Source organism: Vipera ursinii (assembly GCF_947247035.1).
Source record: "Vipera ursinii genome assembly, chromosome: 2".
Taxonomy (NCBI): domain Eukaryota; kingdom Metazoa; phylum Chordata; class Lepidosauria; order Squamata; family Viperidae; genus Vipera; species Vipera ursinii.
In genome coordinates, this window is record NC_139513.1 from 98,601,259 (window position 1) to 99,177,974 (window position 576,716).

A 576,716-nucleotide genomic window follows, 5' to 3' on the forward strand; every position below is an offset into this window, starting at 1 on the left:
TGGCATGCCCGACATACGGAGGGGCCGCGGAGCGGCCTGCCCGGGCCCGAAAATCACCGCCGGCGGCCACGGAGCGCCCCGCCAGGCCCCAGAGTCAAGCGCCAGTGCCCGCATCTTCCTAGAAGGCCGGGACAACGCTCGGCCTTCTCCGCGCCTCAGCAACCGCCCGCCCAACGTCCGGGGAAGCCAAAAAGCAACCTACCGGCTTCCAGGGACTCCCGGCGGCTTCTTCCTCGCTCTTCCTCCCTCGGTGGCGCCTGGAACGGAGAGCAGCGACCACGAGGCATCGGCTGCAGCCTCCCAGCCTGGGGCCCGCTTGCCAGCACATTCCACAGCGCCGCGCCGCTCTTGCCGACTCCCGGAAGTGATCAGCAAGTCGGGAGGGAGTGCGGTTGGCGTGCAAGGCCATGGAGCGGCCAGCTGACATTTGGGAGCTGGGGGGAAGGGCAAGAATGCCGTCGCAGAGCAAAAGACCAGAGGGCCAAGGAGCAACTCAAACGGCAGGACAAGGACGGGTGCCAGGAGGGTTCAAGGGGAGGTGGAGACTGCCGGCGAGTTAGGGAGGGGCTCGAGGCACAGCCCTCGTCGGACTGGAGAGACTGGAGAGATGAGGGGGAAAAGGAAAGTATGCGGAGCTCTGGGGGAAAGGAGGGTTTGGGCTGGGGGGTGGCTTACCGGCTGCAATGGTGGTGGGGCGGGTGCCAAAGGGTGGATACTGTAGGGGGTGGTAGTTAAGTTAGGTGTGGGCGTGGTGGAATAATTAAGGGTGTGGTGGAGGGTGTTGCCGTTACTGGCTATTTAGCAGCGTTGATTGTGCTGTAAAATCAACGCTGACTTCATCAATCTTCGGGCTCTTGTTTATGAAGCAATAAACGTGGCTTAGAAGAACCAGCTCCCGTTCCGGTTTCATTTGTTTGGGTGAATCGTCGGACGGGCCCTGAAAGTAAGTCAGCGTTCCTTTAACCTTTGTGGAGAGTTCTTCCTGGGTGTTTGCTATGGCAGAAGGTACAGAGGATTCTGCGCCGCTGGTTGGGGAGCAGGAGGAAGCTGGAGCTGCGGCTGGGCTCCTGGAGTCGGTAGAAGTGGGGGAGGAGGCGTTGCCCTCGGTGCGGCGGAAGGAAAGGCCTCCCCCACTCGACGGCCCTGGTCCGGGACCTCAGGAGGCTGGAGTGAGGGGTCGCAGCAGTGATCGGTGGCCACACTCTGATGGGGACTATAGAGGACTCGGCCAAGGCCAGGTGGCCCGGCCTAAAGGTGCGTCTACAGAGTGGAGGGAGCGGTGTTACATGGAGGACAGCAGTGAAGAATGGAGCTACTCCACCGCTCCGGGCAGCCGTACTATGGAGGTACTCAGAGAGCGGTTCGGGGAGGTGAGGGGCCGGGAGCCTGAGTTTTGGACTGTTCCAGAAGAGTCAGACCAGGGGCAGTGGTCCCTCCCAAGGGCCCCTGCCCGGCGGTCTAGTCCGCCCCGCTTCCGTATGGACAGCCCAAGGTATCAGGGGCCAGTCCGTCAGCCTGAGGTTCGTAGAGGTCCTGGGGTCCCGGCTCCCGCAACGGCAGTGCCGAGTGGCACGGCTCCTTGGGACAGCGTGACTGGAAGACCGAGACAACAACCGTCACGACCAGATGGGGGGCTCCAATCCAGGGGGTGCCGCTGGGTCCTTGGGGTCCAGGGCTGCAGTGGGGCCCTCCGACCCTGACTGCGGCGTATGATGGTCATCCAGACCGTTTGGCGATGTTTCTGGGCCAGGTGATTAATCATATGGACCAGTACGGACCAGCCTATACGTCCCAGTGAGCAATGGTAGTGGCCGTGACGGCGTGTCTTCAAGGAGAGGCCACGGTCTGGGCGGCCGACTTATACGGCGATCATGCCCGTGAGCTCGGGGACCTTGGTCTTTTCCTGGAGGCTCTACGGGCCCGTTTTGAAGATATCTCACGGGTGCTCCGCGCCGAGGCCGAAGTGTTGGATCTGCGCCAGCAAGGAAGACCAGCGGTGCGATATGTTGGGGAGTTCCGGAAAGTGGCCGGGAGGTTACGGTCATGGCCTGAACGCCTTCTTGTGCACCACTTCAAGGCAGGACTGGACAGTGCCCTGCGACGAGCTTGTGTGGTAAGGGGGGTGCCGGCCCGTCTGCAGGACTGGTACCGGGTGGCTGTTGAGTTGGACATTGGCTTGCAGGATATTCGAGGACGACCTGAGGGGGCAACCGGAGCCCGTAGGCCGGCCGAAAAGAAGGTGGAGGAGCGGCCTGGCTTGTTGGCGTCCAAAGCCCCCTCCGTACAGCCACCACGTTCTGGTATCAGGTGTTTCCGGTGTGACCAGCCAGGTCATCGGGCGGCTGAATGCCCGCTCCCGCCAGCCCGAATGGCTCCCCCTGCGACCTCGACACGGGCTTTGTCCACTAGGAAGACTTCGGAGCGGTCCCGGACTGCTTATCAGGCAGTCGATGACGACCGGCGGGTGACTACTCCCTTGGCGACCGGACCCGTAACCACCCAGCCCACACCACCAGAGGACCTTGAGGATCTGGAGCTGGAGGAGGATCCGATGGTAAGCGCCCCGGTGTGTCCCTTCGCGTTCCCGGTGGTGTTGGTGAGCCCAGTGTCTGGGCAAAGGCGGCCAGTTAGGGCTTTGGTCGATTCTGGGAGCACCCGGTGTCTTATCAACCGGAAAACAGCGGCTGCAGTGGGTATCCGGATGCAACGCCTGGTAACCCCCCTTCGCTTCCAGCAAGTGGATGGGTCGCTCCTGGGGGAAGCCCCTATCACCCATGTTACCGAACCAGTCCGGCTGGAGTTGGGGGCCCACTGGGAGACTTTGCGTTTCATTGTGGTGCCCTCTATGACTGAAGCTGTTATCCTGGGCCTTACGTGGCTTGATAAATGGGGTCCCACGATTTGGTGGGAGGGAGGTTGTCGCCATCTCCGGGTGGGTTTGGGCCCCGAGCCCCCTCTCCACCATTCTTTCCTGGGGCCGGAGGACATAGGGTCACGGGAGAAGGTTTGCGGGGTTGCGGATGACTCGATGGTGCATGTGCCCCGAGTTTATTCCGACTTAATGGACGTCTTCAATGAGCGGGAGTGCGATTCGTTACCACCCCACCGGCCGACGGATTGTGCCATCGAGTTTGAACCTGGTGCCAGACTGCCTAAACCCCGTATGTACGCCATGTCCCCGAAGGAGATGCAGGAGTTACGGCGGTACATAGATAAGAACTTGGAGAGGGGGTTTATCCAACCAGCCCGATCTCGGGTGGCGGCGCCAGTGCTCTTCCGCGAGAAGAAGGATGGGGGCTTGCGCTTGTGTGTGGACTACCGGGGGGTTAACGCGGTGTGCGTGGAGCACCTCTATCCCCTTCCTTTGATGAAGGACCTGCTGGCCCATTTGGCAACAGGCCGGGTGTTTACTAAATTGGACCTGAGAGAAGCCTACTACCGGGTGAGGGTCAAAGCAGGGGACGAGTGGAAGACTGCGTTTAATTGCCCCCTTGGTAGCTTCCAGTTCCGAGTGATGCCGTTTGGCCTACAGGGAGCTCCGGCTGTATTCATGCAATTGATCAATCAGGTCCTGCATGAGTTCCTGTATCGGGGAGTTCTGGTGTACTTAGACGACATCCTAATTTACTCGGACACATTGGAGGAGCATGTACTCCTAGTACGCCAGGTGTTGACTAGACTATTGGAAGCGCAGCTCTATGTTAAACTGTCCAAGTGTGAGTTCCATAGGGCCCAGCTGGACTACCTTGGGTATCGTATATCGGCGGCAGGAGTGGAGATGGATCCTAGAAAAGTACACGCCATTCAACAGTGGCAGCCTCCGCGAACTCGTCGACAGTTGCAAAGTTTCCGTGGCTTTGCCAACTTCTACAGACAGTTCATCCCACGTTTCGCGGCCATCGCCCTGCCGTTAACAGATCTTCTGCGCACACGACAATTAAAGACACGTCCACGTCCAGGGCTTAAGTTGGAGTGGTCCACAGCGTGCCAGCGGGCATTTGAGGAACTGAAGTCCCTCTTCGCTAAAGAGCCCGTTTTGCGACACCCCGACCACGAACTGGCCTATGTCGTACAGGCGGACGCGAGCGATGTTGCCCTTGGGGCCGTCCTTCTTCAGCGGAGTAGTGCCGGGGTCCTACAGCCGTGTGCTTACGCTTCCAAGAAACTGACTCCCACGGAACGGGCCTGGGCAGTGTGGGAGAAGGAGGCTTTTGCGGTCCGTTGGGCCTTAGAGACTTGGCGACACCTCCTGGAAGGGGCCTCCCGTCCATTTGAACTGTGGACGGACCATAAAAACCTGGAGGCCCTACAAACCCCTCGCCGCCTGTCGCCCAAGCATGTCAGGTGGGCTCTATACTTCCGTCGCTTCAGGTTTGTGCTGAAGTATGTGCCGGGGGGTCGAAACTTTCTGGCGGATGCCCTATCCCGCATGCCACAGTTTGACAGCAAGAGGGAGGAGGTGGTGCAGGCGCTTATCCCGACACTGGTGGAGGCGGGGGATGCTTCAGAGAGTGCTGGACGGGTGACGGAGGAGAATTTGAACCAGACCATCCAAAGGGCCTTACAGGAGGACGCTTGGTTACGGAGTAATCCGGGACTATTGTCTATGCGGGACGGTCTGGCGTGGCATGGTACACGATTGTATGTACCTGAATCTGTGCGGCCACGTGTTCTGCATGGTTGTCATGACACCAAACAGGCGGGACATTTCGGGTTTGTAAAGACCTTGCATCTGGCACGCCGTCAATTTTGGTGGCCCCGCATGAAGAGTGACATCGAGGAGTATGTGCGGCGTTGTCATGTCTGTGCTACTACAAAGCCCCAGGTCGGGAAGCCTTTGGGACTTTTGCAACAAGTAGCTGACCCGTCTCGGCCATGGCAAGATATCGCCATGGACTTCGTTGTGGACCTCCCAGAGAGCAAGGGTCACACCGTTATTTGGACAGTGGTCGACCTGTTTTCCAAACAGGCACACTTTGTTCCGTGTAAGGGGTTACCATCGGCTCGTCGACTAGCTTGGTTGTTCCTCACGCAGATATACAGACTACATGGAGTGCCGCGACGTGTAATTTCCGACAGAGGGGTGCAGTTCACGGCTCGATTTTGGAGAGACTTCCTGCGTCACATCGGCTCGTCGCAGGGTCTGAGTACGGCTTATCACCCCAGCACCAACGGGGCCGCAGAACGAGCCAACGCTGCCGTTGAACGTTATCTGCGAAGCTACGTCTCTTTTCGGCAGACGGATTGGGTAGACCTGTTAGCGCTAGCTGAGGTGGCGTACAATAACGCCGTCCATAGTAGCACTGGCTTCTCTCCTTTTCGGGTGGTCACGGGTCATGAATTCGTTCCCTTTGCTGAATGCCTTCAGGAGGAGGGGTCTTCGTGTTCACCGCAGGACTGGATGCGTCAGATCACGGCCGCCTGGGGGGCGGCAAAGGAAGCATTGGACCGGTCTGCTACGGCAGCCAAAACACAGGCGGACAAGAAGCGGAAACCTTTTGCTACGCCGCGGGTGGGGGATCTAGTTTACTTGTCCACCAAGTACTTACGGTTACAGGTTCCGTGCCGTAAGCTGGGGCCCAAATACCTCGGGCCGTTCCGGGTAGTGCAGGTGGTAAACCCGGTGACGGTGCGACTGCGGTTGCCTAAATTCTTGGGTAAGATCCACCCGGTGTTCCATAGCAGTCTGCTGAAACCCGCTCCAGCAGCTACTACGGCGGCAGGGGAGGGGGGCCCCGGACCGGTTCACGCTGACCAGTACGAGGTGCAAGAGGTGTTGGACTCCAGGGTACGGAGGGGCGGTATACAGTATCTCCTTCGGTGGAAGGGGTACCCGGTGGAGGAGGCTACGTGGGTGTCACGGGAAAATGTCCATGCTCCACGTTTGGTCCGAGCATTCCATCGAGCCCATCCTAGCAGGCCGGGGGGTAGGGGACATGGGAGAATTTGCGCAGTGAATGATTCTTTAACCGTGTTCTCTACATCTGCAGGTAGACCCTTGGTAGGGGGGGCGGCATGTCGGGCCTGGCATGCCCGACATACGGAGGGGCCGCGGAGCGGCCTGCCCGGGCCCGAAAATCACCGCCGGTGGCCGCGGAGCGCCCCGCCAGGCCCCAGAGTCAAGCGCCAGTGCCCGCATCTTCCTAGAAGGCCGGGACAACGCTCGGCCTTCTCCGCGCCTCAGCAACCGCCCGCCCAACGTCCGGGGAAGCCAAAAAGCAACCTACCGGCTTCCAGGGACTCCCGGCGGCTTCTTCCTCGCTCTTCCTCCCTCGGTGGCGCCTGGAACGGAGAGCAGCGACCACGAGGCATCGGCTGCAGCCTCCCAGCCTGGGGCCCGCTTGCCAGCACATTCCACAGCGCCGCGCCGCTCTTGCCGACTCCCGGAAGTGATCAGCAAGTCGGGAGGGAGTGCGGTTGGCGTGCAAGGCCATGGAGCGGCCAGCTGACATTTGGGAGCTGGGGGGAAGGGCAAGAATGCCGTCGCAGAGCAAAAGACCAGAGGGCCAAGGAGCAACTCAAACGGCAGGACAAGGACGGGTGCCAGGAGGGTTCAAGGGGAGGTGGAGACTGCCGGCGAGTTAGGGAGGGGCTCGAGGCACAGCCCTCGTCGGACTGGAGAGACTGGAGAGATGAGGGGGAAAAGGAAAGTATGCGGAGCTCTGGGGGAAAGGAGGGTTTGGGCTGGGGGGTGGCTTACCGGCTGCAATGGTGGTGGGGCGGGTGCCAAAGGGTGGATACTGTAGGGGGTGGTAGTTAAGTTAGGTGTGGGCGTGGTGGAATAATTAAGGGTGTGGTGGAGGGTGTTGCCGTTACTGGCTATTTAGCAGCGTTGATTGTGCTGTAAAATCAACGCTGACTTCATCAATCTTCGGGCTCTTGTTTATGAAGCAATAAACGTGGCTTAGAAGAACCAGCTCCCGTTCCGGTTTCATTTGTTTGGGTGAATCGTCGGACGGGCCCTGAAACCCAGACTTTTGGGAAAAATTCACCTGGTTTTCCATTGTAGCTTACTGAAAACTTTTCAGGCCTCCACTTTAAGACCTTCCCCTAAGAAGGCACCTGGACCCCTCGTAGTAGTGGGTCAGACCCATTATGAAGTGAAACATATTCTTGACTCTAGAATCTTTAAGGGAAAATTGCAGTACCTAGTACAATGGAAGGGATACCCATTGTCTTAAGCTAATTGGGTGAAAACTAGCGATGTGAAAGCTGACAGACTTATCAAAAAGTTTTATGAAAAACACCCCAACAAACCAAAAGCCAGCTCTTAACTTGTGTTTGTTTGCATTACAGGATCTGTTGTTTTTGTAAGGGGGGACGGATGTCAATGCTGCAAACATTGACATGTTTTTGCACTGACAATATAAGAAGCAGCCTTTTCATTTTCATTTCATTTATTGGATTTCTATACCGCCCTTCTCCCTAGGGACTCAGGGCGGTTCACAGGGCATATATAAATAGGTATACAAAAATTAAAAGAAAATTAAACCATGCCCAATTAAAATACAACAATAGTAAAATGATAAAACCAATTAAAAAACCCATATTCCCCTTCAGGCCAGACCAGATAACTCAAACAAGTGGGTCTTCAACCCGCGACGGAAGGATCGGAGGTCCGATGCCATCCGGAGCTCAACCGGCAGTTGGTTCTATAGTGCCGGGGCACCCACAGAGAAGGCCCTCCCCCTGGGGGCCACCAGTCGACATTCCCTGACTGGAGGCACCCTGAGGAGGCCCTCTCTGTGGGCACGCACAGGGCGGAGGGGAGTTGCTTTAACTGCTTCTCTCTGAAATTGAAGGGGTGGAAATGTCAACCGGATGTTTTCAGAAGATAAGAAATAACCCACACACAGGAAAGGAAGTGAAACTTCATATGTAAAACTGATTGGATAATGTGATTTATGACGTGTAAATAAAGGGTGGAATTGTTGGGTGGTGTAGTGGGCTTGGGGAAGGAGATTTCAGATTCTGGCATCTCTCCTTGAGTTCCAATGCTTCCTTTCATTGAGACTTATTAGATAAACAATGCCTGAATTTTGTTTGAACTGTCTCATTTATCGGAACTATGACACTTATTTCCACCAAGTTGCTCAAACACATTTAAACCTTCCTATATCCCTTAATATCCCTCCCAAAACTTTTTACCTTCGAGAGCCAATGCAGTCGCAGCCAATCCAGGCGCCGCCATCATAGAATCCAATATGATTCCATGACAATAGCAATAGCCTTCATTCTATGTATATGCCTGCTTATTAGGGCTTTCGGGGGGCCCCAGCGGCATTATTACAAAGACAGCTTATTGCCCCCAACAATCTGGGTCCTCATTTTACCTACCTCGGAAGGATGGAAGGCTGAGTTAATAGGAATAACTGGGGAGAGACAGTCCCCAAGATTCTTGCACAGAACTGGATGTTGGACTGAATGGCCTAAATAGCCCCTTATAACCTTGAGCCTGGTGGGACGCGAACCTGCACTAATTGCAGGCAGCTGGTGTTACTTAAGGAGGCATTAGCCCACTGCTCCACCAAGGCTCTTTTATCCCAGTATTGCTTTTCCTACTCTTTTATTTGTATGTCATTTATTGATGTACAACTTGGTCAGAGTCGCCTGGAGATGTTAGAAATTATGTTAAATAAATAAAGCAAAATCTCTGTAAATGCTTCTGTGTCATATTTGTAAGGACCTTGAGATTCAATTTGTTTGCATTTACTCTGAGTTGGATTCCCCATGGACAAAGTTGTTTAAGATAATTGGGACAGCATTTTTCAATAATATATGGCAGACATGTCAAACACAAGGCCTGGGGGGCGGATCTGGACCATGAAGTGGTTTCATGTGGCCCGCGAAGCCATCCTGGAAACAGTGAGGGAACAGCCCCCACTGCCTTGGCCCTGGCCCAGAGACCCTTCTTCTGCCAGAGACCCTCAGATCTGTCCCACTCCTGCCCAGGCCCCCATAGGCACCCTTGATGCGAATGATGTAGAGCTGGCCATGCCCACCCAGTAGGCCATATGCACTCTAGCCACGCCCACCCAGTAGGACATGCCCACCTTGGCCATACCCACCCAGCCCCCTGAGGGCAACCGCAATGTTGATGTGGCCCTCAATGAAATTGAGTTTGACACCCCTGATATATGGGATTACTTTGATCCTATGGAATATGAGGAAATGGACAAAGTCCTCAATACTATGAAAGCCATTTGTGAATTAGATCCCTTTACCTCCTGCCTTGTTTGAGCTGTCACCTCTAATACAGTGGTGGCCATGCCTTTTCTGAAAGAAGTTGTTGTACCCAACATCTTGAAGAAGGCAGGAGGAGTCTCCCTTTCTGAAAAAGTCCTCTCTTGATCCAGAGACTATGGATAATTTCTGTGTGATCCAAAACTTCTCCTTTTTCATAAAATAGATTTATGTACAGCTGATACTGTGATAATCTGGATTACTTTCAGTATCATTTGAGACCTGCTTATAATATTGAAATGGCATAGGTCATTCATGTGGATCACCCGTGAAAGGATATGGTCCTTCTCTTCCTGCATAACACTTAGCAAAACGTAATGGAAAATGCTGGATGTTATAAAATCAAGATCACGCAAAGTACTAGTACCACTTTATAAAACCCTAGTAAGACCACACCTGGAATACTGCAGCCAATTTTGGTCACCATACCACAAAAAAGATGTTGAAACCTTGGAAAAAGTTCAGAGAAGAGCTAAGATGATCAAAGGCCTGGAGACTAAAACATATGAAGAACGGCTATGGGACTTGGGTTTGGCTAGTCTAAAGAAGAGAAGAAATAGGGGAGACATGATAGCAGTATTCCAGTATCTGAGGGGCTGCCACAAGGAAGAGGGGATCACGTTATTCACCAAAGCACCAGAAGGATGGAAGAGAAACAATGGTTGGAAACTGATCAAAGATAGAAGCAACCTGGAATTAAGGAGAAATTTCCTGACAGTGAGGACAATAATAATAATAATAATAATAATAATAATAATAATAATAATAATAATAATAATAATAATAATAATAATAATAATAATAATAAAGTTGGAAGGGACCTTGGAGGTCATCTAGTCCAACCCCCTGCTCAGGCAGGAAACCTTATACCATTTCAGGCAAATGGCTGTCCAGTCTCTTCTTAAAAACCTCCAGTGTTGAACCATTAATTTAATTTAATTTAATAATTTGATTTCTATACCACCCTTCTCCCGAAGGACTCAGGGCGGTGAACAGGGCAATACATTAGAACAGCTCACCCCCAGAAATTGTGAGCACTCCATCTCTGGAGATTTTCAAGAAGAGATTGGACATTCACTTGTCTGGGACAGTATAAGTTCTCCTGCTTGAGCAGGGGGCTGGACTAGAAGACCTCCAAGGTCCCTTCCAGCTCTATTCTAGTCTATATTTTTTCATGTTACAGGTGATGACTTTGCTTTTATGCTTTTATTTTAATGCAGTTTTTATGATTTTATGCTTATGTTTTCGTGACAGTTTTACTGTTGTTGAATCTTGAAAAGTGGGTGGTACACCAATAAAATAAAAATAAGGATGTCTTCCAGGTTAGGCAAGCTTTAGTGACTTTAAACAAACTGAATACACACCCTGGCCAGGTTTAGTGAGTTCATATGAAGGATATGGACTATCGTGTAAAAGACTACAATAGAAGAAGCAAAAATCGAATTCCACTAGTGAACTATTCATCTAAATGAAACGTTTCAACATTATTTTTTAATTACTACTATTGTATCACCCCTCTTAGATGAAAACCAATGGAAAATGGTCCTTTTATGCAATATTATAAAACACAGAATTAATAGCAGTCTCCAACCTTGTGTTTAAAGATAATGTGTACTTCCAGCCCCCAAATAGTCCAGTCTCTGCCCTACTGCAAACTTCACCATAGGCATGTACTATCCCACTCCCCACCCCTCCCTGGGACCCCACCTCCCTCTGAGATATTTCTTTCTATAAGACCTGATGATTTAACATTCAAGAATATGCTAATGGGAAATGTGTAGTCTGCTTCTCCTTCTCCCTGTCCTCCTTCAGATATCTTCCATTATTTTCTAGCTGGAAGACAGCTTATCTCATAGACAGCTTAACTAGAAGTTCTCCAAGTCTGGTTGCCAAAGATTCCAAGCGAGATAAAAATCTTATGAACTCACTCCTGGGTTGATCCGGTCTTGGGTGAAGAAATTATATAACATAGACAGGTGTGTTAGGTTAAAACCCTTTGCTCTATATTTGTTTAAGGTATTGATTTATATAATACTGCTTATAGCATGCTAAAATAAGCTTTGACATTGCAAAAAGAACAATACTTTACCTATGGTTTATTTTTTTTAAAGAGTCTATGGGCAGAAAATCTTTATTCTGGAGGTTTTTAAGAAGAAATTGGATACCCATTTGTCTGAAATGGTATAGAGTTTCCTGCCTGAGCAGGGGGTTGGAGTAGAAGACCTCCAAGGTCCCTTCCAATTCTGTTATTCTATTCTGTTCTAATATTGCTTAGTAATACTAAAAAAAAATAACACAGCATATTTTGAAGTGTCTAGATTGGGAAAGGCCAGTAAAATTCTGTCATTATCAAGATCAGTCTTGTCTAGTACCTTCCAAATGCTCTGGATTATATTTTCATTGAGTCCCAACGGCTCAGCCAATGGTAAGAATGGTAGGAATGATGAGAGTTCTCCAAAATGCTTGGAAGGCACTGATTTGGCACTCCTTCTGGCACATAGTACATAAGCCATTTCTACTGATATGTTAAAGTTCTTTCCATCCAGCATAACATTTGCTGCCAAGTTGCATTCTGCATCCATTGCCTCTATTTTGGCTTAATCCTGAATGGTGCTGACATTATTAGCATATGTAGGCAATCAGTCCCACTTCTACCTTTAAATCTGCCTCCCTTGCTTAAATGTCACAGGCAACAGCTAATAAGGAATCAATCAGGATAGCATGAGGTAGGGTCTTGAGAAGATGGTAGGTTTTAACAGATGGCTGACCAACCTCTGCTGCTTTATCAGAAGATAATTAGATTGAAAAAGAACAGCATGTGTATTAGAACTTGCTAATTCCTACTGGTAGTTGCTGAGTAGGCAGGGACTGAGGGCAGGTCTATTGTTCCTTCAAAATTCTTCTCCCCCACTAATCATTTGGCTTGCAGAGGGACAGTATTTGGAAAAGAGTGCTAAATCTATACTTAAACCCCAACATCTCCTACATAAGCCTACCAGTTAACTGATTGATGGGTTTGGGTGATGTTGGATAAAGCAGAAACAGAAAAGATGGATATTTCAAAATCCAGCACCTTCCAAGCATGGTGAAGAACAGGTAAGCAAAGTGATGCTCTGGACAATTCATTCACCTTTAGGTTGGTAGCCTGGTGAACTGTCTTTCGTGAATCTTTGGAGATTCTCAGTCATCCAGATCATGGTTGCCCCAAAGGTGTTTTTTCAAGAGGCAACTGTACTTCCTTGTTTTTCTTTGAAGACGTTTCACTTCTTGTCCAAGAAGCTTCTTCAGCTCTGATTGGATGGTGGGCAATGGAAGGATTTATATTCCTTGTAGACAGCTGGTGATTTGCTTTCTTTTAGCGAGAGTCGTTGAGGCCACTTGGAGGTTTATCTGTGTCCTCAAGGTCACCTGACCGGTGCAAATGGGTATGGAGCCTTTTTGGAACTACTAAAAGGACTGTGTGGTAGACTGGAGATAGATGATGTCATATACTTCCCCCTCTGTTGAGAGAGGGCCATTTAATTTTGATGTAGATGACCCCTCTTTGAACCCTCTTTCACACCAGTCATCCTCTTTTTCCAAAATTTGGACTTTGCTGCCTTCAGATGGATTGCAGAATTTTGTCCTGAAGGGTTTGTTCTCCTATGTCCTACCATGCATTTATGAAGTGGTTGTTTTGTTTCCCCAATGTACAGAAATGTCTTTAGAGAGCTAGAGGTTTTGAGCAGCTATATCCAGCTCTTCCCTGGAAAGGAGGTGAAGCCCCCACCATGTTAACAGAGCAGAATGCCTAGGAACCCAATGGGAAGGCGATCCCTCTCATTAGAGGTCACTTGATTGTGATACCAATAGAATGAGTGAAAAAGTACATCAGATTGTATAGCCTTTGAAAATGCCATGGACTGCTGATAAAGGAGAAAACGTTGCTTTAACACTAGAACCTCATGTATTGGAGTTAAGAACCTGGCAGAAAAGTAGTTTCATAGTTTCACCTGAAAAAACCCCATTACTGCCTGATTCTGAGAAACTGTAAAAGGTAAAGGTAAAGGTTCCCTCGCACATGCGTGCTAGTTGTTTCTGACTCTAGGGGGCCGGTGTTCATCTCCGTTTCAAAGCCGAAGAGCCAGCGCTTGTCCGAGGACGACTCCGTGGTCATGTGGCTGGCATGACTAGATGCCAAAGGCGCACGGAACGCTATTACCTTCCCACCGTAGTGGTCCCTATTTCTCTACTTGCATTTTTATGTGCTTTTGAACTGCTAGGTTGGCAGAAGCTGGGATGAGTAACAGGTGCTCACTCTGTTACGCGGCACTCGGGATTCAGCCCGCCAAACTGCCGACCTTCTGATCAACAAGCTCAGCATCCTAACCCACTGAGCCACCACGTCCCACTCAGTCACCGTGTCCCACTGAGTCACCGCGTCCCACAAGAAACTGTAGCTCATGCTAAAAACACGATATTAAAGAAAACAGAACTTTATAGATGAAAGTCTACAATGACTACTAAACAGAATTGAAACCAGAAATAATGGCAAATATTTTCTCCAAGAGACCCGAGTGATAAAGTTCTAGTCAGCTGTTAATGCTCTGAAGAAGTTGCCATGGCCGATGTGCCTCCAGGTTTCCTCTAGAAAATTATATGTTTCAACAAAAGTTGAACAAGATGTTGAAGTAACAATAATTCAACAAACATTGTATGTATTCACAAATTTTCTTCTGATAATATACATTTGCTTTAAGTAGACTTTTAAAAAGTTTTGATGGGAAATTAAGGAAAGCTGCAATTCAAAATTCTGGGAGTCATGCTTGGAGAGTCGAGCGTGCAGCATTAAGAAAGCAGCATGATTCTCGTGATGTTTTTCAGTTCTTTCGGTCACTAATACATTCATTTCACCGCAGATTTATCAAATAAGTGGACTCCAGAGCGAGGATTTGATTTCCTAAATTAAATGTTTCACCAAATTTTCTGCTTACTCCCGGCATAATGATGAAACAGTATTTTTCTTCTGTGTGGGTTTGTCCTCGTAAACTTTATTTCCCAAAGACACCCCTGGAACAGCATTCTTTACCACTGGGACACTTGTAAACTCAGAAGGAGAATTAAGCATTGGATTGCACAGATTCAAGTTTCAGGAAACAAAGCTCAAGAAGAAAAGCAGGTTGCAGCTTGACATTTCATTTCTGCTGCTACAAAATGCTCTCTGAGCTGTTGCCCCAAAATAAGAAATACAAGTTGGAGGAAGTATTTCACATGATATAAAGAACGGTGGGTTGGGAAAAGGTTAAACATTTTTGCCTTCTCCTCTGCATATCTCATGTTTGGTTGCGTGCAAAATATACCTATATCTCAACAGGAGCTGATTTGTTTGCATGGGAAAGTATGACTTTCATGCAAGGGTATTTTAGAAGGCTTCAGCTTCCTTATGGCCATGGACTAATGGAAGGGAAACATCGAGAGCTTGTCCTTTATATTGTCCTTCAACAATTTTGACATTGCATATGTACATTATCTCTGCAAATCAAATCACATTTGGTTCTGAGAAGAATCTTGAACAGGATCTGAAGTGTAGAACCCTACACTCTAGGTACTTACTATCAGAAGAAGAGTTGGAAATCTAATGTGGCACAGAGTTTGTTCATTTTTAATAAGATTTTTAAAAAGGTACATTAAAAAGGTACACCGCTTTTTTGGGGGGTTCACCAGACCCGTTTCTCCTGTTTGTTAGAGCCCTGGTGACACAGTGGTAGAGTGCAGCATTGCAGGCAAACTGTGCCCACAGTTTGGAGTTTGATCCTGGCAGAGCTTGAAAGTGACCCCCTCCTTCCAACCTTCTGAGGTTGTTAAAATGAGGACCCATATTTTTGGAGGCAATAGGCTGACTCTGTAAACTGCTCAGCCAGAGCTCTACGGAGTGGTACGTAAGTCTAAGTGCTATTGCTATTGTTAAAAAAACTCACTTAATAAAATATCAGTGAAAGCATACAGTAAAGCACCTGCCTCTAATATGGCCTTGCTTTTAAAGAATGTCTGGGGATAACAGTGGATAGATTTATAAAATACAAACAGTGGGGTCTATAACTCTGTCCTTTATTTGGAAATGTGCTCAGATACCTGGGGTGAGGACAAAGGTGAGTTGCACTGCTAGGCTAGAAGGATTAATAAAGAATAATTCAACCGGTTAAAATATTTTAGTAACTGACCACTCCCACTGTGGCAAAGTTGCAAACATTCTCTGAAAGATTGTCATGCTCTCTCAAGAAGAAACAAAAGATGTGGGATTAAATTATCAATTTCCTTATCCATTTAACTACAATCGTGTGGATTTGGCTACTTTTGATTTAAGCTATTAGAATTTTCAGAGAACTTCCTCTAGATGTCCTCATAGACGCAGTAAAGCATTATGAAATATTATTTTCATCAGGCATGCTTGGTATCCAAATGCAAGGCTTTTAAATTAGGAAGCAAAAAACATATTTTTAGGCAGTTGTATACTCCTCTACTCTGGTGGAGTGGGTTACATATTCCCTGGGCTATTATTCTTTTTCTCTTTTAAGTAAACTTGTCCAGACAACTTGCAAAAGAAAATGGAAAAAAAGAAAGAAAGAAAGAAAGAAAGAAAGAAAGAAAGAAAGAAAGAAAGAAAGAGGAAGGAGGGAAGGAGGAAAGAAAGAAAGAAAGAAAGAAAGAAAGAAAGAAAGAAAGAAAGAAAGAAAGAAAGAAAGAAAGAGAGAGAGAAAGAAAGAAAGAATATCAGGTTCAAGGATTCACAAAATGTCTTGGAGCATAAATGGAGATTCTCAGTCATCCCGGTCATGGTTGTCTCAAAGGTACTTTTTCAAGAGGCATTAATGTCTGACCTTTCTTTGTTTTTCCTTGAAGATGCTTCACTTCTCATCCAAGACGCTTCTACAGTTCTAGGAGCATAATTTGGCATCTAATCCTGATTAATTTCACTGGTGATTTTTGTATCATGGATCCTTTCAAAACTGCAGCAAGCCACCAAAAGTTAACCATAAAGAAAAATTTAGATGGTGTGCCAACCTAGTAAAATTATGCTATGTAAATTATAACCTTTTGTACCGAAATTACGTGTATTAGTGATATTGCAAGTAAATTTATGCACCATCTTTTAAGACAATGTTTATTAATTTGTGGTAAAAATGTTTTCATAGAACTGGAAAAATCACTTTCATAATGAATCCTGCTGTTCATTTAATATCCATAAATCCTAATACCTAGAAATCAATGCAGCACAAGACATTAATCCAGATCCTGCCATAGCGTAATAGGTTTGTTATTGGAAAACATTGGAAAATTAACGTATTAGTCTGGATGAGTGCATTAATATTTGTAATTTCTTGGGCTGAAAAATTAATGCACCAAAGACCTCTGAAAAAACTCCATATGAAAAGCAAATTTATTTAAATCTAGTCACCATTTCAGTTTTTAATTTTTGGCCTTTTAGTGTAACTTTTTAATTTCTTTTTTCACTTATTCCCTTTGGCTCCTCATGTCACCCACACTGTTGTGTATTGATCAAATCACCTTCCTGTTTTCCCTTTTCCTAAAACAAGACTTGGGAAATTAAGAGGGTTCAAAAGAAAAATGTGCACTAGCAGCTCTTTTTGTTTTGCAAACAAAGTTCTGGAGATCCTGATGGGCGGATCATCCTCCCTATTATTGCTTAAATTTTTAAAAGAATCATTAAGGCTCGGGGAGAAGTTTCTGTAAAAATATTCCACTTAAATGATGTTTGTTTTCAAAATACAAGCAAATGTGGATGGGCAAATTAGTGGCAATTATATGGAGGTAGATAAAAAGCCTACTGAAGTGAACCCAAGACCATTCCTCTCTTCCTATCAATATGGGATTCAGTTCAAGGAAAGAAGAAGGCAAAGAGCACAGGTTTGAATCTTTATAGAGTTTGATTTCTTCTCCATTACTATCCAGCAAGATGCTTTGTGGGATGAACTGCCCCAGGCAATTTCAGCAGCTTTAATTTTGCTTTGAAGAAAGTTGTTGGTGATGATTGTTCTCTCTCTCTCTCTCTCTCTCTCTCTCTCTCTCTCTCTCTCTCTCTCTCTCTCTCTCTCTCTCTCTCTCTCTCTCTCCCTCTCTCTCTCTCTCTCTCCTCTCTCTCTCTCTCCCTCCCTCCCTCCCTCTCTCCCCCCTCTCTCTCTCACACACGCACACAGAAAGAAAGACTTTTAGAGAATGCAGCTTCTCCAAAGTCTCTGAAATTTAAATTTGAGAGGAGAAGGGTATTAATAATTATTGCTGGATGCCACCAAATAAGTACATAGATCAAGGTATACTTGAGCAAGAAAATGCTTCTGTTCCACTCTTGATCTAATTGATTATATGGGTAACACATATTGCAGAATGTGAATCACTATTCTCATTTTTTTAAGCTATACAAGCTGATTATTAATCATTCTTAAGCTGAGGATAAAGAAAACTCTTGCATGTAGCTTACTAACACGGATTTAGGATAGTTCCTGCAGTTGGTGAATAAATAAAGGCAACATAGGTAAAAATGGTTTCAATTAAAATGTGGATATGGAGGTAGTGAATTCTAGATTGGGAATAAAGGTTTCAGCAATATAAAGATTTACATGTTGTTATCATGTTCTAACTATGCATGGCCTAACCTGTGCATGATGATGAATAGAATAGAATAGAATAGAATAGAATAGAATAGAATAGAATAGAATAGAATAGAATAGAATAGAATAGAATTAGAATAACTTTATTGTCACTCTGAATGTACACTAATTGAAATTTCGTTGCATACAGCTCTCAAAGGGTCACCACCTCCAATATACACTACATAAATATGACATAAATAAATAAATAAATAAATAAATAAATAAATAAATACATACATACATACATACATACAGAATTATGCATATACCCACATATATTATATCACACAGAGAGACAACACAGTCTAGTTTGGATTATGTATACATGTGCATGATGAGAAAAATGAATCATGCAAGTTTACCAGATGGATGGCAGATTTCAGAAAGTAGTCTATGTTTTTTGGGGCAATGTTAAACTTTATACACATAGACATTCTGTGGGAAGTTTCTACCTTCTGCATTTCCACAGAACAATCAGTCAAAAATACTTCAGGCTTAGTACTCTCATGGAAGAATTCTTTCATGTCAACCCCCCCCCAAAAAAAATAAAAAAAATAAAAATGAAGATGTCTTACAATTTTTCTTCAAGTAAGGAAAATTACAAAGACTATTTCATCAGTACCGTACACAAAGTTTTTTTATAGCATTTTCAAGTGTTCAAATTGCATTATAAACATTATTGACTTGCAAACTTTATAACCATCCCAGAAGGTAAGTTACAATTATTGTCTTCTTCATTGCTGGGGTGAGAGAGGCAGGCAGAAATGAATAGCTTTTTCAAGGTTCATGGTAAAGTAAGAATTTCAGATTATACATCAATCTTCTTCCATACAGCGGATCCTCACTTAACAACAGTAATTGGGACAGGGAACTCTGTTACTAAGCCATGTGATCATGAAGTGCAATGTCACGTGATCATGCTGACTTATGATAGCAGTTGTGGCGGTTCCATTTCCTATAAAACGAATCCTGCATGATTATTAGGAGCAACATCGTAGGATCGCCACTGACCTTACTTGTTTTCCAAAGCACCAGACAGCAGGACAAGACACAATGGATGGAAACTAATCAAGAAAAGAAGCAACCTGGAATTAAGGCAGAACTTCCTAACTGTGAGGTCAATTAACCAATGGAACAGCTTTTGCTGTCAGAAGTTTGGGGTCTTCATCACTGGAGGTTTTTAAGAAGAGACTGGACAGTCACCTGTCTGAAATGGTATAGGGTCTCCTGCTTGAGCAGGGGGTTGACTAGAAGACTTTGAAGGTCCCTTCCAGCTCTATTCTGATTATCAGAAGCCAGCACTGAAAGTTGTGAAGGGTGATCACATGACTGCAGGATGTTATGGCCATTGTAAACGTAGGCCAGTTGTCAAGAGCCCAAATTGCAATCATGTAATTGGTGGACACTGCAATGGCTGCAACTACAAGGAGTGGTCATTTAGCTTAGAGCACAGGTCTGCAACCCGCGGCTACGGAGCCGCATGCAGCTCATTCAGCCATCTCCTGCGGCTCCCAGTCCTCTGCCATGTGCAGTCCCCCCCCCCAAAAAAGTGGGACTAAAAAAGTTCAATCAATCAATTCAAATATGCAGGGTAGGTGCATATCTCGCCTTGGCTCCACTCTTCAGTCAAACCCTGTTCTGCGCATGCGCGCATGTATGTGCATGTGAACACATTTTTTGCGGCTCCCAGTTTTTCCTTTTGTGAGGGAACCGGTTCCGAGTGGCTCTTTCACTGTTTCAAGTTGCTGACCCCTGGCTTAGAGATACATGAAGCTCTTTCAGAAATGAAATTGCTAGTGTACAGCAAGGTGTTTAAAGCTGTTATTTGATTTAGAGCTGGTTTAGAGTTCTGCCCCATTAGAGCAGACTGTATAAATAAAATGGAAGATCACCAGTGGAGATACAAAGAAGCCAAACAAAATTTTCTTTGTATTATTCTGAAAAGAAGAGCCACTTAATAGGCAACAGGTAACTTATCACTGGCCTGTATGATTATTCTCACATAGTCTTTAAAAGAAAACTGTAAAGATCTTATATAAATTCTGCTAAAAGTGACTGTAATAAGTATTGTTCCTCAATATATGCCTAAATTTAAACTATATAAAAAATTAAACTGTACAGAAAACATAGAAATTAGCACTGCTTAAAAGTTAAACAATTGATCTCAGATAATATGTTCATTCAATAAACATTTATACACATTTCAGAATATGATCCAGTTGTGTTATATTTCCTGCCATCCTGTGCTTTCAATAAATTCTTTGCATATTTTTTTCTGTGTATATGCATCCATATACAGTACTGAGGATTTTTTTAAAAAAAATAAATACACAGAGAATAGATAGGGAAAGACACTCATCTATTTTCAAACACCATTCAAACCATCATACAGGCTTTTTCAGAAAGCAAGCCCAACTTCAGGAAACTAAAAGGCAGAAGTGAAAAAAAATCAGCATTAAGGTCTAGATTAGAAAATACACATGCCCATTCCTGGGCTGCTGGAAGATTTACAGAGGTTGCAAAAGGAAAAATAGCATATTTCTCTAGATCAAGTTCTATAAATTATAGAATGTATAGATATTTTTTTCAGCACTGGGAGGAAAGAAAGAGCCTTAGAAGCAATATGTAATTGATTACTGAACACATAGCTTTTAAAATTACTTGTTCGACTTTTTAGTATAAGTTATTTATTGGAATTTTACATGGGGGATTCTTTTTCCCGAAGACCAGAAGACCCTACAGGTAATCCTTGACTTACAGTGGTTCACTTAGTGACCGTTTGAAGTTACAAAGTCATTGCAAAAAGCAACATATGATTTTTCACACTTAGGACCGTTGGCAGCATCCCCATGGTCACATGATCAAAATTCAGATCCTTGGCAACTGACGCGTATTTATGATGGTTGCAGTGTCCTGGTGTCATGTGATCACCTTTTGTGATTTTTCTGACCAGCAAAATCAATGGCGAAGCCACGTTCACTTAACAACCGTGTTACTAACTTAACAACTGCAGTAATTCACTTAACAACTGTGGCAAGAAAGCTTATAAAATGGGGCAAAACTCACTTAACGAATGTCTCACTTAGCGACAGAAATTTTGGGCTCTATTGTGGTCATACTATTTTTTCCTGCAGGAATTCTGCGCTGTTATTGTTACTCTTACGGTAACATGCATGAGAGTATCTATATCTGTGTGGACGCACACACATACCCACACATTATTTAGTCTTAAGATTTCTTAATATGGAGAAACAAGGCAAATGTTTAATGAACACATGCTATAGAAATGTAGTAACAGACTCTGAAGTTTTCTTGGTAAGGTTTTTTTGGAAGTGGTTTCTTCTTCCTAGGAGAGGGGGAGAGAGAGAGACAGAAAGACAGAGACACAGAGAGAGACAAAGACAGAGAGACACTGGCCCAGAGTTATCCAGCTGGCTTCATGCCTAAGGTGCATGGCTGGCTCCAGAAATTTGGCAATGTGGGCAAATTCATATCCAGGTGTCCACTACATCTTCCAATTTTTGTCAGGAATTTCAAAAAGGTGCCTCTCTCATTTTTTTTTCAGCCTCAGACATTTTTTCCCCTCAGACATTTAAACCTTATATACACAGGAATTTTAATTACCTCATCTCTCATTGTTGTTATATGGCCATAATTCTGCAATATTATATTTGATCTTTCAGTCAGCATGCTGGCTTATGGAGGACACTGCTACTGCTTCTCACTTTTTTGTGTTTTTCAAAAGTTGTTTCAATTTTGCCACCCACTAAAATTTGCTGTCCTTAGGCTGCTACCCATTCGGCCTCAGCCTAGAGCTAGCTCTGCTAAGGCAGGACTTGTCGTGGAAGAAGACCACAACAAACTACTTCCAAAAAACCTTACCAAGAAAACTTCAGAGTCTATTACTACATTTCTATGTTTTCCCAATTGTTAGCCTGGTGCATTAAATATTACACCAAACTGGTTCTCTTAGCAAATATTACTCTTAAAAAAAACATGTTGGACATTCGTGTTGAGTGGCAATAAAAGGAAATTCAACCCATCTGGGGCAAATACTCTCAAACCACCTAAACAGTTTGCTAAATAATCTTGCAGAAGGACAGATTTAGACTGTGATAAAAAAAATCTGATTCCTATCATGCTGGGACCACTTGGACCGGTATAAACTGAATATACATATTTAAACGTTCCTAATGTTTTTGTTTTATACTATTGCAAATGCTTTAAAAAGGTTTGGGATGTAGGAAAAAGGTTATCAACCTTTTTAATCTTGTACAATAGCTCAGGTGTTCTCAAACAATGATGATGGTAATAATACCATTAAAATTAAATGGTTTAAATCTCAGCATTGTTAAAACTAGTAGGGTGTCAAGCAATTTCTTTTGTATGTTTTTAAGAGATTGTAGAGTCATCTGAGAGATTGCTGAGAACAAAATCTCATGAAATTTGACAATCTTCTGAGATTTAAAATACCTTTGAAAAGGAAAAAAAAATAAAAAAAATTATTTGGGAGTTTAATGTATGCCCTCTGATGGTGCTGTGAGTACAGGATACTAGAGGTTTTGTTGACAACCAACACACATGATGAATACATCTAAGTTAACATGTAGAAGCAACCTTTATGTTCAAAATTTTAGTGCTGACTTTTTATGGTTGAATAGTTCCCTTTTTATTTTCAGACAGATATAACAATATAGCTTCTGTAATAACAGTGCAGCAATGCATCATCAGATTAATATTCAACTGCCCCTGTATCTAAGTCAGGCACTCTGCTTTACAAATATCTGTGCATCCTCTTTTCAGCTACTTTGGAGTCATGGAAGGTGGCACTGCCACTCAAAAGTCCGAGAACAGCAACGACACACCCAGTTTGCCTTCTTCACAGTCTTCACAATCGTCTTCCTATATACCTGTCAAACTCGAAGAATTCGAAAAATCAGGCTTCAGCATCAAGAAGCTTTTCACAAAATCCAAAGAGAACTGCAATTGCAACCAACAAAGTGTCCTCACCCTCTTTCATCAGTTGTTCCCAGTAACCAAGTGGCTTCCTCGTTACAACGTCAAGGAACATCTGCTGGGGGATGTCATCTCAGGCTTGTTGGTAGGAGTTGTTTCTATCCCTCAGTCAATCTCCTATGCCATCCTTGCAAGCCAGGATCCCATTTATGGGCTCTATACCAACTTCTTCTGTGCTATTATTTACTTTGCCATGGCTACCTCACGCCATAATTGTGTCGGTTCCTTTGGGGTCCTTTGCTTGATGATTGGAGAGTCAGTAAACCGGCAACTTACTCTAGCAGGATATGATTTGGACATGGATACAGATCTCATGGCCAATGCCACAATGAATGGTACGGTTACCTGTAACAGAGGCTGTTATGCAATCACAGTGGCAACCACTCTAACTTTTTTGGTTGGGCTTTATCAGGTAAGATAAATTAATCTTTCTTTTAAAAGAATTTCTTTCTATGTGTCTATCTACCTAGTATGAGCAAAAAAAAGCCTTTATATTTAGTGTTCTGAAGAGTCTTCAAAGCGAAAAAAATTAATGCTCCTTCTTGTACGAACAAGTGTATCTCTACATGAAATCCATAGGCTATCCAGGACTTTAATAGCATGCATTTAATTGTCCTGAGGATTGATTTTGGCAGCTTTTGCATTTATTTATTTCAAATACTTTAATATGATTTCAATCATTGTGAGCCCTATAGTATGTCTGAGTTTACAGACTGTTTTTGAAAATTTGTTCTTTCTAATATTTTATCAAACTCTTGTTTGTTCCAGATCTGACATCTAACTTGTCACAGTCAAATTCTATAACTAGTAATAACAGACAAAAAATGCAAGTTTAGATCTATCACCTTACTTTTCATTGCATTTATTTCTGAATCATGAATTCCATTTACTTTTCCTTTCAGATTATTCTAGGGGTCTTCCAGATGGGCTTCATATCAATATATCTCTCAGAACCTCTTCTGAGTGGGTTTGTGACAGGGTCCTCCCTTACCATTCTCACTTCCCAAATGAATCTTCTGTTTGGACTGAAGATCCCTCGGCATGATGGAATTGGCTCCCTTATTTTAACATGGATTGACATCTTTAGATACATTGGGAAGACCAACATCTGTGATTTGGTCACCAGCCTGGTGGCTTTAATTCTAATTGTGCCAGTAAAGGAAATCAACAATTTATTTAAGGACAAAATGAAGGCTCCATTTCCTATGGAACTCCTGGTGGTAATTGGAGCCACACTCCTGTCACATTTCCTTAACTTCAATAATAGATACAAATCTAAAATTTGTGGTACAATTCCCACCGGTTTCAAACCACCTGCTGTCCCAGATCTGAGCCTAGTGCCAAATCTGGCAGTTGATGCTCTACCTATTGCCATCATTGGTTTTGCTATGACAGTCTCACTGTCAGAAATATTCGGCAAGAAGCATGGTTATCCTGTCCAAGCCAACCAAGAGATGATTGCTCTTGGGATGGGAAATCTGATCCCATCTTTCTTCTACTGCTTTGCTTCCTGTGCAGCCTTATCAAAAACCCTGCTGAAAGAATCAACAGGATGCCATACTCAAATATCAAGCTTGATATCTTCAGCTGCATTGCTCCTGGTATTATTGTGGATTGCACCTCTCTTCTATTCACTGCAAACATGCATCTTGGGTGTGATTACAATTGTTAATCTCAGGGGAGGATTGCGGAAATTTGCTGATGTACCCAAGATGTGGCGGATCAGCAAAATAGACACCATAGTCTGGTGGGTAACCATGCTGTCCTCATCTCTGATCTCCACAGAACTGGGCCTTCTGATAGGAGTCTGCTTTGCCCTGCTGTGCATCATCTTCCGCACCCAGCGGCCCCGAGCCACCCTTCTAGGTAAGGTGAACGACTCTGAAATCTATGAGGATCAGTTCACTTACAAGAGGATCAGTAGCATTGCAAACATCAAGATCTTCCGCTTTGATACTTCTCTTTACTATGCAAACAAAGACTACTTCAAAAACTCACTTTTCCAGAAAACAGGCGTGAATCCCTGCCTAGTTGCTGCGCTACAACAAAAAGCTCAAGCTAAAGCAAACCTAACCAAAAATCAAAATTGTTTTTCCTCCAAGTTGAATTGCCTAAGGGGAACCAAGACTCCAAAGGCTTCAGCAGATGCTCTTGATGTCTCGATAGATATGCATACTTTGATCATTGATTGTGGAGCCATGCAATTTATAGACAGTGTAGGCCTTAGTTTGCTGAAGGAGATGCGTCAAGATTACAAGAAGATCGGTATACAGGTCCTGCTGGCCAATTGTAACCCATCCATACGGCGTTTGCTCCAGGCAGGAGGCTGGCTTACTGGGATGCAGGATCCAGAGTTGCTCTCATTCCATAGCATACATGCTGCTGTGCAGTTTGCAGAGAAACAGGGTCAAACTCAACAGACAGACAGTGTGGCGGTAACAAATGTCTTTGGACCAGAAACTGAGGATGTTCCAATAGCCTTGAGTCTGGAGGAACCCCTCTAGGCCTGCATGAAGCAGGATGTGAACTTTTGAGGAACTAGTTTAATAGTTATTTTATCAAGAAGAAAAAGGCCTGGCTGCCAATAACCTAAGATAACATGTGTTTCAGTTGTGACAAGCTAAGATGGTGGCCTTTTCATTCCAGAGAATAATTACACTCTGTTGTTACATTACCACATAATCTTTGTCCCTGCTATGAAGATAAAACGATGTGGGAAAAGCTGCTTAATTTCTTTACTTAAGCAACTATGAAAGGGCAAGAAAGGAAGACCTTCAAAGTAGGAGCTTAATTATATTTTAATCCTGCATGAAGCGGGGCCAGTATTTAATCAACAAAACAATAATGAATATATAGATAGGTTGGGAATCATGAAGTGGTGAGTCTGACCTACTGTACATATGCAACTCAAGAAAGTCAGGGTCTGAAACTGATAGTGCAGCTTTATAGTCTTTCAATGGCTCTGTCAATTTAAGAAGACACTCCCTACAAATAAAAATGTATACTGCTGAAAAAAATAAAGGGAACAGAAAATAAGATATCCTACTATTAAATACAGTACATTGTGTTGTTTAAGTGTTCCCTTTATTTTTTTGAGCAGTATATATCGCCATGAATGTTTCTAGACTTGCTTTGCTATGTTATAGATTATCTATAAAGAAAAACAAGTGGTAGGAGATAGAACATAAGCCTGATAGAGAATAGACAACTGGCACCTACAAGAATTAAGGACTACAAGTCCCATCAACCTTAGCCATTAAGATTGGTCAGGGATGATAGATCTCTGATCCAATGCATCTGGAGAATGACCAGTTGCCTACCCATGCTTTAAAAATGGCTGATTCTAGTGAAAGAAAGCCATTGTCCATGAGTAGCCTCATTCATTTTTATAAGCCTAAACATTGTTAGCACTATAGCTGTGCTCAGGAATGGAACATGTCTTTAGTTGTTGTATTATATCATAACAGTTCAGGCCATTGGTTTCCCTTGAGAGGCATTCTCTTATCTGACCAAACTGGCTTTGCTAAACTATCAAGCAAAGAGGAAACTCTACCAGAAATCCTTTTAACTGGCACCAACAGGCTGAACCTGTTCTTGAATAGAGAGAGTCAGAAGAGAAGGGGAAAGTTGGTATTTGTTCAGAAAGGAAATGTGAAGTAATATAGCTTTTACCCAAGGAAAAGAATCTTCTATTGGATAGTAGAGAGCATTATATAATCTTACAGATAAATTAAGATCTTAAGGTGATCCTAAAAACGCAACAGGCTTTAAATGGCTTTTGAAACTGACTTGCTGCTTGTTATCCAGAAAATTACTTTCCCTTTTTCTGGCACTTCTTTTAAAAAAGTTAACTGTGGTCATTTCTTCTGAAAGGAAAAAGGGGCTGCATGGAGGTGGTGGGAGCAATGTCACTCTCCCTCCTTGCTGCCCTCTGCAGATTCTCTGACCTCTTTGCTGGCCTGCAAGTCATGCAGACTATTACAAAAAAAAAAAAAGGTCTGGGAGGAACAGGAGAGGCCGCCGGAGGTCCTGCAGCTGATGTGCTAAACGACAACATTGAAAACTGAGCTTTAGGATTAGGAAAAATATGTGCAGAAACAGCACAGGAGCCGTTAACAATAAGATGAGGCTGTTTGCCAGGAAAGAGACCTGAAGAAATTAGTATTTCCAAAAGGGTTTAGTAATCCAGTGTATTTATCTCATAGGGATTTTTTTTTCCTGTAAAGAACTCCTAAATTATTGGTACGTTGTTCTCCCTTCTATGAAACGCTTTCTTCTTTCACTTTATTTTCTTGTATGCTAATAAAACAAATAAAAAAATCAAATATCTGAAGTGTTTTTTGTGTCATTTGTTTTGTATACTCTTGCTTCTATGACTCAACATTGCTCCAAATGATCTATGTGCTGCTCCACTTTATCCTCCCATCCCACACGATATGAGCCTTGGTGGAGCAGTGGGCTAATGCCTCCTTAAGTAACACCAGCTGCCTGCAATTAGTGCAGGTTCGCATCCCACCAGGCTCAAGGTTGACTCAGCCTTCCATCCTTCCCAGGTAGGTGAAATGAGGACCCAGATTGTTGGGGGCAATTAAGCTGACTTTGTAATAATGCCGCTTGGGGTGTGTGTGAAAGCCCTAATAAGCAGGCATATACATAGAATGAAGGCTACTGCTAAGCTTGTAAGCCGCCCTGAGTCTTCGGAGAAGGGCGGGATATAAATGGAATTAAAATAAATAAATAAATGTCACCTGAGCATAATTAATTATGTCGGTGACATGAACTTGAGGTGTGTGTGTGTGGGGGGGGGTTGTTTCTAAATTTCCACAAAAAACATCTTCTCCTTTCCAAGAATGCCTATTCGGCTGGTCTTACCATGAAGACACCATCTGAATTGTTTGAAGTTTGCTTCCCTGTAGTTTCCATTCTTTGGTTCTCCACCTGATTTTTGAAGCAGGGAAAGAACAAGTTTGCTTCATCCCTCAGATCAGAACCTCGTAGCTGAATATAAACATACTTTATCAAAATAAACTAAAGGCTCTGTGTATTGATAATATTACTTTTCATTGACCACCAGAGGGCGAGAGAATGACACAGGAAAAACAGAAGTCAGGTTTGTGGGTATTGAGAGAATTATAAATGAACAGAATTTATTACAATATTTATTTAGAATTTATTTATTACATTATAATAAATTCTCAGGCAATTAGAAAATGTACTGCACATGACCAGAAGGGCTTTGTTAAAAAACTGATTAAAAAGTAGGTATTTGTTTTCCTCTCAGTGTAAGCATGCGTAGGAAGAAACTCCTGTTGGAAGAAGAATTTCTAAGATTATTTGCCATTGCCATTTCTAAAGTGATATTTTTATCTGAAGTCTAGATTCTAAAGTGATATTTTGCATCAGCCCAGAATGGAATTAATAATACTAAGTCTGAATGTGTGAATATTATAAATAGACATTTTGGGCTTTGCTGGAATTAATGATGGAAGGCACATGAAAATAAAAGGTTACTTTGGATTTCCCCAAAATTATACATCCAGTGGTATCTTCATGGTACATATACCTTGAAGGCTCATTAATAGATATATTTTTTTTAAAAACCGTTAGGCAGACAAAGAATGTATTTTGTTAAGCACCTTGGATAATTTTGCAATGGTTTGTTTTGTAACTAGAAGCAACATATATAAATATTACTGTAGAACTGTACAAAAGCACCTGAGAAGGGTGCCTCCTCCTTCAAAAGAGCAATATCTTTGGAGGCTGTTTTCCTCAGTTGTCTGAAGACAGATTTGCAGAGCATTTGTACACCTGCATATGCTCACAGAAGCAGCCAAGGAAATTTTTTGAAGCAGATCAACAGGTTTTTCAAACACTTTCTTCCTTCACTTGCATGAACACACTTTGCAAAGTGTCCTTTCAAAAGCATTGCACCACCTCAGTAAATCCCAATTTGAATATCAAATCTGAAACTTTGCTTTCTAAGAAAAGCCACAATTGATCTTTAAGGTATCTTTTTTGGAAAAGCAAGCAAGTAGTCCTAAGAGGCAATTTCGAAAGTTCCCCCACCACTTCCGCGATCATTGGGAAGAGAAGATTTTCTTATAGATCAGCTTATGCTAATAGCTAGTTAATAGAAAACTCAGAGGAGAATCTTTCTGCGAAGGGATGTGAAATATTCCTTAAGGCTCTTTATTGAAAAGAGTGCTTTTCAACTTCCTTTAGTGATGAAGCAGTGAGGTGGCCAAATGTTTGATAAGACGAAACAAACAGAGATGATGGAAAGCCCAAAGAGATCTGTCTAAATTAGTATTGTATGTATGATTGAATGTATTAGACTGTCATATATAAAAAGAGTCAATTTTCTTAGTGGTGAATGCAGCAGGCTAGAAAGCAGGAGACAATTATTCAGCAATGACTCAATGACTCAAAGGCAAAAATGAAAGGTTAGTCTCCTTCAAGTAAGCTCAACTCCAAGTTTTGTTATGGACATTAGGACAAAAAGGAATTAATGATACACATGGTGTTAGAAATTGAATGGGTTGACCAGAGAAGAAATTTGTGTGGTTTGGTAATTCTGCAAAAATGCAAATTCCATAATGGATAGTATTAGGAAATAAATCAAGAATTGTGGTAGCCATATCTTTATACCAATCTATCGTACAATCAACCTCTTGCAGAGTTCTCATCAATATATTTCCAAAACAGCTTTGAAAAGTGTATAAATGAGCAACCAAAATAGCTAAGACATTACAACTACTATTATACTTCACTGTGACAAAAGGTTAAGGGATTTAACTAGAATGTGATCCATCTAATGAAGTAGAATAGTGAGAACTTCCTGAAAAGAAGAAAAAGAATTGTAACTGAAATTGAGACATATAATCACCACTGTTTGGAAGGCAACCAAAAAGGAGTGTAAAGGGGGATTACACTAACATTATGGCAATGAATGTTAATTGAGATGACTATATATTGTCGAAATCATATTCAGAAAGGTACTTGATTTGTGAGCTTTCTCTGGATTGTTACAAGAAAGGAGCTTCTAAAATAAAAAAATGGCAAAAGAAGAACAAATTGGGAAGTCTTTGCTTGTTCTTCAATTTATGCTCAATATTTTTTTTAAAAAAAGCAAAACTGAAAGAAGCATTGCAAAATTTCATGTAATTTGGGTTTAAAATTCTGGAGGCACATAATTAATCTCAGATCAATATATCAAGGGAGTGATGTAACTGCTTATGGGTAATAAATTCAACAGTTAGAAGGGAGAAGATACTGAAAGATTTCTTGAGATGATTCACTTGGGAATTGTCTAACTCAACAGTATCCATTCAAAGAAAGTGCAAATATAACTTACTGTGACCATTGACTACTAAAATATGAAATGAAACAAGGTATGTAGAAATTTCCCCTCAAAAGATTATAAAGAATGGACAAATTTAGATATCGTATACATTCCATATTGGTATCCACAATATAGAATTCGCTCTTCCATTCAAGACTTGATACTATAATGCCAACACTGCATAACATCAAAAAACTTTTGAGTTGTACTCAGAAAATTTACATTTTAAGACATCACAGAAGTTAAATTCAACTTCATATGAGCTGAGACTGTGCCCCTGTGGCAAGAGGCTATTGAAACTACAGCTCATATCTTACTATCCCTTACCTTCCATAAGAACTCACGGACTCATCTCCTAACACCTCACCTGATAAAATACCCAGGAAACACCAATCTTTTTAATGTACAATTGCTGTTATTGGATCAGTCTGTTGTAGTCTCTTTGGATGTAGCTATATTTTGTTAAACTGTCTGCAATTTTAGGCAGACTTTAACAGTCTACTGACAATCTACCATTAATTGTTAAATATTATCTTGCCTTTTTTATTTTATTTTATTTTTTAAATGCTTCTTATTTGTAATGCTGGATTGCAACTGTAATATAAATTACTGCACATAAATCAGAGTTGGAAGGAAACTGAGCTAAAAAAAGGGAGGAGGTGATGAAAGACCTGAAAATGTAACTAAGTGCTTTAGACAAGGAATGGAGATTAAAATGCAGAATTAAAACCCAAAATTACACTCATTGCTGTAGTGATCAGTTTATGGATGCTAAGATGAATCTGAACAAGGAACAAGACTTATACAGATTTCTTTTTGAATATACTGTACATATAACTGTACTGCACATGTACATGTACTGTACTGAATGTACTGTACCTGTTTTATATAAAACACATACCGGTACTTACATTAAAACTACATCAAAACAAATATTCTTAGGATGCTTAAAAATACCAAGTAAGAATGTGACCTGCATTCTTTGTAGGAGAAATCTGATCTGAAAATCCAGCCAGATTAGCCTGTAATCCTGCCCATATTCAGTTGGAAGTTAACCTCATTTATTTGCAGGGAAATGAACTACAATGTACATGGATTTAGATATAACGATAAGATGGATAATCTGGTGAAAAAGAAGCATATTCAGGAATTCCACAGTACAGATTCTACAGAATGTAAACAATCTTAGATGATTACTGTTAAGAAATTTATAGGGATAAAATAGTGTCAATTCATGTTAGACCGGTTGGAAATTCTGCCCCTGAAGCCAAAGGTATCAATGGCCATATCTAAATTGGCTTTGAGTATGAAATAACCAAGTGGCCCATCTACTCTTCCCCCAATCTTCTTAGAGTTCCTTTCCTATGTCTCCTTAGTCACCATTATGAACTCCAATGGCCTTGGTTCCAAGATTGGTACATACCTGCCTGCTCCCCATCCTTCCTATTCCTTTCCTTTCCTTGTCTCCCCTTGGCTGTCAGGCACCACTACTTTTCTGGCCCAGTTACTACCCACAACACACAAACTGCAGGTTTTAGACAAGGCCCAGACAACTACCTGGTTATTCTATGAACACAGCATTTGTCTGTGGGACATTTTGCCCATCTATACTACTATTCATACCCTTTCTCTAGGTTTTCATTATTTATGGATAAAACTTGAAATTGTTAAATTCATTTGCTTTGTCAGACACAGCTATTCTGACTTAAGATCTGAATCATACTGCATCATACGATCCTTGCTGCATCATATAGTCTATTAGACATTTGCTGCAAATTACTTGTGTTCTCAGCCTACAGAGTGCAGTACACAAATATTGATATTTGTAACCAGCTCATTTCTAACATCACCACACAAACATGCTCTTCAATCTACACTTGCAGTGTCAATATTTTTAGTATTATCAGAGCATTTATTATTTCCTCTCAGGTTCTTTCCAAAATGCTAACATTTGCAGCATTTGTTCAAGTTCTGCTCTTCAACATATTACTATCTTTCCCATTTGGATCTATAAAAATATTCATTTTGGCATATTCTTTCTCACTTCACTCGAATAACTTCATCACTTTTATTTTTAATTTGATTACTCTGCTGGAGACTATTTATCCCTTTCCACACAGTTCAAAAACAGTAGCTTTTTTAAAAAAATTCCTATAAATTCCACTCAGCATTTTCTTGGCTTCTTTGAAAATTAACCATTCATTCTGCAGTTTAACTATATGCCTTGCAACATCTTTATATTTTTCATCAATCACTTTTCACATGCATTTTTTTTCCTCACCCAGTCTGCCACATTTCACTTTTCAATCAAGCATCCTTTTTTCTCCTTTCAATTCTCCAGAATGCAGGAAAGAAATTATGGGAAGGGATTTGTGGCTCTCTCTGCTTGTCTCCCTGTCTATCTGTCCATCTGTCTGCGTATCCATCATCTGGCTCCTCTCCAAAACCAGAAGGAAATCAGACCAATCGCTTTGGGAGGGGCAGTGAGCACGGCAAAGAAAAGCTGGCAAAAGAAAATAATTCAAACCTTTCATTTTTTTTCAGTACAAAAAATAGTGAGATCCACCTGGGCTTTGAGGATAAAAACCAGGAAAATCTTCCCAATGCTTTTCTATGGGACAAGCAACAGAACAGCATTGTATCTTGGCATACTGCCAGCTCCTCCATTTTCAAGCCTTCTTGGTTCACACTGACAGGGCTCAGAGCTGGTCTGATATTCCAGAGACATTGTTTTAGGGTGCTTTCCCTCCCTTATTCATATGTCCCTTTCAGTTAACTGCACACATTTCTGTGATCCTTAGTAACACAATTCTTTTCACTCTGTTCCAAGCATCTTCCTTTTTTCCCCCCTCCTTACATCCATTTTCAATGAATTCGGTACTGGGAGATTAATTTATCATCTAATACTTTTTTCCAAGCAGGATGTGCACTGTCTCTTCCAGCAATTATTTTATGTTCATTTCTTTCCTTTCTTTCCATAAGCTTTCCCCCCACACACAGATCAACTCACGTAGTTATCAAATAATAGCCTGTCCCACATTCAGAACCTATCATCCATCTTTATATTCTTCACAAATTTTCTCCATCTTTCATCATAAACAATTGAATCAATTGTGGCTTCAGATTTATGTTCCTTCCTTTTCTGTTTGTTTGCATGAATGTAAATGTTTAAGCCATGCAATCAAAACAAGCAACCTTTGCCTAAGCAGATATCCACCAAAAACTTATTTCTGGGTTTCTGAATAGTCTACAACAGACATGTCAAACACAAGGCCCGGGGGCCGGATCCGGCCCGCGAAGTGGTTTCATGTGGCCCGCAAAGCCATCCTGGAAACAGTGAGGGAACGGCCCCCACTGCCTTGGCCCTGGCCCAGAGACCCTCCTTCTGCCAGAGACCCTCAGATCTGTCCCACTCCTGCCCAGGCTCCCCTTGATGCGAACGATGTAGAGCTGGCCATGCCCACCCAGTAGGCCATACGCACTCTAGCCACGCCCACCCAGTAGGCCACGCCCACCCAGGCCATACCCACCCAGCCCCCTGAGGGCAACTGCAATGCTGATGCGCCCTCAATGAAATTGAGTTTGATACCCCTGGTCTACAATAATCACCTTTTTGTGTTCTTTCATCTCTTTCCCACCAATCTGTCCTCTGCACCTAACAGAATAATTTTTCTATTATATTTATTTATATTTATTCAAAATGTACAAACACAGTACACACACACACACACACACACACACACACACACACATTCATTCTTGGTTTTTCCATTATGACCATCATTAGAACATAACAGCTACCTATTTCAATACTCACAACAACCGTGATGATCCTATTCGTACAATATGCCTTTATTCATCTACATAGAATTACACCATTTTTATTCAGATTTATAAAATACATGTTATTTTTCTTAGTTCCATAATGCACAGCGTATCTACTTTTTCTTTCATTTCATTTGTTAATGGTTATTCTTTACTATTTATATCTCTTCTATTTTTAAATGGAATTTTTCAAATACTATGGTACTCACTAGATAGGGCCATATATATTGACTTCTGCTGCTGTTATGGCTTTGGCAATCAAAGCTTTCACATTATGCAAAGAATATGTAGTTATGGTTAGCAACATTAGTCATATCTGAAAACACAAACAACCTGTTGCCAATGGTAAGGACAATATTATTCATCTTGGATATATTTGGTCCAATAGGCCACAAGGACAGCCAAAATCTTAATTTTATTTTAACCATGGAAGACTATTGCATATTTATTGGGAACCGTATCCATTTCTCCACAGCTGAAACTAAGAAAAGCAGGACTGCAGTCCTTTTGTGAGAATATCTATGATCTCAAAACCCCAAATATATCCAGTGGCCCAACACAATTGATTACTGCTGTGTGAAATGGTTAATTATATTATTTTAGGGTCTAGGACAAATTTAACTGAATCACAGATTGAAAGTTTTAAATGGTTTATTTTTAAGTACCTTTTAGTAAAGATACTACTAGAAACAAGCTACCACTTAAATAGCTTATTTCTTTGTTCTCTACCAAGGAGTTTATTAGCAGTTAATGCCACTTTTCTTGTATTTTTAAAAGAAAAGAAAAGAAAAGAAAAGAAATGCAATTCTAACAAGTGTAGCCTAAGGGTTGCTATCTAATTCAAGAGCAAACGGTGTGAAATAGAAAAGCAAGTGTTCTGTTCCACTCAACAAAAATAACAAAAATCAGGATTTTAGCAAAGCTAGTTCCACATTGAAAAGCTGGTGTGCTTCGTTCTTTTATTTTTAAACTCAGATGTAATCCATTTTATTTTTACCCAGAAGAAAGCATAGACACCTGAGAATTAGTCTGTCTAATTAGCAAAGTACAATTACTGTTCTATACTGTATAGCAGTGGTCCCCAACCTTTGCAACTTGGTGGCTCAGCTGAAGGGAGAGAGAAGCAGACCGTGTATGTGTGCACACACATGCATAGGGACAGCTCCACTCACACAAGACAGAAGCCTTTGAGGTGCGGTTTCACGCTCCTTTAGGCTTCTCTCTGCCAAAAGTTTTTTCAAAGGCCTGAAGCAGCATGATATGACTACCCCAAAGACTCCTTCACTCACCGAGGCTGCGTTCCAAAAGTGGATTGGGTGTCCTGCACAAGCAGCTTTGGTGAGTCAGCAAAGCTGAGCGGGGTACGCTCATCCCACTCAGACTTTGCTCTCACCACTCCACTTTTGGAGCATTAGGAGCAGGCAGCTTTGTGGCCTGGCTGGGAGGGGAGAGGAGAACCAAGCCATGCAAGCAGTGGGACAGCATGCATGAGTGCCTGTGCAACTCCACTCAAACAAGAGAGAAACCTTTGGGGCACCGTTCATGGGAGTGTGCACACTAGCCCGCCTCTCACGTGGCCAGATTCCAAATAGGCCATGACCGGGTAGTAGGCCGCAGCCTGAGTATGTTTTTTTTTCCTGAAGGAATAAGCAGGAAGATAGTGGTACTGATCCTCTATGGTCCTTTTGTCTTCACCAAATTTATCTGAATAAAAATGCTGCTCCTTCTGAGGGGTATTACTACAATAAAAGCTTAAAATGGTATTAAAACCTCAAGGGACCATCCAAAATTAAATATTTCTGGCCTCTGAAATAGTATTGCTTTGTAGTCTTTCACAAGGCTTTGGAGATGACAGGGCCTTTGTTTGAATGAGAAGATATGGCAGTGTCCTCTGGCCTTGAAAAGTGGACGTGAGAAACTTTTTCCAGAGAATCTCTGATCTGAGTTTCTGCTATGTGTCAAAAGATTTTAAAATATGTGAATCATACTTAGATAAAGAGCAAAACCTGGGGAACTAAAACATTATCCAGAGTGATATAGGGGTGGTAGGTTTTAATACAAGTAGTCATTGACTTAAAACAATTCATTTAGTGACCATTCAAAGTTACAATGGCACTGAAAAATATGACTTATGACCATTTTTCATGCTTATGACCATTGCAGCATTCCCATGGTCACATGAATTACATTTGGAAGCTTAACAACTGATTCACAGTCGGTTGCAGTGTCCTGGGGTCATGTGATCACCTTTTGTGACCTTCTGACAAGCAAAATCAACGGAGACGCCAGATTCACCTAAAAACCGTGTTACTAATTTAAGAATTGCAGTAATTCACTTAACGAATGTGGTGAGAAAAATCATAAATTGGGGCAAAACTCACTTAACAAATTTCTCACTTAACAACATAAATGTTGGGGGTCAATTGTGGTCATAAATTTAGAACTACCTGTAATTAACTCCAAGCCCTGGAATAACAAACAAAGTATCAACAATTAATGTCTATGGAGATTCTCAGTCATGCAGGTCATGGTTATCCCAAAGGTGTTTTTTCAAGAGGCAACTCTTGAAAAAGCATCTTTGGGACTATCAACAATTAACTGATGAATATTTCTTTGGTGATTCAAAGAATTCAGGCACAGGCTTAGTAAATATGACTGCCATATACATAACTGAGATTGAGATGTTTTCACCCTGGGTATTGATACAAGGGAGCATCTGTCTTAGATGGGAATAGCAGTCAACCACGGAAGCAACCTCACCTATTTCCCTTTGCCTTAGAAATTAAACATTTTCCTTGCATTGTTGAAATGTGGATTCAGTAGCACCATTTCTTCAGCACCTCAAGACCCTCTAACCACAAGAGGGCAGCTGGGTGTTGATAGAGAATTATGGATATATTCTATCTCATTTCTTATCTATGACTCTGCCTGGTCTTTGATTAGATTGCTGATCTTGGTTACTTCTTTCTGTTTTTGTTCCCAGGCAGATGCCCCGGTAGAATACAGTTAGCTAAATGCTGGAGTTTATGATAAGGATGCGCACACATATCCCCATGATAAGATAAGATAGAGATAGATAATCTCATCTTTTTCTGTGGGCACAATGGCACACATCAAAAATGAAATTTAGTTGCCTGCTCTCAAAGTGAAGACATACATGACACACACCTAAACATACTATATACAACATATGTATAGACCCACACCTCTACATATACATAACAAATAAATATTAAAAACTGTCCATCTTGAATATATGATGGAAGGAGGAAGCTTGAGAGTTCACATGGTTATTGCTGTATGGAATGAAACTATGGCTGAATCTGGATGTTCTGCTATGGATACCATGAAGCCTCCTCCCAGAAGGTAACAAGGAAAACAGGTCGTGAAGAGGATTTGTAGTGTCCCAGATAATTTTATGGACCCTGCTCAAGCAATGACCCTGCTCAATAATGTTTCAACTTCCAAGATATGTGAAGTATGATTGGCTCCAATGAGGCAATTGTAGGCATGCAATTGTTCCTCTAAATCAGGCATGTCAAACTGGCTGCTTCATAGCCACACATTTAAAAAGACCCTGAAACAATGATTCAATTCATAAAATAGTAAGATTACTACAATTTTTCCTTAATATGTGTTGCATGACTGCATCCATAAAGGAAATATAGGAAAGTGGAAGTGTGTAATGGGGTGCCCCAGGGCTCTGTTCTAGGCCCAGTGCTCTTCAACACCATCAACAATTTGGACGAGGGGATAGATGGGGAACTCATCAAATTTGCAGATAACACCAAGATGGCAGGAATAGCCAACACTCCAGAAGACAGGCTTAAGATCCAGGAGGATCTGGACAGACTTGAACACTGTGCTCTATCCAACAAAATAAAATTCAAGGGTGAAAAAAGTAAGGTTCTACACTTAGGCAAGAAAAACCAAATGCACAGGTATAGTATAGGTAGTACCTTGCTCAATAATAGTAACTGTGAGAGGAATCTCAGAGTCCTAGTGGACAATCACTTAAATATGAGCCAGCAATGTGCTACCAAAAAAGCCAACCAGTGCTAGGCTGCATTAACAGAGGGATAGAATCAAGATCATGTGAAGTATTAATGCCACTTTACAATGCCTTGGTAAGGCCACATTTGGAATACTGCATCCAGTTTTGGCCACCACGATGTAAAAAAAGATGTTGAGACTCTAAAAAGAGTACAGTGAAGAGCAACAAAGATGATTAGGGGACTGGAGGCTGTCATGTCACCCCTCACCCTTCTCTTCGTTAAACTAGACATACCAAATTCCAGCAACCGTTCCTTATATATTTTATATAAGGAACGGTTGCTGGAATTCGGTATGTCTAGTTTAACGAAGAGAAGGGTGAGGGGTGACATGATAGCAGTGTTCCAATATTTCAGGGGATGCCGCAAAGAAGAGGGAGTCAAGCTATTCTCCAAAGTGCCTGAAGGCAGGACAAGAAGCAATGGATGGAAACTAATTAAGGAGAGAAGCAACCTGGAACTAAGGAGAAACTTCCTGACAGTTAGAACAATTAACCAGTGGAACAACCTGCCTCCAGAAGTGGTGAATGCTGCAACACTGGAAGTTTTTAAGAAGAGACTGAACAGCCATTTGTCTGAAATGGTACAGGGTTTCATGCTAGAGCAGGGGGTTGGACTAGATGACCTCTAAGGTCCCTTCCAACTTTATATTATTATTATTATTATTATTATTATTATTATTATTATTATTATTATTATTATTATTATTATTATTATTATTATTTTATTCATTAAACATGAACCTCAATCAACTGAACATTCAAATTGACTGGCACTAATGGTTGACATGGGTTGCTGCCAGCATCCTAGGTATCAACAAGGTATCTCCTTCAAATGTAAAATAGCGCAGTTTTTTGTAGCTTTGCTAGAGTTATTGCAGGAATCTGCAATTTCTTGATGTATTTTGGAAAGTTTTTGGACATAGTTCCCAGTGCCCTGATGACCATGGGCATCACTGTTACATGTTTCATCCATAATCGCGCAGTTTTGATGGCCAGGTTGCAGTATTTCGTAATTTTTTCCAGTTCTTTTTCTTCAACTGTGCCATCTCCTGGTACAGCGATATCAATCAACTGTACGCTTCGGTTCTCTATGACTGCAATATCTGGCATGTTGTGTTCCAAATGGCGATCTGTCTGTATTCGGAAGTCGCACAAAATCTTCACCCTCTCATTCTCATCAACTTTTCCCACTTCTTGGCACAGACAAGTATTTTTTACACAATGCCCAGTGGATTAGTTTAGCAACTTGGTCATGTCTAGCTTTATTATTATTATAATTAAAGGTATATTTCTGTAATCCAGGATAGTCAGTAGACTGATTGAAAATTTTGAAAGTTTTGTTGTAAACCTATGGTGGGTCTTATCCAAGCATTCATTTACTAGATAGCAAAATAGTTAAGTTGTTTAAGTTCTGTAACTCTTCTAGTGGCCCTCACCCAATGCTCCGTCTAACCCCACTTTCCCTCTGCTATTTTTCCACAAAGCACAGGACTTCCATTTTCTAAAAATGACTATCTGGATGCCAGTTTCTTGGAAATAATGACAATGTGAGTGGCTGGGCCAGTCTTTTTTGGCAGTTTCTCACTGGTTTCTTTTTAATTAAAAGAATCTTGGGGGTTTAGCTAATGCAATGAACATGAAACATGCAAAGGAGTCTGTGGGCATACTGAACTCATGTCCCAGAGCCCATTAACTGTGGCTACAGAACACAAATATATTGTCACAGCCCACTTCATATATCTGTGCATCAAGTATTCATAAAAGTGTACATAAACAATATGTCTGCTTTGCATAGTCCAATTTTGTGCTCTCTAAAAGAAAGGAGATCCATGGTAGTCTCAGTCTACCAATCATCCCTAAGAATGAATTCGACCAAAGAATTGCTGCTATTTCTTCACATGAATAAGTTTCAGGGCTGTAGCACAGAAAAATATTTACATGCTCTTCAGCTGAAAGCTTTAATTTCTCAGGGACATATCTGGCTAATTAATTAAGTCCCCAAGGGGAATAATCAGGCATAAATTACTTGACAATTCTTTATGCATCTGGAGCTTCCTGATGAGTTTACAGGCTTCCAATGAACTGCATTTATCACTTCTGGTTTTTTTAAAAACCCTCCAGGTTTAAGTGAGCAAAAAAGCAATATCTTACTGTCAAAAATGTTGCAGTAGAAAATTTATCTGAGATCGATGTATAAAAGACAGTTGGTGTTCTGATAGTCAACTTTTGTACCATCCAGAAGACTTCATTTCTCATAATCCTGAGTAATTTAATTTTAATTTAATTTATTGAGATTTCTATACCGCCCTTCTCCCAAAGGGACTCAGGGCGGTTCACAGGGCATAAATATAAAATGACAATACAAAAATTAAAAGACAATTAAATCAATGCCCAAGTTAAAACAAGAATAATAAAACAAACCTATAAAAACCCATATACCCCCATCAGGCCAGACCCACTAGTTCAAATAAATGGGTCTTCAACCCGCGACGGAAGGAGTAGTGGGATGAAAAGCCAATAGATCTGGAATGTTCCTTGTTGGGGAAAGCTATATAAAACCATAATATATGCAAGACAAGTGGTTTCCTTTTACTAGATCATCCAATAGCTACCCAGAGATAGCGTACAAGTTTAATCAATTATCAGTATCATTATTAATAGTACAGTGAACTGAAATGAAGAGGAAGCCTCTTGGTAATTCTCATATACGCTTAATTTTGTTGTGAGTTACACAATAACAATAAAGATATTCTATTCTATTCTATTCTATTCTATTCTATTCTAGTCTAGTCTAGTCTAGTCTAGTCTAGTCTAGTCTAGTCTAGTCTAGTCTAGTCTAGTCTAGTCTAGTCTATTCCTTTTAACTCTCCCCACTGAGTAATCAAATATATTTCTCCTTCAGCTCTTTAGGGGAGATTTATCCCTAACTAGGCACACCATGGCTTTCCTAGGTGATTGAATAAGGGTGAGTTCAAGAGCCTCTCTTCCATCTTGAGCTATGTACCAGCAACCTGATTCCATCCAATCTGGTAGAGCCTTTTCCTGTTCCTCAAGTCAGTCTTGTTTCTGAAGGATTTTAGCAGCTAAGAAATCTGATTTTTTTTCTATCTAACTCAATGGTCTGATCCATGTTTTGAAATCCTTCAATTTTGCCTATGTAACTTTAGGAGGAAAAAGTACAGTATCTGATTAATTCTTGCTGTTAATCTCCTGAAGACCATCTAACTTTCCCAAGATCTTACAACTACAGTACATGTCACTTATCACCCCATGAACAAGATTTATGACCAGCACTGTTCCAGTACTATCTACTTATCTCCTTAGATCGGATTACCAACCTTTTTTTTCTTTTTTGTATTTTTGGAATAAAGCCACATTATCTCAGGAATAATGTCTCTGGGCTACATAGAGGGTAGGGCTAAAACAAGTTAGGGATAGGATCAGAATCAAAAGTTTGTTGTTTTTTATTTTCTGTCAGGCACTTTTTTCTGTCTTTATGACATGTTCTTCATGTTCTCTCTCAAACAATAGCACATTAGTAAGGGAAAATTAGCTATTACCTTGCTTGGATGTGTGTGGTTTAAAAATAGACTGAACTGCAGTTATCTCAGGATAAGAGCTGCATCCACCTGATTTATACAGTGCAACCTTTGCAACAGGCGGTGAAGTCATTGTGTAGACTACAGTACCTAAAAACAGCTGTCTCTAGCCCACTGTAGCCAAGACAAGACAGCAACATTATGCTTGCTTTAAGGGAGAATAGAGAGAAATGCCTTACATGCTCACTCACATGTATAGAGAGTAAAGGGCTGTTGCAAGCTTCATTTCTCCATGTAATTTAGGATCATGCTTTTTCAGTGCAGCTCTTCTACAGTCATTTTCTACAATAATGTTTTATAAATGGAGAGTGATATGACAAAATATATGTCCTTTTAAAAAATCACAGTTATTAAGTGCCCACAGAAGGCTATAACCTGAAAGCAAAATCCAGTGCCTTTCCCAAAGCAATACGATCAGTAGAGCATCAGGCTAGAAACCAGGAAACTGAGAGGTCTAGTCCCAGATTAGGCATAAAAGCCAGCTGGGTGACTTATAGGCCAGTCACCCTTTCAGCCCAATCTTCCTCACAGGTTGTTGTTCTGGGAAGAATAGAAGGAGGAAGGAATATTAGGCATGTTTGCCATCTTGGAGTTATTAATAAAAATGATAAAGGTGAGATTTTTTAAAAAATATTTTTTTAAAAAATGAGACAATATATCTTTGACTACCAAAGAATAGTCCCTTTTAAGGGATCATTTCCTTCTTTGTCTAAATGAAGCCTTCCTTACCCATAGGGTTACCAGATATATGGTTAGGCAAAGGAGGACATAGACAATTGGAAAGAGGACCAATGGTGAGAAAAGAAGGACACACTGTTTAATTTTCCTGGCATCTGCAACAAAAACTGCAATGAAAAACTACAAAAAAGTACTTTTGCCACATGCATTAAGGTAAAGGCAAAGGTTTCCCCTCTCCAGACATGTCCACCTTTAGCGGGTGAGTGCTCATCTTCGTTTCTTAGCCGAGGGAGCCAGTGTTTTCTGAAAACATTCTTTTAGTCATGTGGTCATTATGCAGCACAGAGAACATTGTTACCTCCTCACTAAAGTGGTGTGTATTTATCTACTCACATTTGCATGCTTTCGAACTGCTAGTTTGCGGGAGCTGGGGCGAGTAACAGGAGCTCAGCCATTGCATGGTGCACAGGTCTCAAACCTGGACTGTCAACTTTCCAACTGACAAGCTCAGCGAGAGCTGGTGAAGACACAAGAGCTTTCAACACATACCTGATTAACAACAACAACAGCAATAATAAAGTTGGAATGGACCTTGGAGGTACTCTAGTCCAACCCCCTGCTCAGGCAGGAAACCCTATACCATTTTGGACAAATGGCTGGCCAGTCTCTTCTTAAAAACTTCCAGTGTTGGAGCATTCACAGCTTCTGGAGACAGGTTGTTCCACTGGTTAATTGTTCTAACTGTCAGGAAGTTTCTCCTTAGTTCCAGGTTGCTTCTCTCCTTGATTAGTTTCCATCCGTTGCTTCTTGTCCTGCCTTCAGGTGCCTTGGAGAATAGCTGGACTCCCTCTTCCTTGTGGCAGCCCCTGAGATATTGGAACACTGCTATCATGTCCCCCCTCATCCTTCTCTTCATTAAACTAGACATACCCAGTTCCAGCAACCGTTCCTTATATATTTTAGCCTCCAGTCCCCTAATCATCTTTGTTGCTCTTCACTGTACTCTTTCTAGAGTCTCAACATCTTTTTTACATTGTGGTGACCAACTCTTGTTGATTTCAGCTCACAGCAGAAGCCAGCCAGAGGGTATAGAACAGTGCTTGTTAATTTTGAGTTAGCACCTAGTAGGGAATTGCCACTGTAGAGAAAAGCTGTTGAGGAAGAGATACTCAAAAAGCCAGACAATATTTGATTTTAAGGCTATGCCTGCTGGATGGAGGACAGAAGGACAAAAGGGAGGACTTGTCCTCCTTTGGTTGGAGGACCTACTTGCCCAAGATGTTTTGTAAAGAAGCTGCTACAGCTGGGAGAGTAATGCTGTCATGGAGTGGAGTGTTGAAGTCCAAGTTCTGAGGAAAATGATAATATATTTAGTAGATATCATTCACAAAATCATACTGCTGCTGTCCTCGCTTGGGCTTAAAGCCTTTACTTATTTCAGTAACCCCAGTAACCTTGGCTGTAAGATCAGCAGTCTTTGTATACAGCATACGTTCCTTACTTTGTCTCTCAGCATACTGTAGATAGAGATAACATTCTGTGCCACACATAGGATGGCCTTCATATTCTATCTTCCTAACTCTTATTTCTTTACAGGTAGTCTTCTGCTTATGACCACAACCGGGACCAGAATCTCCGTTGCTATGCAAGATGGTTGTTAAGTAAGTCTTGCCCAATTTTACGATCTTTTTTGCCCAATAGTTAAGCAATTCATTGCAGTGGATAAATGAATCACACTATCTAAGTAACTTTGAATGGCCAGTAAACAAATGATTGCAAGTCGAGGACTACCTGTTTTATGCTTATTTACCTATGAGCAGTGTGGGATTCAAATATGTGAACAACCGGTGGATGCCACTTCCAGAAGTCCATTCTGGGCCTGGGCAACAAAAAATTAGCTACTGGTTCTGCTGAACTGGTGGGAACCGGCTGAATCCCACCACTGCCTATGAGGCATATTATTTACTATAAGGAAGATGAAGTTTTGATCACTCTGCTCTAAGCCCTTTCCTCTGTTGACAAGAGAACCAGCTTATTATTCATTTAAATAGTAAAGATAAAGGTAAAGGTTCCCCCGCACATGCGTGCTAGTCGTTTCCAACTCTAGGGGCCGGTGCTCATCTCCATTTCAAAGCCGAAGAGCCAGCACTTGTCCGAGGACGTCTCCGTGGTCATGTGGCCGGCATGACTAGATGCCAAAGGCGCACGGAACGCTGTTACCTTCCCACCATAGTGGTCCCTATTTTTCTACTTGCATTTTTACGTGCTTTCGAACTGCTAGGTTGGCAGAAGCTGGGACGAGTAACAGGCGCTCACTCTGTTATGCGGCACTCGGTATTTGACCCACCAAACTGCCGACCTTCTGATCGACAAGCTCAGCGTCCTAACCCACTGAGCCACTGCGTCCCTATTTAAATACTTGTACACTTAAATACTTGTACTGAGCCACAAATAAGCCAACTTCAGTTTAACTTAGTATATTATACAAACTCTTTCAATATAATTATTGATGCTGTGGAAATACTGGGAAAAGAGTGGATTTTTATAAACCACAGTCAAGTTAATAATGGCACAAAGTGAAAGCTCCCCCTTGCTCTCATACAATCAGGCTCACCAAATTTCCTAATCTGGAGTGGCTTCAAATTTCTCAGGAAAATGCTTATCTCAATTCCAAATTTCAAAAAATTAGAAGACCTCTTAAAGAATATAAGGCTTCTTAGAGAGCTGTGTGGTTGCTGGACCTTCTTTTAACTAAATCAGTGATTCTCTTCAAGCAGCAATAGATCTTGCTACCAGAAACCATGTGTCAGAGCATGCAGGAAAACTACAGCAAGAAACAAACAGCAACAAAATGAATACACCCCCACAATTGATATCCAAACAGTTCCAAGCATACAAAGCCTCAACAGAAAATCACAATTCCAAGCTTCTTTCCATTACAAGTTTTCTCATTCTACTCTGTAAGATTTTGTGTAAGTTTGCTTTTAACTTATTATTTGGGGAGCAGGGGAGGGGAGGTTGGAACAGACTCCTTCTGAGGGTTGCCACACATGATCACTGCAAGTCTGCCATGTACTTGAAGTACCACTCAGGCAGGGCTTTTTTTCTCATAGAATGCTCAGAACGGAGATCCGGCACCTTTTTTGGATGGAACCTTGAAAGGTAGGCAAGGTGGGTTGCATGACATGTGTGAGTTCCGGCACCTTTTTCTTTTACAAAAAAGCACTGCACTCAGGAATGGAATTTGTTCATTAAGGACTGGGGATTCTCCCTTTCACTTTATCCTATACTCTACCTCAGGAATCTCCAACCCCCTTTTCGAAACCAGGCCAAGGGAGAAATGGGCAAGTGTGCATACGTGAAGCTGAGCAGAGGGCGCTTGCACTCGTCCATGAAGAGGACCCTCTGGTGAGAGCCCTCTGGTCGCACGAGTGGAGCAAGCGTCCTCTGCTCAAGCACCCTCCACTCGTTAAGGGCACCAGGATGTGTAATGTGGGAGGGTCCAAATGATAGTAAATTCATCTTTGTTGAATTTCCATCTTTGTTGGAAGTTGGTGTTCTTGGCTCCTTTTAAAGCGGCATTGGTTTCTCCCCTAGTCCAGAAGCCATTGATGGACCCTACCATTCTGGACACTTTTTGTCCAGTTTCGCACTTCCCCTTTTTGGGAAAGGTGGTTGAGAAGATGGTATTGTTGCAACTCCAGAGGATTCTGGAGGAAACTAATTATCTGGACCCTTTTCAGTCAGGTTTCATGCCCAGATAAAGGACTATAATGGCATTGGTCATACTCATGGATGATCTCACAGCTCCTGCTTGAAAAGTTATGTTTAGGAGTACCCTTTCTGAACTCTGAGTTGCGTGCCAGTTATGCTCTTTCCTGGATAGGAAGGCTCTCTGCTAGATCACTGATTCCCTGGTCATCTCCTGTTTGGACTAATCCAACATACTTTACATAGGGCTACCCTTAAAAAGTATCAGGAAGCTTCAGCTGGTGCAAAATGTGACTGTGTGAGCCCATGTAACACCTCTGCTCCATGAATGCATTGGGTGCTGGTTTGCTTCCAGGTCCAATTCAAGGTGTTGGTTCTGACTTACAAAGATCAACATGGCATGGGGCCAGGCTATCTAAGGAACTAGCTTCTTCCTATTACATTGGTTCATCCCATTGCCTCCTTTTAAAATTTAATTCAGATTTTTAATTCTAACCTTTTAATTTTTATATACTGTTTTTATATTTTATATTTTGACATTTTATTGTATACCGTTCAGATGGCACAATGCCTAGAGGTGAGGCGGCTCACCTCACACTTGGGAGGTTGAGAGTTCAATCCTAGGCAGTGACAAATGTTTCGCTATCAGGACACAAAGAGAAAATATCTGCTGTGAACTCTATTTAGGTATCAGGAAGGGGAACAGGTCAGTAAATACTCAGCTCCATTCAGTCACCCTGACTCCACCTCATTAAAAAGGGATTACAGAGTCATAAAAGCAAAATGATGTACACCGCTCAGTCCCTCTTTAGGCAGAGGAGCAGCTCAGAAATATTATAGTTAAATAAATAAATAAATGTAGCTTACAACAATCCATTAGATTAAGAAACCTGCATCCATAGAAATTATATAAAAAGGACAATATAATTCAATAGCATTTCCAGGCCATTTGTTCTTTTCATACTGTTGGATGCCCTGTTCTCTACTGACTAGTAATACTTACCTTCATTGTCCCTTCTGACCCTCTATGCCTCCACATATTATTGTTTTTCAGTATTTTTTTCTGTATAAGAGAGGAAGATTGATTAAATATGGTACATACTTTTAATGGATTAAAAAATATCTGACTTGGAGCCCAAAGAGCAGAAAATAGCTATAGAAGCACAGACAGTAAAATGGTTTTGTTGTTGTTAGTTGTGAAGTCATGTCCGACCCATCGCGACCCTATGGACAACGTTCCTCCAGGCCTTCCTGTCCTCTACCATCTTCTGGAGTCCATTTAAGCTCACGCCTACTGCTTCAGTGACTCCATCCAGCAACCTCATTCTCTGTCGTCCCCTTCTTCTATTGCCCTCAACCTTTCCCAGCATTAGGCTCTTCTCCAGTGAGTCCTTCCTTCTCATTAGGTGGCCAAAGTATTTGAGTTTTAGCTTCAGGATCTGGCCTTCTAAAGAGCAGTCAGGGTTGATCTCCTCTAGGACTGACCGGTTTGATCGCCTTGCAGTCCAAGGGACTCACAGGAGTCTTCTCCAGCACCATAGTTCAAAGGCTTCAATTCTTTGGTGCTCAGCCTTTCTTATGGTCTACCTTTCACTGCCATACATTGCAACTGGGAAGACCATAGCCTTGACTATACGCACTTTTGTTGACAGGGTGATGTCTCTGCTTTTTAGTGTGCTGTCTAGATTTGCCATTGCTTTCCTCCCGAGGAGCAAGCGTCTTTTAATTTCTTGGCTACAGTCCCCATCTGCAGTGATCTTGGAGCCCAGGAAAATAAAATCTGTCACTACCTCCATTTCTTCCCCATCTATTTGCCAGGAATTGAGAGGGCCGGATGCCATGATCTTGGTTTTCTTAATGTTTAGTTTCAACCCAGGTTTTGCACTCTCCTTCTTCACTCGCAACAAGAGGCTCTTTAGTTCCTCTTCACTTTCTGCCATTAGAGTGGTATCATCTGCATATCTTAGGTTGTTGATGTTTTCCGGCAATCTTAATTCCAACTTTTGATTCATCTAGCCCTGCCTTTCTCATGATGTGCTCTGCATATAAGTTAAATAGGCAAGGCGGCAGTATACAGCCTTGCCGGACTCCAATTTTGAACCAATCAGTGGTTCTGTGTCCAGTTCTCACTGTTGCTTCTTGGTCTGCATATAGGTTTCTCAAGAGACAAGTAAGATGGTCTGGTACGCCCATCTCTTTAAGAACTTGCCACAGTTTGTTATGATCCACACAATCAAAGGCTTTAGCATAGTCAATGAAGCAGAAGTAGATGTTTTTCTGGAACTCTCTAGCTTTCTCCATGAACCATATGCTAGCAATTTGATCTCTAGTTCCTCTGCCTCTTCAAAATCCTGCCTGTACTTCTGGTAGTTCTCGATCCACATACTGCTGAAGTCTAGCTTGTAGGATTTTAAGCATAACTTTACTAGCATGTGAAATGAGTGCAATGGTGCGATAGTTTGAACATTCTTTGGCACTGCCTTTCTTTGGAATTGGAATGTAAACTGATCTTTTCCAATCCTGTGGCCACTGTTGAGTTTTCCAAATTTGCTGGCAAATTGAGTGTAGCACTTTTACTGCATCGTCTTTTAAGATTTTGAATAGCTCAGCTGGAATACTGTCACCTCCACTAGCTTTGTTGTTGCTCAGCTTTCCTAAGGCCCAATTCACTTCACATTCTAGGATGTCTGGCTCAAGGTCAGTGACCACCTCATTGTGATTATCAGGGACGTTAAGCTCATTCTTGTATAGTTCTTCTGTGTAATTTTGCCACCTCTTCTTAATCTCTTCGGTCTCTGTTAGGTCCCTGCCATTTTGGTCCTTTATCATGCCCATTTTTGCATGAAATGTTCCTTTCATCTCTCCAATTTTCTTGAAAAGATCTCTGGTCCTCCCTATTCTATTGTTTTCTTCTATTTCTTTGCATTGTTCATTTAAGAAGGCATTCTTATCTCTTCTAGCTATTCTTTGGAATTCTGCATTTAATTGGGCATATCTTTCTTTTTCTCCCTTGCCTTTCGCTTCCCTCCTTTCCTCAGCTATTTGCAAAGCTTCCTCAGACAGCCATTTTGCTTTCTTGCATTTCTTTTTCTTTGGTATGATTTTGGTTGCTACCTGTTGTACAATGTTGCGAACCTCTGCCCATAGTTCTTCAGGCACTCTGTCTATCAGATCTAATTCCTTAAATTTATTTGTCACCTCTACTGTATATTGAACAGGGGTACGATTTAATTCATACCTGATGGCCTAGTGCTTTTCTTTAATTTAAGCCTAAACTTTGCAACAAGAAGCTCATGGTCTGAGCCACAGTCAGCTCCTGGTCTTGTTTTTACTGACTGTATAGAGCTTCTCCATCTTTGGCTGCAGAGCATGTAGTCAATCTGATTTCTGTGTTGACCGTCTGGTGATGTCCATGTGTAGAGCCATCTCTTGGGTTGTTGGAAAAGAGTGTTTGCTATGACCATCGTATTCTCTTGACAAAATTCTATCAGCCTGTGCCCTGCTTCATTTTGTACTCCAAGGCCAAACTTGCCTGTTATTCCAGTTATCTTTTGGCTTCCTACTTTAGGATTCCAATCCCCCATGATGATAAGGACATCATTTTTTGGCGTTAGTTCTATAAGGTGCTGTAGAGCTTCATAGAACTGGTCAATTTCATCCTCTTCAGCACTGGTGGTTGGGGCATAGACTTGGACTACTGTGATATTGAATGGTTTGCCTTGGATTCGAACTGAGATCATTCTGTCATTTTGAGGATTGTATCCCAGTATTGCTTTTCCTACTCTTTTATTGACTATGAAGGCTACTCCATTTCTTCTGAGGGATTCTTGCCCGCAGTTGTATACCTGATGGTCATCTGAATTAAATTCACCCATTCCTGTCCATTTTAGTTCGCTGATACCTAAGATGTCGATGTTTAGTCTTGTCATCTCTTGTTTGACCACGTCCAGCTTTCCTTGATTCATGGATCTTACATTCCAGGTTCCTATGGAGAAAAAATCTTTACAGCATCGGACTTTCCTTTCACCACCAGACACATCCACAGCTGAGCGTCCTTTCGGCTTTGGCCCAGTCGCTTCATTCTTTCTGGCGCTACTAGTACTAGCCCTCTGCTCTTCCCCAGTAGCATATTGGACGCCTTCCGACCTGAGGGGCTCATCTTCCAGCGTCATATCATTTTGCCTTTTCGTACTGTTTTCATGGCAAAGATACTGGAGTGGTTTGCCATTTCCTTCTCCAGTGGATCACGTTTTGTCAGAACTCTCTGCTATGACCTGTCTGTCTTGGGTGGCCCTGCACGGCATAGCTCATAGCTTCATTGAATTACGCAAGCCCCTTCGCCACGACAAGGCAGTAATTCATTAAGGGGAGTTAAATGGTAGATGTAGTTAAATGTCCAGAAATAATCTGTTTGGGGAATTTATGTATACTTTGTGGCTATTTGAAGCCAGCTTTCCTTTTCTGTATTGTGCTCCTGTTCCTCTATTTTAACATTTAGACCAATGGAAAATTATCTGAAAGTGAATGTTTAAATTGCTTGATGAGCTGCACATACACCATTTTTGAGTAATTTTTAAAGTAAAAAAAAATACAGTGCTATCAGGTATTTTCTGATCAGGATGGCATTAAATTTCCCCATATTATTACAGCAGAAGATAAATAGAACCCCACATTTTGGGGGGAAACGGAGGGAGGGAAGGAGGGAGGGAGGGAGGGCAGAAGGAAGGAAGGAAGGAAGGAGTAAGCTACAGTTGGAAGCTCAGGGGTTTTTTCACAAATGAAAATTCATTTTTCATTCTGATACAAAACAAAATGTAGAAACTGTAACTAAATATTAGTTTACTCAGCCACAGCCACACTTCTCTGTGCATTAATGATTCACCTGTAGAGATAGTTACCAGCATCAAATTCCTGGGTGTGCATTTAACGAGTAGGCTGGCTTGGTTGCTCAACAGTGAGAAACTGGTGAAACGGGCACAACAGCACCTGCATTTTCTGCGTCACATGAGAAAAGCTCATCTTCCTTCCCCTGTCCTGACCACTTTCTATGGGAGGATGATTGAGAGCATCCTGTCATACAGCATCACAGTCTGGTTTGGAAGCATCACTGCTTCAGACAGGAAGGCGGTGCAGAGAGTGGTGAGGATGGCCGAAAAGATCATTGGCAGTTCCCTCCCTCCCATCCAGGACACAGCACAGAAGCTCTGCTTGAACAGGGTCTGTAAGATTATCTGGGACACTACACATCCTCTTCACGACCTGTTTTCCTTGTTACCTTCTGGGAGGAGGCTTTGTGGTATCTGCAGCAGAACATCCAGATTCAATCACAGCTTCATTCCATACAGCATTAACCTTGTGAACTCTCAAGCTTCCTCTTTTCATTATTTATTCAAGATGGATTTAATATTTATTTATGTATATGTAGGAGTATGGGTCTATACATATGTGTATATAGTATGGTTAGGTGTGTGTCATGTATGTGTTCCACTTTGAGAGCGGGCAACTAAATTTCATTTTTGATGTGTGCTGTTGTGCCCACAGTAAAAAAAAAATGATAATAAAGGTTATCTTATCTAGTTTATATCGTTAGCTGTAAATCTAAAGCTGCTGAAACAGCTCATGAAAAGTTCAGTGTACAAATTGTAAATTCTTGTCTGAAGCTTATCTTATATTCTTTCTTTCTTTCTTTTTCTCTTTCTTTCTTTTTCTTTCTTTTGTTCCTTCTTTCTTTTTTCCTTCCTTCCTTTTCTTTCTTTCCTCTTTTCTTTCTTTCTTTCTTTTTCTCTTTCTTTCTTTCCTTTCTCTTTCTTTTTCTCTTTCTTTCTTTCTTTCTCTTTCCTTCCCTCCTTCTCCTTCCTTCCTTTTCTTTCTTTCCTTCCTTTTTCTTTCTTTCTCTTTCTTTCCTTTCATTTTCTTTCTTTCTTTTTCTTCTCTTTCCCTCCCTCCTTCTCCTTCCTTCCTTCCTTCCTTCCTTCCTTCCTTCCTTCCTTCCTTCCTTCCTTCCTTCCTCCCTCCCTCCCTTCCTTCCTTCCTTCCTTCCTTCCTTCCTTCCTTCCTTCCTTCCTTCCTTCCTTCCTCTCCCCCCCTCTCTCTGTCTCTCTCTCATTTTTTCTTATTTCTGTCAGTCCTCCATGCTGTTATCATTACTATCGTGTATAACAAATTGCAGAACTGTGTGTAACAAATTGTGTTTATCATCTATTTGCAGCATTGATTATTTCAGTAGTCATGACATGTGCTATGTCTGCTGTGAGCTATTAAAAAGTAGTGATAGAGGGAGACAGTCAGACTGAAACCATTGTTTCTAAATATATTTTAAAACAAACATTGCATTAAATTTAAATAAAAGCCACAGAAATAGTTTCCAGTAGAAGGATTAGAAACTTTTTCTTCAAAAGTTAAAGCTGAGGATGTCAGACTGAAGAAAAAAAGGCCATACTCTTAATGTTCCTAATGGTAGAAGAGGTTATCTCCCTTTTGTGCCTGCAGGTTTATAGATGCCAAGAGGCAAACTGCAACCTATTTCTAGAGAGTTTAGCATAAAGTTAACCTTTTCTCAGAGAAATATTTCCAAGAAATGAGAACAGAAGCAAAACAAGAATCTGACTTTTTTAAAAAAAGGCTATGGAACCCATAAAAATTTCAACTATATTGAAAACAGAACTAAATTTTTATCCTGTTATCTGAAGTGTCACTGAAGGGATATTTTTATTTACTGCGGCGTTTGTATAATTAAATATAATCTTCTGTACCCATCAACCATTTCTAGTAGGGTTAAATTCTTTAATTTTTTCCTATCATGTATGTGTTATTTGGAGTTTCTGCTAGAATGTTTCTTTGGTATTTTACAAACAAATTACTTATAAACCATGGAGTTGAAATATAGGCTCATTTGAATTAATTTGCAACCCTATACCTGAAAGTAAACCCTACTAGAAACAGGATTAATTTTGAATAGATCTATGAAAGAATTAGTTTGTCTCATGTAGTAACAGTAGACAACTTTATTCATGTATTTATCTATGTATATCTATAAATAACATTTATTTAATTTATTTTTATTTTTTATGAGGAGTTTACCCAGATATAAATCTGGGTATGAAAAACAGCTTATTGTTTGCATGATACCACCTTTCCCCAAAGTTTTGAGGTGAGGCACACACCTAAAAATCAAGTTAGGGTGGGGGTGGGGCGTGGAGCTTCCCCATGTGCCCTGCACCCACTTACCTTGCAGCCAGGCCTCTCCTCACCGGCCCACTTTTTCTGTGGCATCTTTATCAGCCAGGCCTTCATTTCTGTCACAGGCCTTTCCGGAAGGCCTCTGCAACTGAGAACTGAGCTATGGATTGAATCCATAGCTCAGTTCTCAGCTGCAGTGGCCTTCCGGAGAGGCCTGACTGCAAAATGCAGGCTGGATAATGAAGCTGCTCCTTCGGCCCCAGAAGAACTGCACTGGCTGGGTGGGGCTGTCGGTACCGGAGGTGAGTATAAAAGACATCCTCTGAAAATAAGACCTGGTGCCTCTTTTGAAGGCAAAATAAAAAATAAAATAAAAAATAAGACCCAGTCTTATTTTCAAGGAAACATGGTAGTTCGGTTTTTGACTTTATAAGACAACACTGGTAAATTAATTCAGATGAAATAAGTGCAAAATATACTCTGTGAGTAAACCTGGCTTGCTTATTTCATGTATCACTTAAAAAAAATAATTAGCCATACAAGAATACGACTATAGAAGGATGAAAATATCAATTGTTAGACACCTTATCCTTGCCCACTAAACTGTTTCATGGTACTGAGAGGAGGGATCACCTGGTGTCCTACTTTCCATCTCTTTGCTGCTGCTGTTCTATACCTAAAACAATTAAATCTGAAACAAAGACCAGTCCTTTGAAATTTACATGCTAATTAGCCAGAGTATTGTTTCCAGTGGCTCAGAAAAATTCTGTATCTTTGGATAGATAGAGATACATACGTAAATAATATAAATTGTTACCTGCTGTTCCTATCTTTCTCTGTCCTTGCTTTTTGCCTGCTCTTTGTTCTCTTTTACCAATTAACTGTTTCTGAGGTTTGCTGACTTTTAACACATAAACATCAAGTTGTATTTTGGCTTAGATGAACAGAGTAACCTATGTGCTTGTTCTGATCCCTGATAAAGGGACTGACGTCAAGTGTGCTGGAAGCAAATTAAACTTGGAAATTACAATAATTTTCCAACATCTAGTACCAGAGAATAAAAAGGTTTGTTATCTCCAACATCTAAATAACAATCACTTCATTTCTTCTGACTAATACCTAATACTATTGACATGGGCTTTTTTTTTTAATCTAATGCAATACCAAAAATAAATCTCTTTTAATTTGCTAATCATTGTACTTCTCTCAATTTTCTAAATTGAGACCGCCAAGGAATCTATAAGTTTGGTAACATTTGAGGACAAAAATGAGATAAAAATCAGCAACATTTTGAAAAGAGAAGGAATTAGGCACTACATATCTTTTTACTCCAGGAATCCTAGTAACAGCCTGACAGCCTCATGTAGTATGCTAGGAGCTCAACTATTTAAAATCACAGCCTTTCCACCATTCTGTTGTTGGACTTTTGATCATATACACTTTTTGACTTCAAAATCAAGTCAGCTTTAACTCCTCCTGAAGAAGAAAGATGAAAAGATCAGAGGATCTTCAAAGCTTGCCTATTGTTCAGTGTACATTTCTAATAAAACTATTACTTAGCATATCTTGAATGCTTTACTTATGCTGTGATTCAATCATAATAAAACTTGCATAGCAAAACCTCTCTTTGTACATAAACTGTAAATGCTCTATTTCCTTTTAATGAGTCATTCAGTTTAGTTGGTTTTATGGAGCTGATGTATCTCCCTTTTTATAGCAGCTTCCTCAGTACTGTACTGGATTTTTAAACTACTGATCAAACAGCTGCCCACACAATACATTATGTTTGTCTCTCTCTTTGTGTGTGCGAACATTACATATACCAACAAAGAACAGAACAAAAGCAGTAGCTTATTTTTACTGGATAATCCTAAGGATGAAATTAATCTACCTAACAGCCTTGCTTGTAGGTCATTTGTGAGATACCCTACATATTATTGATAGCATGTGTAATTTATTTTTGTTTCAAATCTGTTCAGTTCAGTAAAAAAATGAGCTGGATGAATTACAAGCTAGAAGAATGTAATGTTATGTCAACATTGGAGTGAAGGTTTTAATAAAAGGGAAGAGTTAAAGTCTAAAATGTCTAACAGAGGAGAAATGCCTGCTGATGGACAACTATCAGGGTGAGTACCAGGCAAGTCATTCCAGAAATGAGGAACCCAAAAGATCTGTATCTCTAATGCCGACTGGGCATCAGACCTATCTATACATATATCATACACATACACATGTATATGTTTTCAACCATAATTGTATATGTAGTTGTACATTCGTCCTTAGCCAGAATGAGAGATACAGGCAGTGGTGGGATTCAAATATGCGAACAACTGGTTCTCTGTGTGCATGCCACTTCTGGAAGTCCATTCTGGGTATGGGCAACAAAAAATAAGCTACTGGTTCTGCCGAGGTGGTACAAACTGGCTGAATCCCACCACTGAAAACAGGCCTTTGCCTACAAGTCAGCATCAGCTGAACTAAGGCCAAGAAGCCAAGAGGGTAGCCCACTAACATTGATAAATATACAAGTTGATATGGATGGTGGAAAACAGAGCAGCTTTAATCCCGATTAAGTGAAAGCATTTTAAACTCTGTTTGCTTCAAAGGGATTAGCAGTCCTTTTCCTCCCCAATGCTTATTCAGAGATAAATCCCTCTGATTTTAATAAGAGGATTGTAGCCCAAAGCATACATTCTAATATTTTGACCTAAGTGGTTTATGGATTCGGCTGTCATTTTTCATCTAAACAGAATGTCATCTTTTTTTACCCTCTGTGTGTCTTGTATATGTGATAGCTTAGATCTGGATGAAAATTTAGTCTGATGACGGACCAAATCAAACTGTGCTTTGTTTTGCAAAGTTCCTCATTGCTCTCTAGGTACCATAATAGCACCAGAATACATTGAACAGTTTTGGTACAGAATACAGAATAATAGACTCAGAAGGGGGCTTGGATGTCTTCTAGTCCAACCATCTGCTTAAGCAGGAAATCGTATATCATTTCAGACAAATGGTTGTCCAATCTCTTCTTAAAAGCCTCCAATGATGAGCTATCCACAATTTCTGAAGGCAAGCCATTCCACTGGTTAATTATTCTTATTAGTCCTACGTTGCTTCTCTCCATGATTAGTTTCCATCCATTGTTTTTTGGATCCATTGTTTCATTGATCCTGGATTTATATTACAGATTGTAAATGCAGGAAAGAAACACCATAGGGATTGAGGAATGCTTGTGAATACTTGTGAACTGTTCTGCTGCTTGATCTATGACCATCATCAGATCACAACCATCAATTGAACCAGAGGTGAGGAATGATGTTCAGCAGCTCATTGCCCCAACCCGATTATAAGAACTGGAAAGTGGAGTTTTTCATGACACAAATCCTATCATTTAGCAATCTCTTCCAAACCAGGGACAATTAAAGGTAGAGAAGAAGGAGGTATAGACTTTGTTTATCCCAAAAGCATACTGAATGGAAATTGTGGTTTCTGTGCAAGACCTGTGATGCCATCAGATGCACCCTTTCCTGAAAGGGTTTGTAAATACGGAGAATTCAAATTCCAAATTCAAACATTCACCAGGGAACTTTAAAAAAGTGATATCCCCAAAATACTTTTACAGCACAATCCTATGACTGAAACAGGTTCTATAGAATATGATAATGTCAAATTAATAAATGTTGAATTTCAACCTAAATGTCAAATACATGGGGATAGAGGGAGAGGTATTTAAAATGTTTTCTTTTACAAATGGCATATTGACTTTTAATTATATGGATTAATGTGAATATAAAAAGAATTGGATAGAAAATTTGTGGTCTTTCAAATAGCATAAGACATTAGAAATCTTTAACCTTGACATTGGTAGAAATTATTATCTAATTACTTGTCCTTGCACCTACCTTAGATGTTTTCACAACTGTAGGATTGGCCTAGTTTTCTCCTGACTTTGCAAACACAATCATACATATATATTTAACCAGTAAATTTGCTGCTGACTCAGTTACAAGTCTTGCTGTGTTTCAGGCTTATCGTTGTCCACATGATACTGCCTTCAGTGAATCTCCAGTCCATGAATGAATCAGTCTTAGCTATACCAGTGTTAAAGTAGCATTCTCCTTATAAATCTGATTGCTGTCCAAGAATAAGGTGTGCAAAATCTATTAGGCTTTGCCACCTAGTACCACAGAGAGAAATCAGGTTACAATACATGCAGTCTAGGCTTTAGCAATTAGGAGAGCAAATATTATGCTAATTTAGTTTCCTTCTGAATAAAATCTGATTGATTTAGTTGTTGAGGAACATGAGGTGCTATTCAGTTTTCAAGGCATACATGGAGGAGTATGGCTCAGGGACCGGGAGGAGAAATTGACATCATGTGAAATTGACATACATAATGTGAATTATATATAAAGGTCATTGGAGTTATGACATAAGATACATAATTTGCATCTTTTACATAAAAACATCGTGATATGTGTTACATCATTGTTGTCTCTACTGGATATCTGTGTCTTCAGCCAAAAGAATACTGTGGAGTATCCTTATTTATTGTATTAGACTTCCCTGAAGGAACCAGATGAGAATTTCCTAATAGGAAATATTATTAGCTATGCTGCAGAAGAAAAGAAAGCAATTTGTTAAGCAAGTTAACATCCATTCTGAAGATTCAAGTGATTCTAACTTTAGAGGGTACACTGTGCTTTTCAGCTAGACTTCAATCTAGTGACCATTTTCTTTCAGTATTAACATTATAGAGCCAAATTATTTTGGCTACTTATTGTATAAAAAATAATGATGTTGCTAGGCATATTACATAAAAATTGGTAATTTGAGAGCTAAGTATTTCTGAATAGGTAATACTTGTGCAAAAGAAAAATATAATTCTTATATGTTTTACTGCATTTATCAAAACTATGGGGTATACAATTCCCATCTCTTTGGCATATTAGAATCAATTGCAGGTGGAGCATGCTTAACAATCACTCATTCAGATTTATGATAACATTGAAAAATAGATTTATGACCAGCCATGAAAACTGTGCCATTGAAGTGTCCTTGTGTCATATAGTCACAATTCAGGTGCTTGGCAACCAGCACATATTTACAATAAATGTAACATCCTGGGGGCATATGATTGCCATTGCAAGCTTCATAGCTGGTTTCTGACAAAGTCAGTGGGGAAGTCATTAGGAAGTTGCAAGTCCTGGTCATGTGACATCCCACTTAGCAATCATGGGTGATTCACTTAATGGCCGCAGCCAGAGCTGATTTAAGTCGACACAGTCACATGATGTTTCACTTTATGACTTCATCATTTAATGACAGAGTTGCCAGTCGCAATTGCAGTTAGTTAGGGAGGACTACCTATAATGGCTACAGTAGCTGTTTAGTGCCTGCAAAACCTGTTTATGCTTTTTTGGCTCTTATATTATCTTCTACGTGCCTCTTCATTGTAAGATATTTTTCTTTTCTTGTGTATAGTGATCCTTTAGCTTTTAAACACATTTCTTATGCCATCTTATGAGTGGGAGAAGGAAGACAGAACAGTTTGTCCTCAGTAGATTTTGTTTTACCAACTGTGGCATACATGTGTTAAGAAACGTGCAGAGTTCCTCAGGTTCCAGAACTGAGTAGCGCAGCAAATGTTTGGTCGGTGATTACAACATGTGATTTTAAATCCAATTTTCAATAAAATCCAAATTAGTTACATTGGCTGAAGGTTGACAGGGTTGGTAGATGGTCTTCTAAGCTGGAAGAAGATTTTTTTTAAAAAAAAACCAATTCCATGAAAAGTACAAGTATCTCTGAAATACTGTACTAGCAAAATGAAAAGGTTTATCACCAGAATCATAATAAGAGGCAGTTATGTGAAAGGCGAAAATAAGATAGAAAAGGAGTAAATCATTTACTCCTTCAGGCCATGATCAAAGCCACACTCTTAACACAATGCATATTTGCCTAAGAACTGACATCCAGAACAAGGTACAATGATGCCAGGGAATTTCTAGAAGCCTGCCACTCTGACAAATTAGCCATCAATAGACACATACTGGAGACATTAATATCAGTAGACTGCAGAAGAGACAATCAAACAGCCAAAAAGGGAACAAAAAGACCCAAGCACCTCTCCACCAGCAATCAGTATTCAGATCAGCATAGATTAACTCCAAGGTTAACATCAGACCAACAATCAAATAAACAATACCCCAATCAAGAAACTGCCAAAGAAGCTAACAGTCCAACCAAAGAATCTCTAAGACTACCCCCCACTAACACTGACAGGAAATCCACTAGGACAGCAAACGACACTCTTTACCAATATTGATGATGTTACCTAGTTTGGGTAATGAAACATCTGCAAGAAAACAAGTAAGCTCAGAGATCATCAAGGACCCCTCATTTCAACGCTGAGCTACAAGTATTCTCCTTTATCGGTAATGGGTACTGTATATATATTGTAACAAAACAACTGTTTCTTTTGCGTTGTATGAATGCTATGCTCCATGTATATTTTTAATGCTTACTTTTGCTTCTTTCTTGTGTCCCAAAGGTGCTTTTTCAAGAGGCAACTGGACTTCTCGTCCAAGAAGCTTCTTCAGCTCTGAGTGGATGGTGGGGAATGGAAGGATTTATATTCCTTGCAGATAGGTGGTCATTTGCATTCTTTTAGAGAGTTGTTGAGGCCACTTGGAAGTTTAACTATGTCCTCAAGGTCACCTGAGTGATGCAAGTGGATGTGGAGCCTTCTTAGAACTGCTAAAAAGACTTTTAAATGCAGATGGACTGCATAAAAGACAAAGACCATGCTTTTGAAGACAGTAAAGTCCACATTTTGGACAGAGAAGACTACTGATTTGAAAGAGAGGCCAAAGAGGCCATAGATGTCAAAACTGAATGACCCTCTCTTAATAGAGAGGCAGGGATATGGCATCATGTATGTCCAGTCTACAACACAGTCCTTTTAGCAGTTCCAGGTTCCATGCCATGTACTTTATTCTTAAGCCTAGTTATCATCAATCCACAGTGTTGTTATCTTTTGGTGTCTTTCCACCCTCCTAACTGCAGCTTCCCAACGTGGGTGCAGCCTGATCATGACTTTACCAGACTCTATGTTCTTACGTACAGTAGGAGATGCCATTATAGAATACCATCATTACTTTAGGGAGGAAAGTCCTTATAAATTCAGAAGAAGGATACCACAATTGAGTTTTATATAGATTGGGGAATAGAAAAACTAAATACATAAAATACAGATGGACAGCTGATATGACCATTTGTACATTTCCTTTTTTTCAAAATTCATGTTTCTTTTCTGTGTTTTTCCCTTCTTCTCTTCTTCATACAGTAATTGCATTTTCTGTATCCTTAAAATGATGTCTTCTTATCCATATTTTTCCGCGTGATTAAGAAAGCTTTTCCCATTCAAGGGGTTGATATTTTTTTTGATACTCCTGTCATCTTTGACCCCTTCAGCTGATCATTTCTGACTTTTCTAACAAATTCCTCTTTCCCAAGTTTCCATCTGACTTTACAGTCATTCCTTTATTCATCTTTTGATTTTTCTTTTGCCCCCCTCTTTTGCTTTCTGCTATCTCTTTTGCTTTGTCTTGTTGGCCTAAAAGGTTGAAATCTTTGAGAACTTCCTTCAGAAGGGGAAGGAAGGAAGGAAGGAAGGAAGGAAGGAAGGAAGGAAGGAAGGAAGGAAGGAAGGAAGGAAGGTCAGAAGTTTCTTAATTATAATCTACCCCTGCTCAGAATAAAAGATTAATGGAAATTGTGCTGCTGGAAATAAATCTTGGTAGGTCTCTCTGATTGCCAGCTCTCTGCCTTATGCAACCAACTCATCTCCCAAACAAAGCCCTCGGTGCTGCTGTCTAGGAAGACACAGCCCAAACCAATTTTAGTTGCACAGCTTCAGTGGAAAGCTGTACAAGCAGAGCTTGCAAGACACCCCATTTGCTGGGCTGCAAACAAGCAAGTTAACAAGCCACCAGCAGCTAACAAAGAATAATGAGTATGAGCTCGGCAACCCCAAAGTCCTTTCCATTCCCGCTTTTTGCTCTTCATTTTTCTCCTTATTGTTTTCTTTAAGCATGATGGCAGTGCTGCCCAAGGAGGATTTATGATGTAGTGAAGCAATCAAGAAGTTTCAGAATGAGCAGCATGTTCTCAACCATCATTAGAAAGTCTGTATGAGTTTTTCAATAAAGATAAGAGGAAGGGAAACTTATCTTTTTCTGCACCCTTTAGCTAACCTCCCTTGCCTCTTTTTCCAGCCCGTGATAGTTAAATGCCAGGCAGCTGGACCAAAGATTGAAAAGATTTGGATTCTGTGCACGCACATGTGGTCCCTACTATTTGAAGTAACAGCACCTGCTCAGCTCTTCAGTTCTGCATAAGGAGAGCAAGGAGGAAAATCAAGATCTCTCTCCTTGCCCAGGGCTCAGATTCCATCAAATTATAGGTTGGATGTGTTTCTTAGAGCCATTTTTATTCTCTCTTTTCAATTATATTCTCTGGACAGTTTAACAAATAATAACAAATAATCGCACTATTAAAATATGGACATGAAAATAAATAACCCTTTGGTTACAAAGTCAGCATAGCAAGGCTAAAATTGTACCTTTCACCCTATTGTTAGCAATGTTGCTCTCTGTATCTTGTGCTATACATTTGTGTGAAGCTGTGAAGGGAGATACATATACAAGTGGGTAGGTATATTGCTTTATCTAAGAAGCAGGCGAGACAGCGAGTTAAACGGCTTAACTTTTATTCCGAACCAGGCAAACAACAGAAGAACATGGCATCTATTTATACTGGCAGCTGTCAACAGTTTAGCCAATCAGAGGTGAGCCAGTTCCCGCGCCGTTCGTTTCCGCCAATCGGAGCCGGCAGGTTTTGACAGCTCGGAGCTGTCAGCCGTAGTGCGTGTCGAGCTGTCAGTCGGTTGGCGCTTGCGCAGTTATGTCCGACAGCTTTTGACAGCTGTCAAAAGCTGCCGCGGCTTTTACCTCAGCCCTGTTAAATCTCTATTATAACACAATGTGTGAATATATAACAGTAATAAGTAAATACACAACATATATGAGTTCCATTCAAAACAGGCTACAGAAGCAAAAGCATTTGTTCTGGAAAACAGACTATCTGGTTAATGCAGAATGTTGAAAAATACCAGAAGACTGTTTAGAATACAGTATACAAGATGGTTCTCAAAAAACAAATCTGTTACTAAAACAAGCATGTTTCTCAAAGGCCTGAGAAAAACACTCAGTTGAGAATGGCCAAGCTTTGTCAGGAGTTAGAAAAATGGATGGCAATTGTAATTCCTCAGAGCCATCACACATTGTGAGGTACTAATTGTGTAGAGCCCTACAGATATAAGTACATCGCCTGCTATAGAATCAGGAAATTATTGTGGTACAAAATCTCAGTATATTTTATATCATAACCCAAGAACACTGAAGGAAAGAGATATTTCATTGAGTTGCAACAATATACAGAGCTAAGTAAGGGAAAGTAAAAATAAAAAAACAACTCGGCATGACTGATCAGGTAGAGTGATAGATGGAGAGAAGACTAAAGCTTTGGGCCTTTTTGAATATGAAAAAAATTATGTGATATTAGAAGGGCTTCACACACACACACACACACACACACACACACACACACAAATTTATGCTAAAGTCACTCAAAAGATTCCTAATTTTGCTCAAGCAGCAAAACTGTTATGAACATTATTGGAAAGAAAAAGGAATATCTTAGGAATAAAATTTCTAAAAGATGAAAACCCTAGCTAGTAACAGTTCTGCATTACAATGTCCTGATCTAACTCACATCTTTTGTATTATGACTATTTGTAGCATGGAAGTTTGGGGTACAAGTACTACTACCCAAAACAAACCAATAAATAAAATATAAAACAAAACTGATACTCCATATAGTGATTACGATGAGGGGTGTTTAGTTATCTTAGGAACATTGAGAGGCCCAGATTTGTAAAGCACCGCTCTATAGAACAAGGTACTAGATATAAACAGAAACAGAAACTTTGTAAGGAGGTATGACAATTAGAATAGGAAGTAAAAAGAAAAAGAAACAATGCAGTACAAAAGAACGGGGTTCCTATATTGGTAGGGGAAGCTATTAAAAAGAGGTTGTGAAGGTCATTTCTCCGGAAAGGAGGATATTTATTCTAAGATGCAGAAATATGAACAATTAAACAACTTTTTTTGGATTTAGAGGAAAGCATTAATGAGTGCACATAAATCAGATTATAACTGCATTAAGGATGGAAGATCTGTACTCTTTAAATCTTCCTAACTGGACATATTTTCAAAATAAACATACAGGGGGGAGGGGGGGGAAGGCATTAGATAATATTTCAGGAACTTGGATATGTACATCAAGTGTTATATTATCATTAGATGTTATAGTTTTAATCCTACCAGGTAAAAAGTAATGTCAGATACAAATAAATTGCAAGATAATGTTGCCATTGGAAGAAAGTTGAATTACTATTTACCAATCAAGAGGATGATCAGAGAAAACCTGGCTATTGATGGCCCAAACAAAATTGCCAATTTCTACTTACAAGAAATCTTGTATGCTTACAATTTTTTAAAATTATATGCATTAGATTAATGTAGACATTGAAAGAAAAGCTGTATTAACATTACCATATATTTTACATTTCTTTGAATCAGTCTTGACTTGTGGCGACTACATGGTCAATCTACCCAGTTTTTTTTCTAAGAAAAACAAAGATGGCTTTGAAGAAACTATTCAACAGCAATAATGTAATTAGGGGTGTAGTGCAGGAAGGGAGGAGAGAGAAATGCAGTGATGTCCCTGCCTTGATTCTCTTGGATACAAGAGTGGGGAGATGTCACATTTTCAAGACTAAGTGTTTTATACTCAATATTATTCCAGCAGTCCTTATGGAGTCTATTTCCTGACCTGATTTTCCTTGAAGAGAAACAGGCACTAGGCAATATTTTTTAAAATTTGTCCTTGGCTTCTTCATGGGGCAGGTAATTTTGAGCTGGTATTTCTCCCCCAGCCCTAAAAAGAAAACTGGCAATGTACCTTTCCTAGAAAAATGCATAGACTTCTCTACGATGTTGCTAAGACTCAAAACTGACTCAAAGGCTAAAACAAAAAACAAAAAGGACAGGCCCATCTAATAAAAACAGACTGGGAGAATTGTATTTGTGCTGAAAATACCTTGTTTCAAAAAGTGCATTGATAGTTGTTAGAACTGTATTATTTTTTTAATAAAGCAACAACAACAACAAAAGAAAAAAAAGAAAAAGTTATCATACCCAGAAACAAACTTGTAGGGGATCTTTTCTTCTGAGTATTTATAATTATTGTTAATATTTTGTATCACCATACAGTTAACAATCACACATTCAGCAACTGTTTGAACTTGCATCAGTACTGAACAAGTGGTACTTACAACTGGTCCTTGAAGTTCCAGCCATTGCAGCACCCTTGCAGTCATGTGATTGTGGTCCAGGTGCTCAGCAACTGGCCCAGACTGATTATAGCAGTATCCCTGGTCAAGTGCTTGCAACCTGCAAAGTTTCCTGCCAGTTTCCCACAAGCAAAGTCAATAGGGAAGCCAGCAGGAAGTCAAAAGTTGTGATCAGGTGAAGTTCTCATTTACAAATGGTAACCCCAGACTGATAGCTCGATCATGTGATGTTGCACTTTATGACAGTATCCCTTAGCACAGGAAATTCTGGAGCCAGTTACTGTATTTAGGTAAAAGGTAAAGGTTCCCCCGCATATGCGTGCTAGTTGTTTCCAACTCTAGGGGCAGGTGCTCGTCTCCGTTTCAAAGCCAAAGAGCCAGCGCTTGTCCAAGGATGTCTCCATGGTCATGTGGCCAGCATGACTAGACACCAAAGGTGCACGGAACGCTGTTACCTTCCCACCGGAGTGGTCCCTATTTTTCTACTTGCATTTTTACATGCTTTCGAACTGCTAGGTTGGCAGAAGCTGGGACGAGTAACAGGCACTCACTCTGTTACGCGGCACTCGGGATTCAACCTGCCAAACTGCTGACCTTCTGATCGACAAGCTCAGCGTCCTAACCCACTGAGCCACCGCGTCCCTTCTAGTTACTGTATTTAAGTGTATTCAAATCAAGGAGTTCTAAAAGTGATAAATCAAACAAAAGGAGACTTAGTCTGCCAAGCAGTTTCTGAACATCTTTGTACTTTTAGGCATCAGAACTACCAAAATAAAGGCTTGAATAGCTCTCATGTCAAATGCTGTTCAACTTTTTTTAAAAAAATGCTTCAAATGTGTAAAAATAATGTAGGTAGTCCTTGCCTTATGATAGCAATTAAGTCCAAAATTTCTGTCGCTGAGACAGTTAAGTGATTTTTGCCTATTTAATGACCATTCTTGTTGCAGTTGTGAAGTGAATCACTGTAGTTGTTAAGTTAGTAATATAGTTGCTAAGTGACTCTGGCTTTCCCATTGAGTTTGCTTGTCAGAAGATCACAACAGATGATCGTATGACCCCAGGACATGCAATGGTCATAAATATGAGTCAGTTGCCAAGCATCTGAATTTTGATCACACGACCACGAGGATGCTGCAACGGTCGTGTGAAAAATGATCATACATCACTTTTTCAGTGCCACTGTAACTTTAAATGGTCACTATATGAACTGTTATAAGTCAAGGACTACCTGTACATTGCCATGGCCTAACCAATGAAATCTTTAAAAAGTAAGGGTTTACCCAGCAAAGTAAGCAATAATGTTTTAAAATGGGAGATTGAGGAATCAATGGCAATATATGTGTCATTAAGAGTTGCTGAGGAACATGAATGGTGAGGTGTTATTTTCTTGTGCTTTTGAGGCATGAACATCAATTAGGGAACAAGCACATATTATCTGTGTGTGATATTAACATATAAAGCTATAAAGAAGGAACTTAGAGCACCATACTGTAATCAGAGATAATGTGTGGTTATTAGAGTTATTATCATATATTGGTTGAGAGAGCTATTACCTTGTACCATATATTAGTGTGAAAGGGTTTGAAAAGAATATAGAATATTGAATATATTAGATATATATTAGACCCACTCAAAATAAGCCATGGAGGAGAAGGTCATGTTCTGAAAGATTTTAGCTTCTGCAACCTGAAAAAAAATAAAAGAATACTGTAGTTCTCAAAACACAAAGAAGTATTCTGAATTAGAAATGGTTTCCATGTGAACAGCACCAGGTGATGATGCCACTCAATGAAAAAGTACCAGCAGATATAAGAAGAGTATTAACCTGAGATTGTCAAAAGTTATAAAAATGGATAGCACTTTGGTACTCATCCATCCATCCATCCATCCATCCATCCATCCATCCATCCATCCTCTTGCCTCTTTCTTCCCCCTTTGTGTGTGTGTGTGTGTGTGTGTGTGTATGTTTGTGTTTGAAAGATATTGAGGAAGAGAAAGAGAGGGACCCTAACTCTTTTATTCAGAAAGTGAATAGCAACATTGTAAGCTCAAATTTATTTTTATTTTTATGTCAGAGTCCGAGTCTCTAGATAAATAAGAACAATAGGCCGCACTAGTGGTGTTTTAAAGACACAAAGACACTCTGCTCCATTAAAATAAAACAAAACTACCACTGCCTTTTGTAGAAAGGTCAATAAAGCAGGTGTCAGACAAAGCCCTTTGGGAACAGTTTTCCATAACATAGACCTCACTTTGGTACCCACAAATAGCAGAACACACCCAGGAGGAACTTCAATGAAGATTTTAATTAAACACAATGAACTGTACATATGGCTTAACAAACATAAGTACAGAGATAACATGTTCCGCACAAGCCATGATGATATCATGACAGAATGTGATGGTTTATATAAGATACTAGGGAAATAGCTGTATTCCCACAAACTCTGAAGTAGAAATTACCCAATGCGATTTCAATCTAAACTAGTATGTTGTGGTGAACCTTGCTTATATACAGGTACACATGGAATAGGGTGGTCTTTAAACATTCTGGCTATTCCATTCCAAGTTGTGAGGCATTTTAGAGGTAAACTGAGCAATGTGCGGTAAGTTATCTTTGAGATTGTTGTTACTACATTGATAGATTTATGTGGTTTTCTTGACAATCTAGTAGGTTTGCAATTTACTAGGAAGTTTTTTTCAGTTTATCAGCATAATCTGCATAAAGGCTGTTTTAGTAGTAACCCACATGGCCTTGCTTTTTCAAACTCCATTAAAGTCAGTCAGGCATTGCCACATATTGTGATAAAAACCTATTCGGTACTTTGAAACACTCTAGCACGGGGTGTCAAACTTGCAACATCACGTGATGTGTCGCAATGTATTGCGACTTTTTTGCAATTGCCGGCAATGGGGTGGGCACGGTTTCACTATGATGCATCCGGCCTGTGGGCCGGCAGTTTGACACCCCTGCTCTAGCAGAAATAAGAGCTTTGTTGGGCTGCCTGCAGTGCATGTTTATCCTGAACAGATAGGTTGCAGATATAATGGAGTTACCTTGAGGTAAGATAGGCGGCCTATAAATTTGTATATATGTATGTGATGTATATATGTATGTATGTATGAATGAATGATTGTATGTATATGTGTGTGTGTGTGTATTTCATCATTTATTATTTACTTATAAAGCAAAAAGAGAATCCTGGGACTCTTGGGCACATCAACAGCACTAGATAATAATCCTCTCCCATTTCTTGCTTTAGTTTTTTTTTTTTGGCCCAGAAATACAAAATGTAATATTGTTATATAGCAATACCAACAGCACTTAGACTTAAATACTGCTCCGTAGTGCTGTTTGAGTGGTTTAGAAATGTCAGCATATTGCCCCTAGCAATCTGGGTCCTCATTTTACCAATCTCAGAAGTATGGAAGGCTGAGTCAACCTTGACCTGGTCAGGATCAAACTGGGCTGTGGCAGAGTTAGCCTGCAATATTGTATTCTAACCACTGCACCACCACAGCTATACAGTATATACAACATATATAGCAAACCAATCTATATTTAGCTGAACATTTCTTAGGATTAATGGGACAAAGGTCTTGGTGACAAATAGTTAAACATTTATCAGCCCAACACTGAATGAAATTACATGGATTATGCATTCTAAAAATATCAAACCAAGGAAGTAGATGGATTTGGTGGCAGCAGTTTGAGGTTTGTTCTCTTGTTTTTACGCCAGTATCTTTATAGGCCTTCCAGCCTCAGCTGTGAGTACATAATCTCTGGTCCTTTCTTCCACCTGACTAAGGCTTCCCACTATGAGGAACCTAGCTTTCTTTTCTGAGCAACCAGGAAACTTAAAAGGGTGGAGAAGTCTGTTTATACAGGCCAGATAAAGGAAATCCCCCAAGTGCTTCCTCCAACATCTGTCCTCAACTTTCTTCTCCAGCGCCCACATCTGCCCTCTTTTCAGTGCAGCTTTTATGCTTGGTGTTATGTACTGGGCTCTTGGAAACACCATGTGGGTTGCTGGAGCAGCTAACGGCTCTCCAGCAACCCAGACTACAAGTCTCCTGTGCTGTAATTGGCTATCTCCAGGAGGCAATGGTTGATTCAAACCTATTGGCTGCCGCCTAGGGGCTAGACTATATATTGCAGCTAGTTGCAGACATTTCCCCCAGTACAGTTCCAGCATGAAATAAACAATGAGTTATCCTGTACTCTGTTCAGCGTCTTCATTCCTGCACCAAAGAACCCGCTATTTAACACTTTGCAAGTATTGAATCTGCAGATATTTCCCTCAGTACAGTTCCAGCATGAAATAAACAATGAGTTATCCTGTACTCTGTTCAGTGTCTTCATTCCTGCACCAAAGAACCCACTATTTAACACTTTGCAAGTATTGAATCTGCAGACATTTCCAGGCAGGAGCTGTAGCTTACTCACAGGCTTACTTTTTACCACATAGTGTAATCAATGTACATGTATTTATTACTTGTGCATTATTCAGAGACACAATGCCGAATGACTTACTGTATTTTCTGAAGGCATGCATGAGCATACCTTACCTGCATGACTGTGTACATGCCTCTGCACACACAGACAGAGAAATGCTCAGGGTACACTAGAAAACAGCAGAGTGATTCCTTCCTACTGGCTCATCCATCATAAAGACAAACTTCACCATGTTAAGCATTTTCCCTTTGATGCAGCATGCCTCTTTTAAAAAGGAGTGAATGATAGAGGAGAAGCCTTACTGCAGTCTTGCTTTTCCTGGCACTTAGCTTTTCTTTTTAAAGAAAGAAAATTCTTGAGGCACTCTCAACAGCGGTTGTAGTTGTACTGCTGAACAATGAATTGGAAGAAGCAAACAAACATAAAAGTTTAGTCAGGTTTATTGCAGAGATTTGGTTCAGACTCTCACAGCAAAAAGGTACCGTATTTTTCTGGCGTATAAGACAACTGGGCGTATAAGACTACCCCCGACTTTCATGGGTTAAAAAGTCATCTTATACGCTGGAAAATATGGTATGTGGATGAGGAGAATTTGGATAAGGTCATATTTATTTATTTGTAGCCCCTCTTTATTTTTACAAATAATTCAAGGCATTGAACATATCAACACACCTTCCTCCTATTTTTCCTACAACAATGCTGTGAGATGGTTGTGCAGAGAGACAGAGAGAGAGAGAGAGAGAGAGAGAGAGAGAGAGAGAGAGAGAGAGAGAGAGAGAGAGAGAGAGAGAGAGAGAGAGAGAGAGAGGGAGGAAGTGACTGGCTCAAAGAGCACAATCATCTCTCTGAATTGGATCCAGTCCTCATTTAGTTTATTTAGGTTTAGGTTTTATTTAATTTATATACCGCCCTTCTCCCTGGGGACTCAGGGCGGTTCACAGGGCCGAACGAATTCTGTTCCAATGACAGTCTGTTAAGCAAAATGGTCACTAAGTAAACATCTGACACAGAGAGAAAGGATGAAAGATAGACAGAGATGCTGTGAAGATCACTGTAACTGCCATCACATTTAGATAAAGTTCTCTCGTACAGCTATGCCAGCTTTTACTCTCACTCTGATTTGAATTGTTTTTCTGGTACACAAAAATTGGTTGTAAATGCATGCATGGGTTAGAAATTGAGTTTTTTATTAACACTATAGTTGCAAATGGTCACTAGATAAGAAGTGAGTGTAGTAGAATGTAGCATTAAGAATCAGCAATTTCCCTGGTAACTTCTCCTCATTATCCCTACTGACTGGGATCTGGGAATTGCTGTAGATTAGAGATGATGTCTCTGAATTAAAAATGCCGATTGCCTGTAAAGGACAGTAGTTTGTTGAATATATAAGGGTATTATATATCTCCAGGTAAGTACAGAATTAAAATCTTACTTTCTTTCTATTTGTCAAATCCCTATAGACTAGGGGTGTTAAGTTGCTGGCCCGTGGGCCAGATGCGTCATGGTGAAACCGCGCCCACCCCATTGCCAGCAATGGGGGAAAAATTGCAATATGTTGCAACATGTCACGTGACATTGCAAGGCTGACACCTCTGCTATAGACATTCTTACACTTCTACTCTAGCTATAATAAATTATCGTAAGTTAAGATAGCATAACGTCTTCATTGTTTTGTATTAGTTTGCACTGCTGTGTACTAGAGACTGAGAAGACAGTTACAAAAATAAGCATTTAAAATAAAATATCCTGTGTTTGTAAGTTGTAAGAATGCAAATAATCTTTCTTGAATGTGATCCTAAATCAGAACAGCATTAATATGTTGCCAGGTCTTGCTGTAAGCATGGTACTTTCGTGGAAATGTAGTAGGAATTTATACAGCATTTACTTGGTGGTAATAATCATTTGTAATTGAGGGTGTTTAAGTGTAAATGGCATATCAATTTATGGTTTCTCCTGGTGGGGAAACAGAAGAGACTTCAGTGCTACTTCCCCTTCTTACATTAAACATATGAGTTGGAAGGGAAGAAGACAATGTGAGATCTTATTCTGTGTATATGATGTCTTTCACATTATAGGTACTAAAGAAATTAATAATTAACTACAGAATCAAAGTTCTGCATTACAATTCTAATGAATTCTAATAGCTAATAGCTATTATGGGTTTTTCTAAGTTAACTGCGACATCTGCTGAAAAGTTCTTCTAATTTAATGCTATAATTAATTGTTGTCTATATCACCTTTGACAAAACCGTCTGTCAGCATATTTTGATGAACAGCTATATAACTACGAATAGCCAAAACTGTTACAAGTTTTGAACATGAAGTAATTTTCTGGTTTCTCTAGTTATCTACCTGATTTCATTCAAAGTGCTATAGAATACATTTTTATTATGCTAATCAACAAAAGTCACATACAACAGCATTAAAGGATCAACACAATCTCAAAAGTGATAAACAACAATGAAAAGGAGAAAGTCATGGGAGACTGGGGATGAAAGTCTGGAACTAGTGCTATAAAGAAAAAAATTCCAAAAACCAACTACGTTGCTAAAAAACTTTATACCTTTACTTAAAAAAGATTGATTTAAATATTGACAAAGAACATATACCGTAATAATCCTTCAACAATTCAGCCATAGATTTTTCTGCCTACTGTCAAATTATTCTTTTAGCTAACCTCCTATCCCCTCAAAATCCATAATACTTGACCAAATACCTCACGATGAAATTAGATTCACACAGGATGGCACGGGGGAGTATTGGGTGAATTGGAAGAGTTACCGAGACACAGAATAACCAAGGGAAGCAGCAGATGATATACATATCCCTTGTCTGTTTCCACCCAGCTAGCCAAACATTTGGGCATTGGCAGTTGCCAGTAATTCTTCAGGGAAGGAGGGAGTTTTGGGAAGAGGTAGAGAGACATTGATAGGCCTAATGAAAGAATCAGCGACTGCCCAGCACAAAACTGAGTAGGAGAATTGGGTAGAATTGTTAAAATGCCTCCTTTATACTTATCAGGTGGAAGGGTGTAGAAGGAACTGAGAAGAAGAAAATCTCTCGGGTTTCAGTTATAGAGGGAAAATTCGGGTCTCCAGGGCACAGATGGAAGAGTTAAATATGCTGGAAAGGGAAGCACTCTCTCAGCTGCACGCATAAAGAAATAGGAAGGAGGAACCCAATACTGCATCTTTTAAACTCCCACAACTATAGGAGTGGGGAAGGAAATGCATCTGACACTCTGGGTCTGAAGGGGGAAGTGAAGAAGAAAGTGAGGGAGGTGGCATAAGAACTGAAGCTAGCAAGAAAGGTAATAAATGATTCTCAGGCCAATCAGAAGGGCTACATAAAGAATATATGTCTCTAACTCTCAAGGCCATGAAACTAATGTCCCAAAGTCCATAGATTCAAAAGGGCAGAAGGAAAAAGCCTAGGATTTATATTCTGGACTGAAATATGTATAAAGCTTGGTCCCTGTGTTTAGGAGGAGATAGATCTATAATTAATGCCTTTCTAGTCTAGAGCAAAACAAGTACTCAATTCACGTAAAGTCTATAAAGTTTCAGAAGGTTGGTATTCTAAAGTGCCTATATCAGTTACCAGCTTGAGATTAGTCTCATGTTTGCCACAATTACCATGAAACCCTTCGCTGGCATTTCCAAAATGGATGGGTCCTGAAGTTGCCCATCAACATTGGTCTAAAATGAAATGAAATACTGTTACTGAGTTAATAACCAGAAAAAAATAATTAAAGCAAAATCAAAGAGCCGAGATGAAATTCTAACAAAGATAAAAGAACATATACTACTATAATAGTCCATTAACTACCTGTGCAAATGTAAATCTAAAATATTGCAATCTATGAAGTAAAATATATATCATCTAAAAACAAGATAGCTAGTATACATTAAGTCTAAAGTGATAAAGAAAAGAGAAGTGGTTTTTTTCTGCAATTAGATATGCCTTATCTTCAACACAGAATTTGAGTACTGCACAAGTAATAACAAGTTTCAAAACGTCTAGAGCAGGTATGTCAAACTGTCATGTGCACAATGTATCTCAACTTTTTCCCCATTGCCAGCAATGGGGTGGGCGCAGTTTTGGCATGACGCATCTGGCCCACGGGCTGGCAGTTTGAAATGGCTGTTCTAGAGGATGGTTCACAGAGCAGTTGACTGGCCTTCCTAGAAATTTATCTTTTAAGAGTATAATGTAAGCAGAGCTGTTGTCCTTGTAGAGTTTACAATATACATGCAAAATGGTTTCAATCTTTTTGTTGCCACATGGCAGATATGCTTAATTAATGGAATTTTGGACTATCTGCCTTGTAGCAGTATGGATGGTAAGATGTTATGTCTGGCTTTGAAAAATACTATCCTCAGCTTTAGGATTTTGTAGCTATCTTGCTGGATTGCAAATGCTCTTATTTATACAGTTTCAGCCATATTGGAACAGCCTATTAACTTCAGATTGAAACTCTACATCCCTTATTCTTTGCTGAGCAATTGTTTGGCTTACTCATATCCTGAAGAAATTAGGAATGATCCTGAAAGGCCATATAATGTCACTTCCATTTCCAGGGAGAAGGAAAATTGTCTATTAAAGGTAAAAGGACATCATTGGTATAGAAGATTCCAACACTGCATTACACCACCTCTTGATACATCAAGTAGGAGTTACAAATCCTTATTCTGCTTGACCATCTAGACCACGGGTGTCAAACTTGCTGCGTCTCGTGACATGCCGCAATCTATCGTGACTTTTTTTGCATTGCTGAAACTGGGGTGGGTGCGGCCTCCGTATGATGCAACCGGCGCATGGGCCAGCAATTTGACACCCCTGATCTAGACATAAGAACTAAACTCAAAATATTTGAGATCTTGAAAAGAATCTGGGAATGAATTCCTATTATCAACATGCTGGAATAAGTTTGTTCTCTCAGGTGTTGAGTAGAAAACCTGGGACAATATACTCTACCTCTACCTTTCTAATCAAATCTGTGTAATATAACTTCTTCATCCATGATCGGATCTGCATTCTTCTTATTCACTGCCATTGTATTCTTTTATGTCACCTATAAATCATGAAGATTTGGCAAATAAATGTACTTGAAAACATTTAGACCACTTCCTAATAAAAGACCATGAGTTAGGGTGTATCAGTTAAGCCAAGGTGCTGATTTTAAAATGTCCTCTCTCAGTCTGGGAATGGAGAAGACCAATTCCAAATTTAAGCCTTATCAAAAGCTAAATATTTTCCTAGGAAGCTGGTTTTAGCCTTTTCTTTCTCTTGGTAATGGCATTTAAGAATTATACATGTTGCTCAGTGGGTGACTAGTGAATTTCAGCTAATTAAAAATGCATCCAAATCCATGACATCAAGCAGAACAATCTTTCCTGTTGGATTTTCAGCTTGTATTTAGATGAACTGGATGATTTGCTGTTTGGCCAAGAAGACTGAAGACTTGCTTGATGTTTATGGAGTCTTCATATTGAGAGGTGACATGCAAGGCATATACACAAATTTCAGTCTCAAGAGTCCCCTTTTAATGAGTCAGACGTAGCACAATAGTGCCAGAAGATTTGCAAGCTGATGGTAGATCTTCTGTTTACTTCTGAAAGCTAATGGTATAATTCTAGTACAGGGATTCCCAGTTTGGAAAACATGGATAGCATGTTCTCTTAAGAGGGGTTCATCATGACAGTTCCCAGGCTCATCTTACTATATAGTTTTGGGTATAAATTGCCAATTCTAACTAATGCAAAAATAATGTTCAGGAACAAATGATGGCTAAGAAATTGCAGTGTCAACTCACCGATCCACCCTCTCCTCAAGAATTCATCAAAAGACCAAACCAGACTGGACAATTGTCTGGAGTTCAGCCTTCCTGTTTTAGGGTAGATTGTTGAGAAAGTTGTTGCTTCAGAGGATCCTGCCTGAAGCAGATTACCTGGAACTGTTTCAGTGGGCTGGGGCCAGGTAATTGTTATTGTGGTTATTTGTTTTTAGTTCTTTTTGTATTGCTTTTTGTGTTTTTAATTTTGTAAGCTGCCCAGAGTAATGTATGTGAGATGGATGCCTATATAAATGGAACAAATAAATACATTGCTCAGCTTGCTCCTTTGCCTAAAATAGCCAGTTCTCATTTTAGGGAGATACAGACAATAACTGCTCCCATTGATTTTTTTTTATAATCAGAAACTTTTAGTATATTTGTTTCTTATTCCCATTGTTAATTCTTTTAAAAGAAACTGACATCAGCAGTCTCATTATTTTTATAATGCACTTCTTATATTGATTCATATGTGTCATCTCTTGGGTCTCAAAGTGGCTTACAAGATCAGCTATGAACACTACACCATAGTATTAAAAGCAACATAAACAAAAGTATAAACCAATCATGCAGGCCCGTTACCTATCCCACAATTTGACTGATTTCAGCTACAGTGTATCCTCTCTTCCCAAAGCTGCCTAGAGTAACCCCATGATGAAGTAGGCAGCAAATTTAACAAACAAAACCAAACAAGTGCCTTTAGAAGACATCAGAAAATGGGGCCATCCTCATCTTAGAAGGTGCTACTAAGAATTTCAACCTAACCTCTTGGACTGTACAGATTTGGGTCAGGCTGTCCTGAAGATAATGGGGACTCAAGCTGTAGAGGCCTTTAGTGGGAATAACCAGATCTTTGAAATGTATCTGGAATCATACTGCTATCTGCTGCAGCTCCTGCAAAATTAGTGGTATTCTGCTGCATTGATAATGACCAGTCACCAACTGCATTTTAAGCCAGATGAGGCATCTGAGTTGCCTTCAGGGGCATCCCCACATGGAACAAATTGCAGTAATCCAATTTGTGAGGTGACAAGGATATCAATTATTGTTGCCAGAGCCTCCCGCTCCAGAAAAGGCTGCAAGTGACACATCTACTAAAGTGGGGGGGGGAGTCTTCCTGATCACAGCCTCTTACCTACTGGAGATATGAGTACTGAAGGATCCAGAAATTGTGGACCATTTCTTTCATGAGTAATGACAAACATGAAGCAGTATGAAGGGTTCTGAACAAATAGCATCCATGATGTTCTGGAATTCATCCTACACTTATTACGTTTCATTAACTCCTCCTAGCCAATAGTCAAGATTTCTGTCACATTTGTTATTTGACCTTGGACAGAGACATCAAGATGGATATCATCAACATATTGACGATTACTTCTTCTTGAACTTTCCCAACCATTTCATGCAAACGTTACACAAAATGGGGACAGGACCAAGCTTTGAGGCTCCCTACGTATTATAAATGACTAAAGGTTCGATGTCATTTCACTTCTACCACCAGAACTGATTGGATATGCCCAATTAGGAGGGAGTGGAATCATTGGGTATAGCGTTCCTGACTTCCAAGCCCTGACAAAAGATTGTCACGGAAAATGGTATTGAACTCTTCCTGCCAAAAGATTAGGCAGGACAAACAGGGGCGAAAATCATATTGAACGCTTCCTGCCAAGAGATCAGGCAGGACTAACAGAGGCACATTTTTCCAATTTAAGTCCCACTGAAATTATTATCAACAATACCCAGTGCAATTTCTGTCCTATTCCCAGGCCTGAAACCAATCTGCTTCATCCAGTGCCCTTAGTAACTCCTGCCACACTTCTTTCCCGGCAATTTTCCCTACAGTGTTATCATTCCGTGAACTGAATTTAATATATTCAGCTCAGTGAGAGAAAGACAAAGAACAACTTTTTTAAAAAGGCAGAGGGAATAAGACCTTTTAGGAAGCTATTCGGCTTAATGAAACAAGCACCAAGAACAGGTATAGGCAGAGAAAGCAAAAAGCAAAAATAGAGGGCAGAAAGGAAAAAAATGTTTAAAGATGTACCATTCATACATACACAAATGTGCTAAATGAGTTGAAAGAAAGGCACCGGGCATAGTTTAGCTCAAGAATGGAGAATAAAGAAAGTATCATTTGAGGGAAGAAAAAAAGAAAGGGAATTTCTGGTTTGAGGAGAGGATGAAGAAAGAGAAAAAGAGATAATACCAACTTTCTTGGTAACAATGGGTTATGTGAGTGAAAGGGTTAGAGAGAAAATAAAAGTGACCAAATGATGACCACTTTTATCCTTTCCCAGAGGAATTAGCAAATAAAAAGAAAACTTTTACTTCAGGAAGTTGGGAAATCATTAATAAGCTGTGAAATGGAAGAGAAAAATGGCATTATCTTTTTCCTTTCTTGACTGAGAGGATGGGAATAAGAATATTTTTTTAGCAGAATGAGCAGTGATAGACAGGATCTCTTAATCATTATTTTAACAAAAGGCATTACTGTGATGATCAGACCTGGACACAGCCAAAGGATATAATAAATCATGAACACTGGCATTACAACTATTTCAATGGCTCAAAATTTAGTCCTTCAAATCAGTATCAGAAAGCTAATAAAAGTATACAATGTATACATATAGACACATACACACATTCCCAGTTTAGCCTACTCTTTCTTTCTGGTTTAAATGGGAATGTTCAAATCAAAATATGTTTTATCTTTTGATTGAAGGTATAGTTCTTTCCCTGGGACAATGCCTACAATTTTAACAAAAAAGGAGAAGCATTAAGAGAGTTCATTCTGTTGGATGTTTGCAGAAACTCATGTTCAGAGTTTGAAGAATTTTGTCTGAATTTTAATAATGGAGAGGCTTCTGCTATGTTTTTGCACAGCTTGAATGGAGTCTCTGTTTTCATTTGCAGGTGATCTTTGTAAAAAATATGGAGTTTCCTAAAATTTTTCATATTTTGGGCACACCGGCATCACATACTCTAGTTATGTCTGCTGCATATCAGTTATCCCACATTTTTACAGCAGTGCTTGCAAGAAGACAAATCACTTTTAAATTAAAATGATACATCTTGACTAGACTGGATGCTTTCCGCAAAGAGATACAGGAGAAACCATATTAGACACATTTTGAATGTTGTTAACAAGATTAAAGAGTTAAAAAGCACATGTGATTTCCCCCCCTCCCCTTGAGGCAGAAAAAAAGCATTTGACAATTTGGAACGGCCTTCACGCTTGTGGTTTTGAAAATGATGAGTTTATATAACTTGGATACAGAGCATTTATAAAGAGCAAAAAGCCTAAAAAATTAGTAAATGGCTGTTTATAACAGCAATGAACTGCACTGAGGGGGACAAAACAATGTTGGTTGCTTTCTACCAACAGCATTTTGGCTTTCTTTCTTGACCAAAGCTCTGAGCTGGTACAAGCAGTGAATGAAACTGAGGAGACAATTGAGAATGCAAGATAGGAAATTAGGTAGTATTTATTTTTATTTATTTTTTATTTATTTTAATTCCATTTATATCCCGCCCTTCTCCGAAGACTCAGGGCGGCTTACAAGCTTAGCAGTAGCCTTCATTCTATGTATATGCCTGCTTATTAGGGCTTTCACACACACCCCCAAGCGGCATTATTACAAAGTCAGCTTAATTGCCCCCAACAATATGGGTCCTCATTTTACCTACCTCGGAAGGATGGAAGGCTGAGGCAACCTTGAGCCTGGTGGGATGCGAACCTGCACTAATTGCAGGCAGCTGATGTTACTTAAGGAGGCATTAGCCCACTGCTCCACCAAGGCTCCTTAATTTAGTATTAATTTAATTTAATTAATTAATTTAGTATTAATGGGAGTCAGTTTAGTGACATATTTAAGGCACCAAGCTAGAATCCAGGAAACTCTTAAGTTTTAGTTCCACTTAAGATGATAACGACAACAACAACTATTGTCACTTTGAATGTACACCAATTGCCATACATCAAAATGAAATTTCATTGCATACAGCTCTCAAAGGGTCACCACCTCCAATATACACTCCTTGTTCGTGGCCAGCTCAAGTTTCAGATCGTCCATTTTAGTCTCTAGGGAGCAAACGATGGCAAACTAGACAGACGGAAATGGAGCTCCATGTGGACTAGCCCTCAAATTAGCTTTTATTCTTGCATGACAACCTCGCCTTCTTTCTTTTTTCTTTTTGATCCTGTCTCTTCCACCTTTTCTTTAAAGAGGCAGCTGGCAGTAGGAAGAGTGGCAGAACCTGGGGGTGGAGTTAAAAGAATCCCAACAGAGCCACAAGTGAACTAAGTTCAACTTCCATTGAATCCTTTTGATTCTTACTTAACTACAAGTTAAGAAGATTCCTGTGCAGAGGCCTGATCAGCAGTAAATCAGTTTAATGGACTTTCATATGTAGAACTGATTTTTCATGAATGTCAGATGCTCAGTTATTCTTTGATTCATTTTTTTTCTCTTTAGTTACAAGGCCTCATTCTTTTTTCAGGGTGGCCGGTTTGAGAATGAAAACAATTCAATAGTTATGCTGGTTTCTCCACTCCTGACTCCTTTTATTCTGCCTTCTAAGCTCATTCATTCATTCATTCATTCATTCAATTCTATAGCTGCCCATCTCAGTCAATGACTCTGGGCAGCTTATAGTTCAAAGTATATATTAAAATTAAGATGCAAAAACATTTAAAAAAAACAATAAAAACAATCTTTTAATACTTGTATTAGCTGTTTCATTGGAACAAACTTTGATGCAGGCATCCTATTCCATTGGTTTTCTGCTGTTTTGCATGATGTAGGAGAAGGAGCTTGGGGGCAGAGTTAAAAGAGGGATCAGCCTAGAATCCCTATACAGCCACAAGCAAACTAAGTCTAACCTCTCCTGAATTCTGTTGACCCTCATCTAAACAGGTATTAGCTATTACTTGAGAAGATTCTTGTGCATAGGAATAACTAGCAATAAATTAATTTAATTTAATTAGACCTTCTCATCATACTTTCGGGTGAGTCTTTTGCTGCTTAACCGGTTAGCCATAGCATCTCCTTTTCCTCGGGGTGAACACCTGTAGAGCAAAGAAAATATGCTGCCACAAAGCTCCCTGCCCAGAAAGGAAAGTTGTGTTAAGTGGTCTTGTGCATATCACAATGTCCCTCCTGTCAGACTGCCAGGCCCCACCCCAAATGACAACTCTCATTTTGAAGCAGCACCTACCACTTGTGCTGAATTATGACTTAGCTTTCCCTGGGATTTTTTTGCATGAGACTCCAGTCCAGCCTTTTACATGTAACCGAACCACGATTCCCAGTTAGGTTAGCTCAGAAGGCTGCAAGTGACGCTTCCACAACTTCTGGAAGGACACGGGTGTTTTTGGTTTTTTTTCCCTCTCTTCCCCACCTCACTTTCATATGTTATGAATTCAGGGCAGTTACTTTTAGAGCTGCCCGTTTTACTTTCACAGCGCCCTTGTTTTTAAGAGAGAGAGAGAGAGAGAGGGAGGGAGGGAGGGAGGGAGAGGGAGAGGGAGAGAGAGAGAGAGAGAGAGAGAGAGAGACAGAGAGAGAGAGAGAGAGAGAGGGAGGGAGGGAGGGAGGGAGGGAGGAAGGAACGAACTTTGGGGTTAAACCTGCCTGGCGAGCCAAAGAAGCCGCACCTGTTGCATTTCTTCCTGTAGTCTACACTTCAGCTCGGGAGCATTTGGGTAGCAGCTCGGGAGCATTTGGGAGCAGCGTTTGCGCGAAGGCAGCCGAAGAGCGCTTACCCCTTCTGCGCCAGCCCAGCCAGCCAAGCCGCCGGCTAAGAGTTGGCCGGAGACCCGGGACAAGGAGTCATTACAGACGCTCGGCTTCGGAGGCGTGAAAAAGCAGGGAGAGCGAGCGGGCGGGCGCGCTCGCCTCCAGGTGCTGAGAACAGGCGGGCGAGCAGAGCCTTTTGGCTCCCGCTGCTTCTTCGCCTTCTTTTTTTTCCTCCTCCTCCTCCTCCTCCTCCTCCTCCTCCTCCTCCTCCTCCTCCTCCTCCTCCTCCTCCTCCTCCTCCTCCTCCTCCTCCTCCTCCTCCTCCTCCTCCTCCTTCCTTCTGGAGCGGAGGAAGGCTCCCCCGGCATCGAGCGCGCTGTGATTGGGCGCGCGGGGTTTCCTCCCGGAGAGGAGCCGCTGCGCCGCGGGAGAGATCGGAGCCGGTACCCGGGAAAGCTGAGGGAACCTGGGGCTGGCTGACAGCTCGTGCTTTTGGAGCGGCTGCTCGGCCGGGGCTTCTTTCCCTTCTTTCCTCGCTCTTTCGCTCGCTTGCTCCCGGGACGGTAACTTCGCCGAGCCAGGCGCGAGACTTGCAAAGGAGCGGGGGCGCCGAAAAGGGCGCCAAAGCGGACGGTTGAAAGGTAGAGTGCGCCTTCCCAAGGGCGGTCGATTCTCTAGTTGCGGGGCGCCGCAGACAAGATGCAGCCGGCCCACCGCTGAGTGGTCAGCCGTAGCCTGGAATGGGGGCGCTGGGACTTTGCTTCCTGCAGTGGTAAGAGCGCAGATTCAGAATTCCTTCTCAGCTGATCAAAGGGAACATTGCTAGTCGGTTCGCTCCGGCTAATCTGTTGATTTACTAATAATCGCTATCCTCCATTATCTCTTCCCCGCCCCTCCCCTCCCCTCCCCCCCAAAAAAGAAAGTAGCTAGCGATTTGTCGCACCGCGGTGGGAATTTTTATTTATTTATTTATTATTTTTTATTATTTTTTTTATTTTAATTCTATTTATATCCGCCCTTCTCCGAAGACTCAGGGCGGCTTACAAGCTTAGCAGTAGCTTTCATTCTATGTATATGCCTGCTTATTAGGGCTTTCACACACACACCCCAAGCGGCATTATTACAAAGTCAATACTCTACGTGCGTTCAGAAATCCGTTTTTTTTTCTTTAGCGGTACCTGAATTTAAAAAAGAAGAAGAAAAAAGATCGAAATGAAGTCTTAAGGGCAGTCTGTTAGGCTACCTGATGGCCGACATCGAAACGCACCAAATAGCGGTAGAGAATTTAGACTTTTCTACGAATCTTCGTGGACAGTGAGGGGTATCTAGATTTTGGTAACCCTGTCATTCTGAGCCGTTCGTATTCAGAAGTGACTGAAGTCCCAGCCTCTTCAGACAGTCAGGAGTTGTAGGGCATCGTATTTGCAGGAGGCTTTAAGGTTCCAAAACTGGCTCTTTACAGCCCACCTCTAAATAAAGCTTTAATGTAGCTCATTGGAGTAGAGGAGCACTGTCATTCCCCTGGTCTTCTCTTTTCCAACCTGTTGAAAAAAATATGGCAGTAAAGGAATCCACTAAGGAAAGCAATCCATGCCAGATGAAAACCTGAATAGAAGATGCGGAAGGCAAGGAACGGAAATGAAAATAGGGTATATCTTCAGCTTTGCATTACCTGAGTGTTGCTGCAGTATCCTTCTGTTTTGTGTAAGCAGAAAGTCTGCAAAGAGGAACACAAAACAACTTGGAACTTTGCCTCATTTATGGTTTATGTCCTTCTGTGCAGTAGTCTTGGCAGCTCAGGGGACTGTTTTATTATTTCGTTTATCATTGCATTGACAAGGCGTGGCTCAGATGCTACCAAAAAAATAAAAAATCCCATTCCTCTGACGTAATTAGAGAACCCCTTAAGTGTCTTCCCGAGTTAATTCAGCACCATTGAGTAGTGTTCATTCACAGAGAAATATATATCACAGCAGCAGCGTTGAAATTCAAAAGATCTAATAGTAAATATTTTAATGTGGAAAGAAGTGTATTTAGAGGCTGTCCTGGAGAGGGAAAGGTTAGGCTGTATCACCTCTGGGGTGGAAAGAAGAGATCTGAAGATCACGAGAGCAGTATATATTTCCTGAGAGGTAAGGACTGATGAAAAGGTTGGAATAAAATTAAAGGACCCAAAATATTTAGCACTTGTAAAGCACAGTCATTAGAAAGTGCTTCTATATGTATTTCTCATCTTGCTCTTGGGATTCCCAGTGCAAAGAAAAATAATGGTGAGATATATTATTAAGGATAGACTGCTTTTGCAGAGCTATTCTGCCTTGTGTCAAGCACTAAAATGAGATATGGGAATGGGAGAGGGAATGCAGGAGCAGGTCTACGGAGATCTATTCAACTTGAGAGAGATCTATTGAACTTGAAAGTTCATTGTGCATACTTGTTTCATTGCCTTGTTTCATCAGCAGTTGTGGCTTGTGTTCGATATGCTGGCTTACCTAACATAATGAGCAGTTATTTCATTGGCAATACTGGGGAAGACTTTGCCAATCAGTATATTTCATACTTCATATTACAAAACTTAAGTAAATAAAAGGTCATCTCTTGAATGCATGACTACGTTTTGGTCATATAATTAAAAAAGGATAAATATTGCATGATTGCAGTAAAAACCCCCCACAAAAATTAACTTGGTTGTTGCTTTCTTATAGAAATGAACTGGCTAATATTGGTGACATTTTGATGATCCATGGAGAAACAAGAGGGACCGGTTCTCTAACAAGCTGCCAGTCCTCATTGGCAGAGGGTAATGGAATCAGAAAAAAACAAAGTTGGACATGTGCCGGTAAGGAATATTCAGTTCAATTTCTATCTTTCTATGGACTGGTAAATGCAGAAAGTTCTTTGTCACACTTCATTTTCTTTTGAGGTTGCTGTTAATAAAAGGACAAATTGTCTGTTAGATCGAAAGAAGTTTCTGCATGTCTCCTTCCTCCACTCTAAAAAAAAATGCAATTGGATGTTGTCAAGTCAGTAAACTGTTGACTTAGGAATAATTTTACTCTATATTGCCAGGCTGGGAAATCTTGTGGACCTCCAAAGTTGCTCAGTGGCAGCCCAGTCAGTGTGGGAAAGAGTGAGGGAGGGACGCTGGGAACCGTTGTTCAGCCTCATCTAGAAGGCTACTGGTTCTTCATTGCTCCTTGAAGAGCTGCTAAGTGAGACTCAAGTTCTGTCTTTTCATAACAGAAGCTCCACTGAAAGGGCTGGTTCCAGATTACTTCTTTTAGCTTCTCTCCTCTATGGTTCCAAACAAGTCTGGGGAAAAAAAAATATTTCTCTCATGGATAAAGGCCAATGAAAGCAAGGATTAACTAAAAAAAATGACAGTTTTGTATTCATGATATCACAGTAATGTGTAAATGTGATTGTTTTTCAACGGGAGGTCGTTATTTTCCCCATCTTATAGACAGGAACAATAAAAAGCCAACCATGGAAAAGCCTTACCCCAAGCTTTCTGTTACCTGTTAAAAATGAGTCATAGCAGTAAGGACCAGTCCGAGTATTTCTGAGTATGAATTCCCATTTGGTGTCAAACAAGATTGGAAGAAAGTCCACCTTTTGTGAGTCAGGTTTGGGTCAGATAACTACGGTATGTTCCTGGATTGCTGAGCAGCATCTAGTATTGTAGAACAGGAATGGGCATCTGTAGCCTTTCGGGGTCTGTTTTAAGGAGGGGGCATTTGCAGTGCTTTGTTAGAAGGAGCAGGGAGAAGGAGAGACTTAGCTTTTCCTCTTTGAATGATAATTGGAATCTATCTTAAAGAGGGAAGTTAAGAGGATGAGCCAAGCTCTTGGAATTCATAATGAACTTCCATCCTTCCCGTGTTTCCATTCCTGCATCCTTAGCAACAATCTGAAGCAACATCTGTTTGTAATACTGAGAACCAGCTGAGATTCTGCAGATGCAAAATCTCATTGCCCAAATCCAAAAGAAAGGGAGGAAATAAAAAAGGAATAAGATGTGCAGATGAATCAAGGTAGAACTGACAAACTCCTGTTTATAGCTGTGCTCATTTTGTTTGGGTTTCTGAAAGGGAGCTGCACAGCTGTCAAGTTAGCAATATCCTAACACAATAGGTAGCCTAATGCAGATCCTAATGCAAATGACCCATAGAAGGGATAAGGTGAGATTTTTCTTTTGTGGGAAGTACAGGCTACAGTATCATTAAAACCACCACGTGGATTTCCAGGAGAGCTAGAAATGAATGGGTTCACTTCTCCCACAGCACCGCCAACCCTGTTGGAATCCAGAGCTCAGGAGCTGCTTTCAGGCTGGCTGAAAGTAGATGTGCCTTTAGTGAGGAGGAGGTAACAAAGTAAAGGGAGGAGAAAATATTGCTTGAAATGCCTCTCATATAAGCTGCTTCAAAAACTGTTGCTCTTGCCGTTATAATCTACTGGGCAGGGAAGCTCCTTTCCTGCTCCCCCGTACACAGAATTATCATACTCCTAGTTGACTAAACAGTGATTTGGTAGAACTGAAGCACAGTCTTTCCTTTCTGGAATTAAGAGATCTTGCTCTGATAGTGTTACCTAGTAATGAAAGGTCTGCAAGAAAGCAACCAAGCACAGGGAACACCCGGGACCCTTCAGATCTTTCTCTCTGCAAAGAGATCTTTATGTTTTTGTGACCCTGGTTTATTATTTGACTTTACATCTGGGCACTTAGGAGTTTTTTTTTAAGACATTGTTCTAGATCAGGGGTAGGCAACCTCGGCTCTTTTATGACTCATGGACTTCAACTCCCAGAATTCCTGAGTCCATGAGTCATAAAAGAGCCGAGGTTGCCTACCCCTGTTTTAGATCATAGTACCTTTCTGGGATATTTGGCTGTATGAGTCTTGTGACACCATTTGTAATGCCTCTGATTAAAAGTCCTAGAAGATAATCTTATGAGATTATTGCTTAGCCTTATGTCCTTGTTTCATGGAGCTCCTCAGCATTTTGTGTTGTCTTTCCTCCCGGAGAGAGGAGATCCACAACTCTGCTGTGGCATCTTGTCCCTATGGCAATAATATTTAGTAGTTTTATTAATGATTTGGAATTGATAGAAAGAAAGACCGATTTTGGTCACAGTGAGGGATTAGAGAGAAACAGAGTTTCAGTTCAGATCACAGCTGAAGTTTGTAGAAGGAGCTGGCACCATATGAAGTTACAAGATCAGGTGTTACTTCAAAGAATCCTTTAGCTACTCAAACTTCCTGGTGGACGACAAATGGCTGCTGCAGTCAGGAGCACTTTTGGATAGCTTTCGCTAACTACTTATTCATAGCAATCGATGTCTTCAGTACCTCTCATTTAGATCATTCTAGCATGCTGTCCTTGAAAAGTGTAGAGTAACAAATGATGATCCTGTTCCTATTGGATATAAGGTTTAGAGAAAAATTACCACCAGTCTGGAACCAACTATGCTTGCTTCCCTTTAGGTCTCTATTCTTGTTTTGGAACAGGTTCTCCTCCTATCTCTTGGGACGTTCGCAGTCGGTGTTGGCAGGGGGGCAGAGGTCGACCGCGAGGTCTCTCATTTGTGGAGTTCCTCAGGGGTCGGTCCTCTCGCCTCTCCTGTTCAACATCTACATGAAGCCGCTGGGTGAGATCATTCGTGGCTTTGGAGTTGGGTACCATCAGTACGCTGATGATACCCAACTTTTCTTTTCGACCCCAAACCACCCCAGTGATGCCCTCAACGTGATGTCCCGTTGCCTGGAGGCGGTTCGGGTCTGGATGGGGAGGAACAGACTCCAGCTCAACCCCGACAAGACTGAGTGGCTTTGCATACCTTCGTCCCGGGTTTATTCGGACATTCCACCTCTAGTTATGGGGGGTGAACTATTACCCCCCGTAGATAGGGCTCGCAACTTGGGGGTCCTCCTAGATTCACGGCTCACTTTGGAAGACCATATAGGAGCCGTGACTAGGGGGGCCTTCGCACAGGTTCGCCTGGTGCGTCAGTTGCGGCCCTATCTTAGCCGGGACGATTTATGCACGGTCACTCATGCGCTCGTGTCCTCTCGTCTGGACTACTGCAACGCTCTCTACATGGGGCTGCCCTTGAGGACTACTCGGAAGCTCCAACTGGTACAGAATGCAGCCGCGAGAGTGGTGTTGGGAGTCTCCCGATACTCCCACGTTACGCCTCTGCTCCGTGAGCTGCATTGGTTGCCAGTTGTCTTCCGGGTGAGATTCAAGGTACTGGTAACGGTATTTAAAGCACTCCATGGCATGGGGCCGGAGTACCTCAGGGAACATCTGCTGCCGGCATCAAGCTCCCTGCGCCCTGTGCGTTCCCACAGAGAGGGCCTCCTCAGGGTGCCACCGATCAGAGAATGTCGATTGGTGGCCCCCAGGGGGAGATCCTTCTCTGTGGGCGCTCCGGAGCTGTGGAATCAGCTACCGGTTGAGCTCCGGATGGCGCCCGATCTTCGCTCCTTTCGTCGCGATCTTAAGACATTTCTGTTTGTACAAGCCGGCCTAGCCTGAGGGGGAGTGTTGGGGTTATTTTATTTTTGTTTTTTTTTAACTTTTCTGGGGGTTTTTAGTGTTGTATTTATACTGTTTTAATTAGGGCAATTTGTTTAATCTTTTTTAATGTTTGTATTCACTATTTTATTCTGCCCTGTGAACCGCCCTGAGTCCTCAGGGAGAAGGGCGGTATATAAATGTTATTAAATTAAAATTAAATTAAATTAAATTAGTGGTAGAATATCAGCAAAGATATTACCACGTATATAAATATGCTCTTATATGTCTTCTTTATCATGAATCCTGTGCTACAACCTATCATGAGATTAGGTCAGTCAGTATAAAAAAACTTTGCTGTGGCAACTGTGGACTCTTGACTGTTGCTGCAATCCTTACTGAATATTAGAAGTGCAGAAAAACATATTGGGATTTGATGTAGAATGATTAATGTTAATATTGTTTTGTTCTGCTTTTTATTTTTGTTATAAAGCTGTTGCCTTTCATTTTATGTAATTTGTAATAGGAGAAACTCTTGGTGGACAGTCAAGTGATTTATGGATACTCAATAATAAAGAACAGAAAAACAAACCTATTTGAATGAATCACCACTTTTTATATTATATGGAAAGGTCAGTTAAAAGGAGCAAGGCAAACGCTGAAAATGCAGATCATACTAAGCTATAATGTGGTTTGGTTAGCTTTGGTTAAAGCTGCCTGCAAGACATTTCAAGCATGAAATGTTTTGAGCATGAAACAGCTGTTTTGTGTGGTTTGTGCATTAGAAAATCATATATTGTGGATAAAACACAGAACAATTATTTCAGGTAGAAAGTATTTTAAGTGTTTTTTTTAAGTGATGTAACTGGAAGTTGTCTTGTCTCTTACAATTGGAGTGTTAGTTTATGAATTCTCCTGTGTGCCAGGACAGCAGAAACGTTGGGTAGTAATTCTGCTGCTCTTGGCTTAGGTCTGGTGGAGCTGCATGAAGTATTAGAGTAACGCAACAGGCAGTTCATAAGCATGTGGCATAATGAGGGGGGTGTTCTGAATCTAAGCGCCATTGAAGAACGGCTGTAGAAAAGTTGGAGGAAGAAATTGCTGTGAAAGACTCAGGGCTTGATTCTTGCTTCTGCCAGTCTTCTGCTGTTTTGTGGATATCTCTGGGGCCTTCCTGTTTCGGAAACAGTTTCCACAGCCTGAATGCCAGCATATATTTCTTTTAGTTTCAACTTTAGTTCAATGGGATGGGTGGTGATTTTACTCAGACAGAAACAGGGAAGGGGAAACTCCCCCTTCCCAATCTCTTGCTTTTGTAATCAGTTCCCTTCTGGTTTTAAATAAGATTTCCTCCACAGAACCCTCTTTTCTCTCAAATTAGGCCTGCTTGCTTCGTTAGGACGCTGAACTTGTTGATTGGAAGGTCGGCAGTTTGGCGGGTCGAATCCCGAGTGCCGCGTAACAGAGTGAGCGCCTGTTACTCGTCCCAGCTTCTGCCCACCTAGCAGTTCGAAAGCACATAAAAATGCAAGTAGAAAAATAGGGACCACTACGGTGGGAAGGTAACAGCGTTCCGTGCGCCTTTGGCGTCTAGTCATGCCGGCCACATGACCACGGAGACGTCCTCGGACAAGCGCTGGCTCTTCGGCTATGAAACGGAGATGAGCACCGGCCCCTAGAGTCGGAAACGACTAGCACGCATGTGCGGGGGAACCTTTACCTTTACCTAGATATATATGGACACATTAAATTGAATATAGTTAAGGTGCTGGACTGGAACTAGAGCAGGGGTAGGCAACCTTGGCTCTTTTATGACTCGTGGACTTCAACTCCCAGAATTCCTGAGACAGCTGGCTCAGGAATTCTGGGAGTTGAAGTCCACAAGTCATAAAAGAGCCAAGGTTGCCTACCCCTGACCTAGAGATATCTATGTTTCCATTTTGAACTATGGAAACTTACTGGGTGATTTTGGACCAGACACCCTCAGTCACAGGGCATGTTGTTGAGGGCAAATAATTGGAGAAGGCAGTACATGTACACTGGCTCAGGAATTCTGGGAGTTGAAGTCCATGAGTCATAAAAGAGCCAAGATTGCCTACCCCTGACCTAGATCAAGAGGAGGGGAAGGTCACCTTCTTCCAATAAATCAGAGTTCATGGCACTTAGGCAAGAATATTGTAGGCCTAGGTAAAGGTAAAGGTAAAGGTAAAGGTTCCCCCGCACATGCGTGCTAGGCGTTTCCGACTCTAGGGGCCAGTGCTCATCTCCTTTTCAAAGCCAAAGAGCCAGCGCTTGTCCGAGGACATCTCCGTGGTCATGTGGCCGGCATGACTAGACGCCAAAGGCGCATGGAACGCTGTTACCTTCCCACCGTAGTGGTCCCTATTTTTCTACTTGCATTTTTACATGCTTTCGAACTGCTAGGTTGGCAGAAGCTGGGACGAGTAACAGGTGCTCACTCTGTTATGCGGCACTCGGGATTCAACCCGCCAAACTGCCGACCTTCTGATCGACAAGCTCAGCGTCCTAACCCACTGAGCCACTGCGTCCCTATTGTAGGCCTAAGGGATGGCATATTAAGGGACTATCTTAAGCTACTTGAAGACCCATCCATGTTCTATCAAAGCACATGCCATCAGGGAGAAGGGCAACATGCATCTTTTTTACCTGGACATCCTTTATAGACATCATCCAAATGTTTTATCATCACTGATAGTGCTTAGTAGGTAGCCTAGGTTACTGATTAACAGTAGGGCACTTTCAGTAAAAGTAGATTACTAGTAAGGCATTTTCAAGCAAAGCAAGCTGCCTGCAGGATGGTTATCCAAAGGCATCAGATGTGATATGTAGTATCATGCAGATAATTGCTTTGGATGATCAGGCATTTGGCATGATGGAGGATGTGCAATTCCAACACTTTCATCTGATGGTTTGTGACTATCCCCTCAAACACAAAAGGTGTGTGATACCCTCCCTGTATCACCAGTGACGGGAGAGGGAAGGAAATGTTGGGTATGTTGTGAATAGAAGTCTGTGATGCTTACTGTATAGCTTCTTCATCTTGGCATTTGGAATATATGCTTATTGCCATCATCCCATGATACATTAGTTAGGGTGAGGCAAGAAGGAGGGGATGTCTGCTACTATAAGTTGCAGCACTACTCATGTTGTAGAGCAACAGTGTAGGTATTGTTTCACACCAACATGCTAGGCAAGATTCACATGGAATGAGGTGAATGTAGCCAGGAATTGCATGGCTGACATCCAGCTTTCTGCTCAGCAAAGTCTCAACCATAGCTTCATGGTTATGGACAATGGAACCCAGCATTAGAAGAGCAGTCCCTGAGGCACAAGTTGTTGACATTTACTGCAGTGCTCACAATCTATGTCTGTCTGTGCAGGATGGGCCAACATCATACTTATCCCAGCTGGCATCAAATTTGCCACGAAGGCTGTCATGAACACAGGATTTCTGTTACTTTTTACTGAGAATGTAAAGGGAAGCCAGTCTGCTGTAAGACTGAATCCCTACCTCAACATCTTATTACTTATGATGTCCCCATCTGGAGGGACATCACCAACTTAATGTTCAAGTGGCTGCTTAAGAAAAAGTGGTTGTACATAGCATGTGAAGCTACTTGACTGGGTGTCTCCTCAACCATGGAAAGAGCATGGAGACTCATGATTGAAGCCTCTTAAGTACAGCTATGCTGGGACATGTTGGTTAGTTATTTTCTTAGTTTGCTCTTAGTTGGCTGGTTCTTTTCTTAGAAGTTAAAAGTCTGGCTGAACTCCAGAAGCTGAACTCCAAGGATAGCAAAGTATGGTAGTCTAATTTCTTCCTGAATTATGCAATAGCTGAAGCCCTTTTTCTATCCTAGCATTTCTGCTTGCCAGCTTATCCCTAGAGATCCATCCTGACAATCTCATCTGCTAGGAAGGACTTTGGTTGTGGAAGTGGCCAGAATGGAGGACAGAAAATTAGACCGTATCTAGGAGGAAAGAATAAGGCTGCCCAGTGGTCATTTTTTTCTATCAGCCACAGAATCCAGAATCCTTGCTCTGATTCTCTCAGAGGGAAAAGAATTGCCGTCTTTAGGCAAGGCCAATAAACAGAGTGTTCTGCCTGTGCTATCTGAGTGGGCTAGAGGAAGATGGGAGATATACATGCCTCAGTTTTTGGCAACTAATGAGAAAGTTTGGCCCGATTTGGCAATTGATTGTCTGGCAGTATTTCTTTTGCTCATCAATCTAACATCCTGAGCAAGAAAGTATGCTCCAAAGCAGGTGATTGCGCATGTTTTAATGCTGGCTTGCATTAACTCATCTTCTGTAAGATGAAGCTTCTCTTGCTGAACTTCTACTGGAGGAGGAATTGAGGTCTAGATCCTTACCTCATTCTTCAGATTGATGGTAGCAGCCTGCCCACTGCCCAGATATGGTGACTGCTATTCTTAAACATACTTAAGCCACACTTTTGAGGTAGACTGTTTCTTAATGGAATACCTCATACTAGGATGAGAGGCTCACGTTGCCTGAGAAATCCATACAAGCCATTTCTTTCAATTATGAGCGAAGTGTGGCACACTTTGGAAGAGATTCCATGTGGATTTATTTAGTCCCTACATCATCTGTATTGCAATGGGGCTCATTCATTATCCCTCCTCCCATGGTTCCTCACTTTCCCTCAGTCCCACTGCCTTACCATTATCTGTGAATCTTCACTTATGGCCAATGATGACCCAGCTGAGTAATACAAGGTGTATTGGCTCTTAAGCCCCCTACACTGAGAGGGCACACACTTGTAACATGGAAGTGACCAGCAGTGAACACAGACCAGAAAAAAAAACTGTTCCTGATGGCCTGGAAAGTAAGCCGTTGTACTTTTGTAAACAGGAGTTTAATATACCCTCGAAAGAAAAGCCAGTGATGTGCTGGAGGTCATTTCATAGGTATGTTGTTTCCGTGTGCACAAATATAACTGTGCCTGAGTTGATGCCCAACTAATATATTTTCAAAACATACTAGTACAATGCAGGTGTGATTTGTCAGTTAGGTTTGTGTGTCTCTATTTGTGTAGTAATGCGTGAATTCTATGCATGATCTTAGTTCTGGTTGAAATCCAATAAGCCTATGCAATGAGTATGCAAAGTTTGTCCACAGAACAAAAGAGCATCAATAGAGCACACATGCGTGGATAGTTAACAATCTTCAACAAAATTGTTATTTCTCTCCTATTAAAATTTTTGTGCTGGTTTGGTCTGGTTTAGTAGGTTGTTTTGCAGATTTTTTTTTTACTTTGGTATTATTCATTCGGTTTGTAGCATTTTGTGTGTTGAATTCTCTTGTGCTGTTCTTGTTTATGGAAACTTTATGGGGCATTAAAAAATGCAGAAGGATAACTATGGCAAATCTGAAGTACATGTAAAGGGTGATATGCTCTTGCCTGCAAGGTTAGATTTAGGAATAGACAGCAATGATGAGGTTTATTTTTAAAAATTGTTAATATAGCTCTCATTTTGACTCAACATTAATTACACATAGGAGGTAATAAACTGAAAACGTTGTATCTTGTGTGAGACCAGAAACATAGAATTAGTCTAGCTGTCTTTCCATTAAAGTAATTAAGTTAGAATCCACATATGCCAGAAAGGCTAGGTCTAAGGATACCAGATCTGGGTTGCAGAAATCCAGGTGATCAGTAGATGACAGCAAAGATTTAACTTTTTATGTATTTTTTTTCCAAATATCTGAGCATTGAAACACTTGAAACTTTTTTAAAATTGGTTTTGTTGAAATACAGAATACCCAAACTTATTTAAGTTCAAACTTCAGCCAACGTTAAAAGTCTGATTTGAAAATTGATAGAATGTTTGGTGTACAACATTTGTTTCAAGCTCAGAACAAAGAACTTTTTCTATTTCATACATGTCTTTAGCATCTAGTCACTGTGATAAACTTGGATAATGATTTGGCATATTATGTAATCCAGTCAATTGTAGTCATCTATAATTCATAGTAATAAGGTATAAATCAATTCATGCTGATTTATAATAACCAATTTTGGAGCAAGTCAGCTTAAATAGGACTAACATTTATAAAATAAAATACTGACACATTTAATGCTAGCATTAAATTTTAAACATGAATTTTTCATTTACATTAATTAATAAAGAACCATCTGACCAACTAGCTTATCTCACCTCTGTAGCCTCCAGATGTGTTGAAGTAAAAGTGTCATTTATCTCCAACTATTTCCTCTATCTTTGAGTACTGGTGCACTTCAAAGTATCTTGAGTCGCATCTTGATTTCATTCCACTTTAAGAACATTTAAAATGACTGCAGAGTAAACATTTTACAATGAAGCTCCCTAAAAATCTGAGTCACTGAAATTTAGGAGCTGTATTTTTTTCTACTTTGTGGCCAATATTAGAGAAATTTTGATCTGTTTAAGCACTGATATCTCAAAAAATTCCAGTAGCTATTCAGAGTACATTTTTTTTAGATGTGTAGCTAAAACAATTCATTATATTATCCCTAATACTCATTATCAACTATCTCTCCAGGATCTGAACAATTCAAAGTGTATAGCCCATTGTTTGGAAATTCCTGATATGGTCAGTTACAATGATCCCTTGGAAATATGGAAGCTCTTTAATGACTTTGCTAAAGGTTTTGGAGCTGGTGAAGGTATTATGAAGCTGATGGCAAGCCTGTAGAATACCTTCATAAAATTGACTGCAGTTTTGTCTGAGCGCTTGTTTTTAATTTTTTTTAAAAAAACCCTGCTTTTTGCTGCAGGCTGCAAAAATGCCAAGAAATCCAGAATGAGTACAATTTGTGCAGTACCTATAAAGGAGAGTATTTGTAGCTCTGGGTCGAAATGAAATGCTAAAATTGATGATGTTACCGAGTTTGGGTAATGAAACCTCTGCAAGAAATAACTAAAAATTCCCCACCCCAATTTGTGCCATGCCACTAAGTTAGATTTAACATTTTTCAGCTAATATTCCTTGTACCATCTCTCAAAATGAAAACACTTAGATATCTTCCCCCCTCTGGTGTTCTTTTCAATCTGGATAACTACTTAAACTGTTTTTCTCTCTTTGGGTTTGGACTTTATAGCGAGTGTTGAGATGATGTTGGATAGATAAATGTCTGAAGAGACATTTGGGGATGCTTTACCTTCTGTGCTTTATATAAATCCATGCTCACCTTGTTGTTTATTTACCTAGGCTTCCAAGGTCTGCATGCTATATTTTGTGAGGATTATCTAAGACAATGTGAGTTCTCGAACATCAAAATGGGGAAACATAACATAACATATGGGTCTTTAAAGCCTGCTAAAAAACCAGATTTTAATTTTCAAAAGCTTGGAAAGCTCACTTTCCAGACTTCTCTTAATAACATTCCCTGAATGTAGGAACACAAAAGATTGTATTAGGAAGGCAATGGTGGAAGAAGGTGGTCCTAAAGAGACACAGATGCTGAGCCATGAAGGGCTTTAAAGACAATAAACTTCATCTTGAGCTAAAGTAAACTGGCAACCAGTGTGGCTCTCAAAGTAGTGGATGTACACAGAGATCATGTAACACCTATAGCTGCTGGACCAGCAAACAAGAAGAGGCCAGTTAGGCACCATCTCAGTTAAATCTGGAAGTGCCCTTTCATACCAGAAGGCAACTGCTCACCAAAGCTGTCATTATTACCAGAGACTTTTATCACATGATGCTGTATTTCTAATCATTCATTGTGCACAATCTGTCTTTAGAGGCTTTGCAGAATGTTTCTGGTATGTTTCAGGGTTGATTATCTTCCCCTTTAGAATAGCAGACACCCATTAGTTTTTTTAAAAAATGGAGGAATATTCTCATGCTTTTCTTTTTAGTGAAAAGGGCGATTCCAGTGAAATAAATTAACTTCAGAATTAATTGCTGATGGCTGTGATAGTCAGTTATAAGTCTTGGAGTTCATGCCTGGCAGCTTGTATGAAGGGAAGATTCCCCAGGTATTCTTCTTAGTTTACTGTGTTCAGGAAGATACTTATTGATCCCCTTTGGATGTAACACTTTGCAGTTTTGGGGGGAAAAAATCAAAGTAGGAGATCCTTCTGTCCCAAGATGCTTTGTAACCTGAGAAGGGGAAAAAAAGAAAGCAAAAGTGAAGAGATTGCTTTCTTTCAATGCAGCTGCCGCTAATCTGTTCACATAATCCATTACCCTTATTGTTATAATAAATAATTTCATTTAAATGAGAAAATAGTCCTAAATGAATAAGAGTGGCTGCAGTAGCATAGGGAGATGCATCTAGTAATAAGTAGTGGAAAGTAAATTAATCTGAGAGAAGACAAATTGAGCTTAGCCAGTTTATGTAATTAGGTGAACAATTATTGAAAATAATGGGAAATGTAATTACTACCCAGCTTGCACTATGATTAGGTGTTACAGTAGCAGAGCTATTCTTATTAAACAGTTCAGCAGTGCAGAATTTCAGTATGGGCTATGCTTCTGGTCATACCTCCACTGAGCTGTGATTTCTATGCATATTTACTCAGAGGTAAGTCCTATCATGGAAGTAAGACCTCAGAAAGGGCATGAGAAATTGAATTTTAGAAATGGAGATCAAGTTTGATTTACAGGTACCAGATTCAAGGTGTTACTATTGTAAAGAAAAGATGTCAGTTCTGAATGGACATATATTTCAAATTTTACGGTGGAACTATTTTGGAGGGTGTGCATGTGTAGAAAAGGACCAAAAATCTATTAATATATCATCCTCCATTCTTTCTAAACTTTACTTCTTCCTATTTTGGGGGGTGAGCAAGCAGGAAAAACCAGAGATCTATTGACATACCAGCCTTCATTGTTCCTTTATTAAAATATTAAGCTTACACGTTATCACTTTCCATGTTGTTCTCTCATCTTTAATTTCCCCCCACACACACACTTTTCCCTGAAGTAGGAGGAAAACAGATGTGATTGTTTGAAGGAGTTGCCAACTGATGCAATGCACCCAAGTGAAGCATCTTCTTCCCTTTAAATGCAGATATATCCCTCATGTATATTCATCACCAATGGAGAGATGCTTTAGAGAGAAAAATCAGTTTCTCTCAACTGGTGGAAAAGTTTATTTTCCTTTTTTAATGAGGGAAGAAGACATCAGTGTTCTGCCTTTTATCAAACAGCTCTTTTGTCTAGGAGTCTGCACTCTCTGAAAAATGTTTCCAACACTTTAGTAAAAACCTGAAGGGAAGACATTGTCAGGGTCTTTTTGAAATCAAATGAGAACATCCATGGTGGTTAAACAGTGATGGAGAATAGCAGGGCTTTTTTTGTCATAGAACGCTCAGAACGGAGTTCCGGCACCTTTTTTGGATGGAACCTTGTAGGGTAGGCAAGGCGGGTTGTATGACATGTGTGAGTTCCGGCACCTTTTTCTTTTACAAAAAAAGCACTGGAGAAAAGTATAACTAGTAATCAATAGTATTACAGGATTTTTCACTGCCTTGTAACAGTAAAAGAAGCACAAAACTATCTCCCCAAGAAGTCTGAAGGACCCTGAGAATGAGCTGGAAAAATAGAAAGAAGCTGTAAGGAGGATTTGTATTGCTGTAACGGAATGTGGTTTGTTTTGGGTTAATATACTGTGTGAGTTGAGGCATGAATTGTAACCCATGGTTGATAACTTAGCCTGATATGCAGGCAGTAATTATGTGTAATTTAATAAACCATGGCTAAACAAGCCATTACTTAGTACTGGGTGAAAATTCACTCTGTTTTTATTTGCTCTGTCTTAATTCTCATTCTTTGAAACTGGTATTCTACAATGATTGTCTGGTGGATGTGCAGAGACCACATTTCCCAGAATTCCCAGCCAGGATGACTGTAGCAAGGATATTTTGGTTTTACAATGTGATTGCAATCCACGTTACTAAGCTAGTGTATTCAAGGAGGCTTATTTATTAATAACAGAAGAGAAGTCTTTTTCTGATAACAGGCCACTCATAGATGGGAAATGACAGCAGGTCTTACTGTCAGGAATAGGTTGTACTCATATTTTAGTGGCTTGCATCCAGCAATATATTTCCTAGGACTTCTTAACAGATGGATTTTTGTTTCTTTTTGTTGTGGCTCCATGTTTAATGGTAAATCCTGTGCTCCTCCTACTTGCACTTACCCAGCTTGTTCTACACTTGGTTAGAATGAAGATATGCCCCACACAAGCAGCACAAAGTTAATGTAGCTGGTAAGAACAAAGATATTAGTATGATTGGTCAGGCTGGAGTAGCAGCATTTTCTACAGAGAAAGAGCTGAAGCTTGCTTTAATAAGGTACATATTTCATGTAAATTCAGATTAAGCAAGAAAAATAAAAGTATATCTCTTCATCCTAGTGGTTGGACCTGACTTCATTCATTTCTTTGCAAAATTTAACTCTTTCAGGTTTACATTTGTATAATGTTTAGGGATGGCTGTTTTCGTGGAAACAGTTTACAAAGTTTGATTTGATGAACACATAAGCTTCCAATTTGGTTATCTTATGTTCTCATTTTTACATTTATTTTTATAAGCTTACAATAGGTTTTATTGGAGAATAACAGGCTTTTGATTAAAAAAACCATACAAGAATAACATTTATGCTTTCGTAAGAAGTTTCTTCCTTTCTCTATATAGTAGAGTAAATGTAATGCAGGACAGATGGATTTGTTGAATTGCGTAATGTTTGTAAATGGTAAACACTGTTGTGTTAAATTGTGTTCCGCTTTTCATTATGTAATGAAAAATGGTTAATCTTTTATAAAAAATGTAGTTGAAAGTTAGTGATTTGCATGGTATTTTACATATACCGTAGTTTCAGTTACTATGGTATTCTGAAACAAAGCTACAAGATTGACCTGGTATCTCTAAATAAATATAAAACTTAATTATTGCACAGAAGTTAGAGTAAAATTGCAAGAAATATGCTCTTTCTACTATTAATAAACTCGGAGGTGGCTTCTGATGTATTTGATGTCATGAATCCACAGCATTTTTTTCTTATAGGTTTTTTTTAAATATGCTATGGTTTTATTGTAGGTTTCTTGTTTTTCCAACTTTGTCCAAATGCTAATCTCTGATTATTGTCTTTATACTTCAGTTGCTTTGACCTTTTCCAAGTACAACAATGACAAAATTCTTTTTGAAAGATAAAAATTCTCATAGATGAGTAACAGGAAAATTTAACCCTTTTCAAGTTTGCTTTAGTTCTCATTTATGTGATGGTGTAGAAACTGGAATAGGAAAAAGAAAAATCCTTGTGTGGGGATGGGAGTGAATAACTGGTGAGCTTAGAAAACAGGAATCTCAGCCCTTGGTATAAATAATTTTCTTTCTTACATTGCTGTCGTAAATGAAATACAATACTAATGTTCATGTTCCTCTTTTACATTATGGTTCCACTATGGGCATCTTGAGTAAACACTGATATATATCACTGTATGTCACTATATATGTCACTAAGGAGACAGGTCAAGGTAGTTGTGATGATGATAACTCAAATAAGCAGGGGATTGTGGTCCGAGACAGGGGAAAGTATGGATCAGTTATTACACACCAATCATGCAAGAAGAGCAAGGCATCCAAAAAGAGACACCACAGTGAGCTAATTGATAGAGAACATTCCTGTCCCCGGCAATATAAAAATTATAGGGTTATCAGTGCATGTAACACAGAGGTGTGTGTGGATAAGAATATCAACCTTGCTGTCAAGCAAAATCAAGCTTTTAATAGTGAGTGCTACACGAAGTGCACTAATCAAACAGGGGTAAGAAAATAGGGGAACTCAGGCACCACACGGGTTGTGTAGAAAGTAAAAACAGGGTCAGTCATACAGGACTCAAATGTCTATACATCAAATACATAAATTCCACAAAGTGCAATGTTAAAACCTGTAGCGTCTTCATCTCTTACCTAAACAAGCTTCTACATGAAATTATATGTCAGAAACACATCCCTTTTGTAACTGAATTAATGCAATATAAAGCCAATGCATTTCCCAGTGTAATTAATGTATATCCAGAGCCTTTTAAAATAGGGTTAAATGTCCTGGGTCACCCCTGAAGTGTAGCAGTAGCAGTAGCACTTAGGCTTATATATCGCTTCATGGTGCTTTACACAGCCCTCTCTAAGCAGTTTACAGAGTCAGCCTATGGCCCCCAACAATCTGTATTCTCATTTTACCAACCGCAGAAGGATGGAAGGCTGAGTCAACCTTAAGCTGGTGAGAATTGAACTGCTGGCAGTTGGCAGAATTAGCCTAACCACTTGTGCCACCATGGCTCTTAAAATTCAATGGATCAATATTCTTACCAAGCAATAAAACTACTATCTTAAAATAAAATAAGAGTTATATAGGATTCCCCACATCCTGATTGCATTGACTTCAGTGCACACAATCATATAAAATTACACTGAATGGAAGAAAAACAATGTAATAGCAAGGAATATCCCAATGAACATTCTGCCCCTGGATTCCTCAGAATCTTTAAAGGCCCTGGATATAGCTGTCTAATCCAAAGAATGTACAAAATGTGCAAGAACATGGCATGTTATGAGAAGGTTGAAAGACCAAAAGGAAACAAATACATTTGATGTGATAGTTGAGGGAGTAGACTGAGCACTCTAAGTAGACAGCATGAATTAGTTAAATTTTCATTTATGATAAAGGTAAAGGTAAAGGTTCCCCCGCACATGCGTGCTAGTCGTTTCCGACTCTAGGGGCCGGTGCTCATTTCCGTTTCATAGCCGAAGAACCAGCGTTTGTCCGAGGATGTCTCCGTGGTCATGTGGCCGGCATGACTAGACGCCAAAGGCACACAGAACGCTGTTACCTTCCCACCGTAGTGGTCCCTATTTTTCTACTTGCATTTTTACGTGCTTTCGAACTGCTAGGTGGGCAGAAGCTGGGACGAGTAACAGGCGCTCACTATGTTACGCGGCACTCGGGATTCGACCTGCCAAACTGCCGACCTTCTGATCGACAAGCTCAGCATCCTAACCCACTGAGCCACTGTGTCCCTATGACCGTGTCATTTATGATAAGAAGTTCCAAATAATTGATATTGGGTATATATTGGTTTGATACTGTAAATCTTTCCACTTCGTTACACTACTAAATGTATAGTTACAGCCTAAGCAGCTATATTTTCTGGGAGATGATATTAAATACAATTTGGCATTGACTTCATCCAAACCACATGAAATTCTTCATTCTACTTTGTACTTCTGGTGGGAAGAACTTGACAGGCAGCATTTCAGTCCTTTGACATTTGATTATCCCTAGAGAATTGAAAGTGAACAGCAAATGATGTATCATTGCTAGAAGAAGTTGTTGGAGGATTTAAATGTAATAATGAACTTTATCTTGTTTCTGAATGCTGTTGTTCACCCTAGCCAATTATTTTATGTTGTGTAATCTGCACAAAGGATTGTGCAGTAATAATCAGGCCCTTGCAATATGGCTTGATTGATAATTCTCAATTATTCGCTCCCATCCCCATGCAAGGATTTTTTCCCCCCTACTCCAGTTCTTACACCATCACATAAATGAGAACTAGCCCAAAGGGGGGAATTTGCAGTAAACTTGAAAAGGGCTAAATTTTCCTGTTACTCATCTATGAGAATTTTTGCCTTTCAAAAAGAATTTTGTCATTGTTTTTACTTGAAAAGGGAGAGAGAGAGAGAGAGAGAGAGAGAGAGAGAGAGAGAGAGAGAGAGAGAGAGAGAGAGAGAGAGAGAGAGAGAGAGATTGGGAAATATTAGTTATTTCCCCCTTTGTCCCAAGCTTCTACTTGTTTTCTATCATTTTCTTGTATTCTGAGGGGGAACTGATGAGAGGTGAGAAAGTGAATGATAGTTCTGTGTCTCTGAACAAATCACAAATGACATAAAACTTTGCACCCAAATGTGTTCTTTACATTCAATAATTGGCTTAGAAATGGGAAAACAGGAAGAAACGAGGTTTTGTTGCCTGTTGTTTTTTGAGAGAAGCCAAAACCCATAATTTGGTAGTTCATTTTATAAAAGCTTCAGGGATATGATAATCGAGAGAAGGTATGTTAAGATTGACCAGAAACCTGAACTGCAATCTTGTCTAATTGCTGTTGTGGCTTGAAAAATCTATACATTGTCCTTGACCTACGACTACAACTGAGCCCAAAACTTAAGTTGCTAAGTGAGACATTTGTTAAGTGAGTTTTGGCCCATTTTAGGACCTTTTTTGCCATAGTTGTTAAGTGAATCATTGCGGTTGTTAAATTAGTAACACGGTTGTTAAGTGAAGCCGGCTTCCCCATTGACTTTGCTTGTCAGAAAGTTGCAAAAGGTAATCACATGGCCCTGGGACACTGCAACTGTCAAAAAATGTGAGTCAATTGCCAAGGGTCTGAATGTTGATCGTGTGCCCATGGGGATGCTGTAATGGTCGTAAGTGTCAAAATGGGTTACAAGTCACTTTTTTCATGCCGTTGTAACTTCGAACGGTCACTAAATGAACTGTTGTAAGTCGAGGACTATTTGTACATCACCTCTCAAGCTGAATTTGAACCAGAAATTGGATTCACCTATGCAAGAATATCAGATCTTTCTGTGCCCCATAAGGCATTTCTCAAATCCTTTGATGCTCAAAAACTTGATCTCCTAATGGTCTCCTCACTATCCTAGGTATGCAAGATTTGCTGCTGATTGGCAGCAAATCACCAATTCAGTCCTAAGAAAGAGTGGCTCTGCAGTGCAGCTGCTTGGTGCTGTGCTGTTTTCTCCCTTCTGGCTGTGCTCTCCACATTGTAACAGGCAAAAAGAACATTTTGGAAGAGCAACGAATCCTTTCAAGTCAGTGCCAGGATTTAACTGCTTATATGCTATAATAAAAAGAGACCTGCAGTCCTATGCAGCTGATAGCTGAACAGACTAGTGTTTCTTTAATCAGCTTGAAGTGACAATAATAAATGAAACCGTTTATATCCTCTTCCTGGAGTTCATGAGTAAGCAGCACTTTCTGGAAGATAATTCTAAGTAATTAACATCCCCCCCCCCAAGATTAGAAAGTTCCAATCCATGCTGCTTTCCTCTGGGAAAGAATAAACAATTCTCTTTATTTTAATTGTGCTGAATGGGAAGTGGACTCAAAAGTTTTCTAGGTATTTTTCTAGTTAGATAAAAGTTTTTCTTTAAGTCAACTGCTAAATAAATATTCATGACTTATTCTCTGTATGTTTATGCTTAAGAGTTTCATCGGTCTGAATTTTTTATATTATATGAATAATATAGTTTGAAGAATACTCAGAAGATTAATTTTTAATGACGTATTTGAGCCTAGATTACAGGAATGTGGCCCTTGGCACTTAAGGGATCATAATCAAATGGGAGTGAGACAATTGTGCAATGCATACAAATTGTGTAGTTAAAAAATTATTTTGCTTTACTTTGCTGGAACACAGCTGTTGAATACTCCAAAGGTGGATGAGTAATTTTAATCATAAGGTTTAGTTAGGAACAGCACAACATAATATCAGAAACAGGTGCTTGGTTATCAAACTAAATAACTAGTTAATTACCAGCCAGTGTGGTTTGCCTAAGAAAGGGTTAATTACTTTCTCTTAGAGTAGTTGGCAAAATTGTTGCATAGAACATTTTTCTGAACTGGTTTTGAACCAGCCTAAGCCTCATGAGTGAGCACTTGTTACTCGTCCCAGCTTCTGCCAACCTAGCACTTTGAAAGCACGTAAAAATGCAAGTAGAAAAATAGAGACCACTACGGTGGGAAGGTAACAGCGTTCTGTGCGTCTTTGTCATCCAGTCATGACCACGGAGGCGTCCTCAGACAAGCGCTGGCTCTTCGGCTTTGAAACGGAGATGAGCACCGGCCCCTAGAGTCGGAAACGACTAGCACGCATGTGCGGGGGAACCTTTACCTTTAAGCCTCATGAAGATGGTGAACTTGTGAAGTAGAAAGGCATGCTACTACCGTATCACAAAGAGTGTGGGGAAAAGAAAAGGAAACATTATTGTTAAGGATTTTGTTGTGCAGAGGTCTCCTTGTGCTACCAAAGAGTTGCACAGACAAGGAAGGGTACTGAGAGCAGTAAGAGTCACACAGTAAACACAAGATACACTGAGTTGTAAAAGCAAAAAGTACTTTACTTTTGAGGTGGTGTAAAAACAAAAATGCACAGTCAAAAATAAACAGTCCAAGTAGCAATCCAAAATACAAAGTCTTCTTACAGGTCCAGAGGTCAAATACACAGTTCAGGTAACAGAGAAAAAGCAGTAATAGTAGAGAGCAGTGAATTCAGAGAGAGAAAGAAGCTACGTTACTAGCTCCCTCTTATGGCCATGAGAACACTTACACACCCATTGGCCAATTAACATCTTAAAGACATAACATCATGGTTAATATATTTTCAACCCAACATTGTAGGCTATCACCATATGCCTAACAATTATCTGTGTTGATTCATACTTTTGTTTATAATTCACATGACTCCCTATTATTTACTGGAAGTTTGAGGTACCCTCAAATGTGAAAAATGTGATATTTTGCTTTGCAGAGGTAAGCTACAGTCAGCAATGGTTTTCTACTTGATTTTAGTCTTAGGAGTGATGTACTTGTATTTCAGATACTTCAGTAAAACAAATTATCATTTCCTGAGCATGGAAAGTTCATTGTCCAGCCTACGTAGAATATTCTGACTGCTCTTAATGGATGCATGACTAAATTTGGCATTTTCCATGTTGAATTTCCCAATGCTTGAGAGGATTATTGCATGGTTTTATGAGCAAAGATATATAGGTAGTCCTCAACTTACAACTGAGCCCAAAATTTATGTTGCTAAGTGAGACAGTTGTTAAGTGAATTTTGCTCCATGTTATGACCTTTCTTGCCACTTTCTTGTTAAGTGAATCACTGCAGCTGTTATGTTAGTAAAAGAGTTGTTAAGTGAGTTTGGCTTCTCTGTTGACTTTGCTTGTTAGACGGTTGCAAAAGGGGAATCATGTGACCCCGGGACACTGCAACCGTCATAAGTAAGAATCAGTTGCCAAACATCTGAATTTTGATCACATGACCATGGAGATGTTGCAATGGTTGTATGTGTGAAAAATGGTCATAACTCACCTTTTTCAGTACCATTGTAACTTCTAACAGTCACTAAACGAACTGCTGTAAGTTGAGGACTAAACTGATGTGGGGAAGAGAAAACGAAGCTGATTACCAAGAAAAACTCTCTGGAAAGAATTCTGTAGATATAAAGCATGCTAAGCAGTATTCAGAGATCAGGAAATATCATTTCAGATACTGTTTCTATAGGCCAGGACTGCAGAATAGCCAACACAAACCTCTCTGTGTAATATTCCATGAAACCTTCCAGACATCTGCTTTCTGTCCCACTACCATATCTGAGCCATTTGGAGGAATTACACAGTGTTATTTCTAAACAGGAAAAGTCTGATCAGAGTAGATCAGTCAAGTTCTGAATAAGCAAGGTCTGGAACTCAACAGGCTTGGCAAAAATCAGAACAGAAATGAAAAGGAAACGAGAATTTTGGACAATAAGGATGCTGTTTCACATCGCTGGGCTGCCATTCCCAGCCTCCCGCTCTGTGGTTTAAGCAGCTGGAAGCTTTTTGTCAGCAGTCGCAGAGACCTTAACACATACTCTGAGCTGATGGTCTTGTGTATGCTTTATTTCACTCCTTCTGGAGAAGCTCTTATGACAGTTTAAATACAAGTATCCTGGTTTTATTGTTTATTTGTTTTACACTTGTCTTTCTGCAAACACGTAATTCTTGCAAGAGTAAAAAACAAAATAGATTTTGAGATTTTGCTATGGGCTCATCTTCTCTGCTAGAAGTAAACTTACGCCTTCTAAATGGAGAAGCCCTGAATGAACTATTATTCCTCTGAGAAAGCAGCCTGAACAAAGCTAATTTCTGTGCCCTTATTAAACTCAGTTAGTAATGAAGTTTAATAAACTGAAATGTTCTTGATCAGCATAACTAAAATATTAAACCAAGCTATGCTGTATCTGTCTAATTATGACATAAAGTAGTGCATCAACAACTGTCTGTGTTATGTCCAGCTTTTTATAAAAACTTTAATTGCATGTGATTTCCCAAAGTTAACTTTTTTTAAAAACAACAACGACAACTTTATGAATTTTTATCTTTTTCCACACATCACTGGAAATTTATCTGAGTGTGTTACACCATTGCCTTAAGAAAATATTGCACTATCACAGTATCAGTGTTTAAAAAATGATAGTTTTATATTGAACCTCAAGAACTGAGTGCTTTCATGAAAAAAAGTTGTATTGCTGTTACACTAGCCTATGCTGTTGGTTCCTATGGACTCAGCACATGGTATGGTACAATGAGATTGGAAAGAATGCTATCAGTTTGTGGGAGAACACAGTTTAATGACAGGGGGCAGTTTTATTTATTTCTTTATTAAATTTATATGCCACCGATAAGCTGACAATTCAATGAATATCTTCCACTTTGGCTTTTTGATTGCATTGGAAAGCAGGTGAGGTCAGCTTTCCTGTAATGAAAGTCCAAACCTGAAAATTGAACTTTCACAAGTGGGTATACTTGGCTTATCTGCTAGCAGCATGAAAAGAACTACAAAAATTTACACTTAAACCTTAAATAACTAGAAGGATGCCATAATATCATAGGAACTCACTAAAAGTTACTGTGATACAATAAAAGCATTAATTGTTCAGGAAACAATTATTTTGCCATTTTCTATGCTAGATTAAATCTGCATAGTTTGTGTTTGTATAAAGGGAGATGGGAGAGCTTCTTTACTTTTTGTACAATCCTGTTTCATACCCAGATTGTAGAAGGGATTAGAGAATTATCAGTTTCAGCAACATTGCATTACATTGGTTGTTTCTAATCTCCAACATTTGGCCTGGGAAAGGGCAGCCACGGAGGCTCTTGACCGAGTTGTACCCTTGCGGCCCCTGACCCGGTGCAGATCCCATCGAGCTCCATGGTTTTCCGTGGAGCTTCGGGAGATGAAGCGTCGGAGACGGGGCTTAGAGAGCTGTTGGAGATCCAGCAGATCCGAAACCGACCGATTGCGACTAAGAACCTACATTAGGTCTTATCTCGCTGCGATAAGGGTGGCGAGGTCTAATCACTTCGCTACCCTTATCGCGTCCGCAGATAATCACCCGGCCACCCTTTTAGGGTGACCCGCTCCCTCCTTAATCAGGAGGTGAGGGAGGAACCCTTGCAGGGTCATGCCGAGGAGTTTAGTCAACATCTGTCGGACAAAATCGCTCGGATTTGGACCGGTCTGGACTCTGACTGGGCAGAGTCTGACGATCAGGACGGGGAGGAGTTTGGGAGGAGTTTGATTCTGTGACTCCGGAGGAAGTGGACAGGATTATGGGGAGGCTGAGCTCCACCACATGTTTATTGGACCCGTGCCCTTCCTGGCTGGTTTATGCGGCTCAGGAGGGGACACGAGGCTGGTTCCAGGCAGTTATATCTGCCTCTTTGAGTGAGGGTAGTTTCCCCGCCGTCTTGAAAGAGGCAGTGGTGAGACCTCTCCTCAAGAAGCCTGCCTTGGACCCAGCTGTGTTGAATAACTTTCGTCCGGTCTCCAACCTTCGCTTTCTTGCGAAGGTTGTTGAGAGTGTGGTGGCGCATCAGCTCCCTCTGGTCCTGGATGAAGCGGATTATCTAGACCCATCCCAATCGGGTTTCAGGCCCGGGTACAGCACGGAGACGGCATTGGTCGCTCTGGTGAATGATCTCTGGAGGGCTCGGGACAGGGGACATTCCTCTGTCCTAGTCCTATTAGACCTCTCAGCTGCGTTCGATACCATTGACCATGGTATCCTGCTGCGGTGTCTCAGGGGATTGGGAGTGGGAGGCACAGTTTTGCAGTGGTTCTCCTCCTATCTCCTGGGACGTTCGCAGTCCGTGTTGGCAGGGGGGCAGAGGTCAACCTCGAGGTCTCTCGTTTGTGGAGTTCCTCAGGGGTCGGTCCTCTCGCCTCTCCTGTTCAACATCTACATGAAACCGCTGGGTGAGATCATTCGTGGTTTTGGAGTTGGGTATCATCAGTATGCTGATGATACCCAGCTTTTTATTTCGACCCCAAACCACCCCAGTGATGCCCTCGACGTGATGTCCTGTTGCCTGGAGGCGGTTTGGGTCTTGATGGGGAGGAACAGACTTCAACTCAACCCCGACAAGACTGAGTGCCTGTGCATACCGGCATTCCGGGATATTCAGAATATTCCATCTCTTTCTATGGGGGGTAACTATTACCCCCCGTAGATAGGGCTCGCAACTTGGGAGTCCTTCTAGATTCACGGCTTACTTTGGAAGATCACATGGTGGCCGTGAGTAGGGGGGCCTTCGCCCAGGTTCGCCTGGTCCGCCAGTTGCGACCCTATCTAGACCGGGATGCCCTATGTATGGTCACTCATGTGCTCGTGACCTCTCACCTGGACTACTGCAACGCTCTCTACATGGGGCTGCCCTTGAGGACCACTCGAAGGCTCCAACTGGTACAGAATGCAGCCGCGAGAGTTGTGTTGGGAGTCTCCTGATACTCCCATGTTACACCTCTGCTCCGTGAGCTGCATTGGTTACCAGTTGTCTTCCGGGTGAGATTCAAGGTACTGGTAATGGTGTTTAAGGCCCTACATGGCATGAGTCCGGAGTACCTTAGGGATCACCTGCTGCCGGCATCAACTTCCCTCCGCCCTGTGCGCTCCCACAGAGAGGGTCTCCTCAGGGTGCCACCGGTCAGAGAATGTCGTCTGGTGGCCCCCAGGGGGAGGTCCTTCTCTGTGGGCACCCCGGATTTATGGAATCGGTTGCCGGTTGAGCTCCGCATGGCGCCCAACCTTCGCTCCTTCCGACGCGATCTGAAGACACATTTATTTGAACAAGCCGGCTTGGCCTGATGGGGGATGGGTTGGGTTTTTATTGTCATTTTTTATATATGTATTTACTGTTTTTAGCTTGGGCATATGTTTAATTCTTTTTAACTTTTGTATTTTTGTATTTTATATGTCTGCCCTGTTCACCGCCCTGAGTCCTTCGGGAGAAGGGTGGTATATAAATAAAATTAATAATAAAAAATAATAATAATCATCATATATGATTAATTTATCCACCAGGTACTTCAATAAAAAAAACTGCTTGCTTTATGTAAATTAGCATCTTGATTGTATGCTCTCAGGTATTTAATTTAATTTGTGGTGGTTCTTAAAAAATGCTATAACAAAAAGGGCTGAATGATAACCTCCTTTTAGTAATGCTATACGTTGCTGACAATCTGAAAATGGGGAGGTCCAAAGATGTTTTATATTAAAGTGTGACAACTGGTTGTAAAGAGGAAAACAAATAGTTTAGTTGAAAGACTCCTTTATTTATCCTGTCTTCAATGGCCTGCATCATAGGTACTGAGTGCTAAAACGGAAGATGAAGGTATACTAAGTTAAAAATGTTAATTCCTAACAATATTTTGGATACAGTTTTTAAAATTAGAGGTAGGATTAACAACAGAATATGACTCAGTTATTCCATTGATGGGAAGAAAAGGTTTAGCTTTTAGGATAACTGAATTGTGGAATTCTTTCAAAGCTTCTTAGTTTTGGGGGTCTTTTTGTGTTACACTATGTATGTATCTGATAATCCCTGAGATAATGTTATTGCAAAATATAGGACCAAAAATGAAATATTGTATAGATAAAGTACAATTCTTAGCAGAGCTCTGGTCTGTGTTGTCCTGTTACCATCCTTCCTTCTAATAATACCCTACCCTTGAGATTAAATATTCCCTTTCAGTCTTAGCAGTCCTGTTTACATTTAGTGAAATAAACCATGAGCAATTACTTGACCAGAATTGAAGAGTCAAGGAAGCAGACAGGAATCTGCAGTTTTGTCTCGAACTCTGGAAAAACTGTGTGCTCCACTTCCAGTTCCACTTCACGTATGCAACAAAATGTACTGTATTAATTCTGCCATTTAAGAAAAAAAAATCCTTGAATAGGATTAATGGGAAATAGGTGGAAAAAAAATTATTCAGTCCAGGACAATTATATCAAGAGGTGAAAATAATGAGAAGATTTGGTGCTGTTAATGGACTCCTCAATCCTTCAAAAATGGAGACTGGAGGGCTACTTCAATAAGATATAAAAACACAAGAATGCTTTGATGACCCTGAGGCAAAGAAGCGAAAAATGACATGGCAAAGGAAGAAAGCAAGAATAAGATTGAAGAAATATGAACATCCTTAAGAGGCCTGAAATAGATAATACCAAAGTAGACAGGATTGTACTTGGATTACGAGAGATTGTTTTGATTAGTAAATAAAAATACTAATTAAAAAAAATAAATAAAACACAGATGTATGAATACTAACATTGAAATATTGAGCTCTTTAAATGACATGGATTAAGATGTATATATGTTAAGAATGATAGAATGTAACTAATATACTTGGATGTAGTGACATGAAAGGATGTATTAAATGTTAAAACGGAAGAAATTTTGGTTAATTTTTAATATGTGGAAACTATAAATGAGAAATAAGAATATTATATTGTTCTCCTCCTCTTTCTCCTCCTTGCAATTGGTATCCTAATGACTACCATTCTAATATTGTACTACTAACATTGATATGGAAATGAGATAAATAAGAAGTGTGTTTACATTACTAGGTATCAGAGAAAATTGTGTAAAGGGAAAGGATATTATTTAGCAATATGAAAATGAGAAACTTTAAACGTTTAATTTTAATATCTGTAAAATTAAAGCTGGAAAAATATGTAAGGTGTTTGATGTTTTAAAGATGGAATGTTAAAATATAAAATATACCAAAGTATTGACAAATATAAGAAAACTATTAGATGACTGATGGACAGCAATGAGAAGTATGTTAATTTAGATAAGAGATATCATGTATTAAAGGAAACAAGAGAGAGGAAGTATTGGTTACAACAATTTGGAGATTTGTAATAATATGTATTTATCTGAAATGGAACTATTGTAACCCAGAGACCACATTGCTTTTAAAATATGCTATTGTAATATTGCAAAACTAATTTTAAAAAAAGGGGGGAAAAAGAACATAAATGCGTGATATTTATATTTCAGGCCATTTGTATGAGATAACTTTATCAATATTTTTAAGGCCTCACCTTGTTCCGACTTCTGTCGGAACCCAGTCAGAAAATGTATCAGGTGCCTGAAGACCTTAGTTTGAACATATGGGGCATAAGATGAATTGCATTGAAACCAAAGAGCTTCCATTGTTGAGACTGATCTGGAAGATAGTTGATATTTGCTGATGTTGGACGTTCTCTGGCAAATGGCAAAGCAAAGGTGGCTGGAGTAATATTTTCAATAAAATAAGGCAAGTGCTAAATTGATTGATCTCATAGTTTAGTTTCCTCACCTCCTGATCTCCAAGCTCTATTGCTTTCGTAGAGTCAGAAAAGAAACTATCAGAGTATAAGGTCAACTGATATTAATTGCTGCATTTTGGGAAGCTTTCTAGATTCTCTTTCTCTTGAATGTTTCCACTTTGTTTCCACTTGGATGCTAACATGGCAACTTCCTAGAAGTACTAATCTGAATGAGAAAAAAATTACGGTAAGGCAGATAGTAGAACTTACTGTAATGATCAGAAACAGATTGTTACTCTAATGGAGTGCCTGTATTTAGAAGTAAATTGGGTCCAAACTGATGCTCAGTCAATTATAGTTTTTGGCCAATATTTTCAGTTTTATAAAATGTAGCCATAGAAACTGCAAACTAAAGATGGAAAGCAGCTGTGTATGTGAGAACAGAAGCCTTCTAAAGTTTTTAAACACACACACACAGACACAGACACACAGAAGTTCTCTGGCTGCTTTGGCTACTGAAGGAAAATGATGCAGTTATTTTTATTTTCCCTTTCTAAGTGAATATTGGAATTATTAGCAGAATAACAGTATGAAATAAAAGAACTGCAATTCCTCTTTCTTTACCTTGTAACTTTTTTTAGTTTAGTCTCCATCCTTAATTTTCTTTTGTTGCTTTTGAACTTGAAGATTGAATAGACTAGAGTTGGAAGGGACCTTGGAGGTCTTCAAGTCCAGTCCCCTGCTCAAGCAGGAGAATTTATACCATCTCAGACAGGTGATTGTCTAGTCTCTTCTTAAAAATCTCCAGTGATGGAGCGCCCACAATTTCTGGAGGCAAGCTGTTCCACTGGTTAATTGTCCTCACTATCAGGAAGTTTCTCCTTAATTCCAGGTTGCTTCTCTCTTTGATCAGTTTCCAAACATTGTTTCTTGTCCTTCCCTCTGGTGCTCTGATGAACAACGTGACCCCCTCTTCTTTGTGGCAGCCCCTGAGATACTGGAATATTGCTATCATGTCTCCCCTATTTCTTCTTTTCTTTAGACTAGCCAAACCCAAGTCTTGCAGCTGCTCTTCATATGTTTTAGTCTCCAGGCCTTTGATCATCTTAGTTACTCTTTGAATTTTTTCCAAACTCTCAACTCTTTTTTGTGAAATGGTGACCAAAATTGGCTGCAGTATTCCAGGCGTGGTCTTACTAGGGTTTTATAAAACAATACTAATACTTGGTGTGATCTTGATTCTATGCCTCTGTTTATACAACCCAGGATTGTATTAGCTTTTTTGGTTGCTGCTACACACTGCTGGCTTATAGTCAAGTGATCATCCACTAGTACTCCAAGGTCCCTTTCATAGTTACTGTTTTTAAGCCAGGTCTCGCCCAATCTGTACTTGTACATTTGATTTTTCCTGGCTAAATGTAAAACTTTGCTTTTCTCCACATTGAAACTCATTTTGTTGGATAGGGCCCATTGCTCAAGTTTATCTAGATCTTTTTGGATCCTGACTTTGTCTTCTAGGGTGTTGGCGACTCTTGTCAGTTTGATGTCATCTGCAAATTTGATGAGTTCCCCTTCAATTCCCTCATCTAAGTCATTGATGAAGATATTGAAGATTACTGGGCCTAGGACAGAACCTTGTGGTACCCCACTGCTTACATCAGTGGATGTAGTGCGATTGAGGACTACTCGTTGAGTTCGGTTTGCCAGCCACTTACATATCCATCTGGTGGTGATGTTGTCTATTCCACCTTTTTCTAGCTTACCAAGGCGTAGATTGTGGTCTACTTTATCAAATGCCTTACTGAAGTCTAAGTATACTACATCCACAGTATTTCGCTGGTCTATTAGTTTAGTCACTTTGTAGAAGAATGAAATAAGATTGGTTTGGCATGATCTGTTTTTAACAACCTCATGCTGGCTACTGGTTATGACTTTGTTTGCTTCTAGTTGTTCGCAAATCTGTTTTTTGATTATGTTTTCTAGGATCTTACTAGGTATTGATGTTAAACTGATTGGTCTGTAGTTTCCTGGGTCTGTTTTTTTCCCTTTCTTGAAGATGGGAACCACATCAGCCCTTTTCCAATCCTCAGATACTTCCCTGGTGCTCCAGGATTTTTGAAAGATGTGATGTAATGGTTCTGAGATAACATCTGCGAGCTCTTTCAGAACTCTGGGATGTAAACTGTTGGGTCCTGGTGATTTATATTCGTCAATGAAAACCTGGCAAAGCTCGCTCATCTTCATTTTTAAATTTTAGGGTTATGCTTCCGCACTACAAGGATGATAGTGGTACTGTATCTCAGTGATTTTTTTCTCCCTAGCAATTACATTCAATAAACACACCCTTTATTGGATACCCAGGATGTAGATTGCAAGGATAAGAAACATTGGTATTATGTGTTTGATTATGAAGTAGTGAACTGTGTGAATCTTGCCACTGTTCTTTATAAACCCTGGTTCATACTGAGTGAAGCTACTTTGGAAACTGAGAGTCCTATCAGAATTTCCTCTCCCTTCCCAATGAAAAATATGGCAATGTATCTAATTAACTCACAATTTGATTTTAAATTAGAACATAGTGGTAGCTATGTAAGCAGATTTTGGTAGTGCTCATCATTCCTTTTAAGGTAAAATGAACGAGATGGCTGCTGTTGGATTTTGGGCTAAAAATCCAGGTAACCATCAAGTGGCAGCAAAGAGAATGTTGATACTGTATAGACTCATCAAGATTTTTGTAATCCTAACAAAGCTATGCTGAAGTCTAGCAATAAGTATTGCTCTTGACTCTTTATGCCTTATTTAGTAAATTTGCCAGTTAGATGAATAGTACATGAGTCATTCTCAGCTTCTGTGTTTTATGCAGTGAGCCCTCTTATCTCCATGGAGGAAGATGTTTGACTTATACACTTGGTTGATGATGGAAAGTTGGAGATACTGGCAGTGCAATTGAATTTGCCATTTGTTAGTTCACAGTTAAGAACCCTGATCCTTCTGTTTCTGCATTTCCAGACTTGTCACGATGACAGAAAGTTGCCAGAATAATAGACTAGTGGATCTGTCTTTCTTCTTTGTACTTATGTTATTCCCTAATGATTTTTTAATGTGAAGATAATGACGGAATTAGTAGTAAGAAAGAGGAAATGAACTGCACTTCAAGGAATTTGTTATTTTGATCAATGGAATAATTCATCTGATCTGTGAACAACAACTGGAGAGGAGGCAGGCTGAAGGAAAGGAACTGTTGTGGATAGCTTATGTTCTCTCAAAAGGTTGAATTTCTTATGTAAATATAAGTGATAGACAGATGGCAGATTTTAAATTGCATATTTAATGGAGGTGTCACCAGCTCCAAGATAGTTTTGTAATGCAGAAACTCAACTAATTTTTTAAAAAAACAAATAGGTTTATAAATCTGTTACAGGATGAAGTTGCAGACATCAGTAACTGACGAATATGCTTAGCTAATCTTGAAAGGAACACACACATTTAAATTAATATTGGAATTAGGCATATCTGTATTATTTCAGTATTCACTCTATTAATTCATTTGTTTCTTTTCAATTTATTAAAGTATCAACACTGTAAGAGATAAAATAATATCAGAAATTGTTTAATGATATCCTTTGAAAGGTGGACTGTACAAATCCATCTATTTTAAAGATATACAGACAGGGGTAACACATTGGCAGTATCATATGAAGACATTTAATCCTAATAAGATCAGTTGAAACTTAAGAAGTAAGCTTAACAATGGCAAAATGGAGTAACTTAAGCTTTTTAGAAGTAGGGCCTTTGACAAATGCAGGATAATTACTTTGAAATATGTAGGTTCTGTAGGAATCTAGATGTAACTGCAAGTAGGAGGAAATATAAAAATAAAGATAGGGCTAATGTAAGCAAAAAGTCATGGTTAACTGGTATATGAAATATAAGAGCTTTTTCCTGGGAGGGGATGAACTGAAATGTTTTCTGTTTAGGCGCTTGGGGAATGCGCAGATGGGCTTTTGAGTGCGATAGTGGTGGTGGGAAACCAGCTTTGTGAGAGGGTATAAATATGTGATTTTAAAATTTGTGTGTGTGGCTTAATCTCCTGCGTGAGTTTAAGACCACCAGCCTTTGCAAAAGCTTTGTTTCAATAAAACTTTTGTTCCTGGAATCCCAAGTGAGTTTGTTTGTCTTTGGAAATGTGAGCCATGTCCCAGACAAACGATGAAATTAGAAATAAAATAGTAATCAAATGTCACTGTTCTTCTTCCATAAAGCTGATTTAAAAATTTGAGAGTAGATAGTTGTTTGATTTTCAGGTTTGAATGTGATGCTATCATTCCAGGGCTTTCTGGTATTAAACAAGTCATGTTAATCATATTCATTTAGAGTTTATTGAAGTTTGGTGTTTTTAATATGCAAATAATTGAACCACAAAATTAATAGTTTTTTTTGATAATTATTTGTATCTAGAAAGTTACAAAATGTAGTATAAATCAAATTAAATACATAAAAACAACCAAGCTGAAAGTCAAAGATTACAAGGACTATATGAAAACTAGTTGAACTTGAAAACAGAAACAGGACTTAATTAGGAAAAAAAATCAATGTGAACTTAAAAAAAAAATAAAGTCCAGCTCAGCTAGGATATGAATCTTGTGTTTGCCAACTTCAATAAGCATTTGGTTTGACTTTAACTTTGCAAAGTGATCTCACATGAATAGCATTTTAATATTTTATTTATCCATCAGAACGTCACATATTAAACACCTATATCTTCCTAAGTAATTTGAACTATTTCTCGGACATTTTCCCTCCTCTGTCATGGCATCATGAGTTTGATAGGCCTTAAAGATGAAACCATTGTGCCATTTTTATATTTATATCTGGATCCATTAATATAATATAATATAGATATATTGCTGATTCATTAATTTCCCCCCATTCTTTGTTATGTTATTGTACTTGTTTGATTTAGTATAGCAATTATCTTTTTGCTATTACCATAATAAATACAGAAACTGCTATAAACGTGGACTGATTTTATTTTTAAAATACTTTATTTATGAAGAAATCTACCTGCACATCTTTAGTCCAAGGATATCACAATCAAATTACCTGAAACATAAACCATTCCCAAAATATGTCAAAAATGCCTTCCATAAAAGCCAATTCCTGTTTTTTTAAACTCCCACCCCCACTTGGAATTTTTACCCATAGATAAGTTTTAGAATTTAATGTTAGGAAAGCAACTGAATGTAAAGTGGTTCCAGAACTCAATTTGATTATATTTAGAAATTAAATCCAAATAGTTACACATTATGACAGCAGCAAGAAAAATGACATAATCCCATATCCATGTACTTCCAAATAAAAAAACTATTAGTTAAGTTGAAAATACTAAACTCACAGTACTGTCCAATTAATTTAAGAGTAGTTAGAAGATGCAGTGCCTATTTGGAAAAATACTATGTATAGGAAATGTCCAGGCTGAGGGGTCAAATGTGTCATCAGTCTTGAGTCCCTTCCCACCAACAAGAGATCTAAGTCCAGCCCACTTTGAATTCTATTGACTCTTATCTACCACCTATTTGCTTTGATTCTTGCAGAGAGCATAAGCTTACAATAAGCCTTTCTATTCTTTTGAACTGCCTGAACGTTCTGATTTTCCTGCACTTGACAGTATGTTTATTTTGTAAATATCTGAATAATGTTTTTAAGATGGAGACAGGCTTCTTGAGATTTACTCAATTCAGGCTTGCAAACTTAAATAAGGTGGAGTGGGAAGATTTAAATTTTCACTTGATCACCCTGAAGAAGACTTTAAGAAATAAAAGTGGTGGAGACTTAAAGGTTTTGGCTGTCTTGAGAGAAACCTGGGGAGTTTGCCCCAAAGAGAGGTGGATTGTGGGGGAAAGGGGGGGAACAGAAGAAATGAACTCATTGCAATTCATTTAATTACACACGTAAGGGGGGGTGTAATTATTGATATTAAGGCTATTTGTCCACTTTAAGCTTAAATAAAGTTGTTGTTCTTAAAAACCTATCCTTTTGTCTTTTTCTCTTTTACTGAGGGTGAGTGGTGGGAGGCAGATAGGAACAAATTATACATAATGTATCACTTTTGTGTCCCACTTTTGCAATTCAAAGTATACAGTAGCCATATTATTTGAAGCAGATAAAATAAATAGTTATTTTCTTTGTCAATTACTGCATGTTTGTTGAAATCGCCATAGAGTTCATCCCAGCTTTAACTGCTTTAAGTTGATCATTCTCTCTGTTGTTGTTAATTATTAATGATCAGTGTAGTTAGGTGTTATGGCATGTGTTAAAACAACTGAGTTAACAGATAGTATAGCTGTGGGAGGTCTATTAATTGAACTATAAAAGGTAAAGGTAAAGGTTCCCTTGCACATGCGTGCTAGTCGTTTCCAACTCTAGGGGCTGGTGCTCATCTCCGTTTCAAAGCCGAAGAGCCAGCGCTTGTCCGAGGACGTCTCCGCATGGAATGCTGTTACTTTCCCACTGTAGTGGTCCCTATTTTTCTACTTGCATTTTTACGTGCTTTCGAACTGCTAGGTTGGCAGAAGCTGGGACGAGTAACAGGTGCTCACTCTGTTATGCGGCACTCGGGATTCGACCTGCCAAACTGCCGATCTTCTGATTGACAAGCTCAGTGTCCTAACCCACTGAGCCATCATGTCCCTTAATTGAACTATATCTACCTGTTAAAATTATATAAAATAATAATTGTTATTCAGTTCAATTAAATATTTCAATTATCTCCAATAAGGGGAAAAGCCAGTAGATACAATGATGTATCACCAATATTTTTTACAAACTCACAGTGGTTTGAATTTATTTTTTTCTCCTGTTAACAAACAATTTGCTATAGATATATATTTGTGTAATGAAATCCTCTTAGCCAACTAGCTGGAATATCATGTTATGAAGAGAACAACTCCATAAACATTGACTTTATTGCTTGAAAGTCTTTTTCCTTGCTCCTTTGTGAATATTTCTTTTTTATATACAGTAACACTGCATAAATATTAATTACTACTTTCAATTCATCCTTCTAGTAAATTCCAGTAAAGTATAAGAAAGTGACACACACTTTGAAGAGCCTTGGAAAAAGTTATTTAGACATACACTAGGTGACTCCAAGACCTGTCCTTTTTTTAAAGCTTTTTAAAAGCTTTTTAAGAAGTTGTTGCTGTTTAAGGTTTACAGTTTCACTTTCATGACTGGCCTTCTTGCCAAAGGAATGGTCAGATAAAGAAATCTGAGTCAGGGACAGAACTGTAACATATGTAAATACCTCAGACAAGTTTCTCCCTAATTTACACAAAGAAAAAGGGAGTGAGAGTGAGAATTCAAACTTGCAAGGTTCTGTTGCTTTGACTTCCTAGCCTGGCCTGCCTTGATTTGCTGACAGCATTCAATTTTATATTTATTAGCTATTTATTATGTTTATTGTAAACATTCAGGACAAAAATCCCATCTTCTACCATTGATCTCATATTCTGCCCTGAAAGATTGTGACTAACCCATATTCATCCAATGATTTACACTGTTAAGTAGGAAGTGAAATTTCTGCCCCTCGCCATTGTAATGATATAGAGCTTTCTTATTAATGAACCCACTTTCCTTCTTTTCTAATTTATGTTTCACATCTTTGTTGTTTCTGTTTTAGGAAAGGAGGACTGATGTATTATCAGACCATCCTTAGCAATCCCAAAAAACGAACATCTGAAATGATCACATCATCATACGAAGTGCCTAAAGTAAGTGGCAGTTTCTTGATAGAATACAAGGTAAAAATAACAGGTACATCAGCCTGAAGGCATTTCTGACATGGCTTATATAATATTCATAAAATGCATCCAAGTTCTGTTTTCACAGCCCATTCCTTTTGAAAATAGAGATTTTATGAAATAAAGATTTCATAATCAAAGCACAGTTACTGCTTTTCCAGTAATATATATTTCAATTCCTACTCTCATTAGCTCTGTTAGTCTATAAAGTTTTACATATGGCAAAACCAGGAAAATGCAGACCATACAGACATTTCTGTGCCTTCCCTTTACTTGGAATTCTCTGATGCACTTTGGCTGCATTTGCAACATTTATGCATTTGCAACATTTCATATTTTAAATGTGTTTGGTTGACATCTGATTTAAATGCTCTTGAACTAAGGTCATACCCGGTATATTTTTTTTGGCAGTGTGGAACTTCCACTGCATCATTCAGAGACCAAGCATAGCCTTAGTTCCCCTCTCTAAAGAAAAAAAATTCCTACCTCTGTTCTTCAGTGATTCCTACATCAGGGCCATAGGCTGATCTGAACTGTGAAAAGCACTGCAAATCCAAGATAGAACTGCTGCTCTTGGCTCTCTTTTTGTCATCTCTTCTTCTTCCAGAACTGTGTCTAGGCTGATATAATAATGTTTCCTTCTTACGATACTGAAAATAGACCAAGACAAGACTTAAAAAATAAATGAAGGACACTATAGGTTACAAACCCCACATGTGGAGTTTGGTAGATTTTAAAGAAATTTTCTGAACAGTTGCCTACATTGTTCTAAGACATGCAAGTAATTTTGAGGGGGTCTCTGCTTTTTAACTGCTTTGCATTATCATCCAACTTTTAGTTTTTATTAGGGCCATTTAATTTCATTTTGCTGCAAGCTATATAGTATTTTCATAATCCTCAGGGCTGACATTGATGAGGGTGGCAGTGGTGATAATTAGGAAGGTGAAGGAGTTTAAAATTAGGAACGCTCCACAGTGAAACACTGGAGTTTGGTACAATGGAACATGCTTAGCTAAAATTAGAAGAAGAAGAAAGATCCCAAGGAATTCCAAAAAGAAAAACTACAAACACCCTGTTCCACGATTGTCAATCCTCAATTACAAGAGCATTCTGTACAGGATATTTCTGAATAAAATTCTACTGAATTAATTAGGGAACATTGTTAGGACATATTCCAGGCGGTAATCTGAAGGTTTTCTGCCAGCAGCAGTTGCTTATAGTGACAGTTCTGAGGCACATCCTTCACCCAGGATGTTCCCAGCTACTCTTGGGAGAATATTTTATTTTGTTCTAATGCATTCATATTAAATATCTGGCTGTGGATAAAAAAGATCTCTTGCTCTCAAGATTCTCAAAAAATGCCTTTCTAGAGAATATGAAAAATGTTCACTCCTTTTTTTAAAAAAAGAAAAAAAACTTTCTTGTTCTCTTTCTTTTTATAGATTGTTTCCTGGGCATGTTTCCTGGGACGAATGATTTTCTTGTGAATTGCATTTAGTTATTATTCATTTTTATCTTATTCTGGTCTGTGACCATAATAAAAGATTGATTGATTCCTTTTTATCAGGAAGAAAAGTCCTGGGAAGCAGTATTAGAAAGACAATGGTGCAAGATGTAGTCATCCCAAAGGTGCTTTTCAAAAGGCAATTGGAGGGTTTTTTTTTGGGGGGGGAGGGAGGGTGTTCTCTGTGAAAATGTTTCACTTCTCATCCCAGAAGCTTTTTCGTGGATGAGAAGTGAAATGTTTTCATGGGAAAAAAAACCCAAGAAAGTCTAGTTGCCTTCTGAAAAGCACCTTTGAGACAACCACAATCTAGATCAGGGGTAGGCAACCTTGGCTCTTTTATGACTCGTGGACTTCAACTCTGGCTCAGGAATTCTGGGACTTGAAGTCCATGAGACATGAAAGAGCCAAGGTTGCCTACCCCTGAGCTAGATGATTAAGAAGTAATCAGGTTTTTCAGGGTTGTATTAAGGAAATGGAGTTCCTGGAATAGGCAAAAGGATAAACGTTCCTTATAACTGAGAAAATTGACCAGGGTTATTTGGGATGTGCGTGCTTCAAAAACTATTTGTAAGACGTACTTTGGGATATGTGAGAGGACAAATACAGCATTGTTTTGTAGTATCTCTGTTTTTAGATTTCCATATGAGCCGAAGTAAATGACAGCAACTGTACAGTATCTTTTTTGAGGGTTGGTGAAATGTCTGAAAAAAGACCTGACTGCTTCAAAGAGGTATTATACTCCCATATGTTCTGTAAACGTATGTTCAGAATCATGGTAGCGCAGTGGTTAGAATGCAGTACTGCAGTTTGGCAGTTCGATTCTCACTGGCTCATGGTTGACTCAGCCTTCCAATCTTTCAAGGTCAGTTAAATGAGGACCCAGATTGTTGGGGGCAATAGGCTGACTCTGTAAACCACTTAGAGAGGGCTGTAAAGCACTGTGAAGTGGTATATAAGTCTTATACGCTATTGCTATTTTCAAAGTATATACAGTTTAACCATAACTTTAGCATATTTTTTAAAGGATCATAGTATGTTGCCCTGTCATTGAGGCAGGTAAGTCTGTTATATAATTACTTAAAAGATCAGTCAGCCATTTTAGGCCAGTGCAGCAGTTTACTCTCCATGTAATACATCCAGTGAAGGAAGGCTACTAGTTCTATGACTTGTTTTCATTGCTGAACTGCACTTACTATTAAAAAGATTAAGAAGATTCCTATATAAGGAACATTTTTCTAATACAGAATCAGGCTCTGCCTTCCTGTGACTTGAATCCATATTCTTTACTCGGGAATGAGACAGAATAGACCTTGAACATCTTCATGATATTTCAGGTATTTGTAGAGTGCTATTGTATCTGCCATCGGTCATTATTTTTTCACTAAAAGTACATCTGTGTATTAGCCAGCCACTACAGACTGGTTACTTGAAATCTATACTTTGGAGGATAATGCTTTAGTATATCATATGAGGCCCTCAGAGTGTTGATCATATCTTTAAAATATGCTGGAGCAATGAAGGTGATAGTTGTTCCCCCTGTATTTTTGCTCTTCCTCACCACAGCAAGTGAATATAACATCAATTTATCATCCGATATAAACTCTACCTGCACTCTAAATAAGACAAATTAGTAGAAAGTCACTGTGTTAGTTTACAGATTTTTACAGAGAGAAGTGGCGATGAAAGAATGAGGTAACCCTTGGGCCATTTAAATCAAACATGGCCTAGAATTAGCAAGGACAATCTGTCACTTAGACAGGGCGTGACTTCACTGAGGGTACAAAATCATTTTCTATTCATGAAGTTAGCTGAGAAGCATTTTTCCTTTTTTTTGCTTTCCTTTGCTGCTTGCTTCTAAAACATCATCCTCTATTGCTTAGTTTTCACAGTTGTGACACATACTGTTCTGGAGTGATACAGTTCCTTGAGTTTCCCATCATTTGAGTTTTCAGCTTCAGAGAAGCATTTCTGTGTTTATTGCTTTTCTTCATTGTTGCCAAGGCCCTGAATGTGTTAAGCCACTTTCCTTAAACATTTGTTCATTCAGTTCGCTGTTCGGCTGGTATAATGGGAAACACATAAGGCATTGCCAATATGTAAATGCCTAAAATAAGCACTCCAAAAATATGAAGGAAAACATTGCTTGGGTTGCCATCTATATGCATTTACTGAAACTGTGTCTCATTCAATGTGAGGGGATTTACCGGAGATATGAAAAGTCACACTGCTAGACCAATTAATTTTACAAAAGAGGAAAACCATTGTAAGACTGCTTTTGGCAAGAAACTCAGTCATAATGGCTTGTCTGTTTGTATTGCACAGTTTGCTTATTTGCTCACATTAATTTAGCATTGTTACTAATATTTTTCTTGTTTTGGAAAGCCAAAATAAACAAAATAAAAATTATATATATATATATATATATATATATATATATATATATATATATATATATATATATATATATATATATATATATATATATATGGAAAATATGAGGGGGAAGGAATATTATACATGTTTGCCAGCTTGAGTTATTTATAAAAAAATAAAAGCAGGGTTAAAAAAATCTAATAAATAATAAAACATTACTAAAGTAAAGAAAAAAAGTAAAAATACTTTTTCAGCTTTAAGTAATTAAATGTAAAGCATTGGTAGCAAAGAAGATTAAAAGATTTCTCATAGAAAAACTATAAAGGGTAATATAAAGGTAAGCAGAACACGGATTTATGTTCTAATCTAAGATGACCAGAGTCAATCAGAGTCTGGTAGTATTTAAGCTGAATTAAATAAACAAATTAAAAAGCTGCATTTGCTAATGATATAGAATACTCTGTTAGATATACCATACATCAGCCTGAGGAGGAAACCTTTTGTACGGGCTGATATTTCTGATGTTATGAGTCCCTCAGTTGCTTTTGCTTAGGAAAGAGATCTCGCCTAAAGAGTCAGACTGAGGGTGATAGTGTTGGGATGGGTGCTTCTTTGGTACCAGAGGATCACTATTACTCCCACTGAGCTTTATGAGATTGTCTTCTGGATTAGGACTGGATACAGGGCTTCTTCTCTAGGACTTAGGGACTGGTACCTGGGCCTTCCTTGTGTTTTGTATCTGCAGGTATACATCAACATGGGGTCAGTTGGCTATCTAAGGTGAATGTGAGTATGCAAATTGGGTTGTGAATTTTTGGTGAGTTTGGTAAGGATTGTGAGTATAAAGTGGATGGACAAGAGAGAGTGGGTGGGTGGGACGGATCTGGGGATTTAGTGGAGCGGATGAAACCTGAAGACTGTTATGGTCAGATATGGTGAGATCTTGGGAGCAGGCTGCCATTTGGAATGTCTTTTTGTAGTTTAACCTTGAATTATAGAATTATGCTTTTGCTATTCTCAAACACTTTTCAAGGTCAGATTTATTTAAGATTTTTTTTTACTTTAAACTTTATTGATCCAAATAAACTTTATTCTTCTTAAAGTGGTGCTGTCCAGTTGAGTGGTGCTGTCCAGTTGCACTGTGAATATCTAGTACAGTGATGGCAAACCTTTTAGAGACTGAGTGCCTAAACTGCAACCCAAAACCCACTTATTTATTGCTGGGTGCCGTGTGGGCATGGCCCACTGGGTGGGTGTGGCTGTGGTGGTCATGGCAGACTGGGTGGGTGTGGCCAAGGTGGGCGTGGTCACCTCGATGTTGCTCATGGGGAAGGACGCTTGGGGGGGCCGGGCAGAGTTGGGAGAGATCCAGGGGGTCTCTGGCAGGTGGGGTGGTGGCAGGAGGCTCGTCCTGCGAGTTGAGGCAAGGTGAGGCAGGGCGGGGATGCCATTGCCATGGGGCAAGGTGTGGCAGGGGCAGCTGCTGCCTGACACAATCTGTACCCACACATAGAGGCCAGCGAGCGTATGGGGGCCGATGGTATCCATCAGCAGCCACAGCCTGCCGGCTTCTCGACCAGTGCACTCTGAGCTGGACAGCTGGCCGACAGCTGAGGAGGTGATGCAGTGGGTCATGCCTGGGAAAAGGAGAGCATGTGAGGCCAGGAGGGATGGGACCGTGGGGGAGGGAAGCCAGCTGTGCCAGGATGCATCTGGCCATGTCGGCCCTCAGATGGCTGGTTGAAGAGGGATGGCTGCCATCTCTGGGGCATGGCATGTGTGCCCACAAAGAGGGCTCTGAGTGCTGCCTCTGGCACCCGCTCCATAGGTTCGCCACCACTGATCTAGGACATCCACAAAAAAGCTATGAAGAAGGATAGTTGGTATAAGACTGCAATATTGAGAAAAAAATATTTTGGAATATCATGGAGTTGCAGAGAGCCCACACTTCATAGGAGAGCAAGACAGAGAATCACTGTCAACAAATTTATCTTTTATCAATTTCTATTTCAAATTCCATTTTGACTTTGCTGTATAATACTTTCTGTGTTAACCTTGCCCAATTGGAATTTAAGACAGTAGCCTGCTTTAGGCCGTGTTTATTAAATCATCTGTTAGCCAGAGACGGATTAACAACAATTTTTAGAAAATAAAATGAGAGATAAGGTAGCAAAGTATTAATCATATTTCAGCATTATGCTTTTTGTCCCAGAAGTTTCATTTTTTCTTCCTTAAACTCTTCTTCCTTTTCTTTGAGAGTGGTTTTAGAGTCTATCCATCCAATCCGATTTACACTCTACTACAAATTTGGATATAAGGATCAAACATGTACTGTATCTGAATGTGAACGGTATTCAAAGCTTAAATTTAATTTATTATTTAACCTGGTTAAATATTATGTCATTTCTTAACTCAGTAACATCTTCAATGGGCTGGGTAATAAAATGTCTGCTGGCAAATAACCAAACATAGAGAACTCCTTAAGAACTCTATAGTTAAGCCCTCAGCTATAGGTATTCTCTGCTATTGAAAAAACTTTGCTTGAAGATGTAAGTCCCTAATTTTCTTGTCAGTCAAATTTAAATTTTATCATATATTTAAGCCTACTTTTGATGTTTTGAAAAAAATGCATGGAACAGGCACTGAATCACTTTATATTAAAAACTTTTTTTGAGGATTAAATTGAGTATATTTGAATTGTATTCTTAGAATGCTCTCTTGATAGAATTGGGACTGAGCTGTGAATATGTGAGAGGGAAAGGGCTGAAATAGTCTTTCATTTACCTTTTCATCAGAATTTTTATTTTTGTACAAGAATTTTATGTAGCTGAATTATGGTCATTTCTAAAAAAGAGCAGTTTTTAAAAAGCAATTTTTTAAAAGAATAACATTTATTGAATAAAACCTGACCCAATTACTTATCTATATATGTAAAAAGATTGATTGCTAGAGGGGTTCTTTATAAATTTGTTACTGGGACATTAGGAAACCATGTTCCTTAAAATGTTTTAACATGTTTACTCAATGAGAATCAGCACAATACGGTTTCATACTTTTTTATTTAAGTTTTTTATATGAACAAATAGTTAAAAAGAAAAAAAACAGTAATGAAAATAAATGAAGTTTAGATGAGCAAATATTTAAAAAGTGTTTGCATTTTTAAAATGGGCTAGGGGTGACATAATAGCAGTGTTCCAATATCTCAGGGGCTGCGACAAAGAAGAGGGAGTCAAGCTATTCTCCAAAGCAAAATAGGCATAGGGTTAAAATACATTTCTTTGGGAACCTGACAATTATATTTGAAATCTCAAAGAGAAATTCAAAATTTTAAAAGTGATTTCTTATCTGAAGAGCTAAGACTTGATACTCAATGTGGTGTTCACCCTGGTTAAGAGACTTATACCCTATGAAGCAGCTACCGTATTTATAGCCTTTGTTATAATAAATAATAAATAATAAACCTTTATTGTCAAAGTACAACATGTGTACATTGAGATTAGCTGAGCCTTCCCCCCGTGCTCTCTCCCCCCAACACACAGTGACAACAAACCCTCCATCCCACCACACCATGTGAACCAACTACACCACACACCGGCCTCCCAAGTCAATTCTGCATAAGATTATGTCCCATTTAAAGCCTAACAGCCTACAGATAAAAGCTATTTTTCAGCCTGTTGGTACGGCTGGCTATATTCCTATTTTTCAGCCTGTTGGTACGGCTGGCTATATTCCTATATCTCCTGCCGGATGGTACGAGAGTAAAGAGATACCGTCCAGGGTGTGAGTCATCCCTGAGAATCTTCCTCACTCTTCCAAGGCAACGAGCCCTGGCGATGTCATCCAGTGGTGTCAGGGAACAGCCCACAATGTCTTGTGCTGTGCTCACTACCCTCTGTAATACTTTTCTGTCCACGGCTGTCAGACCAGCATACCAAACCACAATACCATACTAGAGGATGCTCTCTATAGTAGACCGGTAAAAGAGGGTCATTAGCCATTGTTCTACCCTGTTCTTCTGCAAGACCCTAAGAAAGTGAAGCCTCTGTTGGGCCTTTCTAGCCACCTGGGTTGTGTTAACTTTCCAGGTCAGATCTTCACAGAGGTAGACTCCCAGAAATTTAAAGGAGGAAACTCTCTCTACACAGTCCTCCCCGATGTAAAGTGGGGCAGGTTCCTCCTTTTTTCTCCGGAAGTTTAACACCATCTCTTTCGTCTTGCCAATGTTTAGGTGCAAGTTGTTGTTACTACACCATATGGATAGTTTTGGAAACTGCTTAGCAATGCCTCTAAAATAACTTACATAATTTGGGTTGGGTTGGGATCTGGTTTGATTACTTGATATTTTTCACCTTCTGAGCTCCCTCATTTTCACTAGGTGGAAACAGTCTTTTCTTCAAGGAACTGAACATCAGTGTGCATCTAACTTCATTTCACATTCAAATTAGGAGGTCTGAATTGCTCTGTGCCATTTCTGGCACTTGGGGACTGGTGCCTCTCAAATGTTACATGACAACAGTTAAAAGAGACAAGAAGACCAATGTTTTTCTGTCCTGCTGCCATAATGTGAAATTAAAGCAGTGAATCTAGTTTGCATTTTGTAATGAACCTCTTACGAGAGGACTCGATTAATTTTATTGATCTGTTTGTCGGGTTGACCTGATTTTCGGTGGAGTAAATACATGAGGCTAATCATGATTCTGGGCTGACAGCCTATAATGCATTTTCTTCAATTCAATCATAATGCCTTATAGCAGCTAATTCTTTCTGTTCATCAAATAAATGATGTAGTATCATTGCATGTAAGACTATAAAGGAAAGTTGAACTTCTCATCCTTCTACCTCATTCTAACTCCACTTTGCAGAAATCCATGTTATGACATTTCCCAAGTACCCCCTTGGCATAATCCTTGCTCCTGTCATGCTTGAACTGCGTGTGCTACATGCCAATACATGTACTACGCATTTTTAAAAATTTATTTATTAGATTTTATCTGAGTTAATAAGTATCTCAAGGCAGTGAACATACTTAATATTCCCTCCTCCTATTTTCCTTACAACAATTCTGTGAGGTGGTTGAGCTGAGAGAGAGTGAGTGGCCCAAAGTCATCCATCCATTTCATGACTAAGACCAAACTAGAATTTACAGTCACCTGGTTTCTAGGCTAGCACCTTCACCAGTACATAAAGCTTGCAAATTATTATTATAGTTTGTCACATAATCAGTCAGATTTCCAAATTGCATTTGGTGTTTTTATCCACCAATTGAGTCCTTCCCAAGTACCTGGGAGAGGCAAATGTTGATGTTTGATGGTGTTTCTTTGGTTTCTTTTGCCACAGTCATTCTATTTCTGTACCAATAAAGAAGAATATTTGTAGCTTAGGGGTCCTTGGTACTCTCTGAGCTTGCTTGTTTTCTTGCAGACATTTCATTATCCAAACTAGGTAACACCATCAGTGCTAGTAAGGAGTGCTGTTGCTGTCAGTTTATATTCTGGTGTCTTGCCTGTCTGTGTGAGTGCGAGCGGTCTTAGGGATTCTTTGGTTGGGTTTTTTACTGTTGGGTCTTTGGCAGTTTCTTGAATGGGGTACTGTTTACTTAATGGTTGGTCTGATGTTAACCTTGGAGTTAATCTATGCTGTTCTGGGTGCTGATTGCGGGTGAAGAGGTTCTTGGGTCTTTTTGTTCCCTTTTTGGCTGTTTGATTGTCCCCTTTGCATAGTCTATAGATGTTGTTAACATCTATGTGTCTATCAATGGACAATTTGTCAGAGTGTTGGGCTTCTAGAAATTCCCTGACATTTTTGGACTTGGCCTGGTCTAGTGTTGTCACATCTGCCCATTTGAAACTATGGTTAAATCTGTCTATGAAATTAAATAATTTTTATCATGTCTTCTGACTGCTAGTTGGTGTTCATGGATGCCTTCTGCCAGTCTTCTGCATGTTTATCCTACATAGTGGTTGTTGCAGTTCTTAAATTGTATGTTGTAGATGACTCCTGGTTTTTCTACTGGGGCTGCTGGGTCTTTTGGTTTGCTTAGGATGTTTTCAAGGGCTTTAGTTGGCTTGTGCACTATGCTGATTCCATGTGGTTGTAGTAGTCTATTTGCAGTTTCTGAGATATTCTTGATATATGGCAGTGTAATTCTTTCAATCAGAAGGTCGGAAGTTTGGCGGGTCGAATCCTGAGTGCCGCGTAACAGAGTGAGTGCCTGTTACTTGTCCCAGCTTCTGCCAACCTAGCAGTTTGAAAGCATGTAAAAATGCAAGTAGAAAAATAGGGACCACTACGGTGGGAAGGTAACAGCGTTCCGTGTGCCTTTGGCGTCTAGTCATGCCGGCCACATGACCACGGAGACGTCCTCGGACAAATGCTGGCTCTTCGGCTTTGAAATGGAGATGAGCACCGGCCCCTAGAGTTGGAAACGACTAGCACGCATGTGCAGGGGAACCTTTACCTTTACCTTAATTCTTTTTAGGGTTTATGTAGGTTGTGCTGTATTGGGTTGTGTGATAAAGTTGCATAGGTATCCATTTTGTTGGAATGTGTTGTATAGATGCCCCATTTCCTTTTTCTGCTGTTCTGGGTTGGTGCAGTGTGTTTGGGCTCATTTAAATAAAGTCCTTACACAATTTCTCTTGTGGGAGGTTGGGCTATTATAACCCAGTAACCCAACCTGCTGCAAGAGAAGCTGTGTAATGATTTTACAGACAAATAGATACACAGACATTAACAATATGTATAGATTATGCAAAAGAGACAATCAAACAGCCAAAAAGGGAACAAAAAGACTCCAGCACCTCTCCACCAGCAATCAGCACCCAGATCAGCATAGATTAACTCCAATGTTAACTTCAGACCAACCATCAAGTAAACAATACCCCAATCAAGAAACTGCCAAAGAAGCCAACAGTAAACAGCCCAACCAAAGACTCTCTAAGACCGCCCCCCACCAACACTGACAGGGCAAGCCAACAGAATATAAACAGACAGCAAACCACACTCCATACTAGCACTGATGATGCTACCTAGTTGGGTAATAAAATGTCTGCAAGAAAACAAGCAAGCTCAGAGGGCAGCAAGGCCTCCTGATTCTATTTTTGTTTCCAGGTCTTTGTATTTTGTTATCTTCTCGAGTTCTTTTTTCTTCTATTCTGCTGTGTCCTGTTACTGCCATGTCCACTATCCAGACTTTCTTATCAGCATTTGTTTGGTTACTTTCTGAATTCTAAAGTTCCAGAGGACTTCAGCTTCATTTTCTACTACTATCTCTATTTTATTATCCCATCAGTTCTTGCTTGTGGGAAGGTGATATTTCTTGCAGGTCATCCAGTGCACTGTTGATACTTTGTCATGCTGTTGTTTGTGGTCTGTGCAATTTTCTTGAATCAGCTAACCTGATGATCCACTGTTTCTTCAGCTTCTTTGCTGTCTGTTGTTGTCTTCTATTTCTGGATTTGTATAGTATGCATTTGTTCTTAAGGCTTAGTCTTGTCCTGCCAGAATCTCTAAGAGTCTTAATAGTAGTTTGAATTTTGTACTGGATACTACTATTGATGCCTGGATTTATCATATCATCGTATTACATGTTATATTAAAAAGTATATTTTAATGGTTTAATGTTTAGATGTTTTATTTTGTGTGTGTGTGTGTGTGAACAAGTCCCTTCAGTTTTTTTAGAATTATTTTAGAAGTTGTTGGCCATCGCCTCTTTCCTAGGGCTTAAGAAAGAGAGAGTGACTGGCCCAAGTCACCCAGCTAGTTCTGCGTATAAGGTAGGACTAGAACTCATAGTCTCCTGATTTATTTCCTGGTGCCTTTTATTCTGCACCAAACTTTATTAGAATAATTAGATTTTTTTTAATTCCTTCATATCAAGATTGTATTGCCTGCATTACTGCATGGGTACTGAGCATTTCAATAGAGGCAGCTTAATTTGTTTAATATTTTACAATGCCAGGATTATACTGTCTGCTAATAGTAAATAGTAGATGGGAGATAGGCATTAAATTATATTAGACATTGCAGCCATGAGTGGGAACATAAGGTTAGTCTCAAAATGGACTAGTAGATTGTTGTTGCTAGATGGTCAAACATTGGATTAGATTGAGGATTTAATTTATAGTTTGTATCCCAGAAAGAAAGGCCTTTAATTTTCTAGTTCTGTCTGCTAATCCTTGGAATTTGAAATCTGCCAAAGATAGAGCTTTTACTGGAAAGTCAAATTCTTGTACACCAAACTGAGAAGGGAGCTATGCAAGGTATTGAGAAAGTGTTCACTAACACCTGACTCAAAAACACACACTCCAACTTGTGTTCATTTTACAGATACTAGCAATGCTGAATACATTTGAGGTGCATACGTATCATGTAGGAACATGTTTTACTGGACTGATGGTAGAGTGAAATCCTTTAAACAGATTAACAAGTGATCGCTTTGACCACACTGCTGGAACTATAAGAAATTTCCTTGAGTCAGTTGATAATTGTTATTACAGTTTTTGTAATTCAAGGCCAACAATAGAACTGCAATTTGTGGAATGTAGAATGACAATTAATGTAGAGATGTAAAACTTCTCTAAAACCACTGTTGCTTAGAGCTGGAGATTTAAAAAAAAACATTAACAGTCAGATCTACTAATATTATACATGGGTTTCCTACCCTTATTTAAAGAGTATATTAGAGTTTGAAGTTTATATCTTTTTACAAAACAAAGAACCAATGAGTCAACAAACTACTAAGCCTCCAGCAATCAGACTTCTTTTATCTCAAGCTCCCTCATTTGTAGTTGTGTTTATTGTGTGATGTTCCTGATATACTCTTCCCTTTTTTGCTCTGCCCTTTTTTGCTTCCTCTTGGATGTGTTCCCAGGGAAAGGTTGTTTGTTTTCAAGAGAAATCTCATTTTTAATTCTACTGGAGACGTTTGTGGGCATGTATGTCAGAAGAAATAATTCTGATCTATAACCATGGTCTCTAAGACACTGTTTGAGGGTGATGATTCAAACTAAACTTCCAAAAGCACTAAACATCTGCCAATCCTTTGTTTGATTTATTGTTGTTTATGAATAATTATAAGGGCCTGGCCACAAAAAAAAAACCAAAACCAAACCAAACCAGTGGATATTTATCTAGAGCTACCTAATTGAGAATAAGCATGTGATAATTTGATTAAACTGTTATAAATGTGAGGATCACATCAAACTTACTTGAATTGAGAAATCTTTATGCCTGGTGTTCACTTCCCTTAATGTGTTTCAGTGCCTTGTCTGAAAAAACATTCCCCCACCAAGATGTCCTTGTATTTGTTTTATGATTTTATAGATATGTATTATAAAATATATTGATTCATGCCTGTGTTGTAGCTTCATGGTCTAGCACACAGGTCTGCAACCCGCGCCTCCGGAGCCGCATGCGGCTCTTTCAGCCATCTCCTGCGGCTCCCAGTCCTCTGCCATGTGCAGTCCCCCCCAAAAAAAAGTGGGAGTAAAAAAGTTCAACCAATCAATTCAAATATGCACGGTAGATGCATATCTCGCCTTGGCTCCACTCTTCAGTTAAACCCTGTTCTGCGCATGCGCGCATGTACGCGCATGCACACACATTTTTTGCGGCTCCCAGTTTTTCCTTTTGTGAGGGAACTGGTTCCGAGTGGCTCTTTCACTGTTTCAGGTTGCTGACCCCTGGTCTAGCAAGAGCGTGATTAGAAAATACATAATTATAAACACAAATACTTTTTAGTAGTTGGGTATTTTGGTTTATATTTATCACATGGAATTGTCCTGTTATAGCTGTGCTTTAAAAGTGTAAAAATCTGGACCCAGTTCCTATTACAGTGCAAGATTATACACCATTGACAAGCTGGGTGATTAGTCAATTAGAGCTGGAAAATGTTGCAGGGAAAGAACTGAATCATTTTGTTTTCTTATAATGAGAAAGCAACTGTGAGGTTAAATAAACAGTAATTTTGCAACAATCTTGTGATTAGAGAGCTGATTTGCAGTTGGCTACTTCTTAAGACAAAGTATGAAGTCCATGGGCAAACAGAGTGTGGTTTTCAGGAACAAAACAAGCCAAGTGTATTTTGATGGAATGAAATGGTGATTTGTTTTCTCTATTTTATGCAGGCAGTTTATTCATTACAAAAATTGTAATAGCTTGATTAATTGATTCCTATTGAGAGGTATGGAACCTCGTTGTGTTAAACTAGTTACAATATAATAAGAGGGGAAAAAATCCTAAATTTTGCTTACTAATGTTTGTGTGTGTTTTACATGCATTTCCAAACTGATAACATGAGAACTCCTTGATTTGCAGTTTTGTGTGGTTAAAAATCTGATGTTTTCTTCCCTTTTAAAGACCATGAAAAAGTATTACAACTTTTACTAGCTAATAGAATTTTAGTAAGACTACACTTTCTATTTCAAAATCCCTTATTTATAAAGGCATATACCACAAAAAATATATTTATACCAAGTTGAGATTGTGTTTTGTAGAAATTGAGGCTGTTAGCATTTGTAAATACTGTGGCAACTAGCAACAGAATAAACTTTCATCCTTTGACCACTTCTTCATTTCCTGCTTAAGGACTTAGCCAAGGGATGGGTAAATTATAGCCATGTTTGCCCCCTACCTCCAATTTATAAATCTCCCTGGTATCATGACCATGTGGATATGTCCATTTGATTTTTGGTGGTATGATACAGTATTTTTGTTCCCTTGAATTCACCTTCCACTAAAATCAGCCTAAATTTATTCCCTGTAGCCCTGTAGCCATAACATTTATTTTTTTTTAAAAAAATACAAGTACCTTAACTTTGATAAATGCTTTTAAGACGTTTTGAGCACTTTGAAAGGAAAACTTGGTACAATGCCGTATGTTGTTGGTATAAAGAGTCACAAACGTTCTTATTTCTGTGTGCATATCCATCAGGGGTAATGGTGCAGATTTGAGCTCTAAGAACTCAATTCCCAAAACCAAAACCAACTTTTTTAAAAAACAACAACAACAAACCCCATCCAGAGCACTTTCCACAGGACAAAGAGGTCTGCTAGGCTTCCCTCAAGGGAGAAGATGTCTGTGGCTTGGAAGGCATGGGGCCAGGTTACCTTTGGAACCTGCCCATCCCACCTGCTCAGGCAGGGAAGGGACGTTACAGACCCTGTCAGTTAAAGAACTTTGCCTTCATTCGTGAGTGTTTTCTCTGCCGTTGTCCCTGACCTATAGAACATTTTCCTCCCAGAGGTGAGGCACTTTCCTGCCCTTGTGAAAAGGAGTTAAAACATGGCTCTGTGGTCTTGCATGGGGAGCCCAAAGGATTATCTGGCCCTGGGGCTGGTTGGTGCTCTGCGATCCTCTCTCCCTTTTTTAATCAATGTTGACGGGGTTTAACTGTTCTTGTGTTCTTCTCAAAATTTTAATTTCAAAATTTTAATTCTAACATTTTAATTTTTATATATTGTTTTTATATTTGTGTGTCTTTGAGGGAGATATGTAGTTCAGAAATGTAGTAAATAAACAAACAAAGGCAAACTCTGAATTGGTGGTTTCTTAAGGCCTTGTGGAATCTTCTGGGCAAAAGGGTTGAGGGTTGGTAAGATGGCTTATAGGACACCTGTCAAGCGCCTGGGAAATCAGGAGATTCAGGCAGTTCAAATGAGCATAAAAATTTATTGCAAGCTTTTAGCTCTCTACAAGAATCTGACCAAATGGCTGCTAAGGGAAATGAGTGGGACATAAGAGAGTCTGGGCATAGATCTATTGTGGGTGCGCAGGGGCTCATGATTTATGATGCATTCACTTGGGCTCAACCTGGTCGTCATCTATATCACCCTTGAAGAATAGATGAGCTTTAAACATTTGGGGAATAATGCTGGATAAGGAACATCAGGTTAAAGTGAAAGTTTTACTTGATCAACACCTCGTCCCACAGCACAGATATAACTTGGCTTAGCATCTGACCGGGATGTTTAGAATTAACTATTCTCCAATCTTTGGAGGTCCAGGTACGATTTCTGGCTGTCTAGTAAGAGCTGGGGTGCTGTGGGTCCTTTTGATTAAAGAGTGCCATCTTTCAGGAAGCATATCTACTCTCTACTGGTGACTGCCCTCTGGAATGAGATTCTCCCTTCCAGAGATTTATGTGGCTCCCCCCCCCTTATGGTTTTCCAGAAGACTTTGAAAACCTTCCTATTCTACCAGGCCTTGGAATATGGTGGAAGTGGTACCCTCGTTAGATGGATCTTTGGCTTTAAATTGTATTGTCCAAATGGATGTCACTGTGAACATTTTTTGTATTGCCATTTGTGTTAGATTTTGAACCACCAAGACTCAATCACCTTAGAACCAGACTGCATACAAATCCAATGAAATAAATATTCCAAATACTTTAGATGTATCCATTCTCATGCAGATACTTTCTCTTTTTAATGCTATACTTCCACTGTTCAGTTCTGTTGAATTACTACCTTGTTATTTTCACTGTGGTGAAGCAATCCCTTAAAGTGCTACCATTAGTGGGGCTTGTTAAAAGCCAGCCACCTTACCAGCAACAGGAAATGATGCTACCATCATACGGGATGCACCCACTTTGGTGGCAAAGAGCAAATAATGCAAACAGTCTCCCGATAAAAATAAATGGTTTAATTTTATTGGCTGGGAACTTTTTTCAGAAAGACTGGGATGCTAAAATAAAGATACAAAAAGATACAACAAAGCCAGCTAATGTCATCATAACTGCAGGTGCTATAGACGAGGAAATGGTTGGCATTTTCATACTTTCAGAACAAGACCACATTTCCTGTTTTGAAGCTGATGGGTTTTTGTTAGATGACAGCGGTTTGGATCCAATGGAAGAATTATATAGCATATTTGCAAAATGAAACAAATACAGATCCATAGTTTTCAATTTCTTCCATATATGGGCTGTAAATAAATACAATGAATCACATTCCGAAAAAGGGTTTACAAGCTATTTAGGGTTTTTGTCTTTTAATGATTGAATGAAATATAAAGTACATGAGGTACCACATTTCAATTTCAAGGGGGAATATCAATGAAAATAGACTTTTTTTAAAAAACCAAAACGATTTATTTCATCTTGTCAGGATTATTAAAACTGAGGAGGAAGCAAATTATGATCTAAAATACTATCTTCAATGCTATTGGAGTTGATTTTCAGCAGGTCCAATTTAGCTGTCCAGCTGATAAAAGTAACAAACAGCAGATAATAAATAAAAGTGATAACTTGGCTGACAAATGTTTTTTATTGAAGGGATTCAAAATCTGGTCATAGATTTTTCATCCACTGCCCCATTTTTGTTTAATTTATTTTTTTTATTTTTTAAATCATATTTGGCTAGCATTTCCTGCTTTGACCTGATGTTCGGTACTTAGTTGGCTGTAGTTGAACAATTTATAAATAGCTGGCTTGGCTTTGTTTAAAATGTCTCCACAATCATCTGTCTGGAATGTGCTTAGTATGGGCAAAGTTATTTTTAAGGTGAGCATACTTTTAATGAATTACAGATCCAGTTAGTGAAGAACCAAGAAAGCAACAGTACTTAGAAGCTGCTTTGTGATATATTTTTTTATAATAGAACATATTGAATAATTTAGTAATAGGTATTTAAAAGGGATTTTATACCTTTTGAATATCTACTCAGCATCTATTGCCTAACAGTAAAAGTGCCTCACAATATCACTTTTTCTCAAATTGTGGGAGCTCTTTTTAAAATGGGTTGTAGGAGGGATTCAGTTGCACAGAGCATTCTTTGGTCTTCCTCACTCATGAGATGCAGTCACTTCATTTGCTTGAACATCTACTTAAATACTGTTTAAATCATGGTGGTACTTTAATGAAGAACTGCTTTGTTTCTATCTTTCTGGGCTAAAGATTGCTCAGATTATCCTTTCTGCTTTTCTCTGTCATGTCCTGCAAACCATTGCTGTTGATACTGAATCCATGTTCAGATGCATGGCATTTGTTTAGATCCAAGAAAAAGAGAGATAAATATTTCTAAAAGTGAAGAAGATCTCTCTATAAAGATTTAGCATGGTGAACTAAATATGTTATTGCAGAGAGTAGAAGCAATGACTGCTGTAAAACCAAAGAAACAGTGAATTCTGGTTCTTTGGAACCTCTCCTGACAAGAAAATGATGGGAGATTGCTCTTTTCTGCTTCAGATGACTATTCCTCTCAAGGACCACAGGACAGCAGTCTCTTGTCAGTTTGACCACTGAAAAACAAAGGGATTGGACATCATGCTCAGCATAATCAAACTTTTTCTTTGCAATTAAATGGAATAATAGAAACTAAATTAACCACTTTTTGCAGAAATGAAAAGTAATTATCTCCCACAGAAAATTAGGTGCTGGATTCTTTTAAATATTTATCCAAATCCATTTAAAACAATTAAAATGATCATATTGTTTGGATTTTTTAAATTAAAATACATGATAAAACCATTATCAGTTTTATAAAATCAGCAAAATGGTTACCACCAGCCAATTTTCTATTGCTTAAAAATGAAATTATCAGGGTAATTTTTGATCCTTTATTTTACTTTACAGTAGTTTACTGTTTTTTACAGCATGACAGTAGATTTTTCACTCCAGCCTTATAATACAGGTAAGTCCTCAACTTATGATCACAACTAAGCCCCAAATGCCTGATGTTAAGTGAAATATTTGTTAAGTGAATTTTGCTCCATTTTATGACCTTTCTTGCCATAGATGTTAAGTGAATCACTGTGGTTGTTAAATTAGTGACACAGTTGTTAACTGAATTTGGCTTCCCCATTGACTTTGCTTGTTAGAAGGTTGTAAAAAGTGATAACATGACTCTGGGACCCTTCAACTGAGTTAAATATGAGCCAGTTACCAAGTGTTAGAATTTTGATCACATGACCATGGGAATGCTGTAATCGTCATAAGTGTGAAAAGCGGTCATAACTCACTTTTTTCAGTGCAGTTCTAATTTTGAACTAAATGAACTGTTGTAAGTTGAGGACTTCCTGTATTCAGTTTTGCTTTTAAAGGTTTGGCTGTACTTGATCTTTGCTACCATGGATTAGGAAACTAAAAATTCTGAGGATAAGGGGAGAAAGTAGGTATTTTTTGTGCAAATGGTAAGCAGTGTGAGAAGTGTAGATTATTTATTTTAGAGCAATTTATGCAACCCCTTCATGGATTACTGCCTTGTCGTGGCGAAGGGACTTGCATAATTCAATGAAGCTATGAGCTATGCCGTGCAGGGCCACCCAAGACGGAAAGGTCATAGCAGAGAGTTCTGACAAAATGTGATCCACTGGAGAAGGAAATGGCAACCCACTCCAGTATCGTTGCCATGAAAACCCCATGGACAGTACCAAAAGGCAAAATGATATGACGCTGGATGATGAGCCCCTCAGGTCGGAAGGTGTCCAATATGCTACTGGGGAAGAGCAGAGAGTTAGTACTAGTAGCACCAGAAAGAATGAAGCAACTGGGCCAAAGCCGAAAGGATGCTCAGCTGTGGATGTATCTGGTGGTAAAAGGAAAGTCCGATGCTGTAAAGATTTTCTCTCCATAGGAAACTGGAATGTAAGATCCATGAATCAAGGCAAGCTGGACGTGGTCAAACAAGAGATGACAAGACTGAACATCGACACCTTAGGAATCAGGAATGGGTGAATTTAATTCAGATGACCATCAGGTATACTACTGCGGGCAAGAATCCCTCAGAAGAAATGGAATAGCCTTCATAGTCAACAAAAGAGTAGGAAAAGCAATACTGGGATAAAAGAGCCTTGGTGGAGCAGTGGGCTAATGCCTCCTTAAGTAACACCAGCTGCCTGCAATTAGTGCAGGTTCGAGTCCCACCAGGCTCAAGGTTGACTCAGCCTTCCATCCTTCCAAGGTAGGTAAAATGAGGACCCAGATTGTTGGGGGCAATAAGCTGACTTTGTAATAATGCTGCTTGGGGAGGGGGGCAAAAGCCTTAATAAGCAGGCATATACATAGAATGAAGGCTATTGCTAAGCACATTGATTTGTGCTTTAGATTGTAAGCTGCCCTGAGTCTTCGGAGAAGGGCAGCATATAAATGGGAATTAAAAAAAACAATCCCCCAAATGACAGAATGATCTCAGTTCGAATCCAAGGCAAACCATTCAATATCACAGTAGTCCAAGTCTATGTCCCAACCACCGGAAGCCAAAAGATAACCGGAATAACAGGCAAGTTTGGCCTTGGAGTACAAAATGAAGCAGGGCACAGGCTGATAGAATTTTGTCAAGAGAATACGATGGTCATAGCAAACACTCTTTTCCAACAACCCAGGAGACGGCTCTACACATGGAAATCACCAGACGGTCAACACAGAAATCAGATTGACTATATGCTCTGCAGCCAAAGATGGAGAAGCTCTATACAGTCAGTAAAAATAAGACCAGGAGCTGACTGTGGCTCAGACCATGAGCTTCTCATTGCAAAGTTTAGGCTTAAACTGAAGAAAGTAGGGAAAAGCACTAGGCCACTCTAGTATGAACTAAATTATATCCTTGATGAATATACACTAGAGGTGACAAATAGATTTAAGGAGTTAGATCTGATAGACAGAGTGCTTGAACAACTATGGACAGAGGTTCGCAACATTGGACAAGAGGTAACAACTAAAACCATCCCAAACGGGGAAAAAATGCAAGAAAGCAAAATGGCTGTCTGAGGAAGCTTTGCAAATAGCTGAAGAAAGGAGGGAAATGAAAGGCAAGGGAGAAAAAGAAAGATACACCCAATTGAATGCAGAATTCCACAGAATAGCTAGAAGAGATAAGAATGCCCTCTTAAATGAACAGTGCAAAGAAATAGAAGAAAACAATAAAATAGGGAGGACCAGAGATCTTTTCAAAAAAATTGGAGAGATGAAGGGAACATTTCATGCAAAAATGGGCATGATAAAGGACCAAAATGAGAGGGACCTAACAGAGGGAGAAGAGATTAAGAAGAGGTGGCAAAATTACACAGAAGAACTATACAAGAATGAGCTTAACGTCCCAGATAACCACGATGAGGTGGTCACTGACCTCGAGCCAGACATCCTAGAATGTGAAGTGAAGTGGGCCTTAGGAAATCTGACCAACAACAAGGCTAGTGGAGGTGACAGTATTCCAGCTGAGCTATTCAAAATCTTAAAAGACGCAGTAAAATTGCTACACTCAATTTGCGAGCAAATATGGAAAACTCAACAGTGGCCACAGGATTGGAAAAGATCAGTTTACATTCCAATTCCAAAGAAAGGCAGTGCCAAAGAATGTTCAAACTATTGCACCATTGCACTCATTTCATATGCTACTAAAGTTAAGCTTAAAATCCTACAAGCTAGACTCCATCAGTGTGTGGATCAAGAACTACCAGAAGTACAGGCAGGATTTTGAAGAGGCAGAGGAACTAGAGATCAAATTGCCAACATACGCTGGATCGTGGAGAAAGCTAGGGAGTTCCAGAAAAACATCTACTTCTGCTTCATTGATTATGCTAAACATTTGATTGTGTGGATCACAACAAACTGTTGGAGGTGGGGACAGAAAAGGGAAAATATTGCCATGCTCTACCTCCAAACTTTAGATTTCAGATGGAAATTCTGCTTATCTGCAGTTTCCAAAAGATTCCCAGTAGGCAAGTTAACTCAGACTTCTCACTTCTAAAGTGGCTTCATACTAGTAGCTGGGTAAAACTATTAAGGATATGGTTGCTGAATATCTAAGGTTCTGCCACAAAGAAGAGGAGGTCAATCTATTCTCCAAAGCACCTGAAGGGAGAAGCAATGGATGAAAACTAATTGAGTAGAGAACCAAACCAGAACTAAGGAAAAATTCCTTAACAATTAGAACAATTGATCAGTGGAAATGACTTGCCTTCAAAAGTTTTGAATACTCAAGTACTAGAAGTTTTTAGGAAGAGATTGGACAACCATTTGTCTGAAATAGTGGAGGGTTTCCTGCCTGAGCAAGGGGTTGGACTAAAAGACCTCCAAGATTCCTCCCAACTCTGTTGTTCTATTATTCTGCAATTGTTTCTTTACAATAATAAATTTAGGTAAACCACTTACTGTTCTTAGTCTACTTTTCTTGGTAAAAATCTAATTCCCTGCCAATTCCTGTTTTTTTCCCCCTAGGTTCTTCCTTGCCATGATAAGTATTGGCTGCTGCTTGTCTTCCCTTTTAGGAACATTTCTAACTACATCCTCCTCACAATCTGAAGTTACATTCTTAACAAAGGCAAAATTACATGGATTTGACCATTTTTTAAATTTTGGGCTCTAAATTCAATTATTGTTTTAATTAACTGTTTTAAGTCTTCTAATTTTTGTATGGTATGATTTTAACTGCCCTTTAAACCACCCTGAGTCCTACGGGAATAGGGCAGTATATAAATCAAAATCAAAATAATAATAATAATAATAATAATAATAATAATAATAATAATAATAATAATAATAATAATAATAGTAATAATAATAATAATAATACCTAATTGTGTACCATTGGGTGACATGCTGTGGAAAAGTCTTCATTGATCTCACTTAAGAGTGGTATAATTGGAATGTGAAATTTTATTAGAACTTTTATTGCAAAGAGAGGACTTGTACGAGGCAAATTATTCCTTTCATCTTTGCATATATTCAATAGACTTCAGATTGAGGGATGGAGGTCATACATAAAAGACATCTGATGCAAAAACCTGGGATCTGCTTCAAGATGAGGGTTGCATCTAGATGATATGGACAGCACATAAATCTACTAAATAAATAGATAAAATAAAAAAGGTAAAAAATATACATGTGCATACATTTCTCTTCATATCTTCCAATCTCGAACTATTTTATAAGAAGGAAGACTCATTTCTTAAGCAGACTGTTTGTTCAGCCCAAGAGATTTCTCATGCTCAAAATAAAAAAGCTTAGACTGCTGGAAACCCAAACATGGGCTTTCAGTGACACAATTCCTGTCTCCTGTGTCTTACCAAGGGCAAAAAGCAGACCATAATGGGGTTTAAGAAATTAGAGTTCTTAATATATTTTCTCTTCCATTGGGATCTCTTATGAGAAAAGCATGGATTGTTTTGTTAAACTCTGATTCTTTTGATTTATGAAATGTTTCTCATTTCCATTTGAACCTGCATTTCAGAGTCACCAGTTGTGCATGGAAGTTGACAAGTCACCAAATCAAGAGATTGGGCGAATAGTCCCCAGCAATCTAAATGTTTCATCATCATGGTTAAAAAAAATAGCATTGAGCTAGTTTATCTCTGAAACAAGAACATCATCATTGTTCATTAAGCAGACTCCTGTTTCCCTTATAATGTAATTGTTGGGGAGAGTCATAGAGGATGTCTTGTTAAGTGTCCAGGTATAGTTTTCAGAAATTGTCAGTCCTTTGAAGTAGATCAGAGAAAAGAAGTACTAAAATTCTTGTTAATTGATTTGGCTATGATATAAGGGAAGTAATTTCCCCTTCCCTCAAAAGAAAGTAAAGGCAAGACAATTCTGAATTTTCTTTCTCATATTTTCCATTTTTCTAATGGAAATGCAATAATATGAGTATGTAGCCAATTTGTGATTTTGGGCCAGTGTCCCTAGTTCATCCTACCATGTAGAATAATATTTGTGAAGAAATAAAGGGGAGAGAATGTGTACACCATTCTGGACTGAAAGAAAAATGGCATATGAATTAATTAAATAAATAAATCCCAATGGATTGCTGAAGGGATAATCCTGGCTACTTCATACATGCATTATTTTATTCTGCTTCCCCCCTATATAATCTTCATGACATAAAACACTTCCATGGACTTTTAATGAGGATATGTCTTGATTAAATCAGAATAAATCACAGCCACTAGCACAGAGAGTGATTACTTACCACTCTGAGCAATCCAATTTCTTTAAAAAATGGTCAAATATTTTTATGGGAAATAATACCTTATGGTGGAATTCTTTGGGAACTTGAAACTAAGGTTTTGATATGAATCTGCCATTTGTTTCAATATATTGACTAATCCAGGAGATTCTGGCAAAGATTCAGGTAAGACCTGGATTTTTCTGAAAGAGAAAGAAAGATCTAGTCATCAGCTAGTTGGTTTAAAGCAGGAATGGATATAATTCAGAAGTATAGATATAACTCTTGACTGAACATTTTCAGTGACACTTGTGATGGGATTTTTACAAACAGTGAATTAATTGCCACAAAGTTCATATTTTTCCACTAACCTTCTATATGCATAGAAGACAATAATTAAGCACACTCAAATATCCAACGTTTCATTTTCTTTAGTTAAGGATAAATCAGCTGTATATGTCTATGAAAGAGGGCTTAGAAACATTTTGTGTATTTCTTTAAAAATAGCAAAAATACTGTGATTTTTCTATAACTCTTTGGTATTTTTTTTAAAGTGGATTGGGAGTAAAATCTGTTCAGACTGCTTGAACTGGATCTGACAGTTATAGCCAAGAGGGATGATAAGATTCTGGAATCCTAAATGTGTAGCCTGTCTATTTTTAGTTCCTCTGATAATTACATATTACTTGAAAGGTCATGAAAGTTAAACAGTGTATGACTTGTGCCAGAATTGAACTGAAATAGCGTCACTCTTGTCTAAACAATATAATATAGGGGAAATATTTGGATATAATATATCCAAAATGATATACCTTTAAAGTCCAGTTAATTTTTTAAATTGGAGAGTTAAGTGCTTTACTTAGAAATTTATAGCAGAAAAATTAAGCCAGATGAAGAAAAGTGTTCCATTTTAAATTGGTTAAACTGGTTAAATTCTGTGAAAGTTAAATAATTGATAGAATTCATGCCTCAAGTGGCATTCTATATCTATGCTCTTATGAGTTCTACGTTAAATTGCTGCAATGTGTACCACATGCTTTGAAGACTAAAGACCTGAAGCAATTGAAGACTGAAGTAGTACAGTAGACCACCTACTTGTGAGGTAAAAGATGCCATAATCACATAGTAGCAGTGTTATGGATGCTGCATTAATTGTTAGTAGATAAATTGAAGGTACTGATTATCACCAGCTTCAAATAGAACTGATCTATCTAGAAACTGGAATATTAAGCTACCCTCTCCATGTGACATTTGGGATAAGAGGATCAGGAGGCAATGTGTTTCTGTTTCTGTTCTATCTATCCCTGGGTAATAGGATGGCAGTTTTCAGGAAAGTAGTAAAAACAAAACTATTCTACAGAACTTTAATTTAGAATTTTAATGTTTAGTTATAATGTGATTCTGAGCACTGGGGCTACTTTTTTGTTGTACAGTCATTTTATTTTATAATATGGTTTTAACTAACTTTATAATTTGTGTGTATGTCCAGGCATTTTGTAAATAAATTAGTAAATTTTGATTATAATCCCAGCTAATCATATAATGACATCATGTACTTTTGCAGACCAGAATAACCAAGTGGTGGGTTCATATATTTTCTATTGATTATAATACAACAATCATCAGCAGATGGGTGCAAGCCATCTTCTTATAAATCAGAACTGGCTCAATTCACAAGATAATCCATGATCTATAACCCACAGATTATAAGACTGATTCAAACAACATGTACCAAATTCACATTAAGTCTTAATATAATGTGTGCAATAGGCCAGAAACCATGTAACAACAGTCATATCAATTTGAATACCATTTTCAGGATAATTTTCTGCTTTGCAAAAAAAAAAGTAGAAAACAATGATCAAGCTTCAGTCTCAGAACTTTTTAGTCTGTTGTTTAGTTGTGCTCTTGTCTGTCATCAAGATATATTTTGGCTATTAAATTTCTTCATTGAGAGAAATAAGTCTATGAAAGATCACACATTCTGTCATTTGCAAGTTGTGTCTGTTGGAATTCACACAGAGAGACAGGGAAGATAAAAAGAAAGAAAATTAATTATCTGTAAACTAGTGTTGTGCAGACCTTTATCTCAGCAGTGTGTTATTTTTACCATGTTTTGTTATTAGTTGATGTACATCAATTTCCTTATATTGTTCTAAATACTATTTAAAGTGCCAGTCATCACATTAATTGAGAGAATGCTAAACAGTGTTTGGTTGTTTAGGACTGGGATGTCAATGCTGCTAACATTGAATGTTATTGCTTGACAAGAGATGAAGAAGCAGCCATTTCATGTGTGTATTGCTTTAAGAGATTGAATTTAAGGTTGGGAGGGGGGACAAGTAGGATTGTACTTTCAAGGCCATTCTAACTAAAGAAGATAAGACCTTGGCACTAAGGAAGGGAAACTGATTCTTTAAATTAATTGGAGAATATGATTAATGACAAAATTAGAAAGGTGGAGAATTGTGTTTTAATATATTGTGCAAGGGGTGAAGCTTTCAGATTCCAGCTTCCTTTGAGCAAGCATTTGCCGGTGTATTAGGCTAATAAAGGACTTTTAAGATAAACAATGCCTCAGAGTCACTTGAAAAGCCCATACGTTGGAAATTTGACATGGGTTTGAAAACTACCAGGAAATCCCTAGACTTAGAAGACTGTAGGCTTGATTAGAAAACAAAACATGAAGAGCCAGCAATACATATAACAAAATCTATGGAAACTAAAAAAAGCCTTCATGTTGTGTCCCAAAGAATATAATATATGTATCAGGCAGGTCCCACCTGTTGTTGGCAAGACTTCCTGAGAGAGATTTACTTGATATATGAGCCAAGACTGTACCTATGGAAGAAAGCAATTCTTTATGTGACCAGTGTTGAACTCTTTCAGAACTTGCCCTTTAGTTCAGAAATGAATAGATACTTACTGTAGCACAGAAAGGGAACCACTGGTATACAGGTAGTCCTTGTCTTATGACCATAATTGAGCCCTATTTTTACTAGAATGATGGGAGCATATTCAGAGACACACCCAATAAAACTCATGAGAATAATCCAACTGAAATATTATTAAAGAATGATTAACTTCCTGACTAGCAAATTAATTTGTGCTAAAAAGGGTTCGGCATGGAGTTGTAGAATCCCCCTCCCACCCTTCTCACGTAAGCACATGCTCATAAAGGACATATAGAAAACCTTTTTCTCTCTTCTCATTTTTGTGCTTATTCTTTATCCTAGTTTCTTTTCATTTCTATCCATCAATGCATGTTCCATTATGTACTTTTGAGGCTAATTAAGACATACATCAGAATATATAATAAGAGAAGGAGGGAAAAGGTGTGTGCATGCAAGAGGAACAAGATGTTGCGGAGAAGAATACCTGATATCTTTGATGTGAGTGCAGATGGTGTGTGTGGGAGGCATCCTTCAGCTGCATAATGCTCTGGGAAGCTCTGCTAGCGATGGAATTTTCCTTCCAGCTTCTTTTTCAGAGCTAAAATTCTAAGAATCTCTTTGACCCTTAAATTAATAATAGAGCAGTAGTTCTGACTGTCACGTTGGCCTGGGGAGTCAAACAGACACAACTTTATGTGTGGCAGGTCCTGTGTTCTAATGTGCCACATTAAATTTAGGTTGACTCCCTCAAGTTTTACCGCAGCTTTTTTTTACCTGACATTGCCTGCCACATTTTTTCTTGAATAATTAATCTTCAAGAAGTTAAAATTGGGCCTGTCACAATTATGTTAGTCTGTGTTCTAATCAAGTAGAGAAGCAACGTAGAGCTAAGGAGGAATTTCCTAACAGTGAGAACAATTAAACAGTGGAACTAGAAATTGTAGGTGCTCCATCGCTAAAGGCTTTTAGGAAGAGACTGGACAGCTACTTGTCTGGAATGCTATAGGAATGCCTGAGCAGGGGATTGGACTAGAAGACCTCCAAGATCCCTTCCAACTCTGTTATTCTGTTCTGTTCTGTAGTATTGAAAACAATGGCAATACAATTTTTTTAAATGCAAAATTTAATGAATCTAAACAATTTTAAGATTGTTGAGGTTGTGGTTGGGGTCCAGTTGTTTTACGACTAGAAATGAATTTATTAATGCTGTACTTATTTTTAAAAATAGGGTTTATGCAGTAGAAAAAATGAGGGAAGTTTATTTCTTAATATCTCTGAATAGAAACATTTTAATTGAGTTACTTTTAGTTTCATACCAAAATTTATACTATATAAGATCACTAGACAACTTTGTGGGATGAACGTTTAGTGTGAACCTTTGGGAAGCCTGATGCTTAATATATATGCCGATAAGTTACTTCAGTCAAACTAATTAAAGTGTTCCTTTACTAGCTGTGCCTCACCATACTTGCAGATGGATTATAAGCTTTCTAAGAGATACTGTGTTTCCCCAAAAATAAAACCGGGTTTTATATTAATTTTTGCTCCAAAAGACACATTAGGGCTTATTTTCCGATTAGGTCTTATTTTCAGGGAAATATGGTACTAAATACGTCCGTCTGGCTAACGATCTTAACTGGGGCTTATTGTGGGGGTAGGGTTTATTTTACGATTATCCTGTTAAATCATGCTAGGGTTTATTTTCTAGTTGGGTCTTATTTTCGTGGAATCACAGTAGGAAGCAGTAGACAAAGCTAGGCTAAAATTACCCGTTCAATTAGCATAGGAACCCCCCAGGACTGTGTGCTCTCTCTCTTTTCTCTAAATAGTAATGACTGCATCTCAAAGGATCCCTCTGTTAAAGTACTGAAGTTTTCAGATGATACAACAGTCATTGATCTCATTGGAGACAATGATGAGTTTGCATATAGACAGGAGGTAGATCAACTAGCTCTGTGGTGCAGCCAGAACAATCGAGCTGAACAATCTTAAAACTGTAGAGATGATAGTAGATTTTAGAAGAATTTCTTCTGTTCCACCACCTCTTGCAATTTTAGTCTACACAGTATCAACAGTAGATACCTTCAAGTTTCTAGGTTGTATTATCTCCAAGGGCTTGAAATGGACACCTAACATAATCATCATTAAAAAAGCACAACAAAGGTTGTTATTCCTGCATCAATTCAGAAAGCTCAGATTTCCCAAGGATTTGCTGATAGAGTTCTGTAGAGGAATTATTAAGTCTTTGATTTATACTTCAATAACTCTCTGGTTTCGCAGAGCAACTAAACAGGACAGGTACAGACTTCAACGGATAGTTAGGACTGCAGAAAAAAACAATTGCAACCAGCCTGCCTTCCACTGATGATGTGTACACTGCACAAACCAGAAAAATGATTGAGAAAATATCTATAGACCTCTCACATCCTGGACATAAACTGTTTCAACTTTTCCTCTCTGGATGCCGTTAGCATTGTATGCCAAAACAATTAAATACAAAGATAGTTTTTTCCCCATGCCATCACTCTGCTGAACACCTAATATCTTTAGGCCTAAAGATATTTACCCATGTAGTAAGACTGTATTGATATTATCCTTCACATCTTCTCATCTTTCCTACTACCTTCTCCTATTGGTATCTATGATTTATTACTTATATATTATGATTAACTGTAATTATGATCTATGATATATGACCTATCACTTTGTTGTTTATATGCACCAGAGACAAATTCCTTGTATGTCCACACAAGAATTCTATTCTATTCTATACACTGTAGGAGCTATAACTATGCTAAGACATATGGGTCTCACTATGCCTTTTTTATCCTCTTAACTCTCAATCTGTTGAGGTACACTTGCTGTAAATCTTTGTGTTGCAGGTTTGGGCAGGTTACTCCTGAAACTCAGGGAAATCTATTCACTAACAAACTCTTATTATGACTCCTTATATTAAACAAAATAAAGGCTTGTAAGATAAACTAACAGCAGCCCTATTGAATGGTGTATTAATTCAAGTTTAATGGAGTTTATTCATTTCTATGGAGTTCACCCCCGTATCCCACTGAATGCTTGTGCATGTTAGATGGCAAGTTAAGATGAGCACTTGAAGATGCATTTGCAAATTTGCTTAGCTCAAATAAAAAATAGGCCAACAATCTGTTTGTACGGACAATATTTCCAAATTGATACTTTCCATCTTTTCAAGTCAGGGATATATCTTTCCTCTAATTCTTGATATAAGAGCTTGTTTGAATTGATGTATTGGCTATCTATAGTCAGCCTGTTTTTCTCTTCCCTCCTGCCCTCTTTCAACCTTTTCTTAAAATCAGGAAGAAAATTTGGAATGCAGCAAATATCTATTCAGTATAGCATTTTGCTTCCATAATCATCAGCCAATGCTTTTAGGCAACCAGGAAACATTTAAAGCAATAATAGTTTCCCATTGTTGCTACCCAGCAACCAGTATGATTGCTGGTTCAGTTCAGCATTTGAACTGAAATGTTCTATTAACTGCAGGACAATGAATCAATTGCCATTCTATGAATTCAATCAAAATCTCTCTGTCTCTGTCTCTTTCTCTCTCTCTGCCAACAGAGCTACTAACGTTCTTTTCTGTGTTTCTGCTATAGGATAAAAAGGAGGATAGGATTATAGGAATAGTAAAGCTGTTTTTTTTTCACAGAGACCCACATTATTGTGAGATGTTTTTGCATGAAGACATTTTTCACTAAAGTGAAGCTGTCCACTATTTATCTGAAAGTTTTAAGAATTTCACAGCACTAGTTTTCTAGAATGTCTTCCACAAAGAAGGATTTCATTTGAAAGTGAAATATGTTCCTAATTCCAACATAGATCTTGAATATTCTGTAAAGTGAGAAATAGTTTTTATGTTATAGCAATAGCAATAGCAATAGAACTTAGACTTATGTATCATCCTGTAACACTTTACAGCATTCTCTGGGTGGTTTACAGGGTAAAAGCATTATTTGTATATTGTCCCCAACAATATACAAATCTTGGAAGGATAGAAGTCGGAGTCAATCTTGAGGCTGCTAGGATCGAACTCCAGGCTGTGGGCAGAGTTTGCCTGCAATACTGCACTTTAACCACTTGCCACCAGGATTCATGTTATGTTTGAAAATGGAATGTCCACATTTTTGATAGATACATTTACAGGACAGAGCTCCTTGAAATTAATGCCTAATATATTGATATTAATATTTTTGTGTGATGTAATATAAACACCATTCAAAATAGTTTTGCTATGGCATACTTCTGGTTCTTTGGGATACTAATTCATACCATAGGTTTAAACATCAGTTTATTTCCAGATGGCTGTTGTCACAGCCATATTTGCTTTTCCATAAAACAGTGTGGAACACTACCTGGATTGTTTACAACATTTTAACAAAAGAAGACATGCTATATTTTAAGATTGTCTCTGATAAGAGGATATGGGAACAATGGAAATAGGAAATCTAAACAGCATTAAATCAGATCTGGAAGAAATGATCCATCCGCTTTATGTTCTCAGATCTCTTAAGTATATCTCTGTTGTAACTCTAACTATTAATGCTTCCATTTCTAGTTCTGCCCTGCTGACATTGCTGACTATACTGTACATTTTTGAAACTGAAATATAAACTGAGAGAGCTAACACAGCTATTAATTGGCTCTTCCAATCATTACCTTTAGGAGGTTTTATTTCTTTGGATGGAAATTTCTCAACCCACTCTGCTTCAGATGATAAAACTGAAAACAGCCGATTAAACTGCCTAGGAACTACAGATATTCCACAATAATGTTGCTTACAAGGCAAGGAAAGATGAGTCTACCAATGGTAGATGGAAAATCTTTTCATTAGAAGGCAACACATTCTCACTGATTGCAAGTATAAACTTGTCAGATTTATTTCTTGAACATATTTCTAGGGTTAGATTGTTTCTTCACATTCTACACAATTCTTAGTTGCTAGATTCAAGGGAAGACTTCAGCAAATAACTGTTTTTGCCAGCGTGTGTTGTTATTATTAGAATACATATAGTATATCTAGATTTTGCACCTGGCTTTAGTAGCTGCCTCCTCACCTACCACAAAAAGATACTCTGTAGAGACGGCTGAGACTGCTACATCTGTCAGTACTGCATGTTTACATTAATTGAACCAAGGAGAATGGCTCAAAAGATTTCAAAGTCTACCTACCAAATTATTTAGATGCTTCCAATTAATTGTCTGTTTTGCTTCAGCAGTCAGTTATATTTATAGTTATTACTCTGATTCTTTAGTCACCTTTTATACATATTTCCTTCCCAAAGACATCTTAAAGTAATACTGAGTTAGGATAAACATTCAGTAATTATGATCTTCAGGAATATATAGTCTCTAATAAACATCTACAGGGACGTGGTGGCTCAGTGGGTTAGGATGCTGAGCTTGTCGATCAGAAGGTCGGCAGTTTGGTGGGTCGAATCCCAAGTGCCGCGTAACAGAGTGAGCGCCTGTTACTCATCCCAGCTTCTGCCAACCTAGCATTTCGAAAGCATGTAAAAATGCAAGTAGAAAAATAGGGACCACTATGGTGGGAAGGTAACAGCGTTCCGTGCGTCTTTGGCGTCTAGTCATGCCGGCCACATGACCACGGAGACGTCCTCGGACAAGCGCTGGCTCTTCGGCTTTGAAACGGAGATGAGCACCGGCCCCTAGAGTCGGAAACGACTAGCACGCATGTGCGGGGGAACCTTTACCTTTAATAAGCATCTAATACATATCACTTGTAGCACTTCTTGAAATGTCAATGTATATATATATAGACTGCTCCCAAAATAATCACTTTTCCAGCAAAGGTCTGTCTGATTCTCACTAATAGCCATTTCGCCAACACAGTAAGACCTAATTTGACTTGTCAAAGTATTTATATATCAAAACAATTTTGAACCTGGCACTGAAGCTAAAAGGTAACCTGGGCAATTGCTTCAGCTCTGTGTAATGTATGTGTAATTAAGACCTCTACTCATCCTTACTTCCCCATATGTGGTACCTGAAGTTTCTGGATCAAGTACTGACAATTTAGCCCTGCTTATTCATAGATAATATATTTTTTAAAAAGTATATCTTTGTTTTAAATAATAATATAGGCTTTTATTTATTAAGAGCATTGAGAATAGAATAGAATAGAATAGAATAGAATAGAATAGAATAGAATAGAATAGAATAGAATAGAATAGAATAGAATAGAATAGAATAGAATAGAATAGAATAGAATTCTTTATTGGCCAACTGTGATTGGACACACAAGGAATTTGACTCTGGTGCATAAGCTCTCAGAGTACATGAAATCAACAAGTGATAAATCATGATCATAATCATAAAATGTTGTGTCTGTAAATAGTTGCAAACAAGGAAAATAGTAGATTGCAATAAAGCAGGGTTTAGAGCGGGAGATTCCGGTGCAATCATTGGTCACAATAAGCAAGAAGCGGGAAAAGAGACTCTGATGATTGGTTACAGTTCAAACAGTTCCACTATAAAAGCTTGCAACATTTGACAGTTGCCAGTTGACTTATGTGTATTCAATAAACTCGTTCATTGTAAAACCACTCTGAGTCCTCGTCTATCAGAACCAAACAATTGGCGACGAAGGTGGGATAGACAGAAGACCAGAGAATTGGCGAATTGTTGCGCAAAGGCAGCAATTTCGAAAGCGTGTCACAGTCAACCGAGCGGCCGCGGCGGAATAAAGAAAAATTCTCCGAATGGCGCAAATAGGGTCATTGAAAGAATTCGACCCAAACTTTCCAGAGGATTGGGAAGAATACATCGGACAAGTCGAAGGGTTCCTGCTAGTGAACGGAATCACAGACGACCGGAAAAAAGCGGCAGCATTATTGACAATCTGCGGCACACCGGTTTATCGAATCGCTGTCGGACTGTGCCAACCGCAGCCGGTCTCAAGTGTGCCATATGCTGACCTCCTAGCCAAACTAAAGGTTCACTTCACACCTAGAAGATCTGAACTCTTCTGGCGGCGCATTTTTGAGAAAAGGAACCAGAGACCGGGCGAATCCATACAAAAGTTCGTTGCTGCCGTCAGGGAAGCCGCAGTACGATGTAAATACGACAATTTAGAAATAAGAATTCGGGACCGAGTAGTACTGGGCTTGCGAGACGAGCAGCTGCAAAACAGAATAATCGCCAAACCCACCGGCGATCTACAGGAAGTGCTGGATGAACTTTTAACGTACGAATCCACCGGGTATCGTGACACCCCCCCGCAGTAGCATGGCAATGTCGGCCGAGATCAACCAAGAAGGCTATGTGGACTGCGGGGAGGTGGACCAGCAGTGGGAAGAAGACATCGCTGAAGTCTCCAGACGATTCGGAAAATTGGCGCCAAAAACATCCCGAAGTGAGGGGCCTGAACCTAACCGCCGTCACCAATCCGCAACACCGCAAAGACAAGCGATAGGGGCCCAACGACCATGGAGGGACACCACAACCAGACCGCGCGACAACGATAACCAAAACCGGTGTGGCAGCTGCGGAGGCAACCATCCCCGCGCCTCTTGCCGATTCCGTACCGCAAAGTGTAGAGCGTGTGGGAAGACCGGCCACATCCAGGCCATCTGTAGGAGCCGTGCTCGCGACAACCGCCTTCACGAAGTCGATGTGTGGCCCGAAGGTAAGGTAACCCCTTACTTTAGTGGCAAAGAGACCCCTAGACCCAAGGTTAAAATTCCAAACCAAGGGGAGGTGGCGCGTGTCAATCGCAGTAGAAAGGGAAAAAATAGCAATTTTCCAGAAGGAAAATTAAAAATCATAGTCCATCTGCAAGGGGTTCCTTGCAGAATGGAAATAGACTCAGGGGCTTCAGTGTCAATAATATCCAGTGAAACCCTTGGAAGAATTGAACAAATAAGTGGAAGGAAAATTCCACTTAGTTCAACAAAAATTCAATTAACCAATTTTCAAAAAACCCCAATAAAAATAAAAGGAAAGATTAGCCTCAGTGTTAAATTTAAGGGATTTAAGGGGGTTTTAGATTTAATAGTCACTGAGGGACAAAGAACTAGCTTAATTGGCCTTAACTGGTTTCCAGCCCTGGGCATTTGGATAGGGGGAATAAACTCAGTGATCAAAAATAAGACCCTCGAATCAGTCTGCAATGAATTTGCAGACGTATTCGATGGATCTCTAGGTAAATACAAGGGGCCCCCAATTAAATTTAATCTAGACCCCTCCGTTAAACCTATCAGGCTTAAGGCCCGAAGGGTGCCTTTCGCCCTGAAGGAAAAAATCGAGGCCGAGCTCGACAAGCTTGTAGGCCAAGGCGTCTTAGAACCTGTTGAGGGTGGTTTGTGGGAAACGCCGATAGTCACACCCCTCAAACCCAACGGGGATGTGAGAATCTGCGCTGACTACAAGGCCACCCTGAACATTGGAATGAAAAAACATGCTTACCCGGTCCCGACGGTGAAGCAGGTCCTCGCCACGATCCAGGACGGCGCCATGTTTGCCAAGCTAGACTTGGCGCATGCGTACTTACAATTGACTGTTTCAGAAGAGGCTGCTGAAGCACAGACGATTGTTACCCACAAGGGGGCGTTCCGAGTCCACAGACTGCAATTTGGTATTGCAGCAGCTCCAGGCATCTTTCAAGAAGTGATGGAGATGACCTTAAAGGGCATACCTGGTGTATGCCCTTACTTTGATGATGTCTTGATTGCTGGAAAAAATGAGGAAATGTTAGTGGAGCGGCTTGAACAGGTATTGGGAAGATTTAGGAGGGCTGGATTGAAACTAAAAAGGGAAAAATGTTGCATCGGGGTTAAGTCCACTGATTTCTTGGGGTTCAGGATAGACAAAAATGGAATCCATCCTACCCCTGATAAAATTAATGCAATCAAATTAGCTCCTGAACCAAGGAACAAGGCTGAACTACAAGCCTTCCTTGGCTTAGTAAACTTCTACCATACATTTGTGCCACACAAGGCTGCCATTGCAGAACCCCTCCATAGACTCTTAGATAAAAAGACTCCTTGGCAGTGGCTGAATAAACATAGAGTTAGCTTCCAAACGTTAAAGGACATTCTGTCCAGCCAATCAACAGTAACCCATTTTATCGAAAATAAACCAATTTATCTAGCATGTGATGCTTCACCTTATGGTGTGGGGGCTGTTATCAGCCACTTAGACAACCAAGGTATACAAAGACCAATCGCATATTATTCCCGGACGCTAACCAAAGCAGAGCGGAATTATGCTCAGATAGACAGGGAAGCATTAGCAATCGTGGCAGGAGTAAAAAAGTTCCATGACTACCTTTATGGTAGGAACTTTACCATACTGACTGACCACAAACCCCTATTGGGACTGTTTACCACGGATAAACAGACTCCCCAAATCATGTCACCCAGAAAGCTGAGGTGGTCCATTTTCCTCTCAGCATATTCATTTTCTCTCCAATACAGACCGGGCAAGGACATGGGACATGCAGACGCCCTTAGCAGACTGCCATTAAATATAACCGAGGAAGACCCTGCCCCTGTGGGACAAATAATGTCCATCCTGGACATTCAGGAATGGCCTTTAACCGCTAAAGATATAGCTGTGGCAACAAACAATGACCAAACTCTAAAAAGAATAATGGCCTGGGTCCTGAGTGGGTGGCCAAATGCCAACCCTGATGCCAAGTACATTCCTTATTTTAGAAGGAAAGATGAACTGTCAGTTCATTTGGGATGCTTACTGTGGGGAAACCGTGTGGTCATTCCCGAAATCCACAGACCAGCTATTTTATTAGAGTTACATGAAGGGCACCCAGGAATAGTACGTATGAAGGCGTTGGCTAGGAGCCACTTGTGGTGGCCAGGACTAGACAATGACATTGAGGAATGCGTTGCCAACTGCTATTTGTGCCAACGTTCCAGGCCGGAACAACAACACACTCGTATGCATAAGTGGGAATTAGCCAGGAATCCTTGGTCCAGGATTCATATTGACTTCGCTGGACCTTTCCAAGGGTTAACCTTCTTGGTAGTAGTGGACAGCTTCTCTAGATGGCTAGAGGTAGTACCAGTCAGTTCATTAACCTCAGGTAAAACAATACAGGTATTAAGGGGCCTCTTTGCCACTCATGGGTTACCTGATGTAATTGTGTCTGATAACGGGCCCCAATTCACCTCTGTTGAATTCCAGGATTTCCTCAGGGCCAACTCGATTAAACACAAGACATCAGCACCCTTCCACCCATCCACCAACGGCTTGGCTGAACGAAATGTGAGGACCACCAAAGACGCTTTAAAGAGAATCATCCGGGGCGACTGGCATCAAAGACTGGCTGAATTTTTGCTGACCCAACATACGACCCCATGTACAGCTACCGGCAAAAGCCCTGCAGAAATGAGGTGGGGAAAGAGACTAACCACCAAATTGGACAGATTACACCCTGACAGACTGCTACCAAGTGCTGAACTGGACATTCCAAATAGAACATTCAAAGTGGGGGATTTAATCTGGGCCAGGAACTATGCACAAGGGGACAAATGGATTCCTGGGGTGGTTACGGAAATATTGGGTCCCCTGTCTTACACTATTGAGGGGGAAGGGAATAGGATCAGCAAAAGACACATAGATCAGCTGAGAAAGAGAACTATAGGCTGTTTGCCAGCACATGGGGATCAAAGTATATTTGGGGGGAACAGTACATCTAGGTCCAGTGATAACAACACGCCAGATAGTGGGGTAGCAGAAACGCAAAATAACTCATTCCCTGGTAACCAACAACAACAATTTAGTCAAATTGATTGGGAAATACCCCTTCGGAGTAGGCCAGCGACAGCTAATCTTCAAACACAACCAAATCCACAAAACAGCAACAGGGAAGCGTCAGAGTCAGGTAGCCAAGAGTCCAGGCCCAACAGAGGCAATCAGCCAAGCAGACAACCAGAAAGAAGTGTCCCTAGCAGCCAGAGCAATAGATACCCTTCAAGAGTCCATAGGCCACCAAAATATTTAATGGATTTTGTACATAAATAACAACAACTGGGGGGTAAGGGGTGTTGTGTCTGTAAATAGTTGCAAACAAGGAAAATAGTAGATTGCAATAAAGCAGGGTTTAGAGTGGGAGATTCCAGTGCAATCATTGGTCACAATAAGCAAGAAGCGGGAAAAGAGACTCTGATGATTGGTTACAGTTCAAACAGTTCCACTATAAAAGCTTGCAACATTTGACAGTTGCCAGTTGACTTATGTGTATTCAATAAACTCGTTCATTGTAAAACCACTCTGAGTCCTCGTCTATCAGAACCAAACATAAAATACAATCATCATGACATAAGATACAACACTCAATGATAGCCATAGAATACTAAATAATCAATCAATAAAAATCATAATAGGATACTAAATAAGAGCAATCAACATAAATCATGAGATACAAATAACAAAGTTATAGTCATAAGAAGCTAAGGAAATAGGTAATAGGAAAGATGAGAAAGATAATAGTAATAGTAATACAGCCGTACTAGGTGATTTAACATCCCAGGGCATAAGACAGTGTTGTGGGAATTAGTTGATTAGCAGAGTGATAGCATGGGGTGGGGCGGAAACTGTTTTTGTGTCTGGTTGTTTTGCATGCAATATCCTATAGCATCGTTTTGAGGGAAGAAGTTGAAACAGTTTATGTCTAGGATGTGAGGGGCCTGTAGATAGTTCCATAGCCCTCTTTCTAGCTCATGCAGTACACAGGTCCTCAATGGAAGTGTTGAAGTCTGTCTGTCTTGTATGGTTGCTCTGCCAAACCAGACAGTTATAGAGGTGCAAATGACAGACCCAATGATTCCTTTGTAGAACTCTATCAGCAGCTCCTTGGGCAGTCTGAGCTTTCTGAGTTGGTGAGGGAAAACATTATTTGTTGTGCTTTTTTATTATTTTTTGATATTAGATGTCTATTTTAAGTCCTGATATTATAGATGCTACAAAATTGAAGGTCTCTACACACTATATCATTGTTAAATAATTCAGTCCACTGGAGCTGAGCGGCCAATATAAATAAATCCCAATAAATATTTTTTAACAGAAAAAAATGAAAATTTAGTCAATTTGAAATACAATACTACAATTCAAATGTCAACAGATTGGGAATGCTGCTTCTTCTTTCTTCTACTTAACTTTCTGCCTATAGAGTCCTCAAGATGGGAATAAGAATTTTTTAAAAAAGAAAAAAACACTTAAATACACACACATAGTTTAAACTCAGTGTCAGCTAGCTCAAAGTAAAAAGGCCTGGTGAAAGAGGAAGCTATTCATCCTTTTCCTAGAAGCGGACAAGTGGGGGCTGAGTACAGCTCCTGAGAAAATGCACTTCAAAACAGGGGAAGAACCCAAGGAATAGCTTTTTTCCATCTTCCTGATAAACATATTCTCGGAAATGAAAACCTTTTTTGAGAAGGTCAACTGTACTGATGGTGTCCATGTAGATTCATATCAGGATAAGTGATTCGTCAGATATATTTTCTCTAAATATGTTGAAAGATAAATATAGCACATTTGAGGAAAGGACAGTACAGCAGCTTTCAACAAAGAGTTGAAAGAGTTGATGCAGGAGAAATTCTTTTCAAATAAAGAGCTTCACAAACTATATTTAAAATGTTCTTGGCCCCCTCACATTTCTGGAAGGTCAATCGTGGTATAATACTTACTGATTTGTCCTTTTGAAATAATGTAGCTTTGCAGTCTCTGATCACCCAGTTTTTATGACAAGTGGAATAGTTTGTGGGCAAGTTGTGTCCTTCTTGGAAGAATGACCTTTTCATTGGTTTCAGTGGAACACCAAGAGGGATACATTGGTGAGGTCTGGTCACTTCTAGATAGTAGTGGCAGCAGTGAAGCATTCAGGTTACGTTAGCTAGCAGCAGCAAGCTAGCACAGTGCCAAAGAATTAGGCAGGCTGCACAGAAAGCAATTGCCTTTGACAACCCTTGTCCCATCTTTTTTAAAAAGTAATTTAAGAAGTAAGATCTATAAAACCTAAAAATATTTCTATATTACAAGGGAACATAATTTTTTTGCTTTTCTCTTTTATGTCAGAGAAAACTTCTGTTAAGTGTGAGCCCGTCTGTTATAAGAGAGAAATGTTGCAGTGAAATATAAGCTTATTATCAGCGCCTCATAATATTTTTATAGCTTACATATTTATATGGCTTAGAAATGCATTTATAATGGGTCGTGATGGAAGCTTCAGCATGCTACTGCTGGATTACTTAAAATAAATGAATATATATCCCCAAGTTTCAGTCTGCATTGCTGAATCTAGCAATATTTCCATAATTGAAAAAGAAAGAGAAGAAGGAGCAGAAAAACAAGATCACCACCACCATCATCACCACCATCATCAAATCCCCATATCCCACGACAGGATTCTAATCATGCCTCCCACTCTCATTAAAAATTACTTGTAAAAACATTGAATTATAAAGATGTTGTCACAGCTAACCTGGTCCTCCAGCAACATAGATAGTACTGAGGTTTATACACTGATTCTAAAACATGTTGATATAGGACTGTTGGATTCTAATATCACCAACAGTTTTCTGTTAGGTGAATCATTAGCTGTCAACTGCACAAATAAGGTTATTCTTCACGTATGTGTTGATATTCTAATAGTGTACCCAGATTCAGGAGATGCAAGTATTAAACAATCAGCATTTGTCCATTCTGAAACAAATTGGAATATGTCAGAACATGGGAAAGAGTTATCCTTTCTACTTAATCTGACATCACAGACCACAATATTTTTCCCCCCGATTTAATTTTATCTTGTACAAACAAGATTGTGGAAGCCAATGTATTCAGGCAATACCATTAAGCAGTAATGGTATTTTTGTAACTAAGTTACAATAAGCACAAATAAATGTTCCAGTTAGATGTGGTCCAATAGACATGAATAAATGTTCTTGTGCAAAATGCCATCTAAATCATCAATTAACTTTTCTTCCTTCCTAGTTGGTGCCAATGAAGTCATGGTATGCTATCTAGCTTAACAAAGGCTAGAAAACACTTTCTAGAAAGAGTATGTAAACAGCCCTCAAAAAGCAGCTCATTTTGTTTTCTCCTTGGTAGGTCTCATATTTATAGAGCAAGTTACTTCTCCTTAAAATTTAGATGAGGGCTTAAAATATAACATTCAATTAAAATAAAGCAAAAATTAAGAAATATCTTTAGTCAAGTCTGTGATAGGTAACATTTGAAGTTTTCCTTAGGTAAAAAATTATCAGATCAAAATATATGAAACAAAAGTTCATTGGCCCAGAAAAGCTTGTTGTGGATTTCTAAAGTCAATATTTCATAGCTTGGTAGACTGGTACAGTATCTTTGATTAAAGGTCATATGCAATTCATGAGACTTCCAGAGGGAATTCTGAGAGGATCGATTCTACATTCAATAGTTAGACTCCATTGCTTATTTTGAATTTACTTATAACATCACGAACACCTCGATGTTTTCTTGGCAGCAAAATGCAAATGAATTTCTACTTTTTTTCTTACCTTCTTTCAGAATGTTTTTCTATCTTCCCAATATAGCCTTGAGGTTTCTTGGTAGTCTCCTATCCATATACTGACCAGGCTTGATCCTTTTTAACTTCTGAGCCCAGACAAAATCAGTCAGATATTCAGCCAGATACCTGCTAAGATTATTATTTCTATACTACAAAGAGTTTGCTGGGGATTGTTTCTTCAATATGTCCCTGCTTATAAAACTAACAATTTTGTCTTTAATAGGCTATTAAACTAAATATAGCCAACATGTGAATAACTCTAAAAAAAAGCAGGTGATTTGTGGGGAAATGAGCATGGGAAAGAAATGGAAAGAAATGTCTTTTTTTTGCCTTAATGCAAAGTCAAACACAGAGGAAAAAACCATTTATTTATGTAGTTTTTGGACATGGATAGGTAAAAGAAAGTAGCATAATCTTACATAGTTTCATGTTTTGCCCTTTGAATTATTACTAGCCACATTATTTAGGCCAGTAGGCTCTGTGTGCTAACCTATACCTTCACCAAGCCTCGCACTGAATCATCTTGTAATTCTATTTTTAGTAGTTATTGAATTCAACAGTATTGTTGAGTTTTTATGACAACCTATGGATCATTTGATAAATATTGAGGAATCTGGAACTATAGACTAAAACAGTGTAGGCTATTTGACTTGATCTTAGTAAAGAAATGCTGAAATAGATTTTCATTATTTTCCTTCCCATTTTAAAACAGGATCTGCTTGAAAAAGAGATGCTAGATAAATGTATATGAAATGCCAACTCTTTAATAATAACCCTCTTTCTTAGGACTACACTTCTTCTGTGGATGCTGAGGTCCCAGTTTTTCATGCCTGTTGCCTGTGATGGATGTGAGGTAAGAAATACTGTACAGTCTTGTTTTGGTTTTTTCTAAAGGAAATTAAAAAACCCCAACAAGTTATGGTAGTAAAATGTGCTCAATGCATCCTGCCTCTTCTCCTGTTTCCCTGTGATGAAGCTCAGGGTAGACTAGGCCAGGAAATTGGGAAATATCTTTTAATGCTTGTTGCATAAGGCTATTCAAGAGCACACTTTAAGAAGCCCAAGTTCAGTCACAGGGCACATGCCAAGCAAAGATGACTCTGTCTTAACTTTAGAAATTCTGTGCCTGCAAAGTAAAGAAAAACATTGGACATTTTCATCATAGTATCTGACTAAAACACAAGATATGTTTCCTGCACTTATTCTACAGTTTATCAGTGCAGTATTTTAGTGTGTTTGCTTCTTCAGTTTTATCAGTTTGCTTCTGAAGTTGAAAATCCATTTGCAGAAGAGGTCAGTTTTTTCTAATCTCAGATACGTTAAGATTTATGGATTTTGACTCCCAGAATTCCCTAGCTGGCATAGGTCAGGCTTGGTGAGGAGATCTGGGAGTCAAAGTTTGCATATCTTAAGGCTGCTGAAATTGGAAATACCGGAATAGTCAATAGAACTATGAACTTAAAGACTTAGGGGTTATTGCTATTCTGAGAAGCACTGATATTACCTTTTATGAGATAATAGAAAAGATAAGGAAATGAACTAGAAAGGAAAAATGAGCCCAGCCTGAATAACTCTGACTTTCTTATTAAGTGTGGAAAATTGATAACTTTATCAAGATGGGAAGTTGGTGGGATCAAGCTGAAAATGTTGGGCAATTCACATATGGCAGAAAAAAAAATACTGAAGTGGTGAGTTCTTGATTAATAAAAAATAACTTTTGCTGGATTATGGCAGTGCAAAATATTATAATATTTAGTTAACACTTCAGCAAAACAGAGACTAATAAATCAAATGCTCAGTCCCAATTTATTTTTTATCTCTGGGTATACATTTAAAACAAAATATATTGAACAAAATGTTTTGAAATGGAAATGCTACAAAATGATCCCTTTTGCTTTTATGCAGAAAAAGTAGTATCTAGTTTAAGAAGGCTATTTTGTATATAATTTCAGTTGAAATAGATGAAGGAATTATGTAAGAATAATATTAATTACCATTTTTAGCCTTTTAGTTAGCAATTGAAGTAAAATGACAGAGTGGAAAAGATATTTCTATCATGTATGTTTTGTCATTGGTTTTGATAATTAGTCCTATCAGTCTAGAACAGGGGTCTTCAAACTTGGCCCTTGTATGACTTGTGGACTTCAACTCCCAGAATTCCTCAGCCAGAATTCTGGGAGTTGAAGTCCACAAGTCATACAAGAGCCAAGTTTGAAGACCCCTGTTCTAGAATATATACCAGCTCTTTGCTACTGACTTAACTAACAATTTTATAGGGGTGGGGGTGGGGTGAAAGACCACTTGATAGAACCTTTAGATTATGAAGTGCCCACTGCTATTTCTAATGTGGAACTCATTAAATATCCACACTGCAAAGGTAAGAATAATATCTAGTTCGCTCAAAAGCTACATCATAAGAACCTTCGTTGACAGTAGGTATAGTTTCTTGTTCAGAGATATGTCATATTTAATGTAAAACAAATATATGCCTTTAAAGAAAAAGCAAAGCAAAATGGTCCTAAAAATATTACAAAAATCCAAAAGATAAATGTCATATATATTTATATATGGGAGGATTTGTGTGTCCGCACATGTATTCATTTACTCTGCTTCTACTTTAATATGGATATTTGGATATCAGTCTTTTTATTTTTAAATAACGGTATGTATCTGAGGCATAAATGAAACGCTGCAGTCATGTCTTGACAACTGGGAAAACAACAAACAGGTTGGTTAGAGATATGCATTCCTAACAGCAGATGGCAGCAAAAAGTCTTCACCGGTTTTTGGTTTTTACACCTTCAAATCAAGACAACTTGCATTTGAGACCCAAGTACTAGTGTAATTCATTGCTTCCCATCCTATTACTGTTTTCATGTGAGAAAGATGATTATATCTATTTTTTATTCCAATCACCAGTAAGTTTAGCTTAGGGCAGGGTTATGCAACCTCGGCTCTTTTATGACTCATGGACTTCAACTCCCAGAATTCCTGAGCCAGCATGGCTGGCTCAGGAATTCTGGGATTTGAAGTCCATGAGTCATAAAAGAGACGAGGTTGCCTACCCCAGGCTTAGGGGCTCATCTCAAGCTTTCAAGACACTTTTACTACTACAGACTTTTTCATAACCAGCTCTTCTAACTGCAATTAATTGGTTTAGTCTCAATGAGTAAATACAGCTGGTGGTGTTAATCAGGGCAAATCTAGAATTTAATTACATGTTCTAAAATGCAATACTTCTAGCCTGGAATTGCCAGAAAGCTAGGTGTATCTGATCCAAAGATAAGATTTAGGACTACATATAAGTGATAGTTCATCAGAGAAGGAGGTTCTCCATGGGTATAGTGCAGGGCTTTTCAACCAGTGATATGGGTACCACCTTTGGTACATTGGCACCTGGCAGGTGGTACGCGACCATCCTAGAAAAGTGGTAGCAAAGGAGGGGAATGAGCTGAACTGGTGGCAGCACCACACAAGCCTGACCGAGAGACGGCTGGGGCTGCAGGGCTGTCAGGTCTCAGTCGAAGCGCCAGGATCAGTGCTGCTTTCCAGGTGGAGCTCGGCACTGATCCTGGCACTTCTGCTGAGCCCAGAAGAAGCGCCAATCAGCTGGAATGTTGCAGCATCTCCAGGGTCTGGTGATTTACATTCAGATGCTTGGCAACTGATTCATATTTATGATGGTCACAGTGTCCCAGGGTCATGTGAAGGGACCAAAACCAGCAGACAGGGAGAATAAAAACCAAACACCCCCCACCCCACCCCCGCTGCCAATCCTCAACAGAAATGCTCACAACAATGAAAACCTCAGACATGAGGAAGAGCGCCGCTGGGTGGGCAGGCAGGTGTCTTGCTCGGCTGTGGCTTGGGGGGCACTTTTTTCAGTGCCATTGTAACTTCGAACAGTCACTAAGCAAACTATTGTAAGTCGAGGACTACCTTTACTTCATCAATTTTTTCCTCTTTTTTTGGTCATCAAGTTTTTGACACCTTGCTAGGCGACTGGTGGCACTCGGATGTTGCCATATCCTAAAAGTGGTACAATGGGTGAAAAGGTTGAAAAGCCCTGGTATAGTGTATATGCATGTCTATTTTATAAACTGAGACATGTTAGATCCGAATCAAACAATAGCTGTTGAGATTGTAGAAATATACTACATCCAATTGAACAAGAGTGAATGTTTTAATGTTATTTTAAACAAAAATTAGATTCTGAGTAAGAAACAATAGGCTAGACTAATACACTTCTTGTTATTTTGCATGATTTTTAAAAATATAGATGACTCTAAAAACATGTTAGAGCCTGAAGATGAACTGTCCACTCTGCTCCCCAAATTCTATTCCATGTGGAAATAGGCTACATATGAAATATGTGATTATCAACTTCCAAGTTCAGTGACATTATGGCAAGGACATGAAGTCCTAATCTACCTCAGCCACAAAAGCTCAGGGATTGACTATGGTCTAGTCTCAATCTCTCACCTTACTTACCTCACAGTGGTGTTGTGAGGAAAAATAGGAGTGGCGACCTGTATGTGTCTTGTGTTCTTGATGAACTCTACAAAGGGTTCCTGATGAACTCAATGAAGTCTCTATTGACTTCTGTTCTATTAAGAATCAGTCAGATGTTATATAAATTTGTGGTCCTATTAACAATCATCAAGAACAAAAAATTGTCAAATATTATGGGAAGGCAGTAATATGAATCCTAACAATGGAGTGCTAATATTTTCTGAATTTAGTCTTAGGAATTTGCCCTAAAAAATAAAACCTTTGTAGTCACCTGTGGTGCAGTTTAAACATTTGGGAAATTAATTTCTTTGTTAAACTTGTTCACAAAAATGTGGATCCACAGTTCTTTACAATATAGCCTTGTCTTTCTTTTTGGCTACTTTATGTTTAACAGCAATTATTATGACATTAACAGGGACAAAAGAAAGTAAATGAATCCACTTGATATATGAACAGTTAAAATACAGTTTAATATGCTTTTGTATTGATCACATTTGTGTGCTCCTACAGCATTTTAATAACCAACAGCCTGCATCTGGTTTACAGAAGAGTAATTAAACACCAGCTTCTATGTAGTGCATGTAGAGAAATGAATGACAGCTTTGATGGCAGGATCCAGTATACTTACATAAATTATCCCCCCCATCAGAAAGGGTTTCTAGCAATGTAAGAAAATGAGATGCAAATCTTATTTGATGTCGTTTTCTTTGCTGTTGGGAACAACAGAATTTAGAAAATAATTTGAACAACAGGTATTTATGATTGTTTTTAAGAGTGGTTGGGAAAGCTCAGGGACATGTGATGCAGAACATAATATGGTTGATTGTAGGGACTACTTAATGTCTGCTGTTTGCCACTTTAAGTTCCATGTAGTAAAATAGGAGATAATACATTGCCAAATATTATAGTAATATTTTATATAACGGGTATAATGTTCAAAACATTTATCTGGATTATTTCACAAATGTCTTAAGTTAAATATAGATAATCAGAGACAATCAGACAGGGAGGCATAAAAAGATTGGACAAATATTCTGAATAGAAGTTCTTCTGCCAATGGGAGTTGTCATGGAAGAAACTCTTTTAACACTAATGTTTTGGGAAAGAAGGCACACTAGGTAGTAGAAGAAAATGTTGGAGGAAGGATGGTGCATACTATAAATTTCTCCAAAAAATCCAATTTGTGAGATCATGAAGTCATGGCTTAAAAAGAGTGAATACAGTGATACTTTCAAAAATGGTCAAAATCTATTATAATATGGATAAAATAAAGATGAGTAAATGAGAGGGATTTTTCCCCCACACCATCAGAAACTTATGGGCTACTTCCACATATGCTCACATTTCAAAAAGGTAAAGTTGCTTTTAAGGAGGGAGGACCAAACTGGCTTAATGAATTGACTTTAGTAGGAATTATTGCACATGCCTAAACCAATACAGAACTCAGAGTAATTAAAGGCAAAACTTTGGAAACAAAGAGCTACTTCGAAGATTAGATTATATTTCTTCAGACATTTTGTTTGCTTTTGAAATGTGCAGGTGTCAGTTTCCTTACAAAGCTATCTTTTGCAAAGTCAATTATGTTCAAGGAAAAGAACCTATGTTCGTGCATTATAATGTAATGTAGGTAACGTAGAGCCATGAAAACTCAACAATATGAATTGACTGAAAAATAAAGAACATAAAGAACATTGGGCATATATAGGTCATAATGTTTACATTCTACTGTTCTCAAAGAAATAATACTATATTAGTATTATTAGCCAGATCCAATCCTATTTTGATTGTTACTCTGTGAGGGATACGGGCAGTTTCTAAATATTATATATATAATATCAAATTAAAATAAATACTTAGGTTTTTCAAGAGCTGTCAAGATCAACTAAGTCCTGCCACCTGCTGTATCTATAGGTTGATCCATAATTTTCTATTTCTGCCTTTTATCTTCCTGCTGCCATATTTTGTCCGTTTTTAGCCAATGTTACATATATTTCACATTTGATGCAACATTATTGTCATGAATTCCACTCATACCAAAGAAAACCAACCTGTAAGAAATGCTTGAAAAACTTCGTTCAGATTCCTCCTAGCTGTACAATCCCATCTGTTTGCTTAAGCTATTATTTCCCTCGCTAAATTCAAAGACTTGTCCATCGTGAAAATTAGTATGGGCCACTTGTTGCCTGGCAACATTCACATAAAAGCAGTATACATTACAAATCTGTGTCCTTTTTTATATACATCAATATAATTTTCAGTAAAGTCATAGGTAATATAAGAAGTAGACAAAAAGATTGTGTCTAATGGGAAACACAGAGATTTCTGCAGAACAAAAGACATTCTGTTGAGATGTATCTTCAAAGGACAAAAAATAAAGGGTAATATTGTTTATACATTTTCTTTTGATGAAAAGCAGCCATGTTCAATTATAACTAAATTTTTGAGGCCCTCTAAGGAATGATGTTGGAGATTTATTTTTATTTTGGAGCAACAAACTGATTCAATCTTTAGCTGTTAATGCCTTTCCTTTATCTGGTTAGTAAGACGTCTATTATATACAAGTTTAATTAGTGACTGATTAACTATTTTATTCCTTTCCGCCCTTTAATTTTCATAATAGCTGCTTCATTTCTTATAGTAATGAACTTAGCAGGTTTGTCTGGTCCACCAGCTATGCCCTTTTCTAAACTGAGGTAGTTTTATTTGTTGTTGTTAGTTGCGAAGTCGTGTCCAACCCATCGCGATGCCATGGACAACATTCCTCCAGGTCTTCCTGTCCTCTACCATCCTATGGAGTCCATTTAAGCTCACGTCTACTGCTTCAGTGACTCCATCCATCCACCTCATTCTCTGTCGTCCCCTTCTTCTCTTGCCCTCAACCTTTCCCAGCGTTAGGCTCTTCTCCAGTGAGTCCTTCCTTCTCATTAGGTGGCCAAAGTACTTGAGTTTTAGCTTCAGGATCTGGCCTTCTAAAGAGCAGGCAGGGTTGATCTCCTCTAAGACTTACCAGTTTGATCGCCTTGCAGTCCAAGGGACTCGCAGGAGTCTTCTCCAGCACCATAGTTCAAAGTCTTCAATTCTTTGGCGCTCAGCCTTTCTTATGGTCCAACTTTCATTGCCATACATTGCAACTGGGAAGACCATAGCCTTGACTATACACACTTTTGTTGGCAAGGTGATGTCTCTGCTTCTTAATGTGCTGTCTAGATTTGCCATGGCTTTCCTCCTGAGAAGCAAACGTCTTTTAATTTCTTGGCTGCAGTCCCCATCTTCGGTGATCTTGGAGCCCAGGAAAATAAAATCTGTCACTACCTCCATTTCTTCCACATCTATTTGCCAGGAATTGAGAAGGCCGGATGCCATGATCTTGGTTTTCTTAATGTTTAATTTCAAGCCAACTTAGAATGGAATACAGTATGTTCATTCTTTTGCCTTTTGGTTTATTTTTCATTTATTCTTGAAATAAATCTGCCTTGTTAACCAGTATTAGGTTACTTTACTAGATAAACAAAACATTTTGTGTGTATTATCATTCTTAGCCAGTTTTATGGATAACACTGAATTATTCTGAATCGTGGTATTCAAAGAAGATAATGGAGCACAAAAATTCTCCTAGATTAACAATTTTGCAGACATGGCAATCGATAGTGGATCAAGAAATATCAATAATAATGGTAGCATACTTTCTGCAAATTCAGTTAAGTGTGCAAAGAAAGTAGGAAAGCAGGAAAGAAGCAGACATTTTTGATTAAGGAATTATAGGGAAAGGATTGAAAATCTGTCTACCCTGCTAGTACGTATATATGGCATTGGTGTAAAATATTATGTTTTCCCCCAGTGTTTTATCTCATAAATCATTTAGTTTTGATAAATTATAAAAAAAGAGTAAGAAAAACAATAAAGAGGTTGTTGCATTATCTAAGAAAGCATATAGTATTTGCTATTTTTTATATAAAAAGATGACTGAAAAGAAACATTATTAAACATTAGATGAATCTTATTACCACTTCATATTGACATGGCTTGAAGATCAGCTGAGCTACCTCTCCTTCTAAATCCAGAATGGAAACTGCTTTATTTATGAAGTGTTCAACATACATGCTTCTTTAAGTAGGTTGAAATGTATAGAGGTTGTGTGTGTGTTTGTATGTGTATATACCCAAGTCAGTTTTTGACTACTGCTAGCTACCTGCACTAGTCCCTGCAGTTTTGTTGGGTAGATTTTTCAGAAAACTACCTAAGTAGTGGCCACTACCAGCTTCCTATGGCTGAGAGAGAGCAGCTGGCCCAAGACCACCCAGCTGGATTTGTGCATAAGGCAGGACTAGAATTCTCAATCTCCCAGTTTCTAGCCTAACCACTAAACCAAACTGACTCTAAAGACAGAAAAGAGGGACTGTTTGGAATATTGCTGTTTTAAATGGTTTATTTCTCTTTTGTTTCCGTGACCCGTCCAATATGTAGATTAAACATTTTCCCATTTATCTGGGGGGTTGGGAATTGAGTACTGAGTGATAGTAGACGTGCAGCATGTCTTTGCAGCATGTCTGGAAAAAAAAAGGTCAAGTACTGGATGATTGCAGGCATGTCTGCTTGCAGATCTCTAATTGCTTTCTAAGGCAAGGATTTGTCTGGAAAACATTATAACCTCCCCAGTCATCTCTAAGGTAATGTGGTTGGCAGTCAAGGCCTAGTGTCCTGGGAGGCCCTTTCAATTAAACTGCCAGCTATCTTTATGTAAACTATAACTCTGTTATATGATGACAGTAATATATGTGTTATTGTACTGCATGTTGTATAGACTTTTAAAAGAGCTGAACAAATTGATGGAAGTCAGGTCTAACAGTGGCAGATTGGTTTCATGGCTTGCTGGCATTTTAAAACCAGAAGCAGGATATTTCTGAAAATTAGCCAAACAAGAACAGAAAACTATATCTTGAAGCAAGTGCTGTTCTCAACTGTGATTAACTGTTAGAAATAGGGTGTTCAGTTTCTTGAATCCTTATTTAAATGTAGCATTTGACATATTGTGCCTCAGTAATAGGAAGATAGGATTAAACATGATTTACTAAAATGTAAGTAGGCTGTGAGAATAACCTTAGGAAACAGGAGGAAGAACTGCAGCGTAGACAACAGTCTTGACAAAATATATCTCAGTCCACAGAAGGCATGGAGATAGAGAAAATATCTTTCCATATTCCTCTGGAAAGTAAAGGCAGGGGAGAGGAAAAGTGATTCTGGATTTCCAAGATTCTGTTATTGTGACCTTACAATAAAGGTAGTGTTAGTACTCATGGTTTTGATTTCTTCTCTAGACTATCCTGAAGGGCTGACACCAAATGGTCACTGGGCTTTTACAGTTTTTTATCCTGATTGATCTGCTGGAATATTTCAAAAGCTGAGTTGTAATTGGAAAGCCCCCAGATATGGAATCTGAGTCAGTTGAAGCAATTGTTCCCTGAGCAAGAACCCGACCACATCTGACTCTTATCCTCTATCTTATGTTCAGGGAGAGGGTACACAATTTATGAAGCATTAAATGTCACTGTTTTTGTAAATCATGTCCCCCTGCTTGTCACTCTGATGCAGTGTTGCTTGTTTTACCATAATTGCATTGTGACTGGGGACCACATAGGCTTACAGGAAGGACAGCAGACTGATAACACTGAAATCTTCAAAGGCTATATGCAACATTATGGGCGTCCCCTGTGGGTTTGAAAAATTACAGATCAAGAGCACCTTAGGACAAAATTTTGCACAGGGAACTGCTTTTCTTTTTTTAATTGATGATTTAGTGGCTTTTCTTAAAGAATTGGAGTTCAGGAATTCAAAGTGACATCCAAATTCTGAAACAGTGGCAACTGTTTAAGCATGAGCAGTCCCAAGGCAATGAACTGTATTTCTTAACACTAAGAGAAAGCTCTCAGAGTGTTCTGTACCAACCTGCTACCGGCCTTGCAGAAAAGGCAACCCCTTTACAGATGGCAAGAGGCTGGAATACGTCTGCCAAATTTATTACAAAAACAAACAAGACACCAAGATACCGGAGCTTTGAAACACTATCTGAGCGGTTGCTTTCAGCAACCAGCCCTCCCCAAACATTCCCTTTATAAAGAGTTCAGGGCGTGGCCTCTCTCTGTCTCCTTCTGAGAAGCCCCACAGCCTTCCTCTGTTTACTCCTACTTGACTGCCTCCTGCGTCGGGTGTCCTTGAACAGGGCCAGCTGTGGGTCATCTTCATCCACACTGTCAGGCTCACACAGCTGGGTCTCCATGGTGACCAAGTGGGAGGGGCCTGCCTGAGGGCTATCATCAGCAAGATCTTCAACCCCCTCAGCAAGGTCTTCAACACCCCCCTCCTCCTCTGATTCGTCCGACCCAACTGCCAAACCCACAGGCTGACCCTGAATCACAACACAGAGGTATGTCATCCGTATTTATTTCTTCTCCCTGCTCTGACCTCTTTGTCCTTCTTGAAAAGACCCCAGACATGTAGTTTGCTTTCCATGCAGGACAGAAATTCTTAAACTTAATCTATTCATCTACTTTATATATTTTAGTATAACAAATTGGCTGTCAGGTACAAAGCTGAGCTAAATGAATTCTGCTACAGGTGATCTGCACTTGTTTGCTCTAAAGAAAAGAGAAAAGAGATTTTGTTTTCTCTTAAGTCATCCATGTCCAATTTTAGGATGGCATCAGACCAGAACAGAAGTCTTTATGATTTCCAAAGAAACAGAATTTTTTCGATGGCAGCTGTGTAAACTTCAGAACAAATCATATGCAAAAGCAATCGTTAGAACGAATAACAGTCAGGTTGTCTGTGTGTCAACTTGCCTTGCAAGAAATCTGTTCTGTGTAGTTTTCTCATTCACAACCTGGATGTGGGACAAACAAAGAATCTGGCACCCAGTTTAATATTTTATGGATGGACTGTCATATTTGAATTATGGGGAACAAAAGCAGTTCTCACTTCTAACTATTGCTAATGGAAGATTTGGCAAGAGTTTGATAACATGCTGATTTCAGTATCTTTTTGTTAAGTTCCCACATTCAATTTATAATATTTCCATTAGAAAAGAGTGTCATCATATAATTCTGTCTCCCACTTCACGATGATTTTATGGGTGTTTAAAATGTAAGCCACAAGTTTAAGATAGTGTGACTCTGCTTGACTTTCAGGTTAATAATACGAATTACACAACGGTTGTTCTGAACAATTATGTAAAAGACCAATGTAGAACTTTTCTAATTAGGAAATGTTAAGAAAAGGAAGGAATTTTGTTATTCAGACAGTATTTCCTTCTTCTTTGAAAAAGATATTCAGATGCTGCGACCCATCCATATGCCTATTAAGCTTAGAATCATGCAGGCTTTTTTTCCCCCTGTGAAATTCCATGAAAGTGAAATTTAGACTTTGAAGAAGAAGGATAGAAAAATGTTGCTACTTTTGAGCATTGGTTGTCTAGGATTCTGGAGAAAACCATAGATAGTAAAAAATAAAAAAAAAAAAAATCAGGCAAATGGATTATATACAGAGTTCTCATTCAAGACTTAAATCAGCAAGCTGAAACTACCTAGTTTTGGACACATTATGCAAAGATTTTGCTTTCTTGAGAAGCCTATAATGGTAGGAAATGTAGAAGGAAACAGCAGAGGACAACCTTCAGCCAGGTGGATGGACCCTATTCCTATAGCAATAGGTGCATCCTTGGAAAACCTGAAGGACCAGGCTTAAGATATATCATTTTGGAGAAAAAACTGTCAAAGGTGGTTGCTGATATGACATAAAATCAATCAGTCATTCAGTCAATGTTAATATATAAGGAATGACCTTGAGAGACAGCAGGAAGAGCCACAGGCTAGGCAAAGGTCAGATAAGAAGCAGCTGACTTACAGAAGGAATGGGTGGCACGGCAAATGTCTCAGAAGGGACCCTTTCTGTAAAAGTGAGAGGGGAGATATATATTTTCAGACTTGTAGCTAATACAACAGGGTGTGCTTTTTGGTCTGGACTACTTTGGAGAACAGACAGCAATCTTGCGATTCTGAAAGTAGATAAGCTGCCTCTTATCTAACCTCTGCTAGGCTGCAGCTTTTCTTTCTGTCTTCCAAGGCCACTCCCAAAACAGTACAATTAATTTCCTTATTTTGTAAAGCTAGCCATTGGAGTATTAGCTCTAAGTGCCAGCTCTTTTGTATGTGTGTGTGTGTGTGTGTGTGTGTGTGTCTGTGTGACATCATGGTGCATATAAAAAGAGATATTGTAATGCAATGGCACAATACTGCTCTGGGTTGTTTATTATACACCATCTCCTTATGTTGTCTTAAGTTCTCTTTTGTTTCTGTGGTCTTCAATCTTCACTTAGGTCAGAAGTCTCCAACTTTTTGAGCATCAGGGACCAGTTCCGTGGAGACAGGTTTTTCTGCAGACTGGAGGGGGCGTGGTTTCATGTACTGCTTGCATCCCACGGATGGGGCTTTGCTTGTTTGCATGGACCATTTTCTGGCATGTGACAGCCCAGTGCCGGTCCATGGACCAGGGGTTGAGGACCCCTGACTTGGGTAATGTTTACTTTTTTTAAAAAAAAATCTTATTCTGGCTTTCAAGAATCTAGATTGCATGAAATCTGAGTCTTATATGAAAAATAATATTTAACAGAACAGTCTTCATAGTTGCATTTTAATAAACATTAAAGTCAATAATTTTAATCTACAATTTAGTTTCTCATTAATCTATATACAGTACACGTGTATATTCACCTCAAGCTAGGCTTTTTTTTTTTCTTCTGTTTAATTGCGTCCGATTCTTGGAAACTACCTAGACAAGTCCCAGCAGTTTTCTTGGCAAGGTTTTTCAGAAGTGGTTTGCCATTGCCTTCTTCCCAGGTCAGAGAAAAAGATTACCCAGCACCTAAGGTGGGACTAAAACTTATTGTCTCTTATTTTCTAGCATGATGCTTGAACCACTACAACAAAATAATAATAATAATAATAATAATAATAATAATAATAATAATAATAATAATAATAATAATAATAATAATAATAAGAAGAAGAAGAAGAAGAAGAAGAAGAAGAAGAAGAAGAAGAAGAAGAAGAAGAAGAAGAAGAAAGAAGAAGTTGGAAGGGACCTTGGAGGTCATTTAATCCAACCCCCTGCTCAGGCAGGAAACCCTATACCATTTCAGACAAATGGCTGTCCAGTCTCTTCTTAAAAACTTCCAGTGTTGGAGCATTCACCACTTCTGGAGGCAGGTTGTTCCACTGGTTAATTGTTCTAACTGTCAGGAAGTTTCTCCTTAGTTCTAGGTTGCTTCTCTCCTTGACTAGTTTCCATCCATTGCTTCTCTGTCTCTCTAGGTTTATTATATGGGCATAAAAATGAATCTACAAAATCTCTCTGATTCAGGATATTTCCTTGGAATGTTGTCAATTATTTGTTAGTACTTTCTGGTTTATGATTGCTAGGTTATTTTTTTCATAAAAGTAAAAAAAAATCAAAACTATTATAATATGAAGCAGAACTCTTCAAATAATTGGCTTTTACTGGTGTCTTTCTCTTAATAGTTGTACATAAGTTTGCTATTGCAATCACTAGAGACAAACTGTTGTACAGTTTGATTAATTAAGTGTTGGTGGAGGTGTTTGGGAAGACATCCTGATAAATATAGTGCTATGAACTGTTACCTTAGAAACTGACATGGAAATTCAACAATAAGCAGAGCTACCAGTTCGATAATATTGTGCCACTGTCACTTAACATTCCTAGCCATCTGAAATACATTCTTTGTTGACAGAGTTATATACATATTGCATAATTGAATGAATGTGGTTTTATATACAGGGAAATGTTTCTTCAAAAACTCACAATTCCTTAAATAATCATACACACGCTTCTGGAACTCTACGTTACAAGCCAATTAAATACAATAGGCTATATATTGCAATGTCCTTTATATATTTTTATATTCTTTCATTGTCACAGTAGCCCGGAAACTGAGTTTGACTGAAGGAAAAGGAATGGCTACGATCACGTAGTCATTTTTAAAGGCAGGTTGTTGATTTCCTAGTCAAAGGTTTATATTATACTCCAGTGTTGGATCTATCCTAAAATATGGCTTAGATTCACTTTTGTTGTTGTTGTTGTGCTTGATATAGAGTCTGGGTGGCTGCTGAAACAACTCCTTACTGAGTGTTGTTTCTCATATATAGGAGCAAACACAAAGAAAGCTTTCTGTTGTTATTACTGAAGTGTCAAAGAAATGTCAGACAAATTTAATATACAAGAAGGGAAGGCAAAATTCCTTTTAGTATAGACAGAAATAATATAATTATTACAGGATGCATATTAGAAGAAGCTTGACTATCATGTTTCATTCAAATGCTAACAAAGTAAGGAATGCGCTAAAAATGTGGAGGTTTAAATTGTTGTTGAGGTTAACCAAGGAAAGATTTTTCATATGAGAGAAAGAGGCATATGTTATTATGAGAAAAATGTTGTCCTACCATCCAATAGGGAAACTAGTACATAATCTTGATTAAATTAAATGAATGTCTATTACTATTATATACAACTAGTTTATTGCATTAAACCCGACCTGAGTGCTGCCATGGGGTGGGGTGCTGTCCCAAACTTTGCTGCAGTGGGGACATGAAAGGAGCACCCAACTGGGCATCCCCCAGGCAACGATGATGTCACCAGCTAAACCTTTCAACCTGGAAACGCCTCAGACCTTCCAACACAAGTGCAATGTGAATACATTATCATAACAAGATTTTCAATAAAGCATATGTTATTTTAAAGTTTTTATTAGTGTTTGTTATAGAGTCTAGGTGGCTGATGAAGCAATTCCTTGTTGAATGTTAGTGTTTATTTATTTTATTTATTAAAAGATTATATAGCTGCCGAATTCACACACAATTTAGATATACTCACCTTTCTAGTTGCTTCTTGGGGAAAATATGCGAAGATACACGAATTTGCTCCATATCAGTCCAATGCATGCAGTGTTTCTCTAAATTTCCTTTGGAACTTCTTTCATACCTAACTACATGTTTAATTAGTTAGAGAACGTGTGGGGAAGAGTATTAAATTTGTTGGCTCTACTTACAATCTCCATGGGTGGATCTAACTTCTAATGAGAACTTCATTTGTGGAAGGTGAAAAAGCATAGCAAGAACGTCTATGGAGATTCTGTCATCCAAGTTACGGTGGTCCCAAAGGTGCTTTTTTCAAAAGGCAACTGGACTTTGTTTTTCCTTGAAGATGCTTTGCTTCTCATCCAAGAAACTTCTTCAATTCAGACTGGGTATAGCAAGAATGTTCACAGAAAAATAGTACTTCAATCATGAATAGTCATAACAATAATTATACTCCAGTCTGTTATGGCCAGATCTTGTTGGAAATGTTCTGTTCAATTAGAGGTGCCACATTTTATAAGGGTATTAAAAAATGAAAGGAAGGAAAACTTTCTAACAATAAGAATGTTAAACAATGGAATAGACTTGGGACTTGATGTGCTGTCTCTCATTGGATTTATTTAAGCAAGTTCTTCACCACTTAAATCCTGCCATATCATTTTGTTTAAGTTCTGGGCAGAGAAGGAAATTTTGAAATGAAGTACTGAGCTACAGCACCAAATCATTTCTACCCATTATGGTAAAATAGGTAAAAGTACAAAGCCCAGAAGTATTTTTGCATACAGTGTAGGAATAATGTTGGAAGCTGACATTTTGCTTCACAGCTTTACATAACTTCCATTTTATGATGTTTAGTTAAAAGAATCTAAAAATAATAGAATCAACTGGAACACAAACACTGATGACAGTAAAAGAGATATCCATGGACTGTTGCAGCCACAATGTTATAGGCTCCAAGAATAGCTGGTTTACAAATTCCCTTGCAGTCCCATGCTCTTGTTTCTCCCTACCTCACTCTCTGCCTCATTTTCAGAAGTTGATTTAATACTTTGATTAAAAATGTGTGATTTACAAAAATACACTATTTTTGTTGCAGACAATAACATCAAAGCAACAAATATTATTGATGGTTATAAAATCTCTAGCTGGAGAAGGCAGTAACAGAAGACAAATGATATCTACTGAGGAATTCAAGCATTAATTTGGGTAGCCATGGATTGCCATAGGTTGTTTAGATTTTCCTGACAGTTTCTTTTTTGGCTCTGTTGGCACTATGATTCCAAACTTTTCTGTCCGTGTAGCACAAGGGTCTTCAAACTCGGCCCTTTTATGACTCATGGACTTCAACTCCCAGAATTCCTCAGCCAGGTGTAGCATACATGGAAGGAAAACAGGTGTTCCCCAGCTAAAGTCTGTGGCAATGTCATTCTTGGTGCCATTTGTGTAGAAGAGGAAGAGTGGCCAGAAAGCGTATAAATAAATGTTTGATTGTAATTGGAGACTCTCAGTTTTGTACCACAATTGCTAAAAGACTTTTGATTTTGAAACACAGCTTCGGGCCCACTTGATTCTGACGAAAGCATCCAAAGAAAAACTAATTCAATGAGCCACTGATAATTTCACTGTGAGAAGATAGTAAAAAGACATTTTGTGCAGTGTGCCATTCACATAACCTTATACAATTAACCTCATTTCTAGAATTAACCTCTTTTTTAACTATGAAAATAATTAGAAAAATTGTAACCTTAAACTGACAACTAAATATTTGATCTTAATCTAGCTGTCTTTTGTCCTACGTAAAACATGAATTATAAAAATATTCGATCTTCATCTGGGTCTTTCTCAGTTATACAAGCCATTCTCATTCATAGAAGTATGAATGTGTGCACAAGTATATGCACAAACAACAACATTCACACAAACATCCACAGAATGAAGATGGGATAAAAGGAATGATTAGCTGCACTGAGAAGTGAAAGAGGAAAAGGGGGGAAAAGAAGGCAGCATGATTTGTGGGAGAAGAAGGGAAAGAGAAATCAATAAGGAAGTTGTTACACACACAGTTAAATTCAGTGTCTCTCACACAGCAGCAATTTTTTAATGGATCTTCAAATACACCCACACTTTTCAGCAATGCTGTCTGAAGCCTTTTGCTCTTTTTGTTCATTCCTTTGTTTTTAACAGCTTCTTCTGTTCTCATAGTGAAAGGTAAGATAACCCCCTCCAATGGAAAAAAAGCTACTTTTAAGGGGGGGAAAAACCCTTTGCATCGAAGCAATAATTCCATTACAAATCCTTAAATCCCAAAAAATACTGCATGTCAAATAGCTGAAATAGTGTTAATTATTTATTTTAAACAATAAATTATAATAATTTCACAGACATATCGTGCAAATTATAATAACTTCACTGACATATTGTGAGAGGAGGGTGGAGAGAGAGGAGGTCCAGATAAAATAATCATTTTATCCATTTGGTTGTTAACATTTGTTCAGTTGCTTAATTTTTGGTATCGGAAGAAGATTAATGAGAACCATGTTGTAGCTCTAATAATAACTGACTTTCCCACAATGCTCCAGGCAAGCAATTAAGTGATAAAAAAAACCCTCTGTTTGGTGTGAAATAACATTGCCCTGTAATACAGACCTTTCCGGAAGTATATTTAGATTGTAATCTAAAGCAAAGCTTTGTATATCCTTCTGTTTTTGAAATAAAATGTTTTCCATAAAAAGTACAAATACTAATTACATTTTCTTTTTCAAACTCTGTTTTCTGCTTTCAGTATTTCCTTCTCTCTCTCTCTCTCTCTTTCTCTCTCTGGTCATTCAGGTTTTTTCCCCGCGTAGAATTGAAGGTGTAGGAGCAACTTTTCGACGGAATCCCATCCGTCATCCTCAGGCTGGTGGCTTCAGCTTCTCCCAGAAGAAGGAAGCTGAAGCCACCAGCCTGAGGATGACGGATGGGATTCCGTCGAAACGTTGCTCCTACACCTTCAATTCTAGGCGGGAAAAAACCCGAATGACCAAAGATCCATATATATATATATAATCGTTCTAGCCTCCTTTCAGAATAAAAGATCCCAAGTGAAACTACAACTTCGGCCACTAATATTTGAAATGCTTTGAGTTTAAGTCTTGTATTTTTTTTCATAACTGACAGAAATCATTGAGAAAAATAATATTGATATGCACCAATGTATGAAAATGCTGTAGCTTTATTTCTTTGCCAAGATGGCTTACACCCCCATACATAACAACTGCTGCACAAACTGCACAGATTCCTGGTTTTCTTCCTGGTGCAATTCAGAGTGCTGGTTATCAACTAAATGGCATGGCACCAGGTTATCTATGAGAATGCCTGTCTCTGAGGGCATATGCCCACCATATCAGGTCAAATAGGAAAGATATGCTCCAGGTTCTTCCTTAAAAGGTATTCTGCTTCTTCCTTAAAAGGTATCATCTGCAAGGACTTTGGAGACATTCCTCTTTTTTTGTTACCACCCTCTTTGGAACAGCCCCTCCCCCCAAGATTCAGAAGGAGTCCACTGTTTTGGAAGGTTGTTTCAAAGAGTCAGTAGCAGCATCAGAAAACGCTTTTCACCCATTCTTTTGGCTAAGATGAAGTGAGTTCAGTGTCCAGCTCCAAAAACCAAGAAAGACACACTGAGTTTCTTCTAAGCAGTTTCCTTTATTGTTTCTCACTTTCAGGCAGAAATCTCACCAAACTAAAGCAGACTACTTGTGCTTTTAAACATAAAATCTGGAAACAGCTAGAGAGGAACTGTCTTAGCTTTTTTTCTGTCTCACACAAACTGCTCCTTCTCTTTTGGGAATCCAAACTACATGCCACCACACACAGGACATGTAAGAATATGGGAAATATATGTGATGTTGGGGTATGTAATGTGATGGGGTTGGTTTGTTTTATTTATTCTGTTTTTATTTAATATTACCATGACCCTCCAGAATTATCTTGAATAAGATAGGCAGCCATCATCATTCTATGAAATCTTCTTCTTCACCAAATATGGAAACTTTCCTCAAATTAGGATTTATTGAATTTGTGTTCATTTCTTCTGAATGAAAAGAGTGATCAAAACAGCTTCTAGTAACAGCCTAAAATAAGAAAGCAAGTTTAAAAGCATACAATTAATAAATGTAATTAAAATTCAAAACAATCAATTGATTAATCATGTCATTCTTTTTACAACAGGGATATTTTCATTACATTTAGAACTTTTTCCGGGACTCCTAAAAGATGTCTCTTAAATTTGAGTTCATGGAAGATGTTTTTTTAAAAAATGTCATATTTTTAATGGTTGATAGAACTATACAATTTTAACAATCCTAGCATAATTGTTTCGAATCTGCATTTATAGGGAATTTTATAAGTGTTATCAATGCTTTTTTTCTAAAAAAAAGGTGACAGAACTCAGAGTGATGCTGGTGTCTTACTATGGCGTCGCCGCCCATCCTTTGCACCCCCGCCCCTGCAGCTCGGAGCCACATGCCGCGGGGATTCCCCTCCCCACAGCCTCTGTGGGGATACCCCTCCCTGCAGATGCCACACCGCTGTATTCCTCGTGGCAGTGGTTTCCGGTGCCAAACAGCCTCTTTCCAACCACATCCAGAAAAATTTGTAACAAACATTGGAATTCTCAAGGCCATGTTGGTATCTCTCAGCAATCTGTTACTGGAAGGAAAAAACAATCCCTGCTGCATTACTGATCCCAGAGAAGCATTTGCATGTATGGATGTAATACAGATATTTTGGACTTATTTCTTTGCATGTTTGATATTTTTAAAAAGGCATATGCTACTGACTACACTTATGCACATATGTAACATCTTTTGTTAGGATACAGAACGTGAAAAGTGAAAGATTGTGACTAAACAAAATTTTAATGTACGGATAATACCACCAGAAATTATTTTAGCCTTTTTAATAAATGTTGTTATTGATGTTAAGCTCACCATGGAAAACATCATATATTGTTATGTATATACTAGGTTAATTATTTAAAGACTGAAGTGCAACATAACTAGATTCTAAATAATCTATTTTTCAAAACATACAACAATCCAAACAGTAAAAGTAAAGTCCAAATTAAGAATATTTCATTCTTAAGAATTGTTTAATTTAAAGTGGTTTAGTTGTAATAGATGGTTATAGATTCAAAGTAGTTTTCAAGAGTGTACAAAAGATACTATTTTTTCTAGCATCAGCTAAATTAAACATATTACATTGAGAAAAATGTTTCTCATTTCTTTCCTGTTACCTGCAATATTGGAATTCAAATTCTAGAAGCACAAGCAATAGAGCACAGTCAGACTAGAGTCTTGGACTTTAAAAGAGCTAATTTCAATAAACTTAGAGAGACCTTGGGAAGAATTCCATGGATGAGAATCTTAAAGGGGAAAACAACTCAAGAAGCTTGGGAAATTTTGAAAAGTGAGATAATAAAGGCCCAGTCTAGCACAATACCAACAAAGAAGAAAAAACAACAGCTCTCAAAAGAAACCAGCATGGCTGCATAAAGAACTGTCTGATAAATTGAAAGATAAAAAGGACAAGTATAAGCAGTGGAAAGAGGGGCACATAACTAAGACAGAATATCAGCAAATAGCCCGTGCCTGCAAATATGAATTGAGGGAAACTAAGGCTCAAAATGAACTAAGGCTTGCGACCAAAGTCAAAACTAACAAAAAAGCTTCTTTCAACATATTAAAAAAACAAGAAAAAAGTTAAGGAAATGATTGGTCCATTAGTGGGGGAAAGTGGCAAGAAGGTGACAAGCAATAGGGAGAAAGCAGAACTATTTAACTCATTTTTTGCATCTGTCTTTACACAAAGGGAAAAAACAGTCCAACCTAACAAAAATTGTGCCATAAAAAACAGAATAGAAACACAAGTTAAGATAGGCAAGAAAATGGTAAGTGAGCACCTGTCCAGCCTAGACGAGTTCAAATCACCAGGACCAGATGGATTACACCCCAAGGTTCTCAAGGAACTGACAGACGTGATCTCAGAATCACTGAACTATATCTTTCAAAGATCCTGGAGCACTGGGGAACTACCAGAAGACTGGAAGAGAGCTGATGTAGTTCCCATCTTCAAAAAAGGGGAAAAATAGATCCAGGAAACTACAGACCTATCAGCCTGACCTCAACACCTGGGAAGATTCTGGAAAAGATAATCAAACAACAAATCAGCGAACACCTTGATGCGAACAAAGTCATCACTAAAAGTCAACATCAGTTTGTCAAAAAGAGATCATGCCAGACAAATCTTATTGCATTCTTCGACCAAGTGACAAAATTAGTGGACCAGAGCAATGCTGTAGATATAATTTACTTGGACTTCAGTAAGGCATTTGATAAAGTAGATCACAACCTACTACTTGATAAGATAGAAAAATGTGGGTTAGATAGCATCACCACCAGATTGATTCGTATCTGGCTGACAGACCGTACTCAGCCTGTGGTCCTCAATGGAACTGCATCTACATGGAAGGAAGTGTGTAGTGGGGTGCCCCAGGGCTCTGTTCTGGGCCCAGTGCTCTTCAACATCTTCATCAACTATTTGGATGAGGGGATAGATGGGGAACTCATCAAATTTGAAGATGGCACCAAGCTGGCAGGAATAGCCAACACTCCAGAAGACAGGCTTAAGATACAGGAGGATCTGGACAGACTTGAACACTGGGCACTATCTAACAAAATGAAATTCAATGGTGAAAAAAGTAAGGTTCTACATTTAAGCGAGAAAAACCAAATGTACAGTTATAGTATAGGGGGTACCTTGCTCAATAGTAGCAACTGTGAGAGGGATCTCAGAGTCCTAGTGGACAATCACTTCAATATGAGCCAGCAGTGTGCTGCAGCTGCCAAAAAAGTCAACACAGTGCTAGGTTGCATTAACTGAGGGATAGAATCAAGATCATGTGAAGTACTAATACCACTTTACAATGCCTTGGTAAAGCCACACCTGGAATACTGCATCCAGTTTTGGTCACCACGATGTAAAAAAGATGTTGAGACTCTAGGAAGGGTACAGAGAAGAGCAACGAAGATGATTGGGGTACTGGAGGCTAAAACATATAGGGAACGGTTGCTGGAATTGGGTATGTGTAGTTTAATCAAGAGAAGAGTGAGGGGTGACATGATAGCAGTGTTCCAATATCTCAGGGGTTGCCACAAAGAAGAGGGAGTCAAGCTATTCTCCAAAGCACATGAAAGCAGGACAAGAAGCAACGGATGGAAACTAGTCAAGGAGAGAAGTAACCCATAACTAAGGAGAAACTTCCTGACAGTTAGAACAATTAACCAGTGGAACAACCTGCCTCCAGAAGTGGTGAATGCTCCAACACTGGAGGTTTTTCAGAAGAGACTGGACAACTATTTGTCTGAAATGGTATAGGGTTTCCTGCCTGAGCAGAGGGTTGGACTAGATGACCTCTAAGGTCCCTTCCAACTTCTTCTTCTTCTTCTTCTTCTTCTTCTTCTTCTTCTTCTTCTTCTTCTTCTTCTTCTTCTTCTTCTTCTTCTTCTTCTTCTTCTTCTTCTTCTTCTTCATCATCATCATCATCATCATAATAATAATAATAATAATAATAATAATAATTTTATTTCTATACCGCCCTTCTCCCGAAGGACTCAGGGCGGTGTACAGGGCAATACAATAAAAAATACAATGTACAAAAGTTAAGAAAGAATTAAATAATGTAGCCCAAATTACAATAAAAATTAATAATATTAATATTAAAATACCCCACACCCATCAGACCAGGCCGGCTTGTTCAAATAAGTAAGTTTTTAGGTCACGGCGGAAGGAGCGAAGGTCAGGAGCCATCCGGAGCTCAACTGGTAAATGGTTCCAATGGTCTGGCGCGCCCACAGAGAACACCCTCCCCCTGGGGGCCGCCAGTCGACACTCTTTGACCGACGGCACCCTGAGGAGGCCCTCTCTGTGGGAGCGCACTGGACGAAGGGAAGTTGATGCCGGCAGCAGGTGCTCCCGTAGGTAGTCCGGACCCATGCCATTTAGGGCTTTATAGGTCATTACAAGCACCGTGAATCTCACCCGGAGGGCAACCGAAAGCCAATGCAGCTCGCGGAGTAGAGGTGTTACATGGGAGTATCGGGAAGCCCCCACCACCACTCGCACGGCCGCATTCTGCACCAGCTGAAGCCTCCGAGTAGTCCTCAAGGGCAGCCCCATGTAGAGAGCATTACAGTAGTCTAAACGAGAGGTCATGAGCGCATGAGTGACCGTACACAAGGCATCCCGGTCCAGATAGGGCCGCAACTGGCACACCAGGCAAACCTGGGTGAAGGCCCCCCTAGTCACAGCTCCTATATGATCTTCCAAGGAGAGCTGTGAATCTAGGAGGACACCCAAGTTGCGAGCCCTATCTACGGGGGGGTAATATCTCACTGCCCCATGATTAGAGATGGAATAATCTGAATTTCCCGAGATGCCGGCACGTACAACCACTCAGTTTTGTCGGGATTGAGCTGAAGCCTGTTCGTCCCCATCCAGACCCGAACCACCTCCAGGCAATGAGACATCACATCGAGGGCATCACTGGGGTGGTTTGGGGTAGAGATGAAAAGCTGGGTATCATCAGCATATTGATTATACCCAACCCCAAAACCACGAATGATCTCACCCAGTGGCTTCATATAGATGTTGAACAGGAGAGGCGAGAGGACCAACCCCTGAGGAACTCCACAAACGAGAGGCCTCGATGTCGACCTTTGCCCTCCTGCCAACACCGACTGTGAACGTCCCAGGAGGTAGGAGGAGAACCACCGTAAAATGGTGCCTCCCACTCCCAACCCCCTGAGACGCCACAGTAAGATACCATGGTCGATGGTATCGAAAGCCACTGAGAGGTCTAATAGGACTAGGACAGAGGAACAACTCCTGTCCCGAGTCCGCCAGAGATAATTCACCAGCGCGACCAATGTCGTCTCCGTGCTGTACCCGGGCCTGAAGCCCGATTGGTACGGGTCCAGATAATTAATAATAATAATAATAATAATAATAATAATAATAATAATAATAATAATAATAATAATAATAATAATTATTATTATTATTATTATTATTATTATTATTATTATTATTATTATTATTATTATTATTTCATTGCAGAGATTTTAACATAGGAAATAGATTATTTTGTTATCTAACTTTACCTTCCAAAAGACAGAAGGAAATGAAAAATGTGAGGTTCTTTCCTGTTGGCTTTTTTGAATTAGCTGTTTTACATTCTTAAAGTTTAGTTCCTAAAGAAGTAACCTTGTAAATAATTTTAATGTCCTCCTCTAGTGCAGGGTAGGCAACCTTGGCTCTTTTATGACTCAAGGACTTCAACTCCCAGAATTCCTGAGCCAACGTGGCTCAGCTTGGAAACCTCTCTCTTTCCCCTCAGTGTGGCTGGCTCAGGATTTCTGGGAGTTGAAGTCCACATGTCATAAAAAAGAGCCAAGATTGCTTACTCCTAAAGCCAATAGAGGGAGCTTTTTTTTTTTTTTTGCAAAAAAAAGGTGCCGGAACACCATTCTGAGCATTCTATGGAAAAAAAGCCCTGAGTGTTGTTATGAAAACCACTGATGTAAAAACAGGAAGAGATAGGATTGGAGAGCCAAACTCTGACTACTTAGTTATACGCAGCTCAAGATATTTTGATCACTGCAAAATCAAACCAACTTGTTTTATGAACTGACCAAGATGCAGTGACCCAAAGTCTGGGGCAGGCATTGAAAGTAATTACAGCAAAGACTAGAAACCATTTAGACTGTAGCAGACAGCCTGATAGTCTCTGGTGTATTACTTGCTGAAGCCATAATTACATTTTTAGTTGAGTTAAAGTATGCTCGGTGGGACAGAACTGCCTAATTAAGTGTACTATTTCCCTAGATGGAGCCATTTGTCATTTTATTTGAAGTTCTAATATTGTCTTACCTGTGAAAGCTGAGATTTCTCTTGGATAAAATATTCATGTTACTTTATCATAATTTATTCTATAGATTCTATAGATGTAGGACAGTAGACTAAGTTGTTAACAGAAAGGCCTATGAGTGAGATTCAGGATGGTCTTTGAGTCCTCACAATCTAATTCTATGTGCACCAAATGAAGATGGCAATCTTTTTGCTAAATAGCCCCTGTTATATTAGAGTGTTAAAACTCTTCAACTATTTCTGAAAAGTAAAATACTATCAGTGGTAGATAATATTCCACAAAACTTCACTTGATTACGATTGAAAGAAAGAAAATGCTTGCATTTTCTCTGAAAATCTCTTTTAAGTACTTTGAGTTTAGCTCTTGTTGAACTTGTTGATCCAAAAAGTTCCATAAGCAGTATTGATATGCTACTTGCATGGGTAAAGTGGAAAGGAGCCATACATGAATCCCTGTCTTTAAAGCCATTGTGCTCTGTAGTTCTGCCATGTATAACATCTGAACTGGAAAGCCTTTTCTGATTATAGAGACTCAGCACAGAATTGGGAGTGCCACTTACACATAATGCGGAATTCCTCCAGGAAATTTAATTGTTATGCTGAATACAATGGTAGTGGGACTAGTCATGATAAGGGTTGGGTATGACTTAATTGTAAGGCAGTAATAGTAACAGAGCTGGAAGGGATTTTGGAGGACATCGAGTCCAACCCCTGCTCTCACAGGAGACCTATATTATTTCTGATAAATGGCTGACCAGTCTCCTCTTAAAAGCCTCCAGTGATGGGGCACCCACAAAGGAAATTTGTTCCATAGATTGATTGTTCTCACAGTTAGGAATTTTAGTTAAGTGTTGCTTCTCTCCCTGGTTATTTTCCATCCATTGTTTCTTGTGCTGCCTCCAGGTGCTTTGGTAAGTAGGTTGGCCCATTCTTCCTTGTGGCAGCCCTTCAAGTATTGGAAGACTCTCCATGCATTCCATCTATGAACAGAAGAGACTTATGAATGGAAGCTAGTAAATGATGATGGGCTATTAAAGTGGACCATGAAGAAATGAAGAAATGAAAGAGCCCTGAAGAAAAAAAACCCCATTTTATTCTGAAAATTTGTAGTTGTAGAATAATAATAATTTTAAAAATCCTCCAAAGTTTTGCTATGCAGCTTCATTATGGACGAGGGAGTTTACATCTGTGGAGATTAGTGAAGAATGCCAAGTGTACATATCCCCGGCAGAGTCATCCAAGATATGAAAATTGTACCAACTACCCAGCTAAATCAAGCAGGCACTTATGTTGGCAGCAACAACATAGGAAGATGCTGGATTATCATAATTATCATGCTGATTAACCATGAAAAAGGATCATTTTATGATATATGGGAGAAAATAATGGTAAACCATTTCTACATACTACCAAGAACACCACATGGGAAAAAAACTTATACCATGATTGATGATACAATGTCAAATGATAAAAACCTGAAGCTGCCAAGATAGAATTACAGCGGGACCATGGAATGTAAGAAGCATGAGCAAAGGAAATCACAATACAATGTAAATGTATCAACTACATATTGACATTTTATGCATCAGAAAATTGAAATGGATTGGATTGCACATCAGATTTTTCAATCAAAAGATCATATTGTTTATTACTTAGGACATAAAGAACAAAAAATGAATGGTGTTGTTTACATAGTCAGGAAGTCTACAAAAAAGAATGTCGCTGCCCAAATAATATCAATTAGATTTTGTGGACAACCCCTTTAGTGTGATATTCATCCATGTTTATGCTCGCCAGGTTAATGGGTTTTATGGTCTAGTTCAGTCTGAACTCAACAGAACATTCAAACAAGTTATGTTGCTTGGAGCTGGATATTGAAATGGCAAAAATTGTCATAAAAAGAAAGAAAACATAGTTCAGCTATATAACCTAAGAAACAGAAATGAGAATGACTTATCAGTTTCTGTCAATCCATTGATTTTGCAGTGCCTGCTCCCTGGAACAATATCCCACTAAGATCCACCCTTTCAGTTATTTCAGAACATTTTGAAGATCTGGCTTTCCTCCCAGGCCTAAGATTAGGGTAGCAGTTAATCCCGTGATAGTTACTGGTTTCTTGGTAAACTGTGTTTTTTTTAATTAATTCCATTTATATCCCGCCCTTCTCCGAAGACTCAGGGCGGCTTACAAGCTTAGCAGTAGCCTTCATTCTATGTATATGCCTGCTTATTAGGGCTTTCACACACACACCTGGCCGTATATGCTTTTTTTCTGTTTTATTGTCTCCTGTCCTTGAATGCAGACCATTCTGAATCATCTCAGAGTCAAATAGTCCCCAAATCCAATACATATATAAATAGGTAATAAAGTCTTCCAAGAAGCAAACAGCATCTATATACATGGACATTACCAGATGGAGTGGCTAGAAATCAATTTGATTTTTTTATTGGTACAGGGAGGGGGAAGAGCTCAATTATCACAGCAAAGACATGACCAGGGCTGACTCTGGAACATATCACAAACTGCTCAAGTAAGAAAATAAAGCAGTTTCCATGATGCCATCATGACATATGCCCACTATTTTCATTGTTTCACTTGTTTGTAAATTATGTGCAATTAAAATTGTTACATGCATAACCTAATGTGTTTAATTTATAAGATAAGATAATCTTTATTGTCATATTTTTTTTACTGTGGGCACAACGGCACACATCAAAAATGAAATTTAGTTACTTGCTCTCAAGTGAAACACATACATGACACAAACCTAAAACGTACTATAAACAACATATGTATAGACCCACACCCCTACATATACATAACAATAAAATATTAAATACTGTCCAACTTGAAGCCTGAGAGTTCACAAGGTTATTGCTGTATGGAATGAAACTGTGGTTGAATTTGCATGTTCTGCTACGGATACCATGAAGCCTCTTCCCAGAAGGTAACAAGGAAAACAGGTCATGAAGAGGATGTGTAGTGTCCCAGATAATCTTACAGATCCTGTTCAAACAACGCTTCTGTGCTGTGTCCTGGATGGGAGGGAGGGAACTGCCAATGATCTTTTCGGCCATCCTCACCACTCTCTGCACCGTCTTCCTGTCTGAAGCAGTGATGCTTCCAAACCAGACTGTGATGCTATACGACAGGATGCTCTCAATCGTCCCCCTGTAGAAAGTGGTCAGCACAGGGGAAGGAAGATGAGCTTTTCTCATGTGATGCAGAAAGTATTTTCAATATGCTACACTTGTGCTTATATATAGCGTAGGATTTTGCTTTGCATTTAAACTCTTAGGAAAGTGATTTAAAGTATAACTGTGGACAATAATTTTCTTTCTGGAAAATAATCTGTTACAATGCAGGCTTTAGTTAGCCAGTATGAGTATGCTGCTGAAAATGTATGTAAATTCACCTTATGCAATTTTGTGTGAGAAAGGAAATAGTATAAATAATGTACCACATTGCAAAGTGAACTATTTAAATTCCTTTGACACTAACAATGAAAAAACCTTTACATTTTTGCAGCCAAATATAGATTATCAAAATAGGGTTTAATGAATTGCTACTGTGTAAATTTATCATTATCAACTTATGAATGGATGACAGAACAGTTGGAAGAACCCAATATTCTATGAAGAAAAGGTGAATGTTATTCCAGCCCAAAGAATATGATCACTTAATAATGATTGAATTCAGATATTAATTATAGATATTTTGTGATACAAATATAATTGTTCTTTTCAGAATTATATCAGGCCATAATTAACATTTTTATTTTATTCAACATTGTCTATAATAATTCATTAATGCACACTCAATTATGGTTTAATATGTTCCAGTTTCTTCTTACTTAAAGGTTCAATAATTAATACAGTTAGGAATTGCACCTACTTTCCCAGACTTCAGGAAGAACAGGGTAGAACAACAGCTAATGACCCTTTTTTACCGGTCTACTATAGAGAGCGTCCTCTCGTATGGTATTGTGGTTTGGTATGCTGGTCTGACAGCCGTGGATAGGAAAGTATTACAGAGGGTAGTGAGCACAGCACAAGACATTGTGGGCTGTTCCCTGACACCACTGGATGACATCGCCAGGGCTTGTTGCCTTGGAAGAGTGAGGAAGATTCTCAGGGATGACTCACACCCTGGACGGTCTCTCTTTCCTCTCCTACCATCCGGCAGGAGATATAGGAATATAGCCAGCCATACCAACAGGCTGAAAAATAGCTTTTATCCGTGGGCTGTTAGGCTTTTAAACGGGACATAATCTTATGCAGAATTGACTTGGGAGGCCGGTGTGTGGTGTAGTTGGTTCACATGGTGTGGTAGGATGGAGGGTTTGTTGTCACTGTGTGTTGGGGGGAGAGAGCACGGGGGGAGGCTCAGCTAATCTCAATGTACACATGTTGTACTTTGACAATAAAGGTTTATTATTTATTGTTCTGGACATTCTTTCATGGCAAGGTGACTTCCTTATACAACAGATAACCATTTTTTTTCTTTTTTGCTTATCCAAGCAAAGTACATTGAAGACTGTTGATATGATGGAAAAGACAAGTGTAGTTTGAACTACATTCTGCCTTGGCTATAAAGGACCCAAGACTGTCAAGTTGAATTGCTTGCTTCAAAGGTTTCTATGTTCCTGAGTTCAACAGAATGTTCACATCCCAGTATCACAACATGGCTGCAACACCTAAATATACAGCTACAGGGATTCTCATTTTTCAGTCATATTCCTAGAAAGCTGTGGAGATCTTGGGAAAGAATATTGAAGCTTAATCCAAAATACAAACAAACAAAAACAGACTTTCAGGGGATCAGTTGAGCAGAATGAGGAGTTCAACCTGTATGGGATGGGATAGCACTTTTCTTACATGCAAATTTGTAGTTGCTGTAATGTAATCATTAACATGAATTTCCAGAGTTTGCCTGAGACCAATATTCCCATCATAGGCTAGTGATTATTCCTGGAAAATGCTTGTGTAGGCATGGTAATCACAACTGGTTTGCTGTAATATCTCTTTGCATATGGCTTCCTTTTGAAGAGAATTCATGCAAAGTATTGATTTGTTAAAACATTTGATTTGAGGGATTTGGTTTGGAATCTTATCCAACATGTTGGTCATGGCCTTTACTAGGCTACAACTTGTTTTCTTTGTATAATCTCCTATTATCAGCTTCAACTAATTGTCCCAGCACCACAAGAAATGGATGAATAAAAAGTGAAATTTTATTTGTGGTGAGTGTACTTGCTCTGATTGATGTAGGGATTGACTGGGAACTAAGCAGGAAATTATCTTACAGTAATTTTCCAGCCCAGATAACATAATCAGATAGGTATCGACAGTTCTATATTTTTGGTCAGAAAAGTGTATATCTGAACAACTTGTTTTAATAAAACCAAGGTATATAAATTTATTTAATTAATTATTAACAATTAATTAATTGAATACCATTTTTAATATAAATTGAAAAATTAATTACAAAAAATGACTTAAAAATTGGTCCTGAGGTTTTGAACTATAGAATAAGTGTGGGGTTGGGGATTGGTCACCTTACATGTAGTGTTTGTTTTTCTTACTTTTAACCCTGGAAGTAGACCAGTTTCCCTGTAAATTATGTTTATTTACAACCATTAGTTGTTGGAAGTTGGTGTAGTTTTTTCAGATGTAGAAGCGCAATTAGGTACAGAGACTCTGAATAACCAAACCAAAATGGCACTGCCTATTTATATTCTTGAAGGTTTACATCTGTATCTTTTTTTTTACAGCTCATCTGAAGGATTTGGCGTGGCAGAGAAGATTACACTGCTCACTTTTATTTCAGCAGTTATTCTTATGGCTATCCTGGGGAATCTGCTGGTGATGATTGCTGTATGCAGGGATAGGCAACTGAGGTGAGTCCTTGCATATGTTAGCATCAAGTGTTTTCTACTTTCTTTTCAACTTTCTCTAGCCCTTAAGTCTTCAATCCCTTCTGATGTTCTGTAATTCTATGGTTACATGGTTTGTCTCAGATTCCTTTTATCTCTTTATTTTGCAGAGTCCACTGATTATCTTTCTATTAGAAGCCTAAACAATTCTCATGAACTTATTACTCTATGTAATTATTTTAAAAACACTTTAGTAAAAATCCTATTTGAAATAGACTGTTAAGCCATTTTAAACTTTCTGAGGATCATTTTTTGTTACACTTTTTGTCATTGTAGAACAAGGCATAGTCTCTGTTCAAAGGGGTTCTTTTGGTATCTTCCTTCAGTAATGGCTGTTGGAAGGATAAAGAACTTATGAATTTTGGATCATTATGTGGGCAGTTAGTTGGTTGGAGAAGACGTGCAGAATGGCTCAAGAAAGCTTTTTTTTGTAGAAGTGGAAAGTTTGATTGAAGTTATTAATCTATGGTCTGCCGCTTGAGACCAGCTTCTCTGCATTCTGTGCATTCATAGCCCATCAAAGTGATAACAGGCCATGAAAAGCCATAGAGTTGTATCTTGGCATTTATTCTTGCACCAGGAAACTGTCAATCATAATTAAAGGGGCCAAGCCAGCTGGGGAAAAAAAAGAGAGCTTAAGCCAATAGAAGATGAAAATCCAGACAGAAGCAGCCCAGTTTCATGGGGAAGGACCAACTTTGAAATGCAATAATGTGATTGAAGAAATTGGTCTCAAAAATTTAAATTGAATTCTTTCCAAAAGAAGGAATGATCTGTAGGGGCCCAAATGACTCCAAAAAGTAGCTGGACTTGGATCTTAGCTTAAAGATTTTAATCACTGAAGGTATATGCTGATCTCCTTTTGAAGAACTGATTTGATTTGATTGAATGTGCTGCACGATGTTCTTAAGTGAAACCTTTTAGTAAAGATTCCATAATCTTATTAGGATTAGAGCAGTGGTTCTCAACCTGTGGTCCACAGGATGTCTGTGAAGGCTTGAAGAAATGTTATGGTTTAAATCTTAAATCTTGGTGGGGGGATCCATGGCCATAGTCTTTGGCCACAAAAGGTATTTAAAATGGGTGGTGGTGGTGGTGGTGAAGAAAAGGTTGAGAACTACGGATTAGAGTTTTCACTTTGACCTCTGCTGTCTACATAAATTTTTTCCAGACTATACAGACTTAAGAGAGAACAATGAAGGTTTTAAAGATGTGGACACATTATTCAAAGAAAAGTTTGAGGTACTAAATACAGTTAGGCATTTAAAAACAAGAAAAATAAAACAACTGGAAAAATTTAATTCCTGAGTCTTTGAAATCACTGTTCTGAGCCACAGTTGCCTTGGTAACCATTAGGTGCCATACCCCTTTTAATTTGATTATGTTTTAGAGACTTTTATTTAAAAATAATTTAGAAACTAGTGTCCTATAGATGCCTTCCAGGTAATATATATATTTCAGATTTAATTAACATTTATTAACCTAGTAGAAAGATTTCTTAATTTAAAGGAAAGAACAAAAACCTGAAATCCAACTATTGTTTTTTTTTAAGCATTAGATTTTCATTTTTTAAAAATCTTGTTTTCAAGCTTAGTTAATTAAAGCATTATAATAATTATACCATTACTTATCACTAATACGTGCTCAGTTTTTATTTTTATTTTGCTTCTGTTCCGCCATACAAATCTTCATAGCAAAAAAAGTCGTTTCACTTGAATAAATTGTGCAATTTATATGCTTTGCTTGCTGTTTTTGAGTACAACTATTTGAAGAACGTTGTTGTTTTATTAAAGCTATTTAATATGTAACCAGTGTGTAAGAACATTTTAAAATATGAAAGAAAAGAAATATCAATCAGCAATAAAGAAAATATGTGAAATGATTATATTTCTTCAAACAAGTAAGGATTGAAAGAGGGTATGTCTTTTTATTCTTTACACACACAGTTTTTGTTCTTTCCCTAAGTTGTGTCTGACTTCATGACCCCACGGACTATAGCACGCCAGGTCTCTCTGTCCTACACTGTCTCCTAGAATTTGCCCAAATCATATTCATTGTGTTGATGACATTACTTAACCATCTCATCCTCTGCTGTCCCCTCCTCCTTTTTCCTTCAGTCTTTCCCAACATCTTGGGTCTTTTCTAGTGAGTCCTTTCTTCTAATTTGGTGGCCAAAGTATTTGAGCTTCAGCTTCAGTATCTGTCCTTCCAAAGAATAGTCAGGATTGATTTCCTTTAAGGTTGACTGATTTGATCTCCTTGCAGTCCAAGGGAGTCTCAAGAGTCTTCTCCAGCACCACAGTTTGAAAGCATCAATTCTTCAGTTTCTTATGGTCCAACCTTCTCAGTTATACATTACTACTGGGAAAACCATAGCTTTAACTACATGGACCTTTGTCAGCAAGGTGATGTCTCTGCTTTTTAATACATTGTCTAGGTTTGCCTTACCTTTTATCGCAAGGAACACACTTCTTTTAATTTCATGGCTGCAGTTACCATCTGCAGTTAATCTTGGAGCCCAAGAAAATAAAATTTGGCACTGCTTCCATTTCTTCCCCTTATATTTCCCAGGAAGTGATGAGACCAGATGCCATGATCTTAGTTTTTTTAATGTTGAGTTTCAAGCCAACTTTTGCATTCTTCTCTTTCACCCTCATCAGTTCCTCTTCACTTTCTGCTGCTAAAGTGGTATTTTCTGCATATCTGAGGTTGTTGAGGTTCTCCCAGCAATCTTAATTCTGGCTTGTGATTCATCCAACCTGGCATTTTTTATGATGGACATACAATATGATGTACTGTGACTTATACATAGAGAGACACAAGCAAATTAACTCCAAACAGATATGTTTATTTATGTCAAGTATTTTTATTTAATTAGATTGCCAAATTAATAATCTCAAAACAGGTATGTTTATTTATGTCTAGTATTTTTATTTAATTAGATTGCCAATTTAATAATTTTTTATTCTAGGACAGTTACATCCAAAGCAAATATTATAGTGCTTCAAGAACAGAAGTACATAGCTGCTGTGGAGGAACAAAAATGTGCTAGATTTTCTTTTCTTTTTTTGTGTGCTGTATAGACTTGTGCTCCAAGCCTTCAAGGTAGCAGTTAACATTATAGTAATGAGATGAGTAGTCCATTGTGTACTGATATACAAGGAAAGCCTTATCACATATTTCAAAAGCAGAAATACATGAATGGCAAGGTTCTCAATTCATAGTTGTGACAGTTGCAGAGAAATCTACAAACAAGATTCTTTGTTGAGACAACTCTTCCTGGTATCAGTCTACATATCTTTTGATTCTAACGAAAGCTTCAGAGTCTGGAAACTTTATATTGAAATAGTTACTGCGATTTAAATACTAATTCTAAATTCTAATGAATATGTAATATATTGATTGTTTTTATTTCTTCGGTTCAATCGCGTTCAATTCTTGGGAGACTGGCTGAACAAGTCCCTGCAATTTTCTTGGCAAGGCTTTTCAGAAGTGTTTTGCTATTGCCTTCTTCCTACAGTTGAGAGCCAGTGGCCAACCTAAGATCATCCTGCTAGCTTTGTGCCCAAGGTGGGACTAGAACTCACAGTCTCCTGGTTTCTAACTTGGTGCCTTAACCACTATACCAAAGTCTATATTGTCTACAATGCTTGGCAAATACTAAAATAAAATTTTTATCATGCATAAGTAATGATCACATTCAGGACCAAAAAACAGTTTTATACCACCTTTTTAGAAAATGCCATATTCATAAATGCTTTTAAACAATACAATAAGATGCTTCGAAATGTATGAAATCAAGTTACTATTAGAATGTTGTTAATTAAAATGCATCATTTTGATGAATAAATTATAGTTTTATGCAATATGTTTTCTGACCAGGGTTGCTAATGAAAATTATTTTAAAGTGGAAAAAGGGTTTGAAATGAGCATGTTAAAATTGAAAAAGTACTAAAATATAAATCAGTTCTGTATGGATAATTAGGGTAATCTTTATATCAACAAATTAGATAATTTTCATGTTCAGGAGAATGAATTCTTTTTGGAGCAACTTTTATGAATAAACAAATATTAAATGAAACATGCATTTGATTAATACAGAAATAATACAGTAAATGATTAAACAGTTTTAAATTCAGTTTTAAATTTTAAATTGCCTAATACTTGAGGATCAATGCTTGTATACCGGTATTTCATTTTACAGGAGAATCAAGACCAATTATTTCATAGTCTCTCTCGCCTTTGCTGACTTGCTAGTATCTGTTTTGGTGATGCCATTTGGAGCAATTGAGCTGGTTCAGGATAACTGGATTTATGGAAGGATGTTCTGTTTGGTTCGTACTTCTCTTGATGTCCTCCTCACTACTGCATCAATTCTTCATCTGTGCTGTATTTCATTAGACAGGTAGGAGCAAAGAAATGTGTATTTTATTTTGTGCTTGTTTCTTACAATCCATACTTTTCAGCGAAATGCAAATTTAAAAGAAGGCCGTAGAGAACTGTTCTATATGCAATGCTTACTCTATACTAAAAATCAGCTCTGCTTGTCTTCATTACTAGGTGTTAATTCTGCATAAGGAGTGAAATATATAAGCTGGACACCCAACAATTGGCTGGGGGGAATTTTCTTTTCTTTTTTTTTAATTTTAGGGAAAATTTGAGAGTATTAATCATTACAGAAGCTCAAAATGCCTGGCGTACCTTTAAAATCCCCAACCCTCCAAAAACTTTGTATTTATTATACTTGGGTTTTATGTGCATGCTTATTTTTTTTGGGGGGGGGTCTTAAAACCTCCCGAGGTCCAAAACATAAAAAAGGCCAAAATGTTTGCTCCCGTTTATTACAAGTAACATCACAAGCTAGTGTATTGTAATATCACAAGGTACTAACTTTGCTCTTAATGGCCCCTGACAGGTAGCACCTTTTCCAACCTACAAATGTTATTTAAGACAAAAACTTTCATGAACTGTAGCTCTCCTCCTTAGAGCTGTCATTGCTTAATGCAGAAAAATATTGCCTTAATTTTAGGGTTTTATGACCGCAGAAAGGGATTGTGCTTTTTATGTTGTTTCATGTATTATTGTCACACAAGAGTGACCATTGGCTGCAATAAAAGCAAACTTCAGATGACCTTCAAAACATTTATACTGCCTATTCATATTCTTCCAATATTGCACTTAGTCATGTTACTACAATAAACAAAAGAGTTCCAAATGAGAGGATAATATGGGGATAGTAGCACCTTCAAGAAGGGAAGTTATTTGTCATTCTTTCTTCAAGAATACCAGACAAGCCTATCAGTTCCCCACAAGGCTTGTTATCCTATATCATAGAAAGCAGACCTACAGTAGAAGGAATAGCCGTTCATCCAAGAGTGGGTTTCTTTCTCCAAGGACTAACACATCAAAGGCTGCTAAATGGAAAAGGGATAAGTACAATAGCCTTGAATACCGACAAATCATTTTTTACGAAAAGGAAGACATGCAGGCTTTCATCCTAAGGGCAAGTGCTGAATTTTGATTAACAATGGAAAAGTGATCCATTATTCAGTTGGTGTTAGGCTCTGGAATCTAAATGGCGCCTTCCAACTTTATGCTTCTCTGATTTTATTATGCCAGAAAATGTGGGTTAGATACTTCACCTGGGAGCGGATACAGCATGGCATGCCTGAAGGCTTGTCATGGTAGTAACCACCCCATTCTCCAAAGTAAAATTAGAAGCTGGTGAGCAATTTTAAGACTAAGTGTGAAAATGTCCTTCCAGATCTCCTGCCCTTCTTTCTCTCTTTTACTCCTGCCTCGTTGCCCTAGGCAAATGTTACTTGTGAAAGGAGTCTGCGGAAAAAGGCTGTGCTGCTTGTGTCTTAGCAGGAGCTGACAAGCCATTGTAGCTAATTGTCAAACCCATCTTAAGCACTGAGATGTAATTGAAATTCACAGTACCAGTTTGCCAAAAACAGTGATTTATTCCTCCAGAACTGTGGCTGGATTCTCGAGAATGTCTGCTGCTTCTGTGGGATTTATCTGCTTATATATGTCAAGGGCTTTCTATTATGGATTTGGTGCTCTCTGCTATCTTGACACTTAGTTAAAAGGCATCGGCTTTTCAGCTAATTTCTTCTATTTTTTGAAATTATTCTCTAAAGGAATGCTGAAATTCAGCATAAGAAACTATTTCTAATATTCCACTATGGCTAAAATATTACTAAAACAGATTTTGATGGTGGGGATATATTAGCTATATCTATATTTTTCTTACCGTTACAGAACTATTCCACTGATAGATTTGCCATTCAATGGTTCATAGAGAGGCAAATATCTTGTGTTTGTAAAATCCTTCCATTTTTGGCAAAGTAACCTTGTTAAAGAAGTCACAAGAGATCCATGTACATTGAAGATATAATAGGAGGAGAGACATGTTAGTTTTTGCCGGCAAGTTAGGAGGAGTTTGATAGCAGTTTTTCTAACTAACACATTTTATTTAAAAAAATAATTTATTTAAGTTTTATTTAAAAGTACCACAGAGTTAAAAGAGCAAGAATGTAGTTTTTTTTCTGTATGTGATATTTCCTCATTTTTCAGTTCTCCATCTGAATCTGATTTTTTTTTTCTCCGCTGGGGAAAACTTCTAAACTTTCTCCCAAGGAAAACTCTTTAATGATCCTGTTCCAGGTCCACTATATAACATTTCCCTGAATCAGTAGTGGAGGAGGAAGATTTGCAGAATGAAAAGTAGTGATGGAGAGGGATACATCTGCACTCCCATATTCTGTTTCGTTGAAACAAAGTGCTGTCTCTGGTGAAATTTTTGAGATCCGTTGTCCTGAAAAATAAAAAAAGTATGAACTGATCTTTGGAATTGTGCCAGTTTGTTCAATAATGACAGGAAGCAGCTGTGACAGCAATAAATGACAATTTAGTATATGGCAGCAGCTGATATTCTTTATGATACTTCTATGCATGATGCTAGAATTTCTAGGATACAAAAATAGAAGTTACAATAAAATTCTTTTATTCAGCATTTTAGATAGATAGATAGATAGATAGATAGATAGATAGATAGATAGATAGATAGATGTTAAATGTTTGTTAAGTATTTAGAATGCACTTATTTGTTCTCATCAGTCAGCCATACCCTTCTGAGATTCAAACCTGGGCTGGCTGCGTCTTAAGCAGTTGTTTTAACCCCTAGGCCACAGTCTCTCTCTCTCTCTCTCTCTCTCTCTCTCTCTCTCTCTCTCTCTCTCTCTCTCTCTCTCTCTCTCTCTCTCTCTCTCTCTCTCTCTCTCTCTCTCTCTCTCTCTCTCTCTCTCTCTCTCTCTCTCTCTCTCTCTCTCTCTCTCTCTCTCTCTCTCTCTCTCTTAGCTGAGAAGCAAGGAAGATATGTATTAAATGTTTTTAAAGCATTCAGAATACACTTGCTTAGTCCCAGACACGGGACAAATCTTATTTCCTGTTTCGGCCTAGCCCAAGGCCATCTACAGGCAGTAGCCACAACAGTGGCAGCTCATATTTGTGTATTTTTTTTTGCTTGCTAACAAAGAATAAAGGGAGACAGATATGATCATTTCAAACTTATTTGTTCTCATCAGTCAGCCATACCCTTCTGATATATATATACTGCTACACTCTGTCCTCCAATTACAATAGGACAGGAATAATATTATTCTACAAATATAATACACAAGCATATAAAATAAGCGTATTCTTCTCATTTATCTACCTATTTTCTTTCAGTATTTGGGATGTAATTTAATATACGGTAACACCTTTATTAATTCAGTAAATACTCTTTTCTATTGACACACTGATAGCAATATACATTATGTACATGATTACATTTCAGTATATAAAACACAGGAAGGATTCTTTGCATATTAAATACCATTTGTCCATGTGGAATAACTGCCTCATGAGAACCAGAGCTAGAGTCATTACTTCATTAAGCTATGTGATTAACTTATTAATGACTTACCTCATAAATTAGAGAGAACTTCATTTCATCAGTGCTGGCCATCTGGGTTCCCCTGCATCTATTGACCGGAACTGACCTGTTGGTTTCTTTAACAGGCAGAACCGTCTGTTCTCAGCCAGTGGAAGAAACCTAATGGCCGATTTTAAGCTTCCTGGAATCTATTTTATAGAAAAATAAATGAAGGAATGATGTGATGAGTCAACATCTCTGCACCCAGCCTTTTCTTGTACTTTCTGCCCATGTGGATTGGTGCTAGTAAGATTTACTGGTCATGGATGCCCCAAACCTTTCAATATATTAAACTGGGAATATATACCATAATGACATTTTTAACCAAGTTGCCTATTGTTTATACAGAATAACACAGTTGGAAGGGATCTTGTAGGTCATCTAGTCCAATCCCCTGCTCAAGCAGGAGATACTTTACCATTTCTGACAAGTCTCTTCTTGAAGTCCAATGATGAAGCATCCACAACTTCTGAAGACAAGCTTTTCCATTGGTTGATTGTTCTCACTGTCAGAAAATTTCTCCTTATTTCTAGGTTGAATCTCTCCTTGATCAGCTTCCATCCATTTTTCTTGGTCTGGCCTTTGGCTGCTTTGGAAAATAGATTGTCCCCCTCCTCTCTGGGACAGTCCCTCAAATATTGGAACACTGATATCATGTCATCCCTGTTCCTTCTCTTCACTAGACTAGCCATGCCCACTTCTTGTAACTGTTCCTCATGTTTTAGCCTCCAGGTCCCTAATCATATTTGTTGCTCTTCTCTGCACTCTTTCTAAAGTCTCAACATCTTTTTTATAGTGTTGTGACCAAAACTGGATGCAGTATTCTAGCTGTGGTCTTACTAAGGCTTATAGAGTGCTATTAGTACCTCGTGATCTTGATCACATTGTCACATTTGGCTGCTGCTCACACTGCTGGCTCATATTTAATTGATTATCTACTAGGACTCCAAAATCCCTCTCACAGTTACTGCTATTAAGCCATGTTTCACCTATTCTGTATGTGTACTTTTGGTTTTTCTTGCCTAAGTGTAAGACTTTATTTTTCTCTACACTGAGTTGCATTTTGTTACATAGGGCCCAGTGTTCAAGTCTGTCAAGATCCCTCTGGATCTTGAGCCTATCATCTACGGCAGGGATACCCAACCCTCAGTCTGTGGACCAGTACCGGGCCGCAGCATGCCAGCAACTGGTCCGTGCAAACACGCAAAACCCCGTCCATGGGATGTAGGCAGCACATAAAACCACACACTCTCCAATCTGCAGAAAAAGCTTTTTCCATGGAACTGGTCCCTGGTGCCGAAAAGGTTGGGGAACTCTGATCTAGAGTGTTCCTGCCAGCTTAGTATCATTTGCAAATTTGATAAGTTCCCCTTCTATTCCCTTATCTAGGTCATTTCTGAAGATATTGGAGAATATTGGGCCTAAGATGAAACCTTGTAATACCTCACTGCTTACTTCCCTCCCTATAGATGTAGTACCATTAAGGACTACTTGTTGAGTATGGTTTGTCAGCCAGTTAGATATCCATCTGGTGGTGATACTTTCCCTGTGCCCTGCTTCATTTTGTACTCCAACTTGTCTGTCATTCCGGTTATCTCTTGGCTTCCTACTTTAGCATTCCAATCCCCCATCATTTTTTGGTGTTAGTTCTATAAGGTGCTGTAGGGCTTCATAGAACCGGTCAATTTCATCCTCTTCAGCACCGGTGGTTGGGGCATAGACTTGGACTACTGTGATATTGAATGGTTTGCCTTGGATTCGAACTGAGATCATTCTGTCATTTGCCTTCTGACCTGAGGGGCTCATCTTCCAGCATCATATCTTTTTTCCTTTTGGTACTGTCCATGGGGTTTTCATGGCAAAGATACTGGAGTGGGTTGCCATTTCCTTCTCCAGTGGATCACATTTTGTCAGAACTCTCTGCTATGACCTGTCCATCTTGGGTGGCCCTGCACAGCATAACTCATAGCTTCATTGAATTATGCAAGCCCCTTTGCCACGACAAGGCAGTAATCCATGAAGGGGAAGTGTTGTTTACTAATTTTATTTTCTTTGGAGTCTTGTCTATTCTGTGTTTGGAACATCTATCATTCTTTTGTGAGAATCCCATTGTATAATGTGAAATGTAGCCTTTCTTAGTTTCATCAGTTTGTTGATTAATAAAGACTAAGGCAAAGATGGCTCACTTGGGACAATTCAATCTGGGAGGTGTTTTGTGACTAGTACTATAGTTGAATTCTCTGATTAAAAGTTTGGGGGCATCTCTAAACAAATTTTTCCAGCTATTTTCCATCCTGCATCACATGCTTGTGATCGGAAAGATGATGGCATTGCACTAGATACCTTCTACAGACTGAGAAGACTCTTTGTGAAATATAAATGCCTTTTTGCTTTCCTTCCACCCCATCTTGCTTGTTCATTTAATCCCTGTTTATGTCAATAATACATTTAGAATTTTGGAAAGGCAAGGGAGATAATGCCTAAGCTCAGAAACAGTTTTTCATGCTCGAGAGATCAAATTGCCAACATACGCTGGATTGTGGAGAAAGCTAGGGAGTTCCAGAAAAACATCTACTTCTGCTTCATTGACTATGCTAAAGCCTTTGATTGTGTGGATCAAAACAAACTGGCAAGTTCTTAAAGAGATGGGAGTACCAGACCATCTTATTTGTCTCTTGAGAAACCTATATGTGGGTCAAGAAGCAACAGTGAGAACTGGACACAGAACCACTGATTGGTTCAAAATTGGGAAAGGAGTCCAGCAAGGCTGTATACTGTCACCCTGCCTATTTAACTTATAATGCAGAGCAGATCATGAGAAAGGCAGGGCTAGATGAATCAAAAGCTGGAAGTAAGATTGCCGGGAGAAATATCAACAACCTAACATATGCAGATGATACCACTCTAATGGCAGAAAGTGAAGAAGAACTAAAGAGCCTCTTGTTGCGGGTGAAGAAGGAGAGTGCAAAACTTGGGTTGAAACTTAACATTAAAAAAACCAAGATCATGGCATCCGGCCCACTCAATTCCTGGCAAATAGATGCGGAAGAAATGGAGTTAGTGACAGATTTTATTTTCCTGGGCTCCAAGATCACTGCAGATGGGGACTGTAGCCAAGAAATTAAAAGACGTTTGCTCCTGGGGAGGAAAGCCATGGCAAATCTAGACAACACATTAAAATCAGAGACATCACCCTGTCAACAAAAGTGCATGTAGTCAAGGCTATGGTCTTCCCAGTTGCAATGTATGGCAGTGAAAGTTGGACCATAAGAAAAGCTGAGCGCCAAAGAATTGAGGCCTTTGAACTATGGTACTGGAGAGTCCCTTGGACTGCAAGACAATCAAACCGGTCAGTCCTAGAGGAGATCAACCCTGACTGCTCTTTAGAAGGCCAGATCCTGAAGTTGAAACTCAAATACTTTGGCCACCTTATGAGAAGGAAGGACTCGGTGGAGAAGAGCCTAATGCTGGGAAAGATTGAGGGCAATAGAAGAAAGGGACGACAGAGAATGAGGTGGCTGGATGGAGTCACTGAAGCAGTAGGTGTGAGCCTAAATGGACTCCAGAAGATGGTAGAGGACAGGAAGGCCTGAAGGAATGTTGTCCATGGGGTCGTGATGGGCCAGACACGATTTCATAGCTAACAACAACAACAACAATTGGTTTTTTACAATAATAATCTTTAATGCTTAGTAAACAACGTGTTGTCTGGGTTCACAAATTTAACAACCATCAGTAATAGTTAATTTGTCTCATTTTATAATCAATATATTAACTAGAAATATCTTTCCTTGATTTTCTCTTCTAATAAATTTCTCCTTTTGCCAACATTAAGCAGATATAGTTCTTGGTACTTTCAATACATACAAAGTTAAGTATAAGCATTTTTCTAGTGTTTGTATAGATAACAATAACACAGTATGTAGCATATTTTCTAGACATGCTATTTTGCAATTACTTTTGCAAAAAATCATCTTATGTAAATTGCTATGTCCTGTTTTCACACTTCTTATTTAGGCTTAGTTTCCCCTCAATATATGAAACATTTCTTATCGATTATAATTTTCTCAAAATGGATTACATTTAGATATCCAAAACACTTTGTATATTTGTTAACTATTCTTTTATCCATATTCAAATAGGTATTTAGTCATATAGTACTCCATCTAGTAGTTCAAATCCTCTCTCTTAAATTTGGCTTTTGCCTATTCTTGTTTAAACTTAGTTTCCCCTCAGTATTCAAAACATTTCTTATTAAATATAATTTTCTCCAAGTTGATTACATTTGAGTATCCAAAACATTTTATTCATCTAGGTCTTCCCATTATTTTTACATTTCCCATATCATAAAAAATACTATACTACATATAAATCACATTTGCCATTGAACCCATTCATACCCAAAATTTAACTATTCCTTTAACCATATTCAAACAGGTGTTTAATCATGTAATACTCCATCTGATAGGTCACATTCTTACAGGTATGGAATAGAGAAGAACTTTATATATACTGTGCCAAATTCAATAATAAGCATAGTACCCAATCCGGTACAAAATGGGAGAAGTGGATCACCTTTTACAATCTTTACACCATGTACATATAACCACATGGTCCAACCAATCACAAAAAAATACCAATATGGATTCTTTGGAACCCTCAAGTATTCTGTTTTGCTATAGTAGGAGAGTAACTCTGAAAGTCATCAAGAAAATTCAGAGTTTTCTCACATTCATTCAATCAACTCTTAAACTTCCCACCTTTAAATTCCAAGGTGGGTAATGTAGCTAGGGTATGTGTGGCAGCAGCTGGCAGGCACCGTATGCGTACTTCTTACTCCATTTGGCTGGTTTTCCCCTTGGAGAAGGAGCACCCCAACATTGCTGTTTCATTTAGCCAACCAGCCCTAATATATTATCTCCCAGCTCCTGCCAGAGATCTGAAACCAGCTGCTCTACATTTCACACAAAACTTGCAATATGTGCCCAGCCTACTGGAGGATGCTTTCTCGCTTGGCCTACTGTAAATCTCCTCTTTGCTAAAAACATACCTTCCTGAGGCAGGATTTTCACGATAAATAATGATGTTCTCAACTATGACCATGCCAGCTATTCTAGGACACTTGGGAGCAGTGCTAGTAGCTTGGTTTAGATCCAGCTTTGCCAAGTAAGTTGTTATGCATTATATTGTCTAATTCTATTTCCTAATCAGTTATCACCAGCTCAGATGACATCTATTTATATGGCAAGCTAGAAATGTTTTTTGAGTAAGTTTGACCATGCTGCATATTTTATTATATATTTACCCATTTTAGAGAGCTTAACAAATTTGCTTTGCTTTGCATGTCTCTGAGGGCATCAGCAAACGTGGCCAGTTTACTGCTAATTCCTAGTTCTTAATTCAATATGTGGAAATTATTACCACAATATTTAGGACTGGGATGTTTTTGATAAAGCAGGCTGGAAATTACTATTCTAAAATACACATATGTTCTTCAGTCTGGTTTATTTCAGTCTTATGTATCAGAAGCCAGCTTTATTATTCTTCCATCAGAGTCTATAATTCTTAGAACCAACGGAGCTCAGTTCCCAGTGTTTCCCTTTGAATTCCACAACCCAATATTTTACAGTATTATAGCTTCCTAATTCCTTTGGTTAAATGAACTGCTGTTAATAATCCATAATGGTCAATAGTTTTAACAAACATTCCTGGTATCTGGGTAAGTATTTGACATTTGAAGATGATGATTTATCCTTCTATAGATAAATCATAGAGGCAGAAGCTTATGTGTGCAAGCTAATGCAAGTCTATGCATTTTAGTTGTATAATCTTTATCAAAGATTTTTTAGAGGGGATAATGGATTACTTTCTAGGAAGAGTGCATATATCCCACATATTCTGAAGTTCAACAAGTGGAATTCTTCAGAGGAAATCTAAACATAAGAATGTTTTTTCTTAGAACTTTATGTTCTTAATAATTTTAAAAATACGAATCTCAGGCATATTTACTTAAAGTATAAAATCTTCGAACACCGGGATGGATAAAAAACAGTCGTTTATTGGTAAAAGATCATAATAAGCAATAAAAAGTAACCGTTTAAAGCATATCTACCTAATCTAAGCTTTTGCTGGTCCTCTGCCAGCGTCATCAGAGAAAGCATTGAAGGTTTGAAAAACCGTTGGTAAGCCTGTTTGGTTCCACACTCTGCTTATTGGCCGTGTGATGGACCTTGCTCTAGCCAATCGTGATTGTTCTGACTGTCTCGCATGGCTTTTCTTGCAATCTGGTCTTACTGTCCCCCTTTTTTTAATCTTTCTCCTCCCTATCTGTTTTGGTTTGACTACCTTAACTGATCTTGTTTTCTTTGTTGTTCCTCATCCAATGTCATAGCTGTTGCTATTTGTATTTCCTTGTTCTCTGTGTCCTCCTTCTCTACCCTCCTTGCTTGTGATTGGCTATTCTGTGCTATGCCTGGGTTTCCCTCTTGACTCCCTTCTGTGATTTCTGCAAAGAGCTCCCCACGCCAATTCACTTGCACGTATATCTTTTTTTCAATGCTTATTCACTGATCTTTATCTGATCCCTGGACTAGCCACCCCAGTGTTCTTTGTTTATTTATATGCCGCCCTTGCTTTCTGCTATCTGATTTAGTTGATCTTGCTGTATTTGGATGTTCTTTGTGTGTTGGTGTGTATGTGTGTTGCGGCACTCTCTTTCCTTGGTTCACCCATATCTGTTCAATTGGGGTTGTCTTCAGATCATTCCTTGTCTTCTCGGCTAGTTGTTCCATGATCGGTATCTTCTTTTTTGTATGAGTCGCGTTATCCTCTGTTTGCTGTATTTCTTTCGATGGGTCACACGTTCGCTGGTTATTTTCTTTGCCTTGGGATGGTCACTTTTGTCTGTTCATTGTGCCTGTCCGTCCATCCATTACTGTTAAGCTCCTGTCTTCCGGGAGCTCTCCATCTGTTTGTGCGTGCGCGTGACGTTGTCTTCTCTTCCCTCGCTCTATGCACCTCCAATCTTCAGGAGTTATCGCATGATTGTTTGTTGTCTGTTCCTGTTTTTCGGGCTCGGTGGGTTGTTGTGTTTTAGATATCTCTTCTGGTGTCCTGGTTGTCCAACTTTGTATTAATCATACAATTATGATCACACAATTGTAGGGACATTGTAGGGACATTGCAGCTGCCACAACTTTGTGATTAAACATGATCTAAACCATGGAAATTTCAATTCTAGAGGAATAAATAATGAGTCCTGGATTTTTTACATGTTCTTTAAGTTAGCAGATTTTAGGTATCTTGATTTAAAAATTGTTGGAGTATAGCTGTTTGGGCTAACTTGCAAGTACAAACAGATAAACACAACGAGTGTTTTAGTAGTATATAGGTAGGTAGATCTGAAGACACAATGCAGCTTATAGTGGCAATAGAATTATCTCTCTTTTATTCTTTCTGAGAATTATACACCTTAAATTTATGTCACAAATTGCTTTTAAAACTTGGCAATTTCAGTTACAGGTTAATTGTAGCAAAATACCAAGGTATAATTTAGTGCTGGCATTAAAATAATTCCTTTCAGTAAGCTCTGTGTTTCATGGATTCTTATTGTGATGATAAGAAATATACGTTGCCTGAATAAAATAGTATTACAACTGTACTCAATATACTAGAATTGTATTGTTACTAAACATGTAGAGGATATCTTTAACCTGTATTTATGATTATATGTGTGTTAATTTATGGAGACTATGCCTATTAAAGTGGGAACCTCCAACAAATATGAAATTCCAAGATGATACCTTTATAGCAATAGCCCTTCCTTTTATTAATTAACATAGCCTTACATGATACTGTCAGCTGCAGATAACCAAAAATTCATAAACCTATGAAACAGTACAGTCTGACTGAATTGTCCTCTCACTGTGGCTAAACTAGCAACATTTCCCAATGGTTTCCATATCATTTTGCTACTTCAGTTTCAGTGAATTCAAAGCCAGGGGATTTCCTGCTCATTTCTCTGCCAACCTAATCATGTTTTCTCTCTGTCTTGCCAACAGAAGGAAAGCACTCTGCAGACTTGTAAATATTTAATGCAAAATTGTCCCCAAAGCCATTATCAGGTGCTATCCTGTAGGGGACTCTTTAAATGTGAAAGGATTAATGATTTGACATCTTCAACAGGAGCAGTCCCTCACCAGCTCCATTCCTCTGAGCAGCATACCACAGAAGCGAAGAAGCCTACAGGACTGTGGCCCACCAAGCCATAAGACTGTACAGAACAAAAACATAAGATTTCTTTTGAGATGAAGGCTTGTCATTGTCAGATTAAGTGGCCCAAGATGTCTCTCTTGAACTGTCTTAGTGTATTGTAACTTGTTTAATGTGACACTTTAAGTGAGGGAATCCTTTTTGGATCGGAATGCTGTGAATCCTGTGCTTTTCCTTTCCTCTCAAAGAGGCCAGTTTAGTACGCTCCTAAGACGTGCAGCTGAGTATGCTCCTATGCTATCAGACACAAAGCTTTGGATTCTAAACACTTTGACAGAGTGAAGTGTTTGTATTTGTGTGTGCAGAGACATCATGTGTGTCATCTATTGCCTCAGTTCGTATGGATACATCATCTACTACTACCTTCCATAATCTTGTCGAAAAGCAAACAAATTATTGTGAGTTCCATATTCAGAATGGCTTTTGGCACTATCTTCAGAATTTAATTTTTAATTTTTAATTTATTAATATTTCTATACCGCCCTTCTCCCTGAGGACTCAGGGCGGTGTACAGGGCAAGAATAAAACACAGAAATGTACAAAAATTAAAAGATAATTAAATGCATGCCCGATTAAAATACAATTGATACATAGTAAAAACCCCAATAAAAATGATAAAAAACCCCCACCAATCCCCCCTCAGGCCAGGCCGGCTTGCTCGAACAAGTATGTTTTCAGATCGCGGCGAAAGGAGCGCAGATCGGGCGCCGTCCGGAGCTCAACCGGTAACTGGTTCCATAGCTCCGGGGCGCCCACAGAGAAGGATCTCCCCCTGGGGGCCACAAGATGGCATTCTCTGACCGGTGGCACCCTGAGGAGGCCCTCTCTGTGGGAACGCACAGGGCGCAGGGAGCTTGATGCCGGCAGCAGATGTTCCCTGAGGTACTCCGGCCCCATGCCATAGAGGGCTTTGAACACCATTACTAGCACCTTGAATCTCACCCGGAAGACAACTGGCAACCAATGCAGCTCACGGAGCAGAGGTGTCACATGGGAGTATCGGGAGACTCCCAACACAACTCTTGCGGCTGCATTCTGTACCAGTTGGAGCCTCCGGGTGGTCCTCAAGGGAAGCCCCATGTAGAGAGCGTTGCAGTAGTCTAGACGAGAGGTCACGAGCGTGTGAGTGACCGTGCATAAATCATCCCGGCTAAGATAGGGCCGCAACTGGCGCACCAGGCGAACCTGGGCGAAAGCCCCCCTAGTCACAGCCACCATGTGATCTTCCAAGATAAGCCGCGAATCTAGGAGGACTCCCAAGTTGCGAGCCCTATCTACGGGGGGTAATAATTCACCCCCCATAGAAAGAGATGGAATATCCGAATAGACCCGGGATGAAGGTATGCAAAGCCACTCGGTCTTGTCGGGGTTGAGTCGAAGTCTGTTCCTCCCCATCCAGACCCGAATCGCCTCCAGGCAACGGGACATCACGTTGAGGGCATCACTGGGGTGGTTTGGGGTAGAAAGAAAAAGCTGGGTATCATCAGCGTACTGATGATACCCAACTCCAAAGCCACGAATGATCTCACCCAGCGGTTTCATATAGATGTTGAACAGGAGAGGCGAGAGGACCGACCCCTGAGGAACTCCACAAACGAGAGACCTCGTGGTCGACCTCTGCCCTCCTGTCAACACCGACTGCGAGCGTCCCTGGAGATAGGAGGAGAACCACTGTAAAACCGTGCCTCCCACTCCCAATCCCCTGAGACGCCGCAGCAGGATACCATGGTCGATGGTATCAAAAGCCGCTGAGAGGTCTAATAGGACTAGAACAGAGGAATGACCCCTGTCCCGAGCCCTCCAGAGATCATTCACCAGCGCAACCAATGCCGTCTCCGTGCTGTGCCCGGGCCTGAAACCCGATTGGTACGGGTCTAGATAATCCGCTTCATCCAGGACCAAAGGGAGCTGATGCGCCACCACACTCTCAACAACCTTCGCAAGAAAGCGAAGGTTGGAGACCGGACGAAAGTTGTTCAATACATCTGGGTCCAAGGCAGGCTTCTTGAGGAGGGGCCTCACCACCGCCTCTTTCAAGACGGCAGGGAAGCTACCCTCACTCAAAGAAGCTGATATAACTGCCTGGAACCAGCTGCGTGTCCTCTCCCGGGCTGCATAAACCAGCCAGGAAGGGCACGGGTCCAATAAACATGTGGTGGAGCTCAGTCTCCCCATAATCCTGTCCACTTCCTCCGGAGTCACAGAATCAAACTCCTCCCAAGTGATATCGACAAGACCACCCGCGTCCTGATCGCCAGACTCTGCCCAGTCGGAGTCCAAACCAGTCCGAATCCGAGTGATTTTGTCCGACAGATAATTGTTAAACTCCTCGGCACGACCCTGCAAGGGTTCCTCCCTCACCTCCTGATTAAGGAGGGAGCGAGTCACCCTAAACAGAGTGGCCGGGCGATTATCTGCGGATGCGATAAGGGTAGCGAAGTGATTGGACCTCGCCACCCTTATCGCAGCGAGATAAGACCTAATATGGGTTCTTAGTCGCAATCGGTCGGATTCGGATCGGCTGGACCTCCAACCGCTCTCTAGGCCCCGTCTCCGGCGCTTCATCTCCCGGAGCTCCGCGGAGAACCATGGAGCTCGACGGGATCTGCATCGGGTCAGGGGCCACAAGGGTACAACTCGGTCAAGTGCCTCAGTGGCTGCCCTTTCCCAAGCTTCCACTAAGGCATCTGCCGAGCTGTGAGTGGGGGAGGCAGGTGGGGACCCCAGCGCTGCCTGGAATCTCGCGGAATCCATTAAGCGTCTGGGGCGGTACCATCTAACTGGTTCCACACACCCACGGCGGGGGGTGGCAAAACGGAAGACCAGCCGCAGGAGATGATGATCGGTTCATGACAGGGGCATAATAATTGGAGAGCCCCCACCAAGATCATCTAACCACCGACCAGATAAGAAAACTAGGTCAAGGGTGTGGCCTCCCTCATGAGTCGGTCCTGAAATTACTTGCGTCAGGTCCATGGCCGTCATGGAAGCCATGAACTCCCGAGCCAACTCAGATGATCCTCCCAGAGATGGTAGATTGAAGTCCCCCAAAACTATAAGTTTCGGGAACTCAACCACCAACCCAGAGAGGACATTGAGAAGCTCAGGCAGGGCTGCTGCTGCGTGACTAGGCGAAAGGTACACCAGCAGCAAGCCCAACTGCGCACCAGGGCCGCATCTCAAGAAGAGAGACTCACACCCGACTATCTGCGGAACGGTGGCCTCCCGCGGAACTAATGTCTCCCTCATAACAACAGCCACTCCCCCACCCCTACCCTGAGCCCGAGGCCGGTGTAGCACCCGGAAACCTGGTGGGCAGAGATCAGCCAGAGGAATACCGCCCTCTGGGCCCAACCAAGTCTCCGTGATGCAAGCCAGGTCCGCCTGCTCACCCTCAACCAAGTCACGGACGAGAGGAGCTTTATTAACGACAGACCTGGCATTCAGGTACACTAGCCGGAGCTCAGGAGGCTGCACATCCTCACTCCCGGGACCTCAGGGTAGAACAAGAGGTTCGGAACGCCTCACCGCTTGCAAGTAGCGGAGAGGCCTTCCCTGAGATCGATACGGCCCTCTGTTCCTGCACCTGCTGCCATTCCCTAACGTCGTGGGAATAGGCATTCCCACGACTTGCCCTGGAGCCCCGGGGGCGACCGACCCCCGCTCCTCCCCACCGCGATCAATCCCGGCCCTGGCCTGAACAGTGGTTGCTGGACTGCCCCCCATATCCGAACAATCTTTACATCTTTTGTTCATGATGCGATAACAAAATCTCTCCATATATCGGCACATTTTTATGATTCGTCTCCTCTATTTTTTCGTTAATAATGCGGAGACATTGCTAATGGGCTTCAGGTTACCACTTTTGATTTTTGTACATCAAACACACGTGCTTGCATAGAGATAGAGAAATTCTAATAAAAATGGCTGGAAATCTCAAAAAGAAAAGGAATATTTCTAATGTCCTCCCGCTCGTCTCATTTAAGATGTTCGTACCTTTACTGTAAGCTGGGAAAATTAATACTTTAAGGGAGAAACACCTAGGATATGATACCCAGCTTCTTTTGGAAATGGCTTTTGCTGTTTTAATCAGGATGTCACAGTGTCATAGCACAATTTCTTTAGAATTGTGGGCAACATTGCAACACAGGTAGTAGAACGTGTGATGCAACGCTGCAACCATGCTATAGTTTAATTTAATTTAATTTAATTTAATTTATTAATATTTCTATACCGCTCTTCTCCCAAAGGACTCAGGGCAGTGTACAGGGCAAGAATAAAACACAGAGATTTACAAAAGATAAAAGGTAATTAAATACATGCCCAATTAAAAATACAGTTAATACATACTAAAAAACCCCCCAATAAAAATAGTAAAAAACCCCACCAATGCCCCCTCAGGCCAGGTCGGCTTGCTCGAACAAGTATGTTTTCAGATTGTGGCGAAAGGAGTGAAGATCGGGCGCCGTCCGGAGCTCAACCGGTAACTGGTTCCATAGCTCCGGGGCGCCCACAGAGAAGGATCTCCCCCTGGGGGCCACCAGTTTCATGCACACACCCCATTTCCTGGGAATGCTGCTAGTTGATGAAGTCCATTTGGGGACCATTAGTTGAAATGATGCTGGAAGCTCCTGTGTTGCTTTGTACCATGTCATTTTCTCTCTGGGTCTCTGTCTCAAAGACATGAAAGGTCAAGTAGGCAAAAGCCCTGGGGGCCTCAAGAGAACTGCCAGCAGGCACTTCCAGGCTTCCTGTTGGGGACTCAAGCCCTGGCACGTTAAACAAATTAGCACATTTTTTTGGGTATTTTAATAATTTCATCATTCCTTCTAATGATATGCAGAGACTGCTTTTAAATATTCATCTGTAGTGAGGGCTTTACCTTTGAGTAGGCTCCCCATGTGGAAAGCAACTTTTTTCTGTCCTTCTCTTTGCTCTATCAATAAGTTAAGTGCTAAGCTATCCTTAATGTTGATAATAGTATGATGCTTTTCATTCTTGCCAGTATATGACCACCTGGGCAGACCTTTCGACTCCTTTAGCATCAACATCAGCAGGAGGGGGAAAACTCTTTCCGAGACAAGAATCATTAGGGTGTTCCTCAATAATGCTTTCCTGTGGTTAAAATAATGACAGTTGCCTCCCTACTCACCAAATATTTACACTTTTAATGCTATCGCAGAGTGTCTGCCACACTCTGGAGGTGAGTTAGATGCTGCTTCTTGCAAGGTTGTTTGCATGATGGAAATAACAAGAGATGGTGTCCACAGAATTGGAAGAGAGAAAAATCTATAAAATAGAAGTACTTAAAATTCATTTCTGTTATGTGAATTTTTCTCACTTTCCTCAGATTTGCTTTTCTTGAGACTTTTTGGGGCATTTAGTTCCCTAACCTTTCAGTCTGGGTTAGATAAAAAAGCAGAGTGGAGAGACGAGGTTGAACAAGGAAGGGAGGGAGGGAGGGAGGGAGGGAAGGAAGGAAGCAAGGAAGGAGGGAAGGAAGGAAGGAAGGAAGGAAGGAAGGAAGGAAGGAAGGAAGGAAGGAAGGAAGGAAGGCAGGCTCCATTAATCTCCCAAATACCAAGTTTTGCTTGTACAACACAGGGTATTTTAGACATCTTACTGTTAGCTAAATAATAAACCAACAAACAAAGAAGGTGGGGATAACAGTCCACAAAAATGAGGAAGAAAAACCCTTAAGGGCTATAAAAGTGAGCTTAGATAAATAGAAGACAGACACAGATTGCTATATCTCTCCTGGGCTCTTTATTTTGATCTTGTGGTGTTTTATTTCAGGGAAGAAAGATTCTTTCAAGGTTAGTTTATATGAATCTATAGAGCAGCATAAAGCCACATCGGTTCAATGCAACATTTCATAGGGGAAAATAAAAATATAAAACAATCAGTAGCAGTTGAAAAAGCCAGACACTGTTAATTAAACATTGTAAGAAAACAGAATAACAGGTTTTAGTGCTCTTTAGCTGGAGGGAGAGCCAAATGTTCATTCCTTGGGCAGGAGTTTGACAAAGAGGCAATCATCTTGTTACTAAGCATGAATACCTTAATCTTGCAAAGCCCCAGCCTGCAGCCCTGGACATATACAACCCTTCACAGTTTGTTTCATATTATCACTGAAAGCATCCAAAGTAAAAAGAACGTACTTCTTTGAAAGAACAATAACAAACTAATTTGAGATTGAGAGGTTTTGAGAAGGGAGAGTTTCGTGAAGATTTTGTTCTGAATAGAAAATACTGCAGTAACTTTCATCCACTTTTTTTCCCTGCCAAATATGGAAGGAAATTTAGAAGTGCATAAAAGGCAACATTTATTTCCCTATTGTTGAAAAAAATCACTGTGAAAGTATCTAAGAGCAAAAATAAAAGCTACGCTGTACGTGAAAAGAAACTGAGACAATAAGGAAAATCACATTTGATTCAGCCGTGGGGCAAATCTTCTCCTTTGTAAATCTTGTGTGCTTTAAATTTAAAACTATTTGACCTTCATGAACTTGGATAAAAGAAGGCAACGTTCTAAAGGAGGTGGGATGTGAATGTAAGCAATGTCTGTTTAGATTCTCAGCCATCCAGGTCATGGTCTTAGTCAGAACTGAAGAAGCTCCTTGGATGAGAAGCGAAACGTCTTCAAGGAAAGACAAAGTCCAGTTGCCTTTTGAAAAAGCGTCTTTGGGAATGTAAGCCATATTGATCTTGCCTTTGCTCTTTATGTATGCTAGCTTTCTCTTTTTGCCATTCCAGGTACTATGCCATCTGCTGCCAGCCATTGGTTTACAGGAATAAGATGACTCCATTACGCATTGCTCTCTTGCTGAGTGGCTGCTGGGTAATCCCAATGTTTATTTCTTTTCTTCCTATAATGCAAGGCTGGAATAGCATTGGCATCATGGAGTTGGTGAGTAGATCTCAGTTGCCTGATGTGAAACCTATTCCAGGTCAAAATCAGAAGACTTTTATTTTGCCTACAGCCCTGTTTAATCTTGAATGATTGTATATCATTATTATTGATTTATGTCTGAAGGCGAACATCTGTGTTCCAGGATAATGTTGCAGGATCCAATCTGGGTCAGTCACCAGAACCAGAAATTTTAGTCTTCCAAGCTTTTGCTGAAAACCATCCTCAGGAACCTCTCTCTAGCAGAGTATGCACTTTGGGCCTGTTGTGTGTGGCTGTTGTGTGTGGCTTTTTATTGATTTAAATATAAATTACATAAATTATAAATGTATATATTTCCCATTCTAGGCCAGCTTTTCTCAGCCTTTTTCCCATGGAGGAACCCTTGAAATAATGTTCAGGTTCTATAAAAATGGCAACCAATATTATAATTTCACAATACAAATCACTTCTAACCTACACAGCCCTCCTTTTGCAATTGCTACCATAATATAAAGCAGCAGGCCAGCAGTCGAGTCATGGTGTGCAAAAATCCCCATCGCTCTGAGCACTGGCCTTGTGCACTAAACAAAGATAATTTTTTTCAGTGATGTTTTCTCATAGTGACTTCTTGTGGAAGTCTTGGATTCCACACAAAGTCCCACTTATGAAAAACTTCTTTAGGCTCTCAGTATTATGCACAATTTAAAATTGTATAATTGAAGAAAAATGCAAAAAAGAACAATAAGAATATTTTTGAAGCAAGACATGTTAATATTGATTGGTTCTGTAGATGACTTTAATTTAGTTAAAGTATATCCCAGTAAGATTTGTGCTAAAGTAACCTCGGGGGGAAAGGGACGCAGTGGCTCAGTGGGTTAGGACGCTGAGCTTGTCGATGAGAAGGTCGGCAGTTTGGCGGGTCAAATCCCGAGTGCCACGTAACAGAGTGAGCGCCTGTTACTCGTCCCAGCTTCTGCCAACCTAGCAGTTCGAAAGCAAGTAAAAATGCAAGTAGAAAAATAGGGACCACTACGGTGGGAGGGTAACAGCGTTCCGTGCGCCTTTGGCGTCTAGTAATGCCGGCCACATGACCACGGAGACATCCTTGGACAAGGGCTGGCTCTTTGGCTTTGAAACGGAGATGAGCACCGGCCCCTAGAGTTGGAAATGACTAGCACGCATGTGCGGGGGAACCTTTACCTTTTACCTTTACCTCAGGGGGGAGGGGAAGCATTCAAACTTTTTAAACGTATCTCCATTTAATCCATGTTTGTAGCTGTTTACATTAAAACTAGCACAGGCTCTGGTTAGAACAGGTGATGGATGTCATGTGACATTCTGACTTTTCTAAACAATTAGAGTTTTTTTGAACTTTTGATTATTATAGTGTTCTATTGTATTTTTACTGCATAAACTGCTCAGAATGATAGCATTAGGACAGCCTACACATTTCATAAATAATCTAAAAAATAATAAATGGTACTGTGATCATCCAGTCTGAATATTTCAATATGTTTCCAGATAACTTATACCATCACTTTTGGGTAGCTACATTTTTCTATATATCGTAGAGCTGAGTAAATGTACCACCCAAAATGTACACTGCTTGCATTTTTTTTAACAGCTTTAACCAACGGACACATTCTTCAACTTGCTGTTCTCTGCTATTTGTGGCTTACTGTAATTTGGATGATTGCTATAAACTTGATTCCTTATTTGTGAAATGATTTAAATGACAATGGAAAGTTTGCTCACTGAATTCTAGAACTGAAAATGTCTGTAAAGTTAAAGTACATTTAGTCCATACCAGTACTGTGTGTTTATTCATTTTGAAATGTTTGATTAACAGTAAAAGAGTTAAAACAAGGCTGGAACATTCAAGACCTCGGAGACATTTTGCTGCCTTTAGATCTGTTGTTATAAGCTCTGGTATTCTTTTTGGCCACAAAAGTTATAGAGTAGTATCCTATAACTCTGAGGTCAAAAGCACCCCAAAATAATAGTTAAATTGTAAAATAATTTCTTTCTCAAGCTTCCCTCCAAGACTCAGGTGGAACAATAGGAAAGCCTGGACTTCTTTAACTGAATATGTTCCTGTTGTATTCATTTTGTACTTAATTCTATTGGGGGAGATATTAGTTATATAATATAAATGTCTATTTGAACAGAGGTAGATCTAAAGATGCTTTCTGCAAGAGGATTTCCTTAAAGCACAATCCTTTCAGGTCAAGGATAGGCAACGTGTCCACCTTATCTACCTTTCTATATTGATAGTACGCCCTTTGGGGAAAAAAATCCTGGATCTTTGTTTTTGTACATGATAACTGTAGTAACATTATTGTATACACAGAGATGACAAGATTTGGCACTACTTACAATGGAGGAATGGTTAGTGAAGGTGATGAAAAAAGATGGCTAAAACTGACTTCTTTGATAAAAGAAAATACAGTGTTTATATTTATTTTTCCCATATGGACCTTTTGCATGATAAACAACCATTTTTTACTGTTAGACTTAAAAGAAAACAATAGTTAAATGAACAGTGCTTTGAATGCTGAGTCACACAGCATATAGTCCATGGAAGAAACATTAATTCTTACATACTGTATATTCTGGATATCTCTTGTCCTCTATTAGGCATACAGGATGATTGACTACACACACAGCATTAGACTGCTTCCCAGAACATTTTAGCAGATCCATTGTTCAAATAAAACATTTGCTTCATTAATCCTCTCCCTACTCTACTTTGACTTCTTTTCTGAAAGGTTTTTTTTTCCTGAAGTTATTGCCTGACATTGACAGTATTCCAGCTTTCATGATAATCGTTCTCCAGATGAAGGATTCTAATCCACAACAAAGTGTCAATAACACATGAGAGGCAATATTAGCTCTTTTCATGAGATATGGAACTGATGAAATTTTTGTTTATTTCTTAGACTTCATAGTAATCATGCAGATTCTATAGTTTTTGAGATTTTTTTTTTTAAAAACCACCCTATCTTTTTCAGGGAACCATAAGCAGATGGAGAAAAGTTCTGAACTGGTTTCCCCATGCCCCCCCTGCAAATGTATTGAAATCACAACTCCTAAAATTCTGCTCCAGCATACAGTAACTGAATGAAACAATGCTAATATTTCATATCAATTGTACTGCAATAGTTATCACTAATTTAATGTGTAGAATAGTCTTATCCAGCATGCTACCTCCAAAATACCCTCTAGCTATTTTGAAACCATAGTTTCCAGATCTGGATTTTTACATTGTCATTTTACATTAGTGGCATTCACTACAATAAAATGCAATATTTTCTTTAAAATCTTATAACGTTTAATTTTATTTCTCTTCTATCCTTTCCTTTCACCAAAACTGAACAATAGAACAGATTTTTACACACTCAAAAAATAACCACCCAAGACTTGCTCATAATCTGGTGCCATAAATTTTAATAAATTATTATTATTATTAATTGCATTTTATTTGTTCCCCCATTTTAATATTTTTGTACTAGATTTTCTTTCTGCCGTAGTGCAAACGTTGCTGAAAATAGAGGAAACATTCAAGAGAGTTAACAGCAGTGGGAAAATGCCATGAATAGGACAAATCATAATTATGAAAGAAAAGAATGGGCTAATTTGTGAGACAAAAATTGTATTAGAGATTGCTGAAGAAAGATCTGTGATGCTAACCTCATTTGTACACATGGGCAAATGAAGCTAAGAAAGAACATTTTATTATCAGGGATATTTTTGTAGGCTTCTAACATTTCTGTGGGGTTTTTTTTGGGGGGTTCACCTCTTCAGGTAGAGAAAAGGCAATTCAACAATGCATCCAACTCAACTTACTGCATATTCATGGTCAACAAGCCGTATGCCATCACCTGCTCAGTCGTAGCCTTCTACATTCCGTTTCTGCTAATGGTTCTAGCCTACTACCGAATATACATTACAGCCAGGGAGCATGCTCACCAGATACGAATCTTACAGCGTGCAGGGGCACCAACTGATGGGCGACCCCAACATCCAGACCAGCATAGCACACACCGTATGAAGACTGAGACTAAAGCTGCAAAGACCCTCTGTATCATCATGGGTTGTTTCTGCTTGTGCTGGGCACCTTTCTTTATCACAAACATAATAGACCCTTTCATACATTATGCAGTTCCTGATCAGATATGGACTGCTTTCTTGTGGCTGGGATACATCAATTCAGGACTGAATCCCTTCCTTTATGCATTCTTGAACAAGTCTTTCAGACGTGCCTTCCTCATCATCTTGTGTTGTGGTGATGAACGATATCGAAGACCTTCCATCTTGGAACAAACGGTACCTTGTTCTACCACTACCATCAATGGATCAACTCATGTACTGAGGTGAGTTCAAGTCTATCTACTTTGATGGAAGCTTAAAGAATACATGTTTGAGAAAATACTTTTCCTAATTTTGTTTTAGCTGTGAGTCTTATGAATTCATAAAGGAAAGCTAAGATTTTTACTTTTCAGAGAATTAGTGGCATATTTGTAATTTTCTAAATGCTTGTACATACATTTTCAGGTGAAGGGAGAGAAGTTTTGTGAAACTTTTATAGGAGAGTAGAATTTCATGTCCTTTTTTTTTTAAAAAAAATTGTTATTATCCTTAAATTTATATTTTCAGAGAGACTATTAAGGATGCAATATTTCATTTCTGTGTTAAGGTAAAAGTACAAAGAATTGGTGTGTTTGTGTGAACAAAATTATATTGTGTTAAATAAGAATGTGGCTCAGTGAGAAGAGAGACATCTTAAACAGGTGCTGAAAGTTTAAAAGGTTCAGCATCATCCATAACTAAACAAGGAATGAAAGCCAATGGGTTACTTATATACAGGTACACAACACACATTCCTGCAAGTTTGCGTAGCAAGTCTCTGGCCGTTTCAGTACCTTCAAGATATCTCCTCCAGATCTCAGCTAAGAGGCAGATAAAACATTTCCTAAACTCTAATCAGCTTTTCATTTCTGCATAATCTAATCTCTGTGTAATGGAATGTTTTCTTAAAAACAAGTAGATATTTGGCTATAATGACAATTATTTTGAAGTTTCCTAGGACAGCATCAGGTTGTGTTTTTTTTTTTTTGCCGATGGATGGACAGTCTTGCTATTAAAAGAAAAATACATTAATAGGTAAATAGTGGGCACTTTCTTGCTGCTGCAATTTTCACTCCCTAGTCTTTGAGGAATTGCTTTCTTTTTTAGAAAAGAAAAACCCTGCTTAAGGAATGAAAATCAAATCACAAATCTCATCTGATAAAAAGTTCTGCAATAACAAAAACTCTTTTAATGTTATTCTATAAAAGAAAAAGAAATAGAAAGGAAAAAAAGACAGGGGGGGGGGGAAGAATAAGCAGCCTGTTCCTTTGCATTGCCTGCCCCTTCCTTAAGAGAAGTGGAGCCTTGGTGGAGCAGTGGGCTAATGCCTCCTTAAGTAACACCAGCTGCCTGCAATTAGTGCAGGTTCGCATCCCACCAGGCTCAAGGTTGACTCAGCCTTCCATCCTTCCGAGGTAGGTAAAATGAGGACCCAGATTGTTGGGGGCAATAAGCTGACTTTGTAATAATGCCGCTTGGGGTGTGTGTGAAAGCCCTAATAAGCAGGCATATACATAGAATGAAGGCTACTGCTAAGCTTGTAAACCGCCCTGAGTCTTCGGAGAAGGGCGGGATATAAATGGGATTAAAATAAATAAAAATAAAAAATAAAGTGGGAAACTGACAGCATCTTAAAATTATTCATCTTTGCTGCTCTGCCTGTTACATGGAGTGGGATTTGCAAAGCTGTCAAGACAGCCTTTCCATCGTTAGAGGACCCGGTGGGCAGTGATGTTCAGGAAGGCTGAAGCAAAACTTCTCCCTCCTTCTCCCAGTTTGCAGGCAGGCATCCTGTAGAGTGCCTGCCTGAAAACTGTGCAAAAGTCTGCATTTCCAGCTGAGAATGGTTCTTTTTGCATCACAATTAAGCTGGAACTTTGTCCATTTAGCTGCTGAACAGAGGCAGTGGCATGGGATGGCATGTGTGGTGATCTGATTTGGGAGTAGCATAAACCCCTTGTGTGGAACTCAACATTTGGGAGAAGGAGGGGGACGGGGAGAGGGAGGGAGGGAGGAAGGGAGGTGGGGAGAGAGAGAGAGACTCAAATGATATGTCTAGGAAACGTGAGAAATTTCAGGTCACGCAGTAGTTTCAAGACATAATGAACCTATGTTAAATAACCCTGAACCTTATTTGTTTATTTGAATTATTTACATCCCACATTTCACCACCTGGTATTCAAAATTGCTCTCAAACATCAAAAACCAGTTGCTTTTAAAAGGGGTATATGGTTTTCTTTAAAAAAAACAACAGCAAAAAGTTATTATCTCTGAAAGGTTTGAAAAAATACTCTTGATTGAAAGCTAAAAGAGGGGGAAAAATACTAATTGCTACATTAATATCTTTAAGTAAGAAAAATAAATTTGCATTTTAGGGCACTTTTGTCAGTTTTGTTTTTGCTCAGTTTCTTATTTTCCTGATTATAATTGTATTTTATTTCCACATTGATTTACAAATTCAGCAAACACTACACAAAACCTTCTCTATGCTTCTTCTAAAACATATCTATAAAGTTTTCTGTCCTATACGTGTGCAAATACATTTCTATTATGCAATGCATTATTTGTGCTGTGCTTACTTTTAACCCCTACTACATTTCCTGAGTAGTTTTGGAACTACAAACCACATAACCACATTTCCAAAAATGTCAATTTCTGAGCACATGGATATGGAAAGATGGAATTTGGGAAACTGATTTACAAATCAGATGGCACTGATTTCTTGTCCTGCATAACTCATGGAAGCGCCTGCAAAGCAGAGTCTCAGAAAAACTCAACAGATGGATAGATTCATATGGCAGCAGACTGTTGGTGAGGCCTTTAGTCCCAAAATCTTTTTCTCTATAAATGAAAATACTTAATATTGCCCAGGATCATTTATACAGTCAAGCAATTAACATGAGTCATGGGCAGTGGTGAGTTTCAGCTGCTTTGCAGCACTTCGGCAAAACTGGTAGCTAATTTTTTTTGTTGCCCAGGCCCAGAATGGACTTCCGGAAGCAGCATCCACACAGAGAACCGGTTGTTCACATATTTAAATCCCACCATTGGTCATGGGGGAGAAGCACTTACTTATTGGCAGACAGGATTTATTATTTACCCCTCCTACTTGTGATAGGAAGTTGTTTCATCTTTAGAAAATTAACTTCAGGAGTTTCATGCTTTAAGGTAGAAACAGGGTCATTTCAAAAACGTGGAAGTTGTGATATGTGTTGTGATACGTTTTACCTAGTCAGGGATAGGCAATTATTTGGTATCTTGGTAATATTTTTGCAGCTTGCATGGGATGAAAAACATGGGGGGAAAAAACACCAAATCGTATCTATCATATTCAAATGAGAAGAGTATGTTCTGTGGTTTCTATTACCTTTTGTTTCTTGTCCAGAGGAGGGGATTTTTTATTTATTTTTATCCCACCTTTATATAATTTATATAAATTATTCAAGGCATATCCAACATTCCTTCATCTTCCTATTTTCCTCACAAAACCCTCTGAGGCGGGTTGGGCAGAGAGAAAGGGACTGGACCATAGTCACTCAGCTGGCTTTCATAGCTGAAGTAAGTTTTTCACTTTTTAGCCTTGAGCTTTAACCACCAGACCAAACTCTGTGTGTGTTTCTGTGTGTGTGTGTGTGTGTGAGTGTGTGTGTGTTAATTTTGCCCCAACTCATTTTGAAAAGGCAGCTATATAAATAATCTAAATAATAATCGTAATTGTATATTTAAAGTGGATTTTTTTTAAAATAAATAAATAATATAAATACATTTTAAAGCTTAACAGCTTTTCTTCTGCCTCAGAATAACGGTAAATTGTTGTACACAGAGGGAAAATTGCCCACTTTGGGGGGAAAAAAACCTTGAGGATTTTTCATTCTGAGTCACCTAATTCTTATTTAATTTATGGAAATGTGTAGACATATACCAGTCATCAATTGTCTGAGATTGCTGGGGTTTTTGTAAAGAAAATATGGACTTATGACCTTTAATTTTTACTTAGTTTCTGTGATGGATAATGCATAAATGTTTGAAGGGACCAGGTAGTTTATTTTTCTTTTGCTGGTTCATATTAAATAAATGTTAATGCCTCAATGTTTTCCAGACTCTATTTAGCCGTGAAAATTTGTTCCATTATCATGCCAACTCACTTCTTTCCATCCTCTCCCAGCTGGATACCCTTAATGATAGATCGAATATGACTACACAGAAATGCGTGCTGTGCACCGGGTTCATCAAGCTGCAATTAGGTTTTGTTTCCTCAGCTTCCTAAACTGATGAGGAAGCTATTTTGTTAGCTTCCTGTGTGACTAAAAACTTTACCTGAGAATTAAGGATGGAGACTCATCCTGATACCTATATCTGTACCTGGGTTTGAATGGTGGAGTTTTGCAAGTTAGTAGCTTCACAGTTATTGCTCAGAGCTGGAAAAAAACTTTCTCAATATATCCTGGGAAAGATGTGGCTCTCCAGCTGTGATCATCTCTGATATAAAAGAAAGCAACAAGTGTGCTTCATTGATTGACCAGCCACTTGGGGCTTCCCAAGAAATCCAGTTTCCTAAGTATGATCTGTCATATGGAAAGAATTTTGCAGTAACATTCTGTCTCCAGTGATCTATGGAACTGGAACTTCTGGAAAGAAAATTAATACCACAATTTGGATACAATGAGAGTTAGGATTCCTGGGATCCTGGGAAACAATCCATAGCTACTCTTGTTTCTTTGTTGAAGGGTTGGACATTTGCTGCACCTCATAATATCAAACTTTCCAACATGCATGAGATCCAAAAGAACACGTGGATTTGGTAAGAGAGAGAATATAAGGAAACTAGACTGAGTCATCATTTTAGTGATATTACCTAATGCTTGGGTATCTCCATGCATTCTTCCTGAACCATGCTGCATCCCTATTAACCTCCCAGACACACATTGCACACCATCTTGCATATCCCTCACACCACCATGTGGTGCCTTACGTGCCCTTCCCTACACCCTTGCTCCACGCATGCCCACAAATCATCTTTTACCATTTGTCACCTCTCACACATCCTCCTCGACCTGCACATGCTTCTTATGCACTCCCCCCAAACCCTTGTGCAATCTCCCCCACCAGGCAGCAGACACCTACCTGCCTTGCCTGCCTAGGACTTCCGGCTTCCTGCCAGCTTCCCCACTGACTTTCTTCGTGGGAAGTTGGCAGGGAGCATTGGAAATGACAATCACATGACCATGCCTGACTATGGTGAGGAGACAGCATGACAGCACTAAAGCAGCCACAACTTTGCCAAATTTATGCCTTCTGTAAGTTAGCTCATTTGAAGTAAAGGTAGTCCTTGACTTACAACAGTTCATTTAGTGACTGTTCAAAGTTACAACAGCATTGGAAAAAGTGACTTATACCCCTTGTTCACACTTAGGACCATTGCAGCATCCCCATGGTCACGTGATCAGAATTCAGATACTTGGCAAGTGACTCATATTTATGAGGGTCGCAGTGTCCTTATGTCATGTGATCACCTTTTGAAACCTTCTGACAGACAAATTCAACAGAGAAGCCAGATTCAATTTAACATTGCTAACTTAACCAACGCCAGTAATTCACTTAACAACGGTGGCAAGGAAGGTCATAAAATGGGCAAAATGCACTTAACAACTATCTCACTTAGGAACAGAAAGTTTGGGCTCAATTGTGGTTGTAAGTTAAGGACTACTTGTATGTTGATTCAAAAACTGTTGCCCTATTATTTAATGTTTTTCCCAACTGAAGATTATAAACAAAGAAACAGATGTGGAAGTTTTATTCTATATAGATTCAGTGTAGTTAAGTGGTTAAGGTGTTGGATTAGGAGTCAGGAGACTGAGTTCAAATCTACTTCATGCCTGATTTTGAGCCAGTCTATCAGCCCAAAGTACCTCACACGTTTGTTATTTTTTTTAAAAATGGGGGGAACAAATGCTATGTATGTTGCCTTGTAAATATAACACAAACTCTATATTTGCTATTTATTTTCCCTATGGGTGAAAATTATTTATCTTAGGGCAGGGGTAGGCAACCTCGGCTCTTTTATGACTTATGGACTTCAACTCCCAGAATTCCTGAGTCAGCATAGCTGACTCAGGAATTCTGGGAGTTGAAGTCCATAAGTCATAAAAGAGCTGAGGTTGCCTACCCGTCTTAGGGGAATATTTCCTGACATTCTTGAATTTATGGCTTATCAAGAAAAAAGAATAGTGAGTTTTTTGGTGTATATACAGTATGAGGCTCATCAGCAAATTGAGGGTGACTTTGATGATAACCTCTATTTTGATGTTATATAAGGTATGTTCAGGCAAGCATTTAAGAATATTTTTCATTTATCTTCTGTAACTCTTGTCCTAATGTTTATGTTCTGAATAAATTTTTTATTTCCCTGCATTTATATCTATATCCATGCATGCATTTACTCATACATTTATGCATCCTGCTGAAGTTATGGATTTGTGTTTATTTTTCTTCTAGACACAACCCCCATTTAATAGTTTTAATTGTGTTGCTAGAATTAATGGATCCAAGTATGGGAAGACAAAAGATTTTGAAATGGATTCACAAAGAAACTAAATTTGTTTCTAAATAAAAGTGCCAAATGAATGCAATCAAATGCAGATGTATGTAGTACAGTATTGGAAAATACCTTTATTTAAAAAAAAAAACACAAACTTTTACAAGAAAAAAAGAAGAACTGGGCAGATTCAAAGGTAATGTAATATTTACATTGATTCTGAATTAAGGAGGTTACTGAACACTGCTTTGTATATTGCTCTGAAACTAATTCAGTAAAAACTGCAAGTTTGTAAGCACATTGTCTTAAATGTTCTAAAGAAGTCAGAAAAATGCATTTATGTCAGAAATTAGACAATATGTAATCACAAATCATAATTCCAGAGGAAATTCACCAGTGATGTCCTTTGGGTGTTGTCAGAAGCAAGGTCATCCATCTTTTAGAAAACCAGAACCACATATCATGTTTCCTACCTTGTGTGGAAATAATATTTTAGAAATATAAGTACACATTTAATTTAATGACAAACTTTCAGTTTCTGTCTCAGATGGCTTTCTCACTACAGAATGAGTTAAATGGAAGTAGTTGGTGTATGTATACTAATATATAAAAGTCTCCACAATTCTGTTAAAGTGTGGCTGTTTTGAGATTTGTCTGAGACATGATACAACAACTAAAGCCCCAATATGCTCCAGAAAAAAAAGATGAATGAAGTTTTCTCAAGTTAGATTACCAATAATATTCTGAATTTAGAACCAATATGTGACACTGGTCAAATAGATAGCACAAAGCTTCAGTCAGAATAATAAAAATCATGTCATTTCTAAAATCAGAGAAATACTTTAAATTCAGGGAGATCTTTTTTAAACATGACGGATATTTTTGGAGGCCAATTCAAAACAAAGAGGAGCTTTAATTTCAGAAGGAAGCTATAAATATATTAGTATTAGTATTTATTATATTTGTATACCGCCCTTCTCCCGAAGGACTCAGGGCGGTGAACAGGGCACATATAAAAATACAGAATACAAAAATTAAAAAAGAATTAAATAGGAGCCCGAACTAAAACAATAGATGGTAATAAAAAATCCACAATAAAAACCCCAACACATCCCCCATCAGGCCAGGCCAGCTTGTTCAAATAAATGGGTCTTCAGACCGCGTCGGAAGGAGCGAAGGTCAGGTGCCATCCGGAGCTCAACCGGCAGCTGATTCCATAAAGCCGGGGTGCCCACAGAGAAGGCCCTCCCCCTGGGGGCCACCAGCCGACATTCTCTGACCGGTGGCACCCTGAGGAGGCCCTCTCTGTGGGAACGCACAGGGCGGAGGGAAGTTGACGCCGGCAGCAGGTGATCCCCCTAATTTAATGTCTATTGAGGCTCTCTTTCATTCCAAGTCATGGTTGTCCCAAAGGTGCTTTTTCAGGACTACAGGAACCATTTGCGCTTCAGTTTGAGATGCAGACAAAACAGATGCATCCCCAACAGCCTGTGCCTGTCTTCAACGGTGAAGGGACACAGGGCAGAAAACATCCTGCAGCCAAGAAGGCTCCACACACAATTGTACCACTCAGGTGACCCTGAGGACACAGCTAAACCTCCAAGTGGCCTCAATGACTCTCTAAAAGAATGCAAATGACCAGCTGTCTGCAAGGAATATAAATCCTTCCATTCCCCACCATCTGGTCAGAGCTGAAGAAGCTTCTTGGATGAGAAACGAAACGTCTTCAGAGAAAAACAAGAAAGTCCAGTTGCCTCCTGAAAAAGCACCTTTGGGGCCCCTAGTTTTTTAAAAAACTTTTTTTTTATCATAACTACTAGCATAACTAATATTACAAATAGGTCCTTTCAGTGTGATGCTAAGGAAATGACCAAAGCATAATCTGTCCTTGATAAATTGCTCCATACGATTTAAAACATAAAAGGACAATATTAGCCATTTGAACTGAGTCCAGAAGTAAAATTGGTACAAACTACTGTTTGAAGGGAAACAAGCTTTTTTTCCTCAAGTGAAAATGGAGGGACATTTTAATTTGTTCTATTTTTAATATTTATTTTTTATTTCTTAATCTTACTATCCAAGATTAATTTTAAATTAAGAGTTGTGGCGGGTTTTTTTCTTTTCAGGTAAAAACAGTATTCTAATGTGTTCCATTACTGATCAACATAAGCAACTTGAATTCTGTTCCAAGGAAAGCTTTCAAAAAGTTTTGAAATTCAGGTCTTCTCAATTACTTTATACATCATTTAGTCTACATGTAACAATTGTCAGGCCTATTGTCTCCAGCTGAAAGAATTGTGAAATCATAGATATAATAATATCCATTGCCACTTCTCTTTATATCCATCAACTTTCCTCCCTCCCTCCCTATAGAAACCAAAGCCTTTTACACCCTAATATTTATTTTTAGGATAGCTTTTATGCCTCACAACAGCCCCACTAATATAGTAAAAAACATCCTGTGAGACTTAACTTGCATTCTAGTAAATGAGCATTTTATAACAGATTGTGCCTATCGTGCTAACAATTTTGATAACAATTAAGAATAAATTTCCCCTAGAGGTTATTTGTAAAGGGACTACTCTAATCATTCCAGGTTTGTCCCCAGCCATTAGCAATCCTTGAGACAACACTAGTTAACCAACACTAGCAAACCAGTATTAGCTGTGCAGTTTCTTGCAGTTGTGCTAATAACACAAGGTAGGCAGACTTTCACAAACTGCAATTTTGAATTTTATATGAGAATACAGAACTGGTTGTACACTCTCATTATATTATCAGAGTTTTCAGAGCTGAAAAAAAATCATGGGGGAGTATTTTTGTAGAATTAAATGTTTGTAGAATTAAAACGTTTTTTTTGTAGAATTAAAAAAAACGCATTTGATCCTATTTATAACCTTTGTGTATTTAGTAGCTATAAGTAGTGCGTTGTTAAACCAAAAGCAGCACTGTATGTCAAATGACATGCTTGAATGTACTCTAGTCAAAGTAGAATTCAAATGGGAGCTTTGACATTTGGATTTACTTCTCCAGCTTACAAATACTAATGATAGGTTTAGATTTCAGTTCTTTCCAGCATTAAAGTAGCAAGTTTATTTAATGAAGCATGAATATGATGAAGCAGGAGAGCTTTTATTGCAGTTAGGCACAGGTATATGAATTGAAAAAGATGCACCATCAGATATAAATTAAAAGGATTCACGGTTGAGCTTTTATGGTATACTGAACTGGATTTTGTAGAATTTTTGGATTTGGGAGAAATATGTCTTTTTAAGAGTTGCATGTAACACGTATAATCTAGTAGAATTCAACATTCAAATGGTTACCTCAAACTACAATATTGAGACATATGACTATGTAAGTGCTCCTCAAAGTTGTAGAAAACCTCTCTAAGCTCAAGATCAGAATTTGGGGATTTATAGAAGCCTGCCTCAAAAGAAAGCTAATTTTTCATGCAATTGATTTATTTATTTTATTTACTTTTATCCCACCTTTATTATATTTATAAATAAGACAGTGAATATACATAATACTCCTTCTTCCTCCTGTTTCCCCCACAACCATAACCCTGTGAGATCATTTGGGTTGAGAGAGAGTGACTGGCCCAGAATCACCAAACTGCCTTTCATGCCTAGGACTAGAACTCAGTTTTCTAGTTTTAGCCTGAAGTCTTAACCAATAAATCAAACAACAGATCTATGGTTCAGATTAAAATCCTACCTGTAGAAGTTTTCAAAGAGTCATGTCTTTCCAGCACAGCAAGAATTTTCTCCTACCTGTACATAATTGCTGGTCCTGAGCTGCCTTTGACAAAAATTATTGCAAAACTTTCCTGCTAATAGAGAAGCCAACAAACATTCATGCTTGTAGAGGGATAGTTAAAGTCCATGGTCTCTTGGGGCAACATACATTAGGGAGGATTGGATTGTTGCAACTCTTTCTACAGTCAAAACCAGTGATCACTGGGCTATTTGTTTACTTGTTCCCTCTCTGGTTTCAAATATCAAATTAAAAATATAATTAACAATGAAGTTCCATTGATAATTGTATTCCATTGATAAAGAAATACCGATGCAGAAGACATTGATAAAACATGTCAAAATAGATATCTGAGATTTGATGCAAATGACTGTTGGATGTTTAATGACATCACTTCCTTGCCCACATAAGGATTAATTAAGTACATTGTGAAAATATTGTTTTAAAAATAACCTGAATAGAATTAGTGAGTTGTAATTGAAAGATTGTCTTCAGAGATTTGTATTCTTGTCAGAATTATTGCAGCACTAATGAATGGAATAGAAATTACTTTACTGAGAAAAGAAAATGATAGAAGTGGTACCTCAGGTATTGTTGAACTACAGCCCCAGGCAGCCTAGTCAACGTGGCCAATGGACCTTGGGATGAATTTATGTACAGATGTTGCATTTTGAGAGCCTTTAAGATGCTATTTTGTGAATGGTTTGTTTTGTAAATTTTGTACAGTATGACTGTATCAGTAAGATGCAGTTCTTGTCAGTGCTACTCTACTGTTTGTGTCTTTGTGTACCTGCACATCTAAGAGACAAAGGTGGTTTTCTGCTTCAGAAATCTGAAAATAGCCAGTTCTTATTACAAATTTGTCATTAAGAGGAAACATGTGACTATGTATTTAAAGTCTTTCCTGCTGCATGTTTCTTTTACTTACAAATTTGTAAAGAACACCCACTTTCTATGTTTGATCATCTATCTTAATCAATGGAATTTTTCTTGCTCTTTGTTTCAAAACACTTTAAACTTCAGCATTGAGCTATACATTATGAAGGCCATAAGAGAGACAACAGAGAGGGTGCAACCAGATCTGCTATGGTTTTGCCTGCTTATTTAAGTTGCCCCTGTGGTTTTTGTCCATAAGGATATTCTTAACATAGGAAGCTTCATAACATGTCAGTAGAGGATTCCAAGGTGATCTGAATTTAATTTCCACTGTAGTACCTATTATTATTTGAAAGCATTTTGTCATTTTGATTTTTCAGGAGTGGGGGGGGGTAAGGTTCAAAGTAACTGCTGCATTCGCCCTTAAAATATGGCAGGTGATGCCTTCTGTACGAATAATGGTAATAAAGGTTGTAGTCCTCAACTTACAACAGTTTGTTTAGTGTCCGTTCAAAGTTACAATAACACTGAAAAAAGTTACTTTTGACCGTTTTTCATACTTATGACCTTTTCAGCTTCCCCAGGATCACATGATCAAAATTCAGATGCTGGCAGCTGGTTCATATTTATGACCGTTGCTGTGTCCCAAGGTCAATAGAGAAGCCAGATTCACTTAACAGCTGGGTTACTAACTTACCAACTGTAGTGATTTACTTAACATCTGGGGCAAGAAAGGTTGTAAATTGGAGCAAAACCACTTAACAAGTGTCTCACTTAACAGAAATTTTGGGCTCAATTGTGGTTGTAAATGAAGGACTACCTGTAGTTTACCTTTTCCTGTTTCTATTATCTTGGATAGGGCTATTTCATGCATTGTAAGTTAAATGCAACTCAAGTAAGGACAGTCTTGGGAGTCAGTGTTTGTGTGTCTTGATAAACTGAAATAATGGGGTTACAATAATGGGCTAACAAGATAAATTTCAACATGAAATTTGTGTAGGAAAAATCAAATGCACGAATTTTGGATGGGAGAGATCATACTGGGCAACATTTTAAGCAAAAAGGAACTGGGTGTTTTAATGAATCAAAACTGAACATGTAGAAGATTGGTTAGACCTTTTCCAGAAAACAAAAGAAGAAACAGTGATATTAAATTGTTGGAAGTCAAATTTTTATTGGCATCATGAAGAATTCCCTGTTTAAAAAATAAAATATTTTGAAAGATCTTTAAACATGGCTGTGAGGATATTGTAACAGTAGATTCCTTTGCTACAAAGGGTTGGGTAACATGTTCACAAGGTCCTTTCAAATCCTCACATTCTATGAAAATGGAATGAACTTACTTAAAATGCAGTGATTTTAAGGTAAGGATTCACCAAAAAGAAAACAGATGCTTATACCTAGTAAAGGGATTTAAGTGTAATTGATTTGGGGTGAATGGCATGAAATAAAGGAACTCTCTACAATATCTGTGTGTTTAATCTAATACAACTTTATTGCCATGTTTCTGGGTTGCTTTATGTGCAAATAGAGGAGCATATACCTTCCTCTGAATTACTAAAAGCAGTTGTCTATTGGCTTATCATGATTGCAGCCAAAACCTGCTACTCTCTCTACCACTCAGGAGATTGTAGTTTTATCGATAGCGTTCTGCTTCTACTGATAGAGTTACTGTTACTAAACTTCCATGAAATCCAGCTGTTTTTTGTATTGTTAATATTTTCCACTTCCAAGAGGCTTTCATAAGTTGACTAAGAAAGGGGGATTGTAAGACAGCACTTGTACTGGGCAACAGCTTGGAGGAAGCAATTATAAATTACCTTTGCATTTGGATGGATTTTCTTTTGACAAATTGCTGGATTAATTTAAGTATTCAGAGGCTTTAGACAATGTAAACAGTCTTTCTACTATTGCAAATGATCTAGTCTAGCCAATACAAAGTCTAGCACACTATGGGAAACAAAGCACTAGTTACAATACAACATGATTAAATGATGTTCCCCTACATAAAGCAAGAACAGACAGTGGTTAGAGAGGAAAATAAAGGCCATTCAGTGTTAATCTGAGGCCTCCATTGTTTTTGAAATTATCTTTAAAAAGCTATGTGAGTCACAGCTGTAATTTTCTTGACTGCCATGATTTTCCTTTGTATTAGCTTTGTCTCCTGCATAACAAGCTGAAAGTCACTTGGCCTTCAAAATACATTTTCAGATAGTATTGAATACTGCATCAGGTTTGTGAATAATTCCTTCCTGCTTCTTTCCTCCACTACCATCCCCATATTACACCAGTAAAGTCTTTTCACTCAGAGTACTTCTAATTTGGCAAAATGTTTGGACATGTCATAACAGGCACAGTCTCTTTAGATAAGAAAGCTATTGTTGAAACCATCTGAACATTTCAGGATTCCAAAGTCTAAAACTCTAGTATAACTCGATGTATATACCATTTGTAGTGAGTGTAGAATGAAATTTGCTGCTTTATGTAGGACTAATATATGGGCAGATATTCCTGTGACCAGGATAGACTAATCAATCTCACTCTCCCACCCAAATTTGTGATAGGGCACAATAATAAACAATTACTAAAATGATCTGCTGCCCATTGATGACTAACACTGATATATACCAAACAATATTTATAACGTAGCTGTTTGCCATTCTGAATCCTAAATCTGGACAGGAACTGATGAAAGATGCATCAGGGTATATTGTTTTTTAGGAATGTGCAATTTGATGAGATTTTGTTTTGTTGATGAAGAAGTATTTTAAATATATATGTGAGTATGAACCTAGTACTTGTTTGTAACTCATTAAGCAGTCATGTGTATTTCCAAGTTCACACAGCTGCAGTGCAAGTAGCCCTTCAGCAGCTGCATAATTCTAGGAAAAGGAACCATTTCCTTAATGTGTTCAATACAACAGTTGTGTTGATTTTCCCATTCATTCCAAAGCATGTCTTCCCAATCAGACCCAAAGTATTGCACAGTCCTAGGGCAGGCACTACTTTATTTCACTCTTACAGTATCATGATTAAAAGCCCAAGAAACATAACATGATACAAGAATAAGAGAGTAGTAACATATATAGGCAAGCAATTATCTCTGTATTATATGTATTGGAACACTGCTATCATGTCACCCCTAGTCCTTCTCTTTGTTCTGGCCCCCAGAACTAAAGTGCTTGGTAGCTCCAGAATCCAGGCAGTATAACTCAACGGAACAGTTTTAAACAAATATTTATTGTCTAGGAACTCTAAACAGAGACTTACTTTGCAGTAGATTCGTCCGGTCATATTCATATCTGTCCATTTTCATAGGTAAAAAGGGGTAATTCCCTATCTCATCTATGCATGGTTACAGCTGCTAATCAATGCGTGCATGATGCTGCATTAGACAAAGGCTTTTACAATCTGGCACAAAGCCAGGATGTCCTGCAATAAACTTTTAAGCTCCTCCCACTGGCTAGATAAGCTATAGGACTTAGTAATAACTAGACTACATTTCTCAGAAGCCATCTCTTAAGGAAACAGCAGTAACCCTGTAAATGCTACATGTTCTTACGTACAATTTGTGAAGGATACAGTATTAACCCTGTAAATGCTAAATACTCTAACACAGTTGTTAAGTTAGCTATAATAATGGACCAGCTGAATATATACTGGTCCAGCACACTCTTCATTAAACTAGATATACCCAATTCCAGCAACCATTCTTTATATGTTTTGGCTTCCAGTCTCCTAATCATTTTTGTTGCTCTTCTCTGCGCTCTTTCTAGAGACTCAACATCTTTTTTACATTGTGGTGACTAAAACTGGATGCAGTATTCCAAGTTGGTCTTTCCAAGACATTATAAAGTGGTATTAACTCTTTACATGATCTTGATTCTATCCCTCTGTTAATGCAGCCTAGCACTGTGTTGGCTTTTTTGGCAGCTGCAGCACACTGCTGGCTCATATTTAAGTGATTGTCCACTAGGAGTCCACGATCCTTCTCACAGTTACTACCTGAGCCAGATACCACCTATATTATGCCTGTGCATTTGGTTTTTCTTGCCTAAATATGGAACCTTACTTTTTTCACCACTGAATTTCATTTCGTTAGATAGCATCCAATGTTCAACTCTGTCAAGATCCTTCTGCATCTTAAGCCTATCTTCTGAAATGTTGGCTATTACTGCCAGCTTGGTGTCGTCTGCAAATTTGAAGAGTTCCCCATCTATCCCCTCATCCAAATCATTGATGAAGATGTTGAAGCGTACTGGGGCTAAAACAGAGCCTTGGGGTACTCCACTGCATACTTCCCTCCATTTACATTCAGTTCCATTGAGGACTATATGTTGAGTGTGGCCAGTCAGCCAGCTATGAATCCATCTGGTGGTGATGCTGTCTAACCCACATTTTTCTATGTTATCAAGTAGTAGGTTGTGATCTACTTTTATCAAATGCCTTACTGAAGTCCAAGTAAATTATATCCACAGTATTTTGTTGGTCTACTAATTTTATCACTTTGTCAAAGAATGCAATGGCATGATCTGTTTTTGACAAACCCATGTTGGCTTTTAGTTATGACTCTAAGTGTTCCTGAGTCATTATTTGATTATATTTTCCATAATCTTCCCTGGTATTATGGTCAGGCTGATAGTCTGTAGTTTCCTGGATCTATTTTTCCCCTTTTTTGAAGATGGTAACTACATCATCTCTTTTCCAATCCTCTGGTAGTTCCCTGATGCTCCAGGATCTTTGAAAGATATAGTTCAGTGTTTTGAGATCACGTCTGCCAGTTCCTTCATAACCTTGGGTATAATCCATTTGGTCCTGGTGATTTCAATTCATCTAGGGTGGATAGGTGCTCTCTTACCATTTTTTTGCCTGTTTTAACTTGTATTCCTAATCTGTTTTTTACAGTACTGTTTTTGATAGGTTGGATTGTGTTTTTTCCCTTTTGTGTAAAGAGAGATGCAAAAAACAAGTTAAGCAGTTCTGCTTTTTCCCTGTTGCTTGTCACCTTCTTGCTACTTTGTCCTGTTAATGGACCAATTGTTTCCTTGACTTTTTTCTTGTTTTTTACATGTTGAAAGAAGCTTTTTTTTGCTATTTTGTACTTTTGTTTCAAGCTTTAATTCATTTTGAACCTTAGCTTTTCTCACTTCATCTTTGCAGGTTCAGGCTATTTGCTGATATTCTGCCTTAGTTATGTGCCCCTCTTTCTGCTTTTTATACTTTTTAATTTATTAGAGAGTTCTTTATGCAGCCATACTGGTTTCTTCTTCGTTGGTATTATGCTAGACTGGGCTTTTATAATCTCACTTTTCAAAGTTTCCTCAGCTTCTTGAACTGTTTTCCCTTTGAGGATTCTTATCCATGGAATTCTTCCCAAGGTCTCTCTAAGTTTATTGAAATTAGCTCTCTTAAAGTCCAAGACTCTAGTTTGACTTTGTTCTATTGCTTGTGCTTCCATAATGTTGAATTCCAATATTGCATGATCACTCCCCCCCCCAAGGTTCCTGTAGCTTCAACACCTTCTATCATTTCATCTCTGTTAGTGAGAATTAAGTTCAATATGGCTGATCCCCTAGTTGCCCTTGTCTACTTTTTGGGAGACAAAGTTGTCTACTAGGTTTGTGAGGAACCTGTTTGAACTTCCACTTGGTACAGAGTTTGTCTCCCAGTTGATGTCAGAGTAGTTAAAGTCCCCCGTTACTATTGTGATGTGCTTCCTACATACCTTAGTTAACTGGTTGGTTGGGCTATAGTATTCACCTATGGCAACATCATTCCCCCCCTTTTTATATTGATCCAAATGCATTCAAGACAATTTCCATCATTGTTGTGCTCTATTTCTGTAAATATGTAGTTATTTTTTTATATAGTGCAACTCCATCTCCTCTTTTATTTGGTCTGTTTCTTTTAAATAATTTAAATCCCTCTATCTGTATATTCTATTTGTGGGTTTCATCCTACATAATGGCAACAATATCATATCTGCCTTCATTTACTTGAATTTCTAATTCACCGTATTTATTCCTCATACCCTATGCATTGGTGTATAGACATTTTTCCTTTTTAGCTGCCCATGTCTTTACTTTCTACATCACTTGTTTTGTGCTTGAGTTATCCTATTTCCTTACCACCTTTTTGATTATTGCACATGGTTTGGCACACACTATTAACATCTTGATTGTTCTTGACAGCAAGGTTGATATTCTTACCCGCACAAACTTCTATGTTACAAGCACTGATAACCCTTTAAGTTTTAGATTGCTGGGGACAGAAATGTTCTGTATCAATTAACTCTCTGTTCCCATTGTTTAGTTTAAATGTTTCTCCAGAAAATCCATGAATTTAATGCCAAGTAACTCAGTCCTCTTCTTTGATGGATGCAAACCAGGTTGACTTGCCACCTTAGTATCCCTATTAAGGTCAGCAACGGACTGTATCTCTTATGCAGGGACACAGTGAAAGCTTTTGGTTTGTGGTTCACAGCTCTCACCCTGCCAGATCCCATGGTTGTCCGTATGGCCCTTCTCTTGCAAGATCTTTGTGGCTGATAGCGTAGCCGCTCAATAGGAACAGAATGGTTGAACTGGACACCTAATTTCTGCCCGAAGAGCACAGACTATATTCATTTGAGAGGGCTTCCATTTTCTTGGCAAGATTTTTACAAGTAGGCCACTAGTAGCCTCCCCATTTATCTAGGCTTGGGACTGGCATGCAAGTGCATAGCTTGATTAATGCAAAATTATCTGTCAAATATAGCATATTGTCCTCTATTTAATTAAAAGATTTTTAAGGGTTTTATTTCAATGTAATATGCACCTTCTCTATGTTTCTTCTCTGATTTATATTTTTCCCTTTGGATGTTAAACAGACATCTGGAGAAGGAAACTGTCTAAAGATGGAATAAACCATTCATTATATTTTCAGGCAAATTGCTCTTAAACTTTTAAGGAGGAAAATGCTCTATTGGAGAAGATCATTTTTTCCCAGTTCCTAGGTCAGGTAAAGATAGCTTTTGTACTCCTTGATTATTGTTCATTTTCTTGGCTGTCCAATCTGCCTAGCCTCAGAGCTGATTCTCTAGCTATTAATCACAATGTCCATATGTGTTTATAGCTATTTAGGAAGGTGTCTGAATTTTTCAAATGAGGTTATCTGTAGTAGGCTAGCTTTCTTATCTCTCTCCTGGCATGCCAGCTTTTAAGCAGCTGTTTTCCTAGTTTATGGTAGGTATAAAAATAACAGCTGTTTGATAGAAAGTGAACAAACTCAGAAGTTCCCCTGTAGCTAACTGTGGAATATGCCATTGAGTGCATTATTCTTTTTCTTTTATTCTCATGCACAAATAAACCGTGGAGCAGGAAGCATTTATTTCTGACAGATAAAAACAAATAGATGGGTAATCGAGAAGTCTTCTCTTCTAAAAAAAACCAACAACACAAATTCAGTGGTTGAAAAATATGTATTACTGATTCATTGCTGCAGATCAAATGCAAGTTTATTCTTCTAGTGTCATAAAATAAATTATGGATATTGCTAAAATCCTAACCCTGAAAAATCCACAATTCTTATTCTTTTGATTATTTCCAGCTACTAGGCATATTGTTTAGAAGAACATAAAGTCTTCTTACAATGATTGATTCAGTCATATTAATATTCCAATTATATCAGCTAAAAATACAACAAAAATAGAATAAGGCCAAGCCCATCCAATCATATTTAATGTTAATTCTGGATTTCACTTGAGATAATGAAATTTATACCTTTGTAAGGAATAGGGTCATACATTTAATGTTAAATTTGGCTAATTTTCATAATTTGAGCCTATTAAAGGGTTTTTTTAAAAAAAAAGGATGAAAAGGTTTGAGGTTTCAAGGGTTTAATCATATTCATGTATTCTACTTTGATAGATATTACACGTTATCAGAACAATGGTATTTAGTTTAATTGTGATATTTATATTAGAAGAGTTTTTTTCTTTTTATAACATTTCATGAAAATGTCACTGGGCATTATTTCTTAAGGCTGTTTTTCTTTAATCTCTTTTTGTAAAAAGCTTTTAACTTGAAAATGATGGTAGAAACTTTCACAAGTTTTATTGACTTTTACAAAATCTGAAAATTACTAAATCCACCTACAGCCACTTCAGTTATATCTGCAACTAGTGCTCTTTATTTCAATAATTAATTTTCTCCCATGTCTGACTTAAACAAATCTTTTCAGATACATCTACGGGTATAACAAATCTGTGTTGCAATAGCTCACATTTGGAGTACAGTATACTAGTAATGGATTAAAAAGGCTTGAGCATTGATGTGATGTACTCAAAATTGTACGATGGAATCTGTTTTGTGAAGGCACAACAATGGTATATCTCATCCTAACAGTTCCTAGCACATTTTATTTTAATTCTGGGTAACTTTATTTTCTCACATGTTCATTTGGCTGTGCAAATTGGACTTTCAGTTTTCTGACAGCCCAACTTTAAATAAATGTTATATAAAGGAGTAGAAGAACTTTTCTCCTCAAGGACCACGGGTTTTTACATAATTACCGTAATATCTAAGTCTATTTATAAAAAGGCCAACTTATTAACCTTTATTAGCTCCCACTTTAAAATTTTTATTGAAATGCCATGATAGTAAACAAAAACATAGGTGTTTTTAATGAACATCCTTGTGTGTGTATATATATATATATATATATATATATATATATATATATATATATATATATATATATATATATATATATATATATATATGTATGTATGTATGTATGTATAAATTTGTAAAAGGGATTTGGTTGGTGCAAAATTCAGGAATTTTTGGCATTTTGCTGGATTTTGCGTATTACCTGTCTGCAACAGAAGAAAGGTTCATGCTCATCTACAAGTAATGAGCATTATTGTATGTAATGGGATTGGACTTTATGTTTCAAAGCACATTTGAAATTATCATTTTTTGTAAGATAATCAAGGAATTGTTGTGAATATTATTAGCAAGTTCAAACCAGTGCCTTCAACTTTAAAAGGCAAGAAAACATTGAGAATTGTTAACTTCCCAAATCAAGGAATATTTTGGAAATGATGGTATTTTTATTAGTAACTTACTGCTAAGCTTGTAAGCCGCCCTGAGTCTTCGGAGAAGGGCGGGATATAAATGGAATTAAAATAAAAAAATAAATAAAAAAGATGGCATTATTCTAGATTGCATAAATGCAGAGTATTCAGTGATACCTCTCATACCAACTTAGTTGCTGAAGTCGTATAAATCAGAAACAGATAACCCCCAGTGTTCTGCTACTTCTTTGGAAAGTTCTCTCATTTGAAATGTGATTAAACTTACCGTTTTCTTTATTTGGTGGGAAAATGCCTATAGTATGATAGCAGAGAATTCCAAAAATACATCGGCAGTATTCTTGTAAATGTATGTTCTTGGTGTCACTTCTGGATAAACAGCCAGCAATTCTTGGGGGGAAAAAAAACCCCAAACTCCCTCATGCCTGAAGATTGAGACAAAATTCAGGAAGCCTTCAGAACAGAGAAATATACTGCTCAAAAAAAAATAAAGGGAACACTTAAACAACACAATGTACTGTATTTAATAGTAGGATGTCTTATTTTCTGTTCCCTTTATTTTTTTGAGCAGTATATAAAGGAGTATGGAAAGATCAAATGCTGGGACATGAAAGGCAGGTAGAGAAACTCCCCAGCTCCCTTAGCAGTGATCCTTGTCTCTTTCACATTGCCTGCTGTTTCTCTGTCTGATAGGCGTACCTAGTATTTTTAGAAATGTTCTTACTATCAGGTCGTCCAAGGTTTTCAGTTTCCGTTTTTCAAACCAGGCATTTCTCAGGCTCTGTCAAATCTGTTAGTTAACCTGCACCACACTATGAAAGCAGCAGGAGTACAGCCAGTTTTTCTGCTTGGTCAGTAGATGGCATAGACCTTGCCAGTTCATTAAGCAGCAGCAACAGTATCAAACTGCTGTTGGTTCATTAGCCCAGGTACCTCACACTACTGTTTTAATCCACCAATCAGATGAAGAAAGTTTGTAGTGCAAAGAAGATGGTAATGTCTGCAGGTGAGGGAAGGGAAATTACTGGGAGATAATCAGATGTATCTCAGAAAAGCTGGTGAGATTTCTGCATCTTATGACTGTAGTAAAGTTTAATCATATACAAACAAGCCTAATGACTTGCATTTTTATTTTAAATCAGTAGTTGCATGCGGTGACGCTGTGGCAATTATATCAAACCCCAAAGATAATCACAAGAAAGTACAGTTTTTAAACTTTGATTAGGATTTCAGCTATTTATCTTGAGATACTGTATTTTGTCCTCTCAATTTCCATCACTATTTACTTTTCTTAAAATAGATTTTTTAAATTTTAATAATGATTTCTTTTTATGCAGAATTTTTCAGTTTAGATTTAAGATCTTAACTGTTCTTCAAATATTTTCAATTGATTGTTGCCATTATTGAGATTTAGCAATAGAGGACACTTTAACTGATTTTAGTTGAATTTGTAATCATTCTTATATGGAGCAATTGCAAAAAAAAAAAAAAGCAAAACCCTGCTATAATAATTGCATTCTTTTATTCTTTTGCTATGTATTATCCAACATCAAAGAAGCTGTTTCAATTTCAAATAAGTAATAAGATAAGATATATTAGATAATCTTGCCATTTTTTCTGTGTAAAAACACACATTTAAAATAAATTCTCAAAACACACACACACACATAAACACACATACATATATGCATTACTCTATCTATCTATCTATCTATCTATCTATCTATCTATCTATCTATCTATCTATCTATCTATCTATCTATCTACCTACCTACCTACATTGTTTTCCTGAAAGTAAGACCTACCCCGAAAATAAGCCCTAGCTTATATTAGGCAGGCATAATATATCTGTCTCTGTCTGTCTGTCTGTCTGTCTGTCTATCTATCTATCTATCTATTATCTATCTATCTATCTATCTATCTATCTATCTATCTATCTATCTATTTATCAATGTTATTATTTAATGCAGTATTTAATCTAAACAAAACAAATATGTTCCTGGTCTATAGAAAGACCTCGGTTTAGGAATGTAAGGTCTGTAGAGAGACACTTTCTTCAGCATTTGTGATCTACAATCCCTTTATTGCCTGCATTGTTGTTCATAGTACCCAATGGAAACTCTGTCATTTTTATCTGACAATTCCCTATGCGCTTGGGGCCCAGCTCCTGAACTGCGGATAAGCATTAACTGAACTTCAGTCACAGAGTTCTAACCTTCACAGTTAGGTCTGGCTGCCCTGTGCTGCAAAGAGGACTGCTATAAATTAGTGTTTGGAAGTCTCACTGGGGGAAAAAAGGGGGGGGGAGGTGAAACACCAAATGATGTGAATAGAAACAGTCTATTGTAGCAGTAGTAAATTAAGTACAGATATTTATCTTTTACCATTGCAGAAAGGCAAAGGAAACCTAGGAAACAAAAATTAGATTCTAAAGCAGCACAAGTAAGATTAATGTGTTTTTGTAAATATTGACTCTGAAAGAAAGTGATAACACTGAAAATAAAACCTTTTGTTAGAAGATTTGAGATAAACCCTACTTTTTGTCATTTGATCTGACTTTGGAAATGAATATATTTATAATCAAAACATCTTGAAAGCTGGGTTTCTATTGATGCACCAATGCAGCCAATTTATTTTGTTAACTAAGTGCTGAAACATTGATCCATGAGCAGGGCCAAAACTGAAGGAAAAAGCAGGAAGTAAATCACAGGAAAGACTTCCAGTTTGCCGACGCAGCCATTATGGATGTTTGGACGATGGCTCTCATCTTCCATGTCCAGTTTTGCATCGCTGGGGGGTCCTAAAAGGGCCAAAGAGTCGCCCTGGAGGGGTGACCAGAAAGAAGGGGCTTTTGCAGAAACGCAGGGGAACTGCAAATTTCCCGTTAGTGCCTGTATTCCCTTCAAACTGGCAGGCAAAAGACCAGCCATAGCAATATGGTGGGTCACTAGGCTGCAGACAGCTGAAGTCACACTTACCACCAGGGAACATTAAAGCAGCATGGAAGAGACTGAGTAAGACCAACCTACTGTATCTTATACTCCAATCTTCTTCTTTCCACCTAAATAAGCTGCTAAATACTTTCTCCCCTGCAGAGAGGGGGGGGATTTCAACCCTCCCTTCAGAAACAGCGGCGATTGAACCTCCAGGGGTGATTTAAAAAGAAACATTGAAAAAACAAATTGGACCTCAACTAGAACTTTATTCCTTTAAAAAAAACTTGTGGACTAAAAGCTTTTGACTATTTACTCCTTACTTCCTATCCTTATTTGAAAATTTGGCTTGTTCTTCTAAAACAGAAGAAACAATTGAAAAGAGATTAACAGGCTGTTCCCTAAAAGAAAAGAAAAGAATTTTCTAAGCACTTGGGGGACACCTTGTGGCTAAACCTGAAATTGCAATCTGACACCCTAAAAAAAAAGAGAGAGAGAGAGAGAGAGAGAGAGAGACTTGGCTGACACTTTAGAAAACAAGATAAGACTAACCTTGAACACCAGATGTGATAGTCCACAATGGAAGAAATACAAAAACAAATCTATGCTATGATGAAAATAACCTGCCAAACTTATCAGTTCCTTTCTACAGCCGGTGATGAAATAAGAGCTTTTGGGAAAAAAACTAGAAAGTGTTTTGGATAAGCAAACTCAAATTGTGATTATAACTAATAATCTATTGGGACAGAACATAAGAGAAGAAATTGAACAATCAAATACTCTGACAGAAGATTTAACTACTCAACAAGCATAGACAAGAGAAAACTCAGAGAAAAACCTGACAAAGTGGATGGAGGAAAAAATTTATTACGTAAAGCAGAAGGAATTTGAAGATCAAAATGAGAAACAAATGGAAGAAAAAATAGACAGTCCAGGACAATTACGCCAAGAGGAGAAAATAATGAGAAGATTTGGTACCTCTTATCAGACCCCTCAATCCTTCAGAAATGGAGATTGGAGGGTCACTTCAATATGTTACAACAATACAAGAACTCTTGGATGACCCTGAAGCAAAGAAACGCAAAATGACATGGCAAAGGAAAACATCCAGAATAAGACTGAAGATTTAAGAGGCCTGAAATGGAAAATATCTAAATAGACAGGATTGTACTTGGATTATGAGAGACGGTTTTGATGTGCAGATAAAAATACTGGCTAATTTAAAAACTTAGAAAACTTAGATGTGTGAATATCAACAGTTAAATTGAAATATTAAGCCATTTAAATGAAATTGACTAAGACGTATTTATGTTAAGAGTGATATAACATAACTAATATACTATGATGTAGTGATAAGAATAAAATTACAAGACTAAGCATGAGAGAGCAGATATAAAGGAGAAGAGAAAGGAAGGTCACGAAGTTTACCTCTTTTATTTTAGCAACATCGTGGCACTTATAAAAAAAAGGTACTTACACTAAACAAGTTGTTAATATGCAGATTGTGTGCCAGGAAGTGAAATATTGAGTTATTAGCCCAAACCCTATAATTTAACAGAAAAAGCAGGGGGTCGTCTTATACGCCGGGTCGTCTTATACACCGGAAAATACGGTATAAAGTGATTGATGCTTTAAAGATGGAATGTTAAAATAAATAAAATATATAAAAGTGTTGACAAATGCAAGGAAACCACTAAATAACTGATAGATAAAATAAGAATTAATTTAGATAAGTTTAGTTAATTTAGAGAAGAGACAATATGTATTAAAGGAAAAAAGAGAGGAAATATTGGCTATAACAAATTGGAGATTTGTAATAACATGTGTCTGTATGAAATGGAACTATTGTAACCCAGACACCACATTCCTTTTCAAAGATACAATTGTAACATTGGCAAATCAATAAAAAATTATAAAAAAAAACACAGGAAAAGAGACTATGGGCCACCAAGATAGATTGGTGGATTTAATTGGACTTTCTCTGTATGAAAATGTGTAAATAGTTTCACTGTAAATAGCAAAAAAAAGCATGAAAACTTCCACTGTCTTGTTTTCTGTGTCAATTGCTATCTTTGCAAAGCAAAATACATATCCAATTCAAAAATGACCTCATCAACGCTATTATAGTGGCTCACAAACTGAAGATGAGAAAACCTGGACAAACTTGAATTTAAAGATTGGCATACAAATCTTCAAAACAAATAAGCTAATGAATAAATAATAAATGCTGGGGACAGATTGGTAAATTGCTGCATTTCACATATTTCTCTGGCTTTTCAACAAAAGACCTCCAACAAGGACCAAAAGTCCGAGACTATCAATTTTCAACTTACTTTAATTAGAAATTGAAAACTTTGCTGTTTTAATTTGTATCCTGTCTTCATTATTTCTACAACAAAGAATTTTAACAACAATGAATGCAAAAAGAGAAAACAAATATTAGTTTCAGACAACTAACTTCTGAAAAATAAAATCCAGATACATGATATGATAAAATTACTGACTGTAATAAAAATAGCTGAAGCAACTGATTCTAGGTGATATGCATAGGACACAACATTACGTCTATCACCTTTTCATTGGGTTGTTCGCCAATCTATAAATTGTTTTCAGTAATAATTCATATGGGTATTTCAGAGACAATCTAATAGTTTTACAGTTTTCTGCTCTTTCATTCACTTCCTGAAAGTCATATGAATAATTATTTTCAATCTATCTTATCTTATTCAGTAATGTATGACCTCCATATGCATATTCATTAACAATGGATAAAAATCAGTGTTGTTTTGGAATGACAATCTAACACATTCTTTGAAAATGATTAGGAAGAAATCCGTAGACCTAGTTGATGTGCAATAGCTGTTTCTTCATCAGAGTATCCCAATCTACAGGATGCTCTCCTATGAACCTGAAAAAAGGGCACTGGTTCTTTAAGAAAGGGCCCCTAAATCATCCGTATCATATTTTCCCCAAATTCACATGGACGATTGAGGTACTTTAATGAATAGCAAAGTGAGCTGGAGTTTGCATTTTTGCAAGATCCCACAGAAATGGAATGGAATGGAATGGAATGGAATGGAATGGAATGGAATAGAATAGAATAGAATAGAATAGAATAGAATAGAATAGAATAGAATAGAATAGAATAGAATAGAATAGAATAGAATAGAATAGAATAGAATAGAATAGAATAGAATAGAATAGAATAGAATAGAATAGAATAGAATAACAAGAGTTGGAAGAGATCCTGAAGCCTTCTAGTCTAACCCCCTGTACAGGCAGGAAACCATATACCATTTCAGACAAATGGTTGTCCAATCTGTTCTTAAAAACTTCAAGTGTTGGAGCATTCACAACTTCTGAAGACAAGCTGTTCCACCAGTTAATTGCTCTAACACTCAGGAAATATTTTCTTGGTTCTAGGTTGCTTCTTCTATATCATTTCTTAAGCATGCACAGCCCTGGTAATCATTGGTTGGGTTATTGGATTATAGCATAGAAATCCATTCCAGGCCTTTTCAGTGCCCAGAATGTGCTGAAAGATGAAGCAGCACAGTTCCTTGTCGATGTAAATACCTGTCTGAAACTACAGTGGTTCTGTTACATCTACAACCCATTAAGGAGGGGGGAGGATGGAGAAACAGACGAAGCCTTGTTTGTGTTGTCCATTGACACATTCATGAGCTTGGTATCTCTGATAATAAAGGACAGCTTCTGTCCTGCTGTAGCTGCACTGAATGTCTACAATTTCCTTGTTGTATGTCCTCTACAGTGGCATTTCTGATTTGAGTATGCTTTTAAAGTAATTTAAATAGTGTTTCAGCAACTTAAATCTCTTTGCCACTTCATATGCATGATTGTTTCCTATTTCAATGTGCTTTGCCCAGCCAGCTTGCATAATGAATTAATTCTTCACTTTGGAAGCATTAGCATGAAATAGGAGTATAATTTCCTTATGGTTTGCTGGAGCCCATTGGTAGCAAATATCCAGGTGTTCCATTAATGCCTCCTTCACAGATAAAACACTGGCAGCGAAGCTTGTTCCCAGGGGCCTGGCTGGATCCACATTTGGCAGTTTCTAATCTCTTCTGCTTTGCTGTCATGCATAAAGAATCCCTTAAAACAGGATGTGGACTCTCCTCTATATTCTTTTTCTCCTTAGACTTTATTGATTGAAGTGTCACATGAGCCTTGGTGGAGCAGTGGGCTAATGCCTCCTTAAGTAACACCAGCTTCCTGCAATTAGTGCAGGTTCGAGTCCCACCAAGCTCAAGGTTGACTCAGCCTTCCATCCTTCCGAGGTAAGTAAAATGAGGACCCAGATTGTTGGGGGCAATAAGCTGACTTTGTAATAATTGCCACTTGGGCCCCCCGAAAGCCCTAATAAGCAGGCATATACATAGAATGAAGGCTATTGCTAAGCACATTGATTTGTGCTTTAGATTGTAAGCCGCCCTGAGTCTTCGGAGAAGGGCGGTATATAAATGGGATTTTTTAAAAAAAGTAAGATACTGAAAGCCTGAAATGCTTCCATCATGACCTTACCTTCTTATCAGACATTACATTTGATTCTTTGGTGCTTGGTGCTTATGAACCGTAGTGGCGCAGTGGTTAGAATACAGTACTGCAGGCTAACTCACTGCTCACTCCAGGAGTTCAGTTCTGAGTAGCTCGAGGTTAACTCAGCTTTCCATCCTTCCAAGGTCGGTAAAATGGGGCAATAGGCTGACTCAGTAAACCGCTTAGAGAGGGCTGTAAAGCACTGTGAAGTGGTATATAAGTCTAAGTGCTATTGCTATTTGGTGTTAGTGAAGTGGAAAAAAGATTGTCATTAGCAAGGGGGCTTGCAAGATGTTGTCTATTGTCCTGGGATTCTAATCTGTGAGCGAATGCCTGTAATAGTACCAACACTAGTGACCTCTTTGCTTTATTTTTATTTGAGTAGCTTATACTGATGTTGAAATTCTGTATGGACTTGCCCATCTCAGTATCTTAGCAGTTTTTGCCAAAAGGTGTGCACCGTGTAAGTTTAAAATTAGGAGGATCTGGGGATGAAACTGAAAGCTCAAAAGCAAACTCAGACTTGATTTCAGAGACGCTAAGAGTTTGATTGCAGATACTTGGATATTGCTTTTTCCTGTATTTGCCCATGTTTGTTGCTTCATAGGGGAATCTCTCTTTATAATATGCAGACTCAATATTTGTTCATGTTGAACATTAAAACTCTGTTCACCCTTCCCATCTGTTCCTGCTATTCTTTTTTGAGTGGAACAGACATCCTAATCAACCTGTTCTTATCGCCAAGCTGCTTAATTGGAAGGTGGCAATGGTATATTTTTCTCAGCATCTGGTATTATCATAGCTAGAGATTTATCATTAGATTTATTTTCAGATAGCTTTAGACATTTTTGATAGTAGATTTCTTTTGAATAAGGAAGAAACTTCGGACGGTAGTTCACTGATCTTTTATCAGAATGTTTGGCATGATTTTCATCCAGAATGTTCAACCTGAAAGAGCATTGTCCTTGTATAATGCAAGGCAGTCCAGCTCAGATATTTGCATCACAGTCCATAATCCACTGGAACTGGCAAAGAGAAATCATCCAGATCTTTCTTCCTGCAAATGTGATATGCAGTCACAGAATGCAAAATAGAGCAATAACTAAATATTTAGTGTCTATACAAGTATACACCATATGATAACATAATTGTTGCAGTCATTGATAATCATATGACCTTTAAAATACTTTTTTTATTGCTTGAGTTGTTTTGACAGTAATAGAATACATTGAATCCTAGTATCTGATAGGCCAACTATATTCTGAATGAAGTTTAGTCACATTTGGCAGAAGCAGAACAGAAATTTCAAACATAAGGACTAGGCAAGGAGTAGTAGGGATGTGCATGAAATCAGAAATGCATTTGGAAAGAATAGTTATTTGGTACAAATCGTTTGCTCCTTGCCTTACTACCAGGATAACAAGAATAATACTGTGAATTTTTAGCTGGTTAATTTTAAAACCTTTATGTAATTATTGTACATAATTACACATAATTACATAAAGAATGTGTGTATAGATACACACATTTATATTCTGGGAATTCGTGGACTGACCAGACGTTATGTTAACAGTGCACTTAAAAAGGGTTTACTGGATCACCCCTGTGCGCACATTTGCTACCACTTCAAAGGAGTTGTAAAGCAGAGTGAGTTACATTTGCAAAAGTCACACTAGTCTTTTGTGTCCACCTGTCCAGGACTGTCTTCCTGCATGCTTAATCATTTTATCTTTAATATGGGCCTTCTAGTATGCCCAGAAAAAGACTCTAACTTTAATATTAAAGTTTTAACCACTATATTTACTAGTTGTATATATAGATTTTTTTTGGGGGGGGGAGGGAACCACAGAGATATGTAAATAAGCTTAGAGTCACTATACTTGCTGGTTGTATATTCATTAGAAGTTATGGAAATTTTGTACTTTATTATTTGGACATTTATGAATCTAAATATGATTCTAATCATGTGGAATGTGGAAGGTTTTAGCAGCAAGCCCATCTTGAATAGAATCAACACAACAAATTCTAGCTTTGTTTGGACATTATGAGACTCCGGTGACAACTGTGCAGATTCAGTGGTCTTCTTATCTCTTCTGTGCAGAGGAAAACTGCCTGTAACAAACCTCATTTTCTGTCTCTGTGGATCTTCATACAGCCAAGTACTCTAGAAAAAGACATGATCCCTATTATACTGCCAACTCACTGAATAGCCGGTTTAACTGAAGAAATCCTTATAGGGGATTTCTCATTCCCTTCTTGCAGAGAACAACTATAGCAATTTATTCAAAATCTCTTTCTTAATATCTGTGTCTCTGTTACGTTTGCAGCCACTTCTGAGTCTTTTCTGTTACAAGGATGTTTTTGACAATATACAAGACCAAAGCAATAACTAAGGTAGCAATACCTTTCACAAAGCTGCTACTTTCACAAAGAGATGGGTCTGCAGTTTCACACAAAGGACTCACCCGTGATTATTCCACTCTATCAGGATGTTACAAATGTCCTTTCAAATAGAGTTTTCTTCTCTCGGTACCTCTAAGAGGGGGATCACTTTTCTGAAAGGAAAACAGATTACAGATGTACTCCAATTTGCTTCAATTCCCCCTCCTTCATCTCAGCTATAATGTATGCACCACCCTGAGCAATCGCTTTGGCAGTTTATAGACTCAGTTGGACTGATGCATTTACAATGAATGAGACTATTTCTGTGGTCAGTACAAAGAACAATGAGATCAAGGATATTGGAGCAAAACAGCTTTTCTCATTTTATTCCCACAAAACCCATGTGAATTAAGTTCAGATGAAATTTATTCTATTCATTCATCCAGCAGCTTTATATTTTACCTTTCTCATAGTGGCATACATACTGTAGCTCATGCTCTTCCCACTTTTCTTCATAGCAACAATCCTATGACTTTGTTGTGCTAAGAGATACTGACTGCGCTAAGTCAGCCAGTCAGATTTCAGGGTAATTATTTTAATGTTGTAATATTCCAGTTTGTAAAGCATTGTGAAAAAGAAACTGAGGGCTTGATTTTGGCTGCTCAAGAGCAAGCTATTCAAAGTAAGGCAATCAAGACCAGAATTGAAAAAAATCATCAAATGATTCAAAGTGCATATTGTGCAAAGAAGCATATAAACAATTAATCATATACTGATTATTTTTATTATAGACACAAAAATGTGAAATCATAGCTGCTTGTTCTTTAGCTGGTGTTGCCCCTCATACGCATAAGGGTCTTCCCAAGAAACTAGGATACTGTAATGTATCAACATAGTATTAACATCAGCATATTATGTACAGATCCAAGCAGTGTGGACTTTTGCAATTAACAGATAGGTATTTTGTCTCAGATTCTCTAAGTGCTGTCTTATATTATTTTGGTTTTGCACCCAGTGTACCATAACTACTGGGACCCCTATGTGCAGTTTATGCCATAACCTTTCAATTTCAATTTATTTAATGAACTTTTCAAATTCTTTTCTATTATCCCTTGATATTTCCACAGCAATTAACCATACTTTCTTCTTTTCAACCACAAGTAATTCTGCTGTGTTATACTCAAGACTTTATCAGATTGTATTCAGAAATTCCACAATGGCTCATTTTTAACTACTTTTTTCAACTCTGTGTTCCTAACAATTTTTCATTCCTTGCATATCATAATTTTATCAGCTGTTCCAGTGAATTATTTTGGCAACTGTATTATACTGTTGTTTATAATTAGTTTGTGCAATCTTCTTTCATGAGTTGAGCATATGATCTATTGTTTGTTCTGCTTCTAGACACAATCTGAACTTTGAATCATATGACAGTTTTTCAGTTCTGCCCTTGATTAGTAACTTCAAATAACTTGCTCTTGAGCAGCCAAAATCAAGACCTCAGTTTCCTTTATTAATGTTCCAGTTGTAAGCCATTGCCAGGTTTTATCTTTATCCACTTTTCCCCTCATTTTTTTTAAAACTGACCATATAATGCTTTTCTGTTCTTGTTTTTATTGCATTACTTTGATATACAGTAAGTTCTTAATTTGTATTCATGTTTCTTCTTGACTGTCTTTTATGTAATCAGCCAATGCATGTTTTTCTTCAACAGCAGTTTATCAAAAGAAATGATAGATAGATAGATAGATAGATAGATAGATAGATAGATAGATAGATAGATAGATAGATAGATAATCTTTATTGTCATTTTTTTACTGTGGGAACAATGGCACAAATTAAAAATGAAATTTAGTTGCTTGCTCTCAAAGTGTACGCATACATAACACACATTTAGACATACTATATACAACATATGTATAGACCTACATCCTTACATATAAGTAACATATAAATATTAATCACTGTCCATCTTGAATACATAATGGAAGGAGGAAGCTTTAGAGTTCACAAGGTCATAAACTTATTAATTAAAATCACATTGTTAATTGTTTGGCTAAGAATATTAATGCAATATAAGTTTATCATGAAAAGTTAAGAATATTAACACAATATAAGATTATCATAAAAAATCATTCTGGTTTGAGGCAAAGTATTTATTGAAGGCAAATCTCATTTTTACAAGTAGATGTAATCTGCAAAGCATATTTAAATGGAATAATTTTATTTGCTGTGAAAATTTTTTGTTTCAGAATGTAATATCATGCCTGTGTAAATTCAGACCTCCATTGTTAATTTTAAATGGTCACAGGCTATTGAGCTACCACAGCTAAAGTAGTTTATTTCTATACCTGGAATATATAGCAGACCTATCTATAATATTAGGGTGACATCTGGTCTGCAGTTAGATAAAATAAAGTGTGAAATGCTTAAAGCATGGCACTAAGAATATGAAATAAATATCAGAGATGTATTTTAGCAGTTCAAAAAACCCCTGTCCCAGAAATTATTTTCACAACTAGCAAGAATACTATTTAAGTTAATTTCAATTGTAACAACAATAAGACATAGAGACAAAGATAATAAAAGCAGAGAAAATGGGAAATGGAAAAATTTGTTGGTGCTTCTATATAGTATTTATTTAGGTTTCATAAAAGCGAATATATTTTGTAAAGAAACTGCCTATACATTGGTCTTGCTATGCAAGCAGATTTTTTGCTGAGTCCTTGCAAGTTTCTTTTGCCCTTACTGGGTCCTCTTTTAGACAGAAATGTAAACAATTTAAATTAGTTTTTACTATCTCTTGCCATTTCTCGACTCTCCATTTGTTTCTGTGTTTCCTTTTATTCTCATAAATTAGCATCTAACTGCTGATGTTTCTATTGTAAAAGTGTAAATGTGTTTAATCCATATTTTCTCTTCCTATGAAATTATAGTAACTTCCAAAAAGAGATTTATGCGGCATTTCTCTTCCCGGTGTGTTCCTTTTTGCTAAATAGTATTTGCTTAGCACATGAGGTGGTGAGCCTGTGTGGTGTAATACGTAAGGTGTCAAGCTACCACTGGAAAATCATGAGTTCTAATCCACCTTTGGCAACAAAGCCATCTGGGTGATCTTAGGCAAGTCATTCTCTATCAGCCATGTGAATCAGGCAGCTGAAAAACACTTACAAAAACCCTTACCAAAACAAATGGAAGGACCAGTCCAGGAGTCAATAGTGAGTTGAAGAAGGAAAGGAAAGGAAAGGAAAGGAAAGGAAAGGAAAGGAAAGGAAAGGAAAGGAAAGGAAAGGAAAGGAAAGGAAAGGAAAGGAAGGAAGGAAGGAAGGAAGGAAGGAAGGAAGGAAGGAAGGAAGGAAGGAAACCTAGTTGAGTGAATACAAAGTTCTCCTAAACAATCCACTAGCACAGGAGAATGTCTTTTGGGTACTTCCAGAAATCACCTATTGAAAAGATTATCTTTAATCTGAGCATAAGAGTACCGTATCACAGAATAAGATTGATATATGTATGCCTTGGTTTTTTTTATCTCAAAGCCTCTTTGCATTGGAGAATGTTCTGCTTTCTCCTTTCATTAGCTTAGTCATAATGGTTTTCATTTGACCCACTTTTGCACAGCCCTTTGACAGGTAAACTATAACTAACAATTTATTCAAAATAGTGTAATCTAAGAGATCATTTGGCAATATTAATCCCCAGGCCAAATTTTCGTGCACAATATCTATAACCATTCTTGGCATTGCTTGTCCTTGCAGCCATTGAGAAAGAACACTGTTGTAAATTGAATGAATCTATGTGGGATTCCTTTTGTTGTTGTTGCTAGCCAGTCTGATATGATGGTAAGTTTTTTGGTTGCTTAGGGACCAAATTCATCTGTGAAAGAAGAGAAAGTTGTGAATAGATTTGATGAAAACTTCACTACAGCTACTCAAGGAAAATAATGTACATAGAGCTTTAAGACAGTGAGATTCAAGTTGAAATATCTCACGAGATCTACAGAGGTGGGATAATAGCAAAAACTACTAAGGTGACATGCTTGCTCATGCAAATTTTCTCCTTCTTTATTATCCACTTTCTTTTGTGGATGTGGAAGACTTAATTTAGTTGAAGCAAACGTGCAGAGAAGCAAGGAAACAAGGGAAGACAAGTTTTTTGGCTTTTGCTCAGCAGGCTAAATGCCTGAGGCTTTTGTTGTCTTCTGTTTAACTGGTATTCAGCTTGAAGGCTAAAAGTACGGTACGGTTGAGGACAAATTCAAAACCTGCCACCAATGTACCTGCCGACTGGCCCATCTGTAGATTTCCCATTAACTGTGAAGATATGCAGGGGGTTGTAATAAAATTCCACTGAATACATTCAAAACTTTCCCAAAGTGTCAACTGTAGCAATTACAAGCAGTACAGAGCCTGCTGATTTCTGTAGACTTCTCCTTGCCAGAATTAGATTGGAAAGTGGAAAGTCATTAAATCTATACTTTGCATTCTCTGTTTTCACTGGATTAAAGGATAGTACACTGCTGCCTCCCCAGTTTCAGGAATCCTGTTTCTAGTCCTGTAGACCAGAGTTCCCCAAACATTTTGGCACCAGGGACTGGTTTCCTGGAAGAATTTTTTTCAATGGACAAGCCCGGGGTGGTGGTGGTGTTTGTCCCTATTTGCATCCTGAGAAAGCACCCTCACAAACACATACGTTGGGTAGGATCCCCTCCGACGAGATTTTGGGGAAGTCCCCGGTTGCAAGCTGGGCTGGCACACACTTGTCTTGCAAACTTGGAGACTTGTGTGAAGGGAGTATGAGCCTAGTTGGGGTGCCAGGAGGGGGAGAGGAGGAAAGTGAGGAAGAAGAGGAGGAGGAATTAAAAGTAGCAGGAGGGAGAGGAAGCAGGAAGAGGTGGAGGAGTCAGAAGAAGAGGTAGCACAAGAAGCAGGAGGAGGAAGAGGACGAAGGACGCGGAGCTCAGATGTTGCAAGCCAGTTGCAAGCACAGCTGCTGGAGAACCTTTGCACTGAACAAGACACTGCCCTGCCCTGCCCTGCCACTATCCTGCCCCAACCCAGACCCCTGCAGACTCAACACATGGCTCCAGCTGTGTGGCCCAATCGCTAACTGGCCACACAACCTGGTACAAGTCTGCAGACTGGGGGCTGCTACAGACCTAATCATTAAACTCCAAAAGTATTGTGACTTTATATCCATGCATACTTGCTTTTGTGTGTTATTTTAATAAAACAATGCTGTCTCTTATATACTGGATTTCTGAACAATTAAAATAACAGAAATTATGATGGATGGTGAGTCATAACAGAAGAATTGATACAAGGAAGGATTAGCAAGTCAATAGAAAGATAGTTATGGAGCACCAGACTACTGGTGAACAAGTTTGAATCACCTGAGACAGACCAGTTACACTGAAGAGGCTCGAAGAAGTTTGGAGGTGTAGTCTCAGAGATCTTTCACATGGCCCTCATGATCAGCTTAGTGCCAGAGGATTGGAAGAGGGCAAATGTTGTTTGCACCTTCCAAAAAGATGGAAAAGAAGGAACTTCAAACCAATCATCCTAATATCTATTCTAGGCAAAACTATGGGGTAGAAGATTAATCAGTTTGTGAGGACTTAGTCAATGATGCATTTCTTGAAGAAGCAGCCACAGGTTTAAGAGAATAAATCATGACATACCGATTTGCTGTCGCTTTTGAACTTAGTGACTAGTTTAGTTGACAGTAAGGATACAGTACAAAAAACACTGTGAACTTTTATTTCAGCACAGCATTTGATACAGCTCCCATTAGACACTAATAGAAAAGATGACAAAATGTAGCCTAGACCAGGGGTCTGCAACCTTGACAACTTTAAGTCTTGTGGACTTCAGCTCCCAGAATTCCTCAGCCAGCAGATCCCTGGCCTGGACAGTATAACCATTTGATGAACGGTACTCAATAAGCTAAAAGTTACTCCATAAATACTGTATACAGCAATGGCTTTGGTTACTCTGGTATTGAGTAACATAGTACAGGGCTGTGTTTTAGGCTCTGTGATAGAAGTATGTCTATGGAGATTCTCAATCATCCAGGTCATAATTGTCCCAAAGTGCTTTTTCAAAAGGTCAGGGCTGAAGAAGCTTTTTGGATGAGAAGTGAAATGTCTTCAAGAAAAAACAAAAGAAGTCTAGGTGCCCTTTGAAAAAGCCCCTTTGGGACTCTGTGAGAGAAATTAAATAGAATCTGAATGACTATCTGTCAGGAATACTTTGGTAGTAGATTTTGCACTACACTATTGAAATAGATGTTCTCCAAGATTGCTTCTACCTCTTATTTTCTGTTGTTCATCTGGGGGCCTCCTTCTTCATCTTAGCTCTCCCTTTCTGACTGTTGTGCATCTTGTGACAAATGGCTTATTTAAATGTTCATAATGACTGGTTAGCAAGCAAACAGGTACATAAGCAGGTTAGTCTCAAAGAAAACACCATTTGGCATCTGAAAATCTTTATTGGTATTTTGTTCCTGCCAGCCAAAATCTTCTTGTCAATCTTTCAGGTGCTACCTTCAGTTTAATTTTTAAAGTTCTGGCATTAATTTGATGGTGTTTTCTTACTTGGCAAGTGAATTTCTGATACTTTTCTCAATAACTGCTAATTTAATTTTTTTGGTGCTACTTGGAAAATACCCAACTATGAGCTACAGCAGAGTTTCCCAACCTTTCCGGTTTTGCAGCCCAGTTTTTTGGCGGGATGGATGGTTCTGTGTAAGCAGTGGGTGAGCGCACGGGCACATGCACCCCACTGCTCATGCAAGTGAGGATGCCTGTTCATGCTAGTGGGGATGTATGCATGCACACATTCACCCGCTACTTCCGCAGCCCGGTTTCAAATGGCACAAGGCCCGATACTGGGCTATGGCCCTGGGGTTTGGGACCCCCTGCTCTACAGTGCATATACTTTTGTTTCTGAGGCCCAAACAGGCTGTGATATTTGTTTTACCTATTTGCCTGAAACCATATATCACAGTGAAATTGCATAAGGAATGGGAACACATTTACTTCTAATTTTGCTTTAATTTTTACCTATCTATATTCATGCTTCTGATTCAGTCTGATAACTGCATGGTAACCTCTTAGGCTATGGAGGAATGTAAATTGCAAATTGTGTCCTTGCTCACAGTAATCTTAAATAAGTTGTGGGTTTCTTGTTGGCAAATCCCTTTTTCTATGCCACCCATTCCCAGTTGCAAGATTGAAAAGAAAGAGGGGGAATGAATCATTTTTCAGGCTTCCCCACTTGGAAGCACCTGTGCTACTCTAAAGGATTGACGTTATAATACTACCAGAAAGATTGAACCATATATTATTCATAATTAAAGAATTTTATGGGAACCAAGCACAAAGTATCTGTAACAGACACTGCATGATTACAAATCTCTCTCTTTAGACTATTGAAGGTAGTGAACTATAATATATTGGGAAAGAACAAATAGATCAGTTATAGCCTTCTTTCTTACTTTCCTAAAGTTTATTTTAAACTGAAAAAAATAAATTTATTTTAAACAGATGGCTTAAAGGTAGTACTTTTAAGTTTGTCTCATTCTTTCTCTAGGAGTAAAATAATACATTGAAAATAATATTAAAGCTATATGGAAACCATGCCACATTAAATGCAGAAATCCAAGACATTATGGCAATACAGAAGAAGGTTCATCTGGCATTCTCAGAAGGATCTTGGTAATAGGCTTATCTGTAAAGGAAGTGATTTTATCTTAATTTGAGTTAATCTATCTGGAACTTCTAGTGGAAAGAGTTAGACATAAGATTGGCATGCAGTATGTGACTTTGTTTAGTATTGGTATGCCCTTATCAAATAAGGAGATGAAATAAGAGAAAGCTCACATTTTGTTCTATGGAGATTTTTGTCTATGGGCACTAAACTTGTGAATGAAAGGACTAATCTGCTATTATTATCTGTAGTGCACACGCTTTGTATACAAAAGTCCCACTTCATTGTAATCCAGAGGAAAGAATTATTGAAACTGAGCTAGGTAGACCAGTAAACATGCAAATATCTACACTCTTAAATGTAGCCCCATATAAAAGAAGCAATAAAGGAACACACATTTTATTCCCCGCTGAGAATAATGAGATCACAGAATATAAGTTAATAGGAAAGGATTCTTAAGTAAAACTTAGACATTCCCATGATGTCAACCAAAATGAGACATCTGGCCTTGGTAAATGACCAGAAAAAGCAAGCTTGTGTTTCTTTTTCCACAATCTTGAAGACAGAGCCTCTCCTACTGAATTAGTTGCCACTGTCGAGAGTAATAAACAAGATAAAATACTAAGGACCATCATTTATACTTTCTTCCAGGAGCTGGTTGATGCATCCTTCTGGTGGCTGCCAATATCCCTCCATGTTATTTGCACAAACTTTGCTAGGAGTTTAATTATCTGATCGTTTGTAGCTATATCTCTCATTAACCATGTTTTGTGTTTTTCTTTCCTTTCCTCCCTCGTCCCACTGTGTCTGTCTGTCCCTCCTTCCTGCACTAAAAGTGGCTGTTCCACTATCTCCAAGTTCCTACTGCTGTTCTGCAATAGACCAGTTCCTGTCTAACCCTGAATATATTCTGTAAGTCTTTTATTTTATTACATAGGATTACACACTCCTGTACATGTATGTGCATGTTTGTGTACTTATCATTTTTAATAAGCTTCCATAGCTTTTTCCATCCTTTCATGGATCACATCTGGCACTGAGTTGGAAAAGATGCTGGAGAAATTGGCTTATAGGCCTCCTGCTCCCCTATGTTCCTCTGATGATCTCACCAGGAAGATTATGGAGAATGAGATAGGAAATAGCTGTCTCACTGAATCAAGAAATAGATGAGTCATATCTAGGGCATCTTAATGAAATAGAATATTTCCAGGTGGCCCTAAAAGAATGCTAGGAAAATATAATGGCGTATCAGACTAGGAAAATGGTATCAACGTAATAAATGAACCTCAGTGTAAGCAACTATATAATGACAGCCAAAAATAAAAAATAAATTCCTGAGTTAACAGTGATTATCTAGAAAAGAGATCTTAGGGATTATGGTCTTGGATAATTCAATGAAAGCATCCATCCAGAATTCATCTGCTGTGAAGAAGGCAAATTCTGTCATAGGATTATTAGGAATAGAACAAAAATTGAAGCTATTGATATGTAATGCTTTCCTACCAATGTACTATACAATCTTGATCGATGCAATGGAACTTGTTCAGCTGAACCCCAACCCCCCCCCCCAAAAAAAACATCAATCCAAATAATGAAGTTAGAGCAATTCTCCTGGAAGAAAATCTTACAATATACATCACCAGGGTAGTTGGCTTTAAAAAGACATTAGATTGGAACTTAATTTTAATATGGCTACTGATTGTGTTGACTTTATAGGCCATCCAATATCAGCAGCAAAATAGGTTACTGGAGGACATAAATGAGAAAATAATGTTGTTCACATAGTCTGCTTGTGGCTTCCCAAAGACAGCTGGTTGGCCACTGGGGAAATAAAATGCTGTGCCTTCATAAATGTGCTTTGTTATTTGTCCCACCATGCCAGAACTTATCTTTCAGTGGCTCTCTTTGACAAAATAATACAGGAAATTATGTAGAATTTATTGCAAATTATAATATGAGTCAGTTTCTAGCAAATTCAAAAGACAAAACGTGTGTGTGTGTGTGTGTGTGTGTGTGTGTAATATTTTATATTTCTGGATTTTATCACCAAGTAGAGTGATAAGAATAAAATATTGTGATGTGGTAGGGGCACCAGTCATGCACAAAAAGAGTTTTATTACATTAGAAAAAAGAAGGAAAGAAAGGTATTTTTTATAATTTTGTTTGTCCAGTTGTCTGCTCAGTAGAATAAAGATGATAAATTTTATCAGGGTTACAGCAAAGCAAAGAGCGTAACATTGATTATCTGGCTGGATAGGTTGATGGATGTATATGTTTGTTTGTTTACCTGTCCAAGAATGACACTCAAGGGAGTTTCGTACAGTGATGCAACTAAGTGCTTTTTGTAATATAAAACCCATCCAGTTACCTGCCTCTCCAAGTTGTCCATAATTTTTACTGAAACTTATTTTATATGGTCTTTTTGCACTTGAGAAATTTTTTGAAATATACCTGATACAACAAGAGCCCTTAAATTAAAAAAGAGATATCTGAAAAACGTCAACTTTATTGAAGATAACAGAAAACAGTTAATCAAATAATATTGTTCATATATGGCATTCCCTATTATGAAATTAATTTCCTCCACTTAGTATTTTGAATATTATGTTTGATTTGTAGGAATACCTTGATATCAGAATGATTTCAAAATAAAAATATGGGGTGGGAGAAATGCTTTAAAAAGAGAAGTCAACTTCACCTCTATCCTAATTTTAGTGAATTAAGAGAAACAACCTAAAAAGAGAGACAATGTAAAAGAATTGCTGAGAGAGAATCTAATACAGTTGGTGAAGAATTTGATTTAAAAGTCTTTAGATTTTTTTAAAAAAATTACTCAGAAAACTGGAACACAGAGCCATTAAATGGCTCAATCTGGAAGATTATGGAATGAAGTATCATTTCAGCAGTTGTTAATTAGACATGGATTATTAGAGAGCATTTATTGTACCGCACTTTGGAACTTCTATAATGGAAAGCAGGTTAGAAGAATAAAACAGAATAAAATTTAGAACTGTTTTTTTCCTTCTGTATATCCATTATCAAATGGTCAGAGTGCTGTCATTGAATGGATTCAAGGTATGTCAAATCAGTTCTTAACAGAACATATGCCTATTTCACTTTAGCTTTTACAATATGGAAGATACGACAGATATTTTTACTTCTTTTCATTTTGAATTGTTTAATGTTCTGTACTATTCCCCATACATAGAGTTAGGAGTGCTAATGTATAGATCCCAATAGCCAGTGCTTTTTTTGTAAAAGAAAAAGGTGCCGGAACTCACACATGTGAGCCTTGCCTACCCTACAAGGTTCTATCCAAAAAAGGTGCCGGAACTCCATTCTGGGCGGTCTATGAGAAAAAAAGCCCTGCCAATAGCTGTATATAATATGTAAAAGAAAGAGAAACCTAGGGCCAGCCTTAGTTCTCCAAATTGATCTGAAGCATTAAAACAAATGAAAATTGATCCCAGCAAAGAAAATTGTGAGCAACATGAATTAATAAAGCGATTCAAGTATTTAGAATGATAAAGATTGGATATAGATATTTTCTTTTGAGAGCAAGCAACAGAATATCATTTTTAATGTGTGCCAGTGTTCCCACAGTAAAAATGACAATAAATCTTATCTCATCTCATCTCATCTCATCTCATCTCATCTCATCTCATCTCATCTCATCTCATCTCAATAAATTCAGCGAGTACCATATCTAAAATACACAACAATCAGCATTTCATTCACTTTCTTTGCACAGGAAATGTAATGACAGCAGGCACAGCCGCCAGTCTTAGAATTGAAAATGAAGATATAGAAGTGGTGGATAGCTTCTGCCTTAAAGAAATTATAAGTCAAGAAATATGCGATAGATTAGCACTTCCTGGGATGTTACTGAAGACCTTAGAAAAGATTTTCAAATGTTGTGACATGTCTGGACCTGCAAAAGAGTAAAATCATGAGACTGTGGTTTTCAGTATGATGTTCAACGGATGCAAAAGTTGAACTTTGAAAAGCAGAATACAAAATGTATTGGAGCTTTTTAAATTTTATCTTGGAAAAGATTTTTGATAATACCATGAAGTGCAATGGAAAAAAAAAACAAATAGAGCATAAAACAAATCAATCCGGAGTTACCAGTCAAGGCACAAATGACTGGCTCAAATTACCATAGTTTAGACCCATTATGCAAAAACCCAGTACCCTTGAGAAATCCACAATGCTGAGGAACGTGTAAAGAAATAGAAAGAGAAGACAATCAGCAGCAATATGAATGGATTTCGTAACAACAAATGCACCATTAAGGTCAGGTGAGAATAGATATTTTCAATGATTTTATTTATTGATTTGATTTATATAAATGCTCAGAGCCACTTGTTGAGATGGACAGCTATAGGAATCAAATTATTAATTGATTTGATTTGACTTGATTTGATTTGTATAGCTGCCCAGAATCCTTTGTTGAGATGGGTGGCTAGAGAAATAAAACAAAATAAATAAAATCTCGGAGAAATATATTATTGGTCACTGAGAGTTGACACTAACTTGATGGCACTCGAGGTGGCTGCTGCTGCTGTGCTGACTTTCCTTGGCCAGGTTGCTCATGGTGGGTGCAGGAGGACAAAATACATGGGTCAGACGGAGCCCCACTACCTCTCCATGTGAGGAGACTTTGTAACCAAAGCGACCTTCGTGATAGGATGGGAGACCATCAGGATAGGCCAGGAGGAGGGGGCAAGGGGATGGTGAAAGGGCAGCAGGACTTCTGGTGACAAGTGCTAAGGCAGGACTTCCCTCAGAGCCTCCCTTCCTCTGATTATAATCTCCTTCCTTCCTTCCTTCCTTCCTTCCTTCCTTCCTTCCTTCCTTCCTTCCTTCCTTTCTTCCTTCCTCCCTCCCTCCTTTCTTCCTTCCTCCCTCCCTTCCTCCTTCCCTTTCTTTCTTCCTCCCTTCCTTCTTTTCCTTCTGTCTTCCCTTTTCTTTTTTCCTTCCTTCTTCCTTCTCCTTTCTTTCTTTCAATTTTTTTCATTTTCATTTTATTAAATTTATATGCTGCCCTTCTCCCTGAGGACTCAGGGCAGCTCACAACAATAAAAATTAAAAAAAAACAGAGTAAAAAATTTAAAAGAGAATTAAACAATAAATACAAAATTACAAAACAATTTAACCCAGTAAAAGCCTTGTTGGAACAACCACGTCTTCAGTGCACGGCGGAAGAACCAAAGGTCAGGGGCCATCCGCATCTCTGGAGGCAACTCATTCCAGAGGGTCGGTGTGCCCACAGAGAAGGCTCTCCCCCTGGGAGTCACCAGCCAGCATTGCCTGGCCGACGGAACTCTGAGAAGGCCGACTGTGAGCGAACTGGGCGATGGGAGGTTGACAATGGCAGCAGGTGGTTTCACAAGTATCCCAGGCCTAAGCCATGCAAGGCTTTAAAGGTTATTACCAGCACCTTGAATCGCACTCAGAGGGTAACCAGAAGCCAATGCAGCTCACGCAGGAGTGGTGTAACATGGGAGTACCAAGATACTCCCATAAGCACCCACGCAGCCGCATTTTGCACCAGTTGAAGCCTCCGGGTACTCTTCAAGGGCAGCCCCATGTAAAGAGCATTGCAGTAATCCAGGCGAGAAGTGACGAGGGCATGGGTAACCGTGCATAGGGCATCTCGGTCCAAAAAGGGTAACAACTGGCGCACTAGGCAAACCTGTGCGAAGGCCCCCCTGGTCACGGCCATTAGATGATCTTCTAAATTAAGCCGTGAATCCAGGAGGACACCCAAGTTGCGAGCCCTTTCTGAGGGGGGCAATACCTCCCCCCCATAAAAAGAGATGGAACTTGTTGGACAATACGAGATGCCGGTATCCACACCCACACAGTCTTGGAGGGGTTAAGCCTGAGCCTGTTCCTTCCCATCCAGACCTGCACCACCTCCAGGCACTGGGACATCACGTTAAGGGCATCACTGGGTTGGCTCGGGGTGGAGATGAACAACTGTGTATCATCTGCATATTGGTGATACCTCACCCCAAAGCCATGGATGATCTCACCCAGCGGCTTCATATAGATGTTAAACAGGAAGGGGGAGAGAACCGACCCCTGAGGCACCCCACAAGTGAGGGGCCTCGGGGTAGATGTCTGTCCCCCTACCAATACAAACTGTGAGTGGCCCGAGAGGTAGGAGAACCACTGTAAAACAGTGCCTCCCACTCCTAACCCCTCGAGCCATCACAGCAGGATACCATGGTTGATGGTATCAAAAGCCGCTGAGAGGTCAAGTAGGACCAGGACAGAGGAACAGCCCCTCTCCCGGGCCCGCCAGAGATCATCCACCAGTGCGACCAATGCCGTTTCCGTGCTGTAGCCGGTTCTAAAACCAGACTGGTATGGGTCCAGATAGTCTGCTTCATCCAGGAATTGCGGGAGCTGATGCACCACAACACTCTCAACAACCTTCGCTTTGTAGCGAAGGTTGGAGACAGGACAGTAGTTATTCAACGAGGCCAGGTCCAGAGCAGGCTTCTTGAGGAGGGGCCTCATCACCGCCTCTTTTAAGGCGGACGGGAAGAAGCATTAACAACTGCCTGGAGCCAGCCCTCTGTCACCTCCCAGGCAGCCGAAACCAGCCAGGAGGGACATGGGTCCAATAAACAAGTTGTAGTGCTCAGTCTATGCATAATCCTGTCCACATCATCCAGAGTCACAGGGTCAAACTCACCCCAAATGGTATGATCAAGACCTGCCCTCTCCACTCTGCCGGATTCCACCCAGTCGGAGTCCAAGCTAGGCCGGGTCTGAGCGATTTTGTCCTGCAGATACTGTACAAATTCCTCAGCCCTACCCTGCAAGGGGTCATCCCTCAGTCCCTGATTAAACAGGGAGCGGGTCACTCTAAACAGGGCAGCTGGGCGGTTATCTGGGGATGCAATGAGAGCGGAAAAGTAAACATGCTTTGCCGCTTCCATCGCCACTAGGTAAGACTTAAGATAGGTTCTTAGCTGTGTTCGATCAGATTCAGATCCGCTGGACCTCCAACAGCTCTCTAGACATCTTTTCCAGTGCTTCATCTCCCAGAGCTCGTCAGTAAACCAGGGGGCCACCCGGGGTCTGCACCGGGTCAGAGGCCTCAAAGGCACAACTTGATCCAAGGCCCCAGCAGCCGCCCTGTCCCAGGCTTCTACTAGGGCCTCGGCAGAGTCGTGGGCAAGGGAGGCAGGAAATGTCCCAAGCTCCATCTGGAACTTTTCAGGGTCCATCAGGTGCCTGGGGCAGAACCACCTGGTCAGTTCTGCCTCCCAGCGGTGGGGGGTGGCATACTGAAAGTCTAGCTGGAGAAGAAAATGATCAGACCATGACAGGGGTTGGATGATTAAATCCCCCCTACCCAGATCATTAATCCACTGCCCAGAGATAAAAAAAAACAGGTCGAGTGTGTGCCCTCCATTATGGGTCGGGTCCTAAATTATTTGAGTCAGGTCCATGGCCGTCATGGAAGCCATGAACTCCCGTGCCAACTCAGACGCCTCACCCATGGAAGGCAGATTGAAATCCCCTAGAACTTATAAGCATGGGAACTCAATCGCCAACCTGGACAAGACATCGATAAGCTTAGGCAGGACCGATGACACACAGCTGGGAGACAGGTACGTAATCAATAGGCCCAACTGAACTCCTGGACCCCACTTCAAAAGGAGAGACTCACACCTGCCTATCTGAGGGACAGTGGCCACTCATGGAGAAAGACTCTCCCTAATAATAACCGCCACCCCCCTGCCCCTGTCCTGGGCCCGCGGCTGGTGAAGCACCCAGAAACCTGGTGGGCATAATTCCGAGAGAGGGACACCCCCCTCTTGGCCCAACCAGGTCTCTCTGATGCAAGCCAGGTCCGTGTTCTCCTCCTCAGTAAGATCCTGTATGAGAGGAGCCTTGTTCACCACGGACCTGGCATTGATATAGACCAACCTGAGCCCAGGTTCCTGTAATCTTATGCCCCCTCTTTCCTTCTTTTTTCTTTCTTGCTCTCTACTCCTCTTTCCTTCTTTTTCTTTGTCTTTCCTCTTTCTCTTTGTCCTTTCCTGTCCCTTCTTGGATGCTCAAATGCAAAAGGAGAAACATTTCTCAATGCCAACTTGCCTTGGGAACAAATGCCACTTTGGCTAGTAGTTTGTGGCCACTTAAAAGATTGAGAAAAACCAGGCTCAGTTTATCCCATGCTTGCATTTGGTGAGGCATCTACAGACAACAGTACAGCAAAACTGTCAGAATTGTGGCTGTGATAGTTGATCAGAGCTCCTTCGTTTTTTATGTGCAACAGCTTTGTCATTGTGGAACGGAGGTACCTTAGTTGCTTTTCTGTAAATAGATAATCCTTAAAAGGGCTCTCTAGTAGGAACACTTCCTTGGTCTAATTCAAACTGGAAATATAGCAAATGAAAATATTTTTCCCCACTCTGCTTTGTCTTGTTTTCCCCACTGGAGCTGGCTGTTAGCAACACACAAGGAGGGGATACTTTCCTAAGAACTCACAATTCAAGAATACCAGTGTTAACTTGGATTGCCAACAAAGTCCTGCCTGTGACAAAACAGAACACAAAATTGCTTTCTTCTTTGAACTGGGGCATTTCCAATCAAGTTGCCTCTCCTTCCTTCCTTCCTTCCTTCCTTCCTTCCTTCCTTCCTTCCTTCCTTCCTTCCTTCCTTCCTTCCCTGCTTTTTTTAAAGTTGCCAGAGATTCCGGGCAGAGGTTAAACAGGCAGGCAGCGGTGGGCAGAGATTTCCCATTTTGACCCCTCCCTCTGTCGTTACCTCTGCGTGGCTCTTAGCTCACCTTTCCCAGACCTGCACACCTGTTTGTGTGTGTGTGTGTATGCGGGCGGGCGGGGGGGGTCTCTCACCCCTTGCACCCCCGTGCTCTCAACAGAGACCTTCAACAATGGCAGGCTGCAAACTAATGAAAGCTGGTTTTTTGGAGTACTTGTTTCTTTTTCTCAATGTGCCGCTGATCGCATCACGCCTTCCTCAGCTCCCGCCCCCAGCCTTGTGGAAGGTTGCTAGCTTTCCCATCGCAGCTTCTCTTAACTCTCCTGTTCTTTTCCTCCCCAATGTCACAGCGTGGGCTTGCAAGGAGTGAGGCCCTCCCCCGTCTGTGCAGAGACACACATACACACATGCATGGGTATGGGAGAGGTGAGTTAGCCATGCAGAGGTCCTTCAGGCACAGAGGCAGTGGCAGAGGGGAGGGGTAAAAATGGGCAGCCTCCTCCCTGGAGCCTCGGGCAACTTAAAAAAATATACCTGCGAAACACTCAGAACGCAGCTCCCAGGGACGCCAAGTCCCCGTGCTCACCACCCCCTCCTATGTGTGCGCCCAGGGGGTGGGGCTGGGCTGAGGCAGTGAAGTAGCCCATCACTGGTTCCAGGGCTGCCCCCGTGGATCTAAGGCTGAGTGCATTCTGGCTTTGATGATAGACCTACAAGGTTGTAAATCAGCACCTGGTCAGCCTGGGCCGGCCTCTTCTCTTTCTGAGTGATCAGCAGGGACACTGGGCACTCACCACCGCCTCCTGTTTGTATGCCCAGGGGGTGGGGGCAGCCCTTCGGTGGCCCTTTCCCACCAAAACCTCCTCTTTTTATATCCTTTCCTCTCCCTCCCTCCTTTTTCATGCACCTCCAGCTATGCACTGCTTTCAGAAGCGCCAATCAGCTGGAGCCCGGCACTGAGCCCCAACAGCTCTGCAGAAGTGCCGATCAGCTTGTAGCTGCTTGCACAAATCCTGGGGCCTCTGCCAAACCCCAACAGCCCTGCAGCTCATTATCTCTCCCTCAAGGCTTGTGTGGTGCTACCACTGCTTCAGCTCATTTCTCCCCTCCCCACTACCACTTCTCTAGGACGGTTGCGTACCACCTGCCAGGTGCCAAAGTACCACCGGTTGAAAAGCCCTGCCTTATATCATTTTAGACAAGTGACTATCCAGTCCATTCTTAAAAACTTCCAGTGATGAAGCACCCATCACTTCTGAAGGCAAGCTGTTCCACTGGTTAATTGTCCTCACTGTTAGAAAGTTTCTCCAACCTAGAATTCCAGCAAATATTAATGAACCCAGGCAAGATACAGTATATACTCATTACAAAAAAAACTGAGATTTAGAAGGACAGACTGCCTCCATTACCGGGCCATTACTGGGCTGCAGCATGCCAGCAACTGGTCTGCACAAACAAGCAAAGCCCCCTCCATGGGATGCAGGCAGCACAAAAAAAAACCACACACTCTCCGGTTCATGCAAAAACCTTTCTTCACAAAACCAGTCCCTGGTACCCAAACAGTTGGAGACCTCTGGATTAGAGGCATCAGTGTGTGCCTTCCTTCCCTCCCTTCTTAGCCCTCCTCCAGCGTCAGGTTAACACAACTGCCAATCAAACAGGGGGAAGAAGAGGAGAGACAAGATGCCTGCCTGGGAGCTTTGCATGAAGAATAGATGGACTAGGCAGAGCCAAAGCCCAAGGGGAAAAGCGAAGAGTCAAACTAAAGGCAGCCAGTCTGAGAAAGAGGCACCAAGAAAGGAGGCAGCAGCTGAGAAAATGGGTATGATTTTTTTGTTGTTGTTGAGGGAAATATTCTTCTAGCCATTTCCCTTGGCTGCAGCATTTCAGAAGAGAAGAGTCAAGCCACGGCAGGAGCAAACAGAAATGGAAACTGAAATAAATAACTAAAGACAGATTGAATTGCTGAAAGGAGTATGCTCTATATAGCATAGGGATGCGTAAGTTTTAATACAAAAAATACAGAGTTTGGCAAAACTAGTGTAGCTATAGGGCCTAGAAAAAGTAGATGATTTAAGAGAGAATATTGTAAAATGTTAGCTTCTGAAATAGTTGAAGGCATTTGTAATTTACAGTTACTTTTCTTTGGCGGGGAAAAAAAATATTTTCTTGTTCTTGTAAAATAATGTCGCCCATCCATTGAAAGGATATACAAAGCATAAAACAAAAAAGCCAGCCAACTTTCAAGTTTTCATTGCTTTTGTGTCTTTACTGAATCTGGGCCAATCTGATTATTTATGCCTTAAAAAAACCCAAAAAACTGTGAGAAGATGAACTTTTGAATGATACTTTGCTACAGAAGGATAAGGTAAATGTAAAGTAATCAAACAGCCAACAATTGTCCCCCTTTTTATGAGTTAATCAGAACCCCTCTATTACGTGCTTAAGCATATCAGCAATGAGAAGAGCAAGAGTATGCTCATCCCCAAAGAAGCAGCAGTTAAAAAAAAGAGAGAAAGATTTGGATGGAAAGAGAATGCCACATGCAAAAGGAGACTGCAGAATATACTGATAAAAGAAAAAAAATGGATTCAAAAGACTTGTAAGAGCACTTTTACTAACCAGAATTTTAGCCATAATCAGGGGGAAACATGAACTAAGCCCTGTGGAGAACATTCCTGTCTGTCAAGTACAAATCTGGAGATTCAGGAGATTGCAGTAATAGTGAAACAGATAATGCCAAGTCTGTAAATCATGTCTAAGGATTTCTTATCTGTTATCTAAAAATGCCTGTTAATTCACAGTCAAAACATTTTTAGGAATTGCATGTTTTTTCCCTAGAATACTGATTGGTATTTCTAAATGCAGGGTTAGATCTTTCATGAATTAGATTCCTAAGTATAACATCATTTTTTTAATAGAAGATAAAGGCTGTTGAGGACAGAAAACTCAACAATTATACAATATCATCTCTGAAAGCTACTAGATATAGGAAGGGATGTGGCTAAGGGAAGCAGTATATATATATATATATATATTTGTGTTTCATTGGTGGAGTTGAAATTCATTACTGTGCTATAAGTCTCCAATTTAGATTTTGCCATGGTATAGTTATTAATATTTATTTTCTTCAACCAGTAAAAAAAACAAAGGAAAGAAAAATGGTAAACATGTAGGTAAAATCTTTAATAGAACAGATGCCAAAATCCCTGGTCATACAATTCAGCAATTTTGACACCAGGATTGGTACAAAGGATTATGTATTTATGAACAAGGTAGCTCTTACCTGTTGTAAATCCAGAAACATTTCTCTCTTTAACTCTAGAGATACAGAAGTTAATTTTGCAGAGTGATGCTTGATTCAGTTAATAACTTAGATATGAATCATGAATTGTATCTAGGAGAGTAAGACTCTGAGAGATTACACTTTTTGGTGCACCTTGAAGTGTTTTTCATCTTGATCATGCATGGTTTCATTGCAAAAATGTGGACTAGGTTAATCTTGTTTCTACTATTTCCAGGAAAATTCTTTGAGAACTTCTACAAAATTCCTGTTTTGTAGGCATAATCCCATTTCAACAAAGAATCATGTTTATTTTATTTTAATTCCATTTATATCCCGCCCTTCTCCGAAGACTCAGGGCATTTATTCACATTAAAAAGAAATCTAGAGAATTAGAACAAATTCCATTTGCTTCTCTGTATTGAACAGATGTTGGTGGCCTAGTCATCATATTATTATTTCCATGTTAAAACATCTTTGTGGGATGATGGATTGGAATCAAAAACACATACTACAATTTGTCATTAACAGATTCTTAATGTTAAGAACACCAGATCATATTTTTTAGACTTCAAAGGCAGAGTGTTGATTAGACTCCAGCAGAAATACATTCATGTTGCTAAGGCAATTTAAGAACAGAGTGATTCCTCTTAAAAGGGAATTAGCAGTACTAATTATGATGAAATGATTAATGCTGACAGTCTGCAAGGGAAACATGGATGGGTAGGGGTAAAGGGAATTGTGATTGTGGGAAACTGCCAAGTACATAAATGAGGGATCATCAAGCTCATTCAAGGCTGATAAACAGATAGAATGATTTTAATATATTATTGTTATGAGCCAAAGGACAGAATCCTTGTGAAAACTTTATTAATGGAAAAAAGAAATATGGTGAGAATAAGTTTAGGTTTTAATTTATAAAGCAGAAACTTGCTATAGACTTTAGCTGTATTTAATATTGTGTTGCTATTCCAACAGTTGAATGCATCAGCAGAATTTATTGGAAAGATGTAATAGGAATCTTAAACATTTATTAAGAAACATTTAGCAGGTTATCTGTTATTGCGCTATATGGCTATCCATCCATAGTTTCCTCCTGAAGCATAGTTTCCATCTATGAGACAATTTAATTCTTCTCTTACTGCATATCATCAATCTTTTCTGGACAGTTTGAGAATGGTGGCTCTCAGGAGTAGGAGATACAGGAAAATTAAGTTGCATGAATGGGAATCTACTCATTCAGCACAAAGTTGTGCTGTTTGATATTTACTTCCATCATCTCAGTCCCTGGTCAGTGATGTTTCAATCAAAGGAAGTGGTGCTGTGAGATTATACCTAAACATGTAGCAAGCACATAAGTAGGGTGGACAAAAGCCAAGAAAAGATCCCTTAGGGAAAGTAGTTAAGAAGGAATAAATTATTAAAGAAACAAAGGGGAAAAATATCCCCTTAACCAGACAAAGGAAATTGGGCATGAGCACATGGAAAACCTCCCACCAACAGCTACCAGCCTTGGAAATAACAATGCAAGGGCTTTGGGGAATAAAAGAGGTCCTGAAGTCTGCCTACTCTTGGAGTCATCTTTGAATACAGACTTGGCAGCTTCCATTCCTCTGGCTATTGCTTGCCAGCCTTGTTAACAAGAAAGTGGGTAAATGTTGGTGAGAGTGTGCATGTGGGTGTGAGAAAGAGCATATACTGTTTATGAAAAGCACCTTTGGGACAACCATGGCCGATTGAGAATCTCCATAGACATTCTGTGTGGCTATTTTCCAGGGCTGTGAGTGAGTGACCATTAGCTAAACCTAGGAGCATATGTAACAATGTAGCAGTCAGCTGATCACAGAAACCCAAGACATTCAGAACAAGGAATCTGGATAGTTGTTATAGATACTGAGAAATCGATATTCAGGACCATGGAGAGAGATTTAGGTACAGATAAGTATAAATTGCTCTAGCCCACTTCTGAAATAGCTGGCAGCAAATAAATCTGGCTAGGAGATACCTTTTAGAACAGGGGTCTTCAAACTTGGCCTTTTTATGACTTGTGGATTTCAACTCCCAGAATTCTTCAGCCAGGCACACTGGCTGAGGAATTCTGGGAGTTGAAGTGCACAAGTCATAAAAGGGCCAAGTTTGAAGACCCCTGTTTTAGAAAGTCATTACCTTCATATCTTTTAATATAGAACTGTATCTCTAATCATTTCCTTCTTTAGTGGGGTGCAAATCAGAGGATGAATACTTGTTCATGTGAGAATACTTCTGAGATACTGGATTATCTTTAGGGACCAAAAGCACTTCCTTTGAATTCCTGGGATTGGGTAGGAGTTTGAAAAGCCAAGGTGTCAGGAAGCCAGAAACTAATTTTGGCTTCTTGGAGTTGCTGCTCCAAAAACTTGAGGATTTACTAACCTGAGTCATACATGTATTATTGACATTATATTGAGTTAATGGATGTTTTATTGAATGCAAGTTCCAAACTGTTTAGATTAAATAGATTATAAATAAGTGGGAATTTTAGGTAATGAGAGTTAAATTGGTGAAAATCAGAATGCACAGGTATAATTGAGAAGTTTGTCCTGTTGACCTGAGGTCTTTATCAAGAAATTATTAAGTATTTCTTCAATTTATACACTGCCTTTTAAAGCAGCTCAGTTTTGAATTAAATTGAAAAGAAGAAGAAATGCCTTATAAAAACACTGAGATTTTTGTTAGAATAATTTCCATTTTCCCCACTCAATAGAATTTCTGTAAGAGCAATCTTTTTTTTTTAAAAAAAATGGTTTTTATTGATTTTTTCCCCATACATTCAACAAACGTGCTGTCTGAGTTTACATACACTAATACATATTTAGTTCCTAATCCTTTATTCTTTCCTCTAGCCATTGATAAAATAAGTCCCAAGTTTGATAATATTCCGTTTCTTCTTTTTCTTTCAGTCTCAGAGTCACTCTATCCATCTTTGCGCATTCTAATATTTTTTTGATTATTTCTTCATCTGATGGTATTCCTTCATTCTTCCAATATCGTGCAAATATAATTCCTGCCACTGTTGTAACATGCATAGTGTTACAAATATATGCTTTTTTTAGCAGTCTTTTCTGGCATTATACCTAATTTTAAAAGTTCAGGTTTAAATTTTACATGTTCTTCCAACATCTTTTCTAGCCAGGCATGTATCTTTTCCCAATAACTCTTTGCTTTGGCACATGTCCACCAAACATGGTAATAAGTGTCTGACTTATGTTTGCATTTTCAACATCTGTCTGACATGTTTTTAAACATTTTTGCTAGTCTTGCTGGTGGCAAGTGCCATGTACAAAACATTTTATATCAATTTTCTTTATAGGAAGTTGACATTGTCAGTTTATAATTTCTTTCCCATAAAGTTTGACATTTTTCTAATTCTATATTATATCCAATTTTTTTGCCCATCTTATCATTGTTTCTTTAACTTGTTCACTTTTCATTTTCAAAGTTAATAAAAAATTATAAATTTTCTTAGTTTCTCATCAGAAGTTAACAATATCTTATCAATCAAAGATTGCTCCTTATAAAATCCATATAGTTTAACATCTTTGTCATATCTAGTTTGCATTTGTAAATGTGCCTACCATGATAAATTGATACCCTGATTTTCCATTTCTTGTTTAGATTTTAAATTCCTTTCAGAGTTTAGAATATCTCTGTATGTCCAGACTTTTTCAAAGTCAACTAAATTTGGGTGTACAAATGCTTCCACTGTTGACAACCGACCTGGAATTTTCAGATATATTTTACATTTTATTTTTTCCCATGTTGTTAATAATGCATTTCTTATATAGTGATTTTGGAAGTATTTATGAATTTTATTTTTTCCGTACCATAAGAAAGCGTGCCACTCTAATTGTAAATCATGCCCCTCCAGGTATAACAACCTTTTGTTTCAAAGAATTATCCATTCTTTTACCCATGTTAATACAGATGCTTGATAATATAAAACCCACTCTGGTAAAGCAAAACCTCCATTTTCCTTGGCATCTTGTAACATTTTCGTCTTCATTTTAGCTTTCTTTCCTTGCCAAATAAATTTCAAAATTAATGAATTTAAATCTTCAAAGCATTTTTTCTCCAGTTTTGCAGGTATTGTTTGAAATAAAAATAAGATTTTCGGTAATATATTCATTTCCACTGTAGCAATTCTTCCTAATACTGACAATTGCAAGTTTTTCCATTTTTCCAAATCCATTCTCATTTGATTCCATAGTTTTGTAAAGTTATCTTCTTTTATCATTGAACATCTTGCTGTTAAGTATATTCCCAGATATTTGACTTTTTTACTATTTGTAATTCTATTTTTTCTGACATTTGTTTTTTTGTTTATCTGAAAGATTTTTGACTATTACTTTAGTTTTTCTGTTTATTTTCAGTCCTGCTATTTCTCCATACTGTTCTATCTTTCCCAGTAGTTTAGGAATTATCTCCAAACGTTCTTCTAAAATAAATACCAAATCATCAGCAAATGTTTGTAATTTGTATGTTTCATCTTTTATTTCTAGTTCTTTAATTTCCTTATTTTGTCTAATATTTCTATTTAGAACTTCCAAGGTCAGAATAAATAACAATGGAGATAATGGACATCCTTGCCTTGTACCTTTTCTTATCTCAAAGTTCTCTGTATAATCTCCATTCACAATCACTTTTGCTGTTTGTTTATTGTATATTGTTTTTAATCATATTTATAAAGTTTTGTCCAAAGTCCATTATTTTTCATTGCTGAATCATAAATTGCCAGGAAACATTATCAAATGCCTTTGGGATATCTAAAAATATTAGTGCCAATTGTTTCCCTGGATGTAATTCATAATATTCCAATACATCCATTATCACTCGTAAATTATTTTTAATTTGTCTCTTTGGTAAAAAAAAACATTTTGGTTTGAATGTATAAATTCAGTTAAGAATCTTTTCAGTCTCTCTGCTATTATTGAAGTAAAAAAAATAACAATCCACATTTAATAATGATATTGGTCTGTAATTTTTTTTATCTGTGCCAAGTCTGAATCTTCTTTTGGTATTAAAGTAATATTTGGGAGCTTAGCCTCCAACAGAAGTTCATTGCAAACGTCTTTCAACAGATTCTCTTTTCAGAATCTTCTTTTGTGGATTCATTTGCAGTTCGGATTCTAATTTTTCAATTTTTTCTCTTAATAATATATATTGTTGTCTTTTCTGTTTTATTTTATTTTATTTTATTTGCCTTGTATTTTATAGCTATACCTCTAAAGTATATAGCTTTGGCTTTATCCCATATGTTTTATAATGTTGTATCTTCTTTTTTATTTTCTTTGAATAAAAACTCCATTTCTTTTTTGCTAGTTCTATAAATTCTCTTTCTTTTAATATAGACTGATTCAAATATAGACTGATTTTTAACTCCCTGTAAACCGCCCTGAGTCCTCAGGGAAAGGGCGGTATATAAATCCAATAAAATAAATAAATAAATAAATAAATAAATAAATAAATAAATAAAGTCCATCTTGATTTTTTTTACATTCCTCTCCATGTCACTTTTAAGGGGTTGTGATCTGTCTATGTGCCTGGTTCTGTCTCAGTCTCCTGCATACTTTTCCTCAGTTCAGATGTCATCCAAATCATGTCAATTCTGGACCAGGATTTATGAGTGTTTGAATAAAATGTATTTTGTAATTTTCCTGGATTGATTTCCCTCCAAACATCTTGTACTCCAATTTCTTCTATCATGTTAAAAAAAGTCTTAGGTAATTTTTTTCTTTCCACTTTTTCCTGTTTTGCTACTTTTATAGTCTAATGTCTCATCCACTATTGCATTGAAGTCTCCTACTAAGCAAGTATTTTGATACTCCATTTCTGCTATTTTTCTATGGAGATTTTGATAAAATTCTTCCTGTTTATTATTTGGTGCATATTATTTTCACCAACAATGTTTATTTTTTGATGAAGAAATATTTCTACCATCACAATTCTTCCTTCCACATCTAAATAAATCATTTTAGAGTCTATTGTCTCTTTAATATATACAACTACACCTCTTTTTTTCTGCTGGCTGATGAATAGTAAAGTTTCCCAATTTTGGGGTATTCCAACAGCTTATAATATTGTGTTTTTATATGTGTCTCTTGGAAACAAATTATATCTACGTATATTTAATTTCTGTAGTTTTCTAAAAAAAATATTTCTTTTTGATGGGGAATTCAGTCTATTTATATTCACTGAGAAAATTCTGTTATCTTTCTCCATTTCAATTATTTATATTTAGGTCTTGTCGATCTCGTAATCAATCCTCTGTTCTCTGGCAATTCCTTCACTCTCTTGATCAAGTTTCTCTTTCTGTTCTACTGTTTGTATAATTGCTTCCTCAGTTGCTTCTTCTGTTTGTTTCTGATCTTTTCTCTCCTCTTGTTGATATTGTACTCCTTCATTTAAGAATGCTTGATTTCTTTCATCAAAGTCTTGCACCTTCCTAACTGAGTCCAGTCAGTATCTTGTATTATTCCACTTGATTAAGATCCCTTCTGGCATTAACCATATGAAGTTTATAACTTTTGCAATTAGGTTTGTAGTTAAGAAGTGGTATTGTCTTCAGGTGTCTCTTACTCTCTTGGGGATCTGCTTTAATACCACTTTTTTATTCTTATATTGTAATGGCTCATCTCTAACTTTTCTCAGTATTTCATCTCTTGTTGTTTTCTTTATGAATCTTACATAGCTTCTCTGGGTAGTTTATATTTCCTTGCATAGCTTGAATTCATTCAAAATATTTCATCTATCTCCATTTGCATTTCTGCTTGGTTTGCTTTCAAAGCTTCTGCCAGGAGATCAACAATCACAACTGCTATATTTTCTTCTGTGTCTTCAGGAATATTTTGAAATCTTAAATAGTATTCCGCTTTCTCCATTTCTAAAACCACCACTGTTTCTTCTAGGTTTTGATTTGCTTGTTCTAATTTTTTTCATTTTCTTGTATTAGTACTTCCATTTTTCCATTTCTTTGTATTGATTCTTGAAATAATTTTAATGTAGTTTGCATATCATTTTGAGCAGTGCTTATTTTCTCATGCTGCAACATTGTTTCAATAGATCCCTGGCTTGTTGGGCTAGATGTTTCAACAGAGGGTGCAGAGGACATTTTTTTCATAAGTCTGGTGAGATTTGATGCACTCATTTTTCAAGCCAACTATCTTAGGCTAAAATCCAAACCATGAAAAAAGCCAACTGTTTTACGCTAAATCCAAATTCTCAAGGAGAGAGAACAAGATAGAAAAAAGTAAAAAAAGCCAACTATCTTAGGCTACAATCCAACCATAAAATCGAGCCAACTACTTTAGGCTAAATCCAAATCCTCCAGTCAAATCACAGATGTAAAATGCCCGCTATCTCCAAGTAATTCCTGTTTTGGATATATACAAAGTCAATAGATATAATTGTAGAGAGTCTTTTTTCATGCAAGATCACATAAAGGCACTTTGTTTATACCAGATGTTGTTTGAAGGTCAAACACTTTTTTTAATCATTTGGCATTACTGTAGTATCTCCTTTCACCACTAGATGTCCTCATACCCTGTATTGTCTATATCTGATTTTAAAAGATTGTTACAAAGTTTTCTTTTAAAGTTCTTTGTAGGTTATTTACTCTCCAAATTAAATCTATTTTTTTCCACGTCCTGTAGGTTAGGGAGTCTTTCTTTAAGTCAATCTAAATTCCATTTTTAAGAATTCTTTTATATTCTTTAAAATCCTTTCCCCTCCTGTAATTACTCGCCGCTTTTAACTCTCTTCTCCCCTAGTCCTTCTGGGGTCTTTGCTTTGTAGCTTCTTCCCAATCAGGGGATCAGCATTTTTAACTCCATAAGGAAAAGGAGTAAAAAAATAAGCTCACTCAGTTTCAGCATGCTGTTGACAATCAGCTGTTTGGCGGAGCCAAGGCTCCCCACTTTTTTCCCGGCTGATGATGACTTGGGCTGTCTGTGTTTACCAGGGAGCCTTTCTTCCATCCTTTTGGAAGGTTTCTTGCTGTCCTCATCTCTGGCCTTGGGCCTGACATACATCTAGTATTGATGTGTATTGATAGAAAATGGAAAATACAGAGATTCTGATACAAGTAGAATTTCAAAATTTTCAAATCAGACATAGTCATGAACTGGGACATTTTCTGAATACTAAAAAAAATGAATCTTGTGACCTATAAATAGTTGTAATATTTACCCTTGCGCCCTTGCTTCAGAAGCTGGATCCTAGTATCAAATTGTTCAAAATTGTTAGTGAGCGGGCGGGCGGGGGAATGCATCTTCGTAGATTAAGGCCATAGTTTTACTCCAGTTAAAATTCAAATTACGTGGAAGACTTACCAGCAACCAAGGTTCAGTGACAAGATAAATATATGCTTCTAGTTCCAGACAAAAGTTGATATTTCCAAAGAGGTTTCAACATCATACAGCATTCATGAAGACACTTAAATAAAAGACTTTCCCAATATTCATAGCATTTCTGACTGTTGATTCCAAACCAGGTTACTGAATGCACCAACCAATTCCTGAATAGATCATTCTGCATCAGATACCGCCTAATCTGAATAGACCATTCTGCATCAGATACTGCCTAATACAACTGCATATTCCTTTCTCCTTGCCTCCTGGCTAAATATGGATTGAGAGTCAACTGAGTAGATGAGTTTCTGGTTCTGGTGTTCAGGGACAAAGTCAGGGGAGTGGGAAGGTATTTTTATTTCCCTACTGGCCTTTCTGGGTCTGATCTTTTCAGTATCTTGTTCGCTCTTATCATAAATAAATAAAAATAAACTCCTGGTGATTTCTGTAGAGAAATGTGGAAAAGCGGGAGCAGGATAGAATCCATCCATTCTTATGCAAAAGGAATATTTTGTATTTACTGAAACACTGAAATGATAAAGAAGTAAACCATTGCCTCCCAAGAGAACAGCAGACAAGTCAATATATCTTTTTCACTGAAGTGCACTTGAGAACTGTTTCTCCATCAGAAGCTTCATACAGACTAACAGCGGTGGAAATAGATAAGAAATTGTTTAGCTTTGTGATTCTGCAGAATGGAAATTTCTCCAGTCACTGGAATTTGGACAATCAACTTTCTCACAGAGTTGGAAACATGTCAATTTCTGCAATCCTCGCAATGCTGGGCTCGTTTGTTTTTGTTTTATTTCCGGCCTGCTCAAGGGGAGGCTAGCGTGTTTATATCAGTAGCTAAACAATTAACATGCTCGAGCAGCAGACTAAAGGATTGCCCATCTGCTTGAGCTCTGCCTTCCTGGTGAATCATGGTGCAGATGGCAGCGCCATTTTCAGAGCTATAAACAGTATCATTGTCATAGCTCTTTGAATGGTACTGCCGTATGTACTGAAAAAACAGCATTTAAGTGTATAAGGGCCTTGGGTCAACTGGATTGTCTTCCTAAATAATGTGGAATCCTGAAGTGGGACTGAATACGCCATTAAACTTCAGAAGGGACACGCCAAGGGATGTTTTCGTTTGTTTAAACAAACTGTGAGGCTGTTACACTGAGTTTATCAGACAGATACATACGTTCTGATCCATGAAAAGAACAGCAGCAAGAAGAAAATAGCAGGAGGTAATTTGTAGAAACTACAGTGTCCATGGGGTAATCTATCTCATTTTTTTTGTATGTGTCTGTGCAAATGTGTGAGATAATTCTTTTCAATAAAGCAATGGGCCAAATCTATTGTTCAGTCGGCTCTCCCTAGTAAATAACAATACCCGTACTCTGTGCTGCAAACACAGAAAAAAACATTGAAAACTAAAGAGCTCTCCTGACTCCAGAGACTGGGCAGAACAAATGAAAACTTTCAATAGGTTAAAAAAAAAGCTCATTACATTGGAAGTAAATACCTTGAAGCACTATCATGTCATAAAATATATTTCAAAATAAAAATTCATTTTTACAAAAGTTTAGCCTGGGAAGCCTGCTTTCAAGGAGTGTTATTTGATAAAGCCCAAAGTTGTTCAAAGTTTTTTTTTTATTGAAAAGTTTTTCAATACATTTTATCTTTAACAATCCCTGCCCCCCTCCCCCCACCCAACCCTTCCTAACCCTCCCTAACCCTCCCCCCTTCCCCCCTCCCCCCTCCCCGACTTCCCAGAGCTAAATACAAAGTATAAAAGCAAAAAACAATCATAAACAACCATATGTTAACAACAATAAACTATTAAGTCTATCGCACTCTAGCTCATATGAAATGACTACAAGCAATACTAATATCACATTTAAAAAAGAAAAAAAAACTTATTCAAATGCTAAGTGAAACGTGAAAAGTTTTAATATACCTCTAAAGTAGAAATTTGGGAAGGTAAAGGAATTATATTAACTTAACATTGGAAAAAGTAGGATAGAAATTTTCAAGTGAGGCTTCAGGGCTTGAAAATGATCTGATCACCGTTAGTCAATCTAGTGGCTACTTTAGCTCTGTGAAATGAAATGGCAGAGTGAAAGAACATGAGAGAATCACTTTAATCTAACGGTTAAGGCAGCAGGCTAGAAAGTGGAAGACCATGAGTTCAAGTCCTGCCTTGCCCATGAAAACCAGCTGCGTGACTTTGAGCCAGTCACAAACTCTCAGCTCTAACACTGCACAGAGTCGTTGTGAGAAAAATAGGAAGGAGTACTGTGTGTACTGTGTGCATTCACTGCCTTGAGTTATCTGTAAATAACAGCAGGAAATAAAAAATAATAACATGCTAATGCATAGACACACCTCCATAAGTAGTTTAGGCATAACCTAGTAGACTGCTGTATGCACAGACAAGCACATTCATTCATGCCTGTAATGCAGTGGAGAAAATCCTTTTCCTAGTGGGAGAGTACAGATTTTACATGCAAATGGTACCAGATTCAGTTCCAGCAACGGTAGTTTTATAAAAGGTCTAAAAAGGCAAATGAGGAGGGAAGGTGCAGTATGATTTGGAGAGTTTCTAGAATCCGCACCAGTTGGAGCAGAAAATATTGCGTCATTTCTTTCATTTTAGTAGTGGAATAACCCTACTGATGTTCTGGAGTAAATATGCAGAGATTCTTGTAGCATCTTAAAAACCAGTAAATGATTGCATACATTTCTGAAGAAGTAGATTGTGATTCACAAAACTTAATAATAAGCATATCGTTATTTAAGGTTGCGCTTCTGATGTTGGTTGGGCATCTTTTTCTCTAATGCTTGGAAATGGTTTTAACACTGTCATTTCAGTTCTTCAAAATATGATATATCTATTGAAAAAGGGGAACTTTGCCAAAAAAAAAAAAACAAGACGGGAAGACCAGAATTGGAACAAATGCAACAAGGGCAAAGCTGTCAGTATATATTGATAATACAAGCTTGTGTAAGTTCAAGCAAGAATGCTTTCTTATATATAACACATTACACAGCAATTCAGAGATTTGGAATATGGGTTTTATGAAAAGAATCCAATTAAAAGGCCAATTAAAAACAGATGGTATTACTTAAACAGATATATCAATAATCTCCAGTGCTTTATATTCAAAGTAAGGTGTAAATATTTAGATACTATTTAACAGCTGGAAAAATAAATGAAATAAATGGGGAGAATGCATTACCATTTTTTAAAATAATGTTTTGACTTATGTTTTATTAGGAGTTGTTTATCTTCTTTGTTTTTATATCTTTAGTCTTCTGCAATTTCTGTTTAAATAATCTGTCCTTGTGCAGTCAAAAAGCAATCTATCTGATCATTGGAGTACTGACTTGTTCTATTAAACCTGAGCATTGTCTTGAAACAATGTTCAAGTTTCTGATTTAATATTGATCAGCAGTAGCTGCTGCTGTTAAAAAAGCAAATCCAGTTCTGAAACTGAGAAGTAGTTAAAGGTTTTTCTGAAACTGTCTCTTTCTGATGGATTTTATAATAATCAGATCTGTTACTTTCTGCAAAGTTCTATGAAGGTTTTGGAAGGATAATAAAGCTAAACTATTTTAATTATCAAGATGAAAATATTTATACATACAGTATTTGTAGTGAATTGATTTACAATCTAAAACTTTGGTAGCCAATCATCAAGAACCCTAAATTGCACGTGGAAGTCCAATGGCAAGCTGCACAGTTCATGTTTTAGCAGTGTTACATAGGGGTAACACCGCTAATGGTGTCATAACTATTGACACCACAGCATTTTGGATCAGTTGCAGCTTCTGAGTGGTCTTCAAGGACAGTCACATACCGAATGCACTTCAGTAGTCCAGGTGAAAGATGACCAAGACATATGTGATTGTGAATAGGCCTTCCTGATCCAGAAATCGATCCAATTGCTGCATAAAATGGATTAGGGCAAAGGTCCTCCTAGCCAAAGCTGTAAATGATAACTACCCATGCTGACAAGTGATCTTATCCAACAGCTTCATCAAGAAGTTAAACAGGAATGGGGAGAGAATTGAGCATAAGGAACAAGGAGAGCCAGCACAACACCATACCTCCACCTCCCAATTACCTAAGCCAGTCCAGAAGGATACCATCATTAATGGTCCCAAAAGCAGCTAAGAAAGTAAGAAAAGCCAGGGACAAACCTCCTTTCTTCACCCTGCATGGATTATCAACATTCAATACTATCTGAGTACTGTACCCAGGTCTGAAATACATATTAAAGACATGCCCATAATATCCTTCCTCCAGATTCCTCTGAATTTGCACCTACCTTCTTAGCAAGCGTCCTTAGAAAGGGAAGGTTGAAAATGAATTGAGCAATGACTTCTTGAGGAGACAGATAGCTGCTTCCTTAAGCAGCAATAGATGAATCAAGCTACACAATGGCTTTATTTGCATAAATTCAGTCAAATTGTTCAGAAGCCTGGAAAATGTTTTGCCTTATAGGTAGGGTATATGAAATTATGTAGAAGACAAGATCAGTTCTCTCCACTAATGGTTACTAATTGTTTAACAGACCTGGATTTATACATACACATGAATTGCTTTGGTCCTCCAGTTCATTTGTTTTTTATCTGTGAGAGACACATGTTGGTTTTCTGCAGAAAGAAAATTGGTTCGTGCGTTTAGATTGATAAACAATATGCTACTAAACAAATACCAAAATAATTTCAAGTTCTCAAATGTGTTTCATTAAATGCTTGCAGCATAAATGCAATCTGTAAGATTTATGCAGTCTCTTTTGTCATCTACCTATATATATGAAACATCTTCTCTATGAAGAAAAGTAACTATGGAAATATAAATGTCAGTTATTTAAGGCTGCAAAGATGAACACATTAGCTCTTACCTTATTTCTCTCTATATCCTGAGAACCAATTAACTCCTTTGTTACTGGATGAATTGAAATATTTGTAAAGTGTAATGCCTAAAGATAGAACGAAGTGTTTCTACAATAAAATGAAGAAATGACTGAGATAAAGAGATTTTGTGAAATACTCAATTAGAACTAATTAGGGAAAGTGATTTATAGCAAAGAATGGGAATGAACAAAGCAGAACTCTGAACATTGGCTCTAAGATACATTAGCTTTAAAATTTGCCTACGGCAAATGGATTCATGCAAATACATGCTGGAACAATTTGTGCAGTAGCAGACATTACTGAAAGCTAAGATTAAAATTTGAAAAATTATTGTAGAAATTAATTTATTGAGCAGACTTTCTGAAATTCAAAATGTACAATTTATCAAGTTTCTTAGTAGGAAATCTAGTGAATGATGGATGCTAAAATCTGATATTGGAGAAAATTAACTTAGAAGAAAAATTCATATTGTACTTCAATTCTAAAACAATTAAGAGCAGAATTATTCAGCAGTAAGAAGATTAATTTAGCTGTGAATGTGTTTTTGTTCACATATTGTAAGTTCAGCATGGATTGTATGCCCATTAAATATGCAATACTGAAACAAAAATAATTTGTTATAATTAAATTCTTATTCTTATGGTATCAATAAGATCCTATCCTATGATCATAATATTAATCTCAGCTGCCAAAGGATTGCCAAATTCCTGTGGTATTTACCCATAGAATATACTGATGTCCTGTGCAAGATTATTTCAAGATGATGAAAAGGAATTGTTCCACACTGATAATGATTTTATTTCCCATTAAAAGGGATGAATAAATAACAGAATAACAGAGTGGGAAGGGACCTTGGAGGTCTTCTAGTCCATCCCCCTGCTCAGGCAGGAATCCCTATACCATTTCAGACAAATGGTTGTCCAATCTCTTCTTAAAAACACCTAGTGTTGGAGCATTCACAACTTCCGGAGGCAGGTTGTTCCACTGATTAATTGTTCTAATTGTCAGGAAATTTCTACTTATTTCTAGGTTATGTCTCTCCTTGATTAATTTCCATCCATTGCTTCTTGTCCTCCCTTCAGTGCTCCCTCTTCTTTGTGGCATAAACAAGACATTATTATGGTATAGTAAGTAGCTATGATATTGAAGGTTAGCTAAATGAAAAGATTTGTGCAGAAAGATATTAATACTTGGGACTTCTCAAATATCATGCAAATCAAATCAAAAATGAAATTTATGGAAAATAAACGTGAGGATTATGATGATGATGATAACTTTATTGTCACTTTGAATGTACACCAATCGGCATACATCAAAATGAAATTTCGTTGCATACAGCTCTCAAAGGGTCACCACCTCCGATATATACTCCTTGTAATTATGCTAATTATGCTGATTATTGACTGGCATAAGATCTTAGACATTTAAGGCAAAGGATAAAATCCATCATAATTTTCTATTTTTCTTCCACTGAAATAAATGGAAGACAACAAATACAATTCCTTTAGCTGGAGGCATATTTGAATCTTCCTTATCTTTGTTTGTGCTCAACCCCCAACCTTCGTCCTCCACGATCTTCTGAAAAATGAAATTTATAGAAAATAAACATGAGGATTATGCTAATTATCTTGAGCCAAAAATTATCTGGGTATTCTTTTTCCATAAAGAGTTGGTTTATTCTTAAATGATGTCTCTCCCTGTGTCTTATTACCACTGGATAGAATGAAAGCCATCTCTCTCTTGCTGCTTCTATTATACTATAGCTTTTTTATCTTAATCTTAAAAGAGAAAATTGCTTGCTGTAACTTTGAAAGGAAGAAAAAGATGGATGCAGTGGATGATCTCTTGCTCCTTGTCACCCTGCATGAAAGCAGACTATGGGCTATATCTTCTTGAACTCTAAGCATTGATTTTATACAGGCCATTTTGGAGGAAGGAAGTGCTCTCTTATCTTTTAAGACAGTAGATTTTTGGACTTCTTTATCAGCTGCTTTAAAGGCAAGAAACTTTCTCCAAATGTTACAATACCCATTCTAGAACAGGTTCCTAAAAAGTAAATGCATTCATGTTAGTATTAAGATTCTAGGCTTCCGATTCCAACTGCTATCTCCTTAGATCCCTCCAGACTCTCTCTGTTAAAGAAAATACTTTAACACAAGTGGTGTCTAATGCACTTTAGTGGGCATGAAAGATAATTTTCTATGAGAAGCTGTTCTAATGTGCTAATTGTTATAAGACTTTGACTGCTCTGTTTAATCATGAACTTCACAGAAAATGCTTTGTTGGTAGTAAATGTTGTGCCTGAGAGATATTTATTCTGAAAGCCTTGACTGCTGAAACTTGGCAACCATTTTTGCTTTCTGAAGCAGGAAGCATTAAGTGTAGGCAAGTTGGAATGCCTGTCACACTAGCAAACATTGCACCATGTTAAATGAAATGTTACAGTCATTTAAGTCCAAAACGTTGTTTTTAACTTTGTTGTACAAGCTTTCCTGAGCATATTATTCTGCCAAACAGAAACTCTGCCTCAAATTGAAGGAAAAGCATTGTACTGATGTTATATATGGTTATGTGGATTTATCTATACTTGGTTCATTCAAATCCATTCTTTCAACACTTAAAATTGGAAAAAGGTTTGCCTCATGCTAAGGTTTAGCTGCAGTGGGCTTGGCATGTGGTGCAAATTCAGCCAACCATAGATTTACTCAGTAAATTGTATTAAACAAGCCAATACTTAATGCCTTGACTTTGGATACACAGACAGCAAAGAAATACATTGCAATTTTACGCCAAAGTGCACATCATACCCATGAGTAAGTACACCAGACTTTACTAATAAACTAATTTACTGATAATAGATTTACAGTAGTCATTTGGAAAGCATTTTTACTTCTATTATGGCTGATATAAGCAGTAAAATATTTGGGGGTTTTATTGCATGCCATAAATGTATTCTTATTGGGAACTCTGATTTGCAGAATACATAATCTTTGCAACACTAGGTAATCTTTGACATGTTGCTTCTGGCACTCTTCCTGTTTCTTCGGAGGTGGGAATCACTGTAGGCCTGTATCTACCCATATTTTTTTATTTTCTAAGAAAACATATGCAATCCTTATGTAGCCAAAAGTTATTCTTGGAAATAAGGATGGTGATAGAAGTTGGTATTTGTGTCACACATGCAAGCTTATTCCATATAAGGTGAAACCTCCATATAATGTATCAACAGGGAGTGTCTGTTATACCCACTCAATTAAAGAATATATCATTTCTGCAGTTATATCATGATGCTAATGGGATTAAATGATAAATTTTATCCACTGCATCCCAAATCAACTTCAATTAAGTCCACTAAACTAAAATTTCACTTTCTATGCATGTTGTTGTTGTTAGTTGCAAACTCTGAATGTAGAGAAAGAGCAGTGGCCCAGTTAATCAATAAGAAAAATGAAAGCATAAATTAATAATGTTGATATATGGATGGCTAGTTTGTTGTTCTTAGTTGCGAAGTCGTGTCTGATCCATCATGACCCCATGGACAACATTTCTCCAGGCCTTCCTGTCCTCTACCATTTTCTGGAGTCCCTTTAAGCTCATGCCTACTGCTTCAGTGAATCCATCCAGCCACCTCATTCTCTGTCATCCCCTCCTTCTCTTGCCCTCAATCTTTCCCAGCATTAGACTCTTCTCCACTGAGTCCTTCCTTCTCATTAGGTGGCCAAAGTATTTGAGTTTCAACTTCAGGATTTGGCCTTCTAAAGAGTAGTCAGGATTGATCTCCTCAAAGACTGACCAGTTTGATTGTCTTGCAGTCCAAGGGACTCACAGGAGTTTTCTCCAGTACCATAGTTCAAAGGCCTCAATTCTTTGGCATTCAGCCTTTCTTATGGTCCAACTTTCACTGGGAAGACCATAGCCTTGACTATACACACTTTTGTTGGCAGGGTGATGTCTCTGATTTTTAGTCTGCTGTCTAGATTTGCCATGGCTTTCCTCCCCAGGAGCAAGCGTCTTTTAATTTCTTGGCTGCAGTCCCCATTTGCGGTGACCTTGGAGTCCAGGAAAATAAAATCTGTCAGTACCTCCATTTCTTCCCCATCTATTTGCCAGGAATTGAGAGGGCCAGACACCATGATCCTGGTTTTCATAATGTTAAGTTTCAACCCAAGTTTTGCACTCTCCTTCACCTGCAACAAGAGGCTCTTTAGTTCCTCTTTACTTTCTGCCATTAGAGTGATATCATCTGCATATCTTAGTTTGTTGATATTTCTCCCAGCAATCTTAATTCCAACTTTTGATTCATCTAGTTTTGTTATTGCTCAGCTTTCCTCAGGCCCACTTCACTTCACATTCTAGGATGTGTGGCTCAAGGTCAGTGACCACTTCATCATGGTTATCAGGGATGTTAAGCTCATTCTTGAATAGTTCTTCTGTGTAATTTTGCCACCTCTTCTTAATCTCTTCTGCCTCTGTTAGGTCCCTGCCATTTTGTTCCTTTATCATGCCCATTTTTGCATGAAATGTTCCCTTCATCTCTCCAATTTTCCTGAAGAGACCTCTGGTCCTCCCTATTCTATTGTGGTTTTTTTTCTATTTCTTTGCACTGTTCATTTAAGAAGGCATTCTTATCTCTTCTCTGGAATTCTGCATTCAATTGGGCGTATCTTTCTTTTTCTCCCTTGCCTTTCACTTCCCTCCTTTCCTCAGCTATTTGCAAAGCTTCCTCAGACAGCAGCCATTTTGCTTTCTTGTATTTCTTATTCTTTGGGATGGTTTTAGTTTCTACCTCTTGTACAATGTTGTGAACCTCCATCCATAGTTCTTCAGGCACTCTGTCTATCATATCTAATTCCTTAAATCTATTTGTCACCTCTACTGTATATTCCTCAGGGATATGATTTAGTTCATACCTGAGTGCCCTAGTGGCTACTCTATGCATGTCTTCCCTATATAAATAAACACACACAACTATGATGTAAACAAACCATGTTAGCTGAAGTGGGGTACCTGGTAAGCATCAAACTAGGCATTTGGGCTACTTCGATAGCAAATTAGGATAAAGAAAGTCAACTGTCTTCTGATTTTGAGTGATTCTATCTGGCTGTTTTCTGCTTGCTCTAGAATAAACTGGATGGGGAACGAAGTATTGTGAATGATAATACTAATATTGTTCTGGTATTTAAAGTGTCAATTACAGTGTCACTCTGGAAAAATGCCATTATATTTCAACAGCTTGAAACCAAAAATAGAGATTTTATCCTTACAGAGCAAAGAACAGTTTGAGAACTAATTTTGCTATACACATTTACTTCATTTGTTTTATTTTCTACCCTTATGTAATAAATATATTATTTTGAATAACTGTTTTGCCATAATATATTTCAGTTAGTGTTCAGAATACCAGAAAAGAACCAAAATATAAATAAATAAACAAACAAACAGGGATGGAGGAAATACAAAACATTTTAAACATTGAGAGACTAGAAATAGATGTAGTCCTTGACTTATAACAGTACATTTAATGACCATTCAGAATTACAATGGAATTGAAAAAATGATTTAGGACGACTTTTCACACTTACAACCATTGTAGCATTCCCATCGTCACGTGGTCAAAATTCAGACACTTGGCAACTGACTCATATTTATGATGGGTTGCAGTGTCCCAGGGTCATGTGATTACCTTTTGCGAACTTCTGACAAGCAAAATCAATGGAAAAGCCACTTTCACTTAACAGCCATGTCAATAACTTAACTGCAGTGATTCACTTAACAACTGTGGCAAGAAAGGTCGTAAAATGTGGAATAATTCACTTAACAAATGTCTTACTTAACAACATAAAGTTTGGGGTCAATTGTGGTTGTAAGTCAAGGACTACCTGTGCAACTTAGGGTGTAATGTTATCCATAGGCACACTTTTTTCTTATTGCTCTACCTAGATCAGGCTTTTCAACCAGTGGTACAGGTTGTACCAGTGGTACATTGGCACCTGGCAGGTGGTATGCGACCATCCTAGAAAAGTGGTAGCCGGGGAGGGGAATGGCAGCACCCCACAAGCCTGAGCGAGAGATGGCTGGAGCTGTAGGGCTGTCAGAGCTCAGTGGAAGTGCCAGGATCAGCGCTTCTTTGGGGCTGTCAGGGCTCAGTGGAAGCGCCAGGCTCCAGCTGGAGCTTGGTGCTGATCCTGGCACTTCTGAGCCCAGAAGAAGCACCGATCAGCTGGAATGTTGCAGCATCTCCAGGGTCTTGTGATTTACATTCAGATGCTTGGCAACTGATTCATATTTATGACGGTCACAGTGTCCCAGGGTCATGTGAAGTGACCAACTACCCAGCAGACAGGGGGGGAATAAAAACCAAACACCGCCCCACCCCACCCCTGCTGCCAATCCTCAACAGAAATGCTCACAATAATACCTTGGACAGGAGGAAGAGTGCCGCCGGGCGGGCAGGCAGGTGTCTTGCTCGGCTGTGGCTTGGGGGGCACTTTTCCAGTGCCATTGTAACTTCGAACAGTCACTAAGTGAACTGTTGTAAGTTGAGGACTACCTGTACTTCATCACTTCTTTCTTTCTTTCTTTCTTTCTTTCTTTCTTTCTTTCTTTCTTTCTTTCTTTTTGTCATCAAGTTTTTGACACCTTGCTAGGCAACTAGTGAAAAATCAGAGGCAGAAAATAGATGGATTAGCCAGGAAGGAAGAAATGTATAAGCCAATATACTAACATAGAATATCATCTCCATTTTAATTCACAGTTTAAGTAATGACTTTTCTGCTCTCCTTTGAACCTTGTAAAGTGCCACTTCATGATTTCTTGCAGGCATTAAAGTTAGTATTAGCTGCATAGTAATGTTTTAATTAACATTAAAATTACCCACCCTAAAGCAGAGTTTCTTAAATTATGTCCTAGACAAAGGCAGCACTTCTCAAATAACATGAAAGTATTCCATAAGGATTCATTCATGCTATTTATCCAATAAATAAATACCATATCCATGGGCATTTATTTCCTCTCATATGACATTGAATTGATTTGAGAGGGGGGGAAAACTAGTAGAAGATTTTGGAAGAAAGTTCACAGAGAAGGAACTGTTAGTGAAAAGTCATTGAAGATCACACTGGCTGAACAAACTTTGTAAGAGTTTCTTTTTTTGGCAGTCAACACAATCAAAATCAAGTTTTGAAACAGGGAAAATATTACACCTTCTTCTTTCAGACGTTGATGAAATACGATGCAATATCCAAGCTCCTAAATCACAAATTAAGTAAGAGGATTTAAAAACTATTGCTCAACATACAACCAACCACCGAACCAACCATTTGTTTAGTGACCATTTGAACTATTGAAAAATGTCACTTATGATCAGTCTGTGCAATTCTTACAACTGGCACAGCATCCCCATGGTCTTATGATCAAAATTTGGGTGTTTGGCAACTGACATGAATTTATGACCCTTGCAGTGTGATCACTATTTGCAATTTTCCCAGCCAGCTTCTGACAAGCAAAGTCAGTGGGGGAAATTGGATTTGCTTAACAACTGTGTGATTCATTGAACTGCAGTGATTCTCTTAAGAACTGTGGCAGAAAAGTCATAAAATCAGGCATAACTCATTTAACAACTGCCCTGCTTAGCAACAGAAATTCTGGTCCCTATCCTGGTCATAAGTCAAAGCCTTTGTTTATTTATTTCACTATTCCATTCCTCTTTTTTAAAAGGAGAGTGTTATACGTATTCCTCCTTAAAAAGGAATATGGTTTAGTGTTCTGACATTTTGAAAATAATTAAGAAATTCAAACCTAAGACATCATAGTTAGTTTCATTTGTTTGATAGCCAGCCTTTATTTTTATTATTGTATTGGGACTGCCAAGTAGGTATACTAGTGTATAGGATGATACCAAATGGGAAAGACCAAGATGTGAGAGGTCTTTGATTTAAGAGGAGTTTGGATATTTTTCCCTCCGTTCCCTTTTTATTTTATGAAATAATGTTAATCCTATTTTAGGACAACCAGTAGTGATTCTGAATGTTTCTGTGCACAGCATAGCAGGAATCCTTGTCAACTCTTTTCAGCAACTGTGGATGAAGGTTGTTTCAAGGACCACAAAAAAGAGTTTGAGGCTCAGTGACTTCTTTGCCTGTTTTCAATTACAGGAGCTAAGAAGGACCAGATCTTTTGAGTATATACATCTCAGACAAGACTATGTACATTATTTTAAACAAGGATTTGGAAGATCCTTTAAGGGCCTCAAGTGAGAAGCATGCAGTCAGGTTCTTTCAAATCTTTCGTACTATTATGGCAACTCAGTCCAGTGAGACAAGTGAGATTTTATGATTATATATAATTGCTAAATTGTCTCATAAAGTTAAGCATTCTGACTCAGAAAAAAGACACTCTAGGGATATCTATAGAAATAAGGACAAGTATGTAACTCAAAACCATTTGGCAGCAGAACAGCCTTGGTGATAATAAAGTTTCAATTGCTCTTGTACATTTTGGAAGCTGGAATTTAATCATGGCACAAATCAAATTAAGATGCTAATAGCTCCCATGAGAGACATAGTAGGGCAGCCAAAATTCTTTTGGTGGTGATCTCAACATAAATTAGAATTTTCTTTGGCATGTTTGCTAGAAACAGAACAAGCATTTGCATTTAAAGAAATAGTTTAATATGAGAAAACAGTGAAGCCCATTCTGTCAAACCTGGAATTTGAAGTGGTTCACTGGGAATTTGAAGTGGTTCATTTGAAGATACTGTATTATAGGAAACTCAAATGAGTGAATGTATTTAAAGTTCTAGCATGGACAGCCTGCTCACAAAATTGAAGGCTTTTAGTACTTAGCAGTAAGAAAACAGGTTGATAACTAAGTAGTACTATTCTAGGATTTTTTAATTTAAAGATCATCTAGAAAAGCAACCCCTCAATTGTAGATTTGTGTGTGTGTGTGTGTGTGTGTGTGTGTGTGTGTTTCATGGAAAAATACAGTCCTCTATAGTTCTCTATATTTGTAACCAATGCTTGACAGCAGCATAATGGAATTTCAGATGAGATGGTACTTAAAATTGGTAGTAAATCCCCTCATATGCATAAAGAACTGCATATGGATGAAAACTAAAAATCCCAAATACATTTCCTTATTTATTCCTTTCTATAGCAAAACAAAATGACCTGTTTTCTTTTCTTCTTTTTAATCTCTTGGCCCATAGTTTAATTTCCAGGATAAAGAAAGAGGCCAATACTTTCAAGCGGCAAAGAGTGATGTTCCATAAAGATACTGTAGCTCTTGTTTTAGTGACAATCTTTGCTCTATATCCTAAATCCTGCCTTTGATAGCAGTACAACCCAATTGATCCAATTTGAGGTGCTCTGCTAAGGACCTTGCTGTCCTGTTTTTCTGCTAATAAGTGTTGTCTCATTTAGCAGTTATAGTGTGAGGAAAAATGCTCAGGGCAAGATATGCCTTTTCAGCCACAGATTCCACCAGAGAGCTTTTAGAGGCATAGCCTCTGCAGGAATAGCAGCTTGGAGGAGTCAGATCTTGCTCATTCAAATCATCCATTCTAGAATCTGCGCTCTGTGTGCAACGAAACTTACCTTGGACAAGTCAAACTGTTGGCAAATGTTCTTACTTTTACTACACAGAATGATTGATAGACTACAAATTCTTTTTTAGTTTGTCTAAAGCTTTATTATAAGCTAATAAGGCCTAGAATCAAGCAGACTGATTGTATTGAATAGTGACAGATTTTCTTTCTTCAAATGCATTAGGATGTAATTATATGGAACAGTGCAGATGGGAAGTTTGTTCAATTGTTTGTTAAATAATAGTAACATTTCATAAACATTACTATTATTTAAAAGAATGCATGTTAAATTAAAAACTTTACTTAATGGAACAGAATTTGGTAAATTGATTTAAGAATACTTTAAAAAAAATAGAATATAAGATTTGGAAAGGACTTTTAAGATTATCTACTCCAAGCTTCTGACCAGGACAGGAATCCACAACTATAGTATCTCCAACAAATAACTACCCAACCTGTGTTTAAACTCCCACCCCATCCCTTTCAATGAAGGAAAGGCTACCGCTTCCTGAGATTTTCTTGGTGTTGCAGCCCTTATAATATAGATTTCTATTTTCCCTCAGAGGTACATGTATTAAACATACTTAATATTTGGGTTTTGTGTATATGTATTTTTGTTTTGTGTCCTAAGTCCAAAGTGAAGGAAGGGAGGGAGGGAGGGAGGGAGGGAGATGGATTTTTGTCTGATCAGCAGAAACCAAAATATTAATTTAAAGGTCATATATATTTGCTGACTGCTCACATATTCCAAAAAGTCTTGTGTGTATAGTTTGAAAAGTTCAGTTCAGATTGATTTTAGCAAAGCATTTAAATGAAAGCGCACTGTCATGAAACAACAAAAGAATGTCAGGAACAAATTATTTATTAGTGAGGACAATAGAATAATAACATTTTGGCATATCCAAAAAGTCCTGTCTGTTTCCTATTAATTTCATTATTGTAACACTTTCCAATGGATTTATAAACAGAATTGTTGTTATATTTGCTTACTGACTACCTGCAAGGGTAAAAAAAATAGCCATACCATTCCCTTCTGAGCTTCTTGCTCAAGTCAGGAAGAATGTATATATAAAAAAGATGGTCCTGTAGGAAACAATGAATATGTAGGTTTTCTTTGGACAATTCCTCTTCACTCATAGCAACCCAAACAAGCCAAAAGTTCTATCTAGATCAACTGTCCGCAGCCTTTCCATCTTTGCAGCCCAGCAGCATCAGCGGTTCCATGGTTCCGTGCAAGTAGCAGGTGCGTGCACTTACATGAGCAGCTCCTTTTGCACAAATGGCAGACACATGTCGCTCAGGCAAGTGGACCTGTGTGAGCTTACATGCTTGCCCACCGCTTGTGTGGCCCAATTCCAAAGGGGCTGCGGTCCAGTACCCTTATTCTAGATCTTCTTCCAAATGCAGCGTGTTGCATATATCCAACCTTTACGGTGGTGGGTACATGAGTAACTCTCAAAAAGACCTCCTACCTCAAAAAGGACTGCAATTAGTATCCCAGATAAAGTGCAAAGACATGCAGGACTATAGCTATAATCTCTTCCTACTGATTAAATAAAATCCATGAATTCCAGAGGAATAGTTGGGGAACTAATCTTAAAAACTGGGATAAAGGCTTAGTAGCATCAAAATGGAAAGCAGAATTGAGAAAGTGAAGCCACGCCCTTTCTGAATATGCATCACATGCATTTACAAAAAAAGACAGGGCTCTGCTCACCTGTTCACATCCATCCCTTTGACGCTGCTTGAGTCCCCCTTGCAGATGTCCCAACTTCTATAGCTATCCACGTTCAGTAGCCTCATGCTTAGAGCACAAAGAGTTGTTGACATAAATGTCTAATCGTTATTCTATAGGAAATGGTGCCAGATGCATACGTCATACTGTGCTGATAGTAAGGGACAGAGAATTAGCATTGTATCTCCTTTCAAGCGAGGCACTTGTGGAATATGTTGATTTGGAATGCAACTATGGAAACGGGGCCTTTTTTTAAAGAAAAGCTAAATTTATAATGCGTTCAGTAAGAGGGGATTTTTGTTAGTCTGAAGTGTTTGAAATCTATGGCTTAAAGGCACTCTTATATTAGTAAAAAAATAAATATAAGACACAACAAAACTTAAGAAAACATAAATGCAATAAAGAGAAGAATTCCTGGCCATCTGTTTTTGTGGAATAGTTCACTTGAAAAGGCAATCTTTTTATTCTCTAGTGAACAACTTAGATAATTACCTTAATTTAGTTTAGCTCTACACACACACACACACACACACACACACACACACAAACACACACACACACACACACGGTTTTTAGCCAAGTATATATGTAGCTGGGTCATTAGCATCCATTGAGAAAGTTCTATTCGTCTCTATTTACAAAAGTACACAAACTGTATTATAACCATTCTAAGAAATGTGAACTAGCCCTGAGATGAGCTGCATCAACAAATGAATGCATGAACAAATTAATTAACAATGATGATGATGATGATAAAGTTGGAAGGGATCTTGGAGGTCATCTAGTCCAACCCCCTGCTCAGGCAGGAAACCCTATACCATTTCAGACAAATGGCTGTCCAGTCTCTTCTTAAACACTTCCAGTGTTGGAGCATTTACCGCTTCTGGAGGCAGGTTTTCCACTGGTTAATTGTTCTAACTGTTAGGAAGTTTCTCCTTAGTTCTAGGTTGCTTCTCTCCTCGACTAGTTTCCATCCGTTGCTTCTTGTCTTGCATTCAGGTGCTTTGGAGAATAGCTTGACTCCCTCTTCTTTGTGGCAGCCCCTGAGATATTGGAACACTGCTATCATGTCACTCCTCACCCTTCTCTTCCTTAAACTACACAATTTCAGCAACCGTTCCTTATATGTTTTAGCCTCCAGTCCTCTAATCATCTTTGTTGTACTCTTTCTAGAGTCTCAGCATCTTTTTTACATCATGGTGACCAAAACTGGATGCAGTATTCCAAGTGTGGCCTTACTAAGGCATTGTAAAGTGGTATTAGTACTTCACGTGATGCTGATTCTATCCCTCTGTTAATGCAGCCTAGCACTGTGTTGGCTTTTTTGGAAGCTGCAGCACACTGAATGAATATTTTCTATTACACTCAGTGATCAGAACTGCAAACAAAAACTACCTCAAATGTTTATCTTTACTCCAGTCAGTAAACCATCCTAATAGGCATGTAGAAAAATAATTCAGTTTGTGATAACCAAAAGAAAAACCAAATGTAACTTCATCCATGTCCCAAAACGTTGATATAAAAAAACATTCTCAGCATTCAAGACAACCATCCACTGATCCAATTTATCCCATGTTAACCTCAGAATTCTCCTCTCCTAATTTGGAAATATTGGAAGTGAATTCACTTAAAGGTGAAGAATACTTGATGGGTACCTCATATGAAAAGTATCAGATAACTGGGAAATCCCTTCCCCATAAAATTGAGACAAATAAATAGCTGAGAGGCATTGTGATGTATGGACTGAAAGTTGGGTTACAAAAGGATGGACATCTAACATGCAATAGTTTTGATCTTTGCAACTGATCTATGGATTGGTCTTATGGTAAGCATAAACAACTACAGGTAGTCCTTGACTTACCACCACAACTGAGCCCTAAGCGATAGCAGTTGTTAAGTGAATTTTGCCCTATTTTACGACCTTTCTTGACATAGTTGTTAAGTGAATCCCTGTACGTTTTTAAGTTAGTAACATAGTTGTTAAATGAATCTAGCTTCCCCATTGGCTTTGCTTGTCAGAAGATCACAAAAGGTGATCATAGGACCCTGGGACACAGCAACGGTCATAAGTATGAACCAGTTGCCAAGCTTCTAAATTTTGAACACATGCTCATGGGGATACTTCAAAAGTCGTAACTGTGATGTTTCAGTGCCATTTTAACTTTGGTCACTAAATGAACTATTAAAAGTCTAGGACTATCTGCATCTGCTGCTCAAAAATCAAAAACCAAAAAACCCCCACAAGATTATTCTCTTCTCATTTTGAAAACCCAAGCGTAGCACACAAGCAAATTTGTTATGGTGGCTGATTAATGTATTGCCTGCCCTTTTTATTTAGCACTTTATCATGCATGTGTGTATGTGTGTGTATTTTAAGTCATTTGATAGGTTGACACTCTAAAACATATGCACCATTGAAGCATGGAGACTCAGAGAATTGTGCATATTGTTTGGGCAATCTAGATCCCAATTATTGATTAAAATGGCTGTATTTTTCAAGGGTTTTGTGCAAAACAATTGGAGACCTCTGCTTGCTTACTTAAGAGGAAAAAATGTATAAGCTTCAAATAATAGCTATTAGAAATACAGTTATCAGAGCTTGGTCATTGTTATGTACTGGGCTCATTAGTAATACCACGTGGGTTGCTGGAGCAGCTAACGGCTCTCCAGCAACCCAGACTACAAGTCTCCAGTGCTGCTATTGGCTATCCCTAGGTGGCAATGGTTGCTTCAAACCTATTGGCTGCCGCCTAGGGGCTAGACTATATATTGCAGCTAGTTGCAGCCTTTGCCCAGTTCTGATTCTGCATGAAATAAACCATGAATTTTCCTGTACTCATTTACCTCGTCTTCATTCCTGCGCCAGAGAACCCGCTACACAAGTCATGTTGCTGTTTTCCAAAGAGAATTTTTTCAGTTATGATTCATACTCTGCAGGAAGCTGTGGGCTCTGTAAGAAAAATTCTAAAAAAAGAAATTAAAACCCTTTTGAAAAGCTGTGCTATGTATTCAGGATAACAATTGTATTATGCAGCAGATTTGAAACCCATCTTTGAGTTTTGGGGGGGGGGAAACAAGTGAATTTTGATGCCTAAGCCATTGTTGCAACAATTTAGAACTCTGTTAGGATTGTCTCATTTCTAAAATATGAAGAAAAAAAATCCTTGTCTTGTATTGTTAAATCCAGGAATAACTCAACACATTAGAGTAACAGCCGTAATTCTACAGCTATTTCTGTTTCTCAGATTTAATAATGCAAGATAAACTGTTAGGTAATCTCTGACCTCCTGAAAAGCAGGATTTAAATGACTGCATTAGATGATGCAGAAACTGAGATCTATAGTGCACTATGAAAATAGCTTTCTTTCACAACATCACTGCTCTGATAGCATTCTCTTTCTACCACTAACGGATTTGAAATTTGCGTTTGATTGCCTATAGGATTTGTTACTTATGTTACATTTAATTTTGTGAATGTTGGCTGATTTTAGTATTAAGAAAGAGTTGGATTTAATTTTGTTAATAATCTGTCAAGCTGCCATATGAAATATTGTATATGAAATATAAAAGAGCATCAGATGCTTTTGATTCTTGATTCTGTGCTTCACAATACTTCTCTCTGCTCCCATACGACAGACACAATTTGAGGGTTTTCCATGTTGGCAGCCAATAGCCAGCATAAGTAAACCATCATGTTTCACTGCACATACATTTCTGCTTATCAGTAGCCTAGTATTTTATGTCATATGCAAAGCTATGTCTTTCCCTTCTCACAAAGTCGTTTTTTGGCTGAAATAATGAACGTGGGAAAGTTCTGTAAGAGGAAAGCTGCTAAAAATACAGCTGTGTACTTCAGATGTCACAGGCAGGATTTGGCCATTAAGAGTGTTTGTGACTTGTCCATTGCTTCTAAAATCTCATTTTTGATCCTTTCTACCATTTTTTAAATTAACATAGGTGCTAAGACACTTTGCTGCCTGAGTCCAAGATTTTGCTATTCTTTGTACAAATACCAATTAGATAGGTAATATATAATTTCTTCCACATTAGCACAGGGAGAATGTTCTCTCTTGTGCAGTAAGCCAATGTGTTGTTTTTTCCCTGAAAAGCAGGCTAAGGGACATAAAACTCTTGCTTCACTGCTTAGCTACTATCTTACCATATTTTCCATTTGACATGCTCACCTCGTTCTTCTTAATAGTAAAGTTTGCCTGCTCAACTAACTGCAATTGCAGTCCATCTGATTTCAGAAAGTGGCCTGAGATAAAAGACATATTTACAGGTCTAGATTTCTCCTCAAATATGAACAGGGGGAAAAAAACTGGAATTCAAGTAGATAGAACAGTGTGCAAACTCACCAAGTATTTGTAATCATCAAAACAGGATGTGGCAATTAAGCTGTATTATGTTTGAACCAAGTTTATGAGGGACAAGGTTCAAAGAATTGGGCTGACTTTAAAAACTCACTTCTCATAAACAAAATACATGAACAAATATGGATACTGTAGATAAGAGGTCTCTTCTGATAGAATGTTTTTATTATATGGGTAGTCCTCATTTAGCAACTGACTTTTTTAGTGACTGTTTGCAATTACTTCGGTGATGGAAAAGTAACTTTGCAAACACTCCCTGAATTTATGACTTTCACAGGTCTATAAAAGAAAGCTGAAGTAAGATCATAAGCACAGTCATGGTTACACGTAGTGAACACTTCACTTAATGGTCAAATTCTTAGTCTCAGTTGTGGTTGCTAAATAAGGACTGCCTGTAATATAAAACCTCAGATTATATGGCAGTTTAGGCACTGGCAAATAATAATAATAATAATCTAGACACCATAGGAATATTTCATTATTTTAGACTAACCCAAAGTAATAGAGATTGATCTCTATTATACAGTGGTACCCTGGTACTCAACTGCTTTGAAACTCATCACATTTGATACTCGATGAGTTTTGATGTGAAAAATTTGTCCTGATAGTTGTCATTTGTTTGGTACTCAATGCGAAAGCCAGGACTGTTGGTGTCAGTTGCCGTGTGACTCATTATATTTTTTTCTTATAGGAAAAATTTGTTTGGTACAGTAATTATCATTTTGGGTACTCATCACACCTCTTGGAACCAATTAACAATGAGTACCAATGGCACCATTGTAATTTATGAGGCAAAGCTTGTGACTCAGTTGAAACTCTAGAGAGAAGGAAAATAACAGCATTTGTTTCTTGATATAAACATTGTTAGCATAACCAGGAAATTGTGGAACTGATTTTAAGGTTAGGAAATAGATTTCCATAGAAACCTCTTGTTTGAGAACCAAAAAACATTTTCTCAGACTTGTGCTCTGCTTCATTGAATACTTATGTACAATGATTAACCGCCACCATCCTTCCAAACTTATATTTTCATAGCACCACTATTTTTAAGCTGAAAATATCCCCAGCCTGTCAAGGATCTTCATGTTATCTCCATCATGGTATCAATTGCATAGCCAATTGTTGGCATTGCTTTATAACTGGACTCATATTTCTATACTGTATATTGGCTAGGAGCACTTCCAGCATAGATTAGAAGAAAATGGTTCAACTTCATGGCAGAGATTGAAAATATGAGTTTACATCTTCAATATTTCAGAAGTATTGAAAAAATAAGGTTAATTTTATTTACAGTATTTACCAAATTTATATAGTCACGTGTTTCTTTGGGATTAAATTGTGACTAACATAACTTTTGGATATTGTTCTTAGACTTCTTTGCTATCTACATCAGGGCTATATACTCAAAGATCTACTAGGAATAGTAGAGAAATGTAGTTTCAGCATTCTCTGGTCCAAAAGAGCTTGGAAAAATGTGTGTGTGTGTGTGTGTGTGTGTGTGTGTTTGTGTGTAGAATGAAAATATAAACTTAAGACTTTGACTTTCTTCAGTGTTGTCATGGCAAAGCAAACACTTATGGGTGAAGTTTAATTTTACAAGATCAGTGCATGCTCTGTTTCAGACATGAATGATTCTCTAACTATTAGTATGAATAATTCTGAAAATATAAAATGAATATTTATCAGATTGTGGGGAATAAAATTCATGTCTAAATGTAAGTACAGTAAGCTTTAAAGATATGAAACATTTCTTATCCACACAGGGAATGGAGAAGAATAATGTGGAACCCATTAAGAAATAGTAGTTTTGACTCAGACAATTTTCTATAGATAAGTACTGCAAATATTTTCATTATCTTGACTCACTGTCAAACAATGTTAAATCTTCTCATCCTAGTCATTGGACTTCCTTAAACACATGAATGTATTTTTAAAATCAAACTGAAACTCATTTGTGGTTTTAAGAAAATCAAAATATAGGTAATTATTAAAATGTCAAAAACACTTTTTTTAAGTGGGAGTAGATGCTTTCAGAGGATCATATAGTTAGTTGGATATCTTTGCTTGGAAATTCTTTACTTAATCAGTGGCCTTAATTCTGATGTCAAGTAACATATGTCAGTAACATATGGGTGACGCATAGAATTCAGCTCCTAACTCTTCAAATTTTGGATGGGAGATTTTTTTTCTTTACAAAAGAATAGAAATGGGAGTAGGAAATGAGTAGGGGATGCACTGTTTCTATTTCTACATTCAGACCCACACACATTCATCCAGATTGCCCAAAATTATGTTGTTGAAATTCAGGCATCTTGGGGTGCGTGGTTGAGTCCCTAACGGATTTTTAGATTAGAAATGGGAGTAATTTGCCTCCCAGAGGCTTATTTATCCAACCTTTAAAAGAATGATGAATGTATGGATGAATGAATGAAGCTGAACAATTGGCTACTTTCTTCCTGTGAAACCACTAACACCCCTGTGCTTTTGCCTGTGGCCTTCCAGCTGTTCAAGGAAGTAAATCCTTCAAGGGTACAGTATTTCTTATAGAAATTTGATTTTTTATATGACTGACATTATAATAGGTAGAGCACCTAACTGGCCTTAGGTGATCTCTAGAGTTGGCTCACTTTTTTCTAAGTGCCATGGTAAGCTGATGCCTTGCTGGCTTTTGTTGCCTAGAAAGACAGATTTTGAGAAGCAAATTGTTGCTGGATGCTGGATCCAAGCCAGCCTGAATAAATGTGAGAAAGATTAAGTCATTCTTATGACTCCGTATAGCTGGTCTTCATGAGTAGACTACAAAAACTGCTATTTTATGGAGTAGCTAAGAGTTAGGATTACATCAAGGTCACACTTGCAAAGAGCCTTCATGGATATCATAATCTACCAAGCCTTATATATAAATCACATTTTTGGATTTTAAAATTATTTTTGCATACCTGAGAGGTTAAGATCCTTTGGACTGATAAGGTTTTATTGTAGTCATCTGGTGAGTTTTCGCCTCCTTAAAAATGATGGTACAAATTTGATTTTAAAAGTTTTAAGTATATTATTTTATGACTATGCAGCAAAAGGGTACTTAGTACAGTATATAGATTTTGGAACGTTAACAATTGATTAAGGGGCCAGAGGGATTTGTAATTATAGTTTTGCATTATTTGGAAGCTGTTTTCTCATGGGAAAGTGGAGATTGTTTTTTTTCTTTTTAAAATAAGGTGACCTTAAAGGCTGAACACTAGAGCCAAAGAAAAAAGAAAATGGGTCAGAAATCCTCAGTGCAAACTTTTGAATAGCTTTTAGCTAAGTGTTTGGGCAGAATGGGTCAAATGCTTAATAAAATTGACAGAACCCGTACTAATGAAGTGTAAAACAAGAAGAGCTGCAATGGATGCCTATGAAATTAATTGGAAGCGGGATTCTAATGTAATACAAATGGATCTGATGGATGATTCATTCCCTAAAAGAGGATGAATAAATATTAAACCAGGAAATTGATTTGGATTTTTTTCTTTCTTCTGGATATACAAAAGAGCTCTGCTAAAATTTGGAAGGACTCTTTCAGAAATGACAAAAGGATACATTTTATTCATTAATACAAAAGAACGTTAATATTCTGGAGGATTGTTACTTTCAGACACAGATGAGCAGCAAACTACTTCTGACAATTTTTTTGAATGGGTTAAAAGAATAATTTTAAATATCAGGGAAGATTTATATGATTGCCTTGTTCGACCAAGGTTAAAAGAAGAAAATAGTTATATCTGGTTGATCTTGCAGGACTGTTGCTGACAAAGATTGATTGACGTACCATTTGGACTTTGTTTTACTTGTCTAAAAGATGAATTATGAGGAGCAGAGAGATTATGTTTTATTAAGAGACGATGATAAACTAATAAAATTGATTTTACCTGCTGAGGTGAAGTTCTTTTTCTTTCTCTTTCCCCTTTTTTCCCTTATTATCTTTTACACCTTTCCTTCCTTCCTTCCTTCCTTCCTTCCTTCCTTCCTTCCTTCCTTCCTTCTTTCTTTCTTTCTTTCTTTCTTTCTTTCTTTCTTTCTTTCTTTCTTTTTCTTTTCTTTTCTTTTCTTTTCCTTTTCCTTTTCCTTTTCTTTCTTGTAGCTTGTATTGACTTTCATTCCCTTTATTTATAGTTCTAAATAAAATTACTAGGAAATAAAAGAGATGCCTCCTTAAGTAACACCAGCTGCCTGCAATTAGTGCAGGTTCGCATCCCACCAGGCTCAAGGTTGACTCAGCCTTCCATCCTTCCGAGGTAGGTAAAATGAGGACCCAGGTTGTTGGGGGCAATAAGCTGACTTTGTAATAATGCCGCTTGGGTGTGTGTGAAAGCCCTAATAAGCAGGCATATACATAGAATGAAGGCTACTGCTAAGCTTGTAAGCCGCCCTGAGTCTTCGGAGAAGGGCGGGATATAAATGGAATTAAAATAAAATAAATAAAAATGGGCTTAGTTGATACATAGATGGAAGTCAGGCAGGAAACCCCAAGGCTGTTGACTAAAACTGGGGTATATTTTAAAAAGGAATCCTGCAAAAAATGCAACAGCATATTGCTTCCTTATTTTGGCCAAGAGAATTACGTGGACTATTTTGAAGTCATGACTGACTTCATGTTTACCTTGTCAAATCTCCAGCCAGCAGATGTACATGTATGATAGGTAGGACTCCAAGCAAGGCAAATAAGTTACATCCTTGCTATTTAACTGATTCCTCTTTTTCCACATGCATCCTTCTTGTTTAGCAGAGTTCTTCTAATTCTCTTTTTTTTATTGAAAAGTTTTACAATACATTTTATCTTTAACAATCCCTCCCCCCCTCCCTCCCCCCACCCCAACCTAGCCCTCCCTATCCCTCCCCCCTTCCCTCCTCCCCCCCCCGACTTCCCAGAGCTAAATACAAGGTATAAAAGCAAAAAACAATCATAAACAACCATATGCTAACAACAATAAACTATTAAGTCTATCGCACTCTAGCTCATATGAAATGACTACAAGCAATACTAATATACATAAAAAGAAAAAAGAAGAAAGAAGAAAAAGAAAAAAACTTATTCAAATGCTAAGTGAAACTTTTTAGTCCCATATTTGTTCTGGATATAATCAATCCACTTTTTCCACTCCATAATATAACGTTGTTGCGAATGATCTTTCAAATAAGCTGAAATCTTTGCCATTTCGGCCAGGTCAGCAACTTTTAAAGTCCATTCTTCTATAGTCGGGAGTTCCTCCTTCTTCCAATATTGACCTATTAAAAGTCTTGCTGCTGTAATTAAATTCAACATCAACTTAATGTCCACAACAGTAGTATCTGTAATTATGCCCAATAAGAACAATTGCGGACAAAACTTTATCCTTTGCTTGAAAATCTTCTGCATATTCCACCAAATTTTAATCCAAAAAGCCTTAACCTTTTTACAGGTCCACCATATATGAAAATACATTGCATCTTCGCCACCACATCTCCAACATTTAGGTTGATAGTTCGGATACATACTTGCAAGCTTTTTAGGATCTAAATGCCACCTATAAAACATTTTATAAAAGTTCTCTCTTAAATTTTGGGCTTGCGTAAATTTTACGTTCCTCACCCAGATCTTTTCCCAAGTGTCCATTGTAATAACTTCTTGGATATTCTGAGCCCACTTTATCATACAATCTTTAACAAGTTCCGTTTCTGAATCAATTTCTATCAATGCAAGATATATCCGTTTGATATGTGCTGGACCCTGTTTTCTAATTTGCTTTACCAAATTTTCATCAGTCATTGAGAAACCAATTTTCTGGTCTTCTTTCCACCTGGCCCGTAATTGACCATATTGAAACCAAGTTTGAACAATCTTCTCATCTCGCAAAAGATTATACGGCTTCAAACACCATACGTTCCTCTCCAAACTTAAGATCTCCTTGTACTTAGTCACATCATGTTTGAAGCCAACATTTATGTTTTCTATTGCATGTTTTGGAATTGCCCACAACGGTATCTTGTAGTCTAACTTATGTCTATACTTCTTCCAAACTCTCAGCAATGCCTGTCTTAAAATATGCACTTTAAACACATTATCTACCTTCTTATCATACAGTAAATATGCATGCCAGCCAAATAACAAGTCGTGGCCCTCAAGATTTAATAATCTCCCTTGTGTCAAATAAATCCAATCACTTATTCCTGACAATGCAGCAGCTTCATAATATAATTTAAGGTTGGGCATTTTAAGGCCACCTCTTTCACGCATATCCTGCATAATCTTAAGTTTAACTCATGGCCTTTTCCCTGCCCATACAAATTTATTGATACCCCGTTGCCATTCTTCCAAATTTGAGTCTTTTTTAAGAATCGGTATCATTTGAAATAAAAATAAAAATTTAGGCAAGACATTCATTTTCACTGCTGCAATTCTTCCCAGTAAAGACAATTGCAATTTTTCCCAACTCTCCAATTCTTTTTGAATTTTTCCCCATAACTTTTCATAATTATTTTTATATAACTTTGCATTTGAGGGTGACAAATACACCCCCAAATATTTAACCCTTTTAACAATCTCGAATCCAGTTAACCCTTCTAAAAAGGCCTTTTGCGATGCTGTCATATTTTTGGCTAATATTTTAGTTTTTTGTACATTAACCTTAAATCCAGAAACCTTCCCATATTGCATTATTATCTCCATCAGGTCCACAACAGATTTTTCTGGCTGGGTCACCGTAACAACCAGATCATCTGCAAACGCCCTCAGTCTATAATCCTGATCTCTAATTTGAATACCCTTAATTTTTTCTGAATTCCGTATTTTTATCAATAATATCTCCAATGTTAATACAAATAATAGAGGTGATAACAGACACCCTTGTCTTGTGCCCTTTTCAATATTGCATACTTCAGTCAAACTATTATTTACTATTATTCGGGCAGTTTGTTTTTGATATAATGCCCTAATTGGTTGTAAAAATTTATCCCCAAAATTCATTTTATCTAGAACTTTCATCAAAAATTGCCAATCCAGTTGATCAAAAGCTTTTTCAGCATTTAGAAAGATCAACGCCGCAGGGATCTGGTTGTTCCTTTCCAAAAACTCCACCAAGTCAACTATATGCCTCACATTATTTTTCATTTGTCTACCACTAATAAACCCAGTTTGGTCCCCATGAATCATCTGTTGCAAAACCCTCATCAATCTATTAGCTAAAACCTTAGCAAATATCTTGTAGTCCGTATTTAAAAGTGATATTGGTCTGTAGTTTCTTACTTGAGTAACATCCTGATCTTCCTTCGGAATCAAGGAAATAAAAGCAGTTCTCCAAGATGGAGGCACCCTTCCTCCCCTTTGAATTGTCTGAAACAATTCCCTTAATGGCTTTATCAGCTCCGATTGTAGATTTTTGTAATAGACCGCAGTCAGTCCATCCGTACCTGGCGCTTTATCCACCTTCAGTTGCTTAATTGCTAAAAGAATTTCTTCTTCTGTTATCAATTGATTAATCTCTTCCTTTTGTTCTTGTGTAAGAACTGGAATATTGGCATTCCTCAAATATACGTCAATGTCTGTTTCATTAATCTTATCTTTAGCATATAATTTGGAATAAAAGTCCACAAAGGCTTCCTTAATAAGATCCTGTTGATACACAACCTTGCCTTTATGTTCTATTTTATCTATGTTAGAAGCCCTTTGTTTTTTCCTTAACCTGTAAGCTAACCACCTACCTGGTTTATTGGCATTACAAAAAGTGTTATGCCTAGCAAACCGTAAGTTAGTTGCCACCTGATCAGCCATCAACTTATCAAATTGTCCTCTTAACAAATTAATAACCTCTTTAATCTTCATGTCCGATGGATTCAAAGTTAGGGCCTTTTCTTTTTCCCTAATTTCGTTCTCCAATTCTTTCCTCCTGACTTCCAGGTTACGTCTGTATTTATTATTCATATATATTAACACCCCTCTCATATAAGCTTTACTAGCATCCCAAACCATGTCCGTAGAAGTATCCTTGTTCATATTAATTTCAAAAAAGTCCTTCATCTGCTTTTTACATTCTTCCACATTACTCTGATTTCTAAACAAATTCTCATTTATGCGCCAAGAGCGCCTATCTCTATTGTCCTTATTAATCTCTAACCAGACTGGACTATGGTCAGATATAGTTCTTGCACAAATCTTTATCTTCTTAATCCTAGAAAAAAAAATCATTAGTCAATAATATAAAATCAATCCTGGAAAAAGATTGGTGTCTATCAGAAAAAAAAGTATAATCCTTTTCATGTAAATGTGTTTCTCGCCAAATGTCTTGCAATTCCAGATCATCCTTCATTTCAAAAAAAGATTTAGGCAATCTAGCATGACTCGGGGCATGTTTAAAAGAACCAGATTTGTCCAGTTGTACGTCCAAGACACCATTCCAATCTCCCATAAAAATAAAAGATTTATAATCCATCTGGGTAATCTTAGTATGTAATGATCTGTAAAAGTCAGCTTGTTGTTGATTAGGAGCATACAGTCCAACTAAAAGCGTTTTTTTGCCTTCTAACAGCAGATCTATAATAACATATCTTCCTTGTTTATCTGCTTCTATTAGTTCCGCTGTCAGTGTATTGACATAAATAACCACTCCATTTTTCTTATTCATTGCAGAAGCAATAAATTGCGTACCCAACCTTAAGTTCAACAGGTACTTATGGTCCATAACCCTAATATGCGTTTCTTGCAAGCAAATAACATCAGTCTTAAATTGTTTTAAATATTGAAAAACTTTCTTTCTCTTCTGTGGTGAGTTTAATCCATTGACATTCCAGGTTAGGAACTTAGTCGCCATTCTTGGCGTCCCGAAGCTTCTGGAGCATGCCTGCCAAGATCCCCTTAACTTCCTTAGGCTGCGCCCCTCCCACAGCTTTGCTATAGGTATGCTTTGGAGGTTCCATAACTTTCTGCTGATCTTGCTCTTGCTCTTTTCTCACTCATCTTAAGGCGGCACGCGTCATCCTCTGCTCTCTAGCATCTGCCGATGAAGCTGTAATTTGATCCCCTCCAGTACCTTTCTCATCTGTCTGTGTTCCTTCAGCATCTTGAGGCTTTCCCTCGCCATTTTTCTTTGCAGATTCCAAAAGTGGTGGAGGGGTTGCTTTTAAAACTTTACTATAAAAATCACGTGCCTGGATCACTGTGACCAAACGGTGTCTTGTACCTTAACGCATCACCACCATGCCCACTGGTATCTCCCATCTGAACTTGATGTCACGTTTCTTAAGTTCCTGTGCCAAAAAAGCAAAATCTTTCCTTCTCCTTAGAATTCTTGGAGGAATCTCTTTTAAAACCAAAACTTCTTGCTCAGCAACCACAAGCTTCGTATCATAAGCAACTTGGATAACTTCATTCCTAGTTGCTCTCTTTGTAAAATAAACCACCACATCTCTAGGTAGCTTCCTCTGCCTTGCAATCCATGAATTCACACGAAAGATTTTGTCTATACTTCCCTCAATTTCAGCTGCTGGCTGTCCCAGTACCGCTTCCAAAGCCTCAGAGACTGTCTGCTTTAAATCTTCTTTAGGATTCTTTTTTAAGCCTCTGATTCTGATAGCAAACTCCATCTGGTGGTACTGGACGAGAGTCAAGTCTCCATCCATTTTATCCATTATATTTTCATTCTCTAAAACTTTTGCTTCTAGTCTGGAATTCTTTTGACTAAGATCCTCCATTTTTTCATCCAAACATTGAATACATACAGCCACACCTTCAAGTGCAGGCAAGATGTCTGCCCTCATTGCTGTAAACTTCTCTTCTATCTTCTCCTCCAGCTTTTCCATCTTTTCGTCTATAATGTCTGATATTTGTTGTGAATGCTTTTCCAAGGCATCCTGTAAATGCTTAACCGTCAGTGCCAGAGCAGGTGCAGGAGGAAGTAAGGCTTGCAGCGAGGTCTGTTGCACCGGGGAAGCCCCCGCACTCCGGAGAGCTTTAGAAGTTTTAGTCACCATCTTCCCCCACTTTCACTTACTACGCACTTTCACTTTTAAAAGCCATAAAGTCCATTGAACTAGAGAACAAAAGTCCACTTCACCTTGACCTCCTGTACCGCTCTGCCTGCCTCTTCAAACTCAAAAGTCTTTCATTCTGGCAGGGGTGGTTGCTAACGCTTGGTTCTGCTCCAAAAAACACGGAGCAGAAGCGCTGCGCAGCCCGGAGCAAACCCAGGCTTCGGGGGGGCTCAATCCTTCAGCCGCCCAAACTAAAAGCTCAGGCGGCCCCGGAGAGCTCAACCCCTACCTGGGGCCTCACCCCCTCCTCTTCTCCCAAGGAGGGGGTTTCCGAACCACCAAAACAGCTGATCGGCGCTGTTTTCGGCAGTTCAACAAAGCCGCGGAGCGGACAGCCCGGAGATGGCTGTCTTCAGCGTCGCGTTGCCACCGGAAGTTGTTCTTCTAATTCTCTTGAGTGAAATATAGATGGCAACAATGGGAGAGGGGAGAAAATATCTCATCTTCCTTCAGCTGGCCAAGCTGTGCTGTTTGCTGCGTCCCTCAACGACATATCTGTGATTTATGTTTTTGCCAAAAACTGCCATCTACTTTACTTTCAGCAAAAAGGCGTATAATGAACAACAGGTTTGCTTAATGGTGTTTGCTTAACAACCACTGCAAAAAAGGTAATAAAATCGGGTCTGGTCACATGACGACAACTGTCATGACTTATGACCATAATGGCAGGCTTATCTATATTTCAGATGGGTTGAAAATATTACTGAAATACATCTTATTTTTTAAAAATAGGAATAGTAAAGAGCCACAACATGGAACAGTAGAGTGCAGTATTTGGAGGCTGCAAAAAAAAAAGGTGGAGATTTCCTGCCCCCGCATTAAAGTTCATAGATAATCTAAATGCATCTATTGTTCAATAACTAATATAAGTTTACATTTTCTAGTAAGCCATAATTATACTTAAGGTGCCACAAAATTAGTTGTTGTTTTTGATAAGGAGATTTAACATAAATATTTTTCCAGATATGTTTATAGTGTAGCTTCAATTGTGTTATATTTAACTACACTTAACCAGATCACATGTAAGAACTGACTGGTTGTAATTCCTCTTGACCTAAGAAGATATACACACAGAACACACACACACACATACACACACACACACACAAACAGGATTCCCACCTGTGCTCTAAAAATGAGAGAGCAGATGCTTCACAGTCTGTAATAACTAACAGAGTCATCTTAATCTTTGTGCTTTATGTCTTTATGATGTTATTGTGAATTATCTTATTTGTGTTGTAATTAAAGAGCTGAGCAGATGGAGGAAGATTTATTTCAAAGCAAGACATCTATAACCAAGTCAGGGTTCCCAATACAACCCTTATCTATTAAATGGAGGATTATGTACTCTGTTTTTTTATTGAGGTAAAATGACATCGAGAGACAGATATTCTGCAGAACAATGATCCACAATGAAGTGTTACTTAATACTACAATGTGTATGGTTGTTTTTAGTCTTAATGTTGTTTTAGTTGAATGAATATGCATCATACATATAATTAAGAATTAATCTTGCTCTCACGTTCTCTAACTTTCAGTGTTGACTGCCACAATGATTCTAAAGCCATTTCTATCCCTAACCCAGATGGAAAATGAACAGATCACCTGTTAATAAATGTTTATTGACATTTATCTTATTCCTAAAAGTTAGATGAAAGTCACTGGTATGTTTAATAGTTTTTTTTAACATCTGGGGTGCATTGGAAGCCATCCAGACTGGGGGGGGGGGAAGGGGGAGAAGTCGGATTGGATTGAGGAGTACTGAGTTGGACTGAGTTGTCTGTTGTTTAGCAATATTTTTATTGGTTAGCTTGGAATAACTGCATCCATCAGATGCTGCCTTTCATTTATTAACCAAAATTAGAGAAGGAAATCTGTGTAGCATTTCCTTGTTGCACTGAGTTATACGGTGAAAAGACAGGCATGTCTAGAACCCTAATGGTGCCCCCTTTTCTACAAGAGAAATTAGGATTCATAATTACTGAGCCTTGGTGGAGCAGTGGGCTAATGCCTCCTTAAGTAACACCAGCTGCCTGCAATTAGTGCAGGTTCGCATCCCATCAGGCTCAAGGTTGACTCAGCCTTCCATCCTTCCGAGGTAGGTAAAATGAGGACCCAGATTGTTGGGGGCAATAAGCTGACTTTGTAATAATGCCGCTTGGGGTGTGTGTGTGAAAGCCCTAATAAGCAGGCATATACATAGAATGAAGGCTACTGCTAAGCTTGTAAGCCGCCCTGAGTCTTTGGAGAAGGGCAGGATATAAATGGAATTAAAATTAAATAAATAAATAAATAAATAAATAATAAAGTATGAGAGGAATCCAGAGCTGAGCTCCTGCTTTACAAGAGATGATGAACCTGTTGCAGAAAACGTGGCACAGGGATGGTGCTACACCTCTTCTTGAAATATATGACCACCCCACCCCCATCATCTATGGCAGAGGTAGGCATCCTTGGCTCTTTTATGACTCACTGGCTCAGGAATTCTGGGAGTTGAAGTCCACAAGTCATAAAAGAGCCAAGGTTGCCTACCCCTGATCCATGGCAACCTTAATTAAAATCAGGGCTGATAAAACTAACAGTATTTTAGGTCCATCTGGGAGTGAGGGATGTACAGGTAGTCCTTGACTTACAACAGTCCATTTAGTGACGGTTCGATGTTACAACAGCACTGAAAAAAATGATTTATGATGGTTTTTCACATTTACAACCATTGCAGCATCCCCATACTCACATGATCAAAATTTAGATGGTTAACAGCTGACTCGTACTTATGACCATTGCAGTGCCCCAGGGTCATGCATTCACTTAACAACTGTGACAAGGAAAGTCATAAAATGGGGCAAAGTTCACTTAACAACAGAAATTTTGGGTTCAGTTTGTGGTCATAGGTCAATGACTACCTGTATTAGGATTGGGACTAAAGCTAGGCTGGGATGGGTAGGAAGTTTGGCTTCAAAAATAATAGGACAGCACTGAAATTTCCAGCAGCCATGGGAGTTATTATTCTGGTCCAGACCTTACAATCCTTTTTCCTAGATGAAAATAAAAGTAGGGAAAAATTGGCCGGCCAGCTCCAGGAGAACTTTGCAACTTGGAGTTCATAGAATTATCACAGCTGCTACAAACTCTATCAGGAATTTCAACACCACACCACACCACACCACAGGCCATGGACCTGGGGAAAAAATGAGATGGAGATGAACTAAGGGCAAGCCTGAAATTCTGGCCTCTGCCTTCACTTACTTCAAAGGGGCTTCAGGCAGGTAGAGAACAGCCAAATGTTTTTTCTCCAACTTAATTTCCAGTAGGCAGACTGGGGCATGAGTACATTATTTTATGGGCCTTTGTTATTAAATGTGTGTCTGTAAAAAGAAAGCCTCTGAGCTAATGAGTAGGCTTCTAGAAATGTATCTTTTTTTGCTCACCTTTGTGTTACAGTTTTTAGAAAGTGCAGTAAAATCTGTCTAATGAGAGAAAAAAGAAAAATCGGACAGCACAATGATTTATTTCACAAAAACACAAGAAGTGCTAGCAGCTTTCTTTCCCCCACAAACCTTGGGTCTATCATTTGTTTTGTGTCCAGTGAAAACAAACTCTTCTGAGAGTCAACTGTATAGGAACAGGCGAAGAGTGATTGTAAAGCGATGTGTATATATGCCTCAAAATGCCATGACGCCATTTCCATGGCAACGTAAAAGCATAGCAGGGTAGAAAAATTTGAACAGATGCACAAATGACATCGTGGTGCCACAGCTGCACTTAAGCAACCTTTCAGAATGGCTACCACCCATGACATATTCCTCATATAATGTAGGAAAGAGAGTGAAAATCAGTCCTCAATAAATAATATCAGAAGCTTGGAAGCCCATTGCAACTGATGCCTGCATTCTGATTTGGTAGAAATGGTTAAACTGAGAGTGGAGTCAGAAAATTTCATCTAATGGAAAATAGACACACACAGAGACACCATTGGCTGCAGAATGGTGGCTGTGAACATCTTGAAGCTAGTAGCCTTCTGGCATTGAGGCAACATTTTAGTCTAATACTGTATGTTTCTTCTTAGAGGAAATTCCTGGGGAGAAAGTTGATACTTAGCTTTATAGATTACTGCATCATAAGACCTTTTAATACACGCTGCTTGCTGGAAGTGCCCTGTGACTAAATAAGGAAAATAAAGATTTTTATCACATTTGCTTTTTACTTTCAAGTGGCTTATTCTTGTTTACTACTTTCCTAACTTGGTTGTTGGGTTTTTCCACCATATATTAAAGACATTTTAACGGGGAGGCCCATGGAGACTTCAGAGACATTCTTTGAAGTAAGAATTACAAGAAGCTACAGGCTCAGCAGGTGGCAGCTTCTAACTGATCTTGACTAATTTCGAAAAAGGAAAATCAGGTGCACTTAGTACTTAAATAGGAAAGCATCAAGTAATCCTGGAGCTCCCAGTAGAAGGTAAACCCCATGTCCATGAAGTCACTTTTTAAAGAATGCATAACTCTCAGAAAAAAGCAAAAACTAATTTGCATAGTATTGTGTAGTGGGTTCAGGACCGAATGGAGACTCCAGACAGATGAGTACAGCAAACAGCTATTTATTGTGGTTAGCACTGTACTGGACAAAGGGGGTTACCTGTACCCCTTACATATATACCTTGCCAGGTATGCTCTTGCTCAATCCGTTCATCTAAATCTCCCGCCGAAAGCTAACCAACCAATCCGGTTATGGTACAGCACCACCTGGTGGTATTTGCAGAGCTGTTGCTTAGACCCCAAACATAACACCCCTTCCCCCTTAAAAGAACAAACAACATATTTCATACAAAACATCACGCATAATATTTTCCTGCAGTTACAATTGTTAATGGCAAACCATGACTTGACTCTAGGCCCTGTTCCCCCTCAAGATTGTACATAGTCTGCAAGATGGGCTGGTGGCCTGTGAGCCGTGGATGACCGTCTCGGAGTTTGCCATTCATCCGGGACAGTCGAGTCAGTGGTTGCGTCCTGGCTCAGTGTTCCTGGTTGACCCTCCCCAGGGTCAGCCCTTGCAAACATGCTGTTGTGATGGTCCTGGGCCTGTTGTTGTACGGACTGGCTCTCCTCCAGTCCTGTGGTTGTCGGTTGTTGGGGTTGGTCGATCTGTGACCTTTCAGGAACCTGCTTCCTGATTTGGTCTATGTGTCGTCTGATCTGACAGTCCCCCTCCACCCCTACAATGTAGGACAAGGGCCCAGTTCTGTCAACCACCAGCCCCAGAATCCATGCATGTCCCGGCCCGTAGTTCCTTGCCCAAACCAGGTCATTGGAGTGAAGTTCTCTAGAGGGCTTGGGTTGCTCCGTCTCTGCAGCCACTCTGTCGGGGTGTAGCCTGTCGAATTTGGTGATGAGGCGCCTGCCCCAACAAAGTTCCACAGGGTTCTTCCCCGTGGCTGTGCAAGGTGTGTTGTGTTGTGCTAATAGGAATTGTGCCAACCTTTGATGCCAGTTGCCACCTCAATGCATCCTTGGTCGTTCGTACCATGCGTTCTGCTAATCTGTTTGTCGACAGGTGGAAAGGCGTGGCTGTGACATGCCTAATCAAGTTGGCCCTGGTGAATGCCTGGAATTCAGCAGAAGTGAATTGAGGCCCGTTGTCTGAGACCAATACGTCAGGGAGGCCATGCATGGCAAAGAGCCTCCTGAGCACTTGGATAGTTTTGGCCGTGGTCATGTTATTGACTGGTATCACCTCTAGCCATTTGGAATGGCTGTCTACCACCACTAGGAACAGCTGTCCTTGGAAAGGACCAGCGTAATCAATGTGGACTCTGGACCAGGGTGTGTGTGTTGTTTCCCATTTGTGGACAGGTGCATGGCGCATCTCTGGTCTGGACCTTTGGCAGTTGTAGCAGCTATTTACCTGTTCCTCTATGGCCTTGTCTAGGCCTGGCCACCACAGGTAATTCCTAGCTAAAACCTTCATCTGGACTATTCCCAGGTGTCCTTCGTGTAGTGACTTAATGACTCTGTTCCTCAGTGTGTCAGGAAAAATGACCCTACTCCCCCACAAGAGGCATCCCTTGTGAGCAGACAGTTCGTATCTTCTATTGAAGTAAGCCTGGAATTCCGGGCCTGGACTCTTTTCTTGCCACCCTGTGACTACCTACGACTGAACTCTGCTAAGGATTCTGTCTGCTGTTGTTTCAGCAGCTATGTCTTTTGCCTGTAGGGGGCACTCAGGTAGGTCCTGGATGCTTAGTATTTTGGCTGCAGGCCCTAGATCAGGTCCTGAGTTTGCTAGGGGTAACCTGCTTAACCCATCTGCATGGCCCAAATCTTTACCTGGTTTGTGAATCAGCTTGTAAGTGTATGCAGATAGGAATATGGACCACCTGAGCATCCTAGGCGACAGAATTTGTGGTGTCTGTTTGAACAGCCCCAATAAAGGCTTATGATCCGTGAATATCGTGAATTCCCTGCCGTACAGGTAGTCATGGAATTTTTTGACCCCTGCCACTATGGCCAGGGCTTCCTTGTCAATCTGGGCGTAATTCCTTTCTGCCCCTGACAATGTATGGGAGTAGTATGCAATTGGCACCTGTTCCCCGTTCTCTTCTAGGTGGCTCAGTACTGCGCCCACTCCATAGGGAAATGCATCGCATGCAATGCAAATGGGCTTTGACTCTATGAAGTGGGTGACAGTGGAATCACTAGACAGTAATTCCTTTAGGTTTCTAAAACTCCTGTCATGGACCTTGGTCCAGTTCCATGCAGCTTGCTTGTCTAGCAGCCTGTGCAGCGGCTCCGCTATGGATGCTTTGTGTGGAAGGAAAGAGAGGTAGAAATTTAGGAGCCCCAGGAATGCTTGCAGTTCTCCTTTGTTTTGGGGGATGGGGGCCAATTTGATTGCCCTTATCTTGGACTCTGCAGGGTGGATTCCGTTGGCATCAATCCTGAACCCCAGGAATTCTGTGGATGCCACCCCAATGCTACACTTGTCTTTTTTGAGTTTGAGGCCTGCAGAGTGGAACCTGCTTAACACAGCCTGTAGTCTCTCAGCCAGTACCTCCTCAGAGCTTCCAGCAATGAGAACATCATCAAAGTAAGGGCAAACTCCTGGAATGCCCTTCAGTGTTTTTTCTATCACCTCTTGGAAAATTCCTGGCGCTACAGAGACACCGAACTGTAAACAGTTAACTCTGAAGGCTCCTCTTTGCATTACTATGGTTTGAGCGTCTGCCATCTCCCTGGTAACTGGGAGCTACTGGTACGCCTGCACAAGATCCAGCTTTGCAAAAATGGCGCCGCCCTTGAGAGAGGCAAGAATGTGGCTGACCGTCGGGACTTGGTAAGCGTGCGGATTAAGGGCCTGGTTCACTGAGCACTTATAGTCGGCACAGATTCTCACCTCCCCGTTAGCCTTTAGCGGGGTAACTATAGGGGTGTCCCACTCTCCCCCTTCTACTGGCTCTAACACCCCTTGCTCCACTAGCCTATGTAATTCGTTCTCAATTTTGTGTTTGAGGCCGAAGGGGACTCGCCGGGGTTTAATTCTAACAGGCATGAAGTTGGGATTTAGTCTGAATTTAATGGGGGGGGCGTGTACCTTCCTAACTTGCCATCAAAGACGTCTGCAAAAGTTTTGCAGACAGATTCGAGGCTTTTGGCCTGGGTGCTATGGATCCCTGAGATCCCTATGCCCAGAGCCTCAAACCAGTCCAGCCCCACTAGGCTAATCCTCTGGCCCTCAACTACTAGGACATCCAAGTGCCCACGGAACTCCCTGAACCCCACCGAAAGGGTAGCCTCCCCCTTAATTTTAACAGGTGCATTTTGAAAATCAGTTAATTTTAGATTGATAGGCCTTAATTGTGCCCACTGCTTTCTCTGGCCACACACTAGTTTAAACAACTCATAAGAAATTATAGAGATGGCAGACCCGGAGTCAAGCTCCATCTTGCAAAGCACGCCTTGCAAGTGAACCTCTAATTTAATTTTTGGGGTGAGCAGCCGATGGACCCCAGTGTGGAATATGGCTTTCAGACTCACGAAGGAATTGGAGGTGGTGACTTGGGGTTTTCTGGTACCTTTTGGTGACGCATCCTTGTCCTGGGAATGTCTCCAACAGACCACTGTGATGTGGCCTGTTTTTCCACAGACCTGTTGTGACTCAGGGCCAGCCTGTGGTTTCGGCAGCCGGCTCAGATGTGTCGGATGACTCAGATGAGGGGGAGGAGGACCGTGTGGGAGACGAACCGGTTGATGATGGCGTGGAGGCTTGGCAGAGTTCCCAGCCGGGGCCCTCTTCTCAGCTGCGTGAGCCCGATAGTGCGGAAGATGATGACCCACAGCTGGCCCTGTTCAAGGACGCCCGACGCAGGAGGCAGTCGAGCAGGAACAAACAAAGAAAGAATGTGGGACTCCTCGGGAGGAGGCACAGGGAGACCACGCCCTGAGCTCTCTATAAAAGGAGTGTTTGGGGAGGGGCTGGTTGCTGAAAGCAACTTTTCCGCTTGAGAAGACAAGCTCTAGTGTTTTTGTTAACTGCGTAATAAATCTTGGCGGATGCCTTTTAGCCTTGGACGCTCTCCAGTCTCTTCTTTCTAAATAGGGGTTTGCCTTTACAAGGCCAGAAGAGGGCTGGTTCAGAACAGTTTGCTTTCAGCCACCCACCCCTTATTACTACGATGGAGCAGCTTCTTGCCGAGAATGCCCAGCTCACCCAGCAACTCACTTTGCTGGCAGCTCAGGTGGCACAACTGCAAGCTCAGGTACATGCTGCACCCCCACCCAGGAGGAAATGTCAGATAGCTATGCCGGATAAATTTGCTGGTAAACCAGAACTGTTTCCTGCCTTCCTGGGACAATGCCAGCTTTATATCAGCATGAGAGCAGCTGATTTCCCCACTGACCGAGATAAGGTGGGATTCATGTTGAGCCTTCTGTCGGGAGATGCAGCTCGTTGGGGCACGCCTCTGTTGGCACAGCCTAGCCCTTTGTTGGATAACTTTGGGGGGTTTTGTGACCATATGCGCCTCATGTACGAGGACCCGATTAAGGCGCAGACTGCCACCCGATGCCTGAAAGCTTTGAGGCAGGGTCAGCGCCCTCTACAGGCCTATATCAGCGATTTCCGGCTGCTTAGCCAGGATTCCGCCTGGAATGAGGCTGCGCTCGTGGATGCCTTTCAGGATGGCTTGTCAGAGGAGATGTTGGATGAGCTGGCCCGCGTGGACATTCCCTCAGACCTGAATGGGCTGATCCATCTTTGTCTGCGGATCGATGCCCGGCTGCAGCAGCGTAAGAGTCGCCGTGCCACCCCACAGACCCCTGCCGCCCCTGTTGTGCGTGAGCCCCCAGTCCAGAGGGAGGAGCCAATGGAGCTGGGTGCCGCCAGGTCCCGTCTATCGGTGACGGAAATGGACAGACGACGATCGGAGGGGTTGTGTTTTTACTGTGGGGACCCTGGACATTTGGCTGCTTCTTGCCCGAAGAAGCGTCAGCGGGCGTCAGTGACCAAGCCTGCCCCGAGAAAGTCCCCTGCTTTGCTATCGGGAAACGGCCCGAGCCCGATCTAGACGGTGTGAAAGATCGGGCGACCCACAACGACCACGCCGAGCGACGCCGTTCCGACGGTGCCTGTGAACCTCCACGGCATTTGATTCTGGAGGCACGACTGATCCTTCCTGGCAAGCCAGAGGGGATTCCGGTCCATGCCTTAATTGACTCTGGGGCTACCACTAACTTTATGGATTCGGCCTTTGTGGCCAAATGGGCTGTTCCCCAGTGTCCAGTGGATCCGCCCATGCTTGTGGAGACCATCGATGGTCGAGTGCTCCTGTCCGGGCCTATTACGGCCACCACGCAACCCATGTGTATGGCCATCAGTACCCATGTGGAGGCCATTCAGTTTTATGTCACTTCGGATCTGCACTTCCCCGTGGTCTTGGGACTGGCGTGGCTCCGGGCGCATGATCCACAGATCTATTGGTCTCAGAACTTGGTCACCTTCCCAAGTTTGCAGTGCGTGGACCACACCCGCCATATCTGTGCCGGCCAGGTGGAGGGTTCCTCAGGGGTTTCCTTGCCTCCCGAACTGTCCGACTTTGCTGATGTGTTCAGCGAGTCAGAGGCGGACCAATTACCCCCGCACAGGCCCTATGACTGTTCCATTGATCTAGTCCCTGATGCGCCTCTCCCAGTGGGGCGTTTGTACTCCATGTCGGAGCCCGAGTTGGCTGCATTGTGGGACTTCCTGACAAAGAATTTGGCTCGTGGTTTCATCCGGCCCTCGTCCTCGCCAGTGTCTGCGCCCGTGCTCTTCGTCAAAAAGAAGTCGGGCGAGTTACGGCTTTGCTGTGACTACCGGAAACTCAACGCCATCACGGTGCGTAACCGCTACCCGCTGCCCCTCATCCCCGAGCTCTTGGACCGACTCCGGGAGGCTAAGATCTTCACGAAACTGGACCTGCGTGGAGCTTACAACCTCGTCAGGGTTCGGCCGGGTGATGAGTGGAAGACGGCGTTTGGTACTCGCTATGGACATTTCGAGTACACGGTGATGCCGTTTGGCCTGACCAACGCCCCCGCTGTGTTTCAGCATTTTATGAACGATATCTTTCGGGATCTGTTGGACCAGTTTGTCGTGATTTACCTGGACGACATCCTGATTTACTCCCCGTCGCGTGAAGCGCATCATCAGCATCTCCGTCAGGTCCTGCAGCGCCTCCGGGAACATCGGCTGTTTGCCAAGTTGGAGAAGTGCCAGTTCTACCAGGTGACCATCGATTTCCTGGGTCACCGCATTTCTCCTGAGGGCATCGCCATGGAGCCGAGTAAAGTCGAGTCGTTGCAGAGTTGGCAACCCCCGCGTCGCGTGAAGGACGTTCAGCGACTCCTTGGATTTGCCAACTACTATCGGACATTCATCCCTGGCTTTGCTGCCTTGACAGCCCCCCTCACCCGGCTCCTGCAGAAGAAGACTCGGTTCCAGTGGAACGCCCCCGAACAACAGGCGTTCCAGGCTTTGAAGGACGCCTTCATGAAGGAGCCCATCTTGAAACATCCCGACCCGCAACGGCCGTTTGTCGTGGAGGCGGACGCCTCCGACATTGCCATTGGGGCCGTGTTACTCCAGGCAACGACGCCCAGCGGTACCCTTTTCCCTTGCGCGTATCACTCTCGGAAATTGAACCCCTCGGAGCGCAACTATACCATCTGGGAGAAGGAGCTGCTGGCCATCAAGGCGGCGTTCGAGGCTTGGAGGCATCATCTGGAGGGGGCGCGGCATCAGATCGAGGTCCGGACGGACCACAAGAATCTGGAAAGCCTGCAGACCGCTCGGAATTTGAATCAACGCCAGATCCGGTGGTCCCTCTTCTTTGCGAGGTTTGACTTCCGGGTGCGGTACATACCAAGCGGGCACAACCAGAGAGCGGATGCTCTGTCCAGAAAGCCCGAATACACCCGAGCGGAAGACAAGCTTCCGCCCAGGACAGTGATCCCCGTCGAGTCTTTTGCTGCGGTGCGGGAGCCGGTGGATATACGGGCTCGGATCCGGGAGGCGCAGCAGCAGGAGGCGTGGGTGGCTCAGCGGAAGGAAGAGGTGGGGCCAGATTCGCCTTGGTCGGTCGCGGATGGACTCCTGTATTATCGTGACCGGCTCTATGTTCCAGGAGGGCCACTCAGGGGACTCGTCCTCAGCCAGTGTCATGATAACCCGGCTGCGGGGCATTTTGGCCTGTTCAAGACTCTGAACCTGGTCTCCCGTACCTTCTGGTGGCCCCGAGTCCGACACGATGTCCAGTCTTATGTCACCTCCTGCATTCCTTGCAGGCAGGCCAAGTCAGCGACAGGGGCCCCGCCTGGTTTACTGCAGCCCTTGCCAACACCCAAGAGACCCTGGGGGGCTGTGTCCATGGACTTTCTGACGGATCTACCCCCATCCTCCGGCTTCACAACAGTGTTTGTGGTGGTGGACATGTTGACCAAGATGGCGCACTTCATCCCCTGTCGCGGCTTACCGTCAGCTCGCGCCACTAGTCGCATGTTCATCCAACAGGTGTTCCGGCTGCATGGCCTTCCCGATAGAGTCGTCTCCGATAGGGGGGCCCAGTTTACAGCCCGCTTCTGGCAGGAGTTGATGCGGGCGTTGGACATTAAGGTTTGCCTCTCATCCGCGCATCATCCTCAGACCGACGGGGGTACCGAGAAGGTCATCGGCATCTTAGAGCAGTATCTGCGCTGCTACGTTAACCTGCAGCAGGACAATTGGGTGGACTATTTGGCCATAGCCGAGTTTGCCTTTAACAACTCACAGCACACCTCCACGCAGATGACACCGTTCTTGGCCAACGTGGGTTATCACCCCCGGTTTTTCCCCCTTTCTCCCGTGGACTCATCGGAGCCGGCAGCGAACAAATTTATGGCGGAGTTACAGGCGATCCATCGGTTGGTGCGACGGCAGCTGGAGAAGGCCAAGGCCGACTACAAGAGGTTCGCCGATCGGTCGAGAAGGGATACGCCTCCACTATCGGTGGGGGATCGGGTCTGGCTGTCCACCAGGAACCTACCATCCACTCGGCCGGCGAGGAAGCTGGACCACCGTTACCTTGGACCGTTCCCAGTCGAGGCCGTCATCAATCCGGTCGCCTATCGTTTAACTCTGCCACGTTCCCTGCGCGTGCACCCCGTCTTCCATCGGTCCTTGTTGGTCCCCGAACAACCGGCCTGTCCACTTCGCCAAGCGGAACCTCCCCCATCAGGAACTCGTGATGGAGGCAGCACCCCCGAGTACGAGGTCGCCAGCATCAGGGATTCCCGCTGGCTGAAAGGTCGCTTCCAGTACCTGATCGAGTGGAAAGGGTACGGGCCGGAGGACTTCACATGGGAAGACGCGACCGCCGTTCATGCCCCTGCGTTGGTGACTGCGTTTCACGAACAGTTCCCATCCCGACCGCATCCGGATCGGCAGACCCGGGGGAAGGGCCCTGCGGTGCGGGATAGTGTTGTGACTCAGGGCCAGCCTGTGGTTTCGGCAGCCGGCTCAGATGTGTCGGATGACTCAGATGAGGGGGAGGAGGACCGTGTGGGAGACGAACCGGTTGATGATGGCGTGGAGGCTTGGCAGAGTTCCCAGCCGGGGCCCTCTTCTCAGCTGCGTGAGCCCGATAGTGCGGAAGATGATGACCCACAGCTGGCCCTGTTCAAGGACGCCCGACGCAGGAGGCAGTCGAGCAGGAACAAACAAAGAAAGAATGTGGGACTCCTCGGGAGGAGGCACAGGGAGACCACGCCCTGAGCTCTCTATAAAAGGAGTGTTTGGGGAGGGGCTGGTTGCTGAAAGCAACTTTTCCGCTTGAGAAGACAAGCTCTAGTGTTTTTGTTAACTGTGTAATAAATCTTGGCGGATGCCTTTTAGCCTTGGACGCTCTCCAGTCTCTTCTTTCTAAATAGGGGTTTGCCTTTACAAGGCCAGAAGAGGGCTGGTTCAGAACAAGACCCGGCACTTTGCCGAGCAGAATCTGCAGGCCGCCCTCGCATGGTTTCCTCCACTGCCGGCACACTTGGGAATGGTCGCTCCGCCTCAGAAGGTAGTTTTGGCGCCAGTCCCTCCGGTGTATCTTCGCGATGCCATTGACCGCTGATGACCCCCCTGGTCTGTGCGCTGTTGTATTGGTCGATGATCCGGCCTCTGGTGTACCGCATCAATTTCAGCTGCTTCATCTTCGGCTGCTCCACCATACGCAGCGTTCTCATGGTGGACTGATCCTCCAGAGCTGCTGCTGGTTCGGTGAGTGGTCTGGCCTGAGCCGCTGGCCACCTCGTAGGCCAGTATCTTGTCCAGAACCTCTTTCAGGCTCATGGTAGGCTTCGCGAGCAATTTCTGTCGCAAACGATCTGGTCTGATCTGAAAACGATCTGGTCGCGCAGCCTGTCTTCTAAGTTGGGAAACTTACAGACACTGGCGGCCTGTCGCACGGCCACGATGAAGTCGGCCATTGACTCACCCGGTAGCTGGATCCGCTGGACAAATTGGAACCGCCAGGACATTTTGGACCTCCGTGGCATGAAATGCCTGTTTAGTTTGTCCTTGAGGTTGCCGTAGGAAACGTTTCCCATAGCTGTCAGTGAGCACAACCTGACAGCTACATCGTAAACAGCAGGGCCACTGATGCACAGCAGAGCCGCCTCTTTCAAGCAGTCTTCGGTGATCCGATTGACCAGCAGGTATCCTTCGACCTGGCCCAAATGTGACTCCCAACGTTCTGGACAGCTGACATTGAATTCATGGATCTGACCGAGCTTAGCCATGCTGTGTCCAGTCCTGTGGATACTGCTTCAATGTAAGGGATTTTTTGGGAAAGATACCTCTTTCCACCGTCCCAAGTGACTTCAGCTAGTGATTCAGCTAGTGATTTCAGCTCTGAGTGAAGCAGCATCCCACCTTCGTCGCCACTATTGTGTAGCGGGTTCAGGACCGCATGGAGACTCCAGACAGATGAGTACAGCAAACAGCTCTTTATTGTGGTTAGCACTGTACTGGACAAAGGGGGTTACCTGTACCCCTTACATATATATCTTGCCAGGTATGCTCTTGCCCAATCCGTTCATCTAAATCTCCCGCCGAAAGCTAACCAGCCAATTCGGTTACAGTACAGCACCACCTGGTGGTATTTGCAGAGCTGCTGCTTAGACCCTATACATAACACATAGGATGAGTTAAACTGAAATAAAAGCGTTTATCTGTCTATATACTGTACAGCAGGGGTCTTCAAACTGGGCCCTTTTATGACTTGTGGATTTCAATTGCCAGAATTCCTCAGCGAGGCGTGCTGGCTGAGGAATTCTGGGAGTTGAAGTCCACAAGTCATGAAAGGGCCCAGTTTGAAGACCCCTGCTGTATAGCAATGTTTCTCAACCTGGGCTGCTTGAAGATGTGAGAACTTCAACTCCCAGAATTCTCTGACTGGAGAATTCTAGGAATTGAAGCCAATACATCTTCAAGTGGCCTAGGTTGAGAAACTGTAAAGAGTATCTGCCTGTGTGGGCTGAGTGTCACCGTGGGTTTGGGAGCATGAGTATGTATGCTTCACCTGAGATTTAAGTGTACCTGGGAGAATGCCCAATTTAGATTTCTTTTGAAACGTGTGTATTTCTCTGATTAATAGCCATTTGCATTTTGTGAAATTGTTATTCTGTGGTGCTCTTCTAAGTGTGCATGTGTGTATTTATGATAGTGAGTATATTTGTGTATTTATGATAGATATGGAGCTCTAGCCTCCTGTCACTAACTCATGAATAGCAAGGGGAGGGTTTCAGGTAATTAGCTGTTTCTGAGGTGGACAGGAAAGTCCTGTAAGCATCAAATTACTGTAAAAGCCCTTTTTTTCTTCCTGATTAGGTTTGGCAAAACTGGAACCAGTCAGATAAATTTGCTAGAGAAAATATAGGCAAACACCTCCAAGATTTTTTTTCAGTGCTGCTTGGGCTCAGTTTGAGTCCCGTGTCATATCTACTTTGCTTACTCTTGCCTGTTTACAAGTTAATAATTTATGCATCTTGGTATAGTTAAGGTGTTTCTGGAAGTCTTTGCTTATTTTTTCCTAAATGGAAAAGAAAATCTTTTAGTTTTTGTTTCCCAGTGTTAGGATTGTATTAGCACAATGGAGCTACAAACTGCCTGGCCTTCTATTGTTGATCAATGGGGAAAGTATAGCCATTTATTTAAACATTTACTTCCAGAAAAGGGCAAAATCCTTGTTTGCCCCTATCCTGATTCTATTGTGGGGGCAACTCCCCTCTTAAGAAGAGGTGATGGTAGCATAACTACTTAACCAGGTGAAATAGTCAAATCCAGACACCCAGAAACTCAGGCTATGTATAGTTGGGAATCTCAGAAAAGGGGAATATAGCAAATTGTATAGATGTAGGAAGCCCACTCTTTGACATAATGGAATACCTACTGAAGGTATTCCTATGTTGTGTGATAGTAATACCAAGTTTCTATACAACAAAAGTATTCAGAATAACAGAATTGGAGGACCTCTGCTCTAACCCCCTGGTCAAGCAGAAACCATATACCATTTCAGACAAATGATTGTCCAATCTCTTCTTAAAAGCTTCCAGTGTTGGAGCACCCACAACTTCTGGAGGCAAATTATTTCCCTGATTGATTGCTCTATCAATAAATTTCTCCTTAGTTCTAGGTTGCTTCTCTCCTTGATTAGTACATCCATTGCTTCTTGTCCTGCCTTCAGGTGCTTTGGAAAATAGGTTGACCCCTCTTTTTTGTGGCAGCCCCTGAGATATTGGAACTCAGCTATCATGTCACTCCCACTTCTTTTCATTAAACTAGATATACCCAATTTCTGCAACCGTTCTTCACAAATTTTAGCCTCTACTCCCCTAATCATCTTTGTTGCTCTTCTCTGCACTCTTTCTAGAGTCTCAACGTCGTTTTATATCATGGTGACTAAAACTGTATGCAATATTCCAAAACTGTTCTTACTAAGGAATTGTAAAGTGGTATTAACACTTTGCGTGATCTTGATTCATTATTCACTGTATTGCACTTGCAATTCTGTTCTAGTGCTACTAATTTTAGGAGAGAATGGATTTCTTCAAACTAGAACTGTGTATTGGTCTCTGCTAGAAAAAGAGAAAGAGGATTTCCAAGCATACTCACATCATACCTATCAGGATCTCCTTAAATCAAATATCATGATCTTCTGGGATCGTGTCAATCAAGTGGAGGGGGTATGAAGGACGGAAGTTCCCCTGCATACCCCAAATCATCTTTTTCTTTTCCAAACATTATTGCTATATAATAATTTTCCTTTGGACCTGAAGATATATAGATTTTGGAGGCCTGAAAGCACATTGTTTCCAGCATTGTACATATGGCCAAGCAAACTAAGTTTATGCCTGGTGTCATTAATCAGGTGTAGTGCCATGGAAAAAAGGTTAGGCTAGATAATCTTGGAAATTAAATTCTACCCCCATTTTCATTTATCATTGAATACATAAGATGGAGGGTTTCTGTGAGCTGTTTGATCTTCTTTCTCACAATCTTCCTTATAGATGGACTGATCTATCTAAGAGATAAAACTGAAAAGTCCATCTGGTCCTCATCTGCCATTTTTGAACTTCTCCTTCTGCTTTCTCAAAGTCCTAGAATGCCCTTATAATCCTCCTCCAAGCTGAAGAATTCATTTTTTAATGTTAACCACCCCATGCCCTTTCCCACCCATAACTTTTCTGAATAGTAGAAGAATAAAAAAATCAGGATCACTTACAAATCAAATCAAGCCTTTTGATTTGTCAACTATTGTATTCATAAGTAGTTGTCACAAATATCTCTGGATCACAAAGGGTTACCTTCTTGATATACCGTGGACAATACCATGGACCTTGATATTTTTACGTGCTGTGGAAAGTGCTGAAAGAAAAGGCGGCATCTGAGATTACAGTGAGAAACACCTAAATGATCAGTACATATTTCATCTTACATTTGCTTTCCTGAATTACAGAGTTGTCCATTTTCATCCATAGCCTGTAGGGGGGAAAAAAACCTTGGATAGATATTCTAACATCACTGATTATTATGTATTAGGTCCTCCTATGTATATTTGTGATAAGCTGCAATTCTCAGAAAAAGGAGAGGAAATTCTAGATAATTTGTTCTGGGGGAAAAAAGGGAACCTAGTGCTACAAGGTTTTGTCAAAGAAATCCCAAGATGTATATTTGGTAACATTAGTAAAGAAGGAAATTAGATGACAGTGTCTCTGTGATTTTTTAAAAAAATATTCTTGGTATTTCAGCTCATAGTCTCATTAAAAGCGTACTCCAAGGACTGCATGATAGTGGCTCTTGAGAAGAGGAGCCACCTATTTAATTTTAAATTTGGATTTTCAGATTCTTGGAAATTGAAGCATAGAGGATCTTCATGAAGAAAATGCAGCCTAGAACTTCACAGAGAGACACTCGGGGCATTTCTTTCATTGGTTTCTAATGTCATTTCCTCCCCCCCCCCTTTTATAGGTACACAGTCTTGCACAACGGTCATCACCTGGAACCTGACAAGCTTCCAATCCACAATGATCTGGAATCCCAAGAGTCCTGCTTCTAACAAGTGGTCTGTGCTGAAAGACACAAGAGGTTCATGCATCAGGAACTTAAATGCCAGATATTGATATTGTCTGCATTGCCATAAATGCTGTCGTGTATTGGCTTGACATTGGCACCATCAGCTCAAGTGTGCTTAACAAAAATGTAGAGCGAGATGGAGCGGTACACAGTTACTGTTGCTTCTGGTTGATGCTTGGAAGTCATAAAGCTTTGCATGTGATGAACAAACGATAAGCAACCTGCTTGATTGTCTTTGTGTTTGTTCTAAGTGATGTGTCATACACACATCTTTTTCTTATGTGCTAACAATATACGTCTTTTCCCAGACATTGAAGTTTGACCTGAAAGTGCTAAAATGCAATTATATTTCTGCTTTACCAAAAACTGAGAGGTTGTTTCTCAATTATTTTTAATAATGAGCTTTGCTGGTGATGGAACCACAAAAAGGAAGCATTTCTCTGTGTTGTTTTTTCTAGGCTGTCTGTAGATGCCAAAGAACATAAATATTCTTGAAGGTGAAATTAATGCGATACAATGTCCTGCAACCCCCATCAAAATGATCTACTGTAAGCAAAGTAGTCAGTTGAGAACAATCATTTCTTCATCAGTCAGAGCCCATTAGCTTTAATCTTCTGACATTCTCATTAAATTTTCATCCCCTGATCTTACTGATTTGAAGGAAAAGTTGCTTGGGGTCTTGAACAATTGAGGAAACATATAGCTCACCTGTAACAGCCAAAGAATTGGCATTTGGGGCATGCTTACTTCGGCACATTCAAATCACCTCTATAGTTAAGATTTATTTATTTATTTTTATTTATTTTATTACATTTATATACTGCCCTTTCCCGAAGGACTCAGGGCGGTTTACAGGGTAATTAAAAAAACCAGAATACAAAAGTTAAAACAAATTTTAAAAGAAATTATATATGTCCCTGTCTAAATAAAAACCCCAGTTAAAATAAGGTTAATCCTCAGCCTGGGCCAGAGAGCTCGAAGAGCCAGGTCTTCAGGCCCCGGCGGAATGAACGGAGGTCAGGGGCAGTCCTCAGCTCCACTGGCAGCTGGTTCCAAAGGGCAGGCGCCCCTACTGAGAAGGCCCTATCCCTGGGTGTTACCCGCCGGCAATCTCTTACCGGTGGCACCCTGAGAAGACCCTCCCTGTGGGAGCGCACTGGACGAAGGGAACTTGATGCCGGCAGCAGGTGTTCCCTCAGATATCCCGGACCCAATCCATTTAGGGCTTTATAGGTCATCACCAGCACCTTGAATCTCACCCGGAGGGCAACCGGAAGCCAATGCAGCTCGCGGAGTAGAGGTGTTACATGGGAGTATCGGGAAACCCCCATCACAACTTGCGCGGCCGCATTCTGCACCAGCTGAAGCCTCCGAGTGGTCTTCAAGGGCAGCCCCATGTAGAGAGCGTTGCAGTAGTCTAAACGGGAGGTCACGAGCGCATGAGTGACTGTGCGTAGGGCATCTTGGTCCAGATAGGGTCACAACTGGTGCACCAGGCGAACCTGGGCAAAAGCCCCCCTGGTCACGGCTCCTATATGGTCTTCAAAATTGAGTCGTGAATCCAGGAGGACGCCCAAGTTGTGAGCCCTATCAACGGGGGTAACACCTCACCCCCCATCGTTAGAGATGGAATAGTCTGGTTGACCCGAGATGCCGATATGCACAGCCACTCAGTCTTGGCGGGATTGAGACGAAGCCTGTTTCTCCCCATCCAGACCTGGACCGCCTCCAGGCACCGGGACATCGCAGCGAGGGCATCGCTGGGTTGGTTCGGGGTGGAAAGAAAAAGTTGGGTATCATCAGCGTACTGATGATACCCCACCCCGAAACCACGAATGATCTCACCCAGCGGCTTCATATAGATGTTGAACAGGAGGGGCGAGAGAACCGACCCCTGAGGAACATTAGAAAAATGATGTGTTCCTTAGGTCATTTATTTCTCATCCCAATTTGTCACAAATTGGGACATTCATTCTGGGATGGTGAACAATAAACATAAAAGGAACTCAAGTGTCTGAGTTGGTCAGGATTTATTATGATCAGAGTCCCAAAGAATCAGGGTCATAAGATAAACCAGCAGGAAGCCATTTCCAGGAACAAATAACATAAGCTTTAGCAACTTGCTGAAATAGTAATGGCAGTAGGAATAGTGACTAATGAAGGGCAGGATAGCAAGGAAAAGTTTAGTCTGCAGGAGATTGAGCTCCCACAACATTCTACATAATGATGTGACTTGTGGACCTGTGATTTAGGGTGTCAAACCCAGCCATTAAGGTTGGTAAACTGTGTTTTCTGGATCAGTATGTTATGTGAGCTCTGAAGTTGGAACAGGTTGAAGATCAACAGCAGGCACTTTATAGAGCTAAGTAGAAGCACACCGGCATCTTGAGACACTTGATGTGGTCCCACATCACCTGCCTGGAACAGTAAAGCTGCAGTGTTGCCCCTCTGAATTAACAGCTCAACCTACAGCTCCTTTGCTTGACATGCAGGAGGACATTAGATGTGGAGATGTTGGGGCCTGGTTGCTGGGAATCTAAGCTTTCAGATGCCTCGTCCCTTTACTTGTTGTTTTTCTCTTCTTGCACTTTGCAGAGCTATTTCTCAACATGACTATCTGTTTCAAAGGATGAAAGAAGAATGTCACTTGTCAACAGTTCTTTCTGCTACGTCCTGCATGCAGATGTTACTCTCTATTAAAATTTCCCTTTTTTCATGTTATATTGACAGGCATGGCTGAAGACCCAAAGGATGCTGGAAGGTTGATTTTCATGTTCTTGGAAAGATCAAGTATAAATTTGTAGTAGGGCTGTGCAACCTTTCAGAACTGATTCCCAACAGGTGCTATACTTGCACAGTTGCAAACACTGAAACACCTTTTGGAAATTGAGTCTGCATCATTGCATTGTTCTTATTTGTCCTGTCCTTGACTGAAAATCTAACCCAAAGATGAGAACTGTTCAAGAAAATGGATAGGTACTTTGTTACATTGTGTAATTATGTACAGACATTTTTTTTAATATACAGGAGATAATTCTGCATTATTTATTATTATTTTTTAAATGAATAACTATTTGCCCATTAAAGGCTTCTAAGTGTACAAGCTAACACTTTGTTAGTTTTTATTTGTGCTTGCTATTTTATTATTCTGTGGTTATGTGACAATTACTCAGAGTAAAAAGAAGAAAGTACCTTTTTAAAGGGACAGAGCAAATGCAATTCAAAAACAGTGTTATTGGCCTGATCTTGGTAGGTGATCTGATTGCAAGGCAATTCAAGTTTTTATGCTAGCCATCTGTCTCTGGGGTAAGTGCAACTGACCTTAATTTCAATCGTTGACAATGTAATCCCTTTTCACATCTGCTTAGCATCTCACTAACATCAGTGAGATTTTGTCCAAGCTGAGCGTGTAAGAGACTGCAGTTTTGTTGTGTCATTCCTGTTTTGATGTGTTCATTCTTTCCAATTGTACAAAATATTTATTTATTTATTTATTTATTTATTTATTTAATTTATATACCGCCCTTCTCTCAAGAGACTCAGGGCGGTTAACAGGGCAATACGTAAAAGACAGATACAAAAGTTAAAATTATTAAAACATGATTAAACAATGCCCATAGTACAAATTTAAAATTAAAGTCATAATAACAAACCCACCCCATCCCCTCAGGCCAGGCCCGCTTCCTTAAAGAGATGGGTTTTAAGGTCGCGCCGGAAGGAGCGGAGGTCGGGCGCCATCCGGAGCTCTACCGGAAGATGGTTCCATAAGTCCGGTACACCCACAGAGAACGCTCTCCCCCTGGGGGCCACCAGTCGGCATTCTTTGACTGGCGGCACCCTGAGGAGGCCCTCTCTGTGGGAGCGTACTGGGCGGAGGGAAGTTGACGCCGGCTGCAGGTGCTCCCCAAGGTATTCTGGACCCATGCCATGGAGGGCTTTGTAGGTCATTACCAACACCTTGAACCTCACCCGGAAGACAACTGGCAACCAATGCAGCTCGCGGAGCAAAGGTGTAACACGGGAGTATCGGGAAACCCCCGACACAACTCTCGCGGCTGCATTCTGTGCCAGCTGGAGCCTCCGAGTGGTCTTCAAGGGTAGCCCTATGTAGAGAGCGTTGCAGTAATCAAGACGAGAGGTCACGAGCGCATGACTGACCGTGCGCAAGGCATCCCGGTCTAGATAGGGCCGCAACTGGCGCACCAGGCGAACCTGGGCGAACGCCCCCCTAGTTACAGCTACAATATGGTCTTCTAAAGAGAGCTGTGAATCTAGGAGGACTCCCAAGTTGCGAGCCCTATCTACAGGAGGTAATGACTCACCCCCTATAATGAGGGGTGGGATATCCTGAATATCCTGGGATGCCGGTACGCACAGCCACTCCGTCTTGTCGGGGTTGAGACGAAGCCTGTTCCTCCCCATCCAGACCCGGACCGCCTCCAGGCACCGGGACATCACGTCGAGGGCATCACTGGGGTGGTTTGGGGTCGAAATGAAAAGTTGGGTATCATCAGCATACTGATGATACCCAACTCCAAAACCACGAATGATCTCACCCAGCGGTTTCATGTAGATGTTGAACAGAAGGGGCGAGAGGACCGACCCCTGAGGGACTCCACAAGCGAGAGGCCTCGCGGTCGACCTCTGCCCCCCCGTCAACACCGACTGCGAACGTCCCAGGAGATAGGAGGAGAACCACTGAAGAACCATGCCTCCCACTCCCAATCCCCTGAGACGCCACAGCAAGATACCATGGTCGATGGTATCGAAAGCCGCTGAGAGGTCTAATAGGACTAGAACAGAGGAGTATCCTCTGTCCCGAGCCCTCCAGAGATCATTCACCAGCGCGACCAATGCCGTCTCCGTGCTGTACCCAGGCCTGAAGCCCGATTGGTACGGGTCTAGATAATCCGCTTCATCCAGGACCAGAGGGAGCTGATGCGCCACCACACTCTCAACAACCTTCGCAAGAAAGCGAAGGTTGGAGACCGGACGAAAGTTATTCAAAACAGCCGGATCCAAGGTAGGCTTCTTGAGGAGAGGTCTCACCACCGCCTCCTTCAAGGCGGCGGGAAAACTGCCCTCACTCAAAGAAGCAGCTATAACCGCCTGGAACCAGCCTCGTGTCCCCTCCCGGGCTGCATAAACCAGCCAGGAAGGGCACGGGTCCAATAAACATGTGGTGGAGCTCAGCCTCCCCATGATCCTGTCCACTTCCTCCGGAGTCACAGGATCGAACTCCTCCCAGATGACATCGACAAGATCACTCGTGTCCTGATCGTCCGATACTGCCCAGTCGGAGTCCAAACCGGTCCGAATCCGAGCGATTTTGTCCGACAGATGTTGACTAAATTCCTCGGCACGCCCCTGCAAGGGATCCCCACTGACCTCCTGGTTGAGGAGGGAGAGGGTCACCCTAAACAGGGCGGCCGGGCGATTATCTGCGGACGTGATGAGGGCAGCGAAATAGTTAGATCTCGCTACCCTCATCGCAGCGAGATAAGACCTAATATGGGTTCTTAGTCGCAATCGGTCGGATTCAGATCGGGTGGACCTCCAGATGCTCTCTAGGCCCCGTCTCCGACGCTTCATCTCCCGGAGCTCCGCGGAAAACCATGGAGCCCATTGGGATCTGCGCCGGGTCAGGGGCCGCAAGGGTACAACTCGGTCAAGTGCCTCCGTGGCCGTCCTTTCCCAGGCTTCCACTAAGGCATCCGCCGAGCTGTGAGCTGGGGAGGCAGGTGGGGCCCCCAGCGCTGCCTGAAACCTCTCAGGGTCCATTAAGCGCCTGGGGCGGAACCATCTAGTTGGCTCAACAACCCCACGGTGGGGAGTGGCAAAACGGAAGACCAGCCGCAGGAGATGATGATCGGTCCATGACAGGGGCATAACAATTGGGGAGCCCCCACCAAGATCATCTAACCACCGACCAGATAAGAAAACCAAGTCAAGGGTGTGGCCTCCCTCATGGGTTGGTCCATGAATTACCTGCGTCAGGTCCATGGCCGTCATGGAAGCCATGAACTCCCGAGCTAACTCAGATACTCCTCCCAGGGATGGTAGATTGAAGTCTCCCAAAACCATTAGTTTAGGAAACTCAATCACCAGCCCTGAGAGGATATCGAGAAGCTCAGGCAGGGCTGCTGCTACGCGACTAGGCGAAAGGTACGCGAGCAGCAAGCCCAACTGCGCCCTAGGACCAAACCTCAATAAGAGAGATTCACACCCGACTATCTGAGGAACGGTGGCCTCCTGCGGACATAAGGTCTCCCTCATAACTACAGCCACTCCCCCACCCCTACCCTGAGTCCGAGGCCGGTGTAGCACCCGGAAGCCTGGTGGGCAGAGATCCACCAGGGGGATACCACCCTCTGGGCCCAACCAGGTTTCCGTAATGCAAGCCAGGTCCGCTTGCTCACCCTCGACTAAATCCCGGACGAGGGGAGCCTTATTAGCAACGGACCTGGCATTTAGGTACACCAGTCGGAGCTCAGGTGGCTGCGCATCCCCGCTCCCAGAGCCTTGGGTCAAAGGCAGAGGGTCGGAGCGCCTCACCGCTTGCAGATAGCGGAGAGGCCCTCCCGGAGGTCAATACGGCCCTCTGATCTTACACCTGCAGCCATTCCCTATCGTCGTGGGAATTGGCATTCCCACGACCCGCTCCAGAGCTCCAGAGATGACCGACCCCGGCTCCCTCTCAATGCGATCTCTACTAGGCCTGGTCTGAACAGCAGTTGGCAGAGTGCCCCCCCTCTCCAATCAACCACAACCCTCCCCCCTCCCTAACCCTACAAAAAATTTAGCTAAAAAAGTAATCAGGGGCCTCTTGTTAAATTTATATCTTAGGCCCCTGTTTCTGCCCGGCCATCTCTCAGGGTCCCAACAGTCGGACCCGTCATCAAGAGGTAAATTAAAAGGTAAGGCGGGTCGCTCCCAGGATGGGGGGGCACCTCTGAGAGCGAGTAAAACCGTGCTGGAGTACCTCAAAGCCATGGTAAAATTGGGTAATACAGCAAAAAACAGTCCCAGATCGAATAAATAAAAAAGGGAGGATCTTAAAAATGGAAGGGGAGTATCCAGACTGCAAACCCAGCTCTTCTGCCACTAGAGCAGGGTAACCCCGGGACAATCCCCGTTCTCTCACAACGGTCAGAACCGGGGAGCAGCCTGAGATATACAGCCGGGGAGAGAGATACCGCCTAGAGCTCTCACCTCTAGGACGGAGAAGATGGAGCTCTTAACTCTTAACCACTCTCTCACAGTGGTTATACACCCGGCACCTTCCACAGCCCAGGGGGAAAGGAAAAAAAAGGAGGACAATAGGCTAAACCAGTCAGTGAGATGGATTAGGGTAAAAACCCATAAAGTCACGGAGTGGGGCTCAAGGATATGGTCCAGTGAACTATAATAGTCCATGCCTCCAGATGTCCAGGCATAATAGTCCATGCCACCAGATGTCCAGGCATAAAAGTCCATACTCCACCCAGCCATAGTCACCGTACCAAGACGGTCGCGGCACTCTAACCCCCTCACCGCCAACCGTCTCAGACGCCAACCAGGGCCGTCTCCACCACTCCAGCTTAAAACGCTGATGCTGTTCCAAACCGTAGTTCATAATGGGAGTTGTTACTCAACCAACATACGGCTCCTGAGCAACTGGAGACAGCTGGTCGGCACCGCAGAGCACAGTCAGCTGGTCGGCGCCAAGAAATTCAACACGGGGCTCAGTCAGATCTTCCGGACCCACACGGCTCTCCCAAACCTCCTCCGAGCAGCCGGGGCCCTCTAAAAAGCCGACAAACACTTCAACATTTCCACGCCAGCACTGCTCCAAGCCGCGATTCGTAGTTAATCAATCAACACGCGGCTCCCCCAAGCAGCTGAAGGGCGCTCCGGGACACCGCCAAGCTCTAAAAAGATGTCCCAGGCTCCACAGGCTTCGAGAATGCCTCCCGGATCCATAGTCAGCTGGTCGGCGCCGCTTAGAGTAGAGCTCCGCAGAATATCTGGTCTCCCAGGCACTCCAGCAGCCTCCATTCCAGTTCGCAAGTCCGCAAGCCTTCCGACAAACAGCTGGTCCGACGAACAGCTGATCAGGCACTCCCAGGCACTCCCAGGCACTCCAGCAGCCTCCATTCAAGTTCGCAAGTCCGCAAGCCTTCCGACAAACAGCTGGTCCGACGAACAGCTGATCATGCAGCACAAAGCGCTGCTCAGCTCCTCTGTATCCTCTAAGGCCTCTAAAACTCTTTCGGGCTCAGATGGAAAAAAAAAAAAACACGGAGAGTTCAGGGCTCACAGGGCCAAAAACAACAGTATAGAGGCTCACCTCGTCCTCATCCCCCCTCCAAGTCCTTCACAGAAAAGAATATTCCTGTGAGGCTCCCAGGGTCGTCACATTGCTGCAGCTCCAAACGGAGCCTAGCCGAGCACGTCCGCCATCTTGGGCATGCTCAGTAAAAAAAAAAAAAAAATATCCCACAATTGAACAGGAATACATATACTCTGCTCTGTAGGCCCTCTATAGCTGTTAATTTCCAAGGGTGAACACTTCTGTCGTGCAAAAAAAAAAAAAGCCTTGATTTCACTTTTAATGGGCAGACAAAATGAAAAGTTGTTCTAGTTGGGTGGTTTTCTTGACAACAGTCAGTGATTTCCTATTACTATTTTGGAGGGATCTTTTTGAAACTTCCCAGATCCAACTGCGCTTAGTTTTCTGGGCTATGCTAACATCTGCAATGTATTTCTTAAAGAGAAGCTTTAAATTACGGAGCAATCTATGTAGAGGGTACCAAATGCAATATTTATGAGTTTTAGTGTAGATTTGAGTTAGGATAGGCCAATGGGTTGGTCAGTTCATGCATCCTGTATCCCTACTCTCCAGCAATCAGGAAACTGGGGAAGAACCAGCTGCTGTTCTGTTCTTTTTGCTCTCCATGGGAGGGCTCATAGACTTTCTAACGGACTATGCTACTACCACATCTATTCATTATACGTATGTCTTTCATTTTGATGTTTGCCGATTGGTGTACATTCAAAGTGACAATAAAGTTATCATCATCTTAGGTTTTGGGAATTCTATTAATTTTCTTCCCTCCACTCCATAAGCAGCTCTGCTCATGTGATGGGGCTGAGTTCTGCTGACCTGCATGAAGCCCATTTAAGTGAAGAACCAATAGCATCCTTTGCATCCAACCATTCTCAGTTTCTTCCAAATATTTCTCCCCTCTTTTTCAGATGTTCTCCAAGACACATGGCATGGATATACTCACCCATAGGAAAGTTACATGTACTAAGAAATCATTTAAATAACTTGGGAGGGGTCCAATCAGTCTGCAGTTCCTGAAGGGAATTAACTACAATAAGATGTGTAGAAGGCCCTCTTATACAGCCCTGCACACACATAAAATAGTTGTTGTGACTGGAAGGACAACTACGTATTTCAGAATTATAAATACATCATAGAGTATTTTAGGGAACCTAGGGCTTCTAGATGTTCTTGAATGACCATTCCTAACATTGGATAACATTGGACAATACACAAAGTTTCCATTCTTTATCGCTTTTTTATGTTTTCATTTGAATTTATATCATGCCAATAAGTTGAAAATTAGGTTTGATAAATAAAGCAGGAATAGTACGGTATTTATATTCTGAACAGTTCTTGTGCAAATTGCCTTAGATTGATTCTGTGCAAATTCCTTTAGAGGGTCTGCTTTCCTGTTGAATAAATCCATATTTGGTTGTTGGTGTGCTGGTCACTTTTCCCAAATAGAACTCTGCTGGATGTTTTTATTTCTTTTTATTATCTCCACACATTACATGGAGCAACAGGCTTGCCCCAACAGTAGAGTGAAGCTGCACTATGGACCACAATCATATTTTTCTACATTGCAGCTCATGCAAAATATGTTCTGAAATGGAGAGATTCTATTTTATGGAAATAACTTCTATGTGGACAACAATCGTTATCTCCTGTCTCTGTTAGTTGTTTGCTTTTCAAAGATGCAATAAAGGAAACTTAATAAATGTATTTTACAGAGATTTTTTTTTAAAAAAAACAACCCTGGAAATTGCTAAAAAATTACGAGAAGAAGTTAAAGCTGATCAAGCCTGCCAGGAGCTGGATGGCAATAAAGAGGTGTGCAGCTTAAATGCCAGAATTGTAAAGCTACACAGTTTATTTGAGGGATTCAGCAGCTGCAACAAGTCACAAACATCTGCATGCCAGTCTAATAAATGGCAAACCATAAAGTAAGATTATTTAAGACTGGGGGAAACTGCAAGTTGTTTGCAGGAAGAAAACAGACGTATAGGAGAAGCTTAAAGGCTGTAGGCAAAAAAAAAAGCTAAAGAAGAATCCCAAAAGTTCTTAACTAATGAAACATCTGCAAGGAAACAGCCAAACTCAAGACAGCAACAAACCCCCCCCACAAAGGACTTAACTGTAACAGGAAATGTATATGGAACTATTCCATCTAATATGATTTTTCTTTAATAGTGTTGTTACAATGAGAAAGTTGTTGTTGTTGTTAGCTGCGAAATTGTGTCCGACCCATCGCGACCCCATGGACAACGTTCCTCCAGGCCTTCCTGTCCTCTACCATCTTCTGGAGTCCATTTAGGCTCACGCCTACTGCTTCAGTGACTCCATCCAGCCACCTCATTCTCTGTCGTCCCTTTCTTCTCTTGCTCTCAATGAGAAAGTTAACTCTGGCCAAATGTCAATGGCTTTGTCAGACCTGCCCTATCTAGGTCCCTAGGAAAGAAAGACCTTCAACTCCATTTGGTTGAAATGAAATGAAAAACCAATAGCAAATATATATCTTTAAAAAACCAATAGCATATATATATGGAGGAGTAGTATTGTTTAAGGGGAAAAGATTCATGGAGTTATAACTTTTTAACTAGGAATTATTTTCCTATTAAATGGGAAATTACTAAGCAGGAAAGCTAGAAGCCCTAGAAAGTTGTGGGCATCTCCTTTTGACCATTCTGACATGATTTTTAGTACTGTGGATCAAAATGTCTGAAGGAGAGGGAAGGGGCATTATTAATAGTCAAGTTGACAGCAAGACCAATACACTCCATCTGAAGGAAGCTAGTTCTTCCTCAACTTAAAGCAGATGAGTAAAGTCAGCAGAACTAGACTTTTGTATTCTGTCAGGATGGGATGAAATTACCAGCTTCCTTTACATAAGAAAGCTGGTAGGAAAATAGCTTTTAGTGATGCAAAAAATCAGCAGTGTGTTTGTTGATCCAAAGCCATTTTCTTCTACTCATCAATTCAGGTGAATAAAGTGGTCTCCCACTATCATATAATTGGGACCTATGAGCAGCTCCTGTCCTCCTCATCCCAGACACTTAGGCATTATTCAGTTCCCTGCCTTCTTTCTTTTCTTCTTTGCATGCATTGTGGGCATGATTTGCTACAGATGAAGAAATATTGTTGCTTTTTTTAAAACAAGAAACCTATTTGAAGATAGATTTGGTGAATTCAAATTTTGGAGGAATTGGGTAACGCTAAGCAATTGTTCACCACTAAAAGAAAATAGCCTGTAGGTATTCATGCTGTCTTTACTCTATTAATCTTTACGCACCCTTTTTACATTGCACAGAATCTACTGACTGAGAAACATCAATCCGGGAAGAATATCCAAGCCAGTTTTAAAATCGCTGGGGGAACCTGAGAACTTTGCTTTTTCCTCAGAAAAAAATGTAGAATATCTACTCTTAAATCTAATCTTATATTTGGGAACATTACCTGCTTTCCCTATATACCAATGTTCGAAGTGCTCCCCCCCAGCTGACTGCCATAAATCAAACAAAAGAATTATAATTTGTACAAGGAGGAAAGAAAAGAGATGTTAACACTGTTAACATTGGATATTCCTGCTCTGACAACTGATGAAAATGCAGCCATTTTCTCTTCTCCTTTACTATGCTTTTTCTTGCTTTTAGAAATCAGGTGCAGAAGGGGGGCAGGTTGGAATGAAAGTTCAGCTAGCCATAATAATAACACTGCTGTAGGAACCCAAGGACAAGCTGATAATGTTTTGGCAGGCTGAGGAGCTGGGGAGAAAGCCCGCACTTTTAACTAATTGGGGAATGACAGTTTATTGGGGGTGGGAAATGTACTTTGTTACTTTATATCCAGGGGAAGGGAATTTAGTTTTGGGGTTCAACAATGTAGTGCCGATGCTTTGTTTCCTGAATAAAATGTTCTTTAAGGAAGAATTTTGCCTGGAAGTTCTTTTGATGGGTTTCATCCATCGGACCCAACTGGATTACCTAGGCTACAGAATTTCCAGTAAGGGCACTGAAATGGACCCTGCTAAAGTGAAAGCTGTAATGGAATGGCAACCCCAAAGACTTGCAAACAGTTTCAGAGCTTTCTGGGGTTCACCAACTTTTACCAATAATTTATCTCCTCGTTTGCCAAAATTGCTTTACCCCTCATGGATTTGTTGAAAACAGGCAAAGATGGGGGAAAGCCATGACCGGGCCAGACACTTACATGGACTATGAACTGTCAAACTGCTTTTGAGAATTTCAAAAGATTATTCATGGTTGATCCAGTTCTAAAGTATCCTTGTCCGGGGAAACCCTTTGTGATTCAAGCTGATGCCAGCGACCTGGCTGTCAGAGCTGTACTGTTGCAAAAGAACCATGAGGGGGTCCTGCAGGCCTGTGCCTACACCTGAAAAAAGTTCACTGACTATTAGAGAAGATTGGCAGTGTGGGAGAAGGAAGCCTTTGTAATTTGTTGGGCTCTATTAAACTGGTGGCACTACCTAGAAGGGAGCAAGGTGCCTTTTGAGGTATGGACTGATCACAAAAACCTAGAGGTCCTGAAAACTCCCTGCAAGTTGTCACCGAAGCAAGTATGGTGGGTGCAATACTTTAACCAATTTAACTTCACCCTGAAGTACATACTGGGGGGAAAAAACCTTTCAACTGATGCTTTGTCCAGATTACCTCAATACAAGAGCCAATGTGAAGAGGTTAATGAAGCAATTATATCTACACCACAACCCGCTTCTCAACTAATGCCATGAAGAGCCCCCTCTTTGAAAGTCCCAAACCCCAATGACCCTGGGGCTAGGAAATTAAAACAGGAACTCCTCAATGAGCAATGGTTCAAAGAAAATCAAACCTTGATGTGCAGGGATGTTTTGGCTTACAAAGGGGGGAAGTTGTATTTGCCTGAAATCCTCTGCCTTAATGCTCACCAGCACAGTCACGATGTGAAACAAGTTGGACACTTGGGATATTTAAAAACACTGCATCTGGTTCGTCGAAAATTTTGGTGGCTGGGTTTGAAGCGAGATGTAGAGAACTACATTAAGAGCTGTGCTGTATGTGCCACCATGAAAAGAATTCTGGGGAAAACCCCTGGCCTAATACAACTGGTTGCGGACCCTTCCCAGCCATGGGAAGAAATTGTTATGGATTTTATAATGGAGTTACCTGAAAGTAGGGGGAATATGGTGATTTGGACTGTGACAGATCTATTTTCAAAGCAAGCTCATTTCATCGCCTGCAAAGGATCCCCATCTATCCAAAGACTAACCAAGATGTTTCTGAAGCATATTTGCAGCCTGCACAGTATGCCAAAGCAAATAATCTCAGACCGAGGGGTGCAGTTTACGGCTAAGTTCTGGAGGGGTTTCCTCAAGTTAATTGGCTCGTCACAAGGACTGTCATTGGCTTTTCACCTGTCTACAAATAGGGTGGCTGAAAAAGCGAAATCAGTGGCGGAGCAGTATCTCAGATGCTATGTGGATTATCAGCAAATGAACTGGATTGACTTCCTTCTTTTTTCAGAGCTGGCTTACAATAATTCAGTTCACAGCAGCACTGGTTTTACACCTTTTAAAGATGCAATGGTAAAAGAGTTCAACCCAATACCCGATATCCTCAGGGACTTTCTGCTTCCCAAATGTTTGACCTACGTCCCTTCCCCATCGTAAAAATAATTACCCAGTCATGGTGGAGATGAAGCTTCCCAGACTCTTAGGGAAAGTCCACCCTGTAGCCTATTGAAACCTTTTTGGGGTTCTACCTTATGACCTCCCCCTAAGAAGGCACCTGGCCCTCTCACGGTAGGTGGACAGACTCATAATGAATTGAAGCGTATTCTTGATTCCAGGCTTTTTAAGGGAAAGTTACAGTACTTAGTGCAGTGGAAAGGATATCCATTGTCTGAAGCCACGTGGGTAAAATCTAGTGATGTAAAAGCCAACAGGCTCATTAGTAAATTCTATGAGAAACAAAACCAAGGAGCCTATAATTTTGTTTGAATTGCAGGATTTGTCCTTTTTGTAAGGGGGCCGAATGTCATTGCTAACATTGGATGTTCCTGCTTTGACAACTGATGAAATGCAGCCATTTTCTCTTCTCCTTTACTATGCTTTTTCTTGCTTTTAGAAATCAGGTGCAGTGGGGGGGGAGATGTTGGAATGAAAACTCAACTAGCCATAACAATAACACTGCTGTGTTTTTGGTGGGCTGGGGAGAAAGCCCACGCTTTTAACTAATTGTGGAATGTGATTTATGACAGTTTATTGGGGGTGGGAATTGTACTTCGTTACTTTGTATCTGGGGGAAGGGGAATTTAGTTTTTGGGTTCAACTATGTAGTGCCAATACTTTGTTTCCCAAATAAAATGTTCTTTAAGGAAGTATTTTGCCTGGAAGTTCTTTTGATGGGTTTCATCTATCAGAACCATGATAAGAGAATTCAAATCCTTGCTGGATTTACACTCTAAAACTAAACAACATCCAGTACTCAGTAGTGCAAAGAACAAAAAAGTACTCACGAGTCACACGCATACTCTTGGTCAGAAAAAAACAACTTTTACACTAAAGAAAAATTCAGCAAACAGATCAAAAATCAGAAGCCAATACTTAAAATTGTTTTGCAGCGAAATGCACTATGAGATCTTTCAAAGGTGTAGTACAGCTTGGACAAAGTGCATACATCTAAGCATATCACATCTCCTACCTAAAGTCTCAAACTCTCCATGAACAAAACAGCACAGGAATGTTCAGAGCAAGACTATCTTGTCCCATCAAATGCACGGTTGCCCTTCTCATGGTGACTATACTTTCCGTAACCATGGAACCCCCCACTCCATTACATTGGCCTTTCCCACCCAGTCAGGAAAGGAATTCAATGTATATCTCACAATAATTTCAGCACTGGGAAATTCAGTATTGGCAAAGAAATCCAACATCTGACAAATGCTTTTGATCACTGTTCTTAGCTTCTCTTTTCTACAATCTGATTAATATTAAACAACCTTTAATGAAATGATTATATTTCTGAATTGCACCTTAATAACTAGACATCCATTTATCAACATTATTAATTTATTCTTTCATTTTTCTTATTGATTAACTGGGCCACTGCTCTTTCTCTACATTCAGACTTTGAAACAAATTCCTGAAATGTAATTTTATAGTTCACTTACCCTGTCCAGTGCATAATGCAACATATTCTGTTAAGTTGTCTTACCTGCAATACTGTTGCCTTAATATACCTAGAGAGTCACACATAAATTTATATGTATGTGTAGTGATTACTCATCCTGTATTTTATCTAGAGCATATTCTCATGCTAAAAATAGACAAACCAGTTCTTCAGCAACCATCTTAGTTCCCAACCAAAAAGCAGACCAACATGTGGTTTTCTTTTCTGCCCATATATAAACATATATGAAGCATCATTAATATTGGAAAATACTGACTGATGTTGTTATTTTTACTATCAATCCTACCTTAGCAATTCCTACCCACTTTGTCTTTTTAGTATTCTTGGTCTGAAAAGTAGAGCTACATGAGTCATTTTTTTGTTCACAATATTGCTCATACACTAGATCAGACATAACTAGGAAGCCAGGCTTATAAAATTACCCATTTAGTTTATAAAATGATCCATCTATTAATTTGCAAGCAAAGTGCGGTAGAATTTTTTTTACAGGTTTAATTGTATGAGGGGGGAAACATTTTCAAAATTGTGCAAGTGTGCATCCACCCACACAAAAGAGAGAAAGAGACAATCCTTTGTTTCAAATTATTGTGAAAAAAAATCATTACATTTTTAAAACCAAATTGCCAGACAATTTTCTAGTTGCACTCCAAGCTGATTATCCTTGTCCTAGTTCCATTTACAGATTCTGACTGCAGCATAATACTCATTAAATACCTCATGAGAGCCGTAAGCAAGACATACAGCCAAATTATTTACTTTTTTTCTGATTAAAAGTGTTATTCCATGGATGGGTCCTCAGTGCTACTCAAGGTACATCTCATCTACTAGTTCCCCCCAAATACTGATATCCACTTATTAAGAATTCCTTGGGGTCCAATACTTAAGATGAAATATGCTACAGCATCTTTTGCACCCAGACATATGAAAATATTTTTAGAAATTGTTTCAAATCACACTTGGGATAAAAGTAAAACAAAAAAAGCAAAACAAAAGCATAAAGTTTCTCTCTCAGTGTTATAATACTACTGTATATTCTTCTCAATTAGTTTAAAATATTGTTTAATTTTAGTGAAAATGTCCATAAAGGGAAAAATTTTATTTCTCTGCTAGTAACACAAGCAAGTCTTCTGTAACAAATAGTTGGGTAAAACCTGCCTTTCTAGACTTCCTCATAATAAATAATAAATCTTCTGATTTGATGCAAGAGACACAATTATCTCAACACCATTCTCTACCACTAAATGGAATATGGTGAGTGTCTTTCAAGGAAAAAAGCAACCTAGTTTATAGCTAAGGGCTTTTCACTATCTTTGGAAAAGTTGAGGGAGATAAAAGTTTGGACAAATAATGGAAATGTTTGTTCTATTTATCTGTTTACTTTTATTTCATATTTTCAAAGATCTTCAAAGAAAGGCCATAGCAGAACCCCTGCTTAAGGCTTAAACAATTAGTTTCTGTGGATGGGATTCATCTAAAATCAATTCCTCGCTAACTTCTGGACCTTTGAGATAATAACAGTACAATTCCTGCCCTCCAGTGTTGTAAGAGAAGGCGAAGGATCCATACTGGTGTAATAAGAAGCCATCTTCTCAACAGCCTAGCTTTCTGCTTTCAAAAATGGAAAAGATGGAAGAGAGATGGATGATCTCATCATGTTGACTGCACCTTTAAATATCTTGTTTACTCTTTCCAGACCTGTAACCTTCCATATAAAACAGTGAAATAATGAAGATCCATAGATCAGGAGTTATCAAAGGCTGCTGTGCTGTAAGCTCTAGGATGATAAATGAGTTTGTGTGGATCCCTTCCTGTAAATATAGCAAATTATTTCTTTGAGGTTAGGAATAGAAGAGAAATAAAAGTACCACTTACTTTGATTACTGAAAGCAAGTGGTATTTTTATTTCTGTTTTATATTGTTTTATATAAAACAATAATAGTATCTTGCAACTTTATAAAATTAAAACTTTTCACTGCAAGTAATAAATTGATCACGTCTAAAACCAAGCTTTCAAGGGAAATGTGGAATTTGCTTAAATTTTCATGATTACTGACATCTGGGTTTTATTTTTAGGTAGCTGTTCTCGTTTCTCTTTCCACGGTGTAGATTAGTATTTTCTCTTTATAATGCCATCTATAGACATTTTCAACTTGTCTGCCATCTTGTCCAGACTGGCAGCAAATCCAGTAGTAAGGGTTCAAATTAGTGCACTAACCATAGATGCAGAAGCTCCCTAGTAACCATTTATGTAATCCAGGGACAGCTTGACTTCCAAACTCTGAATCTTCCATTTCCAGAGGAGTACAACCTATCCAGGGTAAGCATCACCTCAATCCCCAAGCTCACTTTTCTATTTACTACCAGCATCACTGGCTTGTCTGGATTTCATTTCAGCTTCCCTCGTTAGAAAGACTAGAAAGCATCAAGATTATTGGTGACTTCCATGGAATTGGATGGAAAACAGTGATGGAAGTAGGTGGCATAATCCCACTCTAAAATTTCAAATGATCATCACAGACTGGGGTAGCATGGGGACAAAACGCAACTGTGGGATAGGTGAGGTCAACAGCCAGTTATGTTGACCAATTATCCCCATATCACTACCTTCTGGACATTATTCCAAGAGGAATGTGTCCACCACATTCAGCCCTGCCAGATAGCCCAGAGAATGTCATGACAAATAATATTAAGAGTTATGGAGATAGCTGATGTCGTTATACATCAATGTTTATATAATGATCATCCCCCCACCATAGGTTGGCTCAACCATTAGGACTCCTAAAAGAATGAATCTATTTTATGTTGCGCCATACCTTGGGGAAGCATTTCTTTCACAGTATATCCAGCAAGCAGAATATCTACAGTAACTTCTTCCGACTAAATCTGTAGCAGACCTGTTCCTGTTGAGAAACTTCAGAGGTCAACTATTATCTTCTTCCCTTGAATATTGGAGATATTGTAGAAAACATACAGAGGTGTTTCTACCTCTTTAATATAAAACATTTGAAATCCTTTATTAATTTTTCCTACTTCTATTACTTGTTATGTCTTTTGAAGACTCAGCTGTACTTTCCTCATCAGGACTTCTCTTTTTATGATTCTTTCTCTTAAATTCTGTTGCATCTAACCCATTTCTTATCAGGGTAACCTCTTCTTCAATTCCTCCCTTATTCAGTCCTCATCTTGAGGGGCCCCAATTGAGGAAAAGCTGCCCTGCAGATTGCATTTTCTGGGGCTCCATATCCTTTTAGTCATAACACTGCTTACTGAAATCTGAAGGATAGGGGCGCTCTTAATATCTCAGGAAAACATTGAGAATCTGACAATTTTCTGCACTGAGATGTCTAGAGGGAAGAGGATTTCTGAGGTGAGTGCTGCTTACTGAAGGAGCTGATTTCCCTGAACAGAGCCTATTTCATTATCTTTGTTGTGTAGTGAGTTCGTTGCACAGGAAGGAAGATGAGGCAAGTGAGTTCAGTAATGGTCATGTTTATTTGCTTGCAGGATTTGAACTGAGGAACTGAGCTGCAGCCTGCAGCAATTTATAGCCTGGCCCCTAGGTGGCAACCAATAGGTTTAAAGCAACCCATTGACACCTAGGGGCAGCCAATAGCAGCCCTGGAGACGGAGAGTCTGAGTTGCTGGGAGTCGTTAGCTAGCTCCAGCTTACCACGTGGTGTCACAATTAAGCCCAATACATAACAATCTTCTCATTCCAATTTCTTCATAGAATGGCAGTGAAAGAGTTCAGGAAGAAAAAGAACCGAGATCTGATAAATGGATTACAGAGAACAGAAGAATCTGAGATTATTGTTGAGGTAATGCATCACAAAATATCTAGATGTTTTGGCAAATATCTCTTATAAGCAAGCATAAAAGAGTGGATACATAAATATTTTTAGAACCACATGCATGTGTGCGTGTGCACGCACATGCACACACACACTCACACTCACACACACTAAATTATCTGACTGGCAATGCAATGAAACCTTGATTTAACAGAACCCCATTGCAGTTCATTGGCTGCAATGAATTTCAAATTTCCATCTGGACATCCCTTGAAATAATGGACAAGTCTTTGAGTGGGAAGAAGTCCACATGAGGCATTAAAATGTATGATAATTTATCTTAATTTTAAGCCATTGTGTCATTTTTGTCTTTATTATGTAAATGGCATTAATGGCAGGAAATGATGTAATTTGCCTGAATTGTATAATGGTGCCTTCATTCAAATAGCATAAATTTCCATGATGTTATACTTCTGCATTCACCCCAAATGATCTATTCACACAAATTTTCGCTGTAATATTTTACAGATTTGGCTCCAATGATAGACAACTGCTAAATGAATAGCATGTAAGCTCCAACAATATTTTTTTATTTTTATAAGTTGCCAAAATTGCCGGTGAGTAATTTATAGAATCTAATAAGCATCACTTAAATAAGTAGCACCTTAGGAGTCATTTTTAGCAGATAGGTGATAAAACAATACTTTAACAAATATTTTATATTATACAAGCAAAAAAAAAGAGTTTTGCGCAGGACTGTGTTGCGCAGGTAAGAGACTTTATTTTTAGACCTTTGAGATCTGTAAAACATCTCCATCTAGTGGCTGAACTGTTTCTGGACATGATTCCTTAGTTCTCGGAAGGGGGAATTTAATACGTGAAAAGCAAAGAACAAAGTATCTATCTGTCTCAAGCACCCACTGAGGATCTTAATCACTTTAATAATAAACTTGTGTGATTGATAATATTTCAAAATATTGGAATGATTTATAGAGTTCATTACTTAGAATGGGAAAAAAAGCTTCCATGAGATGTGGAATATCCTGAACACAAGAATACCTGAAATAAAGTCTAGGTTGGTTGCATGACATCAAGAGATTGCAGCCCATCTCAGACCATTAACATCAGGATGGAGAAGACTCCAGCTTGAATCAGTCTTTTTTGTCATGCTTAATAAGGTGTAACCTAGACAATTTTACCAATTGTTTTCAAGGAGAGCATAAAAGGCCATGGTTTAATAAGAGGAAGGTTTAATTTGATATGATTAGAGCTTGACTAGATACATAGGAAGAGGCATGATCAATAAATTTGGTGGGCTAGCTTATATCCTGTACTAAGGAGATAAAATTCTTAATTATCTGGTTATGTTAAAAATGTTCTGAAGATATTAAAATCAAATTAAAATTAGAAAGAAATGCAAATTTTATCATTGAGGGAAAATATCACATGCATAGATATAGAATGGAGAACATACATATATGAAAGATTATTATAATGTATATTAGTTAATCAAATTGTTTTAGGAACATCTTATGGATGTAAATATGAGTATGAATCAGCAGTGTCACATAACTAAAAATAGGATCCATTTGCAAAAATATTGATTTTATATCATGGAATTTAACTTCCCCACTTTATTCTGTATTGCTCAGATTTCACCACAAATATTATGTCCCCCTCTGGACCTACTCTTTAAGAGGATTTCAGGCAAAATTGAAAGTTTTATAGAATGGTAACAAGAATAATCAGGCTCCAGAAACTATTCAAGCCTTGGGAAGACTGAACAGGGAATACAATAGCACTTTAAATACCGTATTTTCCGGCGTATAAGACGACTGGGCGTATAAGACGACCCCCGACTTTTGAGAAGATTTTCAAGATTTTTCGTCTTATACGCCAGAAAATACTTACATGCCAGTTGCCAAGTGTCCGACACAAGCCCGATTCAGCCCCGTCTGATGCAGATGGTGCAAAGCCTCCCTTTTGAAGCCCAAAGGGGCTTTTCCTTCCACCCACCCTTTGGAATAAATGCAAGAGCTGCGTTAACACGACGCGCTCTTCCAGGCCAGACTCTGCAAATGGCACGCCAGAAGCTGCAACCACCACAGGAACTCCGAGTCCCCGCCTTTCGGCAGCCTGCACAGCTCAGCGCAATCTGGCTTTGAGAGCACATTTGCAGACGGAGCAGCCGCCATGTCTGGAGCCAAGCCCCACCCAGGAGGTGGTCGGCCAGGCGGCCCCAGAAGACATGCTGGAGAGCTGGGCTTGGGGCGGCCATGCCGCTTGGGCAAGGGGGAGGGGCTTCCTGCCGCTCCCGGGGTCTGGTGTTTGCAAGGGGGAGGGGAAGGGGCTTAGAGGCTCTTGGGGGTGGGAAGGGAGAGTCACGTTGGAGGGGGGGACTGGACTAAGGAGGCTTGAAGTTGCTTTGCAAGAACAGGGGCGCTCGATTGATTTATGTACTATTTTCCAGCGTATAAGACGACTGGGCATATAAGACGACCCCCCAACTTTTGAGAAGATTTTCATGGGTTAAAAAGTCGTCTTATACGCCGGAAAATACGGTATTTGTGGATATCACACAGAAGGTGTGATTAAGATCTGTCCTTCATCATCTTACATAGTAGGATATGTAATAATAAGTTACAGAAAGCAGATTCAGATGTCAGAAAATTTTAAATTTCTAAATGTTAGAAAAAGATTTGAAACAGATCAAGCAGAAACTAGACAGTGATCTAATTTAGGAGTTAATCCGGATTCTTGAATTAGAATTAGAATTAGAACTCAGTGATCAAAGCAGCCCTTCCGATTATGATTCAGTTTATACCGTAAAAGCAATTTGACTTACTTAACTACAAAAGTAGCTATGTGTAGTACTGAAGATTTATTCTGAGGAACATCTCCAATATTTGACTTTCATAGCCATAAAGACTTAATGCATATATAAAATTGATAATTGATTCTTACATAGGTCAATTCATTTTAATAGGATTTACAGGGAAACAAGTGAGAGTAGTATTACAGGTTTAGGAATAATAATAATAATAATAATAATAATAATAATAATAATAATAATAATAATAATAATAATAATAATAATAATAATAATAATAATGGGATTAAAATAAAATATAATAATAATAAAGTTGGAAGGGACCTTGGAGGTCATCTAGTCCAACCCCCTGCTCAGGCAGAAAACCCCATACCATTTCAGACAAATGGCTGTCCAGTCTCTTCTTAAAAACTTCCAATGTTGGAGCATTCACCACTTCTGGAGGCAGGTTGTTCCACTGGTTAATTGTTCTAACTGTCAGGAAGTTTCTCCTTAGTTCTAGGTTGTTTTTCTCCTTGACTAGTTTCCATCTGTTGCTTCTTGTCCTGCTTTCACGTGCTTTGGAGAATAGCTTGACTCCCTCTTCTTTGTGGCAGCTCCTGACATATTGGAACACTGCTATCATGTCCCCTGTCGCCCTTCTCTTCATTAAACTACACATACCCAATTCCAGCAACTGTTCCCTATATGTTTTAGCCTCCAGTCCCCTAATCATCTTTGTTGCTCTTCTCTGTATTCTTTTTAGAGTGTCAACATCTTTTTTACATCATGGTGACCAAACCTGGATGCAGTATTCCAAGTGTGGCCTTACCAAGGCATTGTAAAGTGGTATTAATACTTCACGTGATGTTGATTCTATCCCTCTGTTAATGCAACCTAGCACTGTGTTGGCTTTTTTGGCAGCTGCAGCACACTGCTGGCTCATATTGAAGTGATTGTCCACTAGGACTCCGAGATCCCTCTCACAGTTACTACTATTGAGCAAGGTACCCCCTATACTATAACTGTACATTTGGTTTTTGTTGCCTAAATGGAACCTTACTTTTTTCACCATTGAATTTCATTTTGTTAGATAGTGCCCAGTGTTCAAGTCTGTCCAGATCCTCCTGTATCTTAAGCCTGTCTTCTGGAGTGTTGGCTATTTCTGCCAGCTTGGTGCCGTCTTCAGATTTGATGAGTTCCCCACCTATCCTCTTGTCCAAATCATTGATGAAGATGTTGAAGAGCACTGGGCCCAGAACAGAGCCCTGGGGCACCCCACTACACACTTCCTTCCATGTAGATGCAGTTCCATTGAGGACCACACACTGAGTATGGCCTGTCAGCCAGCCACAAATCCATCTGGTGGTGATGCTATCTAACCCACATTTTTCTATCTTATCAAGTAGTAGTTTGTGATCTACTTTATCAAATGCCTTACTGAAGTCCGAGTAAATTATATCCACAGCATTCCTCTGGTCCACTAATTTTGTCACTTGGTTAAAGAATGCAATAAGATTTGTCTGGCATGCTATGTTTTTGACAAACCCATGTTGACTTTTAGTAATGACTTTGTTTGCATCTAGGTATTCGCTGATTTGTTGTTTGATTATCTTTTCCAGAATCTTCCCAGGTATTGAGGTCAGGCTGATAGGTCTGTAGTTTCCTGGATCTATTTTTTCCCCTTTTTTGAATATGGGAACTACATCAGCTCTCTTCCAGTCCTCTGGTAGTTCCCCAGTGCTCCAGGATCTTTGAAAGATATAGTTCAGTGGTTCTGAGATTGCATCTGACAGTTCCTTGAGAACCTTGGCGTGTAATCCATCTAGTCCTGGTGATTTGAACTCGTCTAGGTTAGACAGGTGAAGGACAAGAGGGAAAGAAATAAATCCAGAGCAGATGATGAATTGACTGTAAGGGGGAAAAGCAGTTGATCAATTATATTTATTAAAAATGTAACCATATATCTGCTAACATTTATGTTCTTACAGCAAATATAAAAAGCTACAAAGATGAAAATATCGTTAATAAAAAGATTTACAAGTATATCCTCAAGAAAGTATCTTCAGATAATAACATAATATCTTATACCATTGTCTATTTCAATATTGATTTTATACTCTGCCCTTTTATCAGGAAATAGAACTCACAGTCAGAAATTCATTTTATGATAGATGACAACTGTATCAATTAATAGCTCTTAATATCTGACAGTTTAAATCAGTATAGTTTATGAAGAGTCTGGTTTCAAAGCAACCTTATCAATGTGGCATGTTTTAATTATTTTTGTATTAATAAGCTTAAATTAAAACTACTTAAACCAGAAACAGGATGCCCACAGGGAAATTGTCTACCATGGATACTAAATTAAGATTCGACATTGCTCACTGTTCCATTGCAAACTGTATATACTAGTTTTGCACTGACCTTGGCTGGCTTAATTCTTTACTTTATTGCTCCTACATCCAATTAAAAATTCTGAAAGATGCCTGTACAAGAGGCACCTTTGGATTGAATCTACAAATTGCATCACAAATGTGTAAGCAGTTTCAGGGAATCACACAGCTGTATATAGACAAGTGAATGGTGTGGTGGCCTAATGGTGAAGATGGTCACCTCCCACTCAAAAGATTAAGAGTTCAGTCTTAGATAGTGGCAGATGTTTTTCTCCTAGGGCACAAAGAAAAAAAAACTGCTGCAAAGTCCATGTAGGTGTCAGGAAGGGCATCTGGTCAGTAAACACTCAGCTCCATTCAGTTGCCCCGACTGTACCTTGAATAGGGATTACACAGACGTAAAAAGGGAGTTTTTATACAGCCATACACACACAAATCCTGAAGAATAAGACCATGGCTCTTCAAACTTGGCCCTATTATGACTTGTGGACTTCAACTCCCAGAATTCTCCAGCCAGCCTGACTGAGGAATTCTGGGAGTTGAAGTCCACAAGTTATAAAAGGGCCAAGTTTGAAGACCCATGAGTAAGTAGCATCTAGAAACATTTTGGGACACAATATGTGAAACATAGAAGATACACAAAAGTTAGAATTCATAAAAATTCCCCTTGAAACTAGCTCATTCATACCATTAAGTAGCTTTGCTATCCCATCTTTAGGATCAGATTTCCCTGTTCCCAAATTTCCCTGTTCCTACTACTCTGGTAGGAAAACAAGTCTGTTGTTGTTGTTCTTGTTAGTGGCGAAGTCGTGTGCGACCCATCGCAAACCCATGGCCAATGTTCCTCTAGGGCTAGGCCTTCCTGTCTCCTACCATCTTCTGGAGTCCATTTAAGCTCACACCTACTGCTTCAGTGACTCCATCCAGCCACCTCATTCTCTGTCGTCCCCTTCTTCTATTGCCCTCAATCTTTCCCAGCATTAGGCTCTTCTCCAGTGAGTCCTTCCTTCTCATTAGGTGGCCAAAGTATTTGAGTTTCAACTTCAGGATCTGGCTTTCTAAAGAGCAGTCAGGGTTGATCTCCTCAAAACAAGTCTAGCATATATTATTATGACATGAAAATAAAACTTACTGATGTTTTTGTTATAGCTTAGTTTCAGGTTTGGGAAACTACAGGTAGTCCTCAGCTTACAACACTTCACTCAGAGACTGTTCGAAGTTACAATGGCATGGAAAAAAGTCAATGAGGAAACCAGATTCACTTGACCAACTGTGTTACTAATTTAACAACTGCAGTGATTCACTTAACAAATGTGGCAAAAATAAAGTCATAAAATGGGGCAAAACTCACTTAACAAATGTCTCACTAAGCAACATAAATTTTGGGCTCAATTGTGGTCGTAGGTTATGGACTACCTCTATCATGACTACAATAGTTATGACAGCCTCAGAAAGGTTACCTTATGGCCTGTAAAACACTGTTGTTTGATATGCTGGTTTAGTTTAATATCCACAGTGACTTGCTTTATGCCCATTTTAAATTGATTGTAAAACTGAGTCACTTCATATACGTGACTTATGAATAAAACTTTGAGCCCAATTACGGGCCAGGTGGAAAGAAGATCAGAAAAATGGTTTTACAATGACTGATGAAAATCTGATAAAGCAAATCAGAAATCAGGGTCCAGCACATATTAAACGGATATATCTTGCCTTGATAGAAATTGACTCAAAAACAGAACTCGTTAAGGATTGTATGATTAAATGGGCCCAAAATATCCAAGAAGTTATTACAATGGACACATGGGAAAGGATTTGGGTGAGGAACGTAAAATTTACACAAGCTCAAAATCTAAGAGAAAATTTTTATAAAATGTTTTACAGATGGCATTTAGATCCTAAAAAGTTGGCAAGTATGTATCCGAACTATCAGCCTAAATGCTGGAGGTGTGGTGAAGAAGATGCAACATATTTTCATATATGGTGGACTTGTAAAAAGGTTAAGGCTTTTTGGATAAAAATTTGGTGGAATATGCAGAAGATTTTTAAGCAAAGGATAAAGTTTTGTCCGCAATTTTTTTTGTTGGGAATAATTACAGACGTTACGGTTGTGGACACTAAGCTGATGTTGAATTTAATTACGGCAGCAAGACTCTTAGTAGGTCAATACTGGAAGAAGGAGGAACTGCCGACTATAGAAGAATGGACTTTAAAGGTTTCTGACCTGGCAGAGATGGCAAAGATTTCGGCTTATTTGAAAGATCACTTGCAAGAACGTTACATTATGGAGTGGAAAAAATGGATTGATTATATCCAGAACAAATATGGGACTAAGAAGTTTCATGTAGCATTTGAATAAGTCTTCCTTTTTTTTTTCTCCTCTTTTTTTTCTTTTCTTTTTTTTATATATCTTATATTAATAGTGTTTGTAATTATCCTATATGAGCTAGAGAGAGATGGATCTCAGAGTTTATGGTTGTTAGCATATGAATGTTTATGATTGTTTTTTTTTATTTTTTATACCTTGTACTTAGCTCTGGGAAGTGGGGGGGGAGGGAGGGAGGGAGGGATAGGGGAGGGCTAGGGGGGATTGTTAAAGATAAAATGTATGATAAAACTTTTCAACTTTGAGCCCAATTGTGGTTGCAAATAAGAGGAGTACCTGTGTGTAAATACCACTATCTCCCCCAGCCCTTTCCTACCGAGAAATTAGCCTCATCTTGGGTTGAAAACTATAATTTATGTATCCCTCCCCCCCAGAAAAAAAATCAATGTTTGCCAAGTGTGATATGGTAAATGATAATACAAAGGCAAGTACACACACACATTTTATTTGTGGTCAAAGACCAGCTGTCAGTTTTACATTACATGTAATCAGGAAGACAATAAAAAAGACAGAAAATGAAATGCTCAAACAAATACAGTGAGATTCCGATTTCCTATAACAATAATCCCCCAATAGGCAAAGGCTTGAAGAATTTTCCTCAGATCTACATCATGAAACATTTATTGATTTTCAGAGTCCCAAGTCTTGAGTAGTTGGCAGAGCTCAAGCATGAGAAATGAGAAAAAAGTTTTTAAGAAAGAGTGGAAAACAGCTGCAAAACGTAGAATAAAAAGAAAACATCTTGAAGCTGTTATTTCTGCCAAAGGAAGTGCTATAAAGCACTGACTGAAAGGGTGTCCAAACCTCTATATCTGACACAATTCACTTTTTAAAAAATTTCAGAGGAATAAAAAAAATATACATCAAAAATAATGTTGTACCATGTAGAGGCTTTTTCAGCTTTTGTTCACTAAAGGATTTACTGGAGCATATTAATATGGTTAGAGCATCTTAAACTTTTGCATGCAATTTTTCTCTCTGAAAATAATGGGCCATCAAACCACAGAATGCAGCCAATTAGTTTGCTGGACTATTTGAACTAGTGCTGTGTATTGATCAATTAGGTCTTCTACTGTACCTTTTCTTTTTCACCAAGGTTTATAAGATTATTGTATTTGAAATAGAATGAAAGCAACAGAGCTGGCATCACATTTAGCCAAATGTTTATATGCCCCTTCAAGATCTTGGTCATGTCTAAAATATGTTAATGAAGGAACGATGGCTATGGAACAAATTTTTATCAGGTAAGATAGCTAAAGTACAGAATGTGGAACCACAAATGGCAAGGCTGTGAAAATGATTTCGAAAAGGATGCTTTGCTGGATATATACAAGAAACCAACTGAGGAAATTAAAGGAAAAATACAAATTGTAAATCATGACAATGGCCTGGAAAATGTTTTATTAGGCCTACAAAAGGGGCTTGTTTTGGTGAAGATGATGTAACTTGTGTAGATGGCTAAATTAACTTCTTTGATTAGAGGAAAAAAAACCAATATATACATTTATGGTTGATTGAAGCCCTTTATAGACCTTTTGCATAAAATGGAACAAAATGCATTTATGAATTGTACTTTTGATGATTAAAACTAAAATCTGGATAATAGAAAAGAGTAAAGTTTTTAAATAATCATAATACGAGATACCTTTATAACTGTACCTATATTTGTTGCAAAGGTAATCAGAAGCTTCTATTTTTTTATTCTTTCTTTTTGCACTTTTGCCTTTTCTGCTTTTTTATTAGTTAGTGGGAGTTTTTAATACTCTAAAACTTTTAATTAAAATTATATTAAAAAGCCAACGCCTGTTAAAGCCTTGAAGAAATCTGTGCAGCGGGAAAAATAATCAAGATAAAATCCTACAACAGTATTCAATCTAATGAAGGATTAAAACTGTTAGAAGTAAGGAATATAAGGCTGGTTTATTTGATCAAAGTTAAAGGTTTTTTTTCAAATCTTTATAGCTGTTTCCAGGATTGAAAAGTGGATGTGTTATGAACTTGCTTATAGATAAAAGATGGGATATGGAATGAAGGAAGATCTATTTAAACCTATAGGGGGTAAGGAATTGTTAAATTTGTTTATACCTGTGATGAAGATTGGAAGTCACATCTTTATATATTTCTCTTCTTTTTCCTATGTTCTCTTTCCTTTTCAGTTTCTTCTCTTTAACTTTAGTCTGTATTTTTACCATTGTAATGAAAAAGCCTTAAGATTCTCTTCTACAGACTTAAGAATGATCATATTTAATCCTCCCATTCATTTTCTTGAATTAACAAAATTGAAAAAATATTAAAGTATCAAGTGAAGGGTATCTCTGTTGAGGCAAATATAAAGAGCTTCAGTATTCAGATAAAGTGTCAATACTAAAAACACCATCAGTAACAGCAGAATCAAAATACAGCAATGTCACATTCCATACACAATCCTTAATGTTTCTCAGCTATCTTTTTTTCCCTTGGTAATTGTTGAGGGACGCAAAATTTTCAAAAAGTTTAACAAAATCAGTTGCTAATAATCTCAAAATCCAAAGATGTTGCTTTTACAGTACCTCCAACTGTATTCCAGGAAATCAAGATCTGTTGATCTTCATATTGCTTCAAGACTTTTCTCTACTTTACTGATGAAAATGGTTCATAAGTTACATTTTTTAAAAAAATATCTTTTTTCGTAACTCATTTGCAAAGTTCATCTTGACATATTTTGTTGGCTATTCTCCAAGTTCTTCTAGGGCATTAATAGTCTTCTGTGACTGCTTTGTCAACTGTTCCCTGTTCCTGTCTATGAAATGGGAGATATGATTTGGAGTAGGCTGTCATCTGCCTTAACGAATATCCTCTTACAGGTGGCTACATGGAATTAAACAAATATTTGCTTTCTAATATTGTATCTGCTCCATCTGTTCCTTCAGGTTCCTTGCCTGAGCGCTGGCAAAGCAACATTTTAACTGGGAGAGATTGTGTATAGAATCAAGGAACAACTGTCAACCTATGAAGACTTTCAGTTTTGGTAATAAACTAAGGAAGTTGTTTAACATCTTTTCCTGAAAATCATTAACAGGTGCAATTTTAAAAACATTTGGAGCTCTAAATGCCACATTATCTGATTCTGTATATTTTTATTACCTCTTTCTTGGTAAACAGTGGAGCATTTAAAATAAAATTGTGCTACATCACTTGCTCTTAGAAATGTTCCCATCTTTTCCAAATTAACTCGGGATGTTTGACAATGTAAAAGCTGGCTTCAGGAAAAAGACACAACTGCTTTTCAAGCAGCCTTACCTTCCTTGGTTGAAATTATATTTGAAACGAAATGCAAGCATGAACGGAATTGCAGAGCCTCTGACAGCTTTATCACCCGTATGTGTATCCATTTTTCTGCTGTGGTGCAATTTTGGGGGGAGGGTTGGTATCTTAAATTGGAACTAGACAACTGAGAGTATTGTTCATTTCGTAAGGTGGTTATAACAAATTTTATATGTTCTTTTAAAATATTCTACATTTTTATTGGGTGCCCAGAAGTTCTTTATAGCCTGAAACGTTTCTCTGTTTGCTTCCACTTCTGGCCTTATTTATTTTAAACAAATACAGATGAAGAGGAAGAAGAAATAATCATTAAAAGTGTGCCAGTAGAACTTTTGAGGAACATCTGAACATTTGAAGGTTGAGGAGTTCTGATAAGCAAAAGACTTTAGAAGTGACAATTATCCTTTTCAAAAAATAAACATGATTACTAAAATATCCGTGGTTGGCTGGGCTTGATGACATTTCCTCTGTTCTATTGCTAAAGTCAACGTATCAACACAAGAGATGAACACTTGCTAATGGAATAATAGATTATAAATATATCAACCATGAACTTAGGTCCAAGAGGCTTGCAAAGGAAATACAGTTGATTTTATGGTTTGAAATGGTTACTTCAGTCTTTCAAAGGTTACCATTGAAAAGTTAAAGTTCAATTCTTTTAATTGCTCTTATAAAAAGCAAAATAGAAGGGATTCAGATGACATCAATATACGTATATGCTCTTGTGTAAACACTGACACTCACATCAAACGCAACTCAACCACAGATAAATATACATACAAATTACTATTGTTTATACAATTAAAAAAATACAAATAAAATGAAGCCAACTTTATCACAGAGCTTAGTTCTGTACTAATATAGAACATAAATCCTTGATTATGCTTTTTGTTCTTGCCTTTCACACACCCCTCTTCTCAGTGTCACTAATGAATGCAAAAAGTATAATTATTGCTTCAGACCAGCATGAAAAAGCAGAGAGATAAGCTCTCTAGAGACATACATAATAGAAAAACACGATTGGACACCAATCACCATACATTTCCACTTGCTGAGCAGGAAACCTATTCATATTTAACTGCTATTAAGCAATGGTGTTTTATTTGAACCTTGATTATGTAATGTTTAGTGTCAATATTTACTTAAGAGAACTGGTAATCTTGTTTTTGAAATGCCTAATTATGCAACTAATTTAGCTATCTCAAGGCTTTCCAGAGAAGAAAGAAATATGTTGTCATTTTCAGGGTTCACAACACCCTGTTCACAACACAGCAAATAAACAATGGAACTGAAATGCAATTCTTCTCTTTTGACTGTTCTTATAATAGAAATAAATGTCACATCATCAACATAATAGGAACAAAATGTTAACCTACTTATTATATAGTAAATTACTATAAACTTCAGATGAATTAAGTATTCTGACAGGACAATAACTATTGGCAATCTTATTTGGTTTAGCTCACTTCTATGATACCAGTTATAAGCATACAAGCTATTACACAGATATTATTTTTGAGACTTTTCAGTCCCCGTCAGAAGATGTTGAAAAAGCTGTGCAGAATTATCGTTCCAAGTGGACCCATGAAATGTGTTTTGGGTAAATCCAATCAAACAGATGTAAAAAGTAGCATTACAGAATTCAGGCAAAAGTAACATGAGCAGCCACACATAGAAAACTAGTGGACTAGTTAAAAAAAAGAACGTAGTTGCACCTTTCCTAAAAGTTATACGTACTGAAGAAGAAAACTGCAACAGAGGAAATTCATTTATTCATTTATTGCTTTTTATTTACCTTGAACCGTCTAGTCCACTAGTGCTTTCATTTGAACACTCAGACTGGTTTTAATTTGTTTTTTTTTGGGGGGGGGGGGGATAGTTTTCTGCTAATCGCTTGCATGGCTGCTCTTTCCTCTTCCGCCATTTGTCACTGGTTTAGGTCTTCCAACTTCACTTCCCCTTGAAAAACGCACAAGACTCAAAGGCTGTTCAACAGATTTACTCAGAATCGACTCTTAAGTGTGTAAGGAGGGGAGGGGAAGGCACAGATTAAAAGACTCCTGTGGCTTCTGAACACAACATATGGAGGGTTTTACTTCTGGCAAACCAACAAAAATACTGCTATGAATTATATGAGCTAAGAAATTCCACTTTTTTGCCTTGCCGTAATTAATCGCCTTCATTAAAATAAAATTTTAATTAAATCTCGTAATATAAACATATGAAATAAAGTCAACTTCATGAGGGTTTTTATGTAGGGTCCTCAGCATTCACTGCAACTTCTGATACATTTACTACACAGCGGTCCAACAGATGCTGGGGTAATAATTGTGAAGCAGACAAATGCGAAGACTTCTCAGTGCACTACAGCCGTGGGTGAAATCCATCTGGTCTCTGTGCTGGCAATGCCAGTCAAAACACAGGAAGGCCTGAGAGAGCTTCCAGCTGGATGCATTCAGATGTAATCGTCTTCTACTGGCTCCCCATTAACATCACAGTAATGGATGAAGATAGCAACCACCCTCTGGAATACCCCTTTCTTCATCTGACGGAGTTCAGAGATCTCTTCACCTATGGTTTCCATGCAGATATCTGCTGACAGTTGTCCTTTTCTCCGGGGAGCATAAATAGTAGCTAATTTTAGAGGCAAAGAAAAAGAGAATGGAAACAAATGCAATTGTCACTGGAATGACAATTTAAAACAAATCCAGAATAAATGCTATCTCGGACATAAACATTCATATTTAGCAATCTACCGTAAGAAAAATGGCTACGCCACTGAAAAATTAATAACATCATGATTTGAAGCAGCTGGTGCAATTATGAGATTATATAAATGTTCTTTTAAAGCCCAGCTTGATTAGATCTTCCTTTCTTGCTTGAACTTCAATGGCATTTGAATCCAATATGCCATATAAACCTCTATAAAATTTGAAAAGATACAAACACCATCTAGAATGCCTTCCTACACTTTAGTGTTCTAAGTACCTTTCTCAATTAACCATGGGGGAAAAAATCCACAATTGACATATTGCTACAGATTAAAAAACTTAAAAATACCATAACTGGTAAATACCATAACTGGTTAAAAAACAACAAGAAGAAGAACTAGGGTATTATGTGGAATTCAAAACCAAATCTAAGCTATGTTCTTTATCTAAAACTAACAATCTTCATATTCTGGATTTCACATTGCACCAGCTAATTGCTCAAATCCATCTAAAGCCATAGTTTGCTGCAGCCAGATATGACTTCTTTAGGAAGGTCAACTGATACCCCCACAGCCAAGCAGGGCAAGGCACATAACTATTATCAGCAGACTGGAAATGCTATTCCAAAATTTACTTTAACTGATGCTTTAAAGTCAGTTAGTGAACAGCTAAGCAAGTATGGCATTCTACAACATGGACACATCTCCTGTCAGTTGCTTCACAAATGAGCATGCCTTGATTGATAATGAAGGGCAAATATCCTCTAATATTCCAGAAGTCAGGTTGTAGAATAATGGGATATAAATTACAGGCAAAACACCCTAAGTGCAATTCACCATGAAGCCATTGACCAGATAAGTGATGAGAAACTTTCACTGGCTGTGATCAAGCCAAGTTTAGACAATTATCTACTGGGGATATGGATGCTTTGATCTAGATATCGAAACAGAGGGACTCAATAGCCTAAGTGACCATTTCAAACTCTGTGTTACTAGTATGGAAGTATTTAAAACAATTACATAAATACATCAGTAAGAAATACACAGGTAAAGACATTCCCCGTAACACTGTAAATATATTACATGTTTGTTTAAGATGAAACTACTTTACTGTACAATGCTTTAGGTTCCCTGGTAAACACAGGGCACTAAATGTTTGCTTACTCTTTTCATCATCTTCAAAATCATATCTTGCATAGCCATTAGGATCAGCTGTCCTCAGGGACCTCAACCATGGAAAATCAGTTATCATTGAATAGGGAGCTCCATCCACAATACCTACAATTAGAACATCCAGAAAATAGTCTCTGAATTGTCTTAGATCTTTGATGAAGCAGCATTCATAAAATAATACAGATATTTAGTTATTTGCAAGATATACACAGTAAGATGAGGAGATACACTAGTTGCACCACACATTTGTAGGTGAAACATGGCCTACATATATTTTATATGTCCTTTACATTATATGTGGTTGTGGTACACATGTCACTTTTAACTCAGAGAAGTCTGGTATTGGGAGCAAATTGCTCCTCTCCTGTGCTGTGATTTTGCCTTGCTGAACTGTAGTGAACAAAGGAAATCAAAACATTTCCAATATCATATGCGTATTATCCATATGTCAACTGATTTTTTTCTTCTGGCAGATATGTTCACATTTTCATCATGAAAAATAAATTATTTTTTAAATATAATGTATATGTAAATATAAATATAATTTAGATTTTAAATGTAATTCATACTTTTTAAAAAAATAATTCTAAAGTCAGAATGAGCTAATTTTTGTTGTCTAACATACAGGTTATAATTTAAGATTCTTTTCTTAAGAAATTTATATAGCTGCTTTCAAGGTCTTTATAATACTTACCTTCTAGAGTGTAAATGTCTCTCCCCCAGGGATATCTTGTATATTTTTTTAGATCGTCTTCCGTTCGTGTGGCTTCAGGAAAGAATTCATATTTAATAAGCTCTCTGAAGGACCAAATGAAGAAAACACATGAAAATAAATGGGATATTTATCAAAAGCAACCTAAGAGATTGAAATTATAAACAGATCGTTGGCAAACTGACACTCTGTAGCTGTATCTAACTCTTATGATTCCCAGCCTCCCATATTGGTTGGCAGTTGTTGGCCTTCAAGTTCCATATATTCTATTTACTTTTTCAATTTAGATCCAATCTTATTACTTAAGTAAATATTCAAGGTAATTTCAGAACATAAAAGGGAATCAATTTATGGACTACTGTTACAGGCAATAAAGTAAGAAGTATAGCTGTGCTAGAATGTCATTTAACCTTACTCCAATGTGTAAAATATAAGCTGAAAGAATTAGGAAAAAGGATATTTAAATCCAATTTTAAAGGTGGAATTTAATTGTAATGTACCTTACACCTGAAGACAATGGTACATCATTAAAATAGGATTCATCCAAAGGAAGCTATGAAATGGCCTCAGCACTACTGTATATCCTAGACATGTTCAACCAATATTGCCATATATTCTGGACACTTCCCATAATCTGACTATTGGCTATTCTGTCTGCTGTCTGAGAGAATTATAGCATGCCACCAAGAAAGAAAACAGAAATCATTATAAATGTTGAAGGATGCCTAATTATTAATATAGATATCTACTCATCCACAAATAGACACAAACTATACATGTCTGTATGAATGAATGAATGTACTGACTCTTCACCCAGGCCTTTGGCCAGGAAGAGATCCTTCATTTCATCATGCATGCCATGTTTCATATTTAACTTTTATATTTTATTGATTTGATTATAATTTCTTTGATTGTTGTAAGGTGCTCAAAGCCACTGCAAGTTGGGCAGCATTATACAAGTTTAAACAATAATTACTACTACCAGTACTATTCTTCTTAAAACTCCGAAACATCAGAATCTTTCAAAAGTTGTTTAATATTAGTTAATATTAATATTTCAGGCTTCTTCTTCCTAAGCCAAATTAGGCCAACTGTTTTATTGAAAAATCAATGCTATTATCTTAAAGCTGGAAGTCTTCTGGCCCATTCAACTGAATCACAATTGAGTGGGACAGAAGTGCATATGCGTGTACACATACAAACAGAAACACAAACATTTGGCAATAAGAGAACACATGGCTAGCTGACTTACTGATTGATATTTGCTATTGTGTCCATCCAGCTGCGAATCCTGACTTTATTGCGAACATTTGGAGGGTTACTGAATTCATGAATGACACAGATATGATATGGGTAAGGACCACTAAATATTTTTTGCTCAAGAGTTAGTGTGTCAACCTGTAAAAATGAGGACAACATGCTTGAAACAACAGAAAATAGCAAAATACATTTCTGCAGACAGTCTCATCAGGCCTAGAGAATTTAAGACTATGAATCTTTGCCATTTTTAAACAAAACTCTAACATCACTTGTCATTGCTTTAAAAGAAAAAGAGTTGTAGTTTTTTTCCCTTTCATTCTTTCAGTTATTAGGTAAATTAAATACATTCACTGTATTCCAATATTCTGTTTTAGTTGATTTTTGCATGTCTTTTTTCACTACTGATTCATATCTTGTATCAGTAAAGTAACTAATAACATTTTTAGAACTTGTAGTAAACTTTCATAGGGGTAGGTTTCTACTTTGTGAGTTGCCATGTCAATATCACATTGACTGAAAGCCAGAAAACACATTTAGTACTTTACTAACTAGTTTACTATTCCATCAACACTGACAGGAAGTAATTTCCGGAGAATAAAAAAATCATAAAGAAATTAATCTCACTGTAATGCCCTCCTAGGAAAACCTGGAGGAAGCTTGTGTGTATTTTATATTGCATTTATATTGCACTAGGATGGGAAATAATTTCTATGTGCAAACAACACTGTTATTTTGCACTTCATTTATTATTATTTGAACATAAGACTACCGAAAACTTTCCTGAGCTTGTAAGATGTTTATGCTCAGTTTTATTCCAAGAACATGAAGAATGCACCATAGTGCTTTCCAACCTTTTTTCCTTCATTCTCCAAGACCATTTATCAAAAAGTCTTACTGAACTTCAAGGAACCAGACGGAAGATCCTTCCTTCAGCAGTTGTAAGTTCGAACAGTCACTGAATTAATGACTGCAACATGGGGACTGCATGTATTATAAAAATATCATTGAATCATCCCCATGTTATTTCAATAAGTTACCAGAGATAATTTTTACCATTATAAGAATGCTTTTGAAGATTTTTTAAAAATCTATAATCAATAATAATAATAAACCTTTATTGTCAAAGTACAACATGTGTACATTGAGATTAGCTGAGCCTCCCCCCATGCTCCCTCCCCCAAACACACAGTGACAACAAACCCTCCATCCTACCACACCATGTGAACCAACTACATCACACACTGGTCTCCCAAGTCAACTCTGCATAAGTTCACAGAGATTATATCCCATTTAAAAGCCTAACAGCCCACGGATAAAAGCTATTTTTCAGCCTGTTGGTGCGGCTGGCTACTCTCTGATGGTAGGAGAGTAAAGAGATACCGTCCTGGGTGTGAGTCATCCCTGAGAATTTTCCTCACTCTTCCTAGGCAGAGAGCCCTGGCGATGTCATCCAGTGGTGTCAGGGGACAGCCCACAATGTCTTGTGCTGTGCTCACCACCCTCTGTAATACTTTCCTGTCCACGGCTGTCAGACCAGCATACCAAACCACAATACCATACGAGAGGACGCTCTCTATAGTATGCCCTATTTTAGTAAACAGGGCATAATTTAAATGTCCCTGTTGTGATGAGCAATAGATTTGTGTGTCATTACCCGCAAAAAACTCACTTGTACCCAATTGGGTAATTTACCCAGGTTTGAAAAGTACTGAGATAAGGGTGCAACGAAGTTCAAAGTGAATAAAAATCCAATTAAAATATGCCATTAAAGTCAGTTTGTGCTAGTAGTCTTCATGCTAAAATACAAATAAAAATAGCAGAGTACAGAAAAATACACAAACTCTTTTGCTTAAGTGAAAGCTAGCTACATACCTGTTGCATTGGACGAAGGTAAATAATCCGATTTCTCTCTGGAGGCATCCGAAGTATCTGATCTAGGACCTGATCCATATTTAATTTCTTGCACTGAGCATAATCAAATCGATTGACAATGGGTGCGTTCTCTACTTTTAAGTGCTTAAGGACACGACACCTGGTGGCTAAAAGGGAAAAACAACCAAGTAAATAATTATACATAAAAAGTTTGTCATTTAATATTACAGCTGTGGGAGGCATAATGAAGAAACTAATCTCAGGTTGTCAATGTCATCTTTATGAAAGTTTAGCTTAATTTGCCTGATGTTAACAGTTTTGAAAAGGCAAAATTTGGAGTCATCGACCTAGAAGTCATTGAGGACAAGACAAATGTGTGAATGTTTTAAATCTTTACATGCCATGAGCCTCTTTATTTATTTAACTAGGAATAGAGGTAATGAGTGACATTTTAACTGCATTTAGTCCATAATGGTGGAGCCAAATAACCAGAGAAGCAGCAAAAACCCTTTTGTGGAATTTACTCAAGCAGCTGGATTAACCTGGGCTCCTGTACCAAGGAGAGTGAATTTGATGACCTAAACTACCACTTTTAACGTTATGATTCTATATTTTATTACTGATCTTATTTCCTCCAATAGATCACGTTTGTAGAAGTGAGAAACCATATTTAGTTTATTTATTTAAAAGAGATTAATGGTTCAGCTTGTTAAGAAGAGTATTCCATTAGTTCAACCAGATTTTCATCAACATTTCTCAAGCTTCAACAAACAAAATGTACATACCATGAATGAACATCATTTTAGGGCAGTCTTTCAGCACCAGGTCTGTTATGCCACAGTTAGTCAATGTGATTCCAACAAGGTTTTTTGATTTTAGTGTCAAAACCTAGAGAATTTATTTAGAGAGTTAAAAATTACTACATGGATCATGCCAAACCAATTAACTAATCAAATTATTGTCAGGACACCTAATTTGGGTGAGAAAATATGGGCAGCACTGAAATTCTCTTTTCTTAGAAAATATTTTTCCTTCTCTCCTGGCATCTGCAATGTTCTTAACTGGAAAACACTGGCTATTCTGGCTGATACTGAAATGTAAATTGTATGCAAACAACTTAGCAAGAAAATATCTTTACAAAAGACAATTTTCAATCATCTTGAATGTGACTGATTGTCCATAATTCTGATTCAAAATACTCACCTGGATGTGGTCATCCTCAATCACAGGATCACTGGTGCTTGTGGACTTGTCAGCTGTCCGTTTTCTCTTCACTGAATGTCGAGACTTTGGTTTGGCTGCTTCTAATAAGGCAAAATAAATAAAATAAAATAAAATAATAAATAAAAAATAAAAAATAAAATAAAATATAGTTGTGACACTTTTAAAATACTCACAATATTGATGTATCTTGAAGTTTTTCTTAAAAATTGCTGGACAGAATTAAGATTCCAAAATCAATTTCAGAATGGTGGGCAGTGGCCAGTCAATGTGACAAAAATATTAAGAACTACCGTGTTTACCCGAAATTAAGACTTACCCCGAAAATAAGCCCTGACTTGATATTTTTCCCGGCAATCTTAATTCCAACTTTTGATTCATCTAGCGCTGTGTTTCTCATGATGTGCTCTGCATGTAAGTTAAATAGGCAGGGTGACAGTGTACAGCCTTGCCAGACTCCTTTCCCAATTTTGAACCAATCAGTGGTTCCGTGTACAGTTCTCACTGTTGCTTCTTGGCCCGCATATATGTTTCTCAAGAGACAAATAAGATGGTCTGGTACTCCCATCTCTTTAAGAACTTGCCACAATTTGTTGTGATCCACACAATCAAAGGCTTTAGCATAGTCAATGAAGCAGAAGTAGATATTTTTCTGGAACTCCCTAGCTTTCTCCATGATCCAGTGTATGTTAGCAATTTGATCTCTAGTTCTTCTGCCTCTTCGAAATCTTACCTGTACTTCTGGTAGTTCTCAATCCACATACTGCTGGAGTCTAGCTTGTAGGATTTTAAGCATAACTTTACTAACATGTGAAATGAGAGCAATGGTGCAATAGTTTGAACATTCTTTGGCATTGCCTTTCTTTGGAATTGGAATGTAAACTCTCTTTTCCAATCCTGTGGCCACTGTTGAGTTTTCCACATTTGCTGGCAAATTGAGTGTAGCACTTTTACTGTATCATCTTTTAAGATTTTGAATAGCTCAGCTGGAATACTGTCACCTCCACTAACTTTGTTGTTGCTCAGCTTTCCTAAGGCCCACTTCACTTCACAGGATGTCTGGCTTGGGGTCAGTGACCACCCAATTGTGGGATGTTAAGCTCATTCTTATATAGTTCTTCTGTGTAGTTTTTCCACCTCTTCTTAATCTCTTTTACCTCTGTTAGGTCCCTACCATTTTGGTCCTTTATCATGCCCATTTTTGCACGAAACGTTCCCTTCATATCTCCAATTTTTTTGAAGAGATCTCTGGTCCTCCCTATTCTTTTGTTTTCTTCTATTTCTTTGCATTGTTCATTTAAGAAGGCATTCTTATCTCTTCTAGTTATTCTCTGGAATTCTGCATTCAATTGGGTGTATCTTTCTCTTTTTCCCTTGCCTTTCGCTTCCCTTCTTTCCTCAGCTATTTGCAAAGCTTCCTCAAACAGCCATTTTGCTTTCTTGCATTTCTTTTTCTTTGGGATGGTTTTAGTTGTTACCTCTTGTACAATGTTGCAAACCTCCGTCCATAATTCTTCAGGCACTATGTCTATCAGATTTTTTTTTTAAAATCCCACTTATATCCCGCCCTTCTCCGAAGACTCAGGGCGGCTTACAATCTAAAGCACAAATCAATGTGCTTAGCAATAGCCTTCATTCTATGTATATGCCTGCTTATTACGGCTTCCCCCCCAGCGGCATTATTACAAAGTCAGCTTAATTGCCCCCAACAATCTGGGTCCTCATTTTACCTACCTCGAAAGGATGGAAGGCTGAGTCAACCTTGAGCCTGGTGGGACTCGAACCTGCACTAATTGCAGGCAGCTGGTGTTACTTGAGGAGGCATTAGCCCACTGCTCCACCAAGGTTCTTAATTCCTTAAATCTATTTGTCACCTCTACTGTGTATTCATCAGGGATGTGATTTAGTTCATATCTGAGTGGCCTAGTGCTTTCCCCTACTTTGTCAGTTTAAGCCTAAATTTTGCCACAAGAAGCTCATGATCTGAGCCACAGTCAGCTCCTGGTCTTGTTTTTACTGACTATATAGAGCTTTTCCATCTTTGGCTGCAGAGCAGTGTCAATCTGATTTCTGTGTTGGCCGTCTGGTGATGTCCATGTGTAGAGCCGTCTCTTGGGTTGTTGGAACAGTGTTTGCTATGCCCATCATGTTCTCTTGACAAAATTCTATCAGCCTGTGCTCTGCTTCATTTTGTACTCCAAGGCCAAACTTGCCTGTTATTCTGGTTATCTTTTGGCTTCCTACTTTAGCATTCCAATCCCCCATGATGATAAGGACATCATTTTTTGGTGTTAGTTCTATAAGGTGCTGTAGAACCGGTCAATTTCATCCTCTTCAACACTGGTAGTTGGGGAACAGACTTGGACTACTGTGATATTGAATGGTTTGCCTTGGATTCGCACCGAGATCATTCAGTCATTTTGGGAGTTGTATCCCAGTATTGCTTTTCCTACTTTTTTATTGACTATGAAGGCTAGTCCCTTTCTACTGAGGGATTCTTGCCCGCAGTAGTATACCTGATGGTCATCTGAATTAAATTCACCCATTCCTGTCCATTTTAGTTTGCTGATTCCAAAGATGTCAATGTTCAGTCTTGTCATCTCTTGTTTGACCACGTCCAGCTTTCTTTGATTCATGGATCTTACATTCCAGGTTCCTATGGAGAAAAAAATCTTTACAGCATCGGACTTTCCTTTCACCAAAAGATGCATCCACAGCTGAGCGTCCATTCGGCTTTGGCCCAGTCGCTTCATTCTTTCTGGCGCTACTAGTACTAGCCCTCTGCTCTTCCCTAGTAGCATTTTGGACGCCTTCCGACCTGAGGGGCTCATCTTCCAGCGTCATATCGTTTTGCCTTTTGGTACTGTCCATAGGGTTTTCATGGCAAAGATACTGGAGTGGGTTGCCAATTCCTTCTCCAGTGTATCACATTTTGTGAGAACTCTCTGCTACGACCTGTCCGTCTTGGGTGGCCCTGCACGGCATAGCTCATAGCTTCATTGAGTTATGCAAGCCCCTTCGTCACGACAAGGCAGTAATCCATAAAGGGGTGGTTCACCTTACTGGGAATGTATTCAACATTGTTAAAATGCTTAGGAAACATACAGTATAGGTTCTGTGGGAGTCATATTAAAGTGGTTAGAGAATATCATTGAAAGAAGTATGCCGATGAAAACAAGTACAGAAATACAATGCAATACCATAATAGGACTCCTATATGAAATCAACTCAAAAATGTCATTCCAAAGCAGCTATCATTCTTCCATTTCTATTCATATGCAGATCTGTTAATACAAGAATTGGGCTAATAATTTTAAGAAGGCATTTCTGCTAATATATTGCTTTTGTATTCTACTCTCCCTTGGAGCTAGGGTGACAAAGCAAGACAATTCATACAAGACATCTACATAATGTAATCTTACCTGGCTGAGACACCAAAGGCACATGGGAAAGTCTACTTCTGGCTCTTGTTAAAGGCCTACGAGGATAATCTTCATTGTATTCCATTTCAAACCTTGCTTGCTGTAAAGTACTGCCCTCCTCATTAGCAATCTCACAGACACACTCATTAGTCCTCTCACTGCTGGCTTCCCCTGAGGAATCACAGTTTGCTAAAGTTCTCAGAGAAAGTTCTGCTCCTCCCACAGATGGCCCATTTGTACCTCGGGCTCCACTGGTAGATGGAGATTCATCATCAAAAGCTCCATTAGTTCTCTTTTGCTGGCTCTGAGGCACATAGCAGGAACACCTGGAGCATAAAGAATTATCTTCATCATCCCGCTCAACGGAATCTTCATTCCTACAGAGACACTTCCCAGAATCCTCTGCAGCTAGAGAAAGGGACTCATTAGAGCTATCTGCTTTCCTGACATCTTCCAGGCTTTGAGAAGCAGCAGCGGACGAGCTTCCTGGAGTTCCAGTGTCCCCACCACAGCTTGGGTTACAATCTTTGTTTTTATTTTTTTCTGTGGTCACATCACTGGCTGCTTTCATATCTGCTTTAATCTGCTCACTCGTGACTTGACAGCCCTTTTCACAGCTGCTCTCCTCAGAAAGAAAAAGCTTCACCCGACTGGCACTGCATCTTTTCCGCAGTGGAGCTTTGCCTTTACCACTCACAGCTGCAATATCAGAAAAGCAGAAGAGCAATATAAAGTAAGGCAAAGCCTGCAACACACACAATTACCAGGACACAGGACACATAAAGGTAGGTCTTAAGTTCACTAGAGTAGAAAACTCAGGATAAAAAGCATTGTAGGGACAGGAAGTAGATGGCAGAGGACAGCAGAGGTAGGCGGTAGAGTGAGGGTGGTCAAAAGGGCAGAGATGGGGATAGCTGAAGTGCAGGCAATTTGTCAGGGCAGGAGAAGGGTCCTGTGTAACTATTGCAACTGGGATTGCCATAGTTATAAAAAAAATTCAAAAAAAATCAAATAATTTTTAATAGATAGTGAGGTTTATTGAAATTAACAAATGGCTTTTGGAATTTAAAGGCCATAAATTATTCTGTTGGAAACGCTACATTTCAGTTAGAGGGAAGAAAAGTAAAGTTGTCATTTTTGTGGCTCAGGGTTGAAATGAGGAGGCTTTGATACCTTGAGCCTTACAGATATTTCATTATCCAAACTGGATAACATCATCAGCACTAATGATGTTTTTATTACCCTAGTTTGGGCAATGAAAAGTTTGCAAGAAAACAACCAAGCTCTGAGAGCACCAAGGACCCCTCACTGTAATATTTTTCCCCATCCAAACTCATGGGCCCCTGGAAATCCATCCACTCGTTTTAAAAAGTTCCTGAAATTAGTGAAGTATTAATAGTCTCTCCCGCCCCCATAAACACACCTAAACTTTAAATGTTAAGCCATTTGTAAATTTACTAAACATAGTGAGGGTTTGAAATGCCTAGAAACACCTAAGCATTTAACAAAAATGCTAAGTGCGCCGTATATGTTACTTCAAAACAAGTGAAGAGAACAAATATACTTGGTATTAATATAATTAGAATTCTGCAAGGCATCGTATATCTGTCAGATTATCATTCTGAAACAAATATGAACATATCAAGCATTTTACAAATTGCAGTAAAAGCTTACTTCAGATTATTGCAAATGAATCTGTATAATTTCTGAAACACGCACTGTCACCTCGTTAAAACCCAAGAGGAGGGAGAAAACAGACACTTGAAAAGACAGGGTCTTCCTATGTACAAACTTTGATCTCTCAAACTTCGGTTTAATATCCTACCTAATTTAATTAAAATTGCAAGCTCTGGTTAAACTCAAAATACAATTCATTGACTGGATTGAATTCTAAACTCCTTTTAAAACAAAGTAGACAACCTATAATCTGCTGGGTCATCGTTTCAGAGACATTTCCTCACCTAAACAGAGAAATAGAATGACCTCAGGCAGGCAAAAGAGCAGTGGGAACCAAAGCAATTCCCCACTTCCCGTTGGCTTCCCCATTGGTTTTCCTTGTACAAACTGGCAGGGAGTGTTGAAAAGATAATCATGAGACCATGGTAGTATGGCTGCACAGCAACACTGAAACATGGGCCCTGGTTTGTTTGTTTTTTTAAATCAGCCCATTTGAGGAACATTGATTCAAAAATTGGTGCCCTGTAATGCACGATTTGCCCAAATAATGGTTAGAACTATCAAACAGAAGAGTTTCACTAGTGCATAGATTTTTACTCCGATATTAATTCTGAAAGGAATCTTTATTGAACAATGCTACTGTTAAGGTGATCAAAGCTGTATTCAAACCCTGCTTCTTCAAAAAGTATGAACATCTATTAAAATAGAACTTGAAAAGCAATCGTATTTATTATTAATCAAATATAAGTAACTGCCCTTCTCACCAAGTGACTTGGACAATACACAAATAGATAAAACCCACAAAACCTCAGATATTGGAAGACTGCTATCATGTCACCTCTAGTCCTGCTCTTCATCAGACTAGACATACCCAGTTCTCACAACTGTTCACTGTATGTTTTAGTCTCCAGTTTCCTAAACATCTTTGTTGTTCTTCTTTGCACTCTTTCTAGAATCTCAACATCTTTTCTGTATCGTGGTGACCAAAACTGGATGCAATATTCCAAGCCTGGTCTTACCATTGCAGTACAAAGCGGTATTAACACTTCACATGATCTTTGTACTATCCTTCTGTTGATGCAGCCTAGGACTGCACTGGCTTTCTTTGGGAGCTGCAGCACACTGCTATTTCATAGCTAAGTGATTGTCCACTAGGATTCCTAATTCCCTCTCACAGTTATTGTTGAGCCAAGTGCTACCTATTCTATACTGGTGCATTTAGTTTTCCAAATGCTTTGGTATTGCAAAATTTCTCAACAGAATTTGAAGCACTACACAGATCCATTTTGTAATACAGAATACAACATATTTTACATACACAAGTAAATTAAAACTCGCACCTAAGGGTTCCTGGTTTTCCACTGGATCCCTAACTCTTTCCTCTCCATCTGAGTAACTTTGTGCAATGCTGTTTGTGATACAGGATCTTGCGATGTTTTCATCTTCATCTTCACTGTCTGAATCGTGCACTGTAATAGGTGCTAGGTTTACACTAGGCTGCAGACCACTAGGTCCTGAAAAAGACGCAAACATAAATAATCGATTATTCTGGTTTCTTAAGTCATGACTCACCTTGATTGAACTTGTAATTCTAGTATACTATCTAAACTAGCTGGGATTTGTACTGTGGTTTGGAATACCTACCCAAAGGAGTTTCTGCAGTTCATATGTCTGTTTTTCTCTTCTTCAAGTTCCCCTCAAACATCATAGAGAGGAATAAACACAAAACACAGTGTGTACTCTGTTTTGTATCAAGTTGGAATGCTTCCCAACTCTCCTTTAAACATTCATCTGGACATATTGAGGTCTTAAAAAAAAGCAGATTCACCACTGCTTCCAAACATTCAGGTGGGAGGTCTGAAGAGAACTATGCACATATTCACATGAATGCAAACAAAACTATTGTTGTGATTTACTTCCTTGCTTTCTTCAGGCCCTGTTGATATTCAGAGGGCACATACAAGGGTAGTAACCCTTCAGACCACCCAAGTGGAGGCTAGAGAGAGATCGCATTGCACATATGACTCTAATCTCTACCTAGTCTGAGTCCTTCACATGATTAGGCAAATTAGGTTTTGTTTTTTGATGTTCAAGTCTTCTGTTAGTTCCTTCCTGCCACAATCAATTAGTACCATACAATGCAATTAGATTAATCCAGCTATCTATTTGTAAAATGATGAAAATGTATTCTGTCACATAAATATACCAAAAAAGAGGGTAAAACGAAAGCTATAAGATATCACAATGACAACTAGAGGTTACTAAAAGCCTTCTTGTTGGTTGTAAGCAATGTTTTCTTGGCCAGGAAATACATTTATAAAGGATCTCTGCACAACCCTAATCCTAAAAAAAAGAAAAGAAAAGAAAAGAAAAAGAGATGCATAATTGTATCTCAACTGAATAGTAAACTAGTAAGTGTTTTGGCAGTCAGAACAAGATTAATGTGGTATACCAGGCAGCAGTGCAAACTTGAAATCCAAAGTTCGTATCTTGCTAGAACTATTAACTTAGTATATATGTATAACACAATTTAATATAAATAAACTTATGTTTTAGCAATGTATCTCAACCTTCACATCAGCAATATAGGAAAATCTATGAAATCATTAGGAGTTAAAAATTACTTGATGGCGCTTACTCAATCAGTTCACTCAACAATCTATTTCCAAAGTAATCTAAAAATTACTGTAAATAATTTTTTTGTACAAAAATCAAATTTCTGTACAAAAAATGATTTAATATTTGAAAGCAACTAATGTCGATATCAAGCGTTTAAGTTCAAACTATGGCACTTTAAACTGTACAATTTATTCTGATAGTAATACTATCTTGGTGAACCTTAGCAGCAATAAACTTATTTGCATGCAACTAGTGAAACAATAAGAGAAGTATGTGGACGTGAAATTTACCTGCTTGTTCTTCATCAATTTCCATGGGAAGAAGTGCTTGATTAGTTGCAATTGCTTCACTGTGGCTCTCCACCAAGGCCATTCCATCTTCTTGTGCCACCTCCTCTATCTCATTAAGTGCTATAAAAACAAGTAAGAATGATCCAGATGAAAACAAGAACACCTCTTTTCATGAGTTGATAGATGCTGTTCCTTGTATAGCCGAACTATGATTGTAGGAAATCTTCCAAGGGGAATAGCAACACTCTTAGTCTGGAAAAATAACTAATAGTTCACTTTTAAATTTTAAATTTTGATGGAGGCTTTCCATGTTGTACTGAGAGAAAAAATATAGCTTTCAAACTAAAAGATAAGAATGCTTACGATTAAAAAAAATTCTATAATTCTACAAATTCTACAGTAAACTAAAGGCAATATTAAGTTATATTACCCTTTCTAAGCAAAAATAAAGTCTGTATTGAGAGTTATTTCAATGGTAAAAATCATACTTGTCAAAAATAAGAACAAACACTGATGCAACACAAAAGGGATAATTTTAGAACATTATGGGTGATAGATCAAACTGATATGTTCTTCACTATTTAAGAGATGCAAAAGAGAATGTTAATAGTTATTATTCTGTGTGATTGATGATGTGACATCAAGTCAGTGTCAAACTTCAGTAATCACCCAAATAGACCTCTTCCAGGATGATGTGTCCCCAGTCTGCCCTTTCAAATATTCCAACATTGAACTTGTTGTTGTAACTAAATCCATGCCTATCATCAACCTGGTAATAACTAGAGTGCTGCTCTAACCATCTAATATTAAAGATTCCTGTGAGTATGGAAAATATTCTAATCTAAGGTATCCTGGATACCGATAACTCTAATGTACAGAATTGCAATTTACTCTTTCCATCTTTGTTCTAGTTTCTTTGAATTGGTTTCTATCTGTTCACTGGCATCTTTTAGCATACTAGTTGAAAGCAGGAACTCCTTCAAGTTTGGAAAATGCTTCCCCCCCCCCCGGTTATTTTTCTCTTCAATCACTTTATAAAAGTTAGAATAAGAAAAGGACCATCAGTTTAGTACAATGGTTAAAGCACTATAAATTAGGAAAATGTGATCATGGGTGATCTCGGGCCAGTTACTTTCTCCTAAGAAAAAGGTAATGGCAATTCACTTCTGAAAGTCTTGCCAAGAAAACATGGCAGGTTAACACTGCCTTGAAGGAGTGAAAATATTGGAAAAAAATTGCAAACATTTCAGTTCCAGTTCAGAATGGCAACTGACAGTAACAGATAGCAACAGATGCCAACTAAATGTATATTGTGTAAATGGTGGCTCAAATGGTGCTCAATAAGCACACTTGTATAACAAATTATAAATTGTTTTTAGGACGCTTTCGGTTTTACATACACAACACACATAAGGATGAACATAGATATATTGTACAGGTTAAGTAACGCATGAAAGCCAGCTTGATGCAGTGGTTAAGGCATCAGGCTAGAAAATGGGAGATGTGAGTTCTAGTCCTGCTTAAGAATAAAACCAGCCGGCTAATCTTGGGCTAGTCTTTCTCTTGACCTAGGAAGGAGGCAAAACCTTGCCAAGAAAACTTTAGGCGATCTCTGAAAATTGGGCATGACTGGAGAAAAAAAAAGCAGAGCATAAAGAATTAGAGCATAAAGATAGGAATTAAGTTAAAAGTGAAAAAAAAGTAAGATGTGAAACATGTCTGGAAGGGGAGGATGATACTTTTCTCCTTGTTGGTGGCCTATATACTATATATAGACAATCACATTATTAAAAACTATTAATAAAACTTACCATCTGCTGCATTCTGCTGTTCCTCCATCTGTTCCTCCTGTCGCAATTCGTTCTCTTCATTTTGATCATTTGGTTGCTGATGGTGATTATGGTGAATATTGGCATTGTTGTTCTGGTGGTTATTATTGTTGTCATTTTCATTGTTGGAATTCTGGTTGCTCACCAAAGCAGAGGAAACTCCAATTCCTGTACCTGCACTCAGACCTACACGAGCACAGCCCTAAAATACATTAAAGGAATTACCGACTGGCAACTCACAAAGAGTTTCCAGGACAGTATTAATCAAAGATCATAAGATGACAGGAAACTGTGACATCTGAACACCAAGGGATCATTTCTGACCCCACAAAGACACTTCAATGCTCTTTTCCAGAGAAGACCAATGACTTCTGAAATGGCAGTAAACCCCACGATAGGCTGTATAAACACTGCTGCTTTTAGCTTTATAAACACTGCTCTTTTATCTTTGCATTATTGGCTTAATATGAGAGAAAGTAATACTTTTTTTTTAAAGGGACGCGGTGGCTCAGTGGGTTAGGACGCTGAGCTTGTCGATCTGAAGGTCGGCAGTTTGGCGGGTTGAATCCCAAGTGCCGTGTAACTGAGTGAGTGCCTGTTACTCATCCCAGCTTCTGCCAACCTAGCAGTTCTAAAGCACGTAAAAATGCAAGTAGAAAAAATGGGACCACTCCGGTGGGAAGGTAACAGCGTTCCGTGCGCCTTTGGCGTCTAGGCATGCCGGCCACATGACCACGGAGACGTCCTCAGACAAGCGCTGACTCTTCAGCTTTGAAACAGAGATGAGCACCAGCCCCTAGAGTCGGAAACGACTAGCATGCATGTGCAGGGGAACCTTTACCTTTACCTTAATACTTTTTAGCATTAGGAAAAGTGCCAAAGCAGCTTCTTTGAAGCTTCTTTGCTGAGTTACTCCACAAAGCGCCGTTTCCTCCTCATGCTGGACAGAAAAGTCTGAGTATTGTAACTTGACCTGGCTCTGCTGACAGTGAAGCTACTTCGTCCAGTATTGGCTCAGGTTACACAACATGTGGCCTGCTCCTTCCCAGCCTCCCGAGTTCTGCAGATCTTCAGAAGGTAAGGGGAGGGATTCTGAGGACCCTTGAAGAGGACCGTTTGGAATCTGATGGGCCAAATGCCTTTGGGGACCTGGCAGGGCAGGGATGTTTGAGTGTGGGAGGGAAAATAGATAAATGGGGGTACAGTGCAACATCTCTGCAAAGTTAAGAATTCTACAGAAATCACCTGGTCATTTTTAATTCTGTAGAATTCTTAACTTTGAAATAGGGTTATATATAGCTTTTGGGGGTTTTGATGTCACTTTGAGCAGTCATTAAATGATCTGTCGTACCTCAAGGATAACCTGTATTTTTATAAGCCTCTTGCTTGATACTTCTATTGTAACTTGCAATACTGAACTAGTTTTCAACACTTATGTCTTATCATTATGCAGAATTAATCTGACTTGAGATATGGAGTGCACACAAGTCCTTTTCCCAGATTCTGACCATCCTTGCTGCTTTGAACATTATCAAAAAACAGGACACAGCAAAACACAGGAAAATTATGATGAAGTTTATGGAATGCTCATGCTTTCAACTCAGACTTACTCTTTGTGTGAGCAGGTGACTGCCTGCATAGGATTTTAATTCCATACATTAACCAAATAAAATTTTATTTATTTAAAAGCACTCAGTAGAAGCTTAATATTTGGTGCACAGACTCAATTGTTATTTTTTATGCTCACCTTGGGTGGTTCCCGAAACATCTGGTCCAGAGAGATAAACTCCAGGCTTGGTAGTAATTCAATAAACTGACTAAAAGAGTCTAGTTTTATTGCATGGCATCTCACCAGGGTGAGATCAAAAAGCCGAGTCCATCTTGAATGATCTACAGAAAAAACAATGGGTTTATCACAATATATTTTCCTAAATGCACTTTCCAAGTTTGAAAATTACTCTTATTTCACCATATCAATTTGGGTTTCCTTCTTCATTTCCACCATTCCAAAAGTGGATTCACAGTTATTCTAATGAATATTTTGCTGAAAGCCTCTATTTTCACAGGTAGCTAGTTAAACAGAATAACAAATACTATTAAGACTAAAAAAATTCCTACCCCTCTCAAACTTAAAATACATTGCTTTTGTTACATTACAAGTGAAACACAGAAAAATAACAAACAAGCACCTTGGTAATTAATATTTCAGAAGCCTAAAGTTGGAGCATTTAAAAATTAAGATTCTTTATTTGACTGACGAGTTTAAAATCTATAGGTTTCAATGAAATAATTTCTTTCATTAGCACAGCTTTCATTTCATGAATAGAAGTTTTTTCTGTTCATGAATTGAGTAGATATTACTCACTGAATCATGAGTGGGTAACCATTTAATGTTCAAGGAATGCATTTAACACCCTCTTAACTTTGTAATCAGCGGTTCACGGTGCAGGTAAGTTTATATAGACTTTCATAAAATGATCTGATGTATTTATTTAAACATATTTTATATGAGGCTATTCTTGAGTGCTTTGGAAACTACAACTAGTATTTAGGAATAAAGCACTCAATAACGCTCCTCATGGTTTACATATGCATTGAATACCAGTTAAGCTATATTCAATATACTATTAGTTTATAATCCCCTAAAAATTCAAAACCAAGTTATTTGAAGAGCTGCCTCTTTCAATACTTACACCTAGACTTACTTAGTCTTTACGTTCTATGGAAGATCCCTTTCTTATGATTACAATAGGACTACACTCAGCTCAAGATAATTTAGTGTAGAAGAGGGAACCATTATGAGGACTTGTGTGGAACTACTCTGACTACAATATATATCCAATATAAAGTGGCAATGCCCTAGTCCTCATAAAAATAATTATGTGAGTATTCATTACAACCATTAGGGACCAAGCTTCCACTGAAAAAATATGGTCAATTTGCTCTTAAATTAATAGTTGTAATTTTATGGTTTAAATTTTTAATTTATCATATTGCATTGTTCCATCTTTGTTGTTTGTATTATAAAAGGTGTTACTAAAAAAGAACAAGAAATATAGAATAATAATGTTAAAGTTCCAGTAGTATTCATCACTCAGTAAAAAACAGACAGTAATACTTCTTTTCAGAAGTATATAATTGAAATGAAATGGCATTCTTAGATCAGTCATATAGGATGATATGATGAAAACATATAGACATAAATTGTCATATGTACAACAAAAACAATTCCCCAAAATAATCCATTTATTTAAGGAGAGGATATGCAATTTATTGAGGGACTTTACCAGATGTGAGTACAATACCTGTGATCCAGCTACTTGGATTATGTAAATGAGGACAATTGTATATGACAAGATATTTAATTGAAGAGAAGACTTCATTTACTGCTTTCATTCCTATGTCTGTGATAATGCCTGGATTTTCAACCACATCAGCTAATCCATACTTCACCAGATCTGCATTGATCATTTTGCCTAGACACAGAGGGAAGAAAAAAAACACCTTTTTTCCCCCACGACTTTGCTATGCAGTCTGAATACTGGCCACAGTTATATTAAATATTCACCTCTTGGTCTTGGAAAGCAAGAATAGCAAAACAAAGGAAAAAACATGTTTTCTAATAGTCACAAACTTAGGGACTGATCTGTAAGAGCTAACTTAGCAAACTGTGCTAAAGTTAAATTCTACCTAGCCCCTGCTTTTTTTCTCTTTTAAAAGAAACTCAACAACAATCCAGTTTGGCATAAGTATTCTATTAGGGTTAAGGAATATGACAGAACAATGGGCTGCAGAGTTGAGATATATAGTTAAGATGAAACACCAATATCCCATTACAGCTACAGATATGAAGTTTATGTGAAAAAAATCTTTAGCAAATTTGTTATTTCCTTACTCTCCTGGCATACACTCAGGAATAAAGCTAGGTGTAAAACTCTACCATGGGGCTGCACAATGTATAGCCTGCATGCCACACAAGGCCACACATTTTTGAAAAATAACCAGCTGACTGCCACCAAATGTTACTGCCTGTAGGAAAGATCTTCAGCTGCCAGCTAGTTTTCACATCCATGTCCATCTCAAAAGGCACATTAACGCCTCTAGGTTTCATAGGCACTGTCAGCTTTGCTGCTGCCAATATGCTGTTAGCTGCCAAAGAGCTAACTGGCCTGCTAGCTATTCCTTCGTGACCCATGATTATTTTTAAGGTATCAGTCTGGTTCTTGGTCCTTGGCAAACTGTGCAGGCCTGCTTTACCATATGTTATCACTAAAAAGACCCACTTTGGTTATTTCCTCTGCACGTGCTTGATTAATCCTTCTTCAGGAAATGAGAACTTCCAATATATTTTTTTGGTAACAAGACCTATGCACATTATCTCATTCTATGGTCTCATCAGACCAAGGTTTAATTCCCCCAGAGAAATTCCCAATGATGTAGAGCAGGGGTGTCAAACTGCCGGCCCGTGGGCCGGATATGTCATGGCAAAACCACGTCCACCCCATTGCCAGCAATGGGAAAAAAGTCACAATATGTTTATTTTATTTATTTTAATCCCATTTATATCCCGCCCTTCTCCGAAGACTCAGGGCGGCTTACAATTTAAGCACAAACCAATGTGCTTAGCAATGTTGCAACACATCACGCGCCCTTGCGAGTTTGACACCCCTGATGTAGAGTTTTCATAGCTCATCTCAAAAAATGAAATGCAGTCCAGGCCACGTATGCATACTATTATAATCAAGATTCCTTATCTAAGTCCCAAGCACATTTGATGAGCAACCAAGACTTTAGGGTTGCCTCTAGATTACACAAGAAGGTATCTTAACATCTGTGTACTCCTTTTAGGCAAATAATAAAATCCAGATCTACCCTAGCTGCTGATAGTTAACCAACAGAAAGATTGAAGGATTTCGTACACTGTAACAAAAACTCATCAACATATCCAAGATGTAGTGTTTCAAACTGGGGAAATTCCAATTCTGCCATTTTTAGTGCAGAGAATACTCCATCTTTGGTTAAGGAAGGCTGAATTCGTACTTCATGCAATCTGAAAAAAAATGAAAACCAAAGTAGGAGTAAATGTTAACCTGAGGCCACTGATATTAGAACCCTTGTTCAAAGCAAAGCAACAGCAAAACATTTTTATTACATCAACATTATTTCTTGATAACATCTATTATGACATTTATTACATGAATGAAGTAAATAGAAAGCAAGCCATGGCAAAAAAGCAACACACAGCATTTAAGAAAGAATAAACAAAACTGCATGAATGGTAATTAGTAAATGGTAATGGTAAACAGAATGGTAATTATGGTAATGATTGAAGCCTGGGAAACAACCTCTTGTCAATCCACAGGAGTGCTGATTTACTATAGCCTATCAGATACTTAAGAGCCAGGACCTGGCAGCACAAGGAAACAACAGCCCATGACTTAATAGCCAACCATCAACATCCCAATCAACAACCATAAAGCCACACACAACTAGGCACCTCTTAAATACTATGGGTAGAATAGCCCAAATCACACATCCTGGTAGAGAGGTTGAGTGAGGATAAACTCCAGTAAGAGTTCCAGAAGCTCAGAAGATTAATAAACCTCTGGTCCCAGTGACCAACCCGGATCGGATAATGGAAATTTACTGACAGATTAATTCAAAAGACCGCTGACAGACAATTACCTTCGTGCAGCAGTTATGATGAGGTAGCCAAGATCAACTTCCAAAGCATTCTTACAAGCTCCTAGAACTATAGTGTGCAAATTTCTGAAGCCCCCTGAAAATCCAAAAAATAAAACAAAAAAGTAATTTCCACTGTGTTTTAGGAACAGTAATCATAGAAGGAATGTTGGAAGCAAAATTGAAAACCCAACCTTTTTTTATTTCTATTTCAGCATAGTGTATGACTACTATTACTTAACAGATAAGAATCCCCCATATGTCAATCACAGCACACATCCTTCACTGCAATCTCTGCATACAAGTTTGAAACTTCTTTTCTATTAACCAAATTTAACATTTTGATTCATACTCCAGGATCACGGGGTTAGTCCAAAGTGAAATCATACCCTTAGACTAAGGAGAATAAAGAATACGCACATTTAGAAAACCTTTTTATGATCTCCCTTAACCTCAGTCTCCACAGCTACACTATTCAACAACATAAACATGTTGCTTTATTGTTAGCGAACTTTCTCTATTTCATCAATTAGCAAGTTCAGGAACGGAAGCCAAATTTGAACTCCATGCAAATATATGTTCACCAAGAGAATATGTTATCCCTTAAGCATCCCAAGGGGAAGCACTAACTTCTTAAATTTCAAATATAAGAATTCTTTATATTCAGATGCACCCAGTATCTTTTTTTATATTAAAAGCAACTCTTATCTCTGAATATATTAGCAATATTCATTTCTATAAAGGAGAAGATGAAGAAATAATGGAAAAGTAAGAATTGTTCTTAATTCCAGAGAATTTCCATACCAGATCTCCAACTGTCTTCTACAACATGCTGAATAAGACCTCCAAGAAAAGGAACTCGAACCAATTCTAGATGTTCTAAGTTTCGAGCAGAAGCTAAGCCAGTGACTAGGGGAACATACTTCAATGAGTTTGTGGGTCCTACAGAAAAAAACAAAAGAAATTCAGAGTCAGAGTCAGCTAAATAAAAGCATAGAAATGTTAGCATGTACTTTGTTTTAATAACATTTCAAACATTTTCATTCACATAACAAAACTGTTACTTTCTATGCAGAAAATGCATAGATTTAAAGATATTTTGTCTACATCTCTACATTCCTCTAATTCTGCAAAGTCATGGCAGATTATTCCTGATACATGGGATACAATTTCCCTGTTTACCTCCACATGACATAATTAAATTTTGTGTCCTGCAGTTGAAGGCAGCTAAGATAACTTATCAGAAAAAAAGTAGTTCAATTTTCAAACTGTGAACAAGGAACCACAATTTTAACAACTAAATCAGTATTAATCAGATTTGGAGCACAGACTGACATTGACATTACATTACATTACTACTATCTGGATAATAAACCACTTCTTTCCAAATGCTTGAAATGTTTAGGAAATTGTATCGTAACACATTTTAACCTAGATCAGGGGTGTCAAACTCAATTTCATTGAGGGCCACATCAGCATTGCGGTTGCCCTCAGGAGGGCAGGTGGGTATGGCCTGGGTGGGCGTGGCCTACTGGGTGGGCATGGCTAGAGTGCATATGGCCTACTGGGTGGGCATGGCCAGCTCTACATTGTTAGCATCAAGGGTGCCTATGGGGGCCTGGGCAGGAGTGGGACAGATCTGAGGGTCTCTGGCAGGAGGAGGGTCTCTGGGCCAGGACCAAGGCAGTGGGGGCCGTTTCCTCACTGTTTCCAGGATGGCTTCGCGGGCCGCATGAAACCACTTCGCGGGCCGGATCCAGCCCCGGGGCCTTGTGTTTGACATGTCTGACCTAGATAATGATTGAAGCAGCAAGACTGCTCTTTTACCTGCACAATTTCTCATGACAAAAGTGCGTAAGCTGATGCAAAGGAAATCCTTAAAAGGTTGTGGTTTGGTGAGTCTCACCCACTTCAGGTACAGATGCCTCAGCATTGGAATACAAGGAATGTCTGGGACATTAACTCCTAAAAAAATACACAGAGCAGCAAGCTGTAGTCAAAACCAGGCATTTCACAGAGAAACACTGCAAATATAAATGGTTTGATTTGTCAGACTACAGGTAGTTCTCAACTTAAGACAACTGGGAACGGAACTTCAGTCATTAAATGGTGCAGTCATTAAGTGAGTCATCATTTCACCAGATCCAATTTTATGACCATTTTTACCATGGTCATTAATTAGGTGACTTTTTCCGAGGTCATCAGAGATTTTGAACTGTTGTTAAATGAACTATTGTAAGATGTGGACTACCTGTAGTATTAATCCAGTAATTTATTTATTTATTATTGGGACTTATATGCCGCCCTATCTCCCGAAGGACTCAGGGCGGCTAACAACAATAACATATAATAAATACAGAAGTTAAGATAAAAATTAAAATTAAAGGCCTCTGTACAATAAATTAAAATTAAAATAAATTAAAAGTTAGAGTTAAAAATTAAAAACATAATTAAAATCCCTGTCAGTCCAGGTCAGCCAGGTGGAAAAGGAGTGTTTTGAGGCCGCGGCGAAAGGACTGGAGATCTTGGGCCATCCGAAGCTCAGGGGGGAGCTGGTTCCATAGGGCTGGTGCTCCCACAGAGTAGGCCCTCCCCCTGGGGGTCGCCAGCCGACATTGTCTAGCCGACGGTACCCTGAGGAGGCCTTCTCTGTGTGAGCGTACTGGGTGATGGGAATTCGTTCCTGGCAGCAGATGGTCCTGCAAGTATCCCGGTCCTAAGCCATGTAGGGCTTTAAAGGTAAGTACCAGCACCTTAAATCTCACCCGGAGGGCAACCGGTAACCAAGGCAGCTCATGCAGGAGGGGTGTAATATGGGAGTATCGGGGTGCTCCCATCACTACCCGTGCAGCCGCATTCTGCACCAGCTGAAGCCTCCGGGTGGCCTTTAAGGGCAGCCCCATGTAGAGAGCATTGCAGTAATCTATACGGGAGGTAACGAGTGCGTGGGTGACTGTGCGTAGGGCATCTCGGTCCAGAAAGGGGTGTAACTGGCATACCAGGCGAATCTGGGCAAATGCCCCCCTAGCCACGACTCCAATATGATCTTCAAAACTGAGTCGTGAATCCAGGAGGACGCCCAGATTGCGTGCTCTATCAACGGGAGGTAACATCTCCTATAACCAAAGATGGAACCTCTTGGACTAAACGAGATGCAGGTACGTAAAGCCACTCAGTCTTGGCCAGGTTGAGCCGGAGCCTGTTCTTTCCCATCCAAATTTGTACCGCTTCCAGGCAACGGGACATCACATTGAGGGCATCACTGGGTTGGTTCGGGGTGGAGATGAAAAGCTGGGTATCATCAGCATATTGATGATACCTTACCCCGAAGCCACGGATGATCTCTCCCAGTGGCTTCATATAGATGTTGAACAGGAGAGGCGAGAGTACCGACCCCTGAGGCACCCCACAACTAAGGGGCCTAGGGGTTGACCTCTGCCCCCCTGCCAACACCGTCTGCGAACGGCCTGAGAGGTAGGAGAACCACCGCAGAACGGTGCCTCCCACTCCCAACCCCTCCAGACGACGCAGCAAGATACTGTGGTCTATGGTATCAAAAGCCGCTGAGAAATCTAATAGGACCAGGACAGAGGAATAACCCCTATCTCCCGCCCGCCAGAGATCATTCACCAGCGTGACCAATGCCGTCTCCATGCTGTACCCGGGCCTGAAACCCGATTGGTACGGATCCAGATACTCAGTTTCCTCCAGAACCAAAGGGAGATGCTGTGCCACCACGCTCTCAACGACCTTCGCAAGAAAGCGAAGGTTGGAGACAGGACGGAAGTTATTTAAAATAGCTGGGTCCAATGTAGGTTTCTTAAGGAGGGGCCTTACCACCGCCTCTTTCAAGGCGGCAGGGAAGTACCCTTCACTTAGTGAGGCATTGATAACTGCTAGGATCCACCCTCGTGTAACCTCCCGAGAGGCATAGACCAGCCAGGAGGGACACGGGTCCAAGAAACACGTGGCGGCACTTAATTTCCCCATGATCCTGTCCACTTCATCCGGAGTCACAGGATCAAACTCTTCCCAAATGTTCTCGGCCAAACTCATCGTTTTCCTCTCGTCAGATACTGCCCAGTCAGAGTCCAGACCAGCACGAATCTGAGCAATTTTGTCCACCAGATATTTACTAAATTCCTCAGCCTGTCCTCGTAAGGGGTCCTCTCCCGTCCCTTGATTTAAAAGGGAGCGGACCACCCTAAACAGGGTGGCTGGGCGGTTATCTGCGGACACAATGAGGGTGGTGAAGAAAGCGCGCTTCACCACCTCCATTGCCACAAGATCTAGAAAAGGATCTTAACTGTGTTCGGTCAGACTTGGACCGACTGGTTCTCCAAATGCTCTCTAGGCCCCTTCTCCGGCGTTTCATCTCCTGCAGGTCCTTGGAGAACCAAGGAGCGAGCCGGGACCTGCGCCGGGTCACAGGCCGCAAAGGCACAACGCGGTCGAGAGCCTCTGAGGCAGACTGTTGCCAGGCATTAACTAAGGACTCGACCGGGCTGCGGGAGAGGGAGGTAGGAATCATTCCAAGCGCCATCTGGAACTTATCTGGGTCCATCAGGCGCCTGGGGCAGAACCATCTGGTCTGTTCCGCCTCCTGACAGCGGGGGGTGACGTGACGGAGGCCCAACCGCAGGAGATAATGGTCTGTCCAAGAAAGGGGTTGAGATGTTGGAGTAATACAGTGTTGATAGCATGTATTTTACAATGTTGAAAAAATCTATTTGTTTCATCTACTAATATAAATAGAAACTATTCTACTATTGCAAAAATAGCAAATCTATTCACAATATGTTCTGATTTCATAGCTTTTCAAAATGCTTAACTGCTTTAATATCATAAATACATAATTCTTACCTACTAAGTGCAAAGTTTGAATTTTAGCTCCTATTGGTATTTTCAATTTATTTTCAGGTGGAATTGGGAAGGCACCATTACGATTACGAAACTTCCCTAGGATGTGAACTTGGGGCATGTATGTCCAAATGGCTTCTACTAGTTCCAAATGGGAAGTCTCAACACCCTAAGTAGTATGGTAAAAAAATCCAGAATAAAGAGTCAAGCATCATCATAGCAAAAACAATATTTATCTTATTTATATTAATATTACCTGAACATTGTTGCCAACTTACATACAATTCTGTATTAATATTAAGCCAACTTCACTGACAATTGTTAATTGTACATTAGTTGCATATCATATATGCATTAAAAATAGCAGATCTAAATCTCCTTGCTAAGATTTATACCTTGCCTTTCTAAGAACCCATAGCGGAGCAACCAATAAAATTATCAACATTTAAGTATCAGTAAAACAACTCTTCAGACTGTTATATAAAACTGTATCCTCAGGACTATTTTGATAAACCATATGTTGATACATCATAGCTAGTTACAACACTAAGCTTGCCAATTTTTGCAACTCCCAAGTTATTTTTCCACACTCTGCAAATAAACTATATACAAAACAAACGTGATTAGTGTATGTATATGATGTTATTTTATGTAATACACTGTTCTTTCTATGCTATCGTTCATTCATAGACTGTTCCCTTCTTATAGTAACAGATTGGGCTTTAAGGGCAAACTTCCAGATTTAATTAAAACAGAAAACTCCATGTGAGGTTTTTTTTTTAATTACAGTTGTTTCAGATGTGATAATGAAACCCAGATTCAAGGGCACGGAATTGAATTTGATCCATAAAATACAAATCCATCTGTCCTTCCAAACTGTCTCCGACATTTTCTAAATTTGTCCCCTTAATTCTTATCCAGAATGACAGCTGTCAAATGAAATTGCAAATTTATGTTTTGAACACATACCAAGAGATTTGGGCAAGCCTGCAAAGCTTCTAGCACCCCAGGAATGCTGAAGGCTTCATAACCCCGAACCCTACGTCTGTCAAGGTGCCTGGGATGAAGGCCATATAGCTGCTCAATATCTGGCATTTTCTTCAGCAAGGTTAGGAAGCTGGAATCTGTGAATCCTGCACAAACAATCCATATTGTACTTTTTATTAAAAAATTGGTTATCTAGATGCACAAAGGCAAGTAACGTGTCTTTATTTTATCATATAAATATATATATACACCACCATTTCTATTTTGGCATATTCTTTTGTAATTTTAGAATTCAAAGACAACACTGCAGAAAGATGGTACTACTACTACTGAGGAAAAACCGAACTAAATGCAAGAAGATAAAACATATTTGAAATAGTTACTAGCGGACGGTGTTATATATATTTAATCAAATAAATATTTAATTCCCCAAAGTATAATTTGTTAAGTGGTGTCATAGATCTATGTTATAATTGATCATGACTAGTTTGACTAGTCTTTAAATCTCAGATCTTGGACTTTTTGTTTTTGTGAGATTAGGTTTAATTTGCACTTGAATACACTATATTGTTATTCATGTACTGCCAATTTTTAATTTTCCTTCAAAAGGAAAAAAAGCCCTTTCTGAATCTGTAACTTCTCCCAAGTTTTGCTGACCATTTGGAATGCCTGCAAAATATTAGGCAATTTCAGACACTTTCCATAGCATTCTAGAATAAATCCCCAGTGATTTAGGATAAAGATTAAATTGACTCAGAAGATCCCTATTCCATTACTTCTGCCTAGCTGACTGCCTAATCAAAAGTTACTTTCTCTTAAAACATGTGCTTGTTACAAAGAGCTCCTGCCATCTCTTTATTATTCTGGGAAGCTTTCCTATATACACATAACATTTGTGGAAGTCCTCTGTTATTTTAAATGCTACAGCTAAGCAGAAAATGTAGTCAAAGTTGTCATGATTCACAGCAGCCACTTACCGGTGGGCATGTACTCCCACCAGCGACCTGCGCAGAGATCCACAACTTTAACTACTCTTAGGTACAAGATGACAGCTTCCTTTAACTTCCGGGAGAGGCATTCCATGCACATGATATCCTGCAGGGGAAGATACCTTCAAGAAGGGAATAAAATGGGATTAATTGTTGGATGGTTTCTTTCCTCTACTATTATACTAAAGAGCAATTTGTATACTAAAGAACATCTATTAACAATTAGAGCAAGAAATAAATTCGACTGTAAATGAAAACGGAACTGTAATAAAACAGGCCATGATTTACTTAATTCTTTTTCAATCATCTAGTAACAATTGTTCCTTTGGGAGAGTCACATGCTAAAATTTTAAAAAGACAAAGCATCACACGTGTAACAATTACCATTCAATCATGGCACCAGGACTTCAAAATTTCCAGACTGAATTTTTAGAATAGCTGGAAACTAAGGCACATGTTTGTCAGGAATGAAAAAAAAACAGTAATGTAAGTTACCATAGAGGACACTTGATAAATCAGTCCTGTATCTTACAGTCATCCAAAGTAAAGAGAAAACAACCCTTCTCTCTGTAGTGCAAAATTTTTTATTTCATATAGGCCAACGATATTCAGCAATGATAAATCATTACTACACCAAGAGTTAATCTGAGTCTTTTTTAAAAAAATGAAACCTTTAATACAATTCAAAAGGCCCCCTTGTCTAGAACAGCACAACCCCAAAGATAAGGGCAGGCTCTACTTTTGGAAAGCGGTTAAAACCTGGCTTTTTCAGAGGGCCTTTGGATATGGCGAGTATGGTTACTTGCTCCTAAACAAGTGGCACTAGGCAATGTGTGGATGATTATACTTTTTTTCTGTAACACAAAGTGTTCCACAAATTAATAATTGATGTATTGGTGTGCATGTTACCCAAACCTCTCAATCAGACATGTCAAACTGCCGGCCCATGGGCTGGATGTGTCATGCCAAAACCGTGCCCACCCCATTGCCGGCAATGTGGAAAAAGTTGCGATACATCACGCGACATCACATGACGTTGCGAGTTGGACATGCCTGCTCTAAATGGAAGCAGTTAAATATCAACATTAGGCAGATGCTTGTTATCACTGACCATTAAAATGAATGATAGGAGATATTGAAACCCAAACAAAATCTATTTTCTTACCTAAAGATATGGCAAAGCACTTCATGTGAAAGCTGGTTCATGTAGTCTTTCAGCTCAGCAGCTTTAATGCATACAGGGCTTTCCCGGTTTGTGGAATACACTTTCACATTTTTCCGTCTAGGCCCCATTTTGATTGTACTTGCAGATTACAGGGTACTGCACTTCTAAGAACAGTAAAACTGAAGGAGAAAATTAAAATAAGTGAACAATCTGAATGGCAACTCAGATTAACATATATAAAGTCCATGTAAGACTTATATCTGCACAAACCTTAAACACAATGCAAAAAATAAAAGCAACCTTCTGGAAAGATGTGTTATACTCTCCATTATGCACAGTATCTTCCATTTGGATATAAGAATGGAAGACACTTTCTGATTAGGATAAACCAGCTTGTAAATGAAACCCAAGTCACATCTCTTGTGAAAAATCTTTAGTTAGTGAAGAATTACAATTAGTGTTCTATTTATAAAAAAAACAAAGGAAAAGTTTTTTTTTATTCGCTTAGTCCTACATGACTCCCTTTGAGTTCTTAACAAATAATATCATGCATTCATATTCAGTCATAATCACAATTTATTCCAGTGGGGCTTATCTCAACTTCAGAGGGAATTGCTAACTTAAGTAATAAAGGATTAAAACTGAATAGCAAATTTCAAAATATATTTGTTCTTATAAGAAAGTTATATACCAACTCTTCTGCTGTCTTAGAAATAAATCTCACTGAATTTAGCAAAGGATAATTAAGTGAACATCCATAAAATTGTTTTAGAAATGCGAGTGGCCACTTTATGTAACAATTGTCACCAATTAGATTTCTATATATTATTTCCCGCAAGTCTTCCTATTCACAATCTTCCCACAACTGTACACTATGTAATTCAGATAACATGCTATGCCTTTCATGAAGTAGCCTATAATTTAAAAATTAAATACCACATATCAAGTTCATCAGTATGCAAGACTTTGCATGTGTTTGAACCGCAGTCTAACAAAGACTCAACGTAGTAAAGTAATGCATTATTCAAAGCAATCAACAATTATACTACAAAATATACCACAGGTGTTTTTTTAAAAATTCATAATTCAAGAAATTAATTAGTTTCCCCTTCATTTTGGCTGAATTCACACAACGAAGCAGATAATGCTCAGATGGATTCCAGCTTATTATGTGAAGCCAGTAACTGTGAAGCCAGTATTTTGGTCACATGTAATTAGGAATACTTGTTTTGTGACAATCTTTGACTGTATTCAAGGGGGGGGGGAAATCATTATCACTAATTCTATAAAACTGGTATCATCCATGTACTAAGTATAATTCCTCTACCGTGGGTGCCCCAGTATTGTGGGTCATCCCAAGCCTTTGGAAAGCTCCAATATTCTGTGAAGCTTAATTGGAAGAAATAAAAAAAAACAAATAGCGTGTCATTTGCTGTTCCGGAGGCAACAAGGGAAACCATAATAAAGCTGACCCGACCCCGCCTCCCATCTCTCTTCTCAAGAATAAGACAACAGGAGTGGGGGGGAAAACACCAAAGAGTTGCTTGTCAAGTCTGGGAAGTCAGCAGCAAGACGAAGTCCCACCTTCAGCCACAGCTGTGTAAGCCTAAACAAATTAGGAGGGCAGCTGCTCAAGGCCGATAACAAGTAGGCCGCAGGTGCTCAGGCCAACAAGACACGGGTAAAAGGGCCTGGCTGGTCATTTAAGAGGGTTATCCATCCTCGGAGGGGCTGCTCCCGTCGATTGCCATCTCTGGGGTGTATCACCATCCTGCCCGGAAAGGGGGAAGGTCGGAAATCAGCGCTGACCCCCAAAACAGGTCTCCCGTAAGAGCACTTCGAAAGCAACGGCAGAAACAGCCTTGCCTGCCGAACCGTCAACTGGCCTCCCTCAGAGTACCGGCGCCGACCAACTCCCAACCTGCTTCCCCCGGCCGCCTACCTTTCCTCATTGAGACTCTTAATCCGAGCAGCTCAGGAGACGCTGCCTCCCCATTGCCTCACAACACTTCCGCTTCCTGTCCGTCCCTCACAACTTCCGTAAACTTTGTCCCTCCTCCCCAAAAGAGACCAGAGAGAGAGAGAGAGAGAGAGAGAGAGAGAGACGAGTGGCTCCACAACCCTCACTTCCGGCACGCTATACCAGATTTAGGCCCGGAGGGAAAGGAGATTTATAAAAGTCGCCCGCTGGGAGGTTTTCATCGCCTTTTCTGCCTTTGCTCTTTAAACTGGCTTCTCTCATTTACGCTAGTTTCAACCCGGCCACACACAACATTGTAGCGAAGACAAATCCAGCTTTCACATGTTTGTTTGGTTCTCCTAGTCCAGGGGTAGGCAACCTCGGCTCTTTTATGACTCATGGACTTCAACTCCCAGAATTCCTGAGCCAGCTTGGCTGGCTCAGGAATTCTGGGAGTTGAAGTCCATGAGTCATAAAAGAGCCGAGGTTGCCTACCCCTGTCCTAGTCTTAAAGGAGAATTCCAGTTTTTCCCCCCTCATTAGATATTGCAGCTCTTTGCATCTTAAATCGTTTTTGCTTTTACTTGAAACTGTTAGCAATGCATCAGAAGAAGTTAACACAGCGTTTAACTCTTGAGCCTTTAAACCTCGGTAGGGGGCTTTGGCTTAAATGCTTGGAAACAACGGTCAGAACATTTTTTAAAAAAAAAAATCCTGCCGAGGGAATTGGACCTAGAGGTTTGTGCGTCTTGCTGGCTTTGCCTTTTTATTAAGATGAACGCTGGTTCAGTGTAACGTCTTTCATCCAATAACAAAGATTTTTTTCATAAGAACATCCAATCAAGAGCAAGCGGGGCAAGTGCCCTGTGAACCTCCCCCCCTCATATGGAGGACGGCATCGCTCGGGAACCGGAAGTGCTTCCGCGGGCCTCTTGGACTGGAACCCCCCCCGCGTCCTGCCTGCTCTCGCCAGCATGGCCACCGCGCTTCTCCTACGCCGCCTGCCTTTGGCCGCGGCCGCTGTGGCCGCTCGGCCGCCCCGTCGCTTTGTGGGCGCGTCGGCAGCAGCGCACTTCCAGCACCTGCTGGTGGAGAAGAAGGGAGCCGGTCAGAAAGTGGCGGTGATCCAGTTGAACCGCCCGAAGGCCCTGAACGCGCTTTGCGATGAGCTGATGGTGGAGCTGAGCCAAGCGCTGGACGCTCTGGAGCAGGACCCGTCCGTGCGCGCCATCGTGCTGACGGGCAACGAGAAAGCCTTCGCCGCTGGCGCCGACATCAAGGAGATGCAACACCGGACTTTCCAGGAGTGCTACGGCTCCAACTTCCTCGCCCACTGGAACCGCCTGGCCAGCATCCGAAAGCCGGTCATCGCCGCCGTCAACGGCTACGCGCTGGGCGGCGGCTGCGAGCTGGCCATGATGTGCGACATCATCTACGCGGGCGAGAAGGCGCAGTTCGGGCAGCCGGAGATCCTGCTGGGCACCATCCCCGGCGCCGGCGGGACGCAGCGGCTGACCCGGGCGGTGGGCAAGTCGCTGGCCATGGAGATGATCCTGACCGGAGAGCGGATCTCGGCCCACGAAGCCAAGCTGGCCGGCCTCGTCAGTAAAGTCTGCCCGGTGGAAAAGCTGCTGGACGAAGCCATCAGCTGCGGGGAGAAGATCGCCCGCCACTCCAAGCTGGTGGCCGCGATGGCCAAGGAAGCCGTCAACGCCTCCTTCGAGCTCACCTTAGCCGAGGGCAACCGGCTGGAAAAGAGGCTGTTCCACTCCACTTTTGCCACGGAGGACCGGAAAGAAGGGATGGATGCCTTTGTGCAGAAGAGAGAAGCCAAATTTAAAGACCTTTAATTCCTCCTTTGGGGAGGGGGCCATAATGACGGTGGTGGGCTAGGAACGTGGTTACATTTATAGAAGACAATATACAGGTGCATTTTGCCGAAAGAGGCCTTGATTTGCAATCCCTGGACCTTAAAATGACAGCCATCCCCTTGCCAGAAAGTGGTCACAGCTCTAATTATTGGCACCGTGGTGTGCAAAAATCAATTTCTTTGGAAAGGTAGTGATTGAAAATAAAATTTATCCCAATTTCCCTTAATAAAGTGGGCTTTGTAGAATGCCTTGGATTGCATAAAAATGGAAGCTTTTGTGTCCACAGTAAATGGGCAAAAATACAAGGTGAAAGGAATAGTCGTTGAGGCACTAGAAAATGGATTTATCTATCCAGAATTGTAAACTGGTATGCCTGCTGAATTTTGTTATCTTGGTGATAAATCTGAGCTTTTAGCTACTGCTGTCCCGTGTAAGCTATAGAGTAAGGTACATCTGGTGTGATTACATGTGGTTAAAAAGTCCATAAGCACAGTTCTAATCAAGAATATGCTGGTGCAACAAACACAGGTCAATGGAAGCACTTCATAAGTTTCATAAGCTAGAGTTAATAACAAACCAGCAAGTAAGAAACTGCTGTGTCGTCATTGCAATGGAAACTTGGTTAAAGCATTCTGTCCTGGATAGTGCTGTTAGTATGAGTGGATTTTCAACATTTTGGCTTATTTTGAGAGTGGGCATCAGAATTTCATTTTTAACGTGTGCCAGTGCATTCACAGAAAACAATGACAGTAAAGGTTATCTTATAAGCTAATGAAAAATGCAAAAAAGTATTTCATGTATTCCATTGCTTTCTTAATTGCAATAAACACTTAATAAAATTATTTAAAAATAGATGGTATCCCTTGCCCGCTCTGCCTTTCATCAGATTTTTTAAACAAATAGTTTTATTCAGATACATTTAGGAGTAACTGAGGTAAAAGGGGAATTGTTTACTCCAATAGTGAGCATTATACTTTACTGCTGCTCTTTTGCCCAAGACAGCTAATAGAATAGTCTCTGAATTTCAGGACTAGAGCATCAGCCATTGCCTCTTTGCCCTATAATTTTAGGAATGATCTGCTAACTTACAACATGGAGTAATGTATTTTAATTCACAAAGCCATGTGTAGGCCATTTCTGTCTCAGAAGGCAATCTGGTTCTGGATTGGGCGGTCCTGCTCAGTTATGGTTAGTTATGCCTCAGTGACCTCTCAGTTGGACTCACTGCAATGCATTTTATATGGGCTTGTCGCTGAAGACCACTTGAAAGCTACAACAGGTACAAAGACACCAAGCTCAGTAGTACAACCTGATTTGTATAAATGACACCTCCACTGCAAGAGCTGCATTATTTATTAGTAAGCTTTTGGGTACAATTCAAGGTGCCAGTTGTCACCTTTAAAACCTAATATATCTCAACCTGAGTCTGACAACATCTGGATATCTGGCAGTAATTATTTCAAGGGGAGTGTCCCGGGAGAGCTGGAAGGGAAGGCTTGTTCTGGGTGTAATTCCTTTCTCAGGGTATTGCTGCACTTTTTCTGAACAACTTAATCCTGGAAATTAGACCAAATGCAACCCTGCAAATATTTGGAAGGCCATGAAGACCTGGCTTTTTCTCAGGATTTCCTGAAGCAATGGTATGAATTCCCTTGTAGAAGGGATATTGATAGCTGGTTGACTGTTTTTTGGTGTTCTTTAATGCTCTATTAAGTGTTTCACCCCATTGTTGTATGTACAGGTAGTCCTTGACTTACAATTGAGCCCAAAATTTCTGTTTCTAAGTGAGATAAGTGAATTTTACTCCATTTTATGACCTTTCTTGTCAGAGTTGTTGTGAATCACTAACACGGTTGCTAAGTGAATCTGGCTTCCCCATTGACTGCTTGCCAGAAGGTCACAAAAAGCAATCACATAAACCTGGGATCCTGACTGAGTCAGTTGCCAAGTGTCCAAATTTGGGTCACGTGACCATAGGAATTCTGCAATGGTCGTAAATGTGAGAAATGGTCATAAGTCACTTTTTTCACTGTCATTCTCACTTCGAACAATCACTAAATGAACTGTTGTAAGTTGAGGACTACCTGTACTTGTGAAACTATTCAGCTATGGTTGATGAGCTGTAATGGAAGTTAGGAAAACTGGTCAGGTGCCCAGAAATCAGAGTTATTAGTAAAATATAGTATATTTACCTCAAGATAATGAACTTTCACTGAAAGCCCTGATCAACTTGGGACCAAGTATAATAGACGGTTTATTTTCATGTGAATCTATACAGATAATAAGAATATCGTTACGTTCTCCACTGATAACACCTTTCCATTATTCATATGCATAGTCTGAAGCCAGACTGTTGTCTAAGCTTAAATAGGCCATTTTGCTTCCATACTATAAAACATTACAACCTGAAGTTTTTGATATGAGGAAAAATGATTTTCTTTTGACATTTTTGCCCTTTTTAAATTGGTTTAAATTAGAACCATAGAACCACTTTTTTAAAAAAATGTGTGTGTGTTTGTATAAAGAAAGCCTGAAATTCACTGACATAGGTTTGGTAAAAAAAAAAAAAAGGCAACGTGTTCCAATTTGCTCCTAATAATATATATCAACATCCGCAGACAGTGGCATGGGAGAACTCTGAATCCTTGATAAGCATCTAAGCATGAAGTTTTAAAAGCCTATCAATTTTTTTCTTCGGTCTATTCCCTTCTAGTGCTTGTTTATGTGCGTGGAATATGTAGGAAAACCTGAGATGGTTACAAATGAAAAATAGTATTGTTAAGGCTCCCTGTATAATACATATTTGACACAAGGCCAACTGCCAAGAAGAAACAATTTGTGAGCTACCAATATGTGATGCTGGGGCAATTTGAATGATAGGTCTCCAGACCCATGTGTTTTTGTCATAGCTGCCTGTTCCTAACACAGATGAAGCCAAAATGTTTAAATGTATGACAGTGCAAGCTTCTACATTATTTGCTTCACAACATAATACACTAGTGCATAAAGGACAGAATTCACATAGAGACTCACATTTGGTTGCTAACCCTCATCCTGCACACATTTATGTTAGTTGTGTCAATATGAAAAATCAGTTGATCACTTAGGGTTTTTTTATTCAGAGAAATAAGAAATACTAGATATTTGAATTTGTAAGTCAACAGCTCTTTATTGTCAATTAGATAGAAACTGGACCAAGAGTTTGTTTCCAAAAACCTCTTCATTCTTTAAACATGGCCCATTCAACTTAGCACTTAGTCTTCTATTCCTAAATGGAGGAAAGAAAAAAAACCTATTAGAAATCCTCATTACCAAGAAACCAAATATTTTAATTTTTAAAAAATGCATTTGCATTTATGCTTCATTCCTTGATACTTGAAAGTAATAGCATCTCAATAGAAACAGAGCTATTATGTAGTAGCTCCACATCCCATTAATTTTTATCCCTGCCCCCTCCCTTATTTTTCATATCAATATGACTTCTCAGATATGGTTAAAAATATTTATTTATGCATGCCTCTGAATCAGTCTAACTCTTCACAACTGCCTGGAATACTCTAGCTTTCTTGACAAGATTTCAGAAATGGAGTGCCCTTGTCTTCTTCCTAAGGCTGAGAGACAGCGTGACTGGCCAAAGTCATCTAGCTGGCTTCATGTCTAAGGTTTTTAGTTCTCCTCTCCTGATTTCTAGCTTGGTGCCTTAACCACTACACCAATCTAGCTGTCTCAGATCAATACGGATGAAAATTTAGAAACTCAGAGCATGTTTATTTATTTATTTGTTTGTTTGTTTGTTTGTTTGTTTGTTTGTTTGTTTGTTTGTTTTATATACCACCCTTCTCCCGGAGGACTCAGGGCGGTGTACAGAGCAATAAAGTAAGAATACAATAAAGCAATAAAGATATGAGTACATCTTTAAATCTGTTATCAAAGCTCTATTCTGCCAAACAAAATAAGCACTTTCCTATCTTAGGCAGATTTGCTGCAGATTCATTCAATAAGAAAAACTGGAGATACCTTTTGGGAGCATTCTCCTTCATGACGTATGCCAATTTTACGCCCAGTTGCCCTGTAATAGCAGAGAAGTAATCTGTGTGAATGACTAAAGGCTAGAAATGTACTGGCTAATCTTGCAGGGGTTATATTGCTGAGATGATATACAGAAAGTGCTTGAAGGCTAACAATATTTCTATCCTACACTTTGGCCATATGTTCCCCAAAGCATAGCATAAAATAATGGCATCTTAATTAAGAGCTTACAATAAGATATAAGCAAAGTGGAAAGAGGAAAGGGAAAAGGAAGGAAGGAAGGAAGGAAGGGTTTTTTCTAGTTAAAAACAAAGTTATTATATAATGGCAAAATACCGATTGGGTTGGTTGCTTAATGCATAGATTTTGGGAGGGAATTTTATATATATAAACATATAGTGAAATGAGAGGACTTCCGGTCCTGCTCAGTAGCGACTGGTCACGGGCTTGCTCTTGATTGGAGACTCTAATGGGTCCAAGTCACTCCGGAGAGGCGGTGAAGAAAAAAGGGTGCCCCAGCAACTCTGGAATGATGGCAGTTGCTCCATTTCTCTTGGGGAAAGTCTTCTAACCTGACAGGAGAAAGGCTGTATTTCACCGATCAGCCCAAGCTACTTGCAGCCGAAGTCCAAAAGAACTAACCAGCACAACAGTAAACAGCTTGCTTGGAACTGGATGAGGAATCTGATTTTCCCTTGTCTATTCTATACTTAACTTCCTGGAAATGATCCCCAAGAAGCAAAATATCTCCAAAAGTGAAGGAGGGGGACTTCCACCCCACCCGTATACTGACAGAAATGTCAAATTAAAATTTCCATGGAGGATCAAAATATATGGTAGTGAAATAAATTTAGAAACTTGAAAGCTAAAATTTAACTTTGGACAAGTTTAAAATTGTTGAATGGTTAAGACTCTCATTTTAAAGACCATTGTTCATATTGAAAACTAAATAGATGCTGATACCTAATAGTGAATGAAGATTATGACAGTTATGATTTCCATAGAGAACTTGCCAAAACCTGGGAAAAGCTAGTATGTGTTTGTGACCTTCAAAGCTTTAATAACAACAACTGTGACAAAAAAGACAACAATCTGGGCTGCAGACAAAGAGAGAATTATAAACTTTAGGAAAAAATCTTTTTTGAGCTCTTTGGATTACCAATATCTATTTAATCGGGACTCTAAAGCTATTTGGAGATAAGAAGGAAAACTTCAACTTTTGATCATCATGGATCAGAGACATGTAGATAGAACTTACCAAGAAAACATAGATACCTCGCAGAAGGAGATATATAGTATACTGCAATTGATTCAAATAAAACTGAGTTCAAATCATAAAGAAATCCAAAATAACCTTGAAAATACAAATCAATCTATGTCTAATTTAACTCTACAACAAAAAACTTCCAAGAAATAACAACAGAGAAGGAGCAGACAAAACAAGTGGTCATAAAATTGAAAATAGAGACTCAAAGAACAAAGTAAGAAAACATGATTTAATCCTAGTGGGGAAAAATTTACAAGAAATGGAAAAAACAACTCATCCCTTAAGACTACAAAAGAAATCTGAGGGGGAAAACAGATTGGATAAGATGGAATGTAGAGACATTGAAAACATCAGAGAGAAAGGAAGTGATAAGAGAAGCAAAGGAGAAAAAGAAAAAGACTTACAAGAAACATGGAAAGGCAAAAGCCTCATATAAAGACACTTTATTTGATTTACTTCTTATACCTACAGCAACAGTCATGAATATATGGAAAAACTTTTTGATTCATTCATCAAGAAAGATACTGGTCAAAGGAAAAAGATTAAAGTGAAAATTAAGAAACTAGATGATGGGATCTATCAGAGAGAATATTTAAAAAAGAAACATTTGTTTGAATATGGTTAAAAAAATAGAAAAGATTCTGAATACATGGCTCAGTGGGTTAGGACGCTGAGCTTGTCGATCAGAAGGTTGGCAGTTTGGCGGGTCAAATCCCGAGTGCCGTGTAACAGAGTGAGCACCTGTTACTTGTCCCAGCTTCTGCCAACCTAGCAGTTCGAAAGCACGTAAAAATGCAAGTAGAAAAATAGGGACCACTATGGTGGGAAGGTAACAGCGTTCCGTGCACCTTTGGCATCTAGTCATGCCGGCCACATGACCACGGAGACATCCTCGGACAAGCGCTGGCTCTTCAGCTTTGAAACAGAGATAAGCACCGTCCCCTAGAGTTGGAAACGACTAGCACACATGTGTGGGGGAAACTTTACCTTTACCTTTTACTAAGAGAGATGAATTCCTTAAATAATACTGTATACTTTTCCCCCCTTTTTTATTTTATTTTTTTATATAAGTAATGTAATACTGCCGAAATGGCTTGGATGAAGGAAATGTTTTAGATAATTTAATTTAATAATTTAATAATTTAATTTGTATACCGCCCTTCTCCTGAAGGACTTAGGGCGGTGAACAGGGCAATACACAATAAAAATAGAATACAAAAATTAAAAAGCCATTAAACAATTATGCCCATAAAATTAATACATATTAAAATTAAACTATTTATAAAAACCCAACCCCATCCCATAATTAAATGTGTTTGAATTTAGGAAAATTATAATGTATAAAAAAGAAAAAAATGTTTTGAATAATAGTTAAAAGGATTAGATGACTATATAGACACATTAAATGGAATATTTAAAGATTATACATTTTTAGTTATGGTTAAAAAGAATAAGAAATTTTGGGAATGAATATATAATAACTTAGGAGGAATATATATTTTAAGTAGTATTTTACTTTTTGTGTTTCTTTACTCTTGCTTTCTTTTCCTTTTGTTTACTGTTTTTACCTATTCTTTAAGAAATGTAAAAGTGTTCAGATGGTTTATATGGGAAAAATGGATTTAAATCTTTAAATGTAATTAACTGTTGAGAAAATCTTAACCAGCAAGAATATTTTGAACTTTATGGGAGAAACAAATCTAAATAAGGACTGTAACAGGATATAACATGAGGCAACCAGAATGATTAGATAGAAAAAAAATATTATATTGATGTGATCATTATTTCTAGGAATATTGGGAAAATCATATATGTAACTTATTTATCAAAATAATAAGAACTGGATTATTTCAAGGTTTGCAAAGGGCATTTTGGGGGAAAGGGAAATCAACTAAATGTACAATGTGGATTATGGGTTATAGAAACCAATTGTTAATGATTTTTTAAAAAAATGTAAACCCAGCAAACACAGTGTTTTCCAACTATTAAGTGATTTATGTTTAAAAAAATCAATAAAATATATGGGGGAAAATATAGTGAACTGATATAAATAAAATTGTGCGTATAAAATAGTGAACTGATGATCAGATTTCTTACAGGGTTTGCATCTTGCCATACTGTAATTTAAAAAAAAACACCTGATGTTGAAATCAGCTATTATAGCTTATAAATTTAAATGGATTATTTTTATGCAAGAATTCAGCCACCTCAATAAACCATGCCTGAACCAATGGCTATGTGTGATATGGATCATTTATTTAGCTTGCTTTTGGGGGGCTTTTTGTATTCAAAAATGTATTGTAAAACTTTTCAATTAAAAAAAAACTCTTCTGGATTCTTGGCAGGGGGATCCTCAGTAGGCCCCGTCTGCCAGTATGAGTGTGGCAAGCCAATCCCATTGGGAAAAGACAGTATATATATCACACACACACACACACACACAAACACACACAAAAGCAATCTTGGCATCTGAAATACAATCTAAACTTTTTTTTAATAAAAAGTGTTTAAAAAGACTTGTTTCACATCAGAATGAGATATAGAATTCAATTTTAAATTACACAACAGTGATACTTACACATTTCCCTTCATGTGCCATATCTATCTTGGATCCACTTCTAAAAAAGAGAGATTTGAACTTAATAAAGGAAGGAAGTAGCAGATGTGAGGTCCAGTTTCAAAGTAAAGCAGACAACATTATAAAAATTGGCAATGCATATTCTAGACATGCTTTTAAATTTAAGAAGTTTCTCTTATGATTTGTTTTTTAGTAGATGCTAATAAAAGAATTCTAATTGTGTACTTTTAGTTAGTTTAGTTTACTTTATTTCATCTTATTTCCACATGTAATTTATTGTTAGTCTCCCAACAATTCAAGTGTTTCCCTATTTTTGCTATGTCATCAAATAGAAAGAGACGTATTAATTGCTTTTATAAGGCTGAGGATCACTCTTCATATAACTCAAACATTGTTTAGTTAAATAATACACAAACTCTGTTTTGAGTTGTGAGTTACAGATGGCCCTTAAAATATAATTCAACATGAATTTCTGCATTAGATTGTAGATTAAATTTGTTAGACGCTTGGCTGTTTTACTTTATCCTGGAGGCTAATGCTACTTTTTGACGTTTAACTAGTGTGTTGTTGTGCACTAGTTGAAAGATGGAAGCACTCACAAGATTTTGGAACATAATTCACATTTGTTAGAATATGTCTTGCCATCGGTTCCACAAATGGATCATAGATGTGAGGACAAAGATACCGGCTTTTTTTTATCTTTTGGATATTGGCTGCAAGTAATCTGCAAAATAAATAAAGAGAAATCAAATTGCAATAAGAGTCCCTTTCCCTTCATTATTTATATTTCAGAAAAACAGACCTTGTTGAATTAATGTTCCTGCTAATTTTGGAAGAAGGCCAAAAAGGTCATGTGCTATTTGCTGAGTTAAAGAAATGCAGTTAACTATTAATGATTTAACTGAAATGTGGCACAATGAAATAGCTTGTTATAGAAAGAAGTGAATAATATACATTTAGAGGACAAGAAGTAATTTGTTAAAATAACAGCAACGTTCTTTCTCTAAACATGAAACTAAAAGATCAGCACAGACCTTTGACACTAAAGATCAGTAATTTTCTTTACTGAGTGTTGCTGCCAAGGTCACATAGTAACTGTAGGAAGCAATGATTCAGAACCCAAATTTATTTATTTATTTATTTATTTATTTATTTATTTATTTATTTATTCATTTATTTATTCATTTATTCATTCATTCATTTAAATTTATATGCCACCCTTCTCCCTAAGGACTCAGGGCTCCTCACAACAATAAAAATTAAAAACATAGAATAGAAAATAAAAAAAAAGAATTAAACAATAAATGGTTGTGTTCTCTGTTCTTCTGCCCTCCCTCAGATATCCTGAACAGAAGTATCACTCCAAATCACAAGCAATAATCTTTCTTTTACTTTATTCTGCTTTAGCCAGATCTCACCTTGAGTAATATATAATTCTGAGTCCCGAACTTTATAGAAATTAGAATACGTTCAGGAAAAGGCAATAAGATAGCTCCTGGGGATATAGAAAGGCTAAAGGAGCTTTTTAAAATTGAGAAAAGAGCACTGGAATTGGGCTGGTGATGGTATGCTTTATGTTAGCATTTTTCAAATACCTGAATGGCTATCATGTAGAAGAATGCTAAGATTTTTTTGTCTCATTGCAGACTGCAGAAATAGTATAATTTCTTTTCCAAACCTGTACTTCCATGGTTCTTCCCAAATGCAGGAAGACAGATTCCTCTTGTATCTGAGGAAAGCTTTGTAACAGCAGAATTGCACATGGGAATCAATTACTCTGAGAGATGGCGAGCAGCCATCTGTCTGGAAAGATTTAATTTGGATTCCTGCATTGAGCAGAGACACTTGTTGTTATGGTTTCAGAGTGCACCCTTCCAACTCTAAAATTCTGTTCTTCTATTCCCCTTTTCATTCCTTTTGCCCTGCTCTTCTGTTCTGTTAAGGGACGCGGTGGCTCAGTGGGTTAGGACGCTGAGCTTGTCGATCAGAAGGTCGGCAGTTTGGCAGGTCGAATCCCGAGTGCCGCGTAACAGAGTGAGCGCCTGTTACTTGTCCCAGCTTCTGCCAACCTAGCAGTTCGAAAGCACGTAAAAAATGCAAGTAGAAAAATAGGGACCACTACGGTGGGAAGGTAACAGCGTTCTGTGCGCCTTTGGTGTTTAGTCATGCCGGCCACATGACCACGGAGACGTCCTTGGACAAGCGCTGGCTCTTCGGCTTTGAAACGGAGATGAGCACCGGCCCCTAGAGTCAGAAACGACTAGCACGCATGTGCGGGGGAGCCTTTACCTTTACCTTTTCTGTTCTGTTAAGCAGCATGGTTGCATAAATTCTACCAGAACTGAAACTGACCACCTTAATTCCAGGATTTCAAACCGGAAATTATAGAAAATGGTTCTGAAACATAAAGGTCTCATCTTCAACAATGGCCCATCAAGAATTAGATTGTTTATATTTATATTCATCGTTACATATAACAAAGAATCATAGTAAAGTACTGATACTTTAATTTTCATGACTGTGAGCATAATTCGGCTGCTAAGCAAAATTGGAACATATATGTCAAACTGTAAACTGACCTTATGTCCTGTGGTCCCAGGAACTGAAAAATAATAATTAAAAAAGTAGTTAAATTAAAGACTAAAGGTTTATCTGCATTGCACTTAGGATGCTACTCTTCTTCATTCAAGCCATTTTAAGAAAACCTTATCTGGATTGAGACACTCTACAGCAACTTGCAAGATATTCAGTCTGGACCACAGGTGACCAGGTCTGCCAATGGACAGACATGGTGCTGCTGCTGCTGTGTCCTCCCATTTATTTCCAATCCAGGAAATCATCAATATCTTTCTTGCACTGAGTGAATCTTACTCTTCACTTATGCATATACCAATTTGTACGCCAAGCACATACACCCATATATACATATTGATTGACTGCTTACGTGCCATCAAGAATTTTTTGAGTCCTAGCAACCACATAGATTTTCTCTATGACAATCTAGCCTTGACCTGCTCTTCAGGTCTGTACATATACATGTATGTGTGTACATAAGCAAGTTAATTTAATGTATACAAAGTTGAAACATCAAAATGTACATACGTGAAGGTATAACAAGCAGCTTTAAAATAAAACTTCAGTTCTTATTATTTGCCCCTAATGCTTTTCTCTCTGTGTATTTAAAAGAGTTTTGGAAACCCATTTATTTAAATAAACTGCAATGTATCATTAATTTTAAAGGCATTCAGCTTAAATATTCTGAATTTATCTATCTTGAATGCTGCTTTCTGAGATACAGTGGTGATACCAGATAACAAGTATCAGTGGGGTTTTTTAAAAAAATAATTTGGGAATTTTTAAGAAAATTGTAATACGTATGGTATGAATAATATGAAAACCAGTCTAGGCATCTCATTCTATATCTTTTAATAAATTTATCAAAAAAACAGTTTTAAGACCAGCTGCTTGAGTCCTGTGTCTCAAAGCAACAATTCCTGCATACTTCATGTATTGGAATGCCCATATTTTGCTATACATTTTATCTATTTCTTTTGATATTTCTATCACCCCCTTCTGTAATAAATCCAAGTTCTATTAAAAATAAAGCTATAAATTATAACATTTGCTGTCAGTAGTGAAATCATATAATAATCTTCCTTTATAGGAAAATAAGTATATTAATTATATTTTTAGAGATATTAGCTTGGGATTAATCAGAAATAAACAGCAGTCAAGACTTCCGGTGGCGGCGCGGCGCCGAAGATAGCCGTTTCGGGCTATCCGCTTCACAGCTGAGTTTTTTCCACCTAAAACAGCGCCGATCAGCTGTTTAGGTGGATTCGAAGCCCCCTCCTCAGGAGAAGAGGAGGGGGTGAGGCCCCAGGTAGGGGTTGAGTTCTCCGGGGCCGCCTGAGCTGAAAGCTTGGGCGGCTGAAGGATTGAACTCCCCCGTAGCCTGGGTTGCTCCCAGCTGCTTAGCGTCTCTGCTCCGGGATTTTTGGAGCAGAGCCAGGCGTTTGCGACCACCCCTGCCAGAAGGAAAGACTTTGGAGTAAAAGGAGCAGGCAGAGCGGTACAGGAGGTTGAGATGAAGAGGACTTTTATTCTTACTCCCTAGCTTAATGGACTTTATAAACTTAAAGTGAAAGTGCGCAATAAGTGAAAGTGAGGAAAGATGGCGGCTAAATCTTCCTCTAAAGTTCTTCGGAGTGCGGGAACTTCCCCGGTGCAACAGACATCGTTGCAAGCTTTGCTTCCTCCTGCACCTCCTGTGGCATTGACGCTTAAGGACTTACAAGATGCCTTTGCAAAGCAATCCCAGGTAATGTCAGAAATGCTGGATGATAAGATGGCAAAGTTGGAGGAGAGATTGGAGAAATTGGAGGAGAGGATGGAAGAGAAGTTTAACGAGAGATTTAGTGCAATGAGGGTAGACATCTTGTCTACAGTGGAAAGCGTGGCTGAATGTGTGCAATGTTTGGAAGAAAAAATGGAGGATCTTAGTCAAAAGAACACTATATTGGAAGTAAAGGTACTGGAGAATGAAAATTTAAGGGATAAAATGGACGGAGAATTAAGCCTTGTTCAGTATCACCAGATGCAGTATGCTATTAGAATCAGGGGTTTAAAAGAGAATCCTAAAGAAGACCTAAAGCAGCTGATTTCTGAGGCTTTGGAAGCAGTATTGGGTCAGCCAGCATCTGAAATAGAGGGGTGCATGGATAAAGTTTTTCGTGTAAATTTATGGATTGCAAGGCAGAGGAAGCTACCTAGAGATGTGGTGGTCTATTTTACAAAGAGAGCAACTAGAGATGAAGTTATTCAAGCTGCTTATGATACTAAAGTTGTGGTTGCTGAGCAAGAAGTTCTGGTTCTAAAAGAAATTCCTCCAAAGATTTTAAGGAGAAGGAAGGATTTTGCATTTCTAGTACAGGAACTTAAGCAACGTGATATTAAGTTTAGATGGGAGATTCCAGTTGGATTGGTGGTGATGCACGAAGGTAAAAGATACCGTCTGGTTACTGTGACTCAGGCGCGTGATTTCTACAATGATGTTTTAAAAGCAACTCCTCTATCACTCCTGGAAGCTGCAAAGGGATCTGGAGAGGGAAAACCTCAAGAGGCTGAAGATGGACAGACAGAGGAGAATGGTGCTGGAGGGGATCTAACAGTTTCATTGGCTGCTGCTGGAGAGCAGAGGTTGACGCGTGCCGCTGTAAAACGAGCAAGACAAGTACAAGAACAAGACCAGCAGAGGTTTATGGAGCTCTCAAAGCGTACTTACAGCGAAGCTGTGGGAGGAGCGCGGCCCAAAGAAAATATAGGGGCTATTAAAGATGTGCTCCAAAAGCTTCGGGATGCCACGCATGGTGACTAAGTTTCTAACCTGTAATGTTAATGGATTAAATTCACCACAGAAGAGAAAGAAAGTTTTTCAATATTTAAAACAATTTAAGATTGATGTTATATGTTTGCAAGAAATGCATATTAGGGTTATGGACCAAAAGTATTTATCGAACTCAAGGTTGGGCACGCAATTTGTTGCTTCTGCGATGAATAAGAAAAATGGAGTGGTTGTCTATGTTAAAAGTACTCTAACAGCGGAACTAATTGAAGCAGATAAGCAAGGAAGATATGTCATGATAGATTTGTTGTTTGAAGGTAAAAAAACGCTCTTAGTTGGACTGTATGCTCCTAATCAACAACAAGCTGATTTTTTTGATTCACTTCATACAAAGCTTACTCAATTGGATTACAAATCGTTTATTTTGATGGGGGATTGGAATGGAGTTTTGGATGTACAGATGGACAAGGCTGGTTCTTTTAAGCATGCACCGAGCCATGCCAGATTGCCTAAATCTTTTTTTGAAATGAACGATGACTTGGAACTGCGAGATATTTGGCGTGATATACACCTACATGAAAAGGATTATACTTTTTTTTCTGACAGACATCAGTCTTTTTCTAGGATTGATTTTATTTTGCTGACTAATGATTTTTTTTTTCTAGGATTAAGAAGGTAAAGATTTGTGCAAGAACTATTTCGGACCATAGTCCAGTTTGGTTAGAGATCAATAAGGACAATAGGGATAGGCGCTCGTGGCGTGTAAATGAGAATTTGTTTAGAAATCAGAGAAATGTGGAAGAATGTAAACAGCGGCTGAAGGATTTTTTTGAAATTAATATGAATAAGGATACCTCTATGGACATGGTTTGGGATGCTAGCAAGGCCTACATGAGAGGGGTGTTGATATATATGAATAATAAATACAGACGTACTTTGGAAGCCAGAAGGAAAGAATTGGAGAATGAAATTAGGGAAAAAGAAAAGGTCTTAATTTTGAATCCATCGGATGTGAAGACTAAGGAGGTTATTAAGCTATTAAGAGGACAATTTGATAAATTGATGGCTGATCAAGTGGCAACCAACATGCGGTTTGCTAGGCATAATACTTTTTGCAATGCTAATAAGCCAGGTAGATGGCTAGCTTATAGATTAAGGAAAAAGCAAAGGGCTTCTAATATAGATAAAATTGAACATAAGGGAAAGGTTGTGTTTCAACAGGATCTTATTAAGGAAGCCTTTGTGGATTTTTATTCTAAATTATATGCTAAGGAAAAGATTAATGAAAAAGACATTGATGTATATTTGGAGAATGCTAGCATCCCGGCTCTTACGCAAACACAAAAAGAGGAGATTAACCAGTTGATAACAGAAGAAGAAATTCTCATAGCAATTAAGGATTTGAAGTTGGATAAAGCGCCAGGTACGGATGGTTTGACTGCGGTTTACTACAAAAATTTACAAATGGAGTTGATAAAGCCGTTAAAGGAACTGTTCCAGACAATTCAGAGAGGGGGAAAGGTGCCTCCGTCTTGGAGAACTGCTTTTATCTCTTTGATTCCAAAGGAAGATCAAGATGTTACTCAAGTTAAAAACTATAGACCGATATCACTTTTAAATACAGATTATAAAATATTTGCTAAGGTGTTGGCTAACAGATTGATGAGGGTTCTGCAACAGGTGATTCATGGGGATCAAACTGGGTTTATTAGTGGTAGGCAAATGAAAAATAATGTGAGGCATATAGTTGATGTGTTAGAGTTTTTGGAAAGGAACAACCAGATCCCTGCGGTGCTAATTTTTTTAGATGCTGAAAAAGCTTTTGATCAATTGAATTGGCAATTTTTGATGAAAGTTTTAGATAAAATGAATTTTGGGGATAAATTTTTGCAACCAATTAGGGCATTGTATCAAAAACAAACTGCCCGAATAATAGTTAACAATAGTTTGACTGAAGCATGTAATATTGAGAAGGGCACAAGGCAAGGGTGTCCATTATCGCCTTTACTATTTGTGTTAACATTGGAGATATTACTAGTAAAAATACGGAGTTCAGAAAGAATTAAGGGTATACAAATCAGAGATCAGGATTATAGACTGAGGGCGTTTGCAGACGATCTGGTTGTTACAGTGACCCAGCCAGAAAACTCTGTTGTGGACCTGATGGAGATAATAATGCAATATGGGAGGGTTTCTGGATTTAAAGTTAATGTACAAAAAACTAAAATCCTGGCCAAAAATATGACAGTATCACAAAAGGCCCTTTTAGAAGGATTAACTGGATTTGAGATTGCTAAAAGGGTCAAATATTTGGGGGTGTTTTTGTCACCCTCTAATACAAAGTTATATAAAAATAACTATGAAAAATTATGTGGAAAAATTCAAAAAGAAATGGAGAGTTGGGAAAAATTGCAGTTGTCTCTGCTGGGAAGAATCGCAGCAGTGAAAATGAATGTCCTGCCTAAATTTCTATTTTTATTTCAAATGATACCGGTTCTTAAGAAAGATTCTAATTTGGAAGAATGGCAACGGGGTATCAATAAATTTGTTTGGGCAGGGAAAAGGCCACGAGTTAAACTTAAGATTATGCAGGATACGCGTGAAAGAGGTGGTCTTAAAATGCCCAATCTTAAATTATACTATGAAGCTGCTGTGTTAGCAGGGATAAGTGATTGGATTAATTTGACACAAGAGAGATTATTAAATCTTGAGGGCCACGACTTGTTATTTGGCTGGCATGCATATTTGTTGTATGATAAGAAGGTAGATAGTGTGTTTAAAGTGCATATTTTAAGACAGGCATTGTTGAGAGTTTGGAAGAAGTATAGATACAAGTTAGACTGCAAGATGCCATTGTGGGCAATTCCAAAACACGCAATAGAAAACATAAATGTTGGATTCAAACATGACGTGAACACGTATAAGGAGATTCTAAGCTTGGAAAGAAGTGTATGGTGTTTAAAATCGTATAATCTCTTGCGAGATGAGAAGATTGTTCAAACCTGGTTTCAATATACTCAGTTACGGGCCAGGTGGAAAGAAGATCAGAAAACTGGTTTTGCAATGACTGATGAAAATTTCATAAAGCAAATTAGAAATCAGGGTCCAGCACATATCAAACGGATATATCTTGCATTGATAGAAATTGACTCAGAAACAGATCTTGTCAAAGATTGTATGATAAAATGGGCCCAGAACATCCAAGAAGTTATTACAATGGATACGTGGGAAAAGATCTGGGTGAGGAACGTAAAATTTACACAAGCTCAAAACTTAAGAGAGAACTTTTATAAAATGTTTTATAGATGGCATTTAGATCCTAAAAAGCTTGCAAGTATGTATCCGAACTATCAGCCAAAATCTTGGAGGTGTGGTGGTGAAGATGCAACATATTTTCACATATGGTGGACTTGTAAAAAGGTCAAGGCTTTTTGGATAAAAATTTGGTGGAACATGCAGAAGATCTTCAAGCAAAAGATAAAGTTTTGTCCACAATTCTTTTTCTTGGGTATAATTACAGATGCTACTGTTGTGGACACTAAGTTGATGTTGAATTTAATTACAGCAGCAAGACTTTTAATAGGTCAATATTGGAAGAAGGAGGAACTGCCGACTATAGAAGAATGGACTTTAAAGGTTTCTGACCTGGCAGAAATGGCAAAGATCTCGGCTTATTTGAAAGATCATTTGCAAGAACGCTATATTATGGAGTGGAAAAAATGGATTGAATATATCCAGAAGAAATATGGGACTAAAAAGTTTCATTTAGGGGGACTTCCGGTGGCGATGCGACGTCGAAAGACAGCCGTTTTCGGGCTGCCCGCTCCGCAGCTGTGTTTTTCCATCGTAAACAGCGCCGATCAGCTGTTTAGATGGATTTGAAGCCCCCTCCTCGGGAGAAGAGGAGGGGGTGAGGCCCCAGGTAGGGGTTGAGCTCTTCGGGGCCGCCTGAGCTGAGAGCTTGGGCGGCTGAAGGATGAGCCCCCCCGAAGCCTGGGTTGCTCCGAGCTGCGCAGTGCCTTTGCTCTGGGATTTTTGGAGCAGAGCCAGGCGTTAGCAACCACCCCTGCCAAAAGGAAATACTTTTGATTATCAAGATGCAGGCAGAGCGGTACAGGAGGTCAAGGTGAAGTGGACTCTTTATTTTTACTCTCTAGCTCAATGGATTTTATAGCTTTAAAGTGAAAGTGCGTAATAAGTGAAAGTGGGGGAAGATGGCGGCTAAAACTTCTAAAGCTCTTCGGAATGCAGGGTCTTCCCTGGTGCAAGAGACCTCATTGCAAGCTTTGTTTCCTCCTGCATCTCCCCTGGTATTGACGCTTAAGGATTTACAAGACGCTTTTGGAAAGCATGCACAATTGATGTCTGATATGATGGATGAAAAGTTGAAAAAGCTGGAGGAGAAAATGGAGGAGAAATTGGAGAAATTGGAGAAGAAGATCGAAGAGAAGCTGAGAGCAATGAGGGTGGACATTTTGTCTAAGTTTGAATCCGTAGCTGAATGTGTGCTACAGCTGGATATAAAAGTGGAGGATCTCAGTCAAAAGAATTCTATATTAGAAGCAAAGGTATTAGAAAATGAAAATATAAGGGATAAAATGGACGAAGAATTGAGCCTTGTTCAGTATAATCAGATGCAGTATGCTATTAGAATTAGGGGTTTAAAGGAGAATGGTAAAGAAGATTTAAAGCAGCTGATTTCTGAGGCTCTGGAAGGGGTACTGGGCCAGTCAGCATCTGAAATTGAGGGAAATATGGACAAAGTTTTTCGTGTAAATTCATGGATTGCAAGACAGAGGAAGTTACCCAGAGATGTGGTGGTCTATTTTACAAAGAGAGTAATTAGAGATGAAGTCATTCAAGCTGCTTATGATACTAATTTGGTAGTGGCTGAGCAAGAAGTTTTGGTTTTAAAAGAGATCCCTCCGAAGATCCTAAGGAGAAGGAAAGATTTTGCATTTCTAGTACAGGAACTTAAGAAACGTGATATTAAGTTTAGATGGGAGATTCCAGTTGGATTGGTGGCGACGCACGAATGTAAAAGACATCGTTTGGTTACTGTGGCTCAGGCACGTGATTTTTATAGTAATGTGTTAAAAGCAACCCCCCTATCATTTTTGGAAGCTGCAAAAGGATACGGTGTGGGAAAGCTTCAAGATGTTGCAGATAGACAGACAGAGGACAATGGTGTTGGAGGGGATCAAGTCACAGTTTCATCGGTTGCTGGAGGAGGCCAGAAGATGACGCGTGCCGCCCTAAGAAGAGCGAGACGAGAGCAAGAGCAAGACCAGCAGAAAGTTATGGAATCTTCAAAGTGTGCTTACAGTGAAGATGTGGGAGGAGAGCGGTCTAAAGAAGTTTTGGGGGTAATGACAGAGGTGCTCCAAAAGTTTTGGGGCGTTAAGATTGCTGATTAAATTTTTAGATTAGAATGTCAATGGAGTAAAATTATTATAGAGGAGAAAGAAAGTTTTTTTAAAAAAATATTTTACACAATTTAAGATTGATGTTATTTGCTTGCTAGAAAAGTATATTAGGGTTATGGACTTAAAGTATGTGTTGAACTAAGAATGGGTATGTAAGCTCCTAATTAACAACAAGTTGTTTTAGAGATTGCCTAAATCCTTTTTTTATATACTCTTTTTACTTGAACTTTTATTTGAACTTAAGGATGATTTGGAACTGCGAGACATTTGGCGTGATACATGCAAGAACTATTTTTGATTATAGTTTAGTTTGGTCGCAGATTATTAAGATTAACAGAGATAGGCGCTTTTGGCGCGTAACTGAGAATTTGTTTGGAAATTAGAGAAAGGTGGGAGAATGCAAATAGCAGGTGAAAGTTTTTTTTTCTTTTCTTTTTTTTTGAAATTAATATGAATAAGGACTGGGATTAAGAAAATTTATTTTGAGTAAAGCTCTTTTTCTGTTTTCCTCTTTTTCTTTTTTACTTTATTTGTAATATTAATATTGTTTGTACTCATTTTATATGAGCTAGAGAGAGATAGAATTTATAGTTTATTGTTGATAACATAGGGGTGTTTATGTTTGTTTTTTGATTTTATGCCCTGTATTTAGCTCTGGGAAGTCGGGGGGGGGGAGGAGGGAGTGGGGGAGAGGGATAGGGAGGGTTGGATAGGGGTGGGGGAGGGGGGGATTAAAGTCAAAATGTATTGTAAAACTTTTTAAATAAAAAAAGAGTTTCATTTAGCATTTGAATAAGTCTTCCTTTCTATTTTCTTTTTTTTTCCTATATGGAATATTAGTATTGTTTGTAGTTATCTTATATGAGCTAGAGAGTGATAGATTTAAGAATTTATTGTTGGTAGCATATGGATGTTTATGATTGTTCTTTGTTTTTATACCCTGTACTTAGCTCTGGGAAGTCGGGGGGGAGGGGGGAAAGGGGGGGAGGGGTAGGGAGGGATAGGTAGGGGAGGGGGAGGGGGGGATTGTTAAAGATAAAATGTATTTTAAAACTTTTCAATAAAAAATAAAATAAAATAAACAGCAGTTTACCAGGCAAAGTTGTGAACTTTGCATGCATGTAGTTGTGAACTTCATGGCTAGTGAACTCAGTATATTGTCCTCTCTGGATTTTGAGTACAATATCCAGTTCAAGTACGAATGTTCACAGTCATATTTATAGTAGAATACCTGAAAGCAATGTCATTCTTCACCTTAATCACAGTGACCTTTAACAGGCTTTCTTAAATAATTTTGCCTGCAGCAGATGACGTTACCTAAGGTGGTTTGTTTTCATGTACAATAACTTAAAATATGAGTCAGGAGGAAATCTTGATGGCTTAGGTCCAGGTTTTCTGTTCATATGAGCCTTTTTACTGGCTAAAAGGGAAAGGGCGTGGTTTTCATCATTTCTCCCTCCCCTATATCATCTATTATTGAAAATCCATTGTTCAATGTTGGGATCTTTCCAAAACAGTGGAGAAGGTGACCTTGAGGTCTGCAAACATAGCAGGAATTGAGATTAATGGGTTTATTTCTTTCAAAAATGAGGCTGTTCTAAACTGAATTCCTGATGGAAGCATTTCTGCTGGCAGAATATCATGTCTGGGTCCAATCTTCAATTTATATATAAAACCACTATAATTTCTATGTGGTATTGTATGTATGTGAAAGTTGGGCCTAGAAGTGGAACATCACAGACAGCCAAGAAAGCAAACAAATGGATCGTAGAACTAAGCCAAAATTCTCACTTGAAGTACTAGTGACCAGTTTCCAACTATCATATTCTGAACACATCATGCACAACCCAGTTTCCTTGAGAAGTCCATAATGCCTGGGAAAGTTAAAAGAAACAAAGAAAGATGGCCAGGAGCAAAAGGAATGTATCCATTTAAAGTGACAATAAAGTTTTCTATTCTATTCTATTCTATTCTATTCTATTCTATTCTATTCTATTCTATTCTATTCTATTCTATTCTATTCCATTCTATTCCCATTTCATCCCATCCCATCCCATCCCATTCCATTCCATTCCACTGACAATGAATGCTGTAGTGAGAGCTCTAAAAGGTCAAGTGGAAGACAGATAAGAGTCAATATTGACTTGGTGCTTATCCAATCCATCCATCCATCTGGAGTAGAGCATCCTAATAGATCTTTTATAAAAAACAAAAAAATACTTCTTTGTATTTCAAAAACTGATAAAATACAGAATAATAGAAAAAGAAAATTCAGAAAAAATAAAAACAAGAAAAAGAAGAATTAAAAGTGTAACAAGAAAAAAGAAACAAAAACAAAGGCAAAACGTATAAAACGTAGATAGCAACCTGCAGAATAACATTATACAATATTTCTAAAACTGAAACAGATTTAGTCATCAAATCCAAAAATCATAGTTTCATTTCTGTCCTTTTTAAGCAAGAAATCCAAAAGTGGTTTGCAAATAGAAACAAAACTACTGTTTTTTGTTTGTTTGTTTTTCATCAAAGTTGTCAATTTTTCCATCTCAGCCAGCTCCATTATTTTCACAATCCATTCTTTCATTGTAGGAGTTTTTATATCTTTCTACCTTTGTGCAGATAGAAGTTGTGGCTGCTGTTATCATGTATGAGAACAACATCCCAGGTGTCAGGACCCACCCCAAACCACGTCTTAGGAAGACAAAATTCAAATCTATTCCAAAAAGAATCTTTACTATGACATGCTTGGTTGTAGGAAACGAAACAGGACTTCATATTATTCCATGAAGTAAACCCTTATAAAGAGTTCCCTGTTTAACCCCCCTTAACCCCATTTGGTCAGTCCCCCATCCTTTCTCGTATCATCCCTCTCGTGGGAAAAAGGAACTTAGGACCCTTCATGTTTATTGCTCTCTTCCATGACACAAGCCAGATGCTAGCCCCCCCCTTTTGTTTCCCCAGTTCAAAAGGCTTCTCCTTTCCTTTGAAATGCCTAATACCGGTTCAATACACATCTATTCTCTTCTCTTCGGGAGATGGCAGAATCCATGGAATAATGTTTGAAACATTCTATTTATGAATATGATATAAATGGATTCTGACAAGGTTTCGTTTCAATCTGTGTATCCATCATACCTAAAAAAACTGCTGATTTTAATGGCATATCAGTTTGTATTATCTTCTGTATCAAAAAATGTTATTTGGTTCCAATATTTCTTTTTTTTTATTGAAAAGTTTTTCAATACATTTTATCTTTAACAATCCCTCCCCCCCACCCCCCACCCAACCCTTCCTAGCCCTCCCTAACCCTCCCCCCTCCCCTTCCCCCCTCCCCCATCCCCGACTTCCCAGAGCTAAATACAAGGTATAAAAGTAAAAACAATCATAAACAACCATATGATAACAACAATAAGCTATTAAGTCTATCGCACTCTAGCTCATATAAAATGACTATAAGCAATACTAATATCACATCAAAACTTATACAAATGCTAAATGAAACTTTTTGCTCCCATATTTGTTCTGGATGTAATCAATCCACTTTTTCCACTCCATAATATAACGTTGCGAATGGTCTTTCAAATAAGCCGATATCTTTGCCATTTCTGCCAGGTCAGAAACTTTTAAAGTCCATTCTTCTATAGTCGGCAGTTCCTCCTTCTTCCAATATTGACCTACTAAAAGTCTTGCTGCCGTAATTAAGTTCAACATCAACTTAGTGTCCACAACAGTAGTATCCGTAATTATGCCCAATAAAAACAATTGCGGACAAAACTTTATCCTTTGCTTAAATATCTTCTGCATATTCCACCAGATTTTAATCCAAAAAGCTTTAACCTTTTTACAGGTCCACCATATATGAAAGTATGTTGCGTCTTCGCCACCACACCTCCAACATTTAGGTTGATAGTTCGGATACATACTTGTGAGCTTTTTAGGATCTAAATGCCACCTATAAAACATTTTATAAAAGTTCTCTCTTAAATTTTGGGCTTGCGTAAATTTTACGTTCCTCACCCAAATCTTTTCCCAAGTATCCATTGTAATAGCTTCTTGAATATTCTGAGCCCATTTTATCATACAATCTTTAACAAGTTCTGTTTCTGAGTCAATTTCTATCAATGCAAGTTATATCCGTTTGATATGTGCTGGACCCTGATTTCTAATTTGCTTTACCAGATTTTCATCAGTCATTGAAAAACCAATTTTCTGATCTTCTTTCCACCTGGCTCGTAATTGACCATATTGAAACCAGGTTTGAACACTCTTCTCTTCTCGTAGAAAATTATACGGCTTCAAACACCAGACGTTCCTCTCCAAACTTAGGATTTCCTTGTATGTAATCACATCATGTTTGAACCCAACATTTATATTTTCTATTGCGTGTTTCGGTATTGCCCACAAAGGTATCTTGTAATTTAACTTATGTCTATACTTTTTCCAAACTCTCAACAAAGCATATCTAAAAATATGCACCTTAAACACATTATCTACCTTCTTATCATACAATAAATATGCATGCCAGCCAAATAATAAGTCGTGGCCTTCAAGATCTAATAATCTCCCTTGTGTTAAATTAATCCAATCACTTATCGCTGACAAAGCAGCAGCTTCATAGTATAATTTAAAGTTGGGCATTTTGAGACCACCTCTTTCACGCGTATCCTGCATAATCTTAAATTTAACTCGTGGCCTTTTCCCTGCCCATACAAATTTATTGATACCTTTTTGCCATTCCTCCAAATATGAATCCTTTTTAAGAATAGGTATCATTTGAAATAAAAATAAAAATTTAGGCAAAACATTCATTTTCACTGCTGCAATTCTTCCCAATAAAGACAATTGTAATTTTTCCCAACTTTCCAATTCTTTTTGAATTTTTCCCCATAATTTTTCATAATTATTTTTATATAACTTTGCATTTGATGGTGACAAATACACCCCCAAATATTTAACCCTTTTAACAATCTCAAATCCAGTTAACCCTTCTAGAAGGGCCTTTTGCAATACTGTCATATTTTTAGCCAATATTTTAGTTTTTTGTATATTAACCTTGAATCCAGAAACCTTCCCATATTGCATTATTATCTCCATCAGGTCCACAACAGAATTTTTTTGGCTGAGTCACCGTAACAACCAGATCGTCTGCAAACACCCTCAATCTATAATCCTGATCTCTAATTTGAATTCCCTTAATTTTTTCCGAATTCCGTATTTTAATCAATAATATCTCCAATGTTAAAACAAATAATAAACGTGATAACGGACACCCTTGTCTTGTGCCCTTTTCAATATTACATACTTCAGTCAAACTATTATTTACTTTTATTCGGGCTGTTTGTTTTTGATATAATGCCTTAATTGTTGTAAGAATTTATCCCCAAAATTCATTTTATCTAATACTTTCATCAAAAATTGCCAATCCAGTTGATCAAAGGCTTTTTCGGCGTCTAGAAAGATCAGCGCTGCAGGGATCTGGTTTTTCCTTTCCAAAAATTCCAACAAGTCTACTATATGCCTCACATTATTTTTCATTTGTCTGCCACTAATAAACCCAGTTCGATCCTCATGAATTATCTGTTGCAAAACCCTCATCAATCTGTTAGCTAAAACCTTAGCAAATATCTTGCAGTCCGTGTTCAAAAGTGATATTGGTCTGTAATTTCTTACTTGAGTGACATCCTGATCTTCCTTTGGTATCAGAGAAATAAAAGCAGTTCTCCAAGACGGAGGCACCCTTCCTCCCCTTTGAATTGTCTGGAACAATTCCCTTAATGGCTTTATCATCTCCAATTGTAAATTTTTATAATACACCGCCGTCAGTCCATCCGTGCCTGGCGCTTTATCCACCTTCAATTGTTTAATTGCTAATAGAATTTCTTCTTCTGTTATCAATTGATTAATCTCCTCCTTTTGTTCTTGTGTAAGAACCGGGATGTTAGCATTCCTCAAATATACATCAATATCTGCTTCGTTGATCTTATCTTTAGCATATAATTTAGAATAAAAGTCCACAAAAGCTTCCTTAATAAGATCCTGTTGATACACAACCTTACCCTTATATTCTATTTTATCTATATTAGAAGCCCTTTGCTTCTTCCTTAACATGTAAGCTAACCATCTGCCTGGTTTATTGGCATTGCAAAAAGTATTATGCCTAGCAAACCGTAGGTTAATTGCCACCTGATCAGCCATCAACTTGTCAAACTGTCCTCTTAACAAATTAATAACCTTTTTGATCTTCGCATCCGATGGATTCAAAATTAAGGCCTTTTCTTTTTCCCTAATTTCATTCTCTAATTCTTTCCTCCTAAATTCCAAGTTACGTCTGTATTTGTTGTTCATATATATTAACACCCCTCTCATATAAGCTTTGCTAGCATCCCAAACCATGTCCATAGAGGTACCCTTGTTCATGTTAGTTTCAAAGAAGTCCTTCATCTGTTTTTTACATTCTTCCACATTTCCCTGGTTTCTAAACAGGTTCTCATTTAGGCGCCAAGAGCGCCTATCTCTATTATCCTTGTCAATCTCTAACCAGACTGGACTGTGATCAGACATAGTGCTTGGACAAATCTTTATCTTCTTAATCCTGGAAAAAAATCATTAGTTGTTAATATAAAGTCAATCCTGGAAAAAGATTGATGTCTATCAGAAAAAAAAGTATAATCCTTTTCTTGTAAATGTCTTTCTCTCCAAATGTCTCGCAACTCCAAATCATCCTTCATCTCGAAAAAAGATTTAGGCAATCTAGCATGGCTTGGAGTACGCCTAAAAGAACTACACTTGTCCAGTTGTACATCCAAGACACCGTTCCAATCTCCCATAAAAATAAAAGATTTATAATCCAACTGAGTGATCTTACTGTGTAATGAACTATAAAAATCAGCTTGTTGTTGATTAGGAGCATACAGTCGAACCAAAAGCATTTTTTTGCCTTCTAACAACAAATCTATTATAACATATCTTCCTTGTTTATCTGCTTCTATTAACTCCGCTGTCATAGTATTCTTAACATAGATAACCACTCCATTCTTCTTATTCATTGCAGAAGCACTAAATTGTGTACCCAATCTAGAGTTCAATAGGTACTTTTGGTCCATAGCCCTAATATGTGTTTCTTGCAAGCAAATAACATCAGTCTTAAATTGTTTTAAGTATTGAAAAATTTTCTTTCTCTTCTGTGGTGAGTTTAAGCCATTAACATTCCAGGTTAGAAACTTAATCGCCATCCTTAGCGACCCGAAGCTTCTGGAACACGTCTGTCAGGAGTCCCTTAACTTCCTTATGCCACGCCCCTCCCACAGCTTCACTATAGGTACACTTTGAAAGTTCCATAACTTTCTGTTGATCCTCCTCTTGCTCTCGTCTCGCTCGTCTCAAGGCAGCACGTGTCATCCTCTGATCTCTGGCATCTTCCGATGAAACTGTAATTTGATCCACTCCAGTAGCTTTCTCATCTGCCTGCGTTATTCCTTCAGCATCTTGAGGCTTTCCCTCGCCATTCTTCTTTGTAGATTCCAAAAGTGGTAAAGGGGTTGCTTTTAAAACATTGCTGAAAAAATCACGTGCCTGCATCACTGTAACAAGACGATGTCTCGTACCTTCATGCATCACCACCATACCCACTGGTATCTCCCATCTAAACTTGATATCACGTCTCTTAAGTTCCTGTGCCAGAAAAGCAAAATCTTTCCTTCTCCTTAAAATTCTTAGAGGAATCTCTTTTAAAACCAAAACTTCTTGCTCAGCAACCACAAGCTTAGTATCATAAGAAACTTGGATAACTTCATTCCTAATTGCTCTCTTTGTGAAGTAGACAACCACATCTCTAGGTAACTTCCTTTGCCTTGCAATCCATGAATTCACACGAAAGATTTTGTCTATATTTCCCTCAATTTCAGCTGCTGACTGTCCCAGTACCCCTTCCAAAGCTTCAGAGACTATCTGCTTTAAATCCTCTTTAGGATTCTCTTTTAAGCCTCTGATTCTGATAGCAAACTCCATCTGGTGGTACTGGACCAGGGTCAAGTCGCCGTCCATTTTATCCACCACATTTTCAGTCTCTAACACTTTTGCTTCTAATCTGGAATTATTTTGGCTAAGATCTTCCATTTTTTCGTCCAAGCATTCAATACATAAAGCCATACCTTGAAGTGCAGGCAAGATGTCTGCCCTCATTTCTGTAAACTTCTCCTCCAGCTTTTCCATCTTTTCATCTATAATATCTGCTATTTGTTGTGAATGCTTTTCCAGAGCGTCCTGTAGGTCTTTAACCGTCAGTGCCGGAGCAAGTGCAGGAGGCAATAAGGCTTGCAGCAAGGACTGTTGCACCGGGGAAGCCCCCGCACTCCTGAGAACTTTGGAAGATTTAGCCGCCATCTTCCCCCACTTTTACTTGCTACGCACTTTCACTTTCAGAGTCTATAAAATCCGTTGAGCTAGAGAACAAAAATCCACTTTCACCTTGATCTCTTGTATCGCTCTGCCTGCATCTTCACACTCCAAAGTCCTTTCTGCTGGCAGGGGTGGTTGCTAACGCTTGGTTCTGCTCCCAAAAACACGGAGCAGAAACGCTGCGCAGCCCGGAGCAAACCCAGGCTTCGGGGGGGCTCGATCTTTCAGCCGCCCGAACTTAAAGCTCAGGCGGCCCCGGAGAGCTCAACCCCTACCTGGGTCCTCACCCCCTCCTCTTCTCCCGAGGAGGGGGCTTCCAAACCGCCGAAACAGTTGATCGGCGCTGTTTTCGGCGGTTCTACGAAGCCGCGGAGCGGAAAGCCCAGAAATGGCTGTCTTCAGCGTCGTGTCGCCACCGGAAGTCCGGTTCCAATATTTCTTAACATTCTTGTAACTCCAACAAGGATGATAAAAGATACCTTCACATTGCTTACATTTCCAACATCCTATTAGATATTATACAAAAGCAAGGAACTATCACAAGCTTATATCTTATTAGAAACAGAGATTGGAAAAAACCCTTCTTTAGAGGTCAGGAGGGCTTCACTGTACCACATTGCCTTTCTCATATTACAGGGAAGTTCCGGCAGAACCTGAAATACGAACATCTAGACTATAAGGAAGGCTTTCTCCCCTTGCTTTGTTTAAGGAGGTTCACAAGGATCGCTTGGGATGGGAATGCTTTCACAGAATGCTCTTCTCCAAATAAGATCTTTATGATTATTGTATGCTTATATCATGTCACTGTGCATTTGCTGTGCAGAGAGTAAGGAAGTTAACTTAATAAAAATATGCAACTCCATTAACATGACAATAAAAAAAAAACATTTTAAGATCACAACAGGCAGACACAGTTCATAAGTGGCTCAAGCCAATACTTTCCTAATTCTTGGAAATACTGTATAAGAGGAGATACAACATAATCATTCTTGTGCAAGTTTCCATTATTCTAGCTAATCTCAGTAACACTAGTTACAATAAACCTGTGGTGATTTTTTTTTTGGTCTCGTCTACCTAGTGGACTGACATGCTGTGAGGCGCTTATGGTCAGAATGATTAAAGGAAAATAAAAAGATCCAAAGAAACAAATACACCTAGTAATAAAGAAAGTTTTAGCCTGGTTTAAATTTTGGAAATCTAATTATCAAAATTCATCAACAGCACCTTTAACAGATTAGGATGGTTAAATTATTGGTCTCCTAGCAGTGGTAATAAAAAGTTGTATAACTATTCCTTTAAATAAAATGAAATAAAAAATTGTTGGTGAAAAATAAAGAAGCAGTGGAATAAATGGAAGAGAAAGGTTACAACTACAAGTCCATCTTATCTGGACCCATCATAATATTCAGCTAAGGAAACAGAATGATTGCTTAATGAAAGCTTCATTTAGATTGCTAATTAGCTACAGTACCGTAGTTTCCGGCGTATAAGACTACTTTTTAACCCATGAAAATCTTCTCAAAAGTCAGGGGTCGTCTTATACGCCAGGTGCTGAAAATTTAGGGACAGGGCTGGCTGGAAAACCTGGAGCGGATCTCCCATTTAGTCTGCGCAGGGAAAGTGGGACCAATTGGAGAAGAAGCTGCAGTCTGTGATTTTTTACAGGCTGGGGTCTGGGCGTCTTTCTTTCTAAAGTTGAAGAGCAGCTGTAGTATATCCCAACTTGAAAGGCAGGTGGGGAAGGCAGCAGCCAGAGCAGCGGCTTAGCTCTAAGGACTCAGATGGAAAGCTGAGTCAACCTTGAGCCTGGTGGGATGCGAACCTGCACTAATTGCAGGCAGCTGGTGTTACTTAAGGCTCTGCGCAGGGAAAGCTTTAGAGTGAATTAGGAAAAGTGAAAAAGTGAATTAGGAAAATAGGGAACGGTTGCTGGAATTGGGTATGTGTAGTTTAACGAAGAGAAGGGTGAGGGGTGACATGATAGCAGTGACCCAATATCTCAGGGGCTGCCACAAAGCAAAGGGAGCCAAGCTATTCTCCAAAGCACCTGAAAGCAGGACAAGAAGCAATGGATGGAAACCAGTCAAGGAGAGAAGCAACCTAGAACTAAGGAGAAACTTCCTGACAGTTAGAACAATTAACCAGTGGAACAACCTGCCTCCAGAAGTGGTGAATGCTCCAACACTGGAAGTTTTTAAGAAGAGACTGGACAGCCATTTGTCTGAAATGGTATAGGGTTTCCTGCCTTAGCTGGGGGTTGGACTAGATGACCTCCAAGGTCCCCTCCAACTCCTTCTTCTTCTTCTTCTTCTTCTTCTTCTTCTTCTTCTTCTTCTTCTTCTTATTATTATTATTATTATTATTATTATTCTTATTCTTATTATTATTATTATTATTATTATTATTATTATTATTATTATTATTATTATTATTATAGTTTAATCCACTTGCACTGTTTTATGTTTACATGTTTGATGACAAACAGCCTTATGTTTATAAGTGACAGTTTTCCTACTAAGCACCTGCATGTCATAAGCATTTGAATTAAAATTACCATATTAAAATCAAATCTGATTTTTTAATTTTTATTTGGTGTGCGTTGGAAGAGGGGTAGTCTTATACGGCGAGTATAGCCCAAACCCTATAATTTAACAGGAAATGTAGGGGGTCGTCTTATACGCCCAGTCGTCTTATACGCCGGAAAATACGGTACATTCCACTTTTATGGAGGATTAAAAATCAACCTTCAAAGAGGAATGCAAGAATAGTTAGGAAAACATCAAAGTGGCCTTTCTGTTTTGATACTCTTTGGTATAGAAAGCTTCTATCAGATGGTCAAGATTCTGTTATTATCCCATACAACAATACAGTAAGCTTTCAGAAGTTCTTATGGTGCCTATTTCCTGACCTGATTAACTTTGAAGGGCTGACAATCTGCCACTTAGCATTCTGAATTAAGACAAGACATCATCAAGTTGAGCGTCATACCTGGTGGCTACATGGGCATATCCATATAATTCTTTTTGTCATTGGGAACATTTGACAATTTCTCAGGTCCTCAGCCCTGAGATCTGGCTAGTAGTCAATACCCAGTTAATACCCATTATTAACTAAACCTCAACCTGCTTAATTTCTGAGCTTTAATGTGGTAGGCCAGGTGTAGAAATTAGCAAACAGCCATCTTAACCAAAATAGGATATTTTGCCCATGAGTCAAATTACACATGAAACTTACTAAACCCTTTATTCAAAAAATAATTTCAAATATTATTTTGAAATTTCTTTCACATTTTGACTTCTTCCATTTTATGCCACCCTTCTTTTTGTTTCTCTCTGCCCTAGGAGGCACATTCATAATCAAACTGCACCTCAGTTTAAAAATCAAAATATATGTATCCAAGCCATTTACTGAGCATATTGCTTATAATGATAATAATTGACTCCCTTTTTTAAATGAAGGAGAATGGGTGTTATATTCACCAGGAAGGGTGAAAGCAGCATCTTTATCAATGATTATTTTTCAATGCGCCAGACAAAAGTTTCATGTAAACTGAATGAAGAGATATAATTTAGTTTAATTAACTTTATTCTGTTAGCAAATCAAGAAAATTGATTTTTTTTACAATAGACACTAAAAAATAATATATCTTTGTACAGGAAACACAAGAATGTATTCTCCTTAAGAATAATGTTTTCTTTTTTGCAATCTTCCACCATTGTCCATGTTCCTGGAAAATAAAAGTAGAACAAAACATACTTGTAAGTTTTATCATAGCAACAAAGAGTATAAGAAAACTTCAGGTGATTCGATAAATGTGTCTAATAGATAATATGTTCTAACTTAGAAGTGGAAAGGAAATTTTCGCAGAATTTAAGCCATCCCTACCAAGGTCAAGTAGGAAAATGAAATCAGTTTGTGGAGTTAAGAAAGCTGCAGCCATTTCCTGTAGACTAGGAGTCTTACTTTCTTCTTTCTTTCCTTCCTCCTTGCCTATGGCTTACAATGCTATCAGTAGCACAATCGTACGGATAGCTCGTTCTGGTATATCTGTTCTAGTTAAGTAGAAACCAGACATGACTGGTCAGTTCTGGATGAAAGTAGTAATTCTCTTGTAAACTGTTTAGTAACAGGACTCTGGACAGGAATTTCCCCTTCTGATCCTTGTCTTCAAAGAGAAGAATAAGGGGTGGGGGAATCATGGAACTATCCTTCTTCCCTCTTGCATCATGATCTGAAAAGGAACCAAAATGCTTCAATAGTCGCTTCCAACAGCTTCGGTAAGGTGTACAAAAGAAGCATCAAAGGAGACCTGCTTCCAATAATATATGTAGGTAAGATCTCTCCCCCCCCCCATCGTAATGATTGAGGCTTGGATATCCTGACTTTTAGCCAGAAATCTGGACCTCAGCACAATTCAGCAATGCTTAGCTTGAACACTTCAGCTGCCAACATGCATCTACTCAGTGCTTTTTTGTAAAAGAAAAAGGTGCCAGAACTCACACATGTCATACAACCCGCCTTGCATACCCTACAAGGTTCCATCAAAAAAAAGGTGCCGGAACTCCGTTCTGAGCGTTCTATGACAAAAAAGCCCTGCATCTACTGTTGATAAACACATCTTGTAAATTATCCACACTAGGCTGCCTTGATAAACTGGAGGAATCATCCCTCTTAAAATATCTGGATGGTCTTGAAAAAGCTACGTATTACTCCAAAATCAAAGAAGGCAAGGGCAAACCACTTCCATAAAATACAAGTATGCACATTTCTATCTACTAAGTCAAGAGGTGTCCACTCCATAAAAGAGACTTGACTCCATCAGACCCAAACACTCTCTCATATATTTTGTTTTCTCCCCTCAGACCTATTATTGTCACTGCTGACTTTTCCACCCCACTTTTCAGCTCTGTCGCCTGGCTGTCATTCTCTAGCTTAGGATTTCAAAGGGGCATAAAAATGCTTACCCTACTTTCAGATAATACTGCCATAGAGATGTGAGGGAAATCAGGGATGTGTTGAGAGAGAACGTGATAGAAAAATATGTATATACATACGTAGCTCTATCACGCTCGCTTGCGTTCACCATTATGTTCTAAGGAAGTATCAGGCATTGCCCTTGAAAGGAGAAAACAGCAATAAGAAGCCTCATGATATTACTTCATCACACATTTCAGAAGTTGGCATTACATATTGAGGTAGGAATGCTTTCTGCCCCAAAGTCATCTCTAGCAATGAGTCAAGGGGCTAAGGCCAAACATAGATAATGTCCAAAAAAAGTCTGTGGGCCAGCTAGGATTTCCATTACTAAGTATTTGCAAACGCACACAAACTGCTTCTCCTGACATCTCAGATATACTCAGGTATACTTTTTTTTTTTGCAGGCACATTGCTCCTGAACAAGTCTGCCAACAACTGACTTACTTGGTCCAGAAGTAGCAAGTACACCTGCTGCAGGCTGATTTGCTTGCTCTCTAGTATTTTGGTGCAATACCAAGATATTTTACGCAAGCCATCTGCTCCTGTGTTCAGGTTTAACTGCCTAAGGATGCATATTATAGACATGGCAGCTATGGGCCAGACTTTGCGAAAACACTTTGCCATATCACGTTACAGGACAATCTTGCTTTAGACCTAAACCACTGTGATCCTGGAGACTGAGAAGGGCCATACTACAACGCCATGCCTGGCAGACCCTCCCTATGTATACAGTTTTCCTACAGTGCTGGTAGAGCAAAATGTGTGAGTCCCCTGCCCTGGCAGATGTGATCAGCAGAGTTCAGCACGTGGCGAAAATTCTTACGAAAGTAGATTTCTGTGATAATATCTTTTTAAGGGCAGACTTCCAACTGATCTACTTGTTAGCAACAAATCCTACAAATAGTTTAACTTACGTTTTCATATGACAAAGTGCACATATATTGAAATAGGTAACACCTTGCTTGGAACAGACTGGTTGATAGTTTGATGGACATTTTTCTATTGGTTTGGCAAATATGCTGCATTCATCCTGCAATAATAATTCAATATTCTTAATTGAAAGTTGGAACAAATCAGTGAAAAAGATGTACTAAGAGGGTTAATTCCTCAGCTTGTGACTTAATAAAAAGGCAATTTGTGATTAGCTGTGTTTTGAATAAGCAACCAACTCCCTCATGGCAACTATACTGCGACAATACATTCAAATTCTAAATGACCCCAGCAGGTAAAATGTTCCTTCTCTGCTGGATATAATAAGTTGCTAATAATGAATACCATATTTTCTATTTGAATCAATAGAGGCTTGCTACGCATTGCAACTGAGCAGTGTGGAGAGGACAATTCAGCTGGGACTGTGATACATTAAATTCCTACCCACTTTCTATTATTCAGAGGTGCTCAGGTGCTCTTTTTACATAACAAGGAACATGCTCATAATGAGGAACACGTTGATTCAGCTGGTTCACATAATTTCATTTTGAGTTGAAAATAAGGAATAGAGTGATTGCATAGTCTGTTTCAGGGAAAATATAGCTTTGGGGACATTTTGAAAAAATAATGATTTTAAAAAAATAATACAGTAAACGGTTGGAAAACTGCCCTTTGTAATATAGTGCAATAATTTAAAAGAGAATCTTACATTATTTTTGTATTGAATACAATCTGTTGTCATTGTATATTGAGAATAATTCTATGGAAAAACAGGTATTTCATATATGACTCATGATAAAATATTCAATATTATTTACCTCTTTTTCTCCTTCTTTCTTCTCTTCCTCCTGTTCTTTCTTCTTCTGTTCTTCAGTTTGTTCTTTTTTATTTTCTGCTCCTTCTCCTTTTTTACATGCTCCTCCTGCTTTTTTTCATCTTCTTGCTCTTCTTTTTTTTCTTCTTCCTCTTCTTCCTCCTCCTTTTTTTCATGTGGCTCCCATTTCTCTTCTTCTTCTTCCTCCGGTTCTTTCTTTTCTTCTTCCTCTTCTTCTTCCTCCTTTTTTCATGTGGTTCCCATTTCTCTTCTTCTTCCTCTGGTTCTTTCTTTTCTTCTTCCTCTTCTTCTTCCTCCTTTTTTTCATGTGGCTCCCATTTCTCTTCTTCTTCTTCCTCCGGTTCTTTCTTTTCTTCTTCCTCTTCTTCTTCCTCCTTTTTTCATGTGGCTCCCATTTCTCTTCTTCTTCTTCCTCTGGTTCTTTCTTTTCTTCTACCTCTTCTTCTTCCTCCTTTTTTCATGTGATTCCCATTTCTCTTCTTCTTCCTCCTCCGGTTCTTTCTTCTCTTCTTCCTCTTCTTCTTCCTCCTTTTTTTCATGTGGCTCCCATTTCTCTTCTTCTTCTTCCTCCGGTTCTTTCTTTTCTTCTTCCTCTTCTTCTTCCTCCTTTTTTCATGTGGTTCCCATTTCTCTTCTTCTTCCTCCTCCGGTTCTTTCTTCTCTTCTTCCTCTTCTTCTTCCTCCTTTTTTTCATGTGGCTCCCATTTCTCTTCTTCTTCTTCCTCCGGTTCTTTCTTTTCTTCTTCCTCCTCTTCTTCCTCCTTTTTTTCATGTGGTTCCCATTTCTCTTCTTCTTCCTCCTCCGGTTCTTTCTTTTCTTCTTCCTCTTCTTCTTCCTCCTTTTTTCATGTGGTTCCCATTTCTCTTCTTCTTCTTCCTCCGGTTCATTCTTTTCTTCTTCCTCTTCTTCTTCCTCCTTTTTTTCATGTGATTCGCATTTCTCTTCTTCTTCCACCTCCGGTTCTTTCTTTTCTTCTTCCTCTTCTTCTTCTTCCTTTTTTCATGTGGTTCCCATTTCTCTTCTTCTTCTTCTCCAGATCTTTCTTTTCTTCTTCCTCTTCTTCTTCCTAATTTTTTTCATGTGGTTCGCATTTCTCTTCTTCTTCCTCCTCTGGTTCTTTCTTTTTTCTTCCTCTTCTTCTTCCTCCTTTTTTCATGTGGCTCCCATTTCTCTTCTTCTTCTTCCTCCGGTTCTTTCTTTTCTTCTTCCTCTTCTTCTTCCTCCTTTTTTCATGTGGTTCCCATTTCTCTTCTTCTTCCTCCTCCGGTTCTTCCTTTTCTTCTTCCTCTTCTTCTTCCTCCTTTTTTTCATGTGTTCCCATTTCTCTTCTTCTTCCTCTGGTTCTTTCTTTTCTTCTTCCTCTTCTTCTTCCTCCTTTTTTCATGTGGTTCCCATTTCTCTTCTTCTTCTTCCTCCGGTTCTTTCTTTTCTTCTTCCTCTTCTTCTTCCTCCTTTTTTTCATGTTGTTCCCATTTCTCTTCTTCTTCTTCCTCCGGTTCTTTCTTTTCTTCTTCCTCTTCTTCTTCCTCCTTTTTTCATGTGGTTCCCATTTCTCTTCTTCCTCCTCCTCCGGTTCTTTCTTTTGTTCTTCCTCTACTTCTTCCTCCTTTTTTTCATGTTGTTCCCATTTCTCTTCTTCTTCTTCCTCCGGTTCTTTCTTTTCTTCTTCCTCTTCTTCTTCCTCCTTTTTTTCATGTGTTCCCATTTCTCTTCTTCTTCCTCTGGTTCTTTCTTTTCTTCTTCCTCTTCTTCTTCCTCCTTTTTTCATGTGGTTCCCATTTCTCTTCTTCTTCTTCCTCCGGTTCTTTCTTTTCTTCTTCCTCTTCTTCTTCCTCCTTTTTTTCATGTTGTTCCCATTTCTCTTCTTCTTCTTCCTCCGGTTCTTTCTTTTCTTCTTCCTCTTCTTCTTCCTCCTTTTTTCATGTGGTTCCCATTTCTCTTCTTCTTCCTCCTCCGGTTCTTTCTTTTGTTCTTCCTCTACTTCTTCCTCCTTTTTTTCATGTTGTTCCCATTTCTCTTCTTCTTCTTCCTCCGGTTCTTTCTTTTCTTCTTCCTCTTCTTCTTCCTCCTTTTTTCATGTGGCTGCCATTTCTCTTCTTCCTCCTCCGGTTCTTTCTTTTCTTCTTCCTCTTCTTCTTCCTCCTTTTTTCATGTGGTTCCCATTTCTCTTCTTCTTCTTCCTCCGGTTCTTTCTTTTCTTCTTCCTCTTCTTCTTCCTCCTTTTTTCATGTGGCTCCCATTTCTCTTCTTCTTCTTCCTCTGGTTCTTTCTTTTCTTCTTCCTCTTCTTCTTCCTCCTTTTTTCATGTGGTTCCCATTTCTCTCCTTCTTCTTCCTCTGGTTCTTTCTTTTCTTCTTCCTCTTCTTCTTCCTCCTTTTTTCATGTGGTTCCCATTTCTATTGTTCTTCTTCCTCCAGTTCTTTCTTTTCTTCTTCCTCTTCTTCTTCCTCCTTTTTCATGTGGCTCCCATTTCTCTTCTTCCTCCTCCGGTAATTTCTTTTCTTCTTCCTCTTCTTCTTCCTCCTTTTTTTCATATTGTTCCCATTTCTCTTCTTCTTCTAACTCCAGTTCTTTCTTTTGTTCTTCCTCTTCTTCTTCCTCCTTTTTTTCATGTGGCTCCCATTTCTCTTCTTCTTATTCCGGTTCTTTCTTTTTTTCCTTCCTCTTCTTCTTCTTCCTTTTTTCATGTGGCTCCCATTACTCTTCTTCTTCTTCCTCCGGTTCTTTCTTTTCTTCTTCCTCTTCTTCTTCTTCCTTTTTTCATGTGGTTTCCATTACTCTTCTTCTTCTTACTCCGGTTCTTTCTTCTCTTCTTCCTCTTCTTCTTCCTCTTTTTTTCATGTGGTTCCCATTTCTCTTCTTCTTCTTCCTCCGGTTCTTTCTTTTCTTCTTCCACTTCTTCTTCCTCCCTTTCTCATGTGGCTCCCATTTCTCTTCTTCCTCCTCTGGTTCTTTCTTTTCTTCTTCCTCTTCTTCTTCCTCCTTTTTTTCCTGTTGTTCCCATTTCTCTTCTTCTTCTTCCTCCGGTTCTTTCTTTTCTTCTTCCTCTTCTTCTTCCTCCTTTTTTTCATGTGGCTCCCATTTCTCTTCTTCTTCTTCCGGTTCTTTCTTTTTTTCTTCCTCTTCTTCTTCCTCCTTTTTTCATGTGGCTCCCATTTCTCTTCTTCTTCTTCCTCCGGTTCTTTCTTTTCTTCTTCCTCTTCTTATTCTTCCTTTTTTCATGTGGCTCCCATTTCTCTTCTTCTTCTTCCTCCGGTTCTTTCTTTTCTTCTTCCTCTTCTTCTTCCTCCTTTTTTTCATGTGGTTCCCATTTCTCTTCTTCTTCTTCCTCCGGTTCTTTCTTTTCTTCTTCCTCCTCTTCTTCCTCCTTTTTTTCATGTGGTTCCCATTTCTCTTCTTCTTCTTCCTCCGGTTCTTTCTTTTCTTCTTCCTCTTCTTCTTCCTCCTTTTTTTCATGTGGCTCCCATTTCTCTTCTTCTTCTTCCTCCGGTTCTTTCTTTTCTTCTTCCTCTTCTTCTTCCTCCTTTTTTTCATGTGGCTCCCATTTATCTTGTTTTTCTTCCTCCGGTTCTTTCTTTTCTTCTTCCTCTTCTTCTTCCTCCTTTTTTCATGTGGTTTCCATTTCTCTTCTTCTTCTTCCTCCGGATCTTTTTCTTCTTCTTCTTCTTCCTCCTTTTTTTCATGTGGTTCGCATTTCTCTTCTTCTTCCTCCTCCGGTTCTTTCTTTTCTTCTTCCTCTTCTTCTTCCTCCTTTTTTTCATGTTGTTCCCATTTCTCTTCTTCTTCTTCTTCCTCCGGTTCTTTCTTTTCTTCTTCCTCTTCTTCCTCCTTTTTTTCATGTGGTTCCCATTTCTCTTCTTCTTCTTCCTCCAGTTCTTTCTTTTGTTCTTCCTCTTCTTCTTCCTCCTTTTTTTCATGTGGCTCCCATTTCTCTTCTTCTTCTTCCGGTTCTTTCTTTTTTTCTTCCTCTTCTTCTTCTTCCTTTTTTCATGTGGCTCCCATTTCTCTTGTTCTTCTTCCTCCGGTTCTTTCTTTTCTTCTTCCTCTTCTTATTCTTCCTTTTTTTCATGTGGCTCCCATTACTCTTCTTCTTCCTCCGGTTCTTTCTTTTCTTCTTCCTCTTCTTCTTCTTCCTTTTTTTAATGTGGCTCCCATTTCTCTTCTTCTTCCTCCTCTGGTTCTTTCTTTTCTTCTTCCTCTATTTCCTTCTTTTTTTCATGTGGCTCCCATTTCTCTTCTTTTTCTTCCTCCAGTTCTTTCTTTTCTTCTTCCTCTTCTTCTTCCTAATTTTTTTCATGTGGCTCCCATTTCTCTTCTTCTTCTTCCTCCGGTTCTTTCTTTTCTTCTTCCTCTTCTTATTCTTCCTTTTTTCATGTGGCTCCCATTTCTCTTCTTCTTCTTCCTCCGGTTCTTTCTTTTCTTCTTCCTCTTCTTCTTCCTCCTTTTTTTCATGTGGTTCCCATTTCTCTTCTTCTTCTTCCTCCGGTTCTTTCTTTTCTTCTTCCTCCTCTTCTTCCTCCTTTTTTTCATGTGGTTCCCATTTCTCTTCTTCTTCTTCCTCCGGTTCTTTCTTTTTTTCTTCCTCTTCTTCTTCCTCCTTTTTTTCATGTGGCTCCCATTTCTCTTCTTCTTCTTCCTCCGGTTCTTTCTTTTCTTCTTCCTCTTCTTCTTCCTCCTTTTTTTCATGTGGCTCCCATTTATCTTGTTCTTCTTCCTCCGGTTCTTTCTTTTCTTCTTCCTCTTCATTTTCCTCCTTTTTTCATGTGGTTCCCATTTCTCTTCTTCTTCTTCCTCCGGATCTTTTTCTTCTTCTTCTTCTTCTTCCTCCTTTTTTTCATGTGGTTCCCATTTCTCTTCTTCTTCCTCCTCCGGTTCTTTCTTTTCTTCTTCCTCTTCTTCTTCCTCCTTTTTTTCATGTGGTTCCCATTTCTCTTCTTCTTCTTCTTCCTCCGGTTCTTTCTTTTCTTCTTCTTCTTCTTCCTCCTTTTTTTCATGTGGCTCCCATTTCTCTTCTTCTTCTTCCGGTTCTTTCTTTTTTTCTTCCTCTTCTTCTTCTTCCTTTTTTCATGTGGCTCCCATTTCTCTTGTTCTTCTTCCTCCGGTTCTTTCTTTTCTTCTTCCTCTTCTTATTCTTCCTTTTTTTCATGTGGCTCCCATTACTCTTCTTCTTCCTCCTCTGGTTCTTTCTTTTCTTCTTCCTCTTCTTCTTCTTCCTTTTTTCATGTGGTTCCCATTTCTCTTCTTCTTCTTCCTCCGGTTCTTTCTTTTCTTCTTCCTCTTCTTCTTCCCTCCTTTTTTCATGTGGTTCACATTTCTCTTCTTCTTCTTCCTCCGGTTCTTTCTTTTCTTCTTCCTCTTCTTCTTCCTCCATTTTTTCATGTGGTTCCCATTTCTCTTCTTCTTCCTCCTCCGGTTCTTTCTTCTCTTCTTCCTCTTCTTCTTCCTCCTTTTTTTCATGTGGTTCCCATTTCTCTTCTTCTTCTTCCTCCGGTTCTTTCTTTTCTTCTTCCTCTTCTTCTTCCTCCATTTTTTCATGTGGTTCCCATTTCTCTTCTTCTTCCTCCTCCGGTTCTTTCTTTTCTTCTTTCTCTTCTTCCTCCTTTTTTCATGTGGCTCCCATTTCTCTTCTTCTTCCTCTGGTTCTTTCTTTTCTTCTTCCTCTTCTTCTTCTCCTTTTTTCATGTTGTTCCCATTTATCTTCTTCTTCTTCCTCTGGTTCTTTCTTTTCTTCTTCCTCTTCTTCTTCCTCCTTTTTTTCATGTTGTTCCCATTTCTCTTCTTCTTCTTCCTCCGGTTCTTTCTTTTCTTCTTCTTCCTCTTCTTCTTCCTCCTTTTTTCATGTGGCTCCCATTTCTCTTCTTCTTCCTCTGGTTCTTTCTTTTCTTCTTCCTCTTCTTCTTCCTCCTTTTTTCATGTGGTTCCCATTTCTCTTCTTCTTCCTCTGGTTCTTTCTTTTCTTCTTCCTCTTCTTCCTCCTTTTTTTCATGTGTTTCCCATTTCTCTTCTTCTTCCTCTGGTTCTTTCTTTTCTTCTTCCTCCTCTTCTTCCTCCATTTTTTCATGTGGTTCCCATTTCTCTTCTTCTTCCTCCTCCGGTTCTTTCTTCTCTTCTTCCTCTTCTTCTTCCTCCTTTTTTTCATGTGGCTCCCATTTCTCTTCTTCTTCTTCCTCCGGTTCTTTCTTTTCTTTTTCCTCCTCTTCTTCCTCCTTTTTTTCATGTGGTTCCCATTTCTCTTCTTCTTCTTCCTCCGGTTCGTTCTTTTCTTCTTCTTCTTCCTCCTTTTTTCATGTGGTTCCCATTTCTCTTCATCTTCCTCCTCCGGTTCTTTCTTTTCTTCTTCCTCTTCTTCTTCCTCCATTTTTTCATGTGGTTCCCATTTCTCTTCTTCTTCCTCCTCCGGTTCTTTCTTTTCTTCTTTCTCTTCTTCCTCCTTTTTTCATGTGGCTCCCATTTCTCTTCTTCTTCCTCTGGTTCTTTCTTTTCTTCTTCCTCTTCTTCTTCTCCTTTTTTCATGTTGTTCCCATTTATCTTCTTCTTCTTCCTCTGGTTCTTTCTTTTCTTCTTCCTCTTCTTCTTCCTCCTTTTTTTCATGTTGTTCCCATTTCTCTTCTTCTTCTTCCTCCGGTTCTTTCTTTTCTTCTTCTTCCTCTTCTTCTTCCTCCTTTTTTCATGTGGCTCCCATTTCTCTTCTTCTTCCTCTGGTTCTTTCTTTTCTTCTTCCTCTTCTTCTTCCTCCTTTTTTCATGTGGTTCCCATTTCTCTTCTTCTTCCTCTGGTTCTTTCTTTTCTTCTTCCTCTTCTTCCTCCTTTTTTTCATGTGTTTCCCATTTCTCTTCTTCTTCCTCTGGTTCTTTCTTTTCTTCTTCCTCCTCTTCTTCCTCCATTTTTTCATGTGGTTCCCATTTCTCTTCTTCTTCCTCCTCCGGTTCTTTCTTCTCTTCTTCCTCTTCTTCTTCCTCCTTTTTTTCATGTGGCTCCCATTTCTCTTCTTCTTCTTCCTCCGGTTCTTTCTTTTCTTTTTCCTCCTCTTCTTCCTCCTTTTTTTCATGTGGTTCCCATTTCTCTTCTTCTTCTTCCTCCGGTTCGTTCTTTTCTTCTTCTTCTTCCTCCTTTTTTCATGTGGTTCCCATTTCTCTTCATCTTCCTCCTCCGGTTCTTTCTTCTCTTCTTCCTCTTCTTCTTCCTCCTTTTTTTCATGTGGCTCCCATTTCTCTTCTTCTTCTTCCTCCGGTTCTTTCTTTTCTTCTTCCTCCTCTTCTTCCTCCTTTTTTTCATGTGGTTCCCATTTCTCTTCTTCTTCCTCCTCCGGTTCTTTCTTTTCTTCTTCCTCTTCTTCTTCCTCCTTTTTTCATGTGGTTCCCATTTCTCTTCTTCTTCTTCCTCCGGTTCATTCTTTTCTTCTTCCTCTTCTTCTTCCTCCTTTTTTTCATGTGATTCGCATTTCTCTTCTTCTTCCACCTCCGGTTCTTTCTTTTCTTCTTCCTCTTCTTCTTCTTCCTTTTTTCATGTGGTTCCCATTTCTCTTCTTCTTCTTCTCCAGATCTTTCTTTTCTTCTTCCTCTTCTTCTTCCTAATTTTTTTCATGTGGTTCGCATTTCTCTTCTTCTTCCTCCTCTGGTTCTTTCTTTTTTCTTCCTCTTCTTCTTCCTCCTTTTTTCATGTGGCTCCCATTTCTCTTCTTCTTCTTCCTCCGGTTCTTTCTTTTCTTCTTCCTCTTCTTCTTCCTCCTTTTTTCATGTGGTTCCCATTTCTCTTCTTCTTCCTCCTCCGGTTCTTCCTTTTCTTCTTCCTCTTCTTCTTCCTCCTTTTTTTCATGTGTTCCCATTTCTCTTCTTCTTCCTCTGGTTCTTTCTTTTCTTCTTCCTCTTCTTCTTCCTCCTTTTTTCATGTGGTTCCCATTTCTCTTCTTCTTCTTCCTCCGGTTCTTTCTTTTCTTCTTCCTCTTCTTCTTCCTCCTTTTTTTCATGTTGTTCCCATTTCTCTTCTTCTTCTTCCTCCGGTTCTTTCTTTTCTTCTTCCTCTTCTTCTTCCTCCTTTTTTCATGTGGTTCCCATTTCTCTTCTTCTTCCTCCTCCGGTTCTTTCTTTTGTTCTTCCTCTACTTCTTCCTCCTTTTTTTCATGTTGTTCCCATTTCTCTTCTTCTTCTTCCTCCGGTTCTTTCTTTTCTTCTTCCTCTTCTTCTTCCTCCTTTTTTTCATGTGTTCCCATTTCTCTTCTTCTTCCTCTGGTTCTTTCTTTTCTTCTTCCTCTTCTTCTTCCTCCTTTTTTCATATGGTTCCCATTTCTCTTCTTCTTCTTCCTCCGGTTCTTTCTTTTCTTCTTCCTCTTCTTCTTCCTCCTTTTTTTCATGTTGTTCCCATTTCTCTTCTTCTTCTTCCTCCGGTTCTTTCTTTTCTTCTTCCTCTTCTTCTTCCTCCTTTTTTCATGTGGTTCCCATTTCTCTTCTTCTTCCTCCTCCGGTTCTTTCTTTTGTTCTTCCTCTACTTCTTCCTCCTTTTTTTCATGTTGTTCCCATTTCTCTTCTTCTTCTTCCTCCGGTTCTTTCTTTTCTTCTTCCTCTTCTTCTTCCTCCTTTTTTCATGTGGCTGCCATTTCTCTTCTTCCTCCTCCGGTTCTTTCTTTTCTTCTTCCTCTTCTTCTTCCTCCTTTTTTCATGTGGTTCCCATTTCTCTTCTTCTTCTTCCTCCGGTTCTTTCTTTTCTTCTTCCTCTTCTTCTTCCTCCTTTTTTCATGTGGCTCCCATTTCTCTTCTTCTTCTTCCTCTGGTTCTTTCTTTTCTTCTTCCTCTTCTTCTTCCTCCTTTTTTCATGTGGTTCCCATTTCTCTCCTTCTTCTTCCTCTGGTTCTTTCTTTTCTTCTTCCTCTTCTTCTTCCTCCTTTTTTCATGTGGTTCCCATTTCTATTGTTCTTCTTCCTCCAGTTCTTTCTTTTCTTCTTCCTCTTCTTCTTCCTCCTTTTTCATGTGGCTCCCATTTCTCTTCTTCCTCCTCCGGTAATTTCTTTTCTTCTTCCTCTTCTTCTTCCTCCTTTTTTTCATATTGTTCCCATTTCTCTTCTTCTTCTTCTTCCTCCGGTTCTTTCTTTTCTTCTTCCACTTCTTCTTCCTCCTTTTTTCATGTGGTTCCCATTTCTCTTCTTCTTCTTCCTCCAGTTCTTTCTTTTCTTCTTCCTCTTCTTCTTCCTCCTTTTTTCATGTGGTTCCCATTTCTCTTCTTCTTCTAACTCCAGTTCTTTCTTTTGTTCTTCCTCTTCTTCTTCCTCCTTTTTTTCATGTGGCTCCCATTTCTCTTCTTCTTATTCCGGTTCTTTCTTTTTTTCCTTCCTCTTCTTCTTCTTCCTTTTTTCATGTGGCTCCCATTACTCTTCTTCTTCTTCCTCCGGTTCTTTCTTTTCTTCTTCCTCTTCTTCTTCTTCCTTTTTTCATGTGGTTTCCATTACTCTTCTTCTTCTTACTCCGGTTCTTTCTTCTCTTCTTCCTCTTCTTCTTCCTCTTTTTTTCATGTGGTTCCCATTTCTCTTCTTCTTCTTCCTCCGGTTCTTTCTTTTCTTCTTCCTCTTCTTCTTCCTCCCTTTTTCATGTGGCTCCCATTTCTCTTCTTCCTCCTCTGGTTCTTTCTTTTCTTCTTCCTCTTCTTCTTCCTCCTTTTTTTCCTATTGTTCCAATTTCTCTTCTTCTTCTTCCTCCGGTTCTTTCTTTTCTTCTTCCTCTTCTTCTTCCTCCTTTTTTTCATGTGGCTCCCATTTCTCTTCTTCTTCTTCCGGTTCTTTCTTTTTTTCTTCCTCTTCTTCTTCCTCCTTTTTTCATGTGGCTCCCATTTCTCTTCTTCTTCTTCCTCCGGTTCTTTCTTTTCTTCTTCCTCTTCTTATTCTTCCTTTTTTCATGTGGCTCCCATTTCTCTTCTTCTTCTTCCTCCGGTTCTTTCTTTTCTTCTTCCTCTTCTTCTTCCTCCTTTTTTTCATGTGGTTCCCATTTCTCTTCTTCTTCTTCCTCCGGTTCTTTCTTTTCTTCTTCCTCTTCTTCTTCCTCCTTTTTTTCATGTGGCTCCCATTTATCTTGTTTTTCTTCCTCCGGTTCTTTCTTTTCTTCTTCCTCTTCTTCTTCCTCCTTTTTTCATGTGGTTTCCATTTCTCTTCTTCTTCTTCCTCCGGATCTTTTTCTTCTTCTTCTTCTTCCTCCTTTTTTTCATGTGGTTCGCATTTCTCTTCTTCTTCCTCCTCCGGTTCTTTCTTTTCTTCTTCCTCTTCTTCTTCCTCCTTTTTTTCATGTTGTTCCCATTTCTCTTCTTCTTCTTCTTCCTCCGGTTATTTCTTTTCTTCTTCCTCTTCTTCCTCCTTTTTTTCATGTGGTTCCCATTTCTCTTCTTCTTCTTCCTCCAGTTCTTTCTTTTGTTCTTCCTCTTCTTCTTCCTCCTTTTTTTCATGTGGCTCCCATTTCTCTTCTTCTTCTTCCGGTTCTTTCTTTTTTTCTTCCTCTTCTTCTTCTTCCTTTTTTCATGTGGCTCCCATTTCTCTTCTTCTTCTTCCTCCGGTTCTTTCTTTTCTTCTTCCACTTCTTCTTCCTCCTTTTTTCATGTGGTTCCCATTTCTCTTCTTCTTCTTCCTCCAGTTCTTTCTTTTCTTCTTCCTCTTCTTCTTCCTCCTTTTTTCATGTGGTTCCCATTTCTCTTCTTCTTCTTCCTCCAGTTCTTTCTTTTGTTCTTCCTCTTCTTCTTCCTCCTTTTTTTCATGTGGCTCCCATTTCTCTTCTTCTTATTCCAGTTCTTTCTTTTTTTCTTCCTCTTCTTCCTCCTTTTTTCATGTGGCTCCCATTTCTCTTCTTCTTCCTCTGGTTCTTTCTTTTCTTCTTCCTCTTCTTCTTCTCCTTTTTTCATGTTGTTCCCATTTATCTTCTTCTTCTTCCTCTGGTTCTTTCTTTTCTTCTTCCTCTTCTTCTTCCTCCTTTTTTTCATGTTGTTCCCATTTCTCTTCTTCTTCTTCCTCCGGTTCTTTCTTTTCTTCTTCTTCCTCTTCTTCTTCCTCCTTTTTTCATGTGGCTCCCATTTCTCTTCTTCTTCCTCTGGTTCTTTCTTTTCTTCTTCCTCTTCTTCTTCCTCCTTTTTTCATGTGGTTCCCATTTCTCTTCTTCTTCCTCTGGTTCTTTCTTTTCTTCTTCCTCTTCTTCCTCCTTTTTTCATGTGTTTCCCATTTCTCTTCTTCTTCCTCTGGTTCTTTCTTTTCTTCTTCCTCCTCTTCTTCCTCCATTTTTTCATGTGGTTCCCATTTCTCTTCTTCTTCCTCCTCCGGTTCTTTCTTCTCTTCTTCCTCTTCTTCTTCCTCCTTTTTTTCATGTGGCTCCCATTTCTCTTCTTCTTCTTCCTCCGGTTCTTTCTTTTCTTTTTCCTCCTCTTCTTCCTCCTTTTTTTCATGTGGTTCCCATTTCTCTTCTTCTTCTTCCTCCGGTTCTTTCTTTTCTTCTTCTTCTTCCTCCTTTTTTTCATGTGGTTCGCATTTCTCTTCTTCTTCCTCCTCCGGTTCTTTCTTTTCTTCTTCCTCTTCTTCTTCCTCCTTTTTTCATGTGGTTCCCATTTCTCTTCTTCTTCTTCCTCCGGTTCATTCTTTTCTTCTTCCTCTTCTTCTTCTTCCTTTTTTCATGTGGTTCCCATTTCTCTTCTTCTTCTTCTCCAGATCTTTCTATTCTTCTTCCTCTTCTTCTTCCTCCTTTTTTTCATGTGGTTCGCATTTCTCTTCTTCTTCCTCCTCTGGTTCTTTCTTTTTTCTTCCTCTTCTTCTTCCTCCTTTTTTCATGTGGCTCCCATTTCTCTTCTTCTTCTTCCTCCGGTTCTTCCTTTTCTTCTTCCTCTTCTTCTTCCTCCTTTTTTTCATGTGTTCCCATTTCTCTTCTTCTTCCTCTGGTTCTTTCTTTTCTTCTTCCTCTTCTTCTTCCTCCTTTTTTCATGTGGCTCCCATTTCTCTTCTTCCTCCTCCGGTTCTTTCTTTTGTTCTTCCTCTACTTCTTCCTCATTTTTTCATGTTGTTCCCATTTCTCTTCTTCTTCTTCCTCCGGTTCTTTCTTTTCTTCTTCCTCTTCTTCTTCCTCCTTTTTTCATGTGGCTCCCATTTCTCTTCTTCCTCCTCCGGTTCTTTCTTTTCTTCTTCCTCTTCTTCTTCCTCCTTTTTTCATGTGGTTCCCATTTCTCTTCTTCTTCTTCCTCCGGTTCTTTCTTTTCTTCTTCCTCTTCTTCTTCCTCCTTTTTTCATGTGGCTCCCATTTCTCTTCTTCTTCTTCCTCTGGTTCTTTCTTTTCTTCTTCCTCTTCTTCTTCCTCCTTTTTTCATGTGGTTCCCATTTCTCTCCTTCTTCTTCCTCTGGTTCTTTCTTTTCTTCTTCCTCTTCTTCTTCCTCCTTTTTTTCATGTGGTTCCCATTTCTATTGTTCTTCTTCCTCCAGTTCTTTCTTTTCTTCTTCCTCTTCTTCTTCCTCCTTTTTCATGTGGCTCCCATTTCTCTTCTTCCTCCTCCGGTTCTTTCTTTTCTTCTTCCTCTTCTTCTTCCTCCTTTTTTTCATGTTGTTCCCATTTCTCTTCTTCTTCTTCCTCCGGTTCTTTCTTTTCTTCTTCCACTTCTTCTTCCTCCTTTTTTCATGTGGTTCCCATTTCTCTTCTTCTTCTTCCTCCAGTTCTTTCTTTTCTTCTTCCTCTTCTTCTTCCTCCTTTTTTCATGTGGTTCCCATTTCTCTTCTTCTTCTTCCTCCAGTTCTTTCTTTTGTTCTTCCTCTTCTTCTTCCTCCTTTTTTTCATGTGGCTCCCATTTCTCTTCTTCTTATTCCAGTTCTTTCTTTTTTTCCTTCCTCTTCTTCTTCTTCCTTTTTTCATGTGGCTCCCATTACTCTTCTTCTTCTTCCTCCGGTTCTTTCTTCTCTTCTTCCTCTTCTTCTTCCTCTTTTTTTCATGTGGTTCCCATTTATCTTCTTCTTCTTCCTCCGGTTCTTTCTTTTCTTCTTCCTCTTCTTCTTCCTCCCTTTTTCATGTGGCTCCCATTTCTCTTCTTCCTCCTCTGGTTCTTTCTTTTCTTCTTCCTCTTCTTCTTCCTCCTTTTTTTCCTGTTGTTCCCATTTCTCTTCTTCTTCTTCCTCCGGTTCTTTCTTTTCTTCTTCCTCTTCTTCTTCCTCCTTTTTTTCATGTGGCTCCCATTTCTCTTCTTCTTCTTCCGGTTCTTTCTTTTTTTCTTCCTCTTCTTCTTCTTCCTTTTTTTAATGTGGCTCCCATTTCTCTTCTTCTTCCTCCTCTGGTTCTTTCTTTTCTTCTTCCTCTTCTTCCTTCTTTTTTTCATGTGGCTCCCATTTCTCTTCTTCTTCTTCCTCCAGTTCTTTCTTTTCTTCTTCCTCTTCTTCTTCCTCCTTTTTTCATGTGGCTCCCATTTCTCTTCTTCTTCTTCCTCCGGTTCTTTCTTTTCTTCTTCCTCTTCTTATTCTTCCTTTTTTCATGTGGCTCCCATTTCTCTTCTTCTTCTTCCTCCGGTTCTTTCTTTTCTTCTTCCTCTTCTTCTTCCTCCTTTTTTCATGTGGTTCCCATTTCTCTTCTTCTTCTTCCTCCGGTTCTTTCTTTTCTTCTTCCTCCTCTTCTTCCTCCTTTTTTTCATGTGGTTCCCATTTCTCTTCTTCTTCTTCTTCCTCCGGTTCTTTCTTTTCTTCTTCCTCTTCTTCCTCCTTTTTTTCATGTGGTTCCCATTTCTCTTCTTCTTCTTCCTCCAGTTCTTTCTTTTGTTCTTCCTCTTCTTCTTCCTCCTTTTTTTCATGTGGCTCCCATTTCTCTTCTTCTTCTTCCGGTTCTTTCTTTTTTTCTTCCTCTTCTTCTTCTTCCTTTTTTCATGTGGCTCCCATTTCTCTTGTTCTTCTTCCTCCGGTTCTTTCTTTTCTTCTTCCTCTTCTTATTCTTCCTTTTTTTCATGTGGCTCCCATTACTCTTCTTCTTCCTCCGGTTCTTTCTTTTCTTCTTCCTCTTCTTCTTCTTCCTTTTTTCATGTGGTTCCCATTTCTCTTCTTCTTCTTCCTCCGGTTCTTTCTTTTCTTCTTCCTCTTCTTCTTCCTCCTTTTTTCATGTGGCTCCCATTTCTCTTCTTCTTCTTCCTCTGGTTCTTTCTTTTCTTCTTCCTCTTCTTCTTCCTCCTTTTTTCATGTGGTTCCCATTTCTCTCCTTCTTCTTCCTCTGGTTCTTTCTTTTCTTCTTCCTCTTCTTCTTCCTCCTTTTTTTCATGTGGTTCCCATTTCTATTGTTCTTCTTCCTCCAGTTCTTTCTTTTCTTCTTCCTCTTCTTCTTCCTCCTTTTTCATGTGGCTCCCATTTCTCTTCTTCCTCCTCCGGTTCTTTCTTTTCTTCTTCCTCTTCTTCTTCCTCCTTTTTTTCATGTTGTTCCCATTTCTCTTCTTCTTCTTCTTCCTCCGGTTCTTTCTTTTCTTCTTCCAATTCTTCTTCCTCCTTTTTTCATGTGGTTCCCATTTCTCTTCTTCTTCTTCCTCCAGTTCTTTCTTTTTCTTCTTCCTCTTCTTCTTCCTCCTTTTTTCATGTGGTTCCCATTTCTCTTCTTCTTCTTCCTCCAGTTCTTTCTTTTGTTCTTCCTCTTCTTCTTCCTCCTTTTTTTCATGTGGCTCCCATTTCTCTTCATATTATTCCGGTTCTTTCTTTTTTTCCTTCCTCTTCTTCTTCTTCCTTTTTTCATGTGGCTCCCATTACTCTTCTTCTTCTTCCTCCGGTTCTTTCTTTTCTTCTTCCTCTTCTTCTTCTTCCTTTTTTCATGTGGTTTCCATTACTCTTCTTCTTCTTCCTCCGGTTCTTTCTTCTCTTCTTCCTCTTCTTCTTCCTCTTTTTTTCATGTGGTTCCCATTTCTCTTCTTCTTCTTCCTCCGGTTCTTTCTTTTCTTCTTCCTCTTCTTCTTCCTCCCTTTTTCATGTGGCTCCCATTTCTCTTCTTCCTCCTCTGGTTCTTTCTTTTCTTCTTCCTCTTCTTCTTCCTCCTTTTTTCCTGTTGTTCCCATTTCTCTTCTTCTTCCTCCGGTTCTTTCTTTTCTTCTTCCTCTTCTTCTTCCTCCTTTTTTTCATGTGGCTCCCATTTCTCTTCTTCTTCTTCCGGTTCTTTCTTTTTTTCTTCCTCTTCTTCTTCTTCCTTTTTTTAATGTGGCTCCCATTTCTCTTCTTCTTCCTCCTCTGGTTCTTTCTTTTCTTCTTCCTCTTCTTCCTCCTTTTTTCATGTGGCTCCCATTTCTCTTCTTCTTCTTCCTCCGGTTCTTTCTTTTCTTCTTCCTCTTCTTATTCTTCCTTTTTTCATGTGGCTCCCATTTCTCTTCTTCTTCTTCCTCCGGTTCTTTCTTTTCTTCTTCCTCCTCTTCTTCCTCCTTTTTTTCATGTGGTTCCCATTTCTCTTCTTCTTCTTCTTCCTCCGGTTCTTTCTTTTCTTCTTCCTCTTCTTCCTCCTTTTTTTCATGTGGTTCCCATTTCTCTTCTTCTTCTTCCTCCAGTTCTTTCTTTTGTTCTTCCTCTTCTTCTTCCTCCTTTTTTTCATGTGGCTCCCATTTCTCTTCTTCTTCTTCCGGTTCTTTCTTTTTTTTCTTCCTCTTCTTCTTCTTCCTTTTTTCATGTGGCTCCCATTTCTCTTGTTCTTCTTCCTCCGGTTCTTTCTTTTCTTCTTCCTCTTCTTATTCTTCCTTCTTTTCATGTGGCTCCCATTACTCTTCTTCTTCCTCCGGTTCTTTCTTTTCTTCTTCCTCTTCTTCTTCTTCCTTTTTTCATGTGGTTCCCATTTCTCTTCTTCTTCTTCCTCCGGTTCTTTCTTTTCTTCTTCCTCTTCTTCTTCCCTCCTTTTTTCATGTGGTTCACATTTCTCTTCTTCTTCTTCCTCCGGTTCTTTCTTTTCTTCTTCCTCTTCTTCTTCCTCCATTTTTTCATGTGGTTCCCATTTCTCTTCTTCTTCCTCCTCCGGTTCTTTCTTCTCTTCTTCCTCTTCTTCTTCCTCCTTTTTTTCATGTGGTTCCCATTTCTCTTCTTCTTCTTCCTCCGGTTCTTTCTTTTCTTCTTCCTCTTCTTCTTCCTCCATTTTTTCATGTGGTTCCCATTTCTCTTCTTCTTCCTCCTCCGGTTCTTTCTTTTCTTCTTCCTCTTCTTCCTCCTTTTTTCATGTGGCTCCCATTTCTCTTCTTCTTCCTCTGGTTCTTTCTTTTCTTCTTCCTCTTCTTCTTCCTCCTTTTTTCATGTTGTTCCCATTTATCTTCTTCTTCTTCCTCTGGTTCTTTCTTTTCTTCTTCCTCTTCTTCTTCCTCCTTTTTTTTCATGTTGTTCCCATTTCTCTTCTTCTTCTTCCTCCGGTTCTTTCTTTTCTTGTTCCTCTTCTTCTTCCTCCTTTTTTCATGTGGCTTCCATTTCTCTTCTTCTTCTTCCTCCGGTTCTTTCTTTTCTTCTTCCTCTTCTTCTTCCTCCTTTTTTCATGTTGTTCCCATTTATCTTCTTCTTCTTCCTCTGGTTCTTTCTTTTCTTCTTCCTCTTCTTCTTCCTCCTTTTTTTTCATGTTGTTCCCATTTCTCTTCTTCTTCTTCCTCCGGTTCTTTCTTTTCTTGTTCCTCTTCTTCTTCCTCCTTTTTTCATGTGGTTCCCATTTCTCTTCTTCTTCTTCCTCCGGTTCTTTCTTTTCTTCTTCCTCTTCTTCTTCCCTCCTTTTTTCATGTGGTTCACATTTCTCTTCTTCTTCTTCCTCCGGTTCTTTCTTTTCTTCTTCCTCTTCTTCTTCCTCCATTTTTTCATGTGGTTCCCATTTCTCTTCTTCTTCCTCCTCCGGTTCTTTCTTCTCTTCTTCCTCTTCTTCTTCCTCCTTTTTTTCATGTGGTTCCCATTTCTCTTCTTCTTCTTCCTCCGGTTCTTTCTTTTCTTCTTCCTCTTCTTCTTCCTCCATTTTTTCATGTGGTTCCCATTTCTCTTCTTCTTCCTCCTCCGGTTCTTTCTTTTCTTCTTCCTCTTCTTCCTCCTTTTTTCATGTGGCTCCCATTTCTCTTCTTCTTCCTCTGGTTCTTTCTTTTCTTCTTCCTCTTCTTCTTCCTCCTTTTTTCATGTTGTTCCCATTTATCTTCTTCTTCTTCCTCTGGTTCTTTCTTTTCTTCTTCCTCTTCTTCTTCCTCCTTTTTTTTCATGTTGTTCCCATTTCTCTTCTTCTTCTTCCTCCGGTTCTTTCTTTTCTTGTTCCTCTTCTTCTTCCTCCTTTTTTCATGTGGCTCCCATTTCTCTTCTTCTTCCTCTGGTTCTTTCTTTTCTTCTTCCTCTTCTTCTTCCTCCTTTTTTCATGTGTTTCCCATTTCTCTTCTTCTTCCTCTGGTTCTTTCTTTTCTTCTTCCTCTTCTTCTTCCTCCTTTTTTCATGTGTTTCCCATTTCTCTTCTTCTTCCTCTGGTTCTTTCTTTTCTTCTTCCTCTTCTTCTTCCTCATTTTTTTCATGTGGTTCCCATTTCTCTTCTTCTTCTTCCTCTGGTTCTTTCTTTTCTTCTTCCTCTTCATCTTCCTCCTTTTTTTCATGTGGTTCCCATTTCTCTTCTTCTTCTTCCTCCAGTTCTTTCTTTTGTTCTTCCTCTTCTTCTTCCTCCTTTTTTTCATGTGGCTCCCATTTCTCTTCTTCTTCTTCCTCTGGTTCTTTCTTTTTTTCTTCCTCTTCTTCTTCTTCCTTTTTTTCATGTGGCTCCCATTTCTCTTCTTCTTCTTCCTCCAGTTCTTTCTTTTCTTCTTCCTCTTCTTCCTCCTTTTTTCATGTGGCTCCCATTTCTCTTCTTCTTCCTCTGGTTCTTTCTTTTCTTCTTCCTCTTCTTCTTCCTATTTTTTTTCATGTTGTTCCCATTTCTCTTCTTCTTCTTCCTCCGTTTCTTTCTTTTCTTCTTCCTCTTCTTCTTCCTCCTTTTTTCATGTGGCTCCCATTTCTCTTCTTCTTCCTCTGGTTCTTTCTTTTCTTCTTCCTCTTCTTCTTCCTCCTTTTTTTCATGTGTTTCCCATTTCTCTTCTTCTTCCTCTGGTTCTTTCTTTTCTTCTTCCTCTTCTTCCTCCTCCTTTTTTTCATGTGGTTCCCATTTCTCTTCTTCTTCTTCCTCTGGTTCTTTCTTTTCTTCTTCCTCTTATTCTTCCTCCTTTTTTTCATGTGGTTCCCATTTCTCTTCTTCTTCTACCTCCGGTTCTTTCTTTTGTTCTTCCTCTTCTTCTTCCTCCTTTTTTCATGTGGCTCCCATTTCTCTTCTTCTTCTTCCTCTGGTTCTTTCTTTTTTTCTTCCTCTTCTTCTTCTTCCTTTTTTTCATGTGGCTCCCATTTCTCTTCTTCTTCCTCTGGTTCTTTCTTTTCTTCTTCCTCTTCTTCTTACTCCTTTTTGCATGTTGTTCCCATTTCTCTTCTTCTTCTTCCTCTGGTTCTTTCTTTTCTTCTTCCTCTTCTTCTTCCTCCTTTTTTTTCATGTTGTTCCCATTTCTCTTCTTCTTCTTCCTCCGGTTCTTTCTTTTCTTCTTCCTCTTCTTCTTCCTCCTTTTTTCATGTGGCTCCCATTTCTCTTCTTCTTCCTCTGGTTCTTTCTTTTCTTCTTCCTCTTCTTCTTCCTCCTTTTTTCATGTGGTTCCCATTTCTCTTCTTCTTCCTCTGGTTCTTTCTTTTCTTCTTCCTCTTCTTCCTCCTCCTTTTTTTCATGTGGTTCCCATTTCTCTTCTTCTTCTTCCTCTGGTTCTTTCTTTTCTTCTTCCTCTTCTTCTTCCTCCTTTTTTTCATGTGGTTCCCATTTCTCTTCTTCTTCTTCCTCCAGTTCTTTCTTTTGTTCTTCCTCTTCTTCTTCCTCCTTTTTTTCATGTGGCTCCCATTTCTCTTCTTCTTCTTCCGGTTCTTTCTTTTTTTCCTTCCTCTTCTTCTTCTTCCTTTTTTCATGTGGCTCCCATTACTCTTCTTCTTCTTCCTCCGGTTCTTTCTTTTCTTCTTCCTCTTTTTCTTCTTCCTTTTTTCATGTGGTTTCCATTACTCTTCTTCTTCTTCCTCCGGTTCTTTCTTCTCTTCTTCCTCTTCTTCTTCCTCTTTTTTTCATGTGGTTCCCATTTCTCTTCTTCTTCTTCCTCCGGTTCTTTCTTTTCTTCTTCCTCTTCTTCTTCCTCCCTTTTTCATGTGGCTCCCATTTCTCTTCTTCCTCCTCTGGTTCTTTCTTTTCTTCTTCCTCTTCTTCTTCCTCCTTTTTTCCTGTTGTTCCCATTTCTCTTCTTCTTCTTCCTCCGGTTCTTTCTTTTCTTCTTTCTCTTCTTCTTCCTCCTTTTTTTCATGTGGCTCCCATTTCTCTTCTTCTTCTTCCGGTTCTTTCTTTTTTTCTTCCTCTTCTTCTTCTTCCTTTTTTTAATGTGGCTCCCATTTCTCTTCTTCTTCCTCCTCTGGTTCTTTCTTTTCTTCTTCCTCTTCTTCCTCCTTTTTTCATGTGGCTCCCATTTCTCTTCTTCTTCTTCCTCCGGTTCTTTCTTTTCTTCTTCCTCTTCTTATTCTTCCTTTTTTCATGTGGCTCCCATTTCTCTTCTTCTTCTTCCTCCGGTTCTTTCTTTTCTTCTTCCTCCTCTTCTTCCTCCTTTTTTTCATGTGGTTCCCATTTCTCTTCTTCTTCTTCTTCCTCCGGTTCTTTCTTTTCTTCTTCCTCTTCTTCCTCCTTTTTTTCATGTGGTTCCCATTTCTCTTCTTCTTCTTCCTCCAGTTCTTTCTTTTGTTCTTCCTCTTCTTCTTCCTCCTTTTTTTCATGTGGCTCCCATTTCTCTTCTTCTTCTTCCGGTTCTTTCTTTTTTTCTTCCTCTTCTTCTTCTTCCTTTTTTCATGTGGCTCCCATTTCTCTTGTTCTTCTTCCTCCAGTTCTTTCTTTTCTTCTTCCTCTTCTTATTCTTCCTTTTTTTCATGTGGCTCCCATTACTCTTCTTCTTCCTCTGGTTCTTTCTTTTCTTCTTCCTCTTCTTCTTCTTCCTTTTTTCATGTGGTTCACATTTCTCTTCTTCTTCTTCCTCCGGTTCTTTCTTTTCTTCTTCCTCTTCTTCTTCCTCCATTTTTTCATGTGGTTCCCATTTCTCTTCTTCTTCCTCCTCCGGTTCTTTCTTCTCTTCTTCCTCTTCTTCTTCCTCCATTTTTTCATGTGGTTCCCATTTCTCTTCTTCTTCCTCCTCCGGTTCTTTCTTTTCTTCTTCCTCTTCTTCCTCCTTTTTTCATGTGGCTCCCATTTCTCTTCTTCTTCCTCTGGTTCTTTCTTTTCTTCTTCCTCTTCTTCTTCCTCCTTTTTTTTCATGTTGTTCCCATTTCTCTTCTTCTTCTTCCTCTGGTTCTTTCTTTTCTTGTTCCTCTTCTTCTTCCTCCTTTTTTCATGTGGCTCCCATTTCTCTTCTTCTTCCTCTGGTTCTTTCTTTTCTTCTTCCTCTTCTTCTTCCTCCTTTTTTCATGTGTTTCCCATTTCTCTTCTTCTTCCTCTGGTTCTTTCTTTTCTTCTTCCTCTTCTTCTTCCTCCTTTTTTCATGTGTTTCCCATTTCTCTTCTTCTTCCTCTGGTTCTTTCTTTTCTTCTTCCTCTTCTTCTTCCTCATTTTTTTCATGTGGTTCCCATTTCTCTTCTTCTTCTTCCTCTGGTTCTTTCTTTTCTTCTTCCTCTTCTTCTTCCTCCTTTTTTTCATGTTGTTCCCATTTCTCTTCTTCTTCTTCCTCCGGTTCTTTCTTTTCTTCTTCCTCTTCTTCTTCCTCCTTTTTTCATGTGGCTCCCATTTCTCTTCTTCTTCCTCTGGTTCTTTCTTTTCTTCTTCCTCTTCTTCTTCCTCCTTTTTTCATGTGGTTCCCATTTCTCTTCTTCTTCCTCTGGTTCTTTCTTTTCTTCTTCCTCTTCTTCCTCCTCCTTTTTTTCATGTGGTTCCCATTTCTCTTCTTCTTCTTCCTCTGGTTCTTTCTTTTCTTCTTCCTCTTCTTCTTCCTCCTTTTTTTCATGTGGTTCCCATTTCTCTTCTTCTTCTTCCTCCAGTTCTTTCTTTTGTTCTTCCTCTTCTTCTTCCTCCTTTTTTTCATGTGGCTCCCATTTCTCTTCTTCTTCTTCCGGTTCTTTCTTTTTTTCCTTCCTCTTCTTCTTCTTCCTTTTTTCATGTGGCTCCCATTACTCTTCTTCTTCTTCCTCCGGTTCTTTCTTTTCTTCTTCCTCTTCTTCTTCTTCCTTTTTTCATGTGGTTTCCATTACTCTTCTTCTTCTTCCTCCAGTTCTTTCTTCTCTTCTTCCTCTTCTTCTTCCTCCTTTTTTCATTTGGCTCCCATTTCTCTTCTTCTTCTTCCTCTGGTTCTTTCTTTTCTTCTTCCTCTTCTTCTTCCTCCTTTTTTCATGTGGTTCCCATTTCTCTCCTTCTTCTTCCTCTGGTTCTTTCTTTTCTTCTTCCTCTTCTTCTTCCTCCTTTTTTTCATGTGGTTCCCATTTCTATTGTTCTTCTTCCTCCAGTTCTTTCTTTTCTTCTTCCTCTTCTTCTTCCTCCTTTTTCATGTTGCTCCCATTTCTCTTCTTCCTCCTCCGGTTCTTTCTTTTCTTCTTCCTCTTCTTCTTCCTCCTTTTTTTCATATTGTTCCCATTTCTCTTCTTCTTCTTCTTCCTCCGGTTCTTTCTTTTCTTCTTCCACTTCTTCTTCCTCCTTTTTTCATGTGGTTCCCATTTCTCTTCTTCTTCTTCCTCCAGTTCTTTCTTTTCTTCTTCCTCTTCTTCTTCCTCCTTTTTTCATGTGGTTCCCATTTCTCTTCTTCTTCTAACTCCAGTTCTTTCTTTTCTTCTTCCTCTTCTTCTTCCTCCTTTTTTTCATGTGGCTCCCATTTCTCTTCTTCTTATTCCGGTTCTTTCTTTTTTTCCTTCCTCTTCTTCTTCTTCCTTTTTTCATGTGGCTCCCATTACTCTTCTTCTTCTTCCTCCGGTTCTTTCTTTTCTTCTTCCTCTTCTTCTTCTTCCTTTTTTCATGTGGTTTCCATTACTCTTCTTCTTCTTACTCCGGTTCTTTCTTTTCTTCTTCCTCTTCTTCTTCCTCATTTTTTTCATGTGGTTCCCATTTCTCTTCTTCTTCTTCCTCTGGTTCTTTCTTTTCTTCTTCCTCTTCTTCTTCCTCCTTTTTTTCATGTGGTTCCCATTTCTCTTCTTCTTCTTCCTCCGGTTCTTTCTTTTCTTCTTCCTCTTCTTCTTCCTCCCTTTTTCATGTGGCTCCCATTTCTCTTCTTCCTCCTCTGGTTCTTTCTTTTCTTCTTCCTCTTCTTCTTCCTCCTTTTTTCCTGTTGTTCCCATTTCTCTTCTTCTTCTTCCTCCGGTTCTTTCTTTTCTTCTTCCTCTTCTTCTTCCTCCTTTTTTTCATGTGGCTCCCATTTCTCTTCTTCTTCTTCTGGTTCTTTCTTTTTTTCTTCCTCTTCTTCTTCTTCCTTTTTTTAATGTGGCTCCCATTTCTCTTCTTCTTCCTCCTCTGGTTCTTTCTTTTCTTCTTCCTCTTCTTCCTCCTTTTTTCATGTGGCTCCCATTTCTCTTCTTCTTCTTCCTCCGGTTCTTTCTTTTCTTCTTCCTCTTCTTATTCTTCCTTTTTTCATGTGGCTCCCATTTCTCTTCTTCTTCTTCCTCCGGTTCTTTCTTTTCTTCTTCCTCCTCTTCTTCCTCCTTTTTTTCATGTGGTTCCCATTTCTCTTCTTCTTCTTCCTCTGGTTCTTTCTTTTCTTCTTCCTCTTCTTCTTCCTCCTTTTTTTCATGTGGTTCCCATTTCTATTGTTCTTCTTCCTCCAGTTCTTTCTTTTCTTCTTCCTCTTCTTCTTCCTCCTTTTTCATGTGGCTCCCATTTCTCTTCTTCCTCCTCCGGTTCTTTCTTTTCTTCTTCCTCTTCTTCTTCCTCCTTTTTTTCATATTGTTCCCATTTCTCTTCTTCTTCTTCTTCCTCCGGTTCTTTCTTTTCTTCTTCCACTTCTTCTTCCTCCTTTTTTCATGTGGTTCCCATTTCTCTTCTTCTTCTTCCTCCAGTTCTTTCTTTTCTTCTTCCTCTTCTTCTTCCTCCTTTTTTTCATGTGGTTTCCATTACTCTTCTTCTTCTTCCTCCAGTTCTTTCTTCTCTTCTTCCTCTTCTTCTTCCTCCTTTTTTCATTTGGCTCCCATTTCTCTTCTTCTTCTTCCTCTGGTTCTTTCTTTTCTTCTTCCTCTTCTTCTTCCTCCTTTTTTCATGTGGTTCCCATTTCTCTCCTTCTTCTTCCTCTGGTTCTTTCTTTTCTTCTTCCTCTTCTTCTTCCTCCTTTTTTTCATGTGGTTCCCATTTCTATTGTTCTTCTTCCTCCAGTTCTTTCTTTTCTTCTTCCTCTTCTTCTTCCTCCTTTTTCATGTTGCTCCCATTTCTCTTCTTCCTCCTCCGGTTCTTTCTTTTTTTCCTTCCTCTTCTTCTTCTTCCTTTTTTCATGTGGCTCCCATTACTCTTCTTCTTCTTCCTCCGGTTCTTTCTTTTCTTCTTCCTCTTCTTCTTCTTCCTTTTTTCATGTGGTTTCCATTACTCTTCTTCTTCTTACTCCGGTTCTTTCTTTTCTTCTTCCTCTTCTTCTTCCTCATTTTTTTCATGTGGTTCCCATTTCTCTTCTTCTTCTTCCTCTGGTTCTTTCTTTTCTTCTTCCTCTTCTTCTTCCTCCTTTTTTTCATGTGGTTCCCATTTCTCTTCTTCTTCTTCCTCCGGTTCTTTCTTTTCTTCTTCCTCTTCTTCTTCCTCCCTTTTTCATGTGGCTCCCATTTCTCTTCTTCCTCCTCTGGTTCTTTCTTTTCTTCTTCCTCTTCTTCTTCCTCCTTTTTTCCTGTTGTTCCCATTTCTCTTCTTCTTCTTCCTCCGGTTCTTTCTTTTCTTCTTCCTCTTCTTCTTCCTCCTTTTTTTCATGTGGCTCCCATTTCTCTTCTTCTTCTTCCGGTTCTTTCTTTTTTTCTTCCTCTTCTTCTTCTTCCTTTTTTTAATGTGGCTCCCATTTCTCTTCTTCTTCCTCCTCTGGTTCTTTCTTTTCTTCTTCCTCTTCTTCCTCCTTTTTTCATGTGGCTCCCATTTCTCTTCTTCTTCTTCCTCCGGTTCTTTCTTTTCTTCTTCCTCTTCTTATTCTTCCTTTTTTCATGTGGCTCCCATTTCTCTTCTTCTTCTTCCTCCGGTTCTTTCTTTTCTTCTTCCTCCTCTTCTTCCTCCTTTTTTTCATGTGGTTCCCATTTCTCTTCTACTTCTTCCTCTGGTTCTTTCTTTTCTTCTTCCTCTTCTTCTTCCTCCTTTTTTTCATGTGGTTCCCATTTCTATTGTTCTTCTTCCTCCAGTTCTTTCTTTTCTTCTTCCTCTTCTTCTTCCTCCTTTTTCATGTGGCTCCCATTTCTCTTCTTCCTCCTCCGGTTCTTTCTTTTCTTCTTCCTCTTCTTCTTCCTCCTTTTTTTCATATTGTTCCCATTTCTCTTCTTCTTCTTCTTCCTCCGGTTCTTTCTTTTCTTCTTCCACTTCTTCTTCCTCCTTTTTTCATGTGGTTCCCATTTCTCTTCTTCTTCTTCCTCCAGTTCTTTCTTTTCTTCTTCCTCTTCTTCTTCCTCCTTTTTTCATGTGGTTCCCATTTCTCTTCTTCTTCTAACTCCAGTTCTTTCTTTTGTTCTTCCTCTTCTTCTTCCTCCTTTTTTCATGTGGCTCCCATTTCTCTTCTTCTTATTCCGGTTCTTTCTTTTTTTCCTTCCTCTTCTTCTTCTTCCTTTTTTCATGTGGCTCCCATTACTCTTCTTCTTCTTACTCCGGTTCTTTCTTTTCTTCTTCCTCTTCTTCTTCCTCATTTTTTTCATGTGGTTCCCATTTCTCTTCTTCTTCTTCCTCTGGTTCTTTCTTTTCTTCTTCCTCTTCTTCTTCCTCCTTTTTTCATGTGGTTCCCATTTCTCTTCTTCTTCTTCCTCCGGTTCTTTCTTTTCTTCTTCCTCTTCTTCTTCCTCCCTTTTTCATGTGGCTCCCATTTCTCTTCTTCCTCCTCTGGTTCTTTCTTTTCTTCTTCCTCTTCTTCTTCCTCCTTTTTTCCTGTTGTTCCCATTTCTCTTCTTCTTCTTCCTCCGGTTCTTTCTTTTCTTCTTCCTCTTCTTCTTCCTCCTTTTTTTCATGTGGCTCCCATTTCTCTTCTTCTTCTTCCGGTTCTTTCTTTTTTTCTTCCTCTTCTTCTTCTTCCTTTTTTTAATGTGGCTCCCATTTCTCTTCTTCTTCCTCCTCTGGTTCTTTCTTTTCTTCTTCCTCTTCTTCCTCCTTTTTTCATGTGGCTCCCATTTCTCTTCTTCTTCTTCCTCCGGTTCTTTCTTTTCTTCTTCCTCTTCTTATTCTTCCTTTTTTCATGTGGCTCCCATTTCTCTTCTTCTTCTTCCTCCGGTTCTTTCTTTTCTTCTTCCTCCTCTTCTTCCTCCTTTTTTTCATGTGGTTCCCATTTCTCTTCTTCTTCTTCTTCCTCCGGTTCTTTCTTTTCTTCTTCCTCTTCTTCCTCCTTTTTTTCATGTGGTTCCCATTTCTCTTCTTCTTCTTCCTCCAGTTCTTTCTTTTGTTCTTCCTCTTCTTCTTCCTCCTTTTTTTCATGTGGCTCCCATTTCTCTTCTTCTTCTTCCGGTTCTTTCTTTTTTTCTTCCTCTTCTTCTTCTTCCTTTTTTCATGTGGCTCCCATTTCTCTTGTTCTTCTTCCTCCGGTTCTTTCTTTTCTTCTTCCTCTTCTTATTCTTCCTTTTTTTCATGTGGCTCCCATTACTCTTCTTCTTCCTCCGGTTCTTTCTTTTCTTCTTCCTCTTCTTCTTCTTCCTTTTTTCATGTGGTTCCCATTTCTCTTCTTCTTCTTCCTCCGGTTCTTTCTTTTCTTCTTCCTCTTCTTCTTCCCTCCTTTTTCATGTGGTTCACATTTCTCTTCTTCTTCTTCCTCCGGTTCTTTCTTTTCTTCTTCCTCTTCTTCTTCCTCCATTTTTTCATGTGGTTCCCATTTCTCTTCTTCTTCCTCCTCCGGTTGTTTCTTCTCTTCTTCCTCTTCTTCTTCCTCCTTTTTTTCATGTGGTTCCCATTTCTCTTCTTCTTCTTCCTCCGGTTCTTTCTTTTCTTCTTCCTCTTCTTCTTCCTCCATTTTTTCATGTGGTTCCCATTTCTCTTCTTCTTCCTCCTCCGGTTCTTTCTTTTCTTCTTCCTCTTCTTCCTCCTTTTTTCATGTGGCTCCCATTTCTCTTCTTCTTCCTCTGGTTCTTTCTTTTCTTCTTCCTCTTCTTCTTCCTCCTTTTTTCATGTTGTTCCCATTTCTCTTCTTCTTCTTCCTCTGGTTCTTTCTTTTCTTCTTCCTCTTCTTCTTCCTCCTTTTTTTTCATGTTGTTCCCATTTCTCATCTTCTTCTTCCTCCGGTTCTTTCTTTTCTTGTTCCTCTTCTTCTTCCTCCTTTTTTCATGTGGCTCCCATTTCTCTTCTTCTTCCTCTGGTTCTTTCTTTTCTTCTTCCTCTTCTTCTTCCTCCTTTTTTCATGTGTTTCCCATTTCTCTTCTTCTTCCTCTGGTTCTTTCTTTTCTTCTTCCTCTTCTTCTTCCTCCTTTTTTCATGTGTTTCCCATTTCTCTTCTTCTTCCTCTGGTTCTTTCTTTTCTTCTTCCTCTTCTTCTTCCTCATTTTTTTCATGTGGTTCCCATTTCTCTTCTTCTTCTTCCTCTGGTTCTTTCTTTTCTTCTTCCTCTTCTTCTTCCTCCTTTTTTTCATGTGGTTCCCATTTCTCCTCTTCTTCTTCCTCCAGTTCTTTCTTTTGTTCTTCCTCTTCTTCTTCCTCCTTTTTTTCATGTGGCTCCCATTTCTCTTCTTCTTCTTCCTCTGGTTCTTTCTTTTTTTCTTCCTCTTCTTCTTCTTCCTTTTTTTCATGTGGCTCCCATTTCTCTTCTTCTTCTTCCTCCAGTTCTTTCTTTTCTTCTTCCTCTTCTTCCTCCTTTTTTCATGTGGCTCCCATTTCTCTTCTTCTTCCTCTGGTTCTTTCTTTTCTTCTTCCTCTTCTTCTTCCTCTTTTTTTTCATGTTGTTCCCATTTCTCTTCTTCTTCTTCCTCCGTTTCTTTCTTTTCTTCTTCCTCTTCTTCTTCCTCCTTTTTTCATGTGGCTCCCATTTCTCTTCTTCTTCCTCTGGTTCTTTCTTTTCTTCTTCCTCTTCTTCTTCCTCCTTTTTTTCATGTGTTTCCCATTTCTCTTCTTCTTCCTCTGGTTCTTTCTTTTCTTCTTCCTCTTCTTCCTCCTCCTTTTTTTCATGTGGTTCCCATTTCTCTTCTTCTTCTTCCTCTGGTTCTTTCTTTTCTTCTTCCTCTTCTTCTTCCTCCTTTTTTTCATGTGGTTCCCATTTCTCTTCTTCTTCTACCTCCAGTTCTTTCTTTTGTTCTTCCTCTTCTTCTTCCTCCTTTTTTCATGTGGCTCCCATTTCTCTTCTTCTTCTTCCTCCGGTTCTTTCTTTTTTTCTTCCTCTTCTTCTTCTTCCTTTTTTTCATGTGGCTCCCATTTCTCTTCTTCTTCTTCCTCCAGTTCTTTCTTTTCTTCTTCCTCTTCTTCCTCCTTTTTTCATGTGGCTCCCATTTCTCTTCTTCTTCCTCTGGTTCTTTCTTTTCTTCTTCCTCTTCTTCTTCCTCTTTTTTTTCATGTTGTTCCCATTTCTCTTCTTCTTCTTCCTCCGTTTCTTTCTTTTCTTCTTCCTCTTCTTCTTCCTCATTTTTTTCATGTGGTTCCCATTTCTCTTCTTCTTCTTCCTCTGGTTCTTTCTTTTCTTCTTCCTCTTCTTCTTCCTCCTTTTTTTCATGTGGTTCCCATTTCTCCTCTTCTTCTTCCTCCAGTTCTTTCTTTTGTTCTTCCTCTTCTTCTTCCTCCTTTTTTTCATGTGGCTCCCATTTCTCTTCTTCTTCTTCCTCTGGTTCTTTCTTTTTTTCTTCCTCTTCTTCTTCTTCCTTTTTTTCATGTGGCTCCCATTTCTCTTCTTCTTCTTCCTCCAGTTCTTTCTTTTCTTCTTCCTCTTCTTCCTCCTTTTTTCATGTGGCTCCCATTTCTCTTCTTCTTCCTCTGGTTCTTTCTTTTCTTCTTCCTCTTCTTCTTCCTCTTTTTTTTCATGTTGTTCCCATTTCTCTTCTTCTTCTTCCTCCGTTTCTTTCTTTTCTTCTTCCTCTTCTTCTTCCTCCTTTTTTCATGTGGCTCCCATTTCTCTTCTTCTTCCTCTGGTTCTTTCTTTTCTTCTTCCTCTTCTTCTTCCTCCTTTTTTTCATGTGTTTCCCATTTCTCTTCTTCTTCCTCTGGTTCTTTCTTTTCTTCTTCCTCTTCTTCCTCCTCCTTTTTTTCATGTGGTTCCCATTTCTCTTCTTCTTCTTCCTCTGGTTCTTTCTTTTCTTCTTCCTCTTCTTCTTCCTCCTTTTTTTCATGTGGTTCCCATTTCTCTTCTTCTTCTACCTCCAGTTCTTTCTTTTGTTCTTCCTCTTCTTCTTCCTCCTTTTTTCATGTGGCTCCCATTTCTCTTCTTCTTCTTCCTCCGGTTCTTTCTTTTTTTCTTCCTCTTCTTCTTCTTCCTTTTTTTCATGTGGCTCCCATTTCTCTTCTTCTTCTTCCTCCAGTTCTTTCTTTTCTTCTTCCTCTTCTTCCTCCTTTTTTCATGTGGCTCCCATTTCTCTTCTTCTTCCTCTGGTTCTTTCTTTTCTTCTTCCTCTTCTTCTTCCTCCTTTTTTCATGTTGTTCCCATTTCTCTTCTTCTTCTTCCTCTGGTTCTTTCTTTTCTTCTTCCTCTTCTTCTTCCTCCTTTTTTTTCATGTTGTTCCCATTTCTCTTCTTCTTCTTCCTCCGGTTCTTTCTTTTCTTCTTCCTCTTCTTCTTCCTCCTTTTTTCATGTGGCTCCCATTTCTCTTCTTCTTCCTCTGGTTCTTTCTTTTCTTCTTCCTCTTCTTCTTCCTCCTTTTTTCATGTGGTTCCCATTTCTCTTCTTCTTCCTCTGGTTCTTTCTTTTCTTCTTCCTCTTCTTCCTCCTCCTTTTTTTCATGTGGTTCCCATTTCTCTTCTTCTTCTTCCTCTGGTTCTTTCTTTTCTTCTTCCTCTTCTTCTTCCTCCTTTTTTCATGTGGTTCCCATTTCTCTTCTTCTTCTTCCTCCAGTTCTTTCTTTTGTTCTTCCTCTTCTTCTTCCTCCTTTTTTTCATGTGGCTCCCATTTCTCTTCTTCTTCTTCCGGTTCTTTCTTTTTTTCTTCCTCTTACTCTTCTTCTTCTTCCTTTTTTTCATGTGGCTCCCATTTCTCTTCTTCTTCTTCCTCCAGTTCTTTCTTTTCTTCTTCCTCTTCTTCCTCCTTTTTTCATGTGGCTCCCATTTCTCTTCTTCTTCCTCTGGTTCTTTCTTTTCTTCTTCCTCTTCTTCTTCCTCCTTTTTTCATGTTGTTCCCATTTCTCTTCTTCTTCTTCCTTTGGTTCTTTCTTTTCTTCTTCCTCTTCTTCTTCCTCCTTTTTTCATGTTGTTTCCATTTCTCTTCTTCTTCTTCCTCCGGTTCTTTCTTTTCTTCTTCCTCTTCTTCTTCCTCCTTTTTTCATGTGGCTCCCATTTCTCTTCTTCTTCCTCTGGTTCTTTCTTTTCTTCTTCCTCTTCTTCTTCCTCCTTTTTTCATGTGGCTCCCATTTCTCTTCTTCTTCCTCTGGTTCTTTCTTTTCTTCTTCCTCTTCTTCTTCCTCCTTTTTTCATGTTGTTCCCATTTCTCTTCTTCTTCTTCCTCTGGTTCTTTCTTTTCTTCTTCCTCTTCTTCTTCCTCCTTTTTTTCATGTTGTTCCCATTTCTCTTCTTCTTCTTCCTCCGGTTCTTTCTTTTCTTCTTCCTCTTCTTCTTCCTCCTTTTTTCATGTGGCTCCCATTTCTCTTCTTCTTCCTCTGGTTCTTTCTTTTCTTCTTCCTCTTCTTCTTCCTCCTTTTTTCATGTGGTTCCCATTTCTCTTCTTCTTCTTCCTCCAGTTCTTTCTTTTGTTCTTCCTCTTCTTCTTCCTCCTTTTTTTCATGTGGCTCCCATTTCTCTTCTTCTTCTTCCGGTTCTTTCTTTTTTTCTTCCTCTTCTTCTTCTTCCTTTTTTTCATGTGGCTCCCATTTCTCTTCTTCTTCTTCCTCCAGTTCTTTCTTTTCTTCTTCCTCTTCTTCCTCCTTTTTCATGTGGCTCCCATTTCTCTTCTTCTTCCTCTGGTTCTTTCTTTTCTTCTTCCTCTTCTTCTTCCTCCTTTTTTCATGTTGTTCCCATTTCTCTTCTTCTTCTTCCTTTGGTTCTTTCTTTTCTTCTTCCTCTTCTTCTTCCTCCTTTTTTTCATGTTGTTTCCATTTCTCTTCTTCTTCTTCCTCCGGTTCTTTCTTTTCTTCTTCCTCTTCTTCTTCCTCCTTTTTTCATGTGGCTCCCATTTCTCTTCTTCTTCCTCTGGTTCTTTCTTTTCTTCTTCCTCTTCTTCTTCCTCCTTTTTTCATGTGGTTCCCATTTCTCTTCTTCTTCCTCTGGTTCTTTCTTTTCTTCTTCCTCTTCTTCTTCCTCCTTTTTTTCATGTGTTTCCCATTTCTCTTCTTCTTCCTCTGGTTCTTTCTTTTCTTCTTCCTCTTCTTCTTCCTCCTTTTTTTCATGTGGTTCCCATTTCTCTTCTTCTTCTTCCTCTGGTTCTTTCTTTTCTTCTTCGTCTTCTTCTTCCTCCTTTTTTTCATGTGGCTCCCATTTCTCTTCTTCTTCTTCCGGTTCTTTCTTTTTTTCTTCCTCTTCTTCTTCTTCCTTTTTTTCATGTGGCTCCCATTTCTCTTCTTCTTCTTCCTCCGGTTCTTTCTTTTGTTCTTCCTCTTCTTCTTCCTCCTTTTTTTCATGTGGCTCCCATTTCTCTTCTTCTTCTTCCTCTCATTTTTCTTCTTTTTCCTCTTGTCCTTTCTGCTCACACTAATTAATGAAATATATTGTTTTATATAAATATACATCTCCATAATTCTTTATCAGTTTCATAACATTTGAACTCACAAGCAATATATGACAAGTGTTTAAGATTCATCTGATTTCATTTAACAGGGTGGGAGCTGTTGCGCCAATGACAGCAACCTGGTAATAACAACAACAACTTTATTGATTAGCCCTTGGGCCATATCAAAGTACAAAGTTCCAGCAACAAACCATCACCAAAACTTGATAAAAGCAATCCGAAATGGAATTTGATAAAATACAATTTAAAATTGAATTAAAATACAATTTAAGTTAAAATAGTAATAAAATACAAATTTAAGATATAGATAAAATATGATAACATTATATTTCGGAGTCGCCCTTACAATCTACCCCAATCAGTCCCACATATGCAGATCTTAACCGGATCATTTTGTTTAAATACTGTGCTACGTTGAATGTTATTTTCAAGTTCTGGCCGGACATAAGGTAAGTTATTTTGATAGGGGGATCCCAATGGGTCATTCGTTTGGTATATAGACCAAGATACCTGTCTCTCACCCTCTTATACAGACAACAGTCAAATAGGATGTGAGCCAGGTCCTCTACCTCTGCTGCTCTGCAAATGCAGAGACGCTCATTGTACGGTATAGCATGAAATCTCCCATATCTGACCATTGTATCAAGCTGTTCAAATCTCGCTCTCGTAAATATCTCCCTAAGATGTTTTGGGAGTTGTAATTTCAAATAACTGTCCACTTGAAAAGTACATTTGTATTTACTCAGCCATTTCAGGTTACCCACCTTACTAAGGATAGCTATATCAGTTTGTGCTTCTATATCCTTAATTCTTTGGGCAACTCTTTTTTTAGATTGTTCTCCTGTTACGCAAGAAACAGGAAGGCCACAGCTTCTTACAAAATTTGTTAGTTTGGTGATCCAGGAGATTTGTGATTGCAGTTTTATTTGCTCTAGTAGGCATAATTTGGGGAGTCTATCAGTCTCCATTTCATTAACTTTGCACCAGTAGTTATAAGCTCTAATTTTAGATAATGCCTGAATTGTATGAATTCCCAATTCAGCTCTAACTGCTGCAGCAGATGTTCTTGGATCTACACCCAAAATACATCTCAGATGCTGGGACTGTGTTTGTTCTAAAGCTGTGGTTGAATAAAGACCCCAAATTTCTGCTCCAAACAAGAGCATTGTCGTAACCTTAGCCTTATAAACTTTGAGTAGTGGAGCTAGGGACCCTGGGTAACTATGGTTCTTTAGTTTGAGCAATAAATTCAAACGGGCTTTTGCTCTAAATGTACTTCGTTGATGATGGCAGACCCAAGATCCAGTCTTGGAAAAAGTTACTCCCAAATATACAAAGGTATTAACCTGCTCAATTGGTTCACCATCTAATTGCCACTTATGTCTCTGATGGTTTCTTCCAAACACCATTATTTTCGATTTGGATTTGCTAATAATTAGGGAGTTATCCTGGCAATAAGAGCTGAATCTTCTTAATAGCCTACGTAATCCTACTTGTGAGTATGATAATAAAATCAACCTGGTAATAGTAATCAATATCATTTATTAAATATGGCTGGGGAACTGTTTTGTGGAACAATGTCCATGCATTGTTCCAAATGGCAAAGAAATGGTTTCTATTCAATGTTTGATGTTATGACACATAATTCTCTCTGCATCAAGTATATCATATCTTTAGGTGAAGATTTCATTTGCAGTACAAAAACATTTGCAGCTACAATGTGAAGCTGGAGTTAGCAGTTAAGAGGAACAAATGTGATTGCTTGAAAATAGCAGGCAACAATCTCATTTTCCCCCTTCCCCCTTCAAAAATTATGAGATAACTCAAATTGCTGCACATAACTTTCCAGTCTATGTGTTAATTAGTTGATTTGTGAGAAAGATTGAGCTGGATGCCCTTTAAATGTATGTTACCTCAGAGCTCAATTCTCTCCACTCTCTTATTCAACATGAGGCCACTGAATAGGTCATCCATTGTGTCAGGGTCAGGGTGACCAGCCTATGGATATACTCTATTATAAATCTCATCCCTGGGCTGACCAAGTTATGCTATTGAAGTTTACTTCCTGGAGGCAGTGAAGGTTTGAATGGGAAGAAAGTCAGAGTCAACACAGTGCCTTCCATTCCCACTCAACAGCCAATCCAGAAGGATATCATGGTCAATGATATTGAAAGCCACTGAGAAATCAAGAGGTACTAGATGGAGGCATCACCTCATCCTGGCTCTGTCAAAAGACATCAATATCTGATGTATGAAACGGGTCCAGATACTCTATTTCCTGCAGGATCCTTTGTAACTGTTTCCAGGGAATCATGGAACGCACACTTAAAGGCATTCCGGGTGTTTGCCCTTATTTTGATGATGTACTTATTGCTGGAGAATCCACAGAGGTGTTAGCTAGCGGGCTCAGAGCTGTCCTACAGAGACTGCGTGAAGCAGGCCTCAAATTAAAAAAAGGGTAAATGTAGTATTGGGGTTTCTTCAACTGAATTTCTGGGATTTCGAATTGATGCTAACGGTATTCACCCTGCTGAATCCAAAGTGAAGGCCATTCAATTGGCACCTAGCCCTAAATCCAAAGAAGAGCTACAAGAATTCTTGGGTCTCTTCAACTTCTACCATGAGTTTCTGCCTAACAAGGCCGCATTGGCAGAGCCCCTCCACAGGCTCTTAGATAAAAAAGCTCCATGGAAATGGACCAGCATTCACGAGAAAAGTTTCCAGGACCTAAAGGCACTGTTGTCAGTTAAATCTACTGTAACTCATTTTAGGGAGTCTAAACCAGTCTGTTTAGCATGTGATGCATCTCCTTATGGGGTGGGGGCAGTCTTGAGTCATTTAGAAAAGAATGGAACACAAGTCCCTATTGCATTTTATTCAAGGACACTGTCCTCTGCTGAGCATAACTATGCTCAAATTGACAAAGAGGCCTTAGCCATTGTTGCTGGAATTAAAAAATTCCATGACTATTTATATGGCAGGGACTTCACGGTCTTCACAGATCACAAACCACTGCTGGGACTCTTTACAACAGACAAACAAACACCCCACATACTTTCCCCAAGAATGTTGAGATGGTCTATTTTTCTATCTGCCTACACGTTTAAGCTGGTTCACAAACCCGACAAAGAAATGGGCCATGCAGATGGCCTGAGCAGACTCCCACTGCCACTAACGGAACCAGATCCGGCCCCAGCGGCCAGAATCCTGTCTATTCAGGATTTGTCAGAATTTTCCCTCCACACTGGGGACATAGCTGCAGAAACAGCTACTGATAAAACACTTAGTAGAGTGCTTTCATGGGTGCATAAAGGGTGGTTAGATAAAAGCCCAGGCTCTGAGTTCCAGAGTTACTTTATTAGAAGACATGAGCTATCAGCTCACAAGGGTTGCATTCTATGGGGGAACAGGATCATAATTCCCACTTCACTGAGAGATAGAGTTTACAGTCACTACATGAAGGCCATCCAGGCATTGTCAGAACGAAAGCTTTAGCAAGAAGCTACCTTTGGTGGCCAGGCCTAGACAAGGCCATTGAAGCACAGGTGCATGGATGTTATACATGCCAGCAATCAAGGCCTGAAATGCCACACGCTCCAGTTCACAGGTGGGAGGAAACGCACACTCCCTGGTCTACAATTCACATAGACTTCGCTGGGCCCTTTCAGGGACAGCTCTTCATCATAGTGGTGGACAGCCATTCTAAATGGCTTGAAGTAATCCCGGTTGCAAACATGACTACTGCTAGGACCATCCATGTGCTGAGAAAACTACCCGGATGCAGGCATATAACAATGCACAAATTCTTGCTCTTTTAAAATCACTTCCCCATTTATTATGGGCATTGACCTTATAAACCCAAATGGCTGATCAGGAGAATGAAATAATGTTCCTTTCTCACTCAAATTTATTAATCTAAAAATACCATATAAGCCTCTGAGAGATAGGTACATTATTGAGATCAGAAATTAAGCAGCCCCAAGTTCTGAAAAGATCTGTATTTCTTCATAAGTCAGGCTATGTTTGGTTCCATATACAGAAAACTTAGCAGAATGGTTGATATCCATGTCATTCATAAATTATTACTTCCAGAGAATATCCTTGTAGCCATTCAGGGAAATTATTCTGGTTTTTTTTTTTTGTTTTTTTGGCAAACAACACTTTGGTATCTGTGAAATTAAAGCAACATAAAAATATCTGCTTGGAGCCCAGAAAAGAATCTTAGTTCCGGATGTGGATAATCAAAATATGTTTCACTCTATCCCCCCCTTCTATTGCATATAGAAACATAGGAAACTAATGGAGGGAAAGACCTAGTCTGCTCTTTGAGGTTTTATTTATTTATTTATTTTAAAAAAATTCTTTTAATATCTTTTCTTAACCCTCACCGCCATCTTCATGTCAATCTCTGCTATACTTTATAAGTTTGGTCATCCATAATATCTAGTTTCTCCAAGATTTTTTTTTCTCTTCTGCAGTATTTTTGACTTTGAAAGAGAGTGCTAGTTAATATCTTTATTGAGTTATGATGATACAACTGATATGGTGGTGACATAGTACTTTCTAGCTTGGATCTAGTTGTCTAATGATGATTGGTTGGCAGTAAGTCATTTTCAGAAAATGAATTCTTAGCATCAAATAAATCTTTTAGAAGACGCCAGATTTTTTTTTTGGTGTGGAAGTGCTCTGTTTTGAAATCCATACTGTTTACTGACATAAAACATTTTGCAATATATGAAATCATGGATCATTAGTAGAGTTCAAAGCACGCAGCAGAGCTTGATTCAAATGGATATTATAAAGTGTCATCCTTGACTTTACTTTGGTAATTTGGAAAGCGGACACATTTGTCACAAGCAGCTTTGGCAGTTGCCCATCCTGTTTTTATTCCAAATCAAGGAGGAAGTAAATAAATAAATAGCAGTTATCAAATGTACAAATAAATAAGGAAATGAGACCTGTAGCTTCATGCCCTGCCTTTGACTATATTGTGCAGTGCCTGTTTTATTCTTACATTTGTATTCTGTCTTCCTTTGGGATCTCACCAATAAAGTTCATTCCTTTGCTTGAATTATCAGTGGAGCAACCCTGTGAGCTCTGTGCCTGAAGGCGGACTTCAGCCTGAGCTTCCTTAGTCCCAGTTCAACTTTTATCACTACCCCAGAAATGATTACATCTGGAATAATCCATGTTCAAACCCAAGCGCAAAGGGTTTGATATGCAAAACCATTCCATAAAGAAGAATGTAAAAGTGGCAAAATGTTGTGTTTCTTGTACTAACCATCCGCTGCTTTTGTTTTGGAGCACTTATCTTGGGGACCCAGCATTTTAGTTAGGACTTCTGAGATAAGAGATACACTTTCCTAAAGAATCCCTTTTGTGTTATGGAAAACTTCCTTTGTAAAAGATCACACTCATCTATATGCCTTTTCTTACAAATGTTCAGAGACGCAACTGAGGTTGCATTTTGAAATCAGGGCTTTAGACTTCACACACCTTTGTGCAGTGTGGCTAATTGGATTTGCTAAATAACAATCACAAGTTGGTATAAGTATAGTATAATTCTAATAGCTGCAAATTATTAATATTTCGCGATAGCCCCAATAAGTATCCCTTCTCTCCTGCGAAGAGTTGCAACTTTTTGTTGCTTTTCAACTTTTTAGTATCATTTTTGTCATTCAGGAGTTGGACAAGATTGATCTGCCAGTTGGCCTTAAACTGCAGATATAAAATATGATGAAATGGTTTCCATGGCTTTGTTTCAATTATTTGTTTATTTAATTTAAATATTTAATTATTTCAATTATTTATTTGGAAGTCTCTAGACCAGTTCAGTCTTTTACTGAAACTGGGCCATCATATACTTTTGCACCAGGAAGGCAATAGGAAGTCCAAGCATGGGAGAAAATGCCTACTACACAATGCTGGCTTTGGCTTATGCAAGCAATGTAAAACACAAAAACACAAACATTTAAAAAAGGTGATGGAAAGTTGCTAAACCATAACATACTTAGCATACAAGGTGAAATAGCACTTCTCCTACTCTGTTAAGCATGGTAAATGAAGATTTAGTTGTATCTTATGAGTTGAAGACTTAGTGCAACTTTTTTCCTTGATTTCTCCTTGAAAATCATCATCAACAACAAAATCACAGAGCTGAATTGTCATCACATCGCAGTCATGTTGGGAGCAGCAAGGTGCTTCCATGTTGAAAGCATTAGCCAATGACATCACGTTGCCTCATGTCTCCAACAGGAGATGGAATGAAGGACAGGAGCTCACCACAGCCCACGCAGCATTCAGGTCTTGAACACGGGCTTGCTAACTTCCAATCCAGTGTTCTAACCATGCACCTGAATTTTCATTACTTGTCACAATAAGTGATGTAGTGGCATCCCCATTTAATAATTTTGTGCAACCATGTCCTACATGATAGTAGATTTTCCACTACTATAATATAACGTTGAAGTGAGTTCTTGACATATAAATTGTGCTACAAAGTTGGTGGAGGATTATTCCTGATAAAGAGAGGAATCTTTTTTTTCAAAATGTCTTAAGTCTGCTGAATCAAGGACTTCTATTTTCTTTTTAAAAAAAATCTAAAGTGCTTTATTTGAGGTGGAGGTAAAGAATTTGAGCATATTTTTCCAAGGCAAAGATGAAAATAAATTACAGCTAATATTTATCTTTGATCCTGTACTAATTGCATTTCCTTATTTCATTAAATAATTGATTTAAAATAATTTAATTATATTAATTTAATCATGGCTATCATTTTACATGGTAAACATGCTAGTACATTTTGTAGATTGAAGACAAGCCTGATAAAATTACTATATGTTTAGTTGAGCAAATAGCCTAATTCCTTTCTGCATATTTCAGAACTTTTTGAATCTAATTATTATTAATTTGAAAAGTAATCAAATCAAATTTTAATCACATTAGTTAGATTTCTAACTAATTTTGTGAGACTTACCTATATCAAATTATTTAACTATCTATATCTATATTAGAAAAAAGAAGAAAGTAATGTATAAGTTTATCTAGAAGCTCAGCTGTCAAAACCCAAATCTATTTACCTTTCCTTTTGTCACCACTTGGGCTGAAAGGGGAAAGAAAAGGGAAGGGAAGGGAAGGGAAGGGAAGGGAGGAATTCTGATGCTCTTTGCCAGTTTCCCACAAGGAACATCAATGGGGAAGCTAGCAGAAGGCCGGAAATTGCTCCTACTGCTACTGCTTTTTTTGCCCACCGACAATCATTTCATTCCGTTGTTTGGATAAGGAAATACAGAATCTCTGAAATGATTGTGTAGTAGTGTTAAAGAACTACTATACCACCTGTCATGATTTCAGAGATATTTCCCTACCTAAACTCCCTCAAACAGACAAAATATACAACTGTTATGGCCCTAACAGTGGCATCCACTGGGAAGTGAAGTCCTGTCCTATATTTATGATGATTAAGTGCTTTTTTGTGTATTTTTCCATCTTCTACTCAGATTTATTCACCTATGTATCTTCCTCCATAGGAAGAAAAGGTAGTGTGAATAACGAATGTAAGTTGATATATACTAGAAAGGGGAAAGAAAGTGCTTCTTCTTGACCACTTTTCCTTCAACAGAACACATAAAACGATGTAGGAAAACAACTCAGAAGTCTGCCACTTATAGTTTAGTCTGATCTTCAGTGCAAATAGTTCTTCCCACCATAGTTCACAGATTTAGCCAATAGTTATTGACCAGTATTTCAATTATGTCCCATCCCAAGCAATCCTTGTGAACCTCCTTAAACAAAGCAAGGGCAGAAAGCCTTCCTTATAGGCTAGATGTTCGTATTTCAGGTTCTGCCGGAAGTGACTTTTATGTGAGCATAGTTTAAATACTATACTGGAATTCATAGATAGGAAAAACTTCAGCTATTCAAATTGTCAGTAAATGTTATTCATGAGAAAACTCTCTGATTCTGATAGCTCTATTTGGCACATTTATTTGGCCAAGTATGATTAGACACTCAAGGAATTTGTCTCTGGTGCAGAAGCTCTCAGTATAAATGCAAAGAAACTGAATAATGATAATCATCATGACAATAGTAATAATAATAGTGGGGAGTAAGAAGTATGATAATGAGAATAAATAATAATGCTACAGGTATGCTACTTGGGTAAATACACATAGACATTAGACAGCACTGAGAATTAGGTGTTCAGCACAGTAATGGTCTGGGGGGGGGGAGAAAATCTGTCTCTGTGTCTAGTTGTTTTGGCTTGCTATGCCCTATATAGCACCATCTACAAACTGTGTATAATATTGAATATTTAACACAATAAAGTCAAATAATGTATCCTAGTGTAAGAGATAATGATTCTTGTAATTTAGAACATGCCTATCAATTGCATATTAATAATTTTCATCCAAAAAACTGCATGTGAACAAGCTGTAGGAAGGAAGTCTGTTTGTCAAAGATATTTTTTTTCTGTTTAACCTTTACCTTTCTGCTGATTTTTTTCTTAGTTACAAAAACCACTGGATATATATTGATTTAAAAAAATCTACCCATGCATATAGAATGAGCCCCAAATACACTCTTTTATAGGAGTCTGCTCCATGCATCTGACAGAGGACTCTGATCCCAAAGTCCCATATAGTGATTCATAGCTTTCATAATACCTACAAAATAACAACACAATTGCCAATACTGCTGTTGAAAATGTTTAGTTTCAGGCTACTGTTGCTGTACATCACAGCAACAGTTTTATAGCTACATTTGTGGTTTATAAATACAATACACTAGGTGTTCTTTAGCTGTTCTGTAAAAAAAAGGATTGACACAACTCTTCAATTTTCATTTATAAGCTGAAATGTCAACACGTAGAATATCTTACAATCCTGATATATAGTGTATTCAATTAAATTTGAACATGGGACTGCAAAGAATGACAAATAAATCTCTGCAGTGCATATGAAACTGAAAATCAATATACCAGTAAATTAATTACCCCAATGTTGTACCGTAGATGAAATAATTCATTTTTATGAGGGAGCCACTATTATATCCAACATTATAATATATGCATTTTTCATTTTATAAACACCCTTCCTTCCTTCCTTCCTTCCTTCCTTCCTTCCTTCCTTCCTTCCTTCCTTCCTTCCTTCCTTCCTTCCCACTACGCAGAACGATGGTAGTAATTATACTCAATGGTTAACTATACCATTTTACAATGCAGTAAATGCAGTAAAAATACAATCAGATATAGTCAAATATCCAAAATATTTATTTTTTAAATAATACAATACAATAAGATAAAATAAAGCATCAATAACAATAACAAACCAATGGTATCAATTTATCCTCCCCAATTTCCTCTAAATAATCCAGTTTTTAAAAACTTATGGAAAACCAAGAATGAGGGAGGCATATTTAATTTCCACCACCAATTCAGATAAATACAGAGTAAAACATATGAACTCAGTTTAGATAACTTTAAAATATTTTAAATAATATTATATAAAAACAATATAAAAAACCTAATTTTTATTTTAAAAATTTCTTCTACAGATTCCTCTAAATAGAATATTAACAAAATTCATATTGCATAGGCTTGGAACTTTTCCATCTTTTTGGCTGGGATTTCTGTGAGCTGTTGTCCCAATATACTTGAAGGCTTCTAAGTAAATAAAGTTGGTATAATAAATGGAGGCTTGTAAATCAAGGTCCAGCCAGATTGTCTGCAGCTTTTGCAAGTATAGAGGGGAGACGTCTACCTAAACATACACATAATCTCCCCCAAATATACTATCTAAGAACACAAGAACAGTAATCAGCTCAGATTTTACATTCTTAGCCATCATGTTTTTACTTTTAAAAATTAACTATTTGTAAGACTTCAATTTATTTAAACAATTCAGAATATAGAAGGAATGAACTGCAGTCCAATTTCACCCTTTTTTGGAAATAGGAATTCTAAAAACAACCATTTTAAAATTCATTTATAAATATATAATAACAATTACAACAGTCTATAAATAAGTAGAACAAAACCTTCAGCAGGTATTTATTTTCGATTCTGACACCTGGATTTTTTTAAAAATTTCCTTCTGATCTTATCGATGGAATTGTCTGGTTGATCCTTCAGAAGATTCCCCTGGGGCTAGTTGATCTGGAAATAAAATGGAGGGAAAGCGGAATTTAAAATATTGAATCTTCTGCATCATACAGTATCTCTAGTTGTTATTTCTAGCAAGTCCACATGGAGAATGTGGCTCAACATTTTACTTGTATTTATATTATCTCTAAACAATCATCATTTAATGATCACAATTGGGACTGGCAATTTGGTAATTAAGTAAAGTGGTTGCTAAGTGAAATCATGGCTGTGCATATGATCTTACTTCAGCTTACTTCTGCTTTTACAGATCTGAGATTTTAAAGGTGAAGATTGATAGGAAAGTTACTTTTTCTTTCTGTTGTAACTGCAAACAGTTGCTAAACAAGTACTACCTGTAACTATACTTTCCTTATAGGTAGTCCTCAGTTCATTTACTGACCGTTCAAAGTTACAACATCACTGGAAAAAGTGACTTATGACCGTTTTTCACATTTACGACCGTTGCAGCATATCCATGGTCAAAATTTGGATGCCTGGCCACTGGTTCATATTTATGATGGTTGCAGTGTCCTGAGATCATGTCATCACTTTTTACGACTTTCTGACAAGCAAAGTCCATGGGGAAGCCAGATTCATTTAACAACCATTTTACTAACTGAACAACTGGAGCAATTCACTTAAAAATTGTGGCAAGAAAGATCATACAATGGGGCAAAATTCACTTAACACATTCTCATTGAGAAACTTCAATTAGGAAATGCTGGGGGAACAAAATTGTAGGAGATGACCAGGCTGAGGCTGAGGGAGGGGTCAAGTGCGTCATCAGTCTTCTTAGTTCCCACAAGAATTTAGTCCACCTTGAATTTCATTGACTCTTCATCAATTTGCTTTGACAGTTGTTAATTCAGATTCTTCTAGAGAATATTAAAATACAATAAACCTATATTCATTTGAACCTCTCTGGCTCCTGATTTCTTACACTTGATTTTGTTTATCATATTTTATGAACAATACAGCAACATCATGTGGCTTTTTTGTTTCTCATATGAAATCAATAATGATTGGAGGGTTTTGGGTTTTTAAAATTGTTAGTTAATATGTGCAAGTAGGAAAAATTAGGAATAAAATATTGTATAATAAGGTTTGTCTTGAATAATCTATTGTGTGCAACACATTTTCTTACTGCCTAAAAGAAAAGTTCAGGTATTACAAATAATATAAAGTGACTGTAAAAATAACTGATCTAAACATGTGCATACAAAAGTCCTGCTGACCCCTGAAAATGTGTAGGGTTCTATTTAATCATACCTGCAATTTGACCAATTGCTCCATGCAGAATGGCTGTTATAATGATCCCGGGATCGAATTAAGCACCTGATACCAGGAAACCGACACTGTTTCATGGTAATGGTCATGATGTTTCCATGTTGAAGTAATGATGAATGATCAACTTCACAAATCTGAGAATAAAATTACAATTTCCATTTAATGAATTGTAAATACATTTACCAAGTACACGAATCTAAAAAGCACTGAGTTTCCAGAAAGAATGTGTCAATTCCCCTAAATCAAGATAGGATGGGGATATTGAATTCAATTCAGTTCAGTTCTTATCACATATGTGTCCTGTCCTTGTTTTGGGAGTAAAAAAAAAGACAGTTATAAATCCCTCCTTGTTCTGTTTTCATAACAAATCTATTAGGTTAAGTTGAGAGAATGTGATTGGTCCAACTAGAGGGTTCTATGATCACTTGGGGATTTGAGCCTAGGTCTCCTTGATCTTAGCTCAATACCTTAATCAGTAGACCCATCTGCTTGCTAGAGATGATATTTCCATATTTTCATTATTCCCATTAAAATATCTGAAAAGTGCTAAAACTAATTCATGAGATTAATATCAGGCAATAGAAATGGAATCATTGACATTTCACAACCTTCCATGTTCAGAGGCAATGTCTTCTGCTCTGGAGCAGATGAATAAAGATCACTGTCTTTCAAGTGTTCCAGATGTATCTATAGTTTACAGGAAAGCAACAGGAAGCAGCATTCTTAAAAAACTGGATCCTTGATTTAATCCAGAAAATACATTTTGGAATGCTGCTCTAGGCCATTGTATGGCAAAACAACTATACACAGAGGCAATTACCTTGTGTCATCATTCTGCTGAACACCTTATTCTCACAGTAATGTCTTATGTCTAAATATATTTACCTATGTTGTATGGCTGTATTGTTATTATTATTCTTCTCATTTTCTTTACTATCCCATCTTATTGGTATCATTATTATGATTATGATTACTTTATTGCTTTGCATGCACACTAAAAGCTCTTGCACTGGATACATATTCCTTGTGTGCCTAATAACACTAGGTCAATAAAGTATTCTAGTTCTATTAATGCACCAAAAATATATAAGATAAAACAGGTAGACAACTTGATACTCATCATAGATTTTGAGTTACTTCATCCTCAGCCAATTTGATTAAATTTCAATGTTTCAGAGAATTGTATCCAAACTTCTATAGGACAGTCCAAACTTCTATAGGACAGCATATTTGTCTACACCAGGTTGTCTGCTTCTAGTTCATCAACTATCTTATTTCCTGTTCTCATTATTATCATAGTTCTGCAACTGTATGTCTTGAAATATCTTCAAAGAAAGTACATGTGCTTAAAAAAATTACCTTTTCACTTTTGTTATCGAAAACCATTTTGATCTGGTAAGTAAGGCCAAAATAAGAAACTGGGGTGCTCCAGGTTGCAGGATGTAACAAAATCAATGTGCCATTTCTGGTAACCTGGCACTGAGAAATATCCGGCTTTACTGCATGAGACAAGTAAATGAATATTATATGTAACTGTATCTATTTTAGATAGACTTTTACATTATTACATATTGTTAACATTTATCTGAGCTCTAAATGAGCTCAGAAGGTTCACACTTATTTTAAGGCTGTGATGTAATTGCATATTACTTACTGGCTCTTTTGTTATGGGAGAAAATAGCAGGAACCAACTCAAAGTAAATATTCCAGAATAAGAAAGGTCTGTGTTCTATAGGTCAAAGTTCTTCTTGTGTTGATATATAAGTTTCCTTGAAGCCTATAGTTTTGCATGAAAATCTGGGTAGCCTATATCAGAATTAACACATCTCTAGATGTTCTAGAGCAGTGACGGTGAACCTTTTACAGACCGAGTGCCCAAACTGCAACCCAAAATCCATTTATGTATCATCGTGTGCCGGGTGGGCGTGGCCCATTGGGTGGGTGTGGCCCTTTGGTTAGGCATGGCTGCGGTGGTAACGGCAGACTGGGTGGGACTAAAAAGTTCAATCAATCAATTCCAATTTTGCAAGATTTTTTTTTCCGAGAAGTTGAAATTGATTGATTGATTGAACCTTTTTTTTCGCATACGGCGGTGGAGGTCTAAAGCGAAAAGGTTTTATAAAACCCAGCTGAAGGGCTAGGACTGGGGCGACGGCATGCATGCCCACAGAGAGGACTCTGTGTGCCACCTCTGGCACCTGTGCCATAGGTTCGCCACCACAGTTCTAGAGTCTAGACTACAATTCCCAGAAGCACCAGCATGGCTAATGATCAGATTAAGGGACCTAGAGTCCAGTACATTCAGAGGGAGCTCATCCAGCTTACTTACTGTGCTTAAAAATTTATGTTCTTTGATCATCATAAGTGTAAGTGTAAATGGTGTCAGATCTCTGAAAAATTAGCCAGGTGGTCTGGGTGCTCACCTTGGCATGTTTTAAAAAGATCAGGGCAAACCTGTTTAGTACCTAATAGGAGACTAATTGGAATTCCCTTGGCTAGGGAAAAGAAAGGCAATAGCAAATCACTTCCAGACAATTATCAAGAAGCTATCTGAATGTGATCATGAAGTTATAGAAGACAAACACAATTTGCGAGAGACTTGGATTTAAACTATGTGGGGGGAAAAACAAAAACACACACAAAAAACACTGTTAGCCTGATGGGCAGGAAGGTTTTCAAATACAAACATTGTCCCTGAAATTAGATTACTATTAGGCAATCATGATTTGGATAAGTGCATTGTATATTCTTGTCCTGGGGATTGTTTTGATTTTTTTATTTCCTCTCAGAAAGATTTATGGACAAGCTTATGTTGTCATCTGCTGTCCATATTATATATTGCAGCCAAAAGGAGAAATTATTTTTGTACATGGAAATTGGTATTTTTTTTGTTCTCTCAGCCTGTTGAATTGACAAAATGAAATATTTTATATGACTTACAAATGTCCTTGATGAAGAAAATTCCACTATGTTTTTCATAGACAAATACGTCCATCAAGAAAACATGAAGAAACACCACAATTGGTTCATACTCCTCAGTGTATGAACAGGGATTTTCTCTTCTGCAGGAAGCTGAATATTTTGTATTTGTTTTCTCAGGATTAATGTCACAAATTACTGTTCCTGATCCAGACCTGCATTTAAAACCAAGATCCAATTGAGCAAGGATTTCTACCTATTCTTTTTTTAAAAAAATCCTGACTAATTCTCAGGTTTAAAACATCAGTAATAAGAATAATTAAATACAGACGTCAGGAAATATGTTCTAGAAGATTACCCGTATTATTGTTAGTAAACAGAATTCTCTCCTGGGATAACAGCATTTAATAGCTCTATCTTATAATTGGTTTTCAAGGATTAGATAATTTTACCAGTAGATAAAGACTCTGCCTTGTAATAATCATGAACATTCACCTTGCCCTAGCTTAGACAATATGACAAGCCCAGTGCTATGAGCTATCACATTATTGGCTCAGTCATCTCTTAAAGAACATTTCATATATAACGCTTTACTATGTATTCTACTTCATTAACAAATTTGATTTGATTAGAGCTTAATTAGGACCATTCTAACGTACATAAGCCAGGGACCTTCGAACTTGGCGCTTTTATGACTTGTGGACTTCAGCTCCCAGAATTCCTCAGGCAGCGTGCCTGGCTGAGGAATTCTGGGAGTTGAAGTGACAAGTCATAAAAGGGCCAAGTTTGAAGACCCCTGACATAAGCAACCATTCCTAATTTTAATGAAGTTTCAAAAAGCTGAAAATCATACTATGACATCGACATGCTGCAAAGTTGTTGCACTGCAGCATCACATGAAAATACTTAAGAGGCAGAGTTTATGTCACTGTTCAGGCTTCATAACTTGTCCCTCCTTCACAAACAACTCTCTGTTCAGGGTATTTGCAAGATGCATATAATTCATATATCCGTGCCTGATTCTTGACCTTCCTTTTAACCTGCAGTGGGTTAGGACACTGAGCTTGTCGATCAGAAGGTCGGCAGTTTGGCGGGTCGAATCCCGAGTGTCGCGTAACAGAGTGAGCGCCTGTTACTCGTCCCAGCTTCTGCCCACCTAGCAGTTTGAAAGCACGTAAAAATGCAAGTAGAAAAATAGGGACCACTACGGTAGGAAGGTAACAGCGTTCCGTGCGCCTTTGGTGTCCAGTCATGCTGGCCACATGACCACGGAGACGTCCTCGGACAAGCGCTGGCTCTTTGGCTTTGAAACGGAGATGAGCACCGGCCCCTAGAGTCGGAAATGACTAGCACGCATGTGCGGGGGAACCTTTACCTTTACCTTTTAATGATTATATGATATAATATAATATATAATACAATGTAATAATAAATTAAATGACTTACTTCATTTGATTTTCATATTCAACCCGAAATTTCAGGTTTGAATTTTGACTCTGTACTTTCCAAAAGCATGTGAAATTCCCTGAATAATTATTTGCTTCACAGTAGAAATAGGCCTTTTTCTCTGGATCTAGAGGGGAAAAAATAAAATGGCCTTAAAACACAATATGTTTCAGAGCATGCTAGTAACTATTTGTAATTTATGATTTAATGCAAGGCATTTTCAGGCCACTGAAAGCATAAAAAATGTAGGAACTTATTTTGCGAATATAAATAAGTAAATTATATTATGGTACAATGTACACAATAATTCTGATACACACACACACACACAAAGAATTCTCAAGTTTGTTTCTGAATATTCATGCTATTCTCTCTTTCCAATCATCTGAATTCTGTTTTGTTTATTTATTTATTTATTAAATTTATACACTTTTCCCCACTGTCTCTGCAAAGGCAGGAAGAAGCGTGGCCACACCTTACTCTTGTTGGTGATATTTTTTTTCTTTATTTACAATAGAAATATCATTACCAGTCCAAACAATATTCCAAAATACATTCTTAGTTAGGAAAAATCCTTCCCATTCCCAATCCTTAACGCTATTCCCTTTCCACAAATAAATAAAGAAATGTAAAACAAACTTGCTATTTGTGTATTGAGAAATAGGTTGTGTTTGTTCATGTGAAGGAAGCAGTGGGGGAGTTAATCCTCTCCATTCTCTTCCTCCAGAGAAGAAAAACTGCTTCTCTCTTTCCAGAAAGGAAGAAGTGATTTTTTGAGAGAGAGAGAGAGAGAGAGAGAGAGGTAGGAAGATTGACAAAAGGGCATGGGCATTTTAGGACAGGGCTTTCTGTCTCTGAAGTTCTGCCCATGATATCATAGCATCCAATTCTGGATCTGCACCCCGCATTTAGGATTCTTGTGCTACCAAATCCTAGTGAAAATGATCTGTAAGTAACGGCTTATTAATGGATAGCTTTGGGGTTCTACAGGGACGCGGTGGCTCAGTGGGTTAGGACGCTGAGCCTGTCGATCAGAAGGTCGGCAGTTTGGTGGGTCGAATCCCAAGTGCCGCATAACAGAGTGAGCGCCTGTTACTCATCCCAGCTTCTGCCAACCTAGCAGTTCGAAAGCACATAAAAAGGCAAGTAGAAAAATAGGGACCACTCCGGTGGGAAGGTAACAGTGTTCCGTGCGCCTTTGGCGTCTAGTCATGCCGGCCACATGACCACAGAGACGTCCTCGGACAAGCACTGGCTCTTCGGCTTTGAAACGTAGATGAGCACCGGCCCCTAGAGTCGGAAATGACTATCACGCATGTGCGGGGAAACCTTTACCTTTACCTCGGGGTTCTACAAGGTATACAGAGCATCTGCTTCCTTAGCTAACACTGTTGGATTAAATATATAGTTTTGGGGACCTCAATTCTTATGCTGAAGCTGTTTGCTAACTTTGTCACAGCTTGATAACAGCTATCAAGTCCATATAGCTGTCCCTGAACATCTTAATTTGGGGAATATCCACATACCAGGTTATTGTGAGTATGGGTCATGGATCAGATCTATGGGGCAAGAAAAGACAATATCATCTGCTACTTCTCCTTTCTTTATACTGCCACTTTTTTTTTTAATGTTGACCAACGCATTGTTCAAATGCTAGAATGTTTCTTTCTTTTCTTTTTTTTTACCATGCTGGACTATTTAGGAGTCAGAGTGATACCCGTATGCCTTATAAATAGTAGCAAAACTGATCAAATGATATATCAATGAATGTGGGGGTGGGGGGTGAAGAAAGAAAAAAGAAAAAAGCATTAAAGTAGTTGATTCTGGGAAAGAAAAATATCCTAAAGAAATAATTCTCAGGTTTTGCACAACTGATTTTTTTTTGCACATCTGACAAATGTTATTAGTGGAACATCATTGGTAATAACAACCGCAACATTGATTTTGGAGCCCAGCAGGAAAAACAGAAGAAAGGAACATTTACTTTAAACCTGATTGCTGTACCTGCATACTGATGCTTTAACTTTGTTAACGTTGTATTGCATTTTTCAAAATGTAATATGAATGGGAGCATGTCTAGTTAGAGAAAAAGGTATGGCGTAACAGCTGTGGAATTGTCCAGCATCCTGATCTGTACAGAATTTTCTTGAGGTGGCTTAGATCAGTCAGCATGAGAATGGGGCAGGAGCATTTTAAGAATGCAGTATGGTAGTACCCTTAGTCAAGTAAGTGGGTTAGAGCAGGGGTGTCAAACTCACAATGTCACGTGACGTGTTGCGACATATCACAAGTTTTTTTCCCCCATTGCCGGCAATGGGGTGGGTGCGGTTTCGCCATGACACATCCAGCTCATGGGCCAGCAGTTTGACACCCCTGGCAATCTGGTTCACCTGTAATCATTGGATGCCTTCATTTTGAAATTTAGCTCTCTCAATTTATTCAACTCTGTAGAAGTACTAGGAAATCTATCTGATTGTTTGATGGAATCTGAAAAATTCCTGGATACTTTTAGGGCATTTCTGGATAACATTTTGTGATTTTCTGCTAAATCACTTCAGGTCCCTGAAAGAGTTGGAACTGCTGGACTAACTTTCACCTACAGGGTCTCTAAACTGAGAAAGAACTGCTAGAAGCACTTCATAGTATTAAGTGCTCAAAAATATCTTTATGGGTCTCAGCACAGAAAGATCTTATAGGAAAGAAACAGAAGCTAAAGAGAAATGGTTAACCTAACGAAAGTTGTTTGAACTAAGAATGTGGAGAATATAAGATGAATTCAAGAGAACAATTGGTTGTATGGGGATTTAGTTTTTACTACATTTTTTATGCACAACTAAGAGAAAGATTGAAGATAAATAAAAAGGCATTTAAAATCAAGCACTGAAAGACAGAATTTGAAACTGAATTATGTAAAAAACAACATAGAAGTAATTGCCCCAAATCTTGCTGAAATTTAAAATGAAAGATGAACAAGTGAAAAAAGTGCATGGTAAAATGGCTAAGAATTTTGAATATAACATATTGCTTGAATAGTAGGAAAACACGTGGTTGAGTGGACTGAAATGTATATTATGCTATAATTTAAAAGAGAATAATATTTACATTACTTTTATCTTCTTAAAATTCTTCAATAAAATATTTTGAAAAGCCCAAACTGTACACAGTATCTACACTGCTCAGAGGCTTACCTTTCTTGAGAATTGGTTCATCTATTTCTCCTTTTTCATTCTTCTTTGTAATATAAACAGCATCGGAACTGAGAAGCTCGTGTGTGGTGTTACTCCAACAGGTATAATTGCCAGCATCTGGAGTCTCTTTGACTCTTATTGTCAAAGTCCTGCCATTTCCTACCCATTTCAGGTCTCTCTTCCAATAAACTGATCCATGCTGACTTCCAGATGTCTCGCAGTTGAGTATCAATTCTTTAGCAAGGGCTGAATTATCTGAAGACCACCAGGATTCTACAAAGTGCTCTGAACATTGCAAAATCATTAAGTTGTAAAATGCTAAAAGAACAGGAAATGGTCAACCAGCTGGTTCATCTAGAGCCCAGTGCATATGGCTTGAAAAGGCTAACATATTCTTACATTACAGCAGTTTAAAAAGTAAAGATTTTGGAAAAGAGTAAACAAAAATACCACATTCAAATCAAAACAATGCTCATCTTTAAGCAGCTGTCATAGTGAATTCATGCAAGAGAAGTTGTGGAGTTTGGGTAAGGGTCTGTTTCTATCTCTGGCCAGCAAGAAAACTTGGCATAGATACACAGATTAATATTTAATATCCCCTATATTGGAGATACATCTAGCAGAAGGAGGTACGTCCAACAGGACCTAGAAGGACCTTTTTTGTGGTGGCTTCTTCTCTATAGAACATCCCCACAGAAGTAAGATTGGCACCAAATTTGACACTCTTTCATAAGACCCTGAAGACCTGGTTTTGCCAACAGGCCTGAGGGGTTTGGAGTGGGATGGAAGCCATCACATGAGTTGATTGATTGATTGTTATCATTAGGGAATTGGGAGGTTATTGGGGGTTTTTTAATATTAGGTTTTTATCTTTATAAGTTGCCCAGAGTCACTGAAAGTGAATTGAGTGGCCATATACATTTTCTTAAATATGTAAATAAATATTTAATTTCCATGCACATCTGTTATGTCATAACATTTTTTGCTTTTGGTATAGAGTTACAAATAACTGACAGCATAGACACCATATTCCTGATCATTTAGTACAGTTTCATTTCTGTCTTGAAACTTTGTGGAACAGAATGTTCTATTCAACACTGGCAATATGCCTACAAGTGATGCTTGTAGTTATTCATTGTAAAATACGTTACTGGCACAGACTTAGTTTGGGTTTGAATACTGAAACTCCTGAATCCTTAATTAATTATTGACTTCTCTAACATAGGAAGTAAACTGTTTTACTGAAAAGTTTGAGCAGAAGTAAGCATTATTAAAAGCCAAGGCGGCGCAGTGGTTACAATGCAGTGCTGCATCTACTTCTGCTGACTCCTGGCTGCCAGCAGTTCGGCAGTTTTGAGTCTCACTGGCTCAAGGTTGAATCAGCCTTCCATCCATCCAAGGTCAGTAAAATGAGGACCCAGATTGTTGGGGGCAATAGGCTGATTCTGTAAACCACTTAGAAAGGTCTGCGAAAGCCCAAGGAGTGGTATATAAGTCTCAGTACTATAGCTATTGCTATTATGACTTTAAATCAATTGTTACACAATGATAATTTTGACTTTTCCCCCAGTTTCAAATTGAACTTGCCGTTCTCAAGATCTGGCTCTTCCACTAGAACAGGACTGGGATAGAGCAAGGTCAGGGTAGATGGGAAATGTGGTTGTGCCATTGTTGATGGTTTTATATATATAAGATGGATAGCTATGTAAATGTTATAAATACGTAAAATACATAAAGAGGCATATTGATGTAAGCAATGTCACCATTTGGAATGATCGGCCAGTGAAATACTCCCTCTGATGCACTGTATCAATTTGTTTTGCTAAGGATTTTAAGGTTTATAAAATGTTACACGGTAAAGATTTATTAAAAATAAATCTTTGGAATTGTGCTTGAAGTGCTCTAGGGCCAGTGCAGCCTAACTATACACAGTGTTAATGTGAAGTTGTAGTTATGGTTTTGGTGAAGAAGACCCTTATTAAAGTCTGTTCTATAGTAATGGATGCTTACTAGTGACTTCAGGCCATTTTCATACCAAATTATCTGAATTGTTGTGGAGAAAAATTGGAGGAAGTGTACGGTGTATGTCATTTTAAATTCCTGGACAAAAAATGGATTCTATATCAAGTAATTAATACTTTGCAATTTACTACAAAATTTCGTTCAAAAACTCAGTGACATACCATTTGGTCTTATTTCTTGTGTTGCTTCTCTGTGAGCAACCAAAGTCAGTGTAAACATCAGGATAAATACAACAAATGTCATCTGTAAGGAAAAATAAATAAATAAAAGTAAAAACTAGAAAAGTCAACTCTATATATGATTGCACCTATCATTATTAAAGAGGCTTCCATATTTATAAATGAAGGGTACAGAAGTTTCATGGATTTACTTATATTGTGAATTATCTTCATGTGTTTCTTATGAATTAAGATCTTACCTGCAAAGTATATTCTTGATACGAGTAGTAATCTTTAATAAAGTAATCCCATTTACAATCATGGCAAGAAGCAAGCAGAGCCTTAAGTCCTACTACCATTTTCATGGCTGATACACCCAGCCTATAGAAGATGTAAGTTGCTAACAACAAGGGTTAAACTATGCCATGGAAACTATATAATTTAGAGTTGCATCAAGCAAGTTAGACTAAAAATAAAATGGAGCATCAGGGTACTCAGATACCATAAGCATACTTTTCCTCTGATGTTTGAATGGTCAGAAAAATGCAATGGTTTTGATACTGCAAACAGAAAGGGTTTAGTGTTAAGAAATGAAAATTATTGAGTTTGTGGTAAATTCAATACCAAAAGAAAAATTGTTAGTCCCACACTAGGAAGATTAGATGGGGCAAAAATAATCTACATTTATTGCTTTATTTTTCAGTAAATCTAACATGACTTCCCTAATTTAAAATATTCAGGGATTGAAATTAATCTTTCTTTCATATCATTTATAATTTTGTATAATTGATATATCTTAGCTAGTTTCTTTGTATTGTTATTGTACCTGAATTTATTTATTTTTTAAAAGGGCATATTAGAATAATTATAATATTTGCCCCAAAAATAAATAGAAATACACATCATAGAAGTAAAAGAATCAAAGATAATCCACCATTCCCTATTAAATATCTTCACCATTCTAAGGAAGAATCTCTACTTTGTTCAGACTGTTTCCCTGAAGTTCAAAAGAAAACTGCATCCTTGTAAGATAAACCCATTGTTCATTGTCCTGTCTTTGAAAAGGTCTTTCACATTTTTTTCCTGAGAACTTAAAGACACCTCCCTAGACTCCAGTCTTCACCAAGCTAATCATACACAACATTTCTAATTATTTTCTTCTAAGATCCTTAACAATTTAGTTGGTCTAGTGGATACATTTTCCTCAAAGAACTATACCATCTATGATCTACCAAGATCCCAGATCTTTTTCACATATACTGCTGCATAGATTTGTCTCTCATCCCATACTCATGACTTTGAATTATTTCCATCCAAAGAAAGATTTGTTCCTTTTGAAATTTATTTCGCTTGTTTCTGCCCATTGCTCCAGTTTTCAAATCTTTCTGATAATGTCTCCTTAGATGTTTGCTGTTGTTATTATTATTACATCATCTACAGTTTGCATAATCATATTTTCTAACATCTCATCAAATAATTTACAAATATTTTGAATAGTAAAGCGATCTAGAATTCTATAGTTTGCCATCTATTGTTGTCTGTCTGTCTGTCTGTCTGTCTGTCTGTCTGTCTATCTATCTATCTATCTATCTATCTATCTATCTATCTATCTATCTATCTATCTATCACCTGTCTATCTAATTTATTTGGCTGCCCATCTCACAAGAAGTGACAAATATATTGATAAATAAATAGCTGGTCAGTGTTCATATCCTGGTAGGGCTAAAACTGGAAGAAAAATAAATACATTCTTACCTTTTCAGCTATGTTAGCTATAGCCAATGGTAGTGTAGTCTCACCGATTAAGTTCTATCTGTCTGCTAAACACTACTTGCCTTATATATGTATATGCTTAAATTCTGAAACAAAAAAAAAATACTTGGCTTAAACCACAGGGCCACAGAATTACAACATATAGAATAAGTTCCCTTTTTTGCAAGCAATAAAAAATTTAAATACAAAAGAAACCGCTATGCAAAAATTGGGAGTCCCTAATAATTCTCAGAGAGGAAATAAGATTATTTGCCTGACATTTATACTATGCAACAGGAATTTCCTTTCCTACCTAATTTTTGTCCACACAATTTGTTGTGACCTCACTGGAAATCCAGAATATATTCTTAATTAGAGAAATGGAAATAACTGAATCTGTTACTGTGAGACGGATTTCAAAGTCCTGTTTTCACCTGCATTAAAAGCAGGAGAAAACATAGCTTCAATACAGGCATCACACTCTAAAATGCAAATACATTTTAAAGTACAGGTAGTCGTCGACCTAGAAGCTCAATTGAGCCCAACATTTATGTTCTTGAGAATTTGTTCAGTGAGTTTTGCCCTATTTTATGACATTTCTTGCCACAGCTGTTAAATAAATCACTGCAGTTGATAAGTTAAATAACCTATTTGGTAAGTGAATCTGGCTTCCCCATTGACTTTGCTTGTCAGAAGGTTGCAAAAAGTGATCATGTGACCCCAGGATGCTGCAACAGTCATAAGTATGAACCAGTTGCCAAGCATCTGAATTTTAATCATGGGGATGCTGCAAAGGTTGTAACTGTGAAAAACGGTCATAAATTGTTTTTTATTGCCTCTTTAACTTTGAATGGTCATTAAATGAACCGTTATAAGTCAAGGACTACCTGTATCAGTTAAAATAGATGGTATTTAGGATAATATGCTGGATGGTAAGCAGCTCAGGTCAGATGGGACTGAATATGTAACTGAAGAAGAGGTGAGCATCTTGCAGAATATGAAGTCTTCGGGACATCTAGTTGCAGGAATCATGACAAAAACAGAATCACAGTGGCAACATGAAATGTAAGAAGCATGAACACGGGAAATCTCAGTACTGTTAAAGATGAAATGAGTCTAGTACAGATTAGCACAGTTGGCAAAAGAAATTGAAATGGAATGGAATTGGACACCTGCAGTCAGAAGACTCACTGTTTACATGAAAGCAAAGAGAGAAGAGTATTACTTACATAGTGAAGAAGGTTATAGCAAGAATAGTGCTTGGCTACAAGGACATCAATGACTGAACAATATCAATGAGCCATCATGGACAATCCTTTAATATGATGATTATATAAATTTATGTTCCAACTATTGATTCAGAAGAAGAGGAAGTTGATGAGTTTTATGAAGAGGTTCAAACCAAAATTTACAACAACATGTAAACATGATTTGTTGTGCATGGTTGAAGACTGGAATGCTATTGGAAATATTAAGGATGAAGTTGGACCACAAGGCCTAGAAAACTGAAATGAAGCAGGAAAACAACCTATATGTTTCTGCTAAACCAGTGATTGTTGCTACTAATATTTATACAGCTGAAAGAGTTCCTAAATATATAGACATAAGAAGTTTACAAAAAGTAAATTTTATTGGTGAAATAAAGCTCAGTTATAACAGCAAAAATGTGGGCAGTGATTGACTGTGGAACAGATCATGAATTACAAGTTCAAAAGCTAAAGTGGAAGAAGAAAATCACCTAGTTTTTATGATATGAACATGAGCATATTCCAAGCCATGGTGGCACAGTGATTAGAATGCAGTGTTGCAGGCTAATTCAGCTCAATGCCAGGAGTTCGATCCTCACCAGCTCAAGGGTGACTCAGCCTTCCAATCTTCCAAGGTCAGTAAAATGAGGATCCAGATTGTTGAGGGCAATATGCTGCCTCTGTAAACCACTTAGAGCAGGATGTCAAACTCACCGCATCATGTTATGTGTCGTGACGTATTGCAACTTTTTTCTTCTTGCCAGAGCTGGAGTGGGCGCAACTTCTGCGTAACACAGGCAGCCTACAGGCTGGCAGTTTGACACCTCTGACTTAGAGAGTGCTGTAAGGCATTATGAGGTGGTATATAAGTCTAAGTGCCATTGCTATTCTCATGGAGAACATGAGGAATCTCTTTGAAATCTTTAACATTATTGATCGGAACCAGAGAAACCATAGAATGATTCTGATGTTGTAAAAAATTAAGGCTGAATGTGAAAAGAGATTGCCAGAGATCAAGAAACAGAAGACAACAAATTGGATATTGAAACAAATTGTAGAAATTGCCAAGAAGAGAGAAAAAGAGAAGGCAAAGTCAAGAAAGTCAAAGAACTCTGGAAGGAACTTAAGAAAGAATTTCAGATAATTGTTAGAAGTGTCAAGAAGCAGGTATTAAAACAAGTGGAATGGAAAAACAAGGAAAGTCTTCCAAAAGATCTCTGAACTCAGAAAGAGGTTTAATAAGGACAGATGGACCAGAGTTGTTTGATAGTGAGATGGGTGGCATATACATTTAATAAATAAATATTAACTGATTCCAAGAACAACACATCAACCTCCAGATCTAGATTTTTCCAACTCAGGTAATGTGATCATAGAATAACATACAGGCAATTTATTGTCAATTGCCAGGGAAATCACGCAATCCAGGCAGATCAAATTAAAGCAATTTGGAAGTAAATAAGGAATTCATGGTGAGCTGGACTCTTGTGAGCATGAAGGAATTCATGACTGATGGTGCATTTGATTCCTTCCTCAGCTTGGTTATCTCCTATGTTTATATCCTTGGGCAAACTGCTTTGTTAACCTTGCAGTAATAATATAAGGCAGGCTACTTTATTCTGTACAACAATATTTTAAAATGGAAAATTCAGAGTTGTCATTTGTGCATAATAACATCTAATGCTTCTAATGCATTGCTGAAATACTCCTTAGTTGACTATCTGGGGGATAGAGACAGCTTCATTCATAGCAAATGGCTAATTATATCATTTTTTACGTGCTGTAGATCAGCTTATTAGTTATGCCAATGTATTGTGAACTGTTGATATAATAATTTTATCTAGGGTTTCTCTAAGACCTGAAAATTATTTTAAGGGTTCCTGGAAAGTAAAGAGGTTGGGAAAGGCTGGTTTAGAATATAACAGAATTTTAACCCATTCTTTCCAAACAAACACATTTTGAGAGGGAGAGAATTAGCAGTCAATGAATGAATGAATGAATGAATGAGGCTATTGATTTGATCTCCGAGCTTGGTGATTTGGCTGCAGATGTTTCATTCCATTTGGGGGGACATCTTCAGTGCAATTTGAATTGTGCTTGTCTGTCAGAGCACTGGCCTTTAAATACCATTTTGTGTGATGTAAATTGGTATGGGTGTTATTTGTCTGGATGTTTCTGAGTCATGGCCTGGTTTAGGGCTTTTTGATTGGCTGATTATTGTTGCTGGCTATAGTCCTTGGTGCTTAAGTATTGACTGTGTGATGCAAATGGTGTTTGTTCATTTGATTGGCTCTGAATCATGGTCTGGTTTCAGGTTAGGGTTAGGGTTTTTCAGGAATTGTGTAGCATTATTTATGGAATATTGGGAATTGCCGATTGCTTTAGGCATTTCCACATTTCTTTCGCAAGATTGTAAGTGGGTGTGCCAGGAAGTGAGACAATCGGTCTGAGTGGGGTTTTTTCTTTGTGCACTTTTGGAAGTCCATAGAACTGTGCTATGTTTGAATCGGTTGCTTTCATTCTTCGATATTCCTCATTGGTGATTAGATTTAGTTCCAGAATTTTTTTTTTCTTTAGAGTTTTGTCTATCTTATTGCTCAGTTTCATCGTGTTGACGCACCTAAAAGTGAATGTATCCTGTAGGAGTTGCTTGGGCTTTTGTGTGTAGTCAGCCTTGCCTAGTATTTATTTTATTTTATTTTTATTTTATTGGACTTGTTGCTCCTCATCTTTGAGTTGGATAGGTTCTTGATCCAGGATTGTTCATTGTTGAACCAGAAGCCTGGTTCTCCAACAATAAGTCAATAAACAAACACATTGACATCGACCCAATCTACCAACTGCTGAGAACAAAAGAATTACTTCAACCCCAATCCTGAAGGGAGCATTTAAAACAAACAAACAGGAACCCACCACACAGCAAAAATCACAACCCCCCACAAGAAACAAGACCACATCTCGACAACAACAGCCCACCAACCAAACAACCCAAAAGCTGACCCAAAACCAGACCATGACTCAGAGGCAACCAAATGAACAAACAACATTTGCATCATACAGATGATAGCTAAACACCAAAGACCATGGCCCAGCAACAGCAACCAGCCAATCAAACAGCCCGAAACCAGACCATGACTCAGAAACATCCAGACAAATAACACCTACACCAATTTAAATCACACAAAAAGGTATTTCAGGGCCAGTGCTCTGACAGACAAGCACAATTCAAAGCACACTGAATATGTCCCCCCGAATGGAGACGCAATGTTTGCAGCCAAATCGCCAAGCTCGGAGATCAAATCAATAGCCCAACTATCAACCCGAGCTACTAATATTCAAACACATCTCGAATGAATGAATGAATGATCAGAATTCTATATGAGAATGAAATGTGCTAGATTCTTAAAAATTGTCTATGAAATTTCCATATAAATGAAAAATATCCAGATTACGGGGATGGTTTCCCATTATGATGTCATAAACTTTTATGGGGAATTTAGAGTATATAGAAGATTCCATTTTATCTTCCTTCCCTGTAACACTGGCAAAATGAGTCAGAGCCTATTGATTCTCCAAACTAATTTTCTTGACATGCAGACTTTTTTTTTAATCTCAGTCTATAATACTGTTTTATTTCCTGTTACCTGTCAATAATAAATAAATATTATTGATGTGTGAAATCAGGTATCCACTTTTCATGGGCACCATCCCAAAGCAAGATACAAAATAGATTTAGAAACTACTGTGTTAGAACAACCTTTTAAAATCAAGCAATTAAAATATTGAATAAAAGCAAGGGACACAACAGCATAGATTTGGCTGAAGAAATATGGAAGCAAAAAGATTCTGCTCTAAATGAACAGGAAGAGAATTTATTGTTTGTGATTACATTAAGAACGTTCTTAAGTCCGATATGTATAAGCGTGTATTTGGCTTAATAGCCAATTGGCAGTCAGAGCATTTCAGAACAGATTAATATGTTCATTAGAGTCTACTTTCTTTGGAAACCTAGTTCCAAGCTTTTTCTTCCTTCCTCAGTGCCAGATAAAATATATTATAGTAGTCCAACTTTATCACTGTAGGAAGAAGAACTGGAAAAGAGACATTTTTGTCATGGAACTGCTTTCCTCGACTGAACCTGAAAGCTCAAAGGACAGACTAGAACTCTTCCTCACTAATATAAACTGGGGTTTACCCACAAAATCATTCTTTCATGATTTTAGTAATACAGCTTAAGCATAAAATGAGTTTGTAAATGCATGTCTTCTGCCTTTCTATGTAATGCTGAATAATTCATAAAGTTTGTAAGATACTATTGATTAAACTTGAAAATAAGAGAAGAAAAAATTACTCCATGAGGATAAACTTGAGGGACAGATTTGAATCCAATGAGCTAATTGGAGTTAATTGGATTTATATTAGATAGATAGATGATAGATAGATATAGATAGATAGATAGATAGATAGATAGATAGATAGATAGATAGATAGATAGATAGATAGATAGATAGATATACATACATATATATGAATGAATGTTCTAATGTAGTTTTGTGTTTGGATTCTGGGTTTAAAATGAAATGGTTTTTTTCCACTTTATGTATCATATTTGAGTATTTTTAAAAGTTAGTCAAATATCAAACTAGAAAAAGTGTTTTCTCTCTTTTGGGGTAAAAAAAATTGAACTAATATAGAAGATTCTCTTAATATGCATTATGATAAAGATTAACAAGTAAACAGAAGCATATATTATTCTCCACAGCAAAAAGAACCAGAGGTGGTTATACTGAATCTTTGATCCAAAGAAGAGAATATATTTAACCTTGTTTCCATTTGAAAATTGCTTCCAGATTTTGTGCTTGCCATTAAAAAAAATTGAAACTTAGATTTTGTTTTTTGCTAATTAGATAAATTTATTGTTACAGAAATGGCTAGTATAGACTGTTGTGTAAAAGTAAAAAGTTGAGGTTATAATTTTGTTATAACCTTCTACTGTGCTCAAGAGAATTGGAAGTTGGTGCCTTTTTTCTTTCCTTTTCTCTCTTTACACCATATTTTTTTTCTTCTCCCTCTCCCTTCTCCTGGTTTTCTGTTGCTTTTTTGAATTTCTCTTTGTATTTTATATTTTGATAAACTAACACAAATGTGAAACTAAGATTTTAATAATACACCTTACTAAGCAGGTGTATACACTTCCAACATTCAAAAATGAAACTGTGGTTGATAATCAATACAATTTTAAACAATGAGATTAGTTATGTATACAACAGTCAAACCATAAACGTTTAATAATGTATTTCAAAGCTAGCCCGCAAAATATTTGATGCTAATAGCATCTAAGATAAATAAATAAGAGGATGTCAATAATCTAGTTGAGGAATTCACACAATATATTGTTCAATAAGAGAGAGATGAAGAAGTTGTTCAGTGAGTGACAGGAAAACCGGAGGAAAGTAGAGTTATTTATTTTACAAAGTGCTCAGTTCTAGGAGGGGGGAAAAACCCAGAAAGAAAAGCATACCACTGCCAGAACAAAGGTCAGAATATTTCAGACTTTCTCATACAACAAAGAAGGAAACATACACAAGATATAGTGTTTGATAGGCATAGGCATAACATAGGCTAAGGTTGAGTATCTTTTGTACAGGCTTACTATAATCGAGGAATGGAGAAAAATATGGACAGGAAAGGTAAAGACAGAAGGAAAACTAATCACCTTTTCTTTTCAGTGCTGAACTGCTTGCACAGACCTGATCTTGAAGGCTGGTGTAAAATGGCTCCTCCAACAGTTGGACAGAAAAGAAGACAGGAAGTCCTACCAGTAGTTGCTTCTTGATTCTTTTGTGCCTAGGTCATTTCCATGTGCTCCCAAGTTTTCTGAAGAAAACAATTCTCCAGGTAACTCAAATCTGGTCAAAGAATGAGCATCAATATTACTTTGCCTGATCCTAGATCCAGCTGAAGCTGGTAAACCTTTCCAGGATGTGGAACCCAACTCAGTAAGACTGCTTGTACAGACACAGAAATCTGTACTTTTAAACTTTATAAATGTGCTATAGACATTTTGTTTAGCTCCTGTAAGGCTCTTTGGGGTTGTAAGTTAGTGAAAGACCCTGACCAGCTTCTTCTACTCACTGGCTTTATGTCCAGGCTGCTGAAGGGAATCTTGCTTCAGATGTTTTGAAGAGATTTCTCTCTGAGATAAGCAAATGACTGGCAGGTGAAGAGGAAAGCTCAGAGTTGGCTGTTTCTCTTTGGAGTTCTGAGAGATTTCACCTATTAATTGAGAGAAGTGAGGCTCTTTTTTATAGAAGATTGTTGCCCCGAGGCAAAATTAAATGAGGTAATACAGTACTTCCTGAAAAGGGGCCAGGACTAAAAAGGTGTCCAGAAAGAGATGGGAAAATGAAAAGGTTGGGCTTCCTGCCTTCCAGAATTTGCCTAAATTCTGGTTGCCCAGGTCCTTTAATGATTTTGATTCACAAAAGAGGATGCAATGAAGGGCAATAAGTCAACGAAAAGGAAGTAAAAAGAATGTCTAATGAAAGAAATGGTCCAGGAATTCATAGCTCTGGCAACCAGCAGATACATCTGCCACTGTTTTATCAAAGTCCAGCAATATGCCATGCAAATTAAAGAAAGAAGGGGCACACTCCCCCTTTTCCAAGTCCTGATGAAGGGCATCCACTAAGATAAGTAATGTTGTTTTCCTCCCTTGTCTGGGCTTGAATCTTGACTGAAAATGCGAACTGCCTGTACCATATGCAGTGTGTAACTGAGACTCGCCACCTTTTCAACTGCTTGATGAGCGCAGTGGTTAGAATGCAGTATTGCAGGCTAATTCTCCCAACTGCCAGCAGTTCAATCCTGATCGGCTCAAGGGTGACTCAGCCTTCCATCCTTCCGAGGAGGGTAAAATGAGGACCAAGATTGTTGTTGGGGACAACATGCTGACTCTGTAAACCACTCAGAGAAGGCCATAAAGCACTATGAAGCAGTATATAAATCTAAGTGCTGTTGCTATTGCTTACCTTAAAAAAGGAAACATTGGAGTTCAGATGTTAATTGTCTAAAATGGATGGTCCCAAGGAAAGAATCTTATGAAGGAGCTACTGTCTTCATCAGGATTCCTCTGATTTCACTGAGACATTGAAACTTCCTGGATCAAGTTTCTTACATTCTCTCCACCCCTAAAATAACCAAGAGGGCTTGGCTCAAATTCACAGGTAGACAAATTCATGCTCTACTATCAGAATCCTCAGGATAAAGGTTACATTGAAAAATGCAACCCCAGTGGACTTTGACTCAGATACATGGTGTCAAGAAAATATTGTGCAATGTATCACAGTGGCAAAAGTTGTACATGGCATATTAACAAAATGTTGTGCAATGCATCATGGTGACATGATGTTCTTCTAGTTCTTCCAGTCCACCAGGTAGAATGGATCGGCCCTCTATGTAATCAGACTATGAAATCAACTCCAGAGGACTATTTTATTAAGAATGGCTATAACAGAATCTCATCTGATTCTGTTGTGCCTCTTCCTACTACTTATAGTTCAGTGAATTAGGAAAGTGTGTGTCAAATCTGCTTGGGGAGTCTGGTGTGAACTTAAAATATGTTTTTCCCCTCCATTATCCTGACATCTGGATCTTGTATATCTCCATCAAAGTCATCTTCCTTTCTCTTTATAGGTTGGAGGCTACCTCAGACAGGGTCACTGGATGATAATACACCAACTTAAGGATGGAAAAATACAAACAGTTTTCTCCTTGTGTTGATCTGAAGATAAAATCTTTTCCATGTACAGGCAGATTATTATTATTTTCTTTCTTTATATCTGTTCTGCCATTTCATCTCAATAAAAAAAAATCCTGGGTTCAGAAGACAGAGGGGAAATTGCATTCAGTACTCTGATTATTGCACATCACTAGCAAACTGATGGCAATCTGAATGTCTTAATAAGATTCTTATCCTACCCTTTGTATATGTTAAACAGCAGCAAGGAATAAAATGGAAGAAGGAAAGGGTTAGGATTAGGGTTAACAGAACACAATTTTAATTGCCACATGACTTACTATAATCATTCAATGATTGCCATGCAAGTAAGAACTGAACCACTGTAATTATCTGCTTTAGTCTCTGTTCAGAAGGGTTCTTCTATAGATTATGATCTACGGGTTGCCCCCAGAAAATAAGAAGGGGGAAGGAATTAGACAACAAAGTTATAAATTAAGAGTTTATTATCTGGTTTTAACAATACATTAATGGAGACTAATGAAAATGTTGGTGTTTTCATGGATAAGTTAATAGAATATAGAAAAATACCTGGCTTTAAGTTAAAAAAGAAAAACAACCTCTAAGTTATTATTTATTTATTTATTTATTTATTTATTAATTATATTTTTATACCGCCCTTCTCCCGAAGGACTCAGGGCGGTGTACAGGGCAATAAATATAAAAAACAGAATATAAAAGTTAAAATACAATTAAATATAATGCCCAAATTTAAAATTTAAAACGATAATTAAGAACATGTTTAAAACCCCAACCCTAACCCATCAGACCAGGTCAGATTGCTCAAATAAATGCGTTTTTAGATCGCGCCGGAAGGAGCGAAGGTCAGGGGCCTTATTAAGTAAAAATGTGACAGGATAAATAGAAACTGGAACTTAAGGTAGTTAAATATCTGGGAATAATAATAATAATAATAATAATAATAATAATAATAATAATAATAATAATAATAATACAAAAATACACTGACAATCCAAATTGCTGACTTTGCAATGACAAATTTGAAACTGTTTCACATATGTGAATGCAGCAAAATCGTGGAAACTGATTACAAAGCTAAACATGACCAAGTTGCTAAATTAATCCACTGGGCATTGTGTAAAAAATACAACTTGCCTGTGTCCGAAAAGTCGTGGGAACATAGGGTGGAAAAAGCTGTAGAGAATGAGGAGGTGAAGATCTTGTGGGACTTTTGAATATAGACAGATTGCCATTTGGAACACAACACACCAGATATTGCATTTGTAGAGAACTGAAGCATATACTGTAGCTGATTGATATCGCTGTACCAGGAGATGTCAGAGTCAAAGAAAAAGAACTGGGAAAAAATTACAAAATATCGTGACCTGGCCATCAAAACTGCACAATTATGGATGAAAGGTGTAACAGTGATACCCATTGTCACTGGGGCACTGGGAACTATGCCCAAAAACTTTGCAAAATACATCAAGAAACTGCAGCTTCTTGCAATAACTCCAGCAATAATACAAAAAACTCCGCTACTTAGAACATCTTACATTTTAAGATTGATACCTAGGATCCTGTCTCTTTGTGGCAATCCCAGAGATGTTGGAACACTGCTATCATGTCACCCCTACCCAATTATGAAAAGTTTTCAAGGTATATAAAAAAAGATTTAGAGAGATGGTAAAAACTTAATTGGGGAGGATAGCAGCAATTAAAATAAATTATTACTTATAATGCTTTTCTTGTTTCAGACAATACCTGTATTGAAAAAATGATGTGGTACAATGACGAAAAGATTTCAATAAATTCATATGACAAGGCAGAAAACCATGAGTTAAAATGGTAGTGTTACAGATACAAAAAAAAGAGGAGTTTTGGCAATAGAGAATTTCAAATTATGTATATTTTGTGGCAAGTTGTCTGGTATGGTAAAAGAAGTGGATATTGTTGAGGAATAAAACATTTTTAAATCTGAAGGTGGACATACTCATACATGGTTTACATGTGTATCTCTGGTATGACAAGGTTTAATTAAATGTTGAGTTTAGAAATTCCCATGCCAGATACGCCCTGCAGATACGACCAGTTGCTTAATGACTGTTCAAAGTTGCAACAGACTTGAAAAATTTTACTTATGACCCTTCCTCAAAGTTATAGCTGTTGCAACACCTCTTGGTCATGTGATCCCATTTTAAGCACTTGGCAACCCGGTCATGTTTATAACCAGTTGCAGCATCCCGTGTAATTGTATTGTGCTGCTTATTTTTTGCCATTTCCTGGGAATGAGCTCCCATTGAAAAGCTGGATTTGAAATTACATATGATTCACTTCATGCCCACGATGATCTACTTAACCTACTATAGCTACTGTATAAATGACTGTAATATTGAGTCTGGTCACATGGTGGGTCACCTTGTGACTACAATGATTTACAACCAAAATTCCAGGCTCAACTGTGATTGTAAATTAGGGATTATCTGTTTTTAAATATCTGGAATAAATATAAAGCAAGGCTATCCCCAAGACCATTATATACCACAACTCAAGAAAAATGTTTAAATTATGAGCACCTGATGAGGTTATAGCTGGCAAACCTGTATTAGAATGTAGTTAAGTACAGAAGGTAGAAATTTGATTTGGTTGGCCTATACACAAATAAGGACACAGTTTGAGAAAAGAAAAGGGAAGGTATAGGAGAGAATAGGAATGAATTTGAAATAATTTTATGCAAAAGTGACAAATGTGATTGCAAGAATGTATAAATTGATATAGTTATATCAAGTTATGATACAGCAGCTAATGCATGCATGACTCAAGGCAAACAATCAAGGTTTAATGTGGTGTTTATTAGCGAGCACTTGCTAGTGGGACTCTCTCAGGAGAATATTGACTCAGCCTTCATCCTTCCAAGGTCAGTAAAATGAGAAGCCAGATTGTTGGGGGCAATAGGCTGACTCTGTAAACCACTTAGAGAGGGCTGTAAAGCACAATGGAGCTGTAAAGAAGTCTCTCCATCCCCCCTCCCCTTTCTAAGTTTATAATATAAAATGCAAAAATACAAAAGCAAATAATAGGAGAAGTAAGAGAAGAGAAAAGGAGGAAAGGGAAGAGAAAATGTAGAGAAAAATGGAAAAAGGAAGAAAAGGCATTGATTTCCAACTTCCTTTGGTGCAGTAGAAGAAGTAAAATTGAACCTCAACTTTTTACTTTTACAAAACAGCATAAACTAGCCATTTCTATAAAAATAGATCTATCTAATCAGTAAAACCCAAAATCAAAGTTTTATTTTTTTCCACCTCAAGCACAAAGTCCAAAAGCTGTTTCCAAGTAGCACAAAGTCCAAAAGCTGTTTCCAATGTACTTGTGTTTTTTTTCTTTTATCAAAGCAGTCAATTTAGCCATCTCTGCTAACTCCATTAGCTTTTGCAACCATTCATCCATTGTGAGGATTAAAGCATCCTTTCATTTTGGTGCATAAAGTAATCTTGCTGTGCTCAACATATATAATATCAAAGTTTCAATTTTTCCCCAAAGTATTTTTTCATTAAACCCATTAAAACCCATTTCTAGTTTTATCTTTATATTCACTTTGAGAATCTTCTGTATTAGAATATGGATCCTACTCCAATATTTCCTTTGCTTTATCACATGCCCACCATAAATGATAAGTCCTTTCTTTACATTTGTGTTTCCAACATTTATACATTCTTGATAACTTATCTGATGTTAAATATCAACAATACATCATCTTATATTTTTTTAAAAAAATGTAATTTAATATAAATTTTAAATCTTTTGTCCACATATTCTCCCATAGTTCAAGTGTCACATTGCATGCAAAGTTACTTGCCTACTGAATCATACAATGCTTTATGTATTCACTTTCCAAATTTAAATTCAATAACGTTTTGTAGACCTTAGCAATAATATGTTCATCATTACCATACGGTAGGATTTCTAATTCATTTTAACAGAGTCAAATCTAATTTTTTTGTCTAATTTAAATAGATTAAACCAAAGAGAGAAGCAACCTAGAACTAAGGAGAAACTTCCTAACAATTAACCAGTGGAACAGCCTGCCTCCAGAAGTGGTGAATGTTCCAACACTGGAGGTTTTTAAGAAGAGACTGGACAGCCATTTGTCTGAAATGGTATAAGGTTTTCTGCCTGAACAGGAGGACTAGATGACCTCCAAGTTCCCTTCCAACTTCTTCTTCTTCTTCTTCTTCTTCTTCTTCTTCTTCTTCTTCTTCTTCTTCTTCTTCTTCTTCTTCTTCTTCTTCTTCTTCTTCTTCTTCTTCTTCTTCTTCTTCTTCTTCTTCTTCTTCTTCTTCTTTATCATCATCATCGTCATCATCATCATCATCTTTCTTTCAGTTGTAAATATGTAAACCAGTGGCAGACATGTCCTTCTGATTCTAGCTCTTCCGTACAGTTGAGGATTGGATCACCAAAATTAAAAGTTAGTATTTTACCATAAGTCCACCAGTCCGGTTTGCCAGCATTTCTTTTCTTTAAAAAGGCATCCAAAGAGGCATCCTTATAGAAAAACCTTATTTTATATTTATCCCAAACTTGGCATGTCTAACAAACTGTTGTTAAAATCAACATTTACTTTAACTTTGTCATCCAATCATAATGCATTATCTTCTAAATCAAGTAGCCTCTTATTCTGGAGGTTCATACACTCTTTTAGCCAGACCAAACAAGAAGCATTGAAATACAGTTTCAAATATGGTAAGCCTCCCCTCCCACATCTTTCCTTAACATCTTGTGGTAGTTTATATCTTATTCTTGGGTTTCTTTCCCCCTTGCCATATTCAAAATATCCCTCTGCCATTGTTTAAAGGGAATATGTTTATGTTTATGTTTATGTTTTATTTAATTTATATACCGCCCTTCTCCCTGGGGACTCAGGGCGGTTCACAGGGCATATAAATAAAAATACAATACTATACAAAAGTTAAAACAAAGATTAAATCAGTGCCCAATTAAAAAACAATAATACAATCTAAAATGACAATTTAAAACCCAACTCCCCCATCAGGCCAGACCGGCCAATTCAAACAAATGGGTCTTCAGACCACGACGGAAAGTTCGGAGGTCCGATGCCGTCCGGAGCTCCACCGGCAGTTGGTTCCACAAAGCCGGGGCACCCACAGAGAAGGCTCTCCCCCTGGGGGCCGCCAGTCGGCATTCCCTGACCGGAGGCACCCTGAGGAGGCCCTCTCTGTGGGAACGCACAGGGCGGAGGGGAGTTGAAGCCGGCAGCAGGTGGTCCCCGAGGTACCCCGGACCCATGCCATGTAGGGACTTAAAGATCATAACTAAGACCTTGAACCTCACCCGGAAGACAACTGGTAACCAATGCAGCTCGCGGAGCAAAGGTGTAACATGGGAGTACCGGGAAACTCCCAAGACAACTCTCGCGGCCGCATTCTGTACCAGTTGGAGCCTCCGAGTGGTCTTCAAGGGAAGCCCCATGTAGAGAGCATTACAGTAGTCAAGGCGAGAGGTCACGAGCGCATGAGTGACCGTGCACAGGGCATCCCGGTCCAGATAGGGCCGCAACTGGCGCACCAGGCGAACCTGGGCAAAAGCCCCCCTAGTCACGGCCACTACATGATCTTCTAGGGTAAGCCGTGAATCTAGGAGGACTCCCAAGTTGCGAGCCCTATCCACGGGGGGTAAGAGCTCACCCCCCATAGAAAGAGATGGAACATTTTTAATGTCCCGGGATGCCGGAATGCACAGCCACTCAGTCTTGTCAGGGTTGAGCTGAAGTCTGTTCCTCCCCATCCAGACCCAAACCGCCTCCAGGCAACGGGACATCACAGCGAGGGCATCACTGGGGTGGTTTGGGGTCGAAAAGAAAAGTTGGGTATCATCGGCATATTGATGATACCCAACTCCAAAACCACAAATGATCTCACCCAGCGGTTTCATGTAGATGTTGAACAGGAGAGGCGAGAGAACCGACCCCTGAGGAACTCCACAAACGAGAGACCTCGGGGTCGATCTCTGCCCCCCTGCCAACACCGACTGTGAACGTCCCAGGAGATAGGAGGAGAACCACCGAAGAACCGTGCCTCTCACTCCCAATCCCCTGAGACGCCGCAGCAAGATACCATGGTCGATGGTATCGAAAGCCGCCGAGAGGTCTAATAGGACTAGGACAGAGGAATATCCCCTGTCCCGAGCCCTCCAGAGATCATTCACCAGAGCGACCAATGCCGTCTCTGTGCTGTACCCGGGCCTGAAACCCGATTGGTAGGGGTCCAGATAATCCGCTTCATCCAGGACCAGAGGGAGCTGATGCGCCACCACACTCTCAACAACCTTCGCAAGAAAGCGAAGGTTGGAGACCGGACGAAAGTTGTTCAATACAGCTGGGTCCAAGGCAGGCTTCTTGAGGAGAGGTCTCACCACCGCCTCCTTCAAGACGGTGGGGAAATAACCCTCACTCAAAGAAGCAGATATAACCGCCTGGAGCCAGCCTCGTGTCCTCTCCCTAGCTGCATAAACCAGCCAGGAAGGGCACGGGTCCAACAAACATGTGGAGGAGCTCAGCCTCCCCATAATCCTGTCCACTTCATCAGGGGTCACAGAATCAAACTCTTCCCAGATAACATTGACAAGACCGTCCGTGTCCTGATCGCCTGACTCTGCCCAGCTGGAGTCCAAACCGGTCCGAATCCGAGCGATTTTGTCCGACAGATGTTGACTAAATTCCTCGGCACGACCCTGCAAGGGATCCTCCCTCACCTCCTGATTAAGAAGTGAGCGAGTCACCCTAAACAGGGCGGCCGGGCGATTATCTGCGGACGCAATGAGGGTAGAGAAGTAATTACACCTCGCCACCCTCATCGCTGCGAGATAAGACCTAATATAGGTTCTTAACCGCAACCGGTCGGGTTCGGATCGGCTCGACCTCCAACAGCTCTCTAGGCCCCGTTTCCGACGCTTCATCTCCCGGAGCTCCGCGGAGAACCATGGAGCTCGCTGGGATCTGCGCCGGGTCAGGGGCCGCAAGGGTACAACCCGGTCAAGTGCCTCAGTGGCTACCCTTTCCCAGGTTTCCACTAAGGCATCCGCCGAGCTGTGAGCAATGGAGGCAGGTGGGGACCCCAGCGCCGCTTGGAATCTATCAGGATCCATTAAGCGTCTGGGGCGGTACCATCTAATTGGTTCCGTATCCCCACGGCGGGGGGTGGCAAAACGGAAGACCATCCGCAGGAGATGATGATCGGTCCATGACAGGGGCATAATAAATGGAGAGCCCCCACCAAGATCATCCAACCACCGTCTAGATAAAAAAATCAGGTCAAGAGTGTGGCCTCCCTCATGAGTTGGTTCAGAAATTACTTGCGTCAGGTCCATGGCCGTCATGGAAGCCATGAACTCCCGAGCTAGCTCAGATGAGCCTCCCAGGGATGGTAGATTGAAGTCTCCCAAAACTATAAGTTTGGGAAACTCAACCACCAACCCTGAGAGGATATCAAGCAGCTCGGGCAGGGCTGCCGCTGTACGACTAGGCGAAATGTACGTCAGCAGCAAACCCAACTGCGCCCCAGAACCAAATCTCACAAAGAGAGACTCACACCCGACTATCTGAGAAACGGTGGTCTCCCGCGGACATAAGGTCTCCCTAATAATAACCGCCACTCCCCCACCCCTACCTTGAGCTCTAGGCCGGTGCAGCACCCGGAAGCCTGGTGGGCAGATGTCAACCAAAGGGACCCCACCCTCTGGGCCCAACCAGGTCTCCGTGATGCAGGCCAGGTCCGCATGCTCACCCTCAACTAAATCCCTAACGAGGGGAGCTTTGTTAACCACGGACCTGGCATTCAGATACACCAGCCGGAGCTCAGGAGGCTGCACATCCTCGCTCCCGGAACCTCGGGGAAGAAGCAGAGGGTCGGAGCGCCTCACCGCTTGCAAGTAGCGGAGATGGCCCTCCCGGTAGCGATACGGCCCCCTGTCTATCCGCCTGCTGCCATTCCCCGTCGTGGGAATTGGTAATCCCACGACCCGCTCGTGAGCTCCGGAGACAGCGACACCCCGTTCTCCCGCCGCGTGGTCAGACCCAAGTCCGGCCTGAACCATGGTTGATTGGCCACCCCCCAAGGCCAGACAACCCTTATCACCCACCCCCCTCCCTAACCCTATAAAAAATCTAGATAAAAAAGTAATCAGAGGCCTTCTGTTAACTTTATATTGACGGCCCCTGCCCCTGCCCGGCCATCTCTCAGGGTCCCAAAGCAGTTGCAAGTATTGGTAACATCTGAAACATAAAAAGCATATTTAGGAAGACATTCATCTTAATTAAAGAAATTCTACTCATCTTAATAAGTCCTTTTCAATATTCGTGAGAGGCACAGAATTATCTTGAAATAGTTTTGTCTTTGTGTTTATCAATATAACCCCCAAATGTTTCACTTTTTTCTCAAGGAAAAGGAACTGATTTTCCTCACAGAGCTTCTCTCCCATTTTGACCTTAAGAAGGTCAACATACATATATGACAAGAGAACTGGATTCAGCCTTTCATTTTTCTTGAAACAATGACTAAAAGTTTCTATTAAGCATTGCCCTATGCAGAGTAATAGGATAATGCTTGCCAGAAAGGTTAGGCACCCTAGAGCTAAGTTTTGCAACCAACCTGTCCCAGGTAACCATGAGGTAAGCCAATTTCATTAAATACTGGGGACTTGTTCTGTAACTTGTTTTGCCAAATTTCTTCTTTACCACAGCTTTTACATGCACAGAACTGCCACTGAGTTTAAAGCAACATACAGCTGGAAATTCCTGACAGCCATGGGCCATTATGAATAGCATAAAGTCAAAGGCCATTCTATTTTGCAAAATTGCTATTCTTAACTTTTCATGCTCCTCATTCAGGAAAGCTATAGCATTTGACACATACCAGGCACATCACTAGAAGCCAAAATCACAAGACTACGTCTGATTTACTTTGGCCATGTCATGTGTGCAAATTCATTGGAAAAGTCAGTGATGCTGGGAGTGGTTAGTGGAACAAGTAGAAGGGACAAACAAAGAACACAGTAGCTTGATAACATCAAAACTAATGCAAAGCTGAACATCCAACAACTGAAAGAAGCTGTGCTTGACAGGGTAGCATGGAGGGCTACTTGCCTATAAAGTTGCCAAGAATAGGACAAGAATGAATGGTTAAAACAACAACAATAGCATTTGAAGTTTTGTTTGTACTTTTTTATAACTAAATAAGCCAATTTTCTAATATCAAGGTAAGTTCAGGCTGCTAAGGCTAGCGTGCCAGATATAAAGATAGATAGTGAGCCCATAATCATCTCTGGTGTTCAATAATTCTACGTGGTCATCACAGCTACTGCAAGTGGGGAGCCATCCGGGAGGTATCTGCTAATATGTACTCACCCGGGCTTATGAGTATAGTTTTGAATAACTGACATTGTGTAAAAGGAGGTTAAATACACAATCACACAGGGGCCTCCTGAATAAATGTGCTGGAAAGTATGAAAAGGCATATTTTCCACACAACAAATACCATCTTTCGTTAAGTACAAAGGAGTATGTACAGAAACGTTCTATTACTTGTGCACAGTTTTTAATTGGTGATCGGAAAAAACCCAAGAAATTATCATTATAGTAATCACACACAATTGCTGCCAGGCAGATTGCCCTTGGTTTCCACCCTTTGTAAAACTTGGTGGGTCCACTGTTATTTGGTGTGAGTGGACTCAACAATGAAAAGGGTTTGCCCTAGAGAATTAAGACTGGGTGGTCTATGTTTTACAGGCAACTGAGAACTAGTATGAACTATCTCCGCAAACTGCTCAGACACCGCTATAAAACATGTTTTGAACACAGAATCTTAATTGGTTACCTTATTAGCACAAAAAGATTCTACAGGAGGAATTAAGGAATTAATTAATTCCCATCCCAGAAGGTCTTCATCCTGATTTAATCACTTACTGCCAGTAAGTGGCTGTTGAATTCTATACCTTGGCAATTGTAAATAGACATGCTCGACGGACACAAATTTTAGCAGACCCATTGCTTTTCTGGAAAACAGAAAGTAATGGAAAGAAAAAAATATCAACACAGCAAACCAAACCAAATACAATAGTTGCAAGGGCCTAAATATCAAAATTAGCCTGTTTTGAGGATCATTGCCTCAAAGTCCATTAAAATTCATCTTCAGAATTCTTCAGGATTTGATAGTCAAACTTCACCCTTTTTTCTTTGGCTCTCTTCTGTGGGGGGAGGGGGCTAAAGCAGTTATCTTTGGTGGTGTTTGCTAATAGAGTGTGCTTTAGGTGACATAGGTGAACCAAGGTCATATCTTGAAGCTTGGCACTTCTCTAAGCAACTAGTAATGCAAGGTATGGGGCTTACCACCTTGGAGACAGACAATTTTTTTCTCTGATGCACTTTGCTGATACACTCATTTTTCTGCATGCACCTGCTCGTAGGCTAGGTAGCATTCTAGTCCTGATGCAGTCTGACTTGTGTTTGGGTTAGGTGCTGCTCCTTTTAAAAAGATTGTGTAGCAGTTAGTGATTAAGTCAGAATGAACACCTTTTGGGATGGGAATTAATTCAAAACCTAAAGGCATTGATCACCCATTTTGAATTTCATTAAAGACAGCTTTAATTCCTTCAAAGGTGAACTTCTGAGGTCCAGGATCACCACAGGAAGCACATCTAATCATTCTCATCCAATTATTTCTACTAGTTTGGCAGGTAATTTTTTTTAATATTCCTGCCGTGCTCAGATGGCCAAAGAGAATGCCTATTGCTGAAAAGAACAGTGATTTATTTGATATTTATCCTGCCCTTATTAATGTTTTAAGTAACTCAAGGCAATGAGCATACCTAAGATGGAAAAGAGGATTATCATATATGGTGGCCTTGTGAAATGGCCAAAAATATTTGGTTGGTGATCCCCTTTCAGATGAAACCAGAACTGTACTCAGAATTTATGGAAGAACTGAATTAAGAAAAATGGTGCCTTATTGCTGTATATGATCACTGTGGCAAAATTATTACATGCACAGAAATAGAAAAATAAAGGAGCTCCAAATGTAGAAGACTGGATATTTAAAGTTAAGGACGTGGTAGAGTTGGTAAATTGAAATGTTTAACCAAAAACCACAGAAACTTTTATTAAAGACCGGAATCTGTTTCTGGATTATATTAGCTTGATGATAAATGGTTCTATAGATTAAATTGGGACAGATAACAAAAAATTTAAATAGTTATTACAATGGTGTAAAAGAATAAGAAATGGTCAATGGATCTCTGAAGAAAATGAAGGATGGAACTGAACTATTTGGCTTTTTAAAATTAGATTGTTAGTTTTGTATTTGTTTATGGTCCATGTTTCTGTATATGTTTCTGTGTTGCACTTTTTGTGTTTATTTATTTTGTGTAGAATTTTAATAAAGTGCATATTATATATACCTATGGATGGATGGATTCATGGATGAACAGACAAACAGATCTACCTATCTCACTTCTGATTAAAGTCATCGATCAAGGCAAAGAAGACTGATTTGGTCTTATACATTTATCTGAATCATGGTAAAATATGTTCATATTATTTATTTTGTAATTAATTATCACAGTCATTTGTATGCCACTAAGTCTGTTTAGCTTCTGTTATCAGTGTCGTAGTCCTAGTAAACTTATGACAGCTTTACTATCACACATTTTATGTGTATTGTTGTTAAAAGAAGGTTCCAAAGCTACAACTGGTCTAGAATTCAGCTTTCTGATTGTTTAGCTACATTATTAAAATCAAAAATGGCTCAGGTAGTGTTAAAAATGGTGTTAAAAAGTTCTTCTCTGCTCATGATCTATAAGTAAGTGTGACTAAAAGTAAAGTGGCTAACAATAGAATCTTCTCATATACAGGCCAGAGTTATGAAATTGTCTTCTCAGAGAAAGTGTGGTTGGTCCCAGGTCATGCTGTAAATATCAGTTGAAAACAGCAGCAAGCATGGGGTGGGAGGTCAAAGTCAGTAAGGTAGAGCATTCTGATGCAACCCCGACTTTTCTGAACATTCATGCAACATTCAAAGGGGTGGGTGTTTAGTGACACTAAATTTGCCATCTTGTCTGTTAAGGATTGTTGTACAGAGGTCTCCTTGTGTACCAAAGAGTTGCACAGACAAGGAAGGGTACTGAGAGCAGTAAGAGTCACACAGTAACCACAAGAGTACACTGAGTTGTAAAAGCAAAAAGTATTTTACTTTGAGGTGGTGTAAGAACAAAAATGCACGGTCAAAAATAAACAGTTCAGGTCATACACAATAGCAACAGTCCAAGGAGTAATCCAAAATACAAAGTCTTCTTACTGGTCCAGAGGTCAATACACAGTTGTACAGGTTTATCACAGTAATAAACCAACAGTACAGCAAAACAGAGCAAAAAGAGTAATAGTAGAGAGCAGTGAATTCAGAGAGAGAGAAGCTACGTTCCTAGCTTCCTCTTATGGCCATGAGAACACTTACACACCCATTGGCCAATTAACATCTTAAAGTCACAACATCATAGTTAATATATTTTCAACCCAACATTGTAGGCTATCACCATATGCCTAACATTGTCTACTTTGACAGACCCCTACAGATACAGGATTACTTGCTGAATCATTTTGTAACACCTCAAAATATATGGGATCCTTTAGATCCACCAGGCCCAAGGGATGCATCACCATTCACTTAAGTACTTACAGGGTAATTACTGTTCTGTACCAGCCTGCTACCGGCCCTGCAGAAAAGGCAGGGACAACCCCTTTACAAACAGCAAGAGGCTGGAACTAAGCCTGCCAAATTTATTAACATAAAACAGAGCAAAACAAGACACGAACCATGAAACAGGAGCTATGAAACAGGAACTATTCAAGCGGTTGCCTTCAGCAAACCAGCCCTCCTACGCATTCCCCTTTTATACAGTTCAGGGCGTGGCTTCTCTCTGCCTCCTTCCGAGGTGCCCCATTGCCTTCCTCTGTTTACTCCTGATTGACTGCCTCCTGCGTCGGGCGTCCTTGAACAGGGCCAGCTGTGGGCATCTTCATCCACGCTGTCAGGCTCACACAGCTGGGTCTCCGTCGTGACCAGGTGGGAGGGGCCTGGCTGAGGGCTCTCATCAGCTAGCTCTCCAACCCCCTCAGCAAGCTCTCCAACCCCCTCAGCAAGCTCTTCAACACCCCCCTCCTCCTCTGAGTCGTCCAACCCAACTGCCGAACCCACAGGCTGACCCTGAATCACAACAATTACTATTCCCAGATCAGACTGCTGATTTATATGAATGCCATTCAAATCACTGTACACTCATTGTTTTATTGTCTTTCTTTGTGGAAGTTTGTCCTTCTGGAGGAAGAATGGCATATAATTACATACATACATACATACATACATACATACATACATACATACATACAATCTTCCCAAGCAGATTACCATTACCTAGATTCTAGTATTATTCAGTCTACATCACAATTTAGATCTTCTTAATTCCTGGGACCCATTATAGCTTCACACTGATGGAAAAGATACTTCATCATGTTAAACCATGTCATCTTCTCCTTTCGTAGAAAAAGTAGAGCCTTGACAGGATTATTTGCGTAATCATTTTGTAACAGAATATCTGAGATCCTTCAGATCTATAAGGATCTAGGGATACACCAACACAATAGTCCCCTGCCTCTAAAGATGAATGATTTGGCCATCAGTCCAAACCTGAGACTGGATTACACTCTCTTAATTCATTACAAAAGGTGTTGACAACACTGGGTTTCATCCCATTCTCACAACTAGTGCAAATCAGAGATATATACTCCATTTTGTATTGAGACTTGTGAATGTCATGGCAGCCATAAAGACCTAACCCCAGTGTTGACAGAAAAACATAGGGTGTAATGTTAATGTTTTCTAAACATGAATGGTTCTACCAATTTGGGCAGTAAGCAAGGTCAACAATATAAGGCATTCTGACTCTATGAGTCTGTCAGCCTTCCTAGGTACACCAAATACAGAAAGTAGAATTCGAGAGCGAGCAACTAAATTTCATTTTTAATGTGTGCCATTGTGCCCATAGTGAAAAAAGACAATAAATGTTATCTATCTATCTATCTATCTATCTATCTATCTATCTATCTATCTATCTATCTATCTATTTATCTATCATCTATCTAAGCATGGTCAGATAAGCTAATTTTACTTTATGATAAAACTCCCTTAACAGAATCTTGTATGCCTGAAAGTAGCAATAGAATAGAATAGAACATACTGTATATACCTGTGGTGATGAACCTATGCCACACGTACCGCAAGTTGCATGCAGAGCCCTCTCTGTGGGCACGTGCACCATCGCTCCAGTCCTAGGCCTTCAGCTGTGTTTTATAAAATCTTTTCGCTTTGGGCCTCCACCGCCGTGTGTCAAAAAAAGAGACAAGGTTCAATTAATCAATCAATTTCAACTTCTCGTGGGGGGGGAGATCTTGCAAAGTTGGAATTGATTGATTGAACTTTTTAGTCCCACCCAGTCTGCCATTAAAACCGCAGCCTTGCCCACCCAATGGGCCACGCCCACCCAATGGGCCACACCCACCCGGCACACGATTATACATAACTGGGTTTTGGGCTGCAAATTGGGCACTCGGTCTCTAAAAGGTTTGCCATCACTGGTATATACAATATGTAGCTCAGGATTGAACTCTTGAGTTCTTGGTGCTCTCTCAGTTTGGCTGTTTGTTTGCAGACATTTCATTACCCCAAAGGACCTTTTTTTGTTGTTGTTGTTAAAGATGAATTTTCTGGGGCCTTAACAGCTATCATGGAAACCTCAGAAAGGAGTGACTCCTTTAAGTCATTCCAAACTATGCATATATTGCACAACCCTCTTTAGTACTGTAGCTAAACAACAGTAGCAACAAATCTTTCATAGAGTTTGGTTCCTGTGTCCATATTTCTGTGGTATACCATGTGGTTGCTGATAAATAACTCTTTTAGCTTGGGAAGTTCTTCAGAAAGACTCTTCACAACTTTAAGATTCTTGTCAGTATTATTGGTGACACAGGTAACTTTTGACTTATAACCATTCATTTAGTGACTGTTTGAAGTTACAATGACACTGGAAAAAGTAACTTATGACGGTTTTTCACGCTTGCGATCATTGCAGCATCCCCATGGTCAAAATTTGGACACTTGGTTACTGGCATGTATTTATGACAGTTGCAATGTCCTGGGGTCATGTGATCACCTTTTGCGATCTTTGGACGTGCAATGTCAATGGGGAAACTAGATTCACTCAACAATCATGTTATTAGCTTAACAACTGCAGTGATTAACTTAACAACGGTGACAAGAAAAATCATAAAATGAGGCAAAACTCACTTAACTACCATCTTCTTTTGCAACAGAAAAGTTGGGCTCAGCTGAGGTCATAAATTGAGAACTATCTGTAATTTGCTCTGACAGTTTTAAGCAAAAAGGGTATATTCCATTTTTTTCTCTCTTCTCAATCTGAACACTAGCCTAATTTATGCCTGGATATCATTGGGCCTTTCACATCTCCTTCCATTCCTCCCCGGCTTCATTGTCTGCTGTGCCTGAAGGTCTGATTTAAATCTCACAACTGTAAAGCTAAATGTGATGAATCTGAATGGATATAGCAGTATCATGGGGTGTGGTTGCAGGCACTGGATACTGCCTTGTGTTCTGGGAAGAAGCAGGAAGCATGTAGGATCATAGGCATTTGTTCCTAATCTCTATGATGCTAAGATGACAAAACTTATGATGTATTGAAACAAGCCCCATCCATTTCTACTTGTCATATTGTTATTGGCAGGAACACGAAGGGTGCAGTCTGTATTACAACATTGTGATATAGATATGGATATATATATAAATATGTGTGTGTGTGTGTGTGTGTTTGTGTGTGTGTGTGTGTGTGTAAATTTTAAATTGCTAACAAAGAATTAAGGGAGACTGATATGCATTTCAAACTTATTAGTTTTCATCAGTCAGCCATACCCTTCTGAGATTCGAAGGGTATGGCTGACTGATGAAAACTAATAAGTTTGAAATGCATATCAGTCTCCCTTAATTCTTTGTTAGCAATTTAAAATTTACACAAATATGAGCTGTCACCGGTGTGACTACTGCCTGTCGATGGCCTTCAGGTTAGGCTGACACAGGAAATAAAGATTTGTCCCATGTTTGGGGCCTAGCAAGGTATTTGAACCTGGGCTGCTTGCACGTTAGGCAGTGTTTTTACTTCTTGAGCCACAGGTTCTCTCTCGCTTTGTTAGCCTTTTTGCAAGGGGAGAAATATGTGTCATATGTTAACTCTTAGAGGTGAGTCCGAAATGCATATCAGCCTCCCTAAATTCTTTGTTAGTAATTTACACAAATATATGAACTGTCCGGTGTGACTACAGCCTGTTCGATGGCCTTTGAGATAAGGCTGAAAACAGGAAATAAAGATTTGCCCCATGTTTGGGGCCTAGCAAGGTAATCTAAGAGTTAACATATGACACATATTTGTCCCCTTGCAAAAAGGCTAACAAAGCGAGAGAGAACCTGTGGCTCAAGAAGTAAAAACACTGCCTAACGTGCAAGCAGCCCAGGTTCGAATCTCAGAAGGGTATGACTGACTGATGAGGACTAATGAGTCCGAAATGCATATCAGCCTCCCTAAATTCTTTATTAGTAATTTACACAAATATATGAACTGTCCGGTGTGACTACAGCCTGTTCGATGGCCTTTGAGATAAGGCTGAAAACAGGAAATAAAGATTTGCCCCATGTTTGGGGCCTAGCAAGGTAATCTAAGAGTTAACATATCACACACACACACACACACACATATATATATATATATATATATATATGTGTGTGTGTGTGTGTGTGTGTGTGTGTGTGTGTGTGTGTGTGTATCTTTGGTCATTCGGGTTTTTTCCGCGTAGAATTGAAGGTGTAGGTGCAACGTTTCGACGGAATCCCATCCGTCATCCTCAGGCTGGTGGCTTCAGCTTCCTTCTTCTGGGAGAAGCATGTTGATGGGATTCCGTTGAAACGTTGCGCCTACACCTTCAATTCTACGCGGGAAAAAACCCGAATGATCAAAGATCCACATACAAACACCCTCGAAAACCTCAGAAAACAAATATATATATATATATATTTACTGGCCCTTCCTTGGCCCCCACAAATTTCTATGTGTAAGATATGTTGCAATCAGTAGATTTGCAATATAAGGTGGTGTGGTTATATTTCTTATATGCCTTCAGCAAAATCTTTGGAACATGTATTGTTGCATGATGTAATTCAGGACGCAGGTGGATGGTGTATATGCCTGTTGATGGCTGATTTGTCTGAGTGCCAAACTTTCAGCCTCAGCCACTTCTAGTACTGATGATGTTACTTAGTTTGGTAAAGAAAACGATCAAGCTCAGAGAGCACCAAGGACTGCACAGGGTGAAAAATATCAAAGTCCTATGAAGCTTCATCAGGATCCTCTATCTATGAATCTAAAAAATAAATATGTCATGAACAGGATATCAGATAGTCCAGTTTACACATTACTTAACAAAGAAATGAAAAGCTCTTTTTGATTTTTCCTATTTCATTATTAGCTAATGAACTGTAGCATCTTCATTGTTTATTTTTCTTCAATTTTTATAGTGAATGTACAGGCATTTAAGATTTAAGATCATTTAAGATTTAAGATCCTAACTGGTATCAGAAACTATTGCTAAGCAATGCAGACATTAAATGGGCCATCATGTGACCATGTCTGATGTAAAATGTGGCTTTAAAGTGCAGGTGTTAAGTGAATCAGACAGTAATGAGACATCATATGACCACAACTTGTGATTTCACTGTCAGCTTCCCCATTTACTTTGCTTGTCAGAAGCCATGTCTGTGAAGCTCATAAATGGGCAATCACATTTTTTATTTATTTTTATTTTTAATCCCATTTATATCCCGCCCTTCTCCGAAGACTCAGGGCAGCTTACAATTTAAAGCACAAATCAATGTGCTTAGCAATAGCCTTCATTCTGTGTATATGCCTGCTTATTAGGGCTTTCGCCCCCCCCCCAGCGGCATTATTACAAAGTCAGCTTATTGCCCCCAACAATCTGGGTCCTCATTTTACCTACCTCGGAAGGATGGAAGGCTGAGTCAACCATGACTGAGGGATGTTGGGATCATCATAAAAGTGCACAATTTGTGAAGTGCCCTAATAGAGACTGCAGGATGATGTCTTCAAGTTTAAGGACAAGTCATAACTTTTCTTTTTAGGCACTGTTGTAACTGTATAATTGAACAAGTAGTTGGTAAGCAAGGACCACGGAGACATCCTCAGACAAGCGCTGGCTCTTCGGCTTTGAAACGGAGATGAGCACCGGCCCCTAGAGTTGGAAATGACTAGCACGCACATGTGGGGGAGCCTTTACCTTTACCTTTAAGCAAGGACCGCCCACATACAATTATCATCACATAATAGCATCCTGTTATAGGAGTCTTTTATGATTATTGAACAGATTTACAATAAATAGAAAATAATATCTACCATTTTTGGTTTTTAAAAAACTACTAGTTTGAGCAATGGCCTAAACTCACTTCCATTGCTTAAATGTCTCCTCCTCCAGGACTTTTAAGTGTTACTTAGTCAAAGTCACAATATCTTATAAGAGTAAAAGATTTACAACATTTTGACAAATGAGAGTATCTTCAGTGTGGATCTTCATAAGATGTGATGTTTAAAAAGATAGGCATTTACTTATAGCATTTACTTACATATATCAGTACTTCAGGCTAACACAGACAGGAGTTCAGTCCTGACCAGCAAAAGGTTGATTCAGCCTTCCATTCTTCTAAGGTCAGTAAATGAGAACCCAAATTGTTGGGGGCAATACACAGCATAGTGCTATAAAGCACTATGGAGTGGATATAAATCTAAGTGATATAGCTATTGCTAAACTCTCTTTGGACACATAAAATTGCATATGTACCCCCCCACACACACAGAGGTCTATACAAGGTATTAGAAAACTGCTTCAGAAAGCATGTTGGCATGATCAAAGCCCTATTGATTTGTTCTCCAGGTCAACATAGCTGCTTTGAAGATTTTCACCGGCTACTTACAATGCCTAGAAGAGAATCCCATTGAAGGCAAAAGGAGAAGATGGCAGAGAATGAGATGGATGGATAGTGTCATTGATGCAATGGGCATGAGTTTGGGTGGACTTAGGGATACAAAGGCGGATAGGGCAGCCTAGTGTGCTATGGTTCATGAGGTCATGACTTGGCAACTGAACAACAGCAAAAGAAGAAACTCCCACTGTCTATGAAGCAAAGTAGCTGTGCATGGATGTGCACCCACTTCTGCAAAGAACATAGAAAAAAGTTGTGCCAGTTCCTTCAAAGGAGCCTTGGTGGAGCAGTGGGCTAATGCCTACTTAAGTAACACCAGCTGCCTGCAATTAGTGCAGGTTCGAGTCCCACCAGGCTCAAGGTTGACTCAGCCTTCCATCCTTCCGAGGTAGGTAAAATGAGGACCCAGATTGTTGGGGGCAATAAGCTGACTTTGTAATAATGCCACTTGGGGGAGGCAAAAGCCCTAATAAGCAGGCATATACATAGAATGAAGGCTATTGCTAAGCACATTGGTTTGTGCTTAAATTGTAAGCCGCCCTGAGTCTTCGGAGAAGGGCGGGATATAAATGGGATTTTTAAAAAAAGGATGGTTACTTTATTGTGAAGAAGAGTGCTTTACTTATGCTAGCATGTTTTTAAAATGTTCCTTTAAATCAGACATGTCAAACACAAGGCCCGGGGGCTGGATCCGGCCCACGAAGTGGTTTCATGTGGCCTGTGAAGCCATCCTGGAAACAGTGAGGGAACGGCCCCCACTGCCTTGGCCCTGGCCCAGAGACCCTCCTTCTGCCAGAGACCCTCAGATCTGTCCCACTCCTGCCCGGGCCCCCATAGGCACCCTTGATGCAAACGATGTGGAGCTGGCCATGCCCACCCAGTTGGCCATACACATAGCCACGCCCACCCAGTAGGCCACGCCATACCCACCCGGTCCCCTGAGGGCAACCGTAATGCTGATGCAGCCCTCAATGAAATTAAGTTTGACACCCCTGTTTTAAATGATTGTGTAGAGAGGCCAATCCAAGATCAGGATAATTAATGTTGGGTGCTTTGGGCAAGATCAGAAAGTTCCTAGAGAACTCTGTAGGAGAATTCCTAGAGAACCCAGTGAAGCATTAACAACTTCTGAGGCCAAGCATTAAAAAATGCAACATGCACCCAACACTATTTTCTCCTTTACAGGATAGCCAAGAATTGACGAGTGAAACAAAAGAATCTGGAAAGAAAGAAATCTGAAAGGAAAAGGAAAATGGAGTGTTGTGTAATTCCCTGACAGCTGATAAAGGGAGTGTGCCCAACGTCAAAACTTTTGGCATATCTTATTCCAAAAGGAATTGGAGCAGCAAGCACTGTCTGGTTTAAGAAAGGTATCTGGCAAAAGTGAAAGGAAAGAAAGAATGAAATCGGCATCTTCTTGCCCTAGGTTGATGTAAAATAACAGGACTGCTTTCCAATTCTAAACAAAAATGAGATGGTGTCCATGAAATTAAACTTCAGTCTGCTTCCAGAAGACTTTCCTTTTCATTTATATAAAAAAATACAGCTGTACATACATGCCCAGCTGTTCATGTGCTTCCTGCCCCCACCACACAGTTGTCTGCTTCCTCTTCCATTCTCCGATTGTATCCTCCTTTCTCTCACAGAGTTTCTTTCTCTCCCACAAATATACCATTTCCAATATAGATTCTCTTTACCCACCCACATATTCTCTTTTCTACTCCACAATCTCTGTCTTTCATTCTCAAACACAGGTATTTCTTTTTTCTTTCCCTGGAACATGTACTTTTCCCCCCTCAGCACACAACTTCTCTTCCCTCCCCCAGATAAATACTGTCCTTGCTGTTTCATTTTGACACATTAATGCATTCTCACATGTGTGTCTCTGCTTGGAGCCACACTGCTTTAGAGAGAGGCAGGACCCTTCTTTCCCCCACAATATTGAGGTGCATATTGAGGGATTGGGAAGCCAAGACAATTATCTATCAGTTTGCCTTTTGATTTAGAAGAAATAATAATAGAATTATGAAGTTGGAAGTTTGACGGGACCACCAGGATCCTCTACTTCAACCTAACACAATGTGCAATAAACTTCCAGATGTGGAGAACTCACAGCCTTCACAGTGAGTTCATTGTTTTACAGATCTTAACAGTGTTTCCTTATTTAAATGAAATCTAAGTAGCTGAAAATAATACTTAGTATTTTTGTTCTAATTTCTGTGGAGAAAGAAAGTAGTTTTGGACCCATATTCCCCGTTCAGCTATTCTTTTCATCATCTTACACTGATTAAATATCTTCATTGAGTCCTCTTTTCTCTAGACTGACTGTCCTATCATTTAATCTGTCCTCATAGTGCATATGGTCAAGTTTCTGTATCATCTTTGCTGCTGTTCTCTGAGCCTGTTTGAATCTGTCAATAATCTTCTGGAAATGTGGTACACAGTACTCCGGTGTGGTCACGCCAATCAAGGGATAAAGACCAATTGTGCCTTTGGTACAGTGCTTCATATTCAGTTATCTAATGCAAATTTGTGGGTCAGCTTATCTGTGGATGGTTTATTATCCATAATAAATACAGTAGTAGAAAGTTTATCTTTCAACTGTTATTCATATAATTGACAACTAATCATGACCTCCTATTGACATCCATACAGGTATTTTAAAAATGCCATCTGAAGTCCCACCTATTTCAGCATGTCTTCACAGGACTTAATAACTCATTTCCTAATAATCGTCACCGTCTTTCTCAGAATCTGTTCCTGTTTTTCCGAATCATTCATAACAAAAAAAGAAAAACCAGCGGTTGATGTGGGGCCTGACAAATGCAAAATAACGGTGCAGAACAAATCACTTGTGATTTTGAAACCATATTTTCGTGGCTGTAGCTTACAATTTCATCTGGTTTTCTTGCCATTGTATCGCACTCATTCCTTCATACTAAGTTAATAAACAGTAACCGACCAATATCTCCTATGCAGGTGTTTACATTAATGTTGAGTAGGCCATGAAATCCTTCAGACTCCCAATTGCTTGCCACAAAATAAAACACAGCAAAAACAAAAACTAAAAGCAAATGTAATAAAATCATCATGATACGACCTGGAAAAAAATATCCTCTCACAACACCGGGCCCCAAAACAACTGGGAATTCAGATGGCCATTTGTTTTTGATTTTCAGAAAGTCTGTGGGACTTTATTTTGACTAATATTTGGACTAGGGCTGTTCTAACTAAATGTTGGCATCGTAACTGATTCTTTTATCTAAAGAAGAGAATATATCTAACCTTGTTTCTATTTTGAAATTGCTTCTGAATTTTGTGCTTACAATTTTAAAAAAATAAAAACAAAACTTTGATTTTGTTTTTGCTAATTAGATAGGTTTATTGTTATAGAAATGGCTTGTACACACTGCTGTGTGACAATAAAAAGCTGCTGTAGTAATGTTGTTCTCTGCTACTTCCTTTTACTTTACTTTTCCCTCTTTACAACATTTTTTCTTCTGCCTCCCCCTGCTCCTAGTTTTCTATTACTTTTTTGAATTTTTATTTGCATTGTATATTTTGATAAACCAATAATTTTGTTTTTAAAAAAGAAATGTTGGCCTTGTGATGTACAGAGGCAGAAGCACACATTCTCTGTTGCGTTACCTACCCCCTGGGATGAAGTTAGCCCTCAGACTCAAACAGCCTCCACCCTGTTGGAGTTTTAAAGGGCCTTGAAGACATGGCTCTTTGCCAGGTATTTAGCAAACATGATTAAGCTCCCTTTAGACAATGTGGATTGTTTTCCTTTGTTCTCATATGGTTTAGTCCTCTTTTCATCTTTATCCATCTTTTTGCCTCATGTTCTCCTTGTTTTTAATATTTTAAACCAGGGGTGTCAAACTCAATTTCATTGAGGGCTGCATCAGCATTGTGGTTCCCCTGGGGGCTAGAGGGTGTGGATTACTGGGTGGGGTGTGGCCAGGTCGACATCATTCATGTCAGGGGCACCTGTGAGGGCCTGGGCAGGACTGGGGCGGATCTGAGGGTCTGTGGTGGAGGGATGGTGGAACTGGGGTGAGCACCGGGGCATGGTCCACTGGAAGAGTTGACTGAGCCTCAGGATGGGCACGGGGCCCTTGGACAGTGGCATGGCCTGCCCGTGCCCTGGAGGTCAATTGCCCAGCCCAGCCCTTGAGCTCCCACAGCACCAGGACCCCACAGCCCTGCCTAGCCTAGCTGCACTTCCACAAGGGGGCGTCCACCTATGCTTACCTCCTCCTCAAGGCTACTGCTTCTGTGCTCACTCTCCTTGGCCAGGTTGCTCATGGTGGGTGCAGGAGGACAAAGTGCATGGATCAAAGGGAGGCCACTCCCTCTCCATGCGAAGAGACCTGGCTTTGTAACCAAAGCATCCTCAGAAATAGGATGGGAGACCACCATACGATGGCAAAAGGGCAACAGGGCTGCTGGTGGCCAAGTGCTAAGGCAGGAATTCCCTCCCTCCTTCCCTCTTATTCCAATCTCCTTCCTTCCTTCCTTCCTTCTTTCCTTCCTTCTTTCCTTCCTTCCTTCCTTCCTTCCTTCCTTCCTTCCTTCCTTCCTTCCTTCCTTCCTTCCTTCTTTCCTTCCTCCCTTCCCTCCTTCCTTTTCATTCTCATCTCCTTCCTTCCTTCCTTCCTTCCCTTTCTTTCTTCTTGTTTTCCTCCCCTCCTTCCTTCCTTCCCTCTGTCCTTCTCTCTGTGTCCAGGAAGGGACTAGGGGAGGGGGAGAGGTTGGCAGCATTTCTCTCAAAGAAAAAGAGTTGGGAGAGACCTTTGAGGTCTTTAGTCCAAGCCCCTGCTCAAGCAGGGGACCTATACCATTCCAGACAATGGCATATCCTGTTGTGTTCAGTGGTGGCGACAGATACTCGGAGACGGATAAGGTTTAACTCTTTTTTATTCCGAACTGGCCTTGCGTGCCCCAGTAACCCTTATATGTCTGGCAACTGCTGGACGCTAACCAACCCCCTGGCTGCAATCTCCCGCCTTGCCTCAGACACCCAACCCGGTGTCCAGGAATTCCCGCCGGCTGGATCAGCCAATCCCGAGGCTGGACAGGTACATACAGAACATATCCAATCTCTACTTAAAAGCCTCCAGTGATGGAACATCCACAACTTCTGAAAGCAAGCCTTTTCACTGGTTAGTTGTTTTCACAAGTCCTTAGTTATAGGCTGGTTTTCTTCTTGATTACCGTTTCCATCTAGTATTGCCTTCTGATGCTTTGGAAAATAGGCTGACCCCTTCACTTCTCATACAAAATAATTGGGGGGGGAGTAGACTCGGCCTTTTAATTTCAACTCACACCAATTCCTCTTAACTTCCCATTCAATCCAAACAGTTCTATTATTGGCTAGATTTTAGGGAGAATATACCACAAAGCCAATCTGTGCATTTGCTCTCTTGCCTGCCTGCACACCACCTTCCCCATGCAGCACGTGGGTGTATGTATGTGAGAGAGAGAGAGAGATCCCCACTTTTTTGTAAGTTTGCTTACTCTGCAACACTCCCCATTCTCCACACTTTCGCTTCCCTGCTGGCGCTCGCTCGCTCTCTCTCTCTCTCTCTCTCTCTCTCTCTCTCTCTCTCTCTCTCTCAATCTCTCTCTCTCTCTCTCTCTCTCTCTCTCTCTCTCTCTCTCTCTCACACACACACACACACACACACACACACCTTCCTGCTTTCTCATCCTTTTCCTTCATCTGCACCTGAATGGAGTGGGAGGGGGTTATAAAAAAAAGAAAAGGGGTGGAATAACGGGGGAAGCTCTCCTTTTTTGTAACATCTCGGCTTCCTCCTCCTTCTCTTCCCCTCCTGGCTCTCTGGCTCTCTCTCTCTCTCTGTCTGTCCTTCTCTCTCTTACACACACAAACACACAAACAAACAACCCTTCCTGCTTTCTCCTTCTTCTCACCCTTTCTCTCTAGCCACCATGTTGCCAGCTGTAGGCAGTTCCAGGCTGTGGCTCTGCATGACTGCTGTGTTCCCCTCTCTGCCCTTACCACGTGGTGGAGAGGGCGACTGAGAGCCATCCAATGCTCAGCTTGTGCCACCGCACCTTCACATCTCCACGCATTCCATCCCACAGGCTGGGCATGCCCTGGGGTGCTAGGCTTACAGAACGCCATGGACCAAATGAGGAAAGGCATGGCACAGTGTGGCAAAGCAGAGACGGATGAGGAAAAGCCCTGCAAATTGGGGCCAGGCATGGAGAGGCTGGCGTGGCAAAGCAGAGCCACACAAGAAGCCCGGCAAAGTGGGGTGTGGCTGGGAGGGGTTAAGGTGGGGTTAATCTGGGAGGGGTGAGTTGAGGCAAATGAGCTGCTGCTGCTGCACACCACCAGAGTGCTCGCCGTTTCCTGTGTGTGTGCCAGGGCTCAAAGCTGGGGTGGGGTGGGCCAGGGCTGGAGCAGCGGGAGCCAGTCCCTTGCCATTTCTGGGACAGCTCCAGGGGATCAAATCTAGGCCCTCCCCGGGCCTGATTTGGCCTGCGGGCCTTGTGTTTGACATGTCTGTTTTAAACTATCCGTAAACTACCCAGAATCTCTGGGGATGTCATAGTTCCAGTAGATGAGACCAATTAAAAGAACTTCAAGGCAAGGAATTCTTCCTCAAAGAACATTTTTATTTGGCTACAAAATAACGGCACATACAAAGACTTGGTTACAAAGATACAAATTGCAATTCCCACCCCAATTAGGTCATAAATCATATTCTCCAATTATTAGAAAATGCGAGCTCTCCTCCCAGCTCTCCAGCCCACCAAAATGTTATCAGCAATGACCTTGGTTCTCATACATGAGAATTGTTTTGGCTAACCCAGAACTACACCCCCTCCCTCCTTCTTTCTAAATATGTGGCAACCGAAAACGACGTGAAAATGGCTTCAGTTCAGTTGCAGTATTGGCATTGGGGTGATTGGTTGGTATATAAATTTGATTATTATTATTATATGGTGGTTTTGTAATGTATGCTCTTGGTTTTAATTTTGTGATATTAAGTATTTATTTTAACCCACATTACAGATATAGGGAGGAGTAATCTGTTTAGAGTTTGTTGATTGGAACAGCCTAGAATCCTGTATAAGCGGGGGGAAATGAGCTAATGACAAGAAAAATAAAAACATAATAAAGACCAATTGATGATGGCAAAAGATCACATCCCAAATGCCATTGGAATTCAGTTTTTGCTTATCTCCAGAAGACCATTATCAAGGATACCTAGTTTAAGGCTACACTTCTAACCTTTGAAACCTTAAGATGTATGAAGTTCAAATCCAGAATTCGGCCTTCTAGGAAGGGGGGGGGAAGCAAGCTACTTTTGAAGAGCCATGAGGCACAGTGGTTAGAATGCAGTATTGCAGGTTGACTCTGCCCACAGTCTGGAGTTCGATCGTGACTGGCTCAAGGTTGACTGAGCCTTTCATCCTTCCGTGGTCAGTAAAATGAGGACCCAGATTGTTGGGGGCAACATGCTGACTCTGTAAAGCACTTAGATAGTGCTGTAAAGCATTATGGAGCAATATATAAGTTTAGTGCTAGTGCTATTGATACTTTTCTGCACATCAGAGCCTCCAAAAATATTCCAAACAGCTGAATACACTTCACTTCCTCTCAAAAAGTCTAAATTGGTAAGTGATAATGATATACTTTCTCTAACCATTAGAAGGGAGATTATTTCTCAACTCCTTCTGAGTCTTCCCTCAGAAAGATACCTCAGATGACTGCCAAATTTACTAGTTAGGATATGCCTAAATTGCAGCAGTGTGAGTCAATTTCTCTGGATGTACTTCTAATAGTTTAACAAACTCATATTTACTGAAACATTTATTAACCTCATAAATAAACTTATGATCATAGCTGACTTGTTTCAATACTATTTCAACTGCTTTCTCAAAGGGTAGCATAGAAGGAGTCAGAGGTTTTTTTTTTAAAGAAGAAACTCTCTGAACTGCACAGAAACAAGCAGAGAGAGATCATTTTTCCCCCACCCAGAAATAAGATCAACATTTTTCCTGTGTATTTCAAGACCAAATTATGATCCTTAATAAATATTTTTCTTTGAAAGGAACTATCTTTTCCATAACCTAAGCCTGCTTTTACTTTTACTTGCCTCAGGTGGGCTGGTAAAATGGCTGGAAGGATCTACAACAAGAGCGACATTTTGCTAAAGTTTAAAAAATATTCCCCCCAATATTCTTTAAAATTATTATGTTTATGGACTTTTTCAAACATATCCAAATTGTGTCATCACAGATTTGGCAAGCTGACCCATCATGATAATGCCATGGAACAGGTGAAGGAAAGCCTGCAGAAAAGGGATTGTGAGTATTGTAATAAGCCATGAAAACTGTCTCTTCCTGGAGATATTACTAAGGAAATCACTTTATTTTTATGTTTTATTATTATTTTTTAAATTACAATCTTTAGAGCTTAGTAAACAACATGTTGTCTGGGTTCACATATTGAACATTAACTTCTTCAATACAAATCTATTCAGTACTGCACAATCCATAATTTTTTCCTTGATCTTCCTTTCTTTCCCATATTTTTTACCTTTCGCCCTCATTAAACAATTACAATTCTTAGTACGACTGATGTATACAAAGTTAGATATAGACATCTTCGTCGTATTTTACTAATATTATAGAAATAACAATAATATCAATTCTTAAGTCAATATTCTGTTTTTTGTGCTCTTATAAGTTTGATTTCCCATCAGTATTTAAATATCTTTGTCAGTTATGATTTTCTCAATATTAATTACATTTATATAGCTAAAAAAATATTCATACCAACCCTCCTCTTATTTTCAAATTTCCCATATCAAATGAAGAAAAAAATGATGCTTATTTTAATTCTAAATCATATCTTCCATTATAAAATTATAATATACCTGTTTGAATATGATTAAAAGAAGAAGGTATATTAAACAGATAGTGCCCCCTCTGATAGATCAAATCCTCTGTTTTTTAAGTCTAACTCTCGTCTTCTTTCTTTGCCAAGCAGCTTTCCAGGCCAAGGAAATTAAATCACCCAAGAATTTTCTTTCTATTTTTCTGAAAGCTGCTTGGCATGAGGAAGACCATTTAGGTAGAGTATTTTATTTTTTATTTTATTTATTTTATTAAATTTATATACCGCCCTATTCCCGGAGGACTCAGGGCGCTGTACAGGGAGGATTAAAACAAACATACAAAAATTAAAATCAGATTAAGACAATTAATTAAATGAAGTCCCCGAAATTTAAAACTAAAACCCAATAAAATTTTAAACCCCTCAGCCTGGGCCAGACTGAGTTTTCAGGTCCCTGCGGAATGAGCGAAGGTCGGGGGCAGTCCTAAGTTCCATGGGGAGTTGGTTCCATAGGGCCGGCGTGCCCACAGAGAACGCTCTTCCCGTGGGAATAACCCACCGGCATTCCTTAACTGGCGGTATCCTGAGAAGGCCCTCCCTGGGGGAGCGCACGGGACGAAGGGAGCTTGATGCCGGCAGCAGGTGTTCCCTCAGATAACCCGGACCCAAGCCATTTAGGGCTTTATAGGTCATCACCAGCACCTTGAATCTCACCCGAAGGGCAACCGGAAGCCAATGCAGCTCGCGGAGTAGAGGTGTTACATGGGAGTATCGGGAAGCCCCCATCACAACTCGCGCGACCGCATTCTGCACCAGTTGAAGCCTCCGAGTGGTCCTCAAGGGCAGCCCCATGTAGAGAGCATTGCTGTAGTCTAAACAAGAGGTCATGAGTGACTGTGCATAGGGCATCTCGGTCCAGATAGGGTCGCAACTGGCGCACCAGGCGAACCTGGGCAAAAGCCCCCCTGGTCATGGCTCCTATGTGATCTTCAAAATTGAGCCATGAATCCAGGAGGACACCCAAGTTGCGAGCCCTATCAATGGGGGATAACACCTCACCCCCCATCGTTAAAGATGGAATAGTCTGGGTGACCCGAGATGCCGGTATGCACAGCCACTCATTCTTGGCAGGATTGAGACGAAGCCTGTTTGTCCCCATCCAGACCTGGACTGCCTCCAGGCAACGGGACATCACTGGGTTGGTTTGGGGTGGAGAAAGAAAGTTGGCTATCATCAGCGTACTGATGATACCCCACCCCGAAACCACGAATGATCTCGCCCAGCGGCTTCATATAGATGTTGAACAGGAAAGGAGAGAGAACCGACCCCTGAGGAACTCCACAAGCGAGAGGCCTTGGGGCAGACCTCTGCCCTCCCGTCAACACCAACTGCGAGCGGCCCAGGAGATAGGAGGAGAACCACTGCAAAACAGTGCCTCCCACTCCCAACCCCCTGAGATGCCACAGTAGGATACCATGGTCGATGGTATCGAAAGCCGCTGAGAGATCTAATAGGACTAGGACAGAGGAACAACCCCTGTCCTGAGCCCGCCAGAGATCATTCACCAGCGTGACCAATGCCGTCTCCGTGCTGTGCTCAGGCCTGAAACCCGATTGGTACTGGTCCAGATAATCAGCTTCATCCAGGAAAAGAGGAAGCTGATGCGCCACCACATTCTCAACAACCTTTGCCAAAAAATGAAGGTTGGAGACCGGACGATAGTTATTTAAAACAGCCGGGTCCAGGGCAGGCTTCTTGAGGAGGGGTCTCACCACCGCCTCCTTCAGGGCGGTGGGGAAGATACCCTCCTTCAAGGAAGCAGTTATTACTGCCTGGAACCAGCCTCATGTCTCCTTCAGAGCCGCATAAACCAGCCAAGAGGGGCACGGGTCCAACAAACAGGTGGTGGAGCTCAGCCTCCTCATCATCCTGTCCACATCATCAGGGGAAACAGGATCGAACTCAGTCCAGATAACACGCTCAAGACCATCCAATTCCTCCACATCAGACTCTGCCCAGTCAGAGTCCAAACCGGTCCGGATCTGAGCGATTTTGTCTGTCAGATGATGACTAAACTCCTCGGCCCGCCCCTGTAAGGGATCCTCCCTCACCTCCCAGTTGAGAAGGGAACAGGGCGGCCGGGCAATTATCTGAGGACGCGATGAGATCAGCAAAGTAATTAGCCTTTGCCATCCTCATTGCTGCAAGATAAAACCTTATAAAGATTCTTAACTGCAATCGGTCAGATTTGGATCGGCTGGATCTCCAACAGCTCTCTAGACCCCGTCTCCTACGCTTCATCTCCCGGAGCTCCATAGAAAACCATGGAGCCCACCAGGATCTGCGCCAGGTCAGGGGTCGCAAGGGTACAACACAGTCGAGCGCCTCGGTGGCAGCCCTTTCCCAGGCATTCACCAAGGCATTGACCGGGCTGTGAGTGAGGGGGATAGGTATAGACCCAAGCGCCGTCTGGAACCGTTCCGGGTCCATTAGGCACCTGGGGTGGAACCACCTGGTAGGTTCCGCAGCCCAGCAGCGGGGGGTGGCATAACGGAAGACCAACTGCAGGAGGTGATGATTGGACCATGACAGGGGGACAATAGTTGGTGAGCTCCCTCCCAGATCATCAAGCCACTGCCCAGATAAGAAAACTAGGTCGAGAATGTGTCCCCCGCCATGGGTCGGACCCTGAATTACTTGGGTCAGGTCCATGGCCGTCATGGAGGCCAAGAACTCCCGGGCTAACTCAGACGACCCTCCCAGAGAAGGCAGGTTTAAGTCGCCCAGAACTATAAGTCTGGGAAATTCAACCGACAACCCTGAGAGGGTGTTGAGAAGCTCGGGCAGGGCCGTTGCCACACAGCTGGGCACCAGGTATGTGAGCAACAAGCCCAACTGAGCACCTCAGGAGGAGGGACTCACTCCCGCCTATCTGTAAAACAGTGGACTCCCGCGGACATAAGGTCTCCTGTATAACTACCGCCACCCCACCGCCCCTGCCCTGAGCCCTCGGCTGATGCAACACACAGAAACCTGGTGGGCAAAGCTCAGTCAGAGGGACACCTCCCTCTGAGCCCAACCAGGTTTCTGTAATGCATGCCAGATCCGCGCGTTCCTCTTCGATCAAATCATGGACGAGGGGAGCCTTATTCACCACGGATCTGGCATTGAAGTATACCAGCCTAAGCTCAGGGACCTGATCCCCCACACCCCCGGGTAAACGGGTACCAACTGTAGGGTCGGAGCATGCCACCACTTGAAGACAGCGGGGGCGTGATCCCAGATGTCGATATGGCCCTCCGTGTGACCACCTGCTGCCATTCCCTATTGTCGTGGGGATTTGAAACCCCACCCCAATACCAGGAAAACCAGAAGCCCCCAACCCCCAACCCCTCTTGCTGGGGACCATCTCCGGCCCAGACTGACAGCTGGTTGAAGGAACACATCCTAATTTCCTCCCAACCCTACCATTACCCCCTCCCTAACCCTTTAAAACAACCAGCTAAAAAACGTACTAGGGGCCTCTTGATGCATTTCCCCCAGAGGCCCCTATCCATGCCCAGCCACCTCTTGGGGTCACAAAAATTGGGCCTGTCATTAAGGGAATTACAAACAAAGGCGGCAGGTCGTACCCAGGAGAGAGAAGCCCCCCTGAGAGCGTACAAGTCAACACTAGAGTAACGCAGACAAGCCATATAGTGCTAAAGATATCCACATAGGGCACTTATAACAAATTGGTAGTCAGATGTTGTCAAGTTAATATCAAGATGACACTGATATTAAGTCCGGAAGTATCTCAAGTCCCCCAGTCCAGCTCCGCTCTCACCTGAGCCGGTAACCAGGCAAAAGAAACACCAAATGCCCTCTCACTACAGCTGAGGCATCCAGCCTGGGGTGGACAGGGTACAACTACCGGGATAAACCTACCCCACTGGTCTCTCACACCAGTGGGGTGGTTGATGGCCAATCCAAAACCGCACTCTCACCACGGTCAGGTCCCAGGTCAATTCCGGACTGTCAATTTTGGGGGAGGAAGTCCATCCATCCACATTCCCTACACATTTCTCCGGCCTGCTCTATGTTCCATTTTCTAGAATCTTCTTCTTTGCCATCAGGTGTATTTTGGAGAAAGGAGTAAAGGGTCTTTTGTATTTTCATTGTTATAGGTAGGTCTTGCAGTATTTTATTTATGTATGGCAGTCCATATTTCCTCCCTGCCACTACTAAGGAAATCACTTTAAATATACTTTTAGGTTGCTCCTAAAAGATATGTAGACTAAAATTTTAAGCAAGTTAGGTGATATGAAATATTCCTTGGCAAAACCATATGCAGAGCCTTTGCAGACTTTGATGGATACTATTATGTAAGTAAAGTTTTTCAGTAAATAGTTTCTAACTTAAACCAGCCCAAGATGTATATGGGTTCACATACTGTAACCTACAGGAAAAGCCTTTGATTGTCTCAACCAACACCAAGATGCAAATTAATTTACAATGATTTAAGGCACTCAAATTGCCAGCCCACGGGTTGGATGTATCACAGCAAAACCACACCCAGATGGCAATGGCAAAAAAGTCATGATATGTCGTGATACATCATGTGACGTTGCGAGTTGGACACCCCTGATCTAAGGACTTGAAATGTGGGAAGAAGTGGAGTCTGAAAAATTCTTTAGATTATAAGTCATAATCAATTAGATCACTGCATGGTGTATAATTAGGGCCTGTAAAATCAGGAGTCTAGTTTTATCCCAAGCCTATAGAAAACTACAAGTCTATAAGTCTGGAAATTTCTAAACTGTATTACAGAGAGATAGTCTATTCTTTACAAATTAAATCAATAACTCTAAATCCCTCAGAACCAACAGAACAGCTCTCCTATTTGCTAGATGAACCAATAGAGGAAGACTGTGAAATAATAATGCTGGGTTGACTGCTAAGGAGTTTGACAGGAAGGGACCCTTGAAAAAAAAGAATCTGAACTGACAGCTTTGAGGATGTCTTCTTTCAAAATAACTTTGGAACATGACTAAGTTAGAGGGAATTCCCTCATACAATGCAAACCAGATGCCAAGTACTGAATCGTAATCATGTGACCGCAGACACACTGCAACAGCTGCAACTTTGAGGGCTGGTTGTAAGTCACCCTCATTCAGTGCTGTCATAACTTTGAATGGTGGCTGAAGGGTGGTAGTAACCCAAGAACTCCCTATATTGGGACTCCTCAGCTATGGGTACTCTGGTTTTATTTTGTCCTCTGATTTATGCCATGTGTTAGCTTTAACTCATGGCATGCTATAGTTTCAGGAAGGGATCTATATAAGAATCTCTATATAGTGTATATCGTCTCTTAAACTCTCAGAGCAGAACAGAGAGGAGCAGAAAGTTTTGCATGACTTCTACAAACTTCACCCTTTGGAAGTTTCCAGAGGGTGAGGAGAATGCTCAATTTTTTACACAGTATATATCCTGTGTGGTATTTGTAGTTATAATTACCTCAGTGGTGGGATTCAAATATATGAACAACTGGTTCTCTGTGTGGATGCTGCTTCCAGAAGTCCATTCTGGGCCTGGGCAACAAAAAATTAGCTACTGGTTCTGCCAAAGTGGTGTGAACTGGCTGAATCCCACCACTGAATGACCTCCAAGAGACACCATGTGACAAACCATTCTATTGAGATTCATCAGACACCGGTAGCCAGAAGTTACTCTATGGGGTTCAAACCCTCCATCGGGGAATTAAAGTAATGGATCTTTGTACTCTAAGTAACTGTAAACAGTGCTTTAGCTATAGGAGCTATACCTATCCAACTTTTCACTGTCTGTAGTTTTTAAATCTTCAGCAAGCTTTCTAGGATGCTGTTTGCTTCTTCCCCTGTTGGAAATATTGCAATTGTTCTTTCAACATCTTCCTTTTTAGGAATTGCCAGATATATTGAACTTTTTTGTCCCATTAGCTTTTCCTGCCATGTTCATTTGAAATCTACTTTTTAGAAGTCTATTCAAATATCAGAAGGTGGGAAAGGGCCAAAAAAAGTCAAAGTAATGTTTATTATTATAAATAAGCTAAAGTTGTGCTTAATTTTCCAATATACAATGAACTTGACAATGTAATGTACTTTTATTTTCAGACCTCCCTGCAATTCTTTAACTGTTTCAATAGCTTCTTGCTTTATCCACACAGTTGCTAAAGGTAATCACCTGATTTGTTGTTGTTGTTAGCTGCGAAGTCATGTCTGACCCATCGCGACCCTGTGGACAACGTTCCTCCAGGCCTTTCTGTCCTCTACCATCTTCTGGAGTCCATTTAAGCTCACGCCTACTGCTTCAGTGACTCCATCCAGCCACCTCATTCTCCGTTGTCCCCTTCTTCTATTGCCCTCAATCTTTCCCAGCATTAGGCTCTTCTCCAGTGAGTCCTTCCTTCTCATTAGGTGGACAAAGTATTTGAGTTTTAGCTTCAAGATCTGGCCTTCTAAAGAGCAGTCAGGGTTGATCTCCTCTAGGACTGACCGGTTTGATCGCCTTGCAGTCCAAGGGACTTGTAGGAGTCTTCTCCAGCACCATAGTTCAAAGGCCTCAATCACCTGATTATGTTACGTTTATTCTTTTCTTCTCTCTAACATTACTTACATGTTTAGCCTTTTCTAAACCAGAAAGAGAAAAGGAAGAAAGAAAATAAAGGAAGAGAGCATCTTGGAACATTATCACCATCACCACCACCATCATCATCATTGTAACCTTATAGGTAGACCTTGCTTATCCCTCACTTGTTTGATTGTTCAAAGTTACAACTGTGCTGAACAAGTGGTACTTACGATTAGTCCTCACACTTACAATCATCACTGCATCCCTGGGTGTGTGTGTTATATAATCAAAATTCAGATGCTTGGTGACCAGCCCACATTTCTGACTGTTGCAGCATCTCCTAGTCATGTGATCATGCTTTGTAACCTGCCCTGCCAGCTTCCCGGAAGCAGGAAGTCACAAGACATGATCATGTGAAGCCATGCTTAACAAGTGTAGTCCTTGCTTAATAACCACACACAAATGCCCAAAACACCATCATGTCAACATGGTCACATGGGGTCCTCACTTAATGACTGTTTCACTCAGCAGCAGAGCTTCTGGTCTTAGGGTCATTAAGTAAGGACTAGCTGTATTAAACTTGTGTGCCACCCAACTCTCAGTGATTCTGGACTTCTTGGTCATTTTTTCCCCTCAACAGTTGCTCTTGGGCTGTCTTTTCCAGGTAGCTCCTGTTCTTTGTCGTCCAATCCTTTATCAACCACTCTGCTACCCAGATGTTCTTCTGATTCTGCTTGGGACTTTCAGACACACTGCTCCTTCCTTCAGTGATCTTCTCTTAAACTGCCTCACCTTCTGTTCTCCAGGGGCTTAAACCTTCCTGTCTGGCGTGTATCCTACACCCCCAGTTCACCCAGAAACGTAATGCTTCAGAGCAAACCTTTCTTGCTGATCACCCTGTTCCTTAGGAGTCTTGGCCTAGAAGGCAGGTGCAGTTGTTCTAGGTGTTCTGACAAATCCAAGAATCTTGTTATCTGTTCAGATGACGCCTTTCATAAATTTAGCCACAAACCTCCGACCTTCAAAGAAACATAGCACTCTGCCTCAGTGCTATGTTAACTATATTTCATTTACCTTTCTTTAAAATCAAAACCTTTCTTAGAGGAGCACACCGTAACAGGTTGTCTTCACCCTTTTTATTATGCTTGTAAAGTGGTAAGAAAGATTTGGCTGACAATTAAAAGTTTGAAGGGTGATATTTGAAACTACATGTCTTTGGGCATAGCTTGGCTCTACACCTTATAGCATGCTTAATCCAAAACTGATCTTTCTAGCAATCCCTTTTTTCCCTACTGAGAATATTTACAATCCCCCCCCCCATCTTTTAAGATGGAACAATTACTGTAACAGACCTCAGGGCACAGAAGGGGTAGAAAGACCGTTAAGGGAGAAAACAGGGTCATCAAAGAAGATAGTTTTGAGCCTAGAAAGCTCAAAGTCTGTCTTAATTATCCCAAGTCGAAGAGGAAAATTATTTTGGTAGACTTCTAAGATTCTGCTATATTATTTTACAGCAATAAAAATCTACGCAGTTCTTGTTTTCTGAGTTTGTCAACCTCCCAGGGCTTGATTCCTGCATCTAGAAATGTTGAAGTTTACTGTGGTAATCCAAAAATATAGTAACAATAAAAAAGCTTGCTTTTCCAGTTGTTTATGATGATGTTATACATGTGGGTAACCATTGTTTCATTTTTAGTTTAGGTTTTTGATGTAATTCACTTCTGCTTTTCATCAGACTTTTTGATATCTTTTCCTAGGAAGCAAAGTTTTATTTTCATTACATGTTTAAAACCTTTGTATTTATTTGCATATTATGAATTGCATAAACAACTCATGAGTTACAAGTTCCCCTTTCTTCTCTTATGACTCAAGCTGGTCTACAATCAAGAGGGCAGACATGGGTGACAGGGACATTTAGTGTTGCTGTGACCTGGGTTTTTAATATATAATTGACATGTCTTCCACTAGCCACTATTCCTGATTACTTTCTCAGTTCACCCAGTACATGCTAGATCTGATTACTGTTTATAGGTTTAGTCCCAAACAGTTGCTTTGTAGTATACAAAGACACAAAACACAAAATTATCTACAATTTTCCCTAAGATCGTAGCTCTGAGCAATGGATCTTAGATTTTTGGGTCTGATATTCTTCTGAGTTTCCTACTGTTTCAATAAAGTGAAACTCCAAGTTTAAAATACAAAGCTTTCATCCAAAATAAAGCAGTAACTCTAGAACTTCTGGGGAAGGATCCACATCTCTGTGCTAGGACAGAGCTGACTCAATAAATAAGACTCCGATTTTTGTGTGTGATTCCTATTACCTAGCTTTATGTTCCATTTTTAATTAAAAATCAGCAGGTATATTTTAATAGAACTTAGGAAAAAAGCAATGCCATGCTCAAGGTCTTATATCACTAGGATAAATGCCTACATTCATGTCATATGAGTGGATGACAGATGGTGTTTACACAAATCTCTTATCTTCTGCCTCCCTTTAATATACTACCTGGCATTTAGTTTGGAGATATTGCAACTTGATAGATTAGGAAACAATTATTTGTTTTTTGTATATACATAGATATATTCAGGGCTTTTTTTCCTTATAGAACGCTCAGAACGGAGTTCCGGCACCTTTTTTGGATGGAACCTTGTAGGGTAGGCAAGGCAGGTTGTATGACATGTGTGAGTTCTGGCACCTTTTTCTTTTACAAAAAATGCACTGGATATATTATTGATAAAACTGCCTAATTTATGAAGACTCCAGGCAGAATATGGGACACGGTGGCTCAGTGGGTTAGGACACTGAGCTTGTCGATCAGAAGATCGGCAGTTTGGCGGGTTGAATCCCGAGTGCTGCATAACAGAGTGAGCGCATGTTACTTGTCCCAGCTTCTGCCAACCTAGCAGTTCGAAAGCACGTAAAAATGCAAGTAGAAAAATAGGGACCACTGCAGTGGGAAGGTAACAGCATTCTGTGTGCCTTTGGCATCTAGTCATGCCGGCCACATGACCATGGGGACGTCCTCGGACAAGCGCTGGCTCTTCAGCTTTGAAACAGAGATAAGCACCAGCCCCTAGAGTTGGAAACGACTAGCACGCATGTGCGTGGGAACCTTTACCTTACCTTAGGCAGCGTATAAGCATCCCTCCTGGATCCCATCGGATAATACTGCTATACATATCGGACCTGGAGCATGCCAGCCTGTGAAATCTTATTGGATAGGCAAAAATGATAGGAGATAGTCATTCTCTTTAATGATGAAGCCCTTTGCCAGGAAGGGCATTATAAATAATACCCAGGTCATTAAATAATATTTATTTATTTATTTAATTGATTTTATATATCGCCCTATTCCCGAATGACTCAGGGCGGTTTACAGGGCGAATTAAAACAATACAAATAAATACAATTAAAATAGAATTAAATTAAGACTAGCCCACAATTAAAACAAATTAAAATTTAAAATTTAAAGTTAAATTAAAACCCCCTCAGTCCAGGCCAGAAAGATCAAATAACCAAGTTTTCAGGTCCCGGCAAAACGAGCAAAGGTCCGGGGCAGTCCGAAGTTCCACCGGCAGTTCATTCCATAGGGCAGGCGCGCCCACAGAGAATGCCCTCCCCCTTGGAATCACCGGCCAGCATTCCCTAACCAGTGGAACCCTATATTGATAACTAATGCAGCTTGTGCCACAGAGATACATCCATAACTACCCGTGTTGTGGACGAATTGCAGCTTCTCTGTTGCTATGAATAGAATAGAATAGAATAGAATAGAATAGAATAGAATAGAATAGAATAGAATAGAATAGAATAGAATAGAATAGAATAGAATAGAATAGAATAGAATAGAATAGAATAGAATAGAATAGAATAGAATAGAATAGAATAGAATAGAATAGAATCTGGAAGGGACCTTGGAGGCCTTCTAGTTCAGCACCCTGTTTAAGCAGAAGAACCTATACCATCTCAGACAGGTGATTGTCTAGTCTCTTCTTAAAAATCTCCAGTGATGGAGCACCCACAATTTCTGGAGGCAAGCTGTTTCACTGGTTGATTTTCCTCAGTGTCAGGAAGTTTCTCCTTAATTCCAGGTTGCTTCTCTCTTTGATGAGTTTCCAACCATTGTTTCTCATCCTTCCCTCTGGTGCTCTGATGAACAATGTGATCACCTCTTTCTTGTGGCAGCCCCTCAGATACTGGAATATTGCTATCATGTCTCCCCTATTTCTTCTTTTCTTTAGACTAGCCAAATTCAAGTCCTGCAGCTGTTCTTCATATGTTTTAGTCTCCAGGCCTTTGATCATCTTAGTTGCTCTTCTCTGTCTTCTCTGAATCTTTTTCAAACTATCAACATCTTTTTTGTGATATGGTGACCAAAGTTGGCTGCAGTATTCTAGGTGTGGTCTTACTAGGGTTTTCTAAAGCGTGATTTTTATTCTATTTCTCTATTTATACAACCCAAGATTGTATTAGCTTTTTTGGTTGCTGCTGCACACTTCTGGCTCATAGTCAAGTGATCCTCCACTAGGACTCCAAGGTCCCTCTCACAGTTACTGTTTTTAAGCCAGGTCTCGCCCAATCCGTACTTGTACCTTTGATTTTTCCTACCTAAATGTAAAACTTTGCTTTCCTCCACATCGAAACTCATTTTGTTCGATAGGGCCCATTGTTCAAGTTTGTCTAGATCTTTTTGGATCCTGAATTTGTCTTTTTTGAGTGCAATCCCTTGTAGACTTTACTTGGGAGGCTGCAAAGAGAAAACTGTACCAGTGATATCCTTTCATTACTCGATAAACCATGCTGGTTATAACATCAAAAAAAAAAAATACACATCAGCATTAATATATTGTGCATTCATGAGTTTTGTAAATTCATTGCGTGCAGTTAATAATTAGCCATATAACTTTCAGGACATTTAGCTTTATGCAACTTTCACCAGACAAGTTCATGTTTCTTATTTCTGTGGTCAAAGTGTAGAAATTTACAAATGGCATCAGAGGAAGTGTATGTCTACTTCTACTAGGTTCCTGTTCTGTAATAAAGAGAGTTTCTATCTTTGCGATATCATTTTCCCCTTCTACTTATGTAAATTTAACAACTGAAGATTTTTTAAAAAAAAAAAACTCCCAGATATATATTACTAGGAATTCTGTTAGATAATCTAATGTTTTGTTTCAGGCATAGAAACCTGGTGCTGGTATAATGAAATTGGCTGTGAGATGGTTTGGAAATTCATTATTATTCTCTTTTCACACATCATTCTAAGATTGCTAGTAAAAAGAAGGCAGTTCTCAGTAGAGCTGTCCTTTTAGAATGCGAAAAGAGATGCTTGTCATCAGGTGTCAAATGTGATTCCTTTACATTAGTTTACACAACATAGTACTTTCTAAAGAAAAGAACCCACTACAACCAATTTGCCATAGAGAAAATATATCAATAAAATGAATGCGTATTAGGGATTGGCTGATCATTCATTCCCTTAGATCAGTGGTCCCCAACCTTTCTGGATTTGTAGATTGGTGGTGGCAGCAGCAGTGGGGAGTGGAGGAGATGGTTTCACATGTGCACCTGCCACCTGCACAAATGGAGCTTTGCACACTCATGCACTTCCCCACCAATTGCACAGACTGGTTCCCAACAGGCCACTGACTGGTACTGGGCTATGGACCAGGGCTTATACCTCTGCCCTAGGTAATTTAACCCCACTTTTCTTACTTAAGAAAAAAAACAAGATTGTCAGTTCATTCTTGTAACACAACTTTTAGTTATTTAAATTCTTATCTAGCTCTTCAACTTTTATTTATTTAAGTTTTCACCTAGCTTATTTTCAGAAAGGAGGACAGGTTACAGCATTACAGTAAATGTAGGAAAATAAAACGTGTATCTCCTCTCTATCATAAAATTTCATCTTTTTGCTTAATCTGCTTGCTAGAGCAGTGAATGTTTCAAATGTGATTGAGAAGCAGTGCTTTGGAATTGGTGGAAGCATGAGCATGGGGCATCTTTATGTCCTGTTAAGGGCTTCCCTATGAGATTGAAAATAGACTTGGCTACTTTAGTGAGCAGCGTTGAAGAAAAAGTGGCATTCATGTATCAACTGCTTAAAGCAACCAAGTACTTTTTTCAGAATTATGAAGAAAAGTGCAGCTACTTTAAATAGCTGCACTAAAGTAAGAAAAATGTGCAATATATTTAGCAATAAGTCTCGAAATCACTTCTAAAACACTACATTATGTTACATCATTGAAGGCTGAATTTTAAATGCTTGCCTAATTTAGGTTTTTTTTCTTTTATAACAATAAGTTTCCCATTTAACTTGCATCATAATATATAATAATATCATAAATCATAATGAGCAGGCATTATAATAGATATTAATCAAGATCATGTGCTATATTAATTTTGCACTTTCTTACACAAGGTTCTGCAATTTTATAGAACATAGTTCTGTGTTATCTTCTATACTTTAGAAATATATGGGAAGTTTTCCTTTCCTTATTGCACTGGGAATATTTGCATAGATAGTACATATGGGTCAAATGAGAAACTTCCTTTCTGAGCTGAAAAGGGAAAAGTTGAAGGTTTAATGTGATTAATTTATATACAAACTTTAATACATATTGAAGATAGTGTTTGGTACTGCTGTTATTAAAGATTTTATTTTCTTATCTCCATGACTATGCAACTGTATGATCTTCATTGGTTCACTGGTGAATGTGCTTACAAAAATGACCACTTTGCTATTTATTACAAATTACATCATAGATGAAGACACAGAACTATTGAGGGCTATTGTTTCTTAATCAGATGACAAATCCATATTTCCAGTTACTCGAAAGTTAATTTTGCTTCCTTCTCTAGTTCATGGTGCCCATCTGCCTGCTTCTCTTTTGGCATTTTTACACATTCTAGCTACCACTGGGCATCTATAATTTTTTCACCCAGGTCTTTCAGCTTATCTGTGATTTAGCTAGTAAGTTTTTTTAAAAAAAATTATGTAACCTTTATAATTTACTACTTATTAGTATAATCAATTCTTTACCACTCATTTTCAAAGAGACAGGGTAGTTTGTAAACAGATATTGCACTGAGTTGTCTCTTGGCGAGATGGAGCGCCTATAAATTTAATAAACACATAAAGTAAAATAAATAAATTTCTAAAAAGCATGGGGTGTGGTGCCATTGCTTGGTTTTGCAACACTAAGATGCTATTTAAGCAGATTTTATCAATAGATTTTTTAGTAGCACCCTCCAAGTGGGTGTGTTATACAAGTTGAAACAGATGTACAAAATGTCAATTTATAGATAGGTGAAAGGTCACATGAATGACTCCCTTCTAAATAATTTTAAAGGATGACTCCTTTCCAAATAAAGAACAAACAACACTTCTCAAGAAGTGGTATTTGCAAGAAAATCATTAAGGTAGTTATAGTCCCAGTCTTGAATCCAATTTGTTAGAACGGGAAGTGTTCTGATGTTACTTATGCTTAGTTTGTATGCAACCTTACCTAGTCCCTTTAAAATGCTTCACTGAATATTATCTCTGGATTCTTTCTCATTTATTCTTCAAGAGAGAACTGACTTGTAGTGGCAGTAGATTACAAGATTTGTGTATTCTGAAATAAATAAATGAATGAATAATTCAGCAGTACAGTATTGGACAGGGGACATAATTAAACATTCCTTCCAACTGTTTAATCTGTAATTTTAATTTAATTTTTTCCACTCAAAATTGAAATCTTTTGTTGGCTGTTAGGTTACTTTTCCTGGCTTATGAGAGTTTCCTACTTCCTACTTTCTTTGACATTTAATAAAAGAATCCAGCTGGATATATCATTAAACATAAAAGAAAGTACAACAATAAACTGATGCAAAATGTGCAATAATCACAGAGATATGGAATTTCATATTGCAGAAAAAGTCTGAACAGCCTGGGATGCTAGTACTACTATAGATAGGTAAGGAATAATTAGGAATTGTTTAAGGGTACTCTTAATGTCCTAATTTGAGATTCAATTGTAAAAGAGAAATCCAGAACATTTGAAGGATACTTGTGTAGGTGACTTTTGAAAATCCTGAGGCATCACAAGTAGCTGATCATTGCTGAAGATCAGAGTGCTGACCAAATAAATCTCAATGTGTTCAAGCAAAGCAAATTCTTTTCCCCCCCCTGAAAATGAAACTTTGTTTGTTGAGAAAGCAATTTCCATCCCATTCTCTATAGATAAAACCACAAATCTAGTTATTCCCCCTCCGTGTTCTTTTTTTTCTAGTCCTATTGTATACTTTAGTGACATTGTGGTAATTCTTACAGAAAAGTCCAAGAAGGCTCTCTTTTAGTCACTTCTTAATCAGAACACAAAAACAAGCAATTATTACTATGGCCTAGCTGCTAGGTAAAATTCATAAATGTTCTCAATGTTCAGGAGTGGTAATGAGGAAAGTTTTCTAAAGAACTTCTGTCTCCTGAGGAAACATCTGAAATTACTGATGACTTAGTTTGGGACAGAACAAGGAAATCCCATTTGATGATTACTATTTCTTCCATAATGTAATAAGTGACATCACAAAATTCATCCAAATCTATTCAGTCATAAGGCTAAAAAGAGAAAGTGCTTCAGGCCTTATCTCAAGAGTTACGGTATACTAGCAGCTTGTTTGTTGCATTCAAACTACGTAGATTCCTGGCTCCTTTTATGATGTTGGTTATCAGTGGATACAAATCACGAAAGGGCAAGTCTGAACTGAGGAGGTTCCCAACTTTTCTCCACCCCAATGGTATAAAACAGGAGAAGTTTTGTTATTTGGCGAGGAGCTGTTGATGTTTTGCCAATGACAGCTTTGTTACTTTTTCTTCAGTTTCATTAACTATAAGATGTCAGACTGAGGTCAAGAAGTATTGTTCCCAACTTTATCTGACTACCAACTATCAGACAAATTTCACTGACTTCATAGGGTTTCTGTTATAGCAAACCAAACCATGAGTAACACTTCTATTCATAGCTCTTGTAGATAAAAAATAATGCAGCAATAAAAAGTTCAGTCTTTCAACTGGCATCTCATGGAACAGGCAGTGGAATTAAAGCATATGTGCCATTGTGATTAGGGATTTGGTGAATCTTCCAAGTTCATTTTTCCCCAGTTTCTCATTTTTGTGAATTTGATCAGACTTGACAACTATTTCTTAAAGTTTATAATAAAATATATTTTTGCATTGTCTCTAATATAATGCTTTTTGCATATTTTTTTCTGGGTGTCTCTGTGTACATACATAAATTGCATTGGAAATCCTTTAGTCAGACATCCTCAATTTTCAAAGGCCTCCTTAAAGCCAGATTGAAAAGGGTGTAGATGAGCCATTTTATCAAAGTCTAAAACTGTTGGATGACATTCTAAGTGCTGCCTATGTGAAGAAAGCCATAGGTAGCAGACGAGAGATTTTTTTTTAGCTCTGCTCTTAATTCTTCATATCTCTAATATACTGAGCACCCATGACATTATCTTTTACAAAAAGGGAAAAATTGTGTTCATACATGTGCTAACTTCTTCCGCATTATGAAATCATGTAGAACACTGTACAAACATGTTTAAATGAGACATTAATTTCATTGCAGATCCAACAGTATGACTATTTACTATTTATTCAGGATAAGACCAACCGATAACTCCAGAGGCTATCCAGAGGCTTGTAAGGCAGTTGGCATTTATCACAAGTCAAACTTCCTCATTATTATGGTAAGTTATAGAATATGTTCCTTAAATCAGTGGTGGGATTCAAATACGTGAACAACCGGTTCTCTGTGTGGATGCTGCTTTTGGAAGTCCATTCTGGGCCCAGGCAACAAAAAATTAGCTACAGGTTCTGCCAAAGTGGTGTGACCCAGCTGAATCCCACCACTGCCTTAAATGTCTTACATTCCTTTTAGTTCCAGATCAAAGCTGAATCCAATCTGGTTTATAATAAACATGGTCAATTCATGTCTTATGCTTCCTTGTAAATGAACTTCTGGTGCCAGCAGAAAAGCTGAATTCCTGCATAGCATCAATGATGTGCTAGATATCCACAGTTGGTCAAACAAATCAAACAAACAAATATCTCACAACATCTTCTATATCAGTAGTTCTCAACCTTTTCTTCACTGCAGACCTCCTTTAAATAACTTTTTTGGTCATGGACCATGACCACAGATCCCCAAGACATAACTCAAGATTTAAATCACAACATTTCTTCAAGACTTTGTGGACCCCTGCAGCCCCCACAGAAGTCCATAAACCATAGGTTAAGAACCACTAGTGAAGACAAATATTACTAGTTTGTCAAACCACAGAATCAAAATATAGTTAAAATTGTGCCATCAGATTTACAGTATTTATTGATAACTTTAAAATGAATCAATAAAACAAAATAAAAAAGGACGTTTTGAAGTCATCAGCAGAACTGAAACTTGTTGGAAATGGGAACACTTTCAACAAAAAATTCTATTGCATTTGAGAGCAGTTGATTGTTACAAAAAAGAAAATGGTCAGAAAACAGTCCTGTTACTAACAGTGGCTGGAGCAGATGCCCTTGATGAATATATTATTCTTACATTCATAGAAGAAGAAAGTGTTTAACAGCCTATTTCAGAAAAAGTGAGTTCCATTGTGTACTGTGAAAAAAAATGTAATAAGGATAGATTGTCTCTTATAAAAGGAGATTGAGAGATGCAAGTATAACATACCTGAAACAAATCAGTCTTATGACTTTGCTATGTTTCCTGAATTTTTGACTGAAATGTTTCTAAGGCAGAAAAAAAATGACTGAAATGCAAAAATATTGATTTTCTAACTAATTATTGATAATTATTTATTCTAATATGGCAGGCAACAGAAGTTGTTGCTCAAAATGGAAGGTTATGGGATTTAGCTGTCATGATATTCCATCAACCATGGTAGAGGCTCATAAAAACAACTGAGACCAGTAGATTATAGTGAGAAACTTTGGCTTTAAAGGCACCAGCCCAGCATGCAAAGAAATTTGGAAGCAAAGCAAAATATGTGAAAACAATGTAGCCAATTTGGCATAAAGCATACCTCTAAACAATGTCCAGTATATGGACAATGGATCTATCAATTATCTATCTTTAATTTTGAGTGGGATTGCACCATTGAAGGCATAAAGGTAAAGGTTCCCCTGCACATGCGTGCTAGTCGTTTCCAACTCTAGGGGCCGGTGCTCATCTCTGTTTCAAAGCCGAAGAGCCAGCGTTTGTCCGAGGACATCTCTGTGGTCATGTGTCCGGCATGACTAGACACCCACCGGAGTGGTCCCTATTTTTCTACTTGCATTTTTATGTGCTTTCAAACTGCTAAGTTGGCAGAAGCTGGGATGAGTAACAGGCACTCACTCTGTTACGTGGCACTCGGGATTCGACCCACCAAACTGCCGACCTTCTGATCAACAAGCTCAGCATCCTAACCCACTGAGCCACCGTGTCCCTTATATTGAAGGCATAACCAGTGTGCAATTTTTGGGTCCTTCTGAACTCAGGGATCCTTCTTAAGAAGTAGAAGGCATCCATGGAGAAGGGACTTCTGCACAACTTCATGTTGTGTGCCAGTTGCACTCTTTCCTAGACCAGGGGTAATGTGCATGATCACTTTACTTGGTCAGCTTCTAAATGGATTGCTGCAAAATGCTGTCCTTGAAGAGCATCCAGAAGCTGCAAGTGGTCCAGGATGCAACGGTACAATCTATAATAACAATATCTTGAATCCAATATATTACACTTCTCACTCTCTCTCTCTCCCTCTCTCTCTCTCTCTCTCTCTCTCCCTCTCTCTCTCTCTCTCTCTCTCTCTCTCTCTCCCCCTCCCTCCCTCCCTCCCTCCCTTTTATAGTTTCCACTAGATTTGACAGGAGGGGCATGTTTCAGGATTCAATGGAAGAATGTCGTCTTGCATGGTTCAGGAAGGAAGCTTATCTTTTGGGTTACACTGTCCTCTGGAAGAGCTCATGCTCTGAGATCAGATTGGCCTCAACTCTGCTAGCCTTTAAGAAAAAGCTAAACACCTGGCTACTTGTAGTTTTGATTATATTAGTTTGGTCATTATGTAAATGAAATAAACAAATAGAAATAGATAGATAGATGAATATCATCTCTAGCTATTTCTAAATTCTTCGAAGAGCATTTCTACTCTGGATCTAAATATTTGTTTTCTTTTTGTTTGCCCATTTTAATTGCCTCTAGGAAACTATAGACTTATTAGCCTGACATCAATATAAGGGAAGATTTTTCAATGCCTGGGAAGATAATCAAGTAATGAATCTGTGAACACCTAAAGGCAAGCAAATTCATAACCAGAAGCCAACTTTCGTTTGTCAAAAACAGATTATGCCAGACAAATTTATTGCATTTTTGACAAAGTGACTAAAATTAGTGGACCAGCAAAATGCTGTGGATATAATTTATGTGGACTTCAGTAAGGCATTTGATAAAGTAGATCACAACCTACAACTTGACAGGATAGTAAAATGGGTTAGACAGCATCACCACTGGATGGATTAATAAGTGGCTGAACAACCACACTCAACATGTAGTCCTTAATGAAACTGTATCTAAGGGGTTACCACAAAGAGAGGGTCATCCTATTCTCCAAAGAACCTGAAGGCAGGACAAGAAGCAATGGATGGAAACTAATGAAGGAGAGAACCAACCTGAAACTAAGGAGACATTTCCTAACAGTTAGAACAATTAATCAGTGGAGCAGCTTGCCTCCAGAAGTTGTGAGTGTTCCAACATTGGAGGTTTTTAAGAAGAGATTGGATAACCATTTGTCTGAAATACTATAAGGTTTTCTGTTTGAGCAGGGATTGGACTGGAAGACTTCCAAAGTCCCTTCCAACTCTGTCATTCTATTCTATTCTGTTCTGTGTCCATGCCACTGCCAACATGCCACAGGAACAACAGTGCCAACCACATCAGTTGTTTAAATTCCTCCTTGTTGAAAGTCAAAAAGGGGAAAAATGTTTCTAGAGAAATATTGAAACATGGTGCTAACCTTTTTTAATTATCGTATAGAGTATGATAGTTAAACATTTATCAACATTTCTAGGATGTTGTCCAAGTATTTTAAAATGCTTCCATGCAAAGTAACTGATGGTAAATGTCATGAATTCCATGCAAAGCAGCTGATGACATACACACTTTATGTAACAAAATAACAACTGTATTTACTGGCATCAGTGATAGATATGGACAGTTGTTATGACTTGTATCAGTCCCATAAAACAGTTCCTAAGTAGTGGAAAAAAGCAATTCAAACCTTACTGTATTGGATCCTCTCTATAAATATTCTCCTATATGAAGAACATACATGGAGAAGTTTCCTTGAGATAACTCTGCATAATATGACATATAAATTATATACTTTGTATATAGATCATAGAATCATAGATTTGGAAGGGACCTTAGAGATCTTCTAGTCCAACCTCCTGCCCAAGGCAGGAGATCTTACCGCATCCTGCACAAATAGTTGCTTAATCTTTTCTTTAAATCTTCCAGCGATGGCACACCCACAACTTCGGGAACCAAACTGTTCCATTGATTCATCCTTCTTATTGTCAGGAAATTCCTCCTTATTTCCAGATTGAATCTTTCTCTGATGAGCTTCCACCCATTGCTTCTTCTCCTTCCCTCAAGTGCTATGGGAAATAAATCAACGCCTCTGCCTTGTGATAGTTCTTCCAATATTGGAAGTTTGCTATCATGTGTCCCCTGAGCCTTCCTATCATTAGGCTAAAAATACTTAGTTCCCTTAGCCCTTCATCATATGATTTAGCCTCCAAACCTCTTATCATCTTTGTTGCTCTTCTCTGAACTCTTTCTAGGGTAGCACCTCAGCATCTTTTGTGAATCATGGTGACCAGAACTAGACACAATATTCCAAGTGTGATCTCATTAATGCAGCACAAAATGGTACCATCAATTTCTATGCTCTGTTCTCGGCCCAGTGCTCTTCAACATCTTCATCAATGATTTGGACGAGGGGATAGTTGGGGCACTCATCAAATTTGCAGATGACACCAAGCTGGCAGGAATAGCCAACACTCCAGAAGACAGGCTTAAGATACAGGAGGATCTGGACAGACTTGAACACTGGGCGCTATCTAACAAAATGAAATTCAATGGTAAAAAAAGTAAGGTTCTACATTTAGGCAAGAAAAACCAAATGTACAGGTATAGTATAGGGTGTACCGTGCTCAATAGTAGTAACTGTGAGAGGGATCTTGGAGTCCTAGACAATCACTTCAATATGAGCCAGCAGTGTGCTGCAGCTACCAAAAAAGCCAACACAGTGCTAGGCTGCATTAACAGAGGGATAGAATCAAGATCACATGATGTATTAATACCACTTTACAATGCCTTGGTAAGGCCACACTTGGAATACTGTATCCAGTTTTAGTCACCACATTGTAAAAAAGATGTTGAGACTCTGGAAAGAGTACAGAGAAGAGCAACAAAGATGATTAGGGGACTGGAGACTAAAACATATAAGGAATGGCTGCTGGAATTGGGTATGTCTAGTTTAACGAAGAGAAGGGCGAGGGGTGACATCATAGCAGTGTTCCAATATCTCAGGGGCTGCCACAAAGAAGAGGGAGTCAAGCTATTCTCCAAAGTGCCCAAAGGCAGGACAAGAAGCAACAGATGGAAAATTATAAAGGAGAGAAGAAACCTAGAACTAATGAGAAACTTCCTGACAGTTAGAACAATTAACCAGTGGAACAACCTGCCTCGAGAAGTTGTGAATGCTCCAACAGTGGAAGTTTTAAAGAAGAGACTGGAGAGCCATTTGTCTGAAATAGTATAGGGTTTCCTGCCTTAGCAGGGGGTTGGACTAGATGACCCCCAAGGTCCCTTCCAACTTTACTATCATGATTATGATTATGATTATGCATCTGCATCTGGTGATGCAGCCTAGAACTATGTTGGCTTTTTTGGCAGCTGCAGCAGACTTCTGACTCATATTTTGGCAGTGATCCACCAGGACACTTAGATCCCTCTCACAATGGCTATTGTTGAGCCAGATACGTCCTATTCTTTATCTATGTATTTGGTTTTTCTTGCTTAAGAGCAGGATCTTTCTTTTCTCACCATGGAACTGCATCTTGTTGGATAGGATCCAATGCACAAGTCTGTCAAGTTCCTTCTGAATCTTGAGTCTACCTTCCAAATTGTTGGAAATTCCTCCCAGCTTGGTGTTGTCTCCAAATTTGAAAGTTCTCTTTTAATATTACCGGATTACCTATGGCAACACCTGCGGCCGGCGTCAACTTCCCTCCGTCCAGTGCGCTCCCACAGAGAGGGCCTCCTCAGGGTGCCGCCGATCAAAGAATGCCGATTGGTGACCCCCAGGGGGAGAGCGTTCTCTGTGGGCGCGGCAGACCTTTGGAACCGCTTACCGGTTGAGCTCCGGACGGCCCCCGACCTTCGCTCCTTCCGGCGCGATCTCAAAACTTTCTTTTTCGAACAAGCTGGCCTGGTCTGACGGGATGGGGTTGGGTTTTTATAAATAGTTTTAATTGTAATATGTATTAATTTTAAGGGCATAATGTTTAATGGTTTTTTAATTTTTGTATAATATTTTTATTGTGTATTGCCCTGTTCACCGCCCTGAGTCCTTCGGGAGAAGGGCGGTATAGAAATCAAATTATTAAATTAATTATTAAATTAAATTAAATTAATATCTAGATTGTTTATGAAGATGTTGAAGAGCATCAGCCCCAAGTACTGGGTACCCTTGAGGTACGCCACTTCACGCTTCCTTCCATGTAAATATAGCTCCATTTAGGACTTTATTGCTGAGTGTGATTGATCAGCCAACTGTGAATCCATCTAGTGGTTGTACTGTCTAATCCATATTGTTCTATCTTACCAAGAAGTGATCTATTTTGTCAAATGCCTTATTGAAGTCCATGTACACTATATCCATTTGTGTAGCTGCAAACAGACTGCTGTAGATTTTTAGCTGATCACTGTATGAAGTCTGAATTCTCTTAAGCCTGTGGTGAGCTCCTTTTGGCACTTCCAGAATCCTCTAGTATTATGTAAATGCTCCCAGTAACTCAATACATGTAATAGCACAATATTGGCTCTGTATCTGAATATTCCTGGAGACCCTGATGAATTCTCCTATATATATATATTCTCTGAACAATGAATTCCCAGACATCTCATTCTATATTGCCAAATTTTGCTGTAAAACTAAGTTTAACTTACAGTCAAGTAAAATCTGATTATTTTAGATACTAAGACCTCCTACTTCATAATATGCTACAATGTGCATTTTACACAAAAAAAATCATGTGTGACATGCATTTACATTGTATTTTATTGGTTTATTTCCAAATTTTTATAGCTACCCATCTCAAGTTATGATACTGTGCAACTCGCATTTAAAAACATTATAAACATACCAAAGTAATACAGAAACTTAAGAACAATTTTAAAAACCATATAAAACCATAAAACCCATATTGCAAAATTCATAGCTGAGAAAGTCACATCCATCCATAACAGTCAATACAGCCACTGCACAGCAACTACTACACTCATTTGCCATGCCCATTGGCAAAAGCATATTTTCAGGGACTTATGAAAAGCCGGCAGTGAAGTAGCCGAAGGACCACTCGGGACGACAGGCTAGTAACAACAGATTTAATTAAGAGCAAAGGCAAACATAGAATAACTTGTCCGGCTTTTATAGCCGGCAGCTGGTAGCGAGGACCAATCAGCGGTGTTCATTTTGGCGCCCTGTCAGGCAGGGACCAATCCGCGTCGTCTTTTGTTGACAGCTCCGGCTTCCGCGTGTCTTGGTGTTTTGACAGCCGCGAGCTGTCAGTGGTTGCGCCTGCGCTGTACGGTGGACGCTTTGACAGCTCAGGCTTCTTCGTAGTCCGGCGTTTGACAGCCGCGAGCTGTCAGTGGTGGCGCCTGCGCGGTGCGGGGAACTTTGACAGCTGTCAAAGTTCCCGCGTGTTTTCTTGTCAGGCTGCTTTTAGTTTATACGCTTGCTGCTGCCGTATTATTTGAACAGTTAACATATATACATCTCTCTCAGGGGATTGTTTACATATATAACACACCCCTTACCCCTCCCCTGGTGCGTTTCCGTCCTCTTGGATGTTTGAACCTGCCCACTGATAGTCTTTTAGGTAGGTGGGTGGTCTCCGATTCCTGGTTGAGCGGCGAAGGGGTGGAGGGTGGTGAGGTTCCGGGTCTTCGTTTTGGTGTTCTTCTTCCTGGTTTGGAATAGGCAGCATTTCCGGTGGGAGCTGTATGCTGGCATTGGTTGGTTGCCCAGAATTGTGTGGTGGTTGTCTGGGTCTGAGCTGATCAATATGGCGGCGTATGTTGCCCTGTGCTTGCGTAGCTATAAGGTATGAGATGGGCCCTGTTTGTTTTATTACTGTCCCTTGGACCCATTTGGTTTTATCTGTGTATGATCGTGCCCAAATCAATTGACCTGGGTTGAGTGTGCGGGTAGGGTGGGGGTGCGGTTCTGTTTCTGGATACGTGTCCGGGTGCAGTCTGTCCAGACGTGTTATTAGCCTTCTCCCCCATCTTAATTCTGCTGGTGATTTGCCGGTCGTGGAGCATGGTGTTGTGTGTTGTGCTAAGAGGAACTGGCTGAGGCGCCTCTGCCATTTTCCTTTACGAATTTTTTTTAATGCTTCTTTTGTGGATCGTACCATAATTTCAGCCATTCCGTTTGACGATGGGTGGAACGGCGCCAACGTGACCAGCCTAATACAATTCTTCATAGCGAAGATCTGAAATTCACGAGAGGTGAATTGAGGTCCGTTGTCAGAAACTATGGTGTCAGGTAAGCCGTGCGTCGCGAATATTTTTCGTAAAGCTTGAATAGTGGCCTGGGACGTTATTTTTCTAAGGGGGGTGACTTCCAGCCATTTTGAGTGGCTGTCTACTACAATTAAGAAACTTTGGCCTTGGATGGGTCCTGCAAAATCTACATGTATACGTGACCAAGGGTTCCTTGTTGTCTCCCATTTATGGATTGGAGCCTGGGGTGGTTCATTCCTGGTCTCTTGACAGGTATAACACCCACCCACGTACTCTTCTATTTGTTTATCTATGCCTGGCCACCACACATAACTTCTAGCCATCGCCTTCATTTTTACAATTCCAGGGTGTCCTTCGTGTAAAATTTGTAATGTTTGGTCTATGTTTCTCTCTGGTATGATGACCCTATTACCCCACAGCAGGCATCCTCTATGTGTTGAGATCTCATTTTTCCTGTTATAATAAGGTTGGAATTGAGGTTGTGGATTTTGAGCTGGCCATCCTGTTGTGGCCCATTTGAGGATTCTGGCAAGTATTTTATCTTTGGCAGAATTATTAGCTATGATGTTTGCAGTCAGGGGGCATTCTGGAAGTTGGGAGATTGCTAAAATCTGGCTGGCTGGGGCTGGGTCTGGGTCCCTGGTTTGTATGGGCAGTCTGCTGAGGCAGTCAGCATGACCCAATTCTTTACCTGGTTTATGTATTAGTTGATAGGAATAGGCTGCTAAGAAGGTTGACCATCTTAGCATTCTCGGGGAGAGAATTTGTGGAGTAGTTTTGTTCCACGTGAATATGCCTAGCAGGGGTTTGTGATCTGTAATTATCGTAAATGGTCTTCCATACAGGTAATCGTGAAATTTTTTGACCCCTGCTACTATTGCTAGGGCTTCCCTGTCGATTTGGGCGTAGTTTCTTTCAGCTTTGGTTAGAGTGCGTGAATAGAAGGCTATGGGTCTTTGTGTGCCGTCTTTGAATATGTGACTTAAGACAGCCCCGATTCCATAGGGAGAGGCATCGCAAGCGATGCATATTGGGGTGTCTTCCCTGAAAAGGGTGATAGTTGAACTGTGACAGATAATCTTTTTTAATGATTGGAAGCTATTCTCATGTTCTTTGGTCCAGGACCAAGTTGTACCCTTGTCTAGGAGTCTGTGCAGAGGCTCCGCAATAGTGGCCTTATGGGGGATGAAGGCATGGTAAAAATTTAACAATCCTAAAAAGGATTGCAGCTCTTGCTTATTCCTAGGACTGGGTGCGGTTTGAATAGCCTGTAGTTTTTCTGAGGTGGGGTGAATGCCCTGGCTATCTATTTTGTACCCTAGGAATTCAGTGGATGTGACTCCAATAGAGCACTTTTCCCGCTTAAGTTTGAGGCCGGCTTCTCTGAGCCGGCTTAGCACAGCTGACAGCCTGTCAGCTAAGTTCGCTTCGTTTTCTCCGGCGATGAGAACATCGTCGAAGTAGGGGCAGACCCCGGGTATTCCTTTCAGGGTCTTCTCCATGATACCCTGAAATATACCCGGGGCCGCCGATATGCCAAATTGGAGCCTCTTTACCTTAAAGGCACCGCGGTGGGTGACAATTGTCTGGGCCTCCGCAGTGTCCTCAGTGACAGGTAGCTGTAAGTACGCCTGAGTGAGATCGAGCTTGGCGAAAAGGGTGCCCGAGCGGATGGAAGCAAATACGTCCCTTACCGCTGGCACCGGGTAGGCATGGGGGCTGAGAGCTAAGTTGACTGTCGCCTTATAATCAGCACACAGTCTCACTTCCCCATTAGGTTTGATTGGGGTGACGATAGGGGTCTCCCAGGTTCCCCCTTCTGTGGGCTCAAGCACCCCTAGTCCTACGAGGCGATCAAGTTCATTTTCGATTTTTTCTTTAAGGGCAAAAGGTACCCTTCTGGCTCTTATCTTAACTGGTTGGATTGCAGGGTCTAACTGTAAGGAGATGGGGGGACCCGTGTATTTCCCTAAAGTGCCATCGAAAACGTCAGCGAACTTATCGCAAACGGCTTCTAGGCTGGGTGTTAGGATGGTGTTAACCCCAGTTAAAGCGATACCTAGTGGACTGAACCAGTTTAGTCCTATCAAATCGGTGCGGTTCCCTGGTGTAACTAAAACCTCCAGGGGCCCCTTGAACCCCTTGTACTGCACTACGACCTTGGCTTTTCCTTCCACCGGAATGGGGGTTTTCTGGAAGTCAGCTAGGTGTACCTGAGTTTGTTTCAGGGAGATTTGTCCTCGGCCCTTCTGACAGATCTCCTGATAGGTTGTTAGAGAAATTAAGGAAACTGCCGACCCGGAATCTACTTCCATGTGGCAGGGCACCCCCTGAATTCTGACCCAGATCTTAACCTTGGAGCTTATGCTGTTTACCCTGTCCACCGTCTCTACCAGGGGCCCTGGGTGGGGTTCTCTGCTGGCCTGGGCAGCTGGCCTACCTGGGGGGTTTGCCTCCACCTCATTGATGTTGTCCCGGCCCTTGCTGCGGCACACCGGCTTGATGTGGCCAGTCTTCCCGCAATTGTGGCATTTCGCGTTCCTAAAACGGCAACCTCCTCGGGCATGATTGCCCCCGCAGCTGGCACAGGCGGCTCGTTGCTCGTAACGCGGTGGCGGTGGAGGGTTCCTGGCCCCCCGGCGGTCCGACGTCTTTCCCCTTCTCGGCTGTCGGTGCTCCATTCGGCGTTGTAGGGCTTCTCCGTCGGTGAAATCTACCGACTCTCCGCTGTCGCTGAAGGCTGCGCTTTCCTGGTAGACGGTCGCGGGGGTCTCTGGGGTCGTGTTGGTCGGCTTCTTCTTGTGGCTGTGTTCGTATGCCATGATCTCCCTGGTCAGCTCGGCCAGGTTCATGTCGGGTTTGGACGTCAGTTTTTTTTGTAGCTTCTCGTCCCTCAGACCGATCACCACCTGGTCTCTGATGCGGTCTTCCAGGTCGGGGAAGCAGCAGTTCCTTGCGGCATGCCTGACCCCGGCGATGAATTCGTTGGCGGGCTCGTCCTGCCGTTGTTTCTTTTGCGCGAATTGCACCCGCCAGTATAGTTCTGATCGAGCCGGCATGTAGTATTTGCTCAGCTGGTCCACCAAGTCCGCGTAGGAGACTTCGGTGATGGGCACTGGGCTGAACAACCCGACGGCTGCATCGTACACCGGGGGCCCGCTGATGTACAGCAGAGCGGCGGCCTTTGCTCGGTCGTCAGTGATCTTACTGACGAGGAGGAATCCCTCGACTTGGCCGAGGTGTGATTGCCATCTCTCGGGATGGCGGGTATCAAACTCCCTCACACGGCCGAAGTTTGCCATGTCGTCCGGTCCTGGGTTGCTCCGATGGAAGTTAAAACTTCCGTGACAGCTCTTGCCGGGAACTCCCTTCCTCGGCCGTGACTTCAGCTCCGGAGCGATCCCACCTTCGTCGCCAGTGAAGTAGCCGAAGGACCACTCGGGACGACAGGCTAGTAACAACAGATTTAATTAAGAGCAAAGGCAAACATAGAATAACTTGTCCGGCTTTTATAGCCGGCAGCTGGTAGCGAGGACCAATCAGCGGTGTTCATTTTGGCGCCCTGTCAGGCAGGGACCAATCCGCGTCGTCTTTTGTTGACAGCTCCGGCTTCCGCGTGTCTTGGTGTTTTGACAGCCGCGAGCTGTCAGTGGTTGCGCCTGCGCTGTACGGTGGACGCTTTGACAGCTCAGGCTTCTTCGTAGTCCGGCGTTTGACAGCCGCGAGCTGTCAGTGGTGGCGCCTGCGCGGTGCGGGGAACTTTGACAGCTGTCAAAGTTCCCGCGTGTTTTCTTGTCAGGCTGCTTTTAGTTTATACGCTTGCTGCTGCCGTATTATTTGAACAGTTAACATATATACATCTCTCTCAGGGGATTGTTTACATATATAACACAGGCAGGATTAGGGCTAATTTGATCTCTGTATGGGATGATGTTCTGCAGGGCAGAATCATAACAGCATAGGTTCTCTTCCTGGGCCCATCATATGCCGGTCTCTGGCTGATGGGACCTGGGCCATAGCCTTCCTGCTAAACCTGATGGGACAGGTAGATGTGATTGGAGATAGGCAGTTCCTGAAATAAATTTTGCTTTAGGATAGTAAAATGTTTATTATCTACATTGTGTTCTGCTCCAAATTAATAACGTGCTGCAATGGAGTGGACAATGCAACTGGAGAAATGTTAAGATATGGGTGTGGTTGCTTATGAAATGACTGTGCAGTTTGTTTGAATGTTTGACTGAAAACCATATCTGTGTCTGAAAATTGAAATAATGCCATTATTTTCCTCTGTAGAAAGGGAAAGGAACTATGAATGAATGCAAAAAGTCTAGTGGGATTAATCTGTTAACCTGACAGAGTTCTGTTGAAAAAGTAAGTAAAGTAGGCAAAGTTTGGCAAATGAAATGCAGCCTAATCCAAATATACGGTATTTTCTCCTTAGTAAATCTTTAAGAATTGTATGGATGTAAAAATCTATTGAATGTTTGTTGATCTTGGAAAATATAAATTGATTGATAAATCGACATGAAGGAAATCTCTGTAATCTCTCTCTCTCTTTCTCATCTATTTACTCTATCTCATCTATCTATCTATTGTATATCTATCATCTGTGTGTTACCTTGAGGTAAGATAGGCAGCCTATACATTTTATCAATCAATCAATCAATCAATCAATCAATCAATCAGTCTGTGTGGTAATAAGAGTTGAAAACAACCAGTCTATCAAGCAACTCAGGTCTGTGTTTTTGTATGTGTGTATGTATATGAGTGTGTGTATTAGACTTGAATTACTGAGTATGCCATATAAATAGAGTTTAAAGCTGGTTGCTGTATGTGATAAGACTGGAAGTTCAGGATGCATTAGAATGAGCACTAATAAGAAGACTTACACAGTTCAACACTGAGCAGGGAATAAAACAAGGAAGTATGATGTCCCCTTGATTATTTAATGTATATGTGGGGGAAAAATATAGGGGATGTTTATAGTGACATTGGGAATATATCAGCCAGACATGAATATATGTAGTTTTTTGTATGCAGATGCTGTTTCATCTGTTTGGCGGAGAACTCAAATGGTTTGTAACAAATGTTAAGTAGACAGCATCATACAATGGGGATTGAGGGTATGAAAATTAATGTACCAATATCTCAGGAAAGGCTATACCTAAATGGTAAAGGGTAGAGCAAATAGATGAATTAATGTGTCTTTTTTTTTAGCAAAAGGAAAATGAATGCAGAATTTTTGGCTGTGTAAACGTTGGCAGAAAAGTAGGTGATAGTTCACTTGTGAGGAGGAATGCATGTATATATAAGTGTCCACTTTGCTATATGGTAGCGAGAACTGAGTATGTCAGAGAAACATAAAAGTAGGATGAATGCTGTGAGAATAGAATATGTAAGAAATATGTATATTAAAACAAAAACAGAGGCGGTACGGGAATGAGCGGGTAACTGAATGAGAGTCACTTTGATGTAGTGGCTGAGGCATGAGGCTAGAAACTGGGAACTGTAAGTTCTAGCGCCACCCTAGGCACAAAGCCAGCTGGGTGACCTTGAGACAGTCACTCTCTCTAAGACCTCAGAAGCAGGAAATGACAAACCATTTCTGAAATCTTGCCAAGAAAACTGTAGGGACTAGTCCAGGCAGTCATTAGTAGTCAACACTGACTTGAAACAATTGCCTTCCCCTCCCCCTCACCCCAAATGAATGTCAATTGTATACAAAAGCACAATGAAAATAGGTTGATCTATTTTTGACATGTAGAGAGAAAAACTGAGGATTGAACCATAACAATATGTGACAGAAGGATGAATGGGCTGAGGGTAAAGGAAAGAATGGGAAGGTTGTGGTTCGATGGAGCTAATAAAATCTTAAAAGACAAAGAAGTGAAAAGGTTAAGAAATCAAATGCCATATATGAAGTTATTAGATGGGTGGTTTGTAAGGACAGAGGTCTATTGAGAAGGGAATCAAATTCCATTGTTTTAAACTAGTTCATATATTTTCCTTTTCTTTTTCTTAAGGGTAGCAGGCTCCTCTATTACAGTATTTGAAATTTTGAGATAAAAATGCTGAGGACTGCAGTCTCGATGGAGTTTTTTGTCCAGATTCATTTAATACTGCTAAAGTGTAACAGTGAAAAGGATCAAAACTATTTAAGTAGGCATAATTGTGTACTGTTGTAGCATTGGTATTTTTAGCTTTTTTGTTTATATCTCCCTCTGGTGGTTTGTGTAATGCTTATATGTCTCATACATTTTTATATATAACAATTTAGGTAATCCCTAAACATTTATGGTTTTCTTCTCAAGCACATAAAGTGGGAGTCCTCCGAACTGCCTTTTCACAATATTCATAATGTTTATGACAGTTCAAAAGATCAAAACATTTTGACTAGCAGGGGCATGAAAACTTTTCCCCATATGTGTACTGTATAATCCCTTTAACATGGTAATAGTATGCAAGTCAGCATATTATCATCAACTTCTTCTTCTTCTTCTTCTTCTTCTTCTTCTTCTTCTTCTTCTTCTTCTTCTTCTTCTTCTTCTTCTTCTTCTTCTTCTTCTTCTTCTTCTTCTTCTTCTTCTTCTTCTATAAATATTATCCATTAATGGTTCTGATACATACGGCAGGATGAAAACTGCTCGCTTTTTTAATAATTTCTAAAAAATAAAAAAATACTAAATTGACGACACAGCAACAGCTCATGCATGGATCTTTATATTTAATTTTTTTGTCCCCCCCATTAAACTATAACAGCATTTCTCTTCTTTTAACATAGGTGAGCTATTTTTATCTGTCAAGAGCTGTTCATCAACCAAAGACAAGTCCAAAGTAGCCCAAGACACAGTCTTTAAATGGCTCTGAACAATGCAAAATGTTATTGGTAGATGACTAAATTCATTGGATTCCTTTGAAGTTTAAAATCTGAGTGCTCGGTTCATTGAAGCGTTGCCTGCTAAGAATATGGTGGAATTTGTATCTAATGATGAAATCAAGGAGCAAGATGAATGATGCTTAGAATGGGCAAGATCTATCCAAAACAGCCTTAAAAAGTTGTGGCATTCATACAAATCATGTAGAGACTTGTAAATAATATTTGTGTTCCTCCATTATCTCCCTCAGTAGAACTTGTTGTCAAGAAGTGTCTTTTAATGTCAGAGACTATATCACTATTTTTTTACCCAAATTAACACCATGCATGAAACAGTGGAAGGCTGAATGAGTTGAAGAAATAGGGCTATTTTCATAAAATTGACCTTTTACACCACTACTAAAACAAATGTTTCCTAATCTTACAAGCCCAGGCAAGGGATTGTAACAATATCCATGAATAAATGTATTCCAAAATGTTGGGAAACAAACAGTGTATATTTTCACTGGGTCAATTGCTTAGAAGTCAACCCTAGCTAATTTACTTGCTATGTGTGAATTAACTCTATGGCCCATAGCATAAGAAGAATTATTGATTAAATTTAAACAACCTGTTAGTAGAGTGTTTTGATATCAGGAGATGCAGCTTCAATCAGACATTTTCCAGTCAAGATGATATTTCAAACAGGGCTGACATTTTCTTCTTTACACAATGAGAAGAAAAAAGAAATGTGGCATCATTTCATACAGACCTTTTAAAGAATAGCCTTAACTGCTGCCACAAAGCCAAACAATATGTTATAAAACACAGTATATTTGTGGGGGAAGGTTCATTCTCCAAGCTTGTGGTTTGGTTTCCAAACATTTTGTTACCAGGCTAGGTAACATTTTCAGGAGCGTTAAGGGGATCTCTGTGTCAGTGCTCTTCTGTTTTTAAGGGCTTCGGGTGTGGGTGTGTCAAATGAGGGTCTTGTGATGAGTTATCAAAGAGAGGCTTGAGATCAATCTTGTGATGGGGTAGTTACTTGGGGTCAGGGCCATTGGAGGGTGTGAATTATCAGTGAGTCAGGGGTGAGTTATCAGTGAGAGGCTGGTGATGGGTCTTGTAATAGGGAGATTTTATCAGGTCAGTGTCATTGGAAGGTGAACTGCTGGGGGTGGGTGGGAGAAGGGCTTGAGGGTTGGTGCTGTCTGCAGGTGGCTGTGCAATTTATTTGGATTCTGAGGGGTTCGTAGGCTGGTTGTAGGTCAATGTGTCCATTGATGGAATTGCTTGTAGAGTGCCAGGCTTCGATGAACTCACCAGCGTGGTGGGTGGTAGCGTGGCCAATGATTTTAGTGTGGCTCCAATCGAACTGCTGTTGTTTGGTGTGGGTGGGTAGCAATTAAGAATTTGGGATCATGGTGTTTGACTGCTAGCCAGTGTTTGTGGATCCTGTTTTTTTAACTGATGTGATGTTTGCCCCACGTAGAAGTGATTGCAATCGTTACAACTGATTCTGTAAATTACATTGTTTCTTTCATCCTTCTGTGTCTTGTCTTTGGTTCTGGATAGTTTATTTATTTATTTATTTATTTAAATTCCAGTTATATCCCGCCCTTCTCCGAAGACTCAGGGCGGCTTACAAGCTTAGCAGTAGCCTTCATTCTATGTATATGCCTGCTTATTAGGGCTTTCATACACCCCCCCAAGCGGCATTATTACAAAGTCAGCTTAATTGCCCCCAACAATCTGGGTCCTCATTTTACCTACCTCGGAAGGATGGAAGGCTGAGTCAACCTTGAGCCTGGTGGGATGCGAACCTGCACTAATTGAAGGCAGCTGGTGTTACTTAAGGCTATCTTTATTCCTAGGGGTTGGAGAATTCTGGCTGTTGTTTCTGACACCTCTTTTGTGTATACTAAGGTTAGTTTTTGCGTGGCAGTCAGCTGTGTGGTGTGGTGTGGTGTGGTTTGGGTGCTGAATGTCTTACCAGACCCTCACTTGATACACCCACATCCTTATAAACTGAAGAGTAGTGACACAGACATTCCCTAAACGCCGCTGAAGATGTTACCTATCCTGGTAACAAAACGTTCAGAAACCAGCCCACAAGCTCGGAGAACGAACCTTTACCCTCATCCTACACCTGAGCTACAGATATTTGCCACTATTGCAAACAGTATATTTGTGTTATTTGTTGCTTATGCAATAGCATACAACAGTATGCTATTCAACAAATACTTCCCTTCTAAATCCCATCCTTCTTCTGAGTCCTTCAAATTTGAGTCTTGGAAATGGCTTTGTTATAGCATCTGCATCTTTTATCCACATTTACTTTTCATGAGCAAACAAGTTCCGCATTTCCTCCCATGATGCTGGTTCTGGCTACGGTGCTGTATGGACCATATAGGATAAGCATCTGGTTAGGAAGCCTTTATTGGCTCCTGTTGATTTTCCTATTGAAACTGTAGATGGTTTTCATTCTTTTCTAGTAATTTTCAGCATTGGTGCAGATAGTCCTCAATTTATAACCATTCCATTAATATCTGTACGATGTAACAGCAGTGCTTCAAAAAATAGGCTTGTAACTAATTCTGAAGTGGCAATCCCTGTGAGACCTCCACGATCACGTGGTTAACATTTATCCACTTCAGAAGTGGTGGCAATTCTCAGCCTTTTCAAGGCCTCCACAATCACATGGCCGACATTTGGTATACCGGAAGAAATGCATGCTAATAATTTTCGCTTTCCCAGGATCACGTGAGCAAGCATCATGTGGGCAGGTTGCAGCTGGCATTCCTTTGTTTTCTCTTGTGTGCAGCACCAGTGTAGTAAAGACTATGCATGCATACTGCTATAAGGTAAGCATGTTATTTAGTGAGCAGTCAGTTGCTGTTGTTGATCTAGGGAGGTTGTTTTATTTTCTTTTCTTTTTTATTGAAAAGTTTTAACATACATTTTATCTTTAACAATCCCCCCTCCCCCTCCCCTACCCATCCCTCCCTACCCCTCCACCCCTCCCCCCCGACTTCCCAGAGCTAAGTACAAGGTATAAAATCAAAGAACAATCATAAACATCCATATGCTAACAACAATAAACTATTAAATCTATTGCTCTCTAGCTTATATAAGATAACTACAAGCAATATTAATATTACATATAAAAAGAAAAAGAAAAGAAAAAAGAAAGGAAGACTTATTCAAATGCTAAATGAAACTTTTTAGTCCCATATTTGTTCTGGATATAATCAATCCATTTTTTCCACTCTATAATATAACGTTCTTGCGAGTGATCTTTCAAATAAGCCGAGATCTTTGCCATCTCTGCCAGGTCAGAAACCTTTAAAGTCCATTCTTCTATAGTTGGCAGTTCCTCCTTCTTCCAATACTGACCTATTAAGAGTCTTGCTGCTGTAATTAAGTTCAACATCAACTTAGTGTCCACAACCGTAGCATCTGTAATTATACCCAACAAAAAAAGTTGCGGACAAAACTTTATCCTTTGCTTAAAAATCTTCTGCATATTCCACCAAATTTTTATCCAAAAAGCCTTAACCTTTTTACAAGTCCACCATATGTGAAAATATGTTGCATCTTCGTCACCACACCTCCAGCATTTGGGCTGATAATTCGGATACATACTTGTAAGCTTTTTAGGATCTAAATGCCATCTATAAAACATTTTATAAAAGTTCTCTCTTAAATTTTGAGCTTGTGTAAATTTTACGTTCCTCACCCAGATCTTTTCCCACATGTCCATTGAAAGGTTGTTTTATTTTCTTTGTTTTATTTTATTACTTTTTTTTCTTTTCCAATACTTGAAAAGTAAAATAAAAAAATAAACTTAAGAGCTATGGCTTTGAAGATTAGATAGGACAAATTATAGAAAGAAGTCACATTGTAACTTTAGAGAGAAGCATTTAGAATTATACTTTTGCTGCTGTAAATAAAACCAGGTCAATTCTTTATATCTGTTTTCTTTCTTTTCTATTTTCTTCTACCTTATAATTTTTTTCTTTGCATTTTAGCTTCCCTCTTTCTTTTTTTTGCCTTTTTTCCTCCTTATTCTTCTTTTTTTTTGCATTACTCTTGTTTTGAAAACTTTCAATAAAATTATATTTAAAAAGAGAGAAATCTACTTGCCTATGGAATTTAAATTCTTCTCTTTCTAAATAATTAATAATGATGGTAAAATTATAGCAATAATGATTTGTATATCAGAAATAACATCAAGGAAATTGGTAGATGTAAATTTTATGGAAACTTATAGGAACACTTTTGATGATGCTAACCCCTTTAGGTACAGGAAACCGTCTCTCTTTTTTTTTTGTATCGTTAGCTCTTCTTTATCTCATAGATTAACCTTCTGATATTTAGGCACCTTTGATTTAATCGCTCCATTTTGAACCACTCAGTAGAAACAGGAATCTATCCTGATGCTAGCAAAACCCATATTGTTGAAATGATTCTCTATGACTAAGCAGCACTAAAGTTAATGCAGAGTGATTTCAGATGTTGTGCCTAATACATTCTATGAGGACAATTTGGAAATAAATCTCCAGATGGTTATCAATGACAGACACTTGCAGATACAAACTTTTATTATACACATTAGAAAACTACAACATTACATTACTTTTTGACACAATTTTCATTCAAGTTGAGGCACTTGTCATAACGTCTTACAAGATTTGAAATTTCTAGTAGTTGCTCGGTGGCAAATCTGGGCTATGGTGGGTGTGGTAATCAAAAACATTCCAAGAGAACTGCTTCAAAAGTTCTTGGGTGCGTCTAGTGGTGTGCGGTGGTGGTGTGCATTATCACAAACCAACACCACACTGGAAGTGGTGCCATAGAAAATCCCACCAAATGTGAAGATGCCAAAAGAGTACTGCTAGTGAAGTTCATGCAGCATGGTTCGACCATCAATTCAGAAGTCTATTGTGAAGTTGTAGTTTTCTAATGTGTATAATAAAAGTTCTGTATCTGCGAGTGTCTGTCATTGATAACCAAACGGAGGTTTATTCCCGAATTGCCCTCGTATCATGACTACAGAAATCCATACTAGAATATATATTTTCATTAAACTGAAAATGTGGCATCGCTTCTGCAAGATAATGTTGAAATAATCCTCTATTTTAAATGAAAGCAATCAGTAACCACACTGTGGCACCAAAGGAAAGCAAATCTTAACTCAATCCTATGGATCGTGCTATGTTATAGAGCAGCGCCCTGACCAAAGTTGCATTATTTTGCATTTTCACACATATGTGTTTTTTTAAAAAAAATAAATTAATATAAATCAAGGCCAGTTCCAAAGATGAGTTGTGGGGCATCTGCATTAGAAAGACCTGTCTGTCTATTCTTTCTGTTGTAATGAGTAGGTGAAGTAAACTTGAAGTACATTTCTGTGTAAGTAGCATTTGTAAGAGGAGAGGCTTATGTCAGCCCTTGTTCAGAACATGCATTTGCAGATTGGGGATCTTTTGTCTGTCAAGATTTGCAGTACTATGATTTGAGCTTGTCAGGACTCATGTGTCAGCTATGACTGAACAAGTGGCATATTCAGCCACTTTAATATCGAGCCACATTAACCTACCAGTTCTCCACAATCACAGCCCATATGCACAACAAATCCATCAGTCTTTCCCTCCCTTATTTTCCCTGTACCTTCTTGTTCATCCCCTTCTTTGTCTCATTTTCTTTTTTTTTATTGAAAAGTTTTAACATACAATTTTCCTTTAAAACCCCCCTCCCCCTCCCTTCTTTGTCTCATTTTCTAGCATACCTTAGGGACCACTGTCTTCTTTCCTACTTTCAACATTAAAAACATCAGCCTTGGTGATATAACCACTGCAGCCTTTTCGCAGAGGGTGGTGAAGAGACACCAGGGACATCCAAAGGAGGCTTCAAAAAAATCATGATGCCAGTATAATTGAAACCTTGCCCTTTTTGTACATGTGTGTGACCAATGTACACAATGGCTTTTTTTGCCACCCAATGTGCTCCAGGGAAGCTATCCAAAATTAGATTTCTGGATTGGATCAGTTATGAGCCATTAGAAGTATGTTTTCAATACTTCTACATATTTCTCTGATGTTAAGTGTAATTAATCATTATTCTAAGGAAATGGGGTGCAACATTGCAATCATGTATCTCCTCTAACAACAATCTTCATCAAACATAGTTACCAACACCTGGATAGATGTAAAGCTTTATTTGTTTATTTAAAAGATTGATATGACTGCCCATTTTGTAGAATACAATTTGGAGTAGCTCCCAAAAATAATAAAAAGTAAGAAAACAAAATAATACAAAGGGGGGAAACCCCCCAAATTAAACTTCTAAATCATATATCCAATCCAACAATCTACACAGTCCTTGAACTCCAACCTTATACTATCTTGGACCCTTGGGAAAAAGTCACCCCTTTACCATTTTTCCAGAAGGCTAAAGAGGAGAGGGCTGGCCAGATCCCAGAATGAAGAGTGTTCCACAAGGCAGGAGTTGCTATAGAAAATGCATGCTCCTAGATCCTACTAGATGACAACACTAAGGGATGGGCCCACTCTACCTAGTCTACTGTAGTAGCCAGGTAACCTTAGAGGAGGCAGTCCCACAAATAACCCTGCCTTGCACTATGTAGGGTTTTAACAATAATAACCAGTATCTTGAATTGCCCCCCAAAAGGAATTGAGAGTCAGTGAATAGTGGCAATGCTATAATATGTTTCTTGAATTGATCATTAAAAAGCTGAAAGTCAATAGATGTAAAGGTAACAAATGGTTTAAATATTTATTATGAATTTTAATCTGAATCTTTTTGATCTACCATTTTGTCTTGCTCTATATAAGACACACTTCTTGTGGGGTGCATCACATCTCTAATAAAAGGCAAAAGATTTTACCTGATCTGAAGGAAGTTTTTGAAGTTTGACATCAAGAAACTGCCTTTTACAACTTTCAAGACAAACTACCAACTTGAAATATTATGTAAGTAAAATATTGTTTTACCCAGATCTTCCTTTACAAGTACAAAATTTAAGAAAAGACTTTGAGTTTGCAGCTGCATTTTCAAGAAACAAAGCTATATACCTTTTTACATACTTTGTACCCAGCAATTTTGTCTTTCTTTTCGAGAAGAGGAAAAAAGCATTTACAAGATCATCTAATCAGCCAGTAACTAAGTGGAATTTTTCCCCAAAAGGACAAATTTGTAATAACCTGGAAACATTAACAGTCAGATATTTCAGCAACATTTCTTGAGGCTTATTAGTGATTGGTTAAATAAAGCATGTAGGACAGTTATTATATTTAATGGCAATTCTAAAATTGAAGTGGAATATAAATACTGTGACAGTGAAGGATACTTTTTTTAAAAATAAAACTATATAACATTCATTTTTATGGCTCCACTAAGAACAAACTTTTTTGTGCTATACTCTGCAAACTATCAACATATAATTTGTGTTGCTGATTTTAACTTAATTTACGATTCTCTATATACTGTATCTAGATACCAGCTAGATACAAGAACTTTAAAAAGGCCTGTTATTGTCTCAAAATTAGACAATATTGCCTGGGTATATGTTAGAATGGAAAGCAATAAATATTTGATGTTTATTAAATCCAAATGTATTAATTATCATTGTTACATTTATTTTAGTTTATTTACCATCAATATATGTAGATTTGTATTTCACTGTATGATTCCCTACCATAGTTTTCCTATTGAACATGTAGTGGTTTGTATGCCACACTTCAAAATAAAAGCAACTAATTTTAAAAATGTATCCCATCCACAGTGAACAGGAAGGCAATTGCATACAAACGTTGGTATCATTTGTAAAATCCTATCCTATTATTCAGTGAATCCGTAAGTTTAGGGGGGAAAACACCCTTCCAATCTTTATATGGTACAAATTAAACACAATATCTTTTGACAAATGTGAATGAACACTTATTGAAGTGCAGTCACTGACAGAGTCATATTAAGAAACCAGGAACAAAAAAATGGATACCCAGTCAGTGTATTGTAACACACTGAATGTAATCACAGCAAAGGAAGGAAGGAAGGAAGGAAGGAAGGAAGGAAGGAAGGAAGGAAGGAAGGAAGGAAGGCGATTTCAACTGTCTTTCACATTCTCAGATTCATCTATTATTGTAAGTCTGCAGTAACATCTTGAACGTGTCATGTATTCAAGATAACCTAAGAATATATCTGAGATAATCTAACAAGGAAGAATCCAAAAAATTCAAAAACAAGAATAGGAAGATTTAGGAAATGTTTAGAACCTGTTATTTCTGCCAAAAGAAGAAATAAATCTTTCCTTTTAGTATTTTAAAATACTTCTTTTCAATTCAATTCAGTTCAATTTCTATAGCTGCCCATCTCAGTCAATTATTCCGGGCAGCTTACAATTTAAAAAATATATTACAATCAAAATAATAAAAACATTTTAAAACAATAAAAATAATAGAAACATCCAAAATAAATATAAATAGGATCCAAGATACTTGGCCAGTTAGCAATACAGTTCTTGACAATAAAAACAGCGCTCTTGACATATTCAGCATCAGAAGTTTGATAACATAGTCAGGATTTTAGGGCCTTATGAAGAGCTACCAGGATTGGGTAGCTATTTGGTAGCTATTCTAATCTCTAAAAGGAGGATGTTCCATAGATTGGGGCCACTGTGCAAAAAGCATTTCTTATAGACCCCAACAGTGGTCTTTGGCTGATGGGATCTGAAGCATGCCCATTCTGCTAGATTTGATTGGATGGGTAGAGATTTGGAAAAAGGAGATCCCTCAGGTAGTCCAGTTCCAAACCATATCAGGATTTAAGGTAATCATCAGCACCTTGAATAGCACCCCAAAACATACTGAAAATAGATGTCCAAAACTCTTTCTTTCACTGTGTTTTAATACTTGTTTTCCATCTCCACATGAAATGACCTTGAGAACTATCCAAAATATTTCTCCCATTTTAATTTAACAATACAATAGTTTTTATGGGATTTTTTGCTGAAATGTTTAATATTTATTCTTCTTTCTTTCTTTCTCTTTGTATCAAAAACTGAAATTCCAGCTTCCAGTTTGCGTGTGTGGCGCTTTCAGACGTTCAGGGGGGAGCTCCCTCCCTGCCGTCCAATCTTTCTTCATTGGAGGACCCTGAAAAGGGTCAACCACCACAAGGAGACCCTCCTGTGATCGTGGAAGGGTGGCAGCCCTCCACTTGAATCCAGAGCAGCTCCTTTTGGCCCAAAGAAGAAGAGACCGGCCATCAACATGGCCGATCACTAAGCCACTCCCTGCCAAAAGCCAAAAGCACCATCTAACACAACGAAGCAATCTGGAGGACCTGGATGAGACCTTTCCTTTTCTATCCCCCTAACTGCCTGCCTGTGGGACTTTTCTGAAAATTTTCTCCCCCCTCTTTTTGAGAAAATGGCTTTTGTATACCTCGGGGATCAACATTTTAAGCCTTAAAGCATTGAAGGGGAAAAAACACCTACCTGATTAAACAAAGAAACTAAATAATCTCATTCCTACTTATTAAAAAGCTCTTATTTTTGTGGGGATCTACTACCCTATTTTCTGTTTAAGATGTGAACTAAAGAAAAAGGAATGGACTAATTATACAAAAGCTTTATATTAATTTGGACAAAAAAAAGAACTTTACAACTTATTCTATATGCTACTGATGACATCCTGTGGCTAAACTTGGAATTGCAAATAAACCTTTTGATTATTTTGAGAACTGAGAGCTGTTCTTGATATTATCTTTAAAGACAAGTGTGGGAACACCTGGCACTGAAAACAACTTTTAGAAATATTGGAGGTGGAAAAGTACTGACTCTTATTAAAATAGCCTCCATGGAAGACTTAGCTGTAAACACTAACGAAATGGATGATTATATCCCACCACTTAACTACAAATTGATATTGGACACAATCTTGGCTATAACTGAACAAATTAAAGCCAAACTGCATGATAAACCTGACAACTCAAAGCCACCAAACCAAACTTTGACCTTAAATGTTGAACTGACAACCCAAAAACAAATAGAAGTGGAAATCAATACTAACATAGGAGACTTCAAAAAGCAACAAACACAGCCTATAGAGAACTTTGAAGTACAAACTCCAACTTTAACTATAAAACTTACAATTCAAAAAACAATAATACCCCAAGAAAGCAACATTAAGAGCAAAGATATCAAAGGCCTCCAATACAGTATGCTGAGGATTCAGCTAATCAAATGATAACAATATTAGCTACTATTTACTACCTAACCCAGATGGAAATAGAACAAGAAAAAGATCAGACTGAATTAATGACAATCAAATCACATCAAACATCAAAAACTGAGCTATTAAAGCAATACTTCAAGGATTATAAAGGGGATACTAGCTTGGCAAAACTGTCATTTGTATGGTCTCCGTGGATTCATATAAGAGGTGGAGGAAGAAAGGGAGACACATTGGAGAACTTAAAGGCATTAAGATGGAAGCCTGATTGGCACAAAAAGAAGGCGAGAGTTAGATTTAAAGACTTAGATTTGTCTCTCTTTTTTGGGATTTGTAAAGACTGAACTTAAAAAATTTCTTTTGATGGACTAAGGGGAATCTTAAAAAAAACCTGATTTCATATTTAGGTTTTAGATTTTTTAAAGGAAAACAAAATTAAGCTTTTAGAATAAAACTTTGAATTATATAATAGAATTTAGAATCTTATAATAGAAGATAGTATTTTATTAAGTGTTGAATGGTTAAGACAAAAAAAAATCTTTTTTAATAATTGGTGATGTGTTAAGACAAAAATAAGATTTTACTGTTAAATCATAAGAATGATTTGTAATGAACCATGTAAGTTTTGTAGACAAGAGAATTGCTCTTTATTGAAATAGGGAATTGTAGGTTACCCAAAAAGTAAGCTCTTTTTTGTATATTATAGACTACCTTAGAGTATTTTTATTGCAATTAGGTAAAACTTAAAAACAGGATTTAGATATGTATTAGTCTAACTATATTGAACATTTTGTTAATTGACTAGCTCATAACTAGAAATGTATTAACTTAATTACTTTGACTATGTGAAAATTAAGGGAATCAGAGAGGGAATTTTTATTGATGCAACCTGAACTACCTACAAACAACTTGTTATTTGTTACTTTTGACTACCCAACCACCATATTGCTTCACAAATATATGTATATACCCCAACCCCTACCCTTAACCTTTCCACTACCCTATTCCAAATCCCCATTTCCTTACCTTCCTTTTTAACCCCATAAAACTAATAACAAAATTTCCAAAACAAAAAAAATATGAAATTCCATCTGTGGGCAAATGGAATCTTCTATATATAAAGTTTCTTGTAAGGTCCTTTTACATATAAAGTTTCTTGTAAGGTACCTCCCCCCTGCTCCTGTGGCCAGGAATAAAGATTTTTTAAATCTAATCCAATCAAACAACAGACTTAATTCAATGAATGTTGTTCTAAATCACAAAGGAGATGGTTTATACTTAGGTGCACGATGTGGTCCACCTGAGAATGATATCTTTGATATGAATGTGGCCGTCTTAGAACACTTACCATTAAGCAGGTCCTCAGAACATAAGGGCAATTGTTTATAAGTAAACACGCACAGGATTACGCTGAAAGAGAAATGTCATGTGGATTTAGGGGGGTGATGCTTAGTTGTGGTTTATTTAAGGACAATAATTTCCATTGTGGTGAAGGGAAAACACCAGGCTCCTTATAAGCAGAATTATGAGTGTCTGCATATTCAGTGCCTGCTTAACCTAAAAGCTGCTCTGTTGAAGAAGCTGGCAAAGACTGGAGAAAAAAGTTACTGGAGAAGGCAGGTTTGAAGATAATAATAATAATAAGTTGGAAGGGACTTCCCTGCTCAGGCAAGAAACCCTATACCATTTCAGGCAAATGGCTGTCCAGTCTCCTCTTAAAAACTTCCAGTGTTGGAGAATTCACCACTTCTGGAGGCAGGTTGTTCCACTGGTTAGTTGTTCTAACTGTCAGGAAGTTTCTCCTTAGTTCTAGGTTGCTTCTCTCCTTGACTAGTTTCCATCTGTTGCTTCTTGTCCTTCTTTCAGGTGCTTTGGAGAATAGCTTGGCTCCCTCTTCTTTGCGGCAGCCCCTGAGATATTGGAACACTGCTATCATGTCACCCCTCACCCTTCTCTTCGTTAAACTACACATACCCAATTCCAACAACCATTCCCTATATGTTTTAGCCTCCAGTCTCCCAATCATCTTTGTTGCTCTTCTCTGTACTCTTTCTAGAGTCTCCACATCTTTTTTTACATCGTGGTGACCAAAACTGGATGCAGTATTCCAGGTGTGGCCTTACCAAGGCACTGTAAAGTGGTATTAGTACTTTGCATGATCTTGATTCTATCCCTCTGTTAATGCAGCCTAGCATCACAAACACAAACCTGAAGAGAAAGCCTCTGGTAGATCACTGTTATCAAGCCTGTATAAATGAATTCACCCACTGCAACTCATTGTCCAGGTAGAAAAGAAAGCTCGTTCTTGAAACTAGAAAGCTTTCCTCATAGGAAAGGAAAGGAGTAAGACTTATAAGGAGCTGCTTATATCCCCACAGCTGAGATTGGAAGGCTTATTGTGCTTGTTGGTGAGCACAGGAGAGTGAACTGCTTATCCAGAAGAGGTGACTGTCCTTGGTTAGGCATTATTCTGACTGTTCTTTTGAGTTCTTAGTTGGAACTGGTGAAGCTTTGAAGAATTAGTTTTGTTTTCAGGTCATGACATTGAATTCTCAGAGAATAAATTTTCCCAGGTTCTTTACACATAGGGAGAGTCCAGAGATTGCTTTCAGTTAGTCACTAGCCAGCTCCCCACTTTTTCCTTATAAGGGTCTCTGCCGCATCCATACAAAAGTGGCAATATTAAGACCATTACCACGAACTCTTTTGAATATAATAAGGGTTGCTTCTAAGTAAGAGCACAGAGGATTACTCTGAAAGAGAAGCTTCGTGTAAATTTATGGGTTAATTATTTCTTGTGAAGATAGCTATGGGTGATGCAGCTTTTACACTTGACCCATCTTCAAGACTGTTCCTCACCAATCATTGACCCATGAATTCAGTTGTCATCTTACGTAGCCCTTGCAAATGTTCAACTGCACCAGGTCATTAGACATTACCAACGGCTCTCGTCTTTGTTGACCCATTTGTGTCTGGAAGGCCAGCACGACTCAGGAAACATCTGACCAATTTCCCCTTGCCCAGATGAATTTGCTACAATCTCGTCTCTCTGTCTAAAGCAGGGTTGAGATTAAATACTCATAAAGAAGACAGTCATATCGCCTTCTGTGCATATTATTTTTTTATTATTAAAACCAAAATCTTTGAAAATGTTCAACAAAATATTATACAAATTGCTGTTTGATCATAATATTTGTGGACGTGGAACTATATGTTGCTGCTTCAATAGAATGGCTTTACTTATCATGAATGTTTGCTAATTTTTCTGATGAGCTCAAAAGCAATGGTGGTAGTTGCACACAAGGAAGGGAAGCTGTAACACTATTGCACATTTCTAATGTCAACACACCGGGAAAGTTTTTTGATAGTACAAAGAAAATTCCAAGATGCTTTTCATCTGCCATTCCAACTGAACAATGCAAATATCTTCTATCAGACCATTATAATCAGTATAATTCATGGTTACTCATGCAAATGAAATGAGTAACAGGAAAACTAACATTCACAGCAGCAATCACATCAATTTTTTTCATCACTATTCTTATCATTTCTATTTTTATCAATCTGTTTCCCTTAAGGTATATAATCATCATCTGGAAAAAAAATGGATTTAACTGTAATAACACACAGCTAGTGATCTGACAAATATTTTAGACACTGTCAAAACAATTACAATTTTGAGCAGTTTTGTACAATGGTGAGCACTGGTAATTTAAAACTTAAACTTTTTGTCCAAGGTTAATTTCTATACAAGTAAAATTCAGGACGATGCAAAATTAGTTGATAATAGAATTTAAATTATTGTCACCAAGACTTTGTCACACATATTGCAAATATGAAAAATGAACATGCTTCTGAGCTCCAAAATGTTCATACTGGGTATGATTCAGATTAAGGTACACAGTTTTTATCCAGATTGTAAACTGGATTCAAACCTATGCAGATTTAAACCTATGCTTAGTTCTTTACTGTGGTTGATCTCATCACCTTTCAGGTAGCACATAACCTTGGTTAGAACATGCTTCATAATACATGCTCATCTTTAATACTAAATGATACTGCCATTAATATTGCATTTTCTCTGTCTTTATTAGTCAGGCTACATGCTATAATCATGGATTTGAACTTTGCTCACAACAAAGAGAAGAAACGAGTGTATTAAGGACTCTGGCATCATCACAGAGTTTATAATTTAATATTGTTAGAAAGTGATAATGGCTTCAGTCTCCTTTTATGACATGCTTTAATAAAATCCCCAAAAAGTATCCTTAGTTATTTTTGGCTAGCAGCTGTTGTAAGCATCACTGCAGATAGGCAATATATTCTATAAGGGCTTGTAGTGACCAGTTTTGTCAACCCACTGGGCTAGGGAAAAGCCTTATCATGCCATGTTAACCTTTTTCCCTTGCAAGCTGTCTTGTTTTATAAATGTTTTACCTCCTTACAGCAGAAGACCTTGAACAACATTGAACAAAGGAACTTATCTAGCAGACTTCTAGAGGGTGGAATCTCACTTAATGTTTTTCTGTCTGTTAGCATAGTAATATTGGAAGAAACTCTAGTTTTCTGATATGCAAGAAATGAATAATAGGAAGACTGTGTCATTGTGGGGGAAAAGAGGAACTGTTTTACAGACTGGCTCTTATCTTAGTCCCAGAGTTCAAATGTATTCTCATGTCTTCTGACTCCAACATAATAGCTCCAACATAATTAATGTGCACTTGTAGCACAACTGCAATCTATGGAAAATTAGGAGACACAAAATATATGTAACTATGGAAACTTTTACTGAGAAAGACAAAGGAAACAATATCTTTGCTTTTTGTCAGACTAAAAGAAATTTTAAAATTGATCAACATTCAGATTAATACACACACAGTACAGTAAGTCTCAACCTACTTAACAAAGATACTAGGTTGATTGAAAAATTGGCAGGCAAAATAATGCAAAGTATTTGTTACATTATGACAACTAGATTTGGAGGACTATAAGATAGCAACAAGAATGCCTCTTTCTGCCATCTAGTAGTTGTCTGCCAGATCTGTTAACCTTACTACATAGCCTTTATTTTTAATTATTATTTTTTTTAAAAAATCAGAATACTCTAATTTAGTCTATTAGGCATTATGAAGGTGAACATCTGAATGTCAGCTATTGATTTGATTCAGAGCTTTAGTATGAAGTAAATTTCTCACTGACCAACCTACAAAAGCCTCAAGATCAGTTCTGGAATTTAGTTTTTGATGAAAAAAACTAAGTTTAGATATAGCAAGCAAGTACATTAGACTTTTCAAAAGAACAAAACCTATCAGTGTCAAGGAAATACGTATATGGTATTTAGAACTAATCTTCATCTTTTATTTTAAAAAAATTAAATTCCTTTCATTTTATTGATTGATCCTTGATTTTGATAGAGTTAGATAACACTAGAATGCAGTGTTGCTTTCTCTCCAGAAAACAATTTAATACCAAATTACTTTGGGCCATACTGAAGAGATTTTCATGGAACTTCAGAACATGAAGACCTCAGTTCCAACTCAGAATTTACCTGAATCTGATACACATTCTTATTTATATAAATGTAAAGGTTTACAAAAAGTGGGACTGCAGTAGGAGAAATTTGAAATCTCTCTCCCTAGAAGCCCCTGTGGGGTTCTCAACATCTTCTCTGAACAATTGTTTGAATTGTGCCTCAGAATTTTGTGAGAAATGTGTTGTACTAAGAAGTCATATAATCTTTTTTTCTCTTTCTTCTCTTGATTTTAGGTAAAGAGTTACTTTCAAAAGATGAATTCTGTAAGATATATATTTAATTTATTGCCGCAGCTAAACTTATCTAAAATTTGTGAGCTGTGTGTCTAATACATAAATTCTGATCTACAAATTCTGTCATCTTCAACCCATATGTTAAGGAAAGGCTCATATAAACTTTGATTCAGGGGAAAAAAATTACACCTGTTTATATTTCATGGAAATTTTAAGAGTCTACTTAACTCCTTCGTGCTGAAGCAATATTAACATGGTATCATTTTAATAGTTTAACTCATCTTCAATAATTCTTAAATGGTTGAAGCTGGGGAAACATTTTTAATTTCCTTACCTCTTTCTCCTATATCTTTAACTATTTGCTTGTCACAAAGACTCATAACCTCAATTTAATGCTCCTCCCCACACCATTTTCCCAGTCTGCAGTCTCTTTCCTGCTATATAGTAGAACAGATGGGGAGTGTGGACCAAGCAGTCAGTGTCTCATATACTAAGCCATTAGGAAAAAGAAGAAAATCTTGCCAGGCAATTGACAAAGAAGAGAGAGAGGTGCAGTGGGGAATCTCTTTCTGGGGTTTCAGTTTGCAAAAAGCCCATGGTGGTTGGATTGGAAGGGAACCCCATAAGGCTATCTGGAAAGTTAGATATCTCTATACCTTGAGTACTTTGATGGTGATCATGCTTCCAAGGTTTGTCAGTGGATATTGGGAAGTGCTGGGACTAAAAAGTGGTTGAGCCAGACACAGGAGGGACACTTGAGAACTGGAGAAATCACTGGGGATAAAAACCTCCAAATATATTTTACAAGATATCTAAAGGGCATCTAAAGGTTTTCTGAGAACATGCCCATCACATTACAAATCCAGTTACAGTAGTATCAGGTTTACAACTTTCTGTATAAAGACTTTACAGTTAATATGCTTTATAAAATATAGACCTATGAATGATATTTTTAAAATATATTTTCCTTGCCAATAATACATAATCTGTTGTAAAAAATATAGCTAAAACCTTATTGAAAATATGATGGTCACAAGTTAGAACAATATAAGGAAAGCTACTCGTTGCAACCCTTAGTTATTTTTTCCCCAGGAAAAAAAACTCAAGGACTTGGCACTGCTTTTCAAATAACTTCATTCTTGTGGATTTAAAAATGTATAATCTGAACAATTTTTCTTAAACCAGGAAATCAAATTTAGATTTAATTCTTATATAGTTTAAATATAAATGTTCTGCATTTTATTTTGTATCTGTGACTATTCAGCTATAACCTCTTACATGTAGTTCTTAAGCTCAGCTAAAAATTGCAATGTTCCAGAGCTGATTCTTTTCACTTTCAAAAGAACGGGTGGGAAAATAGTGGCCATGGTTTTTACTGGTGTTGACTAACATGGTGCTGCATAGGATGTGAATCCCATATTAGACAGTTTTCTGTTGGCATATAATGTCTTCCCTGCCAAGTTGGCTTGGGAACTTCTGGGAATGACAGGCTGAAAGCTTAGTTCCATGTTTATCAGCCACGGGTGGAGAGATGCAGAGAGATCAGATCTGAAGCTCCAGGACAGATTTGGGCTGGAAGGTTTTCCTATCTCTTGTTCTCTTGTTACCTGCTTAGCTTAACCATAGATCAGGCCCATTGTTTCACTTATCTGAAATAAAACACTATTTTGTTACAGCAAAAGATATGCTAACAATATCTTAAGGTGGATAAATATCAATCTATCTTTCATCATGTTAGCATAAGCATCAGCCATGTTAACGGCTAACAAAATAGCTCAAAATAACAGGTTGAATTTTTATTTTTAAATATTTGCATCTGAAAAGGGCAAAAACATTATTAGGATGTAAGAATGTTGTTGTTGCTTTTCTGAAACAATGCAAATATTTCCTGCCCCAAAATCTCCAAAGAGCAGTTATTCATCCTGAGTCTTTATATCCTTGTATTAAAAACTGGAACTCTCAGCTCCAGTGAAATCAAGGTTTGCTTAAAGATAGCTTGAAGTTTTAACACTTTTATATCCTGGAACACTTAAATGTAATATAAGTTGCTTAAACTATGAAACTGTGAACTATGCAGTGACTTTTATTTCAGCATACAGAGGACATTATGGCTAGTTTTGTGCTTGAAAACTGTAGGTACAAAATATACAAAGAAGAGCCTGCACATTTCAGCTTGAATGCAACGCATAATAAACTGGTGAATGTTTTGTGTTCAATAAAATCACATGTTATATGTTGTACTGAGCAATGACATAGAAATGTTGGATATTCCATTCCTCTGAAACATTTCAGAAGCTTGAAACTTGGTTCTATACCTTTAGGTCAATTGAAACAATAAGGCAAAACTGTTTTCCTATTTAGCTAAATATTTTTCTGATATTGTCTGGAAAAAAGTATGTTGTAGTCTGTTTTTATGTGATTCCCAGTCTCATATGAATCATCACCAGAGGGCATAGAGGGAAAACCTAAACTGGACTTTTTGAAAGCAAAAAAGGGAGTGATTAAATATGTTGAAAAAGATTTGTGGGAAATATTTTGGAATTCCTGTGTGGAGTATCACTTCTCTGCTACATGTTAAAGCAGTGTTTAGAGAAGCGATTTTTTAAAATTAAACTCTTAATGCAACTGCACGCACAGGTTTGGTAAACAATGGGACAGCTAGACAATTGGCTCTAAATCCTTTAAGCACAACGTCTTCTTTTATACTAATATTTTTTCAAGTCAAAAGCAATAAAGCACTAGCCTTATCTATACAGTAGATTATGGCACTGACTGTCCTTGATTCTTTCCTCTTTCTATTGAATCAGATGTACTCTATTTTAGTCAGCCCCAGACGAAACTCACACAACAGCTGCAACTTAGTAATCAAATAGCAAAATGTGTCAAAAACACACCTACACATACTTTTCAGTTTCAACCTTGTTAACCCCTCTCTTGCACAAGCTCAGCACCAAGTTATTAATTTCACTTGAATATACTTGAATATTTGCTCTGGGTGAGAGGGAGAGGCGACGGTGGCAGTTTTGAAATGGACCAGCTTGTCAAATCTTTGTCTTGAAAAGTGAGAATTTTAGAAATAGAAATCCCCTTTTGCAGGTAGATTCCAGATTGCAACTATTTTATTAGTGGTGAAAAGAAATGTGTATTTCCAACAACAATCTTAATGCTAAGAAAATGCAGTCTTGCTGAATGGAAAGCCTTTCCTTGGGTTAAAAAAAAAAGCCTGAATCTGGTACAATAAATTAGTCACTGCTCTACATTTATTGCCAACAAATATTTGTGCAATAAACAAAAATAAATAATTGTCCAGACAGGTTCTAAATGAATTAAATCCCCCATTTACCATGTTATATTTGTGTCAGCTTTTAAAAGTAGCACAAACTTTCCCAGTACCATTAAAGGAAAATGCTAACACAATGTGGTGGTACAAGAAAGAGTTTCTGCTCACAACAGATGATTAAAGAAGCTACTGATGCTGTGTTACCATATGCAATCCAGCTTGCTAGAGTCAAAGCAGCAGATTTTCTGTAGTTAGCTAATAGAATGTTGAATATTGTTTCAATAATTTAAATTTCAATAATTTATTAAACTTTAAGCAGCAGGTCTCTCTGGTCAGATTTTATTAGCATGCTTCCAAATGAGATAAATTCTAGTCAGTGTCTCTTGAGGGAGGCAAGATTGAGTTTGTTGCATTCAGAGACACAGCTCAGTTTGCAGTAACATACAAAATCCTTATACACTGAATCTGTCCAAGTAGTAAAAAGCTTTCATCAAAAAGGATGGTGGGGAGAAAAAAATCTTGACTTGTTTTCTTCAGGATCTCAGTACATATAAAGTCTCAGATTTCTAGATTGCTCTTCAGCTGCTGTTACATGACATTTTCAAAAAGCTGTAAGGATCTCATGATATTGTCATCCTAGAAACAACAAGAAAATACAATATACACATTTAAGTTGCTGGCACAGTTTTGTCCAGTCTGCGATAGTGATGGGGGATTGTTTTCAAAGGCCCACAGATGATCTGGTTTACACTTTAGCATGTATGAGTCTGAATGTACAGTGGGGCAAAAGTGTGAGATGTTCTATTCTTAGTACAAACTCCAGTTTCTGTGATCCCATGCATCTGTCCTGTTTTGTGACTGGTTAATTTTAAGCTTCTGGATGCATTTAAAATGTTGGAATGTTATGTTGCTTTGGCTGATTTCCTGAACTCTCTCTCTCTCTCTCTCTCTCTGTATGTGTGTACACACATACATACTCTAAATATGTTTTTGTGGGTTTTTTTGTTATAACGTTAATATAGCTACAAAAGATTAGGAGACTTTTTGGGTGAGAGCTTTGCATAACCAAAAGCTCTGACAAAAGGCAACATTTTATCCCTGACCAATTGGCTGAAAAAAGCAAGCCACCAACCCAAGCGGCCCTCTTGTTAAGAGTTGAGTATCTCTGTGCCTACCCAAAAATGGGCCTAAGAATGATTCTGATCTAATTTTAATTCTTAAACTCTAAGAAGCTTTCTTGGTCTGGCTCAGCAAGCCAGGATTATAGAATACTATCTAAATTGCAGTCCTTCTGGAGTTGTAGAAAAAAAATTGATATATGTTGCCAATTTTGATGCCCATGTCTGGTGCTTTAGGAAATCATCTGACAATATTTTATAATAAATCATTCAGTTAGTTTATTGTCTAGATATTTAATGCATATCAGTATGAGAATTTTATTTATCACATCTGAACCAGCTGCATGCATATATAAACTCTTAATTAATATAATTGATTCAGTTTCACTGTTAGCTGCTAGAATTGCTATTGCAAAACAATGGAAATCTGATAAAAAGTATTTCAGAAGTATTTCAATGTGGGAAGTTGTCCTGGCTGAAAAATCAACAGTAAGAGCTTTGAAAAACTCTTTAATAACAGAAAATTCAATCACATTTGGTCATCATTACTACTAAAATATTAATAATATATTCCTTACAGATTACCTTTATGTGTTGTATACATACTCTTTTGAAAAGAAAAATTGATTGTGGGTGACAAAAAAAAATTGATGTTGCATTTCTTTTAAAGATTCTCTTCTCCTCCCTCTTCTTTTTTATGAGTTTGTTGTACGTTTTTATTAATAATAATAATAATCCTGTTTCTGATACCTTTGTTTTTCTAATTTGATTTTTTTATTTGCTCTTATAAAAATATATTTTTTTTAAAAAAGTGATTTTACCTTCTCCAGACTCAAGTTTCTGGATTCCCAGGAAACTGAACCTAGTTTCTATAATAAAATGATGAACTTCTTTTTAGCTCTTTTTCCTGAATTATTTTCTTCAAATTCCATAGCAACCCCCCATTTAATAACTACAATTTACCCCGCTATTCAGAGCCCCATACTTCAGGCTTGGAAATATGGTTAGTGATAGCCATATATACTGTAGAATATGGGAAAATATGACCATGACAGTTCAAGATGCCCCAATAGCTTCTACAGGGATTAATTGATAGTGTGCCATTCAAGTGTTTCTTTTATGGTCCAACTCTTCCAAGAAGCAACTGGTGGAAGCTGGTCAGAGGGAGAACCAAACTGGAAATAAGGAGAATTTTCCTGGCAGCATGAATGATTAGTCACTGGAGGATTTCAAAAAAAGATTAGAAACTCATTTGTCCAAGATGATATAAGAACTCCTGCCTTGGGCAAAGTGTTGGGCTAGAAGACCTCCATGGTCCCATCCAGCCCTACGATTCTATGATTTTCACCTGAATGATAGAAACCTTTGTTGCCAGGGACCTATGGTAATCTGGAAAAAGGTGATAAATTCTTTTTAAAAAATAAAATTGGGTACAATAATCTGGGAAAGGGTTAGCATAACAGATAAAACAATGCTGAGGGAAGATGGATGTCCAAGGATGCAGGTGGCCAAGACCAAGAATACAAGGCCAGTGAAATAGGCAAACATGAACAAATGATTTAGGAGAATTACAAATGTGTTAAGATAATGCTTATTTATTTTGCTTGCCTCAAGGCCTGTTTACTGGAGATAAGGAAATGTGATTGTAAATCTGAATGGTTACACTGTACAAGTTGGATCTGCTGATTCTGTACAACTACTTTGCTCTTGTTTGGGGTTTGGCTTTAAGTAAAATAGACTCAAATTTGAATTTATTGTGGAAGGAGCTAATAGATTTATTATAAACGATACATTCCTCTTTCTGACAAAATTGCTTCTCATACTGGGTATAAATTGGAATTGCTTTGTTCAGATGATAATACAAGAAATCAGAAAAGGAAGGAAGGAAAAAAAAACCTGCCCATGTCTGCTTGGTATTCTAATGAGACATGAGAGGTTTAACATAACTTTAAAGAACCAGTTGCAGAGACTGAAACCAAGCCTGAAAAATAGGAAGTCTCTCACAGACAATGTCTAAATAAAAGGAAATGCAATCAGTCTTTTAAGAAGAGCTGGTCACACTTCTTGACTTTTTCTTTTATTTCTTTTTAAAGTTAAGCACACATGCATCTTTTCTTGCTTTTTTTAAGTTAAGTATATATGCTTTCATACTTAGCTGTAGCAACCCGGGGTAACTCTATCCTCCTGTACTTTGGAGTACAGAAAAGATAACTTTATCCTATTTAAAAAGAAGAAGAGGATAACTAGCAGAAAGGTAATGCATTCAGCTATAATGGTGATAGGTCCACCGTTGGAATACCTGAAAGGCTAAGGTTAGGGACAGCTCATCAAGGAGAAAATCTGACTCAGTGGCATACAATCAATCAAGCATGATAACTTGAGTACAATATTGTGTGTCAATAGACTACTGTGTGATAGTTGTCCATTCTTTGCAAGCAGCTACAGGAGAGAATCTGGATGCTGTGATCAGATTATTCTTTTTAAAAGGAACAATGGAAAGAGAATTTCCTCTTCTGGAGGAAAGTAGAAAAGGAAGGATTTTTATTTTGTTCCCACTCTTTCTGAACTGAGTAAATTAAAGGGGACCAGATGTTTTACTATTGTCTTGTCTGTTGTGCTAAATGGGGAAACTAAAATGATATTAATTTATTGCCATCATAATAGTGAATAAGGTGACCTGAAGATAAGCAAATTTGATTTTATAAGCTAATTATAACTACCGAAATTAAGATAAACATCAGATTAAATTGTCTACTGGGAACGTGACTGAAATGTACAAGCAAATGCTTTTAATAAAAATATGAGGGTCCTCGTCACAGAACCACAAAGGAAGACCTAAGCTGCTATGCCCCACTCAAAAACTTTACATATAAAGTAGTCTTTTACATTTTGATTACATTTGTATTGTCATTATATTTATGGCATTTTGTTACATACTTTTGTATTCTAACAAGTATTATAAGCATGAATAGTTATTTGAAAAACAGTGTTATATACAATGTTTAATTAGATCTGCAAGGCCCAGCAAAGTAAGTGATCATCAGTTATTATTCTGATAAACAATTATTGGAAGAAAAATAAAATAAAATATATACTATGCATTTAATGAAGTTTAGCTCTGCTTTAATGAAGGAGAATGCAGAGTGATTTCCTACGGGAATATTAGAAATCTCTATTGGTGCAAGTTATTCTTAAAAGGATTTTAAAGGCCATTAAAATCTATTATGTAGCCACTGGAGGAATGAAGGAGTTGTTAGGAAGCAGATGGATTACAATTTTCCATTTTTAATGAAATTCTAAATATAGTTCCCTTTTTACACTCTTATTTCACTGACACCCCTTTCAGTTATAGTTTGATAATATCTATAGTATTTTCTACATATATAAGGCAGAAAGACAATGGTTTTCTGAAATATACAGTACTCCTCACTTACCAAACAATTGCCTTGTTCAGCACCTGTTCAAACTTACAATGGTGCTGAAAAAATAGGTTTATGACTGTCCCTTGAACTGCAACCACTGGAGCGTCCCCACAGTTTCATAACAGCATTTTAGGTGCTTTTCAACTATTGCACATTTACAATGGTCGAAGTGTCCTGGGGTCACCTGTTGCTATTTGCAACCTTCACAACTAGATTCCAATAGGATAAGTCAATGGGGAAGCAAAGCAGGAAGTCACAAGTCACAGTCACATGACATCAACTTAATGATGTTCATAGTGATTTCCTCCAATCCCTATTGTGGTTGGTAAGCAAGGATGACCTATACTAGAACTGTCAAAATCAAGAAAGTGGAGCAGTAGAAGCAAATCCCTCCATGCTTAATTATTTAAAAACCACTAGAATAAAGGATTTAAAAAAAAAGAGTGGGAGAGATTAGAAACAGAATATTTCTTTGAGCCTTCATTCTTTTCTTTTCAAAATGTTAGTGTATGTATTTTATTCATTGTGTAGCAATGATGACCCCTCCTTCTCCAATGAATAAAACAAACTGAATTGACTGAAATTAGAATTGGGAAGAAATAAATAGACCATTTGGCTTGTGTTTTTTCCAATGAATTTCATGCATCAGTTAATTATCTCAAGATATTAGATGTAAAGGCTCTGGCATAGGTATATGGACATAGGGGTTTATGGTCATGACCTGAGATTTTCATGGGAAGCCTCAACTTGAGGAGGAGGGATGAATTGATTATATTATTATCCTCTTTGTCACTCAAAGTTTTAGTGGATAGGTGAGTGACTTTGTAAAGTTGATTAATAAATAAAAATAAATACATTGGAATGATATGAAACAGTGGATGAAGCATATCAAGATGATTTCTCGACTAGTTTTAGTGTAGAAGGAAGGAAGTCTGTCCTTACCTCCTGACATGACTCAATAAACTCATCCAAAGTTACAATGCCATCTTTGTTTTTGTCCATTTTCTATAAAGAAAAATAAAGAGAAACGGAAACACTTTGACTTTGTATTGGTCTTGAAGCATAATAAAAAAATGCTGCAGAGGCTTGGAAGCTTTCAGCGTAGCTCTAAGTTCTGCAGATGTCTACAGACTGTATTCTCCAAATATAAAATGATTAAAAATATAAATTTTCAATGTAGGAACGTACAAATATTACCTGGAAAAATACTTCTACATGTTGTCTTGGAGCGTCTTCCTTTAGCACTGGGTAAGTATACTTGCCCATCATGTCATAAATTGCTTTTACTATGTCCATCATTTCCTGAAATTGTGACAATTAAAACACAAGAATGATCTCAAATAAGAATATTTTTCAAATGCAATACAGCTGTGGCAATGATACCCTAGAAATCTTTTTCTTTTTCTTTTGAGTGCTGATTTTTCACAACAAAACAATAATGACATGGCAATATTCCCTGTTAGGGGGGCTGTGGTTTAAAGCTGTACACTGACTAAAACCATAAGGGGATCACGTTATTCAGCAGAGCACCAGAGGGCAAGAAACAATGGTTGGAAAATGATCAAAGAGAGAAACAATTAAGGAGAAACTTCCTGGCAGTGAGGACAAATAACCAATGGAACAGCTTGTCTCCAGAAATTTTGGGCGCTCCATCACGGGAGATTTTTAAGAAGAGACTAGACAGTCACTTGTCTGAGATGGTATAGGTTCTCCTGCTTGAGCAAGGGGCTGGACTAGAAGACCTCCAAGGTCCCTTCCAGCTCTATTCTATTCTATTTTATTCTATTCTATTCTATTCTATTCTATTCTATTCTATTCTATTCTATTCTATTCTATTCTATTCTATATAACACAGAATTATTTCAATTAGAAGGTTTATTGAGTTCGTGGCTATGATATAGACATTTTCAAATGAAAGTCTAAAACATAAATGCAGAGTAATATATATGTACTGTGTTATGAATACCTGTGTTTTGGTTCTTTGATTAGAAACTGCCTACTTAGGAACTTTGAATTCAATAAACCTTTCTACCCGAAACAAAATTTGTTCAACATGTCCAGAGTTGGTGCTATGTTTGGCCTTGTCAGAGATCTTGTAAGGCACAGGTTGAACATTATTTGCATTTGCAAGACCGTGGACTGGATTTCTGATAAATATGTTTATAGATCAGTACACTGAATTGTTATTTCTAAGTTAGATTCAGATATTTTTGTCAGCAGCTTATATCCAATGACAGTTTTGCATTAGCAAAACCCATTTCTTTTTATCCAAGATGGGTCTTCCTATCTCCTTTTGCTCCCTATACTGGATCCTTACAGTTATAGAGTGTTACTTCAGTTCCAAAGATCAATTTTTAATTGGCACCTAAGGCTGTAGTTAATAATGAAATTATTCATTCATGCAAAGCCATCACTGGATATTACCAGTCAATCTCATCAATACAGTACAGTCAACAATTACATGTACATAAGAAAATGTCAGTTGTGCTGGATACAACCCTTTGTTTGTCTCACCTATGTAAGCAATAAGTCGGCCAAGTGCTTTTACTCCACCAAAAGTAAAAATCTTGCAGCACATTAAAAGCTAACACGTCTATTATGACATAAACATAAAGGACTTGCTGTTTACTTTATCACATATTTTATTTGATCCTATCTATCAAATGCATACCTTAATAAACTTGTTAATCCCAAAGGTGCTGCTGCAAAACTCTAGTACAGCTCTCTGGAAAAACATCTTTCTGTATTTTACTAACTTGTTCTGTGCATGTGCTAACTGAACCAATGAGCTAATAGGCAATTGTGAATTTCTTGGTGCTCTCTGAGCTTGTTTGTTTGCTTGCAGACATTTCACTTCCCAAATAGGTAATAGGTAATATTATCAGTGTGAATGAGGGTGGATTTTGCTGTCTGTTTATGCATAGTACCTTATGAGGTCATGGTGAGGTTGTAGTTTGCTCTTTGGTTAGATTTGATTAGATTGTAGTTTTTAGCCCGGTTGTTTGTCTGATGCTGATTCCTGCTTCTAGGTGTTATTATACATTTTTTAAAAAGTATTTTTGAAAGGAAACTAAAATGTTTTAATTTAATTGTTAAAATATTTTAATTTTCCTGCAAAAATGAAAACAGTATTATATGTACTATGTAATCCATGCTAGTTTTTGAGTTAAGAAAACCAAGATCATGGCATCCGGCCCTCTCAATTCCTGGCAAATAGATGGGGAAGAAATGGAGGCAGTGACAGATTTTATTTTCCTGGGCTCTGAGATCACCGCAGATGGAGACTGCAGCCAAGAAATTAAAAGACGCTTGCTCCTGGGGAGGAAAGCCATGGCAAATCTAGACAGTACAGTATACTAAAAAGCAGAGACATCACCCTGCCAACAAAAGTGTGTATAGTCAAGGCCATGGTTTTCCCAGTTGCAATGTATGGCTGTAAAAGTTGGACCATAAGAAAGGTTGAGCGCCAAAGAATTGAGGCCTTTGAACTATGGTACTGGAGAAAACTCCTGCGAGTCCCTTGGACTGCAAGGCGATCAAACCGGTCAGTCCTAGAGGAGATCAACCCTGACTGCTCTTTAGAAGGTCAGATTCTGAAGTTGAAACTCAAATACTTTGGCCACCTAATGAGAAGGAAGGACTCACTGGAGAACAACCTAATGATGGGAAAGGCTGAGGGCAAGAGAAGAAGGGGATGACAGAGAATGAGGTGCCTGGATGGAGTCACTGAAGCAGTAAGCATGAGCTTAAATGCACTCCAGAAGAGGACAGGAAGATCTGGAGGAATGTTGTCCATAGGGTCGCGATGTGTCGGCCACAACTTCGCAACTAACACAGTTTTTGAGTAAAAAGTTCTGGCTTTCATCCATTTTCCCTTGGAAAACATAACATACCCTTCAGAATCTCAATAGAACATAGAACATAGGATAATAGAGTTGAAAGGGACTTTGGAGGCCTTCTAATCCTGTTCAAGCAAGTGACCCTATACCATTTCAGACAAATGGTTGTCCAGCCTCTTTTTGAAAGCCTCCAGTGATGGACAACCCACAACTTCTGAAGGCAAACATTGATTGATTGCTCTCAGGGTTAGAAAAATTCTCCTTAGTTTCTCAGTTCTCAGTTTCTCTTAGTTTCTCAGTTCTAATCTAATTAAGTTGGGAATAAGTCTCACTTGGATTAGAACTGGACTAATATATGAAGAGACTCTGCTGTTATTCCCTGTCACAAAATTCAGGCCACTTATTGGATGAATCTGATGTTTGCCTGTTCCATTTCAAAGAACAGCACAGAAATTCCTTGCAAACATTTCCTGGCAAATTGTGTGGCTCAAAAGACATAATGAGCTTGTGTAATTTATTGAACATATTGAAGGAAGTTGTTGCCATGTAAATTCGTAAAGGGCTAAAATGGCCAAGTTGACATATGGTGCTTTGTGCATTGCAAATTTGTCTGTGAGATTATTACTGCAGCCATAAATGCACTATGTAGTTCTCTCTTTGTATTCATGTTTTTCCAAAGAAATGATTTACTGAGATGCAAGTCAGACATTCTGTTCTTCCAAAAAGCCTTGTCTGGGACAAGACGCCCAGCAATCAGAGTGCTTTCTGCTCTGCTATGTTGTTATTGTTGTTTTTTTATTAAAGAGTTTTAGAAAAACAAGATTTTACAATATATCCCCAAATCCCCCCCACCCCAAACCCGCCCACTTCCCCCCCACTTCCCAGAGCTAAATACAGGATTATAGTTATAATAATCATATTCTAAATAAAAATTATGCATAATATACAATTAACCAAATTCATAATGTGCTTTAACTCCCCTTTAACATAAATACATACAAAGTACCAACACTAAGATCAATAACAATATCCCTCTAAAATCTACTCATAAACTAAATGGAACTTTTTAGTCCCATATTTATTCTGAATATAATCTATCCATCTCCTCCAAACTGAAATATATCTTTCCTGTGAATGATTTTTCAAGTAAGCAGAAATCTTAGACATTTCTGCAAGATTCGAAACTTTAAACAC

General features: G+C 39.2%; 6 protein-coding genes across 9 annotated transcripts in view; 3 read left to right on the plus strand and 3 right to left on the minus strand.

The window, feature by feature from the left end:
- Positions 1-1,286: 1,286 nt before the first annotated feature.
- On the plus strand, positions 1,287-25,411 carry LOC310634840 (sulfate transporter-like; the record flags this gene model as incomplete). Its single annotated transcript, XM_083353376.1, has 5 exons — positions 1,287-1,520; positions 2,183-2,554; positions 5,036-5,541; positions 22,695-23,319; positions 23,810-25,411. 5 exons carry the CDS (start codon positions 1,287-1,289, stop codon positions 25,409-25,411), a joined length of 3,339 nt encoding a protein of 1,112 aa, XP_083209502.1.
- Positions 25,412-25,777: 366 nt separating this feature from the next.
- On the plus strand, positions 25,778-325,368 carry HTR4 (5-hydroxytryptamine receptor 4; the record flags this gene model as incomplete). Its single annotated transcript, XM_083353379.1, has 6 exons — positions 25,778-25,785; positions 190,924-191,049; positions 195,290-195,490; positions 214,096-214,249; positions 218,036-218,604; positions 325,281-325,368. The coding sequence occupies 6 exons, from the start codon at positions 25,778-25,780 to the stop codon at positions 325,366-325,368; spliced, it is 1,146 nt and encodes a 381-aa protein (XP_083209505.1).
- A 27,323-nt stretch (positions 325,369-352,691) lies between these two features.
- On the minus strand, positions 352,692-390,022 carry FBXO38 (F-box protein 38). The gene is made up of 22 exons (XM_083355385.1): positions 389,976-390,022; positions 388,034-388,212; positions 386,857-386,990; positions 385,862-386,025; positions 384,896-385,061; positions 381,860-381,997; positions 380,837-380,974; positions 380,036-380,129; positions 379,270-379,400; positions 377,656-377,826; positions 376,098-376,240; positions 374,333-374,552; positions 372,522-372,641; positions 370,953-371,126; positions 367,936-368,634; positions 364,496-364,596; positions 364,078-364,180; positions 363,293-363,459; positions 361,413-361,558; positions 360,143-360,246; positions 359,440-359,553; positions 352,692-358,199 (listed from the first exon to the last, which is right to left on the minus strand). Exons 2-22 carry the CDS (start codon positions 388,159-388,161, stop codon positions 358,021-358,023), a joined length of 3,534 nt encoding a protein of 1,177 aa, XP_083211511.1. The 5' UTR covers positions 388,162-388,212; positions 389,976-390,022; the 3' UTR covers positions 352,692-358,020.
- Positions 390,023-390,923: 901 nt separating this feature from the next.
- Positions 390,924-392,741, plus strand: ECHS1 (enoyl-CoA hydratase, short chain 1). The gene has a single exon (XM_083352059.1). It carries the CDS (start codon positions 390,968-390,970, stop codon positions 391,841-391,843), a length of 876 nt encoding a protein of 291 aa, XP_083208185.1. The 5' UTR covers positions 390,924-390,967; the 3' UTR covers positions 391,844-392,741.
- Positions 392,742-465,123: 72,382 nt separating this feature from the next.
- Positions 465,124-477,824, minus strand: LOC310634843 (interleukin-12 subunit beta-like; the record flags this gene model as incomplete). Its single annotated transcript, XM_083353380.1, has 7 exons — positions 465,124-465,241; positions 467,989-468,140; positions 469,366-469,505; positions 470,947-471,140; positions 472,372-472,498; positions 475,560-475,844; positions 477,743-477,824. 7 exons carry the CDS (start codon positions 477,822-477,824, stop codon positions 465,124-465,126), a joined length of 1,098 nt encoding a protein of 365 aa, XP_083209506.1.
- Positions 477,825-567,731: 89,907 nt separating this feature from the next.
- The window catches only part of KCNIP1 (potassium voltage-gated channel interacting protein 1), a gene marked incomplete at both ends in the record, with an annotated part of 364,640 nt that continues 355,655 nt past the window's right edge, over positions 567,732-576,716 (minus strand). For all 4 annotated transcript variants that reach the window (XM_083351524.1, XM_083351523.1, XM_083351522.1 and 1 more), the window contains 3 exons: positions 567,732-567,779; positions 572,626-572,688; positions 572,881-572,985. In XM_083351524.1, coding sequence (XP_083207650.1) covers positions 567,732-567,779; positions 572,626-572,688; positions 572,881-572,985 — 216 coding nt within the window. The remainder of the gene's footprint in view (positions 567,780-572,625; positions 572,689-572,880; positions 572,986-576,716) is intronic.

What these genes read in the sequence shown, in the direction of transcription:
- FBXO38 (XM_083355385.1), bottom strand. Translation starts at nt 388,161, where the DNA reads ATGGGGCCTAGACGGAAAAATGTGAAAGTGTATTCCACAAACCGGGAA. An exon ending in AGGCTTGCCCAAATCTCTTG is followed by an intron (nt 385,062 to 385,861) that starts GTATGTGTTCAA and finishes CATACTACTTAG; the next exon opens with GGTGTTGAGACTTCCCATTT. An exon ending in ACCTTCGTCCAATGCAACAG is followed by an intron (nt 361,559 to 363,292) that starts GTATGTAGCTAG and finishes TCATTTTTACAG; the next exon opens with GTTGACACACTAACTCTTGA.
- ECHS1 (XM_083352059.1), top strand. Translation starts at nt 390,968, where the DNA reads ATGGCCACCGCGCTTCTCCTACGCCGCCTGCCTTTGGCCGCGGCCGCT.